The sequence below is a fragment of the Mesocricetus auratus genome, unplaced genomic scaffold (genome assembly GCF_017639785.1).
Source record: "Mesocricetus auratus isolate SY011 unplaced genomic scaffold, BCM_Maur_2.0 Super-Scaffold_100676, whole genome shotgun sequence".
Taxonomy (NCBI): Eukaryota; Metazoa; Chordata; class Mammalia; order Rodentia; family Cricetidae; genus Mesocricetus; species Mesocricetus auratus.
The window spans coordinates 116104019-116680734 of record NW_024429266.1 but is presented as its reverse complement, the minus strand read 5'-3'; the positions used below and the strand labels follow the sequence as shown (position 1 = coordinate 116680734).

General features: G+C 42.9%; 2 protein-coding genes and 1 non-coding gene across 4 annotated transcripts; 2 read left to right on the top strand and 1 right to left on the bottom strand.

The window, feature by feature from the left end:
• The first annotated feature begins 129515 nt into the window (after window positions 1-129515).
• Window positions 129516-449711, top strand: Jazf1 (JAZF zinc finger 1). The gene is made up of 5 exons (XM_005076817.4): window positions 129516-129789; window positions 306831-306903; window positions 395864-396060; window positions 441028-441197; window positions 447402-449711. The coding sequence occupies exons 1-5, from the start codon at window positions 129675-129677 to the stop codon at window positions 447576-447578; spliced, it is 732 nt and encodes a 243-aa protein (XP_005076874.1). The 5' UTR covers window positions 129516-129674; the 3' UTR covers window positions 447579-449711.
• Window positions 185131-185271, top strand: LOC121137361. The gene has a single exon (XR_005874615.1).
• A 1497-nt stretch (window positions 449712-451208) lies between the features above and the next one.
• Tax1bp1 (Tax1 binding protein 1) lies at window positions 451209-515947 on the bottom strand. 2 transcript variants are annotated; one of them, XM_040737934.1, is made up of 18 exons: window positions 515814-515947; window positions 507054-507222; window positions 501334-501436; window positions 494206-494393; window positions 489522-489680; window positions 486891-487039; window positions 486718-486808; window positions 483775-483960; window positions 480166-480366; window positions 478339-478485; window positions 476553-476679; window positions 474196-474296; window positions 472873-472998; window positions 468352-468423; window positions 462937-463111; window positions 462384-462526; window positions 453771-453853; window positions 451209-451831 (listed from the first exon to the last, which is right to left on the bottom strand). In XM_040737934.1, the coding sequence occupies exons 2-18, from the start codon at window positions 507213-507215 to the stop codon at window positions 451630-451632; spliced, it is 2415 nt and encodes an 804-aa protein (XP_040593868.1). In that variant the 5' UTR covers window positions 507216-507222; window positions 515814-515947; the 3' UTR covers window positions 451209-451629. The 2 variants fall into 2 exon arrangements, with proteins under 2 accessions (XP_040593868.1, XP_040593869.1); XM_040737935.1 differs by lacking the exon at window positions 468352-468423.
• Between the last annotated feature and the right edge of the window lie 60769 nt (window positions 515948-576716).

Sequence of the window (576716 nt, the reverse complement as noted above, 5' to 3'; positions counted from 1 at the left end):
AACAACAGGACCCTCTACTCCTCCTCTAGTAGAAAGTGGTCTCATCCCGTTCTGGATACCTCAGCCCTTGTTCTGAGCCTCATTATGGCCTAGCTTTTAACCTCCTTCCTTCTTTACAGTCAGGCATCTAAGTGTTCTCCCACTTTTTGACAGTGTCAGGTAGGCTAAGACATCAAGAGGGAACAAGAAGAGAAGGGGGATTCTGAGGCCAAAGAGGCCCACTCAAAGCCAGGAGCTGTCAGCAGGCACTTGGTCACTTCTGTAAGGAATAAAGAAGGGAGGCAGAGTGAGAGAAACCTGACCTTCTTCCAGCTGAGAGCATCACAATCTGAGAGAAGTCAGCCTCTTGGGGAAGGCTAGATGGGACTTGCTCCGACATGGGCAAAATCAAGAGAGTCAGTTCAGCAAAGGGAATATGGAACCGCCAAGTAGACTCTCGAGCGGACAGATGGTGAGAGACAAGCAGGATGTCAGGCCAGAGCTAGGACCAAGGCAGACCTCTGCTTCAGCAGACAAAAGGGAGCACATGCATCCTCAGGCACATGACGAAAAACCAAGTTTTATCTGACTTTCCCCAGGTATCTCTGAACACCAATGTCAGACCAAAGAAGTGATTCCACAAAAACATCAATGGTGGTGAGCCAAGGAGTTTCCTGGGGCTACTTTGAGGAGCATAGGTGAAGGAATACATTTAGGGGTCTGGGTGACCCCAAAACAGCAGTATCACCAAAAAGTCCACACAACATAAATGATGACTCGTAAGTACCATACAGCTTGCAGTCAACACATCCAAAGCATCTCTACCTCCCGAAATCAGACTCGGCAGTGCTGATGCTCCAGTTTGGGTCTCAAGGCAGTCAACTATGGAGCCCTCTCTTGCTCAGGAAACCTGATCCTTTTGTTCTTCTACCCATTGGATAAGGCACGCCCACATTATGGAGAGCAGCTTGTGTTAATCTCTTCCAAAAACATGATCACAGAAAGCGTGATTTAATAGAAATGCCTCAGTCTTGGTAAATGAGTGATGATTGGCATAAGAGGCAACTTCTCCTCCTTCACAAGCGAAGCGGTCACCTCTACCCAGGCCATCAGCATACCCTGTCTAGTCCTGGATGAGTTAATAAGTCATATAAAGTCACAGAATCATATTTAACTAAGGATTTGAGAACCTCACAGCCCAGTCAATTTGACACATTAAAAATGTCTCCATTAGCTGCAGAAATGGAAAGAGGCCTGTCCTGGTGGGAATCTTACAATGGGCAGGAGAGAAATGGTAGGAGCTTGTGGGGCTGGAATAGACAGAGTATGCTGATGGTCTCCTGAGAGACAGATTACTCAGCTTATGAAGAAGGAGGAGCAACCTTTTATGCCCATCACTGCAGCCCAGACACTGGAGCCAGACCACCTGATGTTAGTCTAGGCCCACCATTTGTAACCTCGAATGAGCCACTTCCCCTCATGGCACCCCACTTTCCTCCTCTTAAAGATGAAGCAAACAACAACGTCTAAAGCCAATGCAACATCGCAAATCCACAGGCCAAAGGCCAGCCAAGCACTGTGCAGATCTGGTGAGCCGGCACCAAGTCAGTGCTGTGAAACTGTTTGTTGGCTTTTGTTTAAGGGGTGTAACAGCTCTGTTCTCTGCCCTCGACATTTCAGAAGGCTCAACCTGCATTTTTCTTCAAATACTGAAACATAAGAAGGGACCAGCCGAATAAGGACTCCGACGTACACTTCTGACCCATGTTTTTACAAAGTAAGCCTACTTCAGTTGCCCCAAGGAAAGACTCAAACCTGTGTTATGGCCTAAAGGTATATCCTAATTTATTCTGAATGGGTCTCAGCATAGACTCACCTAGTAGCTATTGCTAGGTGACCCCCAGACTCTAAGCTTGCCAGCTTCTCCACATGTCTGAGCTGATGTCAGGGCCTCTGCAGGGCTGTTACCTGTGCTAGAGCAGCTGTCCTTGGGCTGGTTATAAATCTGTGGCACAGCCGGGCGGTGGTGGCGCACGCCTTTAATCCCAGCACTCGGGAGGCAGAGGCAGGCGGATCTCTGTGAGTTCGAGGCCAGGCTGGACAGATAGCCTCCAAAACAATACAGAGAAACTCTGTCTCGTAAAAACCAATAAATAGATAAATAAATAAATAAATAAATAAATAAATAAATAAATAAAATAAATCTGTGGCATAGCACTTGTGAGGTGTCTGGTTCCCATTCCCAATACTAGAAAGAAAAAAGATGTCTTCCTAACCCATGCCCCGGGAGTCCAGGTTTCTATCTGTGAACAAGTCAGCAGAACTATAATTCGATGTCCTGGCATTGTCTGTCTTCTTCCTCACTCAGTAAGACTCTGCGATCGAGAACCAACCTTACCTTTGGAATCCCAAGAGTTCCAGCCACACAGAGTCAAGCGGTATGTGTGGACAGAACTTATCTCTAGAGATGACAGATTCAGCCTCATCTGGTCCCCACTGCCAGACATGTTGGGTTGGGATTCTGCAACTGCCATGCGGTGGCTGAGTAACTCCCTTTGTGTGACTTTACTATAGAGTAAAAAAATTATTTCTCACAATTTCAGAGGCTGGAAAACCCAAGACCAAAGAGCCACCACGTTCAGTATTCTAGGGTCAGGTTCCTCCAGGACGGAATGTTTCAGCGTCTCTCACTCTCTGCACACTGTCCAGCTGCGGGTCTCTGTGTGTGTTCCCATCTGCTGCTGCGGGAGGAAGTTCAGGAAGCTGAGCAAGGCATGGTGATATCTGGGAGGATGCAGAGTGTGGTTAAGGAGTCCTTTTATTGTTGTGCTCCCTTAGCAGAAGAGTGTCCTTGCGCTTCCCCTAGGGAGAGCATCGTTTTAAAGCAAAAAAATTTGATTACGCACAAAGGTGAACATTTTCACCTGCTGTCATTAGATACATCCACTTGTGCTAGAAATCCATCATTTAAGTCCAATGCATTCATTTTCTTTTCTCATAAATATACATGATTTTGATGCATGTTTGAGCCATAAACAGTTTCTATGCTCCAGTAATTAATATATATATACATACATATGTATATATATATATGCCAGGATTTTCACTTATTTTTTAATTAAGACTTACTCATGTCTTTTTTAAATAATAAAATGAAAATAAGCTATAATAAGATAAAACAAAATCTAGCACATCAGAATTGGACAAAACAAACAAACAGAAGGAAAAAGAGCACAAGCATCAGAGACCTACTCATTCACATACTCAGGAGTCCCATAAGAACACAAAACTTGAAGTTATAACATATGCAGAGGGGTTGGTGCAGAACCATTCAGGCTCTGTGTATGCAATGCCGCCTCAGTCCCTCTGAGTCCATTGTTCCCTGAGTCCTGAAGGGAAGGATTTGATAGAGATATCACATTTAGAGATGAGTGTCCCAAGGTCTCTCACACTCTGCACAGTGTCTGACTGTGGGTCTCTGTATGTGTTTCCATCTGATCCAAAGGAAGCCTCTCTCTGATTATGGCTGAACAAGGCATGTGCTCACATCTTTAACGGGAGACTTTTAGATTAAAACAGAGCATAGGGAACAGTCTGCAGTCTGGGTCTTCCTTAGCTTTCCCCAAGCATAATAAACTCACTGTTTACACATTTGAGCTGTTATACACCATTTTGAATATTAACCTAGGAGTGGGTCAAAAAATGGCTGCTCTTAACAATATTGTCTGTTTTTATTAATTTTCTAAACTATGTTTATTTATTTTCACTATCAATGAAAATTAAATGGGTAATTCCTTTACACATGTTTAAATTTTATTTTGAACACTTGTGCAAAAATATTATAAAATGTAGTTATCATTAATCAGGTCCACATTTCTCAAGTTCTTATTCGCAATAATCTTAAGTTAAATACATATACATTTGTGTGTGTGTGTTGGATTGTGTCCATAAGATTTTGGACAGTGAGAAATTGGCTGTTGGAGGCAAATTGGATATTTATATCAATCCTATTCTTTTACAGGCTTGTAGAAGTCCCAACACAGTATACAGTTCCTATTCATCTTCCACAAGCATGCAAATATTTGTGTCAAACAACCTAATCCAAAGAGCTTTTATAGGGTGTCGGTGTATTCTTACATACGGCCAAGTTAGAACCCCTCAGAGTACTAGCTCTGAGTGGTAAGGTGTTTGGGCATTAACTAGAACAAGGCTGGATACTTCCCCTTCTTGATTTATCATTACCGTATTTTAGAAGAATGTTTAGTGGTTTCTTTCTTGTAGTGAAATGAAATGATAATGTCATGCTACTTTTGTTTTTCTCTTGTGGTTTAATTGACTGTGCCAAAATCTGAGGACTTAAATCTCATGTGGCCTCGAAAATCATACTTATGAATTGGGCTAGACTAATAGCACTTATTGAAACCAATAAGGACCTTCATAGGTCTGCTTACTAAACATATATCGTGTAAGTGTTTGGATAAAGCAAGATGCGGTTCATTCTAAGGCCGGGACTAGCCATTTAGAATTATGGGGGAAGCTGGGGAGCAGCCCTGCATCCTGCCGTCATCTGGTGGAACCGCCTTCTCTTTCAAGTTTGATTTTTCTAGTAATTTAATCACCATAATTGGTGGGCAAAGAAGAGGTGATTTCTGTAATTCTTGTGGGTCCAAAGCCAAACAGATGTGGTTTTCAGTTCTCCTAAAGTGATTTTCCACATTGGACTTGAAACGTGTTTTGAAGGCTCTCCTCTGAAATAGAAAGAGGTCCGGCCTCTGTGGAAGGTGAGAAGCGTCCCCTCAACCCCGGGGCCCCACAGACTGGGGAGCAGGACTTCCAAGCCTCTGTCTGCCCCTTTTGACCTCAGCCCATCAGGAGCTAAAGCCTGCTCGCTGGGGCTTTGGAAGAGGCTTGAAGTTTCTCTGGCTGTTTCCTCATCTACTAAGTGAAATGACTGGATTCAAAATCTGCTATCCCTTCCAGCTATGAATTCTATGAATTCGTTACATTAAAATCACACTGTTGAAACCATTGTGTTCTATATAGTTTGATACACTCATAATAAACACAACCAAAAGATCATTAAAGTTTATAGAAGGGTTTGATTTAACATATGAGTCATTCAAACTACGACAGCTTTTAATGTGTGTTATTCACTAAAGAGAATTATGTCAATGTTGGGGTTTTATTTTTAATAATTGAAGTTTGCATTTCTTCCGAGTAGAAGCTAAAAACTGAATCACCAATGCTCAAGCTATTAATGAAATTCATCCTGGGATGAGACATGAACGCAACTTCTTTTAATATGCTGCCTCAAAACTCGAGAATTAATGTTTTAATGTGGTACATTGGGATGCTGAAATGTCCGTCACACTTCGTTGTATTTCATTTAAACAATATGCCACATTTATTATCAAATTAATGTTCCCATCGATGCATCAGTCATTTAAATATATTCTTAATGGGTCAATTAAAAGTTTTTCCAACTCAATCACTCAGTGTTTTCTGAATAGCTCCAATATAATTCCCTAGCAAATAATCAAAGCTCCGTCTTCACTTACTTTGCCCATTTAGAAAACGACTAAAAATATTTTGTCATAAGGTAATAGAATTTTAAGAACAAGTGCTAATGCCGGGCAGTGGTGGCGCTTGCCTTTAATCCCAGCACTTGGGAGGCAGAGGCAAATGAATCTCTGTAAGTTCAAGATCAGCCTGGTCTACAAAATGAATTCCAGGACAAGCTCCAAAGCTGCACAGAGGAACCCTGTATCGAAAACTGAAAAGAAAAATAAGAAAAGAAAAAGTGCTAAGTCCAAAGCATCCTCTCCATGTCTCTGTGTGTCTGTGTCTCTCTCTGTCTCTCTGTCTCTCTGTCTCTCTGTCTCTCTGTCTCTGTGTGTGTGTGTGTGTGTGTGTGTGTGTGTATGAATGTGTGTGTGTGTGTGCGTGTGTGCCTGTGTTGGACCAGAGGCTGACACTGGTGACTTTTATCATGCTCCACCTTAGTTTTTGAGGCAGGGTTTCTTAGTGAATCCAGAGATCACTGATGTTCTAGGTGAGCTGAGTAGCCAATGAGCTCTTGAAATCCACCTGTTCCCTTGTGTCTGCCTACCCACAGTGCTAGAATTAGGTACATGTGCCACCACACTGGGTTTTTACATGGGTCCTGGGGATTCAAACTCAGGCCCTCATGCTTGTCCAACAGATACTTTACAGACTGAGCCATTTCCCTAGCCCCCAAAGCATTTCTTAACAAAGGTGTCACATTAGGAGTTCAATGTAGATTATATAAAACACTGGACTATATAAAACTAACCTGTGGCCAGTCAAAATTCACATAAAGCTGTGTCATCTGGAAACTGGATACTTTCTTTACTCCATCAGGAGCATAACGCACCTCTGAGCAGGAGGGAGGCTCTTCAAATCCAAGTCCTGATTCAGCAGATCCAAGGTTCACCCAAGGTTTCTGTTGCTGTTGTTGTTTGTTTTGAGATTATAATCTATTTACATCATTTCCCCTTCCATTTCCTCTCTTAAAACACACCCACACGAACCCCTGCTTGCTGTCTTTCAAACCCACAACCTCTTTTTTTTTTTCAATAATTGTTGAGTGGGAGAAATAGAACAGAATTCTAATCTATGATTCACCACAAAAAGTCCCTTGACTAACAGCACCAGCATCACCTGAGAGCTTGTGGGAACTGCAGAATCTCAGTGCTGGCCCCACTGACTCAGAAATGGTCTAACAAAATCCCCAGAGGATGTGTTTGAGCGTGGGGGCTTGAGTAGTGGGCATGGTTTGGGGTTTTGCCCTAATACTTGAGTCAAAACCAGTAGATGCTTTTCCTTATGTATTTGAACACTTCTTCCAGACACTGTGGTCACAATAGAAGAATTAGCTAAAATAAACATTTCTCAGAACTCATACCAGCCTGAGAAGTTCCTCATCAAATGGTAGCCTGGAGCAACTTTTATCCTAGAGCAGTGATCCTCAAATGTGTCTACACATTAGAATCATCTAGAAGGCCTTTGAAAGAACAAAACTGAGATTCATTGAACCAGGGACTTCACAGTGTACAAAAAGATTATTGTTCAACATCGATCTCTCTTGTAAAATCCTTGTCATCATAGTCAATTATACTCAATTAATTTCATAGAGACTATCCAGAGTTCCATCCCTTAGAAAAACCAAATATCTAGTGGGGTTTTTTGTTCAAATATGTATTCACTTCTATTAGTATGTGGACCACCAAAACTGGAGCCATTTTTAATATATTTTTGAATCCCTGGATACTAAGTACCAGGGTGGGCACACAAACAAGCTAATTGAAGGTAGGATAAGATCTATGTATAATCCCTCCAATACCAGTCACCTGAAAATGGGAAATTATTCAGTTAAGAAATTACATGATTACATGAAATCTTCATTTTTCACCAAGCTTCTCTCCCTTAACAACATGTAAATGTAATAAAACTTCTGAGAATGTCCACAAATACTGCACAGGAAAATTATCTCCTTAGAGTGCAGCCATCCAGCTGGTAAACATGATATCCTCATGGGAACATCAAAGCAAGCCCCAAACCCTCCTGGAGTGCTAAGGGCTGGGAAAGGTGATCAGCCCTCCCTGCAGGACAGAAATGAAACACTTAAGGCTAAAAGCAACAAACAGAACAAAGAAAGAAAGGAGCGTAAAAAACAAAGTAGATAGCAGATATGGCAGGGATGGAAAGCATAGGATATAAATATGAACTTAGAGACATCAAGAATAACTGAATAATTGCATTTAACTACGCAAATCCCGATGATACTGATTCTGGACTGATTATCATACAATATATACATTTGACTTGAAGGTAATTTTGTCACTCAAACTTATTGCCCAGTGTCTACGTGTTAACCCACTCCAGTTCTGAAGCTTTGGGAACACAAGATGACAAGTATGAAAATGTGTCTATTTGACATAGTTTAAATGTTAAGCAAATGTCTGCTGGGGCTGAACTGAACCATAAAGCACGCCTCCCAGGATTTTCTGTTTCCCCTGTCCATCACAGGATTGATCCAGAGCCTTGTAAATGTTAGTAAGTATCCTCCCTACAAACTGCATTCCCAGCCCTTCTTGTGTTTTCATTTTGAGGTAGGGTCTCACTGTCACACCTGATGGTTTTGAACTTGCTCCATAGCCTAGTAAACACATTACTTTCCTGGTGGCTGTGGCTCACAGTCAGAGGGTACTGTGCATCACAGGGGGAAAAGCTTGAGTGCAGGAACTGGCTATTCTGGTCACACTGCATCTGCAGTCAGGAAGCAGACCAAGGATGCTCAAACTCAGCTTGTTCTCTGTCCAGACAGGACCACACCCTCTTGGTGGTGCTACCCACATTCAGGGTGCATCTTCCTTCTTCAGTTAAGTCTTTCTGGAAACAACCTCATAGACCCAACCAGGGAGTGTGTTTCCATGATGATTCTAAGTCTAGTCGAGGTAACAATGAAGATGCACTATTACACCCAGGAAGGTCTGGTCCTGTTGTCTCAGACTCGCCAGTAGCTGGCCATACAGACCTGAACTTCAAGGCATGGCCTCCCAGTGTCCTTAGGTGGCATGGACAGGTACTTTCTTTTCTATCTCACTGAACTTTCTATGAGGGTGCAATTGTTTTGTCTGCATTGTACAATATGAGTGTTGCCATATCAGACTTTTCATGCTCAAAATCAGTTACAGGAACAGAGAGTGTGAATGTTTAATTCACTGAATGTTAGTTAACTTAAAATAGCTACATGTAGCCAGTACCTACCTTGCTATGCCTCTACGAATAAGGAACAATGGCAGAGCACAAGTGCTCTGCCACTTTTTCTCTCCACAAGTTCATGACCATATCCATTCAGGCTTCACTGCTTGCAATTCTCAGATCAGAAAGAAGATAAACCTTAAAGGAGGGGTATAGTTAATTTCATATAATCACAACAGAAAGACTTCCAGAGTGAAATCTATACTCTTTGAAAAGCCACAGACGCCCTCCTTTTTATAAACAGCCCCGAAGAGAATGCAGTCAGGGAGGGCAGCAGCACCAGTGTTTATAGATCCCTGTCCAGGACAGGCTCCTTCCGAGGCCGCATTTCTCTACAGACTTCCAATTGTGCCACCCAGTGGCAACATGCATGGTTGAATTTCTGACTGCAACAGGATTATTTTGTCCAGCAAAGGCCAAAAAGGATCCTACCCTGGCAGGAGGCTAAAATGTGACAGTCAGGAGTTGATGACAGGATAGGTGACCTAACCTGTCCATTCACAATTGTGTCACAATCACTTCCTGCTTTTTTTCTTACAACCTGTTTAAGTAGAAACCCCAAACAGCAACAATCCATTTGGCAGGTTATTGTGTTTAAAATTCAAGAAGTTTCTCCCTGAATTCCTTCAGCCCAATATATTTACATTATGAGAAAGTATCTCCCACTCAACAAATTTTATGTGAAGGTGTTGGATGAGACTTTGCCTTTGATTAAGACTTTTTAAAAAATAGAACATTTAGTGAGCCAGAAACATTTGGTAACATCATTTTCTGAGGATTTAAAAACACTTCAACATAAAATTAAATGCAGATGTATAATTTGAAAGCTCATGAATCACCAGTTTATGTACATTTATAATTACACTAAGCCAGCGTATTCCAAAACCCACATTAGTGTCTGGCTCTTGTAGCTAATCCTCTGGAAAAGAATTGGAATGTGTTCCACACAGTTATCCTCAATATCCGTCAGTGACTGACCAATGCTCAAATCCCTCCGATAAAAATGGGGAAGTGTTTGGATACAACCTATGAAAATCCTTCATTATACTTTAAATCATGTCTAGATTATTTATAATATAGAAAATACTGTGCATGTGCTGAGATCTGTTCTGATACTGCACTATTTGGGGAATAAGGACAAGAACAAAGTCTATACATGTTCAAGACAAAAGCATTTCTATTCCTCCATAAAAATTTCCATCTGCAGTTGATTGATCCATGGATATAGACCCAGGCTGTGAAGGGCCAACTGTATTGCATTTTACTTAGAATACACTGCTATAGAATTGGGTGTAGAATCAATTTCATTTTCCAATGTTGGATTTTTTACTCATGGGGAAAGCACTCAGCCTAAAATGCAGGCAATTCCTTTTATGTGTAGGTTCTGGGGAGCAAATGAAAGGACCACAGTAACTGAAAGTGACCTGCGCCATTGCCCATCCACTGTCATTTTAATGAGAAGACAGTACGCCTGTCTGCTGTGACTCAAGAGGGCCACAGTCTGCACTAAGTTTGGTGGAGAATCTTCTGGAAGCTCAAGTGTAACTCAGGGTGACATTCTTAAGTGACAGAATCTGCAAATACTCCCTGAGTCATGCGCAGAGAGCCCAAGCACCAGCTAAGGGAATCATGTGACCTTCAAGAGGCCTGATTGGCATGAGGTGACAGTTCTGCTGGGGTTACAGCAGAAAGACAAAGCCTGATGAAACAGCAAGACTTAGCGGAGACTTGGGAGCAGCATTTTGGGTATTCAGACCTGCACTACATCAGCAAGGCAAGGCCATTGGTCACTACCTGGGAGTGGCCAAGAAGAGTTCTGTCCCAGGCTCCCTAGCCTTGTGCCCAGAGGCTGTTCCCGTGGCAGACTGAATGGACACTGGGCTCAGTGTAGGGAAAAGGGACCAGTCAAAGAAACACACCCTGAGCAGAGCCAAAGAAACACACTTTGGCCCTGCAACCACAACCAAAGAAATGTACCCTGACCCTAAAACCAGTGCCAAAGGAACACACTTTGTCCCTGGAATCAGAGTCAGTGAAAGAAATGTACCCTGGCCCTAAAATTGGAGCCAAAAGGCTAAAAAGGACCAGAGAAAGAAACACACTTTGGCCCTGAAACCAGAGCCAAATCTGACCCTAATCCTGTGTAAAAAAGTAACCAATCCCAGAGCAGAGCTCTAGCCAATCTGAGCTCAGCACTGAAATCAGACCAATCCCTACTCTGGAAAAACTTCCCCAACCCCAGGAATCCCTATATAAACCCTGTGTATGTTCAGCTTGGCTGGTCCAGCTGCCTTCCAATAAACCCCTTTGGATGAGCTTCGGGTGAAGATCTTCTTTTGCGACAGCGACAGAACAGAGGCGACCCTGGGCAGAGCAGAGCAGAGCAAGCAGAGGCGACCCTGGGCAGAGCAGAGCAGAGCAGAGCGAGCAGTGCGGTAACACTTGCCCGGGAAACCTTCCTTGGCAGAGCGGAGTTGTTACACTCTGTTCCCGGCTCCCTGCTCTCTGCTCTCCGCTCTCCAGGAGCAGAGCTGAACTGTAGCAACTTCGCCTGCCTGAGAAACCTCCTGCGGAGCAAAACTGCTACACTAGGCGAACATCCCCAGCTGGAAGACCCTGTCCTGCCGGAGTGGAGCTGATACACCGGAGAAGCCTTTCTCTGAGGCAAGGCTGTAAGCTGCCAAGCTTACTGCAACCTGTGGTGGTCCTTGGCTCCCGAGCTCCAGGATACCTTTCTACCTGAGCTGTGTAACACTCAGTATCCTTGGCTCCCAAGCTCCAGGATACCTTTCCACCTGAGCTGTGTAACACTGAGTATTCTGTGACTCCCGAGTGCCAGAATACCTGACCCACTCCTGTCCCATCCTGTTCTGACCCATCCCGACAAAACGCTTACACTCAGTCCTTTGCTGATGTCACTACTGACTACCCCATAGCCATGGCAGATGATTTACACTCTGTGGGGATCACACAGAAGTCCAGGATCTCACAAAAGGCACAACACTAGGAGATGTAGGGGAGGAATACGCTGTCCACTGTGCATCTGCACACCAATTCTGAGCTTAGATGAGGGACCTACCTAACGGTGGGTCCCTCAGCTCTGAAGTCCACATTGTGTGCTCAATGAAGCCTGGACTGAAAGCACTTGAAGCAATATAGTATGGGTCCTGAATATGCACACACTGATTCTCTTATGATGGTTCCTTAAACAATATAGTAGTATAAAACTTAACATATAATTTGCATTTTATTGGGTATAATGCATTGTCAGGAGGAGATTTAAAAGCATATGTGTTGATTATGCAAATACTATAGCATTTTATTATAATGGACTTGAGCATGTATGGGCTTTGCCATTCTTGATGGGGGTGGAGGTCCCGGAACAATCCTCTCTAGGGCCCCCAAGAGATAACTGAATTATACAAGGTAGGAAGTGAAGAGAAAGTTTCTGCACAGGAGTTCCTCACTGTGGGTCTAGGGCAGGCTTCTTTTATAGTACTCATCCTATTGCCTACTGGCTCTCCACATCTACCACAACAGCCTTAGCCTTGGCCTTTTCCCCTATGTATAAGATATATCCTGGCTCACAGAGAGGATCGGCAAAGGCTTCTGAATTGTGTTGTTGTAAGAAGCCTGGCTCTTCTTTTTCTGTGTGTGTGTGTGTGTGTGCGCGTGTGTGGTTTGTGTGTGCATGCAAGTGTGTCATGGCACACTTAATGGAGATCCAAGGACAACTTTGTGTGGTCAAGTCTCTCCTGCCACCTTTGCTTGGGTTCCGGAGATTGAACACAGTTCGTCAGGCTTGCTTGCACCTTCACCCTTTGACCTCTACTGCCTGTCACCTGATCTTCAACAGCATTCTAGAACTCACTACCAATTCCTAAGACTGTATCTGAAGGGCACACGAGCCAGTTAAAGATGGCGCTGACGGGAGGTCAGGAAGGTGAGTTCAAAGGTGTTTACCAAAAGGAATGATTGATTGCCAAGATCAGGCCAGATGATGCCACCCCATGACCAGCTCGTGATCACTAAGCAAAGCGATGAGTATCCTGGAGCCCAATCAGGGTAACCTTTAAAATCATTGGTTGGTTGCTGTACCACTTCCTTAAAGTTTTGTGGGGTGTTTTGCTTTAAAAATGCTTTCTAACAGTCAATAAAGGAGTCCCTGCTTGACTTGACTCCCCGCTGTGTCTAACTGTCTCCAGGATTCGGGGAGGCTGAGGAGAGGTTGAGCAGCGCACTTTCCCTTCTTTGGACCCAGTTTGACTTGACAGAGCTAGACTAAGACCCAACAGGCCCCAGCAATATCCTTTTTGGTTTGTCTAGATTAGTTCTTTAGATTACATTCTTAATTTAAAATTGATTGGGAATATTTGTTAACCTTCAGAATTTTGTGACTCAGCAGAATGTAGTTGAAATATTCTGGAGATGTTGACACAGATGAATCAGAGAAAAGTAATAGAGCTACTAAGGAGACTCACGAGGAGAGCATGCAAGATCTAGCATGAAGAGAATAAAGGAAAGAAGGGAGAGGAAATAAGAAGGAAGAAGAGGGAAGGAGAAAGTCAGAATCTCAATAATGAATTTAAGTTTTCAGTCCTGTATATAAGAGTAACAGTCAGCAAGACATTTGTTCTCTGCCTGTCCTGGAGAAGGAGTTTTTGGAGGTAAGATTTCACTCTGGACTCCAGAGTGGGTTTTGCAATCCCGCCTTCACCTGCTGGATGCTGAGAACACAGACATAGGCCAACAGCAGCACTGAAAAAGAACTAAGTCAATACAGAGAAACCTTGTCTCGTAAAACCAAAAAAAAAAAAAAAAAAAAGAAAGAAAGAAAAGAAAGAAAGAAAAAGAACTAAGTCAAATCTAGTCTGGGTGAATTTGAGACATATAAGAGCCCAGTATTAAATTATCTACTAACTTATTTCACTGTGTTTTAGAACCAAAGGGAAGTTCAGATGATTCCTTTATGCATGCCAAATACAGATTTGGCAAAACCCACTATCCATTCCTTTTTGTAGTGGTCAAATACACATAACATCATCACCATTTCATTTTAAAGGTGCAGTTCAATGGCACTAAATACACTGGGTTTTTTTTGGGGGGGGTACATATCACCACCACGCATATTAGTATCCAGTAAGCAATAACTCCCCATTCCCTGCACTCCCTACTCTCTGGCAACCAGCATGTTACCTTTTGTCTCTATTAATTTGACTATTCCAGAGTCCTTACATCAATGGAAGCTTATACTAAACATCCATATCACTGAGTATAATATCTTCAAGTCCATCCATATGCAGCAAGCATCAAAACAGCCCTCTTGTCTTGTTTAGTGAAATGATAACCCCTCATATATATATATACATATATATATGTATATATCACATTTTATCTCTTCATCTATTTCACTTTTTCATATTAGAATAATGTGCCTAGAAATAGTTGTTCAAGTTCATGCTTTTAATTATTCTGAGTATACACTCAAAAATGGAGTTACAAAGATCATAATTCTCTGCTTAATTTTTCAAGGCTCAATTCCATCCTGCCTTAAATTAGCTTTTCAGTTGGCATACAGTAATTAGTTTCTCTGTGATACCTTCATACATATGTATTATCCTACTTTGTTCATATTCATTTGCCAACTATAGGATCTTCGTCACCATGCTGCTGGTCCTTCCCCTCCTCCCAAGTAGTCTCCTTTCTGCTTTCAGGTTTTACACACACACACACACACACACACACACACACACACACACACACACACACGCATGAATCCTTGCCAGAGTCTCTTACCAGCTGCTTTTTTGGTGATGACCAATTCAGACTACAGTGAGATGAAATTTTGATATAGTTTTAATTTGCATTTCCATAGTGGCTAAGAATATTGAGCATCTTTCATATATATTTTGGCTACTCATATTCTTCTTTCTGTTGTTCTGCTCATTTGCCTACTTATTATTAGATGATTTGGGGTTCTGGTATTTAGGTTTTGGTGTGTTCTTTATAGATTCTAGATATTATTCCTCTGCCAGATGTATAATTGGCAAAGACTTTCTCCTGATCTGTGGGCTGTCTTCTCTCTCTGCAGATTGTTTCTTTTACTGTGCATAAACTTTTATGTTTTTGTAACCTGGCTTCTCAATTCTTGCAGTATTCCCTGAACTACTGGAGCCTTTCAGAAAGTCTTTGTCTATTCCTACATCTTAAGATGTTTTCACCAATGTTTTCCTCCAGCTATTTCAGAGTTTGAGTCTTACATTGATAACTTTGATCCATTTTTAATAAGAATCACTATCATTCATTTTAATTTTTACAAAAATTTCAGTTAAAGGAAGTAGATTAAACAAATTATTTTCCTAAATGACAAAATATGCTCTCAACTCAGAAAGAAAAACCATTTCTGTCATAACTAGGCCCAAGAAGACAGAATTACTTCACCACCATCATTCAAATAACTAGACAAGACCTGACAGAAGAGACAGCATGGTTTCTGTGTCTGGGATATCTGAGAGAGTCAATAAAGGACTCTTACAAATGACCGGAGAAAGAGAAAAGGCAGTCCAGCTCCATGGCTTTAATATACAAACTACCATGAGTTAAAGAAATATGTCATCCCAGGATATAGAGAGAAAGAAATCCTGAAACTTAAAGCAGTGTTTGAGTGCACTTTTTATAATAGACTAAATTAAAGCAACATTTCTGTGGGTGCAGCTTAGTGCTGGAGAGCTGGTCTATCACACACGAGGTCCTGAGTTTGATCCCCAACACTGGGGAGAAACAGTAGCCATCCCATCGACAGCAAGTCCTCCTCTGTCCATTCATATACCCACATCTCCATTTAGCCCATAAACATGTGCTATGTGTTGTTTTTGAGCTCTCTTGGGGGAAAAGTTTTGGACTGAAAGGTCAGCCTGAATTTCAGCTCCACTGAGCTCTTAATTTACCTGACCTTCAATTTCTCAGAATTTACTTAGATAGAATTCTGCATCCATTCTCACATTTGCAAAAATAAAATAGCCAGAAAAGCTGTATAGTAGCATATTATTTATGTGGGGCTGGACCTACAGGCCTTCTCATACACTGCTGAGGGGAATTTACACGCCCTGTGGAGGGTGCCTTGCCAGTACTTGTCAAAACTTAAGATGCCTCAGTGATCACAGTTCCAACAGTCATTCCTATCAACACACTACACCGGAAAGGTGGCACTTATGCCAAGGTATCCTCTGTACCCTGTTCATAGTATCCAAAGGTTATATATTAATCCATCAGCAAGAAACTGATTAAACTAATTATGGTGTAGCTATATGACTGATTAGCAAATTTGAGCCATTTAAAAACCAGACATGCTTCTTTTATCCTGGTATGCACGCAAGAATCTTCAAGAGTATCATTTGTAAGTTTTTCATGACAATGCACATGGTATACCAGTATTTATGTTGACAGAGAGGGAGGGGAGAATCATGGGCCTGTTTTTCCTTCATGTGTATTCAAGAAACTCTGGAAGTATATATGGGAAACCCGGGCAGTGGTTGCCTGTGGGGATGGGAGGGGGAGCTAGTTTTCTGTGCTCTTCTTGTACCCTTCCTGTTTGTGCAACAGATGTCTGTATTTCCTGCTTTTAATTTTTAAAAATTCATTATTTGAAAAAAAGAGAGAGCTCTAGCAGACAGTAATCTAAATTACAAGGAGAGGTTGAACCCACAGTTAATTGCTAAGACTGTAGTTTTAAGTCAAGTAAATTCCTCTGGTTGACTTTTTCCAAATGGTTGTCAAGACAACTTTCCCTTTCTCCACAACAGAGAATTAGGTGTCAGCCTGGCATGGACACAGAAATAGTGACTGAATTCCAAATGTGGGTGTGTTAAGAAGGCCACCAAGTTATTGTCCTTACAGGTTCATGTAACACCTTGTAAATAACTTCTAGCCCAGTGGAGGCTCAATAAACCTTGCTGACTCATCTGTCACAAGAAACAGTGTGAACTCCGAAGGACTCACCCAAGTCATTTAATCAGAGAATCAATTTCATTTTACTTGTCATGGGAAAAATATTTCTACTAAGTCAAGAAAAATATGGAGGGAATCATATTATGTCAAGGACTGCAACAGAGCTAGGAGTTAAAATGTTGCAAACAATAGATACAAATCAGTTTGCTTTGCATTATGGTTGACTGTGCTGTGCATGCCTGGCCACGTGTGGAAGTCATGTTTACCATGTCAAGAACATAGTAACACTTTACAGTGATCAATAATAAAGCCACACATCCTGTTGCTCTTTGTTAAAACATTGAGCAATTTCTGGGCCAACATTTGGCATGAGGGTTGCTAGAACCCTAGAGTAATTGCAAACTTGCTCCCCTCCCCTTCAGTTCTTGAGACCAGGATTGCATCAGGTATTAATCTATGTATGACCCAGCCACCAAGTGGATTGTATTGAAGCTGCTGTAATTCTGCCACCAGAAAACATGACAAATAGCCAACCTGTCACTGAAGATTTATGCTGGGTTTCGAAACCCATTATCTTTTAGGAAAGGCTGCATGATGCCATCCACTGAGTGGTAGCAGGTTCATATAACCCAAGGTTTTTCTGTATTGATTTCACGGTCTGTATAACAAACCTGAGTGTCTGCTTTGCCAGACTCATATGACCAAAACCACAATCAGCTTCAGGGATCATTAGCAAAGAAATAAATGTAGCCTGCAATGATAAGAATCTAAGACGAGTGTCTCCACTCTGGTAACAGTGAGGGCACAGCTAAGAAAGGGAGGTGTTGCTTTGACCGCTCTGATTGCAGAACGGTTTGGCTTGCCGATTCCCACTGCTGGCAAGAGGGATGGAACCACTTCAGTCCGTGTAGCACAGGGGTCTGAGAGGACCTTGATGACCCCCAGGTCACTTAATGCAAACTGAGGCTTGTCCAGGGTTAGTACTCAGTGAGCAGGTCCGTATCCTTTGTGGTAAAAACAAACGTCCAAAAGAGATGGCTCCAGAGACCGTGAGAGCAGACAGAGAAAGGCCTTTCCCATCAGCTCTCTGCTCCCAACGCCTTCCCTTTCACCCAGGGAAACGCACGACAGACTCTCTTAATGAAATCCCAAGGCTTTCTACTTTAGAATGACACAAAAACGGAAGTGAAGGAAAAAGGCCGGTAATGGGTGTACCTTTGGGGACCATTGAAACAGACTATTAATCCAGGTGCTGTGGCCAAGGTGCAGACTCCTGTCGGTGGGATCATGGCGCTCTAGTTAGCTACCCTTCCCCTCCTCCTGCTCCTCCTCCCCCCTTCATCCACCCCTTCCCCTGCTCCCTCCTTCTCCTCCTCTCCTTCTCCCCCTGCTCTCCCTGCCTCTTCATTCTTCTGTGCTGGGGATTGAACCCAGGGCCTTGTGTCTGCTAGGCAGGTGTTCTACCATTGTGCTGTATGGGCGGCTTTCTTTTCACTTTTTGATTTTGAGTCAGGACCTTGAACTTCCAAACCTGTTGCACCAGCCTCCCGAGTGGCTCAGGTTTTGTAGCCCTGCACTGTCAGGCTCCGCTCTCCTTTAGTATTCTGAGATTTTACATCCTATCCGGTGTTCACCTCTGTTCTGACTGTAAGTCTGCTCTTCTGCATCGGACATTGGCTGACCAGCTTCCTCTCTTCTGAATATCCACTTTGTTTGCTGGACCAGCCCCGCTGCTGGTTTTCTTCAACCCCATGAGCATCTCACTCTCAGTCGTACTTCCTGTCCGTGGAGTCTCTTCTTCCCTTAACAGATAACAGACAGCTTACAGCTGATGCAGCCAAAACAAAACAAACCTCGCATTCAGCTTCTTTCACTTCTGACTTCGCCTCCACAGCCCAAGATGGAAACCTTCAAATGTATCTCATTCCTAAAGAAGTGGGAAGCAGGGTGAACATACAGAAGCCACCAGCTACTCGGTCTCCAGGGGGTGACAGGTCTAATGCTTAATTCTTCAGAGCCAACACTGAGCTTCAAAGCCACAGCATATCCTGCAATGTCAGCCTTTTGCTGACTGTGACACTTGTATAACATAGCTCAGCCTGGCCTGATGCAAAGCAAAAAAAAAAAAAAAAAAAAAAAGCTCCAGATCCTGAGAGCATAAGCCCTCCACAACCGAGAATAGAACACACACACACACACACACACACACACACACACACACACACACAAACACGTCTGCTTAATTAAGAAAGCTGTCTTCCCCAAGCTAACAGGAGAGTTTATAGACAGCATGACAGTGCAGAGTGCAGGGGGAACAGCCTCATTGAAGAAACACTTTGAATGAGAGGCGGTGCTCTATGTTTTCTGGGGTGTCCACTGTAATAGATGATGAGGGCTGTGCTGCTATAAAGAGGCAGCAGCAATGTGGGAAGAAGAAATGAGTTTGGAGAAAGACGGTGGGGCTCCTGGTCATGGCCATTTTGTTTACCTTAAACATTATCTGATTACCTGAGTGACATCACTTCCTGGTGCCACTGAAAGCATGTCTGATCCAGCGCTTCTCAACTTCAGCACTGTTACACTGGGAGTCATATGATCCACCACCGTGAGACTGCCTTGTGCAGTGTGGGATACTGAGTAGCACTCTGGACTTCCAGCCAGTAGATGCCAGTACCGTCTTTGCCTTGTTCTCTATGAGAACAACGACAACAAAATATTCCTGGACATGCCAAATATCTTCTTGGAGGAAAAGCACCCCAGCACAGACTATCATCCTGAGTTGTCTGAAGATTTCACAAAGGGGCCATGTTTTCTGGGCAGTAGGTTTACAGGAGAACAAAATGAGTGCTACATGGAGTGCAAAAAAAAAACAGACTTGGCACAGAATGAAATAGAGTAAGAAAGGGTTCCTGTTGCAAAATATTTGTTTACACTGTAAAGATGTGTCTCTGACAAAACATCTTCTGAGTGGCTTAATAAAGAGCTGCATGGCCAATAGCTAGGCAGGAGAGGGTAGGCGCAACTTCTGGGCGGCGAGAAAGAAACTGGGAGGAGGAATCTAGGTGCTCAATTTTGCCAGCGGATTCGGAGCAATTTGGACATGCTGTACTGGGGAAAGGTAAAAGCCATGTAACAAAATGCATATTGATTAGAAGCAGATTAATTTGAGTTATAAAAAACTAAGCTAAAGGCCAAGCTTTCATAATTATTAATAAGTCTCCTAGTTGTTATTTGGGGGCTGACAATTTAAAGATCATCCAGCAAGAAAGCTTGGTACATGTGGCATCCAATGTCTAGTCATGAGAATCCATATAGGGCCTGAAAAAACTGGAAGAGAGAGAGAGAAAGTTCTGAACACAGGTCTTGTGTGGCTTCCTGGCGACCCATGGTCTTTCAGGTAGGCCTGATGCCTGTGGCATAGAAAGGCATGACTGGGACACAGTTAGGCACTACTTAGAAGGTTAGGCCTGGCTCCTCTGCTGCCAATGGATCAAAGTGGGTAGAGCCAGCCACCAGTGCCATGCACTAAACTGAGTCATGGGGCAGCTGGTATGACCAGTTAATATCAGTTTACTGCTAGCACACAGTAAAGACAGGCTCAGACCAAGAAAACCTCTGAACAAGTAGAGTATGTGCTTAGATGCTAAAGAAAGAAGAGAAAATGGGTATAAACAATCATGGAAAAAATAGTTTAAAAATAATAGTCTTTAAAGATAAAGTACAGTAATATAAAAGAAAAGCCATATAAGGATGGGAAATACACAGGATCCTATATGGGAATTTGTTGACTATGAATTTTTAAATGCTAGTGTACAAGAACAATAGCTGCTGAGAGGCAGTGGATTATGAAAACTGCTAAATTAAACCAACCTATATATTTTAAGAATGTCTTAACTTCAAAATGGAAGTCAGAAAATGTGCTGCATTAAGGGAGAGGTTATGCCTTTATTTCCACAGAAAAACAAAAAGTTGTGGTTCTCTTCAAAATTAACAAAGATCAGATTTAATTAGGAATCTTGGCTAAAGATATATACATAATATATATGTTATATATATATGAGAAACCAATAAATAAGGCTACAGGACAGGTGACATATAAGCTGATCCCTCTACTATGAGAACAGTTCTAAGACTGGATGAGACAGGATAATTCTTGTTGACTATAAAGTCCTCATGACTTATTATTACATGCCATCCTTTCATATGGCACAGATAGAGGTCTGATTATGCCCAAGTAGACTTATAAAGTTGACAGATGTCTTTTACCTGCTCAACTATAGAACAAAAAAATCACCTTATATTGACTTTGCACACCACACATTCCATACTTGTGTTAATGCGGATATATGCTACCTTTAAAAGTTTATGTGCTTTCAGAAAAAAAGGTCCAAACACCAATGAAGACAAGTAGCACAGGTGATCAAGCCTCTTAGAATGCCTCTCTTTCAGTTTCTTCAAAATTCTGCATCCAAAGCAACTTCAGAGCTGCTACTTGAGATGGTTCAGTCTCACTGACTATCCAGTCAAAACTTCAGATAAGCTCTACACTTTCCCATCACACAGAGACTAAACAAAAAGTAATCAAGCTAGCTCTCCCAGGATTTGGCCATTATCCCAGTTTTCTCAGGGTTCCCTAAAGATGCCATCACTCCCAAACAGCAGGAAGTAGTCTAGAGAATGCAATGCCCACATTCCCAAGAGGTGGGTGAGTTGTTTTTGGTTGTTCAGTGGGTTGTGGATGTTTGTCATCATTGTGGGGGTTGGTTGCAAATTGTGCTGGTCAAGGTCAGGAAGAAACCTAAACAGAAAAGATTGGATTCAAGGATCTCTTTCTGAAAAGTGTGGGGGGGGGTTATATAGAAATGATAGAATAAAAGGGTAGATTATTAAATCTGCTTTTCAACTGAAAAAGCTACTAGTATTTTACAGTGGTATGGATTTTTGTATATTCGTACAAATTTAAGGTTATTGTTGTTATACTGTATAAATGTTTAAGGTAATATACCTATGGAACTAATTTAACAATGTAATGTAAATTTCTAGTCCTTGAAAGTTATTATTTCAAACTATTTAGGACAATTAATAAATACAGGTTAGTAGTTAGTCATCTAACAATCAAATCTGTGGCCATGGTAGATATGTTCTCAAGGTCAGAGATATATTTTTGATAGACAGATGATCTTTAAACATTTCAGAGACCTACAGAATGTGGTATTTAAGATGTTCTAATAACCTAAGGCTTTTCATGACAGTGAGACATGTCTGCTCCTAGCAGCACTAATCTACTTCAAAGCAAGATGATAGTCATTGAATAACCTCCGTATGGAGTCTGCTTTCATTGTGACAAAGCTAGCCACTGGAAATGAAACTGCCCTAGCCTCAATTGCTGACACCATGCTGTCTAAATTGGACAAACAGGACACAAAAGAAGACAATTGTTGAACTTTGCCAAGAAAATGTATACAAAAATGTCCTAATTCACAAAAAAGTATGTCAGACATTCTAGGCCTTCAGGCCAAAGATGTATACAGAGGAACTTTAGGTGACTGTCCAGGCAACCAACTGTTTCTATTCTTTCTATAGGTTTGGAAGTTGCTTGCTATACACTTCCTGTCTACTTGGGTAATATTATATCATTCTCGGGTCTTTGATGGAGTTGAAGACCAGATAATTATAGTTAGAGCTCTCCTTGTTATCAAATTCAGTAAAGAAACTCACATAAGAGATGTGAAGTTGCAATAGAAAGTGGTTTAGGGGTAAAACTTTGGCTCACTTGAAGTCTGGTTAAAGGAAGACCACGAACGCCTGAATGAAGAATTAACAGATATTTATTTGGGGAGCACTCACACAATGATGGTAAATAACCACCTCCGTCTTCTTCTCCTGGAAGCCCAGCATCTGCCCTGCAGGATGCTCTGACCATAACCCTAGAGAGCTCAAGCAAGACCCTCCTCTTCCTTAGAAGGAGTCGTGTCTGCACACTGAAGCCACACCCTAAGTTCATTGCCTCAAGACTATTGGTGGAACAAGATGCCACTACACTCACTAGGATAGAATAGAGTACTTTCACTGAATTTGTCAAATGCAAATGGTCTGGACATTGTAAATGCAATTCTTACCTGGTAGTTGTTATTGTATATTGTTTTTACTATGTTAGAGTTAAAACCTTTCTTTTTTAATTAGACAAAAGGGGGGAAATGTTACAGAATATTTGTTTACACTGTAAAGATGTATCTCTGCCTAAGGCACCTTCTGATTAATAAAGAGCTAAATGGCTAGTAGCTAGGCAGAAGAAAATAGACGAACTTCTGGGCAGACAGAAAAGAAAACTGGGAGGAGAAATCCAGGTGCTCAATTTCACCAGACTCAGAGCCACATAAAAAAACGTAGATTAATAGAAGCAGGTTAATTTGAGTTATAAGAGCCCAAGCTAAAGGCTAAGCTTTCATAATGAATAATAAGTCTCCATGTAATTATTTGGGGGCTAGAGTTTCATAGATAATCCAACAAGAAAGCTTTCTGCAGTATCCAAGGATCCCATGGTAAGCTCTGGAGCCATTCAGAATTGTCTCTTTCCAAATGGATTCCATATGCAGATTAGCCAGACCATCTCTATACCAGTGGCCAGTGTTTGGAAATGTGTTATCACTTCTGTTTGTTTATCTGACACCCAAGCAAGAGGCCACTCCATCTGCCTCACTGGTCAATGGATGGGGCATGAACTTTTCAAGACAGCTCCCTTCCCTGGAACCATTCCTTAGAAGTTCAGTATGAACAGAACTCATCCTGCTTTAAGGCCATGGTCATAAATACTGAACTTGGCTGTAGAATAAACTGCTAAAAGAGTTCAGTTTCACAATCACAATTCTTTCATAGCCCAGTGCTGCCATGGTCCAAGAAAACCAGAAGGGCTGCTTCTGACACCAATAAATTCTGACATGGATCTAATTTAAATGTGCTTTTTATAAACTGTTTTTTGTCAGTTGGGTGACAAGATAAAGCCCAACGAAGAGACTTACTCAAGTTAGCTAGTTGATGATACCACAGCTGATCTTTTCCCCACCTCTACATCCAGCATAGCAGCAGATGTTCTCCGGCCATCTTCCAGATCAGTATGTGCTCCCCAAGGTCTTGTGCACAGCAGTATTGTCCCTTTCCAAAATGGGCTCCGTCTGCTAGCTGGATGAAATCCCTCTTTGCCACTGGCCTGGTGTCTGGAGACATGTTACCACTTTTATCTGTTTGTTTCTATGGCACCTAAAAGTAAACAAATATATCAAAGTAGAGCAGGGTGTATGACTACTTGCTTTTGGCTTTGCTCTGTGCTAATAACCCAGACTGTGCAATGGAAAGAAAGCACAGAGACATAGTTTGTCTAAGGTCACACAGACCAGGTAACAGGGCAAGAAATAGAAAACAGGCCAAGCTGACCATTGCCTTAAACTTGGCCACCCAAGCTAGGAGCATCCTAACTTCAGGATCACAAACTTTTAAGATATTACTTGTCCTTTACAATCATATGAGTGGGATTGAGGAGAAACTAGGGAACCTATGATACATGCACAGCCTTTTAGGTAATTACAAGGGGATATAGTGGCGTCTCTGAACCTCAATAATGGGAATGCTGCTGCTATAGGCAATAGAGCACAATGTAGGACAACACACACACACACACACACACACACACACACACACTGAACTTTTAATGTGCACACAGTGTCTTGGTCACTGTTCAAAGCACTTGATACTCACTGTGTTCTATAAATTTGATAGCATTTATCAATGCACAAAAGTGAATATCTGGTGCCCAGAGAAAAGCCAGTTACCTGTCCATGCAAGGTCTCTTAGTGAGTGGGCAGCAAGCCAAGGATTATATCCTAGTCTCCTGGCTCTAGACCCTGCATCTTCACCACCATACAGCACAAAGACGGTTTCCTTGATAGGAACAAGACCCACTCCATGGGCATATGACCAGGACAGTTCATAGAGCCTTTGGCTTAGGAAGTCTGCTCCTGGGTAAGCCTTCCACTATCACTGCCTTGAAACTTGTCATAATCAGAACAAAGAAGCCTGCATTTTCATTTTACATTATGTTCAGAACTTAGGTAGCTGCATAGAGAACAGGGGTTACCATTATAATTTTTAAAGAACTTTACTTAATGTTAGATCCATTTCCTCTACATATTTGTGATTTATTTTCATTGAAGACTTTTTTGTATGTATACCATTTGAGTGTAACTGGACTTCCATGAATAACTTAGAATAATTTAAGCCTACAAAGATTTGCCTTTAACAAAAATTTGAATTCTAATGAACTAGTTTGATAATAGCTTCCCTCTCCTGGATGGGAACCTCTATTCAACCCCAAAGAAAAAAACACATAATAGCCCAGAAAACAGGAACCAGAGCACCATTCCAGGCTCAAATTAGACTCTTGGAAAGAGCCAAAGAGGAAGGGTTAGACTGGCCTTCAAATAGCACTTACTGGGGCATTCTAGTGTCAGGAACCAACCCCATGTTTGTTTTTACATGAATTCTTTGTATCTTCCTGACTTTGCTTAAAACTTATTCCAATGTTACATTGCTAGCAGAGGCAGACACCCACAGCTAAACACTGAGCTGAAATCCAATAACCCAGTTGCAGAGAGGAAGGAGTGATAAACAAAGGGGGTCAAGACCAGGCTGGAAAATCCCACAGAAACAGCTGACCTAAACACGGGGGAGCTCATGAACCCCAGACTGCTAACTGAGAAACCAGCGTAGGACTGTCCCAGACCCCCTGTACATGGGTGTCAGTTAGGAGCCTGCTTAATCTATGGGGCCTCTGGCAATGGATCAGTATTTCTTCCTAGTACATGAATGGACTTTGGGAGCCCATTCTACATAGAGGGATACTTTCTCAACCTAGACACATGGGGGAAGGCCTAGGCCTTGCTCCAGATATTATGACAGACTTTGAAGATCCCCCATGGAAGGCCTCACCCTCCCTGGGGAGCAGAAAGGGAATGGAATAGGGGGTTAGGGGGGGTTAGGGGAGAAGGGGAGGGAGAGAGAACTGGGATTGACATGTAAAACAAGCTCGTTTCTAATTTAAATTTTAAAAAGGGAAAATGTATTCCAATGTTATAGTGTCATTGACTCTTTTAAAAATGTGTAAATTTTAAAAATTCATATATGCTTAATGTGTGTTTATAAATAAATACACAAACTATTCATTCAAACCTTAGTTTGCTCTTTTTGGTGAAAAATAGTATTACCCATTAAATCTAGATATCAGAAATAAACCAGTCTTGGGCACACATGATTGTCACGTCTGCTGCATGGCCTGTGTCCGAGAACGTGCGGAGGGTGTCGGGGATTGACAACACAGAGACTCGTTCAACGATATAAAGAGAACTTTAAACAGGCTCCAAAAAGGTTCAAGAAAAACTTCCTAAGAAAAGCTCCCACCAGAGAAGCTTCTGCTCTCTCCTCTACCCTGGCTGGTTCTGCTCTGACCCAGAGGTGGATGTGTGTGGGTTTTTGAAGGTGCGGTTAGTCTTTGGACAAGGTCGAGGTCAGGGCGGTTTCTGTGGGAAGGCCTTTCCCAGGAACTTATTGTATCATTTTTAGTAAACATGTTTTTACTAAACATTGTCTTACAGCTGCCTACTCCCAGGCAGAAGGGGAAGTGGCCAGGAACTTATTGTATCGTTTTTAGTAAACATGTTTTTACTAAACATTGTCTTACAGCTGCCTACTCCCAGGCAGAAGGGGAAGTGGGTCTCTGCTCAAGGTCTGGTGTTCCCACACATGATGGTACCAAGGATCTACCTGGACCTAACTCAGTAGCCAAGCAAAAACATAAAATCAAATAGAAGCATGGCTCACCTCCACCAAGTTGGAGCAAGCCTCCAGAGAAACTAAGGGTCACTGAGGTCCTGACAGAAAGGTAGCTTAAAAAACAAGGGACTAAAATTAGGTAAAATTTTGCCTCTGAAAATTTTCAAGTGATAAAGCTCATTTGCATATTTGCATAAACTTGGTCCAAAGCCCACCTTCCTCCTCAGTATTTTGTTTGTGCAGTAGAATGTGTTGCCTGGATCCCTACCAAAGCCTAGTACTGGAGCTGTGAGAGGAGGATTTCCCATTGTGGCTCTCTGTTTCCTGTTCTAACTCAAAAGCAAAGGTGAAAATGAAAAAAGAGAGTTTCTCCTATAAAGAAAGAATTTGCTCAACAAGATACACAGAATGACTTTTCAAGATGTGGGGGGGGCAGGGTGGTCTGGGATTTAACCACAGATGGGACTTCCTGTATGGCAAGGCTGAGCAGTGTGTAGGGACTGTATGCTATCTCAACACTATCCTGATTATCTGATTATACTGGTTATTTTCTCTTGCCCAGTATTGAAAGTCTGAAATTCAAAACAAATTCCAGCTAATTCCCACTCATTTACTAAGTCAGGAAACCTTTGGATTACTTTTATGCCTCTAATTGTACAAAAAAAATCCTCTACCTAGAATGTGTCTAAAATACATTTAATGGGAGGTGGGATAGACCAGTGGTAAAACACCTGCCTAGCACAGGCAAGGTCCTGAGTTCCATCCCTGTGTCATAAAAAGCTAAATAAATGTAAACATAAAAACTAAATATATAGAAAAATAATAAACTTTTTCATCATTAATATTAGAGATAATTAATTAACAGTTTGTCGTACAGTTTTGCATGTTACAGAAATACATAAAATATGTGACATATTTTAACAAATAATAAAGATATGATGGCTGAAAGTTTGTGTCTGATAACTGTTCTCCAATGACATTTTTGCCTGAGTTTTCTCACTTTGAAAGTTCAAACAGTAGTTTACTATACCTGTCCTTTTTAAACATTTACTTTCACTCCTAATATATTGCTATTACTTTTTTCTGTTACTCAAGTTACAGTGTCTTGACATACATCTGTAGTTACTTCTCCAATTATTTTTCTGGAAATGGCACAGCCAATTGACAAAATTAATACAGCTCTAAAGTCTTGGGCTTATTTTTGCCAAACAAGTTTCCATTTATCCAGTCAACAAGTACATACTGATCACAAGCTGCGAGTTTGGATCCTCATTCAAGTCAGGTTACAGTGGGACGTAAGGTAGATGCAGCTTTTACCTTCATAGCAAACTATCTAGTCAGAGATGGGTGTTAAGAAAATGCCCACCCACAGTGGACAAATCATAAGGGAAAGGAACAGTGTCCCACAAGAAACACAATGCAGGGGCCACTCGGGCAGGACCAGAGAGGCATGCCCAAGAGAATGCCTGCTGACCCTGAAACTGACTCCAGAAATGGGGAATCAAGGGACTAGGGATATGTGCAGGCCCCAGGACAAGCACTCCGCAGGGTAAGCCCAAAAGCCATGGAAGCTCACGTGGGCCAGAACTCAGCTTCCCACTGACTGGAAGGGAGGAAGTTCTCACGTGGAACATGCAAATTGCAGGGAAATGTTGCCGCTGAAGAGTTCTTTTTGGTCTGAGGGGTTCTTCTTTGGTTGTTTGGCTTTTGTTTTGTTTTTCTGAAAGTCATGCCTGACTTACCTATCTCTATGTAGCACAGGCTGGCCTTAAAGCTATACCAGTCTTCCTGCCTCAGCCTCCTGCCTTCTGGGATAATCGGTGTGCACAGAGAGTTTTTAGCAAAGGTGTCATGTGTGATCTGAGTCACTATCTTTTTCAGCTGCTCTAATGTTGGTAAGGAACAAACTGTATGGAAAGCTAATTAGTTGTCCCAAACTCAGTAGCCGTCTCATGGAAGGAGGTGGTGTCAGAGGACACGCAGAGTGTCAGAAGCTCTTGAGATCTATTTGGGGACCATATCAACAGCTGGTACTGCTCAAGTACATGAGAAGGCCCTCTTCCCAAACTCTCACACAATTGGTTCTCTACTTGAAGTAATAAGGAAAATACTAGAGCTGAATTTCAGCACTGCTCTGCCTCCCCCGTTTGAGTGACAGCCCCTGCACTTGTCTTGCTAGTGTGCAGATGTATCTTTTCCATGCTGCCTGGTGTGCTCTTTAATCCCTGGACCAATAAGTAATTGTTTTCTTCTTGCTTCAGCCTTTTGTACCACCTAGTGCTACTGTAACACAATACACCCAACACCTGGCTTTAAAAGCACAGAATGCTGCTCTCATGCATATGAGACTAGAGCCTCAAAATCAAGCTTGGCAGAGTCATGATCTCTCTCTACATCTCCAGGATAGAAGTGCCTTAACCTACCCCAGCTTCTGACAGCTCAGGTGTCATTGGCTTGCAGACATCTCAGTCCAACTTATGTGAGGACACCCTTGAGCTGGTGGCCTTGGGTTCTGTAAGAATGCAGGCTGAGCGAGCCATGAGGAGCAAGCCAGTAAGCAGCATTCCTCTATGGGCTCTGTATCAGTTATTGTCCCCCTTGAGTTCCTGCCTTGACTTCCATCTCTAATGGACCGTGAGCTGACAGTTGTAAAATGAAATACTTGTTTTCCTCCCCAAGGTAATTTTGGTTTTAGTGTTTTATTACAGCAGAAAGATTCCTAACTACTATGCCCTCATATAAAGACACAAACAGGATGGTAATACATTCTTATAATATTAGTGCTCAGGAAGTGCAGACAAGAGGATCAGGAGCTCAACATTTTCCTCAGCTACATAATAAGTCTAAGGCCAGTCTAAGTTGTATAAGATAAGAAAATCAATCAGTTCAGCAAAGACAGCAGTCTGATTGGGTGGAGGCTCCACCTTACTGCACATAACTATTTTAACTAATTAGATCTGCAATGTCCCTATTGCAAAATAAGATCGCATTCATGAGTACTGGGGGCAAGGATTTCACTATATAGAGAAAAGGTGCAATTCAACCAAACATAGTCCAGATCTCCATAAGTGACAGCTAGGTCTCAGCAGTTGTTGTTTGCCTTCTAGCGTCTGTGTGGTATTTGGGAAAGATGGTTTGAACTTTATAAATTTTATCTGTGAGTCTGCTAACTACTTTTCTATTGTTGTGACAAAACACGATGACTAAGGAAACTTATACAAAGCATTTCATTTGGCTTACAGTTTGAGAGCCATTTTAGAATTCATGATGGCAGAATAAAGGAACAGCTGGGAGTTCACATTTTTATCTACAACCACAAGGCAGAGAGGGAGAGAGCAGTGGGAATCACAGGAGCCTTTTGAAACATCGAAGCCCACCTCTAGTGACACACCTCCTCCAACAAGGCCACACCTCCTAATCCTTCTCAAACAGTTTCACCAACTGGAAATGAAGTCTTCAAATATATGAGTCTCTGTCTCTCTCTGTCTCTCTGTCTCTCTGTCTCTCTCTCTCTCTCTCTCTCTGTGTGTGTGTGTGTGTGTGTGTGTGTGTGTGTGTGTGTGTGTGTTTAGGGGGGTGGGGTTCCAGAAAATATTTATCAAATGCCTACTGTTTTCTCCAGGTAATATTCTAGCTCCTCACATTAAAAAAACGATTTAAGAGTTAAGTCTCTACCCCTGTGTGTTCATAATCTAGGAGATAGGTAAGGAGACAAGTGTCATTCGGTATGCTGATGGTAAGGAGAGAGTTGACCTATGTAGAGGGGACGAAACACACTCATCCAAGTCAGATAGCTGTACAGAGGAGATCCCTGGGCTGTCAGAAACAACACTGACTTGTTTTCAGGCTGGTGGTATCCTGAGTGGGATACTAAAGTGCTTCTGTGGACCATAGCATCAGTTCAGTAGAGAGCTGGGCAGGATACAGAGTGGCTGAGACACAGTCTTCACAATCTTCATTTCTGTGACGTCCCTGAAGGATCTGTCCATGCAGAAGTCTGAGAAGCGCTGCCATGTTCTTCAGGAGATCTTTTTTATGTATAGCAAAGACCAATAGTAAGTACTCATGGTGGCTTGCGGAGCATTAGCAAACTCCGCAATAGTTGCTGTGCACGTGACGTCATACTCTGATTAGTATGTCAAACAGGCAACTTCTGCCCAATAGCTCCATAAACCAAAAGAAGGTGGCTCTATTTGCACATTTTAGAGTAAGCTCAGTAGGAGGCAAAGAGGCATTTGTTCAAGGGATGGCCCTGGAGTGACCCCATGATGCAGACAGAAGTTATGTATCCAAATCCATGCTCCAAATCAGCTGTTCAAAGGGGATTTTCCTCTCAGTTATAATTGGTCCCCCGTGTGCACAGTGAGCAGGTGGTTGGGGGAAAGACAAGCCTTGGCTTATTTGTATAAGCAGTTGAGTGAAGGAAGTGTCTCCTCGGGGAAGAAGATGGAGAGAGTCCGGGTGTGGTAATTGGGTATGGTAAGCCGGAAGGGATGTAGGTAAAGAGGAGAGAGAAAGATGGTAAAGAAATGAGAAGTAAGAACTGTGGGAGAGAACAACCCTCTCCAAAGTAAACCAGCTGCTACGTAACTCAAAAAAACAGCCTAGCTTATTTCAAAGCCAAATTCAATTTGGTGTATTAAAAAGGAAAGAAACCCGGGTTCACGTTATGTGTCCTAGGGCATAATGATTGGACACCACGGCGTCTTAGGAGACATCTCAGTATAGATTGCGTCCACCCTGCAGCACGTTCAGAACATCTTCAACCTGCGCACAAGCTCTCCCTGGGCTAACTCGGTCATACATTTTATTAAAATGAACTAGAGTTAGTCCTATGATGTGCCGGGGAGAAAAAAAGTAACTCTAGTACTCGGGTGCAAACATTAAAGTAGACTAATATTTGTTCCCTGCAGTAAATGCATTCTGCCCATCAGAAACCTATTACTGGCTTTATTTAGGAGAATTGATTTCAGTTCTACAGGTAAATATGAAGGCATGCTGCTGCAGCCTGTTGTTTTGGGCGGGGCCATATATAGTCTGCTCAGCTCCAAGCACTCTTTAGAACTGGGCAAGTTACTCGGCTAACATCCCCAGCATGGACATGGGACAGACAGTAAAGATGATCAAGACTGAAACCTTATTCAAGAGCTACCACAGTAGTTAGGAAAATGCATTTAGAGAAATGCCATGCATTTCTTATAACCATTGCTCTTATAAAAATATGAATGCAGTGCTCTGTCACATAGATGTCCTCAGACAGCAGCCACTGACAATTCCTTTGCCAGACTTCTTAAAGAGAAAAACCTCATTTTTAAATACCTTTATGGATTTCAGTCCAGTGATAATCCCTTGAAATGTCTAGTCTAATAGAAAACAAACTTTGAAGCAAGACATTCTAGGAACTTAAAACCTGTTAGTTAACTGTGACTATAAATTTATTTTTAAATGGCCATTTGTAAGCTATGCATCAATACTTGTCCTTTAACATGACGTTTAATTTCATTCTTTTTTAATCTGATTCTCAAATGCATATGCCTTTATCTCCTGCAAACACACACAGACACACACACACACACACACACACACACACAACTAGTTCAAAAAAGTACGGAAAACATGTAAAAATTAAAACTACAAAAACCCTATAAGAAAGCAAGGGAATAAATCCCCACAAGCCTGGATTAAGGGATAATTCCTCAGATACAACTCCGGAAGCCTCATGACAGAAGAAAAATGAATTAATTGGATTTCATTAAGATTAAAATAGTTCATACCTTAAATCACACCTCTGGAAAGTTAGCTTATCTAGTATGTATCACAGATTTACAGCTCAACAACTCAAAAACAAGTAACCCAACCAAAAAGAGTGGGGGCAAAGAGTTAGAATAGATTTCTCTCTGTAAAGGACATCCACAGCTGATAGGTACCTACTCAAACTATGGTCATTATAAAAATGCAAACCCTATCCACAGTGACACGTCACTGAATTTGGAGGACTGCAACTCACATTTTTTAACAAACAGTAAGACAAATGTTGGTGATGCTCGAAAAGTTACCCACTCATACCGTGGGAGCGGCCTATAAATTGTGGTTGGGAAGATGGCTGGAAGGGCAGGTAGATGAAGAGCAGGGCCACCTCCTGTGTCACTGTGGTCAGACAAGCACAGCTGGGCCTCATGTGAGGGCATCACCATTTCTGGTAATTTCTGCCGGAACAAACTAAAGTACCCTGCCTTCTTCTGCAAGGGTGTGAGCACCAGCCCCTCTGCTCCACCCAACCCCCACACTGTGGCAAGGAAAAGCAGATGGTAGTCGCCTCCGTCCTCAGAGGCGTACTGCTAGAACCAATGGGTTTGTCTTCCCAGGGTGTTTGGGGTCAACTGCAGGAAGGCAGTGACGGCTATAATAAAGAGGAGAATGGAGAAGGTCGACACCTCTGCCTGAAGAAACAGAAGCTCATGAGGTTGGAAACAGGCAGAAAGGAATGTGGAAAAGGAAACAGTTTCATAGAGTTCCTCGATACCCACAGACTACTGCTATGTGCCCAGTAAACATTATTTATACATACAAAAATAAACACAGCTAGCATAGCAGTATGTGTGAAATTTATCTTGAGCATGTACTGTTTCCCTTTTAACTGCCGAAGTGAAATTGCATAACATCTATAATAACTTGCTTCTTTTGCCAAAATTAAAAGGGAAATATTAAATAAATTTGAAAACATGGCAACTAGTATATATTTGTATCTCTCTGTCCTCTCTCTCTCTCTCTGTCTTTTCCACTATGTCGTTGTCTCTGTCTCGATCTCTCTCTTTGTGTGTGTGTGTGTGTGTGTGTGTGTGTGGTGTGTGTTACTGGGGATATATCATCAAGTACTCTACCACTAAGCTACATCTCCAATCCTGTAAGAATTTTTAAAGTGACAATTTGAAAATAATTTTGATAACACATTTTTACAAAATCTGTAAGGGTATTGAAAATGCTTATTCTACAGCAAGGTTGATAACTTTTTAAATAAAGGGCAGGCAGTGAACACTTTTGATTTCATCCATCATTGTGTACTGTGTGTGCCGAGAATGCATATATGAGTATGTATGACTCTTTCAATAAAACTTCCTTTCTGAATCCTAAAGTTTGAATTTTACATAATTACCACAGAAGGTTAGTCTTGGTGAGAAGTTACAGCAAGCACTGTGAGGACTCTGTGGTGACTGGGCTATAGGCGTTTTTATTTCCTTCATTGTATTTTCTCCAGAGTTTTACCATCGCACTGTCCTCAAGGGGAGAGACGGGAAGAAAGGACATGCAGACTGGGACATGCCTGGTTGTCAGGGTGTCCTCTGTTGTCTAATTGGACTAAATGGCTTGTACACATTTCATTTCCAGGCTGGGACCCTGCCTTCACACTCAAGCAAATGCCTGCAGAATAATTGTTCTAACTACTTGCACTCAGGTGTCCACACCTCTTTCAAATCAGACTTTAGTGCAAAACTCCACATTGAAGAAAAACCAAAAGCATCCAAAAACACCCCCCACGAAGGCCACAAGGGGGCAGAGACTCTGCAGCCCAAAGAAAGGAGTTTGGGACCCAAGTAGAACATGCATTTCTGTAAATTGTCCAGTTCTAGCAATCTCTTTCAAAAATCTAATTAAGATTGCATAAAGACTTCATTTTGGTCCCACAAAAAGGTAATTCACAAAATCCAGTATGCCCTTTTTCTTGGAAAATAGATAGCTAGGCCCTTTCAAATTGCCCAATAAAATTGTATTTTTTTCTACATAGTTCAAGGTAAAAGTTCTAGAAAATTTACACAAGCTTTTTTTTCCATCCCAAACATTTTTTTCTATCTCACAAGCAACTCTTGTTTTTCAAAAATAGCCATTTTCTTTATTTTTTCATACACAGCAAAATGCAACCAAAACAAACTTGAAGGCAAAAAATTCATACATTTCTTAATTCCTCCACAAGACCCAGGAATAAATAAAAACATAAGGATATGGACCGAGATCCACCCCCATAGCTCTCTAGCTATGTCAATCTTGCTACAAAAGTGCCTGATATTTCTGAAGTAACTTCTAAGATTAAAAAAATAATAAAATTTAACTTGTTTTTCCAAGTAGCAAATACTAAAACTGTGTCTGACCTGTATTCAACATTAAATATCAAAGAAAATATATTAATGTATTTTATTTTAATCACCATTAACATCTAAGTTATGGTGATTAAAATAAAATTATGAGGTGGATGGTAGTGGTGCATGCCTTTAGTCCCAGCACTCGGGAAGCAGAGGCAGGCAGATATGTGTGAGTTTGAGGCCAGCCTGGTCTACTGAGCTATACAGAGAAACCCTGCCTCAAAAAAAAAATATATATATATAACTATATATGTATTCATAAGATTAGGATGCCATTATGTAAATGCAAACCTCACTTGCCTAGACATTTCTGCCTTGGCCTCCCTAATATTTCTTTCCTACATGGAATCTTAAATCAGTAGACACAATTCTTTGTACATCATAACAGACAGGCTAGGACACTTACAACCTCTCTTCTGTCATCAACTTTCTCCCTCACTGAAGAACCTCCTAGAACAATCCCAAACTTTCTATGTCATGTCTCTCCCTCATTCTTGTTTAACCTTCTAAATTTTGTTTGTAACACAGATACACAGCATCAACTTCTCCGTGGCAACCATTGTAAGTGTAGCAATCAGCAATGCTAGGACACTCGTACTGTAAAGCAGCCTGCCTGCAGAACTCCCACTGGGCTGACTGACCCCTGTACCTGCTAAAGAGCAATTCCTCATTATCCTTCCCCAACCTCCGGCGACCAAGGTCTCCTCTGAACTGATTACTCTAAGTGCCTCACAGGACTTAAATCATACCTCGTTTGTAAGTTTTTGGGTTTTTTAAAGCTAGCTTACTTTATTTAATTATTTCAGTTTCATCTATGATTTACATATGTCAACATTTCTTTTTAAGGTCAGATAATAATCCATTGTCGGTATGGACTGGATTTTGCTTATCTATTAATAGATCTTCGGAAAATGGAGAAATAGTTCAGTTAGTAAAGTGCTTGTCTTGCAAGCATGAAGCCCTGATTTCAACCCATGCCTCTGCTATCCTAACCAACACCTCAAGACAACACTTCACATTCATTGGTCAATATCTATGTTACTATATATTTGGCATGTTTTCTCTCTATCTTATAAATTCCATATAGGAGAGATTTTATATCCAAATTCTACAAATATCCTAGAGATGGTAAACATTCAATTTCTATTTATTGAATTGATAAAGGATTAACTAAGTAAAACATGAATTCATTATTTAAAAAAATTAAGAACACGCAAGAGCAAGGCTACCTAAGAGTCCACAGAAACTATACTCAAAAATTTAGAAACCCTCCCCCCAAAGGACTTCAGATGTCAAACTTATCACAAATAAGCCTGCATAGAAATGTTTCTTAAATTCAAAGAGTAGCATATTCATAAATAACAAATGTTAACTAATATCCAACGGATTCGTGAAGGTATATAGTTACATTTAAACAAGCAAAACTACAGTCATGGGAATGTAAAGGATCTGCAGACAAGTTACAGAGATTAGAAATAGCTGAAGACCTGATTTGCACCACTAATTCCAAATGCACCAAACACCTAAACATAAGTGATGAAACTAGAAACTGCTCAAAAGAAAACAGGGAAGTTCTATACCACAGAATTATCAATGACTTCCTGCATATAATACCAAAACATGGGCAACCAAAGTAGATAAACTGAATTATGTTTAGGAAGTATGCATCCAAGGACATAACTAACGGGGTGCAAAGGCATGCCCTTTATGTATTGAACAATGGGTAATGATGCCAAGAACAAAGAACTTCTGCAACCACAAAAAAACAAAAAAGAAAAGAAAAGAAACCACCCCTGATTTAAAATGAATGCACTTCTTGGATCTGCATCTTAAAAAGATCTGTGAATGGAGCTGGGTGTTGGTGGCACATGCCTTTAACCCCAGCACTCGGGAGGCAGAGGCAGGTGGATGTCTGTGAGTTTGAGACCAGCCTGATCTACAGAGCAAGTTCCAGGACAGGCTCCAAAGCTACACAAAGAAACCCTGTCTCAAAAAAACCAACCAAACAAACAAACAAAAGGTCTGTGAATGGCCAATGACATGTTAAAGGATGGCAGATTAACCACATTGCTTATTAGAGAAATGCAAATCAGACCCAGAATCAGAAAGTACCACACACAACCTTAGGATGGCCCCATCAAAGTCTCTAAAAGTAAGTACTGGCAAGAATGTGGAGATACTGGAATCTTTGTGTACTGCTGGTAAGAATGGAAAATGACACAACCATTATGAAGCCAGAGATACAGAGAAAAAGAAGGACAGAGTCTGAAGAGATGCTAGAAACAAAGAGAAAGTCATGAAGACATGTGGCAAAACATAGATTAATAGAAATCAGTTAATTTAAGTTGTAAAAGCTAGTTAGTAGTAAGCATGAGCTATAGGTCCAGCATTTTATAATTTTATAATTAATATAAGGTTTTGTATGATTATTTGGGACCAGGAAAGCAGGACAAAAGAAAAGTTCTGCCTCCATTTACACAGTGTAGGTAAGTTTTGAAGGCATTATGCTAAAGGAAATAAGGCAATCACAAAATTGTAGATATAGCATAAGGACACTCACATGAGGTCTCTAGAGTGGTCACAGTCCTGGAGACAGTAGACAGCTGAGGGAAAGTTGCAGAGTTGTTTCATGGAGATGTGGTTTGCCCTGCATGACCTGTCATGAGTTTTGAAGAATCATTGTATAGCTATGAATGGGGAGGAGATGCTCTATGCATATGAACTCCTTTTTATTCCATCAGGATACATAGGAAATTAATTCTAATAGATGCCTGGGAGGTGATGAATGAATAACTGGGGGACTAGATTGAAGTGGAATTTTCCCTGACCACTTTTATGTATTTTCCCCTGATCCTCTTTGTTTAGTTTTTCAATTTGAACATATGAATAAATCATCCAACCAGGAAGACTTATTATTAGAAAGTTAAATGCCAGTACGAATACTAGGCTGAAGTATACTAACTGTGATGCATAAATAGCCACAGGCCCACTAAGAACAGAGCAATGGGAGCAGTCTATGCTGGGTGCCTGCAACACACTGTTGCATGTAGTAACCAAACCTACTGTCAATCCAGGCATGATGGCTTACACCCATAATCCTAGCACTCTGGAGACTGGGGCAGCAGGGTTGGTGCAAGTTCAAGGTTGGGCTGGGCTACAATGTAAGACTCTGTTTCAAGAAACACAAAAGGGGAGCTGGAGAGATGATTTGGCAATTGAGAACACTCAATGTTCTTCCGGAGGACCTGGATTCGGTTCATAGCTCCCTGTAATTCCATCTTCACAGGATTCAACATCCTCTTCTGGCCTCCTCAGACACATGTACACACATGCCCTACCAATAAAAATTGAAAACTGAATCTTGTTTCATAAAGAAAAAGAAACTAAAACAAGCAAACAAAAATTGAACACTACTTGTTTTCTTTCTGATGGGGAGGTCCTTCTGTATGCTGTGAATATATGTTTCTCTTATTGGTTGATGTTTCAGCCAATGAACAGGCAGGGCATAGCCAGGCAGGAAGGATAGGCAGGGCTATCAGACTAGGAGGAGGCTGGGAAGAGGAACACGGAAGGGTCACCAAAGGAGATGCCATGTAGCTGCCGAGGGAGCAAGAGAACAATGCATCACTGGTACACCAAGACAAAGTGGAGATACATAGATTAATATAAATGGGCTAATATTTAAGACAGAGCTAGCCAATAAGAAGCCTGAGCCATTGGTCAGTTTATAACTAATGTAAGCCTTCGTGTATTTATTTGGGGCTAAAGGGCTGAGGGACCAGGCGGAACAGAAATCTCTGTCCACACCTTTCATGTGCAGAAACTCCATTTCAACTTAGGTGCTCATGTGTATGACATGAAAGTAAAACAGAGACTATGAAAGGGGAGGAAAGGTTAATGAATGGTTGCGTGCGACAACAAGTATAACTTCAGATTGACCTGTAGGCAAGTCTGTGAAGCATTTTTCATGGCTAATGATTGATGGGGAGGGTTCAGTCTACTGTCACCCATAAGCAGGTGGTCTTGGAAAGCATGAGAAAGGTCACTGAATATGGACCTAGTGAGAAAGTCACTAAACAGTACCCTCCTTCCCCGCCCCCCACTGATCTCTACTTCATTTCCCGTTTCCAGGATCTTGCCTGGGTTTCTTCTGCCTTGGCTTCCCTCAGTGATGGACTGTAAGCAGGGCATGTAAGCCAGGAAAACCTCTTCTGCCCCAAGTTGCTTTTGGCAGTTATACTTACCACAGCAATAGAAAGCAAACTAGAATGGGAAAGACTAAGAACAAAGAGTAATGACATATATGTATGAAAACACCCAAAAGAAGCCCATCACTTCACATGCTAACATTTTTGTAAAATAATTTATGTTTTAGGCCATCAGAAACAAATTGATTTTGTCCAACTTATTATAAGTTGTTAGTAAGTTCTTTCTCATATCAGGTCTTTACAAGTTTATGCTTTATTATCAAGGAAGCTAAAGAAAACTCTACTATTATGAAACATGAAGTTTAAGTTGTCAGCTTCTAATTTGAACTAGTTGTCACGTCTGCTGCGCGGCCTGTGTCCGAGAACGTGCGGAGGGTGTCGGGTATTGATAACACAGAGACTCGTTCAATGATATAAAGAGAACTTTAAACAGGCTCCAAAAAGGTTCAAGAAAAACTTCCTAAGAAAGGCTCCCACCAGAGAAGCCTCTGCTCTCTCCTCTCCCCTGGCTGGTCCTGCTCTGACACCAGAGGTGGATGTGTGTGGGTTTCTGAAGGTGCGGTTAGTCTTTGGACAAGGTCGAGGTCAGGGCGGTTTCTGTGGGAAGGCCTTTCCCAGGAACTTATTGTATCATTTTTAGTAAACATGTTTTTACTAAACATTGTCTTACAGCTGCCTACTCCAAGGCAGAAGGGGAAGTGGCCAGGAACTTATTGTATCGTTTTTAGTAAACATGTTTTTACTAAACATTGTCTTACAGCTGCCTACTCCCAGGCAGAAGGGGAAGTGGGTCTCTGCTCAAGGTCTGGTGTTCCCACAATTCACCCCTTTTTATTTTTAAATGAGGCACTCCTGGCTTAGGTCAAGTAGGGTCACCCTCCCTTTCCCGTCTTTGGGGGACCTTGAACCCCTGTTTTAGGTGGGAGGGGTCTTCCCACAGGTTGCCCGTCATCGGAGATACCCCAACCTTAAATCATCTGTAACCAACCTTCATGGCTATCGGGATTGCCATGGGCTAAGCTAAGCAATACTTGGTTACGGATCTCTTGTCTCTGGAACAAGGCACGTTTGAGCTTGGCATAAAGCCAGAATGCCTACCGCCACTGCCACCATTTCCAGGACCCCCATTGACATAGCGCCTCTCCATCACCATACCCATCACCAGATCTGGGCCATAACATTCTACCAGCCTTCATCTGTTACAAGGGTAACCCGCATGTGATTTACATTTACAATTTGATAAAGTTTCCAATCATTTCAAGATCTGCTCAGGAAAGCATTTAGAAAGTGCACTTGCACAGATACATTAGGTACAATCATTGATGTTACACATGTAGCATTACGAAAAATATGAACAATAGTTGTCGCATTAGGACAAGTTGCATTTCTCCAGAAAAATACACTGGCCTAGTCGTGATTCCAGAAATAGGAACCATCAAGTCTGATATTTCAAGTGACCATGTCCTGTTCAAATACTGAAAAGAGGCTTTTGCCACTCATCATAGTCCATACCAATGTCCAAATGCTTTAAATGGGTCCTTTTTTCTCTGTTGGCTTTACGATGAAAACTCATGGGTCCAGAAGGTTGATGCAGCAGGTCTGTTGAAAAATTGGAAATCTCGAACCGACTGTTTTCTCTCTTTCTTGGGCTCTAGATTCGATGACATCAAGAATCAGGAACACTGATTTAGGAGATCTCACTCAAACTGGCTTAGGTAGGCTCCCATGGTCTCAGGTCCAGTTTTTCTCTGCTCCATGCATCTCACTAAATGGTCTGACAGTTGCTGAAGCTCTATTCCTTTCCTGCAAGAAAACACAAACATGCCCTCGACCCCAAATTAGGGTCTTCTCCACTGTCTAGTGTATGGATGTCTCCATTTGATCTGAGCAATGGTTGCTCAAGTTCCATCATGCCAGAATCTGTCTGAAGCTCACTGGCATTCACATTATAAAATTTTTAAATGAGGAGTGTATTATTTGATGAGTCATGTGGGGACTGGGGACATTATTCCCCTTTTTTATTTTCTAAAAAATTTTCTTTTTGAACTGTTGAAGCTGGACCATAACAGTAGAAGGATTTGTCTACCCTCCTTGGTTAACTATCTAGGTAAATTGGGCTTACTAAATAACTTTTGAAAATTATTTGAAGTCTGTGAGCAGTCTTTCCCAATCTAACCTGTAGAACTCTCACTAGCTGACAAGGCCTCATTTGTATCTTAAATTTTTCTGTTAAAACATTAACAGACTGGCTGGATGTTCCTTTTGGCTATATTTAACACAATCTAGGTAGCTTCTTAACTATTTTTGAAGGGATTTAAGTATCCTTTTAATCATATAATCAGTTCACACTCACGCATTCACAATCACATTTCATACATACCGGTGTGGCCACACCATACATTCAGAACATACATGCATCTTTCAGTCATCCTTTTTCCCTAGGTCATGATTAGTCTGTTGCAATGAAGCTTCCTTAATTGAAATCTATGTAAAAGAACAACTCCAGCCAATCCTTGAACTAAAAAGGTTAAAAAGTCCTATATGTTTTTATCATTCCTCCATTTGAGCTACAGTCATGGGGTACAGCCGTACCTACTCCTTGTAACTCTGTAGATGCAAGGTAGAGAGGCCAGGATTTTGGCCAAAAGTTTTTAGAGATGACTCACAAAATAGAACTTAAATGTAAACAAAATTTTCCATTCCATATACCTTTGTCTTTGTCTTTTTCTTTAATTAATACCAGTACCAATTTTTTTTTTTGAGTCAGGGTTTCTCTGTATTGTTTGGAGGCTGTCCTGGGACTTGCATAAAGGTGTGTTGGGATTAAAAGCGTATGCCGCTGGGAATCTCTTGGATTCCCCTACTTCCTGACCCTGGTATCAGGCTTAGGAGGGGGAAACTCAGAATGTCTAGTTTCTGACTTTTTAATCTCATTGGCAGCAGCCGCTTCCAATGTATTATTGGTGTTATAAAAATTGATGAACAGGGAGCTGGAATGACTAACTGGCATCAACATGGGGGAATCCTCACCAACGCCCATATTTCACTTACCTGAGTGTTCAGCAATGGTTGGATCTTTATCATGGTGAGCATTCCTAGTATCCGGAGTAGTATTGGGGTCGACATGCCTGATGCACCGTTCGGGGACCCAAATGGGCTTCTCACTTCCTGGAGGGAAAACACAAACAGCCCCTCGGACCCTAGCTAGTAGGGGAGTGGGTGGCTGCCATTTTCCTGTAATCAAATCCTTCCATCTGACCCATCCCAAGGACTGGGAGGGTTTGTTCCAATGTCTCTCCATAGCAGACAAATTATTACAGTCTACGGTCAAAAAATTTAAAATGTAAAGTATGGTGGATAACTGAATATTGGGGAGGTAACATACTCCCCCTTTTTTATTTTCTTAAAATACTGTTTGAGAGTGGCATGGGTGCGCTCCACAATAGCCTGTCCCGTGGGGTTGTGAGGAATACCAAAAGAATGGACAATGTGATGTTCCCTGCAAAAGGCAGCAAAGCGATTGCTGGCATAGGCAGGGCCATTGTCCGTTTTCAGGGCATCGGGTACGCCCATGTAGGCAAAGGCCTGCAGGCAATGAGAAATAACATCTTTAATCTTCTCTCCTGAGTGGAGAGAGGCAAAAATCAGTTTAGAATACGTATCCACAGAGACATGCATATATTTTAATTTCCCTGCCTGCGGCAGGTGAGTGACATCCATTTGCCAGAGATGGTTGGCCCTGAGGCCCCGGGGATTTACCCCTCATTGGGAGAATTATGATAAGGGGCACAATCAGGGCACTGAGAGGTAATCTGTGTAGCTATGGATAAGGGGCACCCAGTGTGAAATTTAATGGAGCGGGCATTTAGATGATACCTCTCATGGAGCTGGTGGGCCAGCTGCTCCTGAGTAAATAAGACCCTAGGGCGGGTCAAGGAGTCAGCAATTTCATTGCCCTGGGCAAGGGGTCCTGGAAGGTTAGTATGTGCACGAATAAATCCCACATAAGCAGGGTGGATGCGCTGCCAAATAAGATGTTGGAGCTGAACTAATAAGGAACGAACCTGGGAGGTTGGAAGAACATATGGAGAAGTTTCTAAAGGTCTAACAATGTTGGCAACATAAACACTATCAGTATATAAATTAAAGGGCTCTCCCTCAAACATTTGGAAAGCCATCAAGCAAGCAAACAACTCGGCGGCTTGTGCTGACATCTGTCCTGTGGGTACCCTCTTCTGCACCTGAGAAGAAACCACCACCGCGAAACCCTTGGAGGAGCCGTCTGTAAAGACTGAGCGAGCTCCAACTAGAGGGTTCTCCTTTAAAATCTTGGGAAAGATCACAGGGTGTTGTTTGAAAAAAGACATCAAGGGGCTGTTGGGATATTGGTTATCAAACTGTGCGCCTGTAGATGTAATAAACAGGGTCCACCCATCATGGAAGATCTGTAGATGTTCCACCTCCTCCTTACCATAAGGAAGGATAATTTTATCAGGACTCTTTCCAAAGGTTTGAATGCTAAACTTGTGTGCCTTCCACAACAATTGTAAAATGAGATCATAGTAAGGGGTCACTACCTTCTTAGGGAGGCTGACAAATGTACCCAATAAATAGGACCAGTCTGCCAAAGCACGGCCGTGGGCGAAAAGCTAGATGAAAGTACAACCAGAACAAGGGGCTGCCCATAATCTATACGCCAAAGGTGGGCTTGCTCTATACTTCTTAACAGCAATTGTAGGGCTTCCCTGGCCTCTGGGGTAATCTGTCTAGGGAAGTTGGAGCAGGATCTCCAGGAAGAATATCATAAAGCGCTTTAAGGGCCCCTGTTTTAATAGAAAGAGAAGGGCGAAACCATTGCACCTCTCCCAAGAATCTCTGCCAATCATGAAGTGTTTTTAAATTTGAACAATCAATTTGGAGTCTTTGTGGCCGGAGGCCAGTTTGTTGAATTTGATGACCCAAATAAGTATAAGGGGGTCTCTTTTGGATCTTTTCAGGAGCCAAAATAAATCCGCGGGCCTCCAGAAGTTCCTGTAGCTCTGCAAAGGCTATGTAACATTGTCTTTCTTCGGCCGCGGCCAAAAGAATATCATCCATGTAGTGGATAATGTAAAGATCAGGAAACTTACGTCTGAGGGGATCTAAACAGGCAGCTACATAAATCTGGCATATAGTTGGACTATTAGCCATCCCTTGGGGAGCACCACCCATTGGAAGCGAAGGGCAGGCTCCCTAAAGTTAATCGCAGGAAGGCTAAATGCAAACCGAGGACTATCTTGAGAATGCAAGGGAATAGAAAAGAAGCAATCCTTCAAGTCAATAACAATCAAATGCCAGTCTTTAGGAATGGCCACAGGCACGGGCAAGCCAGGCTGCAGAGCCCCCATAGGCTGCATGGTCGCATTCACTGCCCTCAAGTCTTGTAGTAACCTCCATTTCCCTGAAGATTTTTTTATTACAAATATAGGGGTATTCCAAGGGGACGTGGAAGGAACCAAATGACCTGCCTCCAATTGTTCTTGAACTAACTGGTGAGCCGCCCTTAGTTTCTCCGCTGGTAAGGGCCACTGTTCCACCCATACCGGATCATCTGATAGCCATGTGATGGGCATGGGGGCTGGCGGCGCAACAGTGACCCTCATCAAAAATGGCCAAAACCCTTCCTATCCCCTGGGGCCCTGGTCTCCAAAGGGAGGGATGCCACAGGGCAAACCTCTCCCTGTTCTAGTTTACCTAGTTCCCTCCCCGGGCTCCAGCCCCTCCCTTGCATCATCTGGGGGCCCCTGCTTTTGGACTTGGGTGCCTGAGTGGTGAGGACCACTCCCATTTCTTGCATGAGGTCCCGTCCCCAGAGGTTTATAGGGAGGCCAGGCAAAACATATGGCTGGAAAAGCCCTGTGTGGCCTTCAGAGTCTTGCCACTTTAAGATTCTGAGGCTTTTTGGGGCACAGCCTGTCCTATTCCCTGGAGGGTCACTGTCCCTTCCTCTTTCGGCCAGGTGGGGGGCCAGAATTTATCTGAGAGGACAGAGAAATCTGCCCCAGAATCTAAGACACCCCTAAAGGACTTGCCTTCTATCTTTAATGTAAGCTGGGGGCGGTTCTCCATAGTGGCTACCCAAAATGCTGCCGGGCCGGTACTTCCAAAACCTTGGTTGCCCCTTTTCTCTTTAATTTTTCTAGCCTCACAAGGAGCTGTAGGGAGAAGGAGTATCTGAGCAATCCGTTCTCCTGCAGGGATGGCAACAACCCCACTGCCCACTGATGTCATTATTTTAATCTCCCCTCACTATCCTGGTCTATAACACCGGGGTGTACCTGGATGCCTCGAAGAATAGTACTGGACCGTCCCAAAAGTAGTCCGACCGTGCCTGGGGGCAATGGCCCATGCACCCCAGTAGGGAGGGCCTGGATCCCCATTTCTGGTGTTAGGATTGCCCGGGCAGAGGGAGCGAGGTCCAATCCTGCACTCCCCGAGGTGGCTCTAAGGAGGTCTGAGATATGAAGGGGTTGCTCTGGGGGAGAAAATGAGTCCTGCCACTGCCCAGAGCAGGGGTCATTGCCCCGTACACATTGGTTTTGGGGCCCTGGGGCGGGGCCCTCCTCCCGTTTCCCTGATTATTATTAGCAGAAAGGAAATTTCCCTCCCTGTCAGTTTTAGAGTAGCAGTTATTGGCCCAATGATATCCCCTTCAACAACGGGAGCATAAACCAGGTCTCTTGAGACTCGTAGTACTATTTTGAGGGCACTCTCTACGGAAGTGTCCCTCCCTACCGCAGCTAAAACATGTTTTTCTCCCTCCCAGAGTAGGTCTTTCTTTCCCCACTTGGGGCCGAATAGCAGCAGCTAACACTTGGCCCTGGATGAAGTTCCCATCAATGTCCCTACAGATCCGGATATAGTCATTTAGACTTTTATTGCGATAGGGACGAAGGGCTTCCTTACAATATTTATTTGCATTTTCAAATGCCATCTGCTTTATGACTGGCATCGCAGGCCCAATGCCCCCAAATATTCTTTCTGCTACCTGACTGAGACGGTCTCACGAAGTCTTGAAAAGGTTCGGAAGGTCCTTGAAGGACTTTGGACAGATGATCTCCTCCTTCCTTGGAAGGCAATGCTTTCCAAGCTCCTTGGGCCGCTGCTGCCACTTGGGCATAGACTGCGATGTCATATTGCATTTGCTGCTGAATGGTGGCGTATTGACCACTTCCGGTAAGCATCTCCACATTTCTCTGGGGCTGTCCGGCCTGTGCATTCCTTTGGGCTGTCTGGCTGCATCTTTCCTGAAACTCACCTCTCCAAATCAAATAATCTCCCCCGACAGAGCTGCTCTGCAAAGCTGCTGCCAATCGCCAGGTGTCAAATTAAGAGACGCAAAAGATTCCATTAAGGAAAGTGTAAAGGGAGCCTGTGCTCCATAATTTAAAGTTGCCTCTTTCAGTTGTTTTATATCTTTGAAACTTAAAGGGTCATGGCGCCGAATGACCTGTCGAGAATTGTTCGGGTCTGGAACTTCCATTACCGGGGCCACCACTGGGCAGCATTGGACCCCTCCTCTGGGTCTTCCCTCCAGGTCCAAGAAGGACTGGGTTATCTCATAGGAGGAGTCCCTTTTTTCAGAGTATGGGGAAGGGTTTCTCTCCCTGTCCTGTCTTTCCTTAATTAGAATCTTTTTAGTTCTTTTTTAAGGGCCGCGATCTCAGCAAGTAACCGTTCCTTTTCAGACTGTGACGAGTCTGAGTCTGAGCTACTTCCATTTTCTAGGTCTGATAGAGAAGGATATAACCGATTCTGACCGGAGTCCTTCTTTTGGGTCGCGCCCGGAGATGTCTACCCGTTTTTTTGTTGTTACTAAGAGACTCCTCCTCATCCTCACTAACAATGGAGCCTCTAGTTTCAATCACGGTCTCTTCATCATCACTCTCTGCCCCTGAACTCAAGGAGGCTTGAGTCTCAGTCTCTTGTAACTCTAAAAAGCCTCTTTTGTGTCCTGAACTACCTGGCGGTGACGAACCTTATCTGTCAAAAGTGCTCCCCTCACTAATCTCCATAAGGAGAATGTCGTAGGGGGCAAGGACTCAGATCCCTCTTTTCGTAAAAGTCTATGAAGATCACGGCGAACCTCCTCCCAATCTGGAATATTTAAGCTTCCCCAGTAATGAACCATGGACTGGCTCGTTCGATCGATTTTAGAAAGCCTTCTAGGGTTTTAGACTTGACTGCAGTCCCATGTTCTTTAAGTAACTTTTTTAGTTGATACTGCAATGATTCTAGCTTCCCGGAACTATTCCCCATAGTTTCTTAACCCCGTCCACTTACCTCGCTTTCACGATCTCAGTGGGACCTCCAATTGTCACGTCTGCTGCGCGGCCTGTGTCCGAGAACGTGCGGAGGGTGTCGGGTATTGATAACACAGAGACTCGTTCAATGATATAAAGAGAACTTTAAACAGGCTCCAAAAAGGTTCAAGAAAAACTTCCTAAGAAAGGCTCCCACCAGAGAAGCCTCTGCTCTCTCCTCTCCCCTGGCTGGTCCTGCTCTGACACCAGAGGTGGATGTGTGTGGGTTTCTGAAGGTGCGGTTAGTCTTTGGACAAGGTCGAGGTCAGGGCGGTTTCTGTGGGAAGGCCTTTCCCAGGAACTTATTGTATCATTTTTAGTAAACATGTTTTTACTAAACATTGTCTTACAGCTGCCTACTCCAAGGCAGAAGGGGAAGTGGCCAGGAACTTATTGTATCGTTTTTAGTAAACATGTTTTTACTAAACATTGTCTTACAGCTGCCTACTCCCAGGCAGAAGGGGAAGTGGGTCTCTGCTCAAGGTCTGGTGTTCCCACACTAGTAACCTAGAAATGATTGCATTGAGCAAATAATGTTGGTGATGTTTTTGTTCAGAAAGGTGAATGATGAAAGACAGAATTTTACTCCTACTGAGTGGTAAATAATATCATTTTCTTGTTGTATGCTAACTTTAAAATTACAAATAAATAAATAAGCAAACAAATGAAAGTTACCTTTAGTCTTTACTAGCATCATAAACCACTTAAATGATAAATTGTTCCTCATAATCACCTCTACTGATGCGTACACTTCCCAACCCTTTTCTTTCTGCTTACTGATCAATAGATTACTTAGCTATTGTAAATTATTCTTTGTGGCTGGCTTTTTCACTTAGCATCATACTTCAAGATTATAGAAAATGTCCCCCCATTTAAAGCTGAGAAATGTTCCACTATGTGGCTGTACCACATTTTGTTTATTCATTTATCAATAGCTATCTGCGTTGTTTCTACTCTTTTGTCTCTGATGACTAAAGCTGCTGTGAATGTGGGTTTTACAAGAATCTTTCCCAGACTTTGCTTTTAATTCTTTTGGATATGGTCATGTGATCATATGTCTATCTTTTTATTTATATGAAGAGCCACCACACTGCTTTAATAGTGGCTGCACCATTAGCTATGCACATCAGCAGGGCACACAATTCCCATCTCTCTACATGATATTCAGCAATTGTTACCTTCTGGCTTGTTTTTTTTTAAATGGCGGCCATTCTGATGCAGATGAAATGGAATCTCATTTTTGTTCCAATTTGCATTTTCCAGGGGTGAGCATTCTTTCATGTGCTTACTTAGAAATAATAATTTTTGTAATAGAAAACTCTATAATGTAGAGGAGAGAGGAGAAATATACACATCATAATACAGTGTTTGGAAATACTGTACGGGGCCTCATCTCATTCCCTGCTGTCAAAGCTGGATGGCTCTGTCTACCTTGTGTTGGCTAATTAAGTGTGTCAGGAGGCCCTCCAGCCTTATATGACATGTTTCCACTCATCCTTGGAGTGGGCACATTCCTTGTAGTCACTGAGCCCAAGACAGGAACTGGCACCTGGGAGGAACCCAAAAATCTAAAGCAGAACCTGTCAGAAACAGCTCCTTGGTGTGGAAGGCAAGTGAAAACTTGGAGGATTCCTTTTTAATATTACAAAAATGAACCAAGACACAGGCTATTCCTCTATAGTAATGCTATGAGTGATCTTTCTAAGTATTTTTTAAATTTTCTTCAGTAACTATCATTTATATGGCAGTTAAACAGGGCCTATAGAATTTGATCCCTAGAACCCATATTTTAAAAAAAGTGTGCACAGACCTGGATGTTTGCAGTCCCAGCACTGGGGGAGGAGACAGGTCTCCACTGTTGGGGCTAGACAGTCAGCCAGTCTAACCCACTTGGTGAGTTCCAGAGCAGAAACCCTGACTCAAAAATACTATGGCCAGTGTCTGAAGAATGGCACTTCTCACATCTACACCCAGACTTGCTTTCACACCTGCATACAGACATGCTCACATATATGTACACACAGGGACAATTAAAATAATTAATGTGTTCTATTTTATGCCAAATATAAATAGTGGGACTTTCTTGTTACTAATCACATGTCTAAGAAACGCTTTTCCTTAGGTTTTGAATTTGTTTTATATAAAGAGTTTGCTTTTCACTGCTGGGGGGTCACATTTTTCTCTCCTTCCTTCCTCATTCCTTCCTTCCCTCCTTTTTTCCTTCCTTCCTTCTTTTTCTTTCTTTCTATTCAAGTGAAAACTCCCAAAAGACATTATAGGATTTATTAGTAAAACTAAGCAGAATAGGGACACAATCTATTTCTTCACTGCATGGAGCTGTGGGTGGGGTTAGAAAGTGACCATAAACAAGCCTCCTTAGGGGATGTTATAATTGTTCTAATATTTTGCAATTATACTGTACAAGTACATAATTTGCTTTCAAAAGAATTGAGTTATATACATGCCATGGATAGATTTTTACAGTACACAAATTACTCCCTAATAATTTTCTGTTTTTTTCAAAATGTTCTTCCTTTGTACAATGACTTTGAGTGATGGATTTTAATGTCCGTGACTTCCCAGGGAAACAATAAAAATGAAAAGGAATTCCTCATTGAAAAAACCAGACTCATTCCTCAAAAGGCCAGCTTGAAGGAAGATGTCTCTAGATGAAGAGAAACCAGCTGTAATCCTAAATTTGCCAGGAAATCTTCCAGTGAGCACACCAGGAGTTGAAACACACAGACAAACACACACAGACAAACACACACACACACACACACACACACACACACACACACACACACCAGCAAACCCTTCTGACAGTGGCTTCAGCAGCATGTGGGAGTCAGGCTTGGATCAGAGGGCCAGCCATGGGGAAGACCAGTACTTGGAAACAGTTCCACTGGAGGGTAGACTAAGAATCATGAGAAGTGAAAGCAAACCTGATTCTTGCTCTAAGACAGCGCTCACCCCACTGCCAGGCTTAGGCTGCTGGTCAGTTAAATGTGCAGGATATAAAGAGTGGTTCCTTATAGGGATTGGGATATGACAAAGCACTCCATGGCTAAGAGTTATGCAATCTACTTCAGAGTACAGTAAAAACCCTGTGTCCTGCTCCAAACATCCCAAATCAGCCCTTCTGCCTGGAAGTCATCTGCTTGTCAACCTTCTAGACTAACATCAAGTTCTTGCTATGTGAGAGTCGCCATGACAACTGAGGAGAAAGTTGTGGTCAACAGACTATAATCCAAAAAGCTTTTTTTAAAAAAAAAAAGAGTCCTTTAACTGATTTCTCTAAGCCAAAGGACATTGGAACAATACATTCCCCAAAAGGAAAATGTGTTGTAGTTGTAAAGCTTGGGGTCATGGGTCAAAAATCACATACACACATGTAACATTAGTAACATTAGAGGGACTGAGCAGGTTGTGTTTATATATTTAGAAATATACATATGTGCTTTCATCCCAGCACTCAGGAGGCAGAGGTCAGTGGATCTCTGTGAGTTTGAGGCCAGCCTGGTGTACAGAACTGGAACTACCAGAACAGCAAGGACTGCTACACAGAGAGACCCTGTCTCAAAAACAAAAACAAACAAAAATAAAAAAGAAAAGAAATGAAAAAGAAAACCAGAAATACAACAACAATTAAAGAAACAGAGGCCATGGATTTTAGAGAGAGCAAAAGGGTGTATAAGAGGGGTTGAAGGAGGAATGGGAAAGGAGAAATTATGTAATTCTGTTATAATTTCAAAAACCAAAATTTGCCAAAGTTGTTTAAAGTACCAAACAACTAGACAATATAACCTAACTGCTGACCCAGGCAGCATGGCCTACCCAAGCACTTCTCCCCATGCTGCACTCCGCACATAACGTATAAACACAAGAAATGTTTGAGGGTCCACCTTCTTGGAGGAACTCCAATTTCTTATTTCCTATCTCCCCGAAAATGAGCTTCTTCCTTTGAGCTGAGACCGAAAGGTATTAGATGGACATTGATTTCCAAAACCCTTCTATTTCTTGGCTTCCTCAAACACCCTGGATCTAGGAACTGGTGTGACATCTGTCTATAAAAATTTAATTCAATAAGCCGGGCGTTGGTGGCGCACGCCTTTAATCCCAGCACTTGGGAGGCAGAGGCAGGCGGATCTCTGTGAGTTCGAGGCCAGCCTGGTCTACAAGAGCTAGTTCCAGGACAGCCTCCAAAGCCACAGAGAAACCCTGTCTCAAAAAACCAAAAAACCAAAAACAAAAACAATTTAATTCAATAAAGATAAAATAGAAAGAAAACCATGTGAAACAACTTATTCTTCACCGGGTGTGGTGGGACACATCCGTAGTCCCAGCACTCACAAGACTAAGACAAAATGTTCATGGATTCCAGGCCATCTTATCCTAAATAGTAAAAAGAAAATATTGTGGAAAAAAATATAATGGGGTCAGCAAGATGGTTCAATAGGTAACCGTGCTCTGTGCAAGCCTGATGACCTGAATTCAATTCTCAGAACCTACATTTGAAAAGCGAGACACAGTGCTGCACATCTGTTATTCTGGCTCTCCTGCTTCAAGATAAGAGACAGAGAGAGGTGGCAAGATAGAAGCTCAAGGGACAGCAGGCTGGAGTAGGCATCAATGCAGAAGCTGTGAGAGGCTTTTCCATCAACAGGGTGAAGGTGAGAACCATCTTCCATCAACAGGGCGGAGGTAAGAACCAACTCCCTAAAGTTGTCCTCTGGCTTCCACAGGTGTGCCAGGGCATGCACACCCTTACATGCTTTCTCCATATACACTGGGGTTTTTCTTGCTTTTCTACACATCATTTACTCTCTCTTCATCTATGACTACTCCTTACTTTTCATTTCCCATATTTGGTTTGGTAATGGGAGATGCCCTTCTGTATATACGTTTCTCTTATAGGTTGATGGATAAAACACTGATTGGCCAGTAGCCAGGCAGAAAGCATAGGTGGGGCTACCAGGCCAGGAGAAGGATGGTGAGAGGAAGGCAAAGGGGGGCCTTGAAGAGGTGGCATGCTGCTGAAGGAGTAACATGCAGGATTATGGGTAAGCCACAGCCTCGTGGCAATACATAGATTAATAGAAATGGGTTAATAATTAAGGCAGAGCTTTTCAAATTAAGAAGCCCAAGTCATCAGCCAACAGTTTAATAATTAATATTTCTCTGTGTGCTCACTTGGGGCTGAAGGGTGGTGGGACCTGGTGGAACAGAAGCTTCCTACAAACTGTGTGACTTTCGGCAAATCACTTGGTGGTTCCTATGTATATTTGTGAATGGCACATATGTGAGAACATGGCATTAGTCATAAAGCCTTAGGGCATGAAAGGATTTGCTCTTTATGGACATAGCAGTACAAAATGGAATGATCAGGTAAGGATGTTGAGATTCATTTAGCACCCTTGAAAACAAACTACATTACCCAAAACATAATCTGATACTGCAGAAAGTTGGATCAAGTCGGACTCTCTGGTCCACCTCCCTCATTCATTTTACAGGCAAGGAAGCTTTCTCTATCTGCCTTGGAAAGGTACTTTTCTCCATGGGGAATGATCCAGAAGCTAGTCTATCTTGGACAGTGTGATTCCCTGGGCATCCATAATAAACGCACTCGCATGCACAATGAGGGTTTCAGAATGAGATGGATCCACCTGCCTCTGACCATTGCCTTCTCCAGGTATGAGCATAGGTCTCTGCAGTCTAGGGGAAGGAGCCCAGTAGTCAGGAAAGCTACTCAGCCATGGTCAGAAATGCTGTGCAGATCACACAGGGACTTATTAAGTCATTTTCTCTGCTGCTGAGAAGCACCTCTACCAAGAAGTCACCCGTCTTGTGTGTGTGACTTCATACAAGATGTCAGTGTTATGGTAGCTGCCATTCGACAGCATTTCAGTCTATCCTTCACTCTCACAGCAAAGGAAGTGTTGCAAGAATTCGGAAATCCACATATAGTGTGCTCAAGAATTTTGAGTGGGGAAGAATTATGAAAGTCACACTTGATCCATATGTTAAAAATAAAATCAGCAAGTACTAATTAAATGCAAAAGGCCATTTACGTATATTGAATAGCCTGATTCTCACAATAATCCCGGGAGGTAGCTGCCACTTTTATGATCCACAGGTTTAAAATGGGCCCAGAGAAGCTGAGTAGCTTGCACTAAGTCTCACAGAGGATCAGCAGTTGAGCTGGGATTTAAGCCGACAGAGCTATGATTCACAGTCTAACTTCTTGAACATTTTAGCTTGCTGATGCTCTTCTGATTAACTCATGACTAGAAGACTTTTGTTTTCTTTAAAAATGAAATAAAAATCTCATGTCTGAAGTTAATTCAATAAATCGAATTCTCCATTTAAAGTTATCTTTCTAGAACACTATTTTGGTCAGAGCATTAAGAAAAAGATGAGTGAGATTTCAGACTTTGGAGCCAAGCAACTAGAGTTTAATTCTTGACAAGTGTGTTAGGACCATGTACAGTTCGTAACCTGCCTCAGTTTCTTCATCTATACAACAGGGGTAATAATAGTGCTTAAGTAGCAGAATATTTGCTAGGGTTGGAGCAGAAGGCTTATATTAAGAGCATAAACCTGTTCCTGACACATAGGACCTGCTCAATACGTAGTTCCACTATTATCATTGTCAATGACAACACCATCCTGTGTATCAGACACCGCTCATGTAAAACACACACACACACACACACACACACACACACACACACACACACACACACACACACACCACTTTGCAGCTTACTACCACAGGTTTCAATGAGTTTCTTTCATCTGCCACCTACTGGACACTCACCTTAGACCCAGCTACTCTTCTGCCCCTAATCCTCTGGAGAATCTGTTGACCCCAATCATGTCTCCAGGGACTGCTGCTCAGCACCTAAATATAGGACAAGTAGCTCAGAAGTGCTAAGCAGTGAGACCCCCAACATTTAAAACTTGAAGTCTTTTTCTGCTTTGTCAAAAAGTGTAATAGTGGCACTTCTGTCTTGAGAACAACCAACAGCTCTCTGGAATTCATGCATGGTACTGTAAACCCAGACAACTACCTGTGATTGGATAAGACACAGATCCTATAGGAATACCTACTACATCCATTTTCGGAAACCAACATAGTATCTAGCTACATTATAAACACTTATCCTCATAACCAAATATCCCTTATCAAATAAGATTTTTGTACAACAGATGGAGACTTACAGAGATCCATAATTGGTCAAATGGTAGAGAATGAGTGACCATGGGGTACCAAGACACAACTGATAGATCTTCAACACAACCCCATATGCCTAAGGCTCGGGGACAATTGCAGAAGAGGAGGCAAAAAAGAGCCAGAGGACCAGTATATGTGCTGTGCACCACGGGCATTCCTGATGCCCATGGAGATCACAAGATGGCGTTGGATCCCTGAGAGTGGAATTACAGATAGTTTGAGTAACCATGTAGGTGCTAAAATCAAACTGAGGCCCTTGGCAAGAGCAGCCAGTGCTCTTAACTGCTGAGCCACCTCTCCAGTCCCCAGTATATGGGACTTAATACTCCCATGATGGTGGGCTCCCAGATACGTGTCATGAGGTCCCATGAATTGCTATGGTCTGAATATGAAATACCATCCATAGGTTCATGTGATAGATACTTGGTACACAGCTGGTAGCACTATTTTGGAAGGTTCTGGAGACTTTGGGATGTAAGGCCTAACTGAAGGGAATAGGCCATTGGAGGATGCCTTTAGCAACTTGGTACCAAGTACCTTCCTTTCTCTCTGTTTTCCTGACCACCCTGAGGTGGACACCTCTTCTCCACCTACCTCCACGGTGGTTTGCCAACTGGAACTTGGACTGTGGACTGAAATCTCTGAAACAATGAGCTAAAGTAAAACTTCCTCCACCTTAAATTGTGCTCTGAGAGGTATTTTATCGCCGTGAGGCTAAGTCTGAGGAGTACGCTCCTCATGGGTGACCAACTCTACCCTCCTGTCCTGGTTTACATGCCTGGAGCTGTACGCACACTGCCTTTACACGTGAGCCTCGGGCTCTGTCCCTTCTTCCTGGGACTTGCATACCTAGACATTTAATGGAAACGGTGATGGGTCCTAATGCAGGACCAGCCAGGTGCATCAGGTGTGGCCCCAGCAGGGCTCACAGCATGTGCTGCCCACATTCTTCCTTCCCTTCTCACTTGGGCCCCACATACAGGGGTTAGGCATGGGCCGTTCTGTACCGTCAAATTCTCTAAGAAAGCCAGGTTTCCCTTACTGTAGCGACCTTTGTATTCCTCCTGGAGCTGAACAACTGCTCCATGAATTAGAAATAAGCAAATATTCTGGAGACGTGGGCATGAGGAGAATGTCCATGATGTGTACACAAAGGAAAAAGGAAAATTACACAGAAGTTCAGAAAGAATCTAAATCATTTGCTCGTGTGGCAAATGTAAGAAAATTTACAGACATACAGCTGATCAATCCCAGTGTTAAATTAAAACTCATTTATTTATCATTAGTCAAAACATGTATAGCAGCCAAGCCAACCAAAGAGAGAACTGAACTCATACACACATTCCCCCCCCTCTCTTCCCACAGAGGCATGCAGAACACATATACACAGACGTACATACCACAGAGACATGCAGAAATGCACATACAAAAATATGTGTGCACCCCTCACACACACATACACCACAGAGGTGCAGGAACACATACACACACACACAGAGGCATGCAGGAATTCATGTGCACACATGCACACACACACACAGCACACACAGACGCACACAGAGGCATGCAGGAACACATATGCACACAGAGGCATGCAGGAATTCATGTGCACACACGCACGCACACACATTCACATGTTCATCACATTCTGTTATTCTATGCTGTGTGGCAGCAGCAGAATGTGGATGCAAATGGATTTTCCTGTATTCCTCTTGGGAGTGTGACCATATTTAGTACAACATCCAGTAAAGCAGAAATTTTAATTAAGTTTATGCCCTGACCATCTGCATTTGTTTAGAATTCCTTTTTCTTCAAAGCAAAAATTCAAACCTGGCTTTGGACCTGGAAATAGCTCAGGCTCCATCAAAATGCATTATCAACAAGTGGTGACTATGTGGTCTGAGGTACAAAATGGTGGGGCCTAGTGTCAAAATATCACCAATATGAATGGATATGAATATGAATCACATCATCATCAGTTTATTCTGATACACTTTGGCAAAGACAAAAGGGAAATTTCATACATTGTCAAGGGAAGAAAGTGCCCCAATGTCAATAAGCTGCCATTATTTAAATCATTTAAATTGTGTTTTATTTATTGCTATGTTTTTTGTCTTGGTCCTATTGCTTTGAAGAGATGCCATGACCAAGACAACTCTTAAAAAGTTTGGGGGCTTATTTACAGTTTGAGAAGTTTAGTCCATTATCACCATGGCAGAGAGCATGGTGGCACTCATGACTCTGAAGCAGCAGCTGAAAGTGACATCCTGAGGGCAGGGGCTGGCTTTTGATACCTCAAAGTCCACTTCCAGTGACACACCTCCTCCAACAAGGCCACACCTCCTAATCTTTCTAATGCATTCAAAGAGTTCCACTCTGTGATGACTAAGCACTCAAATATATGAGCCTCTGGGCTTGCCGCACACGCTGATGATATGAGATTAATACCCAGTTCCCACAGTGAAAAGAGAGAGCTGACTCCTGAAGACTCCTCTGACCTTCACATGCATGCTTTGGAAGTCATAAGTACACACACACACACACACACACACACACACACACACACACACACACACACGCACACGCACACGCCAGTAGTAATAAATAAAAATAAATTTTAGTGAAAAATAGCAAATGTGTATTTGGATGCAAGCATCAAACTTGCTCTCAAATCCTCCATGGTTCAGACAAAATTTAAGCCTATCACCCCTTTGGGAGATGAAGTGAGCTGTCTATGCTTCACCTTTTTAATTCCTTTTACTCTAGCAAGGGTAAAAGCAGATGCTCAACTGCAATAGCAAATGGGAATGGGAACCTGGACAATGTTGTCCAAAATCCTCAATCCACAAGAAGGCACTGGGCAGGAAATTCACAATACAGTATTAGTGCTGTGGCTTCCATGACCCTCAACTCCCAATGGAGTCAGATAAAGGAGGAGTGTTTAATCTGAGCTCACATTTTCAGAAGCTTTCAACCCATCATGGCAGAGAAGATGCAGAAAGCAGGGGCTGGGTATCCTTCACAGACCTGGCCCAGTGGAGTACTTGTCAGACCTCCAGCTGGGGAACAAGCATTTCAGCACATACACATCTGGGGACATTTCTGTTCCAAGCTACAAAAGGGACAACCAACCCACTTTCAGAATCTGCATAGGTCCCCTAGCTCGCCTCAAGATGGGGAAATTGTCCTTCTAAGCAGCGAAGAATCCATCCTTTCACTGCCATCTTGCCCCACAAAATCAAGTGCACGTCTAAATAGGAGCTGCAAGCCATGGGGAAAAATAGGGACTGTTCTATGGCGTAGCTGTTGCTTTTAGAGTCAGCCCAGGCTCCAGAAGAAGGTGAACACCACTGTCCTCATGGGGCATACTTTCAAGAAGGCTGTCTGCCCGCTGTACATCCATGGAGAGTGACACTTTGAGAAAATAAGGTGGCAGCAGGGAAGAGTGAGAAGGGGCTGGCACCTTGCACCACAAGAGGTATCACCCCTGCCAAGAAATGCTAGCGTAGAAACAGGGTGGTCCCAGCTTCTCCTTGATCCATCCACTCAGAACGAGAAAGGTGATGGAGCAGACATGAGTACAACTCAATAAAGTACAAGTAGGAAAAGCCTGTGAGATACATGCATATCAGTATACACGCATGTGTGCACACATAAACATACACATCTATGCACACACATACATACATCTATGCAAACACTCACATTTATGCACTTGTGTGTGTGTGTTTGTAAAATATGGTGTCATAATACTTGCTATAAAACATATGTTATATCATAATTTCATTATCTTTTGGAATTTATTATTGTAGAGGTAAGTCTGAAATAAGCTCAGTGTATAGCCTTTTCATGTGACAGGTTTTTTTTATCTTTCTTATTGAATTTTTCTTTGCTGTAATGATTTTCTAGCATATGTAAAGTATAGATGATACTTTTGTAAACCTCTGGAAATGTTTTCCATGGTGTAATCCAGTTTTATTTTGTTTTTCTTTCCTTATTAAGGCTTGGACCGTGAAGCCTATTACCCAGGGATGGGTGTATTGGAATCAAGGTTCCAGAGCTCTGAAAGATGAAGGTGTTTTGCAGAGAAGTTGTTGGCAGTAAGAACCAGGTCTGGCAGAACTGAGAGGATCAGAGAGTTCCCAGGGAGCAGGGCCACCAGGGAGCCTGCTTCTTGCTCACAGGCTGGCCAGCCCTTCCCGCACATCTGCAGGCTCACCTCCTTGTTCCTCCCAGGTCCCCTCAGCAGGGAGGCCTTCCTCACCCACCAGCCCCCTCTCCCACCCCATCCCTGTGCTCCCTGTTTCTTTATTCTACTTCATCTTTCTCTGCAACACCCATCCATCCTGCCTGACCTAAGGCAGACAAATGTTTTCACTCTCAGTACCATGTCAGATTTAAGTCCAGCTCAGACTGGAATGCTCAAGTTGTATCTGGAGGTGTTTATTTAGTACATCCTTCTAAAGTACATGATGTCTCAGAAAGCAGATCAAACCTAAATTCTACTTGGGGAAGTTCCTAGAGACTGTATTTGTTCAGGGGACCAAGATAGATGTGAAAATTATGACGTCCGAGGGGACCTAGAAGCTGGAAGGTTGAGAGGTCCTTGACTTTGTAGGTTCAGAGGCTGTGACAGCTGGGACACCACCTAGTCACACCTCCTTCACCTCCGCTGCCTTCCCTCCACTTTCCAGCCCCAGGAAGTGGGCTTCTTGAGCCATATCCTGCAACTTGGCTCCGAGGAAGTCATTTGCATATTTAATGACCACTTAACATAGGAATGAATAGTGCTCCCTCCCAGCAAACACTATTAATAGCAACACGGGTCACTCTGCTAGGAAACAAAATGTAAATTAATTTTAGAGCTATTTTCCCTGCACAAAAGAAGAATGACATAATGCAACATAATTTCCCTTTTTTTCTGCCCTGGAGCATAGATGTGACTTGAGGCACCTTTAGGTCATAATGAATGTCCTGAGAAACTAAAGTTTAATTGGGAGCAATTACTGATCCATCTAATCTTCCAGGCAATGCCTGTGATCTGCCCCTCAGCCTCTGTACAAGTTCCTACAGAGGAGGAGGAGAAAACTAATTATGAACAAGTGCACCCAAGTGAAAAGAATAAGATATTTCTCCAGAGGGTGGATTTTTAAGTGTTAGGCTTTTGTTTTTGTTTTTCCTGTATCATATAATTGGTAGAGATTTTTAACTTATTTTAAGAGCCCAGAATGTGCAGTTTTATATTTACCATGTAATTGGAGCTACACAAAAATGTATTTAACAAATTTTGTTTAATTTTTGGTGTGTGTGTGTGTGTGTATGTGTATGTGTGCGTGCACACACCACATGTGTGCAGAGCCCAAGGAGGCCAGAGGAGGGTATTAAAGCCCCTCAAACTAGAGGTAAAAATAGTGGTGAACCGCCATGGAGATGCTGAGAACTGAAGTCAGGTCCTCTGAAGAGTAGCCAGTGCTCTTATCCACTGAGACATCTTTCTAGCCTCACTGTATGTATGTATGTATGGTATGCATGTATGAATAAAATACACACACATAAAATAAAACGAAAACATACACAAACATACGAAGTAAATACAGTAACAAGTATTTGTAAGTGAGACTATCGATAAAATTTCCCTTTTCTGTCGGGCAGTAGTAGTGCAGGCGCACACCTTTAATACCAGCATTGGGGAGACAGAGACAGGCAGATCTGGGTGAGTTCAAGGCCAGCCTGATCTATAAAGCCAGTTTCAGGACTGCCAGGATGGTTACATGGAGAACCTTGTCTGTCTCGAAAATCAACAAAAAAAGAAATGTCCTTTCTTTACTTTTGCTTTCTAAGAATTCTAAAGGAACTTATAGCACTTCTGTGTTGGAAAACCATCTTTCTTAAAGGACTTGAACTTCTTTAAAGAGTAAAGGGCTGCTGTGTGGCTGACGACAAGGAAACCAGCAGTTCTCATTTCTGTCACAACTGACCAGACGGTTTTCGCTCAGCCTTGCCTTAGAAACCAAGGGACGTTAGCTGTAAAGAGATACATTTTGGGGCTAGAGAGATGGGTCAGCAGTTAAAACCACTGGCTGTTCTTCCAGAGGACCTGGGTTCAATTCCCAGCACCCATCACGGCAGCTCACAACTGTCTGTAACTCCAGTTCCATGGGATTCAATACTCTCATACAGATACGTATGCAGGCAAAACACCAATGCATGTGAAAAGAAAGTAAATTTTAAAAAATAGTTAAGTTTCTTTTATAATATTTTAATGATTTGTTTTTATTATTTGTGTGTATTGTGTCAGTCTATCTGTGTGTGAGCACATGCACATGCATACATATGCTCAAAGAGGCCAGAAAAGGGTGTTATGTCCTCTGGAACTGGAGTTACAGGCAGTTTGGAGCTGCTTGATCTGGGAGCCTCCCGATGCAGGTCCCCTGCTAGAGAAGCAAACACTCTTAACCACTGAGCCATCTCTCCAGCGTCTTTGTATAATATTGTAACTTTCAAATTGTACATGTAACTTCTCTGGAACATTAGAAAAGTGCGCAGAAGCTGGGTGGTGGTGGTGCACATCCTTAATCCCAGCACTCAGGAGGCAGAGGCAGATGGATCTCTGTGAGTTTGAGGCCAGCCTGGCCTACAGAGTAAGTTCCAGGACAGGATTCAAAGCTACACAGAGAAACCCTATCTTGAGGAAAAAAAGAAAGAAAGAAAAGAAAGAAAAGAAAAATGTGCAGGTGAAAACAAGTGACACAGAACTCCCCTGAATTTAGGAACCACATAAAGCCAAGAAGCGTTTCTTTCTTTCTTTCTTTTGAAGCTTTTCTTTTCTTTTAAACTCACAGTGTGTCCTACAAGGAGACAAGTGTGTAACACTAGGAAATCAAAATTCTGTCCAACATGGCAGTCTTTGCTGAAGGATTGCAAGTAGCAGAAAGGGAGAAGCAAAGGACCAAGCAACGGCAAAGACCTTTCGTTCAATCTGGATGAGACTCTTCTCTGGAATCATGAGGTGAGCCCCTCCAGGGGAGAGTGACCTGCTATCTAGCTCCACACCTTAACATAGTCACCATTTTGAAGTGGTCAGTGTCTTCCCCAACAAGAACAGTCCAGGCCCCCATTTTCTGACTGCGGAGACCAGGCGGTACCTTGCCCTATGGTTCTCTTATCTAGTGTAGAACAGTGGTTTTCAGACTGCACCTAGCTCTGAGAGACTTCATTTACTAGCAGTGTTTGACTCAGTTTTGAGGCTGTAAGATGCCTCTGCACCCGGATGGAGATGTGAGCATCACTGTCTGTCCTGCACTACCCATCCAGTACACACTGATAAATGACTTATTCTTGGGAGCAGAAAGGGTACCATACTCCATGTGTACTGGGATGACGTGGTACTGTAAGAGCTCTTGGGTATATTAAAATCATATCAGAAAAGCTAAGCCCAAGAATATATTAGGCCAGGCTAAGGAAAAGGTGCAACTCCTTCACCTGGGCCTCATGAAGAGGTGAACTCCTAGCACTGAAATGGTAACTACCCACATCTGTCTGTCATCTGTCCACTGAGCATGTGCAACAACGACACTAACGGACAGAGAATTCCCTGCTGTACCAAGGGCTTCAGCTTGAGCCAATCCCTGCTGTTGACACAGCCTACTTAACTGTTGTCTGTCCATCCTTTTCTTTGCCTGTCTCAACCTGCTGTCAGCCATCTGTCCATTCATTCATGGGGACTCAGTCCTGACCTACCTCTTCTGCAAATGGCCTTGACTCCGTAGTTCAACACTGACCTGTGACTTTGCAGAATGACACACTCGAGTTTTTCTGTGTTCTTCACACAGTAGGCTCATGACACTGTCTCAGAGCCCAAACTTCTAAGGCTCTAATGAGGACTTTGACATCCAAGGGTTTCTCTTTCCAGATGACTGACATCCAAAAGACCTTGACCTTCAGGAGGACCCAGCCCCTACCACCAGCAACAGAGTACACCAGAATCCAGTCAGGCACATTAGACATGGGTGTCTTATACACACTTGGCCATTTGGTCTGAAACAAATGCCAAGAGAACCTCAGATACTGAGTCTTAAACCTCCAGGCCCACCATGTGCTACTTGTACATGAGCCCAGAGACACTGGACTCCTTGCTCTCACTCGGCTGGTGTGTTTGCCAACTCCCTTGGAAGCACAGGATGTGCAGACTCATGGAACCCTGGTCTACACGGAGAATAAAGACACATTTCCAAGAAGAGACACTGCCAAGATAGCACTTCACAGTAAGCCCAGCTTCGGCTATGCCCATTGGTTCAAGATCGTGTTGTCCAACCCTTTCTGCTTCTGAGAGTGGGTTAACTTTCCCTTCATATTACCATTCTAAAATGGAAGTCAAGGCATCCTCTTGTCAGCCATGTTTCCTATCTCAAAATGATCTGGAGTCGAGCTTTTTTTAAAGATGTATCTATTCTTATATTAATATGTATGAGTGTTTTTGCTTACCCATATGTAAGCGCTCTGCATGCTTGACTTGTGTCTGTCTTCAGAGGCCAGAAGAGCATGCTGGATCCCATGGGACTGGAGGTACAGACAGTTCCAAGTCACATGGGTTCTGGGAACCAAACAAACCCAGGTCCTCTACAAGATCAACAAGTGCACTTCACTGCTGAGCCTTTCTCAAGCCCCTGGAGCCTAGCTTCTTAAACTGTGTATTGCAGCACCACACATGAGCACATAGCTAAGCATGGAAACTCTAAGAAATTTGACAAGAATACAAAATTTATGACCGTACAATGACCAAAGCTAATTAAAATTAAACACGTGGTGAATCTAACATTCTTCTGGCAGTGCTCATGTGTGCTATGCCACATGACTTCACTGCAGTCTCTGTTCTGAATACACATGACTTCCCACTGTGCATGCCATCGCTCCATGCAATGGCAACTAACTGTTCCAAAAAACAGCTCATCTCAGACTCAAAAGTATTGAGTTGTGCACTGCAGACTTCTTATCCTCTATACAAAGATTTTTTTCTCTTACAAAACAAAATGGCTTAATTACGGGAAACAATTATTTTCTTACCATAGTTGCTCAGCATATAAGTATCAGATTAATTTACTGATTGCATTGTGTTAGAATGTTTGACTTTAAAAATTCCTAACTTGTGCTTCATAATAAAAAAATCATTGAATAAATTTCGATGTTTATCCAATGACTTTTTTTTCAGAGTTACATAGTAAAACTCCCAAGCTAACTTGAAACTTACTATGTAGATGGTGCTAACCTTGAACTCACAGAGATCTACTTACTTCTGCCTCCCTAATTCTGCTGCAAAGTGTATGTACCACCACCTGGGTTTTCTCATCTCTTACAGAAGGCAGGTGTTGGATGCCTGATAACTTCTTATATGTCTGAGCCCATATGCAAGATTTCAGACCTTATTAATATAAGAGTAGAAAAATAAAATAAAACATTATAAGATTAGAGTAATATTGAAGAGCCAACCTAATTTTTAAAATATCACAATGTTTATTACTATTTTTCTCTTTCCCTCTCTATTGAAATGGTATTACTTTGCTCCAAGAATAAATCATTTGTCATCTGCACTATATTTTCTTCCAAATAATATTGCTAGTGATATAGGATGGATTTATCAACAACTGACTTCTTAAGCCTAAAAAAATCTAAAAAATATGTTAGATAATATATTAAAGGCTAGTGATTAATTGCAACTATAGAAACACCTGAAATTTTAAAGTTTAAGAAAATCTTTAAGTTACTACAGGTTTGTTCATATGGGTCATAAATATGGACACTATGCTATTTTGTTGCATATGGTAACTTAAAATGTCTCTCTTCTATTTTTAAAAAATATACACTTGTCATGGGTAAAGTTCCATAAGAAAATTATGCAAGGATTGCAGTTTATGCTAATCCTATAAGAACCATCACTATTTCTATTTTAGAACAACAGAATTATAGTTTTAAGGTTAGAAATGGCTTCAAAAATTACAAGACTTGGATATTGTTGATGCCCATACAATGTTTATTTTTTAAATCTTAAAACTATGCATGCCTTCTAACCCAGTAATTCATTTTCAAAGAATTTATAGGGATATGCATAAAGATCTCTGTATATACATCACACCCTTCTCTATAATAGCATAAAATTGGCAATAGCCTAGGATGCCAAGATTAGTGAAATATTATTTGCTATATCTAATTATTTATACTCTCTGAAGTCATGTTTGTTGACATGACAAAGAGTTGCCATTTTTGTCAGGTAAACAAATAAAAAGGTGGAGGAAAGGACGTGTGGTTGGTATTGATGCCATTCTCCTAAGATCAAAACTGTGTGGCTTTGTGAATGTGTATGCACCCACGTGGAAAAGGAACTCTCAAAGGACAGCTAGAGCCTAGATCAGACGCCGGCTGACCTCGAATCTCCTCAGCCAGCCTTTTCATCTTGGTCATCGCTGTGGAAACCAGCTGCACAGGTATAACGGGACAGTTAATGCGCCAGTGCTCCAACTCAGCTGGAAGAGGCTGTGTCAGTTCTGCAGGCTGCTGGGCTTGTCTGGTGGCTGTGCAGAAGAGAAGCACATGGAGTCTGTGACCCTTGACTAAGGACAGATGGGAGCAAGTGGTGTGTCAATAAATGTTTCACAACCAGCTTTCAGAGACAAGTAGCTCCGGCTGCAGCTTTCCGCAGTTTCTGTGGTGTAAACGAGTCCGCTGTGGTCAGTTCTAAGTACCAAACTGATGCCACTGAATACAACGCTGTCTGGAGAGGCACCTAGGAGATGTGTCAAACTCCATCAAACTCCATCAAGCAGCCTCCAGCCAGCTACTAGACCATGATCCTCTCTTCTACATTTGAGTACTCTGAAGCAGGGTCCACACATCTCGGTGGACACTGGGGTCTCATGTCCTCAGTGCTGATAACTCGATAAAGCACCTTTGGATGGCCTTTCTAACTGCCTACTGTGCCATCCCCCAGCTCTGGCTTCCTGACCCCAGACAACCTGCAGAGGAGCCTTTGGCTCAGACTTTTCTATGAAACTAGGTTACAGAGGGAAGTAAGCGTTCTGGACGAAGTACACTTTTTACAATTATTTTCCTTAGTGTTCACATTTTCTTGCAGTATTATTGTTGGTCCCTTGTGTAATCCACTGGAAAATGCATGCTATTTGAAATGGTGGGATAACTGAACTTGGTGCAGTGACTGTAGACTCCCAACCACTGAAGAGGCCAAGTCAGAAGGAGTAGGGTTGGGGTCACTGGAACTCAAGGATTAGAGATCCATGAGGGCAATAAAATGACTTTCTCCTACAAAGTGAAATGATAGAAAATTATGAATGACTTCTGGAAATCACAGCAGGCTCTGCTGTGAATTGGAAAGTATTTGTACAATTTAAGAAAGGGTAGTTGACCCCAGGGCACACCTTTTCTGTTCTCCATAACCAACTGGTTCTATCCTTCCATACTGGGAATATAAAACTTGAAAGAGAAAGAAGGATGGATGGGGCCCAGGGAAAATCAATTTTCTGTTTTTAAATCCTCAGTTTTGTGTTGTCTTATTACCCATTAAAGAATAATGGAAATCATAGCTCCAGATGAAAAGGCTGAGGCACAAAGTTTAATGAGTGAGAAAGAATGCTGGCATTCTGTTTCCATTCAGAGACCATCATTCTGTATAATTGTGATTTTAAACTCATCAGTTAACAAAGGGGCAGTAACATAATCATCACTTTCAGGAAATGTTTCATTCCAAGAAAACTTCTACAGAGGAAAAAAGACTTAGAATATAATTTAGTTAAACATCAAAGTGCAAAAGAAAAGCACGAAAATCTGTAGAACTTAGGAACAGAGAAGGAAAATAAATATTTGTGTTCACAACGTTAAAAGGTACACATATTAGATTCACTCTAACACTATATGGCATACACATATTGAAAATTGCAAAGTTATACTGGAAAGTATGTCTTAGAATGAAGGAGATTTGGACACAGGAAGTACTTTGTAATCCCTAGCCAAATTTCCTGACCACCATGGAAAAGACTGAAGAGATCCTGTTAAAAGGAGCAAATGCAGAGACCCACAGCCAGACATCAGGTGGGCTCAGAGAACCCTATGGAGGAGGAGCCAGAGGGGTCAAACAGGAGAACAGGGCCCACAGAATCAACTAAGCAGGGCTGGTAGGGGCTCACAGAGACTGAAGTGTCAATCATGAAACCTGCAAGGGAGTGTATTAGGCTCTTTGCATACATACTGCGGTTATTTAACTTGGGATTGTTGTTGGACTCCTAACAGTGTGTGGGGGGGTAGGGATTGTCTCTGACTCTTGCCTGCTCTGACTCTTGGGATCCTTTTCATCCTACTGGGTTGCCTCTTCCAGCCTTGATATGAAGATCTGTGTCTTGTCTTATTGTATCTTGTTATGCCACGTTTGGTTGATATCCCTTGGAAGCCTGCTCTTTTCTGAAGGGAAAACAGAGGAGCAGTGAATCTGGGGGAGAGGGGAAGTTGTGGGGGGCATTAGGAGGAGGGAGGGGAAGCTGCAGTCTGAATGTATTATATGAGAGAAGAATAAGCTTTTAAGAGTTTATCTCTGTATGTGTATAGTATATATGTGTATGCAGATATGAACTATAGATAGCTACAGATAACTGTACCTATAAATGTACAAATTTACATGTGCACACGTTGTTATTGATTGTAAAATGCCCTGTATAGGCTCAATGCATTTGAACACTTGGTCCCAGCTAGTGGCACTACTTGGAGTGTTTGTGGAAACTTCAGGTGGTAGAGCCTTCTTGGAGAAACGGGTCACTGGAGACAACTTGAGAATTTGGAGTCAAGTTCCACCTTCTGTTCTCTCGTCGTCCTGGGTGCAAAGAGACCAGCTAGTCCCTGTTTCTGCTACCATGCCTTCCCAAACATGATGAACTCTAGACCCTGGAACTGTCCTTCCTTCTTTAGAAAACAAACAAACCCCACTTTTTATTTTATGTGCACAAGTGTTTTGCCTGCATTTACGTTAGTAGTATACCGTGTTTGTACAGTGACCACAGAGATCAAAAGAGGGAATTGGATCCCTTAGAATTGGAGTTACAGGTTACATACAGATGGTTGTGAGCTGTCATGAGGATACTGGGAACTGAACCGAGGTGCTCTGCAAGAGCAGCAAGTGCTCTCAACTGCTGAGTCATGCCTCCAGAGCCCTTCCTTCCTTAAGTTGCTTTGTCAGGTTTTGTCATAGCAATATGCAAAGTAACTAATACACACAATATGCACAAATATGCATTCATGAGTTGCTTAATAAGAAAATGAAATCTGAGGAAGACACCCTTAGACAGTTATCATTGTGCAAACAGCATTGTATTGCTTGTACTTACTCAAACTAAGATGGCTATGGAATCTCTAGGTAACATATTTTCAGAGCATGACTACACACACACACACACACACACACACACACACACACACACGTACACACACATCTGAAACCAGACTGTGTAAAGAAATACACACGTAAGCCCAAAAGGTTCTACAAAACCGAATACATATTGGTGCCATTTCTTTTCCTTAACGATGTTCTATTTTCTATGATCATGTTACATATTACATTTATACTCAGAAAAGAAGAATTTAAAATCCATTCAACATTATGTTCAAGTATTAAAATTCAAATGATGTGCATGTTTGATTCTGTGGTGTGTCTTAAGTTCTACCATTAGGACTATTACAACCCATGTACTGGGAATCATCAAAATTGAGTCATCTAGTGGGCGCTCTTGGGGTGACCTTTATAAATGCAGACTATTTCTGCAACACTTGCCATAGCAGAAGGGTTCACTGTCACAGAGTTGAAAGAACAACTTAGCAATATCTGGAGTTCACTTGGCTCAAGTCATGACTCAGAAGTGACTGGGTGACTGGCATGCTTTTATCTGGGGGACACAGCATCCGGTGCAGGTTTTTCTTTTTCTCTTCCTCCTGGCCTGGAAAAAACTCGACATCAAAGGACACCACATCTTTTCAATTCCATGTGTCCTTCCATATGAGTTTTGAAATAACATTTGCTTGTACATACCTTGACTTCAGTTTGACTGCCTTTTTTATGTTGTTATGTTGTGTGACCTTCTTTCAAAGATTTCTGTAGTCTACCTAAAGTCATGTTTGGAAATAAAAAGACACAAAAATGAGCAAAAATGAGAGTAGTTGGGAACATGCTGATTTCCCTGAGAAACACATCTGCAAACTGCAGATAGAAAATCTCACTGGTGAAGGGAGATCAGGTTTCTAAATGTGGCCTTTCTCTCAAAGAAGGGCCTGGGGCAAGGCACTGAACTTGTCTGGACAAGAGCCTGTGGGAGCCTTGCTTGCATCTCTAAAATCCTCACAACTTCTCATCCCATTTTGCTTCTATTACAAAAGTAAGAACTATTACCTCCTCTAGAGAAAGCATTTGGGATAAGGTCTTCTTACGAAGACAACTTTTAATGGAGGATCCCCTTAGTGTAGAAAAGTGTTACATTTTACCTTCTACACATGTCTCCAGAACCTGACTTCTCGGAATTAATTCTAGATATCCTTCCCATGGCCCTAAGGACTGGATTCAGGCTTGTATACAATAGCCAAGTACTCTTCCATTGAGCACTTGCAGAGGTTTTTCCAAGACTGCCATCAAGATACTTAAAATCATTTCCATTATAACTGCAAGAACTCCAGTGTAACATAAATATTACACTATTTGGGATTGAGATAAATAATTTTTCAAATACAACTTCAAAATTGTAATTACTAAGATAATATAGAAATGTGGGAATGAATATATGTACCAGCATGGATACATGTATATTTTATTGACGATAAACATTTAGGTATATAGTAAATAGATGAAAGTAGATGTTGATAGCTATTCAGGTTGCATAAATGTTGTTTAAGCTATAGCATTAGAAAGGAATTCAAAAGAGGCTGGAGAGATGGCTCAGTGTTTAAGAGTTCTTGCTGCTCTTCCAAAGGACCCAAGTTTTGTTTCCAGTACCCAGGGAAGGCAGCTCACAGCCACCCGTAACTTCAGCTCCAAGCCATCCCACACCCTCTTCTGGCATCTTCAGGCATCCACACACATGTGGTACACACACGCACGCACGTGTACACACACACTTAAAAAGAAAACTTTTCTTTATAAAGAAAGGGATGTAAATGACTAAGTGGCTCCATTCGAAGCAGAGTAAATAGGTGTGATCTTGGGGCATGGTAAGTAGGAAAAATTAAATGATCGGTGCTGTTATCAAATTATCCATTGGTTTGAGCTCTTAGATTCAAGTTTGGGGGTAGACTTTAACTTCAAAGTTTTCATGTTTCCTGTAGTAGAAAGCTGAAGATGTCTCAAAAATAGAGAGGCCAGGTTAAGATGTTTACCTACTGTTTCCCAGTTCTTGTCCCCACTAAAGAAAAATATTAGAGTGAAGACAAATTTAGGAATCGGAAGAAAAGTTTATTTCAAAGAGAAATCCCACACACACATGCCAATGCTGGCTTCTCCAGAGAGTCTCACTGTGTAGAGTTTTGGATAACTTCTTATGGGCAAGCTTTAATGAGATGAGTTAAGGCTGTGAAGAGGCAAAGCATTTTAAGAACTGGTCAAGACGTTCCCAGAACAGGGGCATTCCCCTTTTCTGTCTTGACACGGGATATGGCAGTGTGGCAAGGCCTTGGGGGCATGACAGGAACAGGCACAGTAACGAGGCTGGGGACACAGAGACACCATCATGGTGAAGCAGAAGGCAGCTGGCAGCTGTCTGGGTTGGTAGATTTGAGGTGGTCTTGCTGTCATGTTACTTTGTATCAGCCTTTAGTCACTTTGCAAGTTGCCTGAGGTTTCCAGGTGGAAACAGTGTGCCTTATTAGTGCCTAGAAATGTGGACAGACTTTAAATCCTTCAACAGTGTATCCAGCGATCATTTGAGAAACTTCAAGGCAACTCATGGCCTTGGGAAACCAAAGTTAGACAACTTTGCCTGCCACTTTTCAGTGTCGGCTTTGTTTTAGCTTTAGCGAACTGGGAGTTCATTTGTTTCTCCTGTATATTCTTCCTGGTAAGTCACAATTCTATGTGTTTGGTAAAATAATTGTTTCCATAAAAGCCAACTAGAATACCTCAAGAAAGAGGGCAGAGACTTTAGGGAACAGAAAAACCATTGATGTAGATGAATAATGAAAATTATTGCATTTTTATTCCAATACGAATAGAAATAATATGAGAATGAGAATGTATGCTATTGAAAAAAACTGCTATAGGTTTGTATAGACGTGTACTGTGATTGTGTACTGGAAAGAAATTTCCAGGTATACATAAGTTATAATGTGTAGTAAGCTACAAGGGCAGTTTTTATTTTTTGTCATTCATTTTTTGCCAAAAAATTTTCAAGATTAGAAGAGATTTAGGCACATTGGTGTCAATCGGGGGGCTTGGGTAGTCTATGGGGACAATGGCAGTGGAACCAGTATTTATCCCTAATGCACACAATTCCCTATGAAGGGATACTTTCCCAGCCTAGATACAAGGGGGGGCCTTGGTCATGCCCCAAATGATATGACAGAGTTTGATGATCCCTCATAGGAGGCCTCACCCTCTCTAAGGAGTGGAGCAGGGTGGAATGGGGGGTTGGTGAGGGGAATGGGAGGATGGAGGGAGAGGGAACTGGGATTGGTATGTAGAATAAGATTGTTTTTAATTTAAATAAATAATGAGAGATAGAAAAAAAGGAGAGACTCAGTGATAACATGAAAAGGGAGTTCATGCGTGTTCGTGCTTCTCTGTGCAAAGCCTTTCTGTACATAAGAAATCCAGAAGAATGTAGGTAGAACTTGCTTGTGGCATCTGTATTTTGAAGCCAGCATTGCATAATACCTAATGGATGATAGCATGAAGCAACACCCAAACTTGAACAGTTTGTATTGGGGTCTCCTGGTGAGCTACACCTATTCCGTGAGACTCTCAGCAGACCAACACATAGTCAGGCAACCCTAATAAAAACAGATCAGGAAATCTGTTTGGATGCTTTTTTCATGGTAGTGTGACTCGCACAGGGTAAAATGCACATACCTGAAGACTCTAAGATCTTTGAAAAGTATCAAACATGCCCAGGCAGTCAATACCCAAACCAAGATGGACCATGGACCACATTTCCATTGCCAAGAATGCTTCCCTCATGTTTCATCCTTTCCTGCTCTCCCTGACCAATGCAACTACTGTTCAGATTAGTTTCATCTTAGATCAGTTTTATCTGTATGAACCATAATTGTAGAATTATATGATATATAATATTGTTTATATCTTGTTTTGTGCAATACATTTTGAGACCCACTCATGTTAGTAATTCCTTCCTTCCTTTCCATTGCTGAATAGCATTCCACTGTGTGAACAGGCTATAGTTGTTTATTTCTGGCGATGATTCACTTGCAGTCAGTTTATATAACAAATCTTAAGCCAGCCTCCCTACATGACCTCCTTTCTCATCTGATTATTGGCATTTTATATAACTAGGTATAAGATAAAATCAAAATCCCTTAATTCAGACTGACAAAAAAAAGTCAAATGTGAGATGATTTTGGGGGGGTCTGGAGTCATGAGTTTCATTGGGATCCTATTTGTACCTGAGCCTCTGTGTAAAGCAGGGATGTTCCCCTGGCTGCCAAATGAATCCGAGCATTTCAGCTCACACAGCCACATTCTCCAGGGCTCCTGTGAGGCAAGTTTTGCAAGGCAGATAAACTCTTACTTGGGCCATCCTCCACCTTTATCTCCTCTGGGGTCATCCTCCTTCTCAGGGCCTCCTTGGGAGCAGCTGCCCTGACTCCAGTCTCAGGCGACCTTGGCCCCAGCTGGCTTTGGAAGATGGAACCTGTCCTAATAAGCTAGTTCTGGGGGTTAGATAAGGGCAGTTGAGAGGTTGTTCCCTACCAGAGGGAATTTACATTTTAAAACAGGGGTACAGGGCCAGGGCGTTGGTGGCCTTTAATCCCAGTGCTCAGGAGGCAGAGGCAGGCAGATCTCTGTGAGTTCAAAACCAGCCTGGTCTACTGAGAGAGTTCCAGGACAGCTTCCAAAACAATACAGAGAAACCTTGCCTCAAAAAGCAAACAAACAAACAAACAAAAAAAACACAGGGGGGTATGGGGGCAAGTAGCACATGGGATTTAGCCAATAAATGTTGCCTCTGTCCTGCTGAAAGTCGAAGTTATGGTATTTAAAAAGTAAAATTAGAGGGTAAGAAAAATGGTTTTCAGAACCAGAGAGACTCCGTGGCATCCACTGACTTCTGTGGGCCTGGCACTGCCAGCATACCTCTTGCTGTCAAGTAAAGGCAAGCAGAGGGCCAGGAAGCCTTCCAGACCAGTACTCAGACACCTCTTAAACTTTCTCAATGAGGCTTCTTTGTGGCTATGTTGTCCTTCACCGGCGGGGATGAACAGGACTTTGAAATGTTAGCTTATGGTATTTTTCCTGAGTATGCCAAGCCATTCCAACGCTAACCAAACTTGCCTCCCCACCTCCCCCCCCCCCCCCGCCCCTTACTGCAGCAGAGATGAAGAGAAAGAGGAGGAGGAAGAAGAGGAGGAAGGCGAGGAGGAGGGAGGGGGAAGATGAGGAGGGAGGAGGAGCAGCACATATCCTCAGAGTAGGGTTTCCATGGCACAAGTAAAAAGAAACAATGAATCTGCCTTAGCCTGTTCATTCCCTAATACTAAGATAACACAAGTTAAACCATTTACAAACAGCAATTGTATTCCTCCCAGTACTGGGGACTGGGACGCCTAAGATAAATGTGTCAGTATTTAGTGTCTGAGAAGGGCCTTCTTGCTGTGTCACGAGACAAAATGGACAAAGGGCAGAACGGGACCTAAGCTAGCTTCCTTCAACTCCTGTGAAGGCGCTAATCCGTTCATGAGGTCAGAGAGCCCTCGTGACTCAATCACTCCCCACAAATCGCACCTGTCAAGCTGCCACAGCGGGGGTTATGTTTCAGTATAAGACTTCGGTGAGACATTCGGATCACAGTAGGGTTGAGAAATAGACTGTGCTGTCCAGATTTCTGCTCCTGCAACATACCTAAGGCAATGAACTGTACAGGGAATGTTCACTCTGGCCCTTGATATGGGAGGTCAACCTTGATCAGATCCCTTTGATCAGCTGGACTGCTGCTTTGGAGCCTGTGGTCAGGGAAGACACCCTGGCAAGGACCATGCAGTGAACTAAGCTGTTCACTTTGTGACCTAAAACCAAAGAGACAGGAGGAGAAAGAGACTGGGATCCCATAAGGGACCTGTAAGGGAATGCCTCTAGAGACAGAAAATATCCCAGCAGGCCTTACTTCCTAAAGTTTTCATCATCGTGCTAGAAGTTGGTAACCAAACCCTCGACAATCAAGCTGTTGGAAGACACTATACCTCCAGATTATAGCAAGAGAGACAAGAGTATGGGATAGAGAGTTTTAGTTTCAAAGCCTATATTATCAAAACCAAGGTTCCTAAGGACTGCAAGATCACACTTGCACTGTGATGTTCTGACCTAGAAGAAAAAGTGTTTCTTAAGCAATACAGAGAAAAGCAGAAGTGGGGTAACTGTTGATCAGTGGTGAATGTCCCAGAGGAGACACATCTGTCCCTGAAAAAGTCTGGTGAGGAAGGATCCTTTAATAAGTTTGGAGAGCCAAGAGCCAATGAGAACCCACTCACTCTTTAGTTGGAGCTGACAAAAGAGACACAGCTAAAAGCCATTAAACAACACCAATATGGCAGAACTGCAGCAGCTGAGTATCGTGATGATGGCACAGCCTGTCCAGGCAGAGAGAGCCTCAGGCAGTCATCTACCTGCCACTTAGGAGAGCATTTGAAACTTTTTGTCTATATCCAATGTCATGACAGGAATAAGCCACAGTAGCCTCTATATTATTGACACGTTACCCGCCAGACAAGCTGTGCCAGAGATCCTGGATCAAAGGGCCACAGAGATGAGATGAAGATAGTATGATCACTCTGCTTATTAAATGTGGGGAGCCAAGGAAGCCTTGAGTGAATGTGCAAGGAGTGGATGAAGTCAGTCCCGAGTGCATGTGGATTATTGACAAGGACCAATGCCTCAGACCATGAAAACTGGGAAAGCCTTCCTCTGAGTAAGGCTCAGAGGGACAACAAAGCCTTCCTCTGTCCAAACACAAGTGTTTATGAAGGATTAACCAGGATGTGCAAAAAGCCAGTAACTGTGGCTTCCTCCTTCTGGATGACTACAACTGAGAGTGCTCAGCTGCGGTGACATCCTTCTGACACTATTCAACCCCTCCTCCTCCTCCTGATGCATATAAATAAATACACCAAGGTTCCAGGTTGTCCCAGCAACCTGTGCTGGATGTGGCAATTAAGTCAGTTTAAAGCACACATAGAGAAACGAGGAAAGAGGCAAGGTAAGGTGATGTATTCAGCAAAGGGGCCAGACCACCTGAAACCTGGACTACTTGATCCGTGCTTGAAAGTGCCCCCTCAGCTTTCCTTGCCAATGTTACGGCTACAGGGATCAAAGATGAGTAAAGAGATCCAAAAGTCAGAAGACACCTGGGTTCGATCCAGCCTTCTGTGCTTAAGGGAAACCACAGGTGGACAGTTGCAGATATCACAAATACAGTGTTTCATATACCTCATGCATCATTACTATGCTTGGAAGAATAGATGCCTCTGCTGTTCCATAAGATTTAGATGTCTCTTAGTTCCTCTATATCTCCATAACTGTGTGTGCCTAACAAGCTCTCTTTGCCTATGTTTAACATGCCTGCAGGGTTGGAGATATGGCTCAATAGAAAGAACGCTTGTTGTGCAAGCATGAAGACCTAAGTTCAAGTCCCAGCACTAGGTGTGTCCAGGCATACCTCTTACCCCAATGCTGGTGGTCTGGGAGACAAAGACGGAGGCAGGAGGATTTCTGAGGCTTGCCATCAACCTAGTTCCAGTTTCAGTGAGGGATCCTGGCTCGAGAAAACAAGGTAGAAAGTGATAGCACAGACATCTAATCCCTTCCTCTGGTCTCTGTGAGCGTGAGTACACAGGTACATCTGCCTATACACACACACACACACACACACACACACAAACTAAGAGGAAACATGCATATAGAAGATACTAGTTTATTTATATCTATTTAATACACTTAGGAGTGTTACCATCTCACCTGTGTTTTCTACAGGAGAATTTACTATTCTCAGTTATTAGAAGAAACACAAACTCACTCAGCAGTACTCCCCACCCCCAGACAGGAACACTGTGGGGGCACAGATCATTCTAACAGGATGGCCAGAAAATCAGAAGACAGAGACTGCTGAAAGACCAATGACCAGAGAGTCAAATAAGAACTCAGACAGCTCAGCTGATGACAGTGAGGGACTGAAATGCAGAGACCCTTGGGAGCCTGTAAACCCCAGACACAGATAATCCTGAACTGCTCTTACTGAGCTTGCCTTGCACTGATTGTATGTACAGCACCAGGAGGATCAATGTCAAGGCCGCTCAAAGATGTAGATGGTTTCTCCCACACCAGAGATACAGAAAGGTTCTGCCGTCTCAGGACCGCAGAGGACCTCGATATAAATGGGGCTATGGAAGGAGACCCATCCTTGCCTTCCCTAAGCTCCTCATTGACATGGCCATCTGCTAACTTGTAAACAGTTATCGTTACACCAGCCACTTGACTTCCTTTCCATTTGCCTTATCGTTTGTTGTTTAGTTTGATTGGCTGGGGTTTTTTAAAATGTTTTTTCTTTGGTAATTTCAAACATAAATGCTATGCATTTAGATTGTATTCACCCCCGCTGTGACCCCAACAATGCCTCTTGCTCCTCGTGTCCTCTTCCAACCTCTTGCCACCTTATGTATTTTTTTAAAAAATCCACTAACTCCAATTAGCACAGCCCTATGCACATGGGTATCCATCTCTCCATAGGCTACACCCCTAAAGAAAACTGTCTCCCCCTCTCCCAGAAGCCATTGTGCTTTTTGGTTTTGGATTTGTTTTGTTTGTCCAGAAAGAAATTCTATTATTCTATCACACGCTTTTCAGTTCATCTTTTGTGAGTTCAGTGGCATTTGTCTTCAAGATGATTATTTACTGGAAGAGGACTCACTAGAGAGGGTAAGGTCAGCCCTGGTGGTTAAAAAAAAAAAAAACCTTGGCATCATTTGCTAGGTGAGGCTGCCCCCCAGGGAGAAATGTGCAGACTTTGGTAGTCACTGGTGCTGGCGTGGAGATGGAGTACAATGTGTGCCTTAGAAAGCCCACTGTAAGTGTTATGTAGAGAATGAATTGTAAGGGGATGAGGTCACCGTGCACTGTAAGAATCCTCGTGACAGTAGCTGCTTGGCCCAAGGTGAAGGTGACAGAGCAGGTGAGACTATTCATTTTCTGAGCTTCCCTGGTGGGGAATCTGCAGAAGAGCTGATGGGTGGTAACTGGGGTATGAGGGGCAGAGGAGAAAAAGGGAGAATGTGTGTGCTTTGGCATCGGCTCCTAGAAGAAAGGTTGTTTCCCTTTATTGAACTGGGGTTTTCTGCAAGGAATAAAGGCTTTCCAGAATACACCTCAATGGCAAAGCACTGTCTTAGAATGCATGATGTCCTAGGTTCAGCCACCAATACCACAAAATAAAAAAGAGTAAGTGTTGGCAGGAGTGCTCTGGAACAGGTCACATCTGAAGTGACAAATTAATCACCTAAGTAGCAACTCCACATTCCTGGAAATGTGACAGAAAAGAGCTGGAGGTGTATTCAGTTAGGTGTCACCTAAAGTCTTGGGACATTTAGGAAGCAATATGTGGAGGGAGGTGTCAGATCCCTTCTTCTTCCTTCCTCCCTCCCTCCCTCCCTCCCTTCCTCCCTTCCTTCCTTTCTGTAGGATCTTATTATGTAGCCCAGGCTGGTCTCAAATTCACAATCTTCCATCCATCACCTCCAGATTACTTGGATTCCAGGTGTTATGACTCTGGGGTCATTCAGAGATTCATCAGTCTGACCACAAATAAGCTTGGCAAAGAGGCTTTTATTCAGACACTAGTGCCAGGACTGCATCTGAGATTCAGGATTCTCAAGATGCAGCCTGTAGCTCTGTTGACCAGGAGATTATAAGGTAAAAGCCACAAGATTACATTCTGGTTACAAGAAAGCCCACACCTTGCCCGTGTGCAACCTTGGATAACTGCTTGTTTTCCTGAAGAATAAGAACAGGAAGAAGTCAGGTATGGCCTTGCTTCCCTGTAACCTTAGCACTTGGAAGCTCAAAGCCAGGTAATCCTGAGGACAGTTTGGGCTATGTGGCTATACCCTGTGAAAAATAAAAAAATAAAATAAAATAAAGCCCGGCATTGGTGGTGCACGCCTTTAATTCCAGCACTCGGGAGGCAGAGGCAGGTGGATCTATATAGATATAGATATGGATATGGATATGGATTTAGATATAGGCATAGACATAGACATGGACATGAACATAGATATGAATATAGACATAGGTATAGACATAGACATAGGCCTATATAGACATAGACATAGACATGGACATGGACATGGATATGAATATAAACATAGACATAGACCTATATAGACATAGACATAGACGTGGACGTGGACGTGGACATGGACATAGACATAGACATAGATATAGATATATCTTAGAGTCTGGGGATTTTAATGTAGCATGGCCAATCTACCAATGACTCAACCCCTGAAGAAAGAAAACTGACTTTCTCCCTCCTGGCAGCTCCCTATAACTTCTCAACTAGAAATAAGGTCTTGTGAGCATCACCCCCCTCTACACTGGAAAGTTGACCAGATTGACTGACCTTGGGCTGCTGAGAGCTCATGAGTGCAGCTGCCTGTCATATCCAGAAGACACAGTTTTGCAGCCCTAGTTATTACAATCTTATGCCTCCTCTTCCTCAATGTTCCCCGAGCTTTGTGGGAAAGGCCTGGGATGCTGATATCCCATTTTGGGATGATTACTCCACAGTCACTTACTTTCTGCTCTTTGACTGTGGTTCTCTGTGTTAACTTCCGTCCATTTCCAACAGAAGCAGCTCTGAAGGGGGTAAGAACTGGACTGATTTGCATGTGTAAGTATTTAGATAGTTAGTTATGGGTACTAGGTAGTTAGATACTATTCATTTTAGCAAAATGATGATAGTATATTCCCCCTACACCCCCTGTCCAGGGTCTATGACCTTTCTTGTCCTAGGTACTTGGCCAAGCTTACAATACTGGGAATGAGTTCTTTCCAGTTGAGTAAACCTTACATCTTCAAAATATTCCTACTACTATTGTACCAATGAGCACATGGTGCCAGGAGAGTCACTACTGTAGTGCAAGGGTTCATAGTTGATACCTTGTTGGTATCTGGGTTGGTACCTTTTCTCTCCCAGCAGCCACCTACTACCTCGAACTATGAAATCTGGTCATTGGGGAGGAAGCCAGCTTAATTTCTCCAAGTCCTATGGCCAAAGTGTGCAGTGTCTTCAGCAACAGGTCCCACCCTCTTTGCATGTTTTTAAGTCCAGAAGGATATATAAATATAAAGTCTTGCCCTGACCACCTCACTAGAGGGAATATCCCATGTCTCTAGGATTAGTTAGTTCTTCCTGACATAGTAGGCCTATACTTCTTCTCTTCCTTTTAACAGATGCTCATTCAGTTGGTTCACAAGGCATTGAAGACTGTTAAACAAGGATCAAAGCTTAATTCATCTGGATTACTCTTTTTCTTTCCTTGTCCAAAATGTTGGTGGCTGCCAGCTATTTTTATGTTTCTTCCTGATAATACTTTGAACTCCTCTTCAACAGCATTGGCCATTATCTCTGATTTTGCCTTGATTTAAAAAAAAAAGTATATTAGGCTTTAAAGTGTTTCCCTAATGCTAAAGATCCTCTAGGAGGTGGGGCTTTATGAAAGGAAATTAGACCATTGAGGGTGGGGCATTGGATACAGGGGCTACTGGGACTCTGGTCTCTGACTCCTTGTCTTTGCTTCCCAGCTGACAGAAAATCAGCCCTCCTCAGCCTCATGTCCCCACCTGCAACAGAGAAAGGTGACAGGGTCCCTGACTTCCAAAACTGTGAGACAAGGTGAACCTTCCTGTTTTAGGTTAACTCATAGTCATGGAAAGCTGACAAATGGACTCTTTCAGAAATGATTCTCCATGTCTTCATCCCCACTGTGTTGCATTACCTCAAGCCATTGATGCTAATTCTTCATCATCTCTGACCGAGATGATTGAAGTAACATACTGAGTACCTTCCCTCAGTTCATTCATACTCTAATCCAGTGGTTTTTGAATCCGAATGTGTACAATAATCAACCAATAATAGATTCCTTCAGACAGGCATCTGTCCCCACCCACCCCCACTACGTCTGATTAAGCAGATGTGGAGGAAAGCCCAAGAGTATGAATTTCCAGCAAGTTTCTGGATGAGGCTGCTGCTGCTGGTCCAGGGCCACACAAGAACAACTACCAAAGGATGACCCCAACTAGGACCCTAAGCAATAGTGGAGAGGCTAACTTAAATGCCTGTCCCCTACAATGAGAATGATGACTACCTTAAATGCCATCCTAGAGAATTCATCCAGTAGCTGATGGAAGCAGAAGCAGAGATTCACAGCCAATGACTGGGCCAAACTCCTGGAATCCAGTTTCAGAGAGGGAAGAGTGACAAACAGAGGGGCCAAGACCATGTTGGGAAAACCCATAGAAACAGCTGACTGGAGAAAGTGGGAACTCATGGGCCCCAGTCAGACAGCTGGGGAGTCAACATAGGACCAAACCAGGCCCCCTGAACATGGGTGTGAGCTAGGAGCATTGGGCAGTCTATGGGGCCTCTGGCAGTGGAACCAGAATGCATCCCTAGTCCAAGAACGGACTTCAGGAGCCCATTTCCCATGGAGGGATACTCTCTTGGTCTAGACACACAGGGGAGGGCCTAGGCCCTGCTCCAAATGACTTGACAGATTTTATTGATTCCTCATGGAAGGCCTCACCCTCCCCGTGGAGTGAATAGGAGATGGGGGCAGGGGTCGCTGGCGCGTATGGGAGGATGGAAGGGAGACGGAACTGGAATTGGTATGTAAAATAAGACTGTTTTTAATTTAAATAAAAATTAATGAAAAATAATGAGGCAAATCAAGAGATTTTGGAGGCTCAGGTACAATAGCAGGGAATCCCACTACTTTGGCTACCAGAGAGCGTGGCAGACAGCAATGGCCGGAGACTAGCAGAGTACCCAGCCGCACCTCAAACTAGAGTAGAAGGAAAAGGAAGAAGACAGCCAGGTTTCCAAAACATCTCTGGAGACAAGACATCCCCAGTGGCATTCCTATGTCTCCTAATATCAAAGTCTCAACATTTCCAGGTAGGTCTTGGGGAGACAATCAGCCACACCACAGCAAATATGCAGCTCCTAGTATGTCTTGCTGGTTGTCCTATCCTTAGCATTTAATGCAATATCTGAATACAGTGGGCATCAACCAGTGGACATTGACTAAAGATATGATGCAACCATTTTGGTTGGCAAACTACAACTAAAATTTTACCATAAAACAAAGCATGGAATAGATTAGAACAAAAGCTGAGTTATCGTCTGTATCCAAGTTCCTTAGCACATTTGGGCCCTATGGTAATGAATCTTGACTTTAATTTAACATGATCTAGAATCACCTCATGGACAAACTTCCAGACATGCTGTGAGGAAGAATGGAGATTAGGTTAACCTCTGAGCATGCCTGTGAGAGATTATCTAAATAAGGTTAATTGAAATGGAAGACTCAGGTTAACTGTGGGCCACACCATTCCAATGGATGGAAAAACCAAAGGAGGAGGAGGAGGAGGAGGAGGAGGAGGAGGAGGAGGAGGAGGAGGAGGAGAGGAAGAGGAAGAGGAAGAGGAAGAAGGCTGTTTTGTTTAGCAAGTAGCCATGGGATGTAAAGGCAAGTTACTACACACGTGTGCATGTTCACACACACACACACACACACACACACACACACACACACACACACACACACACACGCTCCTGCACTCGCATGTGTGTCCTCATGCGCCTCTGGTTATTCAGTCTGTGGTCCAGAATTCTTGATGCTCTTGCCTCAGTATTAGCATTGTATCAAACGTGACTGTAGCTAGCTTCGAGCTCCTTTTCCCTCCCCATTCCCTTTTGCTTCTTGGAGGGTTTTATTGGGCAATGAATTCAATGGACAGACCCTGATTGGCACATTCTGTCAAGAAAAAGAAACTCTGTTCTCCCTGTCTCAAGGCTCCTATGAGCTAATTACTGAAGCCTCATCTCCCTGACATTCGCATGCCTGACTGCTTCTGTATTTTAAAAGTTTTAATTGAAGTGACAATTTCTTCCTGGAAATTCCCTTCCTGGAAAATGAGCAGGAAGGGCTTCAGGCTCAAACTGGGAAGCACAGGTACAGGTTCTGTGCCCCACATGTCAAAGACAAGTGTCTGCACCAACCAGACAGCAACTTTGGGAAGCAGACTTTTCAGTGGAGAATCCAATGTACATAAAAAGGACTTGGAAAATAAATTACAGGACAATATTGGGAAGGAGAAGCAGACAGTACCTCTTCCCTGGACCCGGCCATTTCCATGCCAGCTGAGCCCCTTCCCTGAGAGGGAAATCTGGACCAGGGTCCTTGCTCACCGTGGCAGCTGCCAATGGAAAGCATTGTGTTCCCCCAAGGTGACAACCCATCCTGCCCATCTTTCCTCTCATTTTCTGGTCTCCTGTAGATCTTCAAAACTTTATTGCTGGAGGAAGGGTAGGCTGGCGTATGTGGTGATGGAAATAAACCTTGAAAATGGAACACTGTCTGAAAGAAATCAACCACAAGAAGGCCACTATTGTGTAAGTCCATTCACAAGAAATGTCTAGATTAGGTTATTTATAATGACAGAAAATGGGTTGGTTGGTTAGTTAGTTAGTTAGTTAGTTAGTTATGGGGTTAGAGGATGAAGGGATGAGTTCTATAGCCAAAGGGGACAGGGTTTGTTCCTGAGGCAATAAAAATGTTTCAATATTGAGTGCAGCAATGATCATTGTTGTGGAATATTAGGTTAAGATGTATTACATTCATTTATGGTGGGGAATATTTGTTTAATAATGCAAAGATGTGTTGCATTCTTTTAGGTTGCATTTGTTTAACTCTGTAAAGCTGGGTTACTTTGCCTGCCTAAAACACCTGATTCATCTAATAAAGAGATGAATGGCCAATAGCTAGGCAGGACAGTGATAGGTGGGGCTGCCAGGCAGAGAGAATAAATAGGAGGAGAAATCTAGGGAAGACAGTGAGGAGTGAGAAAAGGAGAAGGACATGAGGATAGCAGAGGCCAGACACACAGTCAGGGAGTAAGAAGAAAAGAAAGATATAAAAATAAAGACAAAAAGCCCAGAGGCAAAATGTAGTTAAAGAGAAATGAGATTATTTAAGTTAGAAAGGCTGGATAGAAACAAGCCAAACTAAGGCCGGGCGTTCATAAGTAAGAATAAGTCTCTGGATATTTATTTGGGAGCTGGGTGGTGGGCCCCCCAAAATAAAAGAAGCCACAGATCATTCAACTCTAAGGATTCCAAGTCATCAAATTGTACACTGAGCCTATGATATAAAAATTATATCTTAATTAAAACCCTTACAAGAAACTCATTATGACTAGTTCCAAATCACATTATGCTTCATGCAAAAATGTATGTAATTCTTGCTGCAGCTCTGTTTCAGAAGGGCTGTTCTATGGGTGGAACAGGCCAGTTGATACATTTAACTGACACAATTTCAGAGTTTCCAACAGGTACCTCAGACCATAGCAAGCCTTTGGATGTTACTATATATAATACTTATTTGTAAAAATAAAAATAATGTGATTTATAAATAATGTGATTCCTATAAAAATAAAGACAGAAATGTGGGAATCACAGAGTTAAACACATTGATCAACGTCAACTGGTCAGCCCTGAAAACACACATACAAGTATCTTTTCTTATACTCAGATGGCTGTATTTGTGTATTTGGGAGTGAGTGTGTGTGTGTGTGTGTGTGTGTGTACATATGATGGAGGAGATCATGAAAGAAATCAAGGAGGGGTGTGTGGGAGGGTTTGGAGGGAGAAATGGGAAGGAGGAAATGATGTGATTATATTATAATCTAAAAAATAAAGGAAATAAAACCATGCTTTTCAGGCTTGCTACTGCTAGAGTGCTCTGAGCCATAGCAGAAAGATGTCTTAGTGAATTTACAAGATAAGAAGAACACATGAAAAGGTTACTAAACTCATTCCCTCATGAAGCCTGTAGTCACAGAGTGTCCTGCAGAATCAGCCTTCCATGGCATGAATGCTGGCAATGACGGCATCAGTTCCTAATCTCAGTGAGGAGCCTAGAAACAAACTACTAGGCAAAACTTAACACAGGTCCTCACACAACCCTAATATTTTCAGACACAAGTTGGCATCTGTTTGTTAAAGTTCAGTAACAGCTAAGTTGGAAAATCAGTCTTCGAAGTGCTTGCTGCTGAAGTGTAAGGACTTAAGTTCAGTCCCCACAACCCACATAACAATTGAGGCACGGTGGTATGCTTGTAATCCCAACACTGGGGAACCAGAGCTAGGAGGTTCCCTGTGACTTCCTGGTCAGCCAACCAAGCCTAATCAGTGAGTTCCAGGTCCCAGTGCAAGACAGTCTCAGAAACCAAGGTGGGGCCGAGGAGGTGGCTTGGTGTGTAAAAGCACATCAGGCATGCCTGACGACCTGAGTTTGATCTTGGAACCCAACAAAAAGCCAGAAGCAATAGCGCATAATTCCAGCACTCCAACAAGAGATGGAAAACAGAAACAGTACTCGTGGCTAGCATGGTGATAGAAACAAGAGAGACACTGCCTCAAGAGAAGGTCAAAGGCATGGAGTGACTTCCAAAATGCTGTCTCCATAGTGTGCTGTGGCATTGGTATGCCTGTTTTCACTCTCCTTCCCCATCTCTCTCTGTGTTTCTCTCCCCCTCTCTCTTTCTCTCTCTCTCCTTTTCTCCCCCCTCTCTCTCACACACAATAGATGATAGATGGATAGACAGAGAGACAAACAGATAGATTAGACAGACACAGACAGACAGACAGAGTAGATGGATAGTCATCCCGAGGAATAAGATTCAAGATGGAATTCTGGCCTCCACTGGCATAAGCACACACATGTACACATATAGCAAAACATAAATACAATACACACATGAACAAACTTGAACACTCATCTACACACACACACACACACACACACACACACACACGCGCGCGCGCAATAAATAAGTTAGTAGATTCCATACTGAAAAGCAACACCTAAAGTTGACCTCTGGCCTCCATACCAATGAGCACATATGCACATATTCACCCACACTCATCAGTACTACTCACCACACACACAAAGTTCAGCGACAACCATTATTTTAATCGCTGAATTACTTTATTCTGTATGCAAAGCTATAAATGTAAGCAGTGTGATTTAGAGTATGCAGTCCCTTCTTCAACTCATCAGTACTTCTGTGGTTTAAGTCTGCCTGCTGCTGTGAGATGGAATTGGCATGCATTTTCCTCCTGAAATAGAAAGGCATTCTAGGAACATACACCAACCCCCAGTAATCCTTCTGTTCCTGACCAGTGGAGCAAACCATTCTCTCAGAGTTTCCACTTTGTGTCTTTCTCAGCAGAGATGCTCTGGAAAACTCAACTGGAAGGGTTTCAAATTGCTCAGACTTGACTAATTTTACAAAGCATGCTTTGAAGTATTACAATAAATAATTTACAGTAAACGGCACATTTGAAATTAGAGAGCAAACGTCGGAGTCCTTAGCCGTCAGCACTCGCAGCGTTGCTGGCTGCCGTGTCTCCCAGGCCACTGCGTCACATTTGGAGTTCCGTGGCCTGGATTGACTCAGAAGTGATGCAGGAGAGGAAGGGAAGGCCAGGGCCCAGCAGCATGTGCCTGTGGTGCCAGGTACTTGGGTGGCTGAGATGGGAGAAAACTGCTGGAATTTGGACACTATTGCAGGTTCCTGTCTTGCAGGTTCCTGTCTCAAAAGAAACAGAGCTGGGAAGCAGAGCAACAACCCTGAGCAGAACAACCACATAGACTCGAGGAAATCATCTCAACTAGGCTGAGGAGAGCAGCCAGTGGAGGCCCGTTACTGACATCAGTACAACACCAATCAGCATCTCCGTAGGCAACTAATGACCAGACTCTTGCACAAGGCACTGTCACTTGTAGTGTCTTACCTGAGAGCCGCACCTCCTGGTCTCCATGCAAATGTGACAAAATTGGTGCTCACAAAAATTAAAACACAGGCCTGAGGGTCCCAGGTGGAATGTTATGTCATGGCACCACAATTTGATTTGGAGATTTCTGAATTAAAATCTGCCCTCTTTTTTTTTTTTTTTTTTTTTTTTTTTACCTCTGGTAAACCCAGAGAGGAAGCAGCAAAGCATAAAGGTTCCAAATGTACTTTTCCTTGAAGGTGATGTGCAAGTTATTTTTATTTTTTATTTTTTGGTCTTACTAACAGGCATATAGGTTCACTGTGCAAATAGGTTACCAATGTTAGTCTCTTAAGAAAGTCTGGGGAGTGTTTAGTGCTGGAAGAGTATATACAATTACAAAAGGCACCAGATGTTTGACACACTGTTTTACTCACTCTTATAAATGTCCATTGTGACCTTGCGCCAAGATTGTTTTATCAGGTATTCACAAAGGTTATGATAAACACATTTCCTAATGCTGGTTCTGTCATTCCTAATCCCTTATCTATCTATGTTCCTCAGCCCTATACTGGAAGAGGAAGCAATTTGAAAACAGCCCTAACCCTAATACTGTCCATTAAAATATTAGTGGCGTCACCAGGCAGTGGTGGTGCACGCCTTTAATCCCAGCACTCGGGAGGCAGAGTCAGGCAGATCTCTGTGAGTTCGAGGCCAGGCTGGACCGACAGCCTCCAAAACAATACAGAGAAACCCTGTCTCATAAATAAAAAAAAAAATATTAGTGGGGTCAACAGGCATTAACTGAGCACTTACTCTAAATTAGACATTGATGCCAGAGACTGGGTCTTCCATAAATGAAGATCTGTCCTTACATTTATTAAGCTTACAGCTATAGGTAGCAAAGTATCCAGGCAAATGTAGTACAATGTCACAAAGGATAAGATGGGACAGAACAGTGGGATGTAAGAGTATGTCACCTGGAATTAGGAGATAGGGAGTTTGGGGGTGGGGAAGTGGGAACACACTGCATTGGGAATGGAGGCATGAGTCCAATGTGAGCTTTGCCCTAAGCTCTCCCAGATAGCACTAAACTGCACCCTCCAGACGCCACCAAACCTGAGAGTGAGGTCCACCCGAACATCTTGGCTTATCACGTTCTCTACGGGATTCTCAGATGTGGCCAGGTTTGAGAATCACTGACTTACACCTGTGTGGAAACAATTTTAGAATCGAAACTATGTGAATTGTGTCTGAATTCAGATCAAAGTCTCGTGAAAGTTCAAAATAAACAATTCCAAAATGGTTTTCTTAATGGCAATAATGTAACAGCTTACTTAGATTTCAAAAGGATTTATGATGAGGAATACATTTCCTTATTAAAAAAACACCTTAGATGTTCCTACATAGTAAAATATTGCTAGATTTTCCTATTGGAAGAAAAAACCATTTCTGTGGTACGTTCTGTCCTCTCCCAGGCAGTCACCCAAACTAGGTGTAGTCTTGCGACTCCTCTTAACCTAGAAATAGTTTCAGGAGTGATGGATGACCACCCCATGAGGAACACCTGAAGATTTGATTATCTTGCTTCCTTTCCCAGACCTGTGATCCCCGCTGGCTTGTGCTGATGGTATCCCTAGGAGAGAGGGACAATGAGGCTAAAGCAGCCAGGACTGCTAAACCACACAAAGGGAAGGAACATGCAGGGCCACTCACAACATTTATCGTTTTAAGTGGTAACAAATGAGGGTCTTGATTATTCCAGCACAATCTAGCTAGCCTCATGACTATTACCTTCCCAATCCAGTAAAATCTGATTTTTTTTTCTTTTTCTGGTCACAGAATTATGAACTGTCAGTATCCCTACTAGTATTTCCTTCTTTTACCTCTGTGTTGACTTTTCTTTCTGCTTTCCTTCCCTACTTAGTAATCCACTTAAAAACCCATTAGGAATATATAAGCAGGATAGTGTGAAGGTCACGGGCTGAATGGTAGCTCAATGGATTAGCAGATTTGCCATATGCAGAAGGATTTAAGCAAATAAATAAACATATGAAGAATTATGGAGCCAAGTTTCCTGCTGCCTGATAAGAGAAATTTAAATATGAAAACGGTGGAACAATTGTGTTTCAACTGAACTGGAGATATGGTTAGAAGCTCATGTCTAATATTGATACTTCTGCCAGGGGTCTATGCACCGAGTCCCTGGAAGGCATAATAGGCCAATAACAGTCAGCATGCCCAGCATACAAATTTGTGGCAAAACATTTTCTACCACCAGAGTAGAAGAGGCCTCAGGAAGCACTGACTAATGTCCAGACAGCAGCCTGGAAGCGTGACTGGTTTTGTTGTTTCTGTGTGTGAAGACAATGCGACGCTGAGATGCTGAGGTTTGAAAAAGCACCCAAAACACGATGGAGCATGTCAAAATGACACAAAAACCACTTCAAACCACTGGGGATGCATGCGAGGATTATGTAAACATCAAAGTAAATGTGATAGGGATTGATTGTAATCTAATAAAATATGGAGACAATGCAGATTTAGGAAAAGAAGGAAATGATGAGAAAGCTCTCCAAGCCAGTGTATGCCAGGTATTGAAACAATAGAAACAGAAAACCACCATTTGGCAACAATCATAATAATAATTAGTTCATGCAAAACATGCTAATAAATGCCAAAACTTGCAGGCAAAATTTAGAAGACAAGTGGGACAGTTATGTAGTCCCAAAGTATCTTTGCATAAAAGGCCTATTCATTACAAAGGAAGAGAATTGCTTTCTAATGTAGCAACCGGGCAGAACACCTGGATCAAGTGTAGCATTAACTGGAACATCATCAAATGCAAATCATGAGGCAGCTGATAGGCTGCCAGAAGCATTTCCATTGCCTTAGATATTCCTGCCAAAGATGCATGCATAACCTGACCTATAAAGGGACAGCAGAATCCCCTAAGCCAAGAACATTCTACAAGGTAACTTGCCCATTATCTTAGAGTGTTATAGTCATAAAAGTCAGAGGAAAACTATGGAATTTTCTGGACTGAAGATGTGTGACAGGCAACATGTGCATCTGTGTTCAATCATTTTGCTAAGAAAGGCATTATCAGGATAATTGATAAAATCTAAATGTAGTCACTGATTGTACCTATTAGTTTTTGCCAACTTGACACAAGCTAGGGTCATCTGAGAAGAGGGAACCTCAGCTGAGAAAGATTGGCCTGCAGGCAAATCCGTGAGGGTATTTTCTTAATTGGTGATTGCTGTGGGAGGGCCCAGGCCTCTGTGGGTGGTGCCATCTCCCAGGGAGTTATATAAGACATAAGGCTGAGCAAGCCAGGAAGAGTAAGCCAGTAATCAGTGTTCTATAGGAATTCTTTGAACGTTTCTTGCAACATTCCTATAATATTGAAATTGTTTCTAAGACATAAGAGTCTCACTGGTACAATTTGTAATGCTTTTTGTAGACTTTCATTTTGAGTTTGAGCTATAAACAGAAAAGCTGTTGTAAGTTTGCAAAGATCCTCCAGTTACATGGAGTGATGTTTGTTTGATTACTTATTAATTTTGAGGCAGGGTTTCACTATGTAGATCAAGCAGGGTCTCACTCTGTAGATCAGGCTGATCTCAAACTCATGATTCTCTTACCTCAGTCTCCTCAGGGCTAAGATCACAGGCACACAAATCCATACCTGAAGTTTCTTGATTTCTAATGAAGTACCTGAATCTAAGAATCCCAACTTTTTAAAGCTACTTATATTATCTTCCATATTTAAGACTTCACAATTGTTCAGTGTTTTCAGAACAGAGAACGGTTTCATGGTAATATGCATTTAGGAATTAGACATGCACACGATATGGGATTTACAAAGAAATTGTTTTCACTTGAGTCTCTGGTTCTGTGAACAGATATCCAGAGTATAGGGTAAAAGACCAGAGCCCACTTCCAGGTTTGAAAACCCACCAATCCCTGAGCTTAAATCCCACCAACCTCCGTCCTGAAGATCTCCAGCCTGGAAAACTCCCCGCAGTTCTCTGATGCTTCTCCTCCAAGAGGCAACCATACTCTTGTGTCTTTCCCAATAAATTTCTTTTGTGAGGTTTGTTGTGTGGTGTGACTTTGTGATATTCCTCAGCTTCTGACTGCCAGGAAACCTTTCCCCTCAGAACTATAACACTTCCACTGAGAAAACCTTCCTCCTCAGAGCTGCAACACTTCATTGAGAAAACCTTTCTCCTCAGAGCTACAACACTTCATTGAGTGTTGGGGGAAGTCCTGTGCATTTGTCAATAAAGTACTGTTGAGCCTATAGGGAACCAAGATGGGAGGGACTAGGAGTCCAGGAGAACTCTGGGAAGGAGAAACACAGAGAGTCGAGATGTAACACCATTGGGGTAGGAAGCCCGGAAACCTCTCCAGTGGGTGGAACGGCTTCTCTCAAGGAAAAAGCTTCTCTTAACATTGAGAAAATCTTCCCTCTCAGAGCTGTAACACTTCCATTGGAAAAGCCTTTCTCTTCAGAGTTGTAATACTTACACAGACCACATGACAATAGAATATTACTCATGTAACTTTCAAGTTCAAAATAAAAATGGAAAAAGACTCCAAACAATGAGCCCTTTCTTCACAGTTGATGCTTTAATTATCTCTGTAATGGCTCTCTCCAAATACAATCTCATTCTGAGCCCCTCCCCAGGGTGTCATCATACAACTTGTAAAGGACTATGAGTCAGCACAGGGCATTACTTATTGCTGAAGGGCATTCAAATGCCTGGTTTAGGCCCTTCACTAATAATTACATCTGTACTTTACTTAAACGAAAAGTCCTTCCATGACAAGGGTTTCAGTAAAAGTTTCAGATTCATGTGAACAACTTCAGGGTTGAAGAAATAACTTCTTTGCCCACTAATTCATAAGTTGATTGAGTCTGTGCATTGTGTCCTGAGAGACTGACATTGTTAAATTCTAGTTTGGGCTCTTAACTTCCATGGTTTCCCTTGGTTTTCTCCTTCCTATCTTCTTCCTTCCCTCCCTTCCTTCCTTCCTTTCTTCCTTCTTTCCTTCCCCCCCTCCCTGTCTTCCTCCCCCCTTCCTTTTTCCCTTTTTAAAACTTTCTATTTATTCTTTGTGTCTCTCACATCATGCATCTCAATTCCATTCATTCCCCATCCCTCTGCCCTTGTAGCCCCCCCCCAATAAAATTTAAGAGAAAAAAGAAAGAAAAAAGGGGGTAGGAATATCATCATAGAAACTGTAGTGTGACACAGTGAGTCACACAGTGAACCCTTTTATCCATATATCTTTTTACTTGCAAGTGTTCGTTGCAGAGAGTCATTGGTCTGGTTCGAGGCCTCTAGTTTCTGCTACACTATTGATGCTGGGCCGTCACTGGGACTCCTCTTGCTTATCCTGCTGTTGCCCTGTGTTGTGGAGATCCTGCAGTTTTGGGTCTGCAGGACTGGTTCCTTCATGTCCCCCAGCAGATCACAGATGAGGTGGATTATTAAGGTGGACGGACACATATCCCTGGTTCGGGCCTTGCTTGGTAATTTCAGGGTTGGTCAGCCCATCAGCTCTCCCTTGTCCTCACTACCAAGATGAGCTCTCCTGCATTGCCTTGGTGAGTTCACCCTTTGCAGTGATGGGGGTGCAGTTCTCCTGCTTTCATGTCCTCAGTGTCTCCCACACCTACACCTTCAGGGAGAGCTCTACTGTGTTGCCCAGGCGTGGCTTGGGGGCCACTCTCCCAAGTGTTGCAGCAGATGAGGTGCATGGCCAGCTCTCCCAGGTTTGTGACCTCAGGGCCATCTCTCCCACCTGCCTCAGACATTGATGGGTTGGTGGTTGTGGGGAGGGCATCTCTCTCCAATGCATGCATGCTTCCATATAACAGATGAGTAATGAGGACAGTTCTTTTGCTTTATTTTGTTTTTAAGTCATGATACAGTAGATCTTGAAGAGGGATCTGTCTTGTATGGTGGACATTAAAAATACCCTTGTCTAGGCAAATTAAGTCCCACCTCAATCACAATATCATGGCCACATTCCTAGAGAAGCAAGATGGCACTGAGAATCAAGGCTTTGAGAAATGCCCTTCCCCAGATCTAAATCATTTTAAGGGAAAACTGTGGTGAATAATAATACACAGCAGAACATAGAATATGACTCAGTCACAACTCAAAAACAATAATGGGTAATCAGTTTGTATATGATATATATATATATTTATATACATATACACATGTGTATTGTATAATACCTATTATATATATATAGGATGTATAGAGACTGGGTATGAAATTCACTCATTGCAATATTATTTATGCTATACAAAGATTAAAAATAACTTTAATGTTTACCACAGGGAGTGGTAAAATAACATCAGCATAAGCATATGATAGAAAAACGTGTGACATGAAAGGAAATCATCTTGTTTTGGGTAATGGCAAGTTAAGTTTTTTAGAGCTACCCTCACATAGAAATCAATGTAAGATGTTTGATATATATCTGACAAATGAAAAAGGCCTCCAAGTAAAAGCAGGAAGCAGACAGAGAAGGGAAGAATGCAGAACTTGTATTGGGGGAGGGGAAAGAAATCAAAACTCACAGCAGTTAATAATATAACAGAGGCCTGCAGTAAGAGCCAGGATGATGTTAAGCCCCCTGAAACCAATGCTGACCCACCTCAGCAGAATGCAAAGGAAGGAGGAGGTCTTTCAGGTAGGCTGAAGAGGGGGAACTCCAGCCTTGGGTGGTGGGCAGTTTTTAACTCCAAAGTAGTAACCCTCACAGACACTTTTCCACAAAATGACATCAAATGTGTGTGCCAAAAGAACTTTACACCAGGCAGATGGTAGTGATGTATGCCTTTAATCCCAGCACTTGGGAGGCAGAGGCAAGTGGATCTCTGTGAGTTCGAGACCAGCCTGGTCTACAGAGTGAGTTCCAGGACAGGCTCCAAAGCTATACAGGGAAACCCTGTCTTGAAAAACAAAACACAAAAAAAAGCAAATTAAAAGAACTTTACGCCATGAATTTTTTAAAGTGATGATCAAAGGGGAATCACAGCTTATTCATGTGGCAATGGCAAGAAGGCTTACCCTGTAGGGTGGGTCTTCATCATTTGTCTCAAAGCACGTCCTCACACAACTTTTCAAAGGCAATGAGAAGAACACAGCCCAAAACAAGCAAAAATCTTGTTTGGGCATCATGAGTAAACAGAGCTGAAACAGTAGAAAGCAGGACAAGACTCACATACAATAGAGATACTGGAATTATCAGATATAAGCTTGAAAATATTGGGGGTGATCTTGGGAGGAAAAATTTAAAACTAAAAAAAAAGTCTAAAAATGAGACCAGTAACTCAAATTGCAAATTCAATATTAGAATTGAACAATGGCATTAGTACAAACACAGCAAGAGAAAAGATGAGGGAGGGCTGAGAGCAAGATCAAGAAGTACAGACTACGGGATGACAACATTTGATGTATATTATAAATATTTTCAATGTTCTGTAACCAGCTGGCAATGAAAATATCTTACGTACGCCTCACTATAGTAGCTTTCAGATAAAAGATGATTATATAAAAGAAAGTGACAGTTCATTATCAGTTTGACCCTGATGAGTCCTTGAATGGCTTCCAGGGATGAAGAAATGACAGACATGGATAAAAATCTGGGACTGGGTAGAGTGGACTCTCTGGTAGACAAACCACAGCACCCGGGAAGCTTAACATATTTATTATACACAGTTAAACAGAGAAGTGGTGAAATGAATAGAGCTGAACAGAAGTCAGGGTTTACGGTATGTAGTTGGATCAAGGGGACAGGTTTAGATAATTGTGGTAAGAGCAGTTTCTATAGGTGAGGGCTCTTCAGGCAATAAATATCTGAGAGGGGAAAGCTATGGTGGGCATTTTCTACACATACCTTCAATGCTTGCGCTCTGACCCCAAGGAAGGTTTTGCCATCCCTTTAAGCCTCACCCTGGGTTGGTGGGGGGAACTTTGACACTGTCTTAGTAGCTGTTCTAGTGCTATGAAGAGACACCATGACTGAGGCAATTCATGAAAGAAAGCATGCAATTAGTGAGGGTGGGGGGCATTGCTTACAGTTTCAGAGATTTAGTTCATTATCATCATGGCAGGGAGCATGGTGGCAGACAGGCAGGGTGCTGAAGAAGTAACTGAGAGTTCTGTGTCCTGACCCACAAGCAGAGAGAGGGAGAAAGACAACACACTTGGCCTGGTGTGAGTTTTCACCCCAGTGTGACACTTCCTCCAATAAGGCCACACCTCCTAATCCTTCTAATTCCTCTTAAACAGTGCCACTGCCAGATGACTAAGCATTTAAGTATGCGTGCCTATGAGACCATTCTTATTCAAATCACCACAGTCATTTCCCCTGGGTCTGAGGCTAGGATCCCTTACTTGGTTGTTCTCCTGTCCACAGCACACATTCTCTGAGGACTCCACACACTCAGGAGTCCCTTCACTTCCTAGAAGACCTTATGTTAAGAAATTCTGAAGACCATATTGTAATGTAAGAATTAGACTGTAATAAACTCAAATGGAAGGCTTGTGGTGTGAGAAGTTGTTAGAAATAAGAGAAAGGAGAGAGAATGGTATGGCAACTGGGGGGTGGGGTGGGGGGGTTGGGGGGTGGAGAAAGGGTGTTGGTATAAAGCAGGACACAAAACAGGGTTGGACAAGCCAGCCTGAAAAGACAGGACTCAGCCCCCCCCCCCCCCGTAACAAACAAACTTCAAGAGAAAAACTGATGGGCACCTAAAGGAAGCATTAGTCCTACCAACATTAACTACATCAGTAAGACAGATTACAGGGCACAACTATGTCAATTTATAGGCATGAAGGAAGGGGGAACATCCTGGACTAGGGTGACAAATGTCTACAGATGCCTTCGCAGACATGTCAGAGGTTTGCCTCCTAGGGGATTCTAGAACTTGTCAAGTTGGTGACCAATACTAACCATCATAGAAACCTGATTTTAATTCCATCTCACGGATGAGAAAACTGAGACCCAGGGAAGTAAGGTAACATGTCCAAGACCACAGAGCTAGTATGTGGCAGCACTGGGATTCAGGGTCAGGTATTCTGGCTGCAGAGAACACATGCTACTGTTATGTCCAGATTGTGGAATCCTCCCAAAACCAATGAGGACGCCGAATTCTGTGTGTAAAAGCAAAGAGCCTTTATTCAAACTCGAGCTTGGAGTCTCTGTCTGTTTGACACAGCAGTTCAGAGCAGAGTGCCAACCAGTGGGGTAGGGTTTTTGTTATAGTAGGGGTTAGGGGTGAGGGGAATTTTAGGGTTCAAGACCCTGATTGGCAGACATTTGTCTAGGTGTGTGTCCTTATGTGGGAACACCAGACCTTGAGCAGAGACCCACTTCCCCTTCTGCCTGGGAGTAGGCAGCTGTAAGACAATGTTTAGTAAAAACATGTTTACTCAAAATGATACAATAAGTTCCTGGGAAAGGCCTTCCCACAGAAACCGCCCTGACCTCGACCTTGTCCAAAGACTAACCGCACCTTCAAAAACCCACACACATCCACCTCTGGTGTCAGGGCAGAACCAGCCAGGGGAGAGGAGAGAGCAGAGGCTTCTCTGGTGGGAGCCTTTCTTAGGAAGTTTTTCTTGAACCTTTTTGGAGCCTGTTTAAAGTTCTCTTTATATCATTGAACGAGTCTCTGTGTTATCAATACCCGACACCCTCCGCACGTTCTCGGACACAGGCCGCGCAGCAGTCGTGACAATTGGAGGTCCCACTGAGATCGTGAAAGTGAGGTAAGTGGACGGGGTTAAGAAACTATGGGGAATAGTTCCGGGAAGCTAGAATCATTGCAGTATCAACTAAAAAAGTTACTTAAAGAACATGGGACTGCAGTCAAGTCTAAAACCCTAGAAGGCTTTCTAAAATCGATCGAACGAGCCAGTCCATGGTTCATTACTGGGGGAAGCTTAAATATTCCAGATTGGGAGGAGGTTTGCCGTGATCTTCATAGACTTTTACGAAAAGAGGGATCTGAGTCCTTGCCCCCTACGACATTCTCCTTATGGAGATTAGTGAGGGGAGCACTTTTGACAGATAAGGTTCGTCACCGCCAGGTAGTTCAGGACACAAAAGAGGCTTTTTAGAGTTACAAGAGACTGAGACTCAAGCCTCCTTGAGTTCAGGGGCAGAGAGTGATGATGAAGAGACCGTGATTGAAACTAGAGGCTCCATTGTTAGTGAGGATGAGGAGGAGTCTCTTAGTAACAACAAAAAAACGGGTAGACATCTCCGGGCGCGACCCAAAAGAAGGACTCCGGTCAGAATCGGTTATATCCTTCTCTATCAGACCTAGAAAATGGAAGTAGCTCAGACTCAGACTCGTCACAGTCTGAAAAGGAACGGTTACTTGCTGAGATCGCGGCCCTTAAAAAGAACTAAAAAAGATTCTAATTAAGGAAAGACAGGACAGGGAGAGAAACCCTTCCCCATACTCTGAAAAAAGGGACTCCTCCTATGAGATAACCCAGTCCTTCTCAGACCTGGAGGGAAGACCCAGGGGAGGGGTCCAATGCTGCCCGGTGGTGGCCCCAGTAATGGAAGTTCCAGATCCGAACAATTCTGGACAGGTCATTCGGCATCATAACCCTTTAAATTTTAAGGATATAAAACAACTTAAAGAGGCAACTTTAAATTATGGAGCACAGGCTCCCTTTACACTTTCCTTAATGGAATCTTTTGCGTCTCTTAATTTGACACCTGGCGATTGGCAGCAGCTTTGCAGAGCAGCTCTGTCGGGGGGAGATTATTTGATTTGGAGAGGTGAGTTTCAGGAAAGATGCAGCCAGACAGCCCAAAGAAATGCACAGGCCGGACAGCCCCAGAGAAATGTGGAGATGCTTACAGGAAGTGGTCAATATGCCACCATTCAGCAACAAATGCAATATGACATCGCAGTCTATGCCCAAGTGGCAGCAGCAGCCCAAGGGGCTTGGAAAGCATTGCCTTCCAAGGAAGGAGGGGATCATCTGTCCAAAGTCCTTCAAGGACCTTCCGAACCTTTTCAAGACTTCGTAGACCGTCTCAGTCAGGTAGCAGAAAGAATATTTGGGGGCATTGGGCCTGCGATGCCAGTCATCAAGCAGATGGCATTTGAAAATGCAAATAAATATTGTAAGGAAGCCCTTCGTCCCTATCGCAATAAAAGTCTAAATGACTATATCCGGATCTGTAGGGACATTGATGGGAACTTCATCCAGGGCCAAATGTTAGCTGCTGCTATTCGGCCCCAAGTGGGGAAAGAAAGACCTACTCTGGGAGGGAGAAAAACATGTTTTAGCTGCGGTAGGGAGGGACACTTCCGTAGAGAGTGCCCTCAAAATAGTACTGCGGGTCTCAAGAGACCTGGTTTATGCCCCCGTTGTCGAAGGGGATATCATTGGGCCAATAACTGCTACTCTAAAACTGACAGGGAGGGAAATTTCCTTTCTGCTAATAATAATCAGGGAAACGGGAGGAGGGCCCCGCCCCAGGGCCCCAAAACCAATGTGTACGGGGCAATGACCCCTGCTCTGGGCAGTGGCAGGACTCATTTTCTCCCCCAGAGCAAACCCTTCATATCTCAGACCTCCTTAGAGCCACCTCGGGGAGTGCAGGATTGGACCTCGCTCCCTCTGCCCGGGCAATCCTAACACCGGAAATGGGGATCCAGGCCCTCCCTACTGGGGTGCATGGGCCATTGCCCCCAGGCACGGTCGGACCACTTTTGGGACGGTCCAGTACTATTCTTCGAGGCATCCAGGTACACCCCGGTGTTATAGACCAGGATAGTGAGGGGAGATTAAAATAATGACATCAGTGGGCAGTGGGGTTGTTGCCATCCCTGCAGGAGAACGGATTGCTCAGATACTCCTTCTCCCTACAGCTCCTTGTGAGGCTAGAAAAATTAAAGAGAAAGGGGCAACCAAGGTTTTGGAAGTACCGGCCCGGCAGCATTTTGGGTAGCCACTATGGAGAACCGCCCCCATCTTACATTAAAGATAGAAGGCAAGTCCTTTAGGGGCGTCTTAGATTCTGGGGCAGATTTTTCTGTCCTCTCAGATAAATTCTGGCCCCCCACCTGGCCGAAAGAGGAAGGGACAGTGACCCTCCAGGGAATAGGACAGGCTGTGCCCCAAAAAAGCCTCAGAATCTTAAAGTGGCAAGACTCTGAAGGCCACACAGGGCTTTTCCAGCCATATGTTTTGCCTGGCCTCCCTATTAACCTCTGGGGACGGGACCTCATGCAAGAAATGGGAGTGGTCCTCACCACTCAGGCACCCAAGTCCAAAAGCAGGGGCCCCCAGATGACGCAAGGGAGGGGCTGGAGCCCGGGGAGGGAACTAGGTAAACTAGAACAGGGAGAGGTTTGCCCTGTGGCATCCCTCCCTTTGGAGACCAAGGCCCCAGGGGATAGGAAGGGTTTTGGCCATTTTTGATGAGGGTCACTGTTGCGCCGCCAGCCCCCATACCCATCACATGGCTATCAGATGATCCGGTATGGGTGGAACAGTGGCCCTTACCAGCGGAGAAACTAAGGGCGGCTCACCAGCTAGTTCAAGAACAATTGGAGGCAGGTCATTTGGTTCCTTCCACGTCCCCTTGGAATACCCCTATATTTGTAATAAAAAAAATCTTCAGGGAAATGGAGGTTACTACAAGACTTGAGGGCCGTGAATGCGACCATGCAGCCTATGGGGGCTCTGCAGCCTGGCTTGCCCGTGCCTGTGGCCATTCCTAAAGACTGGCATTTGATTGCCATTGACTTGAAGGATTGCTTCTTTTCTATTCCCTTGCATTCTCAAGATAGTCCTCGGTTTGCATTTAGCCTTCCTGCGATTAACTTTAGGGAGCCTGCCCTTCGCTTCCAATGGGTGGTGCTCCCCAAGGGATGGCTAATAGTCCAACTATATGCCAGATTTATGTAGCTGCCTGTTTAGATCCCCTCAGACGTAAGTTTCCTGATCTTTACATTATCCACTACATGGATGATATTCTTTTGGCCGCGGCCGAAGAAAGACAATGTTACATAGCCTTTGCAGAGCTACAGGAGCTTCTGGAGGCCCGAGGATTTATTTTGGCTCCTGAAAAGATCCAAAAGAGACCCCCTTATACTTATTTGGGTCATCAAATTCAACAAACTGGCCTCCGGCCACAAAGACTCCAAATCGATTGTTCAAATTTAAAAACACTTCATGATTGGCAGAGATTCTTGGGAGAGGTGCAATGGTTTCGCCCTTCTCTTTCTATTAAAACAGGGGCTCTTAAAGCACTTTATGATATTCTTCCTGGAGATCCTGCTCCAACTTCCCCTAGACAGATTACTCCAGAGGCCAGGGAAGCCCTACAATTGCTGTTAAGAAGTATAGAGCAAGCCCACCTTTGGCGTATAGATTATGGGCAGCCCCTTATTCTGGTTGTACTTTCATCTAGCTTTTCGCCCACTGCCGTGTTTTGGCAGACTGGTCCTATTTATTGGATACATTTGTCAGCCTCCCCTAAGAAGGTAGTGACCCCTTACTATGATCTCATTTTACAATTGTTGTGGAAGGCACACAAGTTTAGCATTCAAACCTTTGGAAAGAGTCCTGATAAAATTATCCTTCCTTATGGTAAGGAGGAGGTGGAACATCTACAGATCTTCCATGATGGGTGGACCCTGTTTATTACATCTACAGGCGCACAGTTTGATAACCAATATCCCAACAGCCCCTTGATGTCTTTTTTCAAACAACACCCTGTGATCTTTCCCAAGATTTTAAAGGAGAACCCTCTAGTTGGAGCTCGCTCAGTCTTTACAGACGGCTCCTCCAAGGGTTTCGCGGTGGTGGTTTCTTCTCAGGTGCAGAAGAGGGTACCCACAGGACAGATGTCAGCACAAGCCGCCGAGTTGTTTGCTTGCTTGATGGCTTTCCAAATGTTTGAGGAGAGCCCTTTAATTTATATACTGATAGTGTTTATGTTGCCAACATTGTTAGACCTTTAGAAACTTCTCCATATGTTCTTCCAACCTCCCAGGTTCGTTCCTTATTAGTTCAGCTCCAACATCTTATTTGGCAGCGCATCCACCCTGCTTATGTGGGATTTATTCGTGCATATACTAACCTTCCAGGACCCCTTGCCCAGGGCAATGAAATTGCTGACTCCTTGACCCGCCCTAGGGTCTTATTTACTCAGGAGCAGCTGGCCCACCAGCTCCATGAGAGGTATCATCTAAATGCCCGCTCCATTAAATTTCACACTGGGTGCCCCTTATCCATAGCTACACAGATTACCTCTCAGTGCCCTGATTGTGCCCCTTATCATAATTCTCCCAATGAGGGGGTAAATCCCCGGGGCCTCAGGGCCAACCATCTCTGGCAAATGGATGTCACTCACCTGCCACAGGCAGGGAAATTAAAATATATGCATGTCTCTGTGGATACGTATTCTAAACTGATTTTTGCCTCTCTCCACTCAGGAGAGAAGATTAAAGATGTTATTTCTCATTGCCTGCAGGCCTTTGCCTACATGGGCGTTCCTGATGCCCTAAAAACGGACAATGGCCCTGCCTATGCCAGCAATCGCTTTGCTGCCTTTTGCAGGGAACATCACATTGTCCATTCTTTTGGTATTCCTCACAACCCCACGGGACAGGCTATTGTGGAGCGCACCCATGCCACTCTCAAACAGTATTTTAAGAAAATAAAAAAGGGGGAGTATGTTACTGTCACGTCTGCTGCGCGGCCTGTGTCCGAGAACGTGCGGAGGGTGTCGGGTATTGAAAACACAGAGACTCGTTCAATGATATAAAGAAAACTTTAAACAGGCTCCAAAAAGGTTCAAGAAAAACTTCCTAAGAAAAGCTCCCACCAGAGAAGCTTCTGCTCTCTCCTCTACCCTGGCTGGTTCTGCTCTGACACCAGAGGTGGATGTGTGTGGGTTTTTGAAGGTGCGGTTAGTCTCTGGACAAGGTCGAGGTCAGGGCGGTTTCCGTGGGAAGGCCTTTCCCAGGAACTTATTGTATCATTTTTAGTAAACATGTTTTTACTAAACATTGTCTTACAGCTGCCTACTCCCAGGCAGAAGGGGAAGTGGCCAGGAACTTATTGTATCATTTTTAGTAAACATGTTTTTACCAAACATTGTCTTACAGCTGCCTACTCCCAGGCAGAAGGGGAAGTGGGTCTCTGCTCAAGGTCTGGTGTTCCCACAATTCACCCCTTTTTATTTTTAAATGAGGCACTCCTGGCTTAGGTCAAGTAGGGTCACCCTCCCTTTCCCGTCTTTGGGGGACCTTGAACCCCTGTTTTAGGTGGGAGGGGTCTTCCCCACAGGTTGCCCGTCATCGGAGATACCCCAACCTTAAATCATCTGTAACCAACCTTCATGGCTATCGGGATTGCCATGGGCTAAGCTAAGCAATACTTGGTTACGGATCTCTTGTCTCTGGAACAAGGCACGTTTGAGCTCGGCATAAAGCCAGAATGCCTACCGCCACTGCCACCATTTCCAAGACCCCCATCGACATAGTGCCTCTCCATCACCATACCCATCACCAGATCTGGGCCATAACATTCTACCAGCCTTCGTCTGTTACAAAGGTAACCTGCAAGTGATTTACATTTTGTTACAAGGGTAACCCATATGTGATTTACATTTACAATTTGATAAAGTTTCCAATCGTTTCAAGATCTGCTCAGGAAAGCATTTAGAAAGTGCACTTGCACAGATACATTGGGCACAATCATTGATGTTACACCTGTAGCATTATGAAAAATATGAACAATAGTTGTCGCATTAGGACAAGTTGCATTTCTCCAGAAAAATACACTGGCCTAGTCGTGATTTCAGAAATAGGAACCATCAAGTCTGGTATTTCAAGTGACCATGTCCTGTTCAAATACTGAAAAGAGGCTTTTGCCACTCATAGTCCATATCAATGTCCAAATATTTTAAATGGGTCCTTTTTTCCCTAAAGGGAAAACTGGCAAAATGAATTCTGTTGTTTCAAGGTGTGTCAAGGGCAGACAGTTAGTCTTTCCAGTTCTTTGTTGGCTTCGGGATGAAAACTCACGGGTCCGGAAGGTTAATGCAGCAGGTCTGTTGAGAAACTGGAAATCTCGAACTGACTGTTTTCTTTCTTTCTTGGGCTGTAGATTCGATGACATCAAGGGTCAGGAACACTGATTTAGGAGATCTCACTCAAACTGGCTTAGGTAGGCTCCCATGGTCTCAGGTCCAGTTTTTCTCTGCTCCATGCATCTCACTAATTGGTCTGACAGCTGCCGAAGCTTTATTCTTTTCCTACAAGAAAACACAAACATGCCCTCGACCCCAAATTAGGGTCTTCTCCACTGTCTAGTGCATGGATGTCTCCATTTGACCTGAGCAATGGTTGCTCAAGTTCCATCATGCCAGAATCTGTCTGAAGCTCACTGGCATTCACATTATAAAATTTTTAAATGAGAAGTGTATTATTTGATGAGTCATGTGGGGACTGGGGGCATTATTCCCCCTTTTTATTTTCTAAAAAAGTTTTCTTTTTTGAACTGTTGAAGCTGGACCATAACAGTAGAAGGATTTGTCTACCCTCCTTGGTTAACTATCTAGGTAAATTGGGCTTACTAAATAACTTTTGAAAATTATTTGAAGTCTGTGAGCAGTCTTTCCCAATCTAACCTGTAGAACTCTCACTAGCTGACAAGGCCTCATTTGTATCTTAAATTTTTCTGTTAAAACATTAACAGACTGGCTGGATGTTCCTTTTGGCTATATTTAACGCAATCTAGGTAGCTTCTTAACTATTTTTGAAGGGATTTAAGTATCCTTTTAATCATATAAGCAGTTCACACTCACACATTCGCAATCACATTTCATACATACCGGTGTGGCCACACCATACATTCAGAACATACATGCATCTTTCAGTCATCCTTTTTCCCTAGGTCATGATTAGTCTGTTGCAATGAAGCTTCCTTAATTGAAATCTATGTAAAAGAACAACTCCAGCCAATCCTTGAACTAAAAAGGTTAAAAAGTCCTATATGTTTTTATCATTCCTCCATTTGAGCTACAGTCATGGGGTACAGCCGTACCTACTCCTTGTAACTCTGTAGATGCAAGGTAGAGAGGCCAGGTTTTTGGCCAAAAGTTTTTAGAGATGACTCACAAAATAGAACTTAAATGTAAACAAAATTTTCTATTCCATATACCTTTTTCTTTTTCTTTTTCTTTACTTAGTACCAGTACCTCCTTTATTAACTGTTACCAATTTTCAATTTACTCACTTTTAATCCATCCTCCAACTGAGGGTGATCTCTCAGGTTCCCCTTTCTTTCCTGACCTTGGTGTCAGGCGAAGGCCTGGAGATTTAATCCGGTACCCCTAGCTTGGTACCCCTTTTTAACACATCCGCATAGGCTTACTGGCCAGCCTTTTAGATCTCTCAGTTTCCCTCAAAAATGACCAAAACCCTTCCTATCCCCTGGGGCCCTGGTCTCCAAAGGGAGGGATGCCACAGGGCAAACCTCTCCCTGTTCTAGTTTACCTAGTTCTCTCCCCGGGCTCCAGCCCCTCCCTTGTGTCATCTGGGGGCCCCTGCTTTTGGACTTGGGTGCCTGGGTGGTGAGGACCACTCCCATTTCTTGCATGAGGTCCCGTCCCCAGAGGTTAATAGGGAGGCCAGGCAAAACATATGGCTGGAAAAGCCCTGTGTGGCCTTCAGAGTCTTGCCACTTTAAGATTCTGAGGCTTTTTTGGGGCACAGCCTGTCCTATTCCCTGGAGGGTCACTGTCCCTTCCTCTTTCGGCCAGGCGGGGGGCCAGAATTTATCTGAGAGGACAGAGAAATCTGCCCCAGAATCTAAGACGCCCCTAAAGGACTTGCCTTCTATCTTTAATGTAAGCTGGGGGCGGTTCTCCATAGTGGCTACCCAAAATGCTGCTGGGCCGGTACTTCCAAAACCTTGGTTGCCCCTTTTCTCTTTAATTTTTCTAGCCTCACAAGGAGCTGTAGGGAGAAGGAGTAACTGAGCAATCCGTTCTCCTGAAGGGATGGCAACAACCCCATTGCCCACTGATGTCATTATTTTAATCTCCCCCTCACTATCCTGGTCTATAACACCGGGGTGTACCTGGATGCCTCGAAGAATAGTACTGGACCGTCCCAAAAGTAGTCCGACCGTGCCTGGGGGCAATGGCCCATGCACCCCAGTAGGGAGGGCCTGGATCCCCATTTCTGGTGTTAGGATTGCCCGGGCAGAGGGAGCGAGGTCCAATCCTGCACTCCCTGAGGTGGCTCTAAGGAGGTCTGAGATATGAAGGGGTTGCTCTGGGGGAGAAAATGAGTCCTGCCACTGCCCAGAGCAGGGGTCATTGCCCCGTACACATTGGTTTTGGGGCCCTGGGGCGGGGCCCTCCTCCCGTTTCCCTGATTATTATTAGCAGAAAGGAAATTTCCCTCCCTGTCAGTTTTAGAGTAGCAGTTATTGGCCCAATGATATCCCCTTCGACAACGGGGGCATAAACCAGGTCTCTTGAGACCCGTAGTACTATTTTGAGGGCACTCTCTACGGAAGTGTCCCTCCCTACCGCAGCTAAAACATGTTTTTCTCCCTCCCAGAGTAGGTCTTTCTTTCCCCACTTGGGGCCGAATAGCAGCAGCTAACACTTGGCCCTGGATGAAGTTCCCATCAATGTCCCTACAGATCCGGATATAGTCATTTAGACTTTTATTGCGATAGGGACGAAGGGCTTCCTTACAATATTTATTTGCATTTTCAAATGCCATCTGCTTTATGACTGGCATCGCAGGCCCAATGCCCCCAAATATTCTTTCTGCTACCTGACTGAGACGGTCTACGAAGTCTTGAAAAGGTTCGGAAGGTCCTTGAAGGACTTTGGACAGATGATCTCCTCCTTCCTTGGAAGGCAATGCTTTCCAAGCTCCTTGGGCCGCTGCTGCCACTTGGGCATAGACTGCGATGTCATATTGCATTTGCTGCTGAATGGTGGCGTATTGACCACTTCCGGTAAGCATCTCCACATTTCTCTGGGGCTGTCCGGCCTGTGCATTCCTTTGGGCTGTCTGGCTGCATCTTTCCTGAAACTCACCTCTCCAAATCAAATAATCTCCCCCCGACAGAGCTGCTCTGCAAAGCTGCTGCCAATCGCCAGGTGTCAAATTAAGAGACGCAAAAGATTCCATTAAGGAAAGTGTAAAGGGAGCCTGTGCTCCATAATTTAAAGTTGCCTCTTTCAGTTGTTTTATATCTTTGAAACTTAAAGGGTCATGGCGCCGAATGACCTGTCGAGAATTGTTCGGGTCTGGAACTTCCATTACCGGGGCCACCACCGGGCAGCATTGGACCCCTCCTCTGGGTCTTCCCTCCAGGTCCAAGAAGGACTGGGTTATCTCATAGGAGGAGTCCCTTTTTTCAGAGTATGGGGAAGGGTTTCTCTCCCTGTCCTGTCTTTCCTTAATTAGAATCTTTTTTAGTTCTTTTTTAAGGGCCGCGATCTCAGCAAGTAACCGTTCCTTTTCAGACTGTGACGAGTCTGAGTCTGAGCTACTTCCATTTTCTAGGTCTGATAGAGAAGGATATAACCGATTCTGACCGGAGTCCTTTTTGGGTCGCGCCCGGAGATGTCTACCCGTTTTTTGTTGTTACTAAGAGACTCCTCCTCATCCTCACTAACAATGGAGCCTCTAGTTTCAGTCACGGTCTCTTCATCATCACTCTCTGCCCCTGAACTCAAGGAGGCTTGAGTCTCAGTCTCTTGTAACTCTAAAAAAGCCTCTTTTGTGTCCTGAACTACCTGGCGGTGACGAACCTTATCTGTCAAAAGTGCTCCCCTCACTAATCTCCATAAGGAGAATGTCGTAGGGGGCAAGGACTCAGATCCCTCTTTTCGTAAAAGTCTATGAAGATCACGGCGAACCTCCTCCCAATCTGGAATGTTTAAGCTTCCCCCAGTAATGAACCATGGACTGGCTCGTTCGATCGATTTTAGAAAGCCTTCTAGGGTTTTAGACTTGACTGCAGTCCCATGTTCTTTAAGTAACTTTTTTAGTTGATACTGTAATGATTCTAGCTTCCCGGAACTATTCCCCATAGTTTCTTAACCCCGTCCACTTACCTCGCTTTCACGATCTCAGTGGGACCTCCAATTGTCACGTCTGCTGCGCGGCCTGTGTCCGAGAACGTGCGGAGGGTGTCGGGTATTGAAAACACAGAGACTCGTTCAATGATATAAAGAAAACTTTAAACAGGCTCCAAAAAGGTTCAAGAAAAACTTCCTAAGAAAAGCTCCCACCAGAGAAGCTTCTGCTCTCTCCTCTACCCTGGCTGGTTCTGCTCTGACACCAGAGGTGGATGTGTGTGGGTTTTTGAAGGTGCGGTTAGTCTCTGGACAAGGTCGAGGTCAGGGCGGTTTCCGTGGGAAGGCCTTTCCCAGGAACTTATTGTATCATTTTTAGTAAACATGTTTTTACTAAACATTGTCTTACAGCTGCCTACTCCCAGGCAGAAGGGGAAGTGGCCAGGAACTTATTGTATCATTTTTAGTAAACATGTTTTTACCAAACATTGTCTTACAGCTGCCTACTCCCAGGCAGAAGGGGAAGTGGGTCTCTGCTCAAGGTCTGGTGTTCCCACATGTTACCTCCCCCAATATTCAGTTATCCACCATACTTTACATTTTAAATTTTTTGACCATAGATCATAATAATTTGTCTGCTATGGAGAGACATTGGAACAAACCCTCCCAGTCCTTGGGATGGGTCAGATGGAAGGATTTGATTACAGGAAAATGGCAGCCACCCACTCCCCTACTAGCTAGGGTCCGAGGGGCTGTTTGTGTTTTCCCTCCAGGAAGTGAGAAGCCCATTTGGGTCCCCGAACGGTGCATCAGGCATGTCGACCCCAATACTACTCCGGATACTAGGAATGCTCACCGTGATAAAGATCCAACCATTGCTGAACACTCAGGTAAGGGAAATATGGGCGTTGGTGAGGATTCCCCCCCATGTTGATGCCAGTTAGTCATTCCAGCTCCCTGTTCATCCATTTTATAACACCAATAATACATTGGAAGCGGCTGCTGCCAATGAGATTAAAAAGTCAGAAACTAGACATTCTGAGTTTCCCCCTCCTAAACCTGATACCAGGGTCAGGAAGTAGGGGAATCCAAGAGATTCCCAGCGGCATACGCTTTTAATCCCAACACACCTTTATGCAAGTCCCAGGACAGCCTCCAAACAATACAGAGAAACCCTGACTCAAAAAAAAAATTGGTACTGGTATTAATTAAAGAAAAAGACAAAGACAAAGGTATATGGAATGGAAAATTTTGTTTACATTTAAGTTCTATTTTGTGAGTCATCTCTAAAAACTTTTGGCCAAAAGCCTGGCCTCTCCACCTTGCATCTACAGAGTTACAAGGAGTAGGTACGGCTGTACCCCATGACTGTAGCTCAAATGGAGGAATGATAAAGAACATACAGGACTTTTTAACCCTTTTAGTTCAAGGATTGGCTGGACTTGTTCTTTTACATAGATTTCAATTAAGGAAGCTTCATTGCAACAGACTAATCATTACCTAGGGAAAAAGGGTGACAGAAAGATGCATGTATGTTCTGAATGTATGGTGTGGCCACACCGGTATGTATGAAATGTGATTGTGAATGTGTGAGTGTGAACTGCTAATATGATTAAAAGGATACTTAAATCCCTTCAAAAATAGTTAAGAAGCTACCTAGATTGCTTTAAATATAGCCAAAAGAAACATCCAGCCAGTCTGTTAATGTTTTAACAGAAAAATTTAAGATGCAAACGAGGCCTTGTCAGCTAGTGAGAGCTCTACAGGTTAGATTGGGAAAGACTGCTCACAGACTTCAAATAATTTTCAAAAGTTATTTGGACACAGTATAGTTTACAATCTTTGAGTGATTTTCAGAAGTTTTTGGGAAATATTTAATGGATATGTCCTTTTTAATGGGCATCTACAAATAATCTAAGTAGTAATCCCAATTTACCTAGATAGTCAACCAAAGAGGGTAAACAAATCCTTCTACTGTTATGGTCCAGCTTCAACAGTTCAAAAAAACTTTTTTTTAGAAAATAAAAAAGGGGGAATAATGTTCCCAGTCCCCACATGACTCATCAAATAATACACTCCTCATTTAAAAATGTTATAATGTGAATGCCAGTGAGCTTCAGACAGATTCTGGCATGATGGAACTTGAGCAACCATTGCTCAGGTCAAATGGAGACATCCATACACTAGACAGTGGAGAAGACCCTAATTTGGGGTCGAGGGCATGTTTGTGTTTTCTTGCAGGAAAAGAATAAAGCTTCGGCAACTGTCAGACCATTTAGTGAGATGCATGGAGCAGAGAAAAACTGGACCTGAGACCATGGGAGCCTACCTAAGCCAGTTTGAGTGAGATCTCCTAAATCAATGTTCCTGACCATTGATGTCATCGAATCTAGAGCCCAAGAAAGAAAGAAAACAGTCGGTTCGAGATTTCCAGTTTCTCAACAGACCTGCTGCATCAACCTTCCGGACCCATGAGTTTTCATCATGAAGCTAACAGAGAAAAAAGGACCCATTTAAAGCATTTGGACATTGGTATGGACTATGATGAGTGACAAAAGCCTCTTTTCAGTATTTGAACAGGACATGGTCACTTGATGGTTCCTGTTTCTGGAATCACGACTAGGCCAGTGTATTTTTCTGGAGAAATGCAACTTGTCCTAATGCGACAACTATTGTTCATATTTTTCATAATGCTACAGGTGTAACATCAATGATTGTGCCCAATGTATCTGTGCAAGTGCACTTTCTAAATGCTTTCCTGAGCAGATCTTAAAACGATTGGAAACTTTATCAAATTGTAAATGTAAATCACATATGGGTTACCCTTGTAACAAAATGTAAATCACTTGCAGGTTACCCTTGTAACAGATGAAGGCTGGTAGAATGTTATGGCCCAGATCTGGTGATGGGTATGGTGATGGAGAGGCGCTATGTCAATGGGGGTCCTGGAAATGGTGGCAATGGCGGTAGACATTCTGGCTTTATGCCGAGCTCAAACGTGCCTTGTTCCAGAGACAAGATATCCGTAACCAAGTATTGCTTAGCTTAGCCCATGGCAATCCCGATAGCCATGAAGGTTGGTTACAGATGATTTAAGGTTGGGGTATCTCCGATGACGGGCAACCTGTGGGGAAGACCCCTCCCACCTAAAACAGGGGTTCAAGGTCCCCCAAAGACGGGAAAGGGAGGGTGACCCTACTTGACCTAAGCCAGGAGTGCCTCATTTGAAAATAAAAAGGGGTGAATTGTGGGAACACCAGACCTTGAGCAGAGACCCACTTCCCCTTCTGCCTGGGAGTAGGCAGCTGTAAGACAATGTTTAGTAAAAACATGTTTACTCAAAATGATACAATAAGTTCCTGGGAAAGGCCTTCCCACAGAAACCGCCCTGACCTCGACCTTGTCCAAAGACTAACCGCACCTTCAAAAACCCACACACATCCACCTCTGGTGTCAGGGCAGAACCAGCCAGGGGAGAGGAGAGAGCAGAGGCTTCTCTGGTGGGAGCCTTTCTTAGGAAGTTTTTCTTGAACCTTTTTGGAGCCTGTTTAAAGTTCTCTTTATATCATTGAACGAGTCTCTGTGTTATCAATACCCGACACCCTCCGCACGTTCTCGGACACAGGCCGCGCAGCAGTCGTGACATCCTTAGACTAAGATGCATCAGGTGATCCTATCTACAGCGGTTGGAACTTAGGAATTTTGTTTGCTCTGTTCCTGGATGGTGTCCAGGGGGTTCCAGCTTGTGGTCTCTGCTGGAGTCAGGTGTTGCCTGAAGGTAAACTGAAACTTAGGCCTACTTTCTGGTTGGTCTCCACTGAGCTTTGGCGTGGCAGCGGTGCAGCCAGGCGGCAGGTGTGTGCCAAGTTGCCCTGGACCCCACACTTACCAGCTACATGTCACAGCATTTGCTGTATCATACTCCCACATCATTTTTATTTTCCAGATGTTACAACCCCTCCGCACTGCTGCTAGGTTCAGTGGAGTGGGTCTGAACCTTAGCCTGCGGGCCCCCCCGCCCGCCATCTGAATCCACATCCTTTATGTCCCTTGTTAGGAAACAGTCTTGGTTAAATAAGTTAAAACAGTAGTCTTAAAATAACAGTCTTAAAACTTCCGGTGGGTATCTTTTCCTTAGTTGGATCTTCTATAATTTCTTCCAGGGGCACTTCCCATGTCCAAGCCCATACTTCTATTGTTAAAACTTACTCTTTTCTTTCTTTATTTTTATTTCATGTGCATTTGTGTTTTGCCTTCATGTATAATTGTGTGAAGGTGTCAGATCCCCTGAAAGTGAAGTTATAGGCAGTTGTGAGGTGTCATGTGGGAGCTGGGAATTGAACCCTGGCTCCTCTGGAAGAACAGCCAGTGCTCTTATCCATAGAGCCACCTCTCCAGCCCATTAGGTTTATCCATAAGCATTTTTTTCTTTTTGATGTTATTGTAAATGGAATTGTTTTCTTAATTTTACATTCAAATACTCAAGGACTGGGAACCCAAGTGAACGGTGGAGCACTTGCCTAGAACGTGCAAGACCCTGAGTTTGGTCTGCAGTGCCCTAAAAGGCATTTTCAATTATTCACTATTAGTATATAAAGAACTGAGTTTTGTATATCCATCATGGATCCTGCAACTCATTTATTAATTCTAGTAGCTGTGATTATGTGAATAGTCCTTATTATTTTCTATATTTAAGACCATGTTATCTATAAGTGGCCATTGGCTGTTGAATATTGAATTTGGCACTCAAAAGTTCTGCTTGCCATGGATAGAAGTCTTGTCTATCAGTAACAGGGAGAAAGATTATTTATCAGAGAATTTGCTGGAATGGATGATTAAGTCTTGGCTCATGCACAGATTTTGCCCCAGTAGCATTTAGTATTATCTGAAGCTTTTCTAGCTGTCACAATCTGAGGGGGCATGGCAGAGCAATGCTAGAGCAGAGCAATGGTTCCTAGAATCCAGAGGTGCTGCGAAACATCTGACAGTGCATGAGACCCACTCTTCATGTTACCGAAAATATCAATAGCACCATGCTTGGAAACTGTGAATAAACACCCCATTCCCTCACTGCTCCAAGAGATGACCCTTTCTATAAGATAATGAAGTGTGGGGTGAATTTTGAAGAACGATTTCTCAGCCTGTGGGGGTTATCCGATGGGGGGCAATATCTGCAGAGCAGAGTCAGAAATGTTAAGAACAACTTGACCTAGAGTGTCTGACCCCGATCACCGCAGAGGCCATCAGCATGGCACAGGACATGAGATTTTCATGAAGCTGTCCTGACCATGAACAACTGTCCGGAAAACACGCAACAGGAACAGATTAGTGGTAAAGACACAGTAACACCTCTGACCTTGAAAGCACACCCATCTCTGCTTCTATTTGTAGCTTGGGTCACCTGAATGCTTCTTAGATGCTAGAGGCAGCTGACTACATCTGCAAACACAGTTAGGGGGAGAAATCTTCGTAGGTTTGCTGAAAGGAGGCTTGACCTACTGGTATGAGCTCATTAAGAAAAAATATGTTACAAGACATCTCGGTAGGGGCTCATGCAGGTGAAGGGCTTGCCTTGGAATAGAAGTGTCATTAGCTGTGGGGAAAGCCTGCCTCAAAGAAGCAGTGGCCCAGAGTGCATTGAGACACCTGTGAACTAGCTCATCAATCCTGCTCTCCCAACAGTTGGCCAATTTAAATTAAGTAAATGCAAGCAATGGCATATAGCTTTTCTTTCTTTTTTTTCTTAATTTTTCCCCCTTTGGTTAAAAAAAATCTGTGGTTTTGCTTTAAAATGAAAGTTGGCAATTGTAAAGCAATCAACAGCAGCTCTGGTCATTTGAAAGCAAATACTAAATGTTTATTCAGTCAAATGGTTTTGATAACACATGTTTGCAGATTTAGTCAGTTGCCCTTAGCTCTAAGAAGCAAGTTCTGTAGCTACAAACAAGTCAGGTGGTCCAAACTGCAAACGGGAGCCGGGATGGGTGTGATCTCAGGGTCAGAAGCATTATTGAATCGTTACCACTAGTTCGTAGTGTGTTTTCCAGCCTTCTATTAATGATCAGGTCCAGCCAGCCTGGTTGGTCCTAGCATCACTTCAAAGAGGGGGAAGGTCATATTCTCCAAGGATCAGAAATGTTGGAGATATTTAAAGGCAGTTGGGAATGCTGGAAGTGTGCCCCTCCAGAAACTGAGATTTCCAGACTGTGTGTACAGAAGGAAGGATTCTTTGAAATGATAAGAAAAGAGTGTCAGGATCAACACCCTGTATGTAACTTGTCTTGCTTAGTAATGAGTACATGGAACGTGAGCAAATTCGCCATGGTTATAAGACCACACCATAGCTAACACTGGGGGAGTGCGGAAATCACAAAGTCAATACCCTAGGAAATACAAGCCCCCCGCTTGCAAATTCATCAGTGTTACTGTCTCTGGAGGAGTCCAAGCAGAGCATCCAGACATTCATCGTATCCGCCTTGCTAGTTGGTCAGTAGATTCCTGTAAACCACTGAACTCTTCCATGTCAATCCAGAACCCATTGGAGCACTAGGTTCTTTGTGAATGGCTGAAGTCATTCCTGTTTAGCAACTAAAGTGAGTATCACTTAGCACTCACTACGTGCCAGGTACATGGCTGGCAATCTGCCCAATGAACTCCTTTCCTGCTCTGAGACCTCTTGTACTTGTCATTTTCATGCTTACAATTCATTGATACATCTGGGTCAAGTCAAGCAAACTCTCTGTTTTAGTTATTTCTGTTGCTGAGCCAACTCCCTTGAAAAAAGCATCTCAAGGGAGGATGGGTTCATTGTGGTTAACAGTTTGAGGGGACACCATTCCGCATGGTGGGGAAGGCAAGGGGGCGCAGGAGGTGGCTAGTTATATTGTGTTCATTTAAGTAGCAGAGAGAGGTACAGGCTGCCCCTCGGTTCACATTCTCTATTTCTTTTATGTCAGCCCAGGCCTCCGCCCTTGGGATGGTGCCGCCCACATTCAGAATAGGCCTTCCATCCTCAGTAAAACATCTCTAGAAACAGATATACCCAGAAGTGTGTCTCTTAGGAGTCTCCTAGTCTCATCAAGTTGACCACGAAGTTTAACCTTCACAACACTTCTATTTTATTCTGTTGATCTGTGACCTACTTTGAGAAGCAGTGCACTTGGTAGGCATTTAATAAATGTTCATTAAATGAGTGATGTCTTAGAGCAGAACACCAAAGACAATGTCTTACAAACAACAGAGATTTATCTGCCACAACCCTGGAGACTGGTTCCATCTAAGATTAAGGTGCCAGCCGATGTGATGTCTGGAAAGTACTTCTTCATTCCTAGGCTACACTTTCATGTTATTGTATATATACAATAGAAGAGGGATGGGGGAACCTTAAAAAGGTCACTGATGTCATTCATGAAACCCTGCCAACAAGAGCTAAACTCCTTCCATTGCCTTGACTGTATTTAACCCAAACTCATTTGCTATACATGAAATGCTTACAGTACCCTAACCCTCCATTCACATGGCAAAGCCTATTCCCAATACCGAGCTGGCTTTTGGAAGGAGATTAGCTCTTGTTGGGATTCATAAAAAAAATAAACAGATGCTGTGTTTCAACTTGGGTCCCACACCCAATATACCAAAATAATGAATCAGTCTCAGGTAAGGGTTCATCACCCTGCTATAGTGACTACCTTTGGGAAGAGGCTGCTGTGGAGAAAGAGTGGTCAGATTACAAGAGGATCTTACCTCTGCATACCCCACTAAACTGTATAGCACATTTCTAGAATTTTCACTGGGTAGAAAAATCAGTTGCCATAACTGAATTTCCAAATTCTGTAGGAGAAAATACAAAGAACACACACACACACACACACACACACACACACACACACACACACACACACACACACGAGAATGGCATTGTGTTTGCAGGTGTGCTGCTCTGAGCTTCTGGGAGAGCAGATCAATCATGGGCTCTTACATAAGCAATTAGCTGCTTGGTGTGGGAGCTGGTAATGTGTACCCAAAGCAGCCAGACTAGAAGGTCAGATGGAAGCTTGTAGCACAAATTCTAATTGGTATTAATAATAAAAAATCAGAGACAGATATTGGGGTTAAAGCTGAAGATCAGAGAAGCAAAGGAGCCAGCCACTAGAGACTTCTTACCTCTCCCAATGCCCAGACCGAAAAGGTGATCCTGTCCTCAGACTGCAACTCCAGACTGCTTTCCCTTAAAAGGCATCAACCAAGCCCTGATGCCCCACATCATTTCATATATTTAAAATCTGTAGAAGGCAACTATGATCATTTCTCTTCTCTACATGACACTTCAAATCGTTGGGAACGGCTACTGTGATACTTTCCCTTTGGCTAAACTTACTGTGTCACCAGGGACACAGGGGTAGGGTACAATACTGATTATGAAGGCCCAGTTCATCCTCAGTGACCGTTAAGCCTGCTCATGTCTGACTAGCTACCTCCAATGTTTTCAGAAGTATTGGTCCATGGTCATTTGGCCATACTGCTTTGGGCTTGTAGCAACGTGGAATATTGAGGCAGAGAGCCCACGTGGTATATTGAGTTGCTTACTTTATGGTAGCCAGGAAGCAGAGGGCTTGGGAGAAGAGACAAAGTTTCTTATACCCCCTTCCAGGGCACACTCCAATAACCTAACTTCCTTCTACCAGGCCCTGCCCACTAACCTTTCCATTACCTCCCAATTACACCACTGGTAAGTGACCAAGTTTTCAACATGCATTTACTGGGGGTGTTAAGATCCAAACCATAATAAGTAACAACTCCTGACTCATTAAATTCAAAACTTCTCAAAGCAAGAAGAGAATCCCCCAGGTCCTCAAAACCATGATTGTATGGCTTTAAATGACACTATCCCTCAAACTTTACCTTACTTATCTATAGGTTGGAAATAATGGACTCAGAAGGGTCCAGATAAGTGTTTTCCAGTTACTTGCATCACAGGTAGCTTCTTCATGGCTGGTGGGAGGCTATCTGAGTATATCTGGAAAGATGGCAAGCCTAGAGCACCTTGGAGTGTTCTGTGCTTCTGTTCCTGTGGCTAGGGTAGCTCCCAGGCCCAGGGTTGAAGCAGAGTAGCATTGAGAAAGCAAAACGGTGGAAAGAATGACCAGATTATTCATGGGGAGCTGGCTGCCAGGGCCTCACGCTGACAGTGGTAGAGCTGGAAGTATTAGAAGGCTATCTTGTTGAGATAAGGAGAAAGTCATAAGAGTCATGACAGAGGACACCTCATTAGCATCCACCTGTTTTGATGCTCACAGAAGCCTTTAGTCCACTGAGACAGCTCAGAGAATTCGATGCCACATGAGTAGCTAGCTGGTTGATGTAAGAAACCATATGAGAGGTTGGAGAGATGACTCAGTGGTTAAAGGTATATACTGCTCTTGCAGAGGACTAGTTCAGTTCCCAGCACCTACACTGGACAGCTCATAACTTCCTGTAACTCTAGCCCCAGAGAATCCTGGATCCTTGTCCCTCTTCGGGCCTTTACAACTCTCTCTCTCTCTCTCTCTCTCTCTCTCTCTCTCTCTCTCTCTCTCTCTCTCTCTCTCTGCCTCTGTCTCTCTCTCTCTGTCTCTCTATCTGCCTCTCTCTCTGTCTCTGTCTCTCTGTCTCTCTCTATCTCTCTCTCTCTCTCACACACACACACACACACACACACACACCACTAAATAAAAGAGACTATATGAGAGGAAGTGTTTCTAAGCTATGTCAGTAGTGCCAAGATGCTAGGACCATAGAGTACATAAGTAGTCATTTGTACAGCACAGAAAGCATCCTTCTGGAAATGGGCTCATTTACCTGGTGAGAAGCTAGTTCTGTCCTTTAAGTGTGAGTTAGTGACTTGCTCCTTGGCTTTTCCCCTTCTGCCTAAATCTTGAGTTTGCTTTAGTTGTGTGCCATTGGGAAGATGGACTGCACATGAATGGTTCAGGATATAGCTGACCTGTTTTGCTTTCCAAAAACATGTTTTATTGGTAAATGCTTAACTTTCACCCATAAAATTTGCTATGGAAAGGAGGTAGGAGGTAGTGATGAGGTTGGAATGATGGCTGCCGCAGGGAACATTTTTCTTGCTTTTTCTTTCTCTTTCATGGGAGCAGGGTTATTCCCACTATCTTGACAAGCAAGGAAAGTAAGGAAGAGTCCATATGCTGATCACAGGGTGTTTTACACCTGCTGAAAACTGATAGTGAAATGTTGGGGCTGGATTAATTAATAGATAGACCTGCCTGATTCTAGAGTAAAAGGCAGGAGGAATTCTCTTACTGTTCCAACACATTACCAAGGATATCTCCTTCCTGCTGTGATAACAGGGCTGGAAGCTTAGATATGTAACCTTTCTGGAATCTCACCCTGTGGGATGCCTGATACTAGGATAGAAGGACTCACCCTCACACCCAAGCCTGGATTCCACAATGGCTAATGTGGCTTGGTCCAAACTCTGAAGCTGAGATGGTAGTGATCGGCTCGGGTAACCTAAATGAGCCACACCCATCTCTTTACACATGATTCCATTCAAAGACAGTTACAATTGTTGACCAAATCAAGTGGAGTTTTACACTGAATAAGCAGTTACATTCAATTATGAGGACTTGACACCAAAGGGGCCATGGTTTAATTAAACAGAAGCTCATTTCTCTCTTGTGAACGAGAAGTCCGGATGAAGACTGTGTGGGGCTGATATGGCAGCTATAAGCATTATTTTATATTGTGGCCCGCATCCTCACGTCCGTAAGTTCCAACTATCACACAGTGATCTGAGAAACAGAAGGCAAGATGGCCCAAGGGAAAAGCGTGCTCAGCAGCTGAGTCAGTGTTTTAAAAGATGCTTCCCAGAAAGCTACATTCAATCATTTTTCTTGTGAGTCAATGATCAAAACTGGAACATATTTTGACCCTTTCTACATGGAAGCCTGGGGAAACTTGGATACATCATTTCCCTTACAAAACCTGTTTCTGAGGAGCAAGATGTGAATAGATATTGCGTAGGCACCTGCCACACATCTGTGAATATATGAAAACACTAAAGGAGACATGGCAGGAATAATACTGTAGAAGCCATCAAGATGCCTAGAAGCCTGGCTATCAGCCCCCAGCCTCCAGGGGCTGGCAGATGACAATGACTGCTGATAACACTGTAACATCTGTGATTAACTTGTCCAGGATGGAAACCAATTTAGAAAGCCTCAGCACTTACTCCAAGTATGGAGCACATGACAGATGATGTGGGAATGGGTAAGGTACTCATTGAGTGTGCATGAATCTTTCAGTCAGAATTGTTTGATTTTAAGAAATACATATTTAAATGAGACTATTATGTCATTAAATGTACAGCAACTGTCTCCGACATCTTCAAGCAAACTTTTCACAACTAACAAGCTGCTTGCTAAGTCCTGTGTGTAAGGAATTGTGTCGATAACTGAAACACTGTTTTAAATCACAATGAACAAAACCAAACCAAAATTAGCTTATAACTGTCAGAAGCACAGTACGAAGGTCCATGTGCCCAAAGATCTCCAGAAAAAACAGAAATGTTAAGTATACAGGAAGGGCCTCCCAAGGGAACATAAGGAAAGCCTGTTTTTCCATCCAGAGAGCCAGTTGGAGGTGACTAACAGCCTGGTGATCTGTGTTATCTGTTGGTCTAGGCCATAGCAAGCTTCTACAACCAGGACTAGAGGTGGCTAACAATCTAAATGACCCCTACAGCCAGGGGCTCCCCAACCTCACACAATCAGGACTGAAGATACCCTTATACTATCTGTATAGCCAGAGGCTTGCTCCACAAGCTCCCACAGCCAGGACCTGAGGTGGCTAACAGTCCAAATGACCTCTATGCTATCTGTATGACCAGGACCAGACTAGACCCTAACTTAGGCCCTCAAGCTAGTCCAGGTAGCTTATCTCTAGAACCCATCTTCTTGGAAGAAATGACCTGTGCCCTGAGTTAAGCTTCGATGTAATTATGCTTCCTTGTAAACTGGGAATTGTGTGAAACCAGGAAACTTTTTTCATAATCATACTGTGTTTAAATTTGTTGGGAATAAACTGCCTGGCATCAGATACCACAGAATCCTGATCCAGAGTTATGAAGTCGGTCTGAACTGAGCTTTCATTCTCATCTCTATGGTTCACTTCTCTGCCTGCTGTGAGACCCGCAAGGCCCCGTCATGTAATAAAAGAAATGACACTAAATCTTACTGCTTGTTTCATCCCAATATTGAAAAAATCTTAACATATGTCTTGTGTTAAAAACTGTTCCTACCATTTCCTTTACTTTCCCTATCACTCACACACACACACACACACACACACACACGCTATTTCTTGTTCTTTCCCATCCTCCACAGCATCATTTCTTTTTCTCCTTGCTCTGACGAAAACCTGACAGGAGCAACTTAACAGGGGAAGAATTTACTTTGACCCCACCCACACTTCAGAGGGATTTCAGCCAATCACGGTAAGGCACAGTGGCAGGAAATAGTCTGTGTTGGCATGAGATGGGAGCTGCCCACATCTTGGCTAATCAGGAAGCAGAGATCTCAGGCTTGACCCAGAAGTGGGTTATAGGCGTTGACAGCCTGCCTCCAGTGACCTGGCTTCCACCAGCCACGCATCATGACCTTTAAAACAGAAGGCAGGCTAAGGACTAGGTCCTCCAAACATAGGCCTGTGGGAGACATTTTAGAGTCCATCCCCTAACACTCACCTTACCACTACACAGGAAGGAACATTGGCAGGATGTATGGAGGTATACCTTCGTCATGAAGGCCAGCTTAGAGATGGCAGGTACTCAGGTACATTATTTTAAAAACTTAAGATAATTTAAGAATTTCTTTTTTCTAAATCATAACTTAAATTGCCATGTGCTTTTCCTTATGCTATTGTGTATGACCATGTACATGGTGTGTGGCGGTGCTGGGGGTGTTACATATATGTGGTGTCTTATTCAGTAGCCATCTTTTCCCTTCCTGGTGGTAGGCTGCTCTACCCTGGTAACACCAGAACCCCCCATTTACAAGGCTGTGCGGAAAGAAACAGTTAAAAGGCCTGATGGTGGGAACCTAATTCAGTCCTTCCATCTTGGGGAAGAGCTTGATAGTATCCAGTAAAGCTCAACATGGGTACAGCTGTGGTCTATGCTCACATCTGTCCACACATAGCTTTCCCATGATGGCGTCCTGTTCATCTTTCTCCCACAAGGACACTGAACTTGCTGTACATGTCTCCCCAACAGGCTGTGCACGTCAGCAGACAGACTTGAACAACTTCCAGTCCGCAAGATCCTTGAAAACTGATCCTATTCCATCCCATACCGCTTCTATAAGCCTGTATGCTCTGTACTGTTAAAGATGAGTTATGTCAGAGCCAATATCATAAAGCCCAACTCAAACTGGCTTCTCTCACACTTAGAGGCATTGACACGTGTAACTGCCAAGGTTGTTGGTGGACTCCAGATAGATATCAGAGCTCAAACCCAGATACCTCAGAGGTTTCTCAACTCTGCATTATGCCAAGCCAGCTTTGATCTTAGGCAGAAGCCCTCTGGTTCTGCAAGTGTCTGTCAGTATTCGCCGGACTGTGTGCTCCCTTGTGCAACTGAGAAGAGAAGAAGCCCCTGTCTTAGTCACTCCTAAACGAAAGCTCTTAGCTGAACCCAACCTCTGGCTATGTGCCCACCTCTGAAACACTCATTTTGGCAGCAAGACTCCATCTGGCTGTAGCGCTGAAGCCCTAAACCCTAGTCAAACAAGACAAAAACAAGTAAACAAACGGTACTTCTTCACACTTCCCACAAAATAGTGAGTACTTGCTGCTGCTCCCCTACTCACAAGGATCCAAGATGCTTATCCCAGAAAGGATGCTCCCAAATGACCTCGTGACCTGATAAACAGCCACGGAAGCTAGTTTAAAAGCAAACTTTTCTCCTTAACCATAAACTTCGGCCTCCTTGCTCTAGCAATCAGGGATAACCCCTCTCTCCTCCAAGAAACCCAGAACAATGTGATTATAAGTGATTATACCATGCTGAAGTATCTGTGGCATGAGAAAGATAGAATCACAGGGTATCATCTTTGGCTAGCACCTCACGTTCCCAGCATTTCAGAGCAGCGTCTCATTTCATGCCTGGGAGCTGGGTAGGAGGTGTACTATCCCGTTCACAGATAAAGAAGTCTCAGAGACACTGAGTGACTTGCCCAAGGCTAATGACTTGTAAGCAAGGGGATTTGTGTTAGGACCTAGTTCTTTTTAATGCTGACCTTTTCTGGGGGAAACCTCTACTCTGATTAGCCTCTTGGGTCCGTGCATATAATAAGAAAGCTAAGCTGCAAACTGGATTGTGGTTTGAAGGGATGAGAAACCAAGTGGTGTATGAAGAAATTCTCCTGCAGGATGGAGAAAACAGAGATCCCCCCTCCCAGTCTCTGTTTTTGCTCAGTTTTTCTGCTGTTATCTTTCCTGTTTCTATCTTAAACGCTTTTATCTGGTTTAACTTTCTCAAAAGCAATACCAAGCACTTCCCATATGCCAGCTCCTCTCAAGAAGAAATCAGGCATCTTGGGAAGGCACAATCAGGAATGACAGAGAAGGGAGGTGGCGTAGAACTGAATTAGGGGGAGAAAAGGCGCATGCTGGGGGAAAAAAGGAAAAGGAAACTGTATACATGAATCGGCTCTGACAAAAGACTCACTGTAACCTAAAATATTAGATCACTACACGGTTTTAAAGAGAAGACACACACTTTCAATGTTATGTGACTTAAACAACAGATCAATGAATGGGGATTCAAAGACTAGAAAACACAAACCCACCAGCTAAAAGGTTTGTCGCTTCTTTTAAAGTGTACATGGGGACTGCGTGAGCAGTAGAAAATATCATCTTCTACAGCACTCATTTTAGATAAATTTACTGTGCTCGTAGACTCCTCTTAATGAAATCTTTCTCAGAACTCTGATCCGCAACACGAAGTACAGACAGCCACCGAAGGAGATTTCTAACTCTTCCTTGTGATGTGGCTGTCACTGACGCAGCTCTGGAATCACCCTGGAAATCTGGTTGAGGGCAAAGGGTTCTTTTTGAAAGGCTTGCACAAGGAATTAGATTGCATCTAATCTCTTGGTGATGAAAACTTGAGAAATAGTTAATCTGGATCCTCACAGGTGGTGGAGGTGCTAAGTGATCTGAGTCATGGAAGAGCAGACAGACAAGAGTTGGAGACTGGGAGGCTAAGGAGCCAAGTGTGGCCAGAAGGTTAGACTTGTGTGCCTTCTGGTGTGCCAGGGTGGTTACAGCTTGAGTTTCAAATGTCCCCTGCAATGTTTGTGTTTTGAGTGCTTGGCCCTAAGCTAGTGACTCTATTTTTGGAGGGTTCTGGAAATTTCAGAAGGCAGAGCTTAGCTTGGAGAAGTAGGTCACTGGGAAGAAGGGGCAGGCCCTTGGGGTATGTTACCCTTGCCCACTTCCTATCTCGTTCTTTATTTGCTGGCCCTCACCACAATGTGAACAGACTCTGCCACAGGCTCTCGTGAATGGAGCTGCTCTGCCATGAATTCCCTGCCATCTTGAACTAAACCCTTTGAAACCATGGGCCAAAAAAAAAAAAAAAGTATTCCCTTAAGTTTTGGTGTCAGGTAATTATTGTTATAGCAACAAGAAAAGTAACTAATACACAGTATATATATTAAGGACACACTCCACCATTCATACCACATACATGCTTATCCATATACCTCTTATTTCATCACATCTCCTGTCTGCTCCTTGTCACTTAACTTGAATTCTGAGTTTGAGGTCTCGATGAGAAGCAAACACAATAAAAGGAAAAATATGTATTGTTTACCTTGCCAAACAAATACTGGGATAAAAATTATAGGAAGATAAATTTAGTGATAAAACCAAGGTGTTTTGGGGACTTCTTCCTGGAGACATTACTGGAATCTGGTTTGTTTTCTGGAACATTAAAGAAGTTTCTACATAAGCCAGCTACAGAAATAAGGGATCAAGTTGCAGTTATCCTGGGAACTAAAACTGAGGTAGAATATATGAATATGCCAAACAATTGACTAAAAACAAAACTATTACAATTATAGGATAGGAGATGAAGACAAATGCAAAAGGTAACCCTTCTCTGCGATAGACAACACCTGTTTCTCGTCACACCCCAAACTGTAGTGGGAAGGCAAAACCTGGAAGAGGAAAGTAAAGGAATCATTTTTAAGTGTTGCTCCTTTATAAAGCTTAAGTTTTAAACAAGACATTTGTACTCGCTTTCTGTTGCTGTAGTAAAATGCCTGAGATAGCCAAATTAAAAAGAGAAAAGAGTGTTTATTTTTAACTCAGAGCTTTAGAGTTTGCAGCAGTGGTAAACGGCTTACCTAGTGCTTCTGGTGAGGCCACACATCATACTGGGAGCAAACAGTAGGGGAATCAGTCCAACCCATGGCAGCCAGGAGGCAGAGAGATGAGAGGAATTGCAGCCAGGGTCCCAATAGCTGCTTTGAAGGCACAACTCCTATGATCTTAGGTCCATTAGTTTCTACCTCCTAAAAGTATGGCGACACCCACTGATACTATCAGATGAGGACTCAATTTTAACATGTGGGCTTTGGGGAAACATTTGAAATTCAATCTACAGTAGCAAGACTAGGTAACAAGCTTGGAAACCACAGGCAAACTGCTTTCCAAAGCAGAAGGGAAGGGCAAGGAGACAAGACAAAGCTTCAGTTCCTGATGGAGTCACAGCCCCTGCAGCATCAGTATCCTGTTCTGGTCCTTTGAAGCACCACCTGCGTGCATTTAGCAAGGCAGGAAGTGTTTGCCACTCTGCTACACAGTGAATAATGTATGTAATATACATGAGCCCGGTCCTTTCTACACAAAGAGCCCACCTTCTATAGATTCAAGGGAGGAGAAGGAATGTGCTCTACCACCCACAGATTCAGGTACGGACAGTAAGTTAAGCTTGGACTCAGAACAGCCTGAGTCTGAATCCTAGCCTCAAAACTTACTAGATTTAAGGGTTTCAACAAGTTACCTTCTTGTTCTCTTCTCATCTTCAGTTTAGGCATATTTCATTTGTCAACATCACAGAATTCAAAAGTTGCTCTACTTTAAGGCACTTAATACCACGGGCTGGGAACCAGCGCCTAGCACAACAGCCCACACTCAGTGCATGGTGGTGACAGTTATTTAAAATAACTCCACAATGAGCTTGGCTACTTGTGAAAGAGAAGGGTATCCGAGTCAGTGTATAACAGGGCAGCTAGTGTCAGAGCTCATGTCATGGCTGAATGCCTCCTTGCTTATCACTGTCCAGCTGAATGGCTTTGTCTGCATCAGCAGAGGCTGGGAAGCAAGCGGTATCAAAACAAGTGAGAGCTATTTTTCTTATGACCGTGTGAGCACAGCACAGTGGAATTGTACTAGACCTTACAAAGGTCTTGCCAAAGGATGGTTGGTGAGCAAAGTAAGGAATCCATTCAACCTAAAAGAGAGTCTTTCACTGATGATGTCTAAGAGAAGAACATCATTAAGCTGTTGGAAAGCTTGAGCACTGAAAACTAAAAACTCAGCACACTGCCTCATCACAACTCTGAGCTGTACCCACACCACCCTGTAGGCGCACAAAGACAGAGACCCCTCCTTTCTCAAGGAGACATAGTATCGTAGTTTACTTTCTGTTGCTTTGAAAACACTGTGACCAACTTGGAGAGGAAAGTGTTTATTTCATCTTACATTTTCCAGTCCATCAGCAGGAACAGAGGCAGGAGCCATGGAGGAAAATTACTTAGGAGCTTGCTCAGTTATCTTACAGTTCAGACCCACCTGCCAAAGGATGACACCACCCACAGTGGGCTGTGCCCTCCTACATCAATTAACATTAAAACTGCCTCGCAGAAATGGCTACAAGCCAATGTGATCTTGGCAATTCTTCAACTGAGGGTCTTTCTTCCCAGGTACCTCCAGGTTTGTGTCATGTAGACAGCTGAAGCTAACTTTGACACACAGTCAAGGATAATGGCCTCCAAGGTTGAAGGCTTTCCTCCAGGAGGTTAGCAGGCAACATGGGTGAATATAAAAGGCCTCTAAATTTTGGGTTAAACAAAAGTCAACTTTTTTTAAAAGTCTGGTTTATTTTTAGCATATATACCATATTTGAAAACTAACATATGTATGCCATTTATTAAAATATAAATATTTATAAGAGGCTGGTTCAAATTTTCAGTGCGGGAAGGAGTCTGGCAAGGTGACTCAATAATGGATAATGGTGTCTACTGTCTGAGTTCAATTTTCTGGGCAACAAGAAAGGAACCAACCTTTCCTCTGATTTCCACATGTACACTGTGTCTCATGCCTTTCCACACACATATTCATACATACAAAACAGATAAAAGATGATGCATTTTTGTAAATTTTAAAATGGATACACTAACACTTCCAAGTTTACTGTAGTACCATACACAATAGCCAAGATATAGAACCAGCCTAGATGTCCATCTTCAGATGAGTAAATAATGAAATGTGATACATACACACACAGGAGTTACTCAGCTAAAAAGGAGAATGGAAGCATGTCATTAACAGGGAGATGGCAGGAACCGGAGATCATCATGCTAAGTGAAATAAACCAGACCCAGAAAGACAAATACTTCATGTTCTTTCTCAAATGCAGATATGCAGAATCTAAATATACACACAGAACTTTTAGCACACGTATGTGCCTACACACAGAGAAAGTAGAAAAGCTGGGAAAAGAAAAGCTCCAGGGGGTAGGGAGGGAGCAGTGTGAGGGGAAAGACAAATATCCCATGTTTTCTGATATGTGAATAACTATGGAACATCTCAGTGACACACTTCATTTTATACACTAATAGGTATTTAAGAAGAAAATACTGCTTTTAAATAAAAGAAGACTTGGAGCTTTTGGTCTAGAGAAATAAGATCATCAAACCAACAGTGAGAATGCAAAGGGATTTGTCCGGGACACAGATGATTAGTACCCTCCTCTGCAAGGGAAGGAAGAGGACATCCTGGAGGCTCCTTGGAGGAGGTGATAGGCTGACTTAGCTTGGTGGAAGTAATGTGGAAGAGGGGGAAAGCATTCCAGGCAGGCTGCATAGCAGAGGCAAGGTGTCTGTCTGAACAAGTGAGAGGGGTCTGAAAACAGTGATAATCTGGTCCAGCTTAGGCTCGGTGCCTGTGGGGAGCCTCGGGCAGGAAGGCTGGGAGGCAACTGCACCGGAGGGGTATCAAAGTCACTGAAGAAGCAGCAGATTCTGAGAATGAAGGTATGGCCTAGAGATGCCAGTCTGGGAGATGGGACCGTGGAGTAGTGTGCCCGACTTGGCCCTCTAGCTCCGTCTCCTACTAACACCTGTCCAAGGTCTGGAAGGAACAGATGGCAGCAGCAGGTTGCTGAGACCTCAATAACTCAGACAGAAACAGTGCGGGAAGTCATTGAGGGGATAAAATGCATCAGCCATACATTGCTGGGGCGATCATCAGTAACACGGACTCGTCTTTGGGCAAAAAGGCTGCACAGTCTTTGAAAAGCATCCAGGCCTCACTGTAGGCTCCATCGCTATTCACAGCAACAAAACACATCACTGGAAGGAGGCAAAGCTAGAAGGGGGGACAAGCAGGTATCATAGCAGCCAGGACGGTCCTAGGACTGAGTTAAGAGGATCATGTAAAGACCCTGGTCCTCCCTGGTATGATGAGGCTCTGTATGTCCTACTCAAATTGCAGCCCTCACATCTTGTGCATGTAGACTTCCAGGATCCACAAATCCCGGGTCTGCCCATCGTGCAGCTGCTTGATGCCCTGCATTAGGAAGCTTGTCTAGAGGCTGGACCAAGACATGCCATTGGAATGAATGAAATGGCAATTGTTTGACAGCTCTTGTGAACCCATTTACACATCTGGCTGCACTGGCCTGAGAAGGCAGTGCTTACTCCATCCAAACTGGTGGTGGAGTGGACCCAGGCTGTTCAGTTAGAACTGTACTTCCATTCTGGAGAAGCCTGGGGGAGAACCTGGCAATGACTGCCATTACCATCCATGTATGTGTATGTGTATGTGTATGTGTATATGTATATGCATATGCATATGTATATGTATATGTATAATTAGAGAAGAAGCAGTCAGGTGAAGTTCATGATGAACGATCACTGTGGTGACCCAGGGGAGAGTCTCTGCAAAGCCAGCTCTTAGTCCTACGTAAATAGAACCAGGGAACCAACTGAAACCTAATCACCCAACAGCGGTTGAAGGTGGTTGTTACTGTTAACAGTGGTGGGGCTCAAACTCATTGCCTGGCCATGGTAGGCAAGATCAGATTAGTTTCTGAGCTGGAAAAAGATCAGTTTGACAAACTCAGTTGCATGACTGGTCAGCACGGATGCAGGACAGTCATGGCCCTCTTCGGAAGAAGGCAAGGCCTAAGGAGAGGGCAAGGTCTGTGAAGGAAAGGCTACCGTAGGTGGAGGTGCAGCCTTAGTCTTTAAGAGCTGGAGAGAAGGGAGCATCAGACCTGAGCTGAAGATCTGAACTCAGGCCTCATTCATTCTTCAAAACAGCGGTGGGAAAAGGAGTGCCCCGGCCACTCGGGAGAAATGGAGCTAGTAACCCTGAAAAGCACTTCATGAGGGCCCTGGGAAAAGACGTGCGAAGCCAGAGGATGCTAGTGTCAAAGTAAACATAAAGAATTGGGTTTAGAAGCCCAGCATCCATGTAGGCATCCCCCTTACAGCACTGCACTAACAGATGTCCACACAGGGCACAGGAAATAATACACTTTGGCTGTGAGAGTACCCTGAAATCCCGGCAGGACACCGTAGCAGATCTGGTGGTTTCAGGACACCACCTGGGTTCCCACCTCCCTGGCAGCTGCCCATCCTGAGGACTTGGGCGTGCTAAGCTTTAGGAGACTCTTAGCTGGAAAGTAACTCATCTGTAATGCCACGCCCTATCCTGCCACACTACTCCACATCTGGGTGGCCAAGTGACACATGAAAGGAACAGTGCTCAGGGGGGAGGCGGGCTGGTTCTAAGAAAAGGAGCTTGAAGGCAGGGAATGCTTGTAGTTCATGGCACTTCCTTATCTGACTCTTCAGTTCTCTTGCCACCCTGCCCTTGGAGATATTTTTACTCCCCCAAGAGAGACAGATACATGTCTTCTCAAGAAGAGAGGTGTGCCAGTCTCTTGGAAGCAACAGGTTGAGTGTTTGGTTGACACATTTTTATAGCCTAGATGTAGACTTTATCTACAAGAACACACTTGAACAAACATTTTAACAGGTAAGTATAGCAGAAAGTAAACATTTTGTTGCAAAAGTATTTATTTTATGTTTGTTTGTTTGCCTGTGGTTAAGCTGTCTTTGTCTTTGGGTTGTCTATTAATGCTTTAGCGGGTGTGCTGGCTAGGTGCAATGAGAAGACTTCAGGATGTCCTTGCCTCAGTTTACCTCAGACACAAAACCAGTCGACTTGAAGATTTAAAAGACCATGATCATATATCTCAGAAACATGTGTGCCGCTTAAAAAAGCTGTCACTTAAGCAAGCTTCAGTTATATGCAAAGATGTAGTTAAGTAAATAGATATGCAGATCCCTCACAAAATATAATGGTTCAAGACATAGAAAAGAATTTTAACTCTGTAACTCATCTTAGTTACTTTGGTTCTTTACATTAAAAAAAATCAATGGGCTCAATTTGGCTCACCAAGATTTTACTTCAGAGTCACCCCTTGTGACAGGAGGGTTAGTCAAGAGGTATATATTAATACCTTGGTCCCCTTTATTCCTTCTGTCACTTACACACTTCTGGCCTTTCTGCGACTGAACTCTCTTGCTTGGGCCATCTCTGGCCTCCTACACTCTTTCTGCAGTTGACAATTCACATAGAAAGCAATGTCTCCTGAGAACAAAGGTGCCACTTCAAAGCTCAGGGCACTCCCTCCCCAGCTTCTGCAGAGAGTGTGGGGAGTGTGTGTGTGTGGGGGGGTACCATCTCTAGGGAGGCTGCTCTGGCATCATTCTCGGCTGAAGTCTTTGCATTGCATTTCCATGTCACTGGGTGCAATGTCTATTTGCCAGATATTCTGCTTGCTCTCCGCTCAAGACCTTCCTCCCTGACTGGGCAGCTGAGCATACTGCACATTTGCCAAAATTCTAATTCAAGACGTAGAATTCTAACCCCTGCTCTTTAGACCCTTGTCTGGCCCCCGTTGCCAGCCAAGTGAGTCCCTGGCTCATTATCAGGCCCTTGGGTGCCCTTCCCCCATTCTCACTTGGTCCCAAGAAATTATTCCTGGCACCAAACCGAACTGTAATGACACACTGCCCCAGCCTCACCCAATTCAGCCCTCTCTCTGCAAATCTGTCACCTTGTAGGCTGGGACAAGTGATAGACTAGACAAAAATGCCAATGGGTGAACTCAGCCTCAATCTTTGTGACAGGGAGATTGTGAAATTTTTCTCAGTGACAGAAATACCACATATGCCTGTGTTTAAGCTTACACGAAGTGCTTTAACAATCCTATTATTAGAAATAACACAGTGGTATATATAGCTTAAAAAGGGAGGGTTACTTTTTGTTTTTTTGGTATAACATTCCACAGGGTAAATGGAATTGTCCTAAGAAAAAATGTTAAATTCAGACTGCATGAATTAATTTTTAAAAACTTGAATCATGTATAATGTTTCCTGGGCATCTGGAAATATGCCCAAGAAAATATAGACCTTGTATATTTAGGTAAAATGTAACTGCACCTAGGGGTGGGACAAGAAGGTAATTGATTCTTAAGAGGCTAACTGGTCATCATTATGGTTTAAATGCTCACAAGATGGCGAAATCTTCACTTCTAAGTGCAAATCGAGTGTGCCTTGACTCTGTTTCCAAACCATTATGCTTCCCTTTCTGCCATGGAGCGTTGTTGTAATTTGGAGTAAAGATATTATTTGAGTTTTTTTGTTTTGTTTTGTTTTGTTTTGTTTTCTCGGAAGAATCATGGAGAACAAACGTGATACATATGTAAAACACAGTCAAATGCACTTGACAACCAAGCACTCTATTTTGAAATTTAAATAAAGCTAAGATTTTCTTCTGGCCTAGGGGGAAAGCTTCATTAAAATCAATTAGTTAGTACAAACCTCCAGAGAATACGGACTTTTTAATTTTTTCAAAATGAGAAAGTTTAAAGAGTAAGGTGCACACAATTACCTTTCCTGGTTCCCCAGTGAACATCATTGTCACACCTAGACAGGTGGCCAAGTGCAAACAAACGGCCCCGAGAGGACCTGGTAACTCCCTGAGTGCTCATCGGAGGGAACCATGTGTAATTAATAGATGTATATCTATTAAGAATGTAACGCACATAACCAGGGAGGTTCCCAGCGGACTGCGGGCACCTCACACCGCGAAGGGCAGGCCCAGGGACGTAAAGTTGGAGGCGGGCGCAGCCAGGTGAGGCCTGGGTCGCGGGAGCTTGGGGCCCGCACAGCTGCAGGCGCGCGCCTGGTCCCTCCTCCCAGGCGCGGAGTCCTCCCCGCCCCCTCCCCGAGCTCCCGCCGCCTCCCGCTGCCTCCCGGAGGCTCGGCGCTGCGCTCCACCTCGCGCCCCCTCTCCTCCGTCCCGGGCTCGCGCTGCCCTCCCCGCGCCTGCCCCCTCCCCGGCCCCTCCCTCCGCCTCCGCGCGCGGCGCTCGCAGAGCCGACTCCGGGGGGCTCTCGATGTAGCACCATGACAGGCATCGCCGCCGCCTCCTTCTTCTCCAACACCTGCCGCTTCGGGGGCTGCGGACTCCACTTCCCCACGCTGGCCGACCTCATCGAGCACATCGAGGACAACCACATCGGTGAGGCCCGCCCGGGTGGGAGGGGAGGGTCGGGCGGCGGGCGAGCCTCGGGGTGGCTCGGGCCGGGCGCCCGAAAAGGTGCGGGCGTGGAGGGCCGCGGGGCGCGGGCTGGGGGTGGCCGGCCGCAGGGCGAGGGCGGGCGCGGGCCGCCGGGGGGGTGGCGGGTGCCGCACGCCGCTTCCGCCCGGCCCGAGCTGTCAGGCTGGCGGGAGCCGGGGAGGCGCCGCCGCGGCAGCCATTCCGCTTCCTCCCCCGCCTGCGTCCTGTCAGCGCCGGTTGCTAGGTGTGGCACGGCGGGAGGGGGCCGAGGCGGCAGGCGCGGGGCGCTGCGTGCTCTGAGCGGCGCGGGCGCGGGGCCCGGCCTGGCGCTGCGGCTGCGGTTCGGACGCCTGCGGGCCGCGCCCATCCTCGTCCAGAGCGCCCCGAGGCCCGGACGGCGAGCGGGCGTGGCGCGGCGCGGCGTTGCGGCTAGGCCGGAGGTGCGCCCGGACCCCGCGGGGCCTGCGCAGCGCTGGCGCGGGGACGCGGGGGAGGGGCGCCCTGTGGGGCCGGCTGGGTCTCCCGGGACCCTGGGACCTTCTGAGTCCTGCGCCTCGCGGGAAGTCCTCGCACCACGTTTGCACACTCACCCCTGCTTCTGCGGAGGGAGATGCGAGGTCGGGTGCTTCTGGCTCAGGAGACCCAGCCACCTGCAAAAGGTGTGGCCCTGTGGGTTTGGAAGGTGAAGAGGGCCTCGGGTTGCCCGGGTGAGGCTACCTGTGAATTGCCTTGGCAAGACCACATGAATGCAGTGGATTCGGCCATGTGGATGCAGCTCACGTTTCTGCAAAGTTGAGAGAGTAAATCACGACTGCTGTGCATTTATGCACGAATAAAATGACACAGAGCTTTTTGCCCCACTGGCTTTGTAGAATGCTTTCTCCTTGCACACAGTGGGCGCTTAATGAGCGTTAAGTGCCTGTTTATAACACGATTTGATGGGCTGTCCAGAATGGGAACCGATCATGAAAATTATTTGCAAAATGCCATTGAAAACAGAATTCTGAGGGGTAATTGTCAGGCTTTGAAATTTTCAAAGTTTGAAAATATCTCTTTAATAGCTTTGCCCATCTCTTCTTATAAAAGGGAGAGAGATGATAGGCTCTCAAGTTTTGGTGATCTTAAAAGTGGTTTGATAGAGTAGCAAACCTGCTGATTCATATCATAACTGAGTAGTCATGACTAAAAGTGCTCCAAGGTTTCTCATCATGGCTTAAACGCTAGCGAGTTTCAAAAGAAAAATTCTTGGTTCACTGTACTCCTATTACTTCTTAAACTAAATGGGATGACAAATGAAGGTAGTAGAAATACACAAATATGCATTATGTAAATATGTATGAATGGTAACCCCTGACCTACAGAAAACTCATTGAATGCCCCATCCATTTCATCAGTTATATCAGGATAAACAAAAATTCATGTAAGTCGAGAAATTTACCTGGTTGCCTACCTACTTTGACTACTAGTTGATTAAAAGAAAATATAAATATTTCATTGTTAACATGAATTAAACACAATTCTTTTGAATTAACTTGCAGCCAGATGATTTAGACTAGCAGTTGGTAAATCCTAAGTCTCTTTCTTGAGTTGGCAGAAGTTGTCCCAATGTTGTTCAGATATATTTTAGGAGGGTCAAGGGTTGATGAATTTTCTGAAACTAAACTTTTAGCTGATGATATCTTATTCCCAAAGGGCTAATATTTTTCTTTTATAGTGAAAGTATTGAAAACTTGAGTTAGTTGTTTGGCAGAGATAACAATTATTGTACTTGGGAAATAGTTTGATCCAGCACAGTTATTGAAAATAGATGTTAAAACGAGCAAACACCCTGATGGGAAGAGGCCCCTTGCCTTTGAAGGGCAGCCAACCATATAGAAAGAGATAGGAGTTGATCTCACAAAGAATAATATCTGGGTTAGCTGGTACTGTATAAATACACTTGGAATGAAAAGGTAAGAGTTAAAATACGAAAGTTCTCATGAAAGCTCTACATTTTTATTATTTATTGAGATTTCCTCCATATACCTTTGGAGATAATGAGATTTTTTAATAAATGGTTGCTTTACTGATTTAATGTCTTAATCAGCTAGTGGCCACATTAAAGATTCATGAAAAGACCCACTATGTGTATGTTACCTTGCTTTCATTCCAGAGTCTTATTTAGTCTTGTGTATAGCCTTGAGACGGTTAGAGATATGACTCTTTTTGAACTGTTACCATTTAATCGTTAGTTAAAAGCACAGACAGAATTTCCAAAGTCCGTAGTTTTCAGTATACCTATTGTGTATCATTTCAGATCACAACTACATTAGGTTGTGAGTGTCAGTCTTCCTTATAAATGTATGCTTAGCTGCATTATAAATGTATGCTTATAAATGTATGCTTAGCTGCATTATAAATGCATGCTTAGCTGCATGGCGGTTCTGGCTGCTCTGTCATCTTCAGAACACACCGGTTTTACCTCACAGTGCCATCCGCAGTTTTTGCCTCTTTCCAGTTCTGGCAGAGAACAAGGGCCTGTGGCTTCAAAGACAAAAGAAGTGTGCTTCCAGTAGCCCTTGGCTTAAGCTGTTTTTCTCCCTAAAGATGCTGTACCTGTTCTTCTGATTTGCTTTCTGCATTTATTCCTTTCGTGTTCCTGTTAGTTCAGCACTGGAGTGAATTCCCAACTCAATGAACACAAGTATTCTAAGCCAAAACCTTCTCACACCCGCTCACTTACATTGCCTTAAAACACTCACAGCCGGGTAACTGGCAGCTCTGCTGTCAATCCACACAGAGCCCTGGTGCCGTTTCCTGGAGACCAGAGAAGCTTCTCATGGTGAGTGGATACTCACGCTTGTAGAAACACTCTTGGCGTGACCATCATAAATAGGTGAGATTAAGCTGGTCACAAGGAAGCTTAGAAACACAGAGAACACTAAATTTAGCAGTGAAGGTGACACCCCAGACTTGTGAATGAACACTTGTATTACTGCTGTGAAATCTTTTGACTTTGGGACTCAGAAAGCAACTGTGATAATAAGAATCCTTGTTTAGCTGATTTGATCTTTGGGTACATGTGTGAAACTACAGCTGTATTTTGAGTTTATTTATGTGATAACATAGCACTTGCTTTTTTGCCAGGGATAGTTCTAAGTACTTGTTACAGACTTTAGAGTATCTTAAATGCTAGTGAAGGGAGCGAACAATAATTTAAGTAAACAATAGTGTGTATTGAAAGGTAATTAATGATAACTGAAGGAAAGTTAGAGTAAGATACAGTGGAGTTGGAGTAATGAGTGTTTGAATTTTAAAGAAATTGATCATGATAGGCCCTAGAAGCTAATACAGGGTCACAGTCTTCAAAGCGACATCAGTGGTAGCCAGGAGGCCCAGACAGGGTCAAGCAAACATTGCCTAGGTTCAAAGACAGGCCCATGCATTTGGAAGACAGACTCTGGTATCTGACCCAATTTAGTTCTTGTAATAGTAGTGAACTAACAGGTCTTTTAAGATTTCCCCTAGATGGTAAGAGCCTTTTCTTAGCTGTCATTTATGCAGTTTTCCATTATGAGTCTTATTCACAGGGAGTAGCTTTTCCTAGCCAGAACTGGTGTTTCTAGACTTAGAATATCTCTGGGCTTGATAGTTTCACTTGTTTTCCTCTAAAACCAAGATCGTAAATCCGTAGGTACTTCATTTCATAGAATGGGTATATAAGCTATCTAAGTAATAAGTCGAAATTTCTGAAAAGAAACATAAAGGTAGTTCCTGTCAGTAATGTAGATTGGTTTCCCAGAGATGGCTCAGAAGATGTTACGGCTTGAATGTGAAATGTCTCCTGTAGGCTCACAGCGTTTGAATATTTGGTCCTTGAATGGTAGTGCAATTCTAGAAGGCTATGTAACCTTCAAAGTGTAGAACCTGGCTGAAGGAAGTGGATCATTAGGAAAGGAGGGTCCTTGAGCCCTACCCCACTTCCTGTCTGCAGTCTGCTCTTTCATTGTTGATGTAGTGTGACCAGCTACCTCACGCTTCTTGTCACCATGCCAGACTGCATGCACCCTCATACCTGGAGCCAAAATAAATGTTCTTGTAAGCTCTTGTTGTCGGGTGTTTTATGACAGCTATGTGAAAAGTAGCTGGTAGAAAGTTGGTACCGAGAAGTGGGGCAGTTGCTGTAATAAATTAGACCATAGACACCTTTGGAACTGGTTCGAAGGAGGGATGTGGAAGACTTTGGAGCTCCAGGCTAGAGAAGCCCTAGCCCATTGTAAGCAGAGCTTACTGGGCCCTTCTGTTTGCAAGAACAGAATGCTGAGAGAACTGTGATCAGTAGAGGCCTAACTCACAAAGTTTCAGAAGGGAAACAAATGGTACATCAGCAACAGGACTAACTAGAGGCCTTTAGTGTTATCTTCTGGTAAAGAATGTCTTTATTCTGTCCATATCTTGGGAACTCAGTGAGGCTGAATTCAAAAAATGATGGGCTAATGAGGTGGAGGAAATTTCAAGGCAGAATAGCCTTCAGGCTGTGGTATGGTTACTGCTCACTACCCTTAGTCTGTATTTGCTGGGTATTGAACTAGGTAGAGCCTTATGTGTCCTAGTCTAGAACTTTACTGCTGAACTCTACAACCCCCCCCCCCCACTCATTGCTGAGGCTCCTAAAGGCTATGAAGACTTCTGAAGTGGGAATACCCTGAGTTTTGCATTATGAGATGACTGTGGCTCTGTGGGGAATGGGGGTAGACTGAATGCTGTCATTTGAATATGAATTCCTTCCAATAAGCTTCCGTTAGTCTTCACAAAGTTGTAGAACCTCTAGGTTGTGGAGCCTTGCTGAAGAAAGTGGGTCACTAAGGATGGCCTTGAGGTTGTATAGTCTAGTGCCCTCTCCAGTCTGCTTCCTATTTCCTGATGCTGATACATGTGACCAGCCATCTTAGACTCCCACCACCATGAGTCCTGCACCATGATTAATTGTCTCCTCAAACTGTGAGCTGTTAAGCCCTTTCCCACTTAGCTACTTCTTATCACGTATTTGGTCATAGCACCAAAAGTTAACTAGCACAGCAAGTACTTGCAGAGTCAACTAGGCATGATAGCGGAGTGGAAGGTTGCACGATATGTGTAGGCCTTTATCCCTATTCACAGTGAAGCACAAACATGTAACTTCCCTGTGGTTTCATGGCTGGTAACTATGAGTTAGAATTTTAATTCTGGATAGAAATGCAAAGCCGAGTCTGAAAAGTTTGGCTGTCCTCTTCCTGTGTCCCTTCCATGTACTACTAACTGGTCTGCTTTCCCTAGAATGTAACTGAACTGGAAGCACCATAGTGAATCTTGCCTGCTTAAAATTGATCATGCACACCTCTGCATCTCGTCACCCCCTGACTATGGACAACTTGGCAACCTCTGACTTATGTATACTGTGTCTTTTCAATGGAGATAATAAAAGCATCTGCCTCATAAAGTGTTAATGAGGACTAAATGAGATTATGTTGGTAAAAGACTCATTTACAGTATTAAATTATCTACATCATTCAATTTCATGCTGTTTGTGTATTTCCTAAATAATATGTCTGTAATCCTCATAGGAAGGTCTGCAAGAGGTTAACAGTAGAGGTGTGTCCAGTTCACCTGCCTACAGTGAACTGGCCATGTTAGCTGTGATGTATTTCTTCAGGGCATCCTGAAGACATTGGTGACTAGGAAGTAGCCTCTGGGTCATCTGCTTTGTGTTGGAGCTTTTGGTCACATTTACTTCTATGTGGCCAGAAGTACTTCAGATGCTGGCAAGGACCTTAGCCACTGTGGACTAGGGAAGTGGTATCAAGGCCAGCAACTTACAACATGGCCTTTCTCTTGGCCTGAATGTATTTGGAAAGACTGGGACTAGAAAGAGGCACTATGCCTGTGGGCACATTCCCCTAAGGAGCGTTCCTGCAGGGAGAAGGGATGACTGAATGGAGATTTTAATAAACTAAGGGCTCCTTGCTGCCTTCCTGCTTTCTCCACCCCCTGTGGCTTGGCAGCAAGATCCCTGTTGCTCCCTGCCTTCCCAAGAAGGCTCTGGCTACAGAGCTGATAGATTGGAAGTGTGTCCCTTCTCACAGACACACAACCATACCAGGTGTAAGAGACCCCAACTCTTTGCTGCATCTCAAAACACTTGTCTTCAGTATTTTCTCCACCTTTTCATTTCTCATCTAGAGTCAAAGCAGCCGTATGAAACATCCCTATCAAACATGCTGTTTGGTAAATTTCACCAGTATCTGCTTGCTTTCTTTTAGTGTACACAATTTCTGACATGTGACTAAAGTTCAGATTCCAAAGCTCTGCTTACAACTGATTGGTGGACGAAAGCCTCCACGGAAGATGGTTTTCTTCAGACTTCCTGTATGCTGTAGACATCTCCTATGTAGACAGTTTTAGAAATGCAAACTGACAGCTGTTTTCAGAATCTAATTCTTCCCATTGATGCCAGGGAGGAGGCCTCAAGGCTAACACTGCTGCTGACATTCAGAGGAGCTTCCCAGAGATTGTCTGGGAGCCAGAGGCTGCTGTCTGTTTTAGACCAGTGTCTGAGGCAGGAGGCAATGCCCCTAAACCGTAGAAAAAAATTCTCCTTCCTAATCTTTGTTTGATACCTTCTCTCTCTACATTTCTCTATCACCCCATTGATTTTTGCTTCTGTCTTCAGATTTTGATGATCCATCTATGACTGTGACTGGCTATTGAAGAGATACTTTCTGGGTTGCATATATTCATTTATATCATGATAGTCTAATGGGCAGTGTGTTTGTTCACACTGACTTGGTGATGTGCTAATCCTCAAATGTTGTGAAGTTTTAGAGTCTGGAAATCAGAACTACAAATGTCAGAAATATAAGTGTGGTTTTCAGAATGCCTTTCATTTTATACTCTAAATCAGAGGTAGAAGAAAATTACATTTTAGTGGGGCCAGTAAGATGACTTTGGTGGGTAAAAGCTTTTGCTACATAAACTCAAGGATCTGAGTTCAATCCCCAGAACCCACCCTCTGAGCTCCATATGTGTGCTTTGGCACTCAAACATACCATGCAGACACACACACACACACACAGACACACACACAAACACACACACACCACCACCACCACCACACCACACGCCACAGGTGTACACACATGCCACAGATGTACATACTGCCACCACACACCACTGATACACACAGACACACACACACAAACACACACACACACATACACCAGAGATGTACACACTGCCACCATACACACATACCATAAACTACACACTGCCACATCACACACACACACACACATGCCACAGACATACACACTGCCACACACTATACACATACACTCATACCACAGACATACACACACATATCACAACATATATACCATCACACACCATACACACACTGCAGATATACACCTTCTCTCTCTTTCACACATACACACACCACAGGCATACACATTCACACACACACACCCCACAGGCATATACATTCACAGGCATACACATTCTCACACACACACACACACACACACACACACACACACATGCACACAATTGCATTTTCTCCTTACAGTAAGTTCTGGAATCTTGGCATACTACAGTAGTTTTCACTGTTTTTGAAAAGGCCAGCTGCAAGCAGAGATCAAATAATGGATGTTCACAGTAAGGATGGAGTCTTTTGGCAGGAGACAAATACACTGACTTGGGTCACTAAATGTACATCTTCTGCCCATCATCCAAGAACGTTGACAGTCTTCTGATGGGTACTGCCCCTTGTCTGGCTCACCAGCTTACCCTCTAAAGGAAGAACTGCTCATCATCTGCCAGGATGCAACAGTGACTTTTTCCCAAAGTGGACCATATATATGGCGATCAGTGGGGAGTACTGCACATACAGTATGTGTAAGTAGTTTATGTGTAACGTGTAAATGTCTTGTAAATTGTAGTCTGTTTATAGGAGGTATATTCCAAGATGTAGTAGGTACCTGAAACTATGAATAATATCAAATGTGTAAACAGAGAGAGAGGTTATATATTCATATATCCATAAAATAGGGTCTAGATATATACTGTCATCTACATATGGATCTATGTGGGTAATATTTGTACATATATGTACATTTTTCTACATATCACCATCAGTCAGAACATACTCCCTCTTCATGTTTTCTACCTTACTCAACTACTTCATGCTTTTCCATTTTAACTAGGCACTTAATATTGTACACGCTGTGATTGTTAACTTTGGCAGTGAAGTATCAGAGCAAAATGGGCACACATTTCTTTGTCCTTTCATAGTTTCTTAGTAAACCGAGCATATGTTTCTTTTCATATTCAGTTGAGAACTTTGACCCTTCACATAAAGATATCACTTTCTTGGCACATCTGAATTGCTAACATCTCTACTCTTTGACTCTCAAGTTGTTAGTAGGTAAAGTAACTGATACTTGCACAGTTACACTCATTACTAAGATGATGGGTGGTAGTAATACTGAGTGGGCATACTGGACAAAGCTATGGTTCAGGCCCCAGGTAAGACAGAGCAGGACAGCAAAAGATTTCACCACACTATTTAAAATGTCATTCAATTTGGATCTTTGTAAATAGCTTTTATATTATATATATATAATTTTCTATTTGACATTTTAAAACTGCTGTTGACTGCAGGTAACTGATGGCCATGGGAGGCTGAGTATTACCTCTGGAGTATGATACATATAAGGAATATAATATATATATACATATATATGTGTGTGTGTGTATACATACCATCTATAGGTATGCATGTGAATCCGTATGTCTATATGTACATTTGTTTGTATGTGTGTAGAAACACACATTCATTCTCTACCATTCTCCTTCCTTTTCTTTCCCTAACGTTAATGACTGATGCCCATGGTTGGGAGAATTATCCCCCATGTTTTTAATACTTACATGCTAGTACTTAAGACAGTAGCCCGTATCTCTAATGGGGTGAATGCACTTGAAGATACCAGGTATAGACAGACAGAGTTATTGTGATACTAATGCACAACCCCAAGGCCTCTTTTTTGAACAATGCATTTGTGTGTGTGTGTGTGCCAGTTTTTGAATATGTTCTTGGGCCCATGCAGCACTTACTGGGGTTCTGAGGAAGCCCAGCACTCACAGGATTGGAATTTGTACAGCTTGAAAAAGAATTTGACAGCACTCTCAGTATTTTTCTGCACTCAACTTGTCACGTTTCTTCTTAGGTTTAGTGACGTTTGAGTTGGGAGTGGTTTTGAGAGACAACTAAGGAGAAGGCAAACTGGGGGCATCTTTAGTTTGGCTTTGGGGACGTGTTGATGCAGCTCATGGTCGTCTCATATCTAGTTGTTTCCTTGGTCATGCTCTGGTGAGAATTGCTTTCCAGCAACTCTGCCCATTGCCCAGCTCACCCAGGGTCCTTTCACAAAGGCTTGGGTCAGAGGCAGCATTGAAGCATAAATGTGAACTGTGATGCCTGTCATGGGAAGTGGGTTGAAGTATGGAGCCAGAAAGTGGGTCAGTGGATGTGTAAAATTCTAAATAGAGAATTCATTCTTAACCACAGTTACTCAGAATAGAAGTCTTCCTCTATTAAGAAGGTATTCAGTAATACAAATAAGCAAATACAGATGCATTTGGAAAGTCTCTGTGTTTAAGTGTCCTGGCTTATTTGGCATGACTGTATATGACAATAAAAGATGGTGATAACAGAGTGCCATTAATAAAAGCATCTGGGAAGTTAGTCCATGCATTGAAAAAACTTAAATGTCCTAAGATTTTATGGCTCATATGTGAAAGAGAGGCATTTGCAAATTTGACAGTTTGTAAGACTTGATATGACATTACCAACAAAGATATAGGAGGCTGAAAGTAATTCTTTTGAGATATTAATAATTACAAATTGAATTTGATCACCTATGCTTGAGGGAAAGCTGGCTTATCTTTCCACCTACAGAAAGTGATTTTAATGCAAATTATTATCATGAAAATTCATGAGTATGCATAGCTCCAAGCAGAGATTAGCAGTGTGTCTGACTGTTAATATATACACAGGCTCCTTTTGGGGATTTTGACTTTTTAGTGTTTTGGCATGACCAGTTTATAAAATTTTGTTTTTACTTCTTAATCTGAATAATCAATTTCATAAGGGTTCTGCACATGTAATACTATAACTTTTTTTCCACTGAGGAGGTCTACAGTAGTAGGCTGCACAAAACTTGGGCTAATTCCCTAGGCTTTTGGTTAGGGACTCATCACCTTGTTCTGGAAACTAAGCTATTTAATTACCCTCCCAGCCCACATGTGAAGCAGTCATTCTGCCCATTATGCAAGTACTGTCTTCCTTCCAAATTAGGCCATAATATGTTATCATAGTAGATCCTAGTGAGATATGAACTAAGATGTTTTGCTTAGAAAGAGTTTAGTAAGAATACTTTCCTATATCTTATGAAGATCATTGTATGTCAGTCCTTCCCTTTATCTTGTAGTGTCTGTCATGGGTGTGTCCCTTCCTATGCACACTCTCTCCCCTCCAAAATTTAGCTTCCACCCAGAGGACAGAGTCTTGTCATCTTCCTGTTCTCTTCTTCCAGAAGTCTCTTCAGAAATAGGATGAGAAAACCCAGATGTTCCCTGCTATGAAAAGAATGATTTTCAGAGTGCCTTTGGACTGTGGGTAACATCTTAAAACTAGGCTTGGGTGTATGTATATGTTATGGGTTTAAATGTATGGCACATATACACAAATAACAAATTGGTACAGGACAGTTTATATTTAGGGAATATGAAAAATAACTTTACAAAAATGGGGAGGGAAGTAAAAGGGAAAATTATTTTATGTTTACATTTTGGAATAAAAATATGTGCTTTTTTCAGGTTGAGGATAGTATGGAGTTTACTGGAATTATTTCTTGCCTTGTCTACGTTGTTCGGTACTCCAGCACATGCTGAGGCCTACATAATCTAAGCGGAAGTGTATCTTTTTCCTCCCTCATTTGTCTTGTTAGGCTTTTGGCATAACAAAGGCTGGGGAGTAGGTGGAAGAAACAAACTGAAGTAGAAAACTGGACTTTGAATCCTGATCGCACCATCTCTGAAATCCTCAAGCTTGAGCAGCTCCTACATCCTATATAATTATTATTCATACAGTGCCTTCTGGCAGCCTTCAGTGTACACTGTGTAGTAATATTCCCATTTGATGAAAGACAGAGCCAGGACACAGATCAAGTGATGAGCCCCATGGGCACGTGTTTGGGGAAGGAAGGGACAGTATCATTGTGTATCCACAACTCGTTCTTTACAGTCTGAATTATGAAATTCTCTAAAGTACTTGCTCTTTTTCCCATATAGAATCATGTTATGCCATCCAAGATGATGCACGTGTTCCTTCTACCTCAGCCTCCTGAGCAGTTGGGACAACAGGTGTGTGCAACAGCATTGGCTGTGTTTGCATTTAGGAGATGGTTGTGCTCCCTGCTGTACTAGCATCTTGGTGTTTGCATTTTAATAGAAGGCTCATGCCTTTTACAAAGACTGGATTTCCACATGGAATGCCTTACATAGCTAGGGAAATAGTGTGACTTCTTATCTGGTAGGAAGGGTGTATAAGGCCTCTAAGAGAAGCTCTTCAGGAGGCCTACATGTAAGCATAGCACCACAGAAATAAGAACAATGGAAACAATGATGTAGTTGGTGTGTTAATTCTAAGATGAGTATAGGTATTGATTACTGAAAGATGCTAACGAGTCTTCTCCATAGATACTTATTTACTGTTGAAGATCCAAATCTGAAGAGAAGTGTGGATATCATTAGGTAAATACCTAATGGTGTAAATACCCAGTGTTATCTGTCAGTGCATGTAAGTTCTCTTTTGCTTTGGGTCTTCAAAGGTAAAGTCATTCCATTATGTTCATGCTCTTTATTTTAAAAATTTGAATCAATGGTATATAATGGCATCTAGATGTAAACATAGTAAGAAAACTCTGGGTTATCTGGCCATGTGCTTGAGCCCTCCAAGATTGGTGCTTCCTGCTGATATCCACAGAGAGTAGTCTTTGTGCCATGTCATTCTGTCGTTAGACAGTCAACAGCTGGCACAAGAAGCACATCAGGACATAAGACCAAAGCACCTTACTGCTTCATAACGCATTGAGGATGCATCCTGAGTGCTCTTTCAACCCCTGATCCTGCACGTGTGGCAGAATGACACAGAAGTAATGCAAAAACAGGGAAATCAATATTTGTCCATTTTAGGTAAACTGAGACATGGCTATACACAATTTCTGCGATCCCTATGATGCCTGGCAGAGGGGTGAGCCTGGCTCTATAAGCCACATGGCCTCCAGGGGAAACATATACCCTCCAGGGTGCTATGTGTCTCAGCTAAGATGGATTGAGCTTTATCCTTGTGGTGTTTTTCATGTGTGATGGCTTTTCTTGGGTGTAACTACCCTCAGCTGAGGACTGTCTGCATTGGTGGTAGCATTTCTTTCCTTCGAGACACTGTCCTGAGCACTGTCCTTAATCAGATACTTGGAGCAGCCTATTGTTTAAACAGCCAGGCCTCTTAACTAGATCCAGCTAGATTGACTTACAGGTGATGTAGTCTGCCACTGAGTCTGTGGCTGAAGCAGTGAGGTGCTGGGAAGTGGAAACGAATGAGAAGGGAAGAGGACAGCTGTGATTGCCGAGTTGGCTTGAGGGTTCGACAGCCAGGTTACCTCCTTAGGAATCTCATCTCTGTTCCTTTGTCGAGTTACAGACTCTCTCAGTGTCCACTTTTCTGCTTGTCTAATGCAAACCTCAGAGTATTGTGTGACAACACATAGATTAGGTGTGTTGGTGGGTGAGTGTTTTTTGATCATTTCCTCTGCAGGAACTGGGCTGGCACTGGGCTGTGGATGGTTTTGGGTGCTACCCTTAGATTCCCAACTAGCATGTGGCATTTGTAAACTGGTGCAATTCCCTGAGATCCCAACCTCAGTCTGCTAAGGATGGAACTAGGGTTTACTTCTTACTGTGAAGATTTATAAGTATTCATATAAAGGGCCTGCCAACTAGGAAGAGTCCATAAGTGTTAATAGATACAGTTGTCTCTGTCTCTGATCCCTCCCCCACACTGGTGCTCCCAGAACCACAAATTCCTCAGACTCTTCAACCCTCTTCATGTTTTAACACTACAGTAGAAGAAATAGATACCAAAATAACCTTATGTGCTAAGAGTTTTGGTAGACTTTGATTTCCTTGGAAGTTTTGAGTTATGCTTGTACAAGTGGTTCTTGGAATCCATGGGATATTAAAATATTCCCTACACAAATTGTTGCTCTTTCAAAGTATACCAATCTTAACTTAGCATTGTTTATGTAGATTTAAGCCTTTGAAATATTAGGTCATGTGATTAGACATAAGATCATGCATTTCAAGGGCCTGGAGAGCTATATTAAACTATACATAAACAGAAAATAGCTTTTCTCATCCTTCAACCACTAAGTGCTGGAAAAACAGGAGACATGTGGTATATTGTTTGTTGTGAAAGAATTTATTGGGCTCTTATGAAGAATCCAAGAACAAACTCTTAAGTTAACAAAATGCCATGCCCTCCCCTTTAAGTGCTATGAACCTCTTTAATAATAGTCTTGGAAATGTTACATTCTCAGATGCCGGAAGCTCCTCAGGAGATCCTGGGGCAGGCCATGTTGGAGAAACTCTGTAATAGCTGAGCAGTTCACTTGTTATAGAGATGGCTTTAAATGCTGCACTGAAATTATTTTCAGTTCTATAAGATACATGCTAGCAGTTTTCCTCATTGTAGGATGTACTAGGCTCTCCTAGTCAAATGGTTTCCAACCTTTTCCCCCAAGTCTTGTTACTGGTTTCCATTTTCCCTCACTGGTGGCATCTATATTTTAAAAGATTCTAACAAACATGTTGATTTAGTAAGTACTAAATGGTTTCTTTTTCTACTTTCCATGCTGAAGCATCTAAATTCCCAATTCTTTATTAGTAAATATTTGCTGAGTGTCACTAGGATCAGAGGATAGAGTAGTGAATTACACAACCAAAGGCCTTGGGCTCACGGAGAAGCTGGTAAAGCATAGTATATTAAGTTAATTTTTAACAGTTGGAAGGTGATAAAAAACAAAGGAGTGAGGAGACAAAGGCCAAGAGGCCTATCTGAAGTGAGGGTTCGAGGGTGGTCTGCTTGGGTGAAGACATCTCTGATGGGGGTAGAGCAAGGGTGAGCAGTCATTTGACTGGAAGTGGGGGCAGACAGGGCTGGATAGAGGGAATGACAGTGGGGTAGAGCGTGAAGGAAAGAGGACAGGCTGGGCCTGCACATGTGGGCCTGTCAGCCAGGTGATGTCACCACCTGGAGTGAAATAAGGTCCAGCCCAACTGAGGATGTGGACATGATGTGGCTTCATTACGGTTAATTTCTGCTGGGCTTCTGTATAAACACTAAGTAACTCAAAGACTGTTTCCACATTAAAGCCACAGAGGGATCTGAGAGAAACCCCATTTCACTCCAGTTCTCTTTAAATGCAGCTTGCTTAGTTTTCTCTTAAAGATCCTATTTTTAAAAATCTATAAATAAAAATGTTTACTAATTCATTTTTCTGATCTAGTATATTTGGCATTTTATTTTAAAGCAGGAGTGAAAAAGATTATATATACTCATATTTAAAATAATACTTGTTTCCAAATTCGGAAGACCTATAGATTCCTTTTTTCCAGTTTTGTAAAATTCTGCATAGATTTTACTGGTTCGTTACAAATGTGAGGGGTAAGGAACAGACAATAAATGGACTTGACTGACACCTGATTAGTTACCACGTGGCTGTGGTAAACCCTGAGCCTAAAGATACTGTTTCCTCATAGCTTGCTCTCGATCAAAAGGCAGTATAATGTAACTCTGTCATAAAAAGTGATTATATAATTGAGAAGCGGCTGGGTAACAGGATGCATACACATAAGCAAAATTAAAGATAAAAATTAAAACATTAGATGCCTGTATTTGTACGTGTAATTTAGAGTTTTGGTCAATTAAAAAAATACCTGGTGACACATCTGTTACCTACCATTGCAATAATGCAGCATCCAAAGACTCCATGGCTGTGTTAGTTGCTTCTGTTCTTGTGGCCAGTTTGTGAAATAAATCAATTTAAAAAGAGGAAAAGTTGATATTTTGACTTAGAGTTTCTGAGATTTGGCTTTATTACACAGGGTCTGTGGTGGTGCGGTGCTTCATGGTGGGAGTATAAATTGGAGGTCCTGCTTTTTCACCTCATAGCAGCCAGAAGCAAAAAGGAGAGCCTAGTGTCCCCATATCTTCTTCAAAGTCATGTCCTCAGTGACCAACTGTGGGCTTGTCTTCTCAAAGTTTTCACCACCTCTGAACAGCAGTGGAAGCAAAGACCAGTTCCAGGATACACAGCCTTCGAGGGAAATTCCATGCCCAAAGGTAGTGATTCAACACTCAGCACAGATGTGTGTCTGCAGGGTTGAGGGGCATGTTCAGCTTTAGGCTGATCATCTAGAGCAGTGGATCTCAATCTTCCTAATGCTGCAACCCTTTTAATACAGTTGCTTGTGTTGATGCCCTCCAACCATAAAGTTATTTTCACTGCTTCTTCATAACTATAATTTTGCTCCTGTTATGAATCATAATGTAAATGTTTTTTTTAAGATAGAGGGTTGTCAATGGAGTCGCAACGCACAGGCTGAGAACCACTAATCTGTGGACTGGCTTAAGTCTGCTCAGGTGTGTGTATTCTGCAACCTGGTTAAAGCGGCAGTTGTTACTAAGGATCCATGCTGTTCGTTTTAGATGTCAGAACACAAGTGCCAAAGCAGACTATGGAAGTTTAAGAACTTTCTTCTTGTCATGCTTGTAACACTCTTTTGACCAAATCAAACCATATAGCCAGTCCCAGAGTTGGTAGGTCAAAGACGTATATTCTGCCCGAGGGAAGAAGAGACGTGTGTGAATAATCACCGAATATGTTACTGATATCCTTTATCAGAAGTAGAAGAGGCAAAGGGCTTGTTGATACTTAGTACAGAGACAAATTTTCTCCTAAAATGGAGGGAGCTGTCGCTTCAATGTCTCATAGACCTTCAGAGTCACACTCTATAAATCTGGAAGACATGGATAAACATTTCAGATACGGGAATTGAAACTTGTGGAGGAGAAAGCATTTGCATGGTTTTTAGTTGGTTGTTAGAAAACAAGGGAGCAACCAGGAGATGGTGGTGCATGCCTTTAATCCCAGCACTGGCAAGGCAGAGGCAGGGAGATCTCTGAGTTTGAGGCTAGCCTGATCTACAGGGCTAGTTCTAGGACAGCAAGGATTACACAGAGAAACCCTATATTGAAAAACCTAAATAAATAAATAAACAGCTCCCCTTCCCCCCCAAAAAAGCCAAGGGAGCCTACTTCTCTATTAGGATTGGCCCTTTATTCATCCTAGGCTCTTAAGGAGCCAAAGGTTTTCACTAAGGTTGTCCTGTGTTCTATGTTTTATTCCTAATTCCTGAGCTGCTTGGAGGGTAGAGTTGTAAACACTCCTTGTGGTACCCACCCATATCACTGGACACTTAGTGAAGATCAGGAACTGCTTGACTGGGTGTTAAGTTTCTTTGCTTTTCCCTATACCCATCAAGTTGGAAGCATCTTCATATGTTGAGAGAATTGTCATTGGTGTCAAGTACAGTGAATCTAAAGTGTTATGTAATCTTGGACAACAAGCCAATACATCATTTCCACATGCAAAAGAAGAAATATGATAGCTACCACACAGAAGTGTAGTGAGGATCACATGTGTTAACACGACAATGCTGGGCAGTGTCTACCTTATGTTAAACTCATTGAATCTTAGCTGGTAAAGCCTTCATTGTTACTGGTTAGATCAGAAAAAAAGGTATCATTCAAATTTTTGTTATTCTAGTAAGTAATTTCTGTTTCTCATGACTAGAAGGTAAGCCTCCAGAAGACGTGGCCATAGTTCTACATCTTACCATTATGTACCACTCAAAAGTAACACTAAGTTTATAATGTAGGAATTTAAACAGATATCCATTGAGCTGTCTTCATTTTTGTATCTACCAAGATGACTTCATGTCCAAGGACCAAATTAGACAACTTCTGAAAACTGTGATGTATTCTTTTTTACATTTTTTCATATTTTGCTTGAAATAGAGTTCTGAAGCTACAAATTAAGCTTTGAGTTATTTTTATGTTTTCCTTCTAACTGGACCACTTTATATATCTCTTGACTTTTCCATTGCATTGGGAGAGTTGAAAGAATGTAGAAAAAAAGGTGAGCATAGTGTCTTATACCTGCACCTGCAGCACTTGGGAGGTAGAGGCAGGAGAGGCAGGAAGTCAAGGCAACCTTAGGTCCATAGCAAGTTCAAGACATGCCTGGGATAGAGATGATCCAGTCAAGAAAGAAAAAGAGAAAGAAGACAGGGCAGGGAGAATTGACAAGAAGAAAAGGAAATAAAGAAGTATGGAAGCTGAATTTTTAGTAAGACAGGGATATTTAAAGAACATTTTCCTTGAGCTCCTACTGTTTGACTTACTGCTTGGGTTGTGGCTATGAGCTTACCATTTAGTATGTTTAGAGGCATTGTAATTTTTCAGATAAGTCATAGTTTGCAGAAAGTGGTCACTTTGGCATAACAAGTTCATCTTCTCAGGTACCATAGCAAATAGACCCAACCTTGTATAGATAAGGATTCAAGAAAGTTTGATTTTCGTTAATATAGGGGTTTACAGCAAGTTGTTGGATTCCTTGTAGTCATTCAGAACTTTCCGTCCGTCTTCTTGCTCTGCTTTCCCACACTGCCTTCTCCACTCTAAGATGAAATGGATTTCCTGCGGACTTTTCTTGAACCTTCTTGTTCACCTTGGGTATGAAGCAGGAGTGTAGAGGAGTGTATGGCCCAGGTCTGCACTGTTGTGAGTGTGAAGCAAGAGTGTAGAGGAGTACATGTTCAGTGTGTATGGCCTGGTTCTGCACTCGTCCACTAGTTTAAAGGAGTGGGTGAGTGCTTACAATAGTAGTGGGGAGCAAGACTACTTTATTGAACTGCAACTATGTGCCAATGATGGTTAAACACAGCACAGCATCTTACTTGATCCTCCCAGAAAGACTTCATGAGACATCCTGTTATTACCTGCATTTTATAGGTCAAGACATTGAGCCTTGACCACCTTAAGCTAAAGAACCAGATCTGCTTGACTCCAAAGTCTCCATTGTACCATCTTAGGGTAGAGGAGTTACCTGGGGAGGAAATAATAGTTTACTTTTGTTTAATAATTTCTTTTGAGAACTTCATATGTGAAGTCTGCATCTCCATTACTCTGAACATCTCTCTACCCTTAGTCCCTCCTGGGTCTCTCCAAATTAATGATCTTTTTTCAATTATTCTATGTATATACATAAGTAAACACATACATACATACATACATACATACATACATACATACATACATACATAAAACCTACTGAGTCCATTTATCTTTGCTCATATGTACATGTGTTCAGGGACTGGACACCCTGTGTGGGAGTTGGTCCCTAGAGAAGACTGATTGTTCCTCTCTCAGCAGGCATTGACCTCCTGTAGCTCTTTATTTAGAGTACCATATGGAATTTCTCCTGCCTGCATTGTCATGTGAGCTGGTGTTGTCATTATTTTTATATTGTTCAGACAGCCATATTGTTGAGAGTTCATAAATGCAGCTTCCCTGTCATATGTAGAAGATATTATCTTACAGCAGATCTCCTGGCTTTCTTGCTCTTAAAATCTTTCCACCCTCTCTCCCATGATTTTCTCTGAGTCCTAGATATAGGTGTTGCATTGCAGATGTATCAGTTGGGGTTGGTTACCTCACAGTCACTTATTTTCTGCATTTTGACTAATTATAAGCCTCTGTATAATCTGTCCACTGCTAAAAGAAACTTCTTTGATGAGGAGTGGGAGCTACATTTACTTACGGACATAAGGATACTAGAGTGTAGTTAGACATTACATTGGTTTTGGAAAATGGCAGCAGTAAGCTCTCTGTTCAGTCCTGTGGCACTCTCCGGTCACCGGTAGTTGGCCAGCTTTTCAGTGCAGGCATGAGCTACCGTCTATTCAGGGGGCATTAAGTCAAAGTGGACAGCTACTGGTTGTAAAAGCAAAGATGTCACTATCACACCATTGCAGATATCTTGCTGATTCAGTCTTTGCTGTGGTTCAGAGGTGCATCTCAGGAGGCCTATCAATTGTTCTTCCCCTTGCCCTCTTACATAACACTGTCCAATACTATGAGAGTTGGTCCTCAGGGAGGAGTTGTCCAGGGCAGTTCCAACTTGATAGCTTCTGATTCCTATGTCTGAACTGTGAGTGTCTTCAGCAGTAGGGTGGAACCTTCAAGTACAGGGAGACAACCAAGAGTAATGGCGATAGCACGTACTCTTTTGGGAAACTTGGATTCCTTTGACTAACTCTAAGGGAGGCATCATGCCTGGCACTAGGTTTCGGTTCTTGTGGGGAGCATTATCACTGTAAGTGGCACAACTTCATTTAAATTATTTATATCTGTGTATGCATACATATATATTATATGTGTGTTTTAAAAATGGGGTTCTCTATGGTTTTAGGAGTCATTTTTAGTGTTCTTTATCTCCTCCCAGCCTTGTCCTTAATGTTTCCCTATCTCTCCCTTTCTCAGATAAAGGCCCCCTGTTTTTCCAGTTTTCCCCTTAAAATACCTGTATCCTACGCCTCCCCCTTACCAGAGCTTCCCCTTCTATAGTCCCCTTTTTCTTTTCTAGTCCCTGCATTTACTCCAGCTTACACACATCTAAAGATTTGTGGCTAGGATCCACAAACAAGAGAATACATAATGTGTGTTTTTCTGGTCTTTCTGCTTCTGATTACCTCACTAAGTATATCTTCTAGTTCCATCCATTTACCTACAAATTTCATGTTTCTTCTTAAATGTTCTCCAATTGATGAAGGGGTAATGAAAACATATGTGCAGGCATATGTGCGTGCACGCACGCAAACACACACACACACACACACACACACACACACACACAAGACTTCTATTCTGCTATAAAGAAAAGTGAAATCATAAACTGCTTCTAAGTCTGGCAGCAGCAGCAAGCTATCAGGAAGACAGGCAAGTTCTCTGGGAAGAGCCAGAGAAACTGTGGAACCCTCTATGCAGGGATGCCACTCAAGGACTTCCTGATTGTGTTCCCTGAGGCATTTGCATGCACTGCTCTCTCTCCTTTCTGGATGCCACTGTCACTTGTGACTCCTCATTCTGGTGTCAGCAGGGTGTCCCATTAGCCAGCTTGCCAACTGTGCATGAGAGGACCAGTAGGGTTACCCTGGAGTTCTCCAGCCTGGAGCCTTCTCTCTTTGGGGATAAAATATGTGCTTAATGTTACTTCCTCTTTGGGCTTTTTTTTTTAATGGGAGTGTTCTTGGGGCTCTGTAGAACTCCAGCAATTTTCATTCCTCATAGAGCTCTGGGGGTAGATTTTTCTTAGAGGATTTTCAAGTATAAAACAGTATGTAGAAACCAAATGACTGGCTGTAATGGTAATGAATGTTAAATGCCTTACTCTGTGTTCTCTGAGTTAGTTACCTATGGGGTGCGTGGACTGTTCCCCATTTGTGTAAGGAGTTGGAACAGCAGTGTGGTGTAGAAGACAAGAGAGCTCAGACCTACACTTTGAGACCACTGCAGGGACAGATGACTCTGCCCTCTCCACATCCAAGCTCTGTGCTCCTAGAGTTACTGTATAGAGATGTTACATGAGCTTTTCACCAACCAGAATGAATCACTCCCAAATAACTCAGCCTCTTGACAATTGGAAGCAGAGTGGGAATTGGTTCCTGTCCACTGGTAATGTTTAGAAAGCCTGCAGCCTTGTCACCTGATGCAGTGAAGCTTCCTAAAACACAGCTGGCCCTGGGGGAAGGGGCTGAAAGCAGTGAACCCCTCCTGCTGAAATGCTTTTGGTATGTGAGGAATGGCCTCCTGTGATGGCTTTCAAATGGCACTTTCTAACTCACTGGTACTGTAGTGGAGTCTTAGAACTTTCCTGGGGAGGAACCTTTGAGAACATCTACCCAGCAGCCTCCTTCCCTCCTACAGTCTCACCCACTAAGTGCCCTGCTGAAGGACCAGGACTGTAGCCTGTGTGTTTTTCAGGAGCAGAATAAAAAGAAAGCAGAGGCAATAAGCCAAGGAATGTAATACATTAAGCAGTGATCCGAAAGGAAACAAGGGGATAGAAAGGGACCTGGGGCTTTGTGTTTGGTAGAACAAGGGCTATTTATATAAATCATCATTTCTCAACCATTTTTTAGCCACACCCCACATACTTTAAAAAAACAAAACATTTTTCCTATTCCTATCTCTCCCCAATTCTTAACCCACAGATATTACATATATATAGTCTGTCTGTACCATGTGTACATCTATAGGTCTGAGGACAGCCTCAGGTGTTGGTCCTTGCCTTCCATCTTTCTCTTGTTGTTTGCTGCTGCATATACCAGGCTAACTGGTCCATGAGATTCCAGGGATTCTCCTGCTTTTGCAGCATTTTTTTCAGCATTTGAGTGCTGGGATTACAAATGCCTACTACTATGTCTTGCTTTTTTACATGACTTCTGGAGATGCTAACTGAGGTCCTCTCACTTGCATAGCAAATGTTTTATTTACAGAGTCATCTCCCCAGCCCTTTACTCCTTATTACTGCCATTTGTGAGGGCACTGGGACTCTGAAGCCACCATCACCTAATGCTGCACTGTGCCACCTGGTCCCCTTGCCTCTCCTCACTGCCCAAGCTTGCCCTCCACAGCAGCAGGGGTAGTCTTTGGAAAGTGTTGGTCATGCCAACACTCTGCTTGACATTGTATCCATTCCAAAGCAAACTGACCCAGATGCTATCCTCCCACAGTGGGCGGAGCAGCCTCTCACCTCACTGATCCTCTAGCTGCGGCTCCGTTTACCTCCATTCTCTATACTGCCAACCAAGTCCATGCTTTTGTTCTTGCTCCTTCAGTGATTGTCAAGATATTTTAGATTTATGGAAAATCTGTGAAAATAGCCCAGTTTCCCCAGCAGCCTGCCAGCCTGCCCTGTAGGTCCTGTGGATTTCCCATGAATGCCACATCCTTCACCATCTGACCTGCAGAGAGCCTTTCTCCCTGACCTCAGCTGAATTGTGAGACCTACCCCCCCTAAGCAGCCTGCAACACACAGGTAGCTTATGTCTCTTGGTAAGATTTGCTTCTACTAATCGTTATGATTTTGTTTTTTCATTTACTTATTCCTTTCTTATCTGTTTCTCCAAACATAATGTAAGTTCCTTGATATTTGGACTCACAACCATGTGAACTCCTATTAGTTTCTCTGGACCTAGGACAGTGAGTGGAAGCAGACTGTGGATGGAACACAGGGACACTCTGATGAAGGGACAGTGTTGAAAGCTGTAAGTGGAACTAGAAAAGTACTAGGCTTCTCCAGTCCTCATTCTAGAAGTAAGTGTCTTCAAGCCCTATATGTGTCTACATTAAACTTAACTGCAGAGACTATCTACAGAGGAAGATCTAGCCTAAGGAGACCCCCAAGCATAAAATTAGTTCCCACAGAACATCTACAAAGTCATCATCATGAGCCTGTGACTGGTTCCTTATGTTGGCTATACTCTTGCTCTGTTGGAATGTGAGTGTGACCTTTACTCATGTGTCATATAGGATACAATCTGGTGCCTGTGGGGGACTTAGAATTGCACTGGCTACTTGTGGTTCAGATAAAGATTCTGGATCTAGCTTGCTGCTCTTTCTTGGTAGTCAGGATGTGTGTGTAGATTGAGATCTCTGCTGTTCTCTGTCTTTGTTTTACAATTCCTGAGACTCTAACATTCTTGAGTCTCTGTCTTCACTGCAAGGGCAAGAAGAGGTAAAGGAGCTCAGGTCATTTCATATCAAAATATAACTTGCTGTATTTGGTGCATGAGTGCAATTACACGCAAGGCTTCATAAACGTGGACTCTAGAATACAGTTCCTTACAGGACAGAGGAACTTCTCTCTGCTACCAATGGAAGCAAATGAGTGTAGGAACCTCTACTCCACATCTCTAAGGGCCATTTCCTTCTCTTTGTTGCTTCATCGTCCTCAAGAATAAGGATTGACAAATGATAGCCTATGAGCTAAATTTGGCTTCTGTTCTGTTTTAATATGGTCTGCATACTAAGAATGGTTATTGAATTTTTAAGTAGTTGAAAAAGTCTTATAGCATATGAAAGTTACAACTCCTGTTTCATGTACATAAGTCAAGTTCATTTGCAGCAGGGTCACATGTTTGCTTTCACATGTCTATGGTTGCTTTTTGCATTGCAGTAGAAAACTGAAATAGTCAAGTCAGTATGGCCTGCAAAGTCAAAAATGTTTGCTGTCTAGCATTGTACAGAAAGTTTGCCCACCTCTGCTATGGGGATCATCTTGATGCCCTGTGATCTTCATTGACAGTGGTTCTCACCCTGTCTTCTCTTCAGCTTATGAAAAAGAGCATTTGTTAGCGAGCACACATAGCTGCAGGATGGTGGAGAGACACAGCCTGCAGCTGGGCAGCCACTTACTCAGCTCAAACTTCAGCTTTCTTTTAATAATGGGAAGACAGTGATGATGATTGAGGTTCATATAGGAGGCCATCATAGGAGTGTGCTTGTGTACACATGAATGTGCATAGTACATTTCCACTTCAGAATCCATGTGGTTGGTTAAAGGAAATGGGAAGCTGTCTTGGTTTCTATGTGATGTGAAGTGAGATATTAAAAGCACAGGATATGTGGTATTGATGAATGGGGCTTATTTGTCTGCTCATTTATTCATGAGTTCATTCATTTCGCAAATGATGAATGAGAATGGTACTCCCTCTTTGCTTGGTGTTTACTAGATACTTATCTGAATTTAGCATTCTTAGTAAGGTTCTCCCACAAACAGAGCAGTGATACCTTGACCATCACCAGCAGCTTCGGGAACTAGATTTGAGTAGCAGGTACTTAGCACCGTGTCTTCTTGCCCAAACTGAGAAGCTGTTAAGCTCAGACCCAACAACTGATGACTTAACAAACCCCAGACAATTCTGGTGCACACTTGGGAACCACTGCTCTATAGTGGAGCATTAATTCATAACCATAAGGGAGGGGCCCTTCCCATCACTGGAAAACAGCTTGTGCTTTCTTCAGGGAAAACAACAAACATTTTCTCCACTCACCTCAGCCCCTCTCAATAGCCTCTTGTATTCAGAAAATGTACACAAGTCAAAATAGGCAAACCACATTTTGGCTTTAGATTTATTTTAGTAGACAGTGCCAAACTCTGCCAAAGCCATGAAGTGACTCAACATGAAATTGGCCAGGCAGCCTCTGCCACCACACAGAGCATTCTTAGTCCTTGAGTGATTCGTCTGTGGAAAAGGGTCTCAGCAGTCTTGACCCAGTGACTTAGGCTCCCAACGAAGGCAGACACTTGCCAGTAATCCAAAACAAACAGAGACAGGAGAACCTTTCACAAATGAGTCGGTTGATTAAGTACTGATAGCTTAGCCAAATGCTTAGGTGATTTGGGTTTAAGTATATTGCTGCATGGCTCTTGGCAAGCAACTAAATACCAGTTTAAGTAGAATGAATACTTTATCCATAGAGTGCATAACTTTATATGCTGTGTGCTGTAATTTAGGCCTGACATGTATTTGCCTATATAGTGTCACAGCTACTGCTACCGTGTGAGGTTGGTATCCTTAATACCAGGTTACAAGTCAGAAATTAGAAGTATTTATAAGGCAGAGTTGTAAAGGACTTCTACCCAGGAAGAGACAGTGTTCAAATTGAAACCCAGGTTGTCACTTTGTATTTCCTGTATTTGGACATGAGCATGTGAACACACACACCAGGCTATTACAGCTTACATGTCACTCTTTTTCTCTGTTTCCTCTGAGAGGTGTGTCATAGTGTGTGATTTGGAATTGAGATAGAGGATGCACCTGCTTCCAGGTCCTCCATGTACATACAGCACCTCTCCTGATCTCTGCAAGCAAAAGAAAGCATGACTTGGTGTGGACCTGAGCACTTCCCTTCTGAATCGCCATCCTCAGGGAAAGCATGAGGACCTTGCAACCCTATAGCAGCACGAGTCAGTGATGAGTGAACCTGGACCTCTTTCAGAAGAGTGATGCAGAAGCTTCCAGAGGCCTGCAAAGTGACTAATGTGTCCAGTCACTGAAGATTTTCTCATTGGATCAGGCTTTAATCTCTCTCAAAATGAGTTCTCCTCATATTCTGCCCAACTAAATGGAGTAAAATGAGAAGGTGTTAAAATAGTGCAACGAGAAGTGAAACCTCCTGTGTCATCATATATTCCAGAAAATGGGCAGTCCGTTCTTGCTCCAGCCTCCTTTTGGTCCCCCTCCCAATCACGTTATTAGTGATTGATGGTATTACAGAGTGGTTTGGTGGGAAAAGTTCTTTCAACCAAATTTAGTAAACCACAGACAATTTTATTTTTAGTTGTAGCAAACAAGGCCAGATAGAAACTGTACATACATTGCCATATTTGCTTGCAGACTTTCCTTTTTGCAAATAGTTTTCCTCTTGCTCTCTCCAGTACGAATATCATTGTTTGAGGGAGAAAGCATCATTATTATATGCATTTTTTCATTATGTGGGTTTTACTAAGAAACTGAATTTACCTATAGTCAATGATACTACAGAAAAGTTGGGAAAATATGTTTCATAGATGATAGATTGAAATGGGGTATCATAAATATTGGCTTAATAATAATTGGCAAAACAATTAAAGTTGTTGAGTGAAAGTTTAATCAGATCCAAGCAGATTCTTTTTGTGTATATTGTTTTTTGAGACAGGGTTTCTCTGTATTAACAGCCTTGACTGTCCTGGAACTCTCTTTGTAGATCAGACTGGCTTCAGATTCACAGAGATCCATCTGCCTCTGTCTCCTGAGTGACAAGAAGACTCTTCGAGGAGGAATTTGGGTGGGAAATGTAAATGTGTTTAGTTTTCAGAGAGATATTCAAGAATAAGATTTGGATTGGTCAGCTGTCGAATGAGTGTTTGAAACTTGAATTCACTCTAGGTTGTTAGAATACTGGGAATGAGGTTAAGTCTGCCAAGAGGATCTTGAAGGGCTATCTATATTATGTTCACCCTTGAACTGGATACTTCAGTAGGTACCTTGACAAATGGCCCTCTTCCATGTTTGAATGTTATAATGACTAAGGAAAATATCTACTCTATTCTAGTCCATTCTATTGTTGGAGAACTCTGCTTGTGGGACTGTAGCAAAGCTTATCTGTGCTTGCAGATTCTTCCTTATACGGCTAGTTATTTTCATAATGGGTGAGTGACAGCCCCGAAAACCTAGGAGTCCTACATTAGGGTCTTTCATTGATATACTAATTTTACTCCAATGTGTCAAACCCCAGAACCAAGAAGTCTTAGCATTTTCTAGGGTTCTTCATTTTCCATTGTGCGAATTCAGTGGCAACCTCTTTTAGATTCTTATAGAGGCTGTTCTGAGGTCAGGGTGAAAGACACAATGGAGCTCAGGGGAGAATTATGTGGTTTGAAAATGAAATCTGGGTTTTTGGTTCTTCACAGACTCACTGTTAGGTCCCTGATATTCTAAGCTTTCAAAAGTCTCTATAAGAAAGCGTTTTAGTTTTCTCTGTTGCTGTGATTAAAAAAAAAAAACACTCTTGAAAAGCCAACTGTGGAGGAAAGGGTGTATTTCACTTATAGTCCATAATTCAGGAAAGCTAAGGTAGGAGCTCAAGTTAGAAACCTTCAACAGAAACTGAAGCAGAGACCATGGAGGAATATAATTGCTTGCCCTGACTTGCTCAGCTATCTCTTTTTCTACAGTTCAGGCTCCCCTGCTGAGGGAGAGTACTGTCACAGTCATGGTTCCTCCTATTTCAATTTGCAATCAAGAAAATGCCCCACAGTCATGTCAGCAGGCCAGTCTGATGAAGGAGCTTTCTTAAGTGCAGTTTCCTCTCTAGGTGTATGAAGCTGGCAACCAGGACTGCTGCTCACAAGAAGAATGATGTTCTAGCAGTGCGGTGGTAGTGTGACCATTATGAGACCACATGAATTCTAGCTGTCACATCTAGGGAGACCACATGAATGCTAGCTGTCACATATAGGGAGACAACATGAATGCTAGCTGTCACATCTAGGGAGACAACTTTCGTCAAAGGCTTTGGGAAATGAAGGCCCTGGAAAGTTGTAGTTCAGAGGAGAAGTAGAGGATTCTTGTCCCTGTCTCTTACACTGAGGGACATATAGGGGAACTTGTGATAATCTGCAAAGAAAAGGTCCCATACGTGTAAGAGACCACAAGTGGATAAGGATCTGGGTATTTGATCCAAATCTTCCTGCTTGTCTTGTTTTGCCTGTGTGTTTATGTTTTTCTCTTCAGAAAAAGAAAAATAAACATTGATGAACCATGAGCCCCTCTGCTCTATGGGCGTATTCCATAACAGTGGCACCGCAACTCTTTGGCACGTTTTCTAGCCCAATAGGCCTTAAGAAGGATGAAAGACATTTTTAGCAGAACAAGGAACAGGATATAGTTGTTCAGTTGGTAAGATATGAGAAGCTAGTGATAAGCTCAACTTATATATGACAACTTCTTGGCATTCCAAGAAAGGGTGCCTGACACCATGATTTGTCACCCAAAATGACAGAAGCTACACTTGATGCTGGGAAAGAAGGTACCATTTGTGTTCCATATAGTGTTGGGTTCAGGAAAATAAAGCTTTGGGTGCCATGTCTTCATGCAAGTCCAAGCAGTATAGTTTAGTGGACAGATGGTGTAAGGCGTGTAAGGCCAGCCTTGTAGAGTCTCCCTGCCCGTCCTTACTACAAAACTCAAGGAGGACCCCTCCCATGAATGGGACTGCAGCTGCACTCAGGGCAGTGAGCATCAGCCATGTTCATAGCAGCACTCCAGTTCCTTACTGTTATCTTCTTGCTTCCTGAGTAGTAGACCTGTCACCCTAGCTAGCTGGTAAGTTTCAGGACATGGACCTTGCCTCTGTATTTTTAACTTGTTTTACATGTTAAAAAATCTCTATCTTAAATAAGAATTTGGCAAATGTGTTTTGAAAGGATTATTGAATGAATGAATGAATGAATGAATGAATGAATGAATCCTCTTCCTGTACCTCACTCTGATGATGTCAAGAAGTCACTCTCCTTGGTTAGGAGATAAACCAAACAATATAAAACTCGTGATGGGGGATGTCCTTCTGTATGTTGTGAATATGTTTTTCTTATTGGTTGATGAATAAAGCTGTTTTGGCCAATGGACAGGCAGGATGTAGTCAGATAAGAAGTATAGGCAGGGCTGCTAGACTAGGAGAATTCTGGGAAGAGGAATGCAGAGAGTGAGTCATGAGAGAGACACCATGTAGCTGCCAAGAAAGCAAGAGGCTCGGGCTTTCTCCAGTAAGCCAAGACCACGTGGAGATGCATAGATTAATAGAAGTGGATTAATAATTAAGAGAGAGCTAGCTAATAAGAAGCCTGAGCCATCAGCCAAACAGTTTATAATTAATATAAGCCTCTGTGTGTTTATTTGGGACTAAACAGACACAGGACTGGATGAGACAGAAACTTCCATCCAGAAACTCAACTATGAATTCTGAGTTGATTAACAATAAGAAGGTTAAACAATATGTAAAGATATTTTGAGGTTGATATGTAATAGCAAAGAATTAGAAATATCCTAAATAAAAATGAAATTGGTCAGATAAAGATAACTCACTTCACTCTGAAGCCTCTAAAATAATAGTTATGCAGCAGCCAAAAGAGACACATGTGCTAGACCATTACTGTAAAAGCAATTCCAAATTACATGCATGCTCACAGAGTTATGAAAATCCCATTTACAAGAGGAAAAAAAGAAAATTCACCAAAATATAAACAGTGGTTGTGGTGAATTGTGAGTGATTTCTCCATTATCCAAATGCCTTGGAGAGGGCTAAATTACTTTCATAATGTGAAACAAGTGTGTAGTAGTAGAGAAAAATGTGAAACAAGTGTGTCAAATGTGAACACTTGCAAAATGAACTGTCTGGTGGGTACTTGGATTCTTCCTTTCTGGACTTTCCTGTATGATGGAAATATTTTGTGATTAGAACATTTCCAAAAGAGAATCAGTTATAGGTTAGAGGCAAGGACATATCCACAGTATGAAGAGACAAATACCTTCTTTTGGTCTTTAAGGGAATCAGACATGCACACAGTATACAGACATATGCAGGCAAAACACCCAAACACAAAAAATAAAACTAATGACAGTAGTTTGGGGCCATTTAGAATAGTAAGCTACTAGACTGTCAGATTGATAACCCATGATGACATCTGCATAAGGACTGAGCATAGTAGTTGGTCAGAATGTTGACAATGATTAGATGCCAAGTAAAGTTCAGTTATATTCAGTAGACTCTGTTGAGCAAGACACAGAATTACTTAAGCTATTTCATAAGATAAAGTTAAGCTATTTTAGAAGTCACCTGGAGTTCTAAGTCTTCAGGTGCCACAGGTAGTTCATGTGTCACCTCACAGTGGGCAGGTGTCTTAGTTAGGGTTTCTATTGCTGTGAAGAGACACCATGACCTTGGTAACCTTTATAAAGGAAAACATTTAATTAGGGCTGGCTTACAGGTTCAGAAGTTTAGTCCATCGTCATCATGGCAGAAAGCAAGGTAAAATGCAGACAGACATGGTACTGGAGAGGTAACTGAGAGTTCTACATATTAATTCATAGGCAACAGGAAGTGAACTGTGGCACAGGGCATAGTTTGAGCATATATGAGACCCCAAAGCCTGCCTCATGGTAACACACTTCCTCAAAAAAGGCCATACTTCCTAACAGTGCCACTCTCTATGGGCCAAGCATTCAAACACCTGAGTCTATGGGAGCCATCCCTATTCAAACCACAACAGCAGGTGAGACACACTTGCTGATCAGTGGGGAAATGGCATTTTTTAATTCTATGCTGGCCCAGTCTTTTATGGTCAAGAGAGTCTTTCAGGAAGTTGCCTTCTTCTCTACCAACCACATTTCATTGCTTTATCCAAGCATTTCTAAGTTTGTTGCCAGGCTTGGCCCTACAAGTAGATGTATCTTACCAGAACCATGGTTAATGTTTTTTTTGAGATAGTTGCCTGATTGTGTTTGCTAGACTTGTCAAGCTGTACATTTAAAACTGAATAATTTCATTTTCCAGTTTCCAGCTGTTTCTTTTGCTCTCATACCATGTTTAGTCTCATTTGTTGGATGTCTCTTAAAAAACCACAATGCTAACTGTTTAAAGGGATTCATAAAGTACTAGATAAAGGTTAACATTAAACAATTGATGATGAAGCTAGGGAGGAGGGGCGGGGCATGCTTTCTCCTCAGTCTGGGCTATTCTCTGTCTTCCTTTTTGGTGTGTGCTCAGGTGTGCTCCCATCTTGACATAAGAGGCGTGGCCTACAAAGTCATGGCTGCAGCACTCAGGGACCTTTCTGAGCTGGGTCCTTCCAATTGCCCTGCTCTATCGACTCGAAGGAAATACAGAGCAGCCTAGAGAGGTCAGATGTAGTCACTCAGCAGTCTCACCATAACCTCTGTCCCCTTAACAGCATTGAACATGTTTTTACATCTAAGTGGAAAATAATTTTCCAAACAGAAGACAGAGAGTGATCTCATTTTCCAAATGAAGTAAAATGTAAATTTGAAAAGACCAACCAGAATTAATTCCTGAGTTTCAGCAGCATTTATGTCTTATCCTCCCTTCTTGGAATGTGAGTAACAGTGCTGGGAAGTCAGCTGCCATTTTCCAACAAATTCAATTTTGATTCAAAAAGCCTGACATAGAAAAATTAGAAATCTTTATTCATTTGTCCATATGCTTTCTTTTAAGTGAATTAGTCTGATTTATAATACAAATGGGCATATTTATTGTAGATGATTATACTGTAATTAAACTGTGGTTGTATTGTATATTTGTTTTTATGCTAGTTTGTTGCTTTTTGATTTAATTTTCATTAAGTTGGTCCTTCTTGTCTCTTCTTTCTCATCCATCTGCTTCGTAAAGAGCCTGAAGGTACTCTGGTCATCAGGTGACCTGGCCTTTTGATGGCAAAGTGGTGTCACTGCTGATTGGCAGGCAGAGCCTGGATCTCTGGAGTCAGGTTGCAGCCCCCATTGTTCTCTGAAAATGTCTGCTTCTTATTCAGGGAACTGACAACTGATAATGCGGTGAACACCCTGAGAACTTGCCATTCCAGACAAAACAGTTTGTTTCCTTTGGATGCAGTATGCTGAGAATAAATGTGCAGAGCTTTCTCGGTTCCTTGCTTCTAACTGGTTTATTTCCTCAAATGTTTCAGCCTTTTGGAAGTCAGCAGTATCTCTAGTCTCGTTCTTATTACTAGCAGAGCGCTAAGCAATGAACTTGGAACTGATTCACAGGGTAGTCTTGAGTTTGTGTTCCCTTATCTTAAAAGCTGAAGGACAGCCAAGGGTATGTGGTTTAGAAAAGCTGATTGGTGATTATGAAGTAGTTTGTAAATATTCTTAGTGTTGCAGAACCTACTCTAAATTGTGTCCCTTCTCTTAATCCCCACATCCACCAACTTTACGCTTGATAGCCTGTTCATTCCTTTGTTCACTAACTTCACAGAGCACTTTGCAGGATCCAGCACATGGGATTGACTCTGGCTTCCTGGAGCTTACATTTTAATAGAAGAGACAGACCAGATAAAATGATAAACAAATAACCTGGCTTATGTTGTTAAAGGTCAGTCTGGCTGTGTTGATGTGAATATTATGCCATAAATCCTTATTGTAGATAGCAGAATTTCCCTTCTTAGACTTAAAAGGTCTGTCGGTACTTCCAGTGCCCTCTTCTTGATGTGGTATGACATGTCAGGGTTAGCTGAAGGGTACAATATGAGTCCTCCACTTACTAATTCCTCAGATACTGCTAAACCTGTTAACCACTGGTGTTGTACCATCAGTGGGACTTTCTAGAAGTACAGGGAGAGAGACATGGGGCCTAGGAGTGCCTAGCAGTGTGCCCCCTGCCCTAAGGAGGTGTGTGTGTTCAAGGTGTGCGGCTTGGAAGCAGTCTTTGAGAATCAGGAAAGGCCTTGCGCTGAAATCTGATGTTCATACATTAAGTCAGCAGGATGCCTAAGTGTGTCAGAAAGGTCTTTCTAAGTGGGAACTTCATGGCAAACAAGGACCAGAGGGGAAAGCCTGGGGACTTCTGCAAGAGGAAATGTTTCAGTAAGTCTAGGGGAAGGAGAAGTAGATAGATTTGTGAGAGATGAGGCTAGACACAAAGAGTGAAACAAACTCTTCTGTCTTTGAAGGCTTTCGGGCAAGTAGCCCCAAGCTAGTTCAGCATCTGGATGGAGGTAGGGTTTGGCTTGCAAGCTCTCATGATTCCCTGTAAAGTGCTCTTTATGCTCCAACACAGAGCCTGTGATTCTTCCTGGAGCAAAGAGTAAGTCCTAGGCCAGGGTTGACCAATACAAGGTGTTCTTCATATGAAAACGCATGTGAGGGGTAGCAGAAAGCCACCCTGCTTTCTGCTGGCTGTACCTCCTTCTGTAGAGGTTCCTTTTCTGAAATCCCTCAAGGAACAGCAGAGTTCTGTGTGCCTGCTGACACAGACCCTGCCTCTAAAGACAGCTTCAGCTCAATACTAGGACTTTTTTCTTTGCTTGACTTGTCACTGGTGTTCTCTGTACCAGCAGCTGAAAGTAGGCACAGAGGGAAACATAGCCATGTGGGAAGGCCTTGAGTGTTGGAGAAATATTTGTGGAGTCTCCTGGTTGACTCTAGGAGGGTTGTGCTCTGTAGGACTTTAGTGGAGGCTGCTCAGTGAGTCTCAGGGAATAAGTGCCTGCTCTGAAGATGGAGAGTTTCAGGTCTTGTAGCTATTACTATGATGACTATAGTTATGGGCTTGTATCAAAGTGTTAGAATTATGTGAGCATTATACAAGTGTAAGGTGGGTGCTTATGGAAGCTAGAGCTTGCTGTACACCACTAACCTACCACATCACGGCTTTGGGGAGGGAAGCCCAGGAGCTTCCGTAAGCAGCTTCCAGGAACACTTCAAGAAATCGTTCAAAAATTTCTTCACGAAGATGAAATTTGTTGAACATTATTTGAAATTTAACCATGATATTTAAATTTTTCTTTCATGTAATTTTTAAAAGATACTCATGTGAATCTATCTATATACGCATAACTATAGGTGCCCCTGGAGTCCTAAAGAAAGTGGCCATCCCCTGGAGTTGGGATTATAGGCTGTTGTAAGCCTCCCAAAATAGGTTCTAGGATCCAAACTTATATCCTTTGCAGGAGCAGTGTGCAATTTTCACCTCCGAGCAATCTCTTCAGTCCAGTTTAATCTTTCTCAAAACTCATTCTTGTTATAGTTTGGACCTTGTGTGCCTTTCGAAAGACCCATGCTTTTAAGGCTTGGTCGTCCCCAGTCTGTGGCACTGTTAGAAGATGGTGGGACATTCGGGGTATGGGCCAGCTGGATAGAATATTAGGACCCCAATCTCTTTTTGTCTCTTTGCTTGTTATTGCCCTGAAGTGAACAGGCTTCCCTGGCCCAGTGTTCTACCCTGATATTCTGTGTCACCACAGGCCCATAACAACACTGCCCAGACCAATGGGCTGGAACCATGAGCCAGATAAACCTTTCTGCCCTTTAATTCCTCAGGTATGTCATCACAGTGGTAAAAATGCATGTTTCTCTTTACAGTTATTCTATAATTGAGCTGGTATTTTCCTAAATGTAGTTTTCCCCCTAACTGTAAACTCAGTAATAGGTTTGAATCAGTTGTGGTCGTTATTAATCTTTAATACTTTTTGATGAAGTATGGCCTAGGTTGTAGCCCAGTGATAGGATACAGGAAGTCCTGAGTTCAATCCTTAGCAAGTGTGAAAGAGAGAGTCTAAGAGGGTAAATAATTAACTGTACTTCTTTAAAATTTTTTAAATTGTATTTTATGAGTATTTTGCCAGCATGCATGTCTGGGTGCTACACCCACTCCTGATGTCGGTGGAGGCCAGCAGAGGGCATCAGATCCCTTAGGGCTGGAATTACAGGTGGCTGTGAGCTGCTAGGTAGGTGCTGGGAATTAAGCAGCCAGTGCTCTTAAAAGCATTGAGTCCCCTCTATAGCCCCAGTTAAAAGTATGTCTTTTTACAAGTTGTAGTGAAAAAATCTGAAAGACATAGCTTAAAATAATAATAATAATGCATGCATAAAGTAAATGTATAGCATCTAATGTCACAGCTCCTATGTATCTGAGGGTGAAGTCAAAGTATCTGCAGAATATGCTTTTGTGTGAACCAAAAAAGCAAGTACCAAAACCCAAGTTAGGTGGTTTTGCTTTTTCTCAATAAAGTTACTTAGTTTCAGCCTGTTAATTGCAGAAACTTCCCATTCTTTTTTTTTTTTTTTTTTTTTTTTTTTTTGGTTTTTACGAGACAGGGTTTCTCTGTATTGTTTTGCAGGCTATCGGTCCAGCCCAGCCTCGAACTCACAGAGATCCGCCTGCCTCTGCCTCCCGAGTGCTGGGATTAAAGGCATGCGCCACCACCGCCCGGCGAAACTTCCCATTCTTAAGGCATGCTTTGTTTAAAAAAAAAAAACTAGTTTGATCTTGGAGTATAGATAATATGGTCACATAAAAGTTGAATGGAGTCTTACTGGAAATAACTTGACACTGCTCTAACTGTAGCCTTTTTTCTGAGGGAAAGTGGCCTGGTTTGATTCTTCCTGGCTTTTTACCAACACCATATGGGAAGTTTCCAGCATTCCATCGCTGTATACCTATACAACTTCGGGCAAGTTCTGAGAGTCACTCACTATAGCGCAGATAACTAAGCCTCAGAAAAATCCTTCTGTAAACCTTCCTCTGTTCATCAGACTTCCCATGCAGTGGCTACCTGTTTGTTTGTTAACTTAAACATTCTAGAAGCCACATGTCTGAGTTATGTCAGGATCTGGCTTGGGACTTAAATGTAACAGGCTGCAGCTTGTGGCCACATCTTTTACATTTGCGAATTTTCATTCCACCCCAAGTGAAACGCTGGGTTAGCATAGCATAACATAAGCATGAGCTTCCTAACTGTGGATCATGAACGAGCTTCATAAGCACTATAGACATGCATGGTGGTCAGTTCGTTCTCTGTTAAATTCTCTATTCTCTAGTGGGCATTTCTTATGGCCACAAAGAATTTTCAACAACTTAAAGTACATTTGAACACCAGTCCTATGTCAGTGATTTCAAAATTGCCTTCCACAGTATTTTTCACATCATAGCAGTGTGATATGAAGAACAGAAATGATGTTTTTGGCAGTTCCCATATAGACAATGCCAAATTGCTACTTCAGTGAATTTGGTTGCAGACTATCATTTACTGTGTGTGCATGATTGAGAAATAGTAGGAAGGTGAGACAAAATCTTTGGTGACTGATTATTAACTCTACCCTAGGATGTTTAGGGGCATGTGTGTTCTGTCTCCACCCACGTCTCTCTCAGTCAGAATCACTGAGGGGGTGAAGCATGTTTCCTGGCCTGCAGCGAGGACACTGTGACGAGGACCTTTGTCCCTGTGTGCTCCCACTGTACTGTGGCTCCTTGCTTTCCTCTCCCCGTGTTCGGGGCCATCAGCACTTTGTCTTATTCACCCTCACAGAAACTGGAACTGTTCTGGACTCATCTTGTTTTCAATAGACAGTCCTTTCTGTAGCCTTTCATGCTCTCCTTCCCTAACTTGCCTTTCTGGAAAGAACCATGCCCCCTCCCCTTCCACCCTGCCATTTACCCCCAAGACCACCTTACATGTTTCTGCTAGGTCATTGACCTCCTACTTGACTCCAGACTTGTGAGAGGTACTGTCATCATCTCCATCCTTCTGTCCTGGGCTTGGCCCTTAGCCACTCCTCAGAAAACAATGTGAAATAAAGAAATTATTCTGTACAAGTCAACTGGGAAGCAAATGCTAAGGGTATAGTTCCTAGGGCTGTCATTACAAAGTACCATAAATGAGGTGGCTTAAATGTCAGACATTTATTTTCTGATAGTTTTAGAGACTTGGGTAGAGGCATCAAGGTACATAAAGTTCAGGGTGCCCTGAAGGGACAGAAAGATGTGTTTCAGGTTTTCTCCCAGATGTGGAAACTTATTGGTCTTGGGAAGTGTTAATCCCACCAATCAAGAATAAGACCACATTTAAATTTAAATTTAAAAATTAAAAAAACACTAAATTTAGGCTAATGATGAAAAGATTCCTCTATTAGTGAAATTGTAATAATAAAATTAGTTTATGCAAATTGTGAAAAAAAAGAAGACCACTTCTACAACTTAAAACCAAATTTATAGCAAGCTTTGATTAAATACTGTTCAGATGGATGGGCTCTGACTAGGTCCATCTCTAGGTTTCTGGAAAATGACCCCAAGTCATGGTTTGCAGTGGCTTAGTATTTCCCATCAGGTCCAATCAGGTCCAGTCATACATCCTGATATACCTCCAGCCTGTGTGCAAATCAGGACAAACATATTATCCTGATGTATTTCCTGCCTGGGAACCTCCCACCCACATGTGATCAAGCACATCTGGTGCAGATGGGTCAAACGATCTTGTTTAGGGGAGTGAAAACATGTGGCTTGTTATCTCCTATAAACAATAGCCTCCAGCATTTCAGGAACTATCTGTCCTTGGGCAAGGGGATTGTAGATCAGAGGAATTTTTGCTTCATGGGATCTCTCAGACATAGTAATTAACACAAGGTAAGTTTGTCTCTCACATTAGCATAGCCTAATTCTCACATGGTACTCTCCTAGACCCATGGCCGTCTCCAGATAACTGCCTTTCATAAGTTCACCAAGCCCTATAGTCAAATAAAATACATTCTGAGATATCCAGATCTTGTCAGGAACACTTGAGTCCTGCCACCACCTACTCCCAATCTCTGTTTGGTTCTAAGGAAGAGGAGGTTCAGGCCTTGCAAAGAGCTTCCTGAGTCGTCTTCTTGAAAAATTTGGCCATGTTGTAGACCAAGCCTTAGAAGGCTATAAGAGCATAGGAAATGAGTGTTCTGTGGCAAACTAATGTCAGGCATCACTGCGGACAATGGGAAACTTGTCCCAAGTACTGAAGCAAGATTAGGGCCAGAGTCCTGAGAGATGGTCAGAGCTACAAGCTGGGTAGTGATAGAGTTCTTTCACTTCAGTTCCACCCTAACCTGTTAGACAACCAGTTCATATACTTTGAAGTGCTGTTTCATACTCAGTATGATGTCTCTCTCCAGCCTCCAAGTCAGCTTCTAGCTGACTCTAGCAAGAGTTACTGTATGTGTCTTTGTCCTCTAGTCCTGGAACCCAGAACATAGTCACACAGCTCACAGTGTAAATTAGCCTGAGCCCAGGTCAGCCTGTACCCAGGGGACCCTAGCGCTCTTCAGTTGGCACCCCACTCTTGCTGGCCCGAGATCCTCCTGTGGTTCTTGCAAGTGTGCACACAGCATAGCCTCAGAGCCCTGGGCTCTTGGGAGAAGATGGGAGGCAGATATTTCTCAGAGATCAGGTTTGGATTAGAAGCTCTCCAGGATTTATAAATCAGATCTCCTTTGTTCTAGTCTCTGAAAAGCTTGTCAAGCCTGTCAAAAGATGCTGTGGCAGGTGAACAGCAAAGCATTCTGCAAATGAGAATTAGGGAAAGGAAGGCACTATGACTTAGTAATTACTGCTTGAACAGTCACAGCATTGTGGATGCTTCTCCACAGTCTGATCTAACTTAATACTGACTGCCTCCTCCCTAGTGGCAATATATAAATTAATTAATAGTAGGTTAGATTTGAAGCTGTGTCTTTATTTGTACCATCATTAACTTGTTCTCTACACCTTTCTTACTTGGCTGATGAATTTCATTTCAGTCTTAGAAATGAGGCTCCTGTTGCCACTGTGCTGTCTGTGAAAACCGAAGTTTTGAAAATGTACCTCTTTTTCCACATTGTATTTCCTTACTGTAATGAATACTTAAGCCCACCTACTTGCTCTGTAGCAGCTAGTAGATAAGGATCTGAAATATGGGTCTTTCTACTTTTTCTCCTCAAGTTAGCAGAAGGTAGTAGTTAAGATTGGGCTCTCGGTAAGATTATATAACTGAATCCTGCCTCTCTCTACTGTCTGTCTGTCATGTACCCTTGGGTCTAGTGCATACCCTGCCTGTGCCTTGGTCTCCTTGTTGGACAGATGGGTAATAATTCTATCTACCCCTAGAGTTGTTGTAATGATTCTGTTAATCATTTCTCATCACTGTGACAAGGATCTGAGACAACATATAGGAAAAAGGTTTATTCTGTGTCACAGTTTAAGGGGTTTCAGTACATGAAAATGGGCTCTGCTTAGATCAGGGTGTGGTGGTACACACCTTTAATCCCAGCACTTGGAAGACAGAGGCTGGTGGAATTCAAGGCCAGCCTGGTCTACAGAACAAATTCAAGGACAGCCAAGCTTAGGCAGTAATGGACTGAAAACTGGTGAAGATATAATTGAAGGAGGAGGTCATGTTCTAGCCAGTAAGGAGCAGAACTTAGCGGCTTTAGCCACATGGTTCTAGAATTGAGAATAGAAGAAAGGGACTATAGAATTGACCCCTAACGAAAGCTGCTGAGGCCAGGCATGTGTTAGGGTGTCCCTGAATTGAGGCCTAGAGAGGCCATCACATGAAGCTGTGAAGTTGAAGCCTAGATTTCTTTGGAGACCCCAAGATATTGGAGATACCAGAGCCATGGGATACCTACCAAGGAAAGCTGCTAGCAGGGGGTGGAACCAACCCAAGAGAAAGAAGTGTGTCACAGTCAACGAAGCTGAACAGACTTGAAGATCTGAAGAGTGTTTTGACATCAGACATGGAAATGTAGAGTTTGGAGTTTGCCCAGCTGGTTTGGTAGAGGATTTCCTCACTATGCTCACTTCCCTATGCTTTGGAATGGTAATGTATATACTGTGTCATTATATGTTGGAAATGTATGATCTGGTTTTTTATTTTGATTTTATAGAGGATTGCAGTTAAGAGATTGCATGAATCTCAGAAGAGACTTTGAACTTAGACTTTCAAATAAAGTTTGAGACTGTTATAGATCATGGGGACTTTTAAGGTTGGACTGAATGCATTTTTACATTATAACTATAAGCCTTTGGGGGCCAGGGAGTAGAATGTGATGGTTTGAAAGGAAGTGTGTCACTGTGGAGGTGGGCTTTGAGGTCTCATATATACTCAAGCCACACCCACTGTGGCAGTTCACTTTCTGCTGCCTTTGGGTCAGGATGTAGAATTCTCCAGCACCATGTCTGCCTGCATGCCACCATACTTTGAGCCAGCATGTCACCTGCCTTGAAGATAATGAACTAAACCTCTGAAACTGTAAGCTACCACCTCATATAAATGTTTTCCTTTGTAAGAATTGCCATGATCATGGTGTCTTTTCACAGTAATAGAAACCCTAAGATGGGTTCTGTTGTTTTGGATCCATGACAATGTATATTATTTGGTGGGAGATCATAATGGAGAATGTCTGTGTGGGAAGCAAGAGAGAAAAGGGCTCAGGTCCCAGCATCCTCTTTGAAGGCATGCCTCAACTCACTTCCTTCTACTAGGCCCACCTACTAAAAGTCCCAATAAGGCTTGGGCTGGATACCTAACTTTAAGACATAGCCCCGTGCAGAACATTGAAGATCCAACTGTAACAGTCAAGTGAGTTCAAATGAGTCAAGTTCTTAAAAAAGTGAAAAATACATTCAAATACCAAATACCCAGCATTCATATGGGTTCTGGGAATCTGAATTCTAATCCTCACATTAGCATAGTGAGTGCTTTATCCACTGAGCAGTTGCCCCAGTCCTGGGATTTCCTTAATCCTTTCATGAGCTTACTGCATCTAATGATAGATACTACATGGTGCAGTGGTTCTCTGGGGGCTTCGGGTGAGATGTTTTGAGTCTCAGGCACAGGTTCACTACCTTAACTACTATGCGAGTTTGTATACATCACTTCACTTCCCAAGCCTCAGCTACTGTAAGATAGCATCAGGTTTCTAGTTAATAGTGCTTTCTTACAGAACCAACTACAGAGTAAACACTCGCCCAACCTACAGCTCAGTTGCTCACCTCCGTCTGCCAGCTCTCTTGTGGCCTTTCAAGAATCTCTCTTGTAGGACTTTGTCTTCTTCAGCCTAGGTTGGATCCAGACATGTCCTTGTACCTCAACAATCAGTACTTAAATGGGAACTGAATCTTGCCATATAGAGTACTTACTACTACCCCACTAGTCTGTCTCCCTAACCATAATGCAAACTGTATGAGGATGAAGGCTTTATATTAATCTTTGCAACTCAGGCATGGTAGACTGGACATGTGGCTCAATGATAGAGCACTTGCCTGCTGTGCAAAAGGCTCTGGGTTCCATCCCCAGCACTGAAAATCATGCTAAGTGAAACTCTGTCATAATTTGAAGTGGTGAATATACAGACGGGGCTCACTAAACATTAGTAGATTTGAACTATCCAGCCGTACCTGACACATGTAACTTGCTGTATAGGCAGCCCAGCCTAACCTCAGTTGAGATATAGTTTCCACCAGATTCTAAATACCACATGTGAAGGCACATACTTGGTCATGTACATGGAAGGTCCAGGGGGTTTCTCTCTTGTCCTTCTCCAAGAAGGTTAAATTCCTATTTAGAGATTATAAGAGCAGGGAAAAAGCTCTTAGATGATTTGGAGTTAGAGTTAGGAAAATTATGTTTGAATGAAGTACTTACTACTTTTTTTTTTAGCTGTGAATACACCAGACACAAAGCATAAGCTTTGTTTTCCAATTTCTTATCAGTAAAATAGGAACTATATCTTTTATATGGAGTCATGGGGTCAAACAAAGCACTCAGCACAACACCTGGTGTTTCATGAGCCTTCAGGAAGTAGGACCTTATGTGCTCGAGTTCAGTGTTATATTTTTGACTTGTGTAACAGCATTTTGGATTGCAAGGCTGTCGGTACATGTTGGAAATATGAGCTCCAGCCCTCCCAAGGTGAAGCAGAGAACTGAGAAAATATTTGTACAGTTGCCAGTCTCAACAGCTTGCAGCACTCCACAGAGTTCCGTAAGAGAAGAGTGGGCACAGTGACACAGGACATCAGTACAGGAAGACAGCTAGGGACAAAGCTGCTAATAGCCTCTTTTAGCAGCATAGAGCTATGAGCAGCCTCTGGTGTTGGTGCCACCTACTTAGTCAAAACACTAACGATAGCGGCTTGTTATTACTGTTGCTGTAAATGTCACTTTCCCTTACTCTCTGACATGAGTTTTTAAAGGACATTTTATAGTTCTTGTTCTTCCCTATTGGTCAGACATAAAAGCAATTGCTTCTTTTGAAAATGTCATTTGCCCTTGAAAACATCTCGTTCCTGTTCTTGCAAAACTATTATCTCAAAATGCACCCCCACATGTCCATGGTGGGGGGCACTTACAAGATAAAAATTTTTGGCAGAAAGTCCTGAGTCAAGTTATTTTGCTGAGAGTCTGGACCAGTTCTTATTGGAACAGCCAAAGAACATGTGGCAGAGAGCAGTTAGCTGGCGCTGGAATGATTGCAAAACATAAAAATTGTAGCATGCAGTAACTCCTTGGTGCTAAACAGTGTACTTTGTGTTTCAGAGTAAATGCTGTGTCTCCCATCTGCCTTTAACATGTGTTCAGAGTAGCAACACACGTCTTTAGTTTTTAGCCTGGTGAGGAGATGATGTTGTTCAGTTTAAAATAACACAAGCTTTAGAGCTAAGAACTTTCCACATTCCAATTTCTATACTGGGTTTTCATTCAGACCTGTATCCTTATGTGTAGGCAGTACAGCATATGCATGTTTACGTTTAAAATCTGTAATTTAAAATAAAAGAAATAGTCAGCAGTAACTAGGATGTTACTATATAACACCACCACTTTGTCCTTTGACTTAACCCAGTGTGTAACCCAGTTGCTTTTCTAACCGCTTTCACAATATACTTGATAGAGAAACCAACCCAAGGAAAGAGATGTTTTCATTTGGTTCACAGTTTCAGAGGTTTTAGTCCCTAGTCCTTGATTCTGTTGATTCTGGACTCCTGGAGAGGCAGATCTTGATTGCTGTGAAAACATGTTTAGGAAGATGGCCATTTCATAGAGGACAGAAACAAAGCAGCAGGAAGGGGACAGGGCCAAAAGTCGCCCAAAGGTTTACCCTCAGTGACTTACTTTGTCTAGCTATGCTCCATCTTCCACAGTTCTACCCACTTCCAGTAACTTTTCTAAAATTTTAATCTGTGGGTAGATTAAACCATTGATTATGCCAGAACCCTCATGACCTAATCCTTTTTGGAAAAACTTCACAGACACACCAGCATTCACCTTAGACATTTCCTAAGTACTTTTCAGTCCATTTGGAGTAGCAGTAAAAATTAACCAGCACACACAGTTATTACTGAGGGAAACTGCTGATTACTTGTATACCAAACAACTTATTAGCTTGAAGTCATTTCAGATCATAGTGGTGTTAGTATCCATGTGTTCATTTGAACTTCAATGCTAGACATCCTGGGAGTAGAAGAAATAGACACTAAAAGAGAAAATTTCAATATAAGTATAATAAAAAAGAAAAGATTATCATACATGGTGGCACATGCCTTTATTCCCAGAACCTGGAAGACAGAGTCAGGCAGATCTTTGAGTTTGAAGCCAGCCTGGTCTACAAAGCTAGCTTCAGGACAGCCAGGGCTACATAGATACCCTGTCTCAAAGCAAATAAACAAGGTTGGTATAAAAAGGATTGGAAAATGTGCTGTGGGAGTCATAAACTTCTACACACATACTTTCAAACTTCGTTTTTCGGGACCCTGGGAGTTACAATCTGTGTTGTTACTATAGGATTCTATTTTCAACCTAACGAAATGAACTCATTTGGACAGAAACAAATTTCTTAGAATAAGTTCTCAGTGGTGTTCTTTGAGAGTGGTAAGTTGAAAACAATAATAAGAGACCCAACTTGGAAATTAGAGCTATGGCTATCCGGTTGGAGAGTTTCATTGTCTGTGCCTCTTTGCTATTCATATTGGAGTCATCTCCAAGGTACAAAAGAAGTGATGCTCTATGTGATTTTTCAGTTGTTGTTTTTTGTAATAACCAGTGACCATGAATAACTCAGGATAGCCAGGCATAGTTCATACATGGGGTAGACAGCAACCACCAGAAAACTGAACCCCGCTTTTACATCTGGATTTTAGTAAGGAAGACAGAAATCACAAATAGCATTCCCAACAGGCCTTTAAGTGTGTGGAGAAAAGAATTTGGGTAATAGACACTAGAAATTGTGTGTTTTTTCAAGTGGCTGGTGGGCTGCAGTTTGTCTCAGTGAAGGCCCTTCTGAAGAGGTGAAGCTTACCCTGAGACCAGAGTGACAGGAAGAAGTCTCATGAAGAAGACTGTTCTTCGCAGAGGAGGCATTGGGTGCAGAGACCTAAGGTAGGAAGGAACATGTTGGCCTGCTCAAGGACTTAAGAAAGTCCTCTGTGGATGGGTCACTGTCAGATTTGAGGGGAAGTCATGGTCCTAGTGATCCACATAGGCAGTTATTACCACAGGTTCCTGGCCTTACCCATTCCTCAAAAACCAAAAACCAAAACCAAAACCAAAAAACCGTATGTCACAGTCAGATCAATTATAGTATTAATATTGGGTTGAATTCTTGGTCATAGAAACTTGTGACTACTGAGTAAAGAGCTTTATTTTCTTCAGAGTCTTCCTGCTAGATTTTAAAATCAAGCGCAATGTGCACCCCTGTTTCTCCTCACTCCTCTATATCTAGGCGCCAGATGGACTTACAGCCAGGTGGCTTTCTTCCTCCTTTGGCCTACCCCTATTCCTTTCCTCACTTTACACATTCTGAAAAACCCCATTTTCTTCAAGGCAGCCAGTTATAATTGGTAATTACAAAGTCAGTCTGATTCATAGTGTAAATAACTGATAGGATCTAGTTGACACAGAAAAGAATTTACATCCTTGAAGGCTGTTTATAGAACAAATTAATCTTTTTCCTTAAGATGACAAAATAGAGAGAGCAAAGCCTTAGCAAGGTTGGGGAAAGGGTCTCTTTGGGCAAAGGGAGAGCCACTTGTTTGCTCTGGAGGATAGTATGCTCTTGTGGGGGAGACTCTGCTCAGAGTCTCCTGAAAGTTGTGCATGAGGCAGGGCAGAGAGTTCTGTAGCGCAGAACAGAAGGCAGGAAGGGATCTGAGATGCCACTGGGGTAGGGGTGAGTGTGGAAGTCAGCAGAGGTGAGATGCCACTGGGGGAGGGGTGAGTATGGAAGTCAGCAGAGGTGAGATGCCACTGGGGTAGGGGTGAGTGTGGAAGTCAGCAGAGGTGAGATGCCACTGGGGGAGGGGTGAGTATGGAAGTCAGCAGAGGTGAGATGCCACTGGGGTAGGGGTGAGTTTGGAAGTCAGCAGAGGTGAGATGCCACTGGGGGAGGGGTGAGTATGGAAGTCAGCAGAGGATTGAGTGTAAGCTGAGTAATAGAAATTGTAAGCTTACTACACTGGGGTATTTTATTTTGGAAAATGTCATCTGCAATTGGAAGATTTAAAGAATGGATCACAGTGCTCTCTCTTCCACGTCTATTTAATTTCCACTCTGTTTATGCATGTGAGTGCCAGTAATTTCAAATAATGGTCATGATGAAGGGTCATCACTGCACAGATCATTCTGTGCTCCTAATGAAAATTAGACCTGGAAATTACTTCCTTATGTGTAACTCAAGCTGCCTTTGCGCTAATTTTACTTTATAACTTCCACTTAATCCTCTCCTTACCACCCTAAGAATCCTTCCCTGTCCTTGAAGTTGACTCCTTTGAAATCTTTATGGGTAGTCCTGGTTTCCCTTAAGCTGTGGGTATCCTGGTCCTTTGTTCCCAACAGTCTTTAAGCTTCTAAGCAAAACAGTCTCTGCTCACTTTTCTCCCACTGCACTTTTTAATGAGTTCTGGCTCTGGAACACGACTTGATTTCATGTTGTGGGCAATATAAATGAGCTGAGCCTTGCTTCCTTCTCCCTAATGAATCCACTGCTGTCTTTCCAGCCAAGACCACCACGTACTGCTTACCCTAATTAGTATTCTCTAATGCTAATCAGGTGGCCAGTAACCCACTTGTTTTTACATTCAGTTTCATCAGCTATAGTAGGAAGATTTATATATATATATTCTCCTTGGGATTCCAAGATAGAAATGTTTCAGCCAAGAAGCCCCTTGGCTTGATCAGAGCAGCAAAGCAGTTTTTTATCAATACTTTATGTGGTCAGTCTCTGACCCATATGTCCCTTGTTTGATAGGATAGGACCATGTATATTGACATTTTCCACTTCAAAGGTCACATCTAATGGCTTTGACTTTAACACATCAGTAACTTCTGAGAAAATTATTTTAATATGACAACCCAGTTTTCCAACCCAGAAGTTTAAAGCAAAACAAGAAGGAAGGAAGGAGGGAGGGAGGGAGGGAGGGAGGGAGGGAAGGGAGGGAGGGAGGGAGGGAGGGAAGGAGGGAAGGGAGGGAGGGAGGGAGGGAAGGAAGGAAGGAAGGAAGGAAGGAAGAAAAGGAAGGGAAGGGAAAGAGAGGCAATATTTGACTCTAAGAGAGCAGTAACTGAATTCTGCCAAAATTGTAGGATACTGCTCTGGGGTAACCTGTGAAAATCTATGATTGTGTTGAGAAATGCTCCATTTGATCACTTGTTGAATGAATAAAAGGACATCAAAGACAGAAGTTTGACATATGATCAAAGACTATAGTTTGAGAACCAAATGTTTGTCTGTCTTGCTTGTTATCTATATGGAAAAAAGAAAGATGATGATATATGTAATTTTCAGGATCTTCTTAAAGATTCTAATAGTATGTACTATGGTTTTACTTATTCAAACAGAGAAGGTTGTGGTGAAGTGTTTTGGGAAGAGATTAGGAATCATTTTTTTTTCTCTAACCTTGGGTGGTATGAAGAGAGATCATTGTGTTTATTTGGTGAGATTTTAAGAAACTTTTGTCTTTGTTAGTCTACACATTACTGACATGCATTACTGTCATGCCATACTGTAGGTTCCCAGTTTTATAGGAATGGATGAACAGTTTTTATATCCTGAATAATTGGACCTAAAAATTACTACAATAGGCTCTGAAAGTTTTATATAGGATTGAATGAAAAACTTAACCATGGCTTCACTGGGGGTCTGGGAGTCTGTTTCTAAAGAGCTCACCAGGTAAGGGTCATGCTGAACCCTCTTTGGAACCATGTCCTATTACTCTCAAAGGACAAATCCCCACTTTGGTAGTATATGTCTCTGTTCTTTGACTAGCACTCATGTATTTGGTGTCCTGTGTCATCTCTTGTGCTTGTGGTGCACAGGAGTACTGTGGCAGACAAAAGACATAAAGGGTGAGTGAGTCCCGTTTTCAGAGGTCACACTACCAGGCTGCCTTCTGATGACACTCCAGTCCTCCTGCACTTGGCCCTAAGCAAACCTTTAATCAGCACAGAGTTTGTTCCTTAGCATCTTCTGTTCCAGCTAAGTGATGAAGCCATTGCAAGCTTTCTGATGCAGACCTTGCCTGGGAATGTGGATGTGGGTGGGGACTCAAGTAAACTCACATACTTTGTGCCTCATTTATAAATGTCCAAGAATTCAGCTCTCAGGTTGTGGTGTGTTCTGTAAAATGCACTTATTTTTTGACTACTTCCTGGTTGAAAGAATTCATTTATAGACTCTATGGGCATGTTAAACAGGGTTAAGGGTGAGTCTGGTTCATTCCAATGGTCTTTTGGTTCCCTTTGGACTTAATGAGAAAATCTTGGTCTAGTAAGTTTCACAAATTCCAAAGCTTGCATCAGTTTATTCTCTCTGTTTCTAGGGGCCTCTAGTAATGTGCAGGCATTTACTCAACTAGTAAAAAAAATCACTAGAAATTTATCAGCACATAATTGCTTTATTAAAAACAGATTTTAAGCATAATCATTACAATGACACAAATATTTCTACTTATATGCTGGCTATATAAATAGAATTCTAATTCCTTGATTTTTAAAGTTTTATCATTCTGTCATTTTATATCTAGAAGACTTAAGGAGTGGTAGTTGAAAATGTTGTTAGCTATAAAAAATGTGTAATATGCAATAACTACCTATATTCTAAATGCTATTCCTAGTGTGTGTGTGTGTGTGTGTGTGTGTGTGTGTGTGTGTTCTCTGGAAAATACAATGTATAGAGTGATAAGTATTTTATATTATCTCTTTTCTGATTTTTATAGTGATTATGCTTAACTTTTGTAATAAGAAAAAGATGTTAGTTTGACGAATATTGTGTTAGCCTATAGTTAGAGAATAGGGAACTTGTTCTTTTTGATACTCTATTGCTTTATTTTCTAAAAAAAATATTTCTCACTGTCCTCTAGCAGAGTTCCTTAACAACTGTGAAGGGATGGTATTGGTGACTTAAATACAGATTTTTACTCTCTGAAACACAGTTAGAAAACCACATTCTTACCCCTCTCCCCAACTTGCACCAACTCAGTCAACATACTTCTATTGAGATTTTAAAAGTCTGCATTTAAGGCATTGCAAGTGATTATCTTGTGAAATTCAGTTTGGAAGTCACCCTTTGATCTCAGATTCCTCATCCTTTATAAGAGTTGAAACATCTTCTAAGTTTCTTGTTTGTCTTAAAGGTTTATAACAACAGTACATGTGTATGACATCTCTTTTGTTGTTAGAAACACTGAAAGATAGCTGAGTCTCTGGCTCTCTCATATGTATGCTGTAAGGGAGACACACAGTCAGTGAACACTGGGGCCTGTTTACAGAGGCCTGCTGTGAGCCACCCTCTGCCCATGGAACATGGCAGAAGGCTCATGAGCTAGGTGGTGGTGATGCATGCCTTTAATCCCAGCACTCCGGAGGCAGAAGCAGGCGGATCTCTGTGAGTTCGAGGCCAGCCTGGTATACAGAGCAAGTTCCAGGATAGCCAGAGCTGTTACACAGAGAAACCTTGTCTGGGGGTGGGGGTGGGGAACAGCTCATGGAAAACAGCCTGGTTTCAGAACAAAGGGCTTAGTGGTTTTTTCAGAAGCCTACCCTAACCTGAGTTTCCAAAGAATAACTGTTCCTCACCCCTCCATAGACTACTCAGTTATCCCAAGAAGCCAGCAAGACAGCATCTTGTGTTCTGAGTGGTTGGTTCTTTTGGAAAAGTCACTGTCAGGAAATTAAGACAAATAGTGTGTTTTGAGTGAACACCATTGTGTGGAAGGTGCTGCTCAGCTATCCTTGTTTTCCTGTTGATTAAACCTTGTAGCAAATAGGTGTTAGGTTTGAGCTCAGAGACACACCATCTTGCTGAATTAGCCTAGATGGCAGGAAGTTTTCAAATTTAGAAGAAGTACCTGGAGAGCTTGTTAAAGAACAGACTTTTGGCTCTACTGCTGAAATTTGTATTTCTTAAGTCTGGGGTGAACATATTATACTTTTCCGACAGTTCCTGGGACTGCCAACACCTCTGGTCTAGAAACCACTCACTGAGAACTCTGGCACTTTTTCCCTCTAGTCCAGAGGTTCTCAACCTATGGGTTAAGACCCCTTTGGGGATTGAATGACCCTTTCACAAGGGTCATATACCAGATATCCTGTATATCAGATATTAGCATTGTGATTCATAACAATAGCAAAATTATACTTATGAAGTAGCAATGAAAGTTATTTTATGCCTGGGGGTCACCGAGCATGAGGAATTGTATTGAAGGGCAGTAGCACCAGGAAGGTTGAGAACTGCTGCTCTAGACCCTCAGGTCAAGTGAAGGGTCAGTGGTGTTTCTCTGTAAGGATTAACACGAGAGTTTTATAGGGCAAGCTGGGAAAGATTCTTGTGTCATCTATTAGAATGTCAAAACTCCATTTGTAAGTCTCTCCATCACTATTGTTCCCAACCTTGTTCCTCTTAGGACCATAAATTCCTTGCATTTGTGTGCCCCCAACAATTATTCAGCGCCACCCCATCTTGAGATGAACTATACCTAAGGGTGTGTGTTTTGCTAAAGAGAATTTTCAGGTAAGTCCTTAAAGCCTTTGGGGACATAAGACCTGACTTATAGGGCAATGGCACGCCCAGAGCAGTATCTGTCCATTTCCTGTGGTCCCGAACTCACAGAGTCAGCGTGAGACGTGTGACCTGCTGGGCAGCTGTCACCCTGCCAACTACCTATGAGCAACCTCCCTAGTTTTGGTTGATGTGTGTCCTAAGTTGCTGCTTAGGACATCTTAGCGTCTTGATTTAGGGTTTCGAACTATTAATCTGTTCACTGATCCCCAACCTTTGAAAGTTCACAGGCAGGGAACTTTGGCTGGAAAACACAACCCACATCTTTTTGGGGGAGATCATTCAAGGCTGTATTCCATTTGGCCAGAAGATTTTCAGCTCAAAGAGCATTGGACTTTGACCTAAAAATGAAAGGACCTTTGGGGTTAACTGTGTCTCCTCACCCCCATCAGGATTCCTGACTTTCTCTTGTCTTATGTAGCAGACTTTTGCTCAGTCTTACAATCGTGCAGTATATCCATAGGGAGGGGCTTCGTGATGGTGTTGTTTGAGGAGTCAGAGGACTAAGGTCACACTCCAAAGTTGCTCTTCTTATATCATCACCTTCCTCCCTTCCTGGTCATCACACTCAGCTCCTCCGGCCTCTGCTGTTCCAGGCTCATTCTTGTCTTGAGTGTTGACTTGCTTTGCCCACATACACCTGCCTTGCCTTTTTGTGTGTAAGGTCTATGTGAAAGGTACCTTCAACTAATATGGCCCACAAGCTCTACCTCCACCAATGTCTTTCTTGTGCTGCCTTCTCTTCTTAGCGCGAACCGCCACCTGAAATGTCATTGCTTATGTGTTTATGTATAGATTTACTTGCAGTAGGGGTAACAATAGGGAATTTTTCTGACTGCTGCAGTTGGCACCTATCTCATTGCCTGGCAAATAGTAAAAGTGTGGCAAACATCTGTTGCATGAGCAAGGGAAAGTGAGGCAAACGCCTGGGTCCGGAGGCAGCTGGCATTCTATGAATGAGATATATGTAAAAACAAATCCAGATCTGGCTGAGTGACACATCAAAAGGATCCAGTGACTCAGTGTCCTGTTGTTGCACAAGTGAAAACGTTTATTTGGGAAACCAAGAAACCGAAGATGGGAGCTGTGCTATGACAGAGGGCTTAAAGGGGAGGAAGGAGGAGCAGGTGGTGAGACCTCTGCTCTACACAATGGAGCTGAAATGGGACATTGTCTTAGTTACTCTTATCTTAATGTCCTTAACCATGCAAAGACTGGCAAAGATTAAGTAGATTTAGGTCAAATGAATCTCAAGTGGTATCTCTGTGAAAATACTTCTAGATGATTTTGTGGCTTCAGAGATAAGTAGGAATCTGCCTTAATGGTTAAGGTAGCAAAGGAGGCAGACACAAGGTTTGTCACTCAGTTTAGTTATCACACACCTGCAGATCCAAGAGTTAGGGCTTTAGGTGAAAATGGCTTTCAAGTCCCCAAAAGTAACCTAGATGACTGATGGAGCTAGGTGGAGCCTCTGGAGAGCTCAGCTGAATGGCCTCCCAACAGTAGTGATTGCTTTGTTTGAGATTTGGGTTTTTGGTTTCTTCAGACAGATTATGTAGCCCAGGCTGGTCTAGAATTCAGTGTGTGGCTTAGACTGGCTTAGACTTAATGGCAGTCCTCCTGCCTCAACCTCCTGACTCCTCAGATAACAGCTATAAGCCATCACACCTTGCTAAAATTAGTGAATTTTTTAAGTCAACTGAAAGACAAGTGAGGTTAGTGTGGTGTATTTAGGCTGACTCTAGACACCCATCTTCCTCTGTGCCTCCTGTCCCTTCCTGTTGCCACCTCTGACTATGGAACATGACACTCTGGAAGGATAGAACAAAACTGCAGAAAGCTAAAGAAGGCTGCCTTACTTGACAGTCTCCAGGGAATGTGACTGTATCACCACTGGTTCCATCTGTAAAATCCACACTGAAGTCAACACTGGGCTTAGGTGCAATCCTCTAATTTAGTCATCTGATTGAATTCTAAATGGATAGCCTCATTCATCTTTCATGTAGCCCCTATGAGAATCAGCAGCATCACTGAGTTGGTTGTCCAGAATGTTTCCCCTGCAGTGTGAGCAGTGCTGGTGCTGGGCAGGGAGGACAGGAGAAGGATGACAGTAGACAAGATGGCCACCAGACAGCCTGAGGTCCAGGGGAAGCTCCTCCACTGTGACTGCTCACAATAAAATGGTGCTAATCAGTGGATCTTTTTGTATCAGCATTGTCAACATTTACTTTCACTTTACACATTGGATTTGCATCTGAAAAGACCAAGTATAATCAACATTTAAAGGATAACACTCAAATTTGCATCTGATTGAGCAGACATGTTAAGTAATTTTAGCATGGCTGTTGCTAGGAAACCAATTAATAATGCTCCACATTTCATTAAAAATTGGATTCTGTCTTTGCTTTCATTTAGCTTCACAATTCAGCTGCTTGTGCTATACTTTTCTCTCTTGGTAAATTGTGACAGACAAATTATCGTTTTACCTCATTTATTTCTGTGATTACAATTGTTAGTCATATCTGTCAATACAACTTCAAAGCCTTTCTTTTTTAATGCTTTAGGATGGAAAACTGAATTTTAACTGTTATTCATTTTTTTCCTTTATAGCTTGAGTACTGAGTTTTATTTTTGTGAAGGCCTTCCAAATTGTGGGTAACAAAAAAAAATTAAAGCAATCTTCCCTGTTCCATAATTGCACCTTCTCTGTATAGTGACTAATAATTAGAATATTAGGCACTATTCACAAAGTGACAGACAGCTGATTACGCATTCAGCTGCATTTTATTTTGCTCTTCCCATGCTTTGTAGACTAGACCAGGTTCTGTCTTTTATGTAGTGCATTTTGGCTTTTATGTCTATTTTATATGATAGCCCTCTGTTCTTCTGAGGACTAAATGTTCTTTTAGCTACTATTGTTCCTATCAGCAGCCAACTGGGTAGTTACATTTAGTAGTAACAGCACTTCACAGTTTGATGTTTTGTTGTATTGACCTGGTTAAGATGCTCATTGCTTGCTATTCACATGGGTTTCACAGAGTTTCAAACACTTAATTTGGATGTTGCATACAGACACCTCTGATTCTTGAGCTTAGTTGATGGTCATCACACCAAGCCAAACTCCAGAAGGCAAAATAGAATCTGCTTTTGTATTTTATGGTTCACATCTTTAGAGTTTGGGTTCTGAGGATAAAATGGAAAGGACATAGAATTTAAAAGCAGCTGTGAAGTAAAATTTCAGCCTAGCTCCCTCTCTAGCACTGTGCCATGCAGGACTATAAATCACTGAGGAGGCAGAGGGTTCCATCCCTTTCTGGCAAGAGCACACACAGTATATAAATGGGCTATGGCTTCCCTGGCATATAAATAAATAAATATATACATATACATACATACACATATATATCAAGCTGTGTGGTTTAAAACTCAGAGGCATTGTACCTCCAGGGTCAGTCCAAGACCAAGGCTTCTCTTCTGAGGTCTCTCTCCTAACTTGCAGGTCTACAGCTCCCTGCTGTGTCCTCACATGGTCTGATTTCTGTGCATGCATAGTCCAGGAGTCTCCCTGAGACTTAATCTCTTGAAATTCAGATTGAATTTGGGTTTACCCTAAGGGCCTTGTCGTAATCTAACTACCTCTTTAATGTCAGAGTTACATTCTGGGCACAGGATTAGATTTTTTAACAATTTTAGGAAAACACAGTCAACCAATAGTAGGCATATCACATGTTGCCAACTCCTCACTCTGTTGAGTTGTTGCTTACTCAAACAATGGAGATGGCTAGAAAGGCAGCGGGAACTGTGGTTGGCTCCTCTGTTTAGGTCAGTTCTGACTATAAACAGTATTATTACCCTTCCCCCCATTTTGTTTGCTATTTTTGTCCTTTTGGGACATTTTCTGGAGCCACATTTTCCTGACCTTACTTGATTGGCCATATGAAGATGTACCTGCCCACACACCTCTGTAGGGGCTAGAGACATAAAGAATGAGTCAGTAAACAGTGAATTCTGTCACTGTATGATGGTGCTAGCCAACTGATGCCTAGGATGAGCCTTCTGTGAGGAGCTGGGACTTTGTTTCATCTGTTCAGACCTGGAGGGGTAATGGAAGACAGGCCTCAGGGACATCTTAGGCCCAGCCATATCTAGCCTGTGTCTTCTTCCATACACATTTGGGAGGACCCTTAAATCCAACTCTCTGGCTCAACCTCACCATGATTACAGGAAATAACCCCATTTGCAAAAGAGTCATGAAAGCGCCCCAGCCCCAGGTCTGGGTCAACAGTTCCTGTCAAACTGACCCAGGTCACTGTAATGAGTTCTGGATGCAGCTGTTGAAGAGGATGTTCCAGATGTGGTGGGCTGAGTGGGCAGGTTAGGTAGAAGATGTCCTATCCTAGAAGAAGGCGAGGAGAGACACGAGCCTAGTAGAAGTGTTCATATGGTTCAGACATCCGTTCATTTCTTTCACAAAGGAAGATGTAGATTTCAGATTTAAAACTGGAACTTACACTAGTTTCATTTCCCCCTGGGCTTTAATAATTCATTGAATTAAGCCAAAATAAACACTTAACACTTGCTGGCTTCTCCTAGGTCAAAAGTCTTTTATTTCCAAGATTTTCATGAATGCAAAGAATATTCTTTGGTCTTGAAACCTTTTTGTTCCATGTGAATATTGGTACCAGTCCAGCCTGTAGGCCTCAAGCTAGCTTAAAGACAAATTTTGACAACTTCTGCAATCATAGGACTCAGCCATCCTAAGAGACCAAAACACTGAAGGCTGATTATAAGTTGAAGATATAAATTTAATTGTGACAAATGGAACTGCTGCCTGAACAGCAACTGCAGAATGTTTAACCTGACACATGAGGGCTCATATATTTTGCTCAGCTAAACAATTTTTTTGCTCAGTGTTCTGCCAGATCCCACAGAGAAAGGTGTAAACATGAGACCTTAGATACTAGCCACGTGTACAACAGCCATACCTCTGTTATATTATACCTTTTTTCAACTTAAAATATAAACTGGCCTTTCACATTTAGAAGACTAAGGAAACAAACAAGCACCAGTTGTCATTTCAGTGCCCACCAGGGTAGGATGAAAACGGGTTGATACTTTCCCTCCTTGCAGGTGGATCACAGGGAGGAGGAACACTGATACAGACACGGGACGTGTGTGAAAACCTTCACATTTACACATCATGCTGCACCTCACAGCTTTGTGCATGATTCCAGACACTGCCAGTCAGTTCCAAGCTATGTTTATAGTTGGGTAGTTGCTGTTTTGCACTGTAGATACTATTAGTTGTATTTCTGTTTTATCACTACCTGAATTGACCAGCTGCCCCCTTTCGGGGGAACTACTGGCCAGAGGCAACTAAGAGAGACCCTCAGTTTGATATAGACGACAGGAAGTAAGAGGAACAGGGAATCTGTTATCTGGAAATATGTGGACTTAGGCTTTAATTTGCTAACATCATTGAGCTTTCAAGAAGCTGCAGGAAGTGGAAATAATTGAGAATGTCAAAATCTTGTTAAAAATACCATCATGTGTGCTTGTTTTGCAGCATGCATTCTATTCTAAAATTGGAACTCTGCAGGAAAGATTGGCAAGGATGATACACATTCACAATGTTCTGTATTTTACTTATCTTAAATCTCAAAAAGGAACCTTTTTATACTCTTCCAGCTGAGATGAACCATTTTCTAATTCAGCTTCCTGTTTTCTTTCTCCTTTCTGTGTCACAATTCGAATACCACTCCAGTTGTCACATAAAAACATAAAATGAACTCTTGTCATTGATAAGAATTTTGCCAGGCTTTATGTTGTATTTATTCCCTTTTAAACAAATTGTGTCCCCAAAATTATAAGCTTCTGAGTGGCCTCTTCAAGTCCCGCCTCCTCTTGAAAGGGTTAGTGCTAAGGTTCTTTTGTCCACTGGGCTGTGGGGATCTCTTTCCTCCTCAGTCAGGGCTTGAAGCCAAGACAAGCCCTTGAGGATTGTGGGTCATCATCATAAGGACTGGCATGAGTGGCTAACCCTGTTTTCCCACCTCAGACAGTCAGGTGGGATGAGAGAGGGGGAGAAAGGAAGTAAGGTCCTGTGCATGGGGATGACAGGATGAATGCAGTTTCACACAAAGAGGCCATCCCCATAAATAGCTGAAGAAGGTCAGTTCTTTTCTCGGACATGTCTAGACCCATCCACAAAATCCAAGGTGTTACTTACACAAACATAATGGCATTAATAAAATCTTATTTTCAGTTGTGATCTTTGTGGGAATTGATGTCACTATCCCCAGACAGTGAGAACATATTTTATATATGGTATTGGACCTGGTGAGTATTTATCTGGATATATTGGAAATTGATTCTGTCTCTCACACTGTTCAAATAAACTCTAAATTAATATAGTCTTTTAATGTGATGATTAATGGCTATTCAAAAGAATCTTGACAAAAACAGGATAAAGAAATCAGAGTGAGAATTTAGAAAATGTCCAATCTATCTCACTTATAAAAAGTAAAAATTGATTTTTTATATGTGATTGGATTGGCATTTAGGAACAAACTCAGAGCCTCACACATTATACCTTTAGCACTAACAGTGATATTTTTAAACAAAGATATTGGAATATGAATATATATATTTGTATCTGCTTAAAATGCAAAAGAACTATGTGAAAACACAGATAATGTCCTTTAGAGTCTTGAACTATAAGAGATTATCTGTGAGTTCAAATTCAAAAGCCATAAAATAAATAGATTTTATTCAATTAAAAAAATTACATAGTAAAATAAATTCAGCAAAAAGACAAAACACATGAAAACCTGTCTGTAGAACCCTTGCCTCAGAAGCGCTTCTCAGTGCAGTGGGAGAGAGGCCAGCAGAGGGAGCACGGTGTTCACACAGGAACTGCATTGCCATTTTTTTTAACTCTAAGAAAACATGATCACCTTCACACAAAATCAGAAAAATGTGAATTAAAGCTGGGCAGGACTATCACCTTTTATTTTATCTGAAAAATTTTAAATTGACAGTGTGTCATTGACCTGATGGGGGTAGGAAGATCTGTCCTGTACTTCTCATGGGAACATAGATGGCACGGTCCTGGGGAAGGCAGAGTAGGCAGCACCAATCGGGATCACATGCAGTTACCCTTTGACCCAGTTTGTCACTGGCAGGTTTTCCTGTTGATGTTTCTGAATGCTTATAAAATGATACACATAGAAGGTTTTCCATTAGTCCATTGTTTGTACTAGAAAACATTGGAAGTGATTCAAGTATCCATTAGTGGATAGCTGCTTAAATAAACCATAATCCATCTATACAGTGGAGCATTGTGTGGCAATTTAAAGAGAACATACACTGGTTTGCAAAGACCTCCAAGCAGGGTCATTAAATGAAAAGGGCAAAGTATGAAACAGAATATGTAGGATGCTTCCTTTGATGTAAGAAAGGAGGCAGAGTTTGACCTTACTCATATCTGCTTGTATCTGCATGGAGAAACACTGGGGACGGCTGCCTATGACTGGGAACGGCTGCCTATGCAGGCTACCACTTGAATAGAGAACTAATGGATACAGCATGGGAACAGCATTGTGCTCTATTGTAATTTTTGTATTTTTGAACTGTGTAAACTATGTCCTAGCCAAAACAAGTTTTTAAAGTCACATTTAAAAGATAATTTCATACATGTTTACAATATACTGTGATTGTATCCATCCCCTAATCACCCTCTCTTATCCCTTCCCACTCCTACTGACCCAACTAGTCCCCTACTTTTATGTCATTTCTATTTGTGACCCACTGATTTTAATTAGAGTTGCTTGTATAATCATGGGTAGGGAGTTGTTTCCTGGAACATGGGCCTCTTACCCCCTCTCTTCCAGCAGCCGTGAACTTCCAATAGCTCCTCAGGAGGAAATGGGCATCACAAGCCCCTCTCCCGCTCATGTTGACAGCCCAGTCTTTTGCAGATCCTGAGCGGGTGACAGCAGCTGCTGTGGGTCATGAGTGTCATGTCCAAAAGACAGCGTTTCATAGCACTGTTCCCCATCCTCTGGCTCTCATATTCTTCCTATCTGTGGGCCTTAGAAGGACTAGTAGATACTCTGCTTAGGGATAAGCACAGAACTGCTATTTACGAATCTCTTCATTAATTGTTGTTCACTGTAAAAAGAAGCTTCTCTGCCCAAGGCCGAGAAAAGCACTAACCTATGAGTACAAACAGATATTTAGAAGATAGCCATTTAGCAAAACAAAAATGGTAGACTCCCCCCAGGGCCCTATGACTTCCCCAGGCTTTTGACCAGGTTACAGAACCAGGAATTGTACTCCATAGACAAGTATTCTCAAGTCTAAGCAGAAAGTAGTCTGTTATGCCCCCAAAAGTCATGCACACAGGGTCCACAGTTAGGTAAAACCATGGATGACTTTTCTCTCATCACAACCTACTGATGCACTGTAAACATCAGCCAATTTGGGGAGGTTCCAAGTTAGATCCAGCTTGTTTTCTTTTGGGTCTTCAGCTATCATCTGGTTCTGGTGGGCAATGCCAGCAGCCTGTATTATTTGGGATTCTCTGAGACCCCATGGACAGGGAGGTAACCTATACCTGGCACTTGGATCTTTTGTAACTTTGTTTAAAAACCTATGGCTTTGGACTGCAAAGAGGGCTTAACATTAAGGATATGTACTGTTCTTAGAGGGAACCAGAGTTTGGTTCCCAGCAGCTCTAGGGGTATCTGACACCTCTGGTTCCCAGTCATACGTGTGCACATACCCATACAGAGACACATGCTTAAACAATAAAAGAAATCTCAAAAACAAAAAAGTATGTTTTCTGGGATGCATTACCCACCTATGCCTGGCACCCCTTTTCAAACTTACTTTTTTCCCTACAACTGTTTTTCAGTTAGTAAGACATGGCTTTCTCAACACATTCTTAGCTTGGGTTAATGCTCTCCCCACACCTCTCCCTCATCTCCATCTCCATTTAAGCCTTTCATTACTGGACAAAACCCTCCCAACACGTTCATGGCACATGAAGTTACATGTTTTTGAACTGAATGTCAGTGGCGTACTAACTTAGAATTCATCTGTTTGGACCATGGGCTGCAGCTGCCTGGCTGGGTCATGTGTGTTCTTTTCCTGAGCTGTGCTGTGGAGGATGGTAGCCACTAGGCACATTGGGATACTAAGTATCTGAAATGTACTTTGTCTAAACTGAGATGTACTTTGAGGGTGCCTGTTTTAGAAACTTTAGTATAAACAGAGGCCATAAATTACTGCAGTCATAATTTTAAAGATATTGGTTACATGTTAAGTGATAATATTTTGGATTGGGGAACTTAAAATATATTATTGTATTAATTTAATTTCCTCTTTCCTACTTTACATGTGGCTACTAGAACATTTAAAATTATATATGTGGCCTGGCTCTGTGGCTTTCACTTTATTTTGTTTGCATAGTGCTGACATAGTCTCCTGCCCATTCTTAGTGTGTCTTCCAGAATTACTGTAGAAAAAAAAGTACAACCCAGTCATAATCATGCCATTTCTTGGTTTTATATGTTGCTTTGACTCTCTTCTTTCTTATATACCATTGTATCCATCCAAAACCCCTCCCTTACCATCCCCCCAGGCCCTCAACAAGGCTGCTGTTCTTTACTCCCTGAACTCCCTGGACTTCAGAAATAGGAGTTTGTTGTTTTTTTTTTAACACCCTGTGCTTTCTGTTTGCAGTGTCTTTTCAACTCTGCTCCAATGCCTGGAAACCCCCTACTTATCCTGTAAGCCCAGTTCTTGTGGTTCCATTGGTGAGGCATGCTAGTTGCCCTTTCCCCTCTCCTCCTCCTCCTCCTCCTCCTCCTCCTCCTCCTCCTCCTCCTCTTCCTCCTCTTCCTCTTTCTCTTCCTCCTCCTCCTTCTCCTCCTTTCCTTGTGGCACTGAGCATTGAATTGAGAGCCTCAGTTATGCATCACTGAGTTACACCATGGTCCCCTGTCCCTTTTTCTAACATCTCCTTTTTCTATGGTGATAGTTAGCATTTTGATGCTAGACACCTTATGAGGTCCCATAGCAGACTGGAGTTCCGAAAAGTCAGGCTGTGTGCTGAAGACGGTGCCTCCAGATCCCGATAATTCCAGTAGAGTCTCTAAGAGATCATTAGGAAAACTGGAATTTGTCATGCTTTGTCCTGTTTGCCTTGGGTACTTTTATGTGGTCTGTTTACTGACAAAAGCAAGCTTGAACACATAGATCTTCCTTGGTTAACAACAATTTTTTTTGGAACTTTCTGGTTTTACACAGGCAGACAGGCAGCTTATCCACAAAAAAAAAAAAAAAAAAAAAAAAAAGCAGGCCACTGGAGAATACAGTGACTGGAAAGTGAGAAGTATTTATTTGTGTTCAATCCAGACAGCAGATTTCTCCAAGCTGTGAGTGTCCATGCTTCCAAAAGGTAAATGTGTCAGGTGGTCACTAGGAGGTGGACGGTAGCCAGATCTAGGAAGACCACAAGCTGAAGTCATGAAGTTCCCCGTGGGCTCTCCACTGGCTCTTACTTCAGTGACCTTCTTGAGGATTTAAAGTTTCTCTCAAAAAAGGAATAAGGAGTAGGAAACAGAACACCCAACACCCAAGGAGCAAAGATTTTTAGGAAGAAAAATTGGAATTTTCAAAGAATCTCCCACCTTAGCTGGGTAAACTGGAAAGGCCTGTCTTTGCACCCAGGCTTTCAGAAGGCTGTTGTGTTGAGGCAGGTTTACTTCTGACATGAGACACTAGTTATTTTCGGCAGTCAGCGTAGCATGTGTAGCTCTTAGCCTGAAAAGAGATTATCAGCTGATAACTCTCTAGCATTCCTGAGAGTGCTAGAAGTGTTGTGGAAAATGCCAGGGAAAAAAACAAACTGGCTGCCATTGAACTAGTGCCTAGAGTTTAGTCAAGTTGCCTCACTTCTCTAAGCCTCATGATTGGAAAAAATGGGTTGTGGACACACTCTACCTTATAAGTATTACAAAAAAGCTGTATGGATGCAGGAGCCTAGTTTTGCCTAGTTCACAGTAGATTGAAAATGGGATTTGTAGGAATATAGATTTTCTTTTGCAGTGGTCTTGTGTGGAAGTATCATAAGAGCACACCTAAGGCCAGCTGCTGTGGTTGCTCTCCAGTGGCCTTTGGTGACAGTTCTTCAGATAATCATGCCCATCATGGGGGAGAAGAAGGGGGAGGAGTGACGATGTGGAGAGGCGCCTCAGCGATTAGTCCATATGGATTCCCTCTGCCTCTTTGGTCCTGTTTGTAAAATGAAGATGCATCTTTTCCATCCCTGCAATGTTGTGTTGTTTCCATACTGCAGCAGAAGCATCTGGCAGCCCCATGCCATTGCTTGCTGTACTTAGGAACCATCAACTTGAATAGCTCCACGGGAAGAGAAGACCACTTTCCCTCTTCAAGAGTATATCCAGATACCAAAGTCAAGAGTCTCCTGGGCTCAGTTCTCCATGTTGTGCTCTCATGTCTGCCCAGGGTCAAGTTGGCTAAGCTCATGAGAATGATGTTGAGTTTTATGTTTGATACAGACTTTAATGAACACAGTGTGTAAGCACTTCTGTCTCTCTGGCTCCATCTCACCCCTACTCATGTCTTATTTGGCCACCATCCAAATGCTCACTGGATCATTCAAACTAGCAGCAATTCATATTTAGGACTAATCATCATTAAAAGTCATTGTCATTGCTGCTGTAATTAACATTGTCTTAATTTCACTGTGGCATTTCTTGCTTCTTTTGTCACATGATTTTAAATGCAAAGAATTGCTTTGAGCTATAAACTTTTGAAGACAGAGTTCCTATATCCAGTTCTCTTTCAGAACCACTTTGTGAACTTCAAGTGTGCCCTCATTAAGTGGCGCTTTGCCTGGTTTCTAAGGTTACATATTTAAAAGAGAAGAAACTTGAACAGTTCATCAGCAAAGTGAATGTTTCAAAGTTGACATCTGGCTTGAATAATGAGGGATTTTGTCCAAAGTCCAATTCAGCAAATGAAGCTAACCAAACTGCCCTCCATTGTGCAGTGTCTTCCCATCGTTAACTGGTCCTTCCTTTCACTTACCAAGTGGGATGCCACGAGGGCTTCTTTCACAAGTTTCTCTTCTAGTCACAGTTGTTTTAGATAAGTAGGAGGCAGCCAGTTACGACACCAGCAGGAAGCAGATGCAGTGTTCCCACGATCGTAAAATCAAATTTGGGTATCTCCAGTTCCCCTTCTCTGTGAGACAAGCCCTTGAAACAGGAGCAGTGGAAAAGAAGAGCTACAGAATAGGAGGGGCCGAAATGAGCTGTCATGTGCACCACATTGCTCGAAGCTCAGGATCAAGCAAACACACAAGCAGCTGCCAGAGTAGCATTTAATCAGGACTCACAGGTGCTTAGAGACTTAAGTCCCACCATGGCCCCGAGCCATCCTACCAGGAACAAGGTCTGTGAGAACATGCTCAGTATGGTGCACACACACCCATTATCAGCATTAGCACCATCATTGCTAGTAGGTTTGCTTACCCACAGATACATGTGCGGACACTGATGCTCTCTAATGCCTACAGAGTGCTTTCAGATCATCCTTTCATTTGCCTTTCAGAAAAAAAAAATACTTTAAGATGGATGGGATAAGACTCAGGAAGAGAAATACCAGACATTATATATGTAACCTAGATTAAAATTACAGAGACAGTGTAACACTTATGTTAGGAAAGCAGAAAGCAGGACAGATGAACTAAGAAAAGGAAGAAGCTAGAGGCAGAAGTGGATATGGGGCATAGTCAAAGAAGGAAAAGAGTAAAAAATCAAGTATAAGGACATGTATCTATGACAATGCCATGATGAAAACCATTACTTTGTATGATAGCCTTAAAAGTTGATAAAAGTAAATAAATAAATAAAATTAACATTTTTGCTTAAAAAAGAGTAGTTTTTGCTTTCCAACTTAATTTTACTAGTAAGAACCCTCAAAGAAGCCGTGTGCCATCTCCAAAGACTTGTTCGTCTGTGTTGGAAAGATTCAGATTCTGTAGAAGTTCTACTGTGTAATTCATCATCAACTGAAAGGGAAATCTTTACAGGAGTCCACATCCTACCTCAGGCACAACAGTAAAAAGTTCATGAATGAAGGAGAAATTCAACAATAAAGAAGTAAATAACAAGAGAAATGTCACCAGTCAAGAACTGTGAGCTGTGGGCTGGGAGTGTAGCTCAGGCCAGTGTCCCCTAGGCTGCAGAAGTTCTAAGTTCTATCTCTGATATGCGCATGCCACCTATAAACATGGAAACAAATGGCAAGTAGGTACTTTCTGACTTTTGTTTATTCTGTCTGTTCTATGACTGATGAGCGTGTAGACCATTTATTCAACTTCATCATTAGTCTTTGTAGATTCTAAACTTGAATAAGATTGCACAATACCTATCCTTCTATGCCTGACTTATTTCACTTAATATACAGATCTCCAATTTCATTAATGCCTCTGGAAATCTCAACCTTTTATGCTGGGAAGTATTCCATTATATAGGCTTTCTGTTGCTCATGGTTTGTAAATTATGTGTATGAATGTCTTGCCTGTGTGTACCATGTCTGGTATCTTCAGAGGCCAGAAGGTTGTGCCAGACCCTCTGGAACAGGATTTAGAGGCAGTTTAAGATACCACCTTGGAGTTGGGAATTGAGACTATCAAGTTGCTCTAGCTCTTATATAATAATGGCAAAATGACTTCTTCCTTTGTAATTTGAAAGGCCTTCATTTCTTTCTTCTGCCTGAATTCTGTGGTCAGGATTCCAATTATTGAATTAAAGTGGTAAAAATGGGCACCCCGTCTTCTTTCAAGCCATAGAAAGCTTTAGTACCTTCCACTGTGGCTTTAACTGTAGGCTTTCCATATGCATCTTTTGTTATGTGGAAGCATTTTCCTCATTTTGTGGGTGTAGCCATGGAGTGTATTGACCATCATCTCCTCATCCATTCACCCATTGTCAGTAGTATTGGACTGAGCAAGAATACCTCCGCAGGACACTGACTTGGTTTTCTTTGAGTATATACCCAGAAGTTATCTACATCCAAATGGGATCACATGATAGATAATTTTTAGGACCCTCTATACTGTTTTTCATAATGTCTGTAGTAATTGATATTTCCACAAACTGTTCAAGAGAGGGGCCATTTTTCATCACAGGGCTTGGGGGATGATTATATCAGTGAGATGCTGAGTAAAAAAAATCTCAGAGGAACTGGGAAACTGCTAGAGAAATGTAAAGACTATGTGGGCTGGTTTGATTATATAAGAATGAGCTTAGAAACCAGCAAATGTGGGTTCTTCTTCCAAGATATGATGGAAGAAGCATCCCGAGGAGGTTCTTGCTTAGTGCTCTAGAGACTAAATAAATTTATCATTGCTGGAATGGTAAAATGAAGAGAGAACAGAGAGCTAATCCAGCCAGAAAATTAACCAGGCTCAAGCATGAGTGTGTCAGCTAGGAAAGGTGATGGTGAGCATGGTCTCTGTACAGAGTAAGAACTGAACATGTCCATTGATTAGATACACGGACACTGTAAAGATGGTATATAACCAGCTGAAGAATCCAGGCTGTCTCCTGAGTTAATTACCACTCTGACTTCAGCAAAACTCTGCCTTCTGCACTAGTGAGATCTCCAGAGATCTATAAGGATAACACCAAGTGGCAAAGTAAGCAGTAATGGAGAGACTACATTAAATGTCCCTCCCTGATAATGATTTTGATGACTATCTTACATACCATCCTAGAACCTCCATCCAGTGACAGATGGAAGCAGAGGCAGATACCCACAGCTAAACACTGAACTGAACTCCTGGAACCCAGTGGCAGAGAGGGAGGAGTGATGAGCAAAGGGGTCAAAACTGGGCTGGTAAAACACAGAGAAACAGCTGACCTGAACAGGGGGGAGCTCTTGGACCCCAGACTGATGGCTGAGAGGCCAGCATGGAACTGATCCAGACCCCCTAAATGTGGGTGTCGGTGAGGAGACCTAGGCAATCTATGGGACCTTCAGTAGTATTTATCCCTGACACTCAAATGGACTTTGGGTGCCCATCCCATAATGAGGGATGCTCTCTCAATCTGGACCCTTGAGGGAGGGCCTGTGCCCTTCCCAAAACAAAATGACAGACTCTTTAGATTCCCCATGGAGGGAATTGGGTGGAGGCTGGGGGGGGCTGGAGAGGGGGAGCGGGCATGGAGGGGAGAGAGAGGGAACTGGGACTGACATGGGAAGCAAGCTTGTTTCTAATTTAAATATATAATTAAAAAGTGTTTAAAAAAACTGTGCCTTCTGAAGAGGAGTAACTGTGTTCCACCCACTGGTCTGCTTGCTGGACCTTCGCACCTGGAAAGTCATATTTCAGCCCATACAGGGCACATGCTTCCCCAGCTCATGGAAGTGGGATGTGCCTGGCGGAACTGCTGTATATATACCTTTACCCTTGTGTTCATTTGGTTTAATAAGTCACCCCTATGAAAATGTTTAGTTCTGTCTTGGGATATGGAAAGTAAGAGTATTCATTCTTTGCCAGCACACTAAATTAGATATGAATTTCCAATAATGGAAATAGTGACTATTTCTTCTTTTCCTGGAGCCACTATAGACTGGCACTGTATTTTGGTAAGATCACATCTTATGAGGTCATCACATCCTTTATTTCTGCATCTCAGGCTAGCATAATTTACTTAACCTATTGTTCTGCTATGGTCTCTGGCTTAGGCTGCTGTTTGGGTGACTTTTGACTTGAGAAGCCAGCTTAGACACTGGGTCCCTCATTCATGACTTTCATGATGTACTTTGTGAGACACATCGTTGGGCTTCATGCATTCAGAATGTGAAACCCAGAGGTTACAGATTATAGGAATATCCTTGATCTTTCCCAGTACTTGGCTATAGATCCTATGACCCCATGGCCAGTGCTATTCTTTCTTGGCTTCTGCATGGCTAAACATCTGCAGAGCTTGCACATGCTTTCACAGATACACACAGGTCCTGCAGGAGACTGGCTGCAAGTCCATACTAGTAGACACTAGTGCACTAACTGTGGCTTAGTATTTAGGAGCAAATTAAAATGCATACCCATAAGACAAGATTTGGTTGACAGATTCATTCTATGCTTGCAGCTTGAGATGTTTGGGACTGCTCAAAGTTTAAATGCTCCTGCTTCAGTTATACGTTTGTAATCACTTCTGCTTCCAGTTCCAGGAATAAAGCAATTGAGATAGAATCCAAGTAACTTAACAAAACTCAGGAACTCTTTCTATAACTGAGGAAGTCCCGTGAGTTCTCTAGTTCCTTCAGACCCAGCTTTCCACCAAACCATAAGACCTTTGCAGAAGATGGAGTGTAAACATGAACCTGTGTTTCCAAAATCAATGGAATTTGGTCTCCTGTCATATGTAGCTTGGCATTTTATCCTGGAGTGCACACATGGTGTTCAGAGCTGTGGAATTCGGTGTCCTGTCATATGTAGCTTGGCATTTTATCCTGGAGTGCATATACTGTGTGCAGAGCTGAAAGGAGTATTTATATGAAGCCTGTCAGAGTATGCTTGGTATGAGCACCACAAGTGGTTTACCTCACTGGTTTGTTTGAAATTCTCAGTCATAGTCTAGACTGACATAGCTTTTATTTGCCAGATGTTTTTTACAGTGGAGGGAGAAATGGCCACATGACAAATAAAATAAAGGTACTGTGCTCAATTCTCATCAATAGAGGTCCATCATGCTATGTTAAAAAGTGATTATGGATTCCTCCTGCTCGGCAGAAAGCTTGCATGTAGAATGCAGAGTTAGCATGCTTCAGTCCCCGTGTCTCCCTTCCAACACCAGAGTTTTCTTGATTGAGGCATGTTACAACCTTTGCACCAACACTCAAGCCAAATGCATGACTGTAGGATGAGCGGCTGTAGAAGCACCAGATCTAGAGTTCCTGATTTGCCTGTAAATGAAAATACCCAACCTACAGTGACAATAGACCAATATGAAAAGCAAACGAAAATAAAACGATATTCCTCTTCAGACCACTGACATGTGAACAGTGCCAGGTGGACACCTTTGGTCTGGTGCCTATTTGTTCATCTTCTCTGGTTTCACCATGCCACAGGCTGATACCAGCTGTAACACAGCATCTGAAGTTTCTATGGGTCATCCTTGAAGCAGTTTCCCATTCTACCTGATTCTTCATGGGAATGTGCTGTTACTACTAGGAGTGCCCTGCAGTTTATCTGCACTAACTATTCATTAATGTGAGTGGAAGATATTGTTGACCCATAAAGACTACAGCATTAGAAAGTTTAAACAGCTATTCTTTTTATTGAAAATAAATTCTTCTTTTATCTAATATATTCTGGAAACAGTTTCCCCTCCCTCCATTCCTCCCAGCCCCCCTACTCTCCCCCAGATTCACTGCTCCTTTTTTTCCCTTCATAAAAGAGCAGGCTTCCCAAGGATATCAAACAGACATAGCATAGCAAGTTACGATAAACTATGCACATACCCTCATAACAAGGCTGGATGAGGTAAACCAATAGGAAGAAAGGGGTTCCAAAAGCAGGCAAAAGAGTCAGAGACAGCCCCCATACCCTTTGTTAGGAGTCCCACAGAAACAGCAAGCTAACTGCCATAGCATATGCAGAGGACCTGGTGCAGACCCAAGCAGGCCCTGTGCTTTCTACTTTAGCCTCTGCGAAGCCATATGTACTCTGTATGGTTGATTTGGTGGGCCATGTTCACCTGGTGTCCTCAATCCCTCTGACTCCTCCAATCCCCCCTTTTCCATGCGGTTCCTGAGCTGGAAGGGGAGGGACCCAATGGAGACCTCCAATTTAGACTGTCTCCATAAAATGTCTGACTATGGGTATCTGCATCCATTCCCATATGTTGCCAGAGGAGCCTTTCTGATGATGATTGGACAAGGCACCAATCTATGAGTATAGCAGAATATTATTATGAACCATTTAATTGATTTTTTTAACCAGTCATATTTGATACTACTCTATCCAGTCTCCAGTTCCTGGCCATTCGAGCAATGTCAGGCATGGGCTCCCTCTTCTGGAGTGGGACTCAAGTTAAATCAGGCATAGGTTGGACCACTTCCACAAGTTCTATACCACCATTACCCCAGCATATCTTACAGACATGACAGATTGTTGGTCAAAGTTTTTGTGGCTAGGTTGGTGTCCACATTTCTTTCAGTAGCCTGCAGAGTACCTTCCCACACTAAAAAGACTCTATAACATATGGATGAAGGTACTAGCTTGACCTATCCACATGTAAATATCCTCAGCAATGGGGTCCCCACTCTCAGTTTGTGGAGAACAACCCTTTGTCCTAACATCAGCATGGTTGTTTAGGGATCTCCATGGTACCTGCTTGGCCAACAACCCAACCGAATGCAACCCAGTCCCACCCTTGGAAGACTTGCATGGATACAAGAGATGGCAATTTCAGACTCCATATCCCCCATTACTAGGAATCCTCATTAGGATAACCTTCATAGATTTCAGAAAGTTTCCACTGTACTAGGTTTCCACTTGGTCCTCAAATGACCCCGAAATATAAGCGTATCTCCCTGTACTTTTTCTTTCCATCCCATCCCCTTCAACCCACCACCTGATCCCTCCTGCTCCTGTCCCCACCCACCCCCAGCTCCCCCACAAAATCTTTTCTATTTCCCCTTTCTAGGGAGATCCATGCATCCCCTTATATTCTTATTTAAGTAACTCTCTTGGCCTATGGATTATAGCTTAATTATCATTTAGTAATATCCACATATAAGTGAATACATATCATATTCATCTTTCTGGGTCTGAGTTACCTCATTAAGAGTGATTTTTTCCAGTTCCATCCATTTGCCTGCAAAGTTTATGATGTCATATTTTTAGTAGCTGGTAATACTCCATTGTGTACCATATTTTGTTTATCCATCTCTGTTGAGAGATAGCTAGGTTGTTTCTGTGTGTCTAATCAATGGACACGTTCAGTTCTTACTCTGTACAGAGACCATGCTCACCATCACCTTTCCTAGCTGACACACTCATGCTTGAGCCTGGTTAATTTTCTGGCTGGATTAGCTCTCTGTTCTCTCCAACATAGGTGAGCAAGTGGTAGGATGGAGTGTCCTTTGGGTTTATATCCAAGAGTGTTATAGGTATGTTTTGAAGCAGTTCCATTCCCAATTTTCTGGGAAACTAACACTTTGAATTCCAAAGTGGCTGTATAAGTTGGCACGCCCACCAGCAATAAAGGAGTGTTTCCCTTGCTCCACATCCTTGCCAGCATCAGCCATCACTTTTGTTATTGATCTCAGCTATTCTGACGGGTGTAAGATGGAATCTCAGAGTAGTTTTGATTTGCATTTCTCTGATGGCTAAGGATGTTGAATATTTTTTTAAGTGTTTCTCAACCAGTTGAGATTCTTCTGTTGGAAATTTTCTGTTTAGATGTATACCCCATTTTTAATTGGATTACTTGCTTTTTGATATGTGGTTTCTTAAGTTCTTTATATATTTTGGATGTTAGCCTTCTGTCAGAGGTGTAGTTGGGGAATATCTTTTCCCATTCTGTGAGCTGATGTTTTGTCCTATTGACAGTGTCCTTTGCCTTACAGAAACTTTTTAGTTTCATGAAGTCCCATTTATTAATTGTTGATCTCACTATCAGCACTGTTGGAGTTCTGTTTATGAAGTTGTCTCCTGTGCCAATGTGTTCACTTTCTCTTCTATCAGATTCAATATATCTGTTTTCATGCTGAGGTCTTTAATACACTTGAACTTGAGTTTTGTGAAGGGTGATAAATATGAGTCTATTTGCATTCTTCTACATGCAGACATCTTGTTTGACCAGCACCATTTGTTGGAGATGCTTTCTTTTTTCCAGTGTGTATTTGTCAAAAATCATGTGTCCATAGGTAGGTGTGTGGATTTATGTCTGGGTCTTCAATTCAATTCCATTGATGAACATACGTATTTTTATGCCAGTATCATATGGTTTTTATTTTTATAACTTCATAATACAACTTGAAATCAGGGATGACCCCTCCAGTAGTTGTTTTATCATTCAGGAGTGTTTTAGCTATCCTTAGTTTTTGTTTTCCATATGAGTTGAAAATTGTCCTGTAAAGAATTGTGTTGGAATTTTGGTGTGGATTGCATTGAATCTGTACATGGCTTTTGGTAGAATAACCATTTTTACTATGTTATTCTTACTGATCCATGAGCATGGGAGAGCCTTTTCATATCTGAATTTTTCTTGAATTTCTCTCTTCAAAGGCTTGAAGTTTTTAATCATACAAGTCTTTGACTTGCTTGGTTAGAATTACCTCCAAGACATTTTATATTATTTGTAGATATTCTGAAAGGTGTTGTTTCCATGATTTCTTTCTCAGTCCATTTTTTGTTTATATATAGAAGGGCTAATGATTTTTTAAAGTTAATCTTGTATGTAGTCACTTCACTGAAGGTGGTTCTCAGCTATAGGAGTTAGGAGTTCCCTGGTGGAATTCTCAGGTCACTTATATATACTGTATACTATTATATTATCTGCAAATAATGATACTTTGACTTCTTCTTTTCTAACTTATATCTACTTGATGTCCTTCAGTTGTCTTAGTAATCTAGCTAAAACTTCAAGTGTTACTGAATAGATATGGAGAGAGTAGACAACCTTGTCTTGGTCCTGATTTTAGTAGAATTTCTTTGAGTTTCTCTCCATATAATTAGATGTAAATTGCCTTATTATGTTTAGGTATGTCCCTTGTTTTCTTAATCTCTCTAGGAGTTTTATCTTGAAGAGGTCTTGGATTTTGTCAAAGGCCTGTTCTGCACCTATGAAATAACAGGAATTAACTATAGAAACATTTGACACTTAAATATGTGGATATTGTTGCCATGTGGTTATTATATTTAATTCCTTTCATTTCATAGAATATAAGAAAATTCCTTCTATAACTCTAGAAGAACTGAGGGTAGGTCAATAAATGCAATTTATCTAATACATACTTTTCAGTGTTTATTATCTGCCAGGCCCTGTACTAGGGAGAAGCAGAACAATCAAAATTATCTGCTTTTGTGTGATTTATACATTAGCTATGGGGGAGAAACTATAAATTAATGAAGTGAATGAAATAAAGTTTGCTGGGACATGAAACTGCCTTGGAGGAAAACCGAGGAGAGAAGTGGGAACTGTCATAGTCCTGAAGAGGGTGAGACGAGATGTCACCTAAGGGGGAAAGCAAGCAAGTGCTGGCTCGAAGGAGGTAAGAAGTTAGTTATCTGGGAGAACAGGATTCTCAGAACGGGAAGTGGAGAGGACGGGGTCTGGGGGTGATGGTCCCTTCAAATGCTGGAGGAGCCATGTGGAGGCAGTGGGCTGGAGTAAGGAGGAGACCAGGGAGGACAAGGTGGGGTAGATACAAGGTGAGGTAGATGGGCGTGTTGGCTAGTGCACAGATTTAAACATTTCCTCCTTGGGAGATGAGGAATGATGGGGGATTAGAATAGATGAGTGAATGAGGTAAGATCAACTGAGCAGATTGGGAACATCGGAGGAGGGGAGAGGGAGCCAGGAAAATGAGAGGGGGATAAGAGGAGGGGAGAAGAAGGTATGGGGGAGCAGGATGGTTGAATTGAGTTAAGAATAGAGGAGAACAGGATGAGAGATACCATAAGAGATTGAGTCATTATAGGCTTGAGGAGAGAGCTGAGACTAGTGAGATCTCCAGAGATCTACAAGATAACACCAACTGGCAAACTAAGCAATAGTGGAGAGACTACACTCATAGCCCCTCCTTGATGATAAGGTTGATGACTACCTTATGTGTCATCCTAGAACCTTCATCCAGTGACTGATGGAAGCAGAAACAGATACCCGCAGCTAAACACTGAACTGAACTCCTGGAACCCAGTGACAGAGATGGAGGAGTGATGAGCAAAGGGGTCAAGACCATGATGGTGAAACCCACAAAGACAGCTGACTGGATAAGGGGGAGCTCTTGAATCCCAGACTGATGCCTGAGAGGCCAACAGGGGACTGATCCAGACTCCATGAATGTAGTTTCAGTGAGAAGGCCACAGAAATCACTGGGGCCTTGGGTAGTAGATCAGTGTTTACCATGGTTTATGAATGATCTTTGGGAGCCCATTCCAAATAGAGGGATGCTCTCTCAGCCTGGACACATGGGGAAGGCCCTAGGTCCTGCCCTGGATGAAATGACACAGGCTTTAGAGATCCCCCCCAAGGAGGGTCTCACCCTCCCTGGGGAATGATGTAGGGATTGGGTGGGGGGCTAGGGGGGCTGGTAGAGGGACAAGGGAGGAGGGGTGGGAGAGGGAGCTGGGATTGACATATGAAGCATTCATGTTTCTAATTTAAATAAAAACATTACAAAAAAGAACAGATGAGTGACAAAGTAGGTGGACACTTGTTTTGTCACTCTGACTGTTGTCTTTAGAATACATTGGAAGAGATGATGCTGGAAGCGGGGATGGACTTGGAAGGTATCACAGTAATCCAATGACAGCACCATGAGCTGTGTCCAGCCCTCACAGTGGTGAGAAGTGGTAGAGTTCTGGGTATATTTTAGAGGTAAGATCAAGGTATTGGTTCTGTGCATGAGATAAAACACAATTCTTGGATTTCTCCATTTGGTTATGGTTCAAGTGATGGGCACAACTGGTCAAAGCCAGTTCTGAAAGAGAGTAAAAGTCAGAACCCCTATTTCAGCCATGCAAGTTGGAGATGCTTGCTAGACTTGAAATGGGACTCTTCAGTGGCCAGTTGTTGGAATTTAGGCCTAGAGTCTAGAAAAAAGACCAAGGAAGAAGACAGGCATTTGGAGTCTCCAGGGTAAGGTGGACACCAAAGCTATAGGCTGAATGAGATCTGGTAGCCAATAAATGCAACAGAAAGTACCACTGCAGCATTCAAAGTGAGGATGGAGGAGGCCAGAAGAAAGTCAGAGTATTCTAGAGAAGAGGATGGTATCATCTCTACCAGACACTGCCAGTAGGCCAGAAGGGTTTAGTGGAGCTAGGGAAATAGCTTAGTTGGTAAAAAGGCTTGCTCTGCAAGCTTGACGACCTGAGTTCAGATCCCTGGAAGCCATGTAAAGACTGTGTACCACAGTGTGTATCTGTTACTGCTGCTCTAGGGTCAGATAGAGACAGGCAGATGCTATGGCTCTTTGGCTAGCCAGCTAGCTGAATTGGTACACTCTAGGTTCAGCATGAGAATCTGTCTCAACAATAAAGTGGCAAGCACAGAAGACATCCATCGTCAGTCTCTAGCTTTCATATACATGTGCATGCATAAATGTACATAGACACACACACACACACACGTTTAAAGAATTAATCATAAATTGAAGTTCAAGACAGGCCCCTCACTAAATCTGTGGCTGGAAAGTAGCTAACTAAGGGCTCCAAGTCAGGCTCACTCCCTTTCTTCCAAGAGTTCTCTGGCTGTGCCTGATCTCCCTGGACCATCATACATGCTCGGGGCTACTTGCATGAACTGTGGTCTATGAATGTTTGCTCTAGTTCCAGAGCTCAGCAGCTGTGTCAATGCTTTTGTTTTATAGTTTGCATGTCAGTGCTGGCTTTTTATATCTTTCATATAACTATAGAATGTTTATTTCATAAAACTGAAAAAGCAGGTGAGCAAAAGGGAAAAAGTTAAATCCATTAACAATGTTTATACTGCTCAAAAGGTACCATGTACACAAATTAATATATTCAAACTTCCAGACTCTTATACTAAATAGTTTAGGTCTTCACCAACAATGTGTCAAACATCATATTTTAGTATACAACACATACTTTCTATGTTTTTAAGTTACATGATGCTTAAAGCACTATATAGAGTACAGTTTGCCAGGGACATAGTGATCAGAAGTGATATAGGGATTTTCAATAGAATGAATTCAGATATAGGCTTGTGGTGAGAATACTAAGCACACCATGTGCTAGGCACCATGCCAGTATCATGTGTGCCAAGTATCATGTTCACATGATGCCTTTCTTTCTCCAGCACTCCTGTGGCACAGGTACTGTCATTGCATTTGTGGTTGAGACCTTGAGTTTGTGGCCCCATCTTCTGTTAAGAGCTAGTACAAGATGGCTTGGGTGACTCTGTCCCAGGTGGTCCTGCTGCAAGACCCATAGCATGCCTCTCTTCTCCTGGCTGTGTTTCTGTATCTGACCCCAGACTATGCAGTCCCACCTGCCCAGGCAGACAGAGTGATGACACATGCTGGCTGCAGGGCACCAACTCTGATGAGATGCCATCTATTTATTGGCAGGTTGTCGAGCAGCGAACAGAAAATTGTGACTTTGTTCCTTCAGGTTTACCTTGCTAAAGAACAAAAGCTCTACATCTCAAAGAGTCTCTGATCATTCAGAGTCCTTAGCTAAGAAAAAAATTAATGACAGAACATTTACCCAAATGTGCTCATGCTTTTTTGTTTGTTGTTTACATATTCTTTTTTTTAGTATTCTCAAAAATTTTCTTGAACTTCTTTCATTTCTACTATAAATGTGATGACACTTTCCTATTTTGAAAATTTTCATTATTCTTGAGTACATGCTACCATGTACTAGAATGTATACATTTCAAACTATTCTTAACAGCAAGATGTTTATAGTTTTTCAAAAATTAAATATTTCACTAAACGTTCAATCAAGTATTACAGGTGTAACAATGGTCTAAATGAAAAATGCTTGTTTTAAATATAAGTAAATGAATATTCTCACAATTCTCAATATATTTCCACTATTACAAAATTCTTCAATGGTTTTGTTTACATATTCTTGAATACAGTAGGCACACAGTTGAATGTGAGATCCTTGTGATTCCTCTCAGACCTCCCATTGTAACTCTTCAAATAATATTTTATTAATTCTTTAGGAATTTCATGTAGTATATTTGGAATATATCTATGCCCCTCCCCCAAGTCTCCTTTTAACCACACTCCCCACACAACTTGCTTATCCTCCCTCCCTCCCTCCCTTTCTCCCGTTTGCAAGCTTTCCTCAATGAGCTCAGTTTGTGTTGTTCAGCTGGTGTCGGAGTGGAGGTTGCCCTGGTGTGTGGTCAGTTTATCAGGAGTCACATCATTAAAGAAAACCAATTCTCCCTACCCTAGCAGCTATTAAAGCTCCCCTGCTTGTGCCCACGTTAGATATTCTCACGGTTGGGCAAACCATGCTATGTAGTATATAACATGTGAATAAATAACATATGTCCTAGCACACAACATGGCCATGTGCCTCTGATGGAAGTGTACTTAACATGTGACTCATAGCAATCATTAAAGGTTGGAAAGCTGCAGGTGCAGAAGTAGCAGATTCACCATGTTTGCCATCACTGTTGTGGGTACAGATGCCATGTGGAAGCATGAGCTCTTACAGGGGGCTCCTGAGTTCCCAGTGCCACTGTGGTTGTCTGTAGAGTTGAAGAAAGTGACTGAGTGCTTCATCACTGAAGTCCTGAAAGGGCAAGCTTCTGTGCAGATCACTTTGGTATTGTTGTATTTCCAGGTAAGTGGACTGCATGATCCACACAGAACTGCTATAAGATGTTAGAGTAGAGAGCTGTCCTTGTCCAAGAAGAGGATTGTACTGTTAAGATTTTGCTTTGTTTTAGACAGGGTCTCTCTGTGTAGCCTTTACTCTCATGGTACTCACTCATAGGCTGGCCGCAAACTCAGAGATCCTTCTGCCTATGCCTCCTGAGTGCTGGGATTAAAATATACATCACCACACCTGGCTGACATCTAGTTTTTAATTCAAGACAAAATCAAGTGTTCCCCAGTGTGTGTGTGTGTGTGTGTGTGTCTGTCTGTCTCTCTCTCTCTCTCTCTCTCTCTCTTTTTCTCTCTCTTCACACACACACACACACATACACACACACTCACACACGCACACCTACTTTCAGTTGGCAGATTCTGATCATATGCAGGAACTCTGTCCAGTTGATATCCTGATGTGTTTCTTTGGGAAGCCCTTCATTCCACAGGTGTTGGCAGGAGAGGCTGAGCAATGCCAGTGAGGGTGCTGTGAGCCCCTCTCTTCTGGCTTTACATCCTTAAGTGCGTGTCTGATGAGGTGTGAGAGAAGGTACTTGTGGAGGAAGTCTAGCCAGACTGCCTCCTTTCCCAGGAAACTTACCACTCTGCTCACAGTGCTTAACATACAGGGTGCCAGTTGTCATTTAGCTGTTGTCTGACACTTGCTTTCCATGCCTCTAAAGTCCCTGTATCTATCCATAAAGGACCTCTTTCCTCTGATATATGCTCCCTCAACACCCGAAACTTTCAGATGTATATCATCATTTCATTTGCTTATGTTGTCAGCGTTTTATGCAAACTCGGAGATGCTGGGGCTGGACTAGAGCTTAGAGGGAGAGTGCCTACTTGGCATGTCCAAGGCTCTGGATCCAGCCGCATCACTGCAAAAAGTAAAAAAAAAAAAACAAAAAAAAAAAAACAAAAAAAAACAAAAAAAAAAAAACCATCGTAAAACCCAGAGTTCAGGTAAGGATTGTAGTTCATAAAAATACTCTTATGTATTGTTTTAGACTTCCTGGTTTAAATTTATTTTGAATTTGACTTTTGAACAGAAGTATTACTCTCATTTACTGAGGCTGATTGATTTCTTCACGCATCCTCCCTTCAAAACTTGTCTCTTTTTCCTCTTTTAATAAGTTGGGAGTGTGGAACATAGCGTCCATTTCTCTTATTCCAGGATTGGACTTCAGACCAATTAACAGAATAAAACATCCTGACTTTAAGTACTTGGATGTATGTCACCAGAGTCATTAAAAAGAACACAATGTTGAGTGTGTCTGTTTTCTTAGCAAGCACCAAAGCCTCCCTTGGCCATTTCAAGATCAAGGACAAGTATAACTGTGAGCTAAAACAAACAAACGAATCATATCATTTTGTAGCAGGGAAGGCCCCCTTCTTGTTTGTTGATTGTATTGTTGTCCCTGGGTAGCATTTAAAATATGCTTTAAAACTTCCTTCCCCCTGCTCTGGTGAGATTCCAAAGACAAATTTAGCCTTTCTGAGCTGGAATCAGGCATCTATATGCAGCGCCTTTTAGTCTTGCACCAAGTATTGAATAGATGAGGATAATTGCATGTGATTGTCTTTGGTCAAGTTGAATATAAGTTCTTCTTTTAAAGAGGGGCCCAAAATACTTTAGTATTGAAATTTGCTTTGGAATGCTGGCTGACTTTAAGATAAAAGTCAAGATATTAGACGTTTGGACTAAGTACCTTACAGTCTTTAAAGATAATAGGGAGATTTCCATCCCATAATGCAAATAACTCCCAGAGCATCCTGAATCATGTTGGCCAGTGTGTCAGCAGTGACAGAAATCCAAGAGAGAGGAAAAGGCTCATGGCTGCCCATCTGGCCCCAGTGAGAGAGAGGAAAGGGCTCATGGCTGCCCATCTGGCCCCAGTGAGAGAGAGGAAAGGGCTCGTGGCTGCCCATCTGGCCCCAGTGAGAGAGAGGAAAGGGCTCATGGCTGCCCATCTGGCCCCAGTGAGAGAGAGGAAGAGGCTCGTGGCTGCCCATCTGGCCCCAGTGAGAGAGAGGAAAGGGCTCGTGGCTGCCCATCTGGCCCCAGTGAGAGAGAGGAAAGGGCTCGTGGCTGCCCATCTGGCCCCAGTGAGAGAGAGGAAAGGGCTCGTGGCTGCCCATCTGGCCCCAGTGAGAGAGAGGAAGAGGCTCGTGGCTGCCCATCTGGCCCCAGTGAGAGAGAGGAAAGGGCTCATGGCTGCCCATCTGGCCCCAGTGAGAGAGAGGAAAGGGCTCGTGGCTGCCCATCTGGCCCCAGTGAGAGAGAGGAAAGGGCTCGTGGCTGCCCATCTGGCCCCAGTGAGAGAGAGGAAGAGGCTCGTGGCTGCCCATCTGGCCCCAGTGAGAGACAGGACACAGACTATGTGACTAATTCCCAAAGAGCAGGAAGGCTCCCCTAGCACACATCTGGGACTCTGTTGTGCAGAGGGTGACAGTAGCTCCCTTGGGGTTTTTGTTCCCTCCTCTGAGGATTAGATGAAGTTGTGTGTTTAGCATGTGTCTTGCAAACTAGTATTAAAAAATGTTAGCTGTGGCTATTGCCACCGTTACTGCTAGCCATCTGCCACCATCGCATGCTTAATCACACATTCACCACTAACCCACACCTGAGTTTGAAGGAGCTTGAATCTAGGCATGCTTTGGTAAAAGGTATTCTGTAAAAAAAGAACAAACACTTCTCCATTGTAGAGCAGCTTGGATGCTCTGTGAGGAAGGCTGTATGCTTGTGAATGTCATCTGAAGGTTCTATGTGCTGTAGATGCTGAGAGAAACATTCCCGCCACGCCTGATTGATGCTCTTATGGACCTAGAGAGGAAGCTAGAGCAAGGCTGGAGAACAGGGCAGGAATATATTCTGATAAATATACATTTATTATAACTAATAATGCTAAACACAGAGGTTTCTCAAAGGGAGAAGAGGGTCCTGAAAATCAGGAAGTAGAGTCCAAAGGAAACAGGGTCAGTGGATGGAAGCTCCCTGGCACACAGAAGCCAGTGGATGGTGGGGTCCCAGGGAGGGCTGGCATGCTGGCACTTTCTTTGGTGGTGGCTAGAGCCATTTCATAGGCTTGGTGGATATGAACACAGGAGTACAGTCACATGGGCAGGGATGGGCAGGGATGGGAGCATCTGAGGGAGCTATGTAAGCCATGTGAGAGGTGGTTTGGATTCCTATGGGCGGGAAAGCTGCCCGAGTGGCCGCTGGAGCATTTGAGGCTGCTAAGGATGCAGTTCTGTTTGGTTGAATGACTGGCTCCATGTAAGCCCTTTACTGCAAGTAGAGCAGATTAATATAAACATCCCTGAGAGTGGACCAGTGTATACCCCAATACAGTGCTGTCGGGTTACCAAGTATGTTTTCCTAGTAGTTTTTTTGTGCTGGTTTTCACATTTCCCATTTCTGTTTCTCCACCTCTGGATGCACTTTAGAGGTGCACTTCCAGCTCAGGTTGGGGTTGGGGTACACAGTTGCTGTGTACCTATGTATTTGTGGGCTTTTCAGCTACATGGAAAGGTTGATAGTTGGTTCAGGTGGTTGACTGTGTCACAAAAACTTGGTCTACATAACTGGTTCTGACCCATGAATTCCAAGTAGGAAGTAACATGTACCCCTTCTGTTTCTTTGAAGTGGTAATTAGCAATGTTAGTGGATAATCTGTCTGTCTGCCTGCCTTTAAATCAGGACAAAACCTCTTGCCCTTCATCATCCTCAGTGGAAAGCAGTGTGAACAAAAATCCTCAGGGTGACCAACCCGTGTTGGTCAAAGCTCCTGGAGCTCGGAGGGTGGCTGTGTCCTCAGAAGAACTCAGCCTACCTCAGCCTCACAACATCTGTCCTCTGCTTGTCACAGCTTGCACTTGTCATGTGATGTGGCAGAGATTAAGATCTTAAACTTGGAAATAAAGTGACTGTGCTTGATTCCTGTCTTTGCCGCTTACTAGTGTGTGACCTTCAGCAAAGTGGTCGATTCTTTCTCTCATAGGCAAAATTAATGGCTGGATAATGGAACTACATAGTGGAGTGGTTTTCAGTGGCTGCTGAATAAAATTCCAAAAGCTGTGGAGAATGTGAGGCCTCCACAACAGACAGGGAATTGTAGGCCTCCAGCACGGCTAGGGACTGGGAGTGGCTGCCTGCTGTATCTGAAAGACTTGTACATCTCAGCCTGCATGGGACTCCCAGGTCCTCAGATCTGGTCTCCTTTTGTCATGGCCCCACCCCTGCATGTGCACCACCTTCCAGCACCTTCCAGGCCCAGGCAAGGCCTATGGCTGTCTACCTGTCCCTAGATCCCCAGATCCCACCCCCACTGAGTCCCCAAATCCCATGTCCTCCCAAAGGCATTAGACAACCTGGTTTCTTTTCGCCCCATCCTTCATAAACATCCAGGTCTAGAATGCTGCCGTTTACTTTACCTCAGGACAGAGTATATTACCTTAATATACCTCTGTTGTTTGTTCCATTGTGTCAATGTGTGTTGCTTCATCTATTTTAGGAAACAAGCTCCAGGCAAGGATTTGGTGTAACTCACTTATACAGGGTTTAGTAAAATGCTATGTGGAATTAAAGACACCTAATAAATGCTTTCGACTGTTGAATGATGCTGTAATCATTTTAATGGAGGCTGGTGTTGTATGTGTTTAAACAAATGGCAACTTTTCCACCAACATTCTGGCAAATTAGCAGCTTCTAAATTAAAAGAGTCTTTGCTTAGGAATTAAATTGTGTGAACTGTGGCAGCATGCAGTATTTATTGGTGAGTTGATTAGGCAGAGACCAGAATGCAATGGTAGAAGCCAAGGTTGAAGTTTTTGCCACATTCATTTGTTTTCTGAAAAGGTGGATGGCATGGAAGAAGTTGGATAGGTAAGGAGGGAAATTTAAAGGTGTTTTGTGAATTTAATGTATATTTTAAGGGGTTAGTTTTTTAAAAAACCAATCAACAGAATGCTGTGTACTGGGTTAGCAGATGTGATTTGGCACCACTGCTTCCAACACACGTGCCCTTTTCATTAGGGATGTGTGCCTGATGTGATACAGATGGCACTGGAGCTGCTTGGTAATATTTTCCACAACCTGTTCTTAGTAATTAGTCTTGAATTTGCTGCTTCAAAATAGTGGGTTCTTTTTTGGCAACTTAGTTGACTGAGAACTTGAAATGTGCTTCTTGCACCAGCAGAGGGCAGTGTAAGATAGCCATTTATTCCCAGTCAGCTTCCTGGTGCCAGGGAGCTAGAATTCTTGACTAGGTGTGATTTGAGATTTGCTTTTAGCCACTTTTAGCAAGAAAATAAATTGTCCAGAACATATTTGAGTTTTAGTTTTGTTTTTATTGCTTTGTTTATTCTGTAGGTCATTTCATCCATGCACTTATAAGACACTATTTCACTTGGTCAGTGGATATCATGTCTTTCATTCCCATTATTTTCATGACAAGGGAACAAAGGGAGGTCATTTCTGAGTGTTGTGGTCCAGGCGAGTGTCTGGGAGCTGAAGGAGTTGGCACTGAAGGTCTGCTCCTGTTATGGTCAGCTGTGTGTCAGCCACAGTGACGCCTTTTACATGGGACTTTTTTAACACCTGCTGTGGCTTTGCCGAATGCTGTGGCCCACTCGTCCTCTAGAAACAGGACTTGCCTTTCCCCTTCTCTGTTTGCAGCCTCCCTGCTCAGTCCGCACCTTCTGCCGTTGAGTGTCTCACATCTCCTTCTCCCTGAGCTGTGCCGGGAAAGTTTATGCCCCTCCCCCGGCTCATATGCTGACCCCTCGGAGAAGAGTATGAGGAGGTGGAAGAGGCTCAGTGAGGCCAGCTCTTTGGGTCTTGTCCTGCTCCGCAAGCAGTGGCACCCAGAAGCCGGCAGGTGTGGCCTCCATTCTAGGGGAACATGATGGATCTGTATTGATGGCAAAGGGGACACAGAGATATTGGCCAGGTGGTAGCTGTATGATTTGGATTTATTTTTCTTTAATAATAAAAAAAGAATGTCTGTTGCCATGGAGCAAGCAGATAGAACTTCTACCTCTGATTCAAAGGATGATATAAGTGATTTCTTTATACACTGTCTTACCACATTTGAAACATGTAAATTTCTTTCTTCCTATTCTAAGACCTGGAGACATTTGTCACAGGCAGTGATCTTATTTATGTGTTTCCATGATTGTTTTCTGTCTTGCCATACACAATCTGAGTTCCTTTAGGGCCAGGACCCCCTTGTGCACTTGACGTTTATGATATGCTTGTTGCATTTTCCAAGACTTGTGAATAAATATATGGAAGATGGGAGGGGACGGTTGGTTTTACCGAGCAGTGGATTCATTCTACTCCTGCTGGCTTCTGTAACCCACCCCCTTTTCTTGTTTTCAGTGATCCATTTTAAAAGACACATCATTGGCTTGTTTACAGGCATTGCCACAAGGAGGCACTACAGTATTTGAAAAGTAGACAGACATCTGTTGCATGGGAAGTCAGACAGCCCATAGTTATTTGGCCCATTTCCCCTGAAGGGGCAATGTCTGGCTAATTTAATGTCAGCAAAGCAGCACACTGAACTCTGCTTGGTAGACCTTGCTGAGTTTTTGCGACATGAAACAGTCATAGACCAAGAGGAATAACAAGTACATTGACAGGACGGTATCTAGGATGTGACTGATTAAAAATCGGGCTGTCAGACGATGATATTTGAAGTTATTTGCCCAGTAATATTGTGTTTGTTGACAGTACCAGAGTCCAACTAATGATGGGACACAGGAGTAATGAGTTACAATGACGTCTTGAAGCAGCAGCTGTAGCTGCCTTTGAAGCCTTCCCTCACATTGTGGCTTGAACAAGAGATAGTAGAAACTCTTCAAGGGCTGTGCTTTAGTGATGGATTGGCTGTAGTTTGAGCAGCCTCCCTCCCTCCTTTTCTTCTGCCTTCTGAGCAGACAGTACCACAGTAGAGCCCAAGATGCTGTGTGTTTTGACTAAATCAAAGCTGAAGTAGGGAGTCATCTTCTGAAAATAAGGATTGGAGGGGTGGGAAGGTTTCTATTTTGACACTGGGTGGTATGATTCTTTGCCTTTTCCCTAAAATGGGACATTAGATTTTAGATCCTTGTTTGCAGGTTTTAAAGAGTAATTTGAGAGGGCTGAGAAGATGGATCAACAGTTAAGACCACTGACGGCTCTTCCAGAGAATCTCAATTCAGTTCCTCACACCGTGTGGCAGCTCATAACCATTTGTAGCTCCAGTCCCATGGCATCTGTCAGTCTTCCAGTCGATTCGGACATCAGGCACACACGATGCGTAGCCATCTGTGCAGGCAAAACACCAATATACAAAAATAAATTAATTTAAAATAAAAAATCATTTGAAAGTAATTAAAATTGATAGTCTAAATATTATTTCCTATCCTTCCAGTGCTCTTCATAAAAGTACAACACAGACTTAGATAGAAAAGGCTATACAGACACCTCACTTATGCCCTGTTTTCTGCTCAAATTGGCAGTGTGACATGGGAGACTGGAACCTGAAAATGAGGCAGACTAAAGTCTCATGCAATAGCCAGCTTTATTCAGAGCATCAGACAATTTATTCTGAGGTTTAAGAAGAGACCGGAGTGAGGTGTTCAGTCACAGGTACAAGCCACACATGGCAAAAACATGTTTTCCCACAGAGACATTTGAGTAGCAGCAGCTGAAGTAAACTCACTCCTATCTGCTACATCTGGGAGGAGCACAGAAACACATTCCAAGAACAATTCTGTGGTTTAAAGAAATTGAGGTCACAGGACTCTTGTCTCATTCCTTGGAGTTTTCTCCACAGGCACTCAGAATTCTCACGTGGCTCCATTCTTGGCCTGTGTTCTGATATGCCTTCAATTAAAATAATTGTAAATCTTAATCTCTTTGACTAGAGTGGTGCCATGTACTTATGGCATCAAGTTATTGTAGCAAAAACATTTCCACTTTTAGTGTTTATAAAATGTTATTGCTAGGCTGATTGTGTGTTTGACCTAGTAACCCCTTAAGTTAGAACCCATTATAAAAGTTAGTTACACTTATTACTATTTTCTAATTCTAGTAGAAAAGTTACATTATTATTCTTACAAACTTTTGAGGGTTGTACTCTATAAAAGTACTTTTTTATGTTGAGTTTAATTTTCATTGTCTCAGCACAGAAGCCTAGTTTTCATGATGGTTCAGTGTTTCCCTCTAACAGTGATTTTATTTTTCACCGCTGTTAAAATCTATACATCTTTTTTCCACAGTTTTTGAAGTACTCCTGAAGTGTTTTTCATTTCATGAGAGCTACCAGAAAAATGAACATCTTTAAAGAGTTGAGATTTTTCACTTAGGAATTACTTCCATCAAATTCACTTAAAATTTTATTACATTTATTTATTTTGAATAAGTATGTATGTACATGGCATGGCCAGATGAAAACTTGTAATTGTAACTTAGAATATAACAGAGATTTTTTTCCAGTTGGGCTGTATACACAGTGACTATTGTGACACAGCTGATTTTTAAAACTTGAAAATAATAAACACATTTTATTAAATAGACTTCCCTGTCTCAGACACTTCTCTCTCTCTCTGTCTCTCTGTCTCTCTCTCTCTCTCTCTCTCTCTCTCTCTCTCTCTCTCTCTCTCTCTCTCTCACACACACACACACACACACACACACACACTTTCACAAACTGGAAATTTTAAAATAAAATTTTATTTTGAAATCAAAATCATCTATGGAATAGAAGAAAATTAGAAAAGACAAGTACTGATGTGGATAATGGTTGAAAGCATCATCCTAGGTCTCATCCATCATTAGCCACGGGGCCTTGTGCAAATTAAGCAAGAGAAGGTTGTAAAGATCAGAGATGACTCCAACTAGAGTGAGTTCTGACTTTACCTACAAAGCAGAGTGTGGGGAGATATAACAGGCTAGGGACTTAAATTAAACTTAACTTTAGATTCCTCTGTGTTGTAGAATATTATTTTAGCTATGTAAAGATGTGTTATATTTGTTTATACAACAAAATATTACTTTAATTGTATAACGGTGTGTTACTTTTGTTTATGCTGCCATTTGTTTAATTACATAAAGGTGTGTGTCATTCTTTTCTCCCTTACCTGCCTAAGGCACCTGATTGGTCTAATAAAAAGCTGAATGGCCAATCACTAAGCAGGAGAGGTATAGGCCGGGCTGCCTGGCATAGAGAATAAATAGGAGCAAGAAAGAAAAACTAGAGAAGGAGGAGAGAATGAGGGATATTCACAGGGCAAGAAGCCAAGCAGACACTAGCCAGACTTAGAGAAACAGTAAAAGTAAGATACACAGAAATAAGAAAGGCAATAAGACCAGAGGCAAACAGGTAGATAATGAGGAACAGGTTAATTTAAAAGAACTAGCTAGGAGAAACGCTGGAGACCTGAGGACTGCGCAAAGCCTATCCCAGCCCGACAGGATTCAGCCAGCCAAGAGACTGCCAGCTTCCAAGCCCAATCTCCACCCACGGGACAGGGGAGGTGAGGCAAGCCTAACTTCCGGTGGCCTGAGCAGAAACACCGGAGACTTGAGGACTGCCCACAGCGGATCTGGATCCCAATCCAACGGGATTAAGCCTGCCCAGAGACTGCCAGCTTCCAAGTCCCATTTTACACCCATGGGACAGGCAAGGCGAGGGTCCAGCCTACCCAGAGTTTGCTAAGGTCCCGATATTAGAATGGCCTTCATCCACACAAGAGGAAAGCCACCAGGGTATTGGACCTGCTCCCACCCACTGGAAAGGAACCGTGGTCACATACCCACCAGGGGAGGAAGAGACTCCTTCTGCACCCACAGGAAGAAATGATGGGAAGGAGACAATACAAAAACACACCCACCAACAGAAAAACCAATATGACATCGCCAGAAACTAGAGAATCTACACCCACAAGACCTGAACATTTGCGGAAGACCTGAACATTGCGGAAGAAGCAGATGAGAAGGACCTTAAAAACAACTTCATGAAAATGATAGAGGACCTCAAAGAAGATATGACAAAATCCCTTAAAGACATGGAAGAAAAAAACAAACCAGAAATTACAAGAAATGGAGGAAAAAACAATCCAAAAAATGCAAGAAATGGAAGAAAAAACAAACCAAAACTTCAACAAATGCAAGAAAGAGAGGAAAAGACAAAGCAAAAATTACAAGAAACAATTCAAACAGTGCAAGGGATGAAAGCTGAAATAGAGACAATAAAAAAAACACAGTCTGAAAGAATGCTGGAAATAGAAACGCTGGGCAAATGGTCAGGTACTACAGACACAAGCATAACCAACAGAATACAAGAGATGGAAGACAGAATCTCAGGTGTGACGATACACAAGGGGAAATAGATTCATCAACCAAAGAAAATCTTAAGTCCAACAAATCCCTAACACAAAATGTCCAGGAAATATGGGACACTGTGAAAAGACCAAACCTAAGAATAATAGGTATAGAAGAAGATGAAGAAATCCACCTCAAAGGGGCAGAAAACGTATTCAACAAAATCATAGAAAAAAACCTTTCCCAACTTAAAGAAAGACATTCCAGTGAAAGTACAAGAAGCATACAGAACACCAAATAGAGTGGACCACAAAAGGAAATCCCCTTGCCACATAATAGTAAAAACCCCCGAACGTACAGAATGAAGAAAGAATATTAAGAGCAGCAAAGGAAAAAGGCCAAGTAACATACAAAGGCAAACCTATCAGAATCACACCTGACTTCTCCATGGAAACTCTGAAAGCCAGAAGGTCCTGGATAGATATTCTACTAACACTAAGAGACCATGGATGCCAGCCCAGACTGCTATACCCAGCAAAGCTTTCAATCACTATAGATGGAGAAAACAAGATATTCCATGACAAAACCAGATTTAAACAATACATATCCACTAACCCAGCCCTACAGAAAGTTCTGGAAGGAAAACCCCAACCCAAGGGAATTAACTACAACAGGAAAAACATAGGCAATAGATAATCCCACCTTACCAACAGCCAAAAGAAAAGAGATGGAAATCCACATATAATTCCACCACCATCAACTATTCCAAAACAAACAAGAATAAGCAATCAATGGTCTTTAATATCCCTCAATATTAATGGTCTTAAGTCGCCCATAAAGAGACACAGGCTAACAGAATGGATTTGAAGACAGAACCCATCCTTCTACTGCATACAAGAAACACACCTCAGCCTCAAAGACAGACATTACCTCAGAGTTAAGGGTTGGGAAAAAATTTCCAGTCAAATGGACCCAAGAAACAAGCAAGGGTAACAACACTAATATCTAACAAATTAAATTTTAAAATAAAATCAATCAAAAGAGATGAAGGAGGACACTTCATACTCATCACAGGAGAAATCCACCAAGATGAAGTTTCAATTTTGAACATCTATGCCCCAAATACAAAGGCACCCACGTTCATAAAAGAACCATTACTAAAACTCAAATCACATATAAAGCCCCACACACTTATAGTGGGAAACTTCAATGCCCCACTCTCACCTCTAGACAGGACCAAAAGACAGAAACTTAACAAAGAAGCAAAGGAACTAATAGAAGTTATGACCCAATTGGGATTAACAGACATCTATAGAACATTCCACCCAAATAAAAAAGAATATACCTTCTTCTCAGCACCACATGGAACCTTCTCAAAAATCGACCACATTCTTGGCAACATATCAAATGTCAACAGGTACAAAAAAATTGGAATAACTTCTTGCACCTTATCAGACCACCATGCGTTAAAATTAGAATTCAACAACAACACAAATTGAAGAAAACCTACAAACTCAATGGAAGTTGAATAATGCACAATTGCACCATTCCTGGATCAATGACAAAATAAAAAAAGAAAGACTTCCTAGAATTCAATGAGAATGAGGACACAACATACCCAAACTTAAGGGACACTTTGAAAGCAGTGCTACGGGGGAAGTTCCTAGCACTAGGTGCCCACATGAAGAAACTGGAGAACAGTTATACTAGAGAGTTAACAGCACAACTGAAAGCTCTAGAACACAAATAAGCAAATTCACCCCGGAGGAGTAGATGCCAGGAAATAATCAAATTGAGGGCTGAAATCAATAAAGCAGAAACTAGGAAAACAACACCAAAAAATCAATGTAATGAAGAGTTTGTTCTTTGAGAAAATCAACAAGATAGACAAACCTTTATCCAAACTTACCAAACAACAGAGTGTGAACATAAAAATTAACAAAATCAGAAATGAAAAGGGGACATAACAATAGACACTGAGGAAATCCAGAGAATCATCAGGTCATACTTTGAAAACTTGTACTCCACACAATTTGAAAATCTAAAGGAAATGGACAATTTTCTGGATAGATATCACTTGCCAAAATTAAATCAAGAACAAATAAGCAATTTAAATAGACTTATAACCCCTATGGAAATAGAAGCAGGCATCAAAAGTCTCCCAACCAAAAAAAGCCCAGGTCCAGATTGCCTCAGTGCAGAATTCGACCAGAAATTCAAAGAACACCTTATACCAATTCTTCTCAAAGTATTCTACACAATAGAAGCAGAAGGGTCTTTGCCAAACTTTCTACGAGGCTTCAATAACCTTAATACCCAAGCCACACAAAGACGCAACCAGCAATGAGAACTTCAGACCAATATCCCTCATTAACATTGATGCAAAAATACTCAATAAAATACTGGCATATCGGATCCCAGAACACATCAGAAAACTCATCCACCATGATCAAGTGGATGCAGGGTTGGTTCAACATACGAAAATCCGTCACTGTAATCCACCATATAAACAAGCTGAGAAACAAAAATCACATGATCATCTCACTGGATGCTGAAAAGCCTTTGACAAAATCCAAAACCCCTTTATGACAAAGGTCTTGGAGAGATCAGGGATAACAGAAACATACCTAAACATAATAAAAGCTATATACAGCAAACCAACAGTCAACATCAAACTAAATGGACAGAAACTCAACGCGATTCCTCTGAGATCAAAAACAAGACAAGGCTTCCTACCTCTTCAATATTGTACTTGAAGTTCTAACTAGAGCAGTACGACAACAAAAGGAGATCAAGGGGATACAAATTGGAAAGGAAGAGATCAAACTTTCACTATTTGCAGATGATATGATAGTTTATATGAGTGACACTAAAACTCTACCAGGGAACTCCTGCAGCTAATAAATACTTTCAGCAAAGTGGCAGGATACAAGATCAACTCAAGAAAATCAGTAGCCCTACTATATACAGATGATAAAAAGGGCTGAGAAAGAAATCAGAGAAACATTGCCCTTTACAATAGCCACAAACAACATAAACTACCTTGGGATAACGCTAACCAAACAAGTGAAAGACCTGGATAGCAAGAACTTTGAGTCTTAAAAAAAAGAAATTAAAGAAGACAGCAGAAGGTGGAAAGATCTCCCATGCTCTTGGATAGGTAGGATCAATTTAGTAAAAATGGCAATCTTATCAAAAGCAATATACAGATTTAATCCAATCCCCATTAAAATCCCAGCACAATTCTTCACAGACCTTGAAAGAACAATAATCAACTTTGTATGGAAAAACAAAAGACCCAGGATAGCCAAAACAACCTTATTCAACAAAGCATCATCTAGAGGCATCACCATCCCTGACTTCAAGCTCTATTATAGAGCTGTAGTCCTGAAAACAGCTTGGTATTGGCAAAAAAATAGACAGGTAGACCAATATGTATGATCATCTGATTTTCAACAAATAAGATAAAAATATACAATGGAAAAAAGAAAGCATCTTCAACAAATGGTGCTGGCATAACTGGATGCTGGCATGTAGAAGAATGCAGATAGATCCATGTCTATTGCCATGCACAAAACTTAAGTCCAAATGGATCAAAGACCTCAACATAAGTCCAGCCACACTGAACCTGTTAGAAGAGAAAGTGGGAGGCACCCTTGAACAAATGAATTGGCACAGGAGACCGCTTCCTGAACATAACTCCAGTAGCACAGACACTAAGATTGACAATTAATAAAATGAACCTCCTGAAACTGAGAAGCTTCTGTAAGGCAAAGGGCACAGTCAGCAAGACAAAAAGGCAATCCACAGATTAGGAAAAGATATTCACTAACCCCACAGCTGACAGAGGGCTGATCTCCAAAATTTACAAAGAACTCAGGAAGCAAGTCTCCAAAACACCAAAGGATCCAATAAAAAAAATGGGGTACAGAACTAAATAGAGAATTCTCAGTAGGGGAGTCTAAAATGGCTGAGAGACACTTGAGAAAGTGCTCAACATCCCTAGCCACCCGGGAAATGCAAATCAAAACATTCCTGTCAGAATGTCTAAAGTCAAAAATTCCAACAACAGTTTATGCTGGAGAGGATGTGGAGAAAGGGGAACACTCTTACACTGCTGATGGGAGTGCTGACTTGTACAGCCACTTTGGAAATCAGTATGGAGATTCCTCAGGAAAATGGGAATCAGTCTACCACAAGACCCAGCAATTCCACTCTTAGGCATATACCCAAAAGATGCACATTCATACAACAAGGATGCCTGTTCCACTATGTTCACAGCAGCATTATTTGTAATAGCCAAAACCTGAAAGCAACCTAGATGGATAGAGAAAATGTGGTACATTTACACAATGGAGTACTATTCAGGGTGAAAAAAAAACAATGGAATCTTGAAATTTGCAGGCAAATGGATGGCACTAGAAAAAACCATCCTGAGTGAGGTAACTCAGTCACAAAAAGAAAAACATGGTATGTACTTGCTCACTTATAGATTTTAGACATGAATCAGGAGTACCAGCGTACAATTCCACTGCCAGAGAGTCTAGGAAACAGAACCTTCATCCAGCAACTGATGAAAGCAGAGGCAGATATCCACAGACAAACACTGAACTGAACTCCTGGAATCCAGTGTCAGAAAGAAAACTGATGGGCTAAGGAGTTAAAACTGGGCTGCTTTAACCCACAGAAACAGACTGAAGGCTGTGTGGATACCATGGGACTGATTCAGACCCCCTGAATGTGGGCGTCAGTGAGGAGGCCTAGGTAATCTATGGGATCTTGGGTAGTATTTATCCCTGGCATACAAATAGACTTTGAGTGCCCATGCCACAACATGGGATGCTCTCTCAGCCTGGACTCTTGGAGGAGGGCCTAGGCCCTGCCCTGGATGAAATGACAGTTACTGGAGATCTACCATGGAGGGCCTCACCCTCCCTGGGAATCAGAGTGGAGATTGGGTGGGGGGCTGGGGGACCTGGTGGGGAGGGCGGGGGAGGAGGGGAGGGAGAGGGAGCTGGGATTGACATGTGAAACAATATTGTTTCTAACCTAAATAAAAATAATAATAATAAACAAAAATAAAAGAGCTAGCTAGAAAAGAGCTAGGCTAAGGCTGAGCATTCAAAACTAACAATAAGTCTCTGTGTTGTGATCTAGGAAATGGTTAGTGGTCCCAAAGAAAGCACTTGGTCATCTCTGCCTAGGTTTGATAATTAAGATTATTAGAAACAGATAAAGAATGGACAAGTTGAAGAGACTTGAGGGAATGTACTTAAAGTGCATTCTGACTCAACATTAGCATGTTATGAGCAGGAAAGTTGGTTGTTCACAATGAAATGCCAATGCTGACAGTCAGTGGTCATTGACTTTGTAGGATTTGCTAGATGTTGTAGCACTGAAGAGATGTGTTTTATCTAATCTTTTCTACAGGATGATGGTGTTGACATAATAAATGGATTTCCAAGTTGAGGGAACTGTGGTTGAAAAAGGCTCCTGGATCTACAGTGGAAACTGGGCTGAGGTTTTGGGTACATTGACCCTGAGACTGACTCTGGTGGACATGAACACTGGAGCATAGAAGGCGGCTCATGATCTGATTCTTGGGTGCTCCGGTGTGGTGTGGACTTTAGGTTTGAATGGTTATTCTCACCAGTGTGTTTCTTGTCTTTCATGTCTCATTCAGTTCCTCCCTTCAATTTAAGTACAAGTAGGACTGGAGGGATAGCTCAGCCGTTAAAGGCTAGACTCACAACCAAAAACAATTTAAGTACAGGCTTAGGAAGACCAAGCCTTCAGGGTTTCATGTAGAAATCTCCTCAGCTAAGCAGCCAGGCTCATTGTTTTCTGTTCTAACAAGAGTGTGAACACAGTTCAGTCAGGTTTTGATATTCTAAAAAGACTTGCTTCTTTTGTCACATTTCTGTCTGGGATCTTGTCAGAATGGCCTTTTTGTCAGCAAGTCTGCTGCCAGTCCTAACTGCATTGTTCATGTATTGTCTAAGAAGATGGAACCCTTCTTCAAAGACCTTCCTTTCCTCCCCAGAGTCACTCCAGCTCATTTCACTGCACTGGCAGCTTTTCCTGGCACACTTGGAAACTCTGCCCATCAGACAGTCCCAAAGCTCCTTCCACATGTGTGCTTGTTGAGGCAGCCCTGCGTCTCCCAGCCAGTTCCTCCACAGCTGGCTAAGGCTGCCATAAACAAGTGCCAGAGACTGGTGTTCAGTGTATTCTCAGGAACTCTGAGGTCAGGGTTCTGATGGGCTTGTTCCTGGGGTTCTCATGAGCCATTTTCCTGGCTTTCAGGAAAACTTCTTACTTGGGAGGGCAGAGAGAGAGCAAGTAAGTTCTCTTGTCTCTTCCTATAAGACTAGGAATCTCCTCAGAGTGTGGACTTCACCCTCCTGTCCTCTGCTAAGGGTGTCATCTCAGGTACCATCTGCATTCTGAAGAGGTATATGTGTCTCATCCATATGGTCTTCAAGTTAATGTAAGGTTGGGAAAACTGGGCGGTGTATCAGGAGGAAGCAAAAACTGCTTAGGTTCTCTCAAGTCCTCATCAATATTCAAACTAGTATTGCTTTATCTCCAGTTTGTATTATTTTCCCACATTGCTTACTGCCATATAATGGGATAATAGGTAATAGCCACATGGGAGATTGTAGCATGGGTAGTATTTTTGTTCTTGCTGAAAAATAGTGATGGATAAAAATATGTTTAGTGTGTACAGTTCTGATTTCCTAGCTTAGAAAGATTGATAACATTTTGTAAGAGAAGAAACTGACATGAAAGCCCCTTTAGTTTAAGATTTAGTTTATCCCTCTGCTAACAGGGTCAGCTCTAGTATGCTGCCTTGGCGGGATTCAGGACCAACTCTCCCTGGAGATGCAGCTGGTGGGGGTCAGGGACAGCTCTCCCACTTTTATGACCACAAGGCCATCTCTACCACCTGCCCCAGGCCATGCCACCACAAGACAGATGAGAAATGGGGAGAGCTCTCCCAGGCTCACAACTTTAAGGCTGGCTCACCCACACCTGAGGGATGGCTCTATTGTGCTGTCCTGGCAAGGTGCAGGGCCTGCTCCCCCGAGTGTTGCAGCTAGTGGGAGTCTGGGACAATTCTCCAGCTCTTGTGACTACAGGGTCAGCTCTCCCACCTGCCCCAGACATTGATGTGGTGGTGGGGGAGCTCTCCCTGCCCACACCGATACAAGGTAGATGGGTAATGGGGACAGCTTTCCCATGCTCACAATTTCAGGACTGGCTTACCCACATAGGCTTTGAAAGGTTGGTTCTGTTAAGCTGCCCTGGCAAGGTGCAGGGCCTGCTCTTGAGAGTGTTGCAGCTGGTGGGGATTGGGGATGGGTCTCTCACACTTAGGACCACAGGGCATCCCAACCCCCACCAGCTGGAACAGCCCTGAAGTTGTAAGCGTGGAAGAGCTATCACCATTTCCCATCTGCTGGACCAACCCTACAACTGCCCGGGCCCAGATCCAAGGGTATGACTTGTCCATCCCAACATCCACCACATCTATGACCTGCTGAAGGGACCTGACCTGAAGACCCAAAGCTGCAGGAGCTCCACAACACAGGGAAACAACAGGATATTTAGGAGGAGCCCTAATGGGAACCCAGCATAGATAGTATAGTAGAAACCAGAGACCTTGAACCAGACCAGTAACTCTTGGCAATGAACACTTGTAAGTAAAGATAAATGGACAAAAGGGTTCATAGGATGACTCGCTATGTCACACTGCAGCTTCCTTATTTTCCTTTCTTCTCTTAAATCTTGTTTGTTTGGGAGGGGTGCAAGGTCAAAGAACAGATGAAAAGTGATGAGGAAATGAATGGGATCAAGATACATGATGTAGGGTTGGAGAGATGGCTCAGAGGTTAAGAGCATTGGCTGCTCTTCCAGAGGTCCTGAGTTCAATTCCCAGCAACCACATGGTGGCTCACAACCATCTCTAATGAGATCTGGTGCCCTCTTCTGGTGTGCAGGATATATATGCAGACAGAACATTGTATGCATAATAAAATAACAAATCTTTAAAAAAAAGATACATGATGTAAAAGACACATAGAATAGAATAAACTGAAAAAAGAATGAATTTATCCCCAGATATACTATGCAAGCTCATATAAACAACCCCCTTCCTTTTCCCATTAAAAAGGAAAAAATAGAAACACAACAGAGTACAAACAGTGATGAATACAGCCTCAGTGAGTAGAGACGGTGGCGAAGATGAGATCCCACAACTTGCATGGGCTCCTTTCCCTAGGGGGGTAGTAGGGAAAGTTCTGGAGGTGAGGTAAGGAGACAGTCCCTTAGCAAACTTAAAGGACGTATTCTCAGACACTGGCTGCCACCACCACGACAGGTTTCTAAACACTGTCAATGGAGAGCATTCATTCAGTCTGTACACAGGGCCACTGATGTAGTTCAGAAGTTGGCAAGGAGAGCCTTGGAGGGAGTTAGAGACTTGTCTAGTAATATCTTGAAAGAAATACAAACCCATTGTCAAACCTTTCTTTTTAACTCCCTACCACCAACACATTTCCCCCAAAGAATACCGGTAGCATTTGTATTTTCTTCTTAAAAACTGACAATTTTTTTGCTTTTTAAATTAATTTATTTTTGATATCCAATCCCAGTTCCCCCTCCTTCCTCTCCTCTTGCTTCTCCCCACCTGCCCCCCCCTCCTCCCATCTGCTCCCACGGAGAGGGTAAGGCCTCCTCTAGAAAGTCTACTAAGTCTGTCCCATCATCTCGTTGAGGCAGGACCAAGGCACCTCTCCACCCCCACACCCCTGTGTCTCTCCATACAGAATGGGTTCCAGTAAGTCAGTTTGTGCATCAGTGTTAGATCTTGGACCCACTGCCAGTCATACATTGTCCCAGCTGCACTGTCATAAGTGGAAACCAGACATAAAGCAGAAGATACCCAGCCTATAATCCACAACCCCAGAGAAGTAGAACCCTCTTCCAGACAGATGGAAGCAGATGCAGAAATCCACAACTAACCATTGGGCAAGTTAGTGGAGTACAATCGAAGTGAGGGAGGAGCGATAATGTGGACAGAAACCCACAGAATCACCTGATCTGAGCTAGTGAGAGATCACTGACTCAGGTCTGACAAATGAGGAACCTGCATAAGACCGAACTAGACTCCCTCAATATAGGTGACAAAAACTGACATTTTAAAAGTCATGAGAATAGCCATTCATGAAGGGTGACTGTCCCATCCAGCTGATTAATCCAGTCCATGCTTGGAAGGAGGAGTGTGGATTGAGGAAAGAAATACACAAGAAACAAGAGATAGAGTCAGGAGGGCACCTAGTGAATATTAGGGTCAGCCCCAAGTTTATCACTCAAAGCTCTTAAATACCACAACCAAAAGGGGGGGAAGGCAAAAGACTTCCTTACCATGCTACAAAGAACCAGCAAGTGAAATTACCTTCTCAGTACCCCAGACATCAAGCAACCACACCCTAAACCAATATTCTTGTTGTCAAGGCAAGACATACAATAGCCACACCTTAGGCCAAACATACTGTGTATTTAATTAACCTTGCAGGAGCAGTAATAGGCTTGAATTCTCTGACCTCAAGTCTAGATGGAATGGAGCCACTTCTCTGGGCCCCAACAGATGACAAAGGAAAGAAACCACAAAAATGAGAAGGCAAGAATTCCCTACTCCTCAGTGCATGCTGGCAAGCAGCCTCCTCCTTGCCTGCTCCTGGGGAGTAAAGTTGGTTGATTGACAGCATAGTGACCCTCCTGTCAGGTATAAACAAGCCCACAGCACACTGTGGAACCTTCCTTTCTTGGGATGTTTCCTTCAGGAGAATGGGGAGACTCCTTATTAATATGGGTTTCCAAATACATATTATACTGTGCTACTGTTGTTTTTAAATTCTACAATCAGTAAGTATAGATTTCCTCAAAAATTAAAAGCAAACAAAATGGAAATATCCAAATAGCGAGAAAGAAAATTAAGGACCATGTCGAGGCTATTTTTACTAAGATATAATTGTGTATATTTTGCTTTTGAAGGGAGATGGAATACAACTCCACACTTGGAATGCAGTAAGGTTTGCCCTGGTCACCTCCATCCCCACTTCCTGTCACCATGATTTAACCAGCGTCTGCAGGCAGTGACACTTGACTTGGCAGCAGTGGCACAGTTACTTTTGTATACTTGGTTACTAACATGTCAGTGTGTCTGTATACCAAGTTAAAAGCAAAACACGGACCCAGTTAAATCTGACACTAGGCATCACAAAACGAATTCTTGTAATATTCAACCATTAAAAAAAACTGAATTAATCTAACAGCGTGAATTATAAACGGAGGAAGAAAACACATAGCATGTCTGAACAGGATCTATACATGCTGAGTGGTGGTAAAATTGCACAGACACATCCCTCTTCCAGTGGGCCATGGGGAAGCGCTTCACTCTTTAACCCTCTGCTTTCAGGACATTTGTCATCTCTGGAGCTAACCTGTTCTCTTGCTTCAGATGTGCTGCATCTTTGCCCTCACCAATCCCTTCATGTAGTGCTGCTGGTTCATAGAGGGAAACTGCGCTTCTTGTGATGGGAAAATCGTCACTCCTATTGTGACATGACACTTTCAGTTGTAAGTTTCCTCCACTGGCCTAAACTAATTACCACAAAGTGGGCAAAGTCCCTTCTTTCATGTAGTAGTTTTACTACTGGGGGGGGCTGCCCAGAGAGTCCTAATGGAAGCAGATCATTCAGCTCTGCTATCCTGGGGAGGGGTGTGCATGTGTGTGTGTGTGTGTGTGTGTGTGTGTGTGTGTGTGTGTGTGTGCATGCATTCACGTATGCACACATGAGAGAGAGAGAGAGAGAGAGACTGGGTGTGGGTGTGTCTTATGAGTGTGTAAGAGTGAGAGAGAGCCACTGTGACAAACTATACAAGAGATGTGTGTGGTACAACTTGAATGCCTCTAGCAATCATCTTCAAAGAAATATGAAATGGGTTTATCAGTTACAGTCAAAACACACCCAACTAAAAATGTGACATGGCTTCCTCTTTAATTTGGGTAGATTGGAACGCACCTCCCCAAATCAAACGGAAATAGTAAAATATAAAAACTTTTATGAGTACCCAGCTCCACCACACCTGGCTGCCCTAATTGCCTTCAACCAAGTCATTACTGAGGAAGCAAGATGTTTAGCCACCAACAGCCCTTATTAATGTATAATAGGGATTTACTTGTAAAACAGAATTACTGGGATGGCATGATGTCATAAAGACAGAGTGCTGACATTTCAGATGGTTTTATATGGGAATGCTGAATTATAATTTAGGAGTGGAATATTCTTTTGGTAATTAATCGCAATTTGGTATAGCCTCAGTGCAGGTATGCGTACAGATTTATAAAATGCATTACTATAATGCAGCACTATCAAATGCCTGCTTGTGCATGACTTTCAGGAATTACCTGTGGAAGAGAAAACCTCTAGCAATCTGCAGATGTGCTAACAGTAACCACCACAGGTGCAAATAGGTGGCATGCTTCAGCAGAACCACTTCCCTGTCTTCTGTAAAAGCACTAAAATTGGAAAGTATAGAAACGCCTGCAGTTTCTTCTTGGTATCGGGCACTCAAGAAAGAGGATGCATCTGTTTTATTGGATCTCAAACTCAGACTCTGTTGGTATGGCTTTGTGATTAATGGGTACAGACTTTTTTACCCGCCCCATAAATATAATGGGCCTTGATTAGTGGGTTCAGTTTGCAGAGCAATAGTTAATGTGATGTCAACACTTCCATTAAAAACCTTCTTTTTGGAGGGGTTTATAACTTGGTCATAAAAAATCACTTGGGATGACACTTTGAATATGAACCTTAATCTGGGGGAACAAAGATGTTTTAAGGAGTAGATTTAAGTGATCATTTACTTGTTCTAGGTTTACGAGGATCTAAGCTGCGTATAAAAATTCAAGTTTTATATTCTCTAAATGCAAAAATTTTAAATAATTGGGTTTCCTACTACTCATTTTGTTAGTTTTTCTGAGGCCATAGTCTATAGATAGACATTTTATTGTTCATTTCAGGCTGAAAGGGATGTCTTTATGTACATAGCAGGAGACATTTAGTATTAAATTATTTGAGATATTGTGACAAGTAACCACATAAAATCATGTTTTAGGTGCTAATCAAGATCTCCAAGACACACAGAGCAAAATAGCACATACTTAAGTGTCAGCTACTATGGAGACTGAGGCTAGATGTCGCTGTAACACAGGAATTCAAGGCTAACCTGGGCAACTAACTCTTAAACATAAAAAACAAAAAACAAAAATTAAAGTTAAAATACTTCCAGGACAAAGCATAGTATAACAAATTTTGGAAAGTACAAAGTGTGGCACCTTGACTAAGATGAAAAGTCTTTGGGTCTCCTGCAGCCAAAGATGACTTTGACACCCAACCCCAACCCCGCCCCGCCCTCCTGCTTACACATCCCTAGTCCTGGGATTACAGCTGGATGCCTCCGTGCCCAGCTCCGCCTCTTGTTTTCTATCCAGAGAAAGTTGACAAAGACCTGCTCCAAGGCCATCTCTAACCCACCTCCTGAGCTTGGAAAGTGTGTGGGGCATATGGTCTGACACACCAGCATCACCCTCTGAAGTTTGGGACTTCTTCCGTTTCTTTTCTAACCAGTTCAGGAAAAGACTGAGGGATGCCTTACAGATCTTAATAGGTGATACTTCTTCAATTTTATAAGCACAGAGACTGAAGAAGCCAGGATTACTGTTGGATTTTTTTCTTTCTTTCTTTTTTTCTGAGACTGGGTTTCTCTGTGTAGCTTTGCCTGTCCTGGCGCTCGCTCTGTATACCAGGCTGGCCTCGAACTCACAGAGGTTCCCCCTGCCTCCGCCTCCTGAATGCTGGGATTAAAGGCATGAGCCACAAACACCCAGTCTACTGTTGGAATTTGAAGCAGATGGATGAAAAGCTGTGGTCAGAACCCAGGCTTCTAAAGTGGGTGCCCAACTGTCACAGTTTACTGAACGTACTGGGAACACAAAGAGTTTTGACTTTAAAAGTGGTTCTCTTGCTGTACTTTGTAATGGTTCCAAAGCCACCAGTTGGTTGGGTTGAAAGGGGTAGTTTGTATGTTTGGTTTTGACGGGGAGGGGATGGAGACACTAGGCATGGTATAAAATCAGTGACCACGACTGTGTTGATTGACATTGTCTGGTTGGTTTGGTTTTGTGTTTGAGATGGGACCTCACTGTATACTCACTGTATAGTCCAAGCCGGTCTCCAACTCTGCGTCTTCCCGCCTCAGCCTGGAGTGCTCGGCCTCTAGGCATGTGCCTCTCTGCCTAGCAACCCTGTTGGACCCCCCCACACACACACACATCTGACAGCTTTAGGCTCTCTTCCCCTCTCACTCCTCTCCTTGCTAGACTCCATCTTTCCCCTTTCACTTATTAGAAAGCATGTCACCTCTAATGAGCAGTAACAAACTCTTGAAAGGAAAACATTCTCAGCACCCCAGATACAGGAGTGCAGGGAGGGGTGTGTAGGCAGAGCTTCTGCTATCTTCTTAAGGCAGCAGAAAGTGTTCCAATATGGCAGCGGCTCATGACTGACTTGCATTCAGACTGTTCATAATGCCAGATGTAGTGATCAAACTACATCCATAACTATTTGTCTCCATTCAAGAAACAAACTGTGTTCTTTATGCTGTTAGGTTTGGAATCAGACAATGCAAAATTGGGGGCAGTACCCATAATCCTTAGGTTGATAGTCCTTAGCAGCAGGGTCCTCGGCGAGCTGTCCAGGAGCCAGTGTGTCATTGAATGAGCTGTTCACTGAGGAATTTCAGCATTGGCGCAACCTGTAGGCTTAATACAACAGGTCACTGAGTGATACAACAACCCATGCGTTTATGGCACTGCATTTTTGAAAACCACAAATAGTCAAGCACACTAGCATGAATAGATGTATTTAGTGTTCACAACAAGCCTGTGAAGTGGGTGTGTATGTGGAAGCAGAGCCTGCAGAATCTTCCATCTGTTTTAGGATCCCCTAGCTTGGGCACTCTGGAGTTGCCATGGGGACCCAGGGTTATCTTTCTCTAAAATCCACGGTGTATTCAACCCAGTTTGCATCAATAACTCAAAGTCAGGTATTTGTTACTCAAGTAGTGATAATTTTCCCCTGTGTTTATCAAGCCCCTTTCCGTTGGCGGGCCTCATGTAGACGTGGAAGTTAGCATAATGCACAAGACAGACTTAAAGGGTTATGAGTAGGGAAGAGTATCAGAGACGTTTGTCTGGGTGTGAGAACAGAGCTGAGACATGAGCAGGGCAAGGGGAGCCTGTGCCAGGACTGCCTGATCTCTTCCAGAAATGGCCCCAGACAGACGGGCAGGAGGCGGGATGGTAAGCGGAGCGCTTTAATCTGTGAGCTCAGTGAGGGTGAGAGTAAGCCTGAGCACTCGGCAGCAGGGACAAGCCTGCCCAGGCCCTATGACTGGGGTGGAAACCTTTGGTTTTCTCAGGACTGTGGGAGACAGGAGAATGTTGAGCAAGAACTTAAGTCATCAGATCAGTATCTGTAGACCTGACCGTGGCTGCCCTGTGGGGTGTGGCATAGCCATGACCCTGGAGGCCAAAGCCCAGATGCTGTTGCTGAGGCCAAGGTCAGAAGTAGATTCCATTAGTGCTCAGGTGGATCATGTCCATGGGGATTTAGCTGAGAGCAATGTTTCCATGAGGACCAAGGGTAGGTGATGGACCCGTATGCGCCTCTTATCCTCAAGAGGATCAGAGGAGGGGCCAGATACAGGGGAGCTTTGAAACAGTCGGGCATGATCAGCCCTGCTAGTCTATAGTCCAATCGGGCTGGAGAGAGAAATTTGAGAGCTGCATCTAAACACAGGAAAGGGGGAGCACACAACACCCAGGAACACGTCCTACACTAGGACTCTTAATGGCTGGACAGAAGGAGTGGTCAGAAGCAGGAGAAGAGTGGAAATCCTGGGGAAGACGGTCCTGTGGATGGCACTGTTCTTAACGGTCGTATGTAGCAGTGCACTGGTGAATGACATCAAGTCCTACCTCTCAGTACGTGCATATAGGCACACGTATATGTATGTACACACCCGTGTGTGCAGGCACATTTTTATGCACACACACGTGCTGCCTTGAAAGATGTGATCCCTGGCATGGTCTGTTTGAAACAGTCGACCAAATCTCACATCTTGTCAGGAGGTGCCTGCCTGAGGAATGCTTTAACAGTCTTTAAATGTTTTCATTCTCCATATACTTTCTCATAACCATCAGACACGATTTACTCTAACACAGCCTGGGGGGTTTTAAGTAATAAACTTATTTCTATATTAAAATGTGGTATTTTCAGTCTGGGGGAGTTTTTGAAGTCAACTTGTCTAGACCCTTAATGTAACTTAAGCTACTGATTTACTCAATAAATTCCTACTACTCTGTTATCACCAGGTACATACATTACTAGGACTTTTATTCTATTGGCATTATTAAGAAAGTGGAAAAGCAAAATTTTGTTATTATGAGAATACCATTGTATTTGAAGTAATAGAGGTAGAGAAACTTCAGACTACAGCTTTGGGTTTTTTGGTTTTTGGCTTTTTTTAATCTTGGGAGATAGGAAGACATAAGGATTTGAATGTCAAATTCTCTGGCCTTTATAACTTGGCAAGTTTGCAGCTGTCATTATTGCCTGGGTCCTAGGGGCACACACAAGGCACCAAACAACCACACACTGATGGAAGATTCCAGCCCCGGTAGATCTCTTCCCCACCCTCTGTCCTCAGAGGGAGGGGTGCACTCCTCCCAGGGCTTCCTTTGAGGTGGAGCCCAGCCCTCCACTTAACTGCCCATCCGCTTGTGCTTTCCCTTCAGGCTGTAAACATCACGGGGACATGATGCCACATCTACCTGTCCCCAGACCTTTTCTCCCAGACATTTTCATACTTTGTTTGGATTTAGCCTCCATTTTCTCTTATTCCTCTCTACCCTCCGACTGATCCGACAGATTTTCCTTGACTTTGCCACCAAATCCATGCATACAGAGCCACTACTATACAGTGTCTTGGGTCCCTACCAGTTCTGAAAGTTAGCTGCTCTAAGTCTGGACTTCAAGCAAATGTATCAGTAGCTTTGGCTCCTACAGTTTGTGAGCAATTCCATGTCTAAAAAGCGGTGGGATTCTCACTGGCACTAACAAATAATTTTCTTTCTTTCCCTTTTTTTCTGGATGTTTCCACTTTTCAAATGTTTTATCCTAGTGCAAGACACAGGAATATAGTATCTGGTCACTGTTCACAAACTTAGGATTTTCCCCTCTTAAATTTATTTTTTCTTCTGTTCCCAAATTGCAGGCTCTGGTATAGCATCAAGGAAGACCTAGCACCCCTTTTACATTATATACTTTGAGTCAACTGACCTTAATTGAGAGCATTGCAGTCTATCTACCACAAGAGGGCAGCACAGGCAATTGCAGAAAGCAGACGATTCCTGCAAAAATGCTAGCTTCATAATGACTTTCCAGCTTGCAAGCCTTGTTTTGCAAGCCTTGTTCTCCAAGCATGTGCAGTGGTCTCACTGCTTCTCTGTGAGACATAAAGCAGAAGTAGTTATGGCTACTTTGTGTAGATAGGCTAACACTGAAGGCTTAACGGTGACTTTCATATGGTTGTACAGCCAGTAACTCCCATGCTTGAATCCAGGTCTCTTTCTAGAATTCCACTCTGCCAACAAGTGGGACAATAACATCATCTTAGTGACCTCGTGACACATAACGGTCTGTACAAATGTAGAAAACCTATGTCAGCAGTTTCTCTCTCTGTTTTTTAACAAAACATCCTGTGTTCTGTTCTGGAGAGAGACAAGAAAGCCAGAGTGCTGACCTGGTACAAACCACCGAGCCCAGGGTCTCTGCTCTCTCAGTTGTTGAGAACTAGGTTATATGGTGTATCTTACAAAGTTAAGACAGAGGATAATGAGGGTCAAACCACCGAGCCCAGGGTCTCTGCTCTCTCAGTTGTTGAGAACTAGGTTATATGCTGCATCTTACAAAGTTAAGACAGAGGATAATGAGGGTCAGCGTGAAGGAGAAAGAAGGACCCAGATCTTTGTAACCCAGACACCCCTTGCCCTGGTTCCATGGTGAACCTGGGAGATTACTGTGGGCTCTAGAGCTCCAGCTCTTTAAGCAATTCCAAAGGAGATAGAAGAAAATAGTAAAGGAATAAATGATGCTAAGTTAGAACGATACGAATCACCTTTTTGCATGCCCAGCTGAAGGTTCCCTGAGCTCTCCAGTTCTGTGGCCTGGGACACTGGGTGGTCTGCCACATATGGTGACTCGCCCAATGACTCTCAGCTATTCCGTGGGGCGGGGCTCACCTATATTTGCAGTTAGATGATTCTATTAGGTAATTGATTTTAAGAGTTTTTACTTATTCATTGATAGAAAGAAAAAAGGATCCAAGTAGCCTTGCCTAGTTAGACTTGCTACCCAGGATTCATGACTTTAAACCTGAGACCAGAGTGGGACCAATCAATGTGTGAAAAATATGTGGTGTCCGGTTGCCCTTTAAAATCAGCAAAATAATTGAAGCCTTTATAGTTCGGCCCTATTAACATATTGCACATCTGCATGGCTGGTTTAATAAGAAAAATGCTTGAGAAAGATAAAATTCCAAAGGTAGCTAATAGCGGGGGTGGGGGAGTGTTCCTTGTAGTGATTAATTGTCCTCTTTTTCTCTTAAGAGACTAAACATTTACTAAACCCTCTGAGCCCATGAAGTCCTTGTTGAGCCAGCATTCCCAGTATAAAGTGCCAGGGCCAGGGTTTTCATTCATCATTTTCTTGGGTTCCAGTGTAAGTGCCATTGTTGTGTTCAGGGAAAGAACACAAATATTTATTTTAAAAGTTTCTTTAAACAAATTCTTAGAGGAGGGTAGGGCTTGCTAATGCGCTGCAGCTGGGCCTCTGGCCTTTAAAATTGGTTGCCATCTGCACTAAGTCCTCTGCGAGTGCTCAGCCACAGAGAGCACAACTCCAACGGGCGGTCTCTGGATGTGGATTTATTTCACAGGGTGCAGGGCTTACTCTGCATCTGCAGAGACGTACCTGGGAAAATGTCCCTATTGTACATTTATTAAAAAGCTCTCCGTGCGTATTTGCACAGTGCTTTCTTGTGGAAACACTTGTGTGAAGGCTCACTAATATATTTCCATGAGGAAAAATTTAAAGAGAGCAGTTTGTAGCAAACCAGAGAAAAAAGGAGGAACATTATGCATTGTGATGCCTCGAATTCCAGGTGAATTTCCTTCCATTCCCATGTGGGTGCATCGAGGAAGAAAGATGTTATTTTAACCACAATCAGGCACATCTCAGCCTGATTGTCTGCAGCGTTCTCGGAATTCCATTTATCTTTCTTGGGAAGCCTGTCATGGGGAGGGGGGCAGGCTATTGGCTTTTCCCCCTCCCTTTTCTGGCTGGCTAGCCTACACTGAACCTCTGGCCTTACCCCAAGTATATGGGTGGTATATGTTTTAAATTGATATATTAATGTTGAATTTTTATTGTCATGGTTTCTGTTCATGCTCCTTTCAAACCTTCCATTTATTTGTTTCTGAACCCTGGGTATCTCATAAAAATGTCACCATTGTGGTTGAACGTTAAGCACCTTCCCATTTTTCTCTGCACCGTTGAAATAAATTTGGACCAGGTGCTCTACTCATAATGGAGCCCTTGAAGTGCTCTGATAATGAGCCGGGAGCGGAAGCTGTCAGCCTTCAGCTGGCTTGAAGAATGCAATTAGAGCAGTTTAGTACTGCAGAGGGACCCATCCAGTCAAGGCCATTGGACCTGACACCCACTCTAGAAAACTGTACTTTAGGCATATCAGCTTCTTTGCCGCCTGAGTCAGGGCGAAGCAGCAGACCCAGGATAAGCCAAGGAGGAGAAAAATACTCTAAAGCTGACAGTCTTCTCAACTGTCTCTCCTTTTCTGAGGTCGATGGGATCTTATTTATGATTTATGATCTGATGTCACTATGATCAAAATTACCAGTGTCAAATTAAGTTTGAAATCAACGAAGGACATAGAAAGCCCATTTCTAGATCAGTACCCTATGAAAATACAACATTTTAAAGAGTAGAAATTAAGGTTCACATTGAGAGTGTTCAAATAGAATATATGTATTGACTATAGGAAATATTATGCCACTATTAAAGAGAATAACATTGTCTAATTTATTTGTTAAGCAAGTCAAAGAACAGTTTTATATAATCTGTTATATTTTGAGGAAAAAACTAATTTGAAAAATATATATTTATAGAGCAACTAGTTCTGAAGACTAAAACAAAAAAGTGAGAGTGGGGAGGTTGTGTTTACTCTATGCAAGTTTTAAAAATTATTTTCTAAATTTGTTTAATCAGTGGCTTTAGTATTGGGATGGTTTGACTCTCCATCAGACATGTTACTTACTGTGAATAAGTAAAGGAGTTTTTACAACCTGGAAAAGCCAGAAGGGGGGTCTTGTCGCTCTGGAGAGTGAGTGGGATGGGCTTGAAAACTTCATTCTAGAAAGCATCTCCTAGTGCTTCCTGAGGTGTCATTGCCCTGCATCTGAGGACACAGGTTTGGAAATGCCCAGAGACTACCTGTTCTCCTCTCCCTCTTCCTGCAGGCATTCTGGGAAACATTCTAAAGGCATATTTTCTTTCCAGGACCACATCCTTCTGCATCCTGTCTCTCTCTCCAGAAAATGAGTGCATAAGTCAGCAGCCATTGATATTGTTGTTATAAACATTTTAATAAACAGGTGGCTAAAGAATCCTCAGTGGATTCTGCAGTGAGTGAGTTGTCCCTAAATGAGCCCTGTAAAGCCATGCGAGTTCAGTCTTATTTAAGGAACAATTGAAAAAGAAATAGCTTTACACAGCAGGCCAGGCAGGAATGACCTCATTAATGAGAAGCGGCATATAACAGTTAAAGCCTCAAACACTTACGAAAGTATTATTTTAAAACTGTCCTAGTGCTGAACACTAGCCTGTTTGAATATAGCTTGTTTAACATTGATTATTTATTAAGCCACAGATCTGTTTTGTTCCAGAAAAACAAAAAGCTTACCCATAAGCTTGAAATGGCCATAGAGAGAGATTTCTGTTTTATCGTCACCTATTTTTCAGTTTTCTGGATCTTGCCAAGTTTGTATTCCTTTGTGTATTGACTGTTGTTTACCTCTTAGCATTTTAAGATATTATGCACAATATTAAAATCCTGATTCAGGTTTGAGCTCTACTTCACAACTCAAATTTTATAATTGTTCCTATGATTGCAATAATTACTAATTTTAGCTACAAGTAAGCCTTCTCCTGTGACCTGTACGTTCTCCTTCCAACATCCTCACACTGACTTGTCACCGTGCTTACATGTGTCAGTTAAAGTGTCCTCAGACAGGAGAAAGAGCAGTACATGAACAACAGTGAGTATCTGACTCTCATGCAGCAGGTTAGCTGTGTGCTTGTATAAGTCCACAGCAGGAGAATGTGTCAGGAGAAGGCCTCATCTCTGCGGCTCTCAACTAGTCAGAACTGATTTTCTTTTTCAGCCTCCACACCACTTCAAAGGATCTCAGAGTGTTTTAATTTATTTGTTATCATCGTGTAAGCATAAGATTCTCACAGACATCCCCCCCCTTACCACAAAGAACAAATCACAAATCCAGGCGCTTCTATGCAGAGAAGGTTTGTTTCTTTGAAATTAGTCCTAAGACTGGTTGTTCCCAGACAGGGAGCACAGTGCAAGCTGGAGCCACTCTGTGAGGCTTGAGGGCTCCTCCTTCCTCTGAAGTGAACATGCACTGGTGCTGTGAGTGTGGTTTGTAAACTTTCATAAGACGAGAATGCCTGGTGACTTAGTTCCACTAACTGCTTTGATGCAAAGGGAAAAGCAGAGCAACATGTAGAGGTTCTGGTCTGGGGAATCATTTTAGTCAGGGGTGGGCTTGACTGGCTTGGTTCCTTTCAGAAGAGAGAATGGGGTGGAGAGCAACTGGAAGTCACCACTCTGCTGACTAGGGAGTGAGCCTGTCTCTGAAAGAAATGCAGCAAGGAGGGAGCCACAGCCAGCCACAGCCAGCCACAGCCAGCCAGCAGGGCAGGAAGTCCTTCCTGCACAGGCTACTCAGGCTAGGCTTATGACTTGCTTTGCTGACTTAGGACCTCTATGATCTCAGGCGTAGTCCTCTGATGAATGAAATCTAGATGTCAGTAGTGCTGTAATCTGAGGGAGAGAAAGGTTTTAGCCATACTTATCTGCTGGTTGTTAGTCTCCTTGCTTATATACCAAAGCAGGCAGCTAGCTTGGAGGAAGGGGACCTGGCAAGAGGCTTTGTATTTTTCCTAAATATGGATGGCAAAAAAATTTTAGGTGTGTGCAGAGAATAACATTTGGATAGTGTGTACATATATGTAATTTGACTTACTAAAAAACAATGAATATACAAAGAAAGATAACTTGACTCCTGCCTTGTTCCCTTAACTCATTCTAGTTTTATGATGCTTCTATTACTTTTGTTTTGTTTTCAAGACAGGGTTTCTCTGTATTGTTCTTTGGAGGCTGTCCTAGAACTAGCTCTGTAGACCAGGCTGGCCTGGAACTCACAGAGATCCACCTCTTCTGCCTCCCGAGTGCTGGGATTAAAGGTGTATGCCACCAATGCCCAGCGCTTCTATTGCTTTTAAAATGTTAGCTTTTTTGGTGGTAGAAAGGAGCTCATTTATGAGGGGCATATATATATTTTCTTTTTGTGTACCTATTTTCTAACTCCTACATTTGTAGCTTTTTAAAAGTTTTCTACAAGTGTGTCAAGGACACTTGTCTCCGAGACAGTTTGCATTTGAGGTCTGGCTTTGGGCTGTTTGATGTGTTTAAGGTGGGCTCTCAGATAGTTATAATCCACAGCAAATGTGGTAACAATTATTTTCTGTGAACTTCAGCCTTGCCAAGATTCAGCACTGCGGTGGGCTCCAGCCGCTTCTTGAATTGTGTTAATTATTTGTTACATCTGCCCTTTCACGTAGTTCAGGGGTCTGCAGGGAGCTTGATTATTGCAGTTGTTTCAAGTCAGTTTTACACCTGGGCTGACAACACCATCACACTTTCACACTGTAATGAAAGGGCCGGGATACTCTGGGCGCAGTCACTGCAGACACCAGTGAGGAGCCAGGCCTGTGTTTGAAGCCGTTCACCCTAGCAGCCCAGATTTATGCGAGCAATGTGTATTTCCTTCATCTACTCACAAGGTCTTCACTCGGACGGATTTAGAGCACAGGACATGGTGAATTCAAGAGCTTTGTACTCTGCTAGCCTTCATGCAAAATGTTAATGTAAAGTTACAGTGTCAGGAATTTAGCTCCTAATTAGCTGTTAGGAGTTTGGGCCTATATTTTGGGAATGCAAGCCCAAGAACCCAGTGATGGCGAGCTGGGAGCAGAACCAAGTCTAAAGCAGCGTCCCCCTCTGCACGTGTGCCTGTTGATGAGCACAGATGTGCCCTTCCGTGCCACCAAGTGTGTTTTGTCATCACCTCCTGGTCCTTTAATCGGCTGTAAGAGTTGTCACCACTGGAAAATCTGTCCATGGGTCTGTGTGGGTGGCACATGGTGAGTGAAAGCCCCCCTGACAGCTTGGCAGATTGAGAACTGGGTTAAAAATACTTTTATGGAAAGTATTAACTTTTGTATATTAATATATTTATTTTATTTGTTAAAACCCTTTCCAGTAGCTCAATGAGAAAGAAAAACAAGGGCTCAGTTGTAAAAGTTTGTGAGGAGGATAAAGATTTTTGAGGTGTGGTCAAGACAGGATTTTTAGAAGAATTTGAATGTAGCCATGGAGGGGTACCCGCTCTATGTCTGCCTGTGTACTGGTGGCTAAAAGTGTGCTGCCATCTAAACTTTTTCCATGCCTGGTGCCTTGGCTGTAACCTGCATCTCTTTTCAGTGTGAGGGGTGTCTCCTTTGCTGAGCAGTGAACTCTCTCAGTGGCTCCTCACTGGGCCATCTATCCCAACACACTGCAATGCATAGCTCACAGGATGCAGACCTGCATCCATAGGATGGCAGCATCGCTGGCCATGCAGGCATGCATGTTTACCTTGCTGTTACCTAGCAGCCAGTTCCAGTTAAGATGCCTGCTGGTCATGGCCCTGTTCCCACGAAGGTACTCAGAGCTTTCATTGCAGTCAATCAAATTTACAGTGTGTCTGCAGCACACTGGTGTTGGAGCCACAAATAAGAATGCATCTGTGCCCCGAGGAGCTCCTATTTTAATGGGTTCTGAAGGACCTTTATGCCTCAGGACATAGTGAGAACTATCCCTTGCCCTTGTGACTGTAGGCTCTGTGGCTGAGTGGTGTGCTGAGAGTCTGGTCTGTTTCTGAGACCTTCACAGTCTCCCCTGGACCTCTCCACTGTCGGAATGCCAAGGCCTCTTCCTCGCCCACCTCTTGCTGCAGAGTCCCTTCTCCATCCTTAAGACGTGGTATGGGGGAGGGGGAAATCTTCTGCTAACGTGTAGCTAGCGTTAGATGAGTTTGGAACTTCAGTAGTAGTCTGCCCAGGAGCAGACACTGGGCATCGTCACACTGGGGATTGCTGTGGCCGGCTGGTGGGAGTGCAGACAGAAACATCTGCCCTGTCCATAGTCCACATATCTTCAAAGAACTTTGCCAAATTTCAACATACATTTCATAAAGCCTTTGCCAACATCTAGAAGCTTTTCTTCTTCTCTGTGTGGTGAGGAAAACAAGGCCACACGTGTGCTCTCAGCTGCCTTCCGAAGTGGTTGTCTTTTTTTCAGGTATAAAAGCCGGTCACTTTCATGAAGTTTGTGGAGCCTCTAGATGGTTCTCTCTCTTTGCTATAGAGAGGTGAAATCTTAAATAAGGAAAGGTTAGTCTAAACAGCATGGCAAGATTACAGTAATGAGACCAAGCTGTAGTTTTAATTGCTTAAAAATAAACGAAGAAAAGGATTCACAGCTGTTTGTAACTAAGGCTGGCTGCATCGAGGGCCGAGCTACAGAAAAAATCCTTGCCTGGGCTGCAGCCAGGGTACCTCTCCCCTTCTGAGGAGACGTTTACAAAGTGTACTTTGCAGCCAGGGAAGTCCAGGGTAACTGTTGGGAGGAGCCTGGACTCTGGCCTCATTCCAGGCTCTAAGCCTCTAGGTCAGGGGTGTGGAGTTCACAGGCAGACTGTGAGTTTCTCCCAAGACTAGTGTGTATGTTATAACTGGGAAGGACAGTTAATTCCATGGCTTAAATGCTATGCAGTAAGCCCCAAGGAAACCCCCGAGACCAAAACTCCATCAACCCCATGTCTTATTTCTAAACCAGGTGAGTTTTTCCCTGTTGGTGTCAGGGAGATTCACCCAGTGTGAAAACATGACTGGGAATCCACTGAAAGAGTGTGTGCCGTTCAGTCATGCCGACTGGCTCAGGTTTACAGGTCACCACATACGCCACACTCTGCCTTTACCCCACAGTGGCCATCAGATTGTTGTGTCCTCTGGGACATTGACGGACCCACAGTGCCTGCACTACAGTCTGTTAGAGAACTTTGAATTGGGGACCTGATTGTAGCACTCTGGGATTTTCTTAGAAATTCGTGAATTCATGGGATTTACTCGTGATATAAGGCATTTGCAGTATACAGTGGCCATGATATCAGGAACTGTGTCAAAACTGTGCCTAAGCAAGACTAGGTCAATGGTCTGGGCCAGCAGAGCAGGGCTTCGACAGCTTCAGGGAAAATACCAACAGCTGCTAAAAGGCTTTGTATGATTTTAAAACAGATCGTCTGTATGTGAGCCTAGCTTGTGTTTTCTCCTTCAAAATTCCCTGGGCCTGTAATTCCTCTGTGTCACCTATATGAAGAGACATCTAAAATTTCAATCTATGTTTCTGTACTTAGTCTACTCATGAGACTTTCCATGTGGCCTTAGTAAAGCTTTATTAATATATTCAGATTTTATTATTAGAATTCTAGCAACTGAGCACTGAGATTGGGGCAAAGGCCAGAGGATAGCTTTTGCATAAATTAGATTTTAGTCAAATATTTGATATAATTAATATGATAAGGAAGCATTTAGCATTCTCCTGGACAGTGCAGAAGAGACAAGCAAACAAATTCTGTGAGAGTTTGTTTATCCTAACTGGACTTTGTTCAAATCCAGCCTTTCCTGCCAGTCATCTGTGGTCTGGTGAATGAGAGCCTGCATGGTTTGCCAAGTGGTCACAGATCTAGCATCCTCTTCTCTGTATAGCTGATGATGGCAGTGGCGTGGCAGAGGCTGCCAATCTGGGTGAGGCCTACACAAGGAGTTACCTGGAAGGAACATCCACCACTTTGAATAGTCCCTGGCCCTGAATACCCATATTCTCCAAATGCTAGTTCTCTTTGGTTTTGATCGAGCCAAGGCCAACTTTGGCTGCATCATATAGGGCTTTTTCAGAAGTTTTTTAAAAAGGCTTTTCATTTCCTTGAAGTCATAAAATGAAATCACAAACTGACTTTTCCAGTTAGAATCTTAAAACAGCAGTGACAGCAAAGTCAGCAAAGTAGCTGCTCTGGAGAAAGCCATCCTGCTGTGCTGTAGACTTATCTGCCCTCTGGTAAGAAGTGGGAGCCTTCCTGAATAGAGATCAGGTACCACTTAGTCTGTTGTTGCTGTCCAGCTTGGTGGTAGCCACCATTTGTGGTGGATGGGTGGATGCTTTCTCTCTTCCAGCCCTGGCCTGCCTAGCCAAGGCCCTGCTAGTGTTCCTTTATAAAGCATCTACCATTTTTAATTTCTCTAGTGAGATATATTTCTGTCATTGTCAGAATTCAATTAATGAAAGGTAATGTGCCACGTAACCAAGATTGTTCTGCCCAGGGACAGTTTTCTGAACACCCGTTCTCTGCTAAATGGGCAATGGCGAGGTCCACCTCTCTTTTCCTTTACTTCTAGCTCCTAGGCAGTTTCAGAAACGTTGCTTTCTGTTCACAAGGTAGGAATAAGAATTGACAACGCATTTGCTCCTGTAACATTCTTACATAGTTCCCTTCTTTTCAATTTTATGTCGGTTTCCAGCTTGCCAGTTAACAGAAAATGCTGAGCTTTGAAGTATATTTCATTTTCTGTGGAAAATGAGCTTATTTAAAATTAAAAATTGGAAATAAGGAAATGTGTAGCCAGATTTTTCTGGTCATCAAATAGTGTTAGTTCCATACCTTTTGTGATGCACATAAATTTTGCCCACCTCAGTCATTTGTAGCTTTAAAGAATGATAATTTACAACGCACCTCATTTTTCTAACTCTTGACAGTTACTTATCATCATAGACTGGTTGACCTTTTAGGAGAGCCTTAGGAAGAGCAGAGCACTCTGGGAGTCCAGAGAGCCACAGGCTTCCACATGCCACCCTCAGGCAGCACCCCCCCCCCTCCAAGCCTCCCTCATGTCAGAAACACTCATATAAATTGGAAACTATTTACTCAGGGAACCTCAAATGTTACTGAAAATACATTTTTGAAATGTCAAATTATTTGCATAATGGTGAATCAGATTTCTGGAAAAAATGTAATCCCAGATATTTGCTTTTTTCCAATACCCACTGAATGTATTCTTATATTTTTGTATTGTTAACTGCTATTCGGTTGGTAGTTTTGTTTTATATTTTAGTTCAGCTTCAACCCAAGTCAAAATTTGTTTTTATTATTGAAGATATTTGGCCTATTCCCCAAGCTACTTGATGGTGTTGACCAGTGATCACAATTGTGAAATCTTTATTGTTTTTTGCTACCAAATCTCCTTCCTTTTTCTCTCTTTTTTCCTCCTGTATTCAGGGGTAGTATTCTAGCCAGCTAAAGGATGGTGCCTCATTTGTTTTTGTGTTTTTATGCCACAATTCCTATTCTATTTTCTATCTACTACTGGGCCCTCCATTGTCACTGAATAAATGAGCAAACAATCCATATTTTTAAATGTACTTTTACATGTATGTTATGGCTCTTGAACTAATTAGACCCTCAAATTCTTATAAAACAAAACAACTTAGAATAAGATATGGCAATACGTTGTATTCATTATTTTGTAATTGTAGACTAGAGATCAGCTCTCCTTTGTAATAGGAAGAAACAGCAAGGTGTAGGAGATAAGTAATTAAATTAGCTTAAACCTTTGGGTGGTGAGGTACCCACCTTGGAATCTGTTCACGCAGTAAAAATGAATTAGATAGTACATCCCAGCATCCTTCCCTGTCTGAGGCATGTGGGGATGGCGTTGATTTCATCAAGGAGCTCTCTCCTGGCACTAGAGATGACTTGCTTGTTTTTTCCTTTACCCAAAATGTTTGGAATCTGGTATTTTGAAATTTCTGCATATACATAAATAAGATACTTTGGAGACCCAAGTCTAAACACAGGATTCAGTGTGTTCAAATGCACTTTATACACACAAGCTGTCGAGAATTTTCTGCCATGTTTTTAGTGATCTTGCCTGTAGGACTTTGTTATGTTACTGCTGAAAAAGTTAAGATGCTTGGGAACTTTTCAAATAAGGGGCCCCCTCCTCACAGTCAGAAGAACACTCAAGGAAGGGCAGAGCAGATGGTGGCCTTCCTCAAGGCTGGGCTCCGGTGGCTTTGGAGAGGGCATAGATGGAGCTCCCTGGAGACAGCAGAAAATTGCGTGGACTTCCTGAGTCACAGCTTGGCTGTATTTGCTTGACTCCTAGGAAACAACTAGGAAAGTTAGAGGAAAGCCGTGGCTGGGGACACGTGGGGTACACTGTGGACACGGAGCCTGTGAACATTCTGTGTCACATTGGAAGACTCATGGAGAAGTAATCACTGGGCTCTCGGGGAAGCCCTGCCATCCCTGGTGGATGTGTAGCTAGGGTAGAATATCTCCAGAGGGTCTCAAGAGCAGGCTTGGCACTGCTCAGGGAGTCCAGAGGAACCGTGGCCATGTTCCTGCAGTGCCCTCTGCTGACAAGGCCTAACATGGCACTCACTGTAGAGAGCAGTTTAGAGTCCTGACTACTGTTGTAAAGCAACTAAGGACTGAAATTGGGGTGGAACCATCATAAATTTATAACTAACATGACACCAAACCCTAATTTGGCCAAATGTGTTTCATTCGTTGTCAAGAACAGCAAAATGTTGTTACATGTAAATCAATTGGATATCATTTCTCTTGTAAGCTGTTCACATTGGCAATTTAGGTTGAACACTCAGTTTAAAACGTGTTTGTGATAAAGGGAATAATTCTGACACTTTATAAATGTGCACATATTAACATCAAGAAATACTCAGCTTGCTTTACTAAAGGCAGATCTCTGACTATACTTGTAGACTGTATGGCTTTTTACATTGTCTGTAATTATTGGCTCCTCTCTGTAAAGGCTACTCTGGGACTGAAAACACGTTTGCCTCTTGTTTGGCCTTCCCTGTCTCATACAGCAAGGAACAGTGACCTCAGTCCTTTCCCTTTAACACACCACATAGCTGCTACCTGCACACTTGAAGGTAACTGACTCCTCTACTAGACACCAGACACTTTTGATTAATTTGATTTGTAACTTCTCACTGTCCCTCTTCTTGGTCCTAAGTCAGGAGAGTAAGTAGGAGTTTTGGTAGGTGTATCTGCCGTTAATCATTGTACACACATGTATGTGTTTTGTATTCTTAAATAGAAGCTTCATAAAATGAAATGCATGAGCAGAAATGTTAATGTAAAGTGAAATTTTGCAGACCTAAATTTTACAGCATGGTAATGAGCGAGAGCAGGGCTGTAGAGCAGGCAGTCAGCACTGTAAGGTGAGTGTAGGCCTGCCTTACGCGTGTCCACCCGTTGGTCCTCACACTGCCCATAAATGATGCAGGGCTTTCCTGTTTCCCCCTTTCAAGTAGCAACACGTCTATGAAAGATTGTGTAGGCACTAGAATGAAGCACACTGCCTCATGGGCTGGTGGACCAGGCTTCTCTTTCACTGCACGATCATCTGACAAGACAGAATGAAATGGCAAATACGAGAGAGGTAAGCTGAGGGTGGGGGGCTGTCGTTCACCCGAACTTGCGTAGAGTTTTACAGCCTCCAGAGCCCCAGAAGGGGAGGGCCTCCAGCCCACCCAAGATGGACTGTGTAACCAGCAGACACACCTCCTACCAGGGAGCTGTACCTCCAAGCCACACGCTCTTGCTAATGGCAAGAGAGTCCAAAATAACTGAGGCTCCTCCAAGAGAAGTTGTCTGTCTTGAACCTAAAAATGTGGGGGGGAGGCAGAAAAAATAATAATCTCCTTAGAACATGTTCAGAGCAGCTGATGGATTTATAGCAGGAATTTGCACTAGCTGAATTGAGTGGTCAGGAAAACAGTTCAGTTCAGCCAAGAATCTGGGCATCTAGCAGAAGCAAGGGCAGATCCTTTGTGTGGGAGCCTCCCTTAATCCGAGCATTAAAAACCCTCACAGAGACTTTCTCAGTTAGCTTCCAGTCAAACTCTCAAAGCCTAAGAAAACAAGTCACCGTGAAAGGCAGTCTGCAGAGCCTGTCTCCTACGTCCACAGACATGGAGCCATCAGACACAAAGACACTGACTGTTGAGGACGTAGAAGAGGAGGCCAGATGCGTGCCTATGGAGCAGAACTACTAAAATAGCAATGAGCATTTGCAAAAGACAATAATAACATATAAATAAAAATAAAGAAATTAAACATTATTTTTACAAAAACATAGCTACTTGTACATCAGACAGAAGCAGAGAAAGGACTGAACTAGAAGCCAAAATTAAACTGTTAAGAATTTAATGCTTCAGAACAAAAACATATAAAGCTAAGACATGGAGAACAGTGAAATCTGCAGAAATGCCTCAAGATCCTGTCCTCAGACTGAAGTTTTTTTTCTCTGTGTATCGTGTGTGTGTGTGTGTGTGTGTGTGTGTGTGTGTGTGTGTGTGTGTCTGTTGTGTATTTGTGGAGGCCAGAGGCCAAAGTTAGGTGTCTTCCCTATTGCTGTCAACCTTATTTTTAGACAAGGTCTTTTACTGAACCTGGAGCTCACCTTTTTACCAGACTGGCCAGTGAGACCCTGGGATCCACTGAATCTGCATGCCCCCTTCAAAACTGCTACCCCTGCTGGTGCATGGATCCTGTGAGACCCTGGGATCCACCTGAATCTGCATGCCCCCTTCAAAACTGCTACCCCTGCTGGTGCATGGATCCTGTGAGATCCTGGGATCCACCTGAATCTGCATGCCCCCTTCAAAACTGCTACCCCTGCTGGTGCATGGATCCAGTGAGACCCTGGGATCCACCTGAATCTGCATGCCCCCTTCAAAACTGCTACCCCTGCTGGTGCATGGATCCTGTGAGACCCTGGGATCCACCTGAATCTGCATGCCCCCTTCAAAACTGCTACCCCTGCTGGTGCATGGATCCTGTGAGACCCTGGGATCCACCTGAATCTGCATGCCCCCTTCAAAACTGCTACCCCTGCTGGTGCATGGATCCTGTGAGACCCTGGGATCCACCTGAATCTGCATGCCCCCTTCAAAACTGCTACCCCTGCTGGTGCATGGATCCTGTGGATCCCAGGTCAGTTCTCGTCCCTGCACAGCAATCGCTTTGTCCACTGAGCCATCTCCCCAGACTCCAGGTTCAAATTTCGAACCATCTATACCTTATGTACACAGGAGAGCTGCAGAGCATGGTGACAGAAGACTTTGGTGCTCAGAGCTAAAGAGAAGCTTGGCTAACAGTCTCGATCATAGAGGCAGAGAACCAGGAACCATGTGTAGCATTCTGAGGGTGTCACAATCAGCCTACCACTGTGTACTGCTTCTTCCCAGAGTGGAGGTGTGGATAGGGCCACTGTCAGACCAGAGGAAAGGCACCAACAGACTCTCACAGAAGGGATTTCTAGCTGGGGAGGAAGCTCACGTGGGACTTCCTGAGCTAAACCCCAGAACCACAACAGGGAATGGGAGATTCTGAAGCATATACTTTGGAAAGAAGGAAATTGATCTCATAAAAGAAAAAACAAACAAACAAAGAAAAACTACAGCTAAACAAAGCAACAAGAAATGAAGTGGTAAATAGGTAGGCAAACTCTAAACCAACACTAACTGTGTGGAGAGTTTTGAAACCCATCATTAGTGGACAGCAACTCTGTTTCTCTAGACTAAGTGGAAGAGAGTCTCCCAGCATGATGAATCAATAGGTGTGGGAGGGCCAGAGGTCAAACTCAGGTGTCCTCCTGAGTAGCTGTCCACCTTATCTTCTGAGGCAGGGTCACTTACTGAGCCTGGGGTTCACCCATTTGCCTTGGCTGACCAGCCTGTGAGCTCCAGAGATCTGACTGCCTCTGCCTCCCCAGCACTGGAGTTCCAGATGTGTGCAGCTGTGCACCTGGCTTTTTACATGCATCCTGGGGATCTAACTCTGTTCCTCATCCTTGCACAGGTGGTATCTCTGCAGATCTAGGCCTACATTTTTAATACATAGAATGGTTGGTGCTTAAATGAAGTACATACTAAGTATTTACGTTGTGCTTGGCATGTAGTTACTGCTCAGTAAATTTTAGCTGCTGTTATCAGGCCTTGAACTATGTTGGTATCTAAAAGTAGAATTTAGAATAGAAAACCCTTATAAATGTCAAAAAGGTGAACATGTTAGGGTCATGAAAACATTTATTTTGCGTGCTGATACAATCATTGTGCCACCAGTCCGTCTGTTTAGCAGAGTGTTCTCCATGACCTGGGTCAAGAATGCAGTGCAGCCCATCTCTGTCTTGGGTTACCGGCCATTCACTTTTGTTTTCTCGGGTTACTCAGTGGGAGGCTCTCAGAGTCTGATGACTCCATAGGCGTTTGCTTCACTTTTACTTTCTGTTGTTGAGAAATTGAGGGGGAAAAGCCAAATTGCCGTCTGTCATTTTTCACATGTTCCAGAAAGAACTTAGTGCATTTCCATTTCAGCATGCTCTAGGACAGCTCAAAAATCTCATCCTCTGAAAGGACGGCAAACGCTCTGACATGCTCCTGGTAGTAAAGAGTTGAGGAGGTGGGTGGTTGACATGTAAGTGTGGAAATGTCACAAGAAACCCTATTCTTTGTATGCTAACCAAAAATACAATAGAAAAAGAATAGTACAGGTAGTTTCCGACTTAGAAATGGGTTCATTTGGAACTGTCACAGTGCAACTCACTCTTGAGTCATGGAACAAAGAATGTGGGTAAGGAACAAGAGTGACTTTTAGTCATTTTGGTGGCAAAATCGGGGGGAGTAGGGCCAAACAATAACCTGAGGCTCATTCACGTGTACCCAAGAGAACGTCCCAGGCTAAAGGAGCTGTGTACTTTGGGTTTGACCCACCGCTTTGGCACTTGTGTTCCTTGGGCACAAAAATGTTTACAACGCCTTCTGTGAAATTCCTCGCTCACCACCAGATAATGTGCTCGCTTTCTTTTCCGAATAGTTCAAGAATATGTTAAAGGCCTGCTCCCAGGAGCACCCTGGGCAGGGCTGCTATTTGCTGCTGCCACACATATGCAACATGAACCTCTCCCTTTTACTAACTAACTTCACATTAAATACTGTCCGTTCATGCTTTGGTCTGTTGTCTTTGTAAAGAGAAATTTCCCAGGTTGCTCCTGCATACTGTTCTCACCTACCTCCAGTGACTCCTTTCATATTACAGAGACCCTACTTAGAAGCTCCGACTGGTGGCTTCACAAGATGCTGTGATGAGGAAGCCCTTTTTTCCGTTCACAAAGAGTAGAAACCAGTCGCAAGTTTGAGTAGAACTGTAATATCTAACAGAAAATAGCCTGTTGTGACAGAACATTCTCTGAAAACCCAAGGAAGAGCAGGCAGCAAAATGACCACCATGAGGCTACGCATCTTGACACAAGTCACTTAGTGTTTCTGACCTGTATTTATGTCTACAATGTTTGACCTGCATTGTGCGTTTTATAATAGCAGTCTCAGGAATAAAAATTATTTGTACCTCTGGGTATAGTAAAGCCTACCTGTAATCCCAACCCTCAGGAAGTCTGAGGCAGGAGGGTTGTTGAGTTTTCAATACAAGTCTGAGGCAGGAGGGTTGTTGAGTTTTCAATACCCTGTACCGAAAAGAAAAAAAAGTATTGAAAATATATTTGTGAGCAAAACAAGCTTTTACTCTTATATCCGTAAACATTGTCATTGAGTCAGCAAGTCCTCTTTGCTAGGCATCTTCCCAACATTTGAGATGCATCCTTGAGTCAAACAGCTTTACCTCTGTGGCTTGTAGTCTGTGTAATAAATAATAAATTTAACTTGCAGCAAGCAAGTATTTGTTGCTACTGCTACCACTACATTAATCTATTTGGAGGCACTGGGAAAGGAGATGTTTCAGAGGTCTGATGTGAAAATTCAGGAATTGTTGGAGAGAGGGGAGAGGTGCTAATACAGAGGCTGAGAGGGGGCCCTTTTTCCACTAGACTTACGATGCTTGCAGAGAACGCAGTGGAGCAAGGTTCGTGGCTGACCCTGTAGGGTCCTAAATGCTAGGTAGGGAAGGTCAGAGGCTATGACAGGCCATGAAAAGCAATTGGAGTTTTTAATCCGTGAGCAGGTTGATGAGAGAAAGCTTGAGGGATGTTAATGTGTCAGTGATGCAAAATGAGAGCAACAGAGTGAGACTGGGTGCCGGAGGAGGTCATGGCCAAAGAGAAGTGAAGAAAACCTCCGGGGATAAGCTGAAAGCATCTTCTGCTTAGTAAATGTATCATGGGAACTTTGAGAGCAAGTTTCCCAACTCTTGACATAGAATACACAAATTCAAAGGATACTCAACTAATTTTTAAGTTTGTTGCTTCACATTTACCCCTTAGATTAACACCACGTAACATACTTGACAGCACTGGTATTGGGGACTTGAACAGAGTATGCCATGAGCCTGCAGCTCACACAGCCCTTTTGGGGAAGGACGCACCTAGTGCCTAGGATGAATCCAAGTGCCACCCTTTCCCTTCCAGCTTGGCTCCTGGGCCCTCACCCCCCTCTTCCTCCCAACAGCCCGTGCTACATTAACCAGATGGCAGGAAGAGAGGCAGACTGTCTAGAGTCTGCCTGTCTTCCTGCCTTCCCTCTTTAAGTGGGGATACACTAGCATTTATCCTAATGGCCTCAAGCATGAGAGAACCACATTTTATATCAAGCCTGGGCTTCCTAAAAGGAAACAGTAGAAATGTTTACAAGTGACTTTAGTGCGGCCAGAACATACACACACAAACCACAAGGAGCCGTCCTGCAGCTGGGGTCCAAGAAGCTCTCCGGGTGTGGGTGGCACAGGCCCTGCCGCAGGGGCCCGCTGGGCAGTGCATTTGCCTTTTCCTCTGCAGTTCAGCTCTTTTAATCAGCCGGCTTGCTGGCAACCAGGGAAGGACGGTTCCTGCTGAGGGAGGTCCTGTGGAGTGGGAAGTGTTTGCCCTTCATCTTTGCTTTACTGCGTTGTAATCCCCAGAATCAAAGCACTTTCAGCAATTGTTTCCTAAAAACAAGCAAACAACAACAATAACAAAAAAACGTTGGGTTTTTGTTCCAAGTGAGGAAAGCTTGCTTTTAGTTTTGCTGCTTTAACTTCCCCTGGACTAGTGTCACCTTATCTTGCATTTCCTTTTGCTCCTCCAACACTCCCTCGGGGACTCCACAGACTTGTTGTTCCTGCTATTCCCGTGCCTCCTGCCACCAGTGACCACTTCTTTACTTTTCTAACTGAAGATGGGAATGAAAGGCAGACTTGGTGGTGAGGGTCTTTGATCCCATCTACTCACTCGGGAAGCTGAGATAGGATTGTGAGTACCAGGCCACCCTGTGCAGCTGTCTCAAAAGTAAACAGAGCTGAGAGGGTAGTTCAGTGAGAGTACCTGCTGAGCATGCATGAGGCCCAGCACACACACACACACACACACGCACACGCACACGCATGCACGCACACACACGTTTACACATGCATGAAAATGTGTGGTGGGGAGACACAGAAGACAGAATTACATTGATTCCCACTCTATTTGAAGAAAGCTTAATCTTGAGATGGGATTAAAGGCTGGCTCTCCTTTTCACTTTTGATTGGAGGGGCCCATGGACCTCTGGTGTCTTCTCACTGGGAATGTATCGGCCTGTGTCTTTTCTTCCCTCTCCATCCCATCTTTTTGCTTATAATCCAGTAGTCAGTGGAATGAACATATGGACACCGTTTCATTTTAGGCTGTCCTTGATTGAAAACTGTCTTTGAGATAACAACATTTTGAGGATCTTTGGTATATTTTCCCCACTAATAGGAAACATGAAAACACTGTTTTATATATTATTTTCTTTTGCTAATATTATCAATTATTTCCCAAATACACCCCTGAAAAATGATTTTCTCTTGAGTAATTAATTATTCTAGTCTTATCCAAATCACTAAATTTAGAAACAAGGGTTGAGAGTATTAATGTCAAAAGTAGTGAATCAACTCTCTCAGCAAGTATTCTGACAGTGGGCAGGGTACTTTCAGTTTTTTGGAGTACCTGATTTCCGTAATTTTCTGTCCATATTTAAAAACAACTCAAGAGCTGAGGCTTCAGTGCAGTGATAGACAGATGCCTTAGCAAGTGTGATGCCCTGTGTGTAATACCCAGCAAAACAGTAAGTAAATAAGCAAAAAGTCACAGCAGACTAAGATGAAAACTTCTAAGATGTATAAAGATGTAAACATGGTAAGTTTCAAGATAGTGGATTTGAATGACTTCTTGGAGATGACATCCAATGCACTAACAACAAAAGAAAATTAGATAAAGTTTGAAAAGTAGTGCACAGCAAAGGAAAGACCAGTGATAGTCTGCATGCGGCCTGGGGAGACATCTCCAGCCCCTACCAAAGACTTGGATAGGTAGTTCTCCAAAGAAGGTGAATATGAGTAGCGTGCACATGAAAGACATTCATCTGTAACAGACTGCAAATGAAATCCCTTAACCATCACTTTACACCCATGAAGATCACCAAAAATAGTCATGAATGCAGAAAAGTGGGAACCCTTGCACACAATTGGAGGAATGAAAAGTAGTCCAGCTACTTTGAAAAGCAATTCTTCAAAAACAGAAACACAACATTGTGGAAAACAGGTTCTTCAACAAAACTAAATTAGAATTGTAATGTTGTCTGTGAGAGTGACTTCATGTCAGGGTGTATATCCAAAAGATTCAAGACAGCTCTGAAAACATTTGCACCCATATTCTTTGCAGCCAAGAAGAGGAAATAACACAAATATATCCATGAAGATGAGTAAAGAAAATGGAATGTAAACAGCTTAGAAAAGAGCCCAGTGAAACAAGCCAGCCTCAAGAGCACAGGCTGAATGATGCTACTCCAGTGCAGTCATCAGAGAGGAGGGAACCTCAGCTGGCCTGTGCCCATGTCTGTGAGGCACTTTCCTAATTACTAGTGGCTGTGGGAAGTCCCAGCCCGCTGCGGATGGTGTCCTCCCCAGGCAGGTGGGTCTGGGCATAGTACGAGGTAGCTGAGCAAGCCAATAAGCAGTCCTTCTCCATGGTCCAGCCTTGAATTCCTGCCCTGGCTTCCCGTGATGATAGATTGTGCCCTGTAAGCCAAATAACCCATTTATTTCCCAAGTTGCTTTTGGTCATGGTGTTTATTACAGCAACAGAAAACAAAGTAGGACAGTGGGCATACATGACATTGCTGGATTCTGTACTCAAAATGGCTAAGGTCTCAAGTCCAGTGCTGTGATAACTTTTGAAAAAGCCAATCACCACAACTGTCACGGTTTCTTTGCATTAAAATGATCCGTTGCTGTTGTATCTCACATTCTGTTTCAGTGTGATTTTTGCAGGGTCGATTTAGCACCCTGGCTAAGTGTGTTTTGATCTATTACTGGTGAAAGCCAAGTGGTGAAAGGAGGGTTGTTTTGTTTTGTTTTGTTTAATTTGTGACATACACCTACCCTGCCTTGTCTCTATGATGTCTTCTTTTGTGCAGACAGCTTGAGAGCCTGCAGGTGAAAGCTGACTGGCAGAAAAGACTACACTTTTGTGGGGCACCCATACTCCTTTGCTCAGGCCCATAGATGTTTTTATGGGCTGGGGAGAGATACTGGGGGTAAAGTGGTTGCTGTTGGTTATCAAGTCAAGTCAAATAAAGTGTCTGTGAAGCAGAGACACAAGACATGCCGGTGCCTTGGTGCTGATCAGCTAGGGGTTCAGAGCATCTAGTTTTCAATACAGGCAGTTCACTACCACTCTCAGCTAATCTTTACAGACGTCTTGGGGGAGGGGTGGCAGAAAAGGTGGTCCGGTTACCAGGAGGAGAGAAAAATATATCCAGTTTATTTACAGTGTGTGACTCACTTAAATTATGATCCTGTTAACCATACAAAAATTACAGAAAGCAGAAGCATCAGAACAAATTAAACATTTTGGCTTTTCTTAATGGTCGTGAATATAGGAAGTATGCCCAAGGTTAATTTTTTTCTCTTTAAACACCACGTGCAGCCTGCCCCCAGAGTAACCCTGAAGTTTCAGTTTGTTACAGGTTTAGTGCATCTGCTTCTAAACAGGAAGATAAGCCCTTCTTTTCTTTTCTTTTCTTTTCTTCTCTTCTCCTCTGTGCCACTCTACAGTGTTGAGCTTCTGTCAGTAAATTACATGGTAGGGTTTCAAAGGCCTGTCTAAATCAACTTAAGCTGTCATTTATTTCCTTGTGATTTTTTGCTATATTTTGAGTTACAAGTTGATTTTAATTGTTGTCATTTGCAGGCCTTAAATATTGATGAACTGTGTCATTTACAGCACTCTGGTGGTGTCTTCTGTTGTAGCAAGTTTATCTGTGCTTTGGGGGAGGTGAACTTCGCAGAGAGGCTGGAAAACGGGCTGCAGAAACCAGTAAGGATAGCGCATCACAGGGAAGACCTCTGGTATGCATTCTCATGTCGCTCAAAAAGGATCAATAGCAAAGAGCAAAGAAAGTATCAATACCTCAACTAACAAAAATGGCTAAATGAGTATATCTGGAATTCCTTTTTTACCCATCAATGAGATAACACATATCCTTTTGAAGTACCCATTTGATAGCTTAAAATCCTTAGTTATGGACCAGGCCACTCTGCCCCTTCCATCAGCCTTTCCTGAGATACAGCCTCTGTAACAAAAGGGTAAATTAAGAGACTCTTCTGGGTCTGTCTAACAAATACTCAAAGCTTAGAAGGGTCATAAGAACCTCTAGTTAGGTCAAGCAGTCCTAACCCACTCCATGGAGTATGAAATGGGGGCACTCTTGGGCTCAGAGCCCTTTCCTGTGGGGTTGGCTAATTTTGAACATTTTTCACTGAGCTCAACAGCAGCCCACAGATGAGAACTGGACAGCTTTTTGGTGTGTAGGGAGCACATCTGCAGGGTCAGAAGTGAAACATGGAGAAATGCTGTGATAGGAACAGGATCTCTGTGCGCTGATTTTAGGCTTCTCTACAACCCGGACTACTCAGTGTGAAACCTCTCAGGTAGAGCTGCTTCTGTTTGCTGTGTTGTCAGGATCCAACCCACTGCAGCATGCATGAGCAGAGATACTCTCTGGCCCGCTGTGCAGTGAAATGCATTTTGTTCATGCCTTCACCCGCAAGGAGGCATGTGGACAGCTTCTCCATTTTGACCATTGTGAATAACACACATTTGTAGGATTTTCTGTAAACATGGTTTTATAACTCAAGTTAAAGAAGAGGTTGTGTGACATGGCATAGAGAAGCCAGCTAGTATAGCCACACGTGTCCCAGGACACAAAGGATAGCCTAAAGTCATCCAATAGACAATTAATTCACCTGTTGCCATCAGTTCTGAGCATTCATGTCAATGTGTAAGGAAGCTAATCAAGAATGACAGGTGATATAAGAAGCAGATACTCTGAAGTTAAAGGGGAAAAAAAGAGTGATGACAAAACCCAACACTGACTTAAACAAAAGATTAAAGCATTTCTTTGGGGCAATGGCTCCATGCTAGGAAGCACTTCAGGCTCCATGCAGGGAAATGAGAGACAGCAAGAATTTTCTACACATCCATCATCTTAGTAATGAACATGAATTTTTACACAAGTACAGCTTACCGGAATTTACTCAATCTGGGTCACATGATTAGAAAATAACCTCAGAATTAAGGTACTTCCCCACCTCCCATCCCGCCATCTAATTCTTGAAAAGTACCTCCCTCCTAAGGAGCAGATTTTGCTACTGGAAATTTGAATGTCTCCAAAACAAAGAGAAATCTAGGAACCATGTAGGTCTAGTAAGAGGCAAGATTAACTATTATAACCTAAGCCAGACAGGAAAGCAACTAAAACAGCATGGAACTGTCTCTCCTATTAACAGAGACAGAAACCAAGTATAGCAAAGTACCAAAAGAACAATGTTCTGTCTTATAGTAAGTTTATTCTAATACAAGAAGGGTAGTGCAATAGTAGGAAATCAGTACATTCACTAAGTTAAGAGCAGAGAAGGCTGCTCTATCTATCTTATGTCAGCAACAATGGCATGTTACTGGAGCAGATTATCCAAGGTGGGGTACTTTATAAAGAAGGGAGGGTTGCCTAGTTTCCAGCATTAGAGACTGGATGTCTAAGGTTGGATAGCTTGTGTGGCCTTTGGTGAGGACCTCCGAATGGATGACATTAACAGCGGTAAAACACAGGCAGGAGAGATCACAGCAAGAGACAGAAAATTGGGGATTTGGGGACTGGACTTTCTCTTTTTATAATGACTTACTTCTCTATGAACTAACTCGAGTCCTGTGAGAACTAGACCAGTCTCTTCTATAGTCCCAATAAGCTAATAATTGTGTTATAGCACCTTCCATATATATTAGTCCAGTATAGTGGGTCCTCTGAAAACTACAGTTAGGGCTGACATGTACCCAAAGAAATCTAAGTGTGTATACAGTAAAGGTGACTGTGCCCCTGTTTTTACTGCTCCTATTCAAGAACCAAGTTATGGGGTTAGCCTAGGTGCCCATCAGTGGATGAATGGAGGGAGAAATGGTGTATGTGTGTGTCTGTGTATGTGTATGTGTGTGTGTGTGTGTGTGTATCCACAAGAATATTAATATACCATATAGAGAATGAAGTTATGCCATTTGCAGTGAAATAAATGGAACTAGAGATGGTGGTAAGTGGAGTAAGTCAGATTCACAGGGCACATATTTCATGTTTTCTCACATATGCAGAACCTAGAATAAAAGGCATGCAAGTAAGAAAAAGCCAGTTTGGTGGGGAGGATAAGAATAGATAATGAAGCTGGGCGGTGGTGGCACACGCCTTTAATTCCAGCACTCGGGAGGCAGAGGCAGGCGGATCTCTGTGAGTTCGAGGCTGGGCTGGACCGACAGCCTCTAAAACAATACAGAGAAATCCTGTCTCGTAAAAGCCAAAAAAAAGAGAATAGATAATGAGGGATATTATCTAATACCTTCTATAGATATATGAATCTATCAAAGTAGGTTCAGTGATTTGCATAATTAATATATGCTAATGATAACAAAAGTTTTACCACCCAACATTACAGCTATGAGAACCAGGCTTCCTACACATGAACTTTGGGGGAACACATTCAGGCCATACCCAATAAAAACCTTAGTAAAGTTGAACTGTCATTAGCATATGAAGCAACAAAAAAGAGTATTTCCCTCCGCATAACAGCTCCAGTCAAATATATAGTTATACACAAAAATACCTTCTATTTTATAGATTGTATTACAATCTATAAAGTACAAAATAAAAATAAACAAAAATATACATGAGGCAAGTGGTGGGGCTTTACTGAGGAACACAGTGGTAATGAAGACTTGATATCATAACAAGAATTCTCCTCAAATTAGCGTTACACTTCCCTGCAATCCCAATAAAATCCCAAGAGAACTGTTTAAAGCTGGAAATGTTTCTGAAGTCCGCACAGAGATGTGAATTAGCAGAGTGGCAAAGAAATATTTTTAAAAAGAGAAATAGAGAATGCTTGCCTTGGCAGATCTGCAAACATGTTAGGGAAACGCTAAGTGGAGCCACATGCACAGGGGGATGTAACACATGATAAAGGCAGCGCTCGGGTCAGGAGAGGATGGGCTGTGCAAGATGGAGATGTGAGCCAGTATGTTTAGATCCCTAATTCATACCACACACTACATTGCAATCTTTAAAATGGTAGGAGGTCTTTAAAAACATGACAAGGAGCCCTGAAGTCTTAAAGTGTTTAACAAATTCAGTTTCATGAACTCGTCCTGGAAGAGACTATAAAGAAAATTAAAGTATAGACAGCCAACTGGAGAGAATATGTGAAACACATGTAACTGGCCAAGGGTTAATATCCAAGCTGCATAGAGTGTTCCCTCAAACCTGTAGGGAAGGGCTCTGTAGTGAAAGAGCTATCAGAGTAACCTACCATAAAAGAAACACAAATGACTGCTATGGGTATCAAAATACCTTCCATTTCCATAGAGGAAACAAGTATTCAAGCAAATGTTATATATTGGATTGTCAATACCAAAGTGCTTGATGATGCTCGTTACTTGGGAGGCTAAGGTATGGAGCCCGGGGCTTCTCGGGTGCTCTGGCTAGAAGGTAGATGCAGAAGCTGCTGGGGGTGGGGTGGGATGGGGGAGCACCTCTTCCAACTGGGCCTCACTGCACCTGACCTAACAGTTTTACTGCTGTCCTGTGGAAAGTTGTTATATCAACATTTACACCAGTGATAAGCAAGTGGGCCGAGTATTCTCCAGAAGTGAAGAGTTTAAAGGAAATTTGGAGTGTATGTTGGATGAGGTGTCACACAGTCGTGAGAAGGAACCATTTCCATGATTTGTCACAGGCCATTGCTATATGTCAGCCTAGAAGCTTCAGAGTTGGCCATATGTTAAAATGGTGGCCATGACTGTCTCCACCTAAGGAGTGTGTGGAAATCAGTCAGGTAATTCCAGCATCATATTGGGCACAGTGTGGCGCCAATTACAAGAAGCAGAAGCAAAAACCAGTGCCACTAGCTCTGGGTTTGATGGTGCTTTGAGAAGGTTCTAGAAGGACACCTATCCCAGCACTTACAACATGTTCACCTAAGGAAAGAACTGAGCGCTGAGCTTCTTTTTTAGGGTGATTTTCTTAAGCTGTTTACTGAATCTGCACTTTAAAAAAAAAGCAACAAGCACTTCCTTATGCTTTTTAAAGTTAACAAGATTCCTTCTTTTAAAAAGTGAGCGGAAACCTCCTATGAAGTGACCTGCGGAGGGTGGGAGCCCACGCCATCCTCACTCGCTTTCTGCCTTTAGCAATGGCTTCTGTGGCACTCAATTCAGAGTTATTTCTGACCATGACTAGAATGATCTGGAACCCTGGAAGGACTTGGGGAAATAGCTTAATCTGCCAGCATGGCCTTTTCTCCCCTCCCTTAGGTTTCCCTGCCGGCAGCATCCTCTCCCGCTGATGTGGGAGGGAGATAGGAGCAGCCAGGCTGCCTGGGGAGTTGATTTGGGGGCAGTGGACATATATCTGTCCCCCCACTGCCCTTGCCTGCTTTGAAGAGGCAAAACAAATGAGCTTCATTTATGTCGCCTAATTTTCACCCTCCTCCAAGCCTTCCTCTTTCCTTCCTGCCCCTCAGGCCAGGGACTGGTCTCACCTCATTCAAGGCTGGTGACCCCTGTGTCAGAATTTCATTTCTTTAGGGTTGAACTCGTTCACACTTGCTTTTCCGGTTGCTGAGAGCTTTAAAGGAAAAACATATTAAATTGCTCGGTTCTGGTACCCTGCCTCAGATGGGTTCAAGAAGGGAGGTCAGCCCTTTGCACTGGAGTGATTATAATGGCTGTTCATCTATGCACCACCACCACCCCTCCCCAGCAATTAAGTGATATGTTGAGACCTTGGAATTCTGTGGTGGTTCTCACCCTTTCCATTGTCCTGTCAGACTGTTAGTGTCACCATAAATGAAGTCTTTTTATTACTATAGCTGCCTCCAGACATAGATTCAAAAAGGACAGTCTTAATTAAAAAAAAATGAAAAAAATTTTTGATTTTCTTTTCCTCAGAAGAATAGCATGTTAGCTTTCTTTGTAACTCCTGGCATCTTGCTGAACCCTGGGAGAACAAGGAGAGACAAAATCCTTTAGTGCTTCACTTCCTCAGCATCAGCAAGGTTGGTACAGACCTGGAGGGGACTCTCACCTCTGCCCGCCACTCTACTCGCCCTGCAGTGGGCATCCTGTCCCCAGGACCTGTCTATCATTCCTCAGAGCAGCAATAGTTAAAGTGGCCCCAGCCTTGTGAAACCCCTATATACAGGTTAAAAGGTGGGACTGAAGGTTTGCCTGATTGGCCTGAAGTTTCTAGAAAGCTGTGAAGAGGAGAAGGAGAAGGGAGGAAGTTGATCGAGCTGAAGGCAGGACTCTGGACTCCAAGAATGACTAAGGTTTGCTCCTTTCAGTTTTCAGTGAGATTGGGCTTTAAAAATGTATTTTTTTAATTGAGGTAAATTTTGCATTTTGAATTTGGAAATGAATTTCGCCGTTTGAACACTATACAGGGTGCAATTCAGTGTTGGCTCAGTTCTGAGCAGCCACACTGTCGTCCCGCTCCTGCCAGGCCCAGCGTGCTCCTATAGCACACCGCAGATGCCCTCAGTCTGGGTATCTCATGTCAGTAGGACCCCACTGTCACTTCTGTCTTGTGCCTTTCACTCTACATGTGTTCTAGGTCTGCCTGTGTTATAGCTGTGTTAGTATGTCGCATGCTTGCGTGGTTAAGTGGCATCCCATTGTGTGAATGTGTCATGTTTTGTTTGTCCATCAGCCTTGCGTTGTCATGACTCTTTTCATTTTTCATCTACTTTGGATAGCACTGCTCTGAGATTTGTGTGTAAATCTTTAACAACTGTTTTGAGTTCGCTTGGGTACGTGACTAGAACTAGAATTGCCAGGCATACTGTGATTGTCTGCTTAACTCTTTGAGAATCTGCCACACTGTTTCCCATGGCGGTTGTACAAAAAATTTTTGAGATAGGTCTTGTGTAGCCCAGGCTAGCCTCAACTCATTATCCTGTCCTCATTATCCTGTCCAAGTGCCAGGATCACTGATGGTGCCACCACATCCCACAAAGCAGAAATCTACAACACAGTGTGTCTAAGGCTCTATTTCACTCAAGGTTCTTTCTTAAGGTATGTCAAGCACTTGGATGGACCATGAGATCACAAAAGGGAATAAAAGGCAAGCAGTTCTAGGATGAATATGGCATTGTGAGGGCAGAAGACGTGCATGCCCTGGTCGTCAGAAGAGGCAGTGCTCAGTCACTGGGAGTAGAGGGCAGGCCACATGAGAAGAGGCAGGCCCATACTTGCAGCACTGTGTCTAGGGAGAGCAGACCCTGAGGTAAAGACACAGGCCCACATGACTTGCAGCACTGCGTCCAAAGAGCCACCGGCCTGGATGTTTGTTTGCTGGTTGTGCTGTTCATTCTCCTCATGACTTAGCATTAGTCTCCTTCAGTAATGCGATGAGCTTTCTGGTGATGCTCAGGTCTTTACATAGGTACAGTACTGTCAGTACCCTGTTTCTACAGGATGTTAACACCACAGGAGGCCAAGCACACACACTTCATAAAACACATCCCAGTGCATGAGAAGCAGCCCAGAGGGCAGCGTTTTTTGGAAGAACAAAAAAAAAATTCCTCCTATGAAGTAGTAGTTGAAAATAAGGTATTTCTCTGTGTGTGCACATGTACATTTTCGTGGGGTACATGAGTATGGAAAGGGGGATGCATACATGGGTGTGTGTACATGTGGAGGCACCAGGGCAGCCTGACATGTCATCCTTGTCTCTTGAGACAGGATCTTACTGCCTTGAGCTTGCCAAGTAGGCTGACCTGGCTGGCCAGTGAGGATCCACCTGCCTCCCCAGCACCGCCACGTGAGAGCTCTGGGGTGTCAAGAACTCCAGTGCCTGGGGCATCTTCCCTTCCTTTGGTTGACTCTTCACTTTGCTTCTAGTCTTGGATTCTCATGGTCCTGTCAGTTGCTGCCACGCAAAGTCCTCCTGCAAACACGCTCCCACCCTGCCCCAGGCTCCAGTGCTGCTTAGATGCTCCACATCAGTTGGGGTGATTGTCACCTGCTCCACAGCTCCCACTCCCCTCCTTGCACTATGACAGACACAGATACTTGTCCTTCAGTGATGGCACTAGGCCTTGCCTCTTGCTGTCACACAGTTGGCTTCTTCTCCCAAGCCTCTTAACACCTGCTCACCCTTTAAAGCCCACTTTGTGTGTTTTCAGAGCAGGCTCTCTGTTGGTTTATGATCATTTCTTTTCTTTTTCTTCCCCAGGAGTACTGTCTCTAACCCAGACTTTTATTCCCTTGTGTTGACTCCACAACCTTGGACTGGGTTAGACATTTGAGGATAGAGCTTCCCAAGGTGGTCTTGAAACTTGGTGCACAATTTGAACAGACTTGCTTCTCCTTCTCCTCGTCCTGGTCCTCGTCCTCGTCCTTGTCCTCCTCCTCCTCGCCATTCTTTAGAAGTTAAATGGGTGCTAAAACAACTCCTTCCCAAGTTTCATAAAACAGCGGCAATAATCTCCTTTTTGTATATAAGAAATAATTTGTATCTGAGGTATGTGAGATGACCCCCTTGGACATATCTGTTGTCAGATAGCAGTGTTCCTGAGGAATCCTTTCCCTGAAGGCTATATTAATAAGGAGTAGTAAGTCAGTTCTTTCCTAAATGCTGGCAAGAAAACTTAGAAACAAAACTCCAGACCCTGGTGGTATTATGGTCACAATCCCAAATCATATAATGCAAAGCATGCTTGTCTGTCCAGATTGATGAGTGTTGACACAGACCTGATGGATATCTAGGGACGCGGTGGGGCTTGGTCTTCCTGAAAACCTCAGCTCAGGAGATGCTGATGGTTTTCTGAGGTGCCCCATAACTTTCACAATAGGAAAATGTCTAGTTTCATTTTCCTACATCAAACAAACAAAACAAAACTGGGCAGTGGTGGTGTATGCCTTTAATCCCAGTGCTCATGAGACAGAGGGAAGTGAATCTCTGAGTTCGAGGCCAGCATCATGTTTTGCAAAGTGAGTTCCATGACAGTCAGGACTACACAGAGAAATCCTGTCTCAAATAAAAGCTCATTAAGCCCATCTAAATTCAGGTAAAGAACTGTAACCATTTGGGACAATGACTTCAAGAGAAGGTAGTAAGTTCCCCCCCACATAGCTAGCATCCCTTCTTGCACCAATGCAGACATATCGTAAGCATATGCCTAAATGATTCCAACAGGCACTCATTTTGTGACCACACACAGTTTTGCCAGCTACAAAGTATCCCTTTGAGTTGTAAGACACTGGTTTTTTGTTTTGTTTTTAGTTTTTTATTTAAAAATTTTTCATTTTACACACCAACCACAGTTCTCCCTCCACTCTCCACCCACCTTCTCCCACTCAACCCCCCTCCCATCCACTCCTCAGTAAGGATAAGGCCTCCCATGGGGAGTCAACAAAGTCTGGCATATCAAGTTGAGGCTGGACCCATATCTAGGCCAAGCAAGGCATCCCACGATAGGGCTCCACAAAGCCAGTTCATGCAGTAGGTATAAATCTTGGTTCCACTGCCAGCGGCCCCACAGACTGCCCAAACCACAGAAGTGTCACCCACATTCAGAGAGCCTAGTTCAGTCCTCTGCAGCTCTCAGTACAGAGTCAGTGAGCTCCCACTGGCTCTGGTCAGCTGTCTTCTCTGTCTGTGGGTCTCCCCATCATGGATTCCACTCCTTTTCTCATATAATCCCTCCTCTCTCTCTTTGACACTGTTTTAACTTTTAATTTCTCTTTGTATTACATACATTTTAAAGATATTTAGCCTTATATCTCCAGAGTACCCATTAATCTGAACTTATGAAAGAAGTCATGTATCTGAGAACCCACTGTGTTAGCTACACAATAGAATACAATGGTGTGGTTCCCACAAGGGTTTTCTTTCTTATAATATGGTTTTGTCTATGGCTATACCACCCTGAACATGTCTGATTTCTTCTGATAGATTGTTTTAAAGCACATTAACAATACATGTATGTTTGATAATTTATATTTAATAATTAAGTATTTCTTGTCTTTGGTCTCTAAAAGGGCTCATGAAATCAAGCTAGTAGAGAACTATGTAGCATCCTCGTCTGCATTCTATCCTGAATTTCTCCCTTGACTCCAGGTCGTGTATTGCTGTAATTTATTACTTTATCAAACTATTCTTTGTAGTTGGCATCTGAACTCCACATGTCCACAACTCAACTCTGACCCCTCAAAGGCACAGCTTGCCTGTTGCCTTCCAAAGCAATGACAGTGACACCACCACTTGTCTATCACTTTGCTCAAACTCTGGCTTCTTCCTACTTGAGTTTGCCCAGCCAACTCCGGCTTGCCTCAGCATGGTGACACCAGGTGTCTACTCCAATCCTTCCTGTGACCAAATTCTTGCCACTTCATTCTTGGCCAAAAACCTTCTTTCCTGTGGAGCTCTTTCCCTCCCCTTCTCCCCCTTCTCTCTCTCTCTCTCTCTCTCTCTCTCTCTCTCTCTCTCTCTCTCTCTCTCTCTCTCACACACACACACACACACACACACACACACACATTTTCTGTTAATACATAAGACTCATTCTCCCTTCTAGACTGATCTCCTCACAAGGATAGAGCATGCCCTGGCAAACAATTAGCACTCAATAGATTCGGAAACTAGTGACTAAATGAATTAAATAAATGCAGCAAGCCCCAGCTCATGTTCTTTAAGTGGACTTTGACAAATACCAGTATCCCATAAGATTGAAACCATCTTTGCAAAAGTTGGGTTTGTTTATAATGAAATTAAGAGTTTTCTTTAATGTAAAGAATACCCTTTAATAATACTTTTGATTTGCATTATCTGGACTCTCAGCATTTTTTAATGTGTTGGAGTCTTCAGTTGGAGGACTTTCTGAAAGGCTAACTTTAATAACATAAGACCTGCCATTTCCATAGGGCCTGGAATAGATTCCAAAATGCCAGAGAAAATTAAATGCAAAAAACTCCAGTTAATTAGTGTTTCAGAATAAATTAATGTTTTAGGTCTGACTTTAACTGACAAGAATAGTGAATTTCAAAGTTAAAAGTGCCACCTTTCCTTGTCTGTAGTTTGTACTGTATTCAGTTAGTCCATTATTTATTTCCTGAGTGCAGGGGGCAGGAACATATACATAATAGGTGATAAAATACAAAGCACAATTGCAGTGATTATTTTTACAGAAGTAGATTTTTAGCAATGATTTCAATTACATGATAATGCATAAATTTTCATAGGTGAAAAGCAATCCTGAATCTCTTTGTTCTCAAGATGCGGGAAAGCTCAGAAGGTAGCCCTGCTGTCTGAGCCATGTTCCAGGAGCTCTCCTGACCCACCGCCGACATCTTAGTCTGTTATGGAGCCCCTGCCATCGGAAAGAGGCACATTTTCATTCTAGCTGCATGATTTCTTTGTTTTAGATACTCAACTCAAGGAAAGAATTTGCAAAAACCTCAACCATTCTTTTTTATTTTGTCTTCTCATCTTTCTTCTGTGACTTTCTTAACCCCCATTACCGAGCTGAGAGCTTATTATGTCCTTTGTGAAGAAGATAATGAAATGAATGTGTGCTCCCAGTCAGAAACCTGATACAAAAGCCTGTTAAAACACCTACGCTCCTGGAGGATTCTTGTTCTAGGAAGGACTAGATAAATGCCTGAAGTCCTTTTAAACCTTACAATTCTGTGATCTTGAGCTGGGTCGTGTGACCCACATCTCCAATCTAAGCACTCAGGAGGCAGAGGCAGGAGTATCTCTTTGTGAGTTTGAAGCCAGCCTGGTCTACAGAGTGAGTTCTAAGACAGTGAGAGCTACATAGTAAGAGCCTGGCTCAAGAAAAACAAAACAAAACTAGGGACTGGGAGTGAGTAGGGTGCTTGCCTAGCATTTATGGGGCCCCAGCTTCAATATCTAGCACAACATACTAAAAAAAAAAAGCATTTTGTGATATGATATCACATATACCGAGCAATAATAAAATGTTGTGTCTTCTTACATCTTAGCACAATGTTTTTTCAATATTAATTATTAATTCGTAGCAAATATTTCAGTGTGGCTGTCCAATAAGTCCACTAAGCTGATAAGAGACACTTGTGTATACTGCTTCATGTGTACCCCATGTGTACAGTCAGGCTGAACAGACTCTACCTTGCTTCAAATTCATGTTTGTAGCCTCTTGTGCGCTTACAAAAGTTGCATGTAGGGCTGCCTGCAGGCAATCTGGAACCCTGGCTGAGTTCTGGCTTTTGGTTAGCCATGCATTTGCTGGAGCTGTGGGGTATGTGTGGCTCCTTTGGGAATTTGGATCATATAATGTGCAAGCAATTCTCAAGAACTTGAGTTTTAAACATGGAATGTTCTTAAGAAGTAACCATATTATTTTTTAAAAATCGGTTAAACAGTTTTGGTTTTTATATTTAAAGGAAATATCATCTCCATTATTTATAAACCCCCCAAATGAAAACAAACTCAATACCAGCATTTTATCTTCTCCTCTCCTTTCTTTTATGTAGTCCAATTATGTAAACAAAATTACATGAATCATTTGCTTGACAAATTCATTTCTACATTAGATTTATAATGTTTAAACCATAGAACTCTGAAAAATGAGCTTCTATATCTACTAGGTATAGGGATACTAGCACAGTAAAGAGCTCTTTGCAGGGCTTCCTACTTGCTGGGCATGCTGCGGAATTCTTTGTGAGCCTGTTTTTGGCTAAGTAAATGAGGCATGGACCCAAACAATATTAGTACTTAATTGACGGAAACCTAGAAATTTGAGGGTGACCGTGGCCTTGAGCTGTACACGTGCATGGACTCTAAGAAAAACTCCCATTCTCCCTTGCTCCTTTGATGTTTTACTGTCATTTGTTGGGGTATTTTCTTGTTTGTTTATGGCAACTACAGATTGAAAACAGGGCCTCATTCATGCCAAGTACACCCTCTACCTCAGAACTGTAGACTCCTATCCTAAGTCCTTAGTAAGGGGGGGGTGACCCACTAAGTTTGCTAGGCTGTTTTTGAACTCATTGAATAGCTCAGGGAGGCCTTGCATTTGTGATTCTCCTGCCTCAGCTGCTGCAGCACTTGGGATTGCAGGCCTATGCCACCAGGCTGGTTATATGGTGTTATAGTGGCATATTTGCATTTTTAACTACTTTGCTTTGTAAGGATTTCCAACTGATTGATCTGCTTTTATTTGGAAGAGTAATGCTTCTCATTTTCCCTATTTTGGAAGGGAAAGTTTAAAACTCTCTCTGCCCAGCCGGGCGGTGGTGGCGCATGCCTTTAATCCCAGCACTCGGGAGGCAGAGGCAGGCAGATCTCTGTGAGTTCGAGGCTGGGCTGGACCGACAGCCTCTAAAACAATACAGAGAAACCCTGTCTCGTTAAAAAAAAAAAACAAAAAACAAAAAACCTCTCTCTGCTCATTCCTATGAAAGCAGCGTGTGTGGATGTGCCTATAGGGAGATGTGAGCTCTCTGGAAGCTCGGAGGACGTACACTGTCAGAAGACACTGTGACTGTGTGTGCAGTCCAGAGATGGGGGACCTGCCTCAGCAGAAGGGTGCTCATAGCTTCAGGGCCTTACACAGTCTAGAGTTCATTGCTAAAGTTTGGATTAGGCAACCTCACCATTCCACCAACTTAGGAAAGAGGAGTCCTGTGGATTGGAATTGCAAGATGTATTTTTAACTCATTGTGTTGTGCCTGTTCCCAGTTTGTGGTGGACTGAGATAAAAGAATAGATACACAGCTACATTGGAAGATCCCTTCTCCTTCTTTCAGGAGAGGAAACTGAAGCTCTGAGAAAGGGAAGTACCCCTTCCAGAACCACATGGCCAATTACTGGGTGTGGGAATTTGACCTCTGGCCTCTTGCCTACACCCATTTCTTTCCTTCCCTGAGCTATGTTCTATGTTTATTTTTAAATTTGTTTGTTATTGTTTTATTTAAAGTGAATGGAATATTTTGTCTACATGTGTGCCTGGTGCCCTAGGTGCCCGTAAGAGGGCATCAGATCCCCTGGAACTGGAGTTACAGCTGGGTGTGAGCCACCATGGGAGTACTAGGAATTAAACTGGATACTCTGGAACAGTGGCCACTACTCTTAACCACTGAGCCATCTCTCCAGCCCCTCAAATACTTCTTTTGAAGCATGAAACTAGACCAAGACTACATCCAGAACAACCTCTACAGGCTATCTGAGAATTATACAAAAATAGGTATTATTTGTACATCCCAGAAAACTGAAAAATGAAAACGTAACCACTTTCCAACTGCATCTCTGGGATGTGATCTCCCAGTTCACCTGCTCTGTGTCTCATTGCTCAGACATGTGCAGGAAGACACAGCATTAAAGTGTTAGAGATATGGAGTCGTGGATGGTCTACGCGTGGTCTGCATGAACCCCAGTAAGCTTCAAACAGATAGATGGTCTTCTCTCACTACATGGTAAGGACTTTTCAGTCATCTGTTTAGGCCCCAGACTCAGAATCTCCTAATGTACCCCAGGCCAGTGACCTAGATATTGAATGTGTGTTGCCATCAGCCAAGTGAAAGGGAAATTTGTTCTAAAGCTGCAGATACTACTATCTGGTGTCTACTGTCCAGATATGTACATTCTCCCCAGGTGCTTCTCTCCACCCCACACATTTCTCTCCTCTGCAGGAGTCAGTATCACCCCAGAGTCCCCCCCCCAGAACCAAGGCAGGGTTGTAATTTCTAGGCATCAAATGAGAGTGGGGGTAAAAGTCAATGGTGATATTGGTAAGGCAACTTCCCTTTTGTTCCTGTTTGACACGTGTTGGGGTTTTTGAGCAACCTCTCTTGTTCCACAAGCAAGTCCCAGTCTCTTTTACAAATGAGCCACACTCTGAACAGCATCAGGATACTCTTACTTGTCCAAAACCATCGCAGATTGGCCACTTGCGTTCTGGTAGTTTCTACAAAATGAATGGTGTTTGTGGTGCTGCACAGACCTTCATGCTACTGGCATGCTTGGCTACTGCGAATGACCCTGGTAGCAATATAAAACCTCACTGCCCAAGTCAGGTGAGCTTTAGTTTGTCCTCTTACTAAATTCATCAGACTCTGGCTGAGGTTCACTGCAGCAGAGAGAGGGCAAGGCTTCTGTTCTACAGATATTAGTGTATAGGAAGCTTTCTTGTCAGACCTTCTTTTGGGGGACTGCCAGCTCCCCAATAATGACACTGAGACCTATTATTAATTATGAAGCTTGGCCTTTAGCTTAGATTTGTTCTCAACTACCTCTTATAACTTAAATTAGCCTGTTGAATCTACAATCTGCGACATGGCTTTTACCTCTCTCCCATTCTGTATGTCCAACTTGTTCTGTGTCTTGTTGGCATCTCTCCACCTCTCTTCTGCCCAGGGTTCCTCTCACTCCCCAGAAGTCCCACCTATCCTCTCTTGCCTAGCTATTGGCCACCCAGCATTTCATTAAACCAATCACAACAACACATCTTCACATAGTGTAAACAAATGACTGGCTTTGCAGACATGTTTAATTTTGCTTCCTTTCACATTGATGCAGGAATTTCTGACACTGTATTTACTCTTTTCCTCTGTCCTTCATTTTAATGAGTTTATTGTTGTAGAGTCTGTGGTCTGATCTCAGGCTTTAAGCTGCTGCTGTGCTGAAAACTGAACCCAAGAATGGTTCAGGGTGATAGTTTAAGTTAGATTGGTTTTCAAAGCCCTGAAGGAAACTACCAAGTACCCTATTTCCATTCTGTGCTCACTCGTGAGTGCATGGTGATACTTTTTAAGCACATTCTAGTTTTTCTGCCTGTAGTCAATTTTCCTATCTAAACTGCCTGTTCTCCCTGTTCCAGAAATAAAGCAAAAAACAGAATGCCTCTCTCCTGCAATCAACACTGAGAGGAAAATCACCATGTCTTAACTGAGTGGCTTATTCATCTTTATGAGTTTGCATTCTCTGAAAAAGTTTTCTTCTGAAAAAGTTACTTTGATGATGCTTGTTTTAATCCCTTGAAGTTCTTACATTTCTCGTTTTTCCCTGCTTTCTTAAATTGCTTGAGAGTAGCCCTCCCTCCCCTTATCTCTTTCTACTTCTTGTTTACAAGCAGGGCATTTCTCTTTCTATGGACCTATGACATTTCAGAGACAGTGGTGGTCCTGCCCCCACAACCCCAGCCTCTCATCAGACCCCACGCGTTATGTCCTGAGGAGATGTTTCTAAATGCCAGCCTGCTGGTGTATGTGAACAGCCACGCTGCAGAAGCTGTAGCATGTTTACTATTTGTTCAATCACAGGTTCTTTCCTGAGCAAACAAGAACTGTTTTGATACATTGCCTGGAGAAGAGAAAGATAGTGTCACTGTGTGTTTTATAGGAAAGTCGGACTTTGGGTTCAGGAAAAGGTACATAACTACCCATAAGAGTCAGGAAGTCACAAATTTAGATTGGCTTCTCTGTGCTCATCTCTGAACTAAACACACTTTGCGTCTTTTGTCAATCCTTCCTGGAAGAAGGCAGGGTTAGGTATAAGGAGACTGTCCTCTGTATGGGTATTGTGAGTGTGACACTGTGGCTGCTAAATGCTATATTGTAGAGCTTCACTGTAGGTATGTGCATTATCCAGTCAGGTGTCCCATTTCCTTTGTGACTGACCACCTCAAAGCTGCCTGCAACATGCAAAAATAAGTTGCAGGATATATGTACAGTACCAGAGAAACAGAAAGGGGCCTATGTTTTCAAATGTTCTTGACTTAAAGGGGTGGTAACCCAAGTCTTTTTAGGGGTTGGAAGAACCTATCCTATCCTAACCTTGAAGATTCTTAAGTTAATAAGCTCTAGTCATTTGAATAAGATTCTATATAAACCTCATTGTGAAATGCATTATTTCAAAAAGCCAAGTCAAAAATGAATCTTTTTGGGGTGAGGTTTTGGTATTCTTTATGTGCCAGGACTAGTTGATTTGAGAAAGAATTAAAAGGTCCCATAGAATGTCATAGTTTTACGTTCAGACTTGGCAGGGGAGCTTTCAAAATCAGGAGTGGGGGCAGGGAGATTATTGCAATATGGTTTCTTTGGGAGGAGTTTCTGTCAAGCCTTCAGGACAATATTGACATGTGGAGCTGATCTATTGGGTCTTCACTAGCTGGGGTGCCATGGATCATTTGGGAGTACTGCCTCAAAATGCAAATCCTGAGCCCTCCCTTCCCTGGCCTCCACTTCCTTTATGACTTGGGTCACAGACCCTGTCTACCTCTAACATTCCCTAGACCTGACTAGTTCAGGGCCTGGAATGTCTCTGAACACTACAGCTCTGCCAGGCCTGCTGTTACTGTCCTCTGCCACTCTGCTAGTCCCTATCAAGCCTTCCTTTATAACCTCTGGGAATGTCTTTGCCTTCTGGACCAATCGGTGACCACACAGTCTCCTCATGTTTACATGGGTCAGCATTTCTTTTGCTAAGTACCAGGTACTTTGCTCTAGCCTTGTGGAAAAGGTGAAGAAAGAGGCTGTCCCTGTGGAGACCGCCCACTAAGACAATCCACAGTTTGTTAAGTTAGGTTTGGGAAGTGCAGTAGGAAAAAAAGAAAAGCAGTCAATGGCCAAGAAGAAATGATTGGACATCTTAGTCTCTGACAAGCTGAGGAGTGAAGGGCTGGGCCTGGGGTGGAGGATAGAGGTGTATCAAGGGAGATGTGGGAACCTTTTCAGGTTGAAGGGTTGGGTCACAGAACAGGCCTTTTGTGATAATGTTGCATCCAGCCTGCCCTGACCCCTGCCTATCCTTTTCCCAGGCAGCCTTCCCTCAGCTCCAGCATGCAAAGCCTTCAGTCGCCTTGTGTGTGACTCACAGGCCTAGCTTGAAAGGCAGGAAGCACAGAGACAGCTCAGCTCTTTCAGAAATGGCCCTACTCAGATTCTAAACACATGGGACAAATTGATGTTAAAGTGGAGATAAGGTTTCACCTATCACAAACACGAAAGGCAATTTGATCTAGCGAGTGAGGTGATGGCCTGACTCTCTTAAACTGTCACTCCCAAGAACCCAGTGAAATATGCTGTTTACCCACATGCCAGAGCAGGGAAGGGCTCCAGACAAGCATAGCCCAGCATCTCTGGTTCTTGGTCCCCCAAACTATAAGACATACTTACTGTCTATGCTTCTTAAAAAGCATGCCTAGGAGTTTTAAAAACATTTCCCAATTGTTGGCCTATTTACTAAATCCAGTCTGATCCTTTCAGATGATACATATTTCTTTGGATTATATATAAAGGTGGATAATCTGTATTTGTGTGTGTGTGTGTGTGTGTGTGTGTGTGTGTGTGTGTGTGTAGATTTGCATGTGGAAGCCAGATGTCAGCATCAAGTGTCATTCTCTATTTCTCTCAACCCTGTTCTTTGAAACAGGGTCTTTAACTGGACCCGGAACTGGAAGTTCTGGCTAAACTGGCTGGTGAGCAAGCCCCTTGCATCCACCTTTCTCCACAGCCCAGCCCAGAGGTTGACAGCATGTAACATGGCTTTTATGTGGGTGCTAGAAATGTGAAGTCAGATCCCCATGTGTATGTACCAGGGACTTTACCCACCGCTCCATCTCCCCTGCCTGCAGTCTGCACTTACTCTTACAGAGAATTCACGGTGCCGTTTTGTATGTTGCAGAGAGGGAAGCGAAGGGAAGCATGAAATAGAAGGAAGACTGTGTTGTGACTGCTTTGCTTTGTGCATCATCTTTGCAAACCTGGGAAGCTACTACAAACAGGCCGCACTGCCTTACAACTTTCTGTGGATTTCCAATACAGATTGGAAAGAGAAGCAGCCCCTTGTCTTTCCTGACTGTGTGTGATGAGGCCTTTCAACATAGTCTCAGAAAAGCAGAGCTCCCTACATGTGGAAAGAATGGGGTCCAGGCCAGACTGGGAGCATGACTGTAATCCTATCACTGGGAATGTCCAGGCAGGAGGATAATGGGTTCAAGGCCAGATTGGTCTATGTAGTAAATTCCAGTGTAGCCAAGGCTACATAGCAAGTCAGTGCCTGTCTTTTTCTGTCTTTCTTTCTCTAAATAAATAAATATTTTCATCCGCATTCTGTCCCACTGTAAATCCCATATGACAAAACTTAGGCACCTGCCTTGCTTCATGGTCTTTATCAAAGTATAAATGCCTCTATTTTAAGTAGAAAATTACACCGTATGAACACATGTAACTATTTAAACTGTTGGAAAGTTCAAGTACCTAAAGAAATGTTTTCACTGTTACATCTCCTGGCCTCTTCTCCCATCCTTAGAAGCAGTCAGGGCAGAGGGCAAGGGATTAGGGGTTGAAGAGTGGGGTGTCTTCCCTCCCACAAAATACTGCTCTTAGTCACCTCATCTTTCTTCAGGACCCAGCCTCCCCTGTTTGCCAGTGTTAGTTTTTTGTGAAAAACTGTGTGGCCTCTCAGGCAGAAATGGCCATCAAGAAGACACTGCCTATCCTCTCTTTCCCATATTTACTTCACAAGACTCCTCTCTCCTAAGGTGGTTTCTTTTCCAGGGTCTGATGAATGCAGGTGACTCAGGAGAGGAGGTTGTAAGAGGTATGCTTAGGCATCCTGATGTCTCTGGAGGGCTCAACATTCAACCCACTGCACAAGTTTTAGGAGATGTTTATATGAAGTTGATGTAAACATGTTTCATGTGTAGTAACCAAGCTTTGCCAAGAATAGGTAGTTTGGATTATTGATGAGGTGCCTGTGGAGTCTGGTTACTTTTAATGACAACTATGCCCTTTTCGGTATGAATCATAACACAAGAATGAAAATGATGGATATATTCGTCTGAATAGATCATAAGAAGGTTTGCATCTTTTCTGTCCCAAGGACAGTTAGGTCATGCTTGACAATCTTCTTAGTAAATGTTTATGAACTACTTTTGGTAGAGACCAAAATAAAAATCAAAACTTTTATTATCTTTACCCCCAAACCAAAAGACAGACATTATTTAAAGTTAAAGTGCTAAACCAACACAAAGATAAATAAAAACTATTTTAAAGTAAGATGGTAATTGACAACCTGGACTTTACATTATACATAGAAGAAAGGGTCGTAGTAACTCACACACTGTTTTAGTGGTGCAAGTCTCAGTCTGACAAATAGATAAAGTGAGGTTTACAAGATCTTCCCTCCAAGGGAATGCAGCCAGTGCTCACAAGGGCCAGCAACTGGCTTCTGCAGAGCCTGCCACAGCCAGCCGCTCGCCTCAAAGCTTCACCTGCACAGGCCTGGTGCTTCTCTCAAGATTGCACTGTTGTGTCTTAGAGAGTTTCAGAAAGTTCTGTAATTGCAATGGCCAGACCAAAAGTTTCCAGAAACAGTTTTTGTAAAAGACATTGAAAACTGTTTATCTCTTACTCCTGTCCACACTGATTTGTTTGTATTCCATGTCTGCCTTCCGTATGCCTATAAAACTCATCTGCACCGCAATCAGAGCCGAGGCCACCTCCTATATGTTTAAACTAGGTACTCCTTCATTCTCTAAAGCCGTGCTCACCGAGCACAGCCCCTCCAGGACTCCGTCACCTCCTGAGTGGCTCAGATCTCCATCAGAGGTGAACCACCTGCGGACTCATTGCTCTCATGCTTCTGTGTCTGTAGATAAGCAGGCCGCAGTGTTGACTCACTCCTTTTTGGACTTTGAAACTAAAGATGCTTTAAATGAATACTCCCGGGGCCCAGCTGAGTAAGCACTCTGTTCAGCACACCCCTGGCCTTTACACTGCATTGTCTGACCGTCACTTCCACCTGACTCCTGTCATCTGCTTCCTCCTAGAAACGAACCCGGTACTGACTACTGAACACGGTGGTACATGCTTGTAATTCCCGCTCTTAGGATATAACCTGAGCTACATGGTAAAACCCTTTCTCAAAAATTAGTTAGTTAACATTTGAAAAATGTGAAAAGCTTGCTCAAATTAAAATAACCAAAATAGCCATGCTTCCTTTAAAAAATCTTACTAAAAATAACTACCTTATAAAGTATAAGAAAAGATCTAAACATGAGTAGAAATATTTCCCATAGTTCATTTGTCTGAAATATTTACAATAGCCTTCATTTTATGTAGTACATGATTTCCTGGGAATTCCACAGCCGTTCACTGTCATATGTCTTTCTCTACTTGGGTCTCTGTGTCTTCTGCAGCAATTTTTACCCCCATACATCTGCTTAGGATAATAAATGCTATTGATTGCCTCACAGAAACTCCCCTGTGTTTCCACTGTGTTCTGTCTGCAAGCATGTATCTGATAGCTGCTGCTTCAAGTGGTTTTTGTGTGTGTGTGTGTGTGTGTGTGTGTGTGTGTGTGCTTTTCACCTGTTAGCAGTTCATTTCAAGAACGAAGAGTGATATGTCAGCTGCTTGCCCCTCTGTCTCATCCTCATTCTTGCTTTCATCTTAAAGTAGTCAAAGGTTTCTGGAGCTTGCAGAGTGAAACACTGCCCTGCCCTGTTACTTAATGAACCTTAGTGTTTGAGGAAGTAACTGACTTGGCAGAGCACAGAAGAGAAGTTCCTGAGCTGGGAACCATTTTCTTCCCTGGAGATGTCTTCTAAAATGAACTTGGAATAATCCTTTGAATTACTGTAGCCCTTGGGAAAAAAATGCAAAGAAGCCATGTCTGGAACTTGGGTATTAACAAAAAGTTAGGCATGTTAGTTGTATTAAATCTTTTACAAAATAATTTTTAGTAGGAAGAAATAAATTTAAGTAACTCAAGAGTTTCTGTTGCCAAGTGGGAAACTATTCTTTTTAATTTATACTTTTGCATCTTAATTTAAGTAATTTAGGATTTTGTTGTTTATTATCAGTCTATTTCCAAACAGAGGGAAAAGTCCACAGTGTCAAAAATTTGTATCTGTATTTTAAATTCATTTCTGTGAACCCACCACTTGAGAACAATGACTGACTTATTAATAGATGCTTGGTACTTACTAGTTGAGTGCTGAATGAATGAATGTTTGATATTATTCACCAATGCTAATGGTATTACTAAGACAATGAAAATATCCTGAAGATGCCAGATTCAACTATCATTATAGTTAAGTACACTAATACTTGTTTTTTAAGCCTTTATTTGCATATGCTAATGCGTGGTTACTTGTTGATACATGTGGAGTACTTACAGTATATCCAGAAACTGAAACAAGTAGGATGGGAAGGTGGTAAGGAAGAACTTCACAGCATATCACTGTATTTAGTCAATTAAATGAATACAAGAGGCTGGATTTACTACTACAGCCACAGGGTTAGGCATATGCCCTTAATTCTAGCACTCTGGAGGCAGAGGCACCAATAGCTTTACTAGTTTGATACTAACCTGATTATATAATGAGTTCCAGGCTAGCCAGGAACCCTGAGACCTTGTCTCAAAATAAATATACATACATACATACATACATACATACATACATACATACATACATACGGTTGTACTGTGGTTTGTGCCTTTTTGAAAAGTAGCAACTTGTAGTTAAACTATATCTACAAACAGAAGTCTCTCAAATTCTTCCATCTTGGTATTTTTCAAGCTCCTCCCACTTAATGAGAATGGCCCCCATAGGTGCATATGTTTGAAGGCTTGGTCTCTAGTTAGTGGAACCGTTTGGGAAGGATTAGGAGGTGTGGCCTTGTTGAAGGAGATATGTCACTGGGGATGGGCCCATTCCAGTCTCAGTCCCACTGTCTCTGCCTCCATCTTGTGGATCAGTTGTGAGTTCTCAGCTGCTGCTCCAGAGCCATAACTGCCTGACTGCCGCCATGCTGCCTGCCATGATGATCAGACTAACTGTCTGAAGCTGTAAGCAAGCCCCCGATTAAATGCTTTGTTTTATGTTGTGGTGTCTCCTCACAGTAACAGAACAGTGAGTAAGACGGGTCCTTTGATATTTAACACTTGCTTCTTTGGTGTAGTTGTTACAAGCAACACAATAGCAGAGTTCTTGGAGTAAAAGGCCATCCTGACTACTTGGGTACTCTTGGTTCTCCTGAATAGTACTGCTTTAAAGAGGGTAGATTTTTACTTCATATTGAGCGTGGCCCCATTTCAGTAAGGGCACTTCAGAAACTCTGCATTTCTGAAAAACAAGTTTTCAAGTAAAATAACTGGAAATGCAGAGACTAGCCGAAATTCCATTGTAATGGCTCTATGATAGCCCGAATTTAGAAGTAAGTCCCTATGCAACTGGCTGATTCATTTAGAAGCTGCAAGGTACTTGTTCAATGAAAGGCAGAATCCCAGCCTCCCTGTTTCCACTGCATAGGTAAGGAAGGAAAAGAGACCCAGGTCTGAAGCTCAGGCTCTTGCCAGTGACATTTCCCCCGGTGATCACTTTGCATCCATGTAAGCTGATTTTCTTAGTTCTCCATGCAGGATGGTCACAAGGCTGAACTTAGTTGAGTCTGAAGCCTAATGAAGAGCAACTCCTAAGGACATCTTTACTGTCTCTTTATTTACTTGATATCTGGTGTTTCCACAGACTGACTTCTCAAATGAGCATGTGCTCCCTATACTCCAAGCACATTTCCCTGCTCTTCAGAGACCTGGGCCAGGAATTTAGTGAACCATTTCCCAAACTTTGTCATTTCAGAGACAGTCAAATGTTTATGACATTGGTGTGTTTTATCAACTCAGTAGTGTTTTTATTTTTGCTAATGAAAAAAATCTAAAAAAATAAACAAAAACAAAACAAAACTCCTGTCAAGCATCCTGACACAAAAGGAAGGCTGTTTTCACACCTGAAAGAGAATATGGCCTGCACATAAGCATCATCCTAGTTCAGTGTCTCTTCTACTGTCGGGTGTCAGAAGAAGGCTGGGTTGGTGCTGAGGGGACATGCTTCCCTAGTGAAGAAATATATAGTTCCCTCCTTTGTAAGGGGAGCAATACTATCCTATTCCCAAGGGAGCCCCTTCTCTCAGAGCAGCCCCCAACACGGGCACACATTGAGGCCAAGCATGTGTCCTGCCTGTTCCTCCAGGGACAGAGAGAGGCCTCAACCCTTCTAAGAAGCTGCTAGCTCAGCTGTTACCATTTAGGGGCCTCGTCTGTGCTGAGCCCAGAGCGTGTAGTCCTAAATGCCCATAAATTAGAGGGTCTGTTTTTAAACATGGGTAATGGAAAAAGACACACTGGAGACTAGGAGGGAAGGTGTGAAGGCCACTCAGCGCAGCAAATCAAATCAGCTTCTGCCCTGACGCAGTGGAAACCCAAGGTAAGGAGCCAGAGAGCGATCGGGCTTATATAGGTCTACTATGAGCCTCACCTGGCTGTTAGCCAGCCCAAAGAGTGTCTTGCTCCCCTCTCCAGCCCTAGTGACTCCAGGAATACTTAGTTTGGGTTCTATTCAGTTAAAAGCCTTTAGTAAGAAAACAACTGGGTCTGGGGTTCTGGATTAGAGGCCAATATTGTCTTTAAACTCTGGCCAATCTCCATGAGAAATACTCTTTTTACAAATCCCCAAAAGGTAAAGTACAAATGCTTCTTGACTGCTAGGATAAAGTGCAGCTTGTGTTTGCAAACTTAAAAAGAACAAAAGCAGCCTTTGCAAGGTATTTCAAATAGTCACACTAGTGCAGTCGTCCTCACTGGCTTAGTGCTGGGCTCCTTTCTCTGAGGAATTCACAGACAGTTCAAATGCGCATGTCAGGGTCGCTTCTGTCCCTAAGTGGAGCCTAGGGTTTTGGTAAAAAGGACCCAATAGAGGCTCAGGCAGCAAGATGTTTCCAGCTTCCAGAGTCAGGAACTGTCTATGTGAAACCCATACAGTTTTCTAAGAATTGGAGCAGCTGCAGTGGGTTCTCTGTCTCCTACTCTGTGTTCCTCTGTTTGGAGACTGTTCTCTGTGCCCATGACTAGAAGTGGTATGAAAGAAAGTTGGGCTGCCTGGTCTAGCATGCTCACTCTGGAGTTAGAGCAGGGTAGCGAGTTGGAATCACCAGGGCTGGAGAAGGAAGCAAGTCACTCTCCACTGTTAGCACCGAGACAAGGTTATAAACCTGAGGTCAGACCCAGCAAGGCCCCTAGGATGTAGCAATCTGTGCCCCAAACAGGGTAAGCAGGCTTCACGACTGTGGTGACCATGAGTTGACTGGTCCCAACCCAGTCAGGGCTACACATCTGTCGTAATGTAATTATTACCAGCACCCCTTTCCAGCCTTAGAGGTACTCTAAGAGTATGGATGATGAAGTGCATGGCTAATCTACTCAAGTCTGACTGACACACAACTCCTACACTTTACCCAGATAGTAATGGAGTTTGATGCCCAGTCTCAGAATAACAACAGTGTGCACTTGAATAATACATCTCCACTCATGTCTCTTCTATATCAGAGGCAAGCACAGAAATTGTTCTAGAACTTGGACTTCTGAAACCTGGCCAAAGATCCATCTATTTTAAAGCAGCCTAGTATCTAGTGCACAAGGACCATATTGACCAAATACATTACCATGCCAGAGATGCAGGTTTGAGGTTGAAGGTATAGTTTTAGATTCTAAATGTTATTGACTAGTGATACAGAGTGATTAACCCTTTGTGGTAATGCTCCTAGCCCAACTAGAAGTTATGATTCATCACAAGACTGTGTTGTATGTCACTAAGATTGCATTCAAAACTCATCATTGAGTTTCTACTGAATGTTTCCAGCTTTCACACCATCTGAAAGTTAAACCACTGTAAGTTGAAGACCATCTGCAGAATTTTAAACCTCTGATTGTTCTCTTCATTTATTATTTATTTTTATTTTGTGTATTGGGTGTTTTGCCTGCATGTATATCTACTCATGCAGATGTTGGATCTACTAGAACTGGAGTTACACACAGTTATTAGCCACCTCTGAAATAGCAGTCACTCCTATTAACCACTGAGCCATCTCTCTAGCCACCACCCACTTTTAAATTTATGCATATGTCTCAGTGTATATATGTACAAATGTGTGAGAGTACGCATGAAAGCCACAAGAGAGTGTTGGATCCCCTTGAACTGGTCTTTCAGGCAGCTGTGAGCCACCTAATGTGGGGGCTGGGAACCAAAGTCAGACCTTCTGCCAGTGCTGTTAGCCACTGAGCCAGGTCTGAACATCACCTCATACCCCACATTGGTGTCTTAAGAAATCTTTGGCAAACATGTGGTCTTTCAATCTGAGAAAGTTGGTTTTCAAATAGCATGTGCTTCTTTCTGTACTGTGCACTGAGAAAGTAGAAAAAGCCTAAACTTAAAGTCAGACTTGGGTTTGAAACTTAGCCATGTAGGGCAAGACAAGACAGTTGAGCTTTTCCAGAATTCTTGTCTGATTATTGAGGACCAACATATATTTTTCTTGTGGTGATTCTTGTAAAGATTTTGGCATAGTGTTTCTGGACAGAACCAGTTAGATTAGACTAAAAAGTTTGATTTGATTTAGTTTCTGTCCCTTACTTAGAGATTTAAGGGGAGAAGAATGTTAACTGCATTAAGAATGAGAACTAATGTTTTTGAACAGTGTCAGTAATAAGTGGCATTTCTTCAGGAGAGAGATAATGAAGTAGGTAGCCCCCAGGAAATGAGGCCAAACAAAAACATCCCTAGGCAGTATCAAGTAGACATGATTCTTGAGAGATGAAGTCAAGACAGTGATTATAGGAAGGTGATATGAGGTGACCCTATCGCTATCCTGTTTTTCTGGCCCAGATAATTACTGGGGTGGTTGCTATGGTCCCCGTGCTCAGGCTTTCTCAGGAGTACCTTAGCTGTCTTACAAAAAAGGAAGCTGGTTCCATAGTTCTGGTAAGTGCTTTAGGAAACAGTTATTTGGGAAATGATTTGACTATTACCTCTTAATTCTCTCTAACTTTCCTCTGACCCTGTTAGATCATCTCTATATCAGCAGTGTTTCTCCAATAATGCAAAATCCATCATGCCCTGTTAAGAATTCTAGGCTAAGTCATCACCAGCTCATACCCTCTCATGCCACCATAAAATGAGGGTGTGCTGGTAAGGTTGAGGTCTAAACGGGTACATGTGTGTACACATATGTATGTTTATGAACATGTATTCTTTCACCAATCCCCCTTCTTCTCCTTCTGACCTAGTTTATTTTCGTGTCTTTTGGTCATTTCTTCACTATTTCTCCTCTGCTCTAGAATTCCTGAACATGCTATTCCCTCTTCTTAGACTCCTCTTTTATGGTCTTGCCTTCAACCTGAATGCCATCTCTATGAAAAGACTTTCCTAACTCTCCAGATCTTGATAAACATCGTGCTCATTCCTTAACATGGCATTTGTCTGAAATGTCTGTCATCCCTCCTGTATCTGATTTGTCTGAACATTAATCATCTAGGATTGTAATTGTTACTTATCATCCTCACCCCTACTAAACTGCTCACAGAGCATGAAACCCGCCTGGTTCACTTTGCCTTTTGTTAAGAGAAGCTTTTTCTTTGAGAGAAACCTTCCCGCCAGCCTGGTTCTAGAGCCGCATCAGTCCCAAATAAACACACAGGAGGCTATATTAATTATGAAGCTGTTGGCCTTGCTTGTTTCTTACTGGCTAGCTCTGACTTAAGTAATTACCCCATAATTGTTAATCTAAGTATGTCTCTTACCGGAGAAGTTTCTGGGCTTCCTACCCCATGGCGTTACATCTCGACTCTCTTGTGTTTCTCCTTCCCAGAGTCCTCCTGGACTCCTAGTCCCACCTATCTAGATTCCTATTGGCCAGCAGTGCTTTATTGACAAAGGACTTCCCCAACAGCCTTTCATCTCCAGCACCAGATCCATAGCACCCACTTCACAGTGTTTGCTAAATAAATGTGTGCATGAACACAAGGCTTCAGTCTCTACTTCTTAAATGTAATACCTGAAGATGGGACTTTATAAAAAGTTCCTTTAGCTTTTCTTTGAGAACTGAAAGTCCAACATTGAGCAACGCTGTGTGTTCAGCCTCTGTCAGCAGCCCCCTTAGCAATCATAACATGGACAGGAAGAGGACCACACAGAAAACACCAAGTTCAGAGGATGCCTTGCTTTGTCGAAGGCCACTCTCCTGAGTGCTGAGGTCCTATGAAAACTAATTAATCTTTCCCCTATGACTTTATACCTGTAAGCCACACTTCCTAAAGGTTCCAACTTCATATCACCATGCTGAGGACGAGGCCCCAGCTAGTGACCCTTTGAGGAAAACTTCTTCCAACCCATAGCAGAGGCTAATCAGCAAATGCTTTCCCCAGGAAAAGGTGGTCCCAGCCTTCATAATCATGTTGAGTTTGTTCTTTCCAAGTTTCATACAATTTATTAGTATAACAGGAATGTGGAATCTCAGAATTCATTTCTAAGTATAAGGATTCTGTTTTAGACTTTCACATAAAGTGTAAGTTTTTCATGCCCTAAAACATAATGGGAAAATTCCTCTGAATTTCCTGTGCTTATTTATGATATTTTGAAAAGAACCTTTGCAGGAACTCTGTTTGGCTCATAATTGCAAAGGTATGATGATGGTCAGTGACCACAGTGTCAGTGACCACAGCAGGCCTGCCATTCTGTACCCTGAGAAAGAGGAAATGAGTTGGTACTGACTACCAATGTGACACTACAGAACTACAGTGCTTTGTAGCTGGACTCTGAGATCCTCTCAAGACACTCTGGGGCTGTAGGAGTCTTGTCTAAGGTGAGCCCCTTGAGGACATCTTTGCATGAACTGCCTCTGTCTCACTGTATCATGTGCCGACATATGGCAGCAGCTAAATTGTGGGCTTCTGAAGAGGAACTTCATCTCACGTGTCTTTTAAATCCTCAAAGTATCAAACATAGCTTTGTGCTCACCAAGTAGGAAGTGTTTTATGAATAGTAAAAATGGAATGAAATCTTTAGGTTATAACTGGTTAAAGCCTGGTCCATTTTTTAAAATATTTATTTTTATTGTATATACATTGTTGTTTTGCCACCGGTGTTGGGTCCCCTGGATCTGGAGTTACAGACAGTTGTGAGCTGCCATGTGGGTGCTGGGAATTGAACCTGGGTCCTCTTGAAAGCCAGCCAGTGCTCTCAACCACTGAGCCATCTCTCTACCCCCACCTGGTCCATTTTTAAATATGCAGAAAAGACTAGAAAGAAGTACAGCAAAATATAGAATCTGAATTTTCAGACCATTGATCAGAGGTTCCTTGTTTCCCATAGTTTTCTAGATTTCATACTCTTTAAGTAGATGTTTTTTAAGCAACAAAATAAGCATAACAATTTAAAACAGAAAACAGCAACAAACCAGTCTGTTGGTGGCAGCAGGTTTGGGGTTTTGAGGCCATGAAGGAGAAAGATAAGTATGGGCTATAGGAGCACAAGAGATGGCCAGACAAACCTGATGTTCCACGTGCTCTTCGCCCCCCCCCATGTGTCTTTGATTACTAAGTCTACTACACACGGTTCCTGGTGGCATCAGAGGCAGTGGCTTTCCTATGTGGCACTGCACTGCCCCCACTCTAGCTAATAGCTGTCACTATCATCTATGTGTCCCTAATGTGTGCTGACTCCTCAGCAACTTAATTCATTCCTTACAACCACAACAGAAGCTAGCTACCAGCCCTACTTTCAGATGAGACAGGGTTTGAAGATTCAGGGAACACTCAGATGAACATTCCGGAAGTTACAGTCCTAGAAATTAAAACCTGTTTTATCTGACTCCAAAGGTAGGTATCTTTGCCTTCACAGGCCTCAAACTGTGGTACTAAAGACCAACTTCTCCCCACTCCATTGGAACCTTTTCTGGGTCCCTACTCAAGTCAGCCCCTCTCCACTTCTGCTTTGTGGTGGGCGGGCCTATGCACTCCTGTTGCCATGAGCCCTCCCGGGTACAGCGGGATTCCGCAAGTGCTTTGAGGGCAGTCAGCACTCAACACCATATGGGATCCTGCAGGACGGATGATTGCTGGCCTCCTTCCATCACTGCATAGCCCTAGGGGATGGTTGTACAAAGAAATTTAATTTTGAAATTCCAAAGAAGCAAGTTAGTTTTTTCCTCCTTGCACTCTTATAATTCATGAGGATAGAATTGGTTGGTTCTTGGTAGCCCCAGGTGCAGTTTTCATTTCACTTTTAAAACAACCCACAAGATTTAGTAACTCTTGGCCAAGTCTAGGGTGACAGGTAAGTGCTCAGCTGATAGCTACAACTGCTTGAAAATTGGTGCCTAGAGGCCCTGTGAGACGGGTGGAGTGAGTGTCACCAGCAAGCTGGGGCCAGCCTCTCTCACTTCCGATCTCCTAGTGGTTAAGAAAATGTTTGCATTCCTGTGCCATAAAGTTTATAGTCATTCAGGCATGGCAGGGGCTGCCCGAGTGCCATGAAGTCTGTGACCACAAGATGTCACTATGACATCAGTCCTAGTGAGAGAATTAAAATTGTGCCTCTGGTTTCTAGCTCCTGAAGAGAAGCCAGGACACTGGGTTTCCTGCCTGTTTTCCTCTTACCACAGAGTCAGCTACGAGTCACATTTTCCTGCACACTTGTCCCTTGTCTTATACCTCTTCAGAGGCTTTTCCTACTCTCTCCAAGTTCTTACCCAATTCTTATACCACAAATAACCTCGAGTCCCCCCACCCCGTGTTGGTACTATATCAATATATGTATTCAAATTTCCACAAAATGATATGAATTATAGTATGGTTTAATCTCTTATCCAAAGAAGGTTTTGATAGGATAGGGAAAATTATATCTGCTAAGAACGACTAGCCTTGCCCCATCCCCATTGTGCCCTCCTCTTCCTCTTCCTTCTTCTTAGCTTAACTCATAGGAAAAGAAACCAGAAACTCATACCAGCCAGGCTAAGTGGAGCATGGCACTTGAGGGAAAGAGTGGGTACTTGCAGAGGCTTCTTGGGCAACATCCACAAAGTCATCTTACACTCCGAGATGTAGGTCAATTAGAACCACTTTTCCATTGTAGAAGGATGAATCATCTTCCCACAGTTAATTAATAAAGTAGTGTCAGTGCCTGGATTTGGACTTGTCTGTTTTCAAAAAGCTGATGGTAACAGATAAAACCCTGGCCATGTTACCGTTGTTCAGATATCCATATTATAAAACAAACCACAGGGAGCCCTAAGAATCCACCCCAAAGCTGGGCTCATGTCTGTCATGCCAGCACTCACCCAGATTCCTGCAAGTTCAGAGGCCAACCTGGTCTACTTGTAAGTAGATCAGCTTTTACTACAGAGTAAGTATGTGCCTCAAGCTAACAGACAGACAACAATAAAACAAAATCCAATCAGGCATTTGTCCAACACATTTGTTGAATAATAGTTCTGTTTATAGTGGAGGTACCATGTCACGAATAACACATTGATCTATGTATTCTCTTCCAAGGTTGGAGGGGTGGAGGATGGGGGTGTCAGGACATTCACATATAGATTCACATACAGGTAGATGTAGGGCAGTGGGAGCGCGTGGGTGGAGGGACTACAGGTGGAGGGACAGCTCTGTGGGAGCTCTAGCCCCAGCTTTCCTGGAGCTATTGGTCAGATTAACCTGTACATCTGTCTACTTAATGCACGACGTTAGCTCACTTCTCCCTGACATTCCATGCTTCTGACATGGAATGTGAGGGGGGCATAATCCATGCCCCCCTTCTGCCTGTGAAGCACACTGATGGTAAGATTATGGCAGTCCTGTCTTAAATGGCCTGACCAAGGGGACAGGAGGTAGATCTGGGTTTGTCTGATCCTTTGCAGTTGCCCAGTTCCTGGCAAGAGGCAGAGAGCAGATTGAAACTTCTGGAAAGTTGTGGGAGAGACCACAGCAGAGGCTTCTGGAATATAACTTTAGGAGAACAGTGTCTGTGTGAGGAACTTGGCAGCCATCTGCAGAGGAGCCACAAGGAAGGCAGGAGGAGAGGTTAGGGAAACAGGGTTATGTAACCTGGAGCCCTGCCAAGGGAACGCAGGCAAGCTTCTTTGAGAATAAGATTCTCAGTGTCTCAGTACCACCAGCCATAACTAGCCCTTTTTATCCCTACCAAGAGAGGACAGATTCCAACAGGACCATGGTGGCATCACCTTCACAGTGGCTGTGAAACAGAGGAGACATCATGGAGAGAAATTCATTGAATTTCCTCCTCGTTCTTACTAGAACTTTACTGTAATTGAGACTCAGGAAAGCCTTAGTTTTACCCTGTAACATATATTGAATCCAGCCTTTACTGTGTGTGGTTTAGAGATTGACTGGTTCAGAGACTTCTCAATGGTTGTAGAACCTGAGTCCCAATAGTTATAATGGGTTATGTGTAGGGTGTCTACAATTTTTAATCCTTGTGCTAGGGCAGCAGGTCTAACTACAGCATGCAATCACTGACTCTGGAGCTGTCTTATTAGAGTGAACTTGAAATGTAAATCTCCTCTCCTGCTTAGTAGTAGCCATGGTTTCCCATTGCCTTAGAGTGAGACTCACTCCCTAGCCACAGAGTTGTGAGAATCAGGTCCTACTTCTCCCAGCCTTAGCAGAGCATGGTTTTTGGCACACTCCCCACGTCTTCTCCCCCAGGCCTTTGCCTTACTCTCTGCCCAGTCCACTCCTTTCTCACCTTTGCCCAACTGGTTCCTTCTTGGTCTTTAGGTTATGGCTGGAACATTGCCTTCTCAGAAGGGTCTTTCCCTGCCCAATGTCCTCCCAACCACTTAGTCCCGTCTCCTTTTCATTACTTAGCTTGTTTCTCACAAAGAAATGATCACATCTCCTGTGGTGGGCATTTTACCAAGATGCTCATGTCATACATGTAGGATTTCACTGTCTATGTTAACTACCTTCCTGTCCCTATAAAGAAATTACTCAAGGCTGGCTAACTCTACAAGGAAAGAGGTTTCTTAAATACATAGCTCTGGGTGTCCAAGGGCATGGTGCCAGCTGGCATTAGCAGGGTTCTGGTGAGACAGTGAAGGTGGGTGGCATGTGCCTGTGTGTGTGAGAAAGGAAAATATTGACTCTCAAGACACAAAACCTGAGAACATTTGGAGTCAGCTCACTTAGATATCAACTCGGTCTCTGTAGAACTGACTCGAGGATGAAGAATGATCTTCATCCCAAGGACCATGCATTCCTTAGGGAGACACTCAGGCAATATCCAGGCCTCGGCACTGGCTCCTTCCCGGTATCTGGTCAGTGATAAGTGACCAGATAAGTTGATGTGGGTGGAACTGGAACAGCTTACCAAGCATGACCTCGGTGTAGATTGATCCATCTCCCTGTCCTCCAGAGGTCCAAGATCCCAAAATGTGAGTCGGCTGCAGTAATTACATAAGTTCTTTCATACAACAGAACTGGTAGATCACCTAGTGTGTTCATAAGTCTGCTGAAAGAATTTTAAAATACCCCTGTCTTTCCAGCTTAAGAGGCAGCAGGGAAACATTAACCGGATTAGTGTGTGATGCCAGGTGCCACGAAGAGAGCATCTGTCTCTATATCCCCTTCTTGTGTTCTCTTTTCTCCCTCGAAGGTACCGCCTGGCATACGATATGCAATAGGATGCATTTACTTTGTCCCCGTGGACTTTTCCCTACTCAGAATAGAAGCTCCCAAAAGGAGGGATTTTTCCCTTTCAGTTCATTATTGTATTTCCAGTGCTTGGAAGACTATGTGGCACATAGTAAACGTTCAATAAATTGTGTTTGAATGAGAGAATGAGCAATGCAGAAGAAAATATATCCCCCTTGGGGCTTCATTTAGGACCCTAATGGGCTTGTCAAGGAAGGGATAGGTTTGAGTTCACTGAAGGCAGAAGGAGAACAGTAGAAAATGAGGTAATGGCATGTGCAGGAGCAAGAGTAACCAAACACACGAGGTGGGGATGTTTGGTGCAGAAAGCAAACCAGTAACCTTTGGAGTTTGTGTCTTGAATTTCAAAATGATGTCCATTGGCTTCTCTCAGTGGTCCTCTTTCCTGCAGTCTAAGTGAGTGCCAGGGAGAAGGTGTTGGGAGGAGACTGCCCTCCATACACATCCCTTGGTATTGGCATTAAAGCAGCAGAGCAAAACAGCCAACCTCAGGAGCATTTGGCAGCTATGAATCCCAGAGATTTGCATTCAGTTTGTGGATTGCCGTGGCTTCTGAGCCAGCCTGATTCCAGAGCCGCATCAGTCCCAAATAAACACACAGGAGGCTATATTAATTATGAAGCTGTTGGCCTTGCTTGTTTCTTACTGGCTAGCTCTGACTTAAGTAATTACCCCATAATTGTTAATCTAAGTATGTCTCTTACCGGAGAATAGTTCCGGGCTTCCTACCCCATGGCGTTACATCTCGAACTCTCTTGTGTTTCTCCTTCCCAGAATCCTCCTGGACTCCTAGCCCCACCTATCTAGATTCCTATTGGCCAGCAGTAATTTATTGGCATATACACAGGACTTCCCCAACATCTCCTCTTTTCTGTTTAAACAAAAAGAAAGGTCCCGATTTAAGGCCATCTCGTCTCCAGCAAAGAACTGATATAGATAGAGGGCTAAATGGTGTGGCTTTAAGGCTGGAGTCGTTTTTCACTGTGCAGTTCATGGGTACAGAACTCAAGACTCTCTGTGATCCTCCTTCAGATACATGGGTGTGTGAAGGGGCAACGTTCCCTGTACTGTCACCCACAGTTGGAAGACACCTTGTTGGCATGCAGGCCTCATAGCACAGAAGTCCTCACAGGAGAATGTGGAGACTCAGTATGTGTCAGAGAGAGGCAGGCCTAGGTTCTTGGAGGTGAGTAGACCAAGTCCCCCTTGTTCGTGGATCGTCTGTCAGGAGCACAGTGGCTCCTGTAGAAAGCATCCATAGCAGCAGATTGCTGAGGTACATTTCAGGCCTCACCTCAAAAGGAGTTCTTGAGAGAGGGGGGTAGTTTCATAGTTTCAAAGCCCAAAATATGTTTCAGTTACAAGCTCTTCTAAAAATATCCTAAACATAGAGAAAGCAGTGCATCTATGACTTCCCTCTTTTATTGTCTCTGAGCATTGTCTGCTCCCTAATTTTTTAAAGCAACCTTTTTGTTTTAGTTTTAAGTTTACAGGAAAAATACAGAACTCCTTAGTATTCCCAACCCCCAGTTTTTCAATATTACTAACATCTTGATTATATGACTATTTTAATACATTATTGTTACTATTATTTGGTTTTTCGAGACAGGGTTTCTCTATGTAGTTTAGGAGCCTATCTTGGCACTCTCTCTATAGACCAAGCTGACCTGAAACTCACAGAGATCCACCTGCCTCTGCCTCCCAAGTGCTGGGATTAAATTCGTGTGCCACCAACCCCGACTTATTAATACGTTCTTAGCTTAGAGTTCATACTGTATTTGGATTTCCTCAGTTTTGACCTGATGTCAATTGACGAGATGTAAATTCAGTTCCTTAATTTTCAAAATGAAAAAAACAAAAACAAAAAGCTATTCTCTTTTCCACATGGTTCCTGGAATCCCCCAAAAGAATCTGTGCTAAAGTGCTCTGAGGACTCTGAAACTCCATCATTAACTCTCAGAACTCTAAATGTGGGACTTAACGAAGCTGTAGATTGCAAAGCTCCCAACCTGGCCCACGCGTGCATGCTGAGGAGAGGTCTAGGATAGGAGTGGCTGGGGACCCAGCAAGCCCTGTGTATGTAACTGTGTGCCTGCAGGTGAGGTGTGTGACCGTCCTGTGGGTGCGCTCGCCATCTTCATGCTCCTGCCCTCCGAGGAACACAGGACCTTTTCAGAGGCCACAATTTCCTGTTTACTTCTCTTCCAGAAACTGCTCAAAGTTTAACCATCAGACAACCCAGAAGTATTAAGTTTTCTGACACCTAGGTTTGCCCCTGCTGGCTGGAGTTCCTGGAGAGAGAAGCACAGAAGCCAGTGTCTTCTTGAGAAAAGCTGTGCCCCTGACTTCATTCCTTTCCTATGTCTCTTAGCTGACAGTAGTTGAAGAATGTGTGCATTTAAAACTTAAGAATAGCATCTATCTGGGTGGCTGTTAGCAGCTTGAATTTTAAACCACTGTTTTTACAGCTGTAGGATCTACTGCTTGACTTGAATTAACAAGCAGCCGTGGGTTGGTTTCCAGCCCAGGTCTGCCACTCGTTGCTCTCAGAAAAACTGATGTTGGGCCCTTTGCTAGGAAAGTTTGCTGTGATTTTTTATTAAAAATAATAGTGGTACTTTGTTGTTCTTGCTAGCCACACCCCGGGTCTCTAAAGTAAAAGATACCCAATTGTGATTCAGATATAAGTGCAATAAAAATTAAGGATTGCTGACTGGTTTGGAGTCCCACAGGGGGAGTTTCCTCGGTCCTTGTCCTACTGTGACCCACATTCAGATAGGATTAAAGAGCTGTGCCACCGGTCCCTCCTTGATGTTCCTAATAGTGTGACAGTCCTTGGCCACTGTGTCAGTGACACTGTTACCTAACCCAAGATCATCAGGCTGCGTTGGTCCACAGATGAGCAGGGTCAGAGTCATGATCCTGACTGTAGACGAAATGTAGATGCCTACTGCACCCAGACCCGCACATCAGAAACCCTCGGGTGCCCCTCCCCCGAGCTGGACAGGGCCTGCAGTCAGGGCTTGAGAAGCTCTTTAACGTCCTTGCACATGACTCATCGTGAGTGGCCTTCTGTTTATGTAGACGGCTTGGTGCTGAGTGCTGGTTCAGCAGAGAGTAGCCATGGGGCTTATCCGGACCAACACTGCAGTGGTTCTCAGACCTGGCCCCACATTAAAATCACCTGGGCCAACTACATACAGGCGCTTCACTTGGTGGGTCGTTCATCCCTCTTCAATTAGAGTAGCTGGGGCTGTCCTGAAATGAGACAATGTTACCAGGCTCTGGGATTGGACTCATAGCATTTTCAGGGGCACACTGGGGAGCAGAAAGATAGTCACTCTACAGAGACTTGGGTTGAGATAAAGGAAAGGAAGTGCCCGCAAAGCTTTTCTCCATGTTTCATTTAAGGAAAGACAGGGAGATAAAAATGTGATTTAAACGTGGATTCGTGCGCGGTTTCGAAACAAGAGGTGGGAAGAAAACCAGATGTTCTTGCTCCCACATATGATGCTCAGCCTCTCTCTCCCCTTGAGTCTTATCTCTCAGGGCACACCCAAATACCTGGCAGTGCACTGCAACCCCAGAGGTCTCCACTGAAAGCACTCGTGGGGGCTTGCTTGGTCCTGCAGACCACAGAGCCACCTGGGGAACCCAATTCCTCCTTTGCATCTGTGCTGCCCCCACCTTGTAAATGTAGTACCAATAGTGCATTTCCTTCCCGAGAAAGTGAGACCTTTCCATGCTTTCACTAAGAGGGGTTCCCCGTGTGTGTGTGTGTGTGTGTGTGTGTGTGTGTGTGTGTGTGTGTGTGTGTGTGTGGATTTTCAAAGAAAAGAACTGTTTATGTAACAAATAATTCCTTATTCATGAGTCTCTCCATCTTAGGCTCTTAAGGTCAGGTGGGGAGGTTTAATGTGAAATATTAGCTGTCTTTGCCAATTGCTGTACCCTGTTGTCATGGCATATGCCAGAAATAGAAGTGACTGTTTTCAACGACAAATCAAAATTTAGTGCTATACTGATGGTCCAGAATGAAGTTTTTTTTGACACATGAATAAAATACATACCCATGCATTTCTGGTTGTGATTTAGCTGACCAAGTCATTCAGTTATAATTATATTATTTTTACTCCTGGAGATCATTACACTGAGTGAAAAGTATTCCAGCATCTAGACCATTAAGATGTGGATGCTGAACAGTATTTAAAATAATTTCATTTCTGAACTGTGAAGCAGCTTTATGGGCAAGTAGAAGCTAGAATATGATTATTAGCATTTCAAATTAAAAGAAAACATGGAAAAAAGTATTTGGTTTTAAGTTGACTGTCAGTTATCCTAATGCTCCCTTCTGTGGCCCATCTCCTGTCCTTAAATCCATATAATGTAGCAGAGAGATGTGTCAAGCTAATGAGGCCATAGATATTATAAAAGAGCTATGGGGGAACAGGCCAGAGTAGGCTTGGTTTATTGGTTCTGTTTGAAAGGCAGTGCTCTTTAGGACTGATATACCTTTTATTAGTAAGCATGGGTTTAATCTTATCTCTGGAGCACCTTTGTTTTTAATGTTCCATATTTCTCAGACTCGGATTACCAAGGTGCTAGAGAGCATCTTACCTTGGATTTGAAAAGCTGGGTGTTTATAAGGCATAATGACCAACCTGAGTTGGTCTTACAACTGTTTTCTCCTCCCTGCCTTTAGTGTTAAAGAACAGGTGTCTGTGACCTTCAGAAGTCCTTGAGTTATTAAGCATTTTAAAAGAGACTATGAGACCAGTGTTGTCTGCTTGTGACCACTACATGTTTTTGTTTAATATTATTAAATAGGACTAAGGAGATAGTTTAATCAGTAAACTATTTGCCTTACAAGCAGGAGATCCTGGGTTTGATCCCCAGAACCCACATAAAGAAAACTAGGCATAATAGTGAGTGCTCATTATCCCAGAGCTGGAAAGGTAGTGACCCACCGGTTCCCTGGGACTTGCTGGCCAATCACCCTGAGCTGGCTAATTGATGAAGTCTGAACCAGTGAGAGATCCTATCTCAAAATTTTTTTCTGGTAGCTGAAGAATGATACTCTAGGTTGACATTTGGTCTCCACACACATCCAAACATGTTCATTCTTACATACAATGCTTTAAAATAAATAATCCTGTTATACAATGTAACTTGAAGCCCAGATGTTAAACTTAGACTTCTTTAAGAGGCATAGGACAGATCTGAAATGTCAACTTTCCAGAGGCTATAATTGAATAGATTTAACCCACATTTATGGAAGGGAGAACCCTCTAGGTGATTGTCTTTTTTTCTTCTCTCTAAGGACTCCTCCCCCCATAGGTCTGTCTATTGACTTGATTAATGAATATTTTGCCCACTAACGTTGGCCATTAATTATTTCCTTGGGTTGCAGCAATAATTACATCTTTCAAGTAAAATCTAATTAGCATAATAAGCAGAAAACTCCCTGCCAGGTGATATGGGATTGTGGGGAACTAGTTAGGGAAGACCTACCTAGCTGGTTCACTGCGCAGTAATGAGCATTTGTCTCCAGCTGGATCCCAGCAGCTGCATTTAGACTAAATCCTCCCAGAGTGATGGCACAGTGAAGTAGCTTTGTGAACAATCTTGTCAGGAAATACTTAATAGTATATAACTGTGTTGCATTCAGTAGTTAAGTCCTATTACCATTCACTCATTTATTGACTTGTTCTGTAATAATAATTACTTGACACCCCTGTGCTAAATTCTAGTGACAGAAGGGAAGCAGGAGCTGGGGTTTTTTTGTTTTGTTTTAGAGAAGTTGAATGTGTTGGTCTGTTGGGAACAGTAGCACTACAATGTAATTTATTCTTGCACACTTCTAGACCAAATATGTGACTATTTTTCTCTCATGATATTTAATAGGTCATTGTACCTAAAGTCTCAGAAAGGATGAGTAAAACAAGCAGTGGAAAATGTACTTTGTTGTGTGTACACATATTAAAGTGTGCAGCCACAGGAGGATTTGCAAAGCAGCACTGTGAATCTGTCACCAACAGTAAGCTAATCTACACTCCACATCACAGTTATCAGAAGTAAATATAAATCCCTGATCTTGGCCTTGGCACTATTCTCATCATTACATACGGAGATCACTGAACAATTGAATTTTGCGTTTGTGGTATATTCACTGCTTAGAAAACGTATCCATGGGGAAATGAATCCAGAGCATCTAGACTCTGTGAGCCCCAAACCCTCATGACACTGCTTGTGACTGTGCACTGCTCCCACTTCAGGTCAGCTGCATTACATGTTAAAGCGATAAAGTCAAAATATGCGGTTATAAAGATGTATTCTGTTACTAGATGGGTACACACGGCAGACCCTCCCAGGTGGTGTGGTAGAAGGCTCTGGAGAGACAACCTCTGCAGTGGACCCTGGAGGATGAATCTAGGGATTATCATGGAGAAGTGGGTGACGTCTTTCAGATAGTGAAGCGGTGTGGGTCACAAAGGTGTGGCAGCAGCAGAAGAGAGTTAAATATGGGTACATAGAAGGCAAAAGGAGCCTGGGGTACCCAGGACCAAGCAAGAGCAGGAAGTGACACTGTTGCCAAAGCCTGGAGAGGATGGCAGCTCAGAAGAGTCACTGCCATAACTGTGGCTCCAAGTAGACAGTAGCAGCCACTGTCCCAAACCACAGCTGGTGGGGGAGGGAGGTAACACAGAAACCTGCCAGCCCACTCCTTTTACACTGTCATTCCATCCTGGTGCCTCTAATGGAGAACGAGCCATAGGAGCACGCCAGGACAGAGCATGGGTTCAGAGCAAGGCAGACAAGAATAAGCAGGCTAGCGTGAACAGGAAGTACAGTGAGCAAGCAAGATGTGTACAGAAGGCAGGGACATTAAGAGCTGCTGGGGTGAGCTGAACTCAAGAAAGCCAGTAACAGAGAGGGAGGACTGATGACCAAAGGGATTAAGACTGGGCTGGTTTAACTCCCAGAAACAACTGACCTGACAAGGGTTAACTCTTGAATCCCAGGCTGATGCTCAATTCCCCCTGAATGTGGGTGTCAGTGAGGAGGCCTAGACAATCTATTAAGCCTTGGGTAGTAGGTCTGTATTTATCCAGGGTATACAAATGGACTTTGGGCTCCCATCCAACAATGAGAGATGCACTCTCACCCTGAACTCTTGGGGGAGGGTCTAGGCCCTGCCCTAGATGAAATGACAGACTATGGACACTCCCAAGGAGGGCCTCACCCTCCTTGGGGAAATGAGGTGATATTGGGGAGGTTGGGGGAGGGCACTGGAGGAGGGGAGGGAAATGGAGAGGGACCTGGAATTGACTTGTGAAGCAACCTTGTTTCTAATCTAAATTTAAATTTAAAAAAAAGAGCTGCTGGGGTGTAGGCACTAAGGGAAAACAATTGAGAGGCATATTAGAAGTGTTTGATTGGTACAGCCAAATTGTGAGTGTTTTGTATTCTACTGAAGATTATGGTATCATGTAAATAATAAAGGAGGGCTTAATGCTTGACATTATTGATTGGCAATTTAGCAAGATTCATAGACTTAAACATATCCAATTAGGACTTATTAGTAAGTCTTGAGATCAATTTAATGACCTGTCCTAAAATTTTTGTTAGTAAATTAAATAATGTTTTCTAAAACTTATATTTGCGTCTGGGAGATTAGTGTGCTAGTTAGAATTTAAAATGTATATCAGGCTGTAGCTTGCAGTGAAATGTTGAAAACTAGAGTTAGCTCATTGGATGAAGGAAGGTGAGCTGAGGGAGGAGCCAGTGCTGGCAGAGAGTTTGGAGACATTCTGCTACTAACATTTTTAAAGCCTATTCCATCTCTACTTCTTTTTAAAAACCAACCCAGTCTCCCCCTACACACACACACACACACACACACACACACACACACACACACACACACACACACGATGATTCAATATCTTAGGATATTGGAGCCATGTCTAGAGTATTTAACCTCATCTTAGAAAGTCTAGAAATCTGTTAGCTTCTCTGCCTTCCATTTTCTGAACTCTACTGATAGTAAAGTTTACCAAATCCCCAGAGTCGTGTGAGCCCCACTGAGGAACCAAGGTCTTGTGATCAGTTTGATAATGTCCATTTTACTCAAACAGAACCTTCACATTTGTCTACATGTGTGAGCCTTGGCTTATAAACTGAATGGCTTCCCTTTTATTTAGAAGCATATTAGTTGATGGCACAGTTTCTTGTGAGTCAGAAAGATAACCTCAGCTGCAGCTAGCCAGGAAGTTGCCTGCGGTCCCTGGGGGCACTTCCAGAGGAGAGCTCTTGACCCAGGTGTGTATGCATGCTCTACATAAGCTCCACGGATGCCAAGGGAAATGAAATCTAAGACCTTTGGGCGCTTAGTTCTGTATGTAGGGTAAGCTTTCTCTTTCTACAGATGACTTGCCAAAAGTCTTACAAGTGACCACATGGTAGCACAGGTTATTCTTATTGGAGGATAAAATCTGGGAGACTACCTTATCTTGGCAGCAAGAGGTGGGACAGTAAAGTTTACAGTGGAATGCTGTTTATGTGAGATTCTGTCCTCCAGCTTGTGAGATGGCATTTGTCACCTCTCACTTTCACAAGTAAGGCTATTAACTTGCTAAAACTATCTGCTAAATAGGCAGAGCCAGGACTAGAAGCTCTGGTGCTGAAGCCCCTTCACTGGGAGAAGAGATCTGTAAAAGACTGATGCTCAGGATCTTTAAGTCTCTGTCATGGGTCCTGATACGTCTTATCTCTTCCAGAGAATTCTATGAAGCCTTTTTTAGTGGAAAAATCAACCTGGTGGGGAAATGTCAACAGTGGCCGTCCTTGTCAGGGAGAGGGAATGGGGATATATGATAGATCTCTGTTCCTTTCTATCAGTTTTGCTAGGAACCTAAAACTACTAGGGGGTGACTTTTATTTTTTAAGGAAAGAAATGGTTTACCCTAATGTATAGTTCCCATTCTGTTGGTCATCTGATGCAGTTCTGCTCGTTCCCAACACTGGTGATAAAACCAAAGCCAGCCAGCCCCCATGAGCAATTCACCTTCCTACACAGACATTGGCAGCCAGCAATATAACATGTTAGAAAGATGGGGAGTTCCATGCCTGTTATGAAGCCACCACTAATCTTCCGACTCTAGTACCCACAGTTAGGTAACACTCAAAGGACTGATATACAAGGCAGAAAAATGGCTAGAGAATGCTTGCGGGGTTCTGAAATGTGTGGGGTGATGTTGAACCATGGGAGAAGAAAAACAACTTTTACATATTAATAATTATCTGGGGTTTATTTTAATGTGGCTACAAGAATTAATTTTCATTTGTACAAGAGATAAGATCACCTTTACAAGCTGGAAAGGAAAGACCACTTAGCAGTTGAGTTTGAGAATATTACTACTGAGTGATGACATAGGACTCAGTGTTGTGCTGGGCATGGTAACACAGCCTGTAATTGCTAAGCCTGAGATTCTCGAGAGGAAAACCAGTTCCACAAATTTGAGCCAAATTGGAAGCAAGCTTTAACTAAATACTGGTCAGTATGACAGACTCTGGCCAGGTCCACTCCTGGGTCCCCAGGAAATAGCCAGTAGTCAAGTTCTGCAGGGGCTTTAAAAGGCAAAACCACATGGCTGTGGTATCTCCCATCAGATCCAATCAGGATCAAGCATACTTCCTGACATATTTCCTGCCTGTGTACCTCCCACCCACCTGTGATCAAGCACATCTGGGGCAGATGGGTGAAATATGTAGGACAAATAAGAACTTATTCTTAACTGTCTTAACTGCAAATGGAACTCAACCTGCAAAGTATATTCTTCCTGCTTTGGTCTCCCATTAACTTCCAAAGTGTATTGTTCTTATTCCTGCTTTGGTCTCACATAATCCCAGAGTTTGGGAGGCAGAAGCAGGAGGATCCAAAGTTTAATGTCATCCTTGACTACATAACATAGCAAGTCCAAGGCCAGCCAGAGCTGTATGAACGCCTGTTACAAGAAAAGAAAAGCAACTGGAGAAGGGTTAGAGTCATGATCCAAGTCGTGTCTACTTGAGGGAAGCAGAGTGGCAAAGGAACACTCCCTTGGAAGTCAGATGGATACATCTGAGACCTAAATTAGGGTCTTTTCTGATCAGTGTGTTTCCTTTGAGAAAGGGCAGCAAACAATTGTGGGTCTTCCCATCTCTGCTCTTCCAAAGGAGCATTTCTGCTGTGAGGACTGACTTTGGAAAGCAACTAGTGATTCTGTCTTCACCCATACGAGGTAGGTCCCAGGGTAAGAAACTTTTATCTAAGTGACTATTATTGCCACTTAGGAATGATTGATTGTTCACCACTGTAATCCCATAATGTGAGCACCAACAGCCTGAAATAATAATATATCTCTCTTAAATTCCCTTAACAATCTTATAACAACTTCATACTGACTTCTGTATCAGAAAATCAAAGTTCAGCCTGATTCATGAAGTTATGAAGTTAGCACACATCAAAACAAACCAGTAACCTCCATAATAGGTTATCTATCCAAGGGAAAAACTTCATTAAAAAAAGTATCAGGCTAGAGTTGCCTAGTCTTTCTACAGAAACCATGATATCCAGGAGCCATCTGCAAAGTTCCAGTAAGTGAGGGTCAGGGACTTCCCAGTTGTCAGCTAGATTGCTCAACATGTGTCCCTACTCATTAGCAAGTAGAATAGATGCAACCTGTACAGAATCCAGAGCTACACATCGCAAGCGTCCACCCTGAGGCCCTGAGCCTAACTAAACACTGTGTTCCTGGCCCAGTCTTGGAACATAGACAGTGTGTGTGTGTGTGTGTGTGTGTGTGTGTGTGTGTGTGTGTGTGTGTGTGTGTGTGTGTGATCCCATAAGAGGCCTGCAAGAGCTATTCAGATCAAGCTGTAACCAGCACATGCTTGTAGGTAGAGCCATTGTGTAATCCTGAATTCAGAGGTTCAAGTCTTTCTCCTGTGGCTGTTTGTTTGTTGTTTTTGTTTGTTTGATTGGTTTGGTTTGGTTACAATCCTTTGGCTTCCCTGGGAGATTGGAAGAATGGAGGCAGGGTTTTATTGTTGTTTGCCAAATCCTAGATAAAACTTGCTTCATAATGACCTGACTTATTATTGAGGTGAAGAAGGCCAGCACAGGGAAAACACATTGGTCTGAATCAGCCTTTTTGTTTTGTTTTGTTTTTCGAGAGAGGGTTCCTTTTTCAAACAGCCCTGGCTGTCCTGGAACCCACTCCATAAACCAGGCTGGCCTCTAACTCACAGAGATCCACCTGCCTCTGCCTCCTGAGTACTGGGACCAAAGGCGTGTGCCACCACTGCCCAGCACTGAATCAGTCTTAACAGAAAATCCCAAGTCCCCAAATTCAAGTGCTGGAGCCTTTTAGTTTTAGAAGCATACCATCAGGAATGCTCCCTCCAAAAAAATCCCATCAGAAAACATGAAGACTGCTTCCCTTTCAAGGTTTGCAAATTATTTTTAAAAATACATGGAGACATAAGTTGATCACATGGATACTAAGCTTGGCCCTTCTTAGAAAGTGAAAGGTGAAAAACTAACCAGAGCTTCAGGTGAAGCCTGACTTTAAAAGATTTCACTAGGGGTAGAAGAGGGCTCAGTCAGTGAAACACTTGTTATATAAATAGGAGACTTGAGTTTGGTCCCCAGCCCCAACATAAAAGCTGAATGTCAGCATACTATTATCCCCGTGTGGAATGCCAAAGACCAAGAAGGCCGCTGGGACTTGCTAGCCAGCCAGTCTGGTTGAACTGGGGAGCTCCAGGTTCAGTGAGAGACACCATCTCAAAATAATACTTACAACAAGGTAGAGAGAGACCAAGAAAAAACCCCTACATCTACATCAACTTCTGGCCCCTACATGCAGTCACACACACGGGTCTCCACACAAACACACATAAACAAAAGATTTTGCCACACTGAATTTATCTATAAAACTTTCGCAGCATGCTCAATCATTTGTTTCCAGTTTCACAATTACTTTTTGAGTTCTTTCACTGGATAACTTTCCCAAGCAGAGCAGTCATTTCGGGGTTCCAGGGGTTTTGTTTTGCTTTGTGTGTGTGTGTGTGTGTGTGAGAGAGAGAGAGAGAGAGAGAGAGAGAGGATGTGTCTGCATTGTGTGTGTGTGTGTGTGTGTGTGTGTGTCTGGCTGGCTGGCTGGCTGGCTGGCTGGCTGGCTGGCTGTGTGATGTGTATTGGGGACATGCATATGGAAATCAGAGGACAACCTTTCACCTTTTTTGGGTTCCAGAAACCAGCCCAGTTGCCAGACTCCCAGAGCTAGCCCCTTTACCACTGGGCCACTTCCGCTGTCTGATTTCCAAGCCTCTGCAGCCTTTAGTGGTAACTGTCTTCTTGTTTCACACAAAACTCTTAGGAGGGGCCAGGCCCTCAGAGTCCTTGGAGTTACCCAGGAGATGCTGATGTGCAGTTGCCGTTGAGAACCACTGGTCTCTAGGACTTGGTGGAATAGCAATATCTGAAGCAAGCAGCTTGATGATAGGATGCTCAGGCTCTTTACAGAGGAGTTCCATCCTGTTTGGGAGCTCCAGTCTATCAGGCAGCTCACTCTGACGTTTCACTGCAGTTCTTACAGGTATTTAGACCAGAAGACATCCATACAGTAAACAATTCCTACATGTTAGCAGAAAAGCAAGTGTTTTAACTCTTTTCTTTCGTTTTTAAAATATATTTTATGTGCATTGGTGTTTTGCCATGGGTGTTGGGTCCCCTGAAACTGAAATTACAGACAGCTGTGAGCTGCCATGTGGGTGCTGAGAATTGAACCCAGGTCCTCTGGAAGGACAGCCAGTGCTCTTAACTGCTGAGCTGTCTCTCCAGCCCACAGCAAGTGTTTTCAGAATAGATTATTGTGATTTTCTTAAAATCAGTTTGAGGCACTTCCCCTCGAAAGTGGACCTAACCTGTGGCCAAAGACCATATGTACCTTGGGTAACTATGAATGCCACACAACCCAAAATTGTAAACTGACTTAAAACATAGACTCATGCATTTTTGTTTTTGTTTTTTAATTGTATAACTTGATTACCTGGTTCTTTAGTATGAGTTTTACAGATGACAACATCTGTTGCAAGTAGTCTGGTCTGCTAGAGAGCTGGGACATACATACATACATACATGCATACATACATATATATGTGTATATATATATATGACTTTCCATAAACACTAGTTATTCTTAGTTATTTTCAGCTTGGTTATTTAGTGCTTTTCTGGTTAGGATTACTTCATTCTCAACATTTTTCTCCTTTGAAATTCAAGCTCATCCTAAACTTATATTTCCTGAAGGGGAAAGGGAAAGAAAGTTTATTTTAATGCAGCTAGGAAAGATGTCACAGTGTATGTAAGTTTCAGATAAATGTGATTCATAGTGTCAGAGTTGACCTTTAAAGAAAAAAATCCTATTTTGGCAGGTGAGGGTAGCTTGGGTTACAAGAAAAGAAGAAGAACAAATGGGAACAGATCTGCATTAATAAATATTCAGATTGAGCCCACTCCAGTGTCAGTGTTAGTAGGTGGTGTTGGTACATGTAGTGTTGGGTGATGGAAGTTGTGCACACTCTCATTTTTCACTTTAATTGCCTGCCTGAGAAGATCCTGACAGCTTCAAAGGTTACTGCTCATCGCATTGTTGATAACTCAGGAGCAATATGCATGTGCAATTTGCTTCATTATTGCCCACTAATAACCAATACTGGAAAAAGGCTTGAGCAACCAAAGCAGCCATAATTTGACATAATGGTTCTCTCTTCTTTCTCCCATTCCTTAACCATCCCACTGTAGAGTCAGCTGTATTTGATGTGGCAGTGTAGGCATTACTTCACTGTGGTTTTGTTGTCGTTGCTCTTTCCATAAGTTTAGGGTGGTAAAATCAAATGTATTTTTTTAATTCAGAAAAAAAAGACACAACGGATTTCATGTTTCTCAGTAGAACTCTGAGCTAGCATTCTGATTGTTTCGGGTATTAGTTTTATTGATGTTTGTAGGAAGGTTTGGTTTGGCTTTATTTACTGAGAAGCCACTGAGTAGCAGTCTCTGAATGGAAGAGAATTTCTTTCTCTCAGTTTCAGAAGTACTGGAGGTGGTCAGTTTGGGAGAGAGATGGGTTTCACCTGCTCAGGCACACATACTCCTGCTTTGCTTTGCCTGGGATGACTTCCATTTACAAGATTAGCTCACGTTAAAGCAGATCCAGGAGTGGCAGTCATTCTTCCAATCGCCCAAGAGGAAAATCACTGCAAAGCCCTGTCTCTTACTAACCAGAATGCAGACTCTGTGTTCCAAAGAGTGCAGGGAAATGCCATCCTTATGCCAGGCAGCCATGTCCCAGAGCGTCATGGTGGCAAGAGGGAAATGTCCTTTGTGTGGCGTCTTGCAGCCCATGATAACTCTCATTTGAATGATGAGTTTTACATTTTCTGTGCCTCATATGCTGCTGACTATCAGAGACCATTCACAGTAGTACAAGTGTTAATTTCAAATACTTCCTGGGTTAAAGCCCTGAGCAGCATGCTCCATCTTACGTTAGCAATTCACGCCTCATTTCAACTCTAGGCTGAAAATACTGTTTTTAGCAAAATTTTGGAGATTAAAAAAAAATTGAAAGGCTTATACAAGGCAGAGGCATCTGGATTTGTGAAAAGTGGCACATTGTCTTAACACCAAGAGGTAAGAACAGGGCTGGAGAGGTGGCTTGGCTATGCCAGATAGGCTTATAACGAAAAATACAGTAAGAACAAAGATCAGAACAGGATTGTGATTCTTCTAGGAAGCCTCGGAGATTCACACACCAGGTCCACTAAACCCTGAATTAGGAACCCCAGTTTTTGTCCTCGGTTGTGAAATGTACCAATCACTTATTTCAAATGCCGGGTGCCCCAGGCCTTTCCTTGTCCCTGCTGAGCTGACTGCTGGCTGAGTTTCACACAGCATCTTTAATCAGTGCTTGTTACTGTGTGTCACTGTTCTGAGGGCAGGAGGTGGCTCTGCTGCCTTTTGGAATGTGTGGTGCTATGGTGAGATTCTTAAGCACTTCCATTCCTATCTGCATGGAAGCCCTTTATCCCTCTAGTCTCTGAAGCTCCAACTTGCTGGTTCTGCACAGCATCTTGCACACATGAGAAGAAGACCTCACTTGGAATCTCAAATGTTTTCCCCAGTTTGGGGTTCTTTTTTTGTTTTGTTTTGTTTTTGTTGTTGTTTTTTTTTTCAAGACAGGGTTTCTCTGTATTGTTTTGGAGGCTATCCTGGTACTCGCTCTGTAGACTGGGCTGGCCACAGAGATCCACCTGCCTCTGCCTCCCGAGGGCTGGGATTAAAGGCGTTTGCCACCAACGCCTGGCTTTGGGGTTCTTTTTTGTCGATAATAAGACACTAACTCCATGTAAGAAAAATCTTGTATTTCTGTTTCTTCTTTCTCCAAATCTTGTCTTTTGTATCAGTTTCCCCAGCTTCTCTACCCTTGTTCCACTATTTTCTAACACATGAACCATCTTAGCTATTACCCAGTGCCTCTGCTTTGCATGTAAAAGTAAGGCTGACTCTCAGAGAGTCTTTCAGCCCTTCCATGAGGAAAGTAGCTCTGCACATCATGCCCCCTATACACAAACCACTCTTGACCCTCTTCATAGTTCTCCCTCTATTCAACTCCTGAAGCTGTTCTCTGTTCAGACTCTTAGAAACTTTTCTTTCAGAAAGTTGCCCTGAGCCTCACAAAGAATCATGCCACATTTCTGAAGCAGTTAGTACACTTGCTGGTTTGTCTTGAAGTATTGGGGGCTGGTGTGTGTGTGTGTGTGTGTGTGTGTGTGTGTGTGTGTGTGCACCAGCTTGTTTATAGGTAGGTGATGTACACATGCCTGTGGAGGCCCGTGGTCGGTCTTGGGTGTCGGCTCCCTCCTTGGACACAGGCCTGTCGTTGTCCTAGAGCTCACCAGTTAGACTGGCTGGCCAGTGAGCCCCAGGGTTCTTCCTATCTCTGCTTCACCAGCACTAGAATTTCAAGTGGGGCCATTACACCCAGCATTTTATGTGGGTGCTGGGTAAGTCTTTGTGCTTGCAAGGCATGCTGTTTACCAACTGAGCTATCATGTCAGCCCCTGGGTTATTGTTAACTGACTGTTGTAATCATCTTTTCTTGCTCAGCTGTGAGCTACTGACTTAGAATTTCATCTAAGCAAGGAGCACATGACAAGAATTCAGGGTATCTTTCAGGAAATGAATTCAATTTCTTTGATTCCACTAAGAAAGGCGGGGCTCCTAAAATCTAGGCCCCAACCACCTTTGTGTCTCTGCCCTGCTGTCTGCTTCTAGCCTTCTAGCCTCCTGATTTGAGGTCAGACAGGTTTTGTTGTGGTGAGGTTATCTGATTTTGTGCACTGCAGGATATCTAGCGAGATCCGCTAGCACACTCCCTCCAGGGTCTCTGGACATTGCCTACCCAGAGGATTGCCCACAGTTCAGAACCAGCCCGTCGAGAATCTCTATCTTAAAAATGTATAATTAATGAGTATTGTCTGGTTAGCCCTACTGCCCTCTTGTAATGCCCACGGATTTCACCTCAGTGCCTGCTGCTCGAACTCAGAGCCACATTATTCCCACCCTCACGTGTGAGTGACTCACTGTGGGCTCCACCCGTAAAACCTCCCCACATGAGCCCTCCCTCTCTTCGTGTTTTGTCTTCTTTTGTAGAGCTCTGAGCATGTGATCTTGCTCTCCTCTGCCTGTGCAGGGATGCAGTGGCTTACACTGGGCCATGCTGGCCCCTTAGAGCTCCCTGGGTGATGCTTATCTCTGAGTCCTGTGCATTACTTCTCAACCTGGCTGCTCATTCAGTTACTGAGCCTCCATCATGGTGAACACCAATTATTGCCTGAGCCATTGGCTTAGATTTGGCTAACTAGTTACCATCTTAGTGGGTGACAGTAGGAATCTGAAGGATTGATTAAGAATTAGGAAGCAGAACAACAGAACTTCAACCCTCTGGCCATGCTAGTCACAGGGCATGGGGCAGCTGCAATGTTTGCATAAGTCAGCCACCTGAGCACTGTCCAGAGAGTTCCTGGTTCAGTCACGTTTAGTCATTGACCATGGCAGGAAAAGTCAGGCTCTGCATGTAAGCATGAATGCTTTTTAATACATGCTGTTATTGTATTGCCCAGAATCCCAGACTTCTAGATATTAAACTCATAAAGCTTACAGCAACACTTAGCTGCATCTGGATTTCACAGTGAATTGGGGAAGGCAAAGGCCTCGGTATAATTTGCACTAACTTTCCTGTAATGGAAATTATGGCCTGGGATAAGGTTCAAATGACGTGTCTGTAAACTAAGGAAAAGTTGATCCATTCAGAGGCGGGTTACATACACTCATACGGCTTTTTTAAAGCCTAGTGCCAACAAGAAATATTTACTTCAGCATCTGAAGTAAACCAGCAATGAATTTTAAAAGTCAGTCTTTGTAAATTGTTGGTTCAACACGTTTAGTGTTAAAAATGCAGTAACAGTTGCAACAAAAATGTACTGGGCTTGTAAGACAGCTGTAAAGTGTGTGTGGATCCAGTGTTACAACTAGGTGGGAGCAGGGAACCGACTTCCCCTGCTGGTGACCAGAACCCTGGCTCAGTGAGACTCAGAATGTGGAGCCTCTGCTTCCAGCCCTGATGGTCCCAGCTTGGCTTTAAGGAAGCATGTCACAGAGACTTGCATGTTCCCATGGCTTGTGCCTTCGTTCCCCCACATCTACCCCTTTCACCTTTCCTGGCCCTCTCTCTTCCCTTGCTCCCTTCCTTTCCTTGTGTTTGTATCGGTGGCTTTGACTCAGGTCAAGACTTGGCCTGCAGTGCTCAGTCACCATTCCCTGGGTGTCACTGGCCTTAGCACCACAGTGGTGAAAAGCTGTAGAAGTCTGTGGGGGAGGCACAGGTGGAGCTCATTGGCTATGACTAACTGCAGGGCGATCATTTAATTAAGGAATCACAGGATGTCAACATCTGGGCTCCTTCTCTCTACACCTGCTTAATGGAATCAGAGAAAGAGTCCTGGCTGCCTGCCAGTGCTCTGCAATACTGTTTCTAGCCTTGCCTTCTCCCCTTCTCTGCCCCTCCATCCATAGGCACTTGGTGGCCTGTTAGTTTATCTTCATAACCTCTTACAGAGTTCTCTGTTTTAAGCACTGTGCTTTCCCCATGCTATAGCTGGCATCTTTGAGTGCTTGGTCTCTCAGGGCTTCTGCAAGGTTTAGTTCCTGGCTCTTGTGTCCCCACTGTAGGCTCTGGAGTTTATAACTTTATATCCAAGCTTCTTTATGTTCTCATATTCTTTTGTTATGTCTCAAAACATTGTTTGAAATAACTTCTCTATCTCTGTCTCCTGTTTACTCCCCCTCCCCGTGGTTTTTCCTACCCACCACTACATTTTAATGGGTCCCTGAACGGTAAAGGAGACAAATGTGCTTGGTGGATCTACCATGTTTACCTCAAAGTCTTCAGTACTCTGATCGTGGGATTAATCATCTGTCTGCCCAGCGTGCATGTGTCGGCCCTGGAGAGCAAGGTGCTGCAGCCATGAAGAGTTGAAAAAGGTGAAGCCTTCCCGGATGCTCTCATGGTGCCAGCAGGAGGTCCTGAGAGCACAGAGGAAGCTTTGGCAAGCCCCACCCAGAATGCTGGGAGAGTGTGCTGAACCAACTGCCTCTGTCTTTGCAAGTTTACCTGCTGAGGGGAAGAATGAAAGCTGGCTGCACCCAATAATTAATATCAGAATCACCGAATGACTACAAGGAAAAGTGAAGGTTCCAGACCAACTCTTCAAAATCACTTGTCCGGCTGGGTGGGCACCTGACTCTCTGGGGTCTTCTACTGCTGCAACCTTTAGCCTTCCCACCCACATCCTTTTACCCCCCCCCACACACACACATAGTTGTGATGCACTTAAGCCGGAAGTGGTGTTTAGAACCTGAAGGAGATCTCCCTCCAGACCCAGAGCACATCCTCTGTTCAGTGTTTCCCAGACCTACAGATCACCACGGAGGTTTGTTGGGTTTTGTTTGAGAAGCAGCAGAACTGTTTTCTGACTTTATTAAGTTATAAGTAATTGTAAGTATATAAAGTCCCAGCGAGGTACAGTAACTAAGTCATAGCCAAAGCTCATGAGTTCATTACTGAGTGTTGATTGACCCACCAAATGATACCAGCAGAGTTTTTTGTGGGCTTGAAGATGGCACTAGGAATGAGTATTAAAAATAGCACACAACAAAAACAAAACATACCTGTAATCCCAGCACGAAACTCTGGAGGTGGAGGCCAGAGTTGAAGCCACTGCTACATGACAAGTTGACTACAGTCTAGACTACATGAGACTTCCCTCAAAAGGGGAGGGGGAGAAAGGAAAGGAAGCTTATAAGTCCCAAGCACTGGGACAACAAAAGAAAACCGTGTCCTTTTGAGAAGTGCTGTCCTTGTATCCTGACAGCTATTGAGTTTAGCCCTAAACCAGTGATCAGGCTGCAGCCCTGAGCTGTGTAAGTAACTGGGGGTAACAAGGGGAGGAAATGTGAATTACTGATCTGTTCTCATCTGCTCTGCCAAAGCCTTGAGCTGGGCTTGATGGAGCCTTCCAGAGACTTTTTGTCTCTTGTTCCTAATTCAGCTTTCATGGATTTACAGTGGCAGAGACCCAAGGAGGGAAGATCTCTGGATAGAGCTCCCTGGAATTCTTGGCTCAGGGAAAAGGACAGAGTGAACGTGAGACTCTTAGCTTGGGTGTAATGAGTAAAGCCAGCTCTGCTGCCCAGGTGTATGTTCTCAGGCTCAAAGGCAATGTCAACCTGATTATTTTGCCACCCGTGTTCTCTGGCACCGCGTCTCTCCTTACCTCGTCACCTGCTAATGCACATTGATGTTAGTGCGTCTCACATCTGCCACATGTGTAAACACTTTCTTGAAAAGGTGTTTGAAGCAATGTTTGTCATGACATCAGAGGAGCTACTGCCACGTGCTGCTGAGAGACTTCAGTCATGTGATGGTGAGGATGAGATCTTAATGAAAAGAAATTAGTGTGAAATGCTTTAACCTTTCCTCATGAAAACAGTACACAGTGACTTCCCTGCCCCATACAATGTTATATAATCATTTCTTTTACATGTATTTATAAAATGAGAGTATGCTCCTGGTTATGAACGCATTCATTACTGGCCTGTACTGGAGAAGCGCCATTATGAGGTGTTGCTGTGGTGAGGCACTCTGTCTCTGGAGAGGAAAACCCCTGAATGTGCTGTTTGTTGACTCTGAAGCATTAAGAGAATTTCCGATTAAGAGTCTAGAAAAGCTATAATCAATTCATTATACATCAAACAGGAGAAGAGACCTTCAGAGTATGAATCTGAACTCAGAAGTGTTCAGTTAGGAAGAACAATACTCCATAGACTTTCAGATTGATGGAGCTTTTCAATGTAAGCTAATTTGTTCCAGTAGTGAAGTGAGCATAATTAACAGAGGCTTGCCTTCTTAAGCCGATTAACCAGGAAAACCAGGCCAGAACTGGAACTGTATGCAGTGAAAACCAGTATTTATGAAGGGGCTGTGCAAGAGTTTGTGTGACAGATGGGTGTTTTATCACTGTTGATGTTTGGAATTTCTTGAAAAGCAACGTAATGTCTTGTTTTTATGAATGAATGAACAAATCATTATGCACTGGGGACTGAGTTTTCCTATTCTTTTTCTCTCTTTAACCTCCGTTACTTTATTTTAGGAAGCTTCATATATTCTGATGTAAAAAAAAATCCTAAAAAAAATCGTAATTGTGTTTTATTGCAGATACAGATCCACGTGTTTTAGAAAAGCAAGAACTGCAGCAGCCGACCTATGTTGCCCTCAGTTACATTAATAGGTAAGCCATTCCAGAAGGGCAGCTGCTGTCCGCTGCTGCGTTGCTCATTAGATGTATCTTTTTACCAGAAAATGTTTTCAGTTTAAAAATGTGTGGATTAGATCATTTCAAAGCAACCTCTACATAGAGATTTCTTGTTCCTCTGTGGAGGGATCTAGATTGCAGCCCACTATGCATATGTCTGAATACACAGCTGATTTACAAGCTCATTTTGGAAGTATTTTGTATGCAGAGTTGGAGCATGCTCTTTTGACTTCATGGGGGCAGTGTGGGAGATTAGTGGATTTATGTTTGAGTGAACCTTTAAATCTTGGGGTGAAAGGTCCTTTTTTATGAATTCAAAACATAGTTGGAATATCAGAATATATTGGACTCCTACAAACTGAAATCATTTCATTTTAGAAAGTCATTTTGTAGCAGCTCATCTTTTAGTAGAAACACTGTCAGCAGCTGCCCCCAGATGTGTAGAGTACATGAGTTTTCACTTAAATTGATTCTGAGTCTTAACTTTAGACAACTGTTTTGTGCTTGAATATCAAACCTAGAGAAGACTTAGTGTTTTCAGCCAACTCAAATAATTAAGGAGACAGTAATTTGGGGGCAAGAACTTGGAGTCACCTTTGGGTTAAGAAAACACATACTCTCAAAGCGAAGTGGAGAGAGTAAGAGCAAAATTAGTTTTCAATGAGAATTAGAACTCTCTGTCCATAATTCAGTGGAAGTAGTTCTATTTGTTGTCCCTTTCCCATAAGGCAAAGATCTTTTTCAGACTCTTGGTGCCAGAGTGTGGACCAGGGTCTGGAGAGGAAATTTGCCAATGAATTATCTGCATTCTTCATTTTGGTGTTGTTTTAGGAAACGTTAATTCCTACTGGGACATAGTCACCTGTGCTCAGCTTCAAGTACTTGTAATGAAGCATGTTTCCGAAGGAATTTATTAATGAAATCATCTAAGTGCATGCCATTTTTTTTATTTCCTGCTCATCGGGCTTTCCAAATAACATAAGATGTCTCTAGTCCTTCATCATCCATAATTTTGACATATGTTGTTAGAATACCTTGATAATTGCATCAGATTACATAAAGATGTCTGAGATTTTCACAGATTCTGTGCTACTTCCAATACTTAGCAAAACAGCTGAAAAATCTTCAGTTATATAGTCCTAGAACTATACTAGATTAGCCTACTGATGTTGACAGATCTAGTCTAAAGGAGCAGATATCTCTAGTAGACTAGCAAGCTATAAAGAAAGTATGTGTAAGCTTGCCAGGTGACCAGTGCTGAACAATAGACCCTTTTGTGGGAGATGTGCTGTGTTAGGGACTTAATACTCCTCACGTGGTAGACACTCTCAATATTTGTTTGTTGTGAGTAAATAAAATCCTAGTGGGGGTTTTATTTATTATACAAACCTGGCCATAAAGCAAACAAGAGTAATTTAAGTCTTTGGGACCTTGAGGAGAGAAGAGAAGCTTAGTGCCAAGGCTTAGACAAAGCCACCGCTGATGGGCGAAGAGAACTCTAAGGCTGGAGAAATGCCTGCTTAAACGTAACCTGACTGTGACAAAACCATACTTCTCTTCTTCTTTCTTTGTGTCTGTTACTTTGTTTCTGGGTTTTATTTTGTTTGTCTGGCTTTGTTTTTGAAATAGAATCTTGTTATTCAGCCCCTGGATCTGTATATCTAAGCCAAACTGGCCTTGAACTTGAAGTAGTCTTCCTGCCTCTGTCCTTGAGAGGCCCAAGAGAGGACTATTCTATTCTTTTTTTTTTTTTTTTTTAGTGATTAAGGTGAAGGTTATAGAGCTGGCCTAATCAGTAAATGCCTGCCTTGCAAACACTAGGACCTGAGTTCGGTCCCTAGAGCCCACTTACAGAAGCAGGTATGGTTAATTTATTGTCTGAGCAGTTCAGGTAGGTGCCTTAAGGAGACCAGGTAACTTTTGGGGCTTTTTCAAGACAGGGTCTCACTATGTAGCTCTGGCTGTCCTGGAATGCACTCTGTAGACCAGGCTGGCCTTGAACTCACAGAGATCTGCCTGCCTCCACCTCCTGAGTGCTGAGATTAAAGGTGTGCACCACTACTCCTGGCTACAAGGTAACTTTAATCACTTGTGACTCTCCAGAAATAGGTGTTGGAGATAGCATTAAAGATGTAATAGCATACGTAGCCAAGGTGGTTAATTATTCTGTGTTCTTTCCAGAATATTTTTATTAAGATAACAAAAATTGTAATTTCCATATCCATTTATTTTTCAAATACATTCAGCATTTGGTATAAGATATGAACATTCATTATGTATGACCACAGATTAGGTCTGTCTAAATCTAACTAAATTACAACTCTGACTCTCTTCGTAAGACTCCCCTGCACCGCTTGGGGCAGTGAACTGGAGATTTTACCTCTAGGAATGATTTTAATTTGGTTTAATGTTCACTCTGAAAGCTGAATCAGTTTTTTATAACATTAATTCGAGTGGTTCAAGAACCCTCCCATGTGACTCTATACTCACAGGAGCAAACTATGGGCTTTAGTATTGGGGAGCTTGAGTTAAGTGAAATAGATTTCTCAGATGGGTCTGATGTTGCACACCTGTGATCCCAGCAATTGGGACTCTGAGGCAGGAGAATCACAAGTTCAAGGCCAGATAGGTACAAATGATTCCCTATCTCTCAAACTTTTCTGCACAGCAGGGTATATCATATCCTCTATGCTTGATACCCATTTTCAGGCTCTAAACAGGATTATATAATTCTGATGTGGTTCTTGGGTACTTTTTGCTTGAGGCACCTAATGGGACCAGTGTTCTGAAAACATCATTTGAGATTGCTAAGATACATCTCACTTCGTCTCCCTCCTCAGCTTCCCCCAGAGAATGAGGTTTACACAGAATGGTTTTTTTGTTCTGTTTTCTAATTCTCATGATCAGCTAGAGAAAAGGAAGACAAAATTGTGCCCAGACATGCTCACTCAATCACCTTCTAATTTTTGTGCTCTGAAATTACCAGTGTTTCCCTTAGGAAGTATTTCTTCCCGTTCTCTCATTTAGACATGATGCAGAGTCAGGCTGTTCATCTTGGAGTCCTGTTAGCTTTCCGTGAGCTGTGTGGCAGATGGCACACCCCTCCTGCTTGTTCCCTTCATATTGAGTAATTCCTTCATTGCTGTATTGAGATGACTGAGTCACACAAAACAAATGTCAGCAACCATGACATAGTGATGCTATGTAAGCAAAAGGCAATAATGAGAGAGATTGGTGGCAGAGGGAGTGTTGCTTTGGAGGAGGCCAGAATAATTTACACCATGAAATAAGCTTCATGAATGCAGGGACGTTTTCATTTCCCAACCTCCAGGACAATGCTGAGCCCATTGCTGACCCTCAGTGATTTTTACTGAAGGAATGTATATATGTATTAAGTAAGTGAATAAATGATTCTGAGAACTATAAGAATTCTTCTGTAAAAACTGCCCATGTTCACAGAAGAATCTTTGGGGGAAATTTTAAAATAGTATACTTCGACTCAGCATTCATCCAACTTACAACATAAAAATAGACTAAGCAATGGCTATCATTAAGTGTCTCACCATAGCTAGAGAAATTATATGAGATAATAGTTTTTAAGCTCTAGACATTTCCTACTGGGTAGGAATGGAAAAAAAGACCTCGAGATAGATAGATAGATAGATAGATAGATAGATAGATAGGTAGGTAGGTAGGTAGGTAGGTAGGTAGGTAGATAGATAGATAGATAGATAGATAGATAGATAGATAGATAGATAGATAGATATCGATCTCCATATGCCAGCCTGATCAGTGTGGAAACATGTTAATACTCTATAACCAAGTTACTGATAACAGAAAGGTCTCAGATGAGAAATCAATCCTTTGTTCTGTGTTTGAAGTCAAGATCCCAAAGACCCCCCAGAGGAGGCAGACTAGATGGTCTTCAGATACAGTTGGGGTTCTACAAATGTGAGCTAATCAATTACAAAATCTGTATGAGTTCAGATTGATCACCCTAAAGTAGAACTAGCTGCTACAGGAAAACTTCAGAAGTCTTCATGGTACCATCCAGTATCACGGCATCCGAGTACACTAAGAAATCACTAGATGTGCAGTTTTCCCAGAGATAAGGGGAGCAGACCTCAGTATTAGGGGCCCTATCTGAGGACTAAATGGTGCTTGCACGAAAAGACTTGAAAGCAGCATTACCATGTTCAAAGATTCGGAGAGAAATTACACCTAGTAAGAGCTTGTTTTGAAGAAAAATAAAATGAGTCTGTACTCTTTGTTTTGATTTCTCCTTCTACTAGAATGTAAACTGTTTAATGAAAGCTTTTTCCCTTTTTGCCCCCTTTCTTCTCACTCCAAAACCTCACCTAATCCTCCACCTCTCGCTCTTGCTTTTTCAGTTGAACTAATTTTTTGCCAGGTTATAATCAGTCATAGCCTCGTAGAACATGCTGTAATTAGCAAAGCTTGCACTAGCCTCCTCTTATTTATACAAACAAGACTGAAGCATTTGATTTTTAAATCTAAGAACACAGATTTTTTTCCTTCATAAAACCACCTGTTTACGGTCTTCTAAGAGCAGTCATGTTTATTGCAGTACAAACCATGCTTTCCTAGCCCCCTTCTTTGTATACCAGATCTGAAGTCTCTGTTGTGTGCTCCAGTCCCAGACTGAAGCTTGTGGCCTAATGCATGCCATAAACATGTTGCATGCTGTTAGGTCTCAAATGCCAGGCATAGAGCTACCACTTTCTTAGCCCATGTTTTATGGACATCCATTGAAACAAAGCTGAGATGGCTGCTTGCCAAATTTGCCTTGTAATGTTTCTCTCCCAACCTGGCCTGTTCACTATGCCGTGCAAGGAACATGTATTCTTGTGGGATACTGGGAAGCTTTTAGAGAGCTCTCTCTGGTGTTGTGGCTTGCTCCAGCAATATTTGGTTGTGTTGCTGGCAGAAAACATAGTGTAGGAGACGTGAGTTGGTAGAACTCTGTGGATGGTACACACACTAGGTCTGGGCCTTGAACCCCCGGAGCTGACAGCTCATCCCTGGGGCAGTCAGTGCTCTCCACTGGTTTACTCACACATTTGCCTTGCTTCAGGCCACTTTATTTTTAGTCTCTGTTGTGTTTACTCATCGGCATTTCTGACTAATCCTACACATCTTTGAGTCCAGTTCTAAGTTGTGTAGCTTTTTCCTCTTGTTTTTAATATTTTTTGACATTGGATTTTGTTGTTGTTGTTGTTGTTCTCAAAACAACTCACTAGTGCTAAAAACCACCTAGAAACAAGCATTGATTTCCTTTTGTTTCCTTGTCATTTCCAGAACTCTTTCCTAAGCAATTTCCCCATTGACAATCCTCCATGTGGACTCTCTGGTGCTCCATTGGTCTCAGAATTCTAATATCCCAGCCCTTCCTGCCTCGATGTTCCTCCACAATCAGGTTGGGTGCTCGGTAGCAGTTGTGAATTTACCATCTAGATGCACCCCCTGTCCCCATGAGCTTGCCCCTCACTGTCTTCAATCCTTAGCCTCACATGTATCTCTCTACCCTGCAGCTACTGGACTCCCTCCGGAAAAGCACGGCACTGTGACTTACCCCGTGGCAAACACAGGCTGTCCAGCTCAGCGGCACCTTCTGCATTGCCCCATCTTCTTTTCCTTTCTATTGAAATGTACTCAGTTGAACACAGCTCAGTTTCTAACGTTACCCAGTGGGTTCACTAGACCCAAGACGAATGATACAAGTTTTATTGGTGAACAACTTACATAGATACTAATAAAGAACCGCTGCAGCCTTTCTCTGCCCTTCTGATTAGATCCATGACCAAGTAGCAGAGAGCCCCGAGAGCTCAAGCCCCTCCTTACAATTCTCACTTTCAGGTTCCATCCACACCTGAAACTACGCCCAAAGGGGTGTGGTCACTAACACAAATACACTGGCAAGGCTAGATGCTGCTACATCCCACTATGCTGGAAGTCTCCAAATGAATTCCCCATTCCCTCATCAGAATATGATCTCAGCTAACTAGCTGAGCAAAGGCCATTTCAGTATTTGGTCTAAATGCCCCCTTCACTCCCCAGTTCACCTGGATCTTTCATTCATGTTCTTTTCATCCTCCTGACTCCTGAAGAGACTCCCTGGCCGCTCTTTCCCAGTTTCTTCAAACTCTCACCTGTGGCTGCCTGTGGCCACAGGAACATTCTAGGCAGGCTGCACTCCAATTCTCAATGCCATCCCTTTATGTCACTTCCCCTCCAAAATGGCCTCTTGATAATATTGTTCCATGGTGTCTGCCTACCTATTAGTCAGGATACACCAAGTTTTTCCAGGCTCCAGAAAGCCATCTTCTGTTGATTCCCTCAGCCCATATTTCAGCTCCTCAGGGTTCCCCTGTGCAGCTTTTGTATCTGCCTGTCCACTTCTCCTGCCACTCTTCCCTGCTTATAACCTGCTCCTTGCATTGACCAAGAATTCCCTAAGGCCCTCCCTGCACCCTTCTCCCTACCACCTCCATTTGCCATCAGAAGAGCCGTCAAGGGGTCCATCTGTCAGCCCCGTGGATAGAAGCTGTTGTGTTTTGTCCTCTACTTGGGTCCTTTCTGGCATTGTTCTGGCCTTGATAATCCTGTTCATCCAGACACATTGCAACCTATTTTAGGAAGAGTTCCCAACCTCCAGAAATTATGTATGCCCTTGGTCAAGTTTCTTTTTCAAAATCACAACATTGATATCATTCACTATGACCACTAAATATTGTAAAAGTTTAAATTGTATACAATGTTTGAGAACAGTAGCTTTTCTTTCAGCCTTCTACCAAACTTACCACACCAAGTAAGTAAGTGTCAATGCCATAGGATAATTCAGCTTTATCAATATTCTCCCCGTGTGCAGACATGTCTGTAGGCAAGATGCTCTGCGAAGAGCCTGGGGTGTGGCCACGAAAAGGAAGACGCATACATAGAGCACACACGGATACATTTCCCTGCTGGCATTTCCATCTGACCTCGAGCCAAGGGGAAGCAGAACCATCTTTATGTGCCCTGACACATTTGATATTCTAGCCAGTATTTCTGCCTAAGAAGAATCTAAGCCAGATCGCACTTAGAGTTAAGACAGAACTCCTTACCACTGCCAAAGGGCTTCTGGGATCAGGACTGTCTCCCACTCCTCTAACCTCACCTCCTATGCCTTCCATCCATACAACACAGCAAGCCTTTGCCTGCTCCAAGGCCGTGGTCCATACAGTCCCCTCTGCTGGGACGGTCATTGACCAGAGTGTGTCAAACAGGCTGCTACTTCTTTCCTTTCTGCATCTGATTGGATGTCTCCTACACTGCAGGTCATCCCTGATTTTCCTATTGGCCAACCCTGAGCCTTTGTTTTTCTTGGTCTTTTTTCATAGTACTTCTTGCTGCCTGAAACCCCTTGGCTTATTTGATGGTGGGTTGAGTCCCTACTTCCCCTTCTAACTTGTGAGCCTCACAGGGTCAGGGACTTTCTGTATTCTCACTCAGCATGACTGCATCTTCAGATCTTAAAATGCTGTTGCAATGTGTTTTAGATAAATGCAGAAATAGCAATCTCTCTCTCTCTCTCTCTCTGTGTGTGTGTGTGTGTGTGTTCTGTTTCCCTCCCATCTTGTTTCACTCATCTTTGTTTCCTGCTGTCTCACACCTGAGTGTATAGCAAATGCTTGGCACATGGTATAAAACTAAACTACTGAGTGGCAAATTACAGCATAAGAGATGACCTTGGCAATCCCCCACCCCCACCATGCACATTTACAAAATGACTCAAGGTGCTATACCTCTCTTATTTCATTTGGAAATGCAGATTGCTGGCAGTAATCTACTTGATTTATCGTTTTCCCCTTATGTGCAGCACCTCGGAGTTAATTAAGAAGACCATGAATCTTCCCTCTGTAGCTCTAGTGCATTCCGTTTGCAGAGTGCACTCATATTGCTGAGACTGTTGATTTGGGACTCAATTTGAAACATTACTTAATTTTCTCACATTGAGCTTCATTATGCTGAACCTAAAACCTGGTCCTGCTTTGACAGTCTTTCACAGGCAAGCTTTAGATCAGTTCCATGTCCCAGCCTCTAAATAACTTGCTCTCATTTCCTCCACCGTGGCCAAGACCTTGGTCATTGGCTCAGAAGCAGTACAGCTAAGTCAGTTCCCTGTCCCTGTGAGTCCTTCCTGTCCTCAGCCACAGCACAGACTCTTCCTTGGAATTACTCACCGTTGGCCTGAACACAGGTAGTTTCTAGCGATAGAGGTCTGGGCCAAGAAAGAATAGATCTCCACATAGACATAGACTTGCCACCCTAGACAACACACAAAGCCACCCAGCAGGAGAGAATAGTGAGCCAGGAAGCAGCAGTAAGCTCAGCTCCTTGGGAGTTGTATTGAGATGATGGTATTTAAAGGATGAGGCACGTTATATAGAAGATATGTCCCTGCCCCAGGATTCTTGGCAGTGGCTAGTCACTGAATACACTGAGCATGTGGCACATCACTTACCTCCTTCTGCATCTGAGGAAGTAGGACCTGTTAGTCGTCTCTGTGCTTTGGACCCCTTTAGCAAACTGTTAAAAAAAAAGAATATGCTTGGACAGGTTCCCAAAATAATGTTTTTAAATTCATGAACTAAAATATATAGGATTGCAAAGAAAACCAATTCATAAAATACAGTTTTCAAAATAGTAGAAATGACAAATTTGTGATATAATAACACATATGTTTCTTAACCAAGTCTCAAATGAGAAAGCTTAGGCACTGAGTTAATAGCTTCTAGAATTTCATGTGAATGAGACAGAAATGTTTTGAGACTTTGGCTACATTTATACTGTGATAGAAATATATATTGGCATCTAAAACTATACAGTGTTTGACTAGTGTAGATACTTTGGAAATGCTGTGAATAGCTTCATAAATTCATGATTGAAAGGCACTGGATGCTACATCCCAACTGGAGCTCAAACTCCTGAGTCCTGGAAATATCACGGTTTTCAAGTATTCAAGACTTCAGGGCTGCATCCTAGCACACATTTGTGCATAGGAGAGTGGGTGCATATAGAGGCGAGAGGTCGAACTTAGGTGCTGGTCCAAAGAAGCCATTCATCTTATTTGTTGATACAGGCTATCTCACTGGGACCTGGGGCTCATAGACTGTGCTAGGCTGGCTGCCTGGACAGTGAGCTATCTCTGCCTTCCCAGGGCTAGAGTGAGCACACCTCACAACCACATCTGGCTTTTTGCATGGGTGTGGGGAATTGGACTCTAGTCTGTACACTTTCACAGCAAGCACTCTGCATCAGCCTTCCAACACAAATAATATAATTCCAAGTCTTTGTGTTCTTAGTCATGGATCTTTCTCACAGTGTGCCAATCTTTCATAAGGTGTTACATGTATTCTACATATCACCATCTGCGTTAAAGCATGTATAACCCTTTACAAGAAGTCCATAGATAACTTATGAAGATATGGTTTATTGTGAAATCGTATGTTTTGTAGCTGGCATTTTCTTTTTCACCAGGTCCTGCCTAGCCCAGCCCCAAATGAACACACAGAGACATATATTAATTATTAAGCTGTTGGCTGATGGCTAGGGCTTCTTAATGGCTAGCTCTGTCTTAATTATTAACCCATTTCCATTAATCTATGTATTTCCACATGGTCTTACCTTACTGGAGAAGGGTCCAGACCTGTTACTCCTTCCTCCTCTACATGGCATCTCTTTTTAGTCACTCTCTGCCTACCTTTCCCAGAATTCTCCTAGTCCTGCCTGTCTTCCTGCCTCTATTGGCCAAACAGCATTTTATTCATCAACCAATAAGAGAAACATATATACAGAAGGATATCCCTCACTGATCTTTTTCTTAGATGAGCCACAAGTCTACTTTAAAAGATCACTCTAGACACTTCCTGTCACGTCTGCTGCGCGGCCTGTGTCCGAGAACGTGCGGAGGGTGTCGGGTATTGATAACACAGAGACTCGTTCAATGATATAAAGAGAACTTTAAACAGGCTCCAAAAAGGTTCAAGAAAACCTCCTAAGAAAGGCTCCCACCAGAGAAGCCTCTGCTCTCTCCTCTCCCCTGGCTGGTTCTGCTCTGACACCAGAGGTGGATGTGTGTGGGTTTTTGAAGGTGCGGTTAGTCTTTGGACAAGGTCGAGGTCAGGGCGGTTTCCGTGGGAAGGCCTTTCCCAGGAACTTATTGTATCGTTTTTAGTAAACATGTTTTTACTAAACATTGTCTTACAGCTGCCTACTCCCAGGCAGAAGGGGAAGTGGGTCTCTGCTCAAGGTCTGGTGTTCCCACAATTCACCCCTTTTTATTTTCAAATGAGGCACTCCTGGCTTAGGTCAAGTAGGGTCACCCTCCCTTTCCCGTCTTTGGGGGACCTTGAACCCCTGTTTTAGGTGGGAGGGGTCTTCCCCACAGGTTGCCCGTCATCGGAGATACCCCAACCTTAAATCATCTGTAACCAACCTTCATGGCTATCGGGATTGCCATGGGCTAAGCTAAGCAATACTTGGTTACGGATCTCTTGCCTCTGGAACAAGGCACGTTTGAGCTCGGCATAAAGCCAGAATGCCTACTGCCACTGCCACCATTTCCAGGACCCCCATTGACATAGCGCCTCTCCATTACCATACCCATCACCAGATCTGGGCCATAACATTCTACCAGCCTTCGTCTATTACAAGGGTAACCCGCATGTGATTTACATTTACAATTTGATAAAGTTTCCAATCGTTTTAAGATCTGCTCAGGAAAGCATTTAGAAAGTGCACTTGCACAGATACATTGGGCACAATCATTGATGTTACACATGTAGCATTATGAAAAATATGAACAATAGTTGTCACATTAGGACCAAGTTGCATTTCTCCAGAAAAATACACTGGCCTAGTCGTGATTCCAGAAATAGGAACCATCAAGTCTGATATTTCAAGTGACCATGTCCTGTTCAAATACTGAAAAGAGGCTTTTGCCACTCATCATAGTCCATACCAATGTCCAAATGCTTTAAATGGGTCCTTTTTTCTCTGTTGGCTTCACGATGAAAACTCATGGGTCCGGAAGGTTGATGCAGCAGGTCTGTTGAGAAACTGGAAATCTCGAACCGACTGTTTTCTTTCTTTCTTGGGCTCTAGATTCGATGACATCAAGAATCAGGAACACTGATTTAGGAGATCTCACTCAAACTGGCTTAGGTAGGCTCCCATGGTCTCAGGTCCAGTTTTTCTCTGCTCCATGCATCTCACTAAATGGTCTGACAGTTGCCGAAGCTTTATTCTTTTCCTGCAAGAAAACACAAACATGCCCTCGACCCCAAATTAGGGTCTTCTCCACTGTCTAGTGTATGGATGTCTCCATTTGACCTGAGCAATGGTTGCTCAAGTTCCATCATGCCAGAATCTGTCTGAAGCTCACTGGCATTCACATTATAAAATTTTTAAATGAGGAATGTATTATTTGATGAGTCATGTGGGGACTGGGGACATTATTCCCCCTTTTTTATTTTCTAAAAAAGTTTTCTTTTTTGAACTGTTGAAGCTGGACCATAACAGTAGAAGGATTTGTCTACCCTCCTTGGTTGACTATCTAGGTAAATTGGGATTACTACTTAGATTATTTGTAGATGCCCATTAAAAAGGACATATCCTTTGAATATTTCCCAAAAACTTCTGAAAAATCACTCAAAGATTGTAAACTATACTGTGTCCAAATAACTTTTTGAAAATTATTTGAAGTCTGTGAGCAGTCTTTCCCAATCTAACCTGTAGAGCTCTCACTAGCTGACAAGGCCTCATTTGCATCTTAAATTTTTCTGTTAAAACATTAACAGACTGGCTGGATGTTCCTTTTGGCTATATTTAAAGCAATCTAGGTAGCTTCTTAACTATTTTTGAAGGGATTTAAGTATCCTTTTAATCATATAAGCAGTTTACACTCACGCAATCACAATCACATTTCATACATACTGGTGTGGCCACACCATACATTCAGAACATACATGCATCTTTCAGTCATCCTTTTTCCCTAGGTCATGATTAGTCTGTTGCAATGAAGCTTCCTTAATTGAAATCTATGTAAAAGAACAACTCCAGCCAATCCTTGAACTAAAAAGGTTAAAAAGTCCTATATGTTTTTATCATTCCTCCATTTGAGCTACAGTCATGGGGTACAGCCGTACCTACTCCTTGTAACTCTGTAGATGCAAGGTAGAGAGGCCAGGATTTTGGCCAAAAGTTTTTAGAGATGACTCACAAAATAGAACTTAAATGTAAACAAAATTTTCCATTCCATATACCTTTGTCTTTGTCTTTTTCTTTAATTAATACCAGTACCAATTTTTTTTTTGAGTCAGGGTTTCTCTGTATTGTTTGGAGGCTGTCCTGGAACTTGCATAAAGGTGTGTTGGGATTAAAGGCGTATGCCGCTGGGAATCTCTTGGATTCCCCTACTTCCTGACCCTGGTATCAGGCTTAGGAGGGGGAAACTCAGAATGTCTAGTTTCTGACTTTTTAATCTCATTGGCAGCAGCCGCTTCCAATGTATTATTGGTGTTATAAAAATTGATGAACAGGGAGCTGGAATGACTAACTGGCATCAACATGGGGGGGAATCCTCACCAACGCCCATATTTCCCTTACCTGAGTGTTCAGCAATGGTTGGATCATCTTTAGCATGGTGAGCATTACTAGTATCCGGAGTAGTATTGGGGTCGACATGCCTGATGCACCGTTCGGGGACCCAAATGGGCTTCTCACTTCCTGGAGGGAAAACACAAACAGCCCCTCGGACCCTAGCTAGTAGGGGAGTGGGTGGCTGCCATTTTCCTGTAATCAAATCCTTCCATCTGACCCATCCCAAGGACTGGGAGGGTTTGTTCCAATGTCTCTCCATAGCAGACAAATTATTATGATCTATGGTCAAAAAATTTAAAATGTAAAGTATGGTGGATAACTGAATATTGGGGGAGGTAACATACTCCCCCTTTTTTATTTTCTTAAAATACTGTTTGAGAGTGGCATGGGTGCGCTCCACAATAGCCTGTCCCGTGGGGTTGTGAGGAATACCAAATGAATGGACAATGTGATGTTCCCTGCAAAAGGCAGCAAAGCGATTGCTGGCATAGGCAGGGCCATTGTCCGTTTTTAGGGCATCGGGTACGCCCATGTAGGCAAAGGCCTGTAGGCAATGAGAAATAACATCTTTAATCTTCTCTCCTGAGTGGAGAGAGGCAAAAATCAGTTTAGAATACGTATCCACAGAGACATGCATATATTTTAATTTCCCTGCCTGCGGCAGGTGAGTGACATCCATTTGCCAGAGATGGTTGGCCCTGAGGCCCCGGGGATTTACCCCCTCATTGGGAGAATTATGATAAGGGGCACAATCAGGGCACTGAGAGGTAATCTGTGTAGCTATGGATAAGGGGCACCCAGTGTGAAATTTAATGGAGCGGGCATTTAGATGATACCTCTCATGGAGCTGGTGGGCCAGCTGCTCCTGAGTAAATAAGACCCTAGGGCGGGTCAAGGAGTCAGCAATTTCATTGCCCTGGGCAAGGGGTCCTGGAAGGTTAGTATGTGCACGAATAAATCCCACATAAGCAGGGTGGATGCGCTGCCAAATAAGATGTTGGAGCTGAACTAATAAGGAACGAACCTGGGAGGTTGGAAGAACATATGGAGAAGTTTCTAAAGGTCTAACAATGTTGGCAACATAAACACTATCAGTATATAAATTAAAGGGCTCTCCCTCAAACATTTGGAAAGCCATCAAGCATGCAAACAACTCGGCGGCTTGTGCTGACATCTGTCCTATGGGTACCCTCTTCTGCACCTGAGAAGAAACCACCACCGCGAAACCCTTGGAGGAGCCGTCTGTAAAGACTGAGCGAGCTCCAACTAGAGGGTTCTCCTTTAAAATCTTGGGAAAGATCACAGGGTGTTGTTTGAAAAAAGACATCAAGGGGCTGTTGGGATATTGGTTATCAAACTGTGCGCCTGTAGATGTAATAAACAGGGTCCACCCATCATGGAAGATCTGTAGATGTTCCACCTCCTCCTTACCATAAGGAAGGATAATTTTATCAGGACTCTTTCCAAAGGTTTGAATGCTAAACTTGTGTGCCTTCCACAACAATTGTAAAATGAGATCATAGTAAGGGGTCACTACCTTCTTAGGGGAGGCTGACAAATGTACCCAATAAATAGGACCAGTCTGCCAAAACACGGCCGTGGGCGAAAAGCTAGATGAAAGTACAACCAGAACAAGGGGCTGCCCATAATCTATACGCCAAAGGTGGGCTTGCTCTATACTTCTTAACAGCAATTGTAGGGCTTCCCTGGCCTCTGGGGTAATCTGTCTAGGGGAAGTTGGAGCAGGATCTCCAGGAAGAATATCATAAAGCGCTTTAAGGGCCCCTGTTTTAATAGAAAGAGAAGGGCGAAACCATTGCACCTCTCCCAAGAATCTCTGCCAATCATGAAGTGTTTTTAAATTTGAACAATCAATTTGGAGTCTTTGTGGCCGGAGGCCAGTTTGTTGAATTTGATGACCCAAATAAGTATAAGGGGGTCTCTTTTGGATCTTTTCAGGAGCCAAAATAAATCCGCGGGCCTCCAGAAGTTCCTGTAGCTCTGCAAAGGCTATGTAACATTGTCTTTCTTCGGCCGCGGCCAAAAGAATATCATCCATGTAGTGGATAATGTAAAGATCAGGAAACTTACGTCTGAGGGGATCTAAACAGGCAGCTACATAAATCTGGCATATAGTTGGACTATTAGCCATCCCTTGGGGGAGCACCACCCATTGGAAGCGAAGGGCAGGCTCCCTAAAGTTAATCGCAGGAAGGCTAAATGCAAACCGAGGACTATCTTGAGAATGCAAGGGAATAGAAAAGAAGCAATCCTTCAAGTCAATAACAATCAAATGCCAGTCTTTAGGAATGGCCACAGGCACGGGCAAGCCAGGCTGCAGAGCCCCCATAGGCTGCATGGTCGCATTCACTGCCCTCAAGTCTTGTAGTAACCTCCATTTCCCTGAAGATTTTTTTATTACAAATATAGGGGTATTCCAAGGGGACGTGGAAGGAACCAAATGACCTGCCTCCAATTGTTCTTGAACTAACTGGTGAGCCGCCCTTAGTTTCTCCGCTGGTAAGGGCCACTGTTCCACCCATACCGGATCATCTGATAGCCATGTGATGGGCATGGGGGCTGGCGGCGCAACAGTGACCCTCATCAAAAATGGCCAAAACCCTTCCTATCCCCTGGGGCCCTGGTCTCCAAAGGGAGGGATGCCACAGGGCAAACCTCTCCCTGTTCTAGTTTACCTAGTTCCCTCCCCAGGCTCCAGCCGCTCCCTTGTGTCATCTGGGGGCCCCTGCTTTTGGACTTGGGTGCCTGGGTGGTGAGGACCACTCCCATTTCTTGCATGAGGTCCCGTCCCCAGAGGTTAATAGGGAGGCCAGGCAAAACATATGGCTGGAAAAGCCCTGTGTGGCCCTCAGAGCCTTGCCACTTTAGGATTCTGAGGCTTTTTTGGGGTACAGCCTGTCCTATTCCCTGGAGGGTCACTGTCCCTTCCTCTTTCGGCCAGGCGGGGGGCCAGAATTTATCTGAGAGGACAGAGAAATCTGCCCCAGAATCTAAGACGCCCCTAAAGGACTTGCCTTCTATCTTTAATGTAAGCTGGGGGCGGTTCTCCATAGTGGCTACCCAAAATGCTGCCGGGCCGGTACTTCCAAAACCTTGGTTGCCCCTTTTCTCTTTAATTTTTCTAGCCTCACAAGGAGCTGTAGGGAGAAGGAGTATCTGAGCAATCCGTTCTCCTGCAGGGATGGCAACAACCCCACTGCCCACTGATGTCATTATTTTAATCTCCCCCTCACTATCCTGGTCTATAACACCGGGGTGTACCTGGATGCCTCGAAGAATAGTACTGGACCGTCCCAAAAGTAGTCCGACCGTGCCTGGGGGCAATGGCCCATGCACCCCAGTAGGGAGGGCCTGGATCCCCATTTCCGGTGTTAGGATTGCCCGGGCAGAGGGAGCGAGGTCCAGTCCTGCACTCCCCGAGGTGGCTCTAAGGAGGTCTGAGATATGAAGGGGTTGCTCTGGGGGAGAAAATGAGTCCTGCCACTGCCCAGAGCAGGGGTCATTGCCCCGTACACATTGGTTTTGGGGCCCTGGGGCGGGGCCCTCCTCCCGTTTCCCTGATTATTATTAGCAGAAAGGAAATTTCCCTCCCTGTCAGTTTTAGAGTAGCAGTTATTGGCCCAATGATATCCCCTTCGACAACGGGGCATAAACCAGGTCTCTTGAGACCCGTAGTACTATTTTGAGGGCACTCTCTACGGAAGTGTCCCTCCCTACCGCAGCTAAAACATGTTTTTCTCCCTCCCAGAGTAGGTCTTTCTTTCCCCACTTGGGGCCGAATAGCAGCAGCTAACACTTGGCCCTGGATGAAGTTCCCATCAATGTCCCTACAGATCCGAATATAGTCATTTAGACTTTTATTGCGATAGGGGCGAAGGGCTTCCTTACAATATTTATTTGCGTTTTCAAATGCCATCTGCTTTATGACTGGCATCGCAGGCCCAATGCCCCCAAATATTCTTTCTGCTACCTGACTGAGACGGTCTACGAAGTCTTGAAAAGGTTCGGAAGGTCCTTGAAGGATTTTGGACAGATGATCCCCTCCTCCCTTGGAAGGCAATGCTTTCCAAGCCCCTTGGGCCGCTGCTGCCACTTGGGCATAGACTGCGATGTCATATTGTATTTGTTGCTGAATGGTGGCGTATTGACCACTCCCGGTAAGCATCTCCACATTTCTCTGGGGCTGTCCGGCCTGTGCATTCCTTTGGGCTGTCTGGCTGCATCTTTCCTGAAACTCACCTCTCCAAATCAAATAATCTCCCCCCCGACAGAGCTGCTCTGCAAAGCTGCTGCCAATCGCCAGGTGTCAAATTAAGAGACGCAAAAGATTCCATTAAGGAAAGTGTAAAGGGAGCCTGTGCTCCATAATTTAAAGTTGCCTCTTTAAGTTGTTTTATATCCTTAAAATTTAAAGGGTTATGACGCCTAATGACCTGTCCAGAATTGTTCGGATCTGGAACTTCCATTACTGGGGCCACCACCGGGCAGCATTGGACCCCTCCTCTGGGTCTTCCCTCCAGGTCCAAGAAGGACTGGGTTATCTCATAGGAGGAGTCCCTTTTTTCAGAGTATGGGGAAGGGTTTCTCTCCCTGTCCTGTCTTTCCTTAATTAGAATCTTTTTTAGTTCTTTTTTAAGGGCCGCGATCTCAGCAAGTAACCGTTCCTTTTCAGACTGTGATGAGTCTGAGTCTGAGCTACTTCCATTTTCTAGGTCTGATAGAGAAGGATATAACCGATTCTGACCGGAGTCCTTCTTTTTTGGGTCGCGCCCGGAGATCTCTACCCGTTTTTTTGTTGTTACTAAGAGACTCCTCCTCATCCTCACTAACAATGGAGCCTCTAGTTTCAGTCACGGTCTCTTCATCATCACTCTCTGCCCCTGAACTCAAGGAGGCTTGAGTCTCAGTCTCTTGTAACTCTAAAAAGCCTCTTTTGTGTCCTGAACTACCTGGCGGTGACGAACCTTATCTGTCAAAAGTGCTCCCCTCACTAATCTCCATAAGGAGAATGTCGTAGGGGGCAAGGACTCAGATCCCTCTTTTCGTAAAAGTCTATGAAGATCACGGCGAACCTCCTCCCAATCTGGAATGTTTAAGCTTCCCCCAGTAATGAACCATGGACTGGCTCGTTCGATCGATTTTAGAAAGCCTTCTAGGGTTTTAGACTTGACTGCAGTCCCATGTTCTTTAAGTAACTTTTTTAGTTGATACTGTAATGATTCTAGCTTCCCGGAACTATTCCCCATAGTTTCTTAACCCCGTCCACTTACCTCGCTTTCACGATCTCGGTGGGACCTCCAATTGTCACGTCTGCTGCGCGGCCTGTGTCCGAGAACGTGCGGAGGGTGTCGGGTATTGATAACACAGAGACTCGTTCAATGATATAAAGAGAACTTTAAACAGGCTCCAAAAAGGTTCAAGAAAACCTCCTAAGAAAGGCTCCCACCAGAGAAGCCTCTGCTCTCTCCTCTCCCCTGGCTGGTTCTGCTCTGACACCAGAGGTGGATGTGTGTGGGTTTTTGAAGGTGCGGTTAGTCTTTGGACAAGGTCGAGGTCAGGGCGGTTTCCGTGGGAAGGCCTTTCCCAGGAACTTATTGTATCGTTTTTAGTAAACATGTTTTTACTAAACATTGTCTTACAGCTGCCTACTCCCAGGCAGAAGGGGAAGTGGGTCTCTGCTCAAGGTCTGGTGTTCCCACAACTTCCCACATACTTTCTCTCTCCCTCCCTCCCTCCCTCCCTCTCTCCCTCTGCCCCTCCCTCCCTCTCTCTTTCTCCCCCTCTCTCTTCTTTTTCTTTCTTTCACAAGGTTTAGAGAGATTCGTTGGCTTGCCTAAGTTCACACAGCAGACTTGGGCTATGAACCCCGTCTTTGTGGAGCAATGTTCTAGCATTGTTCTGGATGCACAGAGACATTAGCAATTCCTCTCAGCACTGTGTGGGTGCAGATGGAGCTGAGGCTCACTCTCTGATGTGCCAGCTCATGTCTCGCCTGACACAATTGCTTCTAAAAACCTGTAGCTTGATATTTATGAATGCCTGTTTATTTACTCGGACATGTAGACCATGAGGAGTTACCAGAGTTAAATAACTAAAGCATAAAGTTATATTTTATGTCATTGTCTCTAGTTACTGATAAAACCAAATGAGTAATGATTTTCATTCCAATCTAAGCAGGTAATAATTGAGTCCTAGTCATTGCACTCATAGCAACCCTTGTGGGGTCAGGGGTGGGAGTGGCTTTTCCCCTGCCTGATTCCAGTTAGTGCAGTTTCCTTGGCTTTGAGCTCACTCTGTGCTGTCTTCTAGGACTGCGTGATATTTGGTGGGCAGGATTGACGGAGGTCATCCTTAGCTTCCACCTTTACTGGTCACCGAACTCTCCCTGTAGAGTTAGGTGACAACATGAGCACATGTAATTTATATATGGTGGGACCAGCATACTCTCAGTTCTTGTCAACTCCTTCTTGCCCCTGGTGGGATCTACTCAGAATGTAAAGCCCAGAAATTGAGTCTGGCTCTTGGCACTGGCCGGCTCTCCTTGAAAGTATCCATGTATGTATTTTTGATTGTACAGCAAAGAATCAGTCTGTAAGTTAACAGGAGTTCAATGATGATCAGTGGTAGGTCTTCTTCAGAAGCACAGTGCCCACTGGACACATCTTAGGCTATTCCTCTTTGGTTTGCCTTTCACCCAAACTAAGCAGTGTTGACCCCACTGTTGTGGAGAAAGAGTGCTGTGAAATGTGTGGGCCATGTCCAGACACTTCCATGACCTATACTACAAGGAAGAGCTGACACCCTGCCGGCGTAAAGTGGACCCATTGTACTTCTGGCTTCATAAAATGATGGATTCGCGCGGAGCAGATTGGTTCAGAAATCATTTGTACTTCTTCACTGTGCCCATACAAACAGCTGTGCTCTCTCATTGCCCATTTCATCACAGGGTTTGGCACCAACCAGAGTTAGTGATGTTCAGCTCTCCTGGGCCAAGTAAGTGTGATTAAAGGCCAGTTTCTGGGCTGCATTAATTTTTGTTAGGCAGCAGAAATTGTTCTGAAGCCTCAAAGCCAGAAAGTTTTTAATAATTGAGGTATGTTGTGCTCTTATATCATTTACCTTTCTTGAAAGAAAAGAATTTCTGATCTTTAGCATAATCTTTCTTAAGGGCAGAAGCATCAAGGTCTTGTTTTCTGGAGTTTTAAGGGGCTTATTTATGTAGTATAAAAGTCAAGTCTCTCTCTCTCTCACTTTTAGAATTTCATACACAAGTACACTATACTTACATTATCTCCTCCTCTCCAACTCATCTCCCCCACAACTCCATTTGGAATTTGTTTCCTTACCTCTTGTTCTGACTGTATTTGTATTGGTGTGTGTGTGTGTGTGTGTGTGTGTGTGTGTGTGTGTGTGTGTGTATACATATACTTATAGTCATTCACACACAAACATACAACCTACTGAATCCACTCACTTTTACTCATATTATATGTATCTTTAGGGCTGACCACTTGGGACTGGACAACCCATAAGGTTAATCATCCCTGCAGAAAACTAGTCCCTTTGACCCTCAGCAGCCATTGACTACCTGTAGTTCTTCACATGAGGGTGAGGCCTTGTGACCTTCCCACAATGGCATGTCAACTGCTACATCATTATCCAGGTCTTTAGGCAAGCATTCTGTTGAGATTTCTTGGGTTCAACATCCCTGTGTCTAGAAGTCACTATCTTACATCACTTTGCTCTGTTTTCCACAGTCTTCCCACCCACTTGCCCACAATGGTAGCTGAGTCTTAAGTGCAGTTGTTGTACTATACACGGACCAATTGGGCTGAGCAGCCATGGTTACTCACTCCTTTTGACCAGTGATGGCTCTGAAGTAGCCTCCATCTGCTGCAAAAAGAACCTGCTTTGCTAAGGAGTAGGAGCTACGTTTATCTGTGGGTTTGAGGATAAATATTTAGAAAGATGTTGGGAAGATTCTGTGTTGATTTAGGAGAATGGCAGTAGGAGACTCTCCTCTGGGGTCTGTTACCTCTCCAGCCATGGACTGACTAGGTCCAAGTCAAAGCCTAATTAAACATGAAAAGCTCAGACTCCCTGGATACAAGTACCCTGAAGTTACTCAGACACTGGATGTAGACTGATCACATTCTGTCTTAGGAACCTGCCAGGTTCAAGCTGCTTCTGTTTCATAGTCACAGGTGTCTTACCCACTGCTGCTGCCTCTCATATCTACTATTAAGTTCTACTATGTAAACTGAATTTTGGGAACAGTTTGAAGTGTAGAGTGATTCCAGCAAAGCAAACTTAGAACATCAGGAGCTGTGCCAGCTAATTCCCATATAGACCTGATATCTTTCATCAACACATTAAAAGCTGTATCTTTTAATTTCACACTATTTGACATATATTAATTATGCAGATGAATGGGATTCACTGTGATGTTTCCACATATACATATGTCATGTCATGTCTGTCCATCCTTCTTCTCTCCTGCCCTCGACAAGCACCCTTCTGAATCCCTACTAAGCTCTCTTCTACTTTAAGATCTTTTAAAAATAGTTTCTTTTTATATTAAAGAAAACAATATTAATCTTCCTGTGTCTGCTGTATTTCACTTAACATGATAGTCTCTAATTTTATCCATGCTCTAAAAAAAAACCTTCTTTTTATGGCTGAATAATATATCCTTGGCAACATATTTTAGTGAAACATCCATATTATTTTTTTACTTCATTTCAATATCCTTTTTTACATTTTATTTATTGGGGAAGGGACATGTGCTCAACAGTATGGGTATGAAGGTTAGAATACAAGGTTTAAAATTCTGAGTTTCTAATCTGATAACTTGTGGGTCCTGTGAACTGAACACTTATTGTCAGGGTTGGCAGCAAGTGATTTTACTCAAGTACCTGAGCTCTCTTGTCATCCCTTACTGTGGTGGTTAGTTTTTGGTGGTGTGTGTGCTTGTTTCTATGTTTGTTTGAGGCACGCTCTTACTAAGTAACCCTGGCTGTCCTGGAACTGGCTGTGTAGACCAGGATGGCTGCAAACTCACAGAAATCCACCTGCTTCCACGTCTGGGATTAAAAACATGTGCCATCCAAGCCTGGCATGATTAGCTTTAATTACCAACTTTACATAATCTAGAATCACCTATAGAATATGGTTTTACCAACTGTGTTGGTTTGAATGAGAATTGCCCTCATTGGATCATTTTGAATGCTTGGTCCCTAATTGATAGAACTGTTTGGGAAGGATCAAGGGTGTGACCTTGTTGGAGGAGGTATGTCATTGGGGGTGGGCTTTGAGGCACAGTCTCACTGGATCTCTCCCTGCAATTTATGGATCAGATGTTATCTCTCAGCCACTATTCCAGGTTCATGCTTGCCCACCATGCTTCCTGCCAGAATGATTATACACTAACTGTTTGAAATTGTAAGGCAAGCCCATAGTTAAATGCTTCTTTATATAAGTTGCTTTGGTCATGATTTTTAATCACAGTAACTAAGACAACAAATATGGCCAATTTGAATTCACAAATGGCTAGCAGTATAACACTGTTTCTCATATCTTACAAATACAGTGTGCGTCTGTGAATTATTTCTCCTTCTCTGCCATGAAGAATAGGCAGTCAGAAAGATGAAGCATGCCAGGCTTCTCCTCTTGTACAGAGAGGACCTACAGATGTTCTGTGGCTGGCCCTGCCCATTCAGAGCAGAGTACAGGTAGGACTGTGATATCCTCTGCATCTGTCATAGTCCCTCATGTGCATCTTGGGTTCTGGTAGCTTTCACCCATTTTTCAAAGTTGTCCTGAGGCAAACTATCCAGATTAGTTTGCCTGTCTGTCTGTCTGTCTGTCCGTCCATCCATCCGTCCATCCACCCATCTATCCATCTAATCTATCTAGCCATCCAGTCAGCCAGCCATCTATTTTCCCCTTTTTGACAATTTCATAAATGAACATCATGCATTCTGTGCACAGTCCGCCTGTCACTTTCTCCTGTCCTCTTCCCACTGATCTCCTTCCCAGTCCCTTCTACATGCCAGTCTGTGTGAGAGTGTAACCTACTGAGATTAGTTATAATTGCTTGCATGAGCATGAGTAGGGAATTATTTACTGGAGCATGGGAAAGTATCATTACTATACAGCTAAATAAAATGTCTCCCTGTCCCCAGAAATCATGAACTCTGTCCCCATCCATGACAGGACGTTGGTTGCTGGGGCCTGATCTTCCACAGATAGCATAGTTGCTATGTGCTCACGAGTCCAGCAACTACGTTATTCCTTCTTCCCAGAATGAGAACAGCTTTCTACTTTTCTTTATGGTGTGCCTAGGAATACACACAATGTAATTAGAATACAACCTGTTGAATATGGAATTATGGTTATCCCACAGGTGGAAGTGCCATGGGACTTAGGTCTGTTTACTAAGCTGGTTCTGTGTATACACATTTCTGTTGGAGTATTCCTTAAACATTCTGAAAATCCTGAGTGCTATGAAAATACATTCTGCTTAGCGGGTCACATATCCCTAAAATACATAAAAGAAAAATGATAAGCACTCTAGTCTCTGCCTTAGGTACTTTTCAATTGCTATGAAGACACACCATGACCAAGACAACATATAAAAGAAAACACTTAACTGGGACTTACTTGCAGTTTCAGATGGTGAGCCCATGACCATCATGACAAGGAGTATGGCAGCAGGCAGGCTTGGTGCTGAAGGAGTAGCTAGGAGCTCACATCTGATCCACAAGGAAGTGGAGAGGGGTGGGGATGGAGGGAAGGAGCAGACAGAAAGGAGAAATGGAGAGGGAGAGAGAATTGGGCCTAGTGTTGGTATTTGAAACCTCAAAGCCCACCTCTAATGATACACCTCCTCCAATTAGGAGTACATGCCTCCTAATCCTTCCCCAAAACATTTCCACCAACGGAGAACCAAGCCTTCAAATATATGAGTCTATGGAGGTCATTCTCATTCAGACTTCCACAATTTCCAACACCATTCACAGGAAATTGTACTTCAAACTTCCAGGACTTTGCATAGACATATAATCTTTAATTCATTTGTATAAATAGACCACACTCTATACTACTGTATACTCTTTTTTTTTTAAATAGGTTCTCACTCTGTGGTCAGACTGTCCTGGAAATTAGATGTAGCCCAGACTGGCCTCAAACCAGTAGGAATCCTCATGATTCAACCTCTCCAGCACTGGAGTTATAAGCATGGGACACAGCACCTAGCACATCTGTCTATTACTAAATATAGCTATATATTATAATTTTCCTGAGTATACTTTTATTCCATTATTATAATGCTTGACTATTTGAGTAAGCATCTTATTAAAATAACTTTTCTCTTTATTCAAGTCACATCTAATAAATATGAACATTTGGTAAAACCAAGAAGATAATGGGGATATGTAAACCTTTCCACCTAGAGTATTTCCTTATATTGAGTTTTTCTTTTCTTTACGGATGGTTTCTCAAAATTAGGATCATGCCCAATACAAAATTTTGTTGTCTGCTTTCCCAAACTGTACTGTGATCATTTTTGCTTTCTAAATACTTTATAAACAACCATTCGGTAGCATTGGTCCCTAGCACATATTTAACCATGCCCTGCTATTTCATTGGATTGCTTTTCATTTTGCACTTTCATAAATGATGTTGTAATTCCCTGTGAAATATTTCTAGAACTACAGTTCAAGACTATGAACACTACAACACTGTGTGATAGATGATTAAATTAGTTCCATAAAGAATCTGTTCCTTTTTTCTTACCAGTGGTGAATAAGATAGTGTCTCACTATTTCCTCACTGCCATTGACCGTAAAGGGCTAGACCTTTTACACATGAAGAAGATAGAATTTCTAACTCCTTCCAGAGGGGCTGACAGTGAGATGCAGACTGAAGCTAAGGCTAATAGTCCTGGTACTCTTAGAATAACTGTAAAATCAGCCATGTACAATTACCAAGTCTTTTGTCTGGAACTGACTGATCAGGTAGGTGTATATGTGGCTCTTGATTAATGCAACTGTTCCCTCTGTGTTACCATTTGTGATCTGTCTGTGAAAATACAAAGACCCAAGGGGACTGGGTGGAGAGAAAGGCATGTGAGCTGACTCTTCTCTCCTGTCTTTTGATCAGCCCTCACTCCAGCACCCTCTTTCCCTCCCATTTCTCCACAATGCAAAGTCTAAGGTGAAGAGCTATCATAACAGGCATAGTTGGGCCTTTTCAAATCTCTTGGTTTGAATTTGATGTAGATCCAAATCAGCACAGTTCTTGGATCCCAGCCTCCTGTCTTAGTCACTGTTCTGTTGACTGTGAAGAGATACCATGACTAAGGCAACTCTTGTAAAATAATGCATTTAACTGGGAGCTTGCTTACAGTTTCAGAGGTGTAGTCCATTATCAGCATGGTGCCATGTAGACAGTCAATGGAGCAATAGCTCAGAGCTGTATCCTGATCCATAGGCGCAGAGAGAGAGAGAGAGAGAGAGAGAGAGAGAGAGAGAGAGAGAGACAGAGAGACAGAGAAACAGAGAGCACTTAGGCCTAAAATGGGCTTTTGAGACCTTAAAGGCCACACTTCCTAATCCTTCTAATCCTTTCAAATTGTGCCATTTTCTGGTAACTAAGCATTCAAATATATGAGCCCGTGGGGGCTATTCTTATTCAAACCACCACATTCAACTCTCTGCCCCCCATAGGCTTGTGGCTTATCATAATACAAAAATGCATTCAGTCCAACTTCAAAAGTTCCCATAGTCTATCATAGTCTCAGTAGCATTTAAAAGTCCAAAATTCAAAGTCTCATCTGAGAGTCACTGCAATCTCCTAACTGTAACTCCCTGTAAAATCAAAATAAAAAGGCAAATCACACGTTAGTACAGAATCTACATTCCAAAAGGGAAGAGGATTTGAGGAAATACTGAACAAAAACCAGAATGGCAAACTCTAAATTCTGCATCTTCCTGTCTAATATCAAAGGACTCTTCCAATCTCCAGCTACTTTCAGCTTTGTTGACTGCATCACACTTCTCTCCCTCAGGCTGGTTCAATACCCAGTCTTCAGCGCTCCTTGGCAGGTATCCCATGACTCTGACATCTCCGGGTCTCTAGTGAAATCCAAGTTTCACCTTCACAGCTTCATGTGATGGGCTCTCTGGGCCTCTACAGGTATATCCCTGCCACATGCCAGCCTCAGCAGCTTCCCTTAGTTGCAGAGGGAGATTCCATAACCCGTTTCATGTGTTCTTGACTCTAAAGCTAAAGATGCTAAATTCTGCTGATTTGATGGAACTAGAATATTGCTCCCTTAAATACACTTGCATCAGGTTTCTGTTGTTGATGGTTTCCCTTATTAATTAAGCTTTTCTTTCATTCCTTTTCACAAGTTGGAAGCTTAGGTGGGTGGGGTCTTGCCTTGAGGTCACCACTCTCTTTATTCCATTTAGCACCAGACATTTCTTTTTTTTATTATTTAAATTTAAATTAGAAACAAGGTTGCTTCACATGTCAATTCCAGGTCCCTCTCCCTTTTCCTCCTGTCCTCCCTTTCCCTCCCACCAACCTCCCCAACATCCCCTCATTTCCCCAGGGAGGGTGAGGCCCTTCATGGGGGTGTCCATAGTCTGTCATTTCATCCAGGGCAAGGCCTAGACCCTCCCCTGAGAGTTCAGGGTGAGAGTGCACCTCTCATTGTTGGATGGGAGTCCAAAGTCCATTTGTATACCTGGGATAAATACTGATCTACTATCCAAGGCTCAATAGATTACCTAGGCCTCCTCACTGACACCTACATTCAGGGGGTCTTGATCAGTCCCATGCTGGATTCCCAGGCATCAGTCTGGGATTCAAGAGCTAACCTTGTCAGGTCAGCTGTTTCTCGGGGTTAAACCAGCCCAGTCTCACCCCCTTTTAGCACCAGGCATTTCTTTAAGTATTTTATTTCATTGAGCACTGACATAACCCCATTACACTTCCTGGTGCGCCCTTCTCCTCACAGTGTCCATTTTGTATTTTTTCTTGATTACCTTGCTTCTTTTCAATATAGAACTGCGTAAGAGTGACTACTAGTAATGGTATGACACTGCCCATACAAGGCTGTCTTGAAATCTGTGCCAATAACCTATTAATCTAAAACCCTTCAATTGAGTCTCCAGCAAATTTTTGGGACAAGGGTAGAAAGCAGCCACATTCTTTGCCAAAATATTGCAAGAATGGTCTCTAGGCCACTTCTTAATATTCCTCCCCTCTGAAACCAAGCCCTCACAGTTCAAATCACCCTCAACACCACTATCTTTCATGCTCCTCCTAGGAAGGCCCACTATGCCCAGCTTAAAGCTTCCATCTGCTTTTCTAGTCCAAATTCCACATTCCTAAACAAACATCATTGTCAGACCTGCCACAGTAATACCCCAGTCCCTGGTACCATCTTTGTGTTTTCTTCAGGTTCTTTTGCTAGAAAGAGACACCATGACCAAGGCTGCAGTTCCAGAAGTTTATTCATTGTCATCGTGGCAGGGCACATGGCAGTGTTCGTGGTGCTGGAGCCTGATCTGTAGGCTGAGAAAGAGAAGAGAAAGAGCCTGGAGTGGGCTTTTGGAACCGCAAAGCCCACCCCACTGACACAGTTCTTCCAACAAGGCCACACCTCCAAGTCTTTCTAATCCTTCAAATATTACCCCTCCCTAGTGACTGAGCACTCAAACCACCACACTGTCCTTGGTTTTCTTGTGCTGTCTGAACTTGACCACCACAGCTCATCCTGACATCCCATACTGCTTCTTTTCAAGTTACCAGATCAGAACCTGAAATTAGTGTCCCAGGTCAGACAGTCAGGATCATCTCTTGAAAGGTCCCTAAGATTTTGATTTATTTAAAGAATTCAACTAACATGAAAGCAGAAAATAAACCTTCCTTTCTCACTGGAGAAGTCCAACCACCAGTTAGGGCCGCTGGAGGCTGACTCTTTGCTTTTCATTCACCTACTTGACTTCATGTCAGGCATGGCCACATCCATTACTGCTGCCCTCCCCCGAGCTCCTGTCTCAGGGCAGCCCTGAGTTCCCTCTCCTCGTTTGCATATTGCTCTCCTCCACCTGCTGCCACCCAGTTCCCTCACCACTGCTCTGACCACAGGAAGAGTAGTTTCATTACTGTGCTTGTAACAAAACGACTTCAAACACATAAGGCTGGTGTCAGAAAGAGTGGGTGGGAATTAAAGGGGGAAAAAGCACTGTCCTAAACCAGAGTCAAACACAATGTCCACGCAAGCTGCTGCTTTGAGAACCTGGTGTTGCATAAGCAAGGGAGTCCTGCCCTCATCCTGGTTGATGAATGAATTGTAGAGTCTGTCAAGGTGCTGAGTGCTTTTCTTTTAGCTAATCATCTAGAATTCGAGAGTGAAGCCAGCTTGCTGCCCATGAAGCATTTGCTTTTGCAGGTTACTTGATGATGTTTTGCAGAAGGCAGGTATTTCCAGCAGCTGTCAGATGGAACATCTATGACAAAATCCAGAAACATGTATCCAAATGACATGTCACTTGACAGTTAATATTTTTTGTCTCCTCTTGTCTTTGGCTGTACAGTGGCTGCATTGCTCATGTGTTTTCATTCATGTTGTCATATCTCTATACCTTACTGACTGGCTTGCTCTAGGGATGGAAGAAGACAAACTTCAGAAGGTAAATTTGAACAAGCTGTTCAGGAGCGAGTCTCCTTTAGGATAAGGGAGGAATGCCTCTGGTTAGGAACGATTTATGGTTTCTTAGCTTTTTTTTCTCTTTCATTTTTCATTAGCCCTTAGACTGTCTCAAATCTAAAGAGCTTGAGATTTATAAAAAACAAGAATATTTTACTTTTTGTCAGAAGTAAATGCCAAGAAGAGTTAATCAACCCTTTATTGATATATTCAGTTATATTCTCACAAGCTGTGTCCCATAAAAATACAACCTTTTAAAACCCAGTGATTCTTGCCAGCTTCCTTCATGTAGTCATGTATCAGGAAGGTTGGTGTCCACAACTTGTTCTTTTCAAGGAGTAGTTTGGAAATGTCAGCAGGCATGATTGTTAGGACTCGTGTAGATTATCTGCAAGAAGAGCTTACTATCTTAGCTTCATGCAACAGCGTGAATCCAGAATAAACAAGTTTGGCTATTCTGCTGATACTTGCCACTGGCTCCACTTTGGCTTTACGAAGAGAGTGGATGCATTTTTATTAGGTGACTCTGTGTGTGTGTGGAGGGGTGTCTGTGTTAGAAAAAGTACCAAGAAAGAAAGGTTTAGTATAAAAAGAGAAATCTGGCATCCAACATTTTGGAGATGTTAGGAGTTAGAGCTTTGCTTAGATTTCATGGGGCAGCACAGTGTGTATATATTTTAACATTTGTGTCTGAGTGGCACTACAGGGGCGGGGAGGGAGAGAGAGAGAGAGATTATCATAGCCACTTTAGCCAAGGAATAATAGATTCACAAGTTACCTGATGGGTCTGTAAGATTCGGACCACTAGATTAGGTCAGTTCCTCTTAATCATCTCTTGCTTGGCTTCCCTTAAAATACTTTCTACATTGTGTAAGCCATTTACAAGCTGTTTCCTCTGTTGGTAGGTAAATAGTAAAGTCAGATGTGAAACCATAGAGGTGAGTGGAGAAAGTGTTCTAATCTCCATAGACTTCTGTGTTCCCTTCGGTTGTTTAAGTTCTTACAGGTAACTGTGTACAGTTATAAATGGGGCATATGTTGAACTGTTGTGACGTGAACACTTTCCATATTGCTACATCTTCAGAAGTTCTGTTTTCAGTGGCCACATAGTATTCCATGAGGCTGAGGTGACTGAAGTAGACCCCTGGGTTTGCTGTCACCTCCGCTGATAGCTTCCCTATTTTAAATCATACTGAAGTTTTGCATGTGTTTTCCTTAGAACTTTTCTCAGAAATGCTTTGTAGAAAGAGAATTTCAGTGTTTTCATGCTATTTAAGGAGTGTCTTCAACTTCTTGTGACCTGGTGAACATTTTGGATGATAATACTCAGTTTGCGTTCTCTAGGGTAAGCTTAGATTCTGTAGATGCCAAAACTTGGGACAGAAATGGTAAAGCACCAGAGAAGTCCCCAGTGGACACACTGTGACAGGTGTATCAGTCACTACTCGAATGTTGCCCCCTCCCCATCCCCCCCCCCCGTTTAAGGAATTATGTTAAAATAACAAAGTGCTACTCAGGGAGCATTAACCTTTAGGTATCATCAGTGTCCAGACTTTGATCGGTTTTCTGTCATCTGAAATCTTAAAGCAGTCTGGGAGCCCTAGGACTGACAGCTGTCTGTGCTCCACTGTCTTGCGCTAACTGACCACAGTAGCCCTGCAAATGGAATTTGCAAGGAAATGAACAAGGGGTTGTTATGTTTTCATGGGATTTGTTTTAGGGTTTGTCTCTTGGGGGTATACCTTAGCAAGTGGAAACAGAGCCCCAAAGCAACACTCTTCAGCTTCCTTAAAATTTTAGTAGTAAATGGATGGCACTCGCAGACTATGGATGCCGAGCTGTTCACTGTGTTAGCACTGGACCAGAACAGCATCGTGCCAATAGGGGATGGCAGCAAGCTTTGAGGTCCATGATGAAAGGATGCAGTGGGCTCAGAAGGTTCTCAGTTGCCACAGCTGGTGTAGAGTGGCACACCAGATACAAAGAGCTTCGCTGGCCAGAAGCCTACTGAAACTGTTTTCATAAGGCCATTTCCTTGTTTGGTATAGAATGTCCAGAGGACAAGCTCTACCAGCATCAAAGCCAGCATTCCTTTCTTTAACTTACCCCAAAATGAATCTTCCCTATTCTGGAAAAACTTCACTTTTTCCTTCCTTTCTTGCCATCACTGGTGCTCTTGGTCAGCTTTATTTGGAGCAAATATTTCTGAAAAAATTCTTTAATGTCTTCACCAGACATATGTGGGCATTTGTATTTGTGCAATGTCAAGTAGAAACTGGTGTCTCCTGGTTATTCTGCTACCTGGAGTGATTGGCAAGGAGGAGGGGTTACCCATCCTGTTCACCCACACAGGTTAGTTTTGGGCAGTGATCTGAATTGAGATTCTTAGCCTTAAGAAATTGGAGAGAGAGAGAGAGAGAGAGAGAGAGAGAGAGAGAGAGAGAGAGAGAGAGAGAGAGAGAGAGAGAGAGAGAAAGAAAGGGAGAGAGAGAGAGAGAGATCACATATTATCACACTACATGTCAGGGTCTCTTGAAGATGGGAAAGTTTAGTAATGATAGACTCCAAAGACAAATTGTTGGATTAAGATCTCATCTTTTCCCTTACAACTGTGTGACCTTGAGAAAATTACTTAACCCTTCTGTTTTTTTCAGATTTGAGTCTGTAAAAGGTAGTAGAAATAGCTATTCCCTAGAGTGTAGTAAGTACTGAGTAGGATACTCTTCCCAACAGCCCTTAGGAAAGTGCCTGGGGTGGTGGTGGCACATGCCTTTAATCCCAGCACCCAGGAGGCAGAGGCAGGCGGATCTCTCTGAGTTCAGGGCCAGCCTGGACCACAGAGAGTTCCAGAACAGGCTCTAAATCTACACAGAAACCCTGTCTCAAAAAAACAAACAAACAAACACAGGGACTCTTCTTAATCAATAGTTACTATTGTTCTGCAATGGTCTCACAGAAGAAAGTACAGACAGTAGACCCTCAAATGCCAAGTCTCTATCCTGATGAAGGGACAGAGTTAGCACAGCTTCCCATCACCTTTCACAGTGCTCCCAGTGGTCTTTACGTGATCTGTGATTATCTGTAGCTTCTTTCTTTGTTTCTAGGTTCCTTTCCCATAGGGCTGGGATTGAACCCAGGACCATGCACGTGCTACGGCCAAGAAGCCAAGACTTTCTTATGCTGAGCTGAGAGTAGGTAGTGAGGTTACAGAATTTCCTGACTGCTCTATGGGCCTTCCTCATGCTGCTCCCGCAATATGTCTGACTGCGCACACCCACACAAGTGGGAGAATGTCTTGTACACAGACACTGCACAGTTTAGAGAGTGACTGTGACGGCACAGGTGCCACACATGCTAGAAGAGACAAACATGGAAGGAGTCTGTACACTAACACAAGATGGCATTTAAGGAAGCAGGGTGGTGCAAAGTGTGTCAGCTCCAGAGAATGTCCTGCACTGACTTCATTTCTCCAGTGGTCAACGCCAAGACTTCATATGAACTATAGTAATCAAGGAGGCCTCGTAGACAAAGGAGAGGTGGTGTGAGCTTTACCCTATAAATAAGAGTTGGCTAGCTAGAGCGGAAGAGAAATGACACTCCATGCCAAAAGAATGGCCTAGAGGCGTTTTCTAAGATTTGTCCAGAGGACGCTTCATATGGTCGGGAAACACCAGGGATGTCTGGTTTCTAAGCCTGACATCCTAAGTCAACTGTTTGCTCTGTGTGCCTGGGGCTAGTCACCTAACCTGTACCTTGGGCAGGTTACTCTGTGGTTTGGTAAAGTCAAGATACTGAAGAATGGCTGCAAAGTCCAGGAGACTTGTTTCCTGATGTGGCTGAGGTCATTACATGGTGAAGTAGCCACAGTACTTAGATTGCACTTCACTGCCACGTGTCATAGCCATTGCTGCTGCTGTAACTGCTACTTGTAGGTCAGATCTCAGCTCTTTCCCAGGTTGTCCCTTCCCACCTACCCAATTGTCCCTTTTGTCTTCCAAAAATCTTTGTAAGACAACCTGGCTTGGACATGACTGGATGAAGCTAGTGCAGGCTGGGCTGCATGACCAAATTTAAAGGTTAAGTTCAAAACTAAGTAATGAGCCTTACCCTCTAAGTCCCAGGTATCGCATGGATCAAGATAACTTGAGTTCATTCCAAGAGTGAATCAGGGAGCCTAGCCTGGGGCTTGGCATCCACAGAGCCATTGCGCACAGCTGCAGAGTCACCTCGGCCCTAGCAGTGCCTTCCCACTAGCTAGGTGGCTCTGCTGCAAAAGCACCCCATGCCCCCAGCACCCACTGGACTGCTCCCAGACTCTGATAGCTTTTCCTTCTTTCTCCTTAACTTAGGACTGACAAAGCACCACTAAACTTTCTTTCTGTTCTTATTTTAAAAGCCATTCCTACCTTATAGCATCTAACCTGCTCTTCTATAGAAATTCACTGGTGGCCTGTTTGAAGTATATTTTGAGCCTCCTCTTCTTGAGCCACCCTGAACAAGGGCATCCTTTAAGGTCAGAAAAAGATATTAAAATATAGAGAATCTTGAGACTTGTGGATCATTTCTTAAATATGCCTTTATGCTACTACGGAGAGATAGACCCGTACAGAAGTAATAAATGCACTAGTAAATTAGTAACTCTGCCCCCATTCCTTGCACCTGCTCTTCATGTGATAAATAATAATTTCCAGTTCTCACACCTGATATATTAGACCCTGCTCAAGGTTTCCATGAGATGACCTATTCTCTCACTTCTTATTTCACTTACAAAGGCCTCTCCTTGTGTAGATATGGAGAGCTTGCCTGGTGGGCACATCCAGTGTATGTTTTATTGCTGTATCTAGAGGTCTGGAATATTTTACATGCTATTCTTAGAGTTTTCAATTAGCAAATTTTAATTAACTAATTGAGACTTCTTATTAAGAGGCTTTTATGATTTGTCATAGTGTTTTAGCTGTGTGGGCACCCATTCTGTTAAGAAGTCATTAAGCCCTTAGCAAGTGCCTATGAGCCATTAATTTCACTGTGTGACTGCAGTGGTGTTGTACAGAGCAGAGGCATGTGTGATGGAGAAGCTTAAAGCACACTCTTAGATAACAGAACTTCCCAACAGTGGAGCTGGGTCAGGGGCACAGCACTCCAGCCCACCCAGACCACCCCTCTATTGTGTGTATGCACAGGTGTGTGCGCATATGAGTGTATACCCAGCATGCCATAATGTATGTGTCTGTGTGTGGGACAGACAACAACGTGTGGAAACCAGTTCTTTCAGAGTGTCAGGCTTGGCAGCTATTGCCTTTCCCCATTGAGAGGCATCTTGACAGCCCAAATCCATTTTTGTTCCATTGTTTTTCATCTGTTTTTAAATGTATCTGTTCCTGGTGTCTTGAACATTGCAATAGTTCAGTCAGCTGCTGCATCTTGAAGTCCTCCTGCAGATGGGGTTGGAAGTGTGGCTTTGTGATAGAGCATTTCTCTGCCAAGCCTGGGACCTGAGTTCTATCCTTAGTATCATGAAACAAAAACAAATAGCAACAACGAAAACATGCAGAAACATCCAGTTCCAGAAATGAACCATCTCAGCATGTTGCTCTCTACAAGATGTCCTTGAGCCTGAGTCACCCATCCTCTGTTTCATACATAAAACATGTTCAAATCTCACGCTTTAAGAGCCAAGTGAAGTCTGTCTGGAACTCAAAGGTCCTGCACTGCATCTCTAACACACACACTGTTTTGTTGTTGTTGTTGTTGTTTTTAATGTTTGGGTCACAACTGCAAAGACCATGCAATCAGTGAGGCTCTTTGGTCACATGGCAGAATCAGAAGTAATGTGGTAGAGGGGACCACCCATGTTTTATATGGCCACTTCTTCTCATTGAGACATAGAGGCTTAAATGGTAGACCCAAAGTCCTTGGTGCCCTTACTATACATTCTTCACTGTGGTAGCTCTCAGTGCAGAATGAAACTCCGACCTTGAGAAATACCTTTAAGACCCACAGCACCTTACCCAAGGCTCCCTTGACCCCATGCCACAGTCACTTCATGCCAGGACTTTACCCCATCATCAGAACATGAAGTCCTGCGCTCCTTTCCCAGGGCTGAGTTATTTGGTGAGTGAGGTCATTCACCTGAGAACCAAAGCTAATTGCTCCCCAGCAGAGGGATTCATGGTTAAGTAAGTCTGGGAAATGTCATAACTAAAAGGCAATGTTCATGACGCAAATGTAAAAGGTTCACAACGCATGTTTACCTCCCGGAGCCCTTTCCTCACTCAAAATAATCACTTAACCTTGCTGGGCCTGCAGCTCTCCAGTTGATTCAGCCACAGCAGCCTGAATTAAGTCAAGTTCATGCCTTACTCTTAACACCCCAGGCAGACACAAGCATATGTCCTTCAGTGACCTTCTTACCATCAGCGGCAAAGTCAAACATAGTCAGATTGCTCCTCAGGTTGGGGACTGTGCTGACTCCTGGAGGCTCTGAGAAGCAATGGCATTTGTGCCATGAAATTCAGGTTTGGTCTTGACCCCTAGAAAGTCTAGAACAACAACAACAAAAAACTAGTAATTTGTTTGTTTGTTTGTTTGTTTGTTTTTGGAAGCCAGGAAATGTTCAAGGCTATGGGGAGGTGATGTCCATCAGGAACACTCACCAGAAAGCTAATTGAGTACAGAAAGTATACCACAGAACAAGTCATTGCAGTCAGGTCGGAAGACCTTTGTTGAAAGCAGCCAAGAGCATTAACTTAGCAGTGTTAGAATGAATTCGGAAAATGTGTCTTGGCCTCATTTTTTATGTGAATTACAAAGGATATGTTTCACTTATGACTACTGTTTTCTGTTAGAAACTAGTGTTGAATAAAAAGACTAACATATATTTTGTGTATGTAGGCCAGACCATACAAACTCTTTTGACTGCCATTAAGTTAAAGTTCCTAGGAGACTAACAGAAAATCGAGTATAATGCTCGGGGAATGATCTGTGCACACACTGGGGAAGGCTGTCCCCACCCCATCCCCATCATGGACATCACTGGCATGCATTTGCTTGTCACAAAGCAGATACCTTTGCTGGCCACGTTAACAATGGCTATGCTGAGCCATCACCTCTCTTTGAGTTGTTGAACTTGACCTTGTGGATGGGCTGAGTACAGATAGGCCTTTGTTTAGGAATTGGAATACAAGGCTGATACTACATACAGGTGGACAAGAAGGCCCCACCAAGATCACCATCCTGAGTTAGTGTTCCCAATTTAGTGGTTACTCACTGCTTTGAATACCTTCTTGAACAGTCACTGTCCCTCTATGGTTTACCCAGCACCACACTTCTAAATGTCTTCTTTGTCTCCATTGTGTGGTGCAATATTATTTTAAGGTGTGTGACTTTTGTCTATGCTGCATTTGTTTAACTCTGTGAAGCAGTGATTCTTTGCCTGTCTAAAATGCCTGATAGTTTAATAAAGAGATGAATGGCCAATAGTGAGGCAGGCATAAGGATAGGCGGGACTGGCAGACAGAAAGTATGAATAGAAGGAGAAACTAGGAAGAGAGGAACAAGAGAACAAGGAGAGGAGGACTTCAGTAGCTAGCCACCCAGCTACACAGTCAGCCATGGAGTAGGAATGAAAGTAAGATATACAGAAGTAAGAAAAGGAAAAAGCCCAGAAGCAAAAGGTAGTTGGGATAATTTGAAAGAAGCTGGCAAGAAACAAGCCAAGCTAAGGCTGAGCATTCATAACTAAAAATAAGCCTCCGTGTATGATTTATTTGGGAGCTGTGTGAAGGGCCTCCCCAAAAGCCTAAAGAGTCCAAACTACCATTGTATACCCAATAGGACCTCACTGAGCCATACAGACTGGGCAGGGTAGTTGGAGACAAAATCTAGTGGTCCCTGCAGCCTTAGGTATTCACCCTTGAGAGCTAGGCTGAAGCAAGTCCCTGGCATGATGACCCCAGTCCATCTGCACTACACCATGTGAAGCCTTATCTTTCTATTTCCTCAACAGACTGACTGGGAAGGCAACAGAGGGGTTAAGTGTTCATGGTTGAAGTGGAGATCTGGTGACTTTTAGCCCCTGCCATTAACCCACCTCATGGGAAGGGCACGTTTAGCATTTCTGGGGACTTAGTCCATATGTGTTTTGCATTTTGGGGGCCTGATCAGTCAAGGGATTTAAAACATTAACTTCAATCTGTTTGTTTGTTAGCTGTTCAGCTGAATTTCTTTTCTTATCCTATATATAACTCTCCCACCACACCTCACAAAGAACATGGGTGTCACCTGCCTCCTTGTTGGAGCCATATTTAATAGAATAGTTCTAGTATCCAAGTTTTCTGAGTGTAGGGACCCCATGGAAATTGCAGAGCCCTTAGGAAACTGCTCTTGCCTCCCCCTCTCAGGGCTGAACTCTCAGTCACCAACCTCGTCAGCTAAGTGCCATGTCATGTTAACTGAAACGACACAGTTTGGATTCCATGTTAAGTGTATAGATCCTTTCTATACATATAAATTTAAGTCTCCAATGTCACCTTCTAAATGAATGCCAGAATTTGTTTTGGACACTGTGTGCCCCGTGACTCCCATTAACAGAAAGCCTAGTATGCCTTAAAATGCCCAGGCTTAAAACTTACTCACCTAGGGGTAAGATGAATTGTAGCCTGAACATACCTGATGGCTGGGCATAATTTCAGTCGAGACTAAATCACCTTAAAAACCTTAACTCTTTATTCTGTGGTTTAATAGCCTGGAAAGTTTGAGTTTGAATCATTCAACATTTGGTCCATGCTTTTAAAATAGAGTGAGCCAAGTTCTGCTCATGCTACAACTAAATAGCCTACACTACTTGCTGCTTCATAGAGCCAGAGGAACCCGCTCTTCTTTCCCTGCCCAAAGATGATCGTGTTTAATGTTATGAAGCTCTTTGTTGATCAGGATGCGGTTCCATTTGGAAATATTTAAGGGATCAAATAGGTAAGACTTTTTATATTTAATATTGATAGCAGGTGCCTTCAAATGCCCATCATGTTTGTACTCTCATAAGAATAAAAATATCTTAATGTGTTTTTTCCTGAGCATGGCTCAAACATGTTTTAAATGCATTTCTGTGCCTGTGCTTATAAAGAGATGAAAACAGACTGCAGTTGATAACATCTGACTTTAATAGAAAAGGAACATACATGCCGTTTAACCCCAGTCCTGTAGCTTGCTATGGTTTGCTCCAGTCCCCTCTCTCCAGTGATTCATGGCCTGAGAGAGACAGCTCCTCTCCCAACTAAAGCCCAGCCACTCTGGGAAGGCCTGAAGGGATTTGCTCTCTTTCAGCCAATCTGTTTCAGCTGTTGGTTTACTTGAGAGCCCCATGAAAGAATGCAAGAGACTAGATGGGTTAGAATGTAATGTGTGCTTACAGGCTGTTTCTGCACTGTCCCTCTCTCATTGGAAGTGAGAGGGGTCCTGTCTGAGGTAGATGGCGCAGGCAAAGAACAGAAATCATGTTACTTAATGTGGAATCAGTCCCCTCATCGGCAAACTTAAGTTGACCCGTCAAACCCCACCTTTTTCAAAGGACTTCCCCAACCTCCCCCAAGCCTCAGAGTTCATTAGACCTTCTGTGCCAGAGACTGCCTCCCCATTGCAGTACCATCAGCTTCCTCACTAGCATCCTGTGAGCGGTCTTCCCTCCAAGCTGAATCACTCCCGGAGACCTGAACTCATGGCGAGGAGCAAGTGGCACCTGCTTTGCACACTGCTCCGACTGACTTGTCATCATTCATTTTATCCTACAAGTCTTTACTGCGCATCTGTTTTAAACATGGCACATTGAAGTTGAGTCATTTCCCCAGAGAGTAGGATTCTGTAGTCTGGCCTGAGGAAGAAAGGGTAAGTGGGGAGGAACCACCATGGTTCTGCCTGAGAAGGACCTGAAGGTGCCCAGGGAGCAGCCTGGTGCTACTGCGCACCACCAATCTCGCAGGGCCTTTTTCTGCCTCTAGAATATGTAATTACTATTTGATTATTTACTAATTCTCTTGTTTTTGGTAGTCTGTAGATTTAGGTTTGACTTTGGTTTTGGTGTTTGGGGGACAAGGTCTTACTCTGTAACCAGGCAGGTCTCAGACTCTCAATCTTCCTGTCTCAGCCTCTTACACACTGGGATTCCCAGTCACCACAGCCACAGTCCTTTGCATTTCGAAAGAAGTGTCCTGTAGGTAGCAACATTAAAACCTAGATGCCAACAATTAATTTATAAAATGATACAGATTCCCAAGTGTTTGCTGAGTGAACTAATTTTTTTGCCAAAGAATGGACACACTGAGATTATAACATCCACCAAGGAAAGTTGATCGGAATCAGAAATGTAACAATAAGGCTGCTTCTTTAACATATGGAGTGCATACTTCTTAGTCAGTTACAACTTAGTAAGGAATTACACTGTTGAAATAATAGAAACATGCATTTTATGAAGATAACAAGGCTTTCCTTTGGCTTAGCAGAGTAATGTATCAAGAAATGCCAGTGTTCAATGGGGTTCCCCTGTGAGCCAGTGTCATAAACCTACAGGAAAATTGATCACATCCAGATGACAAGGGGTATGTTCAAATAGGGTTGATGGGTTTAATAACTGTTTATTGGATCCCTACTATGTGTCAGGCAGTGAGCTAAGCCTCCTCAGTAAGATGAGAGATAGATACAATTAAATTGGTTTAAATAGCTTTACTATCTCCCATGAAAGAATGAGCCAAGTTGTAGAAAATATAGTAGTACTGATTCAGACACCACTCAGAACACATGACACAGGTCCCTCACTGGCATTTTCATAAATGCTCTTTTATGTGAAGCTGTGTCTCTGTCCTTGGAATTTAGACTGTTAGAGCCATGGTACATTTCTAATAGTATCCTACTAAGTACTTGTGATTGATCTCTTCTGTCTTGGCCCTTTGGAAACCACTAACATAGACATGTTGTGACCAACTGCTTCATGTAGTCCTAAGTGATACAGTGCGTGCAAATTATTGGATTAAATAAAATATCAAACCTATAGCACACAATGGGAATTCATTCCATTCCCTGGATAATATAGGATGCAAGTTTTGTTGACCATATTTGGCTCAAGGTTAGAATGGTTTTGTAAATACTGGCCCAATGTTTAGGCTATAGTTTTTAGTAGGGTGAAGTGTAAAATCGTTGGGGCCAGTGTCATAGCAAGCTCAGAGTACATGCCTACCTAAACTTATTCAAAGGCCTCACAGACATGATAGTACTTTTTCACAAATCGTCTTCCATTGTTGTATTTTCATCACATAAGTTAGGGTCATGTGGACAATTCTTGAGAAGGAGATGGTATAATCATGTATCAGGACCCCAGACCACCTTGAAGATGAAGTAGTATTGCATATTTCCACCCCCCTCCCAGTTGATTCGCTTCCAGCTGTTCCGGGTGGCAACAGTGAGCCCTGTCAGACTTCAGTAATTCTGCAGAGAAAAAGAAAAACCCGACAACAGAGGCCTCAGAACCTCAATGACCTTCCTGCTTCAGCCTCTCATACACTAGGATTCCAGGTCAGCACGCCCATAGTGATTCTCTGCCTCTTGAAAGAAGTGTCTGAGCTAGTCCCCACTCTGTGATACCCTGCAGATTACATGACGTTTTGGCACACCTAACTCGTGTGCTAGACTCACCGTGGCACGATGGAAGCCTACACCTTTGAAACAGTAATGGGTGGTGGCTGTAGTGCCCGTCCTAGCCCACCCTCATCTTATCAGAGAGGGGCAAGTTTGTGTCGAAGCATGGTGAAGAACAAGGACAGCTCTTTCTTCTGGACTGTGGCTGAAAGCCAAGTGCAGAGGAAAGGGTTCTGTGAGACTGGCAGAGATCTGAGAGGTGACTTTTAAAGGTTGCCATTGGCCATGAGGTAGCGTTCTAAATTCACACAGTAGCTCGTTTTACAGGTTGGGAAGCCTGTGGAGGTGTCACACATCACGTGGAGTTTTGGTGTGCTGTCCTTAGACATACATGCTAAAGCCTGCAGCGTGGAACCTTAGGAAGCATGTGCAGACAGGTAGGCATGACTGTGGCCAGACTCACAAGCAGAAGAACCCAAGGAACGGCGAATTCTGCCTGGAACTGCCTTATGTCAGCAGTCTGCCCCCACTCTACTCCTTTCCTCTCCCCAGATCCCTGGCCTCCAAGCATGGAGTGGCATTGTTTTTGCAGATTTTATCTGAATGCCCCCTGGGTGGGGAGTTCCAGAAAACCAAGGCTAGATGGTTATAAATATCATGAAGGGTGAGGGTGCAGCTCTTGCAGGGTATATTTGTGACTGGTAGCAGAGCTTTAACTCAGCCTCCCCAGCAGCCTTGTTGGCCATCTGTTTCTGAAGATGTCTAAAGTCAGGGGAAAGTCCAGGAAGTGAACTGCCCTTTTCTAACTGTTGCTGTGGATTTGGGGGAGAATCCTCTAGAACTCAGTCATTACTTTCTGGAATGATATTTTAAAGTCGAATGTCCCCTGTCTTTTAAGTCACCAGAAAGGTGAGATGGAAATCTACCTGGAAGCCCTTGTGGATTGCCACTGTGATCCTGTTCCAGACCCCTTGGGTGTAAATGTTCTTATGTATCTCAAGGTGATCCATCCTTGGTGAGCATACTGCAAGAGTTGTCACCAGTTCTGGGAAACATAGGGTGTGTAAATGCTCAGTCACCTCTGTCACCGTATTGAGCAACCGTTGCTAAGGCTTGAATTGAATTGTTTGAGGTAAGGTCTTACTAGGTGACTAGTAAGACAGGCCTTGAACTTGTGACCCTCCTTGCCTCTACTTCTGAATTTTGGGGTTAGAGGCTTGATTTGGTTTCTTTTTCTATAAGCATTGTGGTAAGTGGTGAGAAAAGGTAATGTGGGGGAGGAGGGAAGAATGTTTTGCTTAGAAACCTTAAGGTCTATAATATTTATTGCTAGAATCATTCGATTAGATGAGATTCAGGTGGGAGGAACGAAGCAGCTGCCCCCTATATAAATTTTACTAAATACCATCATGTAGTTTTTATTTGGCCATCTTTGTGGCATAAGCCAGAGGACCATAGCATGAAGCAGTCACAAAACACTCAGAACTCAGCACAGATGTAAACGCCCTCAGGTCCTATAAATCTCCCAGAACAAAGTCCTTCAGAGAGTTTCTCTTTGCCTAGATGTTAACTTTCAGCCTTTCAGGTCCCCTCAGTGGCCAGCTATACAGGACCCAAAGATCTCTAGTCGAGCAGCACAGCCTATCTGCTTGGTGAATCCCACATGCTATCAGCAGCTACAAGCACCTGCTTCTCTCCTGGCATCCTCTCCAGTTCCCTGACAAAGGCCCGGGTACGGTGAAAACGGAGAACTAAGGGAGTCCCGGGTACAGTGAAAACGGAGAACTAAGGGAGTCAGTGAGCAGCCCTGGAGGCTGCAGGCAGAGCTGGCTGGTGGAACCACCCAGCTGCTAGTGATCAGAGTGTCCGTCTCCACATCCAGGGAACTAAGCAGCCAGGTGGGAGTCAGTGGGCAGAGTCCAATAAAATTTCATCAAGTACCCAGGGCTTTGATCTACAGTGAGGAATGGATGGTGATGACAATTTATTACCATATGTCACTAGCAATGTAAATAGCCAACGGAAGGGGGAGGTAGATTTGTTACATTTGGAAGTTCATAGGGTTTTTTGTTTGGTTTGTTTTTTTGTTTGGTTTTTTTTATCTGCATGATTTACAGATCATCATGAATAAGAAAAAAAATTGAAGAGTATTGAGTAAACTATATAAAACGTCAAGAAATAATCCTATACAAAAGTAGATTTATTCGAAAGGAATATCAAAATCCCTGATGAGCCACAACTGCCCAAAACAGAATAGAATGACTGTGAGGGGTGGATTCTTAGCAAGCAAACTGTTCCTATTATGCTGTTTTTTATGAATGGCTACTAATATGCAGTGGTTATGACTCCATGGAAGACAAAATACACCCAGAGATGAAGTGAAATTGAACTGTCAGCACAGAGAAAAATAACTCAAGGCAGTTATTTTAATCTTGGAACTATTTGAAAGCATTTAAAACTATTTTTACAAGCATATGACATTGTGAGCATCTCTGGGCAGAATAAATAGTCTAATCTTACTAGAAAGCAGCAAACAAAGATATTCTGAAGATATTCAAAATGCACATCATCTGCTGTGTTTGGTCATACCTAACAGACATGTGGTTTTTCACTTTGATTGCTGTGAAGGAAAATAAATTGCTTTTCAATTCCACTAAAAAATGATCTAAGACTTTAACCAAAACAACCTAAAGAACAGAGAACTATTTTAGCTTAATTCAGTGTACATAGTTACCCAAAATATTTTGAATTACATTACTTCTCCTTAAGACAATGGCATTTGTTAGGTGATAATCTTCCCTCACTGTGTTTAGTTGATGCATATAACACTAGGGTTTAGTAAGCATTTATGCATGATCTCAAGGACTGACACAAAAACAAAAACCTTTGCCTTTGGACTCACAGCCCATCTTCACCTAAAGTATAGATCTGTGTTTGCAGTCGAGAGTAAATGGCAAAGACTTAGTGTTCGAGTCACCAGGAGCTGGTGCTGCAGCCCAGAGCTGCAAAGCCCTGCATCTGATCCTCAGTGCATGAAAGGCAAGAGCAAAGAAAAGGACTCATACACCTTTGGAAACACTGAGTGGCCTGCCTAGAACAATGGTTTTCATTTCAGTGATGGCTCTTTCACAGTCTCCTAGAGAGCTCAGAACACCACAAATCGTTATCTCCCGTGTCTAAAGGTTCTGGTCTGGGAAGGATGACACACATCTCAGGGGTACCTTTCCAAACTTCCAAGGCAGCTTCTGGAAGCCTCTCAGCTTGTGGGTGTTGAATGTTCCACAATTTCGAGGATACCTCATCCTGGGGAAATCATGGAGACTGTTGATCCTTCTTGTGTAATCCCTAGCCAATGTGATAGCACTGACTGTGAGTCACACAAAACCCCAACTGCCTCCAGAACGTCTTGGTAGGCAGAGCCATTTTAGGGTCCCTTTTTATAAAATGGCTGTCCCTAAGAGGTTTGCATGAATAGTTGTTTTCCTTTCCAGAATAAACTAATTTACTGAAATCATAGACAAGTCTCCCAAATATCAAGGTAGACTAAGCATTCCACCTGTTAGATTTTAGAAGCTAACCATGGTTGTTGGTATTTTGAGGATTGTCCACAATTCCTTAATCACTTATGCCCTCTCAGAAACTACTTTAAAAATTGTCCTACCAGGATAAGCTGTTTCCCAAGATGCAAGTGTACACATCCCATGGTTCAAGAGTAGAGTCAGGAGTCTGCATTTTCTATTGAGGGCTGGGCATTGCTGAGGCTGAGAGCCCAGAATGCAGTTAACTAGAACCTCTGGTGGGTATTAGTTACTGAACTGTAGGCAATTCAATATCCTTAAAAACTAACATGGCCAAACCTGGGTAGTTTGGTGGAGAAGAAGAGAAAGAAGAAAATGGAAAAGATTAGCTGTCGAGGCCTTGGAGACCTGAAATTGATGAAGCAGTACAGTGCACCCGCTGGTCTGCCCAAAGCAGAGCATCCAGCTCTGGGGGAAACTTGGGGAGACAAGCAGGACTGCTCTGCTCAGAGTGCAGAAAAGGTCACAGTGGTCAGGGCTCATCCCAGCGGACTTCATTGGCTGTGTCATACATTAGCACTATCATGTCATCTGCTTTTCCTTGGTTTTCTAAGAAGCATGTCACCCAGCAGTTGTGTGTTTAAGCTCTGCCCCTGAAACAATATTTCTAAGAGCCCTCTAATGTGATACCCCAAAATACCAACTGAGTTCTTGTTCTAACAAAGATCTTCGATTACAGGCTGTTTTTCCTCTTTAGGTTTGTGATCATTTTAAGACAATAATGCATGGTGAGAAGATACCAAAGATTGCTGTTCATAATCCAAACTGTATTAAAGGTCATCTTGCAGCTGATGATAGGCTTGCAACAAGGGCGGGGTTTGGTGAAGTAGAAATTAGGCAAGGGATTTCCTGCATAGCCAAATGATCCGAATTCTTTTTCCACCCCTTGGAAGACCAGTGAGGCCCCAAAATAGAAACAAAGCTCCCTGGGGCTGGCTTTACTCACACTGCTGGAGCATTAACTGCTGACATGTGTTTTTAGGAACATCGTTGCTAATGGAAACAGCTTCAGGCAACTGGCAACGCCCAGGGTTCTCATGTGACCCTTGCAGGAGTTCTGGGAGAACGTGACTTTACCAAAAGTCATCCATATGTTTCGGTCAAGTTCAAGGAATTATTTTGCTGGCCTGAGACCAGAACTGTGAAATAAATATCAGGCATAATTAATTTTTAAGATGCGGTCAACATTATGAAGTGGGGATAAAAAAGTAGATAATAACTACTCAAATCTGGCAGCCATGAGCAAAACAAATTATAGTCCATCACATGAGTCGTGGTTTGTGCCTCAGATTGCTTGTTTTTTTGTTTTGGTTTTTTTCAATAGAAATGTGTCACCAGGCATCTTCCTCTAAAGGAGTAGACTGTGGGGGCAAATGGCTGGCTAACTAGAAAACGAAGGGCTTGATCTGCAGGGGGGCAGACAGCAGTTAAAACCTCATACACTCTCTGGAGGCGCCGTTTGCTGAACCTGAGTGAGGCTCATTACAATCTGGGACACAGGGAAGACAAGTGTGAAGCCAACAGCACACTGGGCACGTGGATTGCATTCCTCACTGCTAAAGCATGTGCAAAGATTTAGTTCCCTTTGTAGCAGTCAGAGGAAGTTAAACACTATCAGGCCATTGTGCTCTGCCCAGTGGGGCACTAAGTGTCTTGCTGAGCTTGTCTGTAGAGGATGTGTTTCCATAGTTCCTGCAGAACCATATGTGGAATTTGAGTGGGTGTTTAAGGATGCGCCAGGGGCATGTGGTACATACTACTCTCCACATCGGCACTGCATTGTGTCACAGGGACTGAAGCAGTGGGAAAATCAGAAGACACGTGTCAGTATGCAAGTTTATTCCCAGGTAAAGTCTGGGTTCACCTTGATAACAAAAAGGAGTGAGTTGGTTCAGGCTGCTGCAGAGGAGGCTCCTGAGGTCTCTATGAAGAATAAACGTTGTAGCTTACCCCAAAAGACAATTAGCAGCACATGTCAGAACTTCAGGCACATTTTCTTTATGGGGAAACAATGAACGTTCATAACAGGATGACTGACTGGAGAACCACTGCGAAGAAGTGAGCCCACACCACACTTAGGATTTACAGATACCCTCATGGCACTAACTTGGTATCCTATTGAGGAGAGAGATTGGCTTCCTACCCGAGATCATTTGTGTAGGAAGTCGTGAAGTGGGCTCAAGGTGTCAGGGAAGAGGGAGTGCCTTTTTTCAGCCGGAAACAGTTGCATTCCTTTCTTATATCTGCCTGATCTGTCACCAAGACACACATCTGGGCCTCATTAGCCATCAGTGTGCAGCCTCCAGCTATGGCCAAGGCATCCAGGCAGTTTCCCTTTCCTTTCTGCCAGTCACCTGGGGTGTGGCCACCCAGGAAATGACATTTGGACCATCTCAGGGTAGACTAATTAATGCCCTAACCTCTGAATAGGCCAAAAAGTCCAGATGTGGGTGATGAGAACATCTGTATTCTGATAGGGCTCACTTGAGGCCATGCCCTTCTAATGAAGGGGTGTTCAACATGTACTTGAGGAGGTTTCCTCAAAGTGTGCCGAGAGCCCTGTTCTGTGGATGTAGTTCCATTGGCCTGGGAAGAGCAGGGAGTGAGGCAAGAAGGTGCAGTGTTAGACAGGTATAGCATTTCAACTTGAAGTAGCAAGCTTCTCTAGACATAATATCCAGTGAAAATCTGTGCCCCTGAAATTACTGAATTTAAAAGGACTTTCTCTCTCTCTCTCTCTCTCTCTCTCTCTCTCTCTCTCTCTCTCTCTCTCTCTCTCTCTCTCTCTCTCTCTCTCTCTCTCTCTCTCTCTCTCTCCTTTCCTCCTGAGGATGCCCCCCAGGGCGGGCTCATACCTACAACCCCAATACTCAAACAGAAGCAAAATAATACTGAGTTCTAGGCCAGCCTGGGCTACATAGTGAGGCACTTTCTCAAGCTCACATTTCAGGCCCTGCCATTCTATAGGTGGTCAGAGCAGAGAGCCACAAAGGTCTGAGCTATGTCCTGCTCCTGATCTTTAGTATGTCCCATGGCAGGCCTTGTGGCGTTTCAGCCTGCACCGTCTCTTGCCGTCCCTCTGGGGGTAAATGCAATACCTGAATATCCCTCCTGTTTCAGGAAGTCAGTTATTTGACTCTGGCCTTCAACTGAGGCCTGGATTCACCAGCTGTGGGTATCGGGTAAGTCACTCACACTCTCTGATTCCTCGTCTTCAGGGGGAAAGTGATACAAGAAGCCATGTCATAGGGTCTTGTTTATTCAATGCAGTAAAGCCTCGGTCAGGATGACTAGCACTAATCATTGCGCAACTGAGACAGTGCTGCTCTTGCTGCCCAGAAGCTTGGTCCCTTAGATGAGGGAGCCCCCTTGCTTTGAATAGTGCAAGGCATTTGTACCTGTGCATGGATAGCCCTGGGCAGTCTGTGGAAAAGTCTCTTCACTTAGCTCTTCTCTTCAGTTCTGTTCAGGTGAAGGAAAAAGATGAAAGTACCAGAATGCCTGTATTACAATGTGCTGGGTACAAGATGAGCTTCATGAATAGGACTTGTATGCTGTTATTACCTATTACCTTAAAGGTTATTAAGGAAGGAGGCCAGTGGACAGAAACTCAGCACCTGCCTATGATAGCATTATGGCAGATGTTTGTTCAACGTGACCATGAGCCTGTAGACTAGGAAGTAGATGGTGCTGGCTCCATTTTTCTTAAGCAGTGATTTAGTCAAAGTCAGACAGCAGCTAGGTGACCAAGCTGAAACTTGAACTCAAATCTGAGCCCAGATTCCCTGAAAAACTGAGTTGTGTGCAGTTCCCTGCCGCTCCCTCCAGGCCACCACTGCAGTAGCATCCCTCCTGTGGGCCGTGCTTAAGCTAGCCTAAATTTCAGACGCAGCTAATTCTTCCTGCTGGACAGGCCATAAGTAAGATGCATCATAATTAGCTATGTCTGATTGCCCTCCTGTTGTCCTGAGCTGTAGCCCCTAATTGTATAGTAGTGGGGGTTTCACTGTGGCAAGTTTTATCATTTTGACAGTTTGCTAATAAAAGGTCACCACAGGTACAGAGCACTCTGATTTACATATGGCAAGTAAAGGAGCATGATGGGAAGTCAGCGTCTAAGGTAGGCCTGTGCATTTGTTGCTATTGACACACATGCTGGGATTCCATAATTGACAAGAAATACTATTATTAAGCAGGTCTGTTGAGATAATTAGCACTCAGGGTTCCATTTTTAATCGGACTTGAGTCAGATAATTTATCACAGCAGTAGCAAGCTGTCAGGGTCACACAATAAATACTCATTAAGGCTGAATAAAGATTAACTGCAGGCTGAAAGAAAATTAGGCCAAGTAGTAACATTTGATTTCAATATTTACAGTGCTAATTTAGACTGGTATTGGCAAAAAGATCAGATTCTCAAATGGAGCTCATTTGTGAAAGAACGAGAGAGGGATGCTGTTCAGATGCCTGGGCAGGAGGCTTTCTAACACTTAAGATCATATTCCCAGCTGATGGCCAAAAGTATTCATTTTGGAAGGCTCATTTGGTGCTGCTGTTCCAGGGACTGCCGTGCCTCTGCATTAATAAGATGCAAACTGCAAGCAGAAAAAGCATGCATCTTGAAGGCATGCCTAATTTGTTAACATTACTTAGATACTGCACTTTTAATTTAATGCAACTCACTTGTCTTTGGTTCATACATGGGCAGTTTATGGCACTTCAAGTTAATTAAAAACACCTACCATTAAAACATGCACCATCCTTAAAGCAAAAAGGAAGTCATTTCAGGCCACTATATTACCAGGCAAGACATTTATGTACTTGCTTATAATTTACAGTATACTGAAGATTGGGAACCAAATGAGAACATTAGTATTTATGAATACAGTAAATTTTGTTGACAAAACCAGTGTAAAAGGTCAGAGACAGAATCCACAGTAAATGTGCAGTTTGTTTATCAGACTGAGAGGCTTGGGTTTGAATAGTAAATTAGTTTCAAGGGGTACTGCATTGATGTAAAACCCAAGACCTAGGCTGTGTCTGACCAGGCACCAGAATACCCTCCAGTAGACAGTGGCTCTCAGAGGCTGCTTTTGGCTTCACTGCTTTTGCCTGGAAGAATTTCAAGCAGCTTGCCATCCTCATCAGAGAGCTCTTGTTAAAGCCTACTTGTGCTGTGGTCACTCAGGCTTTGCCTAAGATGGTGTGTGTGTGTGTGTGTGTGTGTGTGTGTGTGTGTGTGTGTGTGTGTGTGTGTGTGTGTGTGTGTGTGTGTTGTAAAAGGCAGCTGTGGTGAGGAAATGGATTACACTGCAGGGAGGTAGGTCTGGGTCACTGAGCCTGTGTACAGACAGGCGGGCCACAGCTGGATGTTCAGTGATGAGAAGCCAGGAGCAGCAAGCAGGAGTCTGACAGTAAGGGAGCTGGTGACAGCACCAGTCGCCCAGCCCAGCATCCTGGGAGGCACTTGAGAACCTCTGCAACCTTGCATAGCCATGAGGCAAAGGCTGTGACCTTTCTCACCAGCCCCTCCCCAGGGCCCAGAAATGAACATGAAGAGGTCTGAGTTGGGACTTGCTGTGAATGGCATGGCAGGGCTGGCGCAGCATCCACAGGGATTAGGGAAGTGGAAGCCAGATGGCAGGGACCAGGCTCCCATCTTCCCAGGACCCCAGAGACAGTGCTCTGTTCTGCACGAGGCTCTTGGCCCTCAGATGCTCCTCCACTTTGAACTGCCGTCCGGAAGTGGCAGCATTCCATGCAAAGAGGAAAGGAGCTGGCAAAGTTGATGCCTTCCCTGAGTGTGTGCAGACCTGGGGTGGGAGCAAAGCCTATCTGGATCCTCAGGAAGGCAGGAGCCTGCCAGTGAGTGGGTATCCTGGAGCCAGTTCAGTGGCTGCTGTCATACGGTGGCCAGGTGGCGTTTGCCCGGGACTTGGGGCTGTCCCACCTCTCAGAGGCCCAGGTCACCCCTTGTCTAAACTTTTTGGTGCTGCAGATGCGTAGGAATAGATGTGGGAAGCAAAGGGGCTGAGATTATTATCGCAAGCTGGCTGGCTGGCAGGCTCCGCCTCCAGGCCCATAGGTGTCTCTCTTTGGCTTGGTGCTCTTGAGTCCATCTGAAGGCTGATATAGGAGTGTGGTCTCCCCTGAAAAGCATGAGAGCTTCTCGGCCTCCTTAGTCCCCAGTGCTGTTTCTCACACTGGTCCTCCATCTTCTTCCCCACAGTCCTGGTTTCCACCACCTTGGCTTAGCTATGTAGACTGAAGGGTTCCTTCCAGGAGCCCAGCAGTTGAGTTCTATTAGCCGGGTAGCTCCCTGGCCCAGACTCCAGTCTAATCATAGCTTTTGTTAGTGTGTTTGGAGCATCAGCCTGGCCGGCTGCCCCAGCCCCTATGGCATGGGGGAACCTGGGGGTGTGGCTTCAGCTTCTGCTTTCTAATTGAGCAGTGGCCATACAAAGAGACTGGCAGGAGTTAGGGGGCAGGAATAAGAACCACTCTGTGGGAAAGGTAGAGGTTGGTATTTTGGGTACATTGAAACTTAATAAAAGCAGCCACATAGCTTTTCACTGCAGTTTGTTGAGTACTGGGCTATTGCCAGACACAGTTTGGAAGCACTTGACATTGTGTGAATTCACTTAATCCTCACAGTTTTCTTAAACCCACTTTCCAGGTAGGGTAACTGCGGCACAGAGATGGCAAGTCACTTGCCCCCAGCTGTAGCACCAGTGAGAAGTGAGGCTGAGATCAGTGTGCTCTGGACCTCCTTGGAAATAGTTCAAGAGGCAAGAGAAAGGGAGACGGCTCTCTCTCTCTCTCTCTCCCTCCCTTCCTCCCTCCCTCCTTATCTGCCATCCTCCCTCTCTCCCTCCCTCCCGCTCTGTCCTGCAGCTCAAGCCCAGCGCCTGCCCAGTACATGCTGAGCAGGCACCAGCTGCCGCACAACATCCCTGGCCAGCTTCCTCTAGGTTATAAATAAGTCTACAATGTTTCCATTTTCATGGCAAGATCTATTCTTTTCAAATTTCCAAGAAATAAAGAGAAAACTTTAATGTATGGTCCTATCTAGCCTGTGTCTGAGAGTTCCTAATGAGATATAAAGCTTTTTCATAGCATATTGACTCTCTTGTTAAAACAAGAGAGAACACTGATTGCTTAATTCATCCCCTTGTTTATAAGCAATAAAAGTCCTTTGCAGAGTCTTGTGTGTTTTCAAGTCAAATTTTTTCCAGATTAGTTTATATGCTCTTGAAAAGGGATCGTATTTTGGGTGGAAAACTAGAATACAAGGATGTCATGGGTGCAGCCTAGAGCAGAAATTCAATAGTATCTAGTGCTTTAGGAGTGACTGTGTTGACATCCTGATGGGCAAGATGGGGTGACGGGTGTTCAAGAAAACAGGCAGAGTCTGGGATAAAGAGTATTCACAAAGCTAGTGAGTTGTACAGTGGGTTTCAAACTGTGTCTGGGTTAGTACTGTGGAACACATGTCTACCACTAAACGTAGCTACTTCCTTAGGAAGAGTGGCTTGCATTTGAGAGCCCCCTTCCCTGTGCACCAGACTCCTGGTCTCTGAGGGGTAAACCTGAAGTCAGGCTAAGTATCTGGTGAAGATTTCAGCAGAAGTAAAATGTGGAACAGATAGAGAAAAACTGATGGCAGAGCTAGAAAACCCTGACACCTGCTGGGTGAAGGGATGCTTGGACTTGGGGTTAGAATGCATATCTGTGATTTCAGATATTTGGTTATGATTAAAGTAAGAAATGTAATGAAAATGTGTGAAGCTCAATCTTCAAAGGATAATAAGCAGGGGTTTTAATAACAGCAAATAAATCAGAACAATGTAAATAGAAAGACTAGTCTTGGGGGATGTTTTATGCCACCCACAGGCAGGATCAGTGGTCCAGAGAGAAAAGTCCTGAGCCTCCATCATCCGCTGTCAGTTTGCAGCACGCATTAACAGATGGACCCAGGATAGCTGAACTTGTCCATAGTCATTCAGTGTGTGGAGAATGTGCTGAGTGTCCTTAGATCCAGAGATGGAGTCCATGAAAGAAAACTATGAGACTGTTGAAGAGCAGTCAGTCACTATTCTTTTTTAAGGATTTATTGGTTTTATGGATGTGAGTGTTTTGTCTGCGTGTCTGTATTTACACCTTGTGCACGCCTGTGCACAAAGAGGCCCTCATATCCTCTGGTACTGGAGTTACAGAAGGCTGGAGGCAAGCATCTTTACCTGATAACCGTCTTGCCAGCCCCTCAGTTTAAATTTTAACAGCTAAACAGCTAGCTTTCCTAAAATACGTTATTTGTTTTATTGTATTCACAGATACACAGCCATCACCACAGTCTGAATTTTTTTGTTGTCATTTCTCAATGTTAATTGTCCCCACTCATTTTCCAGCTTTTCCCAGCCCCTGGCAACCACGGATCCACTTTCTGTCTGTATAGATTTGCCTACACTCAACATTTTACATAACTAGAACAATTGAATGTGTGACCTAATGTCTGGTCATTTTCACCTAGCACTGATATTTTTCAAGGTTCATCAATATTGCAATACAAGTCAGCAATTTTTTTTACTGCCACATAATGCTTCAGTATATGGATATACTATATTTTGTTTATCCACTCATCATTTGAAATACAGTTCCATTTTAAGGATCCGCCCACTTTTTTCCGAAAGAGCTGCACCATTTTTCAGCCCCAAGAATAATTTGTGACGATCCCAGTTTCTCCACATCCTGCCTACATTTATTATTACCTGGCCATTCCTAGCCATTCTCATGGGTCCGAGGCAGAAACTCCTGTGACTTAAACTTGCATTTCCCTAATGACCAATGATGCTGAGCACCCGTCAGATATTCATTGGCCATTCATGTATGATCTGTGAAGAAATCTCTGGCCGAATGCCATTTCCTGCTGTTTAATTGGGTTATCTATCCTTTTAGAGTTGAGTTGTAGAAATTATTTATATGCCTTGTACACAGCCCTTACCAGATCTGAGATTTGCACAAGTCTCTTGCCTTCTGTGGGCTGCTTTCACTGATAGTGTCATTTGTGCTGGAATCTTTAGTTTTAATACGGTTCTGTTGCCACCACTGCCTCCTCTTCCTCCTCCTCTGTCACTTCTGCCTTTGCCTGACCCATGGTCCTTTGTCCCTCTTGTGGTTTCATGCCCTCAGCTATTAGATTTCAGGCTGATAACCTATATATTTGATTTATTCACTAAATGATCTCTTCTGTAGAATAGATTTTTTGCAGATAGTATGTGACCAGAATATAATGGCTCCAGAGTCTACATCAGAGTGTTTCATCTGGCAAACTGCTTTATCGTAACAGTCCAACTGTACTGTATTTAGAGGTTATGTATGTATATGGTATGTGTGTGTGAAATGAAAATTCCTCACCCACTGTTGTTTTTAATGCTGTTGAAATACTCCTTAGGTATACTATAGCATTTGCTCTTTTTCATTTTTCATTTTTTTTGCCTTAAGTTAGAGGATTTATATAGTCAACATAATTTAATAAAAGGAGTCATTCCAGCTAATGGAAGATCCAAATATCTCATTTAGGTAAGGCAACACTTATGCAGGAAGCCTACCCACCTGAAACTCCTCCCTGTGAGGCAGCGAGCCCCACATTTCTGCGGCCAGGTGACTGGAATGTGTGCCTCAGCGCTGTGAACCTGCCTGCTTCTGAGAGCACGCTGCCACGTTCGCAAGAGCCATGTGGGATTGATGATGGTCTCCAGCTCAGCGCTTCAACTTGTATGAGGCTAATTACAGAGTAAAACTTTCAAGTGGTTGACTTTCTAAAGAGAAATGCATTCTTTATGTTGGCTGTTTGCAAAATGCCTCTTCTCGGAGGGAACCTGTATGACTTTTACATCGCATTTCCTGCGTTGTCTCCTGTGCCAGCTCCCAGTGTGGGACATTAGGAAGTGGTATAACCCCCCACCCCCTTTGAACCACTTAAAAAATTCCCAGGAAGGTTTTTTCCACTCTAACTGCCTTCCCATTATGTTCTGTAGTCTGCCAAGCTTGCGAGACTCAGCAGGTAGCCCACATGGTATGCGTGTCTTTGTGAGAAAGCTCCCCTGATGAGGACAAGATGTTGGTTGTAATATGAAGGCAACATCTTGTCCACAAGTGTGCAGGAACACAGTATGTCCACAGTACTGAGGACATAGGAGAGGACAAATAGAGCCTGCTGACTCTGTTGCTGTAAATGAAATGGCCAGATTACTTGATTTTATTTGTACTTTTTCCTAAAAACAGAAGATCATATTTATGTGTATGTATGTGGAGTGTGTGTGTGTGTGTGTGTGTGTGTGTGTGTGTGTATAAACTAAAGAGTCCCAAAGGAGGCCACTGATTTTACACAGAATAAACAAAGGGAGGGAGGGAGGGAGAGAGGGAGGGAGGGAGGGACGGAGGGAGGGAGGGAGGGAGGGAGAGAGGGAGGGAGGGAAGGAAGGAGGGAGGGAGGGAGGGAAGGAAGGAAGGAAGGAAGGAAAAGTATTTAATCCTCCTTAGCTTAATTTTAACTGAACATTCTGGAACACATATAAAGACAGATCATAAGAATGAGAATTTGTGTATGTGTACTGCAAACAAATTAAAATTTCAACAATGGAGTGTTTGAAGGAAACATTTGATAGTTTTGCTGTACAGATGTCTGCTTTGAATTGAATTTGTTTCTGTATTTCTCCCAACTGCACATGAATGCTAGGAGGCAAGAGATTGCAGCTTGGTGTGTATCTCACTTGAGATGGCCCAGTGCCAGCCCTGGGTAGTGTTGTAAGAGTGAATTGTTTTCACAGCTCTTGAACAGACTGATGGGAAAAGAACAGAGGACCTTTCCTTTGGGGCGGTGCTGGGCTGGCAGTTCTCTCACCGGCTTTCTTCAGAGCATCGGTGTAGCCTTAAGACGGCCACCACCATGCAGCCAAACCCAGGTGTGATGTGAAGAGAAGATGAGGGGATGGCAGGTGGAAGCCGTGTTGTTGTGAAGGTGGTGTTCGGTCCCTTCTCTGTTCTGTGTTCCTTTTTACTAACCTAAATGGAAGGGTGGCTTTCTCTTGGCTCATTCACCATGCCTCAGACTGTTTCTGCCTGGGAATCCACTTACTGGCTCAGTGCCCATAGCACTGGGAAGAACCCTTCATTATCCAGTGGGAACGATACCCAGAGTGCACTACTAACTCACAAGTGGCCTTGTGCAGTCTTTGAATGGCATAACCACAGAATGCTAAAACAACACATTTGCTATTCTACTTTTTCCATACTTCCTACCAATTCACAGATGGGCTGAGTTCCAAAGTTATCGTGGGTTGGAAACTGTGTAAATTGTAGGTTGGGAACAGTACATTTTCCATAGATGCAGTATTTTATATCACGGATCACTGTCTGTCATATAGGTGGAAAGCTGTCCATGTGCAATAGACACTCGGAAGAGTAAATTCAAGTGATTGAGTGATGGGAAGTTGAACACAAGTGGTATATTGTCTACCATGTTTCAGGGTTTTGATAGTCTAAAAACATCCTAAGTAGAGAGACTAGGGAGATGGGGTGTGGCGGGCATGTACTTATGGAAGTTTTAAAGATTTAACTCTAGAAATATTAAGGAAGGGGCAGAGTTGGTGAGATTCTCAGTGGTTACTGGTACTTTACACTATGCCTTGGGAGCTGAGTTTGATCCCCAGAACCCACATAGTAGAAATAGAGGCCTAATTCTTACAAAGTTGTCCTCTGACTTCCACATGTGCACAAAATAAATAAGATTATAAAAGGGATATTAAAGAAGAGAAGGAATGGAAGGTTCTGAATATCCCAGAGGGAAGCAAGAAGAAAGGCATTTTGGTAAGCAAGAGCTGGTTAAAACAGGCTTCTGAAGCACCAACGAATGACCTTAGTAACAGCTGCAACATCTTTAGTAAGAGTTTAAAGATCCTCACAGTTCCTGTCTTCTTTTCATTCCAACTTACTTTGGTACCAGAATGGGTGTGGAAGTTTTTGAAGCAGCTATGTGTGAAAAGTTCAGTATTTAGAACTTAGAAAGATTGCCCCCATAGATTGGATATTCTGGCGTATCTGCTTCTTAGCTGGTGCTCCCTCCCGCTAGACTGGATCTCAGTCATAGTAGGAGAAACTCTGGCTCAAGGGATTTGGAAATTACACTGGCCCAGGCTTGAATCCCACATCCTTGAGGAACCAGGCTGACACCTTGAGAGTTTACCTTCCTTAACTGGAAAATGGAAGCACAAAGTCCATGGTAGCGCTGTCCCTGGAAACATCTGCAGTGAAGGATAGCGCTCCTCCACCAGGTCTTCCCCGTGGATCAGAGTCACACGTACCCTTTCATGTGCGTACAGAATAGCAAAGGCATCATCAGCATAAAGAAGCATAAAAGTCTTTAATGTGTGTGAGTGTGTAAACTTCAAAGCTCGACCAGCATTTTCACAGGATCACCAAACACACGGTGAAGCAGCTCCAATCCAGCTAGGATCTGCAGGAGAGTGCAGGCCTCTTTGAACACGGCATCCCCAAGCTCATTTTCACATCTTGAAAGACTTCGTTTTTGTCTTTGCTCTGGACTTAGTTCTAGCTGTACTTGTTTAAGGGTGAATTTGCAATGAATGGACACATATTAAAATGGTTTGGAATAAACCCTGAATAACTAAAACCTTCCTTCCAAGTCATTTTTAAATCCGTGTTTTGTGTTGAGACTCTGGTTTCATCTCATTTCAAACTGATTGAGAATGTAGATGTGTCCCCGCCTGGACCTGGACTGTGGCTGGTGGGTGTCTGCTGCTGCTCCTTGGTGGTCTTTTAAAGACACTGTGTTGTAGTGTGGGGACACCTATCTAACCATATTGTGCTCACCTCCCTTGGTTGTAAAGCTGAGATTATGCTACCTCGGGCACTGTTCATTGTTCAGTTGTATGGCCTGATGGCCCTGTGCACTGTTCTACTCACAGCTCTGCAAGAACAACTGGAGAAGACTCCCTAGGCAACTGTTTTCATGCCCTCCTGGCTCTCGAGGGTCTCCTGTCCTTTCTCACTGTCCACACATTAAAAACAACTCTCTTCTTGCCCCTCTTCCATGTCCTTCACCTGTGAACCGCCTAATAATAATGACACTTATTGGGGCTGGGAACACAGCTCAGCCATAAGAGCACTTGCTGCTCTTCCAGAGGACCTGGGTTCAGTTCCTGGGACCCATGTGGTGTAACTCTAGTTCCAGGGAATCTGATGCTTTCTTCTGACCTCCATAGATACCAAGTATACGTGTGGGGCAAAACACTCACACATACAAAATCAATAACTCTACAAGATTTCTAAATATATGAAATGCAGGGCTGGAGAGATGCCTCAGAGGTTAAGAGCATTGGCTGCTCTTCCGAGGACCCGGGTTCCATTCCCAGCACCCACATGGCAGCTCACAGCTGTCTGTTACTCCAGTTCCAGAGGATCCAACATTCACACAGACATACATGCAGGCAAAACACCAATGCACATGAAATAAATAATGAATAATTTTAAAAGAAGAAGAAACCCTGCTGTGAGTGTATCAGATAATGGTCTTCTCAGGACTCAGCCATGATGGGTCACAGGGAATTCTGAGCACTTCCCAGAAGTCACCCAATGTGTGCTGTGAGTGTGCTACATGATCAGATCTGCAGTCTCCACACACAGTTTATTCTCTTCATGGATACCACACTTCTTTCTTATTTGCATTACAAACCTTAAAGAACAGTTTAATGATTTGCCAGTTTGCTCCTCAAGGACTGGCACACCAAGACTTGGGAAAGAATTTTACTGGCAAGAGCCACACCGACTTACTTACTGATTGTCTGTGTCTGCTTTCGCACTATCTCAGCGGGAACTCCTTACGAGAGAGTCACTTTGACCCACAGAGTCTAAAATCCCTGCTTTGTTGCCTTGGCAGAAACCATTGCCCAGTCTAGTTTGACATCTAACCTCACTTCAGGTAGTCCTGAAGAGCAAGCAACACACTGAGAAACTCTCCTTCGCCACCAGCTTACGGAGGGACTTAGACAAGTCAGTCCGTCTCTTAGGGCTGGTCTGTAAAGAAGTGATTGTTAACACGTTCTTTGTTCTTCTGAGAGCAAGGGACCCTCAGAAAAACCTCCAGTTATAGTTCGTACAGCATATGAGGCTCTCAAGTGCTGGTGCTGCCCTGGTTATAACCGTGATGTATTTGGTATACTTTATTCAACACTTACCTTTTCCTTTAAAAAGAAAAATCTGCTGTCAGTTTATAGGAGAAATTTCCTTGGAATGTTTGTGTCCTGGTGGTATAACACAAATGCCTTGTTTTAAAGACATAAACACAGAAGTAGATTACAGGAACATTTTCTTGGTGGCAAAGCAAATGTCTATAATTTAAGTTATTTTTAAATCATCTGAGCCATTTCTCTTGTTATAAAAAATTTGATGTTCCCCTTTTTTCTTTTAATACAGAATTATCGGGTAGTGAGCAGACATGTTAAAGCACCATGTCTTTATCGCTATCAATGTGCCTCTTACATTAGCTTCACTGTGACCCTTGTGATATGTTCTCTTTAATGTTAGATTATTCCAGAGATGCTGCCCAAGGGGAAGGTGGTTGGACTTGCAATAACACTTTCTCATCTTGTTCTCCATAACTATCATAGTTTCCTTTTTGTTGCTGTCATAAGACACCATGACCCAGGACACTTGGAGAAGAGTTTATCGGGGCTAACAGTTTCAGAGGGTGGGGCAGGGCAGCGGGCAGGCAGGCCTCGCACTGCAGCAGTAGCTGAGAGCTTACGCTTTGATCTATAAGCAGAACGTGTGACACGGGGAATGGCCTCAGTGACACACCTCCTCCAACAAGGCTTCACCTCCTAGTCCTTTCCAGACAGTTCTACTAACTGGGACCAAGTATTCAAAGATAGGAGCATATGGAGGCCATTCTCATTCAACCCACCGCAATGACTGTTTTCATATAAAATACATATTGTTATCGTGATTTTATTCTGATAAAAATGTAGTATGTCATTATAGAAATAAAAAGTAGGAAAGAACAAAGACTAGCAGAGAAGTAAAAAGGTCTTCTATAATCTACCACATAGACAAACCACTGTCGGTACTTAGGTTTGTGCCTCTAGCCCCCGCCTTGTATATAGTATATGTATTTCAAAGATTGCTGCAACATTTTCTTAGAATGAGTAATGCTGCTATTTATTTGGTTTGACTCCACACTTTGCTACAGCTCTATACGTACTTACCATATTCTAAGCATATGTAATATGCCTCAGTAAATACAATATACTTTTGAAAAACGAAGGTGTAATATGCCTCAGTAAAAACAATATACTTTTGAAAAACAAAGACACACAGAAAAAAATCACCTGCCCACTGAGAGCTCACACATAAACTCCTGTGAGGTATTCGCTCCCTCCTTCTACTATAAGCTAAAGTGTTAAGTGTGGTGGCCTAGGTGAGTTCTATAACTAGTGTGTGACACGGCAGTGCAGCCTGAGTCCACGCTTTAAGATTCCAGAATGACCCTCACTTCCCACTGCGGCTCTGATCCCCTCCACAGGATGACAGAACACATTGGCTGGCCTGTTGGGCACCAGAGTTTCCAGCATGACTATCTTTTCAACTCTCTACCTCTGCTACCCACTACACAATGCGCTGGCCATGCTGTAGGCTTTTGGTCAGGTCAAGCTGACTACTAGAGCCATCCTGCTCAAAAATCACTGGGTAATTGTTTAGGCCGTTAAATAATTCATAAACCTAGCAGCTGAAGAAGGCACTCTTACAAGTTGGGAAGAATAGTCCAAAGGGATAGGTTACTTTTCCCTGTCACCAACTGCCACATGCTACAAGTGGGTTGAGTAGGGAGGTCGCTCAATTGTTAGATAAGGACTTAGCAGAGCACAGGCCAGGACCCATGTGCTTCAGAGCCTGCTGAATTAGAAAATGACAAAAGCAGCTTTGCACAACTCTATGCTCCTAGGGGTTAGGGAGGAAATTTAAGATTGGCTGCAGTGTTTTGGAGTGAGAGTCATTAAGGGCCTTGCCTGCAACTGGATTTCCATGGGGAAACCTAATAAAAATTTGTTAATGCAATGTGATTCAAAATTACTATGAAAGTTAAGAATAATAAAGCTGTACCTAAATAAAGTGACATTAAATGCATTTATATCTACATTAGACATAAGCTGTGATGCCAATGGAGAGTTTTTACCTCTCATTGTTCAACAGTTTCAAATGTACCAGAAAATGCTGGCCACAGATTGTTGCCTAACTGAAACCAGACAGGCCAGACTTACCAGTGCTACATCAAGGGGGAAAGAAATCCCATTCATTCAAAATAATCCAAACATTTCCAGTACAGCAATCACATGCCACTTGGCACAATTCAGTATGAGTCTGTGTCACTTTTAAGTAAATACATAACTAAATACATGGAGCTTTTCAAATAATACACCAGAATGTTGGTGTAAAGGGATGTGTGACCTCGGGTTGCATGCAGGCAGGCCCTGAAGAATCTATCATTTATTATTTTAGCCAGAACGCATTACAGGAGAGTTTTTCATAGGGGGGTTCCTTGAAAACTTATTTGAGGGAAAGAAAATCTAGCATCCAAAATTGGATCTGACCAACAGAATACTGAGCAGCACTTGGGATAATTTAATGAGAGCCGGGAGCCATTCACCCACACGCTGTTCCCAGTTCCACCATGACGAAGTAGTCCTCTGTGGGACTTCTTGCTATCATTGGGGGTGGGTGAGTGAGCCAGATATTCTCATGAGGATCCAGCACTGTAATATCCCAGAAGGAAGTGAGCACTTTAACTCTACAGATACAGAATACTAGGCTTAGGCATGTTAAGCTTGTCCATGGTCACACAGAGTAGACAAATGACTAAGGTTCAGAACACAACAGGATGGTTCCAGTTGGTTCCCTTAAATATGTTGCTGAAGGACCTTCCCAACAGTGAGCGGCTCTTTATTCATGTTGGTGGTAAACACAGAACTTCAGTGGAGACACTGGACAGAGAGCTCCACAGAGGATTTTCATGTGATGAAGAGAGCACCGCAGCCTCTGCCGCTAGGGATTGTGGGAAGCTGGAGTGGGCAATGGGTCATCCAGTGTACTCACCGGAAACTCCTACGCTTTGGAGGCGGGGCATGTTGGGGACATTAGGCCCTTAGTTGTTCCCTTGTCCCTGTCTCCCCTGGCTTCTAAAAGACTATCTGAATTGATTAGACAGAAAACGTTGCCCAAGTTTTTGCCTCTTGCAGCAAGAACATTCCAAAATGAGGCTCTCCCTGGGGAGCCTCCCTATCCCTCAAGAACCCACAGTAACGTAGACTGCAAGTCAGATGTTCCTGTAGAAAGTGGATGGATGCGCTATCCTGTCTTGAAACCCTACTCTGCTGCCTGCTGCTAGTAAGTCTGAATCTCAAATCCCCTAGGATCCCTTCCTATAATTACACTAGGAAGAATGCTAGGCTTGAAAGATGCTTGAACTCCTTGTCCCAAGAGCATCCTCTTAGCCATGCAGTATCCCAGCCCTCAGTCTCCTTGTTTGTAAAAAGGACCTCTTAATGCTTTTCCTGTCTAAATGTCACTGATCAAATTGTGTGCATCTTGGGGGTCTTCATCTGCGTTGACAAATTTTTGTGGAATGTGTGATATGTGCAAGGTAATGAGATGACAGATGACAGAATATTGAACTTATGGTTTTGATATGGTAAAGTCACTTAGTTTTTCTGACTAAAAGGGCCCCTATACAGTGTTAGCAGGAAGTCAGATAGATAACTTCTTAACATGCTCAACCCGAAAGGTTAGTCTCTTACTGGGCCAAGGGCCAGGTCCTGAGTAGCTCGCTTTTGTCATCTTTTTTACAGTGTCCAGATAAAGGTATGCCCAAGGATTAGCAGCCATGAGGCTGAGCTTGCAGATCTGCTCATGAGGCACACTGTGATGGAGCTCATGCTTTATTTTGTGACCATGCTGTCAGCTGTCATCCTCTAGACCCCCAGGGCTACATTGTAAGCTGACACAAAGGAGCCTCTAACAAATGCCATACTGTTTCCAAACCAGCCTTTCTTGTTCCTTCTTAGACTCATCATTCATACAGTGTGTTCACTTAATTCCCAGCATTCAATGTGTGCTGGGTAGTTTTATGTCAACTTGACACAAGCTTAAGTCATCTGAGAGGAGGCAACCTCAATTAAGAAAATGCCTCCAAAAGGTGGGGCTGCAGGCAAGTCTGTAGGGCATTTTCTTCATCAGTGATTGGTGGGGGAGGGCCCAGCCCACTGTGGGCCCTGGCTTCCTTCAGTGGTGAACAGTGATTTGGAAACGTAAGCCAGATAAACCCTTTCCTCTCCTACTTGCTTTTGGCTATGGTGTTTCACCACAGCAGTAGTAACACAGTGCCACATAGCATGGTAGATCCGCCATGCTGGACACACTAGGTTCCCAAGTATTGCAGAAAACACTTCCTCGGCACACAGAGCTGCCACTCATGTGTGTCTGTCCAGACGACAGACGCTGGGTCTCCAGGGAATCCTGGATGTAAGATAGATCGCCAGGGTCTCCTCTGGTGGGAATTTAGCTTACTGTCCACAAGTGATACATAATGGGTATGAGATGTCTACAGGAGATTATATATATATTTTTTTAATTATATATGACTCATTGTTTAAAACGTATCTTCAGACAGAGGCGATGGCTAATTGTGTGAGAGCTATTGCTGCAGAAGCATAAGGGCCTGAGTTCAGGCTCACAAGACTCATAAGAAGCAGAGTGTGGCCACATAGATTTTGCCTCTTGCAGTATCACAAACATTCCAAAAGGAGGCTCTCAGTACTGGTGGAGGAGAAGGGAGGCAGAGGCAAGGAGGAGCACCAGACCCTGCTGGTTACCAGCCTATCCCCAGGCTGAGTGACAGACTCCCCTGAAGGAATAAGGTGGACAGTGATAGAACGAGGCACCTGATGTCCCCCTCTGGCTTCAGCATGCACAATGGTCACATACATTAAAATTTTTAAATATTTTCAGCTGTATATTTGAAATATTTCTGGTGGGAGTTCCTACTCTACATGGGTGTTGAAGTCCACATTTAGCTTAAACTTATTTGGTTTGGGCATCTTTAGCCCTGTGGTTTCTGGTCCAAGGGGTTCTGGGGCTGAATTGCACACCTTGCTCTCCAAGTTTGATCATAGAAATGTTTAGCCATTTGCCTAAGCTGTTTTCAAGAAAATGCCAAAGATGCTTTGGGAGAATAAATTGGCAACATGCTACAGTGAGTGTATCCATCAGATGGCAGCGCTAAAGAAGACAGCCCTGCTTCCTGTGTGTTCTGGCATTTGTCGTCAAGTAGCTTGCTTTATAGGTAACCATCATCCTGAGGGATGATGCTATTTCTGTTCCTGGCAATTTCTGTTCCTGTTTATAGGGAAACTCATCATTGTAGTGGGATATTTAATACACACACACACACACACACACACACACACGAGCGCGCGTGCGATGATTTTAGGTACCTTTGGATGGCAGCAAATTGAAAGAACACTCACTGCCGCCTTGCCTGCTTCAATTACAGCGTGGAATGGCTGTCTAAATCCTCATCTAAAAGTGTCCCCTTTCCTGCCCTCCTGAAGGAAGGTACTCTGGGCAAATGAACGTGCATGCATGGGCACAGATCCTTTTCTCCCAAACTTCTGAGAGAGTCTGAAAATGTCTCTGTGCTCTTGTTGTAAAGTCTGTGGCATATCTGAAATACCTGCCTATCAGACCAGTTCTGAAACGCCTGCAGGCGAGTGGCCAGCCCAGACCTATCCCTCCACAGCAGAGCCTTCTGTTCATCCCACCCAGGAAGAGTGAAGCAAAAACAGTTTCCTGGGCCCGTTTGTGACTTGTGAGTGAGTTTTAGACAGCACTTCTCCCCAGACTGACCCTTTCTGCCTCTCCCATTAACTGGTGACTTGCCCATCCCTGCCAGATAGGTTGCATTTTATGCCTTCCTTGATCTCCCTGCTCAAAACTGGTGCAGGGCTTTTACGGTATAAACTTAGCCACTAAATCATGTCACTGTGGTGTTAATTTCCTCCCCTGTGCTGAGGATATGCAAATATGCTAGGCTTAATCCTCATCACCTGTCCTCTGGCCAAGGCTGCCAGCAGGCAATGAGGGGACAGCAGGCAGGAGGCAGAAGCAGAGGAATGACCATAAACGTGGCGGCGCCAGGCCTGGCTTGCACGCCATTCCTCAGCAGCCCACATCTGCTGGGAAGCTGCCTTCCTTCCAGGCAGCCTCAGCCTCCCAGTGGGAGATAAGCTGAGCAAGGGCCTTGTCTGGCAGCCAGATTCCTGCCTGGATGAATGTGTGTGACTGGACTGGGATGGTTGGGATGGGCTACGCTGGGCTACACCACAGCCAGCAGCTGCCCTCTTCTAACTGGGGCTGTTGACAGGTCCTGCTGAGAGCCCTTGTTTCAGAACTTAAATCTGGAAGCTCGACATTTTAAGTTTGGGTTTTCATTTGGGGGTGCGATTTTATTAAGACCAAAATCTCTGGTCCATTCCGCTGAGGACATACTGGTCTTGTCTGTAGCACTGGGTATCCACTGAGTGAGGATGTTGCCAGAGTCCCTAGAGTCCCACTGAGACTACCTGGAGATGGTTGTCAACAACTGCAACCTTGGTCCTGCCCTCAACCCCGCCCTCCTTGGTCCTCCTACAGTCTCTGGTGCCGTGTTAGCATCTCTGAGAACCTGCTACCTGAGCAGCACCCTATGGAAGGGTGGTTCAGCAGGCAGCTCCCCCACGCTCAGTGTGGACCACCTGGCCAATGAGAGGTCTGCTCACCTTTGTTGACAAAACCATGGTCTTTCTGCTCACTGATTGAGTGTTTACACGGCATTGAGACCCCAGTTCAGTCCCCAGAACTTCAGGGGGAAAAAATGAATGCTCCTAACTGCTTAAGAAAAGTAATTCAGTACCTTTTATTGCTTGTGCTAACTTGAAAATACTTTGGAAAACATGTCCTCTGAGAGGTTGTCAGACTAGCTGTGGTGGCACACACCTGTCATCCTGGCAATTTGAAAGCAGGAAGACCCTTAGTTCAAGGCCACCTAGGATGTAGCTATAGCAAGACCTATAAAATAAATGGTTTGTTTTGACAGTGTGGTCTGGGGAATGTGACTGCCTGCCTTCTTCTGTTTTCTTGTTTGGCTTCCAAACTTTCTCATTTTTGCCTTTTTGTTTGTTTGTTTTTGAGACTGGATTTCTCTGTAGCCTTGGAGGCTGTCCTGGAACTCACTCTGTAGACCAGGCTGGCCTCGAACACTAGGCTTACAACCCAAAAAAAATTCTTCTTAAAATAACTATATTTTTGTTTCTGTATATGTACCTGGGTGAGTGTCACACCAAATGTGTGTTGGTGCCTTCAGAGGCCAGAAGAAGGCTTCTGGTCCCCAGGAGCTGGAGATAATAGGCAGTTGTGAGTCTCCTGACATGGCGCTGGGAACTGAACTCAGGTGCTCTGCAAGAACAGTAAATGCTCTTATCCCGTGAGACATGTGTCCAGCCCCACCGGCTCATGGTTATCTCTGTAGTAGCTTTCTTTCAGCAGTGTTTTATATGTATCCCATCTCGGACGTTTAAACCAATATAAAATGCCCTGTAAAGTTCACGCTAAGTTCCCTAAACCAGGGAGAAAAGCACTGCGGTGCGTAAGCTGCCACTTCACTGGGCGAAAACGTGGCTGAGGACATCTCAGGTTGTCCCACAGTTGACTTCTAGTTTCTTCTCCCTAACTAGGCTTTCCTGGCCCGGGCATGGTATGAGTAACATTTTCTGAGAAGCACTCAGTGCCTGGTATTCTTCTAGACCTTAAGAATTCTTAGTGTGGTGACAATGAAAATAACACAAAATTTGAAGACATAAATTTACATCCTGAACAGGTTAACAGAGTCTTTTCTAGGGCATTTTGGGATGACCAGTGTCAGCCTGCCCTTAGGAAATGTCCTTCCAGTGAGGTCTGACTCTGGGTTTTGATAGTCGTGATATCACTGCTCAAAGAAAAGCGACTGGCAAGCATGTGGCCTGCAGAGGGCGCTATAATACCATCTTTTCTGAGCCAATCCTTCTAAAAAACAGAAACTGGGAACCTGCTGAAGGGGGAAGGGGACCCTGAGGCTGCTTAATGCTTCCAGCAGCCAGTCTGCTTGAAGTCTGGTAAACAGACTAGGAATTGTGGGCAGGGCCTTTTCCCCGAGTTTTGCACCAAGTGTGAGATCAGATGCCTCTGTCCGGACTCATTACTTTCATAGCCTAGAGCTAGTTCACACAGCAGCAGGAGTCCACCGAAAAGGCATTTAATTAATGAAATTGAAACTGGTACCTATAATTCCTGACTAGTAGTAGTCAAAATTTTTCCCTTCAGTATTTCAAGTAATTTATAAAGCACTTACACACATAAATAGAAAGCTTTAAATGCTGATATTCCATAAAAAGTAAATAAAAATATTTTTATGCATTAGGACTTAATTAAGTGGCATGATTTCATGTCACAGATTTAAAACAGGGCAGGTGAGACCTGCCAACATTACTACAGCTGCGTTTTACATGAGGAAAGTAATTAAAATGGTCTTTTATGTCTTTTTCCACTTACAGGATTTAGACTGTTCTGTATTACACCATATATTTTCCCTGCAATCATATTATGGGGGTATATCCAAGCAGGCCATACCTTTGCTGTTCGTGGAAAGGTGAACGGGGACATGGATCAATGACAAAGTTGTCCCATGCTACCGAGACTGATGGGCTAAAGTGGCTTGCTGGAGGACTTCTTCCTGAAGGAAAGAGGGGCCCTTGCGTCTGTGCATAAGCACTTTTCCTGTCCAGACAGAATTCAATTAATTTTCATAAGAACAGTTTTTTCTTCTATTGTCATGAAAAACAAAACAAAACTAACAGAAGTCAGAAACACACCTGCCTGGCCATGTGCTACCTGACTATTTAGACCTCATTCCTGTGTGAGAACTTACATTTGAAGCTGGCCTGTTTCTGTTGTTCAGATACAAGTATGCAAATTCTAAAGCAAAGTGAAGCTGGCCAAGGCAGTTAGCAATGGGAATGGTGTCCTGATTTCATAGATCAAACTGAACCCTGATTCTCTGGAGAGAGCAAAACCAGATATATCTCTGTACTTATTTACTGCTGTTATTTATGTTAACAATCATGGTAAAATTATTACTTGATGAAGTTTTAACGACCTACGTAATTTTGTGCCCCAAGAGGCATGGGTCACCAAATAAGACTGAAGTCTCAAAATCAAGCCAGGGTCTCAGCACAGTAAAACATATTGAGTGTAATGTACAGTAAGGGGTCGGTGAGTCCCGGGTTGAGACCAGAGATGCTTGCAGTTCCTCCAGCAGAGAGAACGTGTAAGGCATCCTCGCCTGTCAGCTGTCCCATTGCTGGGCTTGTATGAGCAGCAGCTGAGGCTTCCAAGGTACAAGCAGTTACATGAGGAGGAGTAGGAAGGAGAGCCTCCACAGTCACTTATCAGTCACCTGCTGGAAACAAGGAGTGAGTTCTCCTCTCTGTGCCTCATCTTTAGTAGTACCCTAGCAGTGGCGTCCATTTCCAGCTGGTTCTGCTTGAAACAGTTGGCCGGTGATTACTAACAAGCAACATAGGTAAAATTGAACAATTGATCCCCGTCATCACGCCTGTGCCCCAAGCTTGCTTTCTGGCAAGTACTAGAAGTTCATGTGCTGCCTCGCCATCAGAGTGTGACCTCCTTGCTCTGGTAGTTATATAGTGATGACAGAGTGTGCCACTCAAGGGCTTATGACGTGATTGGTAGGCTTATGGTTTTCATTTACTTTTGGAACAATTAAATGGTTTTTGTTGTTGCTGCTGATGTTGTTTAACTCATCACCAATTGGAGAATGAGCAAACATATGGTCTTTAGCCCTTACTAAGGTTAGCTCTGCAAATTTTCCAATTTCAGTTCCTATTCATAACTTTCAGATCCAAAATATGTTCTTTCCCCATGCTCAAAAATTTTAATTCTAAAAAAAATTTTAATTCTGCAAAAAATGACTTAAAACCTGTATCAATGAGACCCTTTCCTCCACCTTCGTTAGTATTTTAGATGGTTTGCCTGTGTTTCAGCCCTGCCTCCTTCCCTTCCTAAGCAGCTGTCCTGTAGTCCTGTGCGGCCTTCCCAGCTCTGTGTGCCTGAGAAAGAAGAATCTGCAGGCAGAGAGCAAGCTGGCCAGATGACTTTACCAGGGCCATGTTAAGACTGTTTGCACCAATGAAACTTGAACCAGGCTCAAGCATTCCTTTTCATTAATCTATGATGTTTCTCACATTTCACAGCACTTCAATATAAACCCACCAAATCTCATGTTAAATTCCACTGGCTGTTTTCTCTCCTTAAGTTATCACTATTCTGCTGTTAGGTTCTACTCCTTAGTTATGTTCGAAAGCTACAGATAAATCCCACTGACTTTTTTCTCTCAAGTTTTCACTGTTTTGCTGTTAGGTTCTAGTCCTTAGTTATGTTCGAAAGTTAACTGGTTATCTGCATCAGTTTATACAGAAAGTGGAGATTTGCTGCTGGCAAGTCTGTTGTCAGATCCCACACTCTGAACTGCAGTGTATGCTCAGGACTGCCTGACTGGGTCAGTGACACAGAAGAGTCCATGCACTAGAGAGATGGGCATCTCCAGTCCTCAGCCAGCACCCTCTGTTAGCTACTGACATCCCTCCTTTGCTGGTGATATGGCAGAGAAGCCGACCACATCACCTCTGCCCTTCAGGAGTCTCTTGATCCCTCAGTAAAGTAGTTAACATGTACAGGAAAATAGAAATGACCAAGTGCTGGATTCCACGACCTTCTTATGGGTGGAATTGGGGCTCACACACAGGGAAATGTTGGCTGGAGTGGCGATGAAAATATCACTTGAACCGGAAAGCAAAGAGTCATTGGGATTTTTTTTATTGAACCAAAAGAAAAAAACTTTACATTTTTACAGCCTTGATGCTATTTCAGGAGTTTGTTTGCTTTGTTTGTGAGCCCCAGAGCTCACTTGAAGATGCTCAACTACTTATAGCCACCGAAGAACCTTGCCTACTGGACCCATGTTCTGGAACCCATGTCAGGAAGAAGTGTCCTTAGCATGTGCATGTCACTGGCCAAATCAAGCCATATGCCATGTCTAATCTCAAGGGGAATGAAGAAGTGTTGACCTATCATGTGCCTAGAAAGTGGAGAGGCAGAAATACTTGGAGATAGCATCAGTGGGTGTCACCACTGCCTGTGAAGTCTTTGGGAAGGATGAGATGCTCAGTGATACCCAATGAGTAAAAGCAGCATTCACACCGGCCGTCAGGACCTAAAGGTCCATAGTATGTCTCCTCAGACTTGGCTTCTACTTAGACAACACCTTTGGGCTTCCCACCTGTGCTGCCTCAGTGTCTCAGTGAAATGTCAGCAAAGAGCAGATCTTTAACTGCACCACGAGTTTCTGTCCCAAACTCTTCTGTCCCTTGATTTTTCTGAAGACTGTGTTTTCAGGCCACAAATCTTGGATAATCTAGGTTTATTGGTTCTCATACCAACATTATCCACATTGCCCTTTATCCAGCATCTGTAGATGGTAACTTCTGTATTAATGAAGTTATTTGTGGCAAAATGTATCCTAGTTGTGAAATAAAACTGCTCCCTTCTTGCCTCTCCATAAGACTCGGGAGATGTTGTCCTGGGAGAACTAGACTTGGTGCTAGTCTGTTGTACTCGAGGACCCTCTTTGGCTGTACAAGTGTTCTTTCTGTTGGCTCATTACCCTTCCATGTCTATGCAAGTCATCTTCAAGGTGCTTATGTCAAACTGTCCTTTGCTACAGAGCTCCAGATTCAGAAAACACCATTTAAAAGACTCAGGGTTTTTTTGTTTTGTTTTGTTTTTGTTTTTTCTGGGCCCAATAGAGAAAGTCTTCCCTGCCTCCCTTGAAGAGTAGATGGCTTGAAGAAAGCTTCTTTACTGACATGTAAACCCTCCTCCCTGCCTTCCCTATGCCTATAGGATGTGAATGAATGCTGACCATCAGAACAGACAATAGAATAAGCGCTGTATGTGTGTTTGGAGGAACAGATGAGCAGAAGAGCTAGTTGAAACCATTTTAAATGTACAGAAAGCCTAAGTATATTTTAAAAGAAGGTATATAAAGCATAAAGGTCCCCCTGTGCCTGACCTAAAAATTGTAATAGCCCTAAAAGTCTTTCTCAGGGTGAGTTACTCCTTCCATCCTAGTCATTAGAGTGAAGGTTCTTAGTGCTTCCTAAGATTACATTGGCCCCAGGACTTCCCTCACAGTGCAGCTCCTGTGGGTGAGTCTGACTTTATCATCCCTTGCCACCTAAGTCCTCTTGGTATAGCTTAAAACCCCATCCATTCCAACTTGATAACTTCTGCTCAGTTGGTTGGCCTTGTGTTTGATGCTTTGTTTGTTCGTTGTCTGTCAGGTTCTCAAGATTGGACCAGAGCCTCTTAAACTATTCACATAGAGCCAAACTGCCTCCTACCTAGTAGATAGCTAATTGTTTGTTAGAGAAGCGTTGTTAAAATTTTGTGTCTACACCAAGGAAAGAATGCTCAAATGTTTAGGAGTGTCAGACAAGCGACATGAGTCAGCAAGTCTGGCTATGTTCTAGAATAATAGTGAGTTTGAGAGCCTGTAGCTCTTCCCTGTGATGCAGGAGGATGTTTCTCTTAAGCGTCTTTTCACTATGTGGGAATCTGTTCCCACTAATAGAACCAGTGCTTCTTAAGCAAGTCTAGAAGTCTGGATTGTTGTGTGGAGTGCCATATTTTATTCTTGAGTCAGGCATTCTGTGAGCCATAGGTTGGTAATTGTTGGCCGAGCTCTGAGTGTGACCATTAAAAACTTTTCATTGAATTGCAGTTTTCTTCTGTAGGAATGTTACATGTCATTCATGTAAGGCTATGAATACTCTTCGTATGAAGGTCAAGCAGGAAACTTTGGTGTCACAAATGGCACTGTCACTTGGAGTCGTTAGCAAACTTAGGGTATTATACAATGTGCCTCTGGTTAATGGAGCCCTTTTCTGAAACGTCCAAATAAGAAAATGTTGGACTATCTCTCGAAATGTCCCCACAAACATATTTCATTTGAAGCTTTGACATCTAGTACAGTTCTAGAAGCTAGTGATTTCTAGAAGTTAATTTCATGATTAATTGAGTAATCAGTGTATGCTCTAGTCCTTCCTGTTGTATGAAGGCTGTATGGAGGCTGAGATGGTCCCTAAGAGAGAATTGCAGAGGAAACAAGTGTAGCACATAGGCAAGTGACAAGTGACTAGTGAAGCAGACAGTGCAGAGCCAAGGCAGTCCACGTTACTTGTGGATTGGGTGTTTGCAAATTTGCACATCTTTAATCCCAGCACTCAGGAAGCAGAGATAAGTGTTCTCTGAGTTCTAGGCCAGCCTGGTCTACAGAGCAAGTTCTAGGTCAGCCAGAGCTACACAGAGAAACCCTGTCTCAAAAACCAAACAAAGGAAAAAACCCAAGTATTGGAGTGACTGGAGGGTCAAAGGAAGCTCAGCCCATGCTTCCCTGAGTAGGGGTTTGGGTTCCTTGAACTCAGAACCATACTGCCTTGAATATCGAGAATCAACTGTAATCCCATTTACAGAGGTGGAGGGGGAAACACCTTGCTCTAATCCTTTTGCAGTTAATGAGGGCTGGCTTTTTCCTTTCTCCAAACCATCACTAAATGTTGCATCTGAGATATCAACAGCAACCCTTCCTTTAGATCTAGTGTCTTCCAAGGTTTTTCTGTTATGGACTCGTTCCCTAGAGAATTCCAGCTCACTACAATGCAGAGAGATGAGGTGTGTGGCTCTCTCCAGTGACCCTACCTGTGTGTACATTTTAAATTATTTAAGGTGCAGGGATAAGCAGGTCATGGAGTTCCCAGTGAGAACTGGCATCTCAGCTGGATTCTAGTCGTTTATTTAGAATGAAATCTTCACTTGTAAGAGTCCAGGTGTTTACTGGTACTATTTCACTGTTATCTGGAAAAGTCAATAAATTAGACCCATCCTGTCTCAAATTTAATAGCTGCCTTATTAACCAAAATTGAGTATTAATAATAAAGTCAACATATTTACTGCCCTTCTTCAGTGGGATGATTTTCATTATTCATTACTCAATTACTTTTGCAGTAAAAAGAAATGAGTTATGATTTGTTGTGGATGAACACGTTATTAAATTAATGGCTTGTTTCAAATGCTTTAACCTAACTGTTGTCGTTGAAAATCATCAGTAAAACTTTACACTTCACCTTATCCAGGCAGTAAACCTGCTCTAATCAGAACATTAAAACCAATTCTATTTTTTAATTACTCTACAATAATATATTGTCATATACCTGGAATATGAAAACTTCAAGATGTAGTAGTGGTCAAATTATGGAGCAACCTCAGTGAATGATGCAATAGCCCACAAAGGCTCTGTTGTCAGCAGCGAGTGAGGACGGGTTTGCTGCCTACTGACCCGTGCTCAAGTCAGGTGAGCTCAGCTGAGAAGATCCTTGTTAACCAAGGAAGGATGAGTGTGAATATTAGAATGACCACAGTAAAAATGGAAGAGAGCTCATCATGGCCGGGTCATGAATGTAGCATTATAAAGATTCCCTGCCTTCAGCGAGGCGGGAAGCCTGATGTTCTCCCTGTTTATTTTATAATTACTCCATAAAATCCAAATGAAATTTGTTGTTACCCGTAATTAACGGCAGTTTATTTAAAAAAAAAAAGAAGGGAGTCTGGCAGATGGCAATTATTTTTTAATAGGGCCTGCATGAAGAAGTTGGCCTCACAGTAAACTCTTAGCCATGATTTGTGGCTCAAATGGCTAGCAGTTGCCATCTTCTGGGTTACTAAGGCAGCTTCTCTGCTTGCTGCAGTTAAAATTCTTCACGTAAGTGGTGTTGTGGTTATGGAAAAAAAAAAAGAGTTGAGTTAGCTTGCCAGTCAGAGGGTTCTGTAGGATAGAGGAGCCCTATGTGTGTCTTAGGGCTCTTAGTCTAGAGCAGCGGTTCTCAACCTTCCTAATGCTGCAACCCTTTAATACAGTTCTTCATGTTGTGGTGACCCCGACCATGAAATTATTTTCTTTGATACTTCATAGCTATAATTTGCTAGTGTTATGACTCGTAATGCAATTATCTGTTTCCCTGTGGTTTGTTAAGGGTTATTAGGCCAAGGGTGTTGTGAACCACTGGTCTGTAGGCAAGCGGGACCTTAGCTGGGTTCAGGAGTGAAGAGACGGATGCGGCAGGAAAGAATCCTGCGTATGGTGGAAGTTAATTCTCTTCCGTCCTTTTTGAGACGTGAGAGATGAACGAAGAATGGCCAAGTTAAAGGATTCGTGAGCAGGGTTTTCCAGCTTTACAACGGGCATGCGAGCTACTTGGGCGTGATAGGCACACACAATTCAGTGTTCAGGACTTAGTGTGGCCCCCTGGTCCTGTGTTTTGAGCATCATTGTGTTTGCGACATGCTTCCGATCACGTGCTTGAGGACCTTTCGTGACTTCTCAGGCTCCCACGCCAGGCTGCCCCAGGACATGGAGCAGAGTCCCTCACCTCCACATCCCTCAGGCATGGACTGCAGGCCCTCTGTGAACACCTGACACTGTGGGTTCTTCCAGAACTAGCTGAAATACATGGACAACCCTTCTCCCACATCACAGCTAAAACAAAAGCTGGCACAGGCAGGGCTGGGTGGATGCAGGTTTCTCTAGCCTGTGTGTTCCCCTCTTTACCACCTCACTGAGAAGGAATGAGAGGCAGTATTCTTCATTCAGAGCGAGGGGATGTCAGGCCAGAGATGACATGGTATGCATTTGCTTCAATTTAAGGGTAATGACGAGTCTGGGAGGTTTCAGCAACGGGCTGAACATGTCTTTTGAACATTAGAGTCAGGCAGGAGGTAGAGATGAGAATGGGTTTGAGCTGATGAAGAGCAAAGGGTTTTAGTGCAGAAGTCAAACCAACTGCTGCGTATCCTTTGTACCCCTGGGGGGGGGGACCAAACCTAGCAATTCCCTTCACATATGGGCTTTTCTTGTTCAGAGCCAGGCCTTAGGGAAGACCTCACTGGCCTGCTCATCCACAAAATAAGTCCTTCTGTGGTATGGTAGAGTTTTTCCTCTTCTTAATTAATTGTGTGGTTAGAAAAGTTTTTATAAAATGAAAATAAAAACATGTAAGCTATTCAGTAATGACCTCCCCCCCATCCCATTAGTCCTGATGAGGAAGCCAACTCCACAGCCTCAGGAGGTGAATTAACTCCTTCAAAGACACTGGGGTTCCTTTCAGTGAATTACCCACTAAATGGCCTCCCAGTACCTTCAAAGATATAATGTATCTTCACAAGTCCCCATGTTCTCCCAGGATGTGATGCCGACTTGGAGAAAGTGGTTAATTTTGTAAATGAGGCCAGGGCAATCACTGCTGTGTGATTCAGCAGCAGTGATTAGGAATGTCACCTGAGCCGGTCACAGGCCAGAATGGGGCAGTGGTGGCCTCTCCACTCCCTCCCTGGGCTTTCCCAGGGATAGGTATTCCCGGCATGTTGTCAGACTGATTCCAGTCTTCCATGAAGAAGCATGAACTCCTCTGACAAATCTCGCACTGTTTCCTCATGGTGTGAATAGCCACCAACTTCCGTGGTAAATTACAGAGGCAAAAAATAAAATAAAATAAGTGAGATCTCTAAATTGGCTTTTCAAGTTTGTTTGCTTGTTGTAACCTTCATCTTGATCTCAATGTCTTGTCACCATCCCTGTTCTGGTGTCAGTTCCCGTTACTGTGATAAAATACCCAACAAAGCAACTTAGAGGAGAAAGGGTCTATTTTACCTCAGTTTCACTGCAGAGAAGTCAAGGCAGGAACTGGAAGCAGTTAGTCATGGCTACAGCCGAGGGCAGAGACAGAGAGAACGAGTGAACGCTTGTGCTCAGTGTCTCCATTCTTAGACATTTCAGGACCCTGCCCAAGGGATGGTGCCACCTCAGTGGGTGGATCTTCCGCCTCAACTAACATAATGAGCACAGTTCCCCACAGGCACGCCCACAAACCAACATAAGGTAGACAACCTCATAGTGTAGACAGTTCTAGGCACACCCACAAACCAATGTAATCTTGAAATCTCTTGTTGAGACTCTTCCAGGTGACTCCAGATCGTATCACATTGACAGTTAAAAGTAGTCATTCCCTGTAAAGAACTGCTCGATTTTGACTTGGACGGGGGAGAAGCTCTCTAAGCCCCACCCCATAGTGAGGATCCACTGATAGCTGCTGGCGGAAGGAGACTCATACTTCTCTGAGGCTGTCCCCACTGGGAGGTGGTGCCTTGCTCCAGTAAATGACCTCAGACCCATGCATTTAGTGCATTATCAAGAAGAGCAGCAGAAGCAACAGCCGGGAGGAGGGACTTGTTGTGGGGGATACAGAAGGGGCTGGAGCCCCTTTCTCCCCCTCCAGTGGGTCTGATCGTGTTTCACTGTATACATGTATGACATTCTCAAGAATAGAGACAATTTTAATAAATAAGGAAGCAGCATGCTTTATAAGAAATCATGTGCCAAACTGTGTGAAGTACATCCTTCCTGCCTTTAAAATACAAATAACACACCACAGTCGCTCCCTGCATCATTTACAGCCCTTGGCAGGTAGGTGGGAGTTTCCTTTTGAGGTGAAAAGTTCTGGAAATGATAGATTACAGAATGTGCTGTTACTCCCAACCATGAAGACAAACAAACAAATAAACAATCTGCTTTTCATTACCAAAGGAATCTTTTGGGGCTAGGGACACGGCTTTGTGGGTAAGAGTGCTCACTTTGAAAGCATGAGGACCTGAGTTCAAATCCCAGCACCCATGTAAAAAGCTGAGAGCGGTTACCCGTGCCTGAGACTCCAGCACTGGAGAGGAGGCAGATCCCGAGAGTGCACTGCCGGCAAGCCGAGCCCAGTTAAAACCCTGCCCAAAAGCCGTAAGGCAGAGAGCGATGGAGAGAAAACACCTGGCAGTCTCTCGGCCTCCAGAGGAGCGCAGACAGACACAGATGTGCGATTGTACTTGCACCACACACACACACACACACACACACACACACACACACACTTGGGACAAATATTTTTTTATATTTGTGTCCCCCAAATATTCATTTAAAAAATAAAGTGTTAAACCTTTTTAAAGAAAGTATAAAAACTTTCTTTATTCTCTCTGGAAAAATTTGGAGGGCTCCCATTCCTCTGAAGAAATGTGGGTGTCCCCCAGATTTGTCACCCTCCTTTCCATGCTTGCTTCCTCCTCTGGTGGGTAACCTGTTTGTTGACACCCTCAGAGTCTCACCACCGCTTGAGTCTCGGCATTCCAAACAGAATTCTTGTGAGCCATGAAAACTTGCTGCGATGGGAGAAAGTCCTGTTTCTGTGCCCTTCCCACAGCTGGCCACATGTGATTGTGGAAAGCTAAACTGGCTCACGGTAGAGGACTTACCAAGTGTATCTAAGCCATGGGCTTGATCCCAGCACTAATGAACTGGACATGGGGATGTACTCTTATAACCTCGGCACGGGAGGTGGAGGCAGGTGGATCAGAAATTCTGATCACCCTTATTTATCTAAAGAGGATGAAATTGAGATCAGTCTGTCTGGGGCGGGGACACCCTGCACAGAAGCACTAAACAGACTTCTTTAAAAACCTGGATCTGGGACTGGAGAGATGGCTCAGTGGTTTCCCACAGTCCCACTATTGCATAGGACCCAAGTTCAGTTCCCAGCACCAACGCTGGGCGGTTCACAGCCTCCTGTAACTTCAGCATCTCCTTGGACATTCATGTGTTCATGTTAAATCCCCAGCCTTCTCTACCTCCTTCTGTATTATGAATATTCATGACTCAGTCTGGCCATTTTAAGAATCAGTCAGCTTAGCCGGGCGTTGGTGACCCACGCCTTTAATCCCAGCACTCAGGAGGCAGTGGCAGGTGGATCTTTGTGAGTTCGAGACCAGCCTGGTCTACAGAGCTAGTTCCAGGATAGCCTCCAAGACAATACAGAGAAACCCTGTCTTAAAAAAACCAAAAAAAAAAAAAAAAAAAAAAGAATGCATCAGCTTGCACATGATAGGGAGTACATAAGAAAAGTGTAGATTTAAACTGCTGAGTTTGGGGTTTATTTCTTAGGAACGTTCTGAGCTATTCTCTGCAGCAGGATCAATATGAATATGAGAGTACTTTTCAGGCCTTGAAAAAATGCACTGGGTTCTTTGGAATTGTTTTAGTTAGAGTATTTTGTCTTGTTTCCAAAGCCTTAACAGGAATGGAGAAATTTGGGGCTAGCCTTTTTGGGAGTACTGAAAATTGTCCATCTCTAAAATGTCCATAGCTTCAGTAGACATTCAGGGACTGAAGCAAGCAGTTTTTGTTCCTTGTGTAAACATAACAGAGAGGCTCCAGGTCACCAGACATGGCCTGCACACTGTGTGCCAAGGTATCCAGGAGCCGGAGTCACTCCATAGGAAGTCTGGGCCTGGCTCATTCCTGAGCTGAACCAGCAATGGGTCTTTAAAGGTGGTGGCATGCTTTTAAATTCTGGCTGCAATCCATTAAAGCTTTAATTAACACTAATTAGGAATCTGGGGTAATCAGCTTGGCCTGAAATGGAGGCCTGTGTATGCTGTGAAGAAAAGCTTTGCTAAATAACCCAGCGGGATGAACTGTATTGTGGGGCCCATGCTTTTCTGGAGAGCCACGGATGGTGTGGATTACTGTGTGCCCTGGGCATGCAAATGAAGTCTGCTGGATACAAACAGCAAAAGAGCTGGAGGCCCCTCCACACACTTCATTAACAGTTAAATCCAGTGACAGTTTTTAAAGTTTAAACACCCTGCTCCTTTTCTTCCAAATAACCTATTAAATTCCCTTATTTATAGAGCCTGTGTATGGGGTGAAGCATGTGGGGTTGAGGTGGCTAGGGGATCTTGTGAAATACAAACTCATTTCAAAGGATTACTAAATAGTGGCCCTGGGACATCCCTTTTTGCTCCTCAACTTAAAGAATAGCAAAAGTACCACCAGGCAATGCAGAACAGACTCGCGTCTGCACTGCAGCAGAGCCTCCATTCCTCAAAGACCTGGGAACCAGTGACTCAGACCTTGCAGATGAATGAGTGAGTCTTCAGTATGACTCAGTGGTGCAAACACCCAGCAGTGCTCAACTTCACAAGCATTGCGGGTTTTTACCACTCGCCGCGTCCCCGCAGTTATGCTACAAAACATCTTCCTCAATCTTAGAGGAGAAACTTTCTCCTCCCCTGACTCCCTTCCCCTTTCTCTCCCCGTTTGTGAACACAAAGTGAAAAATGCATGAATGATCAGTAATCACCAACAAGAAAGGGAGTCAGCGAAAAAGAAGGCAGACAGCCCGAGTGTGCAGCCCAGCACAATCGTGTCTTGTGCGTTTTAAAAACTTACCCCTACTGACATGCTTAAACTGTCACAGTTGTCAGCGTCCTTATACCTGTGCTTTAGTTTCTCAAGGGTTTCTCCACTCACAAATTCCTCATCGGGAAGAGGAAGAGATGGAAGGAACAGTCACACTTCTGTTTTTAAAAATTAGGATTATTCACGTGTGGCTGTCCTGCATGACCGAGTACATAAACACATTCATAAGAGGCCAGCCTCCTGGAGAACAGAGCTCCAAAGGGAAAGAGCTCAGTTACAAACCCTGAGAGATCATTGGCTTGTATTAGCAATTCTGGGGTGACACAGCAACCCATTCTGCAGAAAGTGGCTTGTTGTGGTGTGAGGAGGTTGGCTCTGTGGGCACCAGGGGGCTACAAAGGGCAAAGGGGACATAAAGTAGATGGCTAAGGTTACTTCCCTTGCAGGGTTAAGCAGAGGGGACTCTCATCCTGAGGTTCAAGAAAAGCTGGCTCAAGCCAGCTCTTTTGACTGGTTATAGTAAGCTGCCTATTTTATGGAAAACTGACCTGTTCAAGGGCCAGTTGGATCAGTGTCGCCTAGCAGGAGTGACTGTGCTCTGCCTTGGTCTGGTCTGCTGGAGCCCTAATGCAGGAGCTCAGTCCAAAACAATGGCCTCCCATGATTATGATTTAATACTCTTTAGAGCAATTAAACTGAACTCCTGCAATAAAAGGGGGGAAAATGTAAGCCCCCAAGGCCTGTGAAACTTGAAATATGTCTCAGATGCCAGTGTGCATATGCTGTATTAAAGGACAGCCCATGTATGAAGTTTACTTTGCCCCCAAGATAGTTTCACTAAGTGGATTCATCCTATTGCAGCTGGAGAGATGGCTCAGCGGTTAAGAGAGCTTGCTGACCTTCCGGAGAACCTGAGTTCAGTCCCTAGCACCCACATCGAGTGACTCACAGCTTCCTGTAACTCCAGCTCCAAAGGACCCACCACCCACTTCTGACCCTGTGGACATACACACAGACACACATGAACACATAAATAAGGTTTTAAGAAGTAAACAATGCTGCTAATGCCACAATATTTCTAAACAATCCACTGACTGTAACTCTACATAAATCAACACATACCCACAAAAATAAATTCCTTTGAGTAGTTTCCCACATGATGTCAGAGGTTGGGTTGGGCCTCCCTTTTCTGTTAGAGCAGTTGAGGATTAGTTGTTGTTTTCCTTGTTTACCAGACTCAGAAAAGAAACTCACTAAAAAGGCATAAAGTGTAAAAGGTTGAGAGTCATTAAAAGATAATTTATAATGCAAATAAGAATAGAAAGTAAATTAGGTACAACCTTTTGGACTCACCAGGATAGGATAGATAATGGAGTATTTTCTCTGAGTTTCTCAAATGCAAATGGACTAGACATTGTTGATGTACTTACTGCCTGTACATATTGTATATAGTTATTGTACTTATTGTATATGTTTTTTCTTATATTAGTTATAACTTTTTGTATAACATATTTTGTATATGATCTAACAAATAAAGCTTGTCTTTCCTAATGCCATGATCCTTTAATACAGTTCCTCACATTGTAGGGACCCCCAACCATAAAATTATTTTATTGCTACTTCATAACTGTAATTTTGCTACTGTTAATGAATCATAATATAGTATCTGACATACAGGATATCTGATATACAACCCCCGTGAAAGGGGTTAAGAACCACTGTGTTAGACGGAAATCATACTTGACTAGTTTCGAAGGAGAGATGAAAATTGACTAGAGAGAAGTATCCCAGGCAGTTCCTTAGCCAGAGCAGCAATGAACAGAAAGGGCTGAATATTCATGCTTTTCTGGGAAGGTTTTTGGTATTATACTGTATCTGGTAAAGAGAGGACGCTTCCAGTGCACATATTACTTTTTACACACAGCTCAAAATGTACCTAGATTTGTATTACAGCTCCCTCTAGCAGAGATCTGATTATGGTAGAGAATTTCAGTGAAGTATTTTGAGACTCAAGGACAATCTGTGGCAGGTTGAACTCCCATCGTGGTGGTTACTGGTCTTGATCAGTTTGCTTGCTTCTGTGTCATTGTTCCAACCAGACCCTCAGTCCCTATTTCTGTAAGATGTTCACGAATGATGCTATCTGTCTGCTTCATGTTCTTACTTACCTTTTGGGGCATATCCAGCTTTTTCTTTCAGGCATTGAGTCTGCCATCTTTAGACTTAGGTAAAGTAATTTCCAGACACATTATGCCTAGGCTGAGATTCAGTAGAACTCTGTCAGTGGCCACCCCTTTTCAGCTGTGTGTCCTCTCCATTGGCATTGGTGGCTACCAAGATGGAAGAATGGAGAAATTTGCAGTTGGCAAAAGAAAACAGCACAGACAAGGGTGCTGTGGTTGCTGGTCACACATCCTGAGCAGAGCTCATGGAGACAGGCACCTGAATGACCATAATATATAAACAAACGACACTGAAGATCTTATACGGAAGGTCCTCCAACATCTCATTCTCTCTCCCTTCTTCACACGGCCTTTCACGAGACACTGAGCACCCACCTCAGTCCAAGTTCATACAGCGTGAGCCCTTGTGTATGGAAATGGGGCCTTCTAATTGCAAATGTAGCTACTTACCTCAGCCATTCTCTGGACGGTGTAGCTTCCCCTGCAAGTGACTTTTGTAGGAATTGCCCAACTAGATGGCTGGGACGCAAGTAGTTTGTCACAATCACAGGGTGAAAGTGAGGGAGAACCAATATCCATGGAAATGTCATGCCCATGAGATGCCTGATGAGTATTCCAAGCGGGCCAAGTGTGTCTAGTGTGTTTACTTTCTAAGGTCTTGGCAGCAGCTTCTAGGAGATCTTGGGGTCGTGGCTACTTTGTGATAAGGGACCCAAGTCTAGAAAGTGTCAATTTTTCAAGGCTCAGAAAACCAAGCAAATCAAATTAGGACTATGCTTCCGGATTTTGTTTTTTCAACCAGCAGGCAATGGTGCATGTATTCTACATATAAACTGTACCCAGAACTCCCAGAGATCCTAGATTCCACTTCTTTTTTCCCATTTTAAAACTTCTTCCAACTAGGTGGTGATGGTGCACTCCCTTAATCCCAGCACTTGGGAGACAGAGGCAGGAGGATCTCTGTGAGTCTGAGGTCTACAGAGAGAGTTCCAGACAGCCAGGGCTACACAAAGAAGCCCTCTTGAAAAAAACTAAAAACAATTAAAGTAAACTTCTTCCAGTTTATGGGGAGAATTATACCACATCTCATTAGCAGTGTTAGCCAATTTAGTTTGCTTTCAGAGAAGGCGAAACAGGAAAACTCAAACGCCATTTGTAGTTTTATACCACAAAATCTCATAAATAGCAGTTCTTTGTTCTGTCCATTGGTTTTTACATGATGTCAAATTAACAATGAAACCCATGTGTAAAGAGCAGCCATCATTGTTCCCAGAGAAAGCTGGGGGATGGAGGCAGGGACGTCCCAAGGGTAGGGCTGCCTTCCAAGCCCAGGGCTGTACTGGAGCCCTTCGTACTTTTTTATTCTTGGCGTCAACAATGAAAAATACCAAGTTTTAATTTATTTGTGACTAAAGCAAATAAAAAGTAATGCTTCACTGATAATCTATGTTGACCTGTGACTACTGAGGGTGGCTGCTGGACCCCAAGTACTTTCACTATGGTAAAGCTGACGTATACTCCACGGTACAGAAGAAGAAAATAGCCAGCCTCTGTTCAGAAAATACAGAAGAATGGTGTCTCGGGGAAGGACTCCTGTTTGTGATTCTTGTTGCCTGGCTTTGGTGTGTGTGTTTCACTTAAGTGACTGAATTAAGGGTGAGATGGCGCTTTTTTAAAAAGTAAGAGGCAGGGAGGAAGGGAAGGAGGGACAGTGACAGGGAGAAAATCCTCTATTATCTACAGAGCAGCCTCTGGACTCTGGATGGTGCTGTCTAGAAGGTCCTGTATACAGGCCTGCAAGCTGTGTGTTTCCTGGGGGGCACGTGGCCAGGGGTCGGGGCATCTGCACCCTCTGCCTCCTGTGGTGCTCGCTCGCCCCTCTCCAGTTCCTGGAAGAAGCTACTGGCTCTGAGTTGGCTCTCGTTTGCCATCTTTCCTTCTGGCCAGCACATAACAATCAGTCCCACTCAAATGTAAGCACGCGCTTTGCTCAGCTACCCTTAAAGCTGAAAACTTTTAAAGATTTATTTTTATTTGTTAAGTATGGGGGGTAGGTGGTGTGTACATGTGAGCTCAGGTGCCTGTCAGAGAACCCCAGAGATTGTGAGCTGCCCACTGTGGGTGCTAAGAGTTGAATGTTGTCCTCTACAGTAGCAGACACACTCTTTAACTGCCCAGCCATTCTCAGATACATCCCAGGTTCACAGATTGGCCTTCGTGGCAGTGCCCATTGGCATGAAGACATCAGTGTAAGCTGAGCTTGGTGGCCCACAACTATAACTCCAGCACTCAGGAGGCTGAGGCCAGAGAACTGAAAGTTGAAGGTCAGCCCGTGCCACACAGTGAAACCATGTCAGAAAGAAAGGGAAAGAATCAAGGTAATGGTCATGAGTGTATTGTGCTAAATGAATTAAATTAACAAATGGAAAATGGGAGTATCTTATGTGTTGTAAAAATTACTTTTTCAAATTTGTTTCTAATGTTTATATTTAAATGTGTTATCCAGAGCTGGAGAGATGGCATGGAGATTAGAGCACTTGCAGAGAGCCCTTATTTGATTCCCAGCACCCACATGGTGGTTCACAACTGTCTATAACTACAGTTCCAGAGGAACCGATGTGGCCTCTGGCCTCCGAGAGCACCAAACTTGCGTGTCACATGGTGCATATACATACATGCAGGCAAAACACACATAAAAGAAAAGGAGTAAATCGAACAAAGCTCTCAAAAATGTTATTCATGACTATGGGTAAGTTTTATAATTCATAATCTTCTAGATTTCATGAAGGTATCATGGTGTGAATATTATATTCCATATAGGTTGGGGAGTGTCTTGTAGTCCAGCATGTCAGTGTTTATAAAGTGGAGCCATTAACATTTCTGCCCTCAGAGTGAGCAGCCGTCAAGGTTCAGATGTCTAGTTTTCAGAGCCTTGGAGGTGTCAGAAACAGGTTATGGATCTGTTAGAGATGTGTGTAGTAGTAAGGGATACATACATGCGTACGTACATACATGCGTAAAAACAGCCGTGAAGAATGTGAGCGTGCTAATGCTCAAGTTGTTGGTTCATGAGCCAGACCTAGGAGGCCCACAGCAACATGCTGCCCATACCCTAGCCTCAGTCCTCCGTGTCGGCAGGCAGGAGAACCCAGGCTGAGAGATGCTGGGACTCTCTCTGCACCAGGGCAGCCTCCTGACAATGCACTGCCCAGACTTCCCCCATGGTCCCATAAAACCCAGTTCTTTTCTGATTTTTCCAAGAAACACCAAAGTTTCAAGTGGTCATTTCCATTCCAGAAGTGACGCCCTCCCCAACCGCCATGAGTGAGATGGTAGTGGGGTGCCTGCCCAGGTTTTAGAAAATACTTTTCATTTCCCGAGTTTGTGGTTGCAACTGATCTCCCTGGAGCAGCAGCTGCCATTTCCCCTGTGTTACATTCACGACTCGAGCTTAACCTGCCAGCCTGAGTGAGCATTGTGGTCTAAAGGCTTAAAAGGGTTATAATGGGGTCTTGAAAATTTACTTTAGAAATATGTGCTTCCCCTCACAATAACAAATATTACTACAAGTGACTGTGTTAAATTATGGTCACTTGGGCATTTCTGATTTGTAGGAAAATTAAAATTAATCTTACAGCAGCTTCAGTTTCAAAGTCAAAACATTGCTTTGCTGACCGCAGATTTCCAGGCTGTTAGTCAACAGTGAATGAATTCTCTAGTGACTACTTTTTCTTTAAAAAACATTCAATTTCTCTATGTGTAGAGTGTGTGTGTGTGTGTGTGTGTGTGTGTGTGTGTGTGTGTGTGTGTGTGTGTATGAAAGAAAAACCCTGAAAAAACAAACCAACTGTATTTGGATCCGGGTAATATTTCTCTTGGGAAAACAAATTATAAAAGAAACTTCAAAGTTTCTGGTAATGTTAGACACATAGATCATAATTTTATTATTCCTTAAATTTTGCAAATAAACTCATTTACTAATTTGTCTGTATCCTGTAATTTAAAAATAATTTTAAATTGTTACAAATTCATCGGAAATGTGTTGGAATGTGTCCCTTTTTATAATGTTATAAAGAAAAGGAAGCCTTTCTTGTGTTTCCCTCATCCCTTTCCTGAATAGTTCCTTCAGTAAGTAGACAAGAAGCCTGATTCAAATGCCTTTTTTCCACATTAAAATAAGACTGCAAGGTCTGTTGACTAATATTTAATAGCTAATTCTTGAACAGGAACAAGTCCTGAGTGGTAACATTTGCCCACCTCTGTGGTGTAAATATGCCCACCGTGGCAGTTCCCAGCTACCACTGGGGTGCTATAGAACACGGAGATACTGTGGTATCTTTTCACCCAATAGACAGAGCATTAATGTAAGTAACCTTGAGGTCCTAGGTCAGAGTAAAATGCAGTAAGATAATTAAGAGCCAATGGACCTTTATTTTTAATACATTTTATTTGATAATAAGTTTACATAATGTAACATCTAATAATAGTTATATTTAACAGCCTGTTTATAAAGTCCCTGAAATGAAATGGTTTGCCCTTACAAGCCAGGATTATCTGACTCTGACTCCCGCCCCCTGCCACAGCTGGCGCCACTGCAAAGCAGAGGGAAATGGGAAGACACAGCCAGCTCTCCAGAGTATACTCATTGAGGACGGAACAGCAGGGTCTCCAAGAGCTCAACACCACAGTAGCAGTTCAAGGCCTCCCCTCCTGACCATCCTCCTAGGTGCCCCACACCCTACACCTACACCTGCAAGCTCTGGGGGAGTCTCCTTGTACATCCCCAGACCAAAACCCTTGAGAGCCTTGTGGCACGTCTGTAAAGCCCAAGCCAGCAAGCAGTTCTCCATGGGAGCCACTGATTCGGTCTCAAGACTTGACTAGCTTTCAGGCCAGCTCAGCCGCTCGCCCATCGCAGTGGCCTTGAGCGGGTCATCCCATACATTAGTAACTGTGAAAAGTGAGGTGTCAGACTGAGATCTGACTTAACCCGGGTTCCGTCCAGTTCTGAATCCCTCGTGTCTCCTGTGATTCCTGAGAGCCTCTGATGGTGTCAACCCCCTGAGGAAGGCTCCTCAGGCCAGAGAACCTTGACGTTCTCAGCTTCTCTCAGCTACAGCATGCGAGTGTTTCCAGCTGGGTAGTGGAAAGGACATGTCTGTGGGATACCAGGTTGTGTCCACATGTGACTGGCTTGGAGCTGCCATCCTGGTTAGAGCTGAGACACTGAGCCTTCTGTTCTTGCCTCAAACCACCCTTCCTCATCGCCTTGTCTTCTAGCTGGCATCCCCAGTGGTCCCTCAGTTTGGGGAACATGTCCACCTCTTGACTAACAAGCATGCTGATGGAACATGACTTAGAGCTTTAGAGTTTAGTAAGTCTCAAGTCTTAATATAGAGAAAGACTTAGGAGACCAACAAAGGGGGGTGGCCAGATCAAGGCCAGCCCAAGCTCTACAGTGAGACACTGTGTCAACCCTTCCCCCAAAAACAAGTATCGTAAAAGTCAATACAGGGAAGAGGGATGAAGGCATAGGCCTGCTGTGCTTGGGGAGTGGCCACTTTAACCAGACCTCCCGCAGGTGTGGCACTCCTGTGAGCTTGTGTGTCTGTTACTGGAAGTGCATTATACAGCTGTGTGTTTGTGTGTCAGGTTTGCCATGGTTTATGGCTAGGGAAGACCAAGGGGAAAGAGGGTCGGCAGTGATTCCTGGTGAGCATGTTTGTTGTTTAGTGCTTTTAATGTGAGTGCCTTGTTCTCACTTGCAGAAAGTACTTAGAAAAAGTAAGCCAAAGATAAATTTTCCTGCTTCCCAGCCAAGCCACATGGTGTGATTGTGGAACTATGGATGCAGCTGCTTTGTGTCTGAGCTAGGAAGGCTTTTTACTTTTAAAGTAAGCATGACTTGTGGATACCTTTTTTTCGATTCTTATTTGTGACATATTGGTACATTTCAACCAAAAAGAAAGTGTGGAGAAGGCTCCCTTGTATCTTGGCCTGTTTCTATCTGATATAATATACACTCTCTAGGCCCACTCCCATCATTCCATGGGTGGGATTTCTGCTCACTCAAGTTCTTTTAGAACCAACTCAAAGAATTTGTCATTGGGTGAGGCTGACCAAGTACTAAGACACACCACACTGTAGTACTTTGTAGAATAACAGTTTCGACTTCGGAGTCACTTGCTTTATGACAGGCAGGTCACCATATTTTAATCCCCACAAAGAACTCTGCAGTGTCTGTGGTCCACTAACAACTATGAGCCCTCTGCAAATTAGGCACAGCTAGGAGCTGGCCTGCCGCTGGAGGCCCCCCACCCACAGTCCAGACATGGTACCTGCTGTCTCACAGGGATGCCTGGTTACAAAGCCCCAGTCAGAATACCAGACCTCCTAGGAGTATATCCAGATGGTGATGTAGGACAAGGCTCATAGTTATCTCTTAGAAGTGTTGACAAGTCAGCAAAGATCAAATTCATATATAGAAAGTCATATCTTTACCTATGGTCATTACAGGTTGAACATCCCTAACTCAAAATGCTCCAAAATCTCTAAATGTCAGACTTCGCCATTAGTGATAGCAACTGATAATGTCTGTGCAAATATTCTAAAATCCAAAAACCTTTTAAATCTTCTGGCCTCAATCTCTTCAGCTAAGAGCTATCAAGCTCTGTTCTCATTCTACAGAGAATAAGGCTAAGGTTTGGGAGATATGTCACTCTGACTCCGTCACATAGTAAGTAACCAAATACCACACTCTTAACTAAAGAACAAGTTATACACTTTTTTTGCCCAATGAAATACTTGTGTTTACCTTGCTGTGTGAATTCCCACCACGGAAGACAATTGGTCTTCCTGGAAGAAGCTGTATGGTCAGATTGTGGTTTTGTCTACTCTCTGGCACACAGTGCACCCCAATTTGAGACACTTAGTACTGTGCCAGTTAGTGGTTCTGCTTGAAATAATAAAAGGAAGCCACAGTTCACTGCTTTTGTTTTCCTCTGAGCATCTTCCGAGTAGAGATTTGGAGGAGGGGAAGAAAGCAGTTGAAGAGCTGAGGAACCAGATTTTTACCCGAGAATAAACCAGTCCAGGCTCCTGAGTGCACACAATCCTTATTGCACTGAGGTTCCTTTCTCCGGCACTGTCATGTAAATCATCACCATCTTCAGCACCTAACTTAAGAACTCAGTCCAAGCATGTAGCTGTACAACTCAACATAGAAAAGTCACTTGCATATCTGGATCCTGTTGCAGGAATCATTTTAAGGCCATCTCTTTTGGATTTCAAGACTTGTCTGTCTCTGTGACTGTCCTGGAACTCACTTTGTAGACCAGGCAGGTCTTGAACTCACAGAGATCCACTACCTCTGCCTCCTGAGTACAGGGATTAAAGGTGTGCACCACCATACCTGGCTAGGAGTGGGCCACCTTAGTTACAAGTATCAAAGTAGGAATTCAGAGGTGCTGGAAGAGTATTACCATTGCTTCGTTTGATGTTTAATTGACTCTAGGAACAATCTGTTAACTTCCAAATTTTCATAGCATAGTGAAGAAAAACACTCGGGAATTATGTCAGCAGAATGTGAAGTGGGTTTGGTGAAATGCCATGATGAGGTACAATGCTATTCGTCTGCAGTGACTTGTATTGAGCTGGTCAGACTACAATTGATAGCAGAAAGACTTGAGAGGCACAGTAGTGTTCTACCTCACAGCCCAGGCCCTGAATGCTTTCATATTTTCTAGCCACTGTGTTCATCATAACAGTGTCCAGAAATGCAGATGACAAAGTCCACCTGCCAATAATATGGAAAGTGTTTGGCTTTTAGGTAAAGACTACCATTTCCAGATTGTGTTGCATCTTACACTACATGGACTCAGGAAGCGTTAGATTATGCAGGAATAAGAGAACAGACATTGGGAGAATACCTTTGAAATGTCCAGATGAGGCAAACAGGGCCTAACCTCCTTTCTGAGTAAGAGAAACAGAACTAAGGCACTCTCACACCCCTTGACTCTGCTTGGACTGTTGAGCACAGCCGTTCTGCAAGTGTTGGCCTAGCGGAGCTCAATTCCAAATAATAACATGAGAATCTAGAGGAAAAAAATTAAAGGGAGCAGATATATATATATATATATATATATATATATATATATATATATATATATGAGACCGTGGCTGCTAAGCATCAGTCAGTGGTTTGAGCACTAGTTACTGTAGGACAGAAGTTCCCAACTCAGGAGTGGCCAGGGACTTATGAATGGGTGGGCTTCCTCCAGTTGGGAGGTGAGAGAAAACCTCCTAAGAGAAAAACTCTTGAAATTGAAGGCATTAAGGTTGGTATAGATCTATACCAAGGTTTCCTGACAAAAACATGGGCCCAATTTTGAGGAAATTCAAAAGCAACAAGCTAGAATGATACTTCAATGCCAGGAAAGGGCAAGCTTTCATGAGTTCAAATGGAAAAAACCCAGCTACCAAGGTTTTTCCCCAGGACAGAGCATCTATGAAACTCCACTGTCACGTGTCTTCTTCCGAGGCCTCGGCTGACCATCTACAACTGTCATTTCAGATTCATGACAGATGCTGCGCGCCGAGAACAGGAGTCCCTGAAGAAGAAGATTCAGCCGAAGCTTTCACTGACCCTGTCCAGCTCCGTCTCGCGAGGGAATGTGTCCACTCCACCACGTCATAGCAGTGGAAGCCTTACTCCCCCTGTGACCCCACCCATCACTCCCTCTTCTTCATTCCGCAGCAGCACTCCAACAGGTAAGCCCCTTAGCTGGGGACTCATCCTCATCTCTGTCCTTTGCACTCTGCGTCCATTGTCTATCTGTTATCTTTAAGTAGTTATGGAGTATGTGCATGTACATGGTGATGATTTTATAGGTTTTAAGACCTTACCGTTATGTGCAAACTAGCAATCATGTTTCATCTGCTCATTTTCTTAACTTGACAAGGATAAGGTACTGTACCAGTTCACCTGTACACAGCGGGGTGCTGGGACGCTCTTTATACCTATCTCCCTATATTTGCTTATTCTTGAAATTTTTCATAATAAAATAGGGAACAAAAGCATATGCCGTCTACATGTTAGAAACTGAACCATGGAAGTGGGCACTCCCAGCCTCAGTCGTACACTTGGTAGAAGATGTCAGCATCTTCCCAAGTGTGGTGATGATTAAACACTGAAGTAGAGTCAAAGCTGAAGATAAAAATATCAACTCAATCCTTTCATAAAGCAGACTGTGGGGGGGGGGAACTTGTGTCCCTGACAATTGAGTTTCTTAGTACATCTTCCCCAAGTTCATTTGTTTCCCATACCATCCTTCTAAACTCGCAACAGGATGAGAGCATCCCAGAGGGCACCCCAGCCCCCAAGTTGACCATATGTTTCACTTCAAGGCAGGGGTGTAAATAAGGGAGGGGAGACTGGGAAGGCCCTTCTTTGTCTACTCTGAGAAGCAGGGGGCAGATCCTTCCATTGTAGGAATGTGGACTGTCACTAATCAAAGAATAACATGAGTCAATACAGTGTTATTATCTGGAATCGAGAATTCAGTGACATGGGCACCTCCAGAGTCAGCTTGTGGTGGAAGACGAGACTCATGGAAAGACAGGGGAGTCAGTGAGGCAGAGGGGGGGAGGAAGGTGTGCTCTGGGACAGAGGGGAGGAAGTGTGCTCCTATCTATGTACCACAACTTTGTGTAGGAGAGCCTGCGTGTCCCCAGGCAGGCCACACTGCCACACTGAGGAGGAAGCTGAGGTGGTGGCAGAGCCTGGGGCACTATGGCTCTTGTTAGAGAAAGGAGAAGCCACTTGGGATGGCACAGGCGTGTCTTCAGCATCACCTCCCTGACTGAGATGACAGATTCTTTCTTCTATCAAGGGAGGTGGCCAGAGTTTGTACTTCTCAAAATATATTTCACACATTAATTAATTCACAAAATACTTGGGTAAAAGGACCCTCCAGTGTCTGGGAAGATGCTAGATCAACAGAGTTTAAGGAGAGTCCTTAGTGTGAGGCATATGCATGATTACACTCCAGGGAAAGATCTTGGAGAGTCCCCAGTCTTCATGGTGGTAATTAGGGGACCCTTCTGGGGGCACTTCCATCTCATGATGGATGGGTACCCTTAGTTTATCCAGGAGTGAGCACTTTGAACACAGGAAAACTGTAGCAAGCAAGGAACCAGAATTTCCTCTGAGCTCTTCAGAAATGCTATTACCTTAAGCAAGTCACAAAGTGTTCTAGCTTGCCAAGATAAAGGCTTAGTCTCCCCGCATTGCTGGGATGTTTCAGGTCTCAGGCAGTGTGATCTCGGGATCCTCCTATATTCTGTCTTGTGAACATTGGCTTCCAGAATCTTCGCTTAGTTTTACCATGTAAAACCGAAGAGCAGAAGAATGGGGCATTGAGAGTGCCAGATCCTCTTCTCTGTGCTTCTCTATAGTATTTATTCATACAGAACATGAATTGTGGGAGCAAGCAGTCTCCAGCAGAATGTGTTTCATACTTGAGGTAATGCAGACTGACTCATGGCCAACACCAGATAAACAGGACTGCCCCAATTAGTAACAGGCACCTTGAGCCCTATGAATATCAGGACAGTTTAAAGTGAGAGTTTATTATTTTTCATGTAAGAATGTGTGGAAGAAATGGAATCATTTCTTTTCCTTCAGTCATAAAGAAATATTTATAAACCCTGTCCGTTTTAGCAATTTCCCACCAAAAGAATTAATTTATGTCCTGGGAAAGATGTATCATTTCCAGTCTGTCATGATCTCTGTTAAGTTATTTGCTGCTTGAAGAACATTCCACATAAACATCAAAAATCAGCAGGGGAAATAGTTCCTTAAACCCCTGGCCTGCACAGCTCCCACTGTGGGTGTTTTTCACTGTTCTGAATGTTATTTTACCTGTAGTTAGGGAGACCAGCCTTTCTGCCTGACGCATGTGGTTCTAGTCATTTTCACTGCCAGGTTATAAATAATACTCCACAGCTCTGCCTCCTAAATTTCACCCTTCCAGCTTTCATATTCAGTGTATTCCTGGGTTGGAAGTAGCAGCCACTTTGTAGAGCATTTCATTTGTAAACATTTTTAAGCTATGCTCTCTGAACAGCCCGGAGCTTCCTTCTTTCAATGGTTGTAGGTGGTTTTGGCATTGACATTTCCTTTGTAGTCCCTCAGAGAATCTACCACCACATGAGCAGGTGGGCATGGCATGTCTCATTCAGAGGGTAGACTTCCTTTATACAGGACTTTACCTGCAGGCCCAAGTTGAAATCATAGAGACAGAGCAATATTAAGATGATAACAATTCAGTTGTCTGAAATCAAAGTGTCAGAATAATTCCCATCCTTGTCCTTCAGATGGCAGTATCAGAATAATTTCTAAGGGGTAAGGCGGGTCACCTTCATGTTTACTATTCACTTACTGTATTCTTTCTGTGTGATCCTGTGCTCCATTCTAACCTCAGGCCCACAGGGACATTACTGCTCCCCATGTGCAGTGAGTGTCCCTGCACACATTCCCAGTCATGTCTGCCTTTTCAGAGAATGTAGTCTTTCTGGTGTGCCCATTCCATAGCAACCAGTATTACACTGACATCTTTCAAACATTATTGTTGTGATTATTTTGAGTTAGGACTTTCTGTAAGCTAGGCTGAACTCAACTTGCTATATAACCAAGGCTAGCCTTGAACTTATGATCCTCCTGCCTCTACCCCCAGAGTGCTGGGATTATAAGTATACACTACCATACCCAGCTTGTTCCTTGGTTATTATTCCTGTAATGATTGGTGTTCGGGAGTCTAGAAGTTCTGCATTTGGACCTATTGTCTATGGACCCACTGAAAGGCATTGGCCAACTTCTTTAAGTTACGTCAGAGAGAGAGAGTGTGTGTGTGTGTGTGTGTGTGTGTGTGTGTGTGTGTGTGTGCACGTGTGCACGTGCATGTTCATGTGTATGTGTAGATACAGGACAACTTTCAGGAATCAGTTCTGTCCTACTTGATGGATCCCAGGGACTTAATTTGGCTCCTAAGGTTAGGCAGCAGGTGCCTTTACCTGCTGAGCCATCTTGACAGTTGTTGGCCAACTTTTGATCTTTCTCTTGATTGATGTATGGGCATTTGCAAATTGAAACTCCCTGTTTTGAAAGTGTATAACACTCTGAGGAAGGCATAAGAATCTCCATGTAGAAAGTTCTAGAAGAGCTGTGAAATGACATCTACATGTAGACACTGTTGTCATTCATGGGAAACCTTGCCAGGATGACACAGGAAGTGGGCTCAGCGATCTCAGATGCACTAAATTAGTGGCAGAGCTGTGATACAATGTAGACTCGGGTTTTGTGTCACGTTTCACCTTTACTCTGCAGATATCTCACAGCCATGCGGTTAAAAAGTAAAGAAAGAAGAAACTGTCCTGTGGAACGATTCTTACATTGTCTTTCACTGATGTTGTTACAAAGATTGCCTTACCTCAGAGATTTCACAATTACTGTATATTAACTTTGAGGGGCTTTAAGGGGTTTTATAGACAGTTCTTTAGCCAAAGCCATCCTCCGTTCATTATGTAGTTTAGGTTGACCTTAGACTCCTGATCCTCCTCGCTTCACCCTTCCAAATGCTGAGATCACAGATGTACACCTCCATGCCCAGCTGCTTAAAAACTCTTACTAGACCTTCAGCCATCCAGCCATCTGGCCAACCCAGCAATTTAACTGGACTCTGCCAGACTCTGGAATTGCAGCTCACCCTCAGCACAGGAACTCCTCTTGTGCATCTCTTGATGCTCACACAACTTGTCATAGCTAAAGAAGTGACCGGTTTAGTTTAAGATTTGTCAAGGGTGAGCGGCCCCAGAGGACTGGTGCTTACATAGTCCTAGTCACAAACAAATCACTGGTTTAAGTGACACCTCAACACTGGCCAGCGCAGCAGTGTCCATACTAATGACAGATACTGTGGCTTCCCTTTACCATCATGTCCTCTCGGAGTCTGAGTTATCTGATCTGTTCCTAGTTTATGGGATCCTAGTTGGGACTGAATCTATAAAGAGACCAAAAGTATAAAATGCCCCAGTGGGTAATGGTGCTTGCCACCCAGCCTGAACAGCCGTGCTCCATCCAAAGCCCCATGGTTGGAAGGATAGAACCAGTTCCAGCAGTTTCTCCTCTGACATCCACACCTGCGAGGTGGCACGTCTGATGTTCCCACATACATACACATATGAAAAGAAATAAATGTAAAACCGTCTTTAAAATAAAATACTGATTTTTCCTGAGGTGGAAAGACTCTACAGGACAGACTTACAAATGAGCTGATGGAATTTTGTTCAGGGTGTTTATCTGGAAGCTTCTGTTGAGTAGAGCCGAAATGTATTCTTTCTCCATGCCTCTATTTTCATAAATCAAATAAAATCAAGTTTCATAAGGTCAAAAAAGCACCAAGGGAAAAGAAAAGGCCCAAGCTAGAGTCCCTACCCTAGTCCAAAAGAGGAGAATGGGCAACGGGGGCCACACAGGGAAGGTGCTTAGCTCACCCTGTGTGACAGTGGAGCCCAAAGACAAGTTCACGTCCACTGCAAACACCTGAGGCTCTAGTTTGGGCTAACAGGCTCTATCTTGAAAATTGGGCTGTCTGGAGCTGGAGAGAGGGCTCAGCAGTTAAAAGCACTAGCAAAGGACCTGGGTTCAATTCCCAGCACCCATATGGCAGCTCACAATTGTCTGTAACTCCAGAGAACCCCACATACAGACTTACAGGCATACAAAACACCAATGCACATGAAATAAAAATTAATCAGAAAAGAGGAGGAGGGGGAGGAGTGGACTGTCTGGAGCCTGAGAAACCTTCCCTAAAATCTTCTTGTGGAGAAGTTGGACTTGATTAGTCATGAGAAGTGCTGCTGTGTAGTTGGAGGAGGAGACCCAGCCTGTGTCTGGCCTGTTTTTGTTTGGGACCACTATAGGCCTTTCCCAGGCCTCAGATATGTCTGTCTGTTTGTTTACATTGTGCTATGTTCTAGTCTTCCTCTCAAGTGTGTGATAGACTAATAGAGCCTCTGTGGCCTGAGAATCTTGAGCTTTGCTTACTTCTCCTGCATCCCTGTGCTGGGGATGAAACCCAGAGCCTCAAGCAGGCTCGGCATGTGCCCTGCGGCTGAGCCACACCCCCAGCCCTGCAGCTGCTTGCTTTTAACCTCTCCCTGCTTCTCAGAGTAGAAGAGCAAAGAAGACCAAGAAATAGGGTGTAGTCTATTTTATATGACTACTGCTAAGTACCACCGACAAGAAGTCTTCCCAAACAATGTTGTTCTTTTTTTTTTTTTTTTGGTTTTTCAAGACAGGGTTTCTCGAACTCACAGAGATCCGCCTGCCTCTGCCTCCCGAGTGCTGGAATTAAAGGTGTGCACCATCAATGCCCGGCTAACAATGTTGTTCTTAACTGGAAGAAAACAGTCAAACCCATGTGATCTGTAATGATAACAGTACCTTTCTTGGTCACCATGCAATTTGTTCTTAGTTAACACTTGATGAGACTCATTGTTAACACCACTTTAAAGAGGCTTAATAACTTGCTCACATTAGGTGTTTCCCAAGCAGGGTAGCCCCCGTTTCCCACAGCAGTGGGATCTTTTCATTGGACATATTTATTATCAGTCTTGTTATAAGATACTGTATTGGGCATTCAGAGAAGCATAAGGCATAACCCTTTATGTTAACTTGCACCCCTCAGGGGAAGTCAGTTAAACACACATCAGAAAACGATGAATGCAATACATGTTCACGAGGAGAACTGCGAATCGCCGCTGCCTGGGAAGACAGGAGAGAGGCTGCACATAGGTGGTGTCAGCGCTGCTCCTGTCGGGTTAGACTGTGTGCTCGCCTTGCAAACACAGAGGAATCCCAGAGAAAATAAGATGGCATTGGAGAGGAAGTGATGTGGGAACTTTATAGACCCAGATCATTGTGGAATCTCTTCTTAGGGAACTAGGAAGCAGGCTTGGCTATGTTGACAAAAGGTGGTGGTAGGTACTCTAGAGTCTTCTGGATGTTGGGGGTAGAGTAGTGAGAGCCCTTCTTTTCAGAGGAGTCTGGGAGGCAAATGGCCTTAAGCTTTTCCAAACCCGTTTCCTCTTTGTGTAGTGACAGCAACGCCTGCTTTACTGTGAGGCTCTCTCCCTGCAATGAGAACAGGGGGCCATGGCTGCTGTTAACCCTGAACTACACCACTGTTGGTAGTGAAGGCCATCAGCTTAGGCAGGGTCCTGCTCTACCCTTAGACCCTTGCACTGGTAACTAAGCCATTTGTTCATGAACCACTGGCTATCAGAGGCCAGTGTGGCTGCTAGGCTGTGGTCAGGCTGGTTTGAGCTTCTAGAAGTAGCTATGCACACTTGCAACACAAAGAAGACATTTTTGCCCTTCACTGAAAAGCCTGACAGTATTTCACGTGTGCTGACCAGGACTGTTTGTGTGTGTGTTTGTTTTCATTCTGTGTTAACCTCGGAGAGGGCTGGTGCCAGAGTGTACAGTACAGGTGGGGTCTGCTCATGGCCTGCTCTGGCATGGCAGTTTCAGGGAAGGCAGACCTACCCTTTCCTTGTCAGAATGGACAAAGAGATGTCTCCAAAGAGACTGTAAGAGCAAAGAAAACATAAACAGTTTGGGCTTTTCCCCCATCCCACCCCTTTTTTTTTAAGGCAGAGTTTCTCTGTGTAGCCCTAGCCATCCTGGAACTCTACAAACCAGGCTGGCCTGGAACTCAAGAGATCCACCTGCCATTGCCTCCTGAGTGCTGGGATTAAAGGTGTGCACCACCAGTATCAGGCAACTTCATCAAAACCTTTAAAATTTAATCCTATTTGTTTATTTTATATGCATGGATGTTTTCCTTGCTTGTGTCTGTGCACTGTGACCACTTTGAGAGGTCAGAAGAGGCTGTCGGTTCCCTGGGATTGATACTACAGACAGTTGTGGTTGCTGGGAATCAAGCCAAGTTCTCTGCAAGAGTAACAAACGCCTGTAATAGCTGAAGCCAACTACCGAGCCCTTAAAAGCTGCTTAAAGTATAATATTGAGAAATTGAAAAAAAAAGAACAGGAGAAAAATATTAGCTCACCATAGGAAGAATTCTTAAAACTCAACAATAAAAAGACAATCCCATTTTAGAAGTGGATGACACTATTATGAATACAGGAATACTTAAGGTGACCTTTCTGTACCCAGGTAGAAGAAAGATGGTAGAAGACAGGTTTGACATCTAGGTCCTCTTGTGTTGTTTTAGGAAAAGTAGCAATAGTCCCTTTAACTGGGGATTCAGCAAACCAATAAAGCAGGAGTGGCTCTCTCACTCAGACATGTGCATCCCAATACCCTGTGCTCTCTCGTGAAGGTGAGGACCACGAGGCTCATCTACCACACAATCAGGAAGTGGAAAGCCTTTCCTCACCCACCCTGGGTTGCTTTTACATTTCGGTTTCCTATTAAGATGTGATAGCACTGAATACCTCATTGGTAAAATGTATACTGAGGTCATAATGCCATGTAAAGAACATCACTATATATATATGGCCATAGGACTTTTGACCACAACATCTCTGAAAGGCCCAGCTTCCTGACTGGGAAGAGCAGAGAATGTCCTCAAAGCTATTCCAAGGGAAGAGAGCATAGATGTCATTGTCCCTCCCTAATCAAGTGACTAACAAAAGTCCTTTTTTTCAGGGATATAAAGCAATGATATTAGCCTGGCAGTTCCTCTCTAGGTATCCCAACCAGATGAAAACACATGTCCACAAAAGCCAGGTACTAAGATGTACAAAGAAGCTTTCTTAATAGTCCCCAAAAACCCTTGGGGAAATGGATATAAGTGAGGCATGATCTAGCCAGACAGTGACATACTGCCTTACAGCAAAACAACAACAACTATTGATGTATCAAAGACAGGCAGACTTGACACAGAAGCATGCTGAGCAGAGGAAAAGGTAACAGAGAGTAGGAGTTCAAGCACAGTCAAACCCGTCTGTGCTGGTACACATCTGATGAGTTCATCCCGGGGAGGGGCCACAAACAGGAACCTTCTGTAGTGCTGGATGTATTTTTTGCCTGTACTGTTGATCACACAAATGTATGCATTTGCCAGGGTCATCAAATTATAGTTAAGAACTGTGCATCTCACCATACATAAATGTCCCTCCGTTTCCTGGACTCCTTGAAGCTGTAAGTAGCATTTCCTCTGCTGCAAACGCCCACTTAGGAACAAAGGAAGTCCATATAAGCAGCAGTTAGAGTACTGGCGTTTCCGATCCATTAAAAGACAGTAAGCAGAATTCATTGTCCTTAATTTTCCTAATTTAGGAGCAATAGTGAAGCAGTAGCATGAACAAAGAAAGCAGTTTCATCTCTAGTGAGAGACAGATGAAGAGGAGGGAATGGGAAAGGTAAGAGCTAGCCACCAGCCATTGTTACAGAACAGTTGAAAATCCATGAGTGGCTGAAAGTGTTCAAGCTCCCCGGTCTTCTAATATCTAAAATAGTTTTTGTCCCATGATATAAACAATACTTTGTTATATTGAGAAATTTATAAGAAAGATGGCTGTGGTCCATAGGTTGATTTCATGGTAATGGAAAATGTCCATAATTTAACTTGTAATGTTTCGAGACCTACCGTCTTAACACCACTTTTCAGTGTTTATTACTATTCATACAGTGCTCCTCTACTTAACAGTTCCCATTTAGTTATAAACCTAAATTTCATCTCCACTATTAACTGTTATTGTTTATTCAAGCCCATTAAAACCAGTATTCCACTGTTAGGAATTAATTCCCTGTGGAAAAATCCTAACTGCTGTAGAATCATTTGTCACCTGTGCTGAGAGCAGGTTTTTACCTCAATCCTGGTCGATTTTTCTTTGTCCCAACAGAGGCCAAATCCCAGAAAGGCCAGACTGATGACAAGATAAGACTGCTGTAGAGCTCATACAAAGGACTCTGCAGCTCACACCCCTGCATCCTAAGACAATTCCACCTTTTCAAGCCAAGATCCAGAGCTCACATGAGCCAGCAGCCATCCACACGCACTGGTTCTCAGGACCAGGGTGACCCATAGCTCAAGCCTAGGAAATGGTGTGGATGGGAGGAAATGTTCCACACACCTCTAGTGTGGGGGTGATGCATATCCCACCCTGATGCATTTGCAGACCTGTCAAATGGGTAGGTCTCTCAAGAACCCTTTTCTCTCTCCACCCCACCCACTGTCTGAAATGTGGCGAGTTAAAATCAGAGGAGCCCTTTCATCTCTGTGGATACCGAAGTGGCAGTGGACTCATTTTAATGTCTTTTCCATGTGGCTCTAGTTTTAACAATAAAATGGTCCCCAGGCACACCCAGCTGCACAGCATTAAAGAGAGGATCTGCAAAGGAAGGGGGGGGGGGGAGACTTTGACTTAGCTAATTTGCTGTTGCTAAAAAGACAACAGGGTACAGAGCCTCCCAGCTCCTGCCCAGAACTTTACCCATGCTTCTCAGAAATGCACTAAAAGGGAAGTGGTAGGGAGAAGCTTGGGTTGATGGATTCTGTCAGATGCCAAGGATAGAATGTCTGGTCATGCGTCTTAGCACCTTGCAAGCAAACCTAAACTGTCCCTTCTAAGAAAAAGTACTGGCATTGATTTCTGTCCATGCCTTGGGGAGGTCTTATCAGATCAAAGGTATAGTTCATACTCTGCTGAGTGAATTCTGGCTCAGTTTGCTAAGGAACATAAAGTCGACCACAAGAAACTGAAATTCTTGGGAGTGCCTTATGAACTTGACATATGCCAATGCCACGATGCACTACAGTTTCTGTCTTAGTACTTCAGTTACTGAGTATTATTTTAAAAGAAATAATGGAAGGATGGCAGACAGGCAGGCATACTCTGAATGGCTAAGGGGTTCCAGGACAACTTACCCAGAAAACTGAATAACTCTGAATAAACTAGTAAGTCATTCCCTGCCTCTGTCTACCCCCCTGTGACAGCACCTTGCAGCTTCAGCTGGATGGGTTATATGGTTTAAACATAAATATATATTTCAACATTTCCCAGATTTTCAAGGAAAACGCAGATTTCCCTCCTGGCAGATAGAGAAGAAGATGCTTCCCACAAAATGGTCCACACTCTGAGATAAGCTGCACAGTCAAGATTTCAGTAGAGGGCGCTATGGTGGCTCTGTGCCTGTCAGGAGGCTAAGGAGGCAGGGGTATCACCTGACAAAGGGTTCGAGGCCACCCAGGTAACAAAGTGAGACACTTAGTTCAAAGGAGGAGGAGAAGGGGGAAGAAAAAGAGGAGGAGGAGGAGAATGGAGGGAGAGAGGAAGGGATGGAGGAAGGAAGGAAGGAAGGAAGGAAGGAAGGAAGGAAGGAAGGAAGGAAGGAAGGAAGGAAGGAAGGAAGGAGAGAAGGAGAGACTGTCATGAGGATGTTTAACCTGAAAACAGCCAAACAGCATCTTGAGCCCCTCATCTGGTTGGCAATTGGTTGACACACCACTGGCGCTCTTCCCTGGGTAGACGTGGCATTTCTGTGCAGTTTGCCATGCACAGGACTAAGACCAGGCAGTCTAGGATGACATTTTAGGACATGATTGTGATCCCACTTCCCAAACAGGCATCCCACCCCCTAAGAAGTTACTAATTGTCCATGAAACTTGACCTTTGTCACGCTGGAAATCTCCCCACAGTCTCCCTCAATGAAATTAGCTTTGGCCAAACCCTGAAAAGCTGTGAACGGCAACTCTGCTGCCATGCAAAGGAAACAGCCTAAAAAGGTTAAATGAAAGCCACTTGGTTGGTAGAAAAACTGTGTATATAATTTAGAATATGCTGTGAATATTAGAAATGGGAAAGAAATCTCTTCTTTATTCTAACAAAACATGACAATAGTGTGCAAAAGCACAAGCTAAGGAAGGTTGTGAGCTGCTGATGAGCTTGCCGCAGAAGTTGGTCCTTGGAAGCTGGTGGCATCTCTTACCAACTGTGGGTACTATAGTTCCACGCAGAGATGGTCTTCTCTGGAAGGTGTATAAGCCATTTTAAAAATGAGAATCTTATAGGCAAGGCACCATTGTAGATTAAAGAGTTTGTAGCTGGCTTAGTTTTTACATTTCTCTTTTGGTGGCCTACAGAGATCTTCCTTTACCAAAGATGCTAGAATGTAGGGATGATGGCTCTATGTAGATACCATGTTCAGTGAGGTGGGCAAATGTTGTCTTCAGCAATGGGGCCTTGCTGTTAGTCTGTGGAAAGCAACCTATACTCTTGGCAATAGCCTGGGTTGTTTGGGGAATCTCATGGGACCCCTTTAGCCAACAACTCAATTAGATGTAACCCAGTCCTGGTACTGGAAGCTTCATTTAGTAACAAGAGATGTCCGGTTGAGACTGTCTCCCCTGTTATTTGGCAATCATTTAGATAGCTTTCGTGTATGCATACACTTTGGGAAGCTTCTACTGTATTAGGTTTGTACACTACCCTCAACTGGCCCTTAATTTAGCTGTCTCTTCCTAGATTCCCTCCCTTATCTCCTTATCCCTTCCCTACTTGATCCTCCTGTTGCAGCCCCTCCACTACCATCCATTCATAATTGTCTATTCTATCTTGCTTTCCTGACAAGACCTATCTATACTCCCTAGTCCCTTCTGTGGTTCTACAGATTGTAGCTTGGTTGTTATTGACCTAACATCCAATGTCCACATAGAAGCAAATGCATATCATACTTGTCTTTCTGGGTCTGGGATACCTCACTCAAGATAATTTTTTTAGCTGTATCCATTCACCTGAGAATTTCTGATTTTTTTCTTTTTTTTAATGGTTGAGAAATACTTCATTGTGTGAATGTGCCACATTTTCTTTATCTGTTCTTCTGCTGAAGGACATCTAGACTGTTTCCAATTTCTGTCTATTGTAAATACAGCAGCAGTGAACATAGTTGAGCAAATTTCTCTGTGGTCGAATGAAACATCTTTTGTGTATATGCCCAAGAGTAGTAAAGTTGGATCTTGGGGTAGATTGGAGTCCCGTCTTCTTAAAGAACCACCACACTAATTTCCATAGTGACTGTACAAATTTACACTCCCACCACCATCAATGCATGAGTGTTCCCCTTATTCCACACCCTCACTAGCATGAGTTGTCACTTGTGTTATTGATCTTAGCCATTCTGACAAATGTAAGATGGGATATCAGAGTAGTTTTGATTTGCGTTTCCTTGACGACTAAGGATGCTGAACATTTCTTTATTTCTCAGCCATTTGAGTTTACTGTTCTGAGAATTCTTTTTTTAATCTGTCTAGATCTGTACCTCCATTTTTAATTAGGTTGTTTCCTCGATGTCTAGTTTTTTTAGTTCTTTATAAATTTTGGATATTAGCCCTCTATCAGATGTATAGTTGGTAAAAATCTTTTCCCATTCTGTAGACTACTGCTTTGTCTAAATGACAGAGAAAAAAATTGACTAGTTTTTTAAATGAAATCATTTCTGGACTAACTATATAAGAAATATGCATTATATAAGCATAAATTTACCTTTGGTCACAAATGCATGGTCCTTGATTAGTAAATAGTAAATGAACAACTGTGACTGTATTTAACAGGTTTATAAATACAGTCAGTGCTCCATATCTGTACCCTCTGTTCTGTATCCATGAAGTAAACCAACCTAAGATTGAAATTCTGAGAGGAAAAATTGTATCTATACTGAACATTGCAGGCTTTTACTTATTTATTTGCCCATTTGTTTGTTTTTGAGACAGGGTCTCACTGTGTGACTCATGCTGGCCTCCAACTCTAAATCTTCCTACCTCCATCTTCCAGGTGCTGGGATTACAGGTGTAAGTCACCAAATCTAAACTGTTTTTTATTTTTGCAGCACTGGGAATTGAGTTCAGGGCCCTGAGCATGCTAGAGTACCGAGCCACATCCCCAGCCCCTAATAATTATTTTGTCAATATTCCATAAACCACACATACAACAACTATTACATAGCATTTACATCCAGCTGGGTGTTAGGAGTGATCTAGAAATGATTTTAAACATACAGCATAATGTGTGTAGGTTATACACAAATACAATACCATTTCATACCTGTAGATTTGGTATCATGGAGAAGGGGGTATCCTGAAATCAAGCCCCAGAAGTGTTGAAGGAGGACTTCAAGTCACAGAGCCCTGGTTCCTAAAGTGAATATGTAACTTCCTGCTTTACATTTCAGCATTTACATTCCTACTTTGTTGACATTGTACAAAAAAGTGGGAGAAGGTTTACAAGACCTGAGAGCTGAAAGAAGCTGAGATGCGGCAGAGCATCTTGTCATCGAGTTCCATCAAGCAAGAGAGCAGGCTGGGAAAGAGACATAATATATATACATATATATATATATATATATATAACTTGATAGTAGTTCCTTCTCCCTGGTGCTGTACTTCTGAAAATTAGCATATCCCCACCTCCTGGACTTCGTTTGCATTGCCTGGTGTCTTAGTCACTGTTCTGTGGCTATGAAGAGACACATGACCAACACAGCTTCTTTTAAAAGAAATCATTTAATTAGGGGCTTTCTTATAGTTTCAGAGGCTTAGTCTATCATCATAATTTGCAGGGAGCATGGAGGCATGCAGGCACGGTGCTGGGGCAGTAGCTGAGAACTACGTCTTGATGCACTAGCAGAGAAAGAGAGAAACAGGACCTGGCTTGGGCTTTGAAACCTCAAAGCCCAGTGATACACTTCTACCAAGGCCACACCTCATAATCCTTCTCAAATAGTACCATTTCCTGATAACTAAGCATTAAAATAAGTGAGTCAATGGGGAGCATTCTTACTCAAAACACCACAGCTGTGTTTTCTGTTATATATCAGAGCATTTGATAAAGATGAGAGGCCTGACATGAGAATGTTTTCCTTTTTGTCTTCTAGAGGATGGCAACATGTGTCTCCTTCTGAATGACATCCAGTTCTTATCTGGAAAGTGTCCTTCATTGGTTAGCATCACAAACCATAGTGTCCTCATGTGCCCAGTTAGCATTTGCCATCGATCAGTTCTTCTCATTTACAAAGAGTGATGCCATGTAGAATCCTTACATTACATCCTATTCTCCCAGTTGGTGACGCTTGGGTCTGGTGCTCCATGACCCAAGGCTAGAACAGATGACTAGAACATAGTGTTTATGAGTCTGAGAACAGGCCAGGGAGATAAAGACACTTTGCATGGAAGTCCAGCAACCTGAGTTCAGTCCATAGAGCCCCAATAAAGGTGGAAGGGGAGAAACAACTTCACAAAGTTATTTGCTGGCCTTCACATATGGCACACAAGCATGCCTCTTCCCCCCTCAATAATAATAGTAGTAATAAATTTGATAGCCAGGCATGTTGGTACACTCAAGGGCAGATGTAGGCAGATCCTCTGTTAGTTTGAGACTGGCCTGGTCTACACAGTGAGCTCCAGGACACCCTGAGCCACATAACGAGACACTGTTTAGAAATTTTTTTTTGAAAACAGTAAAATAAGTGTAAAGTCAGGTTTAATTCATGTGGGGCAGTCGGGCCCATCCGGAGGCCAGAGCATGTGTACTTGATCTGATGAGATGCCTCACTGCCTACAGAGAGCACGAGCCCATGAAATTCTCAGAAAGAGAAGGGTACCTGTGCAGGTGGGGGAAAACGGTGTGGCAGGAAATGAGGTTCTCCCAAGATCTGCCGGCTGCTTCGCTTTAGAGCCACAGGCTTCAGGAGCCCTTGAGTGCCTTCCTGTCAGGAACGTAGAATGGCATCAATATTGCCTTACAGTCTTCTTTCATGCCCAAGGTGTAATGTCTTCAGAATGTTAGAATGCGGAACCGATTTGAAGAATAGGATTTAAGGGGCTGGAGAGATGCCATGCTTGCTGTGTGGGAATGAGGCCCTGAGTTCAATCCTGTACACCCACATAAAAAGTCTGATAGGGCAGTGTGGGTCTATAACCCCGGCACTGGGGAAGCAGAGACAGGAGGATCCCTGGGGCTCACTGGCCAGTCTCACTGAGTAGGTAAGCTCCAGGTTTAGTGAGAGATTATGTCTCAAAAAATAAGGGAGACTATGATAGATGAAAAGACCCAACATGGCCCTCTGGCTTCTACAAGCACACGGGTGTATGTGTGTACACATATGAAAACACATATACAAATTAGGTATTAAAAGTGGGATGCTCTCAAATCATTTTAGATCTCATTGTCTAGAAGGGACACAGATTCTATCCTGCTGCTGTGACGGTGTCAGAGAATGGCAGGCACTGCCGTAGTTTTATGATGCAAGTTGTCATTCCTCGACACCTCTGCGCTTGTGGGTACATTGCTGCCTCAGCCCGTCTCTATGGAAGAGCAAAGGGTGATGAGCCGTGAGAGATAAAAGCTAGGATCAGGGGGCCTGGGCTCTGGGATGGAGAAGCCTCAGCATCTGGGGCTGTTTATTATCTGGAGCTGCACAGAGAAGTCAAGCTGTTGCATACAGCTGAACAGGATGAGGCCCACGGTACAGCACTAAACAAGGAGACAGGTGTAACAAGTCTTGGCAGGAACAATCTCTGTTGTGTAGCTGTCTTCAGGCTCTGAACTTCCCAGAGGCAGAAAGCATCGGTGGACATTTTCTGCACACGTGCACTCGGTACCCAAGGAAGACTTTGCCATCCCTCGGAGCCCAAGGCTCTGGGGTCCTTGACATGGCTGTGCCCACATCACCAGTCACACACACTTACTCAGGACCCTGTCCTCCCAACAGAGGGAGGAATGGTGTGCGTGAACAGCCACAGGTGTTTCATGCACATAGACTTCTAAAAGCAAAAGCCTGTGTAGACTCAGCTCAGCTGCTGTTTTCCAACTGATGACACATCTCACTGGTGAGTTAGCCCATGAGAAACTGACCATAAATCATGCCAGCATTTGAAAATGGGGAAATTAAAGAAGAGAACATTCTCTTACTGAGAATGCACACTGGCTTGACAAAGTGGGAGCAGGGGTGGCATTTTCTGAATCATAACATAAGATGTATCTTTTTCTAGCTCAAGAAAATTGAAATTTTGGGCTGGAGATATAGTTCAGAGGTTGAGAGCACCTGCTGCTCTTCCAGAGGACCTGGGTTCAATTCCCAGCCCCCACATGACAACTCACAACTGTCTGTAACTCCAGCTCCAGGGGATTCAACATTCTCACATAGACCCCCATGCAAGCAAAAACACCAATGCACATAAGGTTTTAAAAAGTAGAATGAATCATTTAAAAAATTTGAAATTCAGTGAGTGATCCAGGCAGGCTCAATCCTGTCTAAAGCAGTGTCAAGCCCAGGGGCATGTGGTCAGTAACCATGTCCCCCAGAATTTATTCTTTAGTCACTACAAAATACTGTGTGTTTTCATGATTATATCATGATGAATGCATGTTCTTCATTCATTCTAACTACAGGCTGCACAGTTTTCTCTGGACTGCAGGTCTGGGACACACACCCGCATCCCCACCCCCACCCCCACCTGGATACGCCATCCTGGAATGAATACTCCCTTAGAGCTCACCTGCTGGAGAAGGAAGTTTTGTTTTGTTTTGTTTTTCTGAATGAATTTTGGTAGAAATCCCTGTCTTCCCTGGAGTGCTTCCCTGTAGGCAGTGGGCCTGGTACACAAGAGCATCATGGGCCAGGAAGTGCAGACGGGAGAAGATGCAGTCCACACTGCACTGCTCTGGAAAGGAAAGACAGTAGCTGTCCCAACAAGGGTGGGAGGATGCTGTCTCTGTGAGAGCACATAGGAGCAACGGAGCCTATTGGTGCAGAGGCCACCATGGCATAGGACTGGTACCCAGGATTTCTGGGAGAAGGTGATCTCTCATCAGAACTTGCTGTACTGGGAGTCTAGGCCTCAGCTTCTTGTCACCGCAGCCAGTTGGCCAGGGTCTAGGGCATTACAGACAGGTGTTTTCTCTTACTTAGCCACCCCCCTCTCTCCTGACCTGTAAAAGCTGAGGTGAAAGCCAGAAGTGATGGTGCATACCTTTAATCTCAGAATTTAGGAGACAGAAGCAGGTGGATATCTGAGTTTCAAGTCCAGACTGGTCTACATACAAGTTTAAGAACTACACAGAGAAACCTTGTCTCCAAAACCAAATACCCACAAAAATAAATAAATAAATAAATAAATAAATAAATAAATAAATAAATAAATAAAAGCTGAGGTGGAAATAGCTGCAGGCTTCGGTTTCTGCACTCTCCCTCGATGGGGGCGTTTTACCTAGTAGCCAGCATAGAGTGGAGACACGGTGTCTATGTGCTTCTAAAGATCACAGTGCTTCCTTGCTTCCTATGGCAATGCAGCTGAGAAGTGGTTGACAGCCAGCTGTCTATCAAGTACTCTGCCTCTGCTTCCCCCCTCCCCTCCTCCATGCAGCAAGATTTCTCTCTTCTGTTCCTGCTCTTGTTTTTGACAAGGCAGAAAATACAGTTGGTGGTAAAGCTGGGTGTGCTGGCCCCGAGACTGACCCCAGCCTTTGCCTAAATCTAGCGCCCTCTGGTAGCAGCTTGCCTTTTCTGAGTGGTAATTAGCTGGATGGGAATTTTCACAGACACTTCCCCAGGGAACCATTTCACCAAAGAGTAACCCTCTTGTCTAGACCATACAAACCAATAAAGTCATCACTAGCTGGGATTTCCAAACGACAAAGCAGCGATAGAAACACCACCTCCAGTCCTCAAGGCTCGGAGAACAGAGCACATACTGTGGAAGACCCAGAATGCAGGCCTCTCTCCCAAGAGCCCTGGAAATTCCTCCTGGACTTCTACGTCCAAGGACTGACGCATCACTCGAAACTTCTTGTCTGCTGAAATCTAAATGTCTTGCTGCCTCCTTGAATTTGAACCCTTGTCCTATATTAAGTATTGAGAAAGATCCAACCCTACCTTTCACATTTGGTCATGCCAAAGCTAATTAATTACTAGTTACTGGGAAAAGGGAAGTTTAACTCTTGGCATTTTGAGATGCCAGGATGGCAAAATTTATCTAGAGAGATATTTAGGAATTCAGAAGCTAAGGCTGGAAGGCTGCTACAAAGGCCACCCTGGACTACAGAGTGATACCCTATCTCAAAGTCAACAACACAAGTATACAGACTTTTAATCAAATGTGCTTCCCACTGTAAGTATTTAGAGAAGTCTGGGAGCATTGATGGATCTGGAAGATGACAGTGTGTGCTGTCAGGCTCAGGACAGAAAGGGAGTGTGGTCCTTGAGGCCCTGGTCAGGAGTTCTCCTAAGAGTGGGGATGGATTCAGATGTCCAAAGCCATGGCACTCTCTCGTAAGTAGAGCTGACCCCCAGAGGTAATGTTAAAAGGCAAGATGGCAAGCTGGGAAATGGTGGTTCACACCTTTAATCCCAGCACTCGGGAGGCAGAGGCAAAGGGATCTCTGAGTTCAAGGCCAGCCTGGTCTACAGAGTGAGTTCCAGGACAGGCTCAAAAAAGCTACATAGAGAAACCCTTTCTTAAAAAAAAAAACCAACAACAACAAAGCCAAGTGGACTGAAGAAGGAAGCCCAGGAGCCGTGCATCACTGACTGGCCAGAAGCCACAGCAGTAGGCTGAAACTGGACTGGCTAGCCTTCTCTCCATCTTGGCAAGCACGTTAGAGAGCTGGCCCAGTGGAGGAGGAGGGCTGACTACGGCTCTTCCCATGCAGAGCGCTCAGCTGTGCTGGCACCATGCCAGCTGAGCATGCCGTGCCCCAGTTTTGTATATAATAGAGACTGAAAGGTGAGAGATGTTATGGAACCTGCCGCACACCACACTGCCAACATGTTTTAGTGACTGATCTTAGCCATAGCTGCCTCCTCCCCTGCCTTGCAGAACTCCTAAGAGCCTAACCAAGAACAAGGAATGTGAGTCATTTGAGTGGCCTCCCAGAACACTCAGTTCATTTTGGACAGTTACTAATTTTCTAGGTAAAACTAACAGAAGTGTTTTTATTATCACACTAAACAGACACGTGAATGCTTGCTGTGACCCAACATATGTCCAGAAAGAGGTAAAAGACATAAACCAGGCAGCCTGGAAGCTTGCTGGGGAGGGAGAGAATAGCGAGTTCACTGTTAGAGAACAGCTGTGTATGGACAGAAGAGACACATAGCTCAGGGTTGAGAGGGGGAGCCACAGCAGACTCCTTAGGAAGACGGAATCACCAAACTGTGTTCAAAACACAAGCACATCTTGAGCCAGAAGTTATGTGCATGCCTGTAATCATAGCATCAGGAGGCTTTGGCAAAAGGATCAAGAACTCAAGGCTGGCCTAGACTACAGAGAAGACCATCTTTGAAGGAAAATGGAAAAGGCACATGGTGGATGGAAATATTTGAGAGGCTGGTTGATTCAGATATGCAGGTGGGTGCAGACACCCTGGTGACAAGAGTTGTTACCTTTCTTTTATTAAAAAAAACAAAACTGTGGAGCCATCTCTCCATCCCCTCTGTAGGATGTCTTTGTTTGGTTTTCATTCTTAAGATACTTTTTTCTGGCACCTGGATGATGGCACAGCAGATTACAGAATTTATGTGCAAGCCTCACAACCTGAGTTCAGTCCCAGCATCCCACAGTGGAAAGAGAGAACTGACTCTCAAAAGTTGTCCTCTGACCTGTGTACACACACACACACACACAGACACCACTTACACAGTAATAGGAATGCTCAAGAGGGGCTATTGCCACAGTCCAGAGGGGAGATTCAGGAACCGTGACAGTAAGGTGGGAAGCAAGATGGATGCAGATGATATGGGGTAGAGCCTGCAGGAGCTGGGGAGACAGAGAGGGGAGACTCCTGACTCCTTTGCTGGGGCAGGTGAGTAGTTACCTGGGCCGTTTCCCAAGACTGTGAAAAGAATGGGGCTGTCAGAGTCAAGAACTCTGCTTTTAAAACATGGCATGGTCTTTAAGTAGTTGACCTGGAATAGGATGTGACGTTTTAATCATTCCCAGACTTCCCAGTGACCTATGAGCATGGGACAGATATGACTCTGTAGATCGCCCCCCCCCCGACCCAACGAGCAGAAGCCAGGGTTAGAGGCTGGGGGTCAGTGCCTGGGGCCCCCAGTACTCACAGCACAGTATCAGCATGCTAGCACTAGCCAATCACTGCTCTGTTTCAGGTTTCCGAGGCCAGCATTGATGACCTGAGTGTTACTGAGCAGTGTCTCTGCCCAGATGCCTTTAATGTGGCGCCACACCCAGACCCTTATCACTGTTCAAGAAACCACTTGGCATGTCCACAGATACCAAGATGAAAATAAAGTGAATAAGATCGCTGACTGGGCAGCACAGGCCATGTTGCTTTGATGTTTTTCCCTAGACATCAGGCCTGTCCTCACAAGTGGAGAACCTTGAAAGAGTGTTTTCCTGAGTGACAGGACTGCTCCCATAAATTAATGCTTTTCATAAGGCCCAACGGTTCAGACATCTGTCTGAATGATCGAGTCCTCATAAATCGGGGGATTGGTTCTGGAAGTCCCAGGAGCCTGGGCTTTCTGGAGAGATTTATAGCACTTCCCACTCGTGTTGAGGCCAGGAAAAACATCAGAGCTCCCTCAGCACTTTTGGGTTTTGTTCCTGTGGGGGTGGGTGGTGAGGACGGGAGAGGTGTGCTGAGCCAACACCACTGTGAAAGAAAACCAGGCAGATTTGTATTCCAAAACCTCAGAGGAAGCCCTGTGCTCTGCTAAGGGTGTAACAGCTATGCTGTCCTCTGCCCGTCTCTCCCTGGAGAGCGTCTCAGGGTTGGCTTCTTCACCCCAGTGGATTCTGTGGTGTGGGAACTGGGCCAGAGCTGGGTAGAGCTCACAGCCTGTTCATGACTGGCCTGGCCTCTGGGTCGATAGACCCAGGCCACTAGCACCAGAGACCTGTGCTGAACTCGAGAGGAGTTCATTACTCCCGGTCGTGAGCTCTTTCCAAAACTGAGCTCAGTGACTGACAAGTAAATTTCATGTGACCTGACCAAAAAGGCTAATTAAGATAGTTGTTCCACTTGGAATCCAGGCCTGGCAAATGTTTGGACACATTCCAGGTTAACAGTCTACTCATGAGAGGGAAGTTTGACATCTTACAATAATTTTAGCAGAGCACCCACTTACCCGAGCAAGATTAAGAAAAAAAAAGTTAGACCAACTTTCTGGAAGCTCAAAGCAGCGTCCATGTCTATTTGAGAATGGCAGTGCAGAGATGGGTCACAGAAAATGACTGCCCTCCTCCAGATGGGAGTGTGGCTACAGAGAAGTAGCCTAGGGTCTGGTGTGTGGTCAGGAAGGAAGGAAGCAGCAGTCGCATGTGTCCCCTTAGGAATGAGTTCTTCGGTTGGGGAAAAGGAGATGAAAGCCAGGAAGCAGAAAAGGTTGGGTAGACCTGTAACCTCAACATCAGGAAATCCGACCCCATAGTGCCAGCTTGATCGCAGGTACGAGTGATGGCATGCATAGCGGTGAATTCAGGGTTGGGCTTAACACAAGTGACGGCACGCACAGCGGTGGATTTGTGGTTGGACTTACCAAGCATACACAGAGATATAACACTTTACCAGGCTAAGGAAGTTTCACTCAGTAGAACTGGTGGGGAGAGGGGAATCCATTTTAAATAAGAGAAGAAATTCACTCAAAAAGTGGTATTTGGATTCTGGACTACACTCACAGAAAATGGTGTATTACAGTAAGAAGGAAGATGAGTCTGAGAATGAAGTGCCTGGGGCTTTGCTTATCAGTTTTGAGGGTGAAGACACCTCCAAACCCATCTCTACCCACCCCCAAACTGCAGGAGCCGGATTTGACTTTCTTGATGAAGTTCCTGGTGTTGGAAGGGAAGTGACTTGATATGGAAGGATTTTCAGTGTTGCTATGCAGAACACACAAATCCTCCCAGTGAGAAAGGAGCCCAGTCCTCCATATAAGTAAACCTTGTAGACATTGGAATGTTTATGTTTGGCCCAAAATGGCTCTGGTTTTTTACACAGCTGTAAAGTGCATTTAACTCCGGAATATAAAGCGCTTCTTGACCACTGTTTCATAGCTTCATAAAAAGAGCCCGGGTTGCATAGGTGCTTTGCCGTCGTCATCCCTATCTCTTTACGCAAGTCTGTTTCCTGATATTGTTATTCCAGTGGAAAAAAAACGAACCCAGTATAAACTACCTTTTTTACAAGCAGCCATAAGAAGGCCCAAAGACAATACGGAGCCTCCGCATTTATATTTTTAACCTAAGATTACAGATCTAACTAGCAGGGAAGCAAAGTTGCTTTAATTATGAATGTTTTTCATTGTGGTCAGGAGTGTAAGTCAGTAACAGATGTTCATTTTCCCCAGCTCAACTGTTTTTAATTCCTTCTCAAACGTGGAGAGAGAAATCTTTAAACATTTGCCAAAGTTCAATTAACATGCCTGGCCGATGGTGGAAAATACCCTACTTTGTTTCCCCTCGGCCGTCTACCTGTCCTGACTGCCCATGCCACAGAGCGCAGGGAGAGGGTCCAGCTGGCATGAGTTTTATGACCACAAAGTTAATTTGCAGAGAAAGCCTTTGGCGGGGAGGGGTCTGTTCACCATTTTATATATTTACTTATTTACCTTTTTCAGTTATAAATAAAATTGCACCATAAAACATTGTGGTGTAATGGCAGGAAGCCCAGCGTGTGTTGTTGTTGCTCTGCAAGTACTTAATGGCTTGCTTTCTGTGTGTGCAGAGTTGTAGAAATCATGTGTAAGAATATGTTTATGGCCCAGGCTGTGTGACTTGGTTTATCATGGTTTTTCCTGTGTCGCGTGGAACAGACGGCTGTTCGTTATGGAAAAGCCTTTTCTATAGAGGATAGGATTCTGGGGTGGAGGAGAGCTGATGTAAGAATACAGTGACTTCCAGAGGCTGCGGGCCCACTGTGGCTAGAAAGTCTTGACAGCCGGGTGGGCTGTGTGGTTGTACCAGTTTGCCTCAGCACCCCAGACACACTTCCTCTGTGTCCTCGGTGAGCCCATTACACAGAGCAGAAGCAGAAGATAAGTGACAGACATACAGACAGATGAGACAGGTGTACCACAGAGAGGTAAATGCAGTCAGTCTTCTAAGGCGGAAGAAATGCTATCTGCCCAACACATGCTTCTAAGTCTAGAATCTACCCCCAAAATATTGGGGTATGATATAATTTACATTTGGGGTTTAGTTCCCTAAACTGTCATTTGTGTAAAAATGTAACCACAGAGAACACATCTCCTGGATATTGGAGCTGACGAGGATGCCCGCAGTTGGCTGAGATGGCCACAAACAGAATGACGAAGGGTCACTTAGGTTGTGCTAAGACTGAGTCTCCACCAAGACTCCCTGAGGCGCTGCTCTCTGATCCTCACTGAGATGTTGGAAACTGCTTCTCTACAGTCTCAGGCACACAGGTTGTCCCTTGGAAAATCCGTCTAAAGTACAACCTAAGGGACTCACAAGGGGTTGATAGTTCACCTTGAGACAAATGGAACATTGTCCTTATGGTGCAAGACAAAACTATGGGAAGGAACAGGGACTGGTCCAGAGCTACAGTATTACCCTATATCAAATAGGATGCCTCTGCCTCCCCAAAAATGATCTAGGTGTGTGTGAGCTAGACGGATCTGAAAATAGGGACCATTTGTGCTTGGTACTGGTGGTGGATCAATGAGTAGGAGAAGGATGGAGCAGTATTGACTACTCAGTGGTGTGAGCACTTAGTGTTGTCAGCTTTTGCCCTTTTATTTCCCCACCTTCCTGAAGAGTAAGTGTTCTGAGGGAGTGCACCACCCTCCTTTTCTCTATGGAATCAGGAAGCTCATCTGCAAGGCTTCTCTGGGTTATGTGTGTGCAGCCCAAGCTGCTGAGGAAGCATTTCTAGCTATGCTGCAGATTTTGAAAGGAATCGTCACTATCTGAAGCTCAGACTCACAACGTTGAGTGGGTGGTTGTATCTGGATGGGCAAAATCCTAGAGGACAAGGTAGCGCAGTAAGAGTCCATTGCGTGACTTGAGAATGCCGGCTAAATGGTAGGACACTGGAGGGCTGTTGACAACCTGGGGTCAACTTCCACCCCACCCCCACCCTTGGCCTAGACCTTTGCTGTGTATCACCAGGGGGTAATTGCAAAAGACAGGCCTCTTCACCAGGCCTTGTCTCGCCTCCGCAGGAGAGAAGGTTGTTATAGGTCCTGAGGTCCTTTACCCTTGAAATTGTATCTCTGGGTGTTTCTAACTCTACTCTCCACCCTCAGGAAGATCTAAACTGATGGAAGCATTAGAATCATAGGCATGTAGCAGAGTACAGAAAACAGAGTCCGAGCTTCATGGAACTTAAAACTGGAAGGCATACATGAAAGAGGCCATATTGTGACCAGAGGAGCCTGGGGAGGTATTCAGTCAGGGCTTGGATTGGAGGCATGAAGACAAGCTGGGAGAGCATCACCTTTGGAATCTCAGGAGAGAACTAGCTGCATCAGAGGGTTTTGAATGTGGTTGGGAAGGTAGTGCCAGAGTGGACCATCCAAGAATGAGACACAGAAATTCAAACCAAATTTGCATGGAAGGTTACACTCGATGGAAGCACATTTCCAACCCCAGAAGGGACAAAAAGCAGGACAAAAATGCCGCCTTTGTTGCTGGATTTCTATTTGTGTTGTTCCCGTACAAAGGCTCCTTCCTACTCTAGGGATAATGGTGGGTGGGTATCTTCCTGGCCTGCCCTCCCCTGTGTGGTTCCCAGAAAACGGCAGAAGCGGTCCTCAGGTCTTCCGTGGGATTGCCACACAGGGAAGTGGCCCCCGTAGAAGCATGGGTCAAGCTGTTATCTGTCTGATAAACAAGGAGGGGAAGCAAGGCTCAGCTGCCATGTTTCCACCTCTGATTTGGTGCCAATCAGGTCACAGAAGACTCTGGCCTGTCCTTGTCCATTTGTGTAAAACAGCTCCCATGCAAACTAGCTGCAGACCCTTGGGGCAGGACTGGATTTAAGCACTGGGGACTTGAGTTCTTCCTGTAAATATGTCACTCATCCCATTTCCACGGAAGCCTTTGGGTGGTTGATGGGGCTTCCCTTATTTTTATTGTTACTTGCTTGGGGACTGATAGGTGTAGTTTATCAGGTCCCAGCTGTTCCTGTTTACTGCTTTTAATAGAGGTCTAATAATAAACTCTTAGACTTGTTAGAGTCTGGGAAACCTGGAGCTTATCTTCATGTGGCACTGATGTGGCATCCTCTCTCTGTCTATTGAGCTATTTTGTAATGAACTGAGAAGCTCTGGCCTGAGAATGCAGAGTTTGCCTTCCAACTTTGACTGTATCCACAGTGGCCCTGAAAGGAAGGTGAGACAGGAAGAAGAGTGTCCACCCGCCCTGTTCTAGAGAAGGGTGCGCTGGTGACGTGTGTCTGCCCACCTGGGTCTGTGCTGCCCTTCAGCCACGCACTGACTCTGCTGTTAGCACTGCCAGCTTGTACTGTCTATGCATTTCCTTTTCCAGGAGTCACAGCCTGGGCTTGAAGGCGTCAACTGGTAACCTGAGATCCACAGTTTACTTGGTGGTCTGGGTTAAAGAGCCCTGCTCTGACCCACAGGCCATCTCACACCAGAAGTGATACTTCTGTGACACAGCATCTCGAGACACTTTTGAAACCAGCCAGGGGCCCCGGTGTAAAGGAATATTGTCTTCTGAGAAGTAGCCCCATACCTCACCCTTGCTGTAGAACATACACCATAGTGGTTTGGACCATGGGAGATGGCGCCAGCCGGCCCTTCTATGACGGTTTGACCAGGATGGCCACACTAGGGTGGATGAGTCTGGAGGGTATCAGGTAGCCTGGATCGTGCAAGCTCCAGCTTGGGTAAACACAGACAAGGGCCTGGAGAAAGGAGGGAGGTTCAGAAGGATCAAGTCCCTGGTGAGGCAGGGACTCCGCAGCAGAGCTGCAGCCTGGGCCTGGTAACCCGGGTTCCAGCCACGCCTGTGACCTTGGGCAGCAGAGTTGATCAGCTGTGTCACACACTGGGGCTCTCAATGACCCCAGATCTTGAAAAATCTGAAGAGCAGCATCTGCCAGTCTACCTGACTTAGTCTGAGAACATGTGTGTGTCGTGTCAGTGAAAACACTAGCTGCCAACAGCAAGGGTCTGAGCACTTAGTTGCTCATCAAATCCTTGGGTGTAGATTCCACAGCAAGAGGAGAAAATGGTAAAGAACAGTCGTGAGCTATCCAAGGCCATAGAGTCGAGTCTTTAATGAAGCCAGCCTTAGAAGCCTGCTTTTTAGGCTCCCAGGTGCCATCTCATGACCACGTGAGATCTTGCTAAGGAAACAAATGCAAGCAAAAGCATCATCAGGCGCTCTTCCCGAGACCCCAGCCTTCTGGGCCCGTCCTGATACGGCATCAAATAAGGAGTGAGCCTGGGCGGGCCTTATCCTCATCTTGCCTCTTGTGAATTGCACTTGCTGTTAGAGCAGTCTTTCGGCGATCTCTTGAGTGGGAAATTCTTCCAGTCTCTTCCAGTCAGTTTCCCAGTTTGACTTCCTCGTGACATCTGACTGAAATGCAGCTTGGCTGAGGAGGACGCCTGCCTGGTACGCACAGTGTATAAGACAGCATCATTGGTGCTGTAGGAAGCCAAACATCAGAAGTGCTCTCATAAAACTCATTTTTCATGCAGCACAGGCTGCAGTTTCCACAGGGGACAAAGTGTGAAACCCAGCTTTTATGGGAGCGCTCTGAGATGGCGTGAACTGTCGGAGACTCTCACAACATTATTCCCTAGAGAAACAACTTCTTTTCTGTTGTGGCCCATTTTCATGTCATGGGCTCTGTCTGTGGAGAGACAATTGGCCCTTTGCAGTAGAAGCTGTGCTTGCTGACGGACTCTAATTAGCTATCCTCCTGGCCAGGGCTGTACTTTCTCACTGTCGCCCTCCCTCCCCAGATCTCCTTGTAAGCTCTCTCTCAGCACAGCCTAATCTTGCTTCTGTTTCATAATGAGGAGCGACAGCACCGTCCCTGTCATAAGCTTTGGCCAGAGGCTTAGCACTGCAGAGAAAGGACACAATTCCAACAGAGTGTAAGCTTGGCTTGCTTTGTGCCCAGACTTGGAGGCATTCAGTGAGCCCTCAGGCTGGGTGTGGTCATCCCAGCAGGAAGATCACGAGTTCAAGGCCAGCCTGGGCTGCAGGAGATCTTACCCTCCACCCCCCAAAAAAGTAGCCCTCTCCCTCACCCTGCCCCACGGTGTGAGAGAACTATGTGGCTGCCCACTGCATACACACCTCACCAGAGAGATGGCAGCATATCTTGTTTATCCCTGGGACTCCAATAATGAGTGAATTAATGAAAATATAACCCTCAGTGTAATAGATCCATAATTACGTTTTAATATATTTACTATAATTCAGCAAAATCCTAAATCAACATTACATTTTCAAAAGCTTTCTAAATCAGCATCATAGTCTCCTCTATTAGAAAAATAAACCATATCTTAGGCAGCTCTATTTATTTTTGGCAGATAATTCTAACCAAATTTGTTCCTCCTGACACATACACATGCACATGAATGCACACACACACAAACACACATTCACACACACACACTCACATTCACGTGTGGGCACGCGTGGTCTTCATGTTAGGCAAATACTTTACTACTGAGCTACATCCCAGCCTTCTTCAGCTTTGTAACTCATTTATTATTTCTTTCAAACCCAATAGTTTTAAAACATTGATGAAAACAGCAATCCTACCCAACACTGGTAGAATGTAAATGTGTGGCAGAGGTGGAATGAACACTTGTGTACACAGTCTTCTCAGTAGCCCATGGGCTCAGCCCCGGTGCTATCTCGTGTCCAGTGGCGGGGGGGGGCAGAAAGAGGTGGAGTGGAGTGGTGAGGCTGCGGCCTCCAGGTCATTGTGAGAGAGCCCAGGCTTCACAGGGCCACTCCTGAGTCCCTGCTTCTCTGCTCCCAGCTCTGGTCCTTGCTTTGTTTTTTTACAGTAGTGCTAACCTGTTTTCATGGAAGGGTGTGTGTGTGTGTGTGTGCACATGTGTGCCTGTGTATATGTGGGTGATATGTCTGTGTGTCTTTGTGTGTGTACATGTGCATACTCTGGCACAGTGTAATCCTTAATATCATTGTCATGACTCCTTCATTCTATCCTGTAAGACTCTAGTGTCTATTTGACTAAGTATTGTTCCCAGTTACCTACATGGACCGTATCATACAGCACATCATCCCTCAGTGCCCCAGGCGCTGCATGGAATTCCTTCTGCCCCCAAGAATGAGCTGAAGACTAGCTCAGACAAGGAATGAGAGCAAGGCATGAGAACAGCCTTCCCGAAATCATTGTATACACCACACACACTCACTAGTACACACTCACATGTCCATACACATGTCCATGTATACACATGTTCACACACATACATGTACACACACACACACACACACTGGAACTTGGCTGTGAGCGTGGGAGGAGACGGAGGAGACAGCTGGTAGCTGTGTTTACCCATACCCTGGTCCCAGTAAGGCTCCAGCTCCTTTACTGTACCACGCAGCTGCAGTTCCCTGGGTCTGGCTCAAATTACTGTCTCCACGAGGCAGATCACCCACTCTTCATGAGAGTACCTGGCAGGCCAGCCCTTTCTTTCAGGCTGTAGGACTGGAAGCTGTGTCAAAGAACCCATATAGCTCAACAGTCTGGGGACAGAACACTTGAAGAATCCTGGTATCCTGAGGAGTATTCCCCTAGCTTTAGTACTGGGGGCCTTATGCGTGCTCGGTAGGTACTCTGTACTGCTAAGCCACAAACTAACCCTCTTCTCACATTTTGTTAATTCTTAAAGATTTTCTTGCTGGTTGGGGAAGGGTCTGTGCACATGAGTGCATCTGCCCACAGATACCAGAGGCATCAAATACCCCTGCAGCTGGGGTCACAGGCAGTTGTGAGCCACCCATCATGGATTCTGGGGACTGAATCAGGTCCTCTGAAGGAGCAGTAAATGCTCTGAGCTGCTGAGCCATCTTTCTGGCCCTTGCTTTTTATGTAAATTAACCCAGTTATTAGCGGGTAGGCAGGTCTCAAATGTAGCACTTGTACTGATCTTCCGGTTCCTCATGGCAGACGTCACTGTAACAGCAGGAGTAGTGTTGTAGGTCCAGGCCCCGCCAGCCGCTGTTTTCATGAAGGAACCACAGTGTCAGATGCCAACGGCTCGTCTCTTCATCTTGGCCTCATCACAGAAGGGGCAAGTGTGCTTGGAGTGCTGGCTGATTTCAGTTTTCTTACCATTTTTTGGAGGGAGGCACCACAGCAGGTCACATATTTCCTGACAATCCCGACCTTTTTGGTGCGCTCAGCCATGTCTCAGAACCTAAGCCCAAGCCCAGAGAGCCCTTGTTTTTGTTTTTAAGACATGGTTTTAGTAAGCTGCCCGGGCAGGCCTTGAACCTGTGCCACCATGCCTGGCTGTGAAGAGAGCAGTTCTGTGTGACTTGTGGCCATTGTTTAAAAACATTCCTAGAGAACAAAGACAGACTGGGACAAAGAGAGAACAAAGACACCTGAAAACATGGTGAACGGTGTGAAGGGACCAATGCCCCAAAGGCCATTTTCCTATGTGAGACTGTCAGCTCCCTTCAGGTCTACATTCCTAAAACTGGAGAAGTCACATTGGCAGCAGCTCACTCTCCTAGCATGCTAGCTATGACCCCTCCAATGCCATTGTCATCCCAAAGGGCCTTTCCCTTCTTTGCTAGCCTTAAATTCAAACACAAGTGTCTGGTGACAGTCTTCAAATATTTTAGAAGGAAGTTCTATGAACTGAGGTGCTGATGGTCAATAATGGTTTCAAGGTTTTGAACTTTCATATAAGAAACTATATTCTGCATTAAGACACATAAGCACATAGCCTGGAGCAGTTTCCTGAATAAACGTATTTATGTCCTTCCAAATCATTTTGTAGATATCAGTCATGCTCTTTTAAGTAGATTTCTGAGACACACTCTGTCACTTAATATTACTTGAGTGATCATGGCTCAGGGACCTTCATATAATGTTCCCACGTGTCTTTAGCAGCAGCTAGAAAACCAAGGAAAAAAGCCACGACAAGTCACACAGTGAATTAGTGGGGTTTCTGATGGCTAATCATAGAGAGGCATGGTGGTGTCATTTCTTATGACCTACTTTTCCTTAAAGAATATGAAATGTTTAGACACGAGGGACAGAACATCCCATGTGGGAGGGATAAAGGAGACAGTATTTCCTTATACTTCCTTTCTCCTGACTCAGGATGGAGACCTAGGAAGTAACCCATCTAGTGCACTAGGAGAAGCTGGGCTGGGCTCTGAGGGAGGGAGACTCCTGCTGGGAACAGAAGCCACGCCCCAGCCCCAGAGTCCTGCCAGTTGGACTCCTAGGTTAGAGGAAAGTACAGAGGTCCAATTTGAAGTCTCCCAGAGGCAGGAAGGAAGGGTGACAAAGCTCAGAAATCAAGGCTCTACAAGAAAAGGACTGGCGTGGGTTTTTTTAGGCATTTTGTTGTTTTTCATCTTGTTCTGAGAGCATGGCCCCTTGTACACAGATTGTCTTCCTGTTGCATTGTGAGACTGCTTCCAAGTCAGTTTCTCATTTTCAGGTGTGGATGTCAATAGCCTCGATCTTGGCCTTCCTTAAGCCCGGGGCCCTGGACTTGTGGTGACAGCCACCCTTCCCGCTCTGCTGTGGAGGACGAAGATGGAGTTCCTAGATTCTTCCATCAGCCTTGGCCCTTAGGACAATATCCCTGCAGTCAGGTGGCACTGTGCTCCCTTCACAGACCAGGCAGCTGTGGGATTGACTTGTGTAACTCGTAGGAAGGTCTACTGCTCAACCACCTTATGAATTCATGATTTCATTTCTTTTGCCAAAGCTGGTCCGAAGGACTATACCAGGGGACTGAACCTGTGTCTCAGTTGCCACCAGAACCTGTGCCTATGTCTCTTCCCTGAGCCTTCCTCACTTGGGCCATACACTTGTGTTACTTTCCCCCGAGGGAACAGCATTGCATATTTTAAAGCCATGGCCCAGTGTCAAAAGGCCTCTCATTTATTTATACAACACACCTACTGTTGCCTACTGTGTGCACACCCTTCTAAACACCTCAAGAATTCAGCCAACTAGAGCTTTCATTGTTGGTAAAAATGAAGATGAGAACACCCTTTAGAAGTTAGACACTCTATAAGGGGACACCGGTTGTACCTGCAGGACAGTGGCTTCTATGTACAGGCAATCAGAGTGGGCTTCATGGCAGAGGTGACTCTGAGCTGAAATGAGCAGCTACAGGAGACAGGAGAAAAAGCACTGCCTGTGGGAACCTTGGGTCTTACAAAGCCCAGGGAAGGCCAGGTTGGCATTTCATAGACACATGAGGTGTGTCAGCACAGTGATTGCAGTGGTAAGATGACCTGGTAGGCAGGGAGACACACATAGAACAGAGAAGCTTAAGTGATCATAGACAGAGGGGATAACGCATTGTTTTAGAATGACAAAGCACTGACTAATGTGATTAGAAATGATTCCCCACCCCCAGACTGCGTGGCTTGTGGAGAACTTTCCTGGCACCTACAGAGATCTTGGTCCCTCACAGCAGAAGTGATCCAAGTTAGAAAGGTAATTCCAGGGCCAAGGAGCTTCCATTACGAACAGCAGTTTGCACATACACATGCTCTTGAAGTGACAGGGAACCTTCTGCACAGGCTGGAATGATCCGGAACTGAGGCTGGGTGTAGTAGGGGGGCAGCTGAACTCTAAATCAAGCTGACTCACCCCAGTGATCTGGAAAACTCGAGAGCTGGAGAAATGTGAGGTTATATATGCAGTATCTGAGAGAAGGATTTCTAGCAGTGATTGTGTTGACAGCCACTTAACACTGCGAACACACCAAAACCATGGGAATCTGTGTGGCTGGAAATGGGCAGGGTATGCAGTGTGTGAATTGTATCTCAGGAAAGCTTAAATATTTGTCAAAAGAAATGAGAACAAATGACATTCTGAAAGTGGGGTTCTAAGTAAAAGTGACTCTGCAGTGACAGGCAGCAGATTCTCACGGCCCTTAGCAGGTATAGGAGGTGACTTCTCTGGGGTACTGAGCCCATCTCAGGATGTAGATACTAAGTGAAGAGCCATCCAAGTGTCACAAGCCCAGCTTCTCACCCAGCAGTAGTGCTGGCAGGTGGCCTCGTGTCACTGGGATAAGCAGACCCAAGATAAAAGACCTACGGGTGCCACCTGGAGTCAGAACAGTCACCCTGCTCAGCTTCACTGATACTTCACTCTAGTATATGAGCAGACACAGAGAGAGCTATAGGGAGGGCTTCCAGGTCAGCTATCAGGTCCCAACAGGAGTTTGTCTTAGTTACTGCTCTGTTGCTAGGAAGAGACACCATGATCAGCATAACTTTTCTGAGAGAAAGCATTTAACTGAGGACTCCCTCATAGTCTCGTGTGTTAGTCCACGAGCATCAGTGGGAAGTAGACAAGCATGGTGCTGGAGCCGTAGCTTAGAGCTCTACATCCTGATCTGCTGGCAGCAGGTGGGAAAAGAGGGGGAGAGGGAGACTAGGCCTGGCGTGGGCTTTTGAAACCTCCAAGACCATTCCCAATGGCACACCTCCTCCAAAACATGCCACACTGCTCGAATAAGGCCACACCTCCTAACCCTTCCCCAATAGTTCCACTAACTGGTGACTAAGCTTTCAAACATATGAGCCTATGGGAACCATTCTTATTCAGACCACATTCTACTCCCTAGTCTCACATAAACTCATAGCCATATCATAATGCAAAACGTATTCACCCCAACTTCGAAAGTTCCCATAGTCTTTCACAGTCTCAAGACTGTTTAAAAGTCCAAAGTCTCTTCTGAGACTCATGGCAATCTCCTAACTGTAACCCCTGTAATATCACACACTTCCAACATACAATGACAGAATATATATTACCATTCCCAAATGGATGAAACGGGGGCATAGTGTGAAAAGGCTGGACCAAAGCAAAACCAAAAACCAGCAGAGCAAACTTCAAATCCTGTATCTTTATTTCTGATAGCAAAGAACAATGGCTTTTCCATTCTGGCTCTTCTGCATGCAGCCACACCTCCCTGTTGGACTGGTCTACCCCAGCCTGCAACTTCCCTTGACAGATAGATGGCTCTGGCATCTCCGGCATTTTAAGGTCTCCAATGCAAAGCATGCTTCACCTTCACAGCTTCACAAAATGACCTTCCCAGGCCTCCATGCAGGGAAACTGCCCTGCCACACTCCTGGTGGCTTCCTTAACCATGACGGAAGATTATACAACCTCTTATATTTTTGGTTGTGAGCCTAGCCTTTAACGGCTGAGCCATCTCTCCAGCCCGATTATACAACCTCTGTATCCTTCTTGACTCTAAATCCAGAACACATACCTGAACCTGCCAAGTTCTTCTGCATGTCGGGTTAGAATCTAGCCTGCTCCTTAAATTATATTTGCATAAACTTTCCATTGTTGATGGCTTCCTTTACTGCTTAAGCTTCCTATAGCAAGAATTCTAATTGTTCTTTACAATAAAAACCTGGCGACAGATATTAGGGAATGAAAGTTGAAAAATCAAAGAAGCAGAGCAGCCAACCACTAGTGAGTTCTTACCTCTATCAATGCTCTGACCAAATGGGTGATCCTGTCTCTACGAATCCTCAGACTGAATCCTCACACTGCTTCAGTCTGACTGCTGATCAGACTACACTGAGCTTCTGTCAACTCCCACCTTACATTCCTCTCTCTGTCCAGCAACATCACTGTCTCCATCTCCCTAGTGTTCAGATTAAAGGTGTGTGACCCCAAGTGCTAGGATCACCTTTGTGTGAGTTCTGTTTCTCTTTATACTGGATCAATTTTGTGTTGTCCAGAGTGGCCTTGAACTAATAGAGATCCATCTGCCTATGTCTGGAGATTGCTGGGATTAAAGGTGTGTGCTGCCACTGCCTGGCCTCTATAGCTAACTAGTGTGGCTAGCTCTGCACTCTGATCTTCAGGCAAGCTTAATTTGTTAATGCACAAATAAAATATCGCCACAGCTCCCCTTTAATTCTTTTGCAAAAGTTGGAAGCTTGGGTGGGGGGAGGGGTCTTACCCTGAAGTCAACATTCACTTTATTCCATTTTGAGTCAGGCCTTTCTTTAAACTTGTTTATCTTCTTGAGCACAGGACTTTCTGGTGCTCCTTTTCCCCTCAAACTGGACATTTTGAATTTCTCTTTGTCCCACTTGCTCCTTTTCTTTGTAGATCTACATAAGAGTGATCACTAATAATCACATGACACTAGGCTGCCTTGAAATCTCTGCTAACACCATTAACCCAAAACACTTCAATTTAGCCTCGGGCAAATTTTTAGGACAAGAGCAAAAAGCAAGCCACGTTCTTTGCCATAGTATCACAAGCATGGTTTCCAGTATTACTCCCCACAAAACCTCTTGAGCCAGATCACCATAGTCCACATTTCTCTCAGCACTGCTGTCTTCCATGCTCCCACAGGACAGCCCATTAAGCACCACTTAAGGTGCTCAACAGCATTTCTAGTCCATAGCGCCAAAATCTTCCATATTCCCCAGTAAACATCATGGTCAGGGCTATCACAGCCATACCTCAGTCCCCGGCACCAACCTCTGTCTTGTTAACTACTATTGTTGTGAAGAGACAGCATGACAAAGGCAACTTTTATAAAAGAAACCATGTAATTGGGAGGGGGGAGATTCCTTATAGTTTTAGAGAGTTAGACACTAGAACAGTAGCTTCGAGTTTTCCACCCTGATCTGCAGGCAGGAGGCAGACAGACTGGGCCTGGTGTGTGGGGGCTGGTGCCCAACAGGTGTGGACTTTTGAAACCTCAGAGCCCACTCGCAATGACATACCGCCTCCAACAAGGTCACAGCTGCTTCAGCAAGGCCACATATACTTCAATAAGGCCACAACGCCTCGTCCTCCCCAAACAGCTCCACTAATTGGTCTGGTGACTCAGCATTCAAACATATGAGCCTATGGGAGTCATTCTCAACCAAACCACTGCAGAGTTCCAAGAAATTAAAACATCTAGCAATGGAAATGCATCTCTGCAGAGACAATTTTAGACTAAAACTCTCAGAGGAAAAAATTCAGAGATTTAAAAAACACAAGCGAGGGCCGGGGCAGTGAGATGACTTAGCAAGTACAGGTGCTGGCTGTGCCGGCCTCGTGATGCAAGTCCATCCCCAGAGCCCACAGACAAAAGCACACAGATGCACCCCTGCGGCGAGAGCAGGGACAGGGACAGATACACAAGCACAGACAGATACACAGACACAGCTGCATCCCTGCAGCAAGAGCAGGGACAGGGACAGATACACAGACACAGACAGATACACAGACCCAGATGCACCCCTGCGGCAAGAGCAGAGACAGGGACAGATACACAGACACAGACAGATACACAGACACAGACAGATACACAGACAAATACACAGACACAGACAGATACACAGACACAGACAGATACACAGACACAGACAGATACACAGACACAGACAGATACACAGACAAATACACAGACACAGACAGATACACAGACACAGACAGATACACAGACACAGACAGATACACAGACACAGCTGCACCCCTGCGGCAAGAGCAGAGACAGGGACAGATACACAGACACAGACAGATACACAGACACAGACAGATACACAGACACAGACAGATACACAGACACAGCTGCACCCCTGCAGCAAGAGCAGGGACAGAGACAGGAGAATCGCCTAGAAGCTCACAGAAGGTAGGGTGGCAAAAGCAAGAAAGAGTGTCTTAAGCAAGGCGAAAAGAGCAGCTGACCCCCACGTATGTGCTGCCGCCCACATGCTATGGCATGCACACACCACCACTGCACACTCTCAAGTGAAAGCCAACAGAGTAGTTCAGTCATAGAGCACTTGCCTGCTGTCTGCAAGGTCTTGGGCTCATACCCAGTGCTCCAAAACAGCAACAAAGAAATGATAAAAATATTGGAGAAGAGGGTGTGGGGAAGATGGGCCAGTGAGAAGAGCACTTATGTGCCCCCATGTAAAAAGATGAACATGGCTGCTCATGCCTGTAACTTCAACCCTGGGAACAGAGAGAGGTGGGTAGATCCTGGGAGCTCGATGGCCGGCCAGCCTAGCCAAAGAGCATGCGTCAGGTTCAGTGAGAAACATGGTAGACACCAATAGAGGGATGCACTCAACCTCCACATCAACGCACGGGCACGCGTACTACACACATGTCCGTGCACCACACACAATTTGAGGAGGTCTTGGAGGTGTGACATTTAAATAGTTTGCAGTAAGATACAAGACAGAGAACCTCGAGAAAGGGGTCAGCACACCTGGGGACACAATGCCCAGGTCAGGACAGAAGCCACCAGAGCCTGGCCGGCCGGCAAGGAGTCAATTGAGTCAGGGTTATAATGACACTGAGCATGCTCTGAGAAGGAGAGTCATGGACAATAACAAAACAAGGAGAGGGAAGGCGGGGCGGGTCCTGGTGAAGTTTAAACAGCAAGTTTCCAGTTCTGCTGGAGAGTTTGCACTGCGTTCTGGGAAGCAGTGTGGGTACTGGCTTTCACACAGGCTCTGGAACCGGACCATAGACACCGCCCTTCTGTCATGGTGGAGCAGTGTGACCTCCATGCACCACCCTGCTTCTCTGAAGTAATATGAAGAGAATCTAACCAATATGGTTGCTCATACCTGTGGTCTCATCACTCAGGAGGCTGAGGCAGGAGGATCATGTTCAAGCCAAAACTGAGCTACATAGCACAAACCTGTCTCAAAAATAAATAAAAATTATTGTTTATGAAGTAAACCAAGGAGTAAACCAGGGTTTCCTTTAGAATTGTTATTTTCCATAACCCCCAGAAACAGCTGACCTGACAAGGGTTAGCTCTTGAATCCCAGGCTAATGCCTGGGAATCCAGCATGGGACTGATCAAGACCCCCTGAATGTGGGTGTCAGTGAGGAGGCCTAGGTAATCTATTGAGCCTTGGGCAGTAGATCAGTATTTATCCCGGGTATACAAATGGACTTTGGACTCCCATCCAACAATGTGAGATGCACTCTCACCCTGAACTCTTGAGGGAGGGTCTAGGCCCTGCCCGGGATGAAATGACAGACTATGGACAGCCCCATGGAGGGCCTGCCTCACCTTCCCTGGGGAAATGAGGGGATATTGGGGGGTTGGTGGGAGGCTATGGGAGGAGGGGAGGGAAAGGGAGAGGGACCTGACATTGACATGTGAAGCAACCTTGTTTCTAGTTTAAATTTAAATTTAAAAATAAATAATTAAAAAATCACCAATATAAAAAAAGAATTGTTATTTTCTAACTGTCCAGACTAGTTGAGCCTCCATGTTCTGCGGCCCAAGATCAGTACTTCTCCCGTGCTTTCCCCTTGCCTGCCTCTGTCTACCTCTAAAGTCATTTTCATAGCTTATTTTAGATTGATTTATTTGGCACAGTCTCACGCTAGCCTTCAAACTCAGCATCTTCCCCCTCCACTTCCTATACCAGGAAGAATCCAGGAGTCACCATCACCAGGCTCCTTCCTCTTGGCTCTCTTGGGTCTTTATAACCTCAGGACAGCCACAGCTAAGCTTAGAAATGACGAAAATACGAGGCAAAATTATGGGAACCTGGCTTGTAACATGAGGATTTTATAGGTATTGTGATCGTTTGTTTGATCTGCCTGTTTTAGAACATTTTATTTATTTTTTAAATAAATGCTGTTCTTTAAATTTTTATTTTTACACATACAGGTGTTTTGCCTGAATGTTTATCTGTGCACCTTTTGCATCCGGTGCCCGCAAAGGCCAGAAGGGGGCGCCAGAACCCTTGGAACTTGCCATGTGGAAGCTGGGAATTGAACTTTGGTTCTCTGGAAGAGCAACCAGTAATCTTAACCACGGAGCCATCTCTCCAATTCCTTTAAAATATTTTAAAGCCTAACTCCTAAACCAGAAAAATTGATATAATTTTGTTGAAATCTGTAGAATTTGACTATAATCAACACTTAAATATGAGTATTTTATCCTACAAATTACATTGGCTTAGTTTGAATATGTAGACATATTTGTTAAATAGATTTATAGGTAGAAACAGTTAGCAATTAAGCAAGTGCGAGTAGTGCTTAAATTTTCATATTTTTAAAAAGACATTCTTGGTGAGTGTGGTAGTGCATGTCTGCAATGCCAGCACTGAGTCACACTCAAAGCCAGCCTGCTCTAACTACATAGTGAGTCCCAGACCAGCTAGGGCCACATAGTGAGGCTCCCGTCACAAAAAAACAAAACAAAAGCCAGAACAACTGCGCCTGGAGAGATGGCTCAATCGTAGAGCTACAGAAGTACATCCTGCCCTTGGAGAGGACCTAAATTCAGGTTCAAGAACCCACAACAGGTCTCACAACTGCCTGTAACTCCAGCCCCAGGGATCTGATAACCTCTTCTTGGCCTCTGTGGGCACCCACACTCCTGCTCATACCCACACACAGACATTCACATGTAATTTAAATAGTGAAACAATTCCTTAAAAACAGTAAGACGTCTGTGTGATCCAGATCAGCGGTGCAGGTGGCAGGTAGCGCATGACAAGCCAGACTCCTTCCTCCACCAGAGCCTGTCACCTGAGCTCCAAAACTGGCGGAGGTTGCTGGTGGTGACATGACACAATGAGCTGAACCCGGGAGCAAGGACGTGAGGGCTTTTCCAGGAGCAGCACAGGGTCCAGGAGGAGCCACTGATGTTCCAGCTGGTGTAACTGTTGTTTCTACTCCAGTAAAGTGGGTCATTGCTGATGAGCTAATTAATGGTAGACCCTGGTGGGCGGAAGGGTGTCCTGCTGACATGTTTGCTGGAACCTGACACCCAGCAGGGTCTGAATTTGCTGTTACTGCAGTTACCACTGCTGCATGAATATTCATGATCTGCATTGTAAAAAAAAATGGCATATTGGGTTTCTGGAAAGGCTGACTTTTTATCCAGATGTCACTGTTATGTTTCAAACTACAGAGAACGAGTGGAGCTTTCTACAGTGAGAAAGCACTCTGCAAAGGGAAGTGCGAGCAGAGAGTGCAGGGGAAAGGACAAGATTAGAAATTACTCTTGTTGGCCCATGAGAACAAATGACAGAAGCAGCCAGGCTTGTGCACAGTGATGTGGGGTCTGCCCAGATGGCGGCTGTGAACAGATGTGTGGGGTTGGTGGACCACCTTGATATTTTTCATGTGATCCACCTGTGGAATATGACTATCCTAGCCCAAAGTCCTTGCTACTAGGGCTCCTTATTTCCTAACTGGAAATGCTGCATGAGCAACCAAGACTCAATGGCCCTCACTCTCCCCCCCCCCAACTCCTGTCCTGCCTGCCCTGGGCCCCTGTGGGGTGTGAAACTGAGGGCTATAAAGGTGAAAAATTCAACCCAAGATAGATCAGAGCTGCTGTGTTCTCCATGCAACACAGCAGGCTAAATTGCATTTCTCGTGGAAACATCAATGCTCATCGTGGTCACACTGTTGACTCCCTGTCTAAGTTGCCTGGGCTCACACAGCTTGTCAAGGGCAGCACATGGGCCCAGCCTGGACCTGGCTGCCCTGGAGATAGGAGATGGAGACACTGTCCACTGGCCCTGCTGAGCCAAGGCAGACAGGGCCTGGCTTCCTGTGGAATCCTCCCTGCCTTTTCTTTATGATGACGGTAGAGGATGATGGGAGACCGTGTTCACGCTAGTACATGCATACTTTGAGATATCACTCCATGCCCTTCTCCCCTTCCCCCTTTTCCTAGTTCCTGAACTGGCTTGCTTGTCTTTTTTGAGATGGGGTCTCACTATATAGCCCTGGCTGTCTTGGAACTCATTATATAGACCAGGCTGGCATCAAATCCACCAGCCTCTGCGCCCAGTGCTGGGATTGAAGGCGTGCACCACCATGCCCGGCTTCTGAACAGGCTTTTCTAAGAGCATTGTGTGTATATGTAACAGCGGAAGTGATTTCCTTACACTGCCGTCCATTTATTGTAGTAGTTACATGTCAGCCCCACCCCCACCCCACCACGTGGGTGTGCTGTGGACGCTAGTTCTACTCTTTAAGTTGCAAAGACAGTTGTACCACTTTCATGGAAAATCAAAGCCAAGTAGCATTTCCCTCAGCTAACAAAAGGCAACATGTGACCCCAGCTCTGAAGGCTCTTGATTCTAGAAGAGAACTAAATTCAAACAAGGCCATCTTGTACATCACTCCAGGCGAGGCAGGTGATGAGTTTCCTGCAGACTGCTCAGGGCGCTGTGGTGCACCAGAGACTAGGGTTATATATACGTCTGCCCAGTACGGCGCCCAAAGCTCTGCTTTATTCGTGTTTTCACGCCACCTCTGCCTCCGAAAGTACCCGACATTCTGGCACCCCTGCCCGTCTGCTTTGCTGCGGCCCATGTGGTTTCCAGCACCCCTGTTCCTGCCCTCTCAGGGTCTGGTCTCTTTTGATGCAGTTTAGTTTGGAAGTTTTATCTTCTGCTGGGTTTCATTAAGGGGCTTCCCCACCTCCTCCCCCAGGTTGTAAATGCTGAGTGGTTCTTGTTCAGGTGAGCAAATTAGCCCAATTAGATGGGTAAATTAGTCATTTTTACTTTCTGAAGTCTGCCTTTCCAAATCACATTTACAACTTTCTAACCAGCGATTTAAAGGACACAAGCATGTGGCCTTTGTTTAAGAATAAAATGTTGTATGCAATGTCCTACTTAGAAATGGCCTTAGACATTTGCTCAGGACTGCTGGGAAAGTGACCAGATACCCCAGCCGTCTGGTACAACCATTTCCAAGCTGGCTCCCTTTTATTTTAGGTGGTGGATGGGTGATATAACCAAGTATAGCAGGGTTGACTAAAATCCACTTTTAATTCCCAAGCCTTATTTTAGTAAAAAATATTTTCTCTGACCCCTACCCTCTGCCACCCCATACTCTCTGTTAGTGGGCACCGAAACAGAAAAGCCTGGATTCTACCTGAGTAAGCGGTGAAGAGCAGCAAACACGGAGGAAGTTGAGATGGACCCTGTGGAGAGCTGGTGAACCACAGGGCAGGGAAGCAGTTGAGGGAAGTGGCATCCCTCCGTAGCTCAGAGAGAACACAGACATCAGAACCTCCGCAGGGCTCAGCTTCCTCCCCACCTCCCAGGACTGAATGAGATAAAGCACAGAGCTCACTTGAATCATGGTAGGCACTCGATAAATGAGAAGTCTGCTCCTTCCTGGACCCTTTCAACTTTCAGCCTCGGACGATGGTGTCCTTGGCCGCTGGCTCAACTGCTCTTCAAAGTCTTATTAATGCCTATTAAAATGAAACCCAATAAAAGTGCCAATATTTGGTGTTGAAATAATTAATGTCGCAGAATGAGCCTATGAAGCTCCTAGGCAAGCCCCTGGTGCAATTTAGCCTCACACCTGGGGGATGAATTTCACAACTGTAATTGCTACCATATAATTCTTATTAATGTTGTGCTATAATTCCTATTTATTCCATGGGGCTTGTAAATGCATTAGAACTTGTCAACATATTATTTTACACTGTTTATGATCTGTAGAATTATGTCCTTCAGGGTTGTATTGTACAGAACTGCAAAATAAATGACTTTGGGCTCCCTCATTAAAAAGAGTAAAATGGGGCCAGTGTTGAAGTGGCTCTCCATCCCAGTTGTCTTGAAGCCAGAAAAGCCAATCCTTAATTCAGTTCCAGGCAAAGCCCCTTTCATCTTTAGGAATACAAGAGGATTCATCTTCCATTCTGACTGTTGATTTAACCAGTTAGGTCTGCTGGGAAATGTGCAGCCAGAAGGCAGATGAGCTAGATGGGAAAGGAATGTTTTCTCTCCCAGGAGCCAGACCTGCACCTTGTAGCTGTTGGCATTTCTTGCTCCCTGACTTGGGGTAGCCCCCCTTCAATTCCACAATAGCCTCTGTATGCTAAAGATCAACATGTATCCCTTTTAAAAGCAGACACCTAAAACCTACAAAGCTCAGTTCCCTCCCAGAGCTGTTTGTATTTTCTAGACTAGGAAAGCAGAAAACCAAGGGACAGAGTTCTGCCCATCAGCATGTTGGGATCCAGCTTGTATGTGTATTGAGAGAGGTTTGTCATTGTTGACTATTTGTGCTTGGACCCTTGAAGTGACCAGTGACCTCCCCTCTGTCTTCTTCCTCAATCCAAAAGGGCCAAGGATTTTTCTTAACTCCTTCCTAGTACTCCCTGTGTCTCTCTATATGTCCTAGGTCCTCCAAAATCTCTATGGTCAGCTAGTAGTTAGCTCTGCCCTCTGATTCAAGGTAAATTTTATTGATAGTCTTGGGAAAGTCAGAGTACAATCAAAATATCCCACAACATTTCTTTGTTTTTATCTAAACAAAGGGGAAGTTATAAACTTAACAAAGTAAAACTATATACAATAAGAACAATTATCATATAAGAATTACTTTCACAATGTCCAGGCTATTTGCATTTGCAAATTCAGAAAAAATACTCAATTATCTATCCTATCTTGATGAATCCAAAGTTTTGTACCTAATTTACTTTCTATCCTAACCTGCATTTAAACTATCTTTAATAAATAAAACTATCTTTTTAGACCTCAAAACATTTTCTTAAACAATTTATAATTTATGTCCCTCAACCTTATACAATCTATACCCCTGTTTTGAATTGCTTTTATGAGTTTGGTAAACAAGAAGACTGTAAAACTGTAATGATCTATTCTTCAACCCCATCAGAGATCTGAGAAGGATATAAAATTACCTGAGAGAACAAGAAATACAGAGCAAACAACTTCTAAAACTGCAGAAATGACAGAGACACATGGCTGCCTGGACAGTCATACAAGGTTTCTCTGCAACATTGGGGCATCTATCTTCAGCCTAGAGGCCTAGAATATTTGACAGTCTTTTCTGTGGAGCAGGAATTTTTGAAAAACTGTCCCACCTTGTCTTGGCAAAGCTTAGCAGTCACCTTCTTTTGTGTCCTGCTTGTCTAATTTGGACAGCATACTATCAACAGTTGAGGCAAGGGCGTTTTCTTACCAAATGGCTACCTTTACCACAATGAAAGCAAACTCCACATGGAGGTTCTTTGATGCCCATCATGTTTTTTGAAGTAGATTGGTGTTGTCAGGAGCAGACGTGTCTCATTGTCATGAAAAGCCATATTCTGTAGATCTCTCAAGTGTTTGAAGACCATCTGTCTACAACTTTTGACTTTAAAAACATACCTAACATGGCCACAGATCTGATTGTTAGATGACTAGCTACTAACCCGTATTTCTTAATTATCCTAAATAGTTTGTAATAATAACTTTCAAGGACTGGACATTTACATTACATTGTTAAATAAGCTGCATAGGTAGAATACCTTAAACAAAGTAGAAACATATACACTATAACAAAAATAATCTTAAATTTGTCAATATACGGCCAGGTGTTGGTGGCACAAGCCTTTAATCCCAGCACTCGGGAGACAGAGGCAGGCAGATCTCTGTGAGTTCGAGGCCAGCCTGATCTACAGAGAGAGTTCCAGGACAGCCTCCAAAACAATACAGAGAAACCCTGTCTCCAAAAACAAAACAAAACAAAACAAAACAAATTGTCAATATACAAAAACTCAAACCAATGTAAAATATTTAAGGCTAGAATTTGCTTTTTAAGTTAAAAGTGTAGAATTTTATCATTTATTCTTTTCAGAGAGATCCTTGAATCCAACCTCTTTTGTTTAGTTCTTTTTTTCTTACCGTGACCAATAACAACTTGCAGCTCCCCTAAACGTAACAAACACCCATCACCCACCCATCCCCATGTCTTGGGAATGTGAGCTTCCTGTTCTCTAGACTGCTTCCTGTTGTCTAGGAGTGACAGCATCTTTAACGGACCCTAAGAAAATTGAGTCAAGTCCTAGGAGAGCTAGCTGTATTATTTTTTGTGTCGTCTCTGTGTAATGGGAAAGTGTAGAGTTTACCTCAAGTCTTGACTGGATGTCTGTGAGGCTAGACCATCTCAGCTAGCTGAATTTTAAGGAAACTAAAACAGAGGCATGCTGAGAGGCTGGATCACCTGTGTTGTTACTTGTCTTCATTGGTGTCTTTTTGTTTGTTTGTTTGTTTTAAAAACACACAAACTTTTAAAGGCAACATACATATCTGTATTAACACAAGAATGGAATGCACGGTGGTACAAATCAGTGTAATAAAAGGCTGAGCAGCTGATAGCTAGGGAGGAGGTATAGGCAGGACTTCTGGACAGAGAGAGCTCTGGGAAGAGAAAGGCAGAGTCGCCAGCAAGATGCATGATAGGAAGCAGGATGAGCAATATGGAGATGATAACAAGCCATGCGGCAGAACATAGATTAAATAATATGGGTTAACTTAGAAGAACTAGTTAGGAATAAGCCTAAGCTAAGGCCCAGCTTTTATAACTAGTAGTAAGTCTCCATGTCATTATTTGTGAGCTGGTGGCCCAGAGAAATATCCAGCTACAGTGGTCCTCCTGTCCTGCAGCTGGAGCAGATCTGTGGGGAGGTGACAAATTCTGACAGTCCTTGCACTTTTTCTCTGCTCACAGGCAGCGAGTATGACGAGGAGGAGGTGGACTATGAGGAGTCAGACAGCGATGAGTCCTGGACCACAGAGAGTGCCATCAGCTCCGAAGCAATCCTCAGCTCCATGTGCATGAATGGAGGGGAAGAAAAGCCCTTTGCCTGCCCAGTTCCTGGATGTAAAAAGCGCTACAAGGTAAGGGTAAGACTTCACTTGGTTTAAGTGGCTGGCAGGGGAGCGCCTGCGGAAGAGCCCGTCTGCGGGCCAGGCAGGGGCACAGCCGCTCCTGAATTCATGGGCACACATACCCAGCACCCTCTGCTGAACACTGGCTGTGGTTCTCGATGATTGTCAGGGTTCTCCTTCTTTGACGTGTGTGGGAGATGAAAGTCAAAGAGCAGAGAGACCTCAATCTCGTGTAGGAAGCCCCTGGTTTTGACCCTCATATTAAGGACCTGTCAGAATGACCAGTGCAGGAGCTGGAACATCGTCCATGGTAGAGATTGGGCTTAGCATGCAGGAGGGACTACTTTCCGCTCAGCACAAGGAGTGTGGCAGCCTCCATATTGTCAAACACTTCCTTCAGGGACAGATTGCCAGGCGCTGAGGCTGTAAAAGCCTTAGCCTGTTTACAGAGCCTTCTGGAGCAGGGCAGGGTGTTTGCCTTCCAGCTGGGCAGTCCACCCCCCCCACTTCCCATAAAAGATCAGGAGAAGAAAAAGCTTTGATTTCCCCTTATTCCAATCTCTGCTCTGTCCACCTGCTGGGTCTCTAACAGTCCTAACACTGGATGACTGGGGAAGCTGGTGGCACTAACTTTTCTGCCGAGAAAACTAAGGACAAAACTGTAAAAGAAACCGACAAGTAGAAATATCTGCAGGAAGTTCCCACAGGTGTCAGCAGCTCTTTACAATTCAGCTGTGGTAGAAATGGAGTGCTCCCAAGCATGCTTGGTAGACAAGACAGCACACCATCTTACCCCGTCTGCACACACTGTGCTTAAAGGCGTGAAAATTGGTAGAATGAGCTCTAATCATACCACCCTTTAAATATGTGTCTCTGAGCTTCACATGACAATTCATTTTCAGTATTTTAACCTCTGCTAATTGCAAAAGCAGAAACCAGGAGGGCATCACAAAGGTAAGTGACCACTCACCTTCTCTGTGAGCTGTCGGTCCAGATGGCCTTCATTAAACAAACATGCAAGCCCTAGGACAGAGATGTGAGTCCTACTGGACTTCTGGCTCGGGTCAGGTCAGGACACACACATGTGCAGCTTTTCTATAAAGCTTAGCGGCACAGAGAAAAGGGGCCTCGAACAGTCACAGCACAGCACCCCAAAGGGTAAAGGGAGATGGGGAACCCGAGAGGGCAGCCCTCTCTGCAGAAAGGGTTTCCCTCCTGTCTGAGTTTACAGAACAGCCAGACAGCGCATGGCGTGGTTGTCCTGAACCCACTCTTTCGCAGCCATCTGCTCCTCTTCTCGCTGCCTCCTCCCCAGAGTCCGGACACTGTGTAAGCAGAGCCTCGCACATCAGCCGTGCTGAGGACTCCAAGTAATAACTTGCACTGAGGGACCATGGAAAAGGGGGGAGGAAATACATCCCCACACTGGTCCAGAAGGGTGGGGCACTCTTCCCCACCGCCCTACATTTCTCCTTGTTCATATTCTATACCCCCAGGCATTCCTATCCTCTTATTCTTTTTAGGGTTCCAGCAGTTTCTTCCTGTAATTATCTATGCCTGGGTTGACAGGGGCCTTGAGTGTTTTCTCCTTTTAAGGTCAAGACCAAATTAGTGAATCCTTGCTGCAGGGACTGAGGGCTCTGGGCACCATAAACTGACAGCTGGCATGGGTGGGATTAGTGGTCCTATTGTCTGTGAGAGAAATGTCTCCCTTTCTGAGCCAGAATGACAAGCGATGATACAGGAGAGAACAGACACCCGGACCCTTCTCCCAACAAGATGCTGAGTTTCCCTTATGGCTGTAGAGCAGCAGAGCTGTTGTGGTGGAATTAATTCATCTTCACTGTGCACTTAGGGGCACTGGCAAGAGGGTAGTAACCTGCCAGTGAGCCCTTGAGTCAGGCAGAATCCATAAGGGCAGCCATATTGTTTATTCCCAAGACCAGTCAGAATTCAGTGTCACACTACATTCAGCAGAGACTTTCTGACAGATGTTATCTTGTTGGACACTGATTCAGGTGCAGCTCTCCCTACTCCACCCAAGCTCCTGGGCATCACATTAAGAGTAGGACTCGGGAACAGGACCAAACAGGAGGGCCTGGTACCTGCATCCTCCTTTGCCTATGATGCTCCCTCCAGAACTTTGTAGAGGAAGAAAAGTACCTCCCACCACAATAAGATAGGCTAAAGATGAAACAGAAACATAATTTTATTAACACGTTATGTTTCACATATGTGCACATACGAAACAGCAAGGAATGAGAAAGCAGTTGTTGTGAAATATTTGTTTACACTGTGTGAAGATGTGTCACTATGATTTGAAAAAGAGCTCAATGGCCAATAGCTAGGCAAGGAGAGAATAGGCAGGACTTCCAGGCAGAGACAGGAACGCAGGATGAATCTAGGCTCGCAAGACACCTAAGAAGTTAGAGAGGTAAAAAAGTCATGTGGCAAAACAGACTAGTAGAAACAGGTTAAGTATAAGAGCTAGTTGGAAAAAAGCCTAAGCTAAGACCAAGTATGCATAATAAATAATAAGTCTTCTTGTCATTATTTGGGAGCTGGTGGTCCCCAAGAGAAAGTCCGACAAGGAAGGCAGCCTTGACTCTCAGCTTGTGTCATCTTCCAACAAAGAACACTTTAGGAAATATTAAACTTTTGTTTGTTTTGTTTTTTAACACAGGATATTTCCTGTGTAGCTTTAGAGGCTGTCCTGGAACTCACTCTATAGACCAGGCCGGCCTCAAACTCACAGAGACGCACCTGCTTCTGCCTCCCAAGTAGTGAGAGTAAAGGTGTGTGCCACCACTGCCCGGCAAGAAATATTAAACCTCTAATGGTAGGGGAACAGACTCAAATTTTGCCCATAGAATTCGTTTCCAGAAGTATTTAACAATGAATGAATCTCATAAGGTAACACTGGACATGCAGAGGTGGCATGTTTGATAGACACTAAAATACTGAGCCCTCTGATGTGAGCAGGCACTTGGTACCTTCTACACATAGACATGCACTGAGCACATGAACCCTAGTGGGGTGCTGTGGAGACGGGTACCTCTTCTGTGCTGCCCTAGGCTGTTAACAACCCCACCCCAAATTGTTCCCTTTGGCCACACTCTCCTCAGCTGCTGTTTTGTCATTTTGCGTCCTCACCAAATTCCCCAAGAACCTTCACGTTTACATAGACCTAAGGACCTCAGGATCTGAACCGCAGTTTTCCTAAGCAAGCACATCACATACTAGACACATTTGGGTGACGTACTCACTAAGATTAAACAGGACGGAAGGCCCCGTTTACCATCTGCTTCTGTCTCCTAGAAACTAGATGTTTGGGAACAGCCTAGGGTTTTTTCTACTGAGCAATACTGTCTGATAAGGACAGTAGATCTTAATGGTAGAATCCAAATTCCCTCAAACCTAAGCCCTTTCCTAGACCCCTGTATCACCTTCCTTCCTAGCTAGCCCAGGGTCAAGACTATTCAAAGTCCCTTTGGCACAGTAGGAAGTGCCAAAGACATCAGCTATGAGTTTGAACTGAGCAGTACCTAGCATTTTAGGAGGGAACCTAAGGAAATAGGGAAATACAGACTCTCCAGCTGCCAGACCTGACTCCCGTCCAATTCCTGAAGGCAGGCCATTCTCTCTGCATGGCAGTTCCTCACCTAAAATGTGACTTGCTCATCCGGCAGCATCAAGAATCCAGTGTTAATTTTCAGACTTTGCTGTGTATGAATTCCCTTGCCCTTTCAAAAATACACTCCCCTTATCTGTTCAGAATCCAGAATATCTGAGCATTTTGTTAATATTTCTGAGGGGCAAAAACTCTTAAGATTAATGTCATCACACATTCGGGTGACTTGTAGCAGCTCTCCTTGCCTTGCCTACACATGAATGAGTAAGCGGAGGAAATCTTTGCAAGAATCTGGAGCTGGGACTGGAGACCACACAGCAGTTAGGAATACTTTCTGCTCTTCGAGAAGACCCGAGTTCAGTTCCTGGTATCCACATCAGGCAGCTCACAGGTACCTGGAACGCCATGTGGTATATACAAATGAACACACAATAAAGGTATTAACAACATAAAAAAAAAAACCAGAATCGAGGCTAGAGATGGCTCAGTGATGAGAGCATTTGCTAAGCATGCGTTTACATTTGGATGCTAGCACCCATCACACACAGGCACAGCCAGGAAAGAGCAGAGACAGGAAGGCTGCTGGGGTTTGCCAGTTGTCATCCTATCCCCAGGCTGAGACTTTGTCTTAAGGGAGCAGGACAGAGAATGAAAATGCAGAGTAGTCATAGATCTCCTCTGGCCTCTGCATACCATATCACAGGCTCACACACATGTGCACATGCACCTCCTCACACACAGAGAACTGCTCTGTACACTACCTGTGCTGAGGCTTTCCCACTGATCCCTGGGAGTTGGTAGATCACAGCATCTGGGCTGCTAGCCTAAGCTCTTCAGCCATCCTGAGAAATAACACACTTCCAAACATGTAGCTGGCTTCATTCTCCCCAGAATAAAGCTGTAAATGGGTGGTTGTGTTTTTCAGGAAAAGGCTGCAAAGCCTGCTGGGTTCATGTCCTACTCCTGGTGAACTGTGTTTGGGTTCATGGGGGTCAAGCTATAAATGTCTGTCTGTCTTCCAACTTTTTTGGTCTAACTAGGGATAAGAACCCAAGCCCAGATGGAGCGAGTTATCTAACCCGCAATGATGGAGCGAGTTATCTAACCCGCAATGATGGAGCGAGTTATCTCACCCACAATGATGGAGCGAGTTATCTAACCCGCAATGATGGAGCGAGTTATCTCACCCACAATGATGGAGTGAGTTATCTAACCTGCAATGATGGAGCGAGTTATCTAACCCGCAATGATGGAGCGAGTTATCTCACCCACAATGATGGAGTGAGTTATCTAACCGGCAATGATGGAGCAAGTTATCTAACCTGCAATGGAGTGAGTTATCTAACCGGCAATGATGGAGCAAGTTATCTAACCCACAATGTGGATGTAGTTAGTTAGCCTTTTTGCTTCTTCTACCATAGCAGCAGCATTCTTCTACCTTAACAAGGTAGTGGGCATAGGGTATCGTGTGTGTGTGTGTGTGTGTGTGTGTGTGTGTGTGTGTGTGTGTGTGTGTGTGTGTGTGTGTGTGTGTGTGCTGGATAGTTTTAGCTCAACTTGACACAACCTGTTGTCACTGAGAAGAGAGAGCCTCAATTGAGAAAACGTCTCCATAAGATCTGGCTGTGGGCCAGTGTGTAAAGGGATTTCTTAAATAGAGTTAGATGGGAGAGGAAGCAGCTCACTGTGGGTTGGGCCGCTCCTGTGCTGGTGGTCCTGGGCTCTGTAAGAAAGCAGGCTGAACAAGCCAGTTTCCATGGTCTCTGTATCAGCCCCTGCTTCCAGGTTCCTGCCCTCACTCTTTAACTAAACAGCTACTAGGAAACCCTCTCCTCCCAAGTTGCTTTCTGTCATGGTGTTTTACCACAGGGTTAGCAACCCTAAGACACCCATCTTCCAACTAGGCTCATAGAAGCAGACATGAAATGTTTAGTGACCCTTCTGCTGGGCTGAAGAGGGTCTGTGATTCCCTGGAACTGGAGTTTTGGGCAGTTGGAAGCAGCCCTATATGGCTTCTGGAGCATTCTGCTAATCTGAACATTGGGATCTAACTCTTAAAAGCATGCTTGTTTGCAATGCAGTACATCCAGTAAGGGCAGTGCCCATAGGCTCTAACACCCACAGTTGTACCAAAGCAGAGCTAACACCGTCAGATTCCAGGTAAGGCGTGGCAGGGAACTTACCACAGCTGTCTGACCATAAAACGTCAAGTTTCCAAATAAAAAACTTACACATCTTAGATTTGATCTGCCCTAATCTGTTTTTTGTTGTGTTCTCCAGAAAGCTATTTCCTTGGCCATTCTGAAACATTCATAGGATTTCCAATTAACGCTCTTCCAAGTAGCAAACTTTAGTACCAAAGAATTGAGGCTTCAAAAAACCAAGGGAAACTGCACCATTAGTTTTCCCACACAGACTAATGTATACAGCCCAGGCCTAACAGACCCACACGAAGGCCACCCTCTCCAGAGATGCCATCCAGTAACTACTCTACTGGAATCTGACCCATGCCAAGGTTTGCACGAATGTGACGAGACATTCTCTGACTCCTCCTCACAGGGGATTTTTTATCTTCTCCACAGAATGTGAATGGCATAAAGTACCACGCTAAGAATGGCCACCGAACGCAGATCCGCGTCCGCAAACCATTCAAATGTCGGTGTGGGAAGAGTTACAAGACCGCTCAGGGCCTGCGACACCACACAATCAACTTCCACCCCCCGGTGTCAGCGGAGATGATCAGGAAGATGCAGCAGTGACGTGCTGGTCAGAACTGTGCCAAGAAATCCTCACCAGCAGTTGCTGATTTTGAAAACAGCCACCTTTTTCAGGGGAAGCACTCAGCAACCCTTTAATGAGAAATAATTAAATGCATGCTTTAAACTTTTCTGTAATTTTGGAATGATGTATCTTTGTAGAGTTGATGATTTTGTACATTTGCACATGTAATCATCACACCCATTCCCATTACTTTGATATAAGGTGCTAAACGAAAAAGCTCTAGGTTCTTCAGCACATTTTCCCCCAAACAAAATAAAATTAAGGGCATGTTGCATACTGTTTAATCACAATGCAGTGATGCTAACTGGGAGTGGAGGGGCTGGCACTGAGATGCTTTTCAAGATTGTAATGTGATTGAAGCTTTTCAACACATCAGCTCACATAAAACCAAAATAATACCTTCATTATCAAACTGGTTACCATGCCTTACATAATGGAGTTAGTATTTGTGAGTAGAAAGACTTTAGGTAATGGAAATATAAATAAGAATGTTTAACATAATATGCTAAAAATATTTTCATATTTAACATGCATAAAAGGTGTGCTTTGTTTTGTTTAATTATCATCTTGCCCTTTAAAAAGCAGAAACTCTTGCCCTTGAACTTACCAATCACTTTAATGTTCTAAATGGCATATTTGTGCAAAAGACTCAGTTCTCATTAATAACACACACTGAGTGCCTGCTGGGTGCAAGAGACTGAATTTACCCTAATGTTACTGTGGACCAAGATACCAGTGTCTGAAACTCTTCCCCTGAAATCTGTTAAACACTTTGAAATATGTAAGTGCAAATTGTGCGAGTGTGAAAATTAGTTATAGCTTCATCAACAGATGAGGCTTTAAAGCACTTTGTAGTTCTCTATTGCCAACAATTTTATGTTTATATGTTGCCAATTCTTGCAACTATTACCCTAAGAGATCTGTGGGGTGCAATGTGAAATAAAACTGAAACATGTCTGAAAGAGGAACATTGTTAAGACCCTTAGTGCCCCTTTTCGTGCTGTTGTGACTTCTTTTAAAGGCACTTTCCCATCACACTGCAGATGTCTGCATTCTCATTAGAAATGTCTGTCTAGCTTTAGAAAACATTTTGCCAGAATATGAAAATAAGCCTTACTGACAATTAAGTGCTTCTTGCAGCAGGTGGTCAACAGAGAGGACTAATACAACCCACTAAGAGTGACCTACATCTGGACCATTCCTCGAGTTTCTCTCACCGACAGTACCATCATGTGTTGAGTGTTCTTTTATCCCAAGTGCTATTCTTCAAACACAAGAGTTTACCAGTTGCCTGATACGCAATAAAAGTTGCTTTGACACAGCTAACTACACACAGTACAAACTGGTGAAAAGCAAACTCAAATTCCCTCTAAAAGAACTTTTCCCATCTGATGAAATCTTACACATAGCTACAAAGTAGTGGTCTCTTCTCAGTTTTTTACATTGTGAAATGACAATTCTGTTAAGCAGATGGGTAAGCTTCTGCATTCCTAAGTTGTAAATCCCTCATGGTGAGGGACTTTCACATATTTGTAAAAGATGCTGCCCACCAAAAACCATCCTCAGCTCTGAAAAGTGGTCTTGGTTCTGACTACACAGTGTTAGCCCACATGCGTTGGAAGGGTGATCCAGAATTGAGAACCAACTAGCTGGTGCAGAAGGCGGCCCTACTCGCTCCATACCTACCTACAGTTGACCAAAAAGTTTTAGGCTAGCAATTATTAGTTAGCTTTGCTCTTTCTAGTGTGAGAAACTGCAGGCTGGATCAGTAGTTCAGCAGCCACAGTCATAAAAACAGTCGTTGTGCATGTTAAGTCTCTTCATTGATAAACCAAACCGTTTCTACTTCTCATTGTGACAGTATTGCTAAGCAGGTAAGGATGGGGTATTTTGTTACACCGTGTATAGTGAATGTATTGTACCGTGTCTGTGAAAACTGTGCTTTAAATTATATTTTCATATGTTTTGTTGGGGACAGAGCACATTAAGTTTGAAAGAAACAAAACTATTAGAACTGAAGGCAATTTACTCAGAATTTCTGTCAAGAAAAGCTGCTTAATAAATGTACATGAAATCACATTTAAAATAAACTGCCTCTGACCCAAAGTAAACTCGGCTCCTTATGTTAATTAGCTCCACTGTGAGAATCCACAGCATGTTTCCTGTGGGAAATCAAAACATCTGTCCAGTGCCTGTTCTCTGAGGTTCCTAGTTGTTTTGTAAAATCTAGATGACGTGTGAAGATTTTGGTCCCTTTCGGTTTGCTTCTTTTCTAAGCTTGGGGCTAACACTTCCATGGACAGCCCTTCACTCTTCAGAGTACTTTCTGGTCAGCAGGGGCCACACACACTAACTGCAAGAGAAAGCCCCAGTACAGTGTGTACATGTGGAGGGCATGAGTCATCATGTGTCATTCCTCAGTCACTTCTCCACCTGGGACATGGTCTCTCACTGCACCTGAAGCTCAAAGTCTAGACTGCTGGGCAGCAAGCCCCAAGGACTCTAGTTACTGCCTCCCCAGCACGGGGTACCAGGCACATGTGTGGTTTTTCACAGTGCTGCGGTCAGAACTCAGCACAGAAAGCACCTTAATAAGGAAGCCATCCACGTCACCTATTGCTGGTGTACTCTGCCCAAGAATATCCTATGTAAGACTTTCACTAGGAAGCTAGGAGAACGCATTGCTGTTACTGCCTCCCAGGACTGCCTAACAGCTGGCATCTGAATGCTACATACTGGTTTTCCCTAGATTCAAATAGCTTTTCAAAAAAAAAAATGTAAAAAATAAAAGTATTTTAAAACATATACACATCTACCTTTTCAAATGATTCAAATAATACACAAGTTCTGCTCCTACAAATAAATACCAGCAACACGGAACATGACACAGCTCACATCCAGCAGCCCAGAAGACTATCAACCCTGAATATGTACTCACCATCTTAAGTACCCAGTTTGCTCACAAGAGGTCTCAATGTTCTGTAACTACTAAGGCAGCAAATGAAAAGCAATTTATTCCCATCTTTAGAGAGAAAGGAGTACAGTTCAGAAGTTAAGGCCCACAGCCAAAAACTCCAAGGCACCAGGTTACTGAAAACCTAAGCAAATGTGACAATATGACAGCCTCCAAACATGTCCTCTTTAATGTTAATGGACACCATACTACAGAACTGTAACTAAGAAACACATTAGTTGGATCTGGGTTGTAAATTCTATTTAACCACTTACTAACGGAATGTTATTTCCAAGTTGTATTCTCATCAGAAAAATATAAAAAAGGCACTGATACACAGTCTGTCATTTTATTCCACAAACCACTGTCAAGGTCATTTAAAGAGAACAGCTAATGCCTGATTCATCTTGGTCATTCTCTCATTAGTTATAAATACAAATTCCATAGTTTTAAAAATAATCGTCCAGATTATGCTAAAATTTTTATCATAAAATTAGCAAAATGTGCCTTCTGTTAATTCCTACAGCCAGTGCTTTTCGTATTAAGAGTATCTTCATTCAAGCCTGTGATCTCATTCTACATGCAGCTCCTAAGCAGGATTTATCTTTGACTAAATTATGTTTTTCTATATTCAAAGAATTATTCCACAGAACTGTTATGATCAATGCTCTTTATTACATAATAGTAGTCATGCTCAATTACCAAGGTCAACAGAAAACTTGGAAATCTACTGATTGTGCTAAATAATCTACAACTATCACACATATGTTTTCAGTTCAGTAACATTAAAATAATTCCTGTGTCCTTCATACACTTTTTCTGACTGGGGGACAAATTAGAGATATAAACACATAAGAACTTTCTTAAAGCAGACAGGATTAACAGAGATCAAAACTGTATTTATTGCAGTCAAAGCTGTGCCCTGGCCCTAGCGACACTACACTCAGAAGTAGTTCTCAATCAGAAAAGTGTAGAGGAAGGAAGATGAAAGTGACATCTTGGAGTCTCCTTAAGTCTCTATTTGAGTTTTTTTGTTTTGTTTTTAATTGCTAAATTGTACTAACTCCTAATAAAAGCTAGTCAAAATTTAGAACATTCTGATCAAAATGGGTCTGAACGTGCCTCTCAAACCCCTGCTGGTCATAGTCAGGTGGGAACTGCTCGCTGCACATCGGGCACACCTTCCAGTGACTTTCCACGTGTTCTTCAAATTTGCTCTGATCATAGTTGGGAGGGAACATCAATTCACAGAGGGGACACTTCTTGTGGACATCAAAGCTTTTAAAGAAAGAAGAAAATGAAAGAATTACATTTTTTCTAGTTGTAACAGCACCTGTCAGTGTACAACAAGTATGTTAGCTACCTGACAGTTGGACCAAACAACTTATCCTCAAAGTTACTAGTTAACCTTTTCCTGCTTCTAGATTCTTGGTACCATGTACAGCATCTGTCTTTTTACAAAGCCACCACTATCTAGTTTTACAACTGGATTGACGACCCCCAAATCTACCGAAGTCAGACATTATGTGAAATGTGGTTTACTGTAAAAAGCTTTCTTACTTCTTAACTAAAATTTTGTTCTGTTTTGTTTTGTTACTGGAAAAAAGTCCTTGCTAAAATAATTACTCAAGTTGTACAATTGGTTTTGGGAAATGAATAGGATATTCTTATAAGTCTGTATTAATAAAAGGATTCCCTCATACTATTCAATATCTAACTCTAAAATTGAGTTACCATTACATTTTAAGTCCTTATATTTGTCCAGTGGGTAAAACATAAACAGATACCCAGCCGTGTTCAAGCTGAGGAACTCTAATGCTCTTCTGGCATGGACAAGAAATCTCAGCTTTCTCTTAACTTTAAGCTGTGGAGGGGAAGCTTCTGCAAGACAGGGACTTGGTGAGGCAGTTCTATCTGAAATGCCTTCTGCCAAGTTGGCCTGAAACTTAGCATTGTGATGCTTAGCAATTTTTGCAATTACTTGGGCCAATTGATGGAAGACTGTGTTGTAACCAGAAAGATGATCATGCAGGACCTGTACAAATTCTTGGGCAGTCACGCAGGACTTGCAGAAAGTTGCCTCATTATGGCAGGAAGCTTCTTCCAAAAAAATTATTGGCCTCTTGGATCTCAGGTGGGGCACAGGTCTTGGTGCATAGGTACATAGAGCCTGTGCTTGAAAAAGTGCTGGGCCAGGAAGGGCTCATTCATGCTCTTTCCAATAGGCTTCGGTTGCTGCAGCTGCAGTAGTCATCACAAGGGAGTCCTGTTTGGGAAGCAGCTCTGTGCAACATTTGTGTGCCCCTTCCACCATCCGCACTGTGGCGGCAATGGGTTCGTCTCACACAGGGTGCTGTTGAAGGACTCAGCAAGTTCTTCCTGTTGTGCCAATTTCTACTCATGGTGGAGTTTGTATGACTAACCTGTTTTCTGATCTCAGCTATCTCATGTGCTAAGAAACTGTGGTTGGATCCTCTTAGTTTAGAAATACGATGGTCCTTAGTAGGCTTGACAGAGGATTTGGTGTACTGAGACCTCTCTCCCCAGGTCAAAAACGTCATCTAAGGACAGTTGTCCTGTCATAAGTTGTTCTGACACTTCTAAGCAAATTGGGTCAGAGGTCATCACAACCAACCAATTAATCCAATTCACTCTGTCCACTGGGGTTGATTATTTTAAATTTACAAAGTGTTTAAATTAAAATCTGACTTAAAATTCCTCCTTGGTTTTGTTTGTTTGTTTTTACTATAAAGATGAATATAACTCCTAATTTTCCATCAGTGTCTATTGTGTTTAGTAGCCAAAGAATATTAGGGGCCTCAGAGAATAAGAGTGTATGCTACTCTTATAGAGTCCAGAGATTAGTACCCTTCCTTGGATGGCTCACAACTGCCTGAATTCCAGCTCCAGGAACTAGATGGCCTTTTCTGGCCTCTGAACACCTAAACTCAGGTGAGCAAACCCACACACAGACATGGCACATAGAATTTAAAAGTGCCCATTTTGAAGATTCTAGGCCACTGGCTCTTCAAAGGATGACACACATCTGAATCACCTAGAGGCAAGGTAAAATGAACGGTGGGACTATTACCTGCGATTTACTTTCTGTAGGCTATACTCTGAGCAGTATATTTTTAACAAGTTCCCCAGAAACTGTTTTTTTAAAAATCACTTATCTTACATAATTCTATGTAATTTCGCAAAGGAAAACACTTGCCTGGAATCAAAGCAAAAACCTGCTCCATGACCACGTAAATGCTGACTGGCTGGATCAGGAGGGACAGGTACATTCTCATCTTCCTGGCTCAAAACAAAACAGGGGAACTTTTTGAGAAAAGCAAAACCAAATATAAATTCTTTAGACCAAGTGAGCTCACAATGACACTTAAATTACCCAATTAAAATTTTAGCTCTCTTGCCCCTGCCTCCCAAGCACCGGGCAGTGGTGGCGCATGCCTTTAAATCCCACTTCTGACACCAGGTATAACGATACTCGAGGCTATATAGGGAAAAACAATATATTTATTTATCAGGGAGAGAGAGAGTCGCACATACCAGGAGTTAGAAGCGTGGCTGGCTTCCAGGAGAAATGAGAGAAGCCCCTTTTCCTTTCACTACCTTTTATCTCTACCTTGACCCCGCCCTGTTGGGCGGGTAGCTTTGTGGGGTTCACTCCTACACTCTCTTATTATTTAAACTTTCATACATTTATTTTACATATATTTAAATTAGAGTACAACTTTTTAGAGACCCAAACCATAACTGACCAGACAACTCATTCACCTTCATTCCCTCACTTTAAACAGCCAATAGCTCACAACAGTTTTGTAAGCAACCATGAATTAGCCAATGGTACAGTATACTGTAAGCTGAAATGTCACATTCAACCTATTAGATATGTTCACTGCCTGCTGCCTGCTTGCTAAATACTAAGAGGGTAAAGAGGACAACACAAATTGCAGAAAACCTACAAACTCATGGAAATTGAATAATGCTCAACTGCACCATCCCTGGTTCAAAGAGGAAATAAAAAAAGAAATTAAAGACTTCCTCGAATTCAATGAGAATGAAGACACAACATACCCAAACCTATGGGACACTTTGAAAGCAGTGCTACGGGGGAAGTTCATAGCGCTAAATGCTCACATGAAGAAACAGGAGAACAGTTATACCAGAGAATTAACATCACAGCTGAAAGCTCTAGAACACAAAGAAGCACACTCCCCCAGGAGGAGTAGACGCCAGGAAATAATCAAATTGAGGGCTGAAATCAATAAAGTAGAAACCAGGAAAACAATACAAAGAATCAACGCAACGAAGAGTTGGTTCTTTGAGAAAATCAACAAGATAGACAAACCTTTGTCCAAACTCACCAAACAGCAGAGAGTGAACACGCAAATTAACAAAATTAGAAATGAAAAGGGGGACATAACAAGAGACTCTGAGGAAATCCAGAGAATCATTAGGTCATACTTTGAAAACCTGTACTCCACAAAATTCGAAAATTTAAAGGAAATGGATGACTTCCTGGACAGCTATCAATTGCCAAAACTAAATCAAGAACAGATAAGCAATTTAAATAGACCTATAACCCCTATGGAAATAGAAGCTGTCATCAAAAGTCTCCCAACCAAAAAAAGCCCAGGTCCAGATGGCCTCAGTGCAGAATTCTACCAGAAATTCAAAGAACAGCTTATACCAATTCTTCTCAAAGTGTTCCACACAATAGAAGCAGAAGGGTCTTTGCCAAACTCTTTCTATGAGGCTTCAATAACCTTGATCCCCAAGCCACACAAAGATACAACTAAGAAAGAGAACTTCAGACCAATATCCCTCATGAACATTGATGCAAAAATACTCAATAAAATACTGGCAAATCGGATCCAAGAACACATCAAAACAATCATTCACCACGATCAAGTAGGTTTCATCCCAGGAATGCAGGGATGGTTCAACATACTGAAAATCCATCAACGTAATCCACCATATAAACAAGCTGAAAAACAAAAATCACATGATCATCTCACTAGATGCTGAAAAAGCCTTTGACAAAATCCAACACCCCTTCATGATAAAGGTCTTGGAGAGATCTGGGATAACAGGGACATACTTAAACATAATAAAAGCTATATACAGTAAACCAACAGCCAACATCAAACTAAATGGACAGAAACTCAACGCAATTCCTCTAAAATCAGGAACAAAACAAGGCTGTCCACTCTCTCCATACCTTTTCAACATGGTACTTGAAGTTCTAGCTATTGCCATACGACAACAAAGGGGGATCAAGGGGATACAAATTGGGAAGGAAGAGGTCAAACTTTCACTGTTTGCAGACGATATGATAGTTTACATCAATGACCCAAAGAACTCTACCAGGGAACTCTTACAGCTGATTAACACCTTCAGCAAAGTGGCAGGCTACAAGATCAACTCAAGAAAATCAGTAGCCCTACTATATACAGATGATAAAAGGGCTGCAAGAGAAATCAGAGAAACATCACCCTTTACAATTGCCACAAACAATATAAAATACCTTGGGGTAACGCTAACCAAACAAGTGAAAGACCTGTATCGTAAGAACTTTGAATCTTTAAAGAAAGAAATTAAAGAAGCCCTCAGAAAATGGAAAGATCTCCCATGCTCTTGGATAGGTAGGATCAATGTAGTAAAAATGGCAATCCTGCCAAAAGCAATCTACAGATTCAATGCAATCCCCATTAAAATCCCAGCACAGTTCTTCACAGACCTTGAAAGAATAATAATCAATTTTGTATGGAAAAACAAAAGACCCAGGATAGCCAAAACAACCCTGTTCAACAAGGCAACGTCCGGAGGCATCACCATCCCTGACCTCAAGCTCTATTATAGAGCTATAGTCCTGAAAACAGCTTGGTATTGGCACAAAAATAGACAGGTAGACCAATGGAATCGAATTGAAAACCCGGGTATTAACCCACACACGTACGAACATCTGATCTTTGACAAAGAAGCTAAAAATATACAATGGAATAAAGAAAGCATCTTCAACAAATGGTGCTGGCATAATTGGAGACTGGCATGTAGAAGAATGCAGATCGATCCATGTCTATCGTCATGCACAAAACTTAAGTCCAAATGGATCAAAGACCTCAACATAAATCCAGCCACACTGAACCTCTTAGAAGAGAAAGTGGGTGGTACCCTTGAACGAATTGGTACAGGAGACAGCTTCCTGAACATAACACCAGTAGCACAGGCAGTAAGATCAACAATTAATAAATGGGACCTACTGAAACTGAGAAGCTTCTGTAAGGCAAAGGACACAGTCAGCAAGACAAAAAGGCAGCCCACAGAATGGGAAAAAGTATTCACTAATCCCACATCTGACAGAGGGTTGATCTCCAAAATTTACAAAGAACTCAAGAAGCAAGTCTCCAAAACACCAAAGGACCCTATTAAAAAGTGGGCTGCAGAACTAAATAGAGAGTTTTCAATAGAGGAGTCTAAAATGGCTGAGAGGCACTTGAGAAAGTGCTCAACATCCTTAGCCATCCGGGAAATGCAAATCAAAACAACTCTCAGATACCATCTCACCCCTGTCAGAATGGCTAAAATCAAAAACACCAATGACAATTTATGCTGGAGAGGATGTGGTGAAAGGGGGACACTCCTCCATTGCTGGTGGGAGTGCCAACTGGTTCAGCCACTTTGGAAATCAGTGTGGAGATTCCTCAGAAAAATGGGAATAAACCTACCACAAGACCCAGCAACTCCACTCTTAGGCATACATCCAAAAGATGCCCATTCATACAACAAAGATGTCTGTTCCACTAGGTTCATAGCAGCTTTATTTGTAATTGCCAGAACGTGGAAGCAACCTAGATGTCCCTCACCTGAAGAGTGGATAGAGAAAATGTGGTACATCTACACAATGGAGTACTATTCAGCAGAAAAAAATAATGGAATCATGAGATTCGCAGGCAAATGGATGACACTAGAAGAAACCATCCTGAGTGAGGTAACCCAGTCACAAAAAGAGAAACATGGCATGTACTCTCTCATATATGGATTTTAGACATAGATCTGGGGAGTGTCAGCCTACAATCCTATGGCCAGAGAGTCTGGGAAACAGAAACTTTATTTAGTGGCTGATCGAGAAGAGGCAGACTCCCTTGGTTAAGTACTGAGCTGAACTCAAGAAAGCCAGTAACAGAGAGGGAGGACTGATGATCAAAGGGATTAAGACTGGGCTGGTTTAACCCCCAGAAACAGCTGACCAGACAAAGGTTAACTCTTGAATCCCAGGCATTAGCCTGGGAAGCCAGCATGGGACTGATCAAGACCCCCTGAATCTGGGTGTCAGTGAAGAGGCCTAGGGAATCTATTGAGCCTGGGGCAGCAGATCAGTACCCATCCCAAGTATACACACGGACTTTGGACTCCAATAGAACAATGTGAGGTGCACTCTCACCCTGAACTCTTGGGAAAGGGTCTAGGCCCTGCCCTATATGAAATGACACACTATGGACACCCCCATGGAGGGCCTCACCCTCCCTGGAGAAATGAGGGGATAACGGGGGGGGGAGGGCACGGGAGGAAGGGAGGGAATGGGAGAGGGACCTGGAACTGACTTGTGAAGCAACCTTGATTCTTATCTAAATTTAAACTGGAAAATAAAATTAAAAAAAAAAAGAAAACCATTTAATTAGAAGATAAAAAAGATATTTATTCCAAGAGGCAACTTTGAAAGCCATTAAAAAAAAAAAAAAAGAGGCAAAGCAATGTCTCCTCTCTAAGTCATAAATCAACTGGCAACAATCCCCATATCATCATCTTTTAAAAGCAGAATTTGAAGGCTGGGCATGGAAGCACATGCCGGTCATCCTAGAACATGGGAAGCTGAGGAAGGAGATCAGCATGAGACAGAGGCATGGTCACATACCCAGATGGCCAAAAGTTCTAGACTAGGGGAGGCCAGGTGTGGTGTCACACACCTTTAATCCCAGCAACCAGGAGGCAGAGGTAGACGAGTTAAGGCTAGCCTGGTCACATAGTGAATTCCCTACCAATCAAGGCTACAAAATTTTTAATATAGTTCAACATTTGATCACATAGTTTTTGTTTTTGTTTTTGTTTTTTCAATGGGATTCCTCTGTGTAGCTCTGTAGACTAGGCTCGCTTCAAACTCAGAGATCTGCCTGCCTCTGCCTCCTGAGGGCTGGGATTAAAGACATACACTATCAATGACCGGCTTAATTACACAGTTTTTTAAGTTAAAAGAATGAGAGGCCATTTTATATTATTTTTAAACTTAAGTTATTAGAAACTGTAAGCTGTTATTTTTTTTTAATTCTGGGGCTGTTAAGATGGTATGGTGGTTGAGATGAGAATGGTCTCAATAGGCTCATATAATTGAATGCTTGGGGATTAGGAGGTGTGTCACTGGGGGTGGACTTTGAGGTTATTTCTGCCTTTTTGTCTCAACATATAAGCTCTCAGTTACTGATCCAGCACCATGCCTCTTCCCATTATGGTATGGACTCAACTCACCCTCTCTGAAACTGTAAGCAAGACCCAAATTAAGCACTTTCATTTATAAATTGCACTGCACATAATCTCTTCATAGCAAACAGAACGGTCACTAACGCAGAACGCATATGTAGAGGGAGGGGGATATCTCGAACTGCAGGGTTAGAAGTTTGGATCGCTGCACCTGGAACTCAATGGACCACATTCCACCTTATTCTCAGGCTGCTTGAAGGCAGGGACATCTCCACTTCCAGCAGTCTTGGAAGAGATGCTACTGCATATATACAACCCACATTTATTGAGTAGCAAAGACTGTGGAAAGGAGATCATAGTTCCAAAATTCACAGATTCCATGGCATCTAATTTTGAAGTATCAAATTATGCTGATACCCTGTGAAAAAGCAATTCAAAGCTGGGTGGCAGTGGTGCACACCTTTAATCCCAGCCCTCGGGAGGCAGAGGCAGGCGGAAGTCTGTGAGTTCAAGGCCAGCCTGGTCTACAAAGCTACACAGAGAAACCCTGACTCAAAAAAAATTTTTAATTAAAAAAAAAAGAGAAAGAAAAAGAAAAAAAAACAATTCAATGCATTACTGTTTCGAGTCTGCACAGTGCCAACATTCCTTTCCACACACCCTAGGTTTTGGGTTTTTTTGTTTGTTTTTTTTAATGTATACTAGTGCTCTCTCTGCATGTATACCTGCACACCAAAGAGGATATCCCATCTCACTACAGATGGTTGTGAGTTATCATATGGATGCTGGGAATTGAACTCAGGACCTCTGGAAGGACAGCCAGTGCCCTTAACCTCTGAGCCATCTCTCCACTCCATGTACTCTAGCTTTAGAAGCTGAGTCTCTGGCATTGCCGCAACATAACTCAAGTGCCATGTAAAAGCTAATACAGACAGAAATTAGCTTGTTCCATGTGATTCCCAAAGCTTGAGAAGCTGTGCAGTGGCTAACAGTCACACATCCTGTAGGTAACTCAAGTATTTGAAAATAAACATGACATTTTAACAAGATATACTATGTTTAATGGCTACTAAATATATTAGGACATAAATACTCACTGGTTATGTCTTTCGGCCTAGGAAATATGATTGAGGGAAGTGCTCAGGGCGCTATGACCTGAGCAGTACAGAACCTCTGGCAGAGTCAATAGTTTCTGCAGGTGACCTGCAAGGCTCTGATCCTACTCCTGCTTTCCCAGTGGTGTGAGTCAGAACTATCAGGAGCTATCTCAGCTTCATCCACAATTGACTAACCATGCTGACAACCCACCCTTAGAACTACTGTGAAAGAAAACCCATGAGCATCATGTACAAGGGTTCCGTATAGAGAAACAGTCACTGCCACCACCAGTACCATTACAACTGCTGCGATGACTTATAAAAGCCACCAGTTTCCAGTGTAAGAGAGGAGGAAGCAGCTGGTAAGGCAGCAGGATATGCTAAAGAGGACGACACCCCAACTCTGACTCCAAGGTGTGCCATTTGGGCATGTGACCATTAACCACTCATACAGAAAAATTTGCTTTCCAGGTTCTTACTAAAACTACATCATAAAACCCCTCATTTGCAAGTGGTTTTGCTGTTAAAATGACAAGAATTTTATGGTGCACGCCTTTAATCCCAGCACTCGGGAGGCAGAGGCAGGCGGATCTCTGTGAGTTCGAGACCAGCCTGGACTACCAAGCGAGTTCCAGGACAGCCTCCAAAGCCACAGAGAAACCCTGTCTTGAAAAACCAAAATAAATAAATAAAATTAAAAAATTCCTTCTAATACAGGAAATCTTCTGTCTACAAAGCACAGTACTCCAAGCATGCATAGTCAAAACCTTCTAAGTCATTATCAAACCTAAGCCCCTCAGCACATGAGCCCGAGATGCTAACACTGCTTCTCACAGGTTTGCAAGGGAGCAAAGCACACAGACCAGAAAGAACACTGCTAATTAAACTGGAGTTGATGATTATGGAAGAGAAAAGCTTGTCACACGTAACATCTCTGCCAAGAATGATCAGATTAAATATGCAGAAGTTGTAAAAAAGCAGTAAGATAATACCCAAGACCTTAAACAGGCTACAAAAGTTCTGACAGTTTTCCTAATTATTCCCAGTAATGGATACAGGAGGCCAAAAGGCAGGAGAGAGAAATACATTTTTCTCCATTATGAGTGTTGAACACTAGGTCTAAAATCATGCCTGTCTGAACACTGATCAGTTTCTGCAAAGGTTAATAGCAATTAAATGCAGCAAACTATATTAAATGAGAAACAGGTCATGATACCACTGTACTTGCAAAGAGCATGATAAAACCATTTCCTTGAAATTTATCTTAATGCACAAGAAAGAGCTGCCATGAAAAAAAAGGAGCCCTCCCGCCCCAAAGAGCGGTGCTAAGAAATCTATTCATTAAATGGGGGGAAAAATCTCTTAAAAAAAAAATCACCTTTTAGCCAAGTATAGTGGCACATGCCTTTAATCCCAGCACTCAGAGGCAGAAGCAGGCGGATCTTCATGAGTTCAAGGCCAGCCTGGTCTGCAAGTTCCAAGACAACCAGGGCTGTTAAACAGAGAAAAACAATAAAAAAAAAAAAAAAAAAAAGGCCGAAAACAAAATCCCACCAAACATCGTTTAGGCAGGCATGGTATTATATACCTTTAGTCCCAGCATTAGGAAGAGGCAAGAGGATCTCTGTGAATTGGAGACCAGCCTTGTCTATACAGTGAGTTCCAGAACAGCCAGGGCTATGTAAAGAGACCCTGTCTCAAAAACAAAAACATAATAATAATAATCTTTTTTAAAAAATGATATGCCACATAATCTAGTTTAATCATCATTTTTACATTGCTGACAGCAGAAATGTCACAAAAATAATAAGGATGTCTAAAAAAGGGAATTTCTCAAAAACAAAAAGGACTATATAATAAAGATAATAAAATTTACAGGATATAATATTCAACTGAAATGAAGTACTGGGTTTTGCATAATATCTTTGTAGCTTAACATTTTGTTTCTTGCCAGCAGAGCCACAATCAAAAGATTGTAGAAAGTTACTCAGGAAGTAATAATTAGGATTAAACTAACAACTGACATCCTAATCAACCTCTGAACTTTAGTATATAAATCCAAAAGTGTTAAGTCTGGGGGGTTGGGGGTGGGAGACGACTTGGTTGGGTTTTCAAACACAGATTTTAAAAAAAAATCAAGCAAGCAATCACATGCGAATGTAAATTCTTAGTCTTCTCACACCCTTGTCACTCCACCTAAGTCAGAAGCACAAGAGGAGGCAGGCTCAAACAATGAAAACTCAATTTACTCTGCTGTCCTCGGGATCTTCTAAACCATCCGGCCGACTAAGGTTTCGAGCTGGCTGGCTACAGACAACATTATCTTCCCAAGATAGGACTCGCACAGGTGGCCTTTGGATTTCATCTGGATAAAAAGCACCATCTGCTCCATCTGTAACAAGAATTATAGAAGAAACATTTAAGGAAAAAAACTGGATGAAAGCATTTACAGAAATTAGCTCCTCTATGTGTCGATGGTGATTTAAAAGCAAACAGGGACTCAGGTTATGACTGAGGAGCCAGAAGGCCTGGGAGAGTCAGCACTGCAGGGGAGCAGCACGTGGCCATGGTAGTGCGCATCCTGGGCTACAGGGCAAGGCCCATAAGTTTCTTCAGTTTTTATTTTTAACCAACCAGTCTAAAACCGGAGTCTACAATAAGCAATTAAGACTACTCATTCATGAACAGTACTAAACAATGAAATGACAAATTACACAAAGAAAAGTATTAGAGTTCATTATACCCCTCAACTCTCTAATTACATGAAAATAAAAGCCAAAACTCTTGAAATAATTCAATAACCTCGAGTTTCCTGTGCTGTGTAAGGATTACCAAACTGCAGAACTGGCTGTGCATTTGGCAATATAGGAAGGAGCCCATTTTGCTCCGAGCATGTGCTGGGACACCTTGAAACGTGTTGTGGGCTCGGACTTTGCATTTTCCTTCCTTTCTGATCTTCTAAACTCCTTTTAAGTTCCTAAAATTAACAAAACAAAGACGAATAAGCAAGGCAGTCAAATATTCTATGAAGGCAACACTGAACGTCCAAATGCAGCACTAACATCTCTCTAGTATGTTTTGGTGCACTTCTGGGGATGCTGCACCACACCTACCCCTTAAACGCCTCTCTTACATTCAACAAAATCAGAAATCAGGATAAAGCCCAATGTATGTCCAAATTTACTTGTGCCCAAAAGTATTATTCAACTAATTTAGGGAAAACTATGAACCTATTACTTACCTATCAACAAAATTTTAGTATAAAAAAGAAGCCAGCCCTTTCACAAAAGAATTCTGTCAAATAGTTAAAATGTATTTTAAAATGCTAAGCCTGTGGCAGACAGGCTAGCTTGAGGTGGAGACTGGGGATCAGGAGGAGTTCAAGGTGATCCTAAGATACAAAGTAAGTTGGAGGCTAGCGTGGGCTCTGTAAGTCTGCTTCCCAACAAAAATCCACATATACATTTATCCTGTATACCTTTTAAACTATAAAGGAAGAAACATTTCCCAACTTTATATTAGGCCAGTGTTTGGAGTTCAAAGCTACAGAACCACATACAGGCAGATCAGGCACAACAGCCAGCTGTAAGAGACGTGGTAGGACAAGAAAGGATATCCAGAAAAATCTTCAGACCACAGCCTTCATAAACACTGATGAAAAATCCTTATTAGCAAATCAAATCCAGTATTAAAAGAAAAAAAAATAAGCCACAACCTAATGAGCTTAACCAAAAGACTGACAAGTCAGTATTTAAAAAAAAAAATCTTTAAAAAAAATTGCATTATCCTTAAAAAAAACACAATCCATTATCTCAATAAATGTAGAAAACTCAAGTCTTGTTCGGGATTTTTTTTTAATCCAGCAAGATTCCTCAACTTGAAAAATTTTTCATTAAAAATCTCTGCAAGTATAAGGTAAAAATCAAACGATTCTACTGCAGATGAAATCTAAGTAAAGGGTTCTGCAGCTCTTCCCAACTCTCTTCAACGTGCTAGTGACTCAGACAAGATTAAGGCAGACAGACGGAAAGGTAATAAACCTGTCTATCTTTATTCAGATGATACAACTCAACATACGAAAGAACCTACAGCAGAGAAGCTAGGAAAAGGAGCGATGTAAGCAGGTTGCAAGGCACTAAGTCGACATAGAAATCAATGATAGTCCTATATACAAGTTATAAAGAAGAGAATGAAAATCTTGGTTCTATTTAGAGTGAAATCAATGAGAAAATGCACAGGAAGCTGGCAAAAGATGTACTCATTAAAAACATGGCTATGATTAAAGACAGCACAGATAGAGAGATGCATACCAAGCATATGTACAGAAAACACTGTTATAATAATAACTACAGATACAACGAAATCCTAATGAAAAATCCCAGCAGGCTTCTGCGTAAATTGGCAAAATGATTATAAAACGGAAGCACAAATGTCTTAAACTGCTAATATTTAAAAATAACATCCCAGTATTTGGGTGGTAGAGGAAGGAGGATCCCAAAATTGAGGTTAGCCAGAGGTTCAAAGTGAATTCAAGGCACTGTGGGTTATAATGAAAATCTCTGTTGAAATCTCAAAGTTGAAGACACAGCATAAGGGGAGAACATTTGTCAACCTGCACAAGGCTCTAGGTTTGATTCCCCAACACTATCCAAAAAGCCTATGATAGGAGGGAGAGAAAAGGGGAGAGGGAGGGAAGCGGGGGACCCCCTAAACAACCTAGACTTCAGGTCTCAAGCATTCATACGATTCAGTCAAGTTACATCTCTTATGCCACCACTTTCTTCTACAATCAAATATAAGAGATTTTAACATTTAAAGGTTTATATACGGTATGGTCCTAGTACCTGGGAGGTAGAAGATGGACGCTGGAGGCCAGCATGCCCTACACATGTAGATACCATCTCAAGACCTACCCCTACTTAAACAAAGGGAAATGTTCTGAAGGTTGAATTTCTTAGTTCACTAATTTCACTCTAGTGGCTCAAAGCTATAGCAGTCTAATGAAACACTCACCGATCTGCAAAGTCTACTGGGCAGCAATGTGGAGGAGGTTAACAATACTTGCTGCCAAGAACCCAGGTTCAGTTCCCAGCACTCACATGGAGGCTAACTGTAGTTCAAGGGGAATGGACACCTTCTGATCTGCTCTTCCTCCCATACTGCCTTCATTCCATCTTCCCCTGGTTTATACTGTGTTTCCTTTTTACACCCCCCCTCAAGAAACCAATGAGGAGGGGCTTAAGCGTTAACATATGCATACACACGCATACAGGCAAACACTCATATATACAAGAAATAAAAATAAATCTTTACAAACAGTAGGGTCAGCACTTATTCACTCAACTAATGCTTAATGACCTCTTGCTTCCTTCTAGGCAAGTGTGTAGACAGAGGACTCAGTGATAAACAATGTGAACCTAACGCCAATCTTCAGATGCTTGGACAGATAGCTTTTAGAGTTCTCAGAAATACTCTTGTGGAACACACTAAGTATTAAATGAGCTGTTTGAAATCACAATGCAAATACTTCACTTCAAGTGATATGAACTATGACAATACTACAGGAGACTAGGAATAACTTAAAACTCCTACAATAGGACTTTTAAACCAAAGCAGGCACCAAGTATCCAACATGGCATTCCTGACAAGGCTAACACTTTTAAAACTGACAATAAAACTGCTAGTCTCAGCACATTTCCTTGATCAAATATTTTTATAAGCAAATGTTATCTATAAATTAACTCTGTTCCATTAGCTTATTTACTCAACAAAAAATATTCAAAAATATTTGACTTCAAATACTAGGTACTGTAATGGGAACTACACATACAATGACTAAAACAGATACACTCTGTACTCTTCATGGTCCTTGCAATTAAGTAGAAGGGACAGATACCTAACAAAGAAGCATAAAATATATACAAATATATTTGCAAAACTAAAAATTGTGGAATTTATCACAAAACAAAAGTGCAGGTCCCAGAGTAAGTTTAGTGTGAGTACCTAACTGAACTGGCAGGCCAAAAGAGGTCGCTGTAAAAACACCAAGAGTGATAAAAACAGTACCAAGGAGACTGAGCCAGGAGAGCTGCCATTAGTTCAATGTCAATGTCTATCAAGAGTATTGGGCCAGCCAGTGTTATAATATGGCAAGACTCTGTCTCAGAAAAGCCTGTGAATGGCAGAAACAGTTAGAGGTAACTAACAGCAAGTCTAGACCAAACATGAACAAGTCTGTCTGATGATGTGGGGTCAAAAACCATAGTCACACTGATAATATGAGACTGGCTACAAGGTATAATTATCCATGCTCAACTGGAGCATTCTTGCATAAGTATAAAATCTACATTTTCTTAACAAAATGTTAGGTAAGGATATTCCTTGACAAAAAACCAAAAACAAACAAACAAACAAAAAACAACATTAACAAAGGCCCTAAACCAAGAGAGAAACCAGCAAACTAAGTAAAGCCTAAGTCATTAGAGAGTTCTTAGGGTTCTTCTTGGTCCAGAAGTACCAAAGGTACAGCCCACCTAACAAACCCGGGGTGGGGGGTGAGGGGAAGGAGTGAAAGGAAGCACAGTATAAATCAGGTTAGAGGAAGAGGACGCAGTATAGAAGGAAGAGCAGTATTTCCCCATCTGTACTTTCTTGTGTACTTTAGACCTTAGGAAACCACACATCCACACAGGGTAGCTCACAGCCTCCTGTAATTTCATTTTCAGGGGGTCTGCCACCTCCATCTAGCCTTTGAGGACACACACATACATGCAGCATGCACTTACACACACATTCACATAAATAAAAATAAATCTTAACAATAAAGAGCCAGCTATGGTGGCACATACCTTTAATCCAAGCACTCAGGGAGCAGAGGCAAATGGATCTGTGAGTCCCAAGCCAGCTAGGACTACATAGTGAAATCTTGTCTCAAAAAAAAAAAAAAAAGATGACCAATTACATCTTCTGGTTAGAAGGAGTTTGATACTGATGACTGTCAACTAGGCAAATATATATTTGATGATGACACAAAACTACCAAAATCCTTGCAATTTCCTCAGTGGTGACTTTAGAACCTACCTAGTTTATGGTAACAAAAAGGTCTATGAAAGATCTTGGGCAGTTTCAAAGGAAGGGCTCTCCCCCCACCACACCCTCTGGTCACTTCCTCGGAAAAGAGGATAGCTGTAGAATGAGTCAAATCATTTGGTTGCTGATGATTTAATCAAATATACCTTCATAGAGCTGCTCCAGAAAAAAATAAAACAGGGAGGCTGGGAAAACTTCCTGGTTGATGAATATATCAATATTCTAGAAGGTCAATACATCCAAAAGGAACATTAATGCTTACCCTACATATGTATCTCTTTCACCTTTCGTGAGGTATATTCTTCATGATAAAATATCATTGTGAGGTTACTATTGTTTTCTTTAATTCTGAGAGTAAGCTAGACAAACATTTTCAAGTTAGCTATACAACATGGAAAGCCTAGGTGCTTCGCTGTGGCTGGCATCTGAAGTGGATGCAAGCCTATACAACTGAGTGATAACCTGTAGCAGATGGCAATGCTACTTCACAGTAGCATCACAACTAACTGCAGTGGAATAAGCAAACTACTGTCAAACCACAAATACATAAACTTCGAAGACTCCTTAAGTGGATCTTCCAAATGCAGCACATTTTCCTACACCACCAAAACTGCCACCTGACTCATTAGATAAACTTTATACACTTTGGCAAGCATATCAACTCACACAGAAGACACAAATTTTCAAACATTTAGAAACTGTATTAAAAGGCTGCAGCATTAGAAAGGTTAAGAAAAACTGGTTTAAGAAATTGAATTTCATCAATGGCAAGAAACAGTAGTTTCCCATTAATAGGTTCACTTTATTTCTTTGCAAGAAAATACCTAAGTCTGAACAAAAAAAATTAAAAATTCACTTCTTCCCTAAATTTGAATACTGTAAACTTAGTTTACTGTTAAATGCAAAGGAGGTGATGAAGACCAAAATAGTAATTTTCAATACTTGGCTTATTTCTCAACAACTGGTAATGTGGAACTTGGAAATGAAAATGGTATGTGAATTACTGTTTACTACCAGGGAGTTGACAGTTGAAGACATTGAAGAAAGCTTTCAAAGAGAAGATGAACAAAAGAAAGCAAAGAAAGGTTACAAGATGTCCACAGTTTATTAAGGTGCATTGCTCAATACCTTCTCCCTTGAGAGATTTTCCAAATGTGAAGCCAGACCATTTATTTCTTTATCTTTCTCTGCCAACTGTAGCTGAATAAAAAAAAAGATTATCATGAATATTCTTATTATCTACTTTCTCCTTATGCATGAGATTAGATTCACTTAGTACTATACTATCAAACTAATTTCTATCAACAAGTTCAGTTATTTTCCTCAGCTTCCAGTCTTTGTATCAGTTGCCATTACTGACCAACTTCCTTTTTTTTCTTTTCTTTATTTTTCTATTTTTGAAGTTATGTAGCCAGGCTGACCTAGAACTTGTTTTGTTCTGGGTTAGTCTCATGCTCTTAATTCTCATGTCTCATCTAGCTTCCCTTATAAAATTTGTTAACACACCGGTTATGCATAAATTTCATTGTGGCATCATACACATAGTGTATTTTCAATCATAGTCACCTCCTATTATCCTCTCTTCCTACTCACATAATCCCTTCTCTTCCCACCTCATCTCTCTTTCATGGAGTAACTGATGACCCAATGGGTTTCATTAGAGTTGCTTACAGGATCCTAGGTAGGGGATTATGGGCTCCTTACTAGTGGCTATACCACTGAATAAATAAGTTATCTCTCCCTCTCCCAGCAACTAAGTCCCAGATAGTCAACGAGGGGGCAGAGGCCTTATGAGTCCCTCCCTCCTAGCTACCATTATCTGCCTCTAGGTCCTTGGCCCTTTTCCTCCCATGACAGGACAATGACAGACCCAATGCTGTGCAGGTCTTGTGCTGTAATCTCCACTGCTGTGGGATTAAGAGTGGAACAGTGAGGTCATGTGCTGAGGACACAATTCTACCTCATTCCATGTCTTCCTATGGCTTTTACACTCTTTCTGCCCTATCTTCCAAAACGTTCCTTGTACCTTGGAGGCAGCTTTCCGTACCTTGAAAATTACTCTTTGGCTTATGTAAAACTGCATCAATATTTTATCCTAATGCCTGTACTTTTTTCTTTTCTTTATTTGTAAGAGACGAGATCTCACTATGTTGCCCAGGCTGGAGTGCAGTGGCTATTCACAGGCCCGATCCCACTACTTACTGATCAGCCCAGGAGTTTGGACCTGCTCCGTTTCTGACGGAAACTCCCAGGAGGTCACCATATTGATGCTGAACTTAGTGCAGACACCCAAAAGGCATAGCTCAAGTAATCCTCCCATCTCAGCCTCCCAGGTAGCTGGAACTATAGGTGTACGCCACCACACCCAGGCTAATGCCTGTTCTTTATTATCTACTTTACCTTCCCAACTACAAATAAAGACATTCTATAACCATCCTTTTGTTGTGGTTGTTCATCTTCTTTCCACAAGAAGCCAGAAATATTCATTTGTGTGCCATTCTCATTCCGAAATTCCAAATCTGCCAGTTGTTACTTGAGTCAGGGTCTCTTCCTGTACCTCAAGCTGGCCAGGAACTCAAGGTTTAGTTCAAACTGGACATGAATGGCCTATTGTCTCCCACCTCAAACTTCCAAGTGTTAAGATTACAGATATGTGCTACAAAGGTTGGGGAAATTCACCATTTTCAGCAATGGTAAAACATGTTTTCATTGCTGCTTCTCCTGCATTGTAAAGACAAAATGTCCCACACCTATTTTCTTCCACGAGTTAACAGGCACCATCAGAACCAACAGTGTGGTCAAAGCTTAACAAGTTACAACCATTTCCTCTTCCAGTCCCCAGCATTTTTAATCTGTGTCACTCATTCCTTCAATAACTACCCAAGATCAACAACATTAACGGGTACAAATAAAACTATTCATTGCAGGGTGTGGTAACATAAACCTTTAATCCCAGAGCTTAGGAGGCAGATCTCTGTGAGACTGAGACAGGTATGATCTTCACAGAAAGTTCCATGTCAGCTAAGGCTACATAGGGAAACCACGACCACATCTCAAACAAAATAGCAAACAGCAGCAGCAACAACAAACCCAACTACTAACGTATTTCAGATTAATCTATCTCTAGCTTCATGTCCCTGGTCTATAATAAGAGATCAAGAAGGTATCTAAGGGGGCTGGAGAGATGGCTCAGGGATTAAGAACTTGAATTGCTTTCCAGAGTTCAATTCCCAGCACCTACACGACAACTCACTACTCCAGTTTCATGAAATCTAAAGCACTCTCCTGGCTGCCACAGGCACCAGGACACAAGAAATGTGCAGACACACATGCAAGTGAAACACCCATACACACGAGTAAAAACAAAAAAGGTATCGAAAAGGAAATGGGCTTTATCAACCCACTCTAAGAATACTTGTGCTTATGACCTCAGCTTGAATCCCTTACTCCCCATGAAGCCTCTTTAGGGCTTCCAAATTACTTTGAAAAGGACACACTCTGAGTTCCTTTCCTCCTAGAAAATTCTCAATGTCATGTAGGACCCAAATTCTATTTTAGGCCTTCTAGACCTTGACAACTTCAATGTATTATAAACATCTAATCTACTCTATTATAGATTTATAGATACAATTCTCCCCTAGTAGCTGTGCTCGCCCCCCCACACATATAGATGTGTAAAACAAAATAATTAGCTAGAGATAAAGTTAAATTACTTAGAACTCCCCAGTGTTCAATCACAAAAATAAGTAAATTACATAGATATCTTAAAATCTGTCCCATATGTTTTATTCCTTAAAAGGATAATACTTTTGATTTACCAGTCCAGTAGCTTACTCGTTTTCTCTAACATTCTTAGAGATACCATTTGTTTGTTTGTTTGTTTGTTTGTTTGTTTGTTTGTTTGTTTGTTTTCAAGACAGGGTTTCTCTGTATTGTTTTGGAGGCTGTCCTGGAATTTACTCTATAGACCAGGCTGGCCTGGAACTTACAGAGATCTTCCTGCCTCTGCCTCCCCAATGTGCTGGGATTAAAGGCGTACACTACCAATGCCCGGCAGATACCATTTATTATTTGAACTATTACCTAATATTACATTGGCAAAAGTAAGTTTCTTTAATATTACACCGTTTATTTTATTTAGGATTACAGTAATCTGTATGATAAATTTTAAAGCTAGCAAGTTGCTGACAATAGACCATTTTACCCTAAAAAAAATTCTTTGGGGACTAAAAAAAGTCCCAAAATAGTTTAACACATATATTTACAATAATAAGAAAATGAAATGATAGCTTTTAAAGAGTTTTTTTTTTTTTTTTGGAGTGGGCTACCTCCCTGTGTGTTGTTGGCTATTCCAAAAAAAAAAGTTATTGCCACTGCTGTTGGCTATGTACTAGAACTGGAAAGGTAAGACCTTACTTCTTAAGATATCACATACTTTGGTAACAGGACTTAAGAAACCAAACTGGAAGTGAGCTGTGAGCGTCCTCTGAGTTGGCTGACTTTCACAGCAACACACCAAGGGTGCTATGCAGGCTCCTGGGAAAGAACTGTCATCGAGTCTCACTAAGCTATGGATCCTGTGTGCTATACTATCAATGTGCCAAGCAAAACATGCCCACCAGTGCAATAGCCTGCAATGTATTCTCCATTGGTAGAACTTATATCTGGTAGTGTATATCTAGTCAAAAGCCCATAGATAGGGAGAACATGAGACTTCTGCTGTTCTACTGCTAAATGGCCATGATGCATGTGTATCTGTCAAGCTGCCTTCTAACATGTGTTCACCCACATGTTAGTGCTGCAGTCAGCTTTGATCAGCAATGTTTCTTTTTGCAATGGGTGGTTATACAACTGGCCAAAGTACTGACATTAAATGACTATAGAATGCTTAGTCCTCAATGGACATCTTTGTTACCTCATCCAAGACTCAGGGAACACTGCAGCCGCGAGAGAATCTAAGAGTCAGAGAAAAGGGTGGGGTGCCGTGAAAGGCCATCTTCTGGGTATGTATGACACAGCCTTTGTACCCTCAAATTCTCAGTAAATATGATTACCTGCCTAAGACCTGTATAAGACTGGCCCATCAACATTGCATCATGGAGAACATAATCTAATGAGACTTCCCATTTTTCTGTGAACTACTTGGTAGTTGATGGCTGCTGGAGGAGAGATTTTCTCAGTGTACAATCACTGCTGCATTACCCATGCTCCTGTAAATAACCTCTTCTCCAGGTTCCCAAAGCAACCCGAATGAAATCCATGGGGTTTGGAGAAGACGGTGGAAGACAGACACAGGAAGGGCATGAAGAAGGGAACTATTCACACGGGTATCAGTGGGAGGCTGTAGTATATGTCAGGGGGATATTGAAAATACATTAAAACCTAATGTTATATGTAATGAATATGTATTGGAAAAAAACTTTTTTAAAAGATAAATTTTAAAATCCACTTGAATCCAAAGAACTAAAACCATTAATAGCCAAATCACTTGGGAGCCCATTTTCTCAGTTTAGTGAGTAAACTCTATATAACTAAAATACTACCTAGTTTATCTATACTGAAAATGAACTCAGTTTATATTTTATAGGTAACACATTTTCAATAGCACCATGTTCACTAAACACAATGCATCAGCTCTGCGAAACTTACTTTGTAATTGTCCTCTACTTCAGCTAGTTCAAGTCTTACATTTTCAGCAATTTTTACTTGTTCTTTCCACTTCAGCTCCATTTTTGCAAGTTCATCAGCATATTTATTACATTTAATTTTCTCATCCTAAATAAAATTAACATAATTACTAAAAACTCCACATCTCCACATAGCAGTTATCTATGCAAGCACATACATGTGATGATTCCTGTAGGTTAAAATTTACCAAGACAAGACTGAAATAATCATTTTATAGCTACAAATGGAATGGCTCATATCTACTTAAAAAGAGTGAGGTAAGTGGATCAGTTGACAAGTATCATATTAAGAACACACTGTAAGCCAGCCACCCCAATAAAGTGTTGTCTTTTATAAGAGATGTGTGGTCATGGTGTCTCTTCAGAGCAATAGAAACCTGAACTAAGACAGAGATAACAACTCATTTGATTAACATTCCCATTCTTCAATATGAAAACATGGTCGGGGGCTGGAGAGATGGCTCAGCGGTTAAGAGCACTGACTGTTCTTCCAGAGGTCCTGAGTTCAATTCCCGGCAACCACATGGTGGCTCACAACCACCTTGAATGAGATCTGGTGCCCTCTGCTGGCATGCAGTCAGAAGATTGTATACATAATAAATAAATTTAAAAAAAAAGAAAACATGGTCACTAAATATGCAATAAAATACAGAGAGGTCTGGGAAATGACTAGATGGGTTAAGTACTTACTACACATGCACTGAGACCTGAGTTCAGATTTCTAGCAACCTACTGGCCACAGCCCCGTATGTCTATAAGCCAGCGGTAGGGAAGACACACACAATTGACCCCAAGGACTCAGGGCAACCAGTCCAGCCAAAACTGCTGACTCCAGGTTCCTGACAGACCCTGTCTGAAAAAGCACTGTGAGGGAGTGACCAGGGAAGACACCATGAAGTCAGCCTATGGCCTCCACAGGCATCCACGCTGGCCAGTGCAAGAGTGAGCACATAAACTAAAAACACAGTTTTCTGTTACTGACACAATAAATTTATAAAAAGGGCTTCCCTAATAAAGTCCAAGTGCTTTCCATGCATCATCCTAATATAAAAAATTCTAATTACCAAATACTCATATTCAAACAAGGACATAATAACATATGAATGTAAGATACTGACTTATGACCATGATTTTACAAGAAGACGTACAGGTATACAAAGCACTATCATCACAAATGATCAATATAGAAGAATAGGAAAAGAAACCCTCCATACATCAATGAAAACAACTAAGGCAAGGCATTTAACATTTGATAAATCTTCCACTGAAAAAGAAGCTAACTTACCTGCAGGAGTTGTTTACATTTATTATACTTTTCTGTTTTGTCAGCAATTTCTTTGGTCATTTCACAGACATGATCCTTTGTTAACATGTCAACATTTGTCTCTGTTGTGACAAAAGCAGAAATAATGTCTAATGTCCAGGGCTGGAGAGGTGGCTTAGCTGTTAAGTGGTAGCTGCCCTGCCAGAGGCCCAGGGTGTGATTGTCAGCACTCACATGGCAGCTCACAGCTGCCTGTAATTCTAGTCCCAAGAGATCGGGTTCCCTCTTCCAGCCTTCAAAGGTACTAGGAATACATGTGATACACATGCATACATGCAGGCAAAACATCCATACACATTAAGGTAAACTAATAAGAAAAATGGAAGTACTTTTTCAGAGGCCAGCCTGGTCTACATCTCAAAATTCAAGCCAGCCAGGGATACAAAGTGAGAGATGCTGTCTCAAACACCAAAATTATTTTTTCCTTTATTGTATCTTCCTGTAGAAAAACCTGAGTAAATGTATTGTGGAACAGAACCTGGAATATTGCCAGAACTGGGAGTACACTGAGCTACACAATCCCTCTACTCAGAAGACTAGGACAGGGAGCATCAAAACTTGAAGGGATACAGAGTGCTCAAGGGCCAGCCTGGGCAACTTGGTAAGCTCCTGTCTCAAAAGGTTTTTAAAGAAGGAAGGGGTCGTTTAGGGATCCAGCTCCATAATAGAGAATTTGTTTAGCATTTTAGTAAGGTTCAACCCAACAAAAACCAAATTCTATGTGAGATCTGCTTGTTGTTCTCTTCCCCAATGTGTGCGCGTGTTTCTTGTTTATGCTGAGACAGGTGTTCCTGTTAGCCCGAATGGCTGTCAATTCACACCTGCCATCTCCACTTGTTGGGTGCTGGGCTTACAGGAATGCACCACCACTCTTGACCTCTATGTGAGAAGCTTTGAAGGTCAGTTTTGACCAGACTAAATTCAGATTCAATAAGTAATAAATCCTTTTGTAAAAGTTGCTACGGAGTATGTTCAAAGTAGCATAAGAACTGCAGTTCTTGGGCCGGGCGTTGGTGGCGCACGCCTTTAATCCCAGCACTCCAGAGGCAGAGGCAGGCGGATCTCTGTGAGTTCGAGACCAGCCTGGACTACCAAGCGAATTCCAGGACAGCCTCCAAAGCCACAGAGAAACCCTGTCTCGAAAAACCCAAAAAAAAAAAAAAAAAAAAAAAAACAACTGCAGTTCTTATGTAACTGAGCAGACACAAGGAAGCCATGCTCCTGAGAGCAGGTTTGTCTTTCAGATCCTTGTCACCCTTCATGAAATCCACGTAACACCACTGTAGGTACTACAGGTTGAATATCACTATCCTAAATCTGAAAATCAAACGCCACTAAAAAAAGGAAATGTTACAAACTCTCAATCTCTTTGAACACATCTGACACTACAAGAACTTCAGATATGACGTGTTTAGTGTTTTTTTTCCCCCCAGATTGGGAACAATGAACTATTTACCCAAACATTCCAATTTGTGGGAAAACTTGAAATCTGAAAGCATTTCTTTTCCAAGCACTTCAAAGAAGGTATACTTAACCTGAACAATGGACAAAAATGGAATGCTGAATACTGTCTATGCTGTTGTTAACAGTCTAAGACATCTTATTTTATAAGACAAAATCATCAATTATAGCATATTCTAAAAACAGAAATATACTTTGGCTGGTACCTATTTTCCTCATTGTCAGATATTTGATTTACATAAAAGGTGGGAAAGAAGTACAAATGAAATCAAATTGCTGTATTACTCATTTAGTATACCTGAGTGTTTTAACTCAGTAAATTATCATCAGTCCACAGGTACATTAGTGAAAAATGCACCCTAGTGACAAAGCAGGAGACAAGGATGATCAAGGTAAAATAACCACTCAATGTCTAAGATAAACCTCCAGGTTGAATGTTGTTACCGTGCTGCAAAATCTTGACTTTAAACTCCTTCCCCTTTTCCATATTTGTCCTTTGTCACTCTGCTCTAAGAACCTTCTCTCGTCTGTATTTATAAACACATTTGTAACATAATTTTGGGTATAAGGAATTCTTCCATTTCATTGTTTTGTGTGTTTCAAATTAGCACTTCTGGCACCAACTCAATTTTTAATATGTGAATACTCTCCTGAAGATAAGTATTAGTTTACACTCATACTTTGCATAGTCACCACATATATAACTTTAAAACACTCATTTTCCCCTTGGCCTCAATTCTCTCACTCACAAGAATTCATGGAAGCAGCCTGAAATTCTCATACATGGAAGATGACAATATCAAATCAGTACACACAGTTTTCAAGGAGACACACTCTACACAGCAGCCAATTCTTACCTGGAGAAGACACTGCTGGCTTTCCATCCATGGCAGAAGCAGACGTGGCCGGCTCTGTGTTTATTGACACATCATTCACTTTCTGCTGATTCCCGATTCTCTTTGTGAAGACACTGTTAGTACTGGCCTATCCCAAAGGTTAACAATAAATAATGGGAAAAGTCACCAAATGAAGTCATGTTGATTTCCTTTACTAAACATGTAAATAATCGCAAAAGTTCAAGAAAATATTCACTTTGAAAGCCACATCATTTTCCTAACTAATGGAAGGAAATATTGCAAAAGCAAAGTAACTGCTTTTTTTCTTGTGAAATCACAACACATCATTTACAGAAATCTCACAATATCACAAATCAAAATGTACTCAGTGGGCCTGGAAAGATGGCTCAGCAGTTAAGAGCATGTGTTGCTCTTGCAGAGGACCTAGACATGATACTTATAACACACATGGTTGTTTGCAGCCACCTGTTAACTCCATTTCTAGGGAATCCAATGCTCTCTTCTGACTTCCATAAGCACCAAAAGCACATGTGATACAAACACATACGTGCAGACAATACACACACAACAAAATGAATAAACCTATTTAAAAAATTAAAATACTGTGTTCAAAAATCCACAAGCCAATATCTATGCGAATCACAATGTTCCGGCACAAAAGTGGGATACAGGGCTAGAGAAATGGCTCAGAGGTTAAGAGCACTTGTTGCTCTTACAGAGGTCCTGAGTTCAATTCCCAGCAACCACATGTAATGAGATCTGGTGCCTCTTCTGACCCTCAGGCATAATCCCATATACATAATAAATAAATCTTTAAAACTTTCTCCTAGTTCTCCCTGAGAATCTCAAGCAGTAACACACAAAAGTCTGTATACTGTAATGATATTTTCCTTATAATTCACTTCCAAGATTCCCTCATGCAACAATATTTCAATACAATTTAGAACTTTACTTTAATACATAAACCCATTCAACTGAAATGTCTTTGCTTCATTTTCAATCTACATACCTACTCCTACATGAATTTTACCTCTTCCTAAAGTGGTTTGAGGAGGATGGAAAAGGAAACTAAGAAAGCAATGAGGAGTCCACTTTGCCACAAGTGAAATCTAATACTAATATTGAATTTAACTGACAAAGTTACTCACCCAGAGCTTAGGAGAGCAATGGCCTTAAGAGAAAAGAGTCCTTGTTGCTGACCTATCTTCCCTTATTGGCTCTCAAAAAATACAAATATCAGGTTTAAACAGAAAGAGGACTGTCATTATAGTATTAAGCCACTGGATTTCAAATCAAGAAGTAATACGCACAAGCCAGCATGATGGCTCAGTTTATAAAAAACATTTCCATAAAACTTAACATCCTGTGTTCCATCCCTGAAACTCAGAGAGAAGAGGGGATAACCAATTCTTACAAGTTGCCTTTTGACCTCCACAGACCACACCCCCAAGCACACATATACACCTACATTAAAAAAAAATTCGGGGTGTTGGTTGTGCACGCCTTTAATCCCAGCACTCGGGAGGCAGAGGCAGGTGGATCTCTGTGAGTTGGAAGCCAACCTGGTCTACAGAGTGAGTTCCAGGACAGGCTCTAAAGTAATATAGAGAAACCCTGTCTCGAAAACAAAACAAAAGAAAATGCAATATAAGAATACAATTTGTATTTAGAAAAAAACTATGTGATAATTTATATTCAAAAGGTTAATACTTAGATTACACATTTTATTTCAAACAAAAAGCTGACAAAGGAAAGTTTCAGTTCCTAGGAATTCAGTGACACTTACTGACTGGTCTGAATGTTTGTTTATTTGTTTTTGGAGCCTCTGGCATTCCTTAAACTTTTCTTTGTAATGATCTGCAGCCATCTGCAGCCGAAGTTTCAGATCGTCAACTTCTCTTCTCAGTTCATGCTCCAGTGTACCAGTCTTTTCCTTAGCGAAAAAGAAAAAAACAAAAAAAGAAGGCACTTTCATTAAGGAAAAAATTCTGATACTTCAAATTATAATAATAAATCCTAACTTTCGTTTCCATGATTTTTCCCCCTGGCTTTTAATTTATATTTGTTTTGGAGTTTGGGCTTAATATTCTAAATTAAAGTTTACTTAATAGCTGAGGGAAAAGGACCTGGAGGGATGGCTCAGCATAGTTAAGAGCACTGACTGCTATTCCAGAGGACCTGGGTTCAAGTCCCAGCACCCACATGGCAGCTTATAGCTATCTGTGACTCCAATTCCAGCAGACCCAACATCTATAGCAAAACACCAATGCACATAAAATAAAAAATAAATAGTAAGTTTTTAAGAAAAAAAGGTGAAGAAAAATCATCCACCTCCATGAAGCAATAATGTAACTCCTTTAAATAACCATATTGCCATTTTATATAGCTAGTAGACAGGAATTCCACACAGAGCAATCTCCATCTGACATCAAAAAATGTATTTGAACAGCTTTTACTGATATTAACAGTAATGCTTCACGCCGGGCGGTGGTGGCGCACGTCTTTAATCCCAGCACTGGGGAGGCACAGGCAGGTGGATCTCTGAGTTCAAGGCCAGCCTGGTCTACAGAGTGAGTTCCAGGTCAGCCAAAGCTACGGCACAGGCAGGTGGATCTCTGAGTTCAAGGCCAGCTTGGTCTACAGAGTGAGTTCCAGGTCAGCCAAAGCTACACAGAGAAACCCTGTCTCAAAAAATAAATAATGAAGAGGAGGAGGAGAAGGAGGAGAGAGAAGGGAGGAGGGAGGAGGGAGAGGGAGGAGCACAGTAGAGCTGGCCTTGCAGATATGAGAATGGATGAGCTGGCCCTGCCCCTCACCTGAGCAAAGCGGGGAAAGCTGGCCCTGGCGCATGGGCATAGGAGAGCAGGTGAACTCACCAGCTCAGCTACCGCCCAGGCCCAAATCTAAGGCTTTGAGCTGACCCTCCCCAACATCTACCCCATCTAGAAACTGTTGGAGCACAGGAAGGTGCTGGCCCTGAAGAACTGAAGATGCAGGGTCTCCATGATATCGGCGAGGAGTCCTGATGTGGCTCCAGGATTGACAAGTGTAGCAGAAGCCAGAGGCCTCAAACCAGATCAATGCTTGATTGTAATGAACATTTGCAAGTAAAGCTGTTTGGGCAACAGCATGGACTGGGTGACACACTGTGATAAACTGCAGTTTCCACTGTAAGATTTTTTCCTTTAATGTGAATTTTTATTTTTAATATCTTTGTGTTTTTCTTTTGGAGGGGGAGGTTACAAGGGCCGATAAGGAGAGCTGAGGAGATAAGGGGGACTGGAGTGCATGACATGAAATTAACAAAGAATCAATTTTTTAAAAATTATACTTATAGACGTTTGCTTTTCAATCCAAGAAATTACAATGATTTAACAGAAGAGAAATTAGTCTTTCTGGCTAGGCTGTGGTGACACATGTCTTAAATTCCAGCACTTGGAAGTAAAAAACCAGCAGATCTCTATGAGTCCCAGGACAGCGAGGACTACAAAGAGAAACCCTGTCTCAAAACCAAACACCAGTCTTTCTGATCTAACTTGTTTGAACAGTTTCCTCTCTTTTATCGAGTTTACAGTTGTGTTGGGGATCAAGATGTAAAATTAACTTCCTTTACCTGGTCTTTTCTCATAGCATCAGCTAGTTGCTTTTTCACTCTCTCGTTTTCTAAGCGTGCAGTATGTAGGTACGCCATTGTTTTATCGCGAACATTCACAGCATCACTGAGTTCTTTAGACAGAAAGATAGCTTCTTGCCTCGTTGCTTCAACCTGCTCCTCTGCTTTACGAAGTTTCTCCTTTAAAAGTATAGTATCTTCCTGAGGAAAAGCCAATAATATAGTTGTATTTAAAACATTAATATTTAAAAAGTTTCAACAGTTCCAGAATTTAAAATTAAATAATGCTTTTCCCACTCATGACTTAGGCTTTAAGCCCTCCCCTGTTCACCACTACACTTTATATATGAGGGGAAGTCAGTTAACACAACCAGTGGTAAAGTCCTATCTGAACTAAAACACAAGCAAAAGCTGCTGAGACCAAATGAATGTGAATACTCATACCCCATTCTCTCTACCCCTGCTGTCTCCAGCCAGTACTCTCATTTTTCACTAGACTCAAAATAATTTCAAACACTTCTTTGTAACACCAAAAACATCAGTTAAAATGTTTCTTTTTCAAACCTAAAGACAGCTAATATTTAGCTAGCATATCATTATGAAAACATTGAAGAGACATACATGTCAAAATAAAGTATGTAAAAGTCCTATTGTTAGTCTGCTAAAAATAATGTAAAAGTAGCATAAAACTCAATTCAATCTTAGTTTTCATAGGAAAACATGTTAAATGGCCATATAGTTCTGGGGTGTACAAAAATCTTCATAAACCTAACCATAATAGTATCCTTGATTTTTGTTTTTTTTTTTAACAGGATTTCAAATAGTCCAGGTTAGCCTGGACTTGTATGTAGCAGAGGACGGATGGCCTTAAATTTCTAATCCTATCTAACTCTTAAGTACAGGGTTTGCATGTGTGTACCACTATGCATCACTCCTATGGTACTGGTGAATGAACCAAGGGCTTCCTGCATGCTACAAATGCACTCTACCACCTGAGTTATTTCTTGAATGTTAATAGTTTTATCAAACATCAACTTCTATGTTAAGAAAGAAAAAAACAGACTTCATGTTACCTGCAAGACATAGGACCCTCAGTTATTTCTCTAGCACCACGCCTGCCTGCATACCATCATGCTCCAAGCCATGATGGACTGAATCTCTGAACTGTAAGTGAGCCCCCTCGGTTAAATGTTTTCTTTGTAAGAGTTGCCATCATCAGGGTGTCTCCTCACAGCAACAGTAAACCCTGAGACAAAAGTTGATACCAGGTACTAGAGTACCATGTGTTTGTTTGGAGAAGTGTGGACTTTGGTACTTTGGGTTAGGAAAGCAGTGGATTGCTTTAAGCCCTGCTTAACGGGGCACACAGGTAGGAGCATGGAAGACAATGGTGTTGAAATGATTTCAAATGTTCAGAGCTGGCTCAAGAGGTTTCAGAGAACAATTTTAGTATGTGATATTTTGGTGAAAGAAGAGTCTTCCTGAGGCTAAAGTGAAGAGTTTTGGATTAATGTTGTTGGCAGAAGAAATCTCAAAACAACTAGTACAGACTCTGTCATGTGGATATTAGTGGTAACTCTAATGGAGATATACAATGAAAGGAACAAAGTGACCAGGAAAAATATTTATGGAGAAAAGGGGCACCAGAAAGTGGAATGGAACTAAATCCTCTGTTCAAGGAGATAAATTAAGAAATGGAATAAAGGGAATGGTGACCTCAGGCAATGGTGGCACGTGCCTTTAATCCTAGCACTCTGGAAGCAGAAGCAGGCAGATCTCTAAGTTCAAGGCCAGCCTGGTATACAGAACAAGTTTCAGACAGCCAAGCTTAGGCAGTGAAAGACAGAAAACTGGTGAAGAAGTAATTAAATGTAGGGGCCATGTTCCAGTCCCAGCAAGCAGCGAAGCTTGACACCTTTGACCATGTGGTTCTAGCTTTAGAGTTAAGACCCTGTGGTTCTGGTTAGCTGGAGCTGGAGAACCAATTGTGATTAACAAGGTACCAGAACTACTAAAGCAAAATTTTGCTTTGCTGGGATACTTGATGCTGGCCAGAAATTAGCAGTGATTAAGAAGAGACCAGCATCACTGAGGTGAAATCTTCTGGGAAGTGTTTCCTGAGAGCTCAAAGAAGCTGTGTTCCAGAGGCAGCCAAGGTTGTACCTTGTGCTGCCAGCTGGACTTGGTAATGTGTAAGCATCCCCCAGGCAGTACTGGTTTTGACAGCATAAAGGAGTCATGGAGAGCAGCTGAGGCTTAGCACTGTGAGAGGCCAGGAAAAGCCACTGGTGAAAGTGCAGCCCCAGTGACAGCTGAAGGCCCAGGACTGAGAGGGTCAAGCAAAGAAGGTGAGGCTTGCCACCATGAGGAGAGCCTGCGAGAGTGTACTGGTGACAATGCAGCCCAGTTGCAGCAAGGGATCCCAGCATTCTAGAGATGCCAGTACCATGAGAAAATCATGAAGAACAGCAGCAGCAGCAGAGTGGAACCAGCTGGAGCCTAGAAGCCAAGCTGTGTGTGCCACAGAGGGCAGAGCCAGAGAAATGACCCAAAACCTTTAGAGGAGTCCAGAAGATTTTAAGTGGATCTCAGATATTGGACAGGTGGAATTTTGTAATTACTCAAGATGCTAAGAGATGCCAGATTTGTGGGATAGCTGCTGAGGAGAGCTGTTAACAAAGCTGAATGGAAATGGAGATGTGGAGCGCATTTTGACATCAGACACAGAGACGCAGAGTTTGGAGTTTGCCCAGCTGGTTTTCTGTCTTGCTTTGGTCCAGCATTTCCTTCACTATGCTCCCTTCCCTGTTTTAGAATGGTAGTGTATATCCTGCACCATTCTATGTTGAAAGTATATTATCTGCTTTTTGATTTTGGTTTTTTACAGGTGATTACAGTTAAGAGATTGTCATGTGTCTCAGAAGAGACTTTGGACTTTTGAAACAAGTCTGACACTGTTAGACTCTGGGGACTTTTATGATTGAACGTATTTTTGTATTATAATATGGCTATAAGCCTTTAGGGGCCAGGAAGTGGAATGTAGTGGTTATAAAGGGAGTCGCACTATTAGGAGGTGTGGCCTTGTTGGAGGAGGTGTGTCACTGTGGGGGCAGACTTTGAGGGTTCTTTTTCTCAAGTTTTCCTCGGTGTGACAGTCAATCACTTCTGGCTGATTCCATGTCACTATCCTCTCCACCATGATGGACTGAACCTCTGAACTGTAAGTGAGCCCCTCAATTAAATGGTTTCCTTGTAAGAAACAATAAAATTAATAACGGAAAACTTCTTTTAATATAATCAAGGAAAGTTTAATGCTATTTTGAGTATTTTGACAACCAATCACAAGGGAGTGTGTGTATACACATACACACACACACATCCACACCCTAAATGGTCAATCATATGAAAATTGATTTTATTTATTTGTTAAGTAACCCCAGCTCCAAGGGATCCAACTGCCGCTTCTGCATACTTTACACATAGACACATAAATAAATCTTAATTTAAAAAGATTTTTTTAAAAGCTGGGAAGAATATGAAACAAGAGTAAAAACAATCATACTAGAAGTAAGTTTCACAACCTCCAACCTTATTTTTTAAAGTACTTACTTTATTTGAGGTTGTAAGCAGGAGAGCTCTGTACAAGTTTTCCTTTTCAACCAAACACGACTGCAGTTTGTCAATCTCTTCTTTGAACTGTGTAATCATGCTTTCTTTGTTTCCATCTAAATTCTTTAAAGTCTGTACCTCTGACATAAGCTTAGTATTTTCTATTTCTGTATTCTTCAAATGCACCTGTGACAAGAGTGTTTGAAATCATCAAGAATATTCTTTCTAGCATCATAAACCAAGTTAGTCAAAATTTGAAATGCCATTATTTCTTTCACATTCAAAATGCCAAAGGAGAAGCTGGGTGTCAGGAGACCTAAGTTCTGCAAAATGGCTACCTAGGCAAAAAGGGGCAGAGTACGCTTTTGGAAGGTTTTTGTTTCCCATAGCGGTTAATTACATGATCTCTAAAGACTTTTCCATCAGTTTAATTATTTATTTCCTATTTTAAAATGTAAATATGTTTGGGTGTTTTGTGGGGGGAAGCATCATGCTATAGGCATATTCAGAGTATGAGAATTTTCTGAAAACTATTCAAAACATCTCAAACAATTATACTAAAAAATAGAAGTATCTTTCTTTTCTTTTAATGATGTATGTATGTGCAGGTCTGTAAGTACATGCATGCAAATGTTAGGTGCCCACAAAGGCCAGAGGTATTATGGGTGGTTGTAAGCTACCTGATCTGAGTGCTAGGAACCACACGCTGGTCCTCGGTAAAATGGCCCTTAAAACCACTGGCCCATCTCCAGCCCAAGTCCACTTTTTGCTTATAAGAATTCTCTATTTTCCATGAGACTAAAGTTGCCTCTGACTTCCATAGGTCAACTGTGACATACATCCCAGCCCCACACAATCATGTATTCACATCATGCATTCATATACTTGTACACGTGCATGCATACATACGTGCTAGAGAAAAAGGAATTGTTTTTAGCACGTCATTCTTCATAGTTACAGAAAGCCAAAGGACTAATTCCTTTTCCTAGGTATGAAATGTATCTTTGGTCCTCTGACATTGTCAGCAGTCCAAGCCTTTGCAGCATCATTCTAAAACACTACCTAATGTTAACTCTTGAATCCCAGGCATCAGCCTGGGAATCCAGCATGGGACTGATCAAGACCCCTGAATGTGGGTGTCAGTGAGGAGGCCTAGGGAATGTATTGAGCCTTGGGCAGCAGATCAGTGCCCATCCCGAGTATACACACGGACTTTGGACTCCCATTCAACAATGTGAGGTGCACTCTCACCCTGAACTCTTGGGGAGGGGTCTAGGCCCTGCCCTATATGAAATGACAGACTATGGACACCCCCATGGAGGGCGTCACCCTCCCTGGGGAAATGAGGGGATAATGGGGGAATTGGGGGGAGGGCACGGGAGGAGGGGAGAGAAAGGGAGAGGGACCTGGAACTGACTTGTGAAGCAACCTTGTTTCTTATCTAAATTTAAACTGAAAAATAAATAATAAAAAAAGTTTGAAATTAAAGCATGATTGCATTATTCTCTCCTTCCAACCCTTCCATACATATGTATATGTATAAAAAAAAAAACTACCTAATGTTTACAACTATCAGCTCATAAAGTGACTTAAGGCTGACAACTTAGAATGTTCATCTCAAATTTTTAAAAAATCTTTGTATGTCTATTTGTGTGTGTGCACACGTGTGCGCATGCCACAAAACACAGGCTATGGTGCCCAAGTGAAGGTCAGAAGGACATCCTCAGACGCTGACCCTTGTCTTCCACCTTCTCTTGATAGGGCCACTTGTCTGCCACTGAATCCATCGTTAACTAGTTCATAGTTTCCAGGAATTCTCTTACCTCCACCTTTCACCTCCTTATAGTAAACTGGAATTATGGACATGCTGTAAGTCACCAAACTGAATGTTTTTCTCATAAGAGTTGTTGTGGTCATGGTGTTTCTTCTCAGCATTAAAACCCTAACTAAGACACTTGCCATTGTATCCAGCTTTATATGGACTCTAGGGATCTGAACTCAGGTTCTCACACTTAAGCACAAGTACCTGAGTCATTTAGAAATATTCCCAGTCATTAATTTTACAGGAAATGTTTCTTAGATATTTAAGAAAATCGGTCTCATCAACCCAAGGCCCTAGTTAAGCTAATTTAGTTCATATTGCAGGAACGCTTTAAAAGGATAGAAAATTTTCAAAGGTAAGACTGGCAAGCAATAGGGATATTTTATAAAACTATAACCTCTGGCAATTTTTTCAAGAGCCAATCTGAAATATGATCAGGGGGCCAGCAACGAGGATTCAGGCACTTGTGGCCAAGCCTGATAGCTGTGCTCAATCCCAGGACCCCAGGTGGCAGCAAAGAGAGAACTGTCCTCTGATTTCCACACACGCCATGACTTCTGCAGGCCCACACTAACGTATGCACAATTGTGTACACACACAAATACATATTACATAAATGTAAAAGTGTTTAAATATGATCATCTCTTTATAAAAGTATATTCGTAAAAGGCTTTATATAAATTCTGAGAAACAACTATCCTATTACTATTAAACTTCTTTAATTATAGTGTACCAACTACATATCTAAAACACCAGCAAATTTTCTAAACACAAGCTTTTAGGAACAATATGCATTACGGTTATGATTTCCTCTTGTTTCCTCCCCATTTTGGACCACTCATCTTGAAGTCAACTGCCATGGTTATGAGACACGCAAGAGGCCTTCTAGAGGTAGCTGAAGAGCCTCTTAGAAAAGCTATAGGTCCTCCCTATAAACGCATGATCAACCATCAAAGTATATCCCCCAAGGCCCCATGAAAGCCTTTAGCAGACTACAGCCCCTGTCATTTTCCTGACTATAATGACACAAGTGACCAGGAGCTCAGCTGAATTGCTCTCAAATGCCCAACCCAAAAAACTCATTGGGAATAAGAAAAGAACATAATAGAAATGGAACTTACCTTATAAAGCTCCTTCTCATCCCTTTCTGTCTTCAGCTGACACTCAAGTTGTTCTCTCTCATTCTGTGCCTTCCTGAGTTTATCCTTCAAACTGTGTGAAGATAAGAAAACATCAATATACACCATACAACTCTGTTAAGAGTGAAGTCATTTCTTTAAAGCTCTGGACATACCTGTCTAGCTCGGTTTCTTTTTCAATTGCTTTGTGTGTCACTGACACAATGTCTTCTTCAAGCTGTTGAGCTTTAGATGTAGCCTCACTGTATCTCTTCACACACTCTTCCTTTTCCATCCTCAAATGTTGTGACACTTCAAGAAGGCCCTTAGAAACAACAATAGAGTGTCATTCAGTAAAGCAAGATCGAGTCTACTTCAGAAACCTTAGAAACAACAATAGAGTGTTGAACTGCAAGTAAAGCAAGATCGCATCTACTTCAGAAACCCTTCCTTAAAAAAAGGAGCTCAGTGTGGTGGTGCACACCTTTAATCCTAGAACTTGGGAGGCAGAGGCAGGTGGATCTCTGAGTTCCAGGCCAGCCTGATCTACAGAGTGAGTTCCAATACAGTCAAAACTATGAAGAAAGACCATGTCTCAAATAAGCTTTTTTTTTTTTTTTGGTCCAGCCCGGCTTCAAATAAGCTTTTAAAAGGGGTTTCATGGCTGGGCGGTGGTGGCGCACGCCTTTAATCCCAGCACTCGGGAGGCAGAGGCAGGCGGATCTCTGTGAGTTCGAGGCCGGGCTGGACCGACAGCCTCCAAAACAATACAGAGAAACCCTGTCTCGTAAAACCAAAAAAAAAAGGGGGGGGTTCATTATATCTCTTGCGTACTGGGACTGCAATTGCTTTGAATTCTTACAATTTCAGTCCTACACTGATTTCCCCAAATTGTATTATCCAACACAATGAAGTTCTAACAAACTTTCATAACTCAGTCTTTTTGTTTTTATTTTGTGAATACATAAGATGCCCATGTGAAACTATGCACACAAGTATGTGCAGGATGTGCAAGCCTCTACGTATGGAAGGCCAAAAAGGGCACCACGTTTTCTCCTATCGTTCTCCACCGAGTCTCTGTGAAGCAGTCTCCCCCTTGAGCTTTCTTGATAAGGCTGGAAGCCAGAAAGCCCCAGTGATCCCTTTTTCTCTGCCTAGCTTGAAACTGGAGTTACAAGCTTTTGCAATGTGGGTTCTAGAATCTAAACCCTGGTCCTCATGATTGAAGAACAAATTCATTTAACCACTAAGCCATTTCTCTAGCTCCCAAGTTTTTGTTTGTTTTGTTTTAAGACAATGTCATGTAACTGACACTGACCTTGAACAACTGATACTCCTACCTCAGCTTAAAGTACCTTCATCACATAAATTAGGACAATTAAGCTTGCCTGCTAGGTTTCACGCCTAGCTAACTGTCAAGAGTCAAGTATAACAAAGCACACAAAGGTAATGCTATGGAAAACTGCACACCAGAAACATTGCTAAGTCCATATTTTCATTTTCCACAAGTTGTGTATGACAGCACATACTGGCAATACTCAAGGGGCTGAGGTAAGATAGGCAAGCCTGAGGTCAGCGTGGTTTACATAAGAGACCAGATGGAAGGGGAAAAGGAGGAGGATGCGAAGGGAATAAGAATCACTGACTAATGACTAAGCAGTCCCTAGTTGGCCACAAGAACAATAAAAGGAACTCACAACTGAGAAGCTTCAATCCTGTCCACAGACATGAGGTTATATCCAACTGGATATAATAACTGGACAGAGACTATAATGCATATAATCATAAACTTTAGGGTTTTTTCATACAACTAAAAATTACCTTTATGAGAGTTATCCCATAACCAATGACCAGATGGCTACCTTTTTCTATAATTTTGAACTCAAATCCAGTTTTCTATGTAGTCATTTCTCTTTGCTCAAGAAATAATGCCCATTTAACTAGGTAGAGTTTTGTTTTGTTTTGAGGATAACTGACTATCTTTCTCACATTAGAAACTTCACTCGTGTTACTGAGTTCTGCCTTGTTTCTGCTGCTGGTTGGGTGTTAGGAGTTAAGGCTCTTACTATGTGGCCTATGATGTGGTAAGCTTGATCTTGAACTCAGTCTTCCTGACTCAGTAAGTGTGTACCCCATGCCTAACTAAATTACAGCATTTGAAGAGTAATTCTTCATTCTACCTTCCATTTATTTAGTGTTTGTTATTCTTATATGAATTTTTCATACCCCACACCATCCTCAAATCTAGCAAATATAGAATTAGATGTAAAATATCAAGAAACAGTTTTAAGGAGCCTGACATGATTGTTCATGCCTGCAATCTTAGTACTGTGAGGGCAGAGGATGATGTTCAAGAGTTCAAGGACATAGTAAGAAAAACAAAAAAGTCATCAGAGATCTACATCAACAAGCTTGGTACCAAAAACTTTTTTAAAATGTAAAAGAGGTTGTGGCAGAAATTAATAGGAACTGACATTCCTGGGGTTGGAGAATAACTCAGTGGTTAAGAGCACTGTTTCTCTTGCAGAAGATCCATCTATTCCTAGTACCCAGAGAACCAGACCCCAATTCTGACCACCAAGGACAGGCATGCATATGGTGCACAGTGACATACATGCAGACAAAGCACTCATACACATAAAACATAAAATTAACACATTTTATTTATGTTATGTGTGTATGTATATGTACATGGACGGACGGACGGACGGACACACACACACACACACACACACACACACACGCTTTCCTCGAGACCTGCTCTTCAATCTCCCCAACTGCTTCCCTTTTGGAATGGTGAAACAAACCTTCTGCTCAGCCTGCAACTGTTCACATCGTGCTTTTTCGTGGTTCAGTTCTCTCTCCATTCTTCCAACTTGTTCTCGAAGTTGTACTGTTTCTTTTTCAAGAACAGCAATCAACTTTACCAATTCTTCTTTTTCTTTCATGGTCTTCTCAATTTTCAGCTGTTTTGGGGAAAAACAATTCAAATAAATTATTTTATAGTCAAATATTACAATTTCAGTTTTCTACTTTTACTAAAAAGTAGAAATTTTTACATTCTACCTACCGCGTATCATTCAGCCTGGTAACTTGTGCTATCCCATAGGGCCAGGCCACACCTCAATCTCCCAGATTCTTCCTCCCTACACCTTTCATCTTTAAATTTGCTTCTCAGTCAATAGAACTCATCCACAGGACATGAACTTCATAGCCAGATCACCTCTAAGTTATCTGTATGACACCACACTAGATCCTTCCCTAGGCCCTTAAGCTACAGAACCCATCTTTATGGAAGAAGTCACATGTACTTTGCAAAATAGTTCTGCCCGGTGTCAGACTAGAATTTTGAATCAACATGGGCTACTGAGTCACACTGAACTGTATTTCCTTCTTGCCTCATATGGATCAATCCTCAGCTGGCTGCAGTATCTGCAGAGACAGCCCCCACCCCGCAACTGTTTTAAGTAAATATGCAAATTTAAATATAAATACTACAGCTATAATAATATACCAACTCCAGCTGGTTCTTATGGGAATGCTGCTAACTACTCAGTTCAGTAGAAAAACACCAAACAACACCTAAAGTAAAGGACCTAACAGATCATAAATAAAATGGCTAGTATTTCTTATACAAGGAAGTCTTAAAAACAAAAATAAATTAAAAAAAGAATCAAAGTTGGGTGGTGGTGGCGCATGCCTTTAGACCCAGCACTTGGGAGGCAGAGGCAGGCGAATCTCTGAGTTCGAGACCAGCCTGATCTACAAGAGTGAGTTCCAGGACAGCCTCCAAAACAATACAGAGAAACCCTGTCTTGAAAAACAAAACAAAACAAACAAACAAACAAAAAAAGTCTTTACTTCTAACCGTAATAAAAGAGAGATTCAAGGAAGAATTTATAAAGGAAGTGTTTAGTTGATAAATGTTTTTCCCCCAACATACCCCAAATTAAGATTTCCAGGGCCAAAGAATCACAGATATAGAGACTAAAATCTGAAATAACTTACTAAAGATGAACTGCTAAAAGTCTTTTAGAATAGTCTTTCTATTTGCATCAACACAGCACACTGAAATGTGCAGACTAAATGTTCTCCGAGTGGAAAAGGTGATGAGGAAGGATGCCAAGGAGAACTGGAGAAAGATGGTGGTGGATGGGTTTGACAAAGATATAGCACATGAATGTATAAAACTCTCAAAAGCAAAAGAAAGCAGTTTGCTTAATAACTCAGTTTTTATACCTATTGAAAATTAACTGTAATAAATGACATCCAGTGAGACAATGAAAAATTAAGACCAAGCAACTACATAAATCCTAAGGGCCAATACCATTATTAATTTGAATTAAATGTGCTCAGAACTTTCAAGCAGTACAAAAGAAAAACTATCAGAATCAAACTTATTCAGTGATTACTTTATAACATTTCATGAAGGATTTGTTAAAACAGTAGGAAAATTTTAAAGAATTTAATTTGATTAAAATGAACATAAAAGTTCAACAAATAGTATTTGCCTAGCATGTGTCAAGGTCCTGTATTTAACCCCCTAACACTTTTTTTTTCTTTTAAGTACACTCAAACTGTCTACAATTATACCACCCTGAATAGGCCAGACCTCTTCTGGTTTCAGAAACTAAGCAGGATTGAGTCTAGTTAGTGCTTAGATGGGAAACAAAACACTAAATATAAATCTACTTTCTGCTCCCAAATTTCTATTTTGAAATTAATTCACTAATCAATACACTACCATGTGTTTCCCATCGTATTCTTTTATCTCAAAACAGGCTGTCCTAAAACTCTGCCTCTTGTTTTTGCATCCCAAATGTTGGGAATACAGATGTAATGCAATGTGCTACCACATATGACCTGTATTATATTCATTAGTTTATATAACTTTGTTTTGTTTATATAACTTTGTTTTATTTTGCTAAACCATCCAAAAAATAAAATATGGACACTCCACCTGTAAGTAGCTTAGAGCAAGCCCCTCTAGTAAGTATAGTCTCCTTTTCAACCACTCACTCCTGTGATCGTAGCTAAGTAAAATAATTTTATCATCAAATAGCTATTCCTTGGTCAAACACCCCTTATGGTCACTAAAATCTCTCTCCCTCTCCCTTTCTTTCAATCTCTCTCCTGTCTCTCTCTCTCTCCTCTCTCTCTCCCTCACTCTCTCTCTCTATCACATCCATTCCAGGTTCACAAGTTCTAAGACTACTTCTCATTAATCACTTTTAATGTACAGTGTTCATAATAATGTACAGTGTTCATAAAATCATTAAAGACATCAATGAATGTAGAATTCTGAAAGGACTTGTCAAAAAACAAAACCATTTCCCAAGAGACAGCAATTAAAATTTTATTAAGAGCACAGCATGTGTGGAGCAGAGAAAAAGTGCAAGTAGCCTGGGCTGTGTCCCAATTAGAGAAAACTCCAGAGATGTGGGGAACAAAATGTCCATCCCGTGCAGGGCTTCAGATAAGGGTGGTCTGACAAGTACTCAAAACCACATATTAAAGCTCAATGCATTCCTAGAAGCAGGGTTTACTTCAGTAATCTCTGACAAGCTTTCAAACATCAGGCTAAAACCCTGATCAGAGGCAGTTGTCACCCTATAAATGTCTCGTTTCTTATTTAGGTAAGAGAGGAGTTTCTGGGACAAGGAAGGAAAGACATGGAAGAGTTCTCAGTAAAAGATGACTGGCTCCTTCTAACTCTGTCTTGGAACAGCGTGACATTACAAGACAGTATATGACAGTGTAACCTCTCGCCTTCCCTTTTCTAGTCTCAGTTCTTTTTTGTTGTTGTTTTGTTTTGTTTTTTTGCTTTTGTTTTTCAAGAGTTTCTCTGTGGCTTTGGAGGCTGTCCTGGAACTAGCTCTGTAGACCAGGCTGGTCTCGAACTCACAGAGATCCTCCTGCCTCTGCCTCTGCCTCCCAAGTGCTGGGATTAAAGGCAAGTGCCACCACCACCTGGTTTAGTCTCAGTTCTTAAAGGTAAACAAAGAAAAAGAAAAAGCATAAAGTATCTGTTTTTAAAGATCCACCTATCTAGCCCAGTCACAAAGACAAACATGGTATGTATTCACTCATATATGGATTTTAGACATGAATCAGGGGAGTGCCAGCCTACAATGCCACTGACAGAAAGTCTGGGAAACAGAACCTTCATCCAGTGACTGATGGAGGCAGAGGCAGACACCCACAGCTAAACACTGAACTGAACTCCTGGAACCCAGTGACAGAGAAGGAGGACTGATGAGCCACGGGGTCAAGACTGGGCTGGTTTAATCCACAGAAACAGCTGACCTGAACAAGGGGACGCTCTTGGACCCCAAACTGATGGCTGGGAGGCCAGCATGGAACTGACCCAGACCCCCTGAATGTGGGTGTCAGTGAGGAGGCCTAGGCAATCTATGGGACCTTGGATAGTAGATCAGTATTTATTGCTAACATACAAATGGATTTTGTGTGCCCATCTCACAATGAGGGAGGCTCTCTCAGCCTGGACTCTTGGGGGAGGGCCTAGGCCCTGCCCTGAACTAAATGACAGACTCTGGAGGTGCCCCATGGAGGACCTCACCCTTCCTGGGGAATGGAGTGGGGATTGGGTGAGGGGCTAGGAAGTCTGGGGGGGCCAGGGGAGGATGGGAGGAGAGGGAACTGGGATTGACATGTGAAACAAGCTTATTTCTAATTTAAATTTTTAAAAAGTTGAAATAGAATAGAAAAAAAAATCCACCTATCTATAAGGAATTACCAGCAATATATGAAATATAGAGGTAGTTAACAAAAAATAGTGAACCAATCTAAAATGCTATTTTTATAATAAAAGGACTAAATACAATTACAATATTTTAAAAAAAGCAGCTTTCAGATATAAAGTAGAAAATGTGATCTTAAAACAAGATTTTTTTTTCTCACTTCATAATTACTAAAAACTAAAACGTATGGCATCATTAGACCAGTGAACCCACAGTTTTAAAATATGAGTCCTGCTTCACTGCATTCTCCGAGCAATCAAATGGATTAAGCCACCTGAAGAAATAAACCCAGGGTAGGGGAACAGGATTCAAGCCTTGGTCTAAGTGCTCTCCAAGGCTGTCCTACGGCACTAGGTACTTACTGTGCACGACCCTAAATCAGGTATCTTCTTAGAACTTATCTGACAATACTTACCACAATGGAACCACAAAAGAAACTAACCAAGACTAGCTCCACCAGCTGGTCTAGCCCAGTTGGCAAACTCCAAGTTCAATGAGAACCCCCATCACTAAAAAAAAGATTGAGAGAGAGACCGAGGAAGAGTCAACATTGACTTCTTGTCTCTACACACATATTCACTTATAATTTTAATTTTTTTTAAGTTTTTCGAGACAGGGTTTTTCTGTATTGTTTAGGTAATTTTAATTTTAAAATTATTTGTCTCTTGGCACAACCTGAAAATTCTCACGCCAGTCAAAGCGAGCTCTATACCTCACTGTAGGTGCTCACCTCAAGAAGGCCAGCTTTTGTGGTCACCACCAACATATCAGAGTTTCCTTCATCTTCCATAGTGAGCAGCTCTTCAACTGGAGAAGCAGCTCGAAACTGGAAAGGTGTACTTGCTCCACGAATTTCACCCTTATGGGTGACGTAACAGAACTGATAAAATTCTCCATCATCATTTGGAAGGTAATATCCTAAGAGATGGGTAACAAAACATATTAAACTTGCTATTGTAAATGTTTATTTACTTAACAATGTTTTCCATCTCATCCTCCATATTATTATTCTTAACATATCTAGAATGAGTCTTTCCAATTCACAAATTTATCAGAGCTACTCTTCTTTCTCAAACATTCCCAAAATTTTATCTTCTAGATATAAGCATACACACCCATTCCCCCTTTAATTTTTTTTTACTGATGTGTATTGGAGTTTTGTCTGTGTGTACGTCTGTGTGCCACCTGCATTCGTGGTATTGCAGAGGTCAGAAGCAGGTAGCAGATCCACAAGGACTGTAACTGATGTGTATTGGAGTTTTGTCTGTGTGTACGTCTGTGTGCCACCTGCATTCGTGGTATTGCAGAGGTCAGAAGCAGATATCAGATCCACAAGGACTGTAGTTACACAGATGGTTGTGAGTGGTCACAAGGGTACTGTAGACTGGGTCCTCTGCAGAGCAGCCCGTGTTCTTAACCACTAAGTCTTCGCTCCCCCCCCCGACCCGCGCCCTTGTCTTTCTATGGCAAAATCATTTCAAAGAAAGGCAAGTCTGTACTTCAAAATGAAAAAGAGGCTGAATGGAGGGAAAGTAAGGGAAAATCCAACAAAAATCGAAGAATAGGAAGTGGGACTCGAGAATACATGATTTTTAAGAAATGTTCCCTTGCCAAAAAAAGAAAAAAGAAAAATGTAGCCGGGCAGGTGGCGCACGCCTTTAATCCTAGCACTAGGGAAGCAGAGGCAGGCTGATCTCTGTGAGTTCGAGACCAGCCTGGTCTACAAGAGCTAGTTCCAGGATAGCATCCAAAGCCACAGAGAAACCCTGTCTCGAACCCCCCCCCCAAAAATAAATGGAGGATGGATGGATGGATGGATGGATGGATGGATGGATGGATGGATGGATGGATCGATGGATGGATGGATGGACAGATAGATAGATAAAGTGTTCCCTCCGATCTGACATTCACTGATGTAAAAATGAAATATTAACTACAGGAATATGCTACATATGTTAACTGTGTAAAGGCAAAAAAGACAACAAAGCCAACTGGTACAGCACAAGAAAAAAAAAGTAAGATTTACAACTTCAGAGCTCCATTTAAGATATGAATGAAGCCATCTAAGTTCTTTAAGCTCTTCAGATGTGTTTATAACATTACTACATGAAAAATACCATGTTTGATACTTAGTTTCTTCTTTTTCAATTTGTTACCCTCCCTTTTAAATTTGCTGAACTGTCCTAATCCAAAATTAATCTTCACCTCTTTAAATATCACATTTTTTGTTTTGTTTTGTTTTTCCAAACAGGGTTTCTCTGTATTGTTTTGCAGCCTGTCCCGGAACTCTCTCTGTAGACCAGGCTGGACTTGAACTCAGAGATCCACCTGTCTCTGCCTTGCAAGTGCTGGGGTTAAAAGCATGTACCACCAATGCCCAGCTCACAATTTTTGCTTTTTTGTTTTTCCACCTAAAAAAGCCTGTAATTCTATACTCTACATTACTACTCACGGAGTGCATGCCTTTGGAAGTAGGGAGGCTAGGAGGTATTGGAGACTGAACCAGGGCCTCACTCGAGCTAAGCAAGTACTTTACCACTGATCTACATCCTAAGGCCTTCAAAAAAAAGTTGATGTCAAGACATGGTTTCAAACTTAAAATCCTTCTGCACTGGTCTTCCACATGCCACCCCACCCAGCTTTGTATGTGCTTTCTATCTTAGATCTCCAAATTGCTGATGATAGGTATAGCTGTATACACTGAGGGCCAAATGCATATTTAAGTGAATATAGTAGACATATGAATGACTCCTAGAATCACAGTGACTTATACAAAGGAAAAATAATACCTGAGTACACATAGATGAGTATATTCACTTAGGAACTACCCCAAAGTTTAAAAACCTATAACCTACTAATCTATGTCCTAAAGGATAGCTACTTCATTCACCCAGTTTTAACCCAAGGGTGGTTTTTCTCCTTAGAAACAGACAGACAGAATACAAGGTAAACTAGAAAACTTTTTGTCATACTTAGTAAGCAAAAAGTAGCCCTTAACATACTTAAATTCTAAAATTGCATCTCTGCATTATTTTGAGTGGATGTGTGCACACTGTGCACAAGCATTCCGTGGAGAGGACGTGGTGGTCACGGACAACTTCTAGGAGTCCCTTTTCTCCTTTCACAATGTGGGCTCCGGGGAGCAAACAGCCATCGGGTGTCTTTGCGGGCTCAATTATCTTGCTGGCCATCAAAAACAAAACTTGAAAGGATATGTAAGGGGCATATCAGGGAAAAAAAATGGCAGCCCACTTGAAGGCACTCCTGAGGGCCAAAGCCAGAACAATTTCAACAACAAAAGCTTTACTACTTTAAAGAGTACAATCTTTAAAAATAATATCGGGCTTTATTTCTTAAAAGAAAATGAGTTCATGGAAAAGGGTAACTGTAACATAACAATTTCAACTAAGGCACAAACTGTGTGCACCACAATAATAATTATTATAAACAAAATTTACTGAAGGTACTGAAAGTAGTGGCTGAAGCATAAAGAGAAGCAGGTATTTTCATAGTTTTAAAGTAGCCCACTCCACAACATTGTTTAAAAGCAGACAAAACTAGTAACTTTAAGGAAGGCATCACCAGTGATCAGATGAACACCAGCAGTGCAAGGCATATGAAGCACTCCCAGCACAACACACTGAGGAAGGTACAGTATGTCTTCTCTGGGTTTTGGTTTGGTTTGCTTTGGTTTTTGGTTTTTCCAGACAGGATTTCTCTGTGGCTTTGGAGGCTGTCCTGGAACTAGCTCTTGTAGACCAGGCTGGTCTCGAACTCACAGAAATCAGCCTGCCTCTGCCTCCTGAGTGCTGGAATTAAAAGCATGTACCACCACCGCCCAGCGGTATATTACTTCTATGACACTCTTGCCCCCAAAATGTGTAACCTCAATCTTATCATGAGAAAACAGCAAACTAATCCCAAATAAGACAAGCTCAAGAGCATTCCTCAAGGATGACAAGACATCAAGGAGATTAAGACTTGACAAATATACAATATATGGGGTTAGATTTGGCTCTAACAGCAAGAACAGAGCATCAGTGGAAACACTGCTGATAACTGAACAAAATGTGTGCATTAATTAAAAGTACTGCAATTCGGCATCTGGTTAAAAGCACTTGCTGCTCTTGCAGAGAACACAGGCTGTTCCCAGCCCTCACTTTGCAGCTCACAACCATCTCTAACTCCAGTTACAGGAGATCTAATATCCAATACCTTCTTCTGGCCTCTGTAGATACCAATCACTCACTTGGATATACAGACCTACATGCAAGCAAAACATCCATACACAGAAAATGAAATCAACCTTTAAAACTAAAGGGCCAGAACCATGACTCAGCTGGTAAAGGCACTATCCACGAAACCTGACAACCAAACCTGGCAGCCTGAGTTCAATCCCAATGCCATATATTAGGACTAAATCAATTCCTGTAAGTTGTTCTCTGACTCCCCGTGTTTTTATAGACAGACAGATACATACATACATACACACACACACACACACACACACACACACACACACACACACACACACTTTAATGGTTTTATTTTATTTTATTTTATTTTATTTTATTGGTTTCTGGAGACAGGGTTTCTCTGTGGCTTTGGAGGCTGTCCTGGAACTCGCTTGGTAGTCCAGGCTGGTCTCGAACTCACAGAGATCCGCCTGCCTCTGCCTCCCGAGTGCTGGGATTAAAGGCGTGCGCCACCAACGCCCGGCTGATTTTAAATTTTTTTAAAAGAAAAACACTACAATAGATGACATTCTTGTATATTTTTAAAAACTAAAATGAATATTTTTAAAGCATTTCAAATAAATGTATTCTTAATCAGTGCTATAATTTATGACTGTTTAGAAAAAAAGCATGAACAAGTAAAAAAAGTCAATCTGTAACGTGGCATCAGTGTTCAGTAAAATACATATAAAATTCAAACTAAAACCACGACTGAATTTGTAAAACTTTATTGTTTCTGTGCTTTGCAGCCAGGAAAATGTCAGCCAGGAAAAACTGGATGTTTCTGCATTTTTGCTAAGTCACTACTAATTAATTAGTCACTAGAACAAATCCAGTAAGTTAATTTTTAAAAGAAAAACATTCACAATAAAGACAGAGGGCCAGGTAGTGATGACACACACCAAGCAGGAAGATATCTTTGAGTTTGAGTCCAGCATGGTCTACAAAGTGAGTTCTAGGACAGCCAGGCCCTCACAGAGAAACTCTATCTTGAAAAAACAAAATCAGATGAACAGAAATAAATCCGTACCTTTTAAGAAAAAAAATTGAAATGTAACAAAACGTGCTCTAGCACATGTTTAAATTTGATCACCTAAAAAATGAGCTGGAGAGATAGCTGAAGGGTTAAAAGAACTTGAATGCAGCCGGGCGGTGGTGGCGCATGCCTTTAATCCCAGCACTTGGGAGGCAGAGGCAGGCGGATCTCTGTGAGTTTGAGACCAGCCTGGTCTACAAGAGCTAGTTCCAGGACAGCCTCCAAAGCCACAGAGAAACCTTGTCTCTTAAACCAAAAAAAAAAAAAAAAAAAGCAGAACTTGAATGCTCTTCCAGAAGTCCATGTTCAATTCCCAGCAGCCACATGGTGACTCACAACCATCTATAATGGGATTTAATTTCCTCTCTGATGAGCATGAAGACAGAGCACCCATACACATAAGATACATAAATTCAAAAGTAGTATTTCATAAACTGAAATATTAATACAAAAATTTTAAAGTCCATATATTAAAAGATAAAGTATAGACATGAACATGTTTTTGGCTGATGGCAGGTGTGGAACATTGAACCCAGGGCTTTGTGCATGCCAAGTAAACCACCATTAGGCCACATTCCCAGCCTCTAAATAACATTTTTGATCACCCTAGCCTTGTCTTTAATACTGCAAATGTTACACTTTGTGGGTATTAAACAAAGCCTATGTATGTGTGTTTTCAGTTGGTTCTCTTATTCCACTTCGCTTTTTTTGGGGTAGGTCTCAAGTTTCCAGACAATTCTCCCATATCCATTTCCCACTAAACTGTGGAAGTTGTAGGATTACAGGATTCTAGGATTACCTGGGTTCCAGCTTAGCTGGGCATGGTGTACACCCCTATAAATGCCAGCGGCACTCAGAGGACTGAGCAGGAGGATCACAAGCTCATGGGTAGCCTTGGCTACAGCAAGAACCTGACACTCATATTTGCTCCTATTCTCTCTCCCTCTCTGCATATGTGTGTATACATGTACACAGACAAATATATATGCATGTGTATGTGACTATGGCAGTTTGAATGAATACGGCCCCTGGACGCTCACATATCTGCATGTTTGGTCTTAGTTGGAACCATCTGGGAAAGATTAGCAGATGTGCCCTTATTGGAGGAGCTATGTCACTAGAAGCATGCTTTCGAGTTTCAAAAGTCCTGCCATTCCCAGTTGGCTCTGTGCCTTGTGGTTATCTCTACAATGTAAGCTCTCGTCTACTGCTGCAGTGACATGTCTGCTCGTGCTGCCACACTATACACCATGATGATCACGGTATATCTCTTGCTGAAACTCTAAGCCCCCAAAATAAACTCTTCCATGAGTTGCCTTGGTCACAATCTTAATACAGCAATAGAAAAGCCAAGGTCCTTTTATTCTATCTTTTGAGACACACAGTACATGTTCAGTATCTTTAGGCCACCTAAAGTGTAATCACAGCACAATAAAACTTTTTACTCTTACCTAGAGATAAACATTGGCCTAAGGACCAAGGATGAGAATCTCTCAGTAACTGTTTCTTGGTGCATAAAAAAAAGTTACATTGCTTTCTCCTAAGGTACTGCTAGTAAACACAATAGTGGACTTGCTAAAGCCATGGATACACATTCTATGAACAGTTAATCCCAAAGGCACCAGAAAGAGGAAGACAACACCCCTGAAACAAGGGCACACTAGGTTTATGTCCCTCACAGATACAAGCGACAAATCAAAAGCTGGAATAAACGAAAGGTCTTTTGAAAGTATAAATGAATCAGTATTGTGGCAATTTAAACTCCATTATTGGTCAATGTTTGTTCCTAGACATGCAATCAATCCTCGGCTTTTATGTGATAATACGTACTTCTGTCCTCTTACTTGTCTCCTTCCTTTCCCTTGTTAATATTTACAAGTAAATCTGTACTGTGGTGGTTTAAAGGAAATGGCCTTGTTGGAGGAAATGTGTTAATACGGGGTGGGCGTTGAGGTCTCCTTTTCTCAAGCATCCCTCAGTGTGATAGTTCAGTGACTGACTTTCTGTTGCCTCCAAAATGTAGGACATCAACTATTTCTCCAGCACCATGCCTGCCCACATGCCAACATGCTCCCCACCATGTTGGACTGACTGAACCTCTGAACTGTAAGCCTTCCACTACTATTTCTCTTTGTAAAAGTTGCCTTGGTCATGCTGTCTCTTCACAGCAACAGAAACCCAAACTAAGACATGTATCAAAACCTTTTCATAAGATACTTCAAGTCTGCTTCATTTAAAAAAGAAAAGCATTCTGAGTAGCTATGAAAACATCCTGCCGTGCGGTGGTGACGCACGCCTTTAATCCCAGCACTTGGGAGGCAGAGGCAGGCGGATCTCTGTGAGTTCGAGGCCAGCCTAGTCTACAGAGCGAATTCCAGGACAGCCTCCAAAGCCACAGAGCAACCCTGTCTCGAAAAACAAAAACAAAACAAAAAAAAAAAAAGAAAAGAAAACATCCTGTGCCCTACATTTGATAATTACATTCATCTGATTTTCACTCAACAAAGACACTCACTTGGACACGCCTAAAACATAATTACAACACAGGCAGCTAGCTTGATCAAGTCCTTCAGTTTTTAGTTCTTACCTTGAAATGCTAGTACACAATTGACTGTTGATCCTTCCACATACTGTTCAGGCATAGGAGACCATAAAAATGTGTAATAATCACGAGCAGTACTCCATCCAACCTAAAGGAGAAAAATTCAAGAAGGGATTTGAGTAAATATCTTAATATTAGCTAGATATAGCATTTTTATTATGCCCTAAAGTTAAAATATGCATTTAATGTTTACAAATCTTGAGTTCAGGGTCCAATTATTATTTACTAAACTGTGACCTAAAGTTGCAGCAATTTACATAAACCAAATAAAGTCTCTAGTATATATTCAAATACAAAGTGCTACCTAATTTCTCTAAGACAATTATATACACACATGATCAAAGTCTCCTGGGTGTTTTTTGTTTTGTTTTGTTTTGTTGTTTTTTTCGAAACAGGGTTTCTCTGTGGCTTTGGAGGCTGTTCTGGAACTAGCTCTTATAGACCAGGCTGGTCTCGAACTCAAGAGATCCACCTGCCTCTGCCTCCTGAGTGCTGGGATTAAAGGCGCGTGCCACCGCTGCCCGGCAAGTCTCCTGTTTTATTTAAAATATTTACCTCACTATACACTGTACATTTCTGTATGAGTGCTGTGTGTGCACAGGTACATATATATGCATGGAGATGCCAGAGATCAATGCTGAGTGTCTTCCTCAATTGCTCTCCACACTGTTTTATGAGACAAGGTCTCTCACTGATCCTGGAACTAAACAATTTGACTAGACTAGCTGTTCAGCAAACCCTAGAGATCCTTTGGTCTCTCTCCCTGCCCAATACAGGGATTACAGACATGGGTGCTAGGGATCCAAATTCAGACCCTTATGGAAATTTACTGATTAATCTTCCCAGCCCCCCACATTGTGGACTTTTAATAACTTATTGTATCACACCTCATATTTAGGGTCTGTTTTGAGGTTTTATTATTTTTTTTAATGTAGGCTCTCTCCTATAAGTTAAATTCACTAATCTCTCATCTTTGGCTAATTTTGCCTGAAAGCAATTTGTAAATTTTGGGTGGGGAAAGTATTTACATTCTAAAACATCATTTACACTTTACCTACTAACATATTTTCAGTTTGGAGGCATGCAAGAAAAGATGTTCAAAATGCATTGTACACTCGTGAGAAATGCCCTTACATAAGCCAGTATCACACACAATCAATATACAACAATGAAAATTAAAATATATAACATTTTCCACTTATATATTACGGATTTAAAACTGTGTTTTGTAAACAAATTATACTGTAGTAAATACTAAGTATTAGAGCTAAGTTTAAAGCAAGTACACTGTTAGCAACATTATATAAAACTATATATCCTTAGATTATATATTCCATGATTTTTCTAGACTTTCGTGTGTGTGTGTGTGTGTGTGTGTGTGTGTGTGTGTGTTTGTATATATACGTGAACACACTTGTGCACACATACCACCAGACAACTTTCCTTCTGTGGACTAAACTCAGCTGCCTGCCTGGTGTTACGTTCTGAGCTATCTTCACCAGCTTCATGTCCTACAATTTTGATTAACCTCGGTTTATAGGCAAAACAATAATGAATTGTGTGCTATTAGTGAGAACTAACTGAATCTGAGCTTAAAGTTCAAGGCTCTCAACCATTACTGTTCTCCTTTCTGGCAATAGAGGGCACTCTTCACACCATCTGAAACTCCACCTCTTTCCTTCCAACACTGACACTATGAATATTTAATTCCTGACAGAACTATACTTGATAAAAGGCAGAAAAGAAAAAGGGGTTCTTCCTTTGTCTGCTCTGAGAAAAATACAAAATGTGCCAGTTGGTGGTGATGCATGCCTTTAATCCCAGGAGGCAGGTGGATCTCTGTGAGTTCAGACTAGCCTGGTCTACAAGAGCTAGTTCCAGGACAGCATCCAAAGCCACAGAGAAACCCTGTCTCAAAAAAAGAAAAAAAAAAAAACCAAAAACAAAAAAATACAAAATGCATGAAAAGAACTTTTACCAAATAAGTGAAAGTAAAAGTGAAGTAGCATCAAGACAGGAGACTAAGCAACCCATACTCTGCTCCCAGGCAGCCATCCATTTAACAGTGCATAGCGCATGAAGTCCTTTTCAGAGAACTCCAAAACCCATTACAAAAACAAGTACTTTGGGTGAGCTAACTTCAAGAACAGCTCTACTGCAAAACATAGAATAATTGCTTTCTAACAACCGCAAGGGTCTTCCCCCTCAATAGGGACAACTAAGGGGGTTGGGGAAGAGTGGAACTTTTTGATGGGCCATGAGAGTTTCTGCCTCACCTAACTTGGCACTGACAAAACCAGGATACTTTGGGTGCCTAATTAGGCAGTACCACAGACAGACACAAGAGGGAGAAAGAGAACAAACTCATGAAACTTGCTTTCTGGTTGGGGAAATTACACAAAAGGACTACAACATAACACATCCCAGTTAAAGATTTAAAAACCTTTGGGCAGGATATATGGTGAAAGTCTTCCCTGTACAAAACAAGTCTAGGATGGCTCAATGAGGAGGCTACTTGCTACTTTATGAAATTCACAAAATGGGAAAATTCTACTGAAGAATGCAAGATCCAGAGGAAGAAAATAAATCTTAAGAAACAAAAGCTAAAAGGAAATAACCTCAAGACATAGAGTTCAATGAATTATTTGACCAAAAATCCAAAATAATAATTTCAGTGAAGTTCAATGCATTCCCAAAAAAACAGGTAATCAACTATGAAGCGTAAGGGGTGGGGGAGAGATGGAGACACACACACACACACAGAGAGAGAGAGAGAGAGAGAGAGAGAGAGAGAGAGAGAGAGAGAGAGAGAGACAGACAGACAGACAGACAGACAGACAGACAGACAGACAGACACAGACAGAGACAAAGAGACAGAGAGAGACACACTACCCACCTCTGGAGATGAAGAACACAATAACTGAATTGAGAAATTCACAAGAGGGTGCTCACAACAGACGTAAGCAAAATAATTCTTCAAACTTGGTCAAACATCAGCTACACAGCAAGTCTGTGGCCTCCTACCTGGTTTCCATTAAGACTGGGTCTTTTGTTTTTTGTTTTGAGTCAGGGTCTCTCTACATAACCCTAGCTGACCTGAAACTCACTATGTAGACCAGACTGGCCTAGAACTCAGAGATCCACCTGCAGAGATCAAAGGCGTGTGCCACCACAGCCAGACTAAGCCCCTGTCAGAGAGATACGTGTTCACGGAAAAAGGTGTTCAATGGTAAAAGGGCTTGTCACCAAGCCTGGCAACACAAGTTCAATCATCGAGACCCACATGGTGGAAGAATAGAACAGACTTCTGAAAACGGACCTCTGTGATCTACACACACACACAGTGGCACTAGCACACATGTACACATAAAATTAACTAAATGTAATTTAAAAATTTAATAATATTAACTGAGTCAGGGGGATAAAATGGGTATGAAAAGGGGGTTTAAGCATAAGAAACTTATTAAAAACAACACAAACATGGAACAGTGTACATCTTTAATCCCATTACTCATGAGGCTGAGAAAGGACTGTGAATTCAAGGTCAGCCTGGACAAGAGTACAAGACTCATAAACAAAACAAAACAACAACAACAAAAAAAAACAAGCCAAGTAGTATAAACTCATTGAAGAATTCTACAAGAAACAGAGAACCTTAGAGTGTATCTGTACAAGTAGCAACTGAAACTTACCATATATGAAAAAGGAAATGAGCAAAGAAATTCAAAATAGTAAAACATGGTGGTCAATGGCTATAGTCCCAGAATTTGGAAGGGTGAGGTAGTGGGAGCTACAGAGTTTGAGGACAACCTGGACTACATTGCAAGATCCTGTCTCTAACAAAACAAAACAGCCTCTACGTACTCTTGGGGTAAGCCCAAAGTGAAACATTATTATCAAGCTGTCAAAGATCTTCTAAAGAGCAGGAGAAAAGTAAGTAAGCTGTCATACAAGAGACCTCCTCTAAGAATACCTGAAAGATTTCTCAACCAAAAAAATTACAATCCAGAGGTACCTCTGTCATATTACAATGGGTGGCTTACATCACTTCTTCCAGCCAAAGGTTTTGAGAAATAAGAAACAAAACAAGCAGTTTTAGATCTACTTTCCACAGCAATTAATTTAGTCTGTCTCTGCAGAGCAGGTTTATTTGTGGAAACAGCATAAGACTCCTCAAACTGACAGGGGCCTTCACATGGGGTCTTCATAGAGACCTAAGCAACTCTGGGAGCCTGAGCTGGTGCTGGAGCCAAAACTGTAACCTGGGCTCTGGGTCAAGCTTGGCATTTTGTGGACAGGGCCTGTAATTCTTGGCAATACATGCTGAAGCATGCACACCATATTGGGGGTGATGAGAGCTAGTTAACTTGATGATTGACACTCTCTGGCTTAACCTCTTTGGGTTTTACAAAAGCCTTCACAACTTCAGCATGCCCACGTTATAACCTCAGTCTTGTTAAGACTTCATCTTTGCTGGGTGGTAGTGGCTCACACCTTTAATCCCAGCACTCGAGACACAGAGGCAGGCAGGATCTCTGTGAATTCGAAGCCAGCCTAGTCCACAAGAGCTAGTTCCAGGACAGCCTCCAAAGTCACAGAGAAAAATCAAAACAAAACAAAACAAAACAAACCTTCAACTTCTCCAAAACCCAACTCCAAATTTAAAGAGAAGGTCTCATGCTGGCCTCAAACTTGTTACATAACTGAGGCTTGGCCCTGAACTCCTGATCCTCTGCCTCTACTTCCCAAGAAGGATCACTAGCATACACCACCATACCTGTTTTTTGTTTCTTTTTTTTTTTTTTTTTTTTTTTTTGGTTTTTCGAGACAGGGTTTCTCTGTGGCTTTGGAGGCTGTCCTGGAACTAGCTCTTGTAGACCAGGCTGGCCTCGAACTCAGAGATCCGCCTGCCTCTGCCTCCCGAGTGCTGGGATTAAAGGCGTGTGCCACCAACGCCCGGCCTGTTTTTTGTTTCAATTAACTAAATGAACTGATTCAATGACTATGGCATATCAATGGTACCTGAGTATATAACATAAATCACACAACTGTATGTAGCCACATATCAATATGTTAATACTGGTATAAATTGTTTTCTTTCTTATGCCTGTCTATTATCTTAAATTTTACTACAGGCTTAAATTTCCAGTTGAGTTTTAAAGTACTATCCAGACAAAGAGGAAACATTCTACACATATTTTTATTTCACTTAAAGATACAGCACCTGCAGTGTACAAGAAAAGTTGCTTTACACTGAAAGATAAATCTAACAAAAGACCCAGTCCTTTCCAGTTACTGATCTTAGCACAGTATGAAGATGATAAAGCACTACTAAAGAGCTCCAGGGCTGCAGGCACATTCCCGGGTTTCCCAGCACCAAGAGGTTCAAATGAGAAAATATAAGTAAGATTCTAACTTATGGATAGCTCAGACATCTTTAACAGAGACAGGGGGAGGAATAGAAAGTAAATTAGTGATTTATTGCGATAGTTATGGAAAGAAATGAGGAAGACACAAACCAAAGCAGTGGTAATTAAGGATACAGACATAAAATAACAAAAAACAATGAGCGGAACATGTATTTGACTAAGCTTAAGGAGAAAGACATACACACACACACACACACACACAATAAATAAATGCAATTTCTAAAAAGATAAAATGAAAATAACCTACATGGAAAGCATATTCCGAAGCTTTCTTACCTTGAATATACCAACCCAGTCTTTAGGATGTGGATGGATATATGGAGTTAAGGTGTAATGACACTCCAACTGTGCATTAGGGAGGTAACTTTTAGCAACATTTTGAAAGATGACATGGGCAAAGTTGGAAGTCTGCAATGGGACTTCTTGAAAGGATGTCATTGTGAATCTGAAAAGAATAAGTCATACAAGTTAAACACTATCAACTAAGAAAAAGCTTACACTTATATTTTCAAAACCCATGTAACTTTTGGGATAGGGACACAACTCAGTGGTTTAGTGCTTGTTCCTCCTGTAAGAGGCCCTAGGTTCAATCCCAGCACTAGACACACATACACACACACACACAAATATAGCTTTCAATTCTAATTTTAAATATTTATATGCTTTAAACATGAGAAATATTCCTTTAAAATGAAAATTGAGAAACAATTAAAGCTAGTGTGACTCAGGAAGAAGCTACAGTGAGTTTAAAAGCCAAAAAAAAAATAGATCTGTCTCAAAACAAAACAAAACTCAACACAATGCAGTTCCTGGAAAAGCCACAACCTCTGCTTCTATTCTAACCAAAAGCAAAGGAACCAACAGTATTTTAATACAGACACTGCCAATATAAACATGCTGTCCTCTAGCAATAGGGATGGGGGGTAGACAAACAGACAGTTAAGTATCAGTATTTTAGAGGCTGGAGAGATGACTTAATGGTTAAAAGCACTGGTTGCTCTTCCAGAGGACAAAGGTTCAATTTCCAGTACCCAGATGGTAATTCACAACTGTTTGTGACACAACTGTTTGTAACTCCAGTTCCAGGGGAACCAGCATACTAACACTGACATACATGCAGGCAAACACCAATGCACATAAAATAAAATTTAATAAATAACAAATACCAGTATTTATTAAGAAATGTTGAATTAACTCTTCCTTTCAATATAGAATCCCTGAACACCATGTTCCCCTCATAACTGAGGCCTTCCCATCTCCTTCTTCTCCCCAGGTTCTAGAGTTTGGATTACCATAAAGTAAAGCTAATGCTAACATTCTGTTTGTATTCTCACCCAGCACTGTGATACCTACCCTGAACCATCATTTCTCAACCCTGGTTTCATATTAGAACCATTAAGGGTCTTTAAAAGAAAATTAATACAATGACTGTGTACACATGCACACACATACACATTCCCCCGCCCTAGTCAACCTAAATAAATACCCTTAATCCTGTATGCAGCCAAATAGAAAACTTTCTCAGGTGGTTCCTTAAAATAATCCAACTTGCCAGAAGTGGTGGCTCATGCCTTTAATCCCAGCACTCGGTAGACAAGAGTCAGGTGGATCTCTGTGAGTTTGAGGCCAGCCTGGTCTACAGAGTTTGAGGACAACCTGGGCTACAAAGAGAAACCCTGTCTCAAAAAAAAAAAAAGAAAAATTTAAAAAATACTATTTTTTCCTCTACCTGTATTGGTGTTATCCTTTTGGATTTAACAATATTATCTTTTTAAAAAAATGAAAAGAAACCCTACCTTAACTTATAGTATTCATTTACTAGTATTCATTACATACTTATTAAAAATAAGTAGGCACTAGACACACGGAGAAAGACTTAGGCCCTGCCCCAAATGATGTGACAGACTTTGATGATCCCCCATAGAAGGCCTCACCCTTTCTATGGAGCAGAAGAGGGATGGGATGGGGGTAGGTGAGGGGCATGGGAGAATGGGAGAGGGAACTGGGATTTATATATAAAATACGATTGTTTCTAATTTAAACTAAATAAATGTAATACCAACAAAGACCGAACAGGTTATATATTTAGGAGGGAGGAAGGCAGACAGACAGGGAGGGAAGGAGGGGGGGGGAGGGAGGGGAGGAGGGGGAGGGAGGGGGAGGGAGGGGAGGGAGGGGAGGGAGGGAGGGGGGGAGGGGGAGGGAGGAGGGAATAACAGCAATTAATGAGTAAAGAGGTCATGAGTTTGAAAGAAAGCAAGGAGGATGGTATTGAGGAGGGTTTGGAGAAAGAAAATGAAAGGGGAAAATGATGCAATTGTCTTACACTCTCAAAAAATAAAGTAATAAATAAATAATGGACATTAAAAAAATAAAAAAGAAGATTCTAGGGGTAAAGGAGCCTGTCCTGTAAGCCTGGCAATCTGAGTTCAGTCCCTAAACTCCACAGAAGTTGCTAAAAGTTGTCCTCTGATCTCCACATGTGGCTGGTGGAGCCTGCACCCCAACACATACAATAAAAATGTTTTAAGCTTTTAAAGTATAACATGCATGAAATATGTAGTGTTGAAAAGACCCAGTAAATGCTCACTGGCTTAGTTAACAAACACTAGATGAATAATACAGATGGACCACAAAAACTGCAAGACTCAAAAGGTTCTGTCCTGTTTTGTTTAAGACTGGGTCTTGCTATGTAGCCCTGGCTTGTCTTCAAGTCACAGCAATCCTCAGCCTCTCTTGTGCTGAAATATAAGCATGTACAACCAGCCCAGCTTCAAATGGTTTTCTAATCTGATTCACTTTTGATAAAAGGAATTCATTCAAAGAAGCAACCTACAGAGGCACATCATAGACTCAAAACAGTCACTGATTGTATTGATACAGTCACATGAAATTAAGACTGGCTATAGCACTTGCTTCTAAATATTACAAAGGTATCTAACAACAAAGGAAATGGGAGGGGATTGCTAACTAATCTAATTTACTTCACAGCTCAATGAAGTTTCTACTTAAAAAGCACAGCGGTACCTACATAGGACTGAACTAGACTCCCTGAATTCGGATGACAATGGGTGGACTGAGCAGTTTATGAGGTCACTGGCAGCGGGACCAGGATCCACCCCTAGTACATGAACTGGCTTTTTAGAGCCCATTTCCTATGGAGAGATACCCAGTCACAAGAGGGAGGGCCTTGGTCAGGTCTCAATGTGGTAATGGGAATGGACTTCCTTGGCTCCTCATGGGAGCAGATGGGAGGTGGGGGTAGGGGGAGGCAAGGGGAGTGGGATGAGGGGAGGGAGGGAGAACTGGGATTGATGTAAAATTAAAAATTAAATTAAAAAAGAAAACACAGCAGTAGATGATACTCACTTGTGGAATTATTAAAAAATGTTATCAACTAGGCATAATGCTGCAGGCCAACACTTTAAAAGCTGAGGCAAGATTTTTCAAATTTGAGACCAGCCATGGCTTCATAATGGGGGGGGAGGTTGACACGACACTTATAGAAAGCCATAGTCCAGCTAGGTTCCATGATGCAAAACTGTAATCCTAGATATAAGGATGCTGAAAGCAGGAGGAGATAGTTCAGCCTGAGCTACACAAAGAGACCCAATCTCAATAGAAAATAGGGGGGAAAACCAACCAAACAGAAGACATGCTTGCTGCTGTTACATGTCTTCTCCACCAATAATGGCAGGCACCACTGACTGGATGAGTTCTTCCATGGAAACATACCATCCAAGGAGATGCAAACTACACTCGATGAATGCCACTTGAAAGAACTGACTAGTTTTATAAAGAAGTCTACCCAGAAGCCAGAGGGGGAGGCACATACTTTGAAACACCACCTAAACTGGACACCACATCTCTGAACTTACAAGTTGTGATTAAGTTCAATTTACTTTCCACCAAGCTATATCGAATATCTTAAATAGTTTAATTTTGGGGGCATACACCCAAGTTTATAACTGAATGTAGTAAATTTCTGCAGATATTTATAAATGTTATTGTTTTAAATGACCATGTTGATATAAAACTCATTTTAATAATCCCTCTCCCAAACTTGTTTTTAACAAAAAACAAACAAACAAACAAACAAACAACCAGGGGACTGGAGAGGTGGCTTGGTGGGTAAAGTACTTGCTTTTGCAAGCATCAGTACCTGAGTTCATACCCCCAGGCACTTACTTGTAAACCCCAGAGCTTTGGGAACAAAGACAAGCAGATCCTAGAGGCTCACTAGCCAGGCAGCTTAGCTCAATCAGCAAACTCCAGGTTCAATGAGAGACTACCTTCAAAATAAATATGGCAGAGAACCACAGAGGAAAACACAACGCCAACCTCCGGCTTCCACACAAACACACACAAAGATATGGAGTGTAGTGAGTTGGCAGAGTATTTGCCTAGCATACATGAAGCCCTGGGTTTTTCCCTCAGCAGCAAAGAAATACCAATGCTACTAAAGCTATGGATATTTTACAAAAGTCATTCTATTATTATTTTGGTTTGTTTTTTACTTTTATTAAAATATAGCTTCTAATTTTAAAAAGTTAAGAATGGATAAACACAACCTGAATCATTATTTTAAATTAGAAAAAAATTCTAACTCCCACACAGTGACTCTGCTCCACTCTTCCCACAGATAAAAAATGCATTGAAATGACAAGAAAGCTACTAGAAACACTGGAATTCACTGAGGACGTCAAAGTCATGAAATCACATAGCCCAGTGGAGAAGCAATGTACAAAGTCACTGCCCAACAAGTGCAGCAAAACAGGCCACGCTTAGTTGGTCTCTACTTCCTCGTCTTTAAAGCACACCTACAGAAACGAGTACAGTAAGTTGGAAAGAAGCCAAAGGTAAACAGAAAGTTTCCAGTCACTAATTGAAGGGCCTGACATACATGTCTAGAAACCAATGCCTGAAATGCTACAGTGAACTCTTCCTACCACTGCCCCAAAGTTCTAATACCAGCACAATTCCTTTATGTGTGTCAGGCTGTAAACTAGACTCTATGACAGTGGTTCTAAACCAGCCAATCACAACTCTTATTTGTGTCAATTGACACTTTCACAGGAGTCACCAAAGACCATGAGAAAACAGATATTTTCAGATACAGACATGTACAATTCATAACAGTACCAAGATATCAGTTATGAAGTTTGCAGCAAAAATAATTTTATGGTTGGGGGTCACAATATGAGGAACTGTATTAAAGGGTTGCAGTATTAAGGAGGTTGAGGACCACTGATCTATGACATCTTTGCACTAAAACCCAATTTTATTATTTCTAGAATTCACTAATATCTAAAGAAAAAGGTAAAGAAAAGATAATAGGCATTCAGCTAAGCAAATGGCTAAAAGAAAAAGGGAAAAGCATTTTAATATCATCTTTACTTACTGTAAAAACGTGGGTTTTTACAAGCCCCAAACAGAGCAGACTTTTGTGGTCGTATTTCCTCCAGTGGCTCCACATGAAGTTAAACTTGGATTTTTAAAGTTTAGATATTTCACCTATCCTATTAAGCTTCCAAAAGAGCTCTGTATGATACAATTAAAGGTTTTTTAAATCATCAGTTAGCCACTAATTAAGGGTAAAAAGCTTGATTTCTAGCATTTGCTTTAAACACTCCAGGAGAAGAAAAAACAAATGTGTTAGGAGTTGGGAGTAATAAAGTAACAGCCCAGAAAAAAAAAAATCCAACTTCAATGCTCCTAGTCCTTTCATGTACGGTCAGAAATTTCAAGAATAAAGTCAAAAAGGGCAAACTGGCAGTAAAAAGCCTTGTGCCTGTCTTACTTCAACAGAAAATACTACATAAACACTTTGTACCCTTGCAAAGTACCATAATTTAATGGTTGGCAGCCAATGTTTTTAAAAATCTTCAGTTATAAAAATAGGGTCTATTTCCAGCACTTGGGAACTAGAGGCAGGCAGATCTGAGTTTTAGGAGACCTGGCCTACATAGTAAGTTCCAGACAGCCAAGGCTACATAGCAAGGCCCAACCTAAAAAATTGCATACATACATTTGTTCTGGTGTTCAGAACACCTGCAGGGGGATAAAAATAGCCTGGTAGTCAATAAATTCCCTCAGGTCTTTTTTTTTTTTTTTTTTTTTTGGTTTTTCGAGACAGGGTTTCTCTGTAGCTTTGGAGGCTGTCCTGGAACTCGCTCTGTAGACCAGGCTGGCCTCGAACTCACAGAGATCCGCCTGCCTCTGCCTCCCGAGTGCTGGGATTAAAGGTGTGCACCACCAATGCCCGGCACCCTCAGGTCTTTTACCTAGTTTACAGAATACCACACTCTCAGACAGATGTTATCAGCCAACTTTTTGGGAAGCAGAAACAAAGACCTTGTTATTTTGCATTCCTGAAGACATCTTTACCTCCGGTTGCTTTCACCTGAGTATTCCTACATACTGCCCAGTTGCCACCCAGTTGCAGTTGTTTTCTCTACTGAGAAAGGTTCTATGTGCTACAGCCCAGGCTGGCCTCAAGCTCATGACACTCCCCCTGACTAAGCCTCCTAAGTGCTAGAATCCCAGGTAATAAAACATCATGCCTGATTTGACATTTTGTAAGTTAATTTCTAAATACTATGCTCTTGGCCCACAGGTTTATATAACAGGAAGTTTGTAATTTTGAAGGCTTATTTAGAAGTGTAAACTTTATGGTGGCACACACCTTTAATTCCAGCACTCGGAAGGCAGAGGCAGGCGGATCTCTGTGAGTTCGAGACCAGCCTGGTCTACAGAGCGAGTTCCAGGACAGCCTCCAAAGAAAACAATACAGAGAAACACTGTCTCAAAAAAAAAAAAAAAAAAGAAAGAAAGAAAGAAGTGTAAACTATAGAGTCATAAGTGCATAAAGCCCAAATTTTAGACACTAACAGACATTCCAAAAGAAAACAATCCAATAAACCTTACAGGTGAAGCTGGGCTTGGGGGCAAACACCTTTAATACCAACACTCAGAAGGCAGGGGCAGAATGATCTCTGAGTTCAACGTCTACATGAAGAGTTCCTGGACAGCCAGGACTATACAGAGAGACCCTGGCAATATATAAGTCAAAATAAACTTTTCAGATAAGGTAATTCCTTACCTGTATAGTATAAATGTATGTGAATATAAATAGAAATAGAGGGGCTGGAGAGATGGCTCAGAGGTTAAGAGCACTGCCTGCTCTTCCAGAGGTCCTGAGTTCAATTCCCAGCAACCACATGGTGGCTCTCAACCATCTGTAATGAGATCTGGTGCCCCCTTCTGGCCTGTGGGCATACAAACATATGCTGTATATATAACAAATAAATAAATGTTTAAAAATAAATAAATAAATAGAAATAGATAGGATCAAGCATAAAAACTTAGCACCCTAGGGCCTGGAGAGATGGCTCAGTAGTTAAGAGCACTTTTTGCTCTTGCAGAAGGCCCAGGTTTGGTGCCCAGCAAACCAGCCCTCGCTCTGGTCCAGGGGGATCTGACACCCTCTTCTGGCTTGTGGCCACCAGGCATATACATGGTGCACCAGTATAAATGCAGGGAAAACACTCGTAAGGTTAGCCTAAAAAACATTTTTAAACAGCACCCTTTAAAAGTTGCAACTAACAGCCGGGCGGTGGTGGCGCACGCCTTTAATCCCAGCACTCGGGAGGCAGAGGCAGGCGGATCTCTGAGTTCGAAGCCAGCCTGGTCTACAAAGTGAGTTCCAGGACAGCCTCCAAAGCTACAGAGAAACCCTGTCTCGAAAAACAAAAAACAAACAAAAAAAAAAGTTGCAACTAATAATGCAAGGATGTTATTTTTGTTCTGGAAAATGTATTCACTGGTTAAATTTCACATACATGGCTGCAATCCTAAGAGCAAACGGTAATAACTTGAAAACAACACATTACCACTGTATTTGAAATTTAACAGAGGACGAAGGGGAAGTAGTTAATATGTCATCTCCAGCATAGTCAAATATATTCTTGTAGAAATCTAATACATCCATGGTGGTGCTGTTTGCCTGTTAACATTCGGTAAAGACACACAAATCAAATTTACCATTTAGAACAGAATGGAGGCAGGTTCTTGGCCTCAACCTTCTCCACACCTAGAGACCACCTTAAAGCTCTTAAGCCAAAAATCAGCCCACTTTAATAAACGTTATTCAATTCAAATGTTCTTGAATTGAACCCTAAAAACTTAATTAGTATCTGTTCCTGTACTGATCAAGAAATTTTACCACTGACAGGAAGCAGCGATGAAAACTTTTCCACCTAAATTTCTAACATACTAACTTGCTACTACTACAGAGCCGGAAATCTATCATAGTCGAATGCCACGACGTTTTCCAACAAAGCTTTGAGGAACAGATCGTACTTCGTTGTTTCTCAACAGAGATGCAAACGTCCACGCCAGCTAAGTTCTAACAGTACAGTTTTCGGCATGAGCACTAGCAGGAACTTGTCCCGCACCTTCATACCTGTCCAAACACAGGAGAGAGGTCGGCAAGGGGTGGGGAGAGGGAGGCGGAGTAGTGAAATTCAGTCCAGGCGGCTTAACAGCGAAGTTAAACTGCCCAAGATTTCGTAAAGCCTTCTCCAGGCTCCAGGGAATTGGGCTACTTTCCAAACACTTTAAGACTTAATTAATCTCTCAGCCCAGGTGAATCCAGAGACCCGGGCCAAAACACGTAAACACAGAATCAGGCGGAGCAGGGAGTCCCCGCCTCTTCCTCCAGAAGCCACTCAAACCAAAACAGTCCGCCCCAAGCCGCCGCGGCCTAGGGCCGGCCACTCTCGGTGCTCTCCACCAGTCTCCTGCCCGGGAGCCCCCGCTTCGCCGCGGCCTAGCTCGCCCGCTCCCGCCGCGATCCCCCCCCCCACACTGCCAACTCGAGCCCACGCACACGTCACAATCGCCGCCCGGGAGAAACTCGTCCTTGGGAAGGAGAGCTTCGTCACCACGGAGACGGTCCCCAACACTCGCCAGGCTCGGGTTCCAGCGCGAGCGCCAGGTGCCCCGCCAGGCACGCGGCCCAGACGCAAGCCTTACCCGTCAGGCCTCCGCCTGGCGCGCTCCGGCCGCTGCCCCGCTCGGCGGCGACACCACCGCTTCCCGGCACAGACCGGCTACACCGCCTCTGAGTCCAAAGCCGGTGTCGCGTCACTTCCGCCCTAGGAACGCTCGCTTCCGCCACCGTCTCTGCGCATGCTCCGCCGAGGACACGCCCCATGCGCCCGCTGCCTGGGCCGTGCTTGGTGGATTTCCTGACAGCTTGTCTCCTGGGACTTTTCACTCAGTGATGTAGTTGCCCCAGAGCACAGTCCGTTTAAGATAAGTTAATTGACTTGCCAGCTAGGCAGGAAATGTAGAGAGAAGGGGCCAGGCAAAGAAACACACCCTGAGCAGAGTCAAGCACACTTTGGCCCTGCAACCAGAACCAAAGAAATGCACCCTGACCCTGAAACTAGTGCCAAAGAAACACACTTTGGCCCTGGAATCAGAGCCAGTGAAAGAAATAGACCCTGGCCCTAAAACTAGAGCCAAAAGACTAAGAGGACCAAAGAAAGAAACACACTTTGTCCCTGAAACCAGAGCCAAATCTGACCCTAACATTGAAATACACACCCTGGAAAACTCCGCCCCTAAAGAGCCCTATATAAACCCTGTGTCTGGTTAGCTTGCTGGTGTTCGTGCTACCCTGCCATCCTCTGCCTCTTTCCTGGATCCTAATAAACCCCTTCTATGAGCTTTGGGTGATGACCTTTTGCAATGGAGCAAAGACGACCAGGGGCAGAGTGTGGTGAACAGGGCTGTAACACTTTTGCAGGGGAAACCTTCCCCTCTGGGCCCTCTTCTATGGAAGCAAAACTGCTACACTGGGAAAGCATCCCATCTGGGAAACCCTACTACTGGAGCAGACCTGATACATTGGGGAAGCCTTTTCCTGATGCAGGGCTGTAAACTACTATGCTTACTGTGGCTTATGGTATTCCTTGGCTCCTGAGCTCCAGGATACCTTCCCATCTGAGCTGTGTAACACTCAGTCTTCTGTGACTCCCGAGTGCCAGAATATCTGTCCCATCTGATCCATCAAAATGCCTACAGGAAGGATAGCCCAGAGATGACCTGGGACTTAAATTATCAGTTTGAATCAATACATATGTGTGTGTGTGTGTGTGTGTGTGTGTGTAAATATAGATATAGATAGATAGATAGATAGATATAGATAGATAGATAGATAGATAGATAGATAGATATAGACATATAGATATATAGATATATAGAGAGAGAACCCCCAAGAACTGTTGGAGCAACCACAGGCTCAATCATCATATTCCTGTGTTGCCATAAAACTGATGATATTTACAGTATCACCAGAAAAGAAGGGGTAACAGATTAAACATAAAGCAATAATACAGGGGCTGGAGAGATGGCTCAGTGGTTAAGAGCACTGACTGGTTTTCCACAGGACCCAGGTTCAATTCCCAGTGCCCACATGGCAACTCACAACTGTCTGTAACTCCAGATCCAGGGGACCCAACACCTGTGGCAATTTATATTTTGAAAAGTTTTTAAAAAATCAATAATACATATAATCTGCCTTCATGTTCATTTTCCACATAATTCAAGTCCTTAATATTTGCTGATTCATTTGTTTCTTATGTATTGAAATCTTTGAAGGTAGGAATTTTACAGGAACCTCTCAATTCTTTTCCTCCAAAAGGAAACAATCTGTTAAGACATAGGCAGTTGAAGCAAAAGCTATTTAGCAAAAGTATTCCAAAGGAAGGTAGCAGTACATTGGGTTCAGCATTGTGGGTTTTAAAGAAGTATTTATGAATGCGGTGGCATTCATGAGGTGTAGGAGGAAGTCTGTATGCCGCCATTAAGCATGTGGCTTACTAGAGGCACATACAGATGAGGTAATAAAAGGGCGGTTTACCACACCGCTAACCACACCCACTTTAGGCATGACTAAAGACGTATACGGCCGAACGTAAAGATGTATACGTACGTAGGCGGTGAACTATGTCACTAGCCAGGCCCACTTTTGGGCATGGCTAGGGGGCGTTACGGGGGAAGGCATAAAAGACAGCACACAGGAAGTCTCGCTCTCTTTTCCCCAGAGTTCAGCTTCCGGTTCGGCAGCGGGGGGGGAACTACTTGGCTCATCTGGGTTACTTGTTTGGTATCTTGTGAGTAATTTCTACAATAAATACTTAGTTTTACTTTCAGTAAGTGTGTTGCTTATCGTTACAGCGTCCTTTGGAGCCTCAATGAGGTAAGGCAAATAGTATTTCAACACAGGAACATTATGGATCTGAATAGAATACAATTGCTTCTGTGGAGTTCCAATTCAAACTGAACATTTAACAGAGAAAGGTAAACTAGGTCAAAAGTAAATTTAAATTATTTCACTTCCATATCATGATTAACCAAGTCTTCTATTTCTTCCCATGTTGCTCTAGCAAAACCCACAAGGGAAATGGTTTGCAAAACCACAATGTTAAAAATAATATGATGAAACTGGGGTCTTTTGAGGCTTCAGACCCTTCATTTTAATGCAGCTATGGGAAAAATGCCCTGGAGATTTAGTACACACTCATATGCATATGCACATACACATACACATATACATATTATGAGAAAGAGAGAGAGCCCATTTGCAGCATCGAGGACATTTATCCATAACAGGGCATTCTTTTGGTCAGGAGACATAGCTACCAAAATACAGGGACAGGGTTTTGTTTTTGTTACTTCATATGGAACCCCTTTTTAAGATTACTCAAGATCCCATGATTAATCTCATGGTTGGCTGTGAATTAAGACATTCTACTGCCTCCAGATGAAGACATCCTGTTATTTCAAATTTATACTCTATTAAGAAAACTGGGACCAGGGATTTACGACATCAGGTTGTAAGACCCTCACCTGGGTAGCTGGTTGCTTCCCACAACCTGTTGTATGCAGCTCAGTCTCAGTTGCACAAGGGGCTGGTAGCAGTGCTTCTCAACCTTCCTAATGCTGTGACTCTTTAATACATACAGTTCCTCACGTTGTGGTGACCCCAACCAGACAATTATTTTGTTGCTACTTCATAACTGTAATTTTCCTACTGTTATGAATCATAATGTAAATATCAGATATGCAGGATATTTGATATGTGAACCCCCCACAGCTTGAGAACTGCTGGACTAGGGTATATAGGATGAGGTAGACTGGGGAAGTGGGGTGCTCTATCTATGCCACTAAGGGAAAGCCATTTTGCCAGCTGAGCAAAGACTTCCAGGTACAGCCTTTGGGGGAGGAGCACCCAAAACCCATAGGCAATCCTCCACCTATGCTCTGTAAGTAAGTTCAATAAACTCAAAAGTTTGCCCAGAGTGAACTTTGGTGGAATCATGCCTCTGTTTGTCCATTTGCTTTTGGGACCTTGTAAGGAGGGGTAGACATTGTCATTCCAATCATCAGGATAGTACCTCTCAGTTCTAAATCCACACTTTTGCACTCAGGCACTTAAAAATAGTCCTCTTTCACCAGCTGGCCGTGTTAAAATGTCTAGAACAGGTGGAAAGTGCTGGAGAGGCTTCAGGGTAAAGTGTTCTACTTGCTGGTTCCTGTGCACTCCCTGAACAGACTCTTGCAGCATTTGTGGCTTTTCCAATGTCCACATCTTACACCCGCTCAGCTTTCCTAATGTCCTGTGCCTACAGTCAGGGACTCCGGGTGCTGATGCTCTCAGTCCCCGCCCCCACCCCCTGCAGCTGTCTCCTACCAGCCCCTAACTTCATGCTTTCACCTCTGAAGAGTTTTGGTTTAGAATGTCCCCTATGAGATGCTCCTCCTTGAACAACTTACCAAGACTCTAGCAGCAGGGTTCTAGGAAGTTCTCCGTTACAGATTTCTGGAAAGCCCTTGAGTTCTCTCAGAGAACTCTATTTACCTGCCCTGCGGTGCCATCTGAAGTGTAGAATTTAGGCCTGAGAGTTGCTCCTTTTTGGGCATCTCTGCCCTGCTCGTAGTAATTTGCTCTTTGTATCTTTCCTTGAGTTCCCTTTATTCTTATTAGCCTGAGCTTGACACAGTTAAATTTTCAATTAAACTTTCCTCCATTCAAATCACTGCTTATTTTCTCTCTGCTGATAGAACTCTGACTGATAGAACACTTTTTTTTAGCTTCCACTAGCTAGCTCAGTGAGTTAATTTAGCTATGACCAGCCAGAAGCACTGCCCTGCAATCATTTGCTGTACTGCAATTTTATAGTGTTATTTGATGTTAATTATGATGCATAGGTGTAAGACTTTCATTGACAATATAGTTTAAATTGTAGAATTCAGGGAATGATGATTTATTACCATTTAGCATTGGGTTGAATAGATGAAAAGACACCATATTTATAAGCATGTTGCCACAAGGACAAAGGAAATATGAAATAATTACTCAGTACTCTATACTGACCATGTTTAGAACATAATATTGGTTTTTTTCTTCAGCAAATTGTGAACTTTTAAAGTTCTTTAGCATGATATGTCAGGTTCCTAGACAAGCTGGGAGTTGATGAATTTTCCTCTCTAAAAATTGATTGATTTGGTTATTTTTGTTGTGCTAAAGTTCAAACCCAGGGGTTCACACACGCTAAAGAAGTGCACACTGCTGAGCAACAGCCCCAGCTCTTTTTTGTTTTGGTTTTTCAGAAGAGTTTCTCTGTGTAGACCAGGCTGGCTTCAAGCTCAGAAATCTACCTGCCTCTGCCTCCTGAGTGAGTGCTGGGATTAAAGGCATGTGCCACCACCCAACCCCAGCTCATATATATATATATATATATATATATATATATATATATATATATATATACACATATATATATATATATATATTACTGTTTTATCTTGGGACAGGTCTTCTCACTAAGTTACTCGGGCAGGTTTTGAACTCAAGACCTTCCTGCTTCAGTCTCTTTGAGTAAATAGAGTTAAGGTGTGAACTATCGGGCCTGGCTAATTTCATGTTTCTGAAACAGGATCTCACTAAGTAGTCCAGGGTGCCTTTAAACGGCTATACAGTTCAAGTTGACCTTGAATTTATGATTTTCCTGCCTCCACCTCCAAAGTGCTGGGATTACAAATATGCATCACCAGGCCCAGATTGTTTTGAGCCAGAATCTCTGCAAATTTCCCAGGCTGGTCTTGAGTACACTCTGTAGCCAAGGAAGTCCTTAACTTTGCAATCCTCCGACCTCAGGCCCCTGAGGAGCTGGGATTATAGGCATGAGCCTCTAGGCCTGGCAGAATTTGTAGTGCTGGAGAATTGAATTTCTATAGGGTTGCAGAACTACCTGAAAGCTGTTCTGAGGCTGAGTTGTTTCCCCAGCCTGAAGTTTCCTTTCTTGTACCCCTCCCTATCTATACCATCCCTTTCCTTTTGATTGATTTCCTTCTTAGACTCAACAGTAGGAATCAGGTAGTCTTATCCAGGGGGGAAGAGTGGAATGGACTCTCAGCAGTCACCTCTGTGCCTGTTGGAAATTAAGTGCAAGCAATCGATCTCAAAGGCCAGGGCGAAGCAATGTACCACTGAGGCCACATCTCCCATGGGAGGGATGGGCAGGCTCAGGACCACATGTGCTGTCACTCCAGGGGAGCCTGCTTTCTCTCCATATCTCCTTCTCAGGTGCATCCCATTCTTTTTCTTCCTGTCCCTATCCAGCTTCTTTAAAGACCAATCTGAAGATAGGTCTGAGAGTGCAAGCTGCAACTCTAGATATTTAGAAGACCTAAGCAGAGGATCACAAGTTCAGAGACGACAGAGTGACTTCAAGACTAACCTGGGCAGTTGAGTAGAACCTTCCCCAAAATAAAATGTAAAAAGAGAGCTAGGGACATAGCTCCGTATCATAGCAGATTCCTGGCTGGTATGAGAGCCTAAATACATTATTCTGTGCCAGAAAAAAAAGAAAGGAACTGATATCTGTGTGGCATGATACTTGATATATTAGTCTGCTACCCATCCAGTATTTTCTCTATACGTAGCTTGCAATTTCCCCAACCCTCCCAAGCCTTACCCTGATAAAGCAGTATGCTTTAGAGATGGAAGATGGAAGGAAAGCTCTTCTTTGGGGCTGAAGGGCGGCTGGACCAGGCTGGACAGGAAACTTTGTCTACAGGCCAGTGAATACACAAAGAGTTGCTGAACTGGACTAACATTCAGCTAAGTACACCTTACAATTACCATTAAATGTCTTTCCAGCCCTGGGAACAGTGGCCCAGGCTTGTAATCCCAGCTTTCCAGAGGCAGAGACATGAGAATCACAAGTCTGATACTAAGTCTGATTTATATAGTGAGTTCTAGGCCTTCCAAAGCTATAAAGCAAGACCTTGCCCCCACAATAAATAAATAAACAAATGAACATAAATAAATAAATGTTTTCAATTGATGTAACCTGTTAAGAGAAGCTTTTTCCTTGAGAGAAGCCTTCCCGCCCACCTGGTTCCAGATCGGCATTAGTCCCAAATAAACACACAGGAGGCTATATTCATCATGATGCTGTTGGCCTTGCTTGTCTCTTACTGGCTAGCTCTGCCTTAAGTAATTACCCCATAATTGTTAATCTAAGTATGTTTCTTACCGGAGAATAGTTCCTGGCGTCCTACCCCCATTGCGTCACATGTTGACTCTCTTGTGTTTCCCCTTCCCAGAATCCTCCTCGACTCCTAGTCCCTCCTATCTAGGTTTTCTATTGGCCAGACAGTACTTTATTGACAAATGCACAGGCAAATAACAGGACTTCCCCAACATCTCCTCTTTTCTGTTTAAACAAAAGAAAGGTCTTAATTTTAACATAGTCAAATTGTATATGACAGAACAGTTATCAAGTAAGAACATAGTTACAATATTTTAGCAAAATTTAAAGAAAATATCATCCATCCCATCCTTGTGAGTCAAAAGTTCTATATGTATCTTTTATCATAACTAAGGAAAACTATAATTATAACTATCTGTCTTCAACTCCATCAAAGACCACAGAAGGATAATATATATACACTAGGATTGACAGAGACATCTTACTGCCTGGACAGTCACCCGAAGTTCCTCTGTAACGTTGGGGCATCCATCTTCAGCCCATAGGCCACAATGTGTCCAGAAGATTTCTCAGCAAAGCAGGAAATTTCAAACTGTCCATCTGCATTGGCAGTCTGTCAGTCATTTTTCTTTGTCCTGCAGAACGTCTCCTAGACTCTTCCATGAAGCAGGAATCCTGTAAGCCTGTAAGACTGAGTTCAGCAGTCACTTTCCTGTGGGTCCTGCATGTCCAGATTATACAACAACAGTCAAAGCAGTACAGGTAAGAGCAGTTTCTTGCCCAAATGGCTAATCTTGCCATGTTGAAAGCAAACTCCATAACGAGTTTCTTCGATGCCCATTTTCCTCTCAGACATAATTGGTGCTGCCAGGAGCAGACATTTCTCATTGTCAAGAAAAACCCTAAACCATTTTAAATGCCATTTTTCTGAAGGTCTTTGAGAGGTTTGAAGACTATCTATCTGTCTCAAATACATTTCTATATATCTAGAAAACCTAACTTACCTAACTATAAATTCTGACTATTATAAGTAACTTCTATAATCTGTATTTAATTATGCATTACATTTTAAAAGACCAGTATAAGCACAATACTTTATCAAGAGGAGAAATATACATATCACAAAATTGACCTTGAATTTGTATCAATAAATGAAAAACAATACCCATACCATAATTCCCCTTTTTACCATTAAAAAAGGATTGGCTGTGATCACTAGCCAATTATTAACAATCCCATTTAAATGAAAACAAAGATTTATAAACAAGATGGGAATTGGGACGTCGCTCATTCTAAACTGCATCCTGCTGGAAGGGGGCGCCGTTCATACTATGGGGATCATGACAAAACTCAGAAACCTGTATAAGTCCATATTTTCGGGGTCTGTAAGACTGCATCATCTTAGCTGTTTCAATTGTTGGAACATCTGATCCACTGCTTCCGGGGGTCTTGGTTCGTGAAACCACAGAAGCCTGGAAGGAATTCGCAGCTTTTCATTTTCTGTAGAAACATAAGCAAATTCTCCTTTTCCAAGTAACATATCCTTATACTTAAATTTTGAAGTCAAGGCATTTTCAAAAGATAGAAGTTGGATTAATTTAGCAGCATTTATAATCAAGTGTACTTTAGTAGCAGTTCCTTCCTGAGCAAGCAAAAAACTGAAAAACACAATAGCATACCGTATCCAGACTCTCTGTGTATTTTCCATCTTTATGTGGCTTGTTTATTTATCTATTATTACTTTATTTATTTCACTTTTATTTTTCTTTGAGACAGGGTTTCTCTTTGGAAATCTGCCTGCCTCTGCCTCTGGAGTAAGTCCTACCAGCGTGTGCCACCACAACGCCGGCTTTTGTATTTATATCCACTTTGTCGTTTCATTTTCTCTCTCAATCTCACGTATATTTTTAAACACACTGTAAACCTTTAGAAGTTTTTCTTTATCCAAGTCTGACTTTACTGTAAATCTTTGTTTTTCTGGCCACGTGTCTTATCTGTAAAACCGCGGCTGTTTTAAACTGCCGTTTCAAGATGGTGGGCGTAAGCGTGACTCCAGCTTACCGCCTCAGTCCATGCTGACATCCAGCAAAAGCTGCCACTTCCAACTGTGCATACACACCTTTAAATCATTAGCAGAGTCTCTTAAAACAACCTTGGTTTTTTTTTTTCCTTTTTTCTTTTTATGCCGAGTCAGGAAGACTCTGGTAAGCGAGCCACGTGAATCTCGGCTTGTCACTAGCAAAACAGAGCACACCTGAGAAAAATGCTGCTACCAATAATCTGTGCTTCTCTCTGTTCTTCTGTTTCTAAAATTCCTTTAAAGCTTTTGTTGTTTTGCGTGGAAATTCATAATCCCACTCCTGATCACCATTCTGTTAAGAGAAGCTTTTTCCTTGAGAGAAGCCTTCCCGCCCACCTGGTTCCAGATCAGCATTAGTCCCAAATAAACACACAGGAGGCTATATTCATCATGATGCTGTTGGCCTTGCTTATCTCTTACTGGCCAGCTCTGCCTTAAGTAATTACCCCATAATTGTTAATCTAAGTATGTTTCTTACCGGAGAATAGTTCCCGGCGTCCTACCCCCATGGCGTCACATGTTGACTCTCTTGTGTTTCCCCTTCCCAGAATCCTCCTCGACTCCTAGTCCCTCCTATCTAGGTTTTCTATTGGCCAGACAGTACTTTATTGACAAATGCACAGGCAAATAACAGGACTTCCCCAACAGTAACCTTTCAAATGGATACAAGACAAGAGGCTGAAATACTTATACACAGTGATATGGGAGCATAAATTTACACATTTTTCAAAAGACAATTTAGGAAGATACATGAGGTCTCAGGTGTACCATTTGATCCAGCAATAGCATTTTTAGGACTCTTGAGAATACTTATGTAAATGTAGAAAAATAATATTCAAGAGGATGTATTGTTTTAAATAAGAAAAAAATTAGAGAAGCTAAATTTTGATTTCTAAAAGAATGGTTCTAGGCCTGGAGAGATGGCTCAGCAGTTAAGAGCACTTGCTTCTCTTACAGAGGTCCTGGGTTCAATTCTCAGCACCCACATGGTAGCTCACAACCATCTATGACCCCAGTTCCAGGAGAACTGACACATTCTTGTGGCCTCCAAGTTTACCAGGCATGTGGTGCACATACATACATGCAAGATAAATACTCACACATATAAGATGAAATCTTTTAAAAATATATGAAGAAAATGGCTAGATTGTAGTATACCCTCATTTTGCATCATGAAAAGAAAAAAGTTAACAACTATATTGCTAAGTGACTAAACAAAATCATAGAACAGTAGGTATTAAAAAGACTGTCTATAAAAAACATAGGCGCTACCTGGATTGCTATCCAAACTCTGGGGATGTGGATAATTTAAATTTTTACTTAACCCTTGGAACTTCAGTTCCTTCACAGCAAAAATGTTAACATTAGCGTCTTTCTCAAAGTCTTATTGTTCATACTAAGTGAGTTGACACGTATAAGTATATTTTAAAATGGCATCTGGCACGTAGCTATTTTTGGTAAATGTTAACTACTGCCATCATTATTGCTTTGGTACAAAAGCTATGTATTTTATTACTTGCATATCTATTCATATCTATCTGTCTATACATACATACATGCATACACACACACACACACACACACACCTGCTGAGCACAGATGCACACACATAATAGAGATAGAGGCAGGAAGACTGAGAGCTGGAGGCCAGCCTGACCTACATAATGAGACCCTGTCTCAAAAGAAGAAAAGCCAATAAATGCATAGTGTTTGTGTGTTCATATCTGCAGGTACATATGCACATGTATGCACATGAGTATAAATGTCAGAGGTCAACCTTGGGTGTCATTCCTCAAGAGCTATCCACCAAGTTTACTGAGACAGGGTGTCTTTCTAGGGTCCTGGGGGTCACTCTTTAAGCTTTGCTGGATGGCCACTGTGTCCCAGGAATCCGCCTGTCTCTGTCTCCTTGGCACTGAGATTACAAGCACACACCACCATGTCTGGTTTTTTAATTATTTTTATTATGTGCATTTGTGTTTTTGCCTCTGTGTGTGTGTGTGTGTGTGTGTGTGTGTGTGTGTGTGTGTTGGATACCCTGGAAATGGAGTTACCAACAGTTGTGAGCTGCCGTGTAGCTGCTGGAAAAGCAGCTAGTGTTCTTAACCGTAGGGCCATCTCCCTAGCTCCCACCATGTCTGTTTTTAGAAGGGTGCTGGAGATCAGACTCAGGCCCTTAAGCTTGGGTGGCAAGCACGTTATCAATAGACCTCTTTCCCAAGCCGGATACTGGTGGTACACGCCTTTAATCCCAGAGCTTGGGAGGCAGAGGCAGGTGGATTTTTGTGAGTTCAAGGACAGCCTGGTCTACAGAGAGAGTTCTAGGACAACCTCCAAAACAATACAGAGAAACCCTGTCTCAAAAGAAAAACAAAACAAAAAAACGAAAACCTGTCTCCCAGCCATCTATATGTACTTAGCATGTTGGCAGCTAATACTGAGTTTCCAGAGAGAGACAGCATCATCTGTTGCATCAGAACCAGCTGCATGGACACTAGGAACAAGTGACTAGTTCTTCATGAGACACGCCTAGCAGTGTGGTGGTCAAGCCTTCCCTGGGGCTTGTGAGCTACCCACTTCACTTCCCGTCTGGTTTTTTTGTTTGTTTGTTTGTTTGTTTGGTTTGGTTTTGGTTTTTTGAGACAGGGTTTCTCTGTGTAGCCCTCACTGTTCTGTGGACCAGGCTACCTCCAACGCAGAGTTCCTAAGAATATCTTTTCTTCCTTTCTCTTAAGCTGAGGTCCAGGAAGGCACAGCATATTTGATTGTCTGTTAAGTGGTCTATTTTTCTGTCCTGACTGAAAACAAATGTAGTTTTTAAAAAGCAGAATGCATGAGATTTGGACCTCCTTTGTTGGCCTAGCCTACAGATCAAGAAGAAACAGAAACTAACAGTTGATAGACTTAAAGTATGTGTTAGGGTTATCGGTGTGTATAGAGCAAAGTTGATGACTGCAAGACGTGGATTCCGCGTTGCTCCAAATGCACATAATTTGGGGCTCTCTCCTTCAGCTGGCGATACTGCAGTAATCACTTCCTTGGCTCAGAGGAAAGCCACGCAGAGTGACACATGTGCTTAATAACCATCAGCCACTACTGTCAGAGCTGCATAAGTGTCTTAGCACGGCGATCAAGAACTGCCCCAGCCTGATTACAATCTAACTGCCCAGCTCTGGCCACTTCCTCCTGTGAAACCCCAATAATGCACAGTTTCTAAATCTATTTCATACATTCTACGGAAATGCTCTCCCCTCCGTGTCTGTGCTCAAACTCCCATTCATTTTGCGAAACCCAAAATGCAGGCTCAGGGAAATGTTTGCATGTCTTACTTTGCTTATCAAATTTTCATGTTACCAACTTGAACTATTCTGCATATTAAGTAAATTCAGATAAGGCAAGAACCTTATCTCTGTCCTTTTCCATACTACTCATTGGACAACGAGCAGTCAATTTTGTGAATTTCATTAAAACTAACAATCTATAGTAGCTCTGAGGGTAAATATCAGTAGTTAAAAGGAATTCTAATGAAAAAGAAGTTCAAATGGCCAAATTTATTTGAGGTGGGGATTCACTATGTAACATAGCTGGCCTTGATTTCCCAATTCTCCTGCCTCTGCCTTCCCAGTGGTAGGATCACAGCCACCACACCTGGCTCAGATGGTCGGTTCTTTATGCTCGCCTTTCCTCATCTCAAACACCATATCCACCGGGGGTGGTGGCGCACACCTTTAACCCCAGCACTCAGGAGGCAGAGGCAGGCGGATCTCTGTGAGTTCGAGGCCAGCCTGGTCTACAGAGCGAGTTCCAGGACAGCCTCCAAAACAATACAGAGAAACCCTGTCTTGGAAAAAACCAAAAACACACCATGTCCTTAGGGAAGCCTCCTGAGACCTAAGAATTCCCAGATTGCAATTGTTTCCTTTCACAGAATTAGGGTCTCCCACGTCAATGCTCTGCCACTAAACTGTCCCCAGCCCTCTTTTCAGGTAGTTATTTTGAGACAGAGTCTCACTAAATTGCCTAGGTAGGCCTTGAACCTGCAACCCTTCTGCCTCAGACTCTGACATCGATGGAATTTCAGGCCCGCACCACCAATCTCCATCTCTCTTCTACAGTCTTTTGACACTATGTACCTGTGTTAATTTGCTTTTATAATTATTCATTGGTTTTGTGATATTTTACTAATATCCTTTACCATCAGTAGGTAGGTATGTCTACATGGTAAAAGATCACATTTGGTTTTGTTCATAACCATGGCATTAGCACCTAATAAAATAAATGAATGAATGAATATAGTGGCAGGATGGTTCATGAAAATCAAGAGTTTATACAGAGAAATACTAATTGAAAGACCCTTCAGTCTTTCTCTCAGGACCCTCGCCCCAAAGACCACCAGGGAGCCGAAGTTCATTGCAAAATGCAAGAGAATTTTTATTAAGCTGGCACGCTGGGGTTCAGCAGTCTTGGGAAGGAGTGAACCCCCGACCAGAGATTACAGCAATTTTTAAAGCCTAAAACCGCAGACAGGGTGGTGGGGGTATAAGGGGAGTTTGGAAGTTGGTGCCAGACCTTCATGAATCACATACACTTATGGCTGTCTGGCTGACTGGGTCGTTATCTGTCTCAGGCAACATCTGTGCCTTGGCTGAACTTTGTGACCCACCTGGAACCTTGAGGTCTGGGGACTGAGGCTGGGAAATATTTTCAAGTCCTTGAGGATTACCAGGGGAATATGTTTAAGTGTAGCTGCTCACGTCCAAGGACGGAACAGCTAGTAGTTTTCCAACTATTGGGGGGCTAACTGTTGAGGCTCTTCATAATAACTATATAAGAAATCATCCTAGAAGAGACCAGACATGTATAACACGGGTTATACATGTCATGCTGCGGGTGCCATTTTCAAGCAATAATCAAAAGTCTGAAAAACTACTTGTGAATTAATCTAACTAAAAATCATTAACAAATTTATTTTTTTATAAATCAACTATTACATATTCTAGTAAGCAGTGTTTTAACATACATTTTCCAATTGCATGTGATGATGTATTCCTATAATCCTAACACTTATTGGAGCCAGGGGCATCAGGAGGAGTTCAAGGTTATCCTCAGCTACCCTTTGAGTTCCAAGACACCCTGAGCTAAATGAAACCCTGCATCCAGAAACCAAAAGCAAAACAACAATTTTCTTTTTCTTTTTTTTGGTTTCTCTGTGGCTTTGGAGGCTGTCCTGGAATTCACTTGGTAGTCCAGGCTGGTCTCGAATTCACAGAGATCTGCCTGCCTCTGTCTCCCGAGTGCTAGGATTAAAGGCGTGTGCCACCAACGCCCGGCTAACAACAATTTTCTATACACATGTGTATGTGAATATGTGCTCATCACACACACACACACACACACACACACACACACACACACACACACACGGGGTGGGGGGGTCAGGCAGTGTCTGTAATAGCTTCATTAAAAGCCATTTTTTAATTTGCAAAAAAATTACCTTCATAGCCTGAATCAATTATTGACACTTTACCTAATTTAGAGAAAGTAAAATGGAGAAATAACAATTATCTGATTTTCATGATGAGAACATTTAATTAGCAACCTAAAGCAAAAACCCAGAGTGTCAAAATAATCAAGTTATTTCATATTGATCATATCTTCAATATGATTTAATAAGTCTTCCTTTTCATTATGAAGAGAGTAATCGTAGATGTTTTTATGGTCTAAAACTTATTTTAAATGTTGAAAAATATTTTCTTTTAGTATTCTTCATAACACTCTGCCACCTTAGACTCCAGGTCAAGTGTTTCCTGTGTTTGGCACACAGCTAAACTCAGATGTTGGTAATATTCCTCATTAAGGAAAAGGCCTCTCTGTATGTTTTTGATGCTCATTTCTGACACCTAATTAGAATTAATGAACTTAGCCATTTACAGATGGCAAGGCTGCCAGGACTCTAGAAACCACAGACCAGAAAGATTGATGAGACTTGTGACTTCCCTCACATGAGGCCACGTGAGATCTGACACGTTTGTTCTATGTGTAGCTGAGAGTGTACGTCTCCATGTCTGTGTTGAAGACTATGCGAGCCTGAGACATGATCTTTGACAAATTTGCGTGGTACAGTGAGCAGACAGAAAACTGTAAAAGAACATGCTTAAATCCCTGGTACTTCTCAGTGGGATCATCATGTTGCCAAACAGCAAAGGAATATTTAAATACAAACGAAGGATGCTTTCTCTGAGTGGCGTCCACTCTCTGTACCCAATTACCGGGTGTGTATTTGGGAGTTCCAACTCCAAGAAAAGGAGTGTTCCATTTCTCACCCATGGTGCAGGAACCAACAGCCTTCAGACGCCAAAGCACTCTTCTGCCAGCACCAGCAGATGGTTATGTGGATGGCAGACGTGAAACCTTCATGAAAAGTTCCATCCCAAGCTAGCTGGCTCATTTTCTTTATCTGGTTTGCCATACGATTTGTAGTTGACCTTTGAAATTATTTATATAACACACACACACACACAGCACAGCACAGCACAGGTGACTTGAGAAGAACTAGAACATTATCAATTTCTTTCATCTACCTATTTAAGTTTCCTCTTCTATTAGTCTGACTCATCTTCAGAGGTAACTGATACTTTAAATTTTGTTTTATATTTCTGTGTTTCTCCCCTCAACTTCACCCACTCCACAGAGAGTAGGGGACATTAGGGATGCAAGTCGGGGCTTGTGCGTGCTAAGCAAGCACTCTGCCACTGAACTACCCAGCTCTTGACATACATCCCTTTAGATCAGATCTCCTTGCTTAGTCCAGGCTGCTTTAGTCTCTGAGCCTGAGTAGGGATTACAGGAAAGGACCACGAAGCCCAGCTTCTATACCTTTTCAGAAGTAATTTTAGCATGTAGGTATACATAAACTTTATTATTTTATTTCCATTGTTTGGTGCATTATAAAAGCTATATCAAATATAATGTAGTTTCCGTGTCCTCGTTTCTTTTTTCATGCAACAATGTTTCCAGGGTTCGTCTGTATTGTTGCTTAGAGCCCAGCTCACACATCCACTCCACTGTTGTATGGGCGCATGATGACAGCGTGATCGTGAATGTATTCTTTGGTCTCTGGACACTGGAATTGCCCATAAGCTTGGGGTTTATTGTTTTGTTTTTGACTTTATGAATGACACCACTGTGACATGTCTCCTGGAGAACAGGGCCAGATTACTTGTTGGGGCACATAAAGATGGCTCCACCTCATCTTGGCCCTAGGTCAGAGAATTCAAAACTGTCCTAGTATGCCATAAGACTTAAAGGTCTGAGGCGTGGCTACAATAGGATGTTTGATCTTGGCCTTGTGTGTCTTATCTAAATAACAACAGACTTGGTCTGAGGTGTGGTTACTCTTGACCCTCAAGGCCAGATAACGAGAAATTGAATCCAAGGTATGGTTACCAAATTCTTGGAGAATTGAGGAAGAAAGTCTGTTTGTTCCGTATACATTTTTTATTTATTTATTTGTTTGTTTGTTTATTTTGGTTTTTCAAGACAGGGTTTCTCTGTATTGTTTTGGAGGCTGTCCTGGAACTCACTCTGTAGATCAGGCTGGCCTCGAACTCACAGAGATCCGCGTGCCTCTGCCTCCGGAGTGCTGGGATTAAAGGCTTGCGCCACCAACGCCCAGCTGTTCCGTATACATGATACCATGTTGCCCTTTTTGGTTAAGGTAATTAAGAATGGTGAAGAAATCCCTCCCCTGAGAGCTCAGGGAACCCTGTGAAAGAGGAGGCAGAAAGAGTGTTGGGAACCAGAGGGGATGGAGGACACCAATAACACAAGTCCCTCTAAGTCACCTGAGAGAAGCGCCTAGGAACTCACAGAGACAGAAGCAGCAGCGAGCCTAGGGCCTGCATAGGTCTGTACCAGATCCTCTGCATATGTACTACGGCTTCCAGTTTAGCATTTTCATAGCACTCCTGGGTGGGTCTCTTACTCTTTGCCTTCTCTTGGGCTCTTTTGTTGGTTTGCCATGCTCAACTTTGATGTGATGGTTTTTGTTTTACTTTATTATATTTTATTTTGTTTTTTTGTTGTTGTTGTCTCTTAGAAGCCCGTCCTTTTCTAGTGAGATACAGAAAGGGAGTGGATCTGGACGGGGGTGGGTTGTGGGGAGGAGCCGGGAGAGGAAATTATAATCATGATATATTGTATGAGGAAAGAAACTGTTTCCTTTTTCTTTTGGTTTTTTCAATATAGGGTTTCTCCGTATTGTTTTGGAGGCTATCCTGGAACTTGCTCTGTAGACCATTCTGGGCTTAAACTCACAGAGATCGCCTGCCTCTGCCTCCAGAGTGCTGGGATTAAAGGTGTGTGTCACCAACGCCGGGCCAAGAAACTGTTTTCAATAAAAGGGAAAATGATTTTTTAAAATGGTGAAGAATAAACTCGGGGTGTTCAGTTTTCACTGAATTGCCCTCCAGACTCTATCCTGTGCCTCTTTCTTTCTCTTAACATCTTTACCTAGCCTTTCTCAATCCACACCCCCCCTCAGATACGAACCAGGAGCAAGTCGGCTGTATCTGACTGCAGACCCACAAAGACAGCTTCCTGCAATTGCTCAAGGGATAAAGCCTAGGGACGCAGCCATTGAATCTTAGAATCCACAACAAGTCAGCATCACAAGACAGTGCCAAGCTCTTCTAAAGTGATTACCGGATTGCTCTTCGCCATCTTCCCCCTCCAGGTAGGAGTCCTTGCCGCGCCATTTCAGTGAGTGCAAGATTTACCTCGACAAGGGTGGCATGCCAGGGCCCACAGGAAGGTTTCCCAGTTTCTTAATGCAAATTCCTCCTTTCCAAGAGGAATCTGCGGCAGATCATCTGGACTGTCCTCTATAGAAGAAAGCTGAAAAAAAGGACAGTCAGGGAAACCTGAGAAGAACCGGCCACACTGCCGAAAGCCGGCAGGCCATCACTGGTGCAGCTCTTGCTGACGCAATGGCGGATCCAGAGAACGGAGAAACTGATACAAAGGCTGATCCAGAGGAATGAGAAACTGAAAGGGAGGCGAGCTCGGTGAGAGCACACTATCGGGGCTGCGAAGGACACAAAAAAGCTACGGCATCGAAGATGACAGCAATGGCTGCTGCCAACGTCCCCACAGAGGCGCGCACCTAAACAAAGACTATGAAGCCTGAAGATTTCTGCTCCCCGAGGCAGTGGAAAACGCTGCGTTGGTAGGTTAGACTTTTGAATAAGGATCCATTTGTAACTCTTCAAAACTTAAAGTGATTGCCTCGTTTACAATAACACCAGCTGCACAGCCCGTAAGAGTTCCTGTTAATCCATGTGACCACCAGCACTTGAAATTATCAGACTGTATACTAATCTAGTAGTTCCTTTGGAATCGTTCCTTGGCTTCTTCATTATGTCCAGCCATGGTGACTTTCCAATTCATATCAGAGCTACAGACCTGAGGCACTGAAGGAGACAGAGAAGAGTGGACAGTTTCTCACTGAGCCATTGAGAATTGTATCAACTGTGCAGCTGTTCCCTTCAAAGGGCCTTTCCTAAGATTCTCAAGGTCGCATAACATGTACATTCATCCATTTCAACATTATTTTTAGTTTCTTCTCTCCATGCCAGCCACTTCTACCAGGAGTATTACAGTAAGTGAAATATGAAAAGTCCTTTCATCCACGGTGAGAGGGCAAACAGACAGTAGCCAATGAATGTATGAACTAAGTATGGTGACACATGTAATTCTAGCACATCAGGCGTTCAGGAAAGAGGATGGGAAGTTCAAGGCCAACCTGAGTTCCAAGCCAGCCTGGATTACATAGAAAAAGTTCTCAGCTGGGCGGTGGTGGCACATGCCTTTAATCCCAGGACTTAGGAGGCAGAGGCAGGCAGATCTCTGTCCAGCCTGGTCTACAAGAGCTAGTTCCAGGACAGCCTCCAAAGCCACAGAGAAACCCTGTGTTGAAAAACCAAAAAAAGAGAAAGAAAAGAAAAGAAAAAGAAAAAGTTCTCAAAACAAAAAAGCCAATAACAGGAAAAAAAGACCGTATACTGTGTCCTATAATATGGGTGAAACCAAGTTTGGGGACTAGACAGAGCAGGTACAAATCCATTCTCTAGCCGTACCAGGCACTTGATCTCTGAGCTGTCACTGCTCTAGACGTGGTGGAACCCGAGAGAATGGAGCGGAGAAATGAGGCAGACTAAAGTTTCAGGCAACAGTCAGCTTTGTTCAGAGCATCAGGCAATTTCCACTCTGAGGGTTGAAAGAGGTTGCCAGAGTATAAAGTCCTCATGCTTTCATGTTGTCCGCCATCACAAGGACAAGCTGCACGGGGCAAGAAAAAAGTTCGCCCACAGAGAGCTATAGAGGATAATTTAAATACTAAATTGAATAACAACAGCAAGCAATAATGCGTAATCTGAAGTAAGTGCCACTCTTATCCACAACACCTGGGAGGAGCAGGAAACATTCCAAGAACAATTCAGTTTTGAAGAAACGGAGGTCACAGTTTCTCTCGTCTTCTTGGAGTGTTCTCAGAATTCTTCTCATACAACTATTCCTGGACCATGTTCTGACATCAGCCAGTTTTCTGTTTTATCAGGAAGTATCATTTTGCAAGTTTATAGAGATTGGTGTGCTTTCCTGTCGGCACACTTTAAGGAGTGTCTTGGGAAGAGGAATCAAGGACTTCAAGGGTGAAACAATGTCATCCCCTCTGTTGTTTCTCTGGGGGCTGGATCCGCAGGGGCAGCATTCCAAGTAGACATAGACTCCTACCCACCCGAAGCATAGATTTGTGCATTACAATTCACTTGCCTTTTCCTTAGCTGAACAAATAATCTCTTTCTTTTTGGTTTTTCGAGACAGGCTTGCTCTGTGGCTTTGGAGGTTTTCCTGGAACTAGCTCTTGTAGACCAGGCTGGTCTCGAATTTATTGAGATCCACCTGCCTCTGCCTCCCGAGTGCTGGGATTAAAGACGTGTGCTACACCACCACCCCCTGACCTGAACAAATATCTTGAGTTGGATTCTGCCATTGCTCCTCTGCACAAGACCGTGAGCCTTGGCGTGAACTCTCTTCTTAGCCTATCTTCCTCCTTGATAGTTCCCTAACATCACAAGTGACAGTAAACAAACACTCACAGTAGCTGGGTGTGTGGTGTTGCATGCTGGGAGATCAAGAGCTCCAGGTCAGACTGGGCCACAGAGTGAGAACTTACCTCAAAAAAGCAAGGACTGAGGTATAGCTGAACAGAGTGTTTGCCAAGCATGTGCAAGACCCTGGACTGCATCTCTAGCACCACAAACAGACCCATAAATATTCTAGCCAACTGCTTTGATTGATTTTGTCAACTTGATGAAAACTTAGCCATATCTGGGAAGTGGGAGTCTTTTTTTGTTTTGTTTTGGTTTTGTTTTGTTTGTTTGTTTGTTTGAGACAGGGTTTCTCTGTATTGTTTTGGAGGCTGTCCTGGAACTAGCTCTGTAGACCAGGCTGGCCTCGAACTCACAGCGATCCGCCTGCCTCTGCCTCCCGAGTGCTGGGATTAAAGGCGTGCGCCACCAACGCCCAGCCGGGAAGTGGGAGTCTTAACTGTGAAAAATGTCTCCATAATATCGCCCTATAGGCAAGACTATGGGGCACTTTCTTAATTAATGATTAATGAGGGAGGGTCCAGCCTACTGCGGGTAGTACTACCCCTTGGTAGGTGGTACTGGAATGGGTAAGAAAGCAAGCCATGGGGAGCAAGCCAGTAAGCAGTTTCTCCAGGGCCCTCTACTTCAGTTCCTGTTTCCTGGTCCCTTCTTTGAGTTATTTCCCTGACTTCCCTTTGTGATTGGCTGTAGCCTAACTGAGCTGAAATAAGCACTTTCCTACCCAAGTTGCCTTTGGCCATGACGTTTTATCACAAAAATAAAACCCCCAACTAAAACACCAACGGGCAAAAATTATTGTTTTCTGAGTCAAGGACTCACTATGTAGCCCAAATTGTCCTTGAACTCATGATCCTCTCACCTCAGTCTCCTGAATATTAGAATTACAGATGTGTGCCATCATGCCTGGCATCTCCTGTATATTTAGAATCACCTCTAGATTATTTATAATATTTACTATAATTTAATAGCCTTCCTACATTGTTTATGAAATAATGACAAGAAAAAATCTATCTTTTAAAATAATTATTTTTGCCAGGCAGTGGTGACACATGCCTTTGATCCCAGCACTCTGGAGGCAGAGGCAGGCACTCACTCTGTGAGTTCGAGGCCAGTCTGGTCTACAGAGGGAGTTCCAGGACAGCCTCCAAAGCCACAGAAAAACCCTGCCTCAAAAAACAAACAAAAATATTATTTTGTATATGTTGGGGCCTAAGGGTATACCACGTATGTACAGGAACTTGTGCAGGTCAAAAGAAGCCTGAGGCCGGGCGGGGGGTGGCACATGCCTTTAATCCCAGCACTCGGGAGGCAGAGGCAGGCAGATCTCTGTGAGTTCGAGGCCAGGCTGGACTGACAGCCTCCAAAACAATACAGAGAAACCCTGTCTCGTAAAAAAAAAAAAAGAAAAGAATAAAGAAATTACATGGTATCATGTATGAAATTGCCAGAGGATAATTTGTTTTGTTTTTGTTTTTTGAAACAGGGTTTCTCTGTGGCTTTGGAGGCTGTCCTGGAACTAGCTCTTGTAGACCAAGCTGGCCTCAAACTCACAAAGATTTGCCTGCCTCTGCCTCCCAAGTGCTGGGATTAAAGGCAAGCACCACCAACGCCCGGCCAGGATTAAAAAAAAAAATTTTATTTTGGTTTTTACGAGACAGGATTTCTCTGCATTGTTTTGGAGGCTGTCGGTTCAGCCTGGCCTTGAACTCACAGAGATCCGCCTGCCTCTGCCTCCCAAGTGCTGGGAGTAAAGGCAAGCACCACCAACGCCCGGCTAGGATAAAATTTTTAAAGTAGGAAATTGTATAATGTCTTGGTTTGATTTAAAATAATCTAGTGGTAGAGAGAAAGCTGATCAAGAGGTTACAAGTATAAGCACAGAGGAATGGATATATGGGGCTTGTGGCACAATCCATTTTAATGCAGTCTGTAAATTAAGTGCCAACAACCAGCATAAACTAGCTATTGTAAATTCCAGTTTATTCTGTAGGACTGAAAAAACGAATTGTCCCATTTTAGAATCAGCTTTTCTCAAAGTCATGGCCTAGAATCCCATTGTATTCCAGGTAATCAAATCCTTCGAAACATAAACCACCATTCATTCCATAGGGAAACACACTTCCAGGACCTAGCACAGCCATCCTGTACGTTGAAAGAACTTCTTTAGGGATTGCTTGTGAGATAGTTGTGAATTCACTGTGGTCTCTTACATCCAAAGACTGAGTCTCTTGGGAAGCAGCTGGGCAAACTCCCAGAGGACTGAGCATGCCTCTGCTGATGTCATCACGGGAACCAGAGTCCTGACTTCCCTGGTGACACCAAAGTCTAGAAAGGCAAGTGCCCTGAGGTCCCCTTCTTAGCCTTCCTTGCCCTGTTCATCATGACATCGACTTCTAGACACTCTCCAGAGACTGTGACCTCCTGTCCTTGTTCTGTTTCTGATGCTCCCCATGGCTCTTTGGAGTGGCTAACTGAACCAGGAGGTCTCAGAACTGCCCATTTTACAAAGACTGCCCCTGCCTTATCCGGGATTGATTAAACAGCACCAGCAAAAACTACCTGTTGTCTTTTATGAAATAACACATATCAAAAAATCTTGAATTTCCTTGAGAACTCCAAATATGGAATATTTCACTTCAAAGGGATAAACATCTCCCCAAGATTCTGTGAGCAAGCACATTAGAAGCACTATGTAAACACAGTATGTATGCAGCACAGTGTATAATACGAAAGAGTCAGACGGGCCTGTAACTCATGATCCTCCTGCCTCAGCATCCTTAGTACTAGTTACAAGTGTGTGCTACCTTTCCTGGCTTCCAAAGACCCTTCTTACCTGAACTATGCTCTTGGAATGTCACACAATTACTATAATGATATCTAAAAGGAGAACAAAATTTTAATAAGAGAAGCTGCTCAATACCCTACACTTTGTATAGACAGTGGTTAATAAGCGTTGAGAAGTATTTGTTTTAACATCTGCCTGCAGGGAGGTTTTTCTCATTTGCTCTGAGACGAAACCGAAGAAACCTGTGATTATGTTCCCACATCTTGTAAAGGCTGACCAGTGTGAACTCTGGCTCTTTTTTTGCATATAAAATTTTTTTATAGAGAAGAGCCTTGGATTCTGGGGAAACTCCACTCCCATGTAATAAAGATGCCTTTGTTTCAATAATATCTGTGAGAGAGGAAGCAGATCATGATGTCGACGTGGCCAAAGGTTCAAAGATAATGCTGAGAGGAGACATGCAAACACCGCAAAGGGGACAGAAATGGTAACCCCATGGGCTTTGGGCAAGAATAAAGCATTGCACTTCCTGCTAAAATGAGATCATGTGTTATAGATTACGTAGGGAAGCCTTCCTCTGTCAAATAATAAACTCTCAAAATTCTGAGCATGGAAGGAGTAATCAAGAAATACAGAAGGATCCAAGAGGCAAATGCAGGGAATAATGGCTTTAAGGAATCTTTAAGGAATCCATCTTTAAGGAATAACCCAGGCCTGGTCATTGAAATGATATGTCACTATTTGATTTATCATAAAGTAGTCCAGATATTCAAAGAAATAAAAAGGAGGGACTGAGGATATGGCTCAGTTATACAGTGCTTGCCTAGCATGCAGCAGGCCCTAGGTTCAATTCCCAATACTGTTTTACAATTTTTAAACTTAAAAAAGGAATCTGCCTTGATACGGCTACAGTCTGGGATGAGGGATGTAGCTCAGTTGGTAGAACACTTGCCTGAGGGCTTGGCCCTCCGCAGCACATAAAACAAGTCATGGTTGCACAAAGTCTATAATCCCATTACTCAGGGGTAGAGGTAAGAAGATCAGAAGCTCAAGATCCTGGAGTTTCACGCCACTCTGCCTCATTCTGAATTGAGAGTTTATCGTCCTTTATATTCCTTGGGGATCAAGTTTGTGCCAACCCTGTAGAAATTATGAACACACCCTTTCAATTCTAAAGCTCTGGGGCATGCTTTAAATTATGCTAAAATATTTCTTATTGCTCTAGTAAGTTAATATTGAAATATTTAACCTAATGTGTCACTTTCTACACTATGTTATTTTAAGGTGGGTCAACTAATTGGTAGTAAAAACAAATAATAATTGTAAGCAATCTGAGGACTCAATGGATCAAATTTATAGTTTTTAATTCTCTCTTTTTTTAAGTAAGAAGAAAAAAATAGAAGGAACCTGGATGACCTGGAGTCTGGCCAATAATTTCTTCTGACAGTAGCTAGAACAGAACACTTCTAAAGAGCTAATGGCTGAGGAGTGTATGCTGCACCCTTTAAGGCAGGCTAACTTCCCAATGAACTCAGCCTTGTTCCTGACCACCTCCGGGTATAATTTAGGTCTTTACAGAGTTGTGTGTAAAAGCTTATTAACAACCTTAGTAAATTTCTCTGCCACTATAATCATCTGAGAAACCTTGTCTCTTAGACACCAATGGCTCTTGTCAAAGTGGTAGAATGAACGACTGATGCATTCAGAGAGAGCACTGCCATGGGCTGCCTCAGGAAAGCAGGAATGGGTCAAAAGAAGCACAGTTTACTTTGGAATGGTCTAGGTCAACGAGGCATTGATGGGAACCAGAAGTGAAGAGGGTCATAGCATAATGACGGGTTTTGGCATTTCATGTATATGGCAAAGGTTTTCACATTCTTTACACAATTCTTCTATCTTTATTTTTCTGAAATCTGAATGACTCTGAAAGCCGACAGAAGGCCAGTAAGAAACAAGCAAGGCCAACAGCTTCATAATTAATATAGCCTCCTTTGTGTTTATTTGGGACTGATGCGGCTCTAGAACCAGGCTGGCGGGAAGGCTTCTCTCAAGGAAAAAGCTTCTCTTTATAGAATGATGATCAGGAGTGGGATGATGAATTTCCACGTAGAATGACAAAAGCTTTAAAGAAATTTTAGAAACAGAAGAATGGAGAAAAGCACAGATTTTTGATAGCAGCATTTTTCTCAGGTGTTTTGCTAGCGACAAGCCGAGATTCACGCGGCTTCCTGACTCGGCATAAAAAAAAAAAAACAGCCAACAAGGCTGTTTTAAGAGACTCTGCTAACGATTGAAAGGTGTGTACGTACAGCTGGAAGTGGCATCTTTTGCTGGATGTCAGCATGGACTGAGGCGGTAAGCTGGAATCACGCTTACGCCCGCCATCTTGAAAAACAAAACGGCAGTTTAAACAGCCGCAGTTTTAACAGATAAGACACGTGGCCAAAAAAACATAAAGATTTACTGTAAAGTCAGACTGGGATAAAGAAAAGCCTCTAAAGGTTTACAGTGTGTTTAAAAATATACGTAAGATTGAGAGAGAAAATAAAGAAGCCGGCTGTGGTGGCGCACGCCGGTAGGAATTGCTCCAAAGACAGAGGCAGGCAGATTTCCAAAGAGAAACCCTGTCTCAGAGAAAAATAAAATAAAGTGAAAGAAATAGAGTAATAATAATAATAGATAAATAAATAAGCCACGTAAAGATGGAAAATACACAGAGAGTCTGGATACTGTATGCTATTGTGTTTTTCACTTTTTTGCTTGCTCAGGAAGGAACTGCTACTAAAGTACACTTGATTATAAATACTGCTAAATTAATCCAACTTCTATCTTTTAAAAATGCCTTGACTTCAAAATTTAAGTATAATGATATGTTACTTGGGAAAGGAGATTTTACTTATGTTTCTACAGAAAATGAAAAGCTGAGGATTCCTTCCAGGCTTCTGTGGTTTGACGAACCAAGACCCCCGGAAGAAGTGGACCAGGTGTTCCAACAACTGAAACAGCTAAGATGATACAGCCTTACAGATCCTGAAAATAAGAACTTATACAGGTTTCTGAGTTTTGTCATTATCCCCATGGTATAAACAGCGCCCCCTTCCAGCATGAAGCAGTTTGGAATGAGCGATGTCCTAATTCCCATCTTGCTTATAAATCTTTGTTTTCATTTAAATGGGAATGTTTATAATTGGTTAATGATCACAGCCAATCTCTTTAATGTAAAAAGGGGAATTATGGTATGGGTATTGTTTTTCATTTATTGATACAAATTCAAGGTCAATTTTGTGATGTGTATATTTCTCTTGATTAAGTATTGTGCTTATACTGATCTTTTAAAACGTAATGCATAATTAAATACAGACTATAGATAGTTACTTATAATAGAATTTATAGTTAGGTAAGTTAGGTTTTCTAGATATGCAGAAATATATTTGAGATAGATAAACAGTCTTCAAACCTCTCAAAGACCTTCAGAAAATGGCATTTAAAATGGTTTAGGGTTTTTCTTGACAATGAGAAATGTCTGCTCCTAGAAGCACCAGTTATGTCTGAGAGGAAGATTGGCATCGAAGAAACTCGTTATGGAGTTTACTTTCAACATGGCAAGATTAGCCATTTGGGCAAGAAACTGCTCTTGCCTGTACTACTTGACTGTTGTTGTATAATCTGGACATGCAGGACCCACAGAAAAGTGACTGCTGAACTCAGTCTTACAGGGTTCCTGCTTCATGGAAGAGTCTACCAGACTTTCTGCAGGACACAGAAAAATGACTGACAGACTGCCAATGCAGATGGACAGTTTGAAATTTCCTGCTTTGCTGAGAAGTGTTCCAGATACATTGTGGCCTATGGGCTGAAGATGGATGCCCCAACTTTACAGAGGAACTTTGGGTGACTGTCCAGGCAGTAAGATATCTCTGTCAATCCTAGTGTTTACATATTATCCTTCTGTGGTCTTTGATGGAGTTGAAGACAGATAGTTTTCCTTAGTTATGATAAAAGATAAGCTACATATAGAACTTTGGACTCACAAGGATGGGATGGATGATATTTTCTTTAAATCTTGCTAAAATATTGTAACTATGTTCTTATTTGATAACTGTTCTGTTATATACAATTTGACTGTGTTAAAGTTAAGACCTTTCTTTTTGTTTAAACAGAAAAGAGGAGATTTGGGGGAAGTCTTATGTCAATAAAGCACTGTTGAGCCAATAGGAATCTAGATAGGTGGGACTAGGAGTCCAGGAGGACTCTGGGAAGGAGAAACACAAGAGAGTCGAGATGTGACCGCCATGGGGTAGGAAGCCCGGAACTATTCTCCGGTAAGAGACATACTTAGATTAACAATTATGGGATAATTACTTAAGTCAGAGCTAGCCAGTAAGAAACAAGCAAGGCCACAGCTTCATAATTAATATAGCCTCCTGTGTGTTTATTTGGGACTGATGTGGCTCTAGAACCAGGCTGGCGGGAAGGCTTCTCTCAAGGAAAAAGCTTCTCTTTACAGACAGTAATTTGATCAAAACTCATTTGAGCCGGGCCGTGCTGGCACACACCTTTGATCCCAGCACTCCGGAGGCAGGGGCAGAGGCACAAGGATCTCTGTGAGTTCCAGACCAGCCTGGTCTACAAGAGCGAGTTCCAGGACAGCCTCCAAAGCCACAGAGAAACCCTGTCTCAAAACACCAACCCCCCCCCCCCCAAAAAACCTGCCTCATTTGATACTAAAATCTACATGTATCTAAACTCATTTAGGTGACAAATCACCTGAATAGCAGGGCTGTGAGTTTTCTGTCTTTATCATGCCTTTATCCGACCTTGTCCAACCCAAACTAAACCTAATGACAAGGTCGAGGCCAAAAAGTGTTACTGAGGTATCCTCTGTGCCCATTTGAGGGGAACAGGCCATGTGGGGTGACAGGCACAGAAAGCTGAGTGTCCTCCTGCCCTCACTCCCCTCAGCCTAGCTCTAATCCAAACACTAACCCAACCTTAAGTGGAAGAGTTAAAGCTCTGAACACAGAACTGTGTTACACTTGCTGTGAAATCATGAGTGAAAGACAGCTGTGTGGTTTTGTTTTGTTTTGTTTTTCGCTTGTGTGTAATTGGTCAGATTACTTTGGGGTGGGCGGGGATTATAAGCAGTCAGTTCTTTTTGGCCAACTAGGCAGTGGGGAAGATAGACGGGTTTGACCTGTCTTGAGGGTACACATTCCCCCACCCCCGTTCAAATGGGTTTCCTGGTGGGTGGGTTGACATAGATCAAGGAGCAGTAGGAAAGGAAAGGAAACTAGTAGCTTTTTTTTTATGTCAGAAAGTAGGAGTGATGATACACACTTGTCACAAGTGTCAGGCCAGCCTGGGCTGCATAGAGAGTACGAGGCCAGTGGGGGCTATATAGTAAGGCTATGCCTCTAAACCAAAATAATCAAGCTCAACAGAGCAATACAAAAGTTGGGCTTGTTTCTTTACAAACTAAACAGCAGGGAGGTCCTAAATGGTCATCCCAGAAAACTTACATATGCTCCATCAGCCTGTTTCATAGAGGGCACCTCCAGACGGGAGCAGACAGTGAATAACATGAGGATACCTGTTCCTCGTCACTGCCTGCCCCCTTGTAGCAACATATCTGTGAAACTCAAAGCCCAGGACCATGTGTGTCACATGGACTGCCCACATAGGCATCTCTAACTTAGACATCCACCGATACCTCTGCCCTGCCTACATCCCCACCTCACCCTACTCTATCATTCTTGACAAAGAAATTATTATTCCCTTTTGGCTCCCCGTGCACAAAAGAACATTGTTTCCCTCTGTACAGCAAGGCAAGTGGAACTTTCCATAAGAACGAGAGGGAAAACAAAGGTGCACCCACAAAGCAGACATGAACGGCTCTGGTACTGGGGAGCTGACAGAGTGCAGGTCTCCAACCCTACAACAGCTGAACAAAATCCAGCTCTCTGAGGATCCTGTCCGGTGGTGACTCTCTTCCTCAGATAATCCACAGACTTTCTCGACACACCCTTCTTTGTCTATGTACCTTCTTAGGGCATGTGAGGACACCCTGGCTGCCTAACCAGTGATACAAACCAAGATAAAGGGTGGCATACATTTTTAGCTTTGGAGTCCAGCAGACTTGAATGGCCTTAGGAAAGCTGCCTGATTTCCATAAGCCTTCGTTTTCTTCCTCTTTGAAACATTTATTCATTGTTATAAAAATGCATATGTGTCTGCAGATGGTAAGCACTCACACTGTTTGCTGTCTCCCATGCTCTGGATGTGTGTAACACCCCAAATTCATACATTGAAATATTAGCCCCATGTTATGATATAAGCAGATGGAGCCTTTGGGAGGTTACGAGGGTAGAGCCCTTATAAACGGGAGTAATTGCTTTATAAAAAATGTAACAATGCCCTTGACAGCTCTCTCTTATCCTCGTTCTGCTCAGTGAGACTACCCTAAGAAGTTAGCAGACTGCATTGTGCAGGGGCCCTCTCGTGAACCTAGCACCCAGATCTTCAACTTGCAGCCTTCTCTCTCTCTATCTCTCTCTCTCTCTCTCTCTCTCTCTCTCTCTCTCTCTCTCTCTCTCTCGATCACTTCCTCCCTCCTTCCCTCCCTTCTGTCTGTCAATCCATCTGTCCATCCACCCACCTGTCTGCCTGTCTGTCTATCCATCTATTCATCTAGTCACGCCAAGGACCAAAAATTTAGTTTTAGGAATAAATTTCTGACGTTCATAAGCCATAAGCCATTTAGTCTCTCATTCCCGGTTATATAAGTCAGAGCTAAAGTTGTCAAGCCATCATCATTATTGTTGCTGACTTCCGTTTAGGAAGAAACTAGCTGGGAATGTCTTGTATTTTCTTTGTATTTTTTTTTTTTTTTGGTTTTTATGAGACAGGGTTTCTCTGTATTGTTTTGGAGGCTATTGGTCCAGCCCGGCCTCGAACTCACAGAGATCTGCCTGTCTCTGCCTCCCGAGTGCTGGGATTAAAGGTGTGCGCCACCACCGCCCGGCTTCTTTGTATTCTTGTATACATCTTCCCATGTTTTTTAACACTCTTTCTATCCCTAGAGGCTGTTAAAAATTGTTTCCTCAGTCTTGATTATCTAACATTTTTCCTATTAATTTTATTAAGCCAGACATTAGATTTGTTGTAATAAACCATGTATCAAATTCATCAATCCACTGTCGAGCAAGGCTGGCTTTTTAATCTAAAGTTCTAGTCTGTGTTTGGACCATGAGATCTCAGCACCACAACATACTATTAAATTCTAGGACCAGTTGAACATTTCTATTTCATCTCTGAAGGGCATCTTTATTCTAAAGTCCAGGCAGTGAACCTGTTCAAGGCCAGCCATGTACTACACATGCCAGACTCATGTGTTCATGTTTAATACATAGGTTACTATCTTGGCCTCTGCAGGAATCAGACAAATCAGCCTGATCTTACTTGATACTAAGTGACTAACAGCTCTTAATGCTTCCCAGCTTCAGCTCATTCTTTCTGGAGTGGTGATCAGACTGTCTTTCTTCTTCCTGGAATCTATGGGGAGGTTAGATGAAGAAGTGACCATCAATCAGCACTTAATGCTGGCTCACGATGACGCAGGCACCATAAATAGTATGTAGCTTCACAGCTGCTGTGTGCACACCCAATTTTTATGTATCTAAATGATTCCTTTCTGACTGGATTTCACTCTCTAGCCCAGGCTAAGCTTTTTCAACTTGTGAGGACCCTTTTGCCGAGGCCTCAGAAGTACGGAGATTACAGATGGGAGCCACCACACCTGGTTATTGCTCTATTATTAATTAACAGTTGTATATACATTGTGAAATTTTGAAGTTAGGGGCACATGCCTTTTTTTTTCTCTCTGTAGTGCTGGGGGTTAAACCCAGGTTATTGAATGTGCCAGACAAGCAATCTCCAACAGAGCTACTTCCCCACACTTTAGAGTGATGCTTCAATAACATATACACTCGCCCACACAATTAAAGGGATGATTTATCTCAATAGAAAAAAGGCCTTTTTTTTTGGTAGGCACTTTGCCACATGGAACCAACCCAATAAAGCAGTGTTTCTCAACCTTGACAAACACAGAGTTACCCATCTACCTCTGATCACATAAGCTAGAACAACACATTTATAGACCTGGGTATTGCCGATTTCCTAACAACGGTCCGTTTTCATTGCCAACTCCAATCACATAATTGTACAGTATCCTCCTGCACCTATTGTTCCCGGAAACCTGTGGGTAAAGGAAAAGGTTTCCATCAACTACCAACACGCTTATCTTTTATACATTTACCAGCTGGGGCTGTGTGTTCCATCTGCTCTTTGTTTTTGTCCAAAGTCCCTCCTGAAGAGTATGGCCATTTTTGTTTCATAGTAGCAGCTAAAATGTTTAACTAAATGAATTCAGAGAAAGGGTTCACTCTAGGTAGAGAATGACTAAATGCCTTTTGTGTTCATCTGAGAAGGACAATGGGTGGTGTGTAGTTAGGAGATGGGTCCTACTGTTCTTAAAATAAACTAGTGTGTGGGGGGGGGTAAATGGGTCATATTGTCTTTAAAATAAGCTAGTAGGAGGTGGGGGAGGTACACCTGGTTTGGAAATTTGGCTTTGTGTGATGCTGGAGAGCTTTATTAACCCTTCTGAGGCTCTCTGAAGATGAGCATGGGAGCCACACCTTGCCTCCTCGATGACTGGTGGACTAAGCAAGTTAATCAGTGAGAAGTGCCCTACTTTTGACCTTACATCTTTCCTTGGGTCTTTCTCTTTCTCCCTCCTTTCCTCCCTCCCTTCTTTTTTCTTCCCTTTCTATCCCCTACTTCTCCTTCCCTTCTCCCCCCTCTCTTTCTCCCCTCTCTCTGTTAATTTCTCTCCACCTCTCTCCTTTCCTAGTTTGTTTTTTTGAGATTGGATCTCATGTTGCCTAGCGTCTTGAACTTCTTATCTTCCTGTCTCCACCTCCCAGATGGTGAGGTTATAGATATGTGCAACCTCTCCTTTGTTTTAATTCATCTTCTAGCTTCTGACCAGGGATAGGGTCTAGTCAGATCCTATATGGAAAATCATGTTTATTTCTGGACTTTTTTTTATTTTAAAAGTTTTACATTGTGGTTGAGTGCACATGAGGAGGTGAGGACAACTTGTAGAGTCAGTTCTCTCATTCTGCCATGTGGGTTCTGAAATTGAACTCAGGTTGACAGTAAGTGCCTTTACCTACTGAGCCATCTTGCTGACCACATGTTTGAACTTTCAAAGGGAAGTTTCACGAGGGTTATTTTTATTTTTTTATTTATTGGTTTTTTGAGACAGGGTTTCTCTGTATTGTTTTGGAGGATGTCCTGTAACTGTCTTTGAAGACCAGGCTGGCTTCGAACTCACAGAAATCCACCTGCCTCCTGAGTGCTGGGATTGAAGGCATGTGCCACCAATGCCTGGCTTCACGAGGGTTATTAAAAAGCAGGAAAGTGTCTTATGAAAAATTACTTTGGGGGTGCTATCAAATCACAGTGGGTGTTTTTCTTGCAGTGTTGGAGTTCAAATCAAGGGCTTTCAATGTGCTCAGCAAATATTGTACTCCTGAGCTACACCCATAGCTCTTCATTGTAGCTTACTAACTATTAACAATATCAATACTCAGAAAACCAATTGTATGTGCATGCTTAGAATTTATTACTTTGTATACATAATAATTTATTGGCATAAAATTAGAAAATTTCAAAATAGACCTTTAAGTAGGAAACCCATGCATTTTGGAAAGATAATAATATTTATCTCATTTTATAATGTTTTCGGGCTCTATTGTGTGGAAGAAAAGATACATGTTGAAGTAACCAGTCATAATAACACATGTCTGCAATCCTAACATTTGGGGGAACTGAGACAGGAGAAGACCAACTTAGACAATATAATAAGTTTGAGACCAGCCAGAGTTCCACAGCAAGACCTTCACACAATCCCTACTTTGGCAAGACGTTGGTGGTGCACGTCTTTAATCATAGCACTCTGTGAGTTGGAGGCCAGCCTGATCTACAAAGCAAGTGCCAGGATAGGCTCCAAAGCCACACAGTGAAACCCTGTCTCGAGAAAAAAAAAAAGAAAAGAAAAAGACCTTCCCACAAAAACAAAGCAATCCTGTGCCAAAGATGCACACAGTAACATCAATTAGGGAAGATTCAGACTCATAATTTTATTTTGCATTTCATTTATTTGCTTACTTGCATGTACTCCTATGAACATGCACTCACTCTTATCCGTGTGTCCATCAGCCCTTCTTTGCCCTTTCTAGCTTCATCCTTCTGGCACTTTACATTTGGAAAGGACTTCAGAGACCGTCTAGTTCCTATGTGGTGTGTGGATTTTTCTAATGGTATTCTTGGCGTTTGATTTTATATGCAAACGCGTCTCTATGAAATCGACTTATTCAGCATAATCGACTATTCTTTGTTCTTTCTATATCTGGCACAAGATCCTCATTTCAAACTTCCCTTGTTTTGACAATCTATTCACATACATCTCCATCCCTGACTTCTGAAGAGTCACAGATTTGTTCCTGACCTCTTGGCATCAACTGAATCTAAGACTGGATCGACCACCCGTATGATCCCATGCACCTGCTTAGCAACAAGGAACAGGGAGACATCTGTGATGGATCATTGCCCAGGCCCCAGGCCTGACTTTTCCTCTCAGCAATCATGAAACACTTATAATTCAGGTCAAGGCGTCTCATTCTCTTCTATATTTGCACAAATGGATCCTAGAAGTGAAGCTATGAAATTTGGAAAATGCATCGTGACCCAAAACAGATAAACTGCAGGTAACCATAATGTACTGCAGACACTGTCAAGACCAAATTGACTTAACCCTCTCCCTTCTAGATTCTTATCTTCCAAGTAAGGCTCACACATGGATAGACTTAACCATAACTTTGCAGACTTCTATGTTCTGCACACAGGACTCCTGACTATTCCAATGTTCATCTCGTTTCCGTATTCTCACCTGCTTCTGCACAGGACATGATTATTTCCTGCTGCCTACACCATCTGATGAGTAACTATAGCTCCCACCTAAGTAGCTTTCTGTAGTTCCTCCCTTTTGAGACATTACCAAAGCTGTGCTGTGCCTTGGAGTCAACTGACTGTTGCTGCACCAACTACTGTGGATCAAGCTGGCAAGGTCACCAAGGCATGAGGCAGGACCAGCTAGAAGGGATAATGCAGGCAGTTTCACCTGGTAAGCTTCCTCTGAGTCCTGGCAACTTGGGCTCCCATTAGCATTCCTCTTACTACAGTTTAACCTTTTGTTTACGGTCGCTCACTCCTTACAGCTTTCCTTAAGAGCAAGACTAGGTACTGAATAAATATTAATCAAACCCAGATTATTGTTTATAACAAAACTGCAGCCGGAGCCTTAAGGGATGCATGCTAGTCATCTTGCTCTGCCATCATATTTGTATGCAGGAGTCTCACAGAGAACAAGTCTCCAGTCTACTCCTTTGTGGTAGAAACAATCTATATCACTATGTACTAGGTAGTCAGACTTAAGGAAAATCAAATTCATAGGGACCCACTGACAGTCATGGCTGTTCTAGCTTATAAAGAGGAAAATCAACCCCATTGAGTACTTTCACTTTTAAAAGCACTTATCTATCTATCTATCTGTCTATCTATTTATTTTGACGTGCATGGATGTTCTATCTGCATGTGTGTAAATATATCATGTGTTCAGAAAAGGGCAACAGATTCCCTGAACCAGAGTTACAGACAGTTGTGAGACACCATGTGGGTGCTGGGAACCCAACCTAGGGTCCTCTGCCAAGCACCATAAGTGCTATAAACCTCTGAACTAATCTGTTCACCCTCACATTTTCCTTTTATATTTATTTTAATTATTAAAATACTATGTGACTGCTAGCTTTTTGTAAAGACAGATGATAGAGAGATAAATCAATATGTGACAGATAAGACTAATTTCCTCCTTTCTGATCCCATCTCAGCTCTTCAAAACTTGTCATAGTTTTCACGTTACCAAGCATGATTCAGCCTGTTTCCATGCATTTGCATATATATGCAAATGATATTTAATTATCAGTAAGTGTCCTTAGTCCTTCATTGTTATAAGGTCTTACACAAGAAATTACAACAACAAAGATGGCACAAAATTTAGTTTCCCCTGTTAGTTAATCCATGTCACACACGAATGCCAAGAATTCAGCAATACAGAACGCATGCCTATTTTACTGTGATATTTGAACTCGCTAGTAAGTATAAATATATTATATGAATTAATATGTTATATTAACTTTGTGTTCCTCAAAGATCATGACTGATTCCCAATATATTTCATGACAGTGTTTTGAAGATTAAAGCGATAATTCATAAAGCCACTTCACCATTTCAGGGTGCAAAGACTAAGGGTAAAAAGCAACTAGACATGTGGATGGTCACTGGTTAGGGTGTTTCCTATCACCCCAGCGTCACAAAAATTATTTATAACAAAATTAAATAAAAAATAAAGCAACCAAGTTTGAGTGATTAAAAATATGTTAGTCATCAAAGTCACATATTATCACCTTAGAGCAGTGGTTCTCAACTTGAGTCATGACACCTTTGACAAACTTCTATCTCCAAAACTATTTACATCAAAATTTATAGCAGTAGAGAAATTATAGTTATGAAATAGGTTGGTGGGGGTCACCACAACACAAGGAGCTGTTAAAGGGTAGCAGCGTTAGGAAGGTTGAGAAACAGTGCCTTAGAGTCAAAGGCTGGCCGGAAGCAGTGCCCTGTATGATCAGCTTTACTTCCTGTGGTTTCAGCTCCACCCTTGACATTTGCCCAGGCCACGTGAATGGCTCTGGTTGGTAAGACACAGCAGAGGGTGTTGCTTGTTCCCACTCTTACTCCTGCTTCTAGTTGGGCATACAGACACAATGACTTGAACATGCATGGGACAATCCTGGCCTCTAAGCGTCTATAGTCCAAAGGACAGACCGAATGAAAATAGTTTTCTCTGAAAACTTTTTAATTTGAAAATAATGTCAAGACAGTGGAAATGTTACAGAAAGAATACAGAGGGCTCACCAACCTATGATGGCCAATTTTCACTGTCATCTTTGCTGGATTTAGAACCACCAGGGAGATGGAGGGACACCTCTAGATATGTCTGTGAGGGGTTCTGGGAGGGTTAACTAAGAAGGGAGCCACCGGCATGTGGACAGCGCTATCCAGCGGGCTCTGAGCCCAGAAAGAATAAAAAGGAGTAAAAGGAGACAGCCAGCCGAGTTCCTGTGTAAGTTCCTCTACTTCCTGGCCTGCCTTGTCCGACTGAATCCATCTGCTCTGTTCTCTTACACCCTCCCTGTTGTGAGGGAATGAACTTTGAAACCTAAAGGCAAAGTACATTTTTCCCCTCCTGTGTTACATTCTATCCCTTTGTCGCAGTGATTCAAAATTAAGATACTTTGAAAAGCTCACGAAAGGCTACATGTTATATTCTACACATGGTGACAAGATACCTGAAAGAATCAGCTTGACATACAGAAAAATCTATTTTGGCTCATTGTTTTGGTCCATGACCAGTTGGTTTATTGCTTTTGATTGGGACAAAGCAGTGCATTGTGGTGAGGATGCCCTGGCAGAGGCAGCTACCCATCTCATGCATGGTGGTCAGGAAACAAAAGAATCAGGAGGGAATGAGATCATAATACCTGCTTCACGGGCACACCCCCAGTGACTAACTCTCTTTTACTAAGCCACATCTCTTAAAGGATTCCCTTCTCAGTAGCTCCACTGGCTAGAGACTAAGCCTTCAGCAACACAGAGGCCTTTTGCGGATGTTCAAGATTCAAACTTTTTGTTTGTTTGTTTGTTTGTTTTTCGAGACCAGGTTTCTCTGTATTGTTTTGAAGACTGTCCTGGAACTCGCTCTATAGACCAGAGCTGGCCTAGAACTCATAGAGATCCGCCTGCCTCTGGGATTAAAGGCATGCACCACCAATGCCCGACTTTTTTTTTTTTTGAAGATCCAAACTCTTATCACATTCTACAACTATTTATGTGAGTTTGTGTGTGTGTGAATATGATTGAAATACATTGTGTACATGCATTAAAATGTCATAATTAAGACAATTATTTGTAATTAATGTATGCTTATATTTTTAAAAAATCTATCTTCAAGTTATTACAAACAAAATAGATTTATTACCTTTAGAACAAAAACTCAGAAGGCATTCTGCTAGCTTTTCTGCAATTTCTTTGCCTTTATCTCTGTCATTACAAAATGACCTCCTGGTATCTGAACAGCACATGCTCATACAAACATTTTAAAGACAGAAGGACTGGGGTACTGAGATGAGGAGCAATGTATCTTTTCTGTCTTCTTTCCCAGAAATTCTCAGAAAACTTCCTCTTAGTAAAGGCCAGACACGGAGCAGAGGGGAATAGAGGGGGATGGGAATCCTTGGCATTTTCTGTCTCTGTTGTTTTTAGTCCCACCAGCAAGGAAGTGGGGAGGCTATGTGGGCGAATGACCTAGGGAAGGCAGCAATGGTGTCTGCCACAGGGGGGCTGTGGAACTGCACGTGCCCTGTGTATTTCTTATGAACAATGGGCTAAAATGGAAGAGTTGAGAACACTACCCAGGCAAGGAGGCGGAAGAGAGAAGAAAAGCATGACTCTATAACCTCCAAGAGTGGAGGAACCTTGTAAACATTCTCTAATCTACAGAGCTGTTCAAGTCAGCGGGACGAACCTGCCCGTTTGGCTGAATGGTGAACTTCAAATGTTACTGAGCGTTCTCTCAGAAGCTATCCTTGGATTGTTCTTGGAAGCCACACACACATTGAGGGTGTTTTCTCTGATGGGAATTTCCATCAGAGAAATCTGATGGTGTGACTGAACACTTATTTCATATTTGCCTATTCATCATTGTTATTCAAGAGCTCCACTTGTACTGCAGTAGGGTCAGGGTTAGACATTTAGGAATTCATGGTTAGAAATACCAAAGCCAGTAGGCAGAGCATCGATTGTTTGCTCTGTTTGCTAAGGATAATATGATTTGTCATTTGCATTTATTACTGAGGACAGTCTCCCATTCCCTTACAATCCAAACATTGAATCCATGCCAGACTTTGGGTTTGTTCAGTAGAGTTTTTTCTTTCTAGCAGCTACCTAGGAACTATTCTCAGTATTTTCCTTAGAACAAAAGTTAACACATAGCAATTCAAGAAGCAGGGTTGGCTGGTCATAGTGTATTGTGACATGTAGACAAACATCTTTTGTTTTGTTGTTGCCTTGTATAAAAACATGATAATAGTACATCTTAGCCAAATGTAAAGGCAGGCATTTGAATATTTTTAATTAGAAGAACCAGTACATATTGCCACATTTAGTCAAACCCAGGGTTCCCATTTCAAGCTTAAGCCATAAATATAGGCATTATTGCCTTTACAATACACCATTGATAGAACTCCAACTTTAAGGCCAATTAAAGGTTGGCAGTTTTCCTACCATTGGCAAAGTAACACTTGTTAACAGTTCCCCTTGTGACACGCCTCAGCATAATCACTGATTTCTGGAAACCTTATTTAGCACTTACGGATATTTTGAAATCTCTAATGAATTTCTTTTTATAGACATTTTTACGTTTGACTCTAATTTTTTAAAGGTGTTCAGGTAGTTTAATTTTATACACTCAGATGGTGCATGTACCCAGATATTTATATGTGAAATACAAAATGTTAGAGTATGTAGAAATGTACTCTATAAATAATAGTTTGCCCATAATGCCCACATTTTAACAGTTCAATTTCTGAAATCTAATTGTGCCAAAATTCATTCAGAAAAAGTCCAAGTTGGAATCTAAATACCCAAATACTGTTCTCTTTAACAAGTCACAAGTTCTTATAATTTAAAACTTGTTAGAAAAAAATCCTGGCTAGAGTAAGTGAATTCTTTCACAGTTATTTACTTCAAATAAAAATGTTTTGGAAGCTAGTAAAGTTTTTTTTTCATTTCATATGGAAATAATCTGATAAACTTGGCAAAGATGTGAACGACATAAAAAATGAACTTAGGAGAATTCAAGCTATTTCAGTCTTGAGTCACTCCACCAGGAAACCAGTTTCCACAATTAACAAATAGCTTGCTTATATGCTATGCAAAAGGCTAATGCAGAAATAAATGACACTCAAGTTCACACTCAAGTGTCGTAATCCTGTGTGCTTCAGTAGATAACATAATTCCAGGATAATATAAAGCATCAGTATTAGAAATCACATAGCACCAAATCAATATTTGAGAAGGTGCCCAAAATAAATAATATTAGAGATAACATTAATGCAAGATAGCACAATATCTCCAGACATTAGCAATACATAGTGTTTATTTTATTTTTAATTATGTTTGTATGTGAGGATATATGCCCATAGAGGCCAGAAGAGGGTGCTCCAGGAGCTGGAGTTACAAGAAGCTGTTAATTGTCTGATGTGGGTGCTAAAAACCCAACTCAGATCTTCTGGAAGAGCAGTAAGTGCTCTTAACCTCTGGCCATCTCTCTGGCCCTAGATTGATTCTTGTAGATGCAAATAGGCTACAAAAACAAACAAGCAGACAGACAGACAGACAGACAGGAGCAGGAGTCCAGCAAAACTCCCAGAACAAGCACCCAGAGAATGTGATGCTCAGAGAGCAGTGGATTTCCACTTGAACCTGGATTTTCTATGCAGAAAAATGGCAATGCCATTTCTAGAAACACAGACATTCCAGGATTTCAACAGTATGGTAATTGTCAATCACTCTGAAAATGATGACGTAGAAGTAAAGGAATAATGGCCAAGCCAACACGGCTCCTTCCATTTCAGATCTTCCTTACGGCCAGTGAGCTAAGAGAAAGAATGTGGGTGGAAGGGTTAAGCAAGGAATAGAACAGAAATGGGTTGTTTCTTTTTGTACTCACTGTAATTGTTCTTGTGATAACAGAGCACAGAAGTTCATACATATGTGAATTCAGCGAGTTTATGTACCCATGAAGTGCTCTGGTATCTGTACTGAAAACTAGTACTGCTCATTAGAAAGGATAAAGTCCACACTACTAATTCAATTTTCTGTTACATAGAATATTAATAAAGTAGAAGATTAGAAACAGAAGCACTGGGAACTAGAGAGATAACTCAGCGGTAAAGAGCACTGGCTGTTTTTCCAGAGGTTGTGAGTTCAATTCCCAGCAACCACATGGTGGCTTCACAGTCATCTATAATAGGATCGGATGCCCTCTTCTGGCACACAGAGAACTCATACATAAAATATAAATAAAATTTAAAAACACTATGATAAATAAAGAGAGGAGTCTGAAAAAAAACAGACAAAAATCAAAACAAAAGTGTCTTCTCTTTGGTTTGCTGCTGCAAACTTTTATTTTCATGTTATCATTTTACAAATTAAAAAAAAAGTGTGTGTGTGTGTGTGTGTATGTTGTTGTTGTTGTGTCTTAGTTAGGGTTACTATTGCTGTGATGACTGAAAGCAATTTGGGGAGGAAAGGATCAAAAGTAGTCAGGATTACCAACCTATAATCCACAACCCCAAAGAAGCTAGGAAACAAGGAGGTCCTTAAGAGAGACATACATGGTCCCCCAGAGAAGGGGAAAGGGACAAGATCTCCTGAGCTAATTGGAACCACAAAGGGGAGGGGGAGAGAAAAAGGAGAGGAGAGGGGGAGAGGGGAGGAGAACATGAGGGATCAGGAAGATGGAGTCAAGAAAAGAATAAAGAAAGAGAGCAAGAAAAGAGATACCTGAATAGAGGGAGCCATTATAGATTTAAAGAGAAATCTGGCACTAGGGAAATGTCCAGGGATCCACAAGGATGATCCCCAACTAAGAATCTAAGCAATAGTGGAGAGGCTACCATAAATGCCCTTCCCCTATAATGAGATTGATGACTACCTTATTTGACATCCTAGAGCCTTCACCCAGTAGCTGATGGAAGGAGAAGCAGAGATCCACAGTCAAGCAGCAGAACTCCTGGAATCCAGTTGTAGAGAGGGAGGAGTGATGAGCAAAGGGGTCAAGACCATGCTGGGGAAACCCACAGAAACAGCTGACCTGAGCAAGAGGGAGCTCATGGACCCTAGTCTGACAGCTGGGGAACCAGCATAGGATCAAACCAGGCCCCCTGAACATGGGTGTTAGTTGGGGGGGCTTGGGCAGTCAGTGGGGCTTCTGGCAGTGGACGCAATATTTATCCCTAGTGCACAAATGGACTCTGGGAGCCCGCTCCACATAGAGGGATACTCTCTCAGCCTAGATGGGGGGGGGGGGGAGGCGGAGGCAGAGGCGTGGCTAGGCCCTGCTGTAAATGATGTGACAGTCTTTGAAAATTCCCCATGGGAGGCCTCACCCTCCCTAGGGAGTGGATTGGGGGTGGAATGGGTGGTTGGTGAGGGTCATGGAAGAATGGGAGAGAGAGGGAACTGGGACTGGTATGTAAAATAAGATTGTTTTTAATTTAAATAAAAATTTATTTTTAAAAAAGTAGTCAGGACAGGAACTCCTTCAGGGCAGGAACCTGAGGGGTGTGTGGAGTGTGGGGGGGTGGGGGGTGTAGAGCAAGGGGAGTGTCTAAGGGGGGTATGCAACAGTCTCAGGATTGGTGCTCTTCCTGGCTTGGGCAGCCTGTCCTGTGTTGATTGGTCAACTGGTGGTTATGGCCCATAGGTCCTCCCAGGGTGGTTGCTATGCTCTGCCCGTCGTCACTGTTGTGCACTTGTACCATAAGACACACCCAGAGACCTAAAGCACAGCCCTGACAGTTAACTTCTGATTGGTTCCTTCCCAGGAGGTATCTGACTTCCTAGTGACTGGGAGGAGGGACAAGGGCAGGCAAGCACGTGTTCAGTCATGGCTGCTAAAGCAGGGGCCTGGTCCCTTCCTATGGAAATCTTTTTGAAAGGGGGTTCCACGTTTTCAGAACGCGCTGGTGCCGCTATCATACAGCCAGCCATGACTTCAGTGAGCCATTGCACTCTGTATGAAAGGCTCACTCTCACGTTGCTTGCTTTAGTCAAATCTAGTCCTGACATACATGTGTTTCAGTATTGCCACTAAATTACTGCTGGAAATGGATATTTCATTATGCCAGACACCTTTGTGTTGGTTATGGATAACATTTTTTTAAAAAGACATACAAATACATAGATACACAGAGAGAAAACTACTGCTGTCTCTAAAGACTGGAGCTACTTATTATTATTTTTTGGTGCTGGGGGTCAACCTCTGGCTTTCTTGCATGCTAAGCACACACTCTTCCAGTGAATTATACCCCAGCTCCTGTTTTCTTTTTCTCTCTATGTATATGTATTTTTCAGCCTTCCTAAAATGAATATTATTTTTCATCTATTTATTTATTTTTAATTTTTCAAGATAGGGCTTCTCTGTGTAGCCCTGGCTGTCCCGGAACTCAGGGATCAACCTGCCTCTGCTTCCCAAGTGTTGGGATTAAAGGCACACACCACCACCACCACTGCCCAACCTTTGTAATTAAATGAAATTTAGAAAATTTATCAGTGAATCTGAGCCAGTACGCACCTAACATTTTTTTAAAAAGGCTCCTTTAATAACATCTATGTATCTATGTATCTGTCTGTGTGTCTATCTGTATATCAATCAATCTATCTATCTATGCATCCATCCATCCATCCATTTATTTATGTGGTGCTGGGGACTAAACCCAGTGCTTCATGAATTCTAGGCTCAGAACTCTAACTCCAAGTTATGTCCCCATTCCTGGCATTTACTTCTGAATCTAGAAACTATGTAAAACCCAGTTGCATGCAAGGTTTTTAAAATATTTTTCTTAATTTGGGGTTTTTCAAGTTATACAAATGTATAATGTGCATTCTTTTCCGCCAGCTGCCTACGTCCCACTGTTGTCTCTACCCCCAAAATAACACGCGGGATACTATATTAATTATGAAGCAGTTGGCCATTTGCTATGGTTTCTTAATAGCTAGCTCTGACTTCATTATTAACCCATAATTACTAATATATATATGTTTATATGTTCTTATCTTACCAAGAACGCCAGACTTGCACCCTCTCCTCCCAGGATCACATGGCAACTCTCTACTCTTGACTACATTTCCCAGAATCCTCCTTGACTCCTAGTCCCACCTATCTTGCTTCCCTATTGGCCAACAGTGCTTTATTTATCAACCAATCAGACAACATATACACAGAAGGACTTCCCCATCACAAATGATTTAAGCTGACTGAGACTATTCAACAATACAAAGTCATAGAGGGAATACCCTAAGGCCTGGAGAGATGGTTTAATGGCTCAGTGAACTTACTGTTCCTTCAGAAAACCTGGGTGTGGTCCCCAACACACACATGATGATGGCTTACAAACATTTGCACTTCTAGTGTCAGGAGGTCCTATGCTGTCTTCCTGCTACCCCCAGGCCTCTTTTGTCTTCTACTCTTAACTGCACACACATGGCCCATATATATACACTCAAACACACATATACACATTAGATAAACTAATTTTGAAAACCGATTTCCTATCTCCGTTTTGTTCCTGCCATCTAATGGAGATGTGTTAAAAGGAGAGCACATGTTTTTTCACAAAGTAAGTAATGTACTCAAACTTGAATAATTTGCTCATCATGCACCTGCACTAGGTGGAGGGGAGATTTGTTTTCTGTGAAACAGCATATTGTTGTACACATTTCTGACAACTAGCTGTTATTTCTACATGGTGTGTGTGTGTGTGAGATTCAATCCATACTGAGCGTACCCTTAGTTTATTCTTATACCATCTTATGTATTCAACCAACAGTGAGGACAAAATGGCAGGCGACTTCTATTATCATGTACAAGGGGCAAAGAGATTTAATCCTCCCTTAATCCTCCAGGTATTTGGTAGCCACAGCAGCCATCCTGTCTCCATCCTGGGCCCAAACCTATTGTTATTTAGATAAGAGACATCCACTGCCAGTGTGGGAACATCCTGTAGCTGCCAAACTAATGTCTATGGACAGTAAGACAGACGTGAGCTCTCTGAACTTGTGGCAAGAAGGAATGGACTCAGTTCCATGGGTCCTGACACTACGTGACACAATTTATTTCCCTATGCATACATCACTGCTTGGCCACCTCTCTTCAGAACTTCAGTAAGGCTGGAAAGCCTCTTCCTAAGCCTACATATGCACTTCCTTTAGTTTTAGGATAGACCAGAACTCTTGCTATCTGAGTGGGGGTCCTCAACTACCATTTCTCCAGGCCATTCTCATAATTCTGACCCATCCTTCATGTGAAGCCTGTAAATCTTTATATCTGAAATAACCACTAACCTGGATGCATCTTCTTAGACATAGTCCCTCCAGTGGACCCCCACCCTATTCCCTTTCTCAAAAAGATTTCTTTTTATTTTATGTCATGTGTGCTAGGGTGTATCTGAGTGAAGTATGTACTCATGAGTGTAGGTGCCCTGGGGGCCAGAAGAGCCTTGGAGCCCCTGAAATTGGAGTTACAAGTTGCTGTAAACCACCTGGTTGGTAAACAGACTTGGGTTCTCTGCAAGAACAGTACATTAACCACTGAACTGCCTCTCCAGCCCTTTCATCCTATTCCCTAGTGAGAGTTCCCACTTGCTGTGCTATCTTCGAAGTGAGGCCCATCTCTCTGCCCCAATGAAAATGCTTATTGCCTTGGTTCTCAAGTCCTCCTCACTGTGCTTTATTAACAGGATACTTCTTTTAACACTTCAGAATATACATTATCTATTATGCTGTGGAGGGCAGAACGTGGTTTATTCAAGTGACTGTTTCTTCCAAATGAACTCTTTCTGCCTTGATCTAAATATAAGAAGGAAATTATTTTAGATTTTTATTTACAGACAACATCCATATCTTATTCACTTTTTTCCTCCCGGCTCCACATTTTTTTCTGTCCCTTTAAGACAGAGACTTACATAGCCCAGGCTGGCCTTGAACTTGCTTTGTATGAAGCTGTCCTTGCACTGCTGATCTTCCTGTCTCTATCTTTTAAGTGCTAGGATTATAGATGTACCACCGTACTTAATGTCTCTACTCAAGTACGCCATGTTGTTTCGTATTGCATCATACTAAGAAATCTGGTCAGTCCTCTGGTCTGCTTTCGAATGCATTGTCCTGTGTCTTTCAGGAGAGATTTGGTACCTTGAGGTAGAAAGTCAGGCTATGCCTTAATGGTTATTAGTGGAGCGCTAGCAGGCTATGAAAAAGGAAACCCTATGTAGAAGAGCACCTACTAAGGAACTGTGGGAATCTTATTGGGCTACAGGAGTTATAAAGATGCTAGGGGTGTAGCTCAGTGGTAGAGCACATTTGCATAGCATGTAGGAGGCTCTGGTTTCATCCCTAATATTAAACACTATAGTTACAAGATAGACTAGACTATTAATATAAAGTTATTATTCTTACATGACAGTGGGTTTATAAAGCAGTCTCAGAACAGATTAAGATTTTTTTTATGGGGGGGTAGGTGTTTAGAGACAGGGTTTCTCTGCATTGCTTTGGAACCTGTCCTGGAACTCTCTCTGTAGACCAGGCTGGTTTCGAATTTACAGAGATCCACCTGCCTCTGCCTCCGGAGCACTGGGATTAAAGGCACGCGCCACTGACGCCCGGCTCCCCCTCCTCGATTCCCCCCCCACACTGCCCTCCCGTGCCACTGACGCCTGGCTCACCTTGGGGTTTTCTGTGGACAAAGCCACAGGGAACTCCTCAGTGAACGTGATGCCATTATTAAAATGAGACACCTGGCAAGAAGAGCCTCCTGCCCTTCGCTGTGTGCTATGCTCTCAACTGCACGCAAATCTTCATTTAATCTGTGCTGGAGGTGAGCTGCTCTATCCAAAAGAAAAATTAGTTATTATTAGTTAAAGGAATTGGGGTTCGTTCATTTGTTTTTAATCATTTAAGCATACATAACAAGTCATTAAGTTGTTTTCCCCCCTGTAACGATCCACTGTTTCATCATCTGTGATAAATCACACCTTCCTTCCACACAACTGTGGTCTCATTCTCATTGTGTGCTACTTGCTTAGAAGTACCTGCTAATCTTAGAAGAAAATATTCCTCCTCCAAGCAGAATCATAGAATTATTGTGATTATTTTCTTTAAAAAAAACAAAAATGAAATTGGGCGGTGGTGGCACACATCTTGAATCCCAGCACTCGAGGCAGAGGCGTGCAGATCTGTGCAAGTTCGAGGCCAGCCTGGTCTACAGAGAGAGTTCCAGGACAGCCAAGGCTACACAGAGAAACCATGTCTTGAAAAACCAAAACAGAAAAAAGAAACTAATTTTTCTTTTGTATAGAGTTTTTATTCCTTAAATGGAGTAGCAGAAGAAAACACTTCACAGCACGTAAAAGCAGGGTATAGGGGAAATAACTGTCACAGTGGAGTAAGGAAACAGGAAAGCCCTCCAAATGCTATAGCTAGACTATCTTTTTCAACCTCAGGGTTTGTACCGGTACATACAATTGAGGAAAATAAAATTAAACACAGAAATCTAAATTTAACTCTTGGGGGATCATGCATACATACATACATATTACATGTATACATATGTAACACACACACACACATATATATTACATACATATATACCTATATGTATGTATATCGTGATCACCTCAAGCTAAATGAGAGGATGAAGGTGTGTGCTCCAGGCCTACTTGGTTATAGCCAAATTTGCGCAATGGTAAGCTTGTCCCCAGCACAGCTGTTCCAAATAGCTGCCTTTTGCTCTCTGTGGTCTCCTCTCCTCCTCCCTCTCTCCAGCTCTCAGAGGTCTACTCTCCACTGGCAGCTAATTAATGGGTAAAAGAATACTGTTAGTGGAGAAAATTACACTGCTAAGTATTTACAACATCCTTATGTGTTTCAACATTTTTCAGTTATTAGAAACAGGGAGGAAAATTCTGGTAGTGGGAAAGCCAGCTGGCACCGGGTCAGTAAATCCATCTGGCAATTTAATAGAATCAGACTTTAGTAATTAATTTTGCCTTGTATTGTGTTAAGTGACCAGAAGCCATCTAAGAAACGGAACAAGGAACATAAAAGCTTCATAGTCGTTTTGCAATTCTTTATCTTCATAGAGTATAAACAGTCACAGGATTTACCAGAGTCTAGAAAAATCCCTGTTGTCTTCTGTGATCTTTAGTAGAAAGGGAAAACACCAGAACATCAGAAAATGTGGCTTCTCTGAGGAACCGGCAATAAGCTCCACAGGCCTAGATGTCAGGAAAACATTGCGTAAATCTAGCCACCTCCCAACTATAGAAAGAACAAAAGGTTGAAACCACGAGGTGAGGTTGAATGCTTTGGTACGTCTCTCCAAGAGCAAATCCCCATTTGATTCTACTTCAGTAAAGAGCCAGCCATAAGAAATACGTAAGCTTAGTTAAGCATACATTTTTTTTACTGAGATGTTATGTTCCTTCCCAGTCTTCTTTTTTCCCCTAAGTAATTGTAGCTCTAAGGCACATGATCATATAGTTTTCATGAAGAGTTTAAATTGCTTAAGGTGGTTCCCAGGTTCCTTAGGGCAGAGGTCTTCACATTTTTTTTTAGCATATTTAATCCCAAAAGAATTTTGGAAAAAGCATAGATAGGATCCTCTGAACTTTTTTGTTGTTGTTGTTGTTGTTTTTGTTTTTGTTTTTCGAGACAGGGTTTCCCTGTGGCTTTGGAGGCTGTCCTGGAACTCGCTTGGTAGACCAGGCTGGTCTCGAACTCACAGTGATCTGCCTGCCTCTGCCTCCCGAGTGCTGGGATTAAAGGCATGCGCCACCAACGCCCGGCTCCTCTGAACATTTTATATGGACACCAAAAAGTGTTTTAACTTTTTTTTCCTTTCAAAGCAGAGATTGAACCTCCTATCACATGTGTGCTGGGTGGATGCTCTATCACTCAACTAGATCAGTAGCTCAGTTTTTCCTTTTTCCAGTTTTTGTTTTTAGTTTGAGACATGCTCATGTTAAGTTACGCAGTTAACTTTGAAGTTGCTTTGTAGTTACTCTGTGGTCTTTGAAGGTACTCTGTAGTCCAGGTAGGCTTTGAACCTTCTCCTTTGGTCTTACTAGAGAGAAGCTGGGATTATAGTCCTGTTCCTCAGGCCTAGTTAACATGATTTATTAAATTTAAATCAATGCTAAAGATTGTATTCCTTGGTATATTAGTATTGAAAGTGTACTTTTTATTTTTGAGACAGAAAGAATCCTGTTGCCTCAGTCTCCCAAATACTGGAATTCTACATGTGGCCTTTCACACCTGTCTATCCTTTTACTTTATATCAAATCCCTGGAGCTGTAGGTTTATCTCGCTCAATTTATGGAATGAGTTCATCACATAAATGCATTGCTAGAGAAGGCAGTTTTCACTGTCAAACTTATCCAACTATACTGGACTTATCCAACTATACTATCCTTTTAAGTGTGAAGGAAATGGAACACACTATTCTGTGAGCTAATTCCACAGGAGAGAGAAAGGAAAGGCATGGAGTCTTGCCAAGCATTTGTTGTTTGGATAAAGTGAGTCATTAGCTGTTTCTAAGGCTTTCTTTGGTTTGTTTAGAGGGTGGGATGGGAGGAAGCCCTTGAAAACCAATGCATTTCAAATTATCCCTTTATGAGTTATCTTGAGATTTGTGTATCCCAGAGCAGTACACCCAGCTAAGATTTGGGTCGAAAGAGAGATGGGTGGGTTTGTCTTCTACCCCATGGAAGGAGGAGGCTAGTGAAAAGGGAGGAATTTCCAGACATTGGGAAGAGACATACAAGTTGAGTTTGCAGGCTTATTCATTGTCTATGGGCATGGTGGTGCTCATCTTTGAGCCTAGCACTTGGGAGGAAAAAGCAGGCAGATCTCTGTGAGTTAAAGATCAGCCTGATTTATGTAGTGAGTTCCAGGCCAGCCAGGGATACATACAGAGACCCTGTCTCAAACAAACAAACAAACAAACAAACAAACGCAAAATATTCATTGCCATGTGAGTTTTTAAAGTCTTCATGTACCCCAGGGAATGAATGCTCAGTTTCAATGAACTCTTCTAAATGATTTTAAGAAGAGACGCTCATGTGCTATAGAGATGAAAGACACAAGAAAACAACATCTCCTTCCAGCACTGAGCAGGTGGACAGCAGCATGCAAGCCAGAAAGTTGGGGCAAATCAACCATCCTTGTTAGTGCTTCCCATTGGGGAACAGCTCATTCTGCAAAGTGTAATTCTTTCCTATACTTTGACCTTTATATACTGAAGTTTTAGAAATGGAACCAACAACTAAGCACAAAAGCAGAAGACTAAAATAGAAGAGTGAATAGTAGTGAGGTTGCTCCACAGTGTCTGGGCTCTTCTTCAGTAGTATAAGCTGTTAACTTAATATTCCTACTGAAACACCTCACTTATACTGCAACCAAGTTAAATGAGCATTTAAAGTCCTGAATTATGTCAGAGGGATTCAGAGCATTGGAAAACCATGCCCTGCTTTGAGCACAGTCTGAGAATCTCGACTTTATAATAGATGGTCTAGAATAGGCTGGGTAGCTCCTGCCCAGTGGGCTTAGAATCAGAAATGCTTCATATTTTAATCTTCTGGTGTCTTGGAAGACTTGCATGTACATAATGAGATGTGTATAGATTGGACCTAAGTATGGACACGGAGTTTCTTAAAGTCTCATATCTACCTTCTACACATAGCCTGAAGGTACCACACATGTAATATTTAACACCATTTATGAGAAAACAAAGTTTGGTGGTGTGGAGTTTTCCATTGTGGCCACATATCAGCATTTGAGGAGTTTCAGGTTTTCAAGCATTTTTTATTTCAGATTTTCAGGTTGGGGATTCTTGGCCAGCATTTCAAAGGAGTGCTTCAAAGGACATCCTTCGGCATTCTGTTACTTAGTGTTAAACATGTTTTCATTTTGCCATTCTTTCCCGTGATACATTTGGTTCCTTGTTTCTTTCACAACTGCAAAACTTCTGAGAGAGACAGAGACTCTGCTGCTGTCAGGCTATTGCTGCTCTTGTCTTCTCAGCATTTCTTGCCTCTTCTCATCACACAATGTGCCACAGGAGTGGGTCTCCATGCTCTGCTTCTTGTAGTTCCAAAATACTATTCATACTCCACTTATCACAAAGCTAGCATGGTGAGGAAGGGAAGGGGAAGGCAGGCAGATCCAATCATGTGTAGTATTCCATCTCTTGGCTCATACTCTGGTCTAGAAGTGGGCGTATGACCTGACCTGGGACAAATAGGGTTTTCTTGGGGATATTTATACAGAATTGGGAACATTTTTTAAAGATTTATTTATTATGTATATGTTCTGCCTGCATGCACACCTGCATGCCAACAGAACGTGAAAACTTGAGTTTGATCCCAAGCCACACATGGTGGAAGGAAAGAGAAGATTCCAGAAAGTCATCTTGTGACCTGAACACACAAATAAATAATATATAAATGAATAGAAAAATGTAGTAACAATCTACACAAGACAGAAAGATACAAGTAATAAGGAAGGCTTGAACTTCTCCGCCTTGGCCTGATATTCAGAGACTCTAATTGAGAGAGAGGCTCCTTGTGGTTATAGATGACAAAGTCTAACAATCAGAAGTCAAAATTAACTCAGCACTTAGGAAATTGAGGCAGAAGGATCATGAGTTTAAGGTTAGCCTGGACTATACACACCCTTCTCACGAACAGAAGTAGAAGACCTTGGCTGGGGATGTAGCTCAGAGGTCGAGCATTCGTACAGTATGCATACAACCCTGGTTTCAATCCCCAGCACTGGACAGTGGAGAGCAAGGGGTGAAAACAGAAGTTGCTGGAGCAGATGTAGCAGGAAGAACCTGTTTAAACAAATCTCAGGCATACAGAATGCTCACGAGCCTTTTGAGCTTGGCATTTCCTGAACAGAAAAGAACTGCCTGCGAATGGGTTAAGGAACTAGGCTTGTAGAAGAGATGCGTGTGGGTTCACTGGAAAGCTTTTCAAGCTTGAGGACAAGAAACGGAGTGCTTGATGGTGGAGGTGGAAGGGTACTGAGGCAGCCGCAACACCCATGCTTCAATAGTGCCACCAAGTGGCTGTGATACCTGCCCAATGTGCCACTTTAGTTAATAGTTAATAGAGCTGCATTTCTGGTTTTTCTCTTCTGGAGGTATTTATAAGGGGAGCTGATCACACAGTCCTTAAGGTACATGCATTTCTTAGACTTGGAGATGGGGAATGACTATAGGGGGAATGGGGAAGGAAATCATCAAGGATAAAAGGCATATTCTTGGTATCAGAAAAGTACTCTTTGAGTCAAGATATTGTTTTGTCTCCGGACTGGAGAAGTAGGGCTTATGAGCAATAGTACACTAGGTTTGGCTTGCACCAAGTTGCAAGAGCTGGTTATAAAATTTTAGGAATTTTGCAAGCTGGTTGTTAAACAAAATCCTCAAGAAAAATGAAATACACATGTCGGATTTAATGACAATAGACATGGGGAAAAACATGTAGCTTGGGATGCAGCTCCATGTGTCAAAGCGCAGTTCATTGCAACCATATGTTAGTCTCAGAAACAAAAGTTTGGCAACAAGCAAACATTCTATAAGAATCTTTATATATAACATATATGTATACATACATAAATTACACATAGTATTTTAGAGCTTATTCGTAAATTATCTGCCATACATATTTACATTATAAAATTTCTAATAAGCTAACATATATAAAAAACCAGACATATATGTACATATGCTTTCCATGAAGAAGTCACTATAACACTTACTATCATATCACTACTTCTGTTTACTATGAATTGCTATTAATGCACTATAACAAGCAAATACAAGAAAAAAAAGATAACAAAATACCAATAATGCATCATTTCAGCCCATTCATACTCATTTCCATACTAGCAGGGTTCTGTCCTGAGTCATACTGCATTGCAGTTATTTGAATGAGGATATCCCCCATAAACTCAGATATCTGAACATTAGGTCCCCAATTGGTAGTGCTGTTTGGGGAGGTTTATGAAGCATGGTCTTGCTGGAAGAAGCATGTCACTGGAGGTGGATTTTGAGATTAAAAACCTCAAACCATTTCCAGTTTCCTCCCTCTGATTCCTGCTGGTAGTTCAAGATGTGAGCTCTCAGCTTTCTGCTCCTTTTGACATGCCTGCCACTTGCTATTATGCCTCTTTGCCAAAGTCAAAACAAACTTCTTATATAGGTTGTCCTGCTTGATCCTACAGCCCTTCAGCCATAAACACACAGAGGCTTATATTAAGCAGAACCTGTTTGGCCAATGGCTCAGGCTTCTTATTGTCTAGCTCTCTCTCAATGATTAACTCATAACTATAATCTGTTGTGAGTTCATGAGTATGACAGCCAGTCCCGTCTTCCTGAACAGTAACTAAGATAGTCTTCAGGGAGCTCATTAGTGTCAGTACTGATTTGGAAAGGACTGTGAGGATTTTGATATTTACAATCACGTGTTCAGGCCCCAGTATTCCTGACATGGGCTCTCATTTTTCCAAGGAGCATGGGACACTGAAAAATTTGTTTGAAGCCAAAAGAAGATTTCCTCACCCCCACCCCAGAACAGTTGACCACGTGCTGTGCAATGCTCTCTGCAGAAGTCGTCATTTGCCACACATGTACCCTGAAAGGGCCATTGGGTCCATGTTAGGCACGGTAGAGACGTCAGACTTTGGATGGAAACAAGGAAGATGGGAAAGCAGGAGAATGAGGCCCAGGAGATTGTCATGGCACTGACTTTCTAGAAAACACTCTACTTTCTTCCCTTCTACCTATGGTCACCCTGCCATGCTATGGGGACATCTGAGGAGACTCTCTCTGTGCCTTTAAGCTCCTTGGTACAGCTGTGCTCTTGGAAGGGCGCCTTCCATCACTCATTAGGATCTACTAAAGTTCGATTGTTAAATATCCCGCTAAAAGCCAGTGAATTAAAGGGTTGGTCTCCAGGATGGTGCCACGAGGAGGAAGTGGAACCTGTAAGAGGCAAGGCCTAGTGGGTAGGCCGTAGGTAGCTGGGTTGTGCTTTCAAAAGGGACATAGGATGTCATTCATTCTCTCGTCTTCCCTCTTTTCATTCTCCATCTCTCCTTCCTTCCCTCTTCAACTTCAGTTGGTTAAGTGACTGCTTGTTAGTACCCGTCAGTCTCATTCATTACCCTCACCAGAGGCCAAGCAATGGTGTCTGCCAGATATTGGACCTTGAGCCTTTAAAATAATGAGCTCCACAAACCTTTTCTCTATACAAAGTTGACTGCCTTGGATGCCTCATTGTAATAACACAGAATCAATCCCCTTTGAACAAAACAGTTCAGTGTGTATGTAAGTGACTATTCTTATTGTTGAGAGGAAGTACCTTGACAAGTGCAACTTAAGGACAGAAGGGTTAATGTTGTATAGGTTTGAGGGTACAATCTAGTATGGTGGGGGAGACGTGGCAGCAAAATCCTGGGGCTACTGGTCATATTGCATGTGCTGTTGGAGGTCTATAAAGGTGAGTGCTCATGTTTTTATTCATTCCAATACCCTAGCCTGGGGAATGGTGCCACCATGACGTAGGATGTGCCATCTTAACTGACCTAATCTAGGTAGGCCTTCACAGACGCACCCGGAGATTTGTTTCCATGGTGATTCTAAATCCCATCCACCTGGCAGTCAATATCACGGCAGGTTTCACTGTAGAGTTTTCCTTTGGTTTTTGTTTTACCTTTTTTTCCCATTCCCTGAGATGTGGCAGTTATGGCTCAGAGCTCCAGCCTCAGATTCTTGGCCTCCCCTCAAAGAATTTGCCCTTCATCTGTTCTACCAGACCTCAGATCCTCAGATCTTCTTTATCTGCCTCCCCAGGGGTGGGCACAATAAAGACAAGAAAGAAGAATTAACATAGCATAGTATACTAGATTGCTCTCTTTATAACTTCCATCCCCCCCCCCTTCCTCCCCGCTCTCTTTTAACAAACTCAGGTCCTTATGCTTATGCAGTAAAGTATTGTTACCCACTGGAACTATTGTCCTAGCCCTTTGCTGCCTTTTTTTTTTTTGGACAAGTTCTCTCTATATGCCTCCTGCTGGTCTGGATCTCACAGAGTAGATTAGGATGGCTTTGAACTTAGAGGGATCTTGCCTCAGCCTCTCTGCCTCTGCCTGTGTCTCTGCCTCTACCCTCTGCCTCTGCCTCTGCCTCTTCCTCTGCCTCTGCCTCTGCCCCTCTGCCTCTCTGCCTCTGCCTCTGCCTCCTGAGATTCTGTCTTTTTTTTCTTCCCAGTGTCCTCTTAGTTGGTTCTCCCACCTAATCATATCCTACCTAGCTATAGGCCAGTCAATCTTTGGTCTATAATCACAACAACATATATTCATACAGCGTAAAGGAATATAATATTTCATAATATTTCACATATACTCCTAGGACTTGGCAGTTTTATGACCACCTCAAAATATTAGAAGATGCAGTGAAGTGCTGTCAACTTTCCAAATGACAAAAATTGGCATGAAAAGACATATCAAACTATGGCCACCATCAAACCCTAAAGGAAAAGATATTTTCCACCAAGAAGAGAAAAGAAAAGAAATAGTGTTGTCTCAGAATAGAGTCCTTTCCCCAAATTTTATTGATCCAGGGAAATATTTTCTTCGAAACAGGTGTGAAATCTCCTTAAAAAGAAGCAGCACTCTCTGGTCCAGGCCGAAGTGCCGGGCGGTGGTGGCGCACGCCTTTAATCCCAACACTCGGGAGGCAGAGGCAGGCGGATCTCTGTGAGTTCGAGGCCAGGCTGGACCGACAGCCTCCAAAACAATATAGAGAAACCCTGTCTCGTAAAAACAAAAAACAAAAAACAAAAAAACAAAAAAAAAAAAAAAGAAAGGGCAGAAGTAACCCTTGGTGGTGCTCGATGTCCAGGCAAGAGGAAGTCCTATCCTCTAACTAGACCTCATCTGTCCAGTTGCAGCACCATGTCTAACTTGAAAAGAAACACTGGAGATACAGGCGTTGATTGTGAGTACTTCTGGCTGTCATGGTCACAGAACAAATCTGCTAGACATCCGATTTGTTTCCCCCCTTTCAATTCCATGCCCTTGAAGCTGCCATCAAATTCCAGTGCAGGTTTGTGGACAGGGAGAATGGGCTGACATGCGAACTTAAGCCGGGCAGGTCAGTGAAATGGTTTCTGAATTTGGCTTCACTTTCTGTGTAGCTTTCCTAGAGCACACAGAATGTGCTGGTTACATCCACTAGTGCATTATTTCATTTCCTTAATATATTAATTAATCTCTACTTGGCGGGTTATTATAATTTCTTGTGCTTTTTTTTAAAAAAAGTAACCTGCAGTTCATTAAAAAGAGATTTTGACCTAAATTTAAACATAGGCGTTTATGGAGAGCGCCCTTAGGAAAAAGGGTAGTGCATATCGAAGTGTGGGTGTGGCCTTCTGGATAGACAGTGGAATTTGTCTCAGGAGTAGCTGTGTACGCAATTCTGGTGACTTAAGAGTTGCTAATGATTCCCCCCTCAGTTTTCTTTCTATTTTTCTTTTTCTTTGTCAAAGATCATCAGGTGGTTTCTGAGATGCACTGGGTAGGAGTGCAGGGCAATAAAATGAAATTTCTAGTTAAAGTAGCCAGTCTTCAAGGGAACCATGTCATATATATACCTACCATGCCATTTTCAAGGTCATGCATATTTATAAGAAACACAAAGAATGACAATACAAATTAAGATGACTTCCACCAGCCAGACTGACCTCCTAAAGGTTCTACACTGCCTTCAAATAGCACATGATCAAGGGACAGGTGTTCAAAACATGCACCCGTGGGGGACATTTCATATGCAAACTGTAATACATGGTGATCAATTTCATTCAATAACCTTTGCAATTCATTTTTACAAGGGTAAATAACTGTTAACCATCGCAGTCAAAGATTAGAAAATGGAGCTAGACAACACATAATGCTAGGTGTACTCATTGCTAGGCTCCCTTTGATGACGGCGCAAGGAGATATGTGTGTGTACACTAACATGTATATGTATACACACACACACACCTGTTAAACATAAATTTATACTCTAAAAATTTAATCCTCTTAAATAAACACAATAATATGAACTCAGATAAGCTCTCTACTTGGGCTATAGTTCAATCTTTTTATCAGTGTTTTGTGTTCCAAAATATTTTTTAAAAATTCATTATGGGAAAGATTCATGGTCATGCCTATCCAGATCCGCTCTTTAAGAAAATTAAAAAGCATTCTCTCCACTATGATTTTAATATTCCTTTGGAGCTAGGTGTTGCTAAGTGACTAAGTTCCAGCATGGAAGGGAAATTGCAGGGTAGGAGTTTTAACATGATAATGAGGGCAGTCTTTACTCCGTCCATCTTTCCCTTTGCCCAAGCAGTGCAGGTAGTAAAACCCCAACCAGACCAGAAACAAACTAGAGCTGACCTAAGACTTTAATAACCTGGAACTGTCACACTGGAAAAAAAATGTCTACTTTTGAAAAGCTTTTTTTTTGTATTTTATTGGTGATGTTAACAAGTGCAGATCCTTGCACATGCAACATGTTACACGCATGTGCACGCGTGCACATACACACACACACACACACAGATTCATGTCTACTATACTTACGAGTTAAACTTCCAGACCAGGTTTCATTGATGCATGGAAAAAAGAATTGCTGTCCTTTGGACTTTTGGTTTCATACAGCCAAGACTGACGCTAAGTTTACATATTTTTGTCAGTGTCAAGTGACTTTAAGGATCCTTACTTCCCCTGTATCCCAGCTCAGTGCTGAGTACTCAGCACAACCTCACACATCCTGAGCAAGGACCCCACTGCTCAGCTATGTGAACATCTAGATCCAGCTTCTAAGCCAGATTAAACTGTTTTCATGATACTTATTTGCCAGCAAAGGAAAAGACTTTTGGAAGGTCACTTCCAAGTAAGTGTTAAAAGCTGAGAAGTAAAATTGTTGCAGAAAAAAAATAAAGGAAGAAGCAGGAGAGAATTGGGGAATTCCAAGTGATGGAGCAGGGGAGATCATGTATTATCATGGAGGTAACTCAGGGTACTGATGTTTGTCTGTCAGCTTAGTGACTGCACGTGAATCAATCTATCTATATATATCTATCTCTATCTATCTATCTATCTATCTATCTATCTATCTATCTATCTATCTTTTTATCTATATTGAAACAGGGTTTCTCTGTATAACAACCCTGGCTGTCCTAGAAATCACTCTGTAGACCAGGCTGGCCTCTGACTCACAAAGATCCATCTGCCTCTGCCTCCCAAGTGCTGTCATTAAAGGCGTGCACCTCCACCATCTGACTGAATCTACTGATATTTTAATTATCATTTGTGGCCCCATAACCCTACAGTCAGTGCCCCACTGGCCATTCAGGCCTCAGCCTGGAGGGTCTTGTGGTCCAGCGGCCTAATCAGATATGTAGGTTTCAACGAAGTTTCTATCATTCCATTTATCAACAAAGACTTGTACGTCAGATGTGAGGGAGAAAATCTGCTAGATCAGAGAAGTTGAGAAGCAACCAGCTGACCTTTCTTTTGGGCCAGAGACCCAGGAAGAGACATGTCTCTTTACATGTCCCAAAACCAAAAGGAAGGAGCCAAATTCAGTCTCTGCCCTTTTCTTCCTGTGTGTCTTCTCTATTCAAATTGCTGGTTTCTCTATGGTCAGTTCTGGTTAGCTGTTCACTGGTTCCTTCCCCGATTCAAGGTAAACTTTAACAGTCTTGGAATGTCACAGTGCCATCAAAATTCCTGCAATAGGGTACTATCTTAGGGATAGGTGAAAAGTTAGCTAGTTTGGTTTGTTAGGAAAAGTCTTTTAAGAAAAAGACTTCTTTCCAGTTTCTGATGACAGCAGGAGCATTCGATCTTCTCTTACAGTTATACAAGTTCTAGCGCTTGGCCCTGCCCCGTTCTTGTCTATTTCCTGTTTAGATTGAATGATTCTAGGGTTCTGCCTTCCAGTTTGTCAATGTTCTCCATTCTACTGTATCGTTTTTTTTCTTTTTTCTCTTTTTTCAGGGCTTCTCTGTGTGATAGCTCTGACTGTCTTGGACCTCTTTGTTTTTGTTTTGTTTTGTTTTGTTTTTTCCGAGAAAGGGTTTCTCTGTGGCTTTTGGAAGCTGTTGTCCTGGAACTAGCTCTTGTAGACCAGGCTGGTCTCGAACTCACAGAGATCTGCCTGCCTCTGCCTCCCGAGTGCTGGGATTAAAGGCATGTGCCACCAACGCCTGGCTTTGAACCTCTTTGTAGTTCAGGCGGGCCATGAACTCTGCCTCCTGAGTGCTGGTATTAAATGAGTGTGCCACTACTGCACGGTCTACTGTATCTCTTATTTGACTGGGCTTTACCATTTCAATAGCTGCATTTTTCAGTTCTAAAGCTTCCATGTTTTCCTTGCTATGCATTCCTGGTGGGCCTGGCTTCGGTTTCCCATGAAGTGTTCACTGTACTTCCCCAGCCATCAGGTGCTGGACACCTCTTCATCATTCTCCACAAGCCTTCCTTGTCACCAGGCAATGGTGAGGCACAACTCTTTCCTAGGTCTCCTTTGACACTGTCCCAGCTGAGCAAGTCAGGGGAGTCTCACTTCTCTAGGATAAGGGTGGAACTCTGGGTATTTGATCTCTGCCGATGCCAGGTGGGTGGGGAAGCATACTCATAGAAAGGACTTTATTATTGCCCACTGTTGATGGTGGTAGTCCCCACGCCTTAGATAGATGATGGTGCAGGGATACTGTGGAATGAGTATGTGTTTGGAGGTCTCACCACAGCCTGGAGAGTGTGGATGCCATGGCTGTGTGTGTGTGTGTGTGTGTGTGTGTGTGTGTGTGTGTGTGTGTGTGTGTTTTGTACAGTTGGGTGGTGAGCTGTCTTCTACACTAACATGCTTTCTGTCTTGCTAGGATGCCCATATCTCTTGGTTTTACAAAAGAAAGCTTTATAGTGAACATTTTTTGTCTGTAACTCTTGGTATTTTCAGAATTTTGGTTGTGGAGTCCTTGCTTAGTCTTGGGGCCATGGTCTACTGGGATCTGTGAGTGACTGAAGAAAAGACAAAGACATAGATACATAGGTACAGGTACAGGAATCTGGGATCATGTGGACTGGGCTCTCAGATGGAGAAACCTCAGCACCGCAGAAGCTCAGAGTGTTTATTATATAGAACTGAATAAGGAGGCTGGGTGATTACATACAGATAAACAAGGATGTGGTGATGGGAGAAACCCTTCTGTGTATATGATGATGATGATGAATAAAGCTCTGTTGGCCAATAGGGAAGCAAGATAGGTGGGACTAGGAGTCTAGGAGGATTCTGGGAAATGTAGTGAAGAGAGTTGTGGTCATGTGATTGCGGTGAGAGGATGCATGAAGCTGTGTCCTCGGTAAGATAAGTCCTTACAAAAATATATATTAGTAATTATGGGTTAATAATTAAGTCAGAGATAACCATTAAGAAACCATAACAAATGGCCAACAGCTTCTTAATTAATATAGGGTCTCGTGTGTTATTTGGGGGCTGAGGCAGCAGCAGGACCCAAGCGGCTGGCGGGAAGACTACACATTACAATGTAGGATTTATGGTACACAACTGGATCAAGAGAGCAGGTTTAACTAATCTCAGTTGGGGCAGGCTCTGTAGGGGAACAGTCTTCAGGCCGTAAATATTCAGGGGAGAAAGTTATGGTAGACATTTCTCCACTTACTATTAACACCCACAACTGGACCATAGACAAGAGCTTTGTCATTTCCTTCTGGGTCTCACCTGGGAAGGCTTTGCTACTCCTATGGGGCTGAGGCTAGAGGTCCTTGACATGGCTGTAACCATGTCAACAGCACATGCCTACTCAGGACTTCATTCATTCAGGGCTGAACGAAGAAAAGAAATGAAAGGAGGACATGACCGCTCCTAAGGGGTTGAGGTTTTTATCATCGGTACAGGGGAGAACACAGAGAGAGGCAGAGACACATGGGAGAGTCCAGAGTGGACATGACCAGCATTTTAAGCTGGGCCATGTGAGGAGAGTGGGAGAGGAGAAGGGAAAAGGGAGAGGGGAGAGTCAGGAGACCAGGAGGCAAGGAGCTAAAAGGACCACATTAGCAAAATGGCTGGAAAGAGCATCTGGGGAAGGGCAGCCCAGTCCCTTGGCAGAGTTGGCCAACTAGGATGACTCTAACAGGCACTGAGAGATGCTGGGAGAACCAGGCGGCCAGAGTGTGCTTTGATATCTTAATAGGCATCTCAGTTATCCATTTGTCCCCGGATCTGAGACCTAAGGAGGGACTCCTGCACTCCTCACATTTGGTTTCTCCAGCTTGAAGTCTGAGATAGATCAGGATCAGGTCCATAAAGAATCATGGAATTTGCTGGGCATAGTGATGTACATCTTTAATCACAGCACTCAGGAGGCAGAAGGAGGTATTTGAGGCCACTCTAGTTTATATAGCAAGTTCCAGGCCAATCATTGCTACGGAGGGAGACCCTGTCTTGAATCCCAGCCCCCACCCCCAAAGCTAACCACAGGCAGTAACTGCCTAATGAATAGTAGGAATAGTAAGGATTGGTAACAAAGTCACAACACTTATGACAACCCTCCTTTGAAAAATCTTTTGGGAAGCAATTCGGGGCTTCTGGGAGAAGACAACAGTCTACATGATATGGGAATAAGTTAAAATTATGACATCCCTTTGTGGCATTGAAACAAAAAGAAGCTTTCAATATTATGAGTTCCAAAGTCAGAGCAAAATCACACCAAACCAAACCAAACACACATAGAGCTCTGCTTGTTCTCTTCCAGCATCCTCTCTTTTCTACTCCTGGGAGGATGGTGTTCACAGTCAGCCGTTTGCAAAGAAATAACTCATTTTCAAGAAAAGGGCCCCATAAACAACCCAGAGAAACAAAAACAGTAGCTCACAATAAAAATGACAAAAGCAATCTGATTGGGTGTAAAATCTCAAAAGGACTGGGATATTAACTCAAGGAGCTGCAGAGATGAATTGATGTATTGTCTCGTGTCGTAAACAGCTCTGCTGTGGGGCCGACATAGTTGGAAAGCAGACTGCACTTCAGCAGTTAAATATAGAAACCTGTAGGGACACATTTATTGGTTGCAGAAAATCCATTCCAGTTAAAACCTAAAGAAACAAGAATAGAGAGATGAAATGCTCCAGAAACCAATTAGTCCTATTAGGGATGGAAGCACCAAATCTAAGAGA

Bases quoted from the DNA above. Each gene is read 5' to 3' on its own strand.
- Tax1bp1 (XM_040737934.1), bottom strand. From the start codon at position 507,215: ATGACATCCTTTCAAGAAGTCCCATTGCAGACTTCCAACTTTGCCCAT. The intron at 486,809-486,890 runs GTATGTCCAGAG...ATCTTCACACAG, and splicing joins AAAGAAACCGAGCTAGACAG to TTTGAAGGATAAACTCAGGA. The intron at 474,297-476,552 runs GTAAGAATTGGC...TTGTCACAACAG, and splicing joins GCCAGCAGTGTCTTCTCCAG to AGACAAATGTTGACATGTTA.
- Jazf1 (XM_005076817.4), top strand. From the start codon at position 129,675: ATGACAGGCATCGCCGCCGCCTCCTTCTTCTCCAACACCTGCCGCTTC. The intron at 129,790-306,830 runs GTGAGGCCCGCC...GTTTTATTGCAG, and splicing joins CATCGAGGACAACCACATCG to ATACAGATCCACGTGTTTTA. The intron at 396,061-441,027 runs GTAAGCCCCTTA...CTCTGCTCACAG, and splicing joins CCGCAGCAGCACTCCAACAG to GCAGCGAGTATGACGAGGAG.